The sequence below is a fragment of the Panthera tigris genome, chromosome C2 (genome assembly GCF_018350195.1).
Source record: "Panthera tigris isolate Pti1 chromosome C2, P.tigris_Pti1_mat1.1, whole genome shotgun sequence".
Lineage (NCBI taxonomy): Eukaryota > Metazoa > Chordata > Mammalia > Carnivora > Felidae > Panthera > Panthera tigris.
The window spans coordinates 40,399,423-40,976,138 of record NC_056668.1 but is presented as its reverse complement, the minus strand read 5'-3'; the positions used below and the strand labels follow the sequence as shown (position 1 = coordinate 40,976,138).

Sequence of the window (576,716 nt, the reverse complement as noted above, 5' to 3'; positions counted from 1 at the left end):
TCCAGGGAGAGAGGTTCACCAGAGCCCTGAACGAATGGCTCCCTGAATTTATATATAAAATAGTTCCTAGTGATGTGAGGAACAGGCACCTCCCAGGTTCCTCTTCAGGATGAACCTGCTGTAACTGCCAATATATTACTAGTTGTCACCCATAAGCCATGTTTTGTCGTTGCCTCAGCTGAAGTCAGGTGTATTGCCCAAAGTTGTGCCTTCTTTCTGAGGTAGCCCACATCCTATGACCACTCGGGGCTGTAAAGATACAACTCTCTCCCTAATTCAGCATCTGTACGAAGGGTTATCCCAGCTTCAGATGGTTTGGTGGCCACCTCCATGGAGACTGTATTAAACCTCTTCTCCCTCCATCGTCCACTTCATTTTTCCCAAAGGAGTGGAGCCCAAGAGTGCTCCCTAGTAAAACCTCCGCTCTCTAATCTCCATCTCAGAATCTTTCCATGCAACAGCTTGTGAGATATTTGTGCCATTAGGTGGAAATGTCAGAGATACGGTAAATATTATTAAAGCGTATATCGAGTAGCTTTTACAAAGCTGTTCTACCAATGATTGCTATTCTGCATTGTTTTCAGGCACTGTATGATTTTCACTTTTCATTTTCTCATAATAAATACTTCATACTTAATTCTATTTTATTTTGCAGTTTTTTTGTGGTTCACTTAATGGAATATATTTGCATTCATAACTTTCATGTTGTATATATAGAATTTTTTATTCATATTGCCTAACAATGACAAATGTTATTTTATTTTAAATAAAATGATATTTTATTTAAAATTAAATTAAATTTTATTTTTAATAAAATGATATTTTAAATAAAATGACATTTTATTTAAAAATATCATACCTGAATTTCAAACAGATGAACCAGAGTTTAACAGAAATGCTGTGGTAGACCTGAACAGGAAATAATAAAAGAAGTTAACTGAGTCCCAGTTGGACTCCTATTTAATGCTTATTTGGTGGGGTGCCTGGGTGGCTCAGTTGGTTAAGTGTCCAACTTCAGCTCAGGTCAGATCTCATAGTTCGTGAGTTCAAGCCCGGCACCGCATCAGGCTCTGTGCCTAGAGCCTGGAGCCTGCTCCGGATTCTGTGTCCCTCTTTCGCTCTGCCCCTCCGCTACTCATGCTCTGTCTCTCCCTCTCTCTCAAGAATAAATAAACATTAAAAAAAATGCTTATTTGGACAGGAGTAAACTAAGTTAGTGAAGAGTTAGACAAATATTTACTATGTACTTTTCATAAGTCTATCTGAGCTCTTTGCTTTATTCCATTGCACACTATTTTCTCACTAATTTTTATTTTATATTCTCATATATTCCACCTCTGTCTCTCTCTCTTTTACTCTATTTGCATTTGATATTCTGGTCGTTTTCAAAGTGAGTTTATCATGTTTGTTATCAGTATATTACACATAAGTGCAATAGCTTTGTTAGTAAAGTGTTTCGAGACTAAAAACTTGATCAGCTATAGCCATTAACCAACTGTGATCATCTAAAATGATTGCCCTTCTAGACACAGTTCTTCTGCCCAATTTCTTAAAATTTGGCACACTTATTTCATGAAAACATATAAGTTTTTATGAGACCATATGCCCCAGGACAGCAGCTTTTTATAACCTAAGGGTCATAATGAAAATATTCACTTTATTGTTTACAAAGCATTTTTACAAATAGCAAATCACACAGTTAAAACTGGTGATGTATTTTAATAAACAACTACTATATTTTGAACATTCTTATACTAAAAATGTTATTCTAGTTTACCTTTAAAAACATGAGACTAACAACATTTCCTGTAATTTTCTACATTAGGTGGTTATTTTTTAATTTTTTTTTAACGTTTATTTATTTTTGAGACAGAGAGAGACAGAGCATTAATGGGGGAGGGTCAGAGAGAGAGGGAGACACAGAATCTGAAACAGGGCCCAGGCTCTGAGCTGTCAGCACAGAGCCCGATGCGGGGCTTGAACTCACAGACTGCGAGATCGTGACCTGAGCCGAAGTCGGACACTTAACCGACTGAGCCACCCAGGCGCCCCTAGGTGGTTATTTTTATTTGCAAGTTTCTTTTATCTTTTGTAGTTTTTTTTTGTTTTAATTGAAATCTGGATCGTCAAAGTTGTTTTTCATATAATTTTCCTTTTCTATTAATTTTCTGTCTGAAATTTTGTTGACTTCTTGCCTATTTATTATTATTATTATTATTATTATTTTTACCTTACTTTGGACTAAATTTGCTTTCCCTTTTCTGATGTCCTAAAGTGGAAACCTAGGTGATTGATTTTAGATATTTCTTCCTGTCTAATATATGCACTCAATGCTATACATTTCTCTCTAATTGCTGATCCTACAAGTTTTAAGTTGTATTTTCTTTTTTCTTTTAAGTTTATTTATTTATTTTGAGAGAGAGTGCAAAGCAGGGTAGGGGCAGGGAGAAGAGGAGCAAGAGAATCCGAAGCAGGCTCCCTGCTGTCAGCGCAGAGCCCAACATGGGGCTCCATCTCACGAACTGCGAGGTAACGACATGAACTGAAATCAAAAGTCAGATGCTTAGCTGAGCCACCCATGTGCTCCTTTAAGCTATATTTGCATTTTAATTTAATTAGAGATATTTTAAGATTTCTCTTGAAAGTTTTTGACCCCATGTTACGTAAAACATGTTGTTTGTAAGTATTTTGGATTTTTTTCAACTACCTTTCTATTATTGATTTCTAGTTTCATTACGGCCTGTGACCACAGTTTGTATGATTTCTGTTCTTTTATATTTGTTCAGATGTGATATATGGCCCAGGATATGGTCTATTGCAATGAATATTCTATATGACCTTGAGAAGAATGTGTATTCTGCTGTTATTGGATAAAATGTTCTAAAAATGTCAAGTAGATCCAGGTGATTCATGGTAGTGTTGAACTCAACTGTGTCTTCACTGATTATTTGCCTGCTGGATCTGCCCATGACAGTACATGAGGAACATGTGACACAGAGAGAATAAGTAACTTGCTCATGATCCCTAGCTACAAGTTTCTATTTTAAAATGGGGGATCGAGGGGCACCTGGGTGGTTCAGTGGATTAGGCGTCGAACTCTTGATTCTAGCTCAGATCATGCTCTCATAGTCATGAAATCGAGCCCCACATGGAGCTCTGTGCTGACAGTGTAGATCCAGCTTGGGATTCTCTCTCTCCCCCTTCCCCACTCTCTCTCTCTCTCTCTCTCTCTCTCTCTCTCAAAATAAAAATATATTAGAATTTTTTAAAAATAGGGAAAGGAGAAGTGATTTATTAACCTAATGATACTTGTTTACATGCTCAAGAATGAATAAAATTTTGATTTATAAGAGCACGGGATTGAATGGTGTACTTCTCAAAATATGTCCACTTGGAACCTCAGAATTTGACCTAATTTAACCTTTGTGTATGCAGTTACAGGATTAATCAAGAGATCGTTTTGAATTAAGATAGATCCATAAGCCCAATGACTGTAGTTTTTATAAGAGAAACTAAAGAGAGATTTGAAATACAGAGACACAAAGGTGGAGGACAAGTGAAGACATCTGGGAGCAGAGATTAGAGTGATGCATCCACCAGCCAGGAAACACCAACGATTGCCCACAGTCACCAGACAGGCATGGAGCTGATTCTCCCCGAGAGCCTGCAGAACCTTGGTTTTGGACTTTTGGCCTCCAGAAATGCAAAAGAATACATTTCAGTTGTTCTAAGCCACCTAGTGTGTGGAAATTTGTTAGGGTGGCCCTGGGAAACAAAAACAAGCCTGAAGTATTTAACAAGTTGCATTGCCCAACGGAAGCTAAATTCACTCAACATTTCCTATTAAAATGGTGACCTGCAAAAACCACAGAGAAAAACAAAACAAACTAAAATGGATATATATATATGTGAAATAAAACATAACCAAGATAATTAATCACTGATTTTTTAAAAGTTGTCCATCTCATCTCATCTCATTATCTTATCTTATCTTCTATTTTATCTTATCTTAGGCTTTAGAAAGCAACTAGATTTCAATTACAATAACAGAAATAACTTTATAGCATTATTAATATTTATAATCTATAATTATCCCATTTATGTTGGTTTATAGCTGTGATACAGCTATCTGTGAAAACAAGAGCTCTTTTATGCTACCCCAGCAATAGGCACAGGAAAGCAATCTATGCATTAAAATATATTATAGGTTACCAGGTAATCCTTTATACACGGTTATCATGGTTATTTTATCATCACCTCACCACTGCAATTCATGTATTTTTTGCAATTAAAATAACTTAGCAATTTTTATCTTGTGCTACTTTTTGTGGTAATACCATTACTTCTAATAAAACTTTCCTCAACCTTATGGATTTCGGAAAGAAACATAAACTAAGAGCAGCTGAGTATTTGGTAAAGTACCTTCTATGGCTGTGTGAGGAGAATGTAACACTGATTGTTAATATTCATGAAAAATGAATCATTTGTTTGCCTTCATTTCATGCACAGAATTCACCATGACATCAGTGGGAGCTTTTTACAACGATAAATCTGTGCCAAATAATAAATTACATTCTCCTGTATTAAATTAAATTGTGCACATTGAAGAGGTTTAATTTTACATTTTCATGACAAATGGAAATTTGGACACTAAAAAACAGAAAGTTCAACTACAAAGAAGGAACCTCTGCTGTGACTTTCCTAGGATTCCCTTCCTCTTTTCTCACTTTGTCAGGTAGCAACTTGTTCAAACTTTTAACATCAGGTGTTGCTGTCAGAGTGCCATTTTATGCTTTCTAAAAAGAGTTTTATCTTGGCAATGGGTATTTATATTATTTTTGGTACCTGAATATATACATAGTGTTTCCCACATTCAAAAGATCTGTTAGAAAAATGATCACATAAAACAAATGAAATTAAACATTCTTCCCACAACATGTGAACGTAACTCAGGATTTCAGAACTATTAGATTTTCTAGTGAATGCTATGCTGTTATCTAAACTGAGTTAATATAGCTGTTTCTTAGGTTCTAGAATACTAATTCATGTTCCTACCCACAGAAGTCTTGTAAGCTCAATAGTTCCTAAAAGGGTCAGAGAAAACATTTGGATATTTGTTTATCACCTTCATAAGACATCAGCTAAAGGCACAAAACAGTGTGTATCTATTCTTCTCTTATCAGTATGAGATTCTCCAAATAATCTCCCCAGCACAGGAAGCATCATGAAAATAGCATGGTCTTATTTCACTCCCACTAAGAATGGAAAACGTCAGGTGTTTCGCACATCCTATGCCGAGCCACTGCTGTAGGCATCATAGTGATTGATTTCATCCTGCAGTCTTCAGTTTACAGGAAATCCATATAAATCAACCAGAATATGGAAATTCATACCTCTCTGGAGTAACAGATTAACTGATTCTAAATTGGAAGAAAAAAGAAAGGTCAATAAGAAAGCATCAATGAGGAACACAGGAAAAATATGCCAGATATTGAGTACTTTGGAGGGCTACACTGTGGGTTTGTTTGTTTGTTTGTTTTTTTATGACTCAAAGAAGTGCATTTGGGAGCTTGTAGCCACAAATCTGAATATTTAGGATCCCATTAGTTTATTGCTGTGTGGCAGTCTTTAACTTTTTTTGATTTAGATATGAAGAAAAAAAGGAGGGACACTCTCCCTCAGAAATCTTTGTATTCAGACAGTTTTTCATATAACCTTAGAGAGAATTCTTCTCCCGAAACTGTAGTCACTGCAATATTAGCATGGCTTCTCATCAGAGAGAGAACTTACAGAGGGGGTCCGAGAAGTCAGACGGAAGCCAACCAGAAACATCTAGAACAGAGTTCTTATTTGCACTTCCGTGAGGTCAAAGCTTTTCACTCTTTTAAGATATTCCCTAAAAATGTCTCCAAATGATCCCTTTTACCCTAAGGTCAACCTGAGAATCTGGAGTAATGCCTCATGACAACTGTGACTCCAACAAGAATCAGAAACATATAATACTCTTGAAATAATCCCCTCTTTGATCTCTGGAGTTGGAGTTAGTGCAACCAGAGATGAAAGGTAGAAAAGAATATATGCATGAAAACCAATTTATAATTTTGCAATATACAAAAAAGCAGTCATTTTGTTGGCAAACCAGCATGGACACTGGCAAAGTAGCCTTGGTTTGTTTAAAGTAAGTCATCCGAAGGAATAGGAGGAAATTTCAGGAAGCTGTTTTCTTAACTAGATACCACTGAAACTACAGATCATACTTTGTGAAAAGGAAACCAGTTGTAAGCTACATCACTGACCAGTGTATATATGTCAGAATTGATCATAGATCCTACTGGGTGATGATACGGGATTAACGGATTTTCTAGGGTTAAAAAGTAGCAACATCAGCTCTGGCTTATTTTGGGGTTGGGGTTAAAGGCAGGCTCTCCAGTGGAGGACAGACAAAAGAGATGAAGAAGATGCCACTGTCAACAAGTCCAAACGAGACCTGATAAAATTTCTGATGAAGAAAAAAAAAAAAGTAATTAATAGGCCCATATACTTGGTATAAGGTATACATATACTTCACCTTTCTCCACAAACCATATCTTTGTGCATCTCTTCTTTAATTAAAGGATGCCCTAGATGTTCATTTATCTCCTAACTTTTTTTTTTTATTCTAATGATAGGGGCCTCCCTGTAAGTGAGAGTGCTGGAAAGTTCATGAATAAGAGGTAGAGTTAATACATGGTGGGGCTTGACGATATATAAGGCCATAGTCTAGGTACTTTATAAATAAAATAATGTCTTTGCCTCTCACAAAACCTTGCAAGATTAAGTTATTATTACTTTCTTTTTTGAGATGAGTGAACTAAGGGACACAGAGTTTAAATATCTTTCCAAAAATCACAGAGCTATGAAGTGTTAGAGGGAGGGTTGGAACTCAAGTCAGTTTGAGTTCAAAGTCACATGAAGTCCATTCTATTTAGCCACTTCTCCTAGCATGGTTATGCATAAACAGTTTGAGGAATCTCAGAGTATTAGGGTTTTAGTCATAAAGCTACAATATAAAGCTTTTTGACATCAAGACAAAGTAAAGTTGAAGAGCAAGTTTCACAATGATGAATTTCCAAGTCCAAAAAATTGTTCGGGTAATAACATCAGCCAATGGCCTCAAACTAGTTTGAAGTGATGACTATAAAATATTTGCTTTTAAACAGTTTGTTTCTTATATTTCTTCTTAAAGATAGGGGGCCCTCCTGGAAGAATGCTTGTTTGGGCACCTGCATTGTGAGTGAACAAAGAACTCTTATCTCAATGGCTTTCAGAACAAATTATTTTATCTGAAGTTAAAAAGAACAGCCAAGAGTATTAATAAAAAATGTTGAGAACGAGAAAATGAATATCTGTGTCTATTCATTCTGAGAATGAAAAGATTGAAAATAATGTGAAGCCTTGAAGCTCAACATTCACTGTTTGGAAAAGATATATATATTTTTCCCTAGAGCAGTAGCCCAAGATTATTGAAAATGACATCAACACTGGTAGTATGCTTTGCTGAAAGAAATGAACCATCATGGCCCATCAAGGGGGCAATGGTGGATTTAATGGGGCCATTTGAGCAGAGAACTCTCAGTCTTATCACTGTTCCTATCACTTTCTGCAGAGGCTTTCCCTTTATATTCAGGCTGTTAAGTAAAGTAGAAGAATTCAAAGGGAAAAGAAGCCACCTAGAGGAACCTAGAAAATCTTAATAAATTGTTCAATAGCCTGTTTAACACACACACACACACACACACACACACAGCTCTTTAGTAGAGATATGTTTTCAACTTTGTGCAACACCTGTCTAACATGGTTTAAATAATGTTGGGAGAAAAGAAGATCCACTGATGGTAAAGACAGAAAGGGCATCCCAGGTTCACATTTGTATTACTGACTTCTTTCCATCCAGGCCAAGATATAAACCAAGGTGCTGAGAATGGTGTTGATCATGATAAGATTAGTGACCAGTGCTTTTCTTCTCCTCTGACAGCTTGTGGATGGAGGATGGATTTACAAGTCCCTGGAGGACAGCAAGGCATAAACAACACTTGGCATCCATGCCATGAAGTGCTGACATCACCAGAGCAAATCAACTGAGTGAGCCAGAAAATTAGAATCCAAAACTTGATTTTAAAGCACGTGAGGAAATATGACAGATCTCAGAAGTGCTGCTGAAAGATGGTCCCTTATCCATTGTATTTTGTATTATTACTGAGTATATTCAAAGGGAGATAATATTGTAAACACATCCTTCACATTTGGGAAACTGAGGGTTTGTATATTGGCCTTGAAGTTGTAGATTAAGTGGCAACCAATAATAATAATAACTACATTATTATTAACCAATTATCATAATAACAACCTGCAATCACATAAAGGCAAAAGCCAATTCTTCTAATTTCAAGATAACAGGCATATTTTTATGGTGGAATCCTGCCATATCGGGCTTGGTGGCATCAGGCTGATGAGTAAACTGTGTTTGAGCTATCAGATGCTACACCGTCACTGTCAGCCCCACTCTTGACACATCAGTTATGTCTGTATTTTGAGAAAGAGCAAAAGACCGATGCTTCCCAAATCTATTTTCTGGCCCATATTTTTATTTTGTTATCAGCGATTTCATGTGTCAATATCTAGGAGAGCTATTGCTTTGTGTTGAGGGAAGGAAAAGAATTCTGAGATATAATCAGTTTATTTCAACATTCATTCTGTTTTTATCTGGTGATCATTACAATCTCTAAGAGGTTTTTTTTTCCCCAAAGAATAGGTGATTCAATTCATAAAGTTAATTTATGGTGCCATTTTCACCATTATTGCTGTGCATTTTAGTATTTCAGGCTCAGCAAGTTTTTTTTTTTTTTTTTAGTGTGTTCATGTAGATACTCCATAGAAGCAGCATATTTCTATAACACCTATATTTTATATTTGATTTTTTTGTAGCCAATATCAAATACCTGCAAAATTAGTAAAATCTGTATTTGTACATAAATATAATATCTTCCTCCAGAGAAGCTTTTTTTTAAATAAAATCAAATCAACTAAAATATGTAAAATAGTTATAAATACACTTAGTATTTAGTTTCTGAGTAATATTAATAATAATGTTGTAACCAATAACAATTAACAATTTACTGAGAGCCTACTATGTGTCAGACATGGGATCAGGCAAATTATATGCATAACATGGAGGTGTTTTCCCCTACACTCTTTTCTCTCTGAGTTGGTCTCTCAATCCCTGGGACTTCTGGAGTAGTGTCATGTTATAAGGAAGGAGTGGAACTGAGAAGGTCTGGTCAGTGCCTATGAACATCAATATCCCTGGGATACACAGATTTATTCTATCATCCAGGAAGGCCAACCCCTTATACTGGCATCTGCTGGCATTTCTGTTCTCATCAGATAGCCAGTCAAAGATACTCAAATATATTCAAACAATATTCTTTATCAAATACCTAGATCCCACTTGCAAAATTTGTTCATACCAATGAAAGTTCATTAACTTCCTGCCTAGGATTGGGTAGGGGAAATCTCGTGTCCGTCCACAAGGTATGGTGAGAAAAATTCAGATGCCCTCCTAGTTAATTCAGGAATCATGGAATGGTTGCCTAAGACGTCCCAGCCCTTGGTCACCAATACAGCTATTATTCCGTTACTGCTCCTCTGTCTAGGCAATGTGGAAACTTCAGCCAGGCTGCTCTGCTCTCAGGTACCAAAGGGTCAAGTTTAATAGAAGTCTCCACATGCTTGAATTGCCCAAAACGTATGTAGGGTTCTCTAGGCAATTGAGGGATGTGGTTGGACCAGAGAACGTTGGCATCTAACTGTCTTGCTTTTCCTTGCTCTAGAAACACAGGATGTTGGTATTTCTTCTGAGATGCAAAATACATGCATACATAGATAAATGCATACACATGTAAATGTGTAAATAAATTTTAAAAAGTGCTTTTCAAATATTCTTTGAAGTGTTATACTTTGACCCAGTCTATCAGATTTCTCTGGCTGTCATCAAAATGTCCCCTTGTGACTATAGTAAACTGATTAGCTCTCCAGGGTTGCAAGCAGTCAGTAAAAATGGGAGAGGATGAGCAGTGTCGTGGGGTGGAAAGCATGTTGATTATTATTTCGCAACATTGCCTTATCACAAAAGACTGAGAAACAGGGAAAGAAGAAATATTTAAATGGAAATTGTCTTTTAGGGTATGTTTCTTGTGCTACATCCTCCAAACTGGGTACTATAATAAAGTCTATCAAAGCACTTTACTTGTCATGTCATCCAACACCCAAAACTTTTTGGATAAGGAGGAAAAAGCCCAGAGATATTCAGTAACTTTTCAAAGGTCACACACCTCTTCCTGTGAAAGCTCAGTTTAGAAGGTAGCTCTCCATTTCCCAGTCTAACGCTTTGTCAAGCTTTTACCAGTGCACAGTTTGAGGTATTCCTGTGTGTTCCTGGACAAATCCTGGCCAGATTTTCCCAGCTCTGCCTGCAGTTACTTTGTAGTTTATTCTCTGCACCTACTTAAGAAATATAACTCGGTGGTAATGTCTACACAGGCAAGTGTTCCCTTTTTCTCTCATGGAATTAAACCCTGAGGGATTGAAACCTTCTTTCTTATGCACTGGTAATAGTAATAAATACTAGGTAGAAGCGTTCAAGAAGGGAAAATGACCCCCTAAGTCTTTTAGAGGTTGATTTAATGTAGCAAATACAGTATGTTTCATCATAATGGTGGTTGAATTGACTATTAAAAGATTTTATAGAGGTATAAAAATTGTGATATGATGTAATAGCCTTTGAAACAATCACATAATTTCAAGCTGTTAATAAAAACATTATATTCATTCTATGAAAGCAATCATTAACATCTGAAATATGAAAGTAAAATATTTAATATTTAAGGCCCTAGATCCAACAGGCTTACAGAAGTTTTCACTTCTACAACGAAGAATTAGAGAATTTAAGATTATTCATCCTCAGAAGAATGTGGTATAATGAAATGAGCATTTTCAATATATCCAGATAAAATGAAGCAATCCAGAATGTTGAATTCAAAAAGATTTTTAAGTTCCCTTTAAAAATTATAACAGAGGCATCTGGGTGGCGTCTGACTTTAGTTTAGGGCATGATCTCACAGTTCATGAGTTCGAGCCCCACATTGAGCCCTGCATGGGGTCCCATGGTGACAGAGCAGAGCCTACTTGGGATTCTCTCTCTCTCTCTCTCTCTGTCTCTCTCTCTCTTTCTCTCTCAAAATAAATAAATAAACACTTAAAAAAACTATAGCAGGTAACATATTATTTGCTACATCAAAAATGTTTGAAAATTTCCAATCATAGATTTTAGAAAGTTTCTTTTCTGGGGTGGTGGTGTGGTACTCTAATATCTAAGAAAAATGTTAGCATTATTTATTTTGACAATAAGTTCTTAAACACTTACATCTTCTTTGTGATGATATCATAACATACTAATTCTATGCATGGTATAAAGGAGACTCCTAGATGTCAGTATGGTTTAAAGTTTTTGTTTCTTGATATATTTTCCCCTTTGGATACAATTCTTATTGATATTGAAGAGCTTCAAATAAAAATTCATTGAGTGAGGTTCTTTGGCTGTCTATGGGAACCTGTTACAAAACCATTGATCTTTTCTTTTGCAATGCACAGCCCTATTTGATTCATTGTTTTTTAAATATCTAGGGAGGGAGTATTGTAGCACACAGAGTGCAGAAGTGTACATGAAAGGTTAGCAATTTGCTTTTACAAGGCATGGCCTGCTTAATCTGTTACACTAAAGCCTTTCATTGCCTCACACTGTAAGATAAGAAACTTAAAGCCACACTCTAATAATACGATGTCATTGAAAATTCTAAAGGAAAACCCAAGTTGGAATTATGGAAATAAAATTGGATAATATCTGCAGTCAATAAAACCTGATAGTTTGAGCCACTAGATTTGTGTCTTACATGTATCTTGTTTCCTACCTGAAGAATAGGGAAGGCCTTTTTGTATTCAGGTCAGGTAAATACGAAGTTATATACATTCATGGGTACAAAAGTAATTATCACGGGTTGCACTGGCAGTATCCTTTGCCACTAGGAGCTGTTGTCATAAGTCATTTATATTTGGACCACAATTAAAATAGTTTCATGCCAGCCTTTTTGTGATCTAAAAACATTGACCCAGTGAGTCATTTTAGAAGTAATATTATTTATAAGCATCCTATTTTGCATACTATTTCCAATGGCGTATGGCAAGTGATGATTTAAAGCAGTGTAGGATTTTATTATTACAATTACCTTTTAATAGTAAACTTTGGCTCATAGGAGTAATGCAGAACAGCTACTGCTTAGCATTATTGCATTTTAGAACTGTAAATGACCCTACTGAATGACAAGAGCTGCCTACAGATTGCCTATACTCATACAGCTTCAGAGTGCAGCCTTGGGATTAATTCCAGGTTTCCTATGTGGCGAAAACCTTTGCTGTAGGTATATCTGTGCACACGTGTGTGCGCGTGTGTGTGTGTGTGTGTGTGTGTGCACGTGCATCTGAAAGGAGAAAGAGAGAAGCAAAAATAAAACAAACAAACATAATGAGAAAGAGGAATGAGGAATGAGGAGAGATATACATTTTGGGTTTACTTACTGCAAATACCTTGCTCTCCACAGAGCAATTTAGCCTACCAGGCACAGTACACTACCTTCTTTCAGGAAACGCTGCTGGTTCATTATCAGAAGCCCCGTCTCTTACAGATGTCTTTCAGGGAATTCAGATACATGTATTTCCATCTGTCCTATTTACCCAAGCTCCTTTATGAGTAAAGGCATTTACTTATTTCCAAATGACCAGTTGGGGTCACGGGTGCAATGAATACACATTACAGAGGTAATAGTGATAGAATGGTAAGATAGGGTTTGGCACATAGTTAGGGCTTGACAAAAGTTAATTACTATTATTCACCCTTCTGACTTCCTATCATGTTCAAGAAAAAGCATTATTTTATAATAATAACAACAACCACAGCAACCATACCATTCACCATCAGTATTTATTTAGCCTGACACTATATTACAAATATATGTGTATAAATGATATAGATACAAATATGTATATAACTAACAAGAAGAACAAGGCAGGGACTATTGCTGGTAAGGAAGCACAGAGATTAGATATTTTGCCTAAAGCCAAATAAGTTATGGGAATGTTCATCTAAATGTCAACCCCCCCTTTTTTTTTGCTTCTGTGTCTTTAACCCATATTCAATTAATTTTGATGCACTATAATTTATTTTAATTTTATAGGGATGCTCCTATCAATCTCTGCCTGAGAGTTCTTTCATTTCTATTCTCAGTCCTGCCTACATCCCTCCAGTGAATTATTTCCACACCCTCATATTTCTATAGGGACTAACTAACTAGTTCTGTTACTCCAATAATCTCTCTCACCATTTATGGATTTCCTTTCCTAAACTCACTCCTCTTAACTGACCTCTTTAAACCAACCAAAAGGAGTAGAACTTGTAATTTACATAATTCACATGCTTGCTGGTGCACTGAAAACCCAATAGGCATAGCCTTCTAGAGTCTCATTTAGGAAATATACATCAATGTTCTTAACTTGTTTCTGTATGTCAAAGAGAAATTCAACATCTGGGAATCTACCATGATGAAATTTTCCTAAATACACAGTAAAGCTTTTTGCATGACTATGATTATCACATTATCAATGGGACTCAAGTGACTGTTTTTGAAGGTCCTCAGGACTTGAATGTGTCTTTAACATAATGTCCCCCACTACATGCACTATGAGGAACTCAATCTGCTCCCTAGTATTGATGATACTGAGAAAGCTTCTGTTTCTTTTGAGCACAGATTGTTCCAATGACCTGTTTCTTTTGCATTCTTACTTTCCACTCTGCATCTTTTCTCATAAAACTTTTTTTTTATCCTGTTCCACTTTTCCTCATTTTGAACCCAATCCCATTTCTTCTTAAAATACCACTTCTTTAAAGTTTATCACTAAATCCTAAAGAACTATTGTTGGGATAAGCCTTTTAAACTAATACTTAGATACAGTGAAGGGGAATATACACTAAAGTCAGTATGGTATTCAATAATTGTGAAATTAGACACGACTGAACAAAAAATGTTAGGCTTTTCCCACCATCTGGGGTCTCCTTATAGCCCCTGGATCCTTGTTATAATTTTGAAATTTCCTTTCAAATAATTTCTTCTTTTTTCCCGACTTTCTCCCCTATTCCAAAAGTTCCTGAAAATCATCAAATTCTTTCCACATATTTAAGCAAAGCATTGTCGTGATTCTAATTCCACTAAATCTGGACTCGCAACCAGCAATCTACATTTTTACTAAGGTGACAATAAGGTAAGTATTCCTGGCTTAAGCCTGCTCTCCTGGTGTCACAGTGTCCTATTCCTCTCTCAGAAGGGCCCGGGTTTGGAAATGCATTGTATGGCCATCCTACATTGACAAATATCCTTGCTTATTCTGAACTAGTTGGTCCATGAACCATGGTCTAATGCTTGCCCTCCCCAAGGAAGAAGAAGGGATCATAGCCTTTCCTCCTCAAATGAGGCAGTGTGTGGCTATGGTACAAAATAGTAAAGCAGATGGCAAAAAGGAAAATATGTGTCAAGTTGAAAGATGCAAAAATGTCCTCTTTCTCACGAGCGTTTTTCTTATTTCCATGCATTTCACTCTTTTCTTTCTTCTGTAAGCCCTTATGTCTACAAAGGGCTTTACAGATTGGGAGCCATTACTATTATCTTAGGCCATGAGATCAGATGGCAGCTGACAACACGTAAACCTCAGTCAGGTGAAGTTGTAAAGTTCATTGTCTGCAGGTATGTGAAACATAGGTGTCCACAGATAATTTCTGTGTCATGAGTGGACACTTAAATCTCAAATTACTTCTAAATATGTGTTGTCTGCATAACATAACACATGTGTTAACTCATGTGTTAGCAAGGAACCTCTGTCTATTACCACCTTTCTCCTCCAATTTGTTAATTGATTGCAAAAACTGAAAATTCAGAAACTAAAAATAATTTGAAAGTTTCTAAGATTAATGCCCCTTCAAGGGTTTCAAGCAAAAGACTTATACAGATACGGGAAGTGTAAGACACTTTTTTTTTTTTAATCAAATGTCTTGCTATGGATTTTCATATCAATTGAATGATGTAGTTAATATATTTCCAGTAAATTTAACTTGACCTACTCAAGTGGTAATGAACCTTGGGGGATAATGCTGGTATTGGTAAGATTGTCTCAGCGATGAGTGGAGTGAGAAAAAAAAAAAACGTTATTATTAACTGTTGTTTTCCTGAGTCTATATAGCATCTGAACATTATCTAAAAAAAAAAAAAAAAAAAAATTGCTTCTGTGATTTGTCTCAATAATAAACTCCAATAAATATCTCTTCATTTATAAGCTTAGATAAAATTTTAACTGTGAAGAATGAGGACAGTGTTGATTGGAAAAGTATTTCATGGCACTCCTAAATACCAATTCACCATACATGATTTCGCAAGCATAGGGCTGTTCCTTATATGAACGTGATATAGTTACAGAACATGTAGTTGCATAAATACTGAATACCCAGGAGGGAATGTCACAATTTACTGCCTTGCTTTTCCTTTAGAGTTCATTTCAGTGCTTGGAGTGACACTGATTTGCTGCCTTGTGCCTGCTCTGTATCTATCTTAGCTGCTGATCTATGGGTTAATAACACCCAGGGGAAATCTGGCCCACTGCTGAATGTATTTAGTTCTTTATATTCTTACATTCACTGAAAATCATTATTGGCATTTTCAATTTATTTATTATGCAAACCTTTAATGTCAACCCACAAGTTTAGGTAGGACATCTTATGTAAATCATCTCTACAGCCGTCCCTTATAGCATATGACCACAAAAGGACATATTATTTGTACACAACAGAGCAGAGATATTTACCATATTGATAGTTTCTATAATGGCTATGACATGAATATCCATACCCTGTTGTATTTAAGTAAGAAATAAATATTCCCCCAGAAGTCATGCTAGGACTGATTTTGTCATGGATTTGTGAGACAGTGAAGTGTTACGAAAGAGGTTAGATTTTGAACCAAATCCTGAATTCTCTGTTTAGCTGTATAATTTTCTCAAGGTGTAAATGTTTTCTTGTCTCTAAAATGAAGAGTATTACACCTGCTACAAGATATTGGAGCAATTCTCTACTCCATCAAAAAACACAAGGAGTCTGAATATTCTGGAAGTAGATCTAGCTTCTCAGATGTCAACAGAGTCTAGCGAGAATAGCAGGAATTAATTAGGTTTAGGACTGTGCTTCACCACTGGCCATCAGCAGAGATCAAAACGGAACCCCACATGATTTAGACTGTCCCTTCTTAGCTACCCAACTACTGTTTGCAGCAATTAAAAAGATTCCTATACGTGTAATCCCCCGTTCAACCCTTTAATATTCATTATATACCTTAAATTCATCAGAACTTATGTTTTTGTGCCTTTTATCCCCATTTGTACCAATTACCAAATGAGATTCTAGATTCCCAAATAACCCCTTACCTCCATATTACACCCTCCGTATAATTAGACACACCTGTTCTATTATTCCTATCTCCTGAAAATCTTCTACTGTATCCTCTGGGACTCTTAGTCCCTCATCAGCAAAAACCCTTCTATCACTCAATATCTTCTCTGAAAGTTCCCTTTACCTCCACTCTCTAACTGAAATGTGGACAATGATTTTCTTGCCTTTTTTACAAAGATGGTTGTGTTGTTTTGTACCACAGCTCTCACAACTCTGGGATTGGAGTCAAATTGACTCCACTTCTCTGTTCCTTAAAATCGTACCTTGAATGTCATCTCATTACATGGTATCTCTCACAGCCTCACATCTCTGCAGTCATCTACCAACTCCCCTTTTCTCCCCATCATCTCTTGATTATATCCTCTCCTCAAGCTTTCACTGTTCTTAATTATTGATGATTCCAATAAACGGATCAATCATCTTTGTGATCTATTATGCTTTTCAACTCCTTGAATTTTATTATTCCAATAATACTGTCTTTCAACTTATTTCATCTCGTACAGTCACACTGGTCATTTTCTTGTCACTGACAGTAACTGCTAATTGGAATAGATCTCTCAGGATTGAGAAGGTTGGGTGCAGTAACAGATGATCCCTAAAGTTCATGCTAGTAAAACAATAAATGTTTATTTATTGCTCATGCAAATCCTGTTGTGTTTCCAGGCAACTCTCCAAGGCACTCCTCTACATGTGCTTGCTCCATGTTGTGCTTCTGTTAACTTGTGCATCCACGATTGCTACATCATGGGAGACAGATGCTCACACTGAAAATTAAACCTTTCCCGTCTGTATCGTGTGCCCATCCAGGATCACAGTGTCATGTATCCAACTCTGTAACCATCCCCTCCAATGTTCACAGCTTACTCCTTTTAAGATCCAAACCTCACCATTCCTTCAAATACAGTGAGACTAAAATTCACTGATGTCACAACATTGTCACTGTATCTCTCCCTTTCAAGATACCCCTTCTTCCGCACTCAAACCCAGCTTAAATTCCATGGCAAATCGTTAACACTTCCCTCTATCGAGCACTTCCCTCATACCCTTTTCTTTATTTTATTTTATTTTTTTAACGTTTATTTATTTTTGAGACAGAGAGAGACAGAGCATGAACAGGGGAGGGTCAGAGTGAGAGGGAGACACAGAATCCGAAGCAGGCTCCAGGCTCTGAGCCATCAGCCCAGAGCCTAACGCGGGGCTCGAACTCACGGACCGCAAGATCGTGACCTGAGCTGAAATCGGATGCTTAATCGACTGAGCCACCCAGGCGCCCCCCCTCATCCCCTTTTCTACTGCTTCCAATATTCACAGTTGTTTGTACTTTCAGTCCCGCTGAACTATGTCTCTTTATGTACTTCGTGCTTTTTTCTGGGTGTAGAGAATACAAACAGCCATTCAGATCGGCTTAACTTTGAGTTTATCCCCAGAAAAATCAAGCGGATTTACGATGCTGCCTGGCGGTAAAACTGCGTTTCCTTAACCGGTGAACTCTTCTGTTTATCTAAAATACTATTTGTTTTTACTCCTTTTCTCTTTGTGTCTCGAGACAGGAAACATTATGCCCCACCCTCATCCTCATGTAATAACTGCTCTTATTTCACGGAGGGAGGTGGCAGGGTCAAAAGAGAACTTCCTCAAGGTCACACCATGTCACCTGTCCACCTACCATCATCAGTATCCGTTTTCCTGCCTTCTGATCTGTTTCTCAAGATGACAATTTTCTGCCTGCATCTGATACAAAGCTCTATTCCTGTGCACTAGACTCTCTTACCTACTGGAGGACCGTTTTTTTCAGGTCCCCTCCCTTTGTCCTATACCTTCAAATTGAGTTTTCCATGGCATCTTCCCATCAGTGTACAAAACTTACCGGACTTCCTCTCTAACTGCAAACCCTGTTGGCTCAACATCCGGTACACTATTGTATTTTTTAATGTATTTTTAAAGTTTATTTATTTATTTTGAGAGGCAGAGAGAGAAAGACAGAGATTCCCAAGCAGGCTCTGCCCTGTCAGTGCAGAGTCGGAGGCAGAGCTCCAACTTAGGAAGCGTGACATCGTGATTTGAGCCGAAATCGAGTCGGACGCTTAACCGACTGAGCCACCCGGGTTCCCCTCGAATACAATTTTCAAACACCTTTATTTTTAGCACCTTATCTTAACATACACAATTTGCTTCTTCAGTCCTTGTAATTTTCTGCTAACGTGCGTCCCGTCCTCTGGTAGGATCTGTCAGAATACTCACAAATCTCACCACCTTCACTACCACCCACATATCCAAGCCACAATCACTTTGTGCCTGGAAATGTTCTTTTGCCTCCACGAAACAGCACAGTAGGATGTTCATTGGGCTTGTTCTTGGTATGTTTGCCTTTCTTAGTTTATTTATGACAGAATCGACATCACGTTCCTTTTAAAATTTAAGTACAATTAGGTTACTCTTTGGCACAAATCCTCCCTATCTGAAAACAATCTAAACTTTTCACCATGGCCTTGAAGGTCCTACTTCATCCAGTTTCCACTTGCCACTCTACCTTACCTCATCCTGCTCTGCTCCTCTGTCCCCCATTCCTGTCGACACTGCCCTACAGCTGCTACTTGAACATGTCAGACATGTGCTGTGCCTCAATTATTTGCCTAATTTCCTCTTTCTGCCTGATATCCCTTTAGGAATGCTTTTGGCTCCCTTCCTCATCTGCCTCAAGTCTTTGCTCAACCATCACCCTCACAGTAAGACCCATCTGACCACACTGTTCTGCCTCCCGTTGCCACTAGCAGCCCTCTTGCCCTGCTCTCAATTCTATAATACTCATAATCTTCTCATTACATAATTTACTTACCTGTCTTGTGTACACTTACCTTCCGCTAAACCTGATGTAAGTGCCACGAAGGCTGAAAGTTTTGTCTCTTTTGTTTATTGGAGTATCATCTTTACGGTATTGCATTAACTCATGAAGGAGATATCGAAGAGACAATCGTGTGAAGGAAGCCTGCTACCCATGTCAGAATCTCCCCTCACATCTTACAGACAATACATAAAAAACTCCTCTAGATTCTTCTTCCTTAAGATAATTTTGTTCTCAGTACTTTACCTTAACATACACAATTTTCTTCTTGAAGTCTTGTGGTTGTCTCCTAGCATATTTCTACTCCTCCCAGATCTCCTTTCAATCCCTTTTTGTCATGGCTACACAGTGGTCTCCTAAAGATATTTTATTAGATTGTTCCTCCACTTAAAAGCAATTATCGCCTGTTATTATTGTCCAGTGGGTGGAATTTAAATCCCCCAGCACAGCAGAGGAGGCTCGTACACTCTCTCCTCTGCGACCACTTCAGTTTCATCTCCTCCCAGGCTCCGGTCTTCACAACGATCCCCGACTGTATTCGCTGGAAACTCCATCTGTATTTCCTGTGCACTGACCTGCACCTTCTGTGGTGGCAGAGACCATTTTGAAGTAGAAGTGATTGCCTTGGTTCATGTGAACTGCAGTAACAGAACACTACAGACTGGGTGGCTTACACACCATAGACATTCACTTCTCATTGTTCTCGAGGCTGGAAGTCCAAGATCAGGAAGCCATCATGGTGGGATGAGGGCCCTCTACCAGGTCGAAAGCTTCTAGTTGTATGCTCACGCGGCAAAAGGAGCTAGGAAGCTTTGTGGACTTCTTTTTATAAGAGCGCTTATCTCATTCATGAGGGTGCCACTCACATGACCTAATCACCTCCCTAATCACCTCCCTCGCCACCTATTATGATCACCTTTGGGAGTTAGGATTTCAGATTCGAACGCAAACATTTAGACTAGAGAAGTAGTCAGTAAATATCTGTTGGAAAACAAAGAATGAATGTACTACTTTTCTGTATGTGTCCTGTCCTCTTACGATTTAGCATGTTCTTTTCTCTTTGCCTGGGATTACATCCTCTGCTTTCTTCATCTGGATAGTGACTTGTGCCTTTCAAATTTCAGCTCATACGCCAAACTCCCTCCAAGGGTTTTCCGATCCTAAAGCTGCTGCCTACTCCCCCTATGTCTCTCCATGTCATCTACTATGTCCTTCTATGTACTAACAGTAAATATTTTCATTTATATAATAATTCCTATCATAATCTCTGTGTTATTAATAATTGGTTGCCATCTGTGTTCTCCATTGAGCGCAGAGTTCCTTGAAGGTACCAATCGTGTTCTTTTTTTTTTTTCTTTTTCTTTTTCTTTTTTCAGGTTATTCTATCCAGCACAGTGGAGCACAGTGCTTGGTACATCATATAATCAGTTCATGCTTTTAGGATGAATGAAATAAAATCAAATTATGTCACATGCAAACAATGCAATAGTGATGAAGAGTGTTGGTTCTATTCTTGAACCCAACCACCTGTAGAAACTGTGGACAAGAGATAGCAATGACTTTCCCAAGTCACAAGATAAGTCAGCAGCACAGAAGAAAATTGGTCCCAGATTATTTGACTCCAAGGCCAGTGATGGCAAGTGGGATGTTTCCCTGTCTCTTGCACACCAAGAGGGTCACTGCATAGCTAGCATGTTAAGGAGCATGCCATACAGTAAAAGTCAAATAAAGACTATCCTCTGCATAGGTGAAGATTGGTACACAGCCTCTTCTAGCCTCAGCACATCCAGCCAATTGCAACAGGTAGAAATATGGTTTTTGTGTGTTTCTGTTAAAAAAATGTTGCTTAGTTACCTTACATGGCAATCAATTAGAATATAACTAATTGACTAACTACAAATATCTATATCTATATCTATATCTATATCTATATATATATCTACAAATATAACTAACTACAAAGATATATGAACATGGTATATGAAACTGATTTCACTAGAGAACATACCCATTCTGTCTCATTTATCTAAATGCTTACAAGAATATCCAGAAAGCATGAAGACAACGTTAAGAATTTAATTCTTTTCTAATTCAGAACCCTTTATAGTCCTCAGAATGAAAGCCTCAGAACAGTGTTCGGCAGAGAAATGCTTAGGGCTCTTACAGACTTAGACACAGCACTGGAAATTGACAGGTCAGAAAGTCCACCATAAACAAGATACAAGGAATCACCCCCAAAACCAAGAATGAGGAGGAATCAGTCTAATATAGAATCTAGTAATTATGATTTAAAGTCAAAGATAGGGAGTGGTTTGGATAAAGGGCTGAAGAACGGAAATGTATTTTCAAGAGAAAACTGACACTTTTAAGTCATTCTTTGATTTACATAACAGGGGCACCTGTTGGGTGGCTCAGTCAGCTTAAGCATCTGACTGGACTTCACCTCATGTCATGATCTCACAGTTCCTGATTTTGAGGCTCTGCACTACCAGCACAGAGCCTGCTTGGGATTCTCTCTCTCTCTCTCTCTCTCTCTCTCTCTCTCCCCCCCCCCCCAATATTTCCTCCACCCAACCTTTCCCCCCCCGCCCCCGCTCTCTCTCAAAAAAAAATAAACAAAGTTAAAAAACATTTACATGACAGTATGTAAAAGGAATATTGGTGCCAGGGGAAGTGTCCAATACAATTTATTTCCTAAATTAATTTACAGTCTAGTTAGATTTGATTGAACAACTGGCATTTTAACAGATCACGAAAGTTAATTGGGAGTGAACATGAAATGATGGAAAGAAGCGCACCATGAGCTAAATGAGCAGTTTTAAAAGAATGAGACAGCAGAAATGCATGGCTTATATAAGCAATGTCAGGTGGTTCATTGTAATAATCCAAGGATGTGTGAAAGGGAATAGACAGGTGAAATCCGTTTTGAAGACAGACTTGTGTTAACTGACACATCTCTCTTCACATTTACTAATTTTTTTTTCTATAAACCCGACAAGGTATGGGAGCTCAAGTGCTTTCTGTCTCACTAACAAGGAATTGGGGCTACAGAAACTATCCTCAGGCTTTTGAGCCTATTAACCAAGATGTAGTGGGCTGAATGGTCACTCCTCCCAGAAAAGATATATCCATGTCCTAATCCCCAAAACCTTTGAATATTACCTTATAAGGAGAAAAGTAAATACTACCTTGTATAGCAAAATATGTGATTAAGTTAATGATTTTGAGATTATCTTGGATATTATCCTTGTTGGCAGTAAGACTAATTACAAGTGTCCTTAGAAGGAGTAGGCAGTAGGAAATGAGACAAACACATAGAGGAGGGTACAGACACACAGAGGAGAAGGTGATAGGAAACAGAGTAGAAAGACGTGCATCCGTAAACCAAGGGATGTTGACATCCACAAGAAACTGGAAGAGGTAAGGGACAAAATCTTCCCCAGAGCCTCCAGGGAGAGATCTGCAGCCCTGCTGACATTTTTATTTAAGATATCTACCTTGCAGAAGTGTAAGGAAAAAAGTTCTGTTGTTTTAAGCCACCAAATATGTGGCAACTTGCTACAGAAATCTTAGGAAACTAACATATAAGAGGAATGCCCATTTTTTTCTTCCCTCAGGTGAGAAGTTTTAGAGCACAAGAAAATATGCCATTTTGCTAAATTCTAACTGCATGTTATTGTGACATAGCATTAATATTTATCAGGATATCTACTGAGCAAGAATATTACATACAATTTCAAAGGGAAATGAAAATGACTACTTTGACTGCAAGGGCTAATAGTCTATGATCTTACCATTTAGACATCATCCATAATCTTAAATTATTAAAAATGTCTACCTACTTCTGGTCATGTGCATTTTCCTTACAAGTTTTGTCTCTGTTGTAGCCACAGTGTAGAATTAGACTGCAACTTCTTCATAGTGTAGTTTAGATATTCAGACTGTGGTTGCTACATACACACCAAGAATGTATGAACAAGTTCATTACTTCCATAACAAGGCTTTGTAGGGAAGACAGGGCAGGCCCCCAAGCTGATCCAAAATTGCCTGAGAGATCAAACAGAGGGTACTGGTTTCAGGGTTTTTATGGGTTCATGATGAGGATTCTGTGTGGGGCAGGGATTTGTGTTATTTAAATCTGTCGTCATCAAAAGAGGAAACCAGGATTTCTCATCAGTTTTCTGGATGCAGAGCAGCAGATCTCGAGGAAGGAGTAAGGCTTAAAAATTGTCGGCCATCAAATATTTTAAAAAATGGAGTCAGGTTATAAGAAGGAGTGAGACTTAAAAATTGTCAGCCATCAAATATTTTAAAAAATGGAGTCAGATGACAAGTGACCATAAAATTAATTATTACATGTAGTAAATATTGGTTGTTACTTTTTTTTGTATTCCTTTTTCCATAGTGGTTGACTGTTTTTCCTGCTCCACCTTATCCTCCTCAGTATATTTTCTATTTTCCTGTGACTATGGATTAAGCCACAACAACTGGCATTTAATTAAGTAACCGAAGTAAGGAGATCTGGATTTCGTTTATAAATGATGAGCACTGCTTCCCCTAGAATCCAGTAGTCTTTGACTTTCTCATGTTTGCACATGAATGTTAATACTCAGACTCATGCGTTCATCAAAAACTCAAGTAATCTGGTAATCTGTAATTATCTAGAAGACTAAGCCTTTCTGTCCTATCTAGAAAGTAGGTATTGCAAGGTGGCATAAATATGTACCTGATCAAGTGAGAGGTCTCTGGGGTGTAGGATTCCAATTTTATATAATGATGTTCAGTCACTATCTGATGCCACCTTATATTTTATCAGCCTCAAAAGATACCCAAGGCACTTCGCTATCTGCTCTAATAGCTGTCCCATCAGACAAGTGATTGTATCTCATTGGGAAAGTAAGAATGAAGGAACTGACTCAGTATTCCTCAAAGATGCTGAACTTGTCTGATTTAAAATAAAATACATGGTTAGGCTATCTTCCTCTCGATAATGATGCTGTAGTAGAACTTTTCAAGAGAAAGGAGTTAAATAGATTGCTCATGGAGTAGTTCTGTAATTACATGATATGCATATCAAAATGGTTTTATACATTACACTTCATATCACCATTCTGGTTCCTATAAAAACATTTTATTAACCTAAAAGCAAATAACTGACATTTTAATGTCCAACATCATGGTCAAATGACATTTATAACAATACACAGTAAATCTATAAAACTCTTTGCTACACTAACATAATTAAATTGGAAGGTAACAGCAACAATGTACAGGACGCCTATTAATTTCATCCATTTACAGGCAAGCACACAGTCCAGTTTTAGAACTGAAACCGAAAAAATAAATGAAATATACAGGTAAGCGAACATAGTTCATTTTACATGTTTTTATCCTTTAAAACATTTACTTTAATAGTAAAAAAAGTCATATTTAAACATTATTCACTATTCGGAAAAAGAGGGAAGGACATCAATAACACATTTTTAAAATTCTGTATCTTAGTAAAATGTTAATCTGCCTTTTTTTTGGTCATTTTGTAATCTTTATATAGGTGAAACCTTCATTTTGCTTCTTCTTTTAATCTTTCATATTTTTTGTTGTTTTATTTTGTAACATTCATATTCTCAAGTTAGTGATTCTTAATGCTTACCCTTAGATATGTCTTTTTTCCCCCAGGAAGAATGTTATGAAAGATAAATAACAGGAATCCACAGTCAACATTCAGAGAGCTTAATAATTACACATGACTGAGAGAAAAGCCATAGAAATTTCATAAGTAAAACTGAAGATGCTGGTCATTGAATGCATAGGCATTAATAGAGAAAAAATATGACAATTCACTGTAGGTGCAACCACTTAGAAAGTCATACATAATTTGGGAGAGTCTGTGGTATAGATAGAGTATCCTCATTCTCTTACTTCTTCTCGATTGTATCTGAAATGATCACGTAAAATAAGTATTGTACTCTTTGACTCTATTTTGTTTAAGTCAGATACTTTATGTAAGAAGGAAAAATATAGTTAATAATATATTAAACATTCTAGACTTACATACTCATAAAATTTTAGAAACAGAAAGGAAATGGCGTTTATGTAGTTTAGGAGAACAATTCACAAGAAGGTATAGTGACTTAGTGAATGGCACATATTGATTAGGTGACACAGCCAACGTTTAAAATCTTGTGCTTTAACTTTATTGATTCTTCAATAATTTAAAGCTATCTATTTAAACATGCTTAAATTCTGTGCTATTACATTTCACTTATCAAAAAATAAATCAAGGCCAAAATAATATTTATACATAAACTAACATCTGAAGAAGATGACTAAAATATACTCGAAGATAAAATGCCTTATTGGAGATCAATATACAATATAGACAATTATATACAGAAATTAGTTCAAAGGGCTAAATATTATTCAAACTATTTCATTTGACTTTTTCTACATATGTGCTATATATCCATTTTCTTCCTGATCTTGTCTAAATCAAGCAGGAATATGGTTTACAAAGTGGATTAAAAAGGGGTGCTTGAGTGGCTCAGTTGATTAAGCGTCCAACTTCGGCTCAGGGCAATCCCACAGTTCGTGGGTTTGAGCCCTACACGGGGCTCTGTGCTGACAGCTCAGAGCCAGGAGCCTGCTTCTGATTGTGTCTTCCTCTCTCTCTGCCCCTCCCCACTCGTGCTCTGTCTCTCTGTCTCTTCAAGGGTGAATAAATGTTAAAAAATTAAAAAAAAAAAAAAAGAAAAAGGATTAAAAAAATAAAGGATGGGAAAAAGGAAGGAACGAAAGAAGAAAGCAAGAAAAGGAGGGGAGTGAGGGAGGAAGAGGGGATGGGAAAATATATGAAAATCTTTGACCCTTATCTCCAGAAAACGCTCACGTGATGCAGGCACATCATACATACACATTTGAATAAAATTAAGGCAGTTCATATAAACCCATAAATCACAGATTAAGAGACTCCTTTATCATACTCCTTTGCTCAAAAACTCCCAATGATTCAAACTTCTAGTAACTATATGATAATTTAGAGTGCATGAGACATTTCCCATATTTAAGTCTGAATTCCTCATTTCAACATTCAAGATTCTGTGCATTTGTTCTGAGTTTTTTCTGCCTAGTCCTATGTATGATTGCATGAGCTTTTATATTATTTACAAAGTGGGATTCTGAAAAGTGTTCCTCTTTTTCACTTTTTACTATTACTCATTATATTACTATTTTTAAAATTTTTTAAAATTTATTTTTGAGAGACAGAGTTCAAGCAGGGGAAGGGCAAAGGGAGAGGAAGACACAGAATCTAAAGCAGGTTCCCTGCTCCAAGCTGTCAGTAAAGAGCCTGACTGGGGTCTTAAACTCATGAACCGTGAGATAATGACCTGAGCCAAAGTCAGATGCTTAACCGACTGAGCCACCCTGGCACCTCTATATTACTATTTTTTTAAGTTTATTTATTTATTTTGAGAAAGACGGTGACAGCGTGAGTGGGGAAGGGACAGAGAGAAGGAGACAGAAAATCCCAAGCAAGCTTTGCGCTGCCAGTGCAGAACCTGACACGGGGCTTGAACCCATGAAACTGCAAGATCATGACTTGAGTCCAAACCCAGAATTGGACGCTTAACAGATTGAGCCACCCAGGCGCCCCTATATTACTATTTTTAACCTCAACATTTCTTAGTGTTTAGAGGACCTGACACACAGTAGTTACCCAGCAAAGATTTGCTGGATAATCAGATAAATGGATAAATGTATAAATAATAAAGCTATATCAGGGACTACTTTAAATTGCATTTCAAAATCTATTTCAAGTTATTTTGGGTTAGAATATTTGAACTGGAGTTTAAACTCTGCAATCTTCAACTATATTACCAAATGATTCACTTAACTTCTCTGGGCTTCTGTTTTCCCTGTAAACTGGAGATATATGTAGTGGATTATTTTAATAATTAAACAAGACAGATAAGGGGCACCTGGGTGGCTCAGTCGGTTAAGTGGCCGCCTTCGGCTCAGGTCATGATCTCCCGGTCTGTGAGTTCGAGCCCCGCGTCGGGCTCTGTGCTGACAGCTCAGAGCCTGGAGCCTGTTTCAGATTCTGTGTCTCCCTCTCTCTGACCCTCCCCCGTTCATGCTCTGTCTCTCTCTGTCTCAAAAATAAATAAACGTTAAAAAAATAAAATAAACAAGACAGATAAATATTAAAAGATACATTTCAAATTGCAAATTTCTAATTGACAGTGTTAATCATGTCTGTATCCTTTACTACAGAGGTCACAGTGTTAATCATGTCTGTATCCCTTACTGCAGAGGTCATAATAGACAACCTGTGTGCCAGACACGATAGGTTTGTGGGGTTTTTTGGTTTTGTTTTGTTTTGCACCCTCATCTTCAATAGCTCAATAAATTGAGCAGGCATTTAAGTATTGAAATATTTTACAAAAAAAAATCCCTATTCTAGTTCCCTTTAAAAAAAAAAAAAGACTAATGTTTGAAAACATTTCAGGAAGGAAGTTGGAAAACATATTCCTTACTCCACTGTAGTCCTCACAGTACGTTGCATATTTTGAATTTGCAAACTTTAGCACATTTGCTGGTAGGAACTCAAAACTACCATGGAAACCTTGTCTCTCTCAATCTCTTAGCTAAACCCTCAAAATCTGGTCTAATTCACTCATATGCACACCAGCACGAACCCGGTAGATTTTTGGGTTTGCAACCTCTCTATTCTGTAGAATTTTCCTCTAATAGGTGCCAAACTACATGTTTGTTCGATATAAATCTGTTATGTTTGAAGGCCTTAGGAAGACATCGTCCTTGCCATAAAATTCAGTACAAGCTGGGAAACCTGCTAGCTCTAGGTTCGTTCTGTTAATTTAACATTTGGATTCCCATTGTATTGCAAATATCCCTGGGAAAAACAGTGTTGAGTCTTCAATAACTCGTTAGTGATGCTAATAATAAGTATTGGGTTTCACATTCATTGTAGCATTTTATAGACAAAATTATTCTGTGTAATACCTAAGCTATTGCTTTTGAATTGGCTGACTTCTGTCACATTTGAATCTAGGAGATCAATTATCACCAAAACATGATCTCCTTTCTTGTTCATGTCAGATTTTTACAGTGTAGGTATCATTCTCAGCCATACAGTTTTCCTGTGGATTCCAGGAAGCATCACACTTTTAACTTCCAATGGGAGGAACTGCCATTTTTCTGGTATCTCATAAGGATTCCAGTTGTTATAAGGAGTAAAAAGTCAAATGCATGGAAAACCCTTAGAGCAGAGCCTGGCATATTGTTTCTTACTATAATGACTCTGGCAAAAATTCTGGCCCTCAGTGGTCCTGGGTTAGCTGGGATTATATGTATTATATGTATACATCCATGTACCTATGTTTCTATTGGTCAGATTTCATGTCAATTGCTAAGGAGTGGAATCCAACACTCCAAGACCTTGTGAGATAGGAGAAAGAGAGGATTGGAAATCAGAGTTATATTATTTATTATTTTTTATAGTTATATTATTTAAAAAGAGGAGGAAAGTAAGTTATGCAGAGAAAAAAGTAAGTGTGTGTGCGTGTGTCTGTATGTGCGTATATATATATATATATATATATATATATATATATATAAAATCTCCAACATGGAGAGAATGACCGCAGCCATTTGTGCAATTCTAAAAAACAGGTCCCAAATACAAGAGAAACTTATTCTCTTTATGAAACATTGACATAAATAGTAATGTGCATAGAAATGTACCAGTTTTTGAGCAACACTGCACTTCCGTTTCTGCTATTCCACTTTAAGAAGACTACATTACATTTTCAGGTAATGAGATTTCAGGGGATTCCATTATCTTTTGGCAGCCAAAATGAAATACACATTTCATCACCATGTTAAATCTGGACGAAGATAATGGCTGGATCCTGACCTTTTGTGCTTGATGTGGAGATATGCAACGTCCTTTACACATATGGATGAGTATTTGGGGAATATAGTATATGTAATGGTAGCAAGAGTCAGAACACACACTTTATAGATCTGTTAGGTGCAGAGTTATCTTATGATTCAATAGTGATTTATGAAACAGAAGCAAAAATTTCCCTAATATCCTTCACAGGCATAACTGTCTTATTCTTCTCCAGTTACTGGAAAAAGTTACTTTTATTTCTATAAAGCAAATAAATGGCAGCAGTGTGATCATATTGATTCTGAATCCAACATTAGTGTGGCCAGAAAAAGAAATATAAGTGTATCTTGTAACTATTTGGAGTGTGGTTTAAACTGTTAAGTGACTTTCTGTGTGTCATCATGGGAAATGACTGGCTATTTATGGATCTTGAAAAATATCAACAGAGTTTTACTTGAATTGACTTTTACATTGTAATGCTTATATTTATATCTCACTTTTTTATTGTTCAAGGCTGATACCAAATTTGAGCTTAGCTGTTTCCATTTTATTAAAATAAAAATACTACTAAGTACAACACTTGATAAAACATGCATTTAATGGGCTGAGAAGATAGTCAACATTGATGTTAAGATATAAGTTGTAAAAAATTAAAGGCTTTTGTGAAAACTGAAATAGCATGCTGTCATAACTACTGATTATTATTTCAAGCAGCATTAAGAAAACAAAAGATTTATTGTTTTATCCTTTCCTATAAACACAAATTGCAGTGAAGGTATACTTACATTTTAAGGAAATGGATTGTTACAAATTCCCTTTGATTAGGAGTTATTTTATTAAAAATACGATTCCCCTTTTCCCCTGTCTGAATTATTTTCAAGTATGCAACTTACTACTCTAAACACACATTAATCCTCCCCAGAGGTAAGTCACAACTAACTTTTAAATCATTGAAATAAAATAAAATTTTCACCATTAACCCCCATCAAGTCTAGCATATGGACACTCAGCATAAAACATTTTTATTAACAATTTGCAAAGCCCTTATATCTGCTGGTTTTTGGCTGAATAACGGCTTTTATGTCTATAGTTCCTATAGATTATAAAACACTTTTGTATGTGTTATTTTCCCCAGCACCTGTGTCACTTCTGTGAAATTAAGTAAGTAGTTGAGGGGGTACATTGCAGGCTCATATTCCACATTACAGATTTCTGCCAGTCACGCACTCACGGTTAAAAGAATCCATGTGTCTGCCTAAACATCTACCACAGAGTGACAGAAGATGGGACTCGAGCCTTGATTAATATACCCATAAGATACCCTATTATATCAGTCATTTAACTTAGTCTTCAGTGTTTCATATTGAAACCTTACACTTTGTTTCCCACTTAGGGTGACTGAGTGAAGACAGTAAAATTTATGTGGAAATTATTCATGAGAGAACATTGCTTTTCAAGACTTACTCATATGTCTGTTACACATTAATTGATGTGACTGTAATCTTCATATCACTCTACTAAGTGACTAGTGCTGTTTATGAGTAAACTATCATCTTCACATACTTACTGTAAATATTTTCAAAGATTTTGATTCTTTGATTCTTCTTGGATGCTTATGGAAATTTGTGTCCATTTTCTTTCATGCACAGAGGATAAAGAGCTTCCTTATATCTGGCATCACAAACATTATCAGTTTCCTCTTTTCTCTCTCAATAGGATAAAAGCTATCTATAGATAAATATAGAGTAATAATGTATATGTCTTATCTGAGCTTCCATATTAAAATGATCAAATAGAGAAAAGAGAAAATCTTGCAAACTAAACTCATCTGCCATTAATAAACCCCATCTGCCATTTTATGGCACATATACAAACTGCTATAGGAAGATGCCAAGACAATTTAGAATTTCCTTCTACAAGAGCCTGAGCCAGAACTAATTTCATTCAAAGGATAAATGAGCAAAGTATTCCTTTGCCAACTGACAAAACGTAATGATTCATGATTAATGGAGCCTTGTTTTTTTTCTTCGAAGACCTCTTCTTTCGGCATGGCGATACTGTAATCAGTGCAGGAGAACCTGAAACTTTAAATGTGAGGGCAGCAAATCTGATCTATATTTTATGGTTAGGACTGGCTCATTATTAGCAATGAGAATGATTGATGATAGAAAATGTTGTCTTTTGAACCTTATAGGGCATATGCTAAAAATATTCTAAAACATTCATCCGCCCTATATGAGACAATATTAACTTTCTTAGGAAATAAGTTTTTGCTGTTAAAATGTTTCTTCTCTGATGATCAAATCTAATTACTTATGATACCATTAAGAGTTGTTGACTCAATCACTTATGATTTGTTTTTTTAATTATAAAATTGGAATCACTCTGAAAGAATTAGCGGTCTTCCTAGTGTTAGCAGTAGAATAAAACAGTAGCTTATATATTGTTAAATAATTTAAAACAAAAGCACTCCTGATAGAAAACAATAAAGTGTACTATTTTTACCCCTAATAATGAAGGTAGACTAAATGATTGAGAAAAAGAAATTAATCAGCACTCAGTGCTTTAACATTTCTTTACTCATTTCCTCATTGTCCATGATATTAGCGCCCATAATGTGTGAGACTGTTTCTCAAAACTATACCAGAGTAACAAGGTAATTCTCATTGGTAATCTATCCAGATTTCTCCGTTGACCCTGGGCAGCTATTTAATGACACAGTATACTACTGTCAGATAATAGCCAGCATAATTTATAAATATCTTTCTGCTAAGTAAGAGGGAGATTTTGTAAACATGAGATCAATAAAAATGTGAAAATGTGTTGATCACATTGCAAAAGGGTGTGAAAAGATGATTAGCAGCTTGAATAAAGTTATATTAATAAGCAGTATATACAATCTGATTAAAGCCAATAAAATGGCCATATTTAAAAATCTCTCATGAAGCAAAAATTACAAGATACATGCAAGAATTTTATTGGTCAATAAAACTCTTGCCTAAATTATTTTTATGGTTATAAAATGTATATTGATATGCATTTGTCTTTTATGTACTTAATTATCATATTAAAAATCAAATAAAACTAAAATATATTGCATTTTAGAATAGACCATATGAAATTTAGTATTTCCAATGTTTTTCACTACAAAAATGACAAGGTTATTCAAAATATAGAAGGAGCAATACTATTTCCAGTTGTCTCTTCCAGTTCTGTTAAGGGAAAAGGGAGAAGACTCAAGTTATCAAATATATATAAAGTTTTTGGAATAGTAACTGGCAAGAACTCTACACTCAGTATGTCAGTCCTTATGATTTTGTTATCATCATCATCATCATCATCAGTATCAAAGAGTTAACAGGAACAAGTGGCAGGATTTGCAATATAAACAGCAATGGAATGGATGGAAAATCTCACAGAGTTTTCAGGGGCAATAAAGAAATGGATAGCCACACCTACCATATCTAGAGAGAAACACTGGGAGGAAGGCTAATTTACTTCTCAGTGATACAGGACAATAGTGTCTTCTTTTGAGGTTTTTGCATCCATAAAATCAGATCACGGATACAAAGCTACCAGGACAGTGCCCGGAACATAGGAAACTCTAAGAAAGAAAGATGACCTGTTCTTTCATTTTGTTTATTTTTAATTTTTTTCATGTTTATTTATTGAGAGAGAGAGAGAAAAAAAAGCACAAGTCGGTGGGGGGGAGGGGCAGAGAGAGAGGGGAGAAAGGATCTCAAACAAGCTCTCTGCACTGTCAGCACGGACCTGCAATGGGGTTCAACCTCACCAACTGTGAGATCATAACCAGAGACGAAATCAAGAGCCAGATGCTCAATGACTGAACCACCCAGAAGCCCCTATTCTTTCATCTTTAATTATATTCATTAAAAGTTTCTTTTTCTCAGGACAGAGACATGTTAATAAGCTACATGCTAACTTTAAAATTTAGTGTGTATTGAAAATTGAAGACAGTCTCACTAAAAAAAAACATAGACAAATTCATATTAAAATTCATATTGAATTTGTAAGTTAAAATGGACACTACGGGGAAGTCAACAGGCTAATTCAAATACAAATAGTTCTCTTGTCTCAATAGTTACTATGTTTTAATTTGAGACAGAAAGTGGATAGTCTCTGGACACTTTCAGAATGGTGATATAACTCAAAAAATTAAACGCTAATGTTAAATCGTGTTAAATCCTAATGTTCCCTAAAAGGTTATCATTTTTGTGGGTTTTTAAATGTTTTTTTATTAATGTTTAAAATGAGAAGTTATTATTTTGCAATATGGCAGTGTCTTTCAAGTGCTTCATGGAGCAAAGCATGTGAATATAAAGAACACTTTGTGCCTGTGTGGATGTTCGAACAAAACAGTAAAGGATATTTCCTTTCCCTTTCTCTTTTTATTCTTTCACTTCCATTCCTTAACATACACAAAAGGAATTTAATTTTGGATTAGAGTTCCCAAACTTATTGCCATTCATCCAACACATTACATATATAAGCTGTTATTAGGAACTCTAAATTTGTTGTTGGGTTAAATGACTTAATTATTCTATTTCAATTTTTTTACTTTTCCAACTACTTACCTAAGGTAATGACTATGATGACAGGGAACATGGTCATTGTAAATATAACAGAAAGAGGAAAGAAGGAATAACTTTAATCTGATCATAACATTTTAAATATAAAGATTCTCAAGACCTATGCAATTCCATTTAATTCATGATGCAAATGAGTAAAGTCAGTGCTTCAGTACTGAGTGTACGTGTTGAGTGAGAATCTTTTGAGAAACGTTATGTGTCATATTAACTCACAAAATTTCAGAGAGCTAGCTCTGTTTTTCCAACTGTGAGTAGGATAAACATTGACTTTGGTGCCCAGTAAACAAAATTTCCCCTTTCTGGGTGGGCTGTGGTATTTTATTTTTCCACATTTTTTTTATTTTAAGTTTTTTCACAGTAAACATAAATTGAACATGCTGGTGTAATATTGTGGATTCAACTTAATATTGACTCATATTTTTCATTGCTTTCCATATTTGTACTGGTAAATAGATTGCCCTAATTCCTTCACAAAAGTAACTAAAGTCAAAAGACCAATCTGATACCATTCATGCCCAAAATGTTTCCTCTGAAGATGCCATGTCCTTTGACCAGCTGGAGAGGTGGATAGCTGATTTGTGTAGAGATACACTATACTGTGATAGATGAGAAAAAAACATCCAATAGGTAACCTCAGAATTTCAGGCAAACTAATTATTAATAAAGTATTCTCCTTAAAACCTTTTCACCTCAGAAAATGCTTCCAAAATCTATTCCTAAATACAGCCTCCCCAGGGACACTTCTTTCCCACACACTTCAAAAATACACAAAACTTTCCTTTATAACAGATTCGTGGATTGGGCCTAATGCATTCTGAAAAAGAAGGATGGAGATTAAGAAGAAAAGAATCACTGCAAAGAGCATGTGGGCGTCTCCCCATTTAGCAAAACCCACAAGGCCCTGACACCTATCTTCTTGCTTTTTTTTCCAACCTATATTCTTTTTTCTTTTTCCTTGTGATTTCCATCAGAAACCCCTCCTCTCTTCAGAGGATGTCTCTTTTGTTCACATGCGTGGTTGATCACATAACCGAGATTTAGACTGAAGCTAAGTGACAGTGCAACCAAGTCTGGGTTTTCAGTCTTCCATTTTCTACCCTCTGTTACCAGGTCTTTGATATGTTGGGGACCTGGTCAGAGAAATGAGTTACTTTTCAATATTTATTTTATTTTATTCTACAGCCTGTCAGACCAGAGGGAAAAATTTAAGCATGGGGGAGAAATAACAAATTGTGAATATAAAATAAAACAGCAGTAAATGAAGAAAAATTTCATTTGTATAAAACTTCATAAAGATTTTATGTTACTTCTTCATCCTTCGGCAGCTGCTGAGCTAAGTACTCATTTGTTCTGAATGTATTACATGCCAAGATACTTATGCTAACTCTAAAATATACAAATTAAGCCTCTTTGCAGAACTAACAGTACTCAAGGAGCACCTGATGGAACCATTATAATTTAATAAGCAATATGCTCGTTATCATTAATACACAAGGCTTTTGTTTGTTTCTTTCAACAAAATTCCTTCATTAAAAGCACGTAAATGAATTTAGATTCTGTGAAAAAATGCTCTCTGTGCCACCCTGGAGGGAGAAAGTGACTTTATTTTTATCACTAAAAAGCTTGAATTGACAGACCATTCACAAAACAGATGATCAAAGAATGATATAAATCATGTGAACGTTTGCTTTTCTTCGCTCACTTATTTATTCTTTCAGTAGTTATTAGCAGACTATCCACTGAATGGCAGAAATTGTGTTAAGGTAATTGTATGAGGTACAGAGTTCTTTATCCTTTTGAAAGTACTTCCTTGGACAGTCTATCATTTGATGCTAACTACTTTCTAGCAGTGGGACACAATCCGCATTTACTTTTTCAGTGCGTTTGGGGGACACACGTGTCTATGTAGGGGTTCAGACGGCTGATAGTTAAGATTGGGCCAGAAGCTAGAGCTTCTTGCTTTGGTCCAGTGTCAGTTTTTATTTACTTGGTAACCTTGAGGCGTTATGAACTTGGCCTGGTTACTTAAGTGTTTAAAGCCGTGAAAAAAAAAAAAGTATTTTGTTAAAAAAAAAATAGAAGATTTGTTAAAGGGCAGACCTATGAATAAATTACCAAAAAGCATTCAAGTATCCTGTTTTTCCAGCTCTTGGCTGTTATTAATCACAATTTTAATATATATTATAATTTGTGTCTCCTCCTATACCCAGAATATAAGTTCCAGGATGTGAAGGTTATTTGTATATTGTTCAATGATGTATCCCAATTTCTTAGAACAACATCTGGGACTTAGCACTGAATAAATACCTACAGAATAAAAATTAAATGCAATCCGTTTGTGAGATTTGGTGCCTGTAGTAGGACATGTTGGGTGTTAACAGTTTTATTCTCTCAAAGGATCCCAAATAAGAACCCAGACCACCATTTTTTTCTTTTCAAACCAGTTAACAGTAGTTTAAAAAATACCATTATGCCTTACAATGCCAATTTAATAAAATCAAACTGGTTCATCACTAACTCATAGCTATTTCCTTTAATAATAGAACAGAGAAAGAAAGCATGACTCATTCAAAAAAGAAAGAAAGTCCAACTCATATACTAGGACAATTTCAAAGCCTTATTTAAAGCTATGTTGTTAAAGCCCTCCCAACCTGTTCTTTTGCTGTTTATACAAAAAACACTAACTCTGGGCTGCCTCTATAATCTTTTGCCCGTTCTCTGGGATGGCTGATTAATAGAGAAATGGATACAGAACAAGTCAGGAGGGTAGAAGCAAAGAATGAAAAGAAATCTACAATTTTATTATTTGCCTTTGAAAAAGGTTTATACCAAACTCTAGAAAAAGAGGCTATGGAGATCAATGGGATTTTTACACTGACATTGTGTATGTGTATGTGTATATAGACATTCTTTATATATTTGACCTATCCTTTTTGGAATGATGTCTATGCCTTAAGCTATCAAAGGGGGGTATTTTTGTTTGCTTTGTTTCCTAAAAAACGTACATTCCATCTGGTAAACAAAAAGTGAAAATTCAAAGCAAATGTAACTAGGAGAAGGGCTTAGCCAGGAAACTTTTAAAACACACAGACAAGGCTATCACTTACTTCTCACTCTCTTCTCCAAACTCCTTTCTCATGACCATTTATTTTCCCTTGCATAATGCTTCATACAGCATGGTAGGGTATGTTCTTGTGGAGTACCCCCCTTCAACCCCTAGGCTTAGAAACTTAACTTACTCTTCAAACAAGGGCATCTACATTTGAAAAAAAAAAGTTTCTAGATTGCTCCTTCTTGGAAATATACAAGAGAGACATGTTTCATCCCTGTTTTGTGTGTGTGTTTAAGTAAATCCACCATATCTATAAAACATCCTTGCTAATACATTTCAGAAGAATTAATGATACTCTAGTATCTTTTCCCAAATGTTATTGATGTAATGCTGTGAGGAATCCATTAATCAAGTTTTCAAAGCAGACACAAAAATAAAGGAAATGATATTTTTACATGGAAATTACTTTTCAAGTAATTCTTTGTGAGTGTACAAGATAAATAATCATAAGGATCCTTATCTCCAGAGCATTAGGATATAAGATGTTCCGTTATTTACTTTATTTTTCATGTTTATTTGTGTTTGTTAATTTTTTCTTTACTTTTGGTAATGTATAATGATAGTGGGCCCTGTTTTTGCAGGACTTTTTCATTTGCAGTATTCATATCTTTGAACACTTTATACTGTGGCAGTGGTTTTGAGTGTGCACACTGGCATTTTCAAGTCATGACTTGATGAACAGAGGGCACTTGATAACTTTCTCATCTAAAGGATACCTCAACTTCAGAACTTGAATGGAAATATGTACTCACTGTATGGCTAAAACAATTAACCTGTGTCTTTAAATATGGGGGGTGGGGAGACAATTATCTAGGGGACCAAAAAGGTGCAATATCTGTGAAGGAGATTTAAATAGATGCTTCGCACCTCACATTCAAACAACCAACCATCTCAGAAAATTTTAAGGTTGGTGTTTAGTCAAGTGGAAAAAACCAGAGTACTTAGAGATGCATGCCCACATTTCAAATCCTAAATTCAATGTATTAATTTAGGTTTGTCCTTTCTTCTTTCCTTCCTTTTTTTCCCTCCTCCCTCCCTCCATCTCCATTACTGTCACATTTCCATCTACCTACAGACGTTGACTGAGCTAGATATTCTTCTACTCTAGCAGCTGAAGAATATGCAACTGAATAAGTCAACCATGCTCACTGCTGTAATGAAGTGTGGTAATTTTTCCGGCCAAATGTGAGAGGAAATGTGTACTTGATGTAGTTATTTTTCATGATAAAATAAGCATGATGTTTGAAAGGACCTAGCTAAATATTTATCATCTAGAATAAGATCTGAAGGAGTAGTAGTTCCTTCTTAATCAATTGGTTTTCTATTTTCCATTTGATCTGCCGTGGAAGCGACTAATATCCCCATTCCTACTTTACTTTCAAGTCCTGGAGACTAGATGCACCCTTGACTACTCTCTGCTCTAGCCCAATGGGCCAGCTGAAACAAGGCTGTTTATAATCCTCAGTCCTTAGGTCTGCTGAGAATGGCTGACTTACTATATGAATGAAATATGACTGGATCCCCTTCCTGTTCAGTTCTCAGGCTCCACAATGCTCAGCAGGCAGTAGTCAATTTAGCAAGGTCTTATCCATCACAACTGAAAAGATACCAGGCATTGACTTGATGAATGGAAGATAAATCATGAGAGGGTTATCCATTCAGGCAAAGCTGAATGACACTGACAGAGCCCTGCGTGAGAGCTCATTTTGTGTGTGCCCGTATAATATCTCATTTGTCGTGAGCTTCACTTGCCCATGATATCGGTGGCTTCCCCTGTATGAAGCCTTCTCTCTTTATTCCCTTCAACAAGTCATCCAGTTGGTAAAAGGAAAGAAAAAAGAAACACCAAGGAGACAAAATGCTATTATGATCTGAAAATTCAAGTTCAAAACTGTGTGTTGTCTTTGTCCTTAGCTACAACAAAACTAAATGCACAAATTTTTCTTGTTATTGTGTGGAAGCAGATGAAATAGCTCCAATAGGTGGGACTTAATGTTAAGGAGGCCTTAAGACATTACTCCGTATTTAGTCTTAACATTCTCACTAAAATACATTTGATCACCATGCTATTCTGCCTGGAATGTAAGAAAGAATCTCTTCTATTTTTTGGAGCTCTCTGAAACCTAAGACTAATATTGGGAAATAAAATATCTTGAGCATTTCATTAAATGGTACCACAATCCTCATGTAAAATGTTAAAATGAAATGAGAACATTTATTGTGTTTCTCTCACATTTTCATAGCGGTCTATTACATAGTGACAACTGGTGGAAGATTCCATAATAATGTGAAAGTCATGTGAAAAATTAAGTTAGTTTTGCATAGCGCCACATTACCTGATACAAAAATATTTTCACATCATAATGTAGGAATCTGTAGAGACCACACAAAAGATACCTCAGGTATTGAAGCCAAACACAATGTTAGTGTTTTATTTTGCACTATGGATAATATTCAAAGGGCTTGACATGGTTCAAAATGGTGAATTATTAATGACTCTTCCACACTTGATAATGCAAATGGGAAACCTAAGCCATACGATTGTCGCCAATTTTACCAAGATGGGGGTAAATCAGCAAAATACTCTTTGAAGTGTCAAAGAATAAGAGAAACTAAGTAGCCCATTATTGCTGCCTTTATATTGAACACGTGTTACAGTGCCAGAAACACTAAAAAAAATATAAGAGTATACCATTCTAGCATAAGTTTAGATGGGATTAAGTTTTGAGATGAACTTTAAGGTTTCTGTAGTATTCATCAGAAAGAAAGAAAATTTTTAAGAGTAAAAAAAATCAAATATGCAACTTGACACTACTTTTTTTATAACTCACTTTTATCTTCAAAATAAGACACTCAGCTGCTATCAAGTTATGTTTACTAAATTCATAGTTAACTCTAAGAAACTTTTAATGCATACTCCAGTTTACAAATCGTAGCAAATATGATAAAAGCCACTTTATTTGTGTGTTTGTTTATAACTGCCACTTTAAATGATCATTCTGTGAATTTGGAAAAGAAAGGGAAGATTAAAAAATTCTGTAACTTCATTCTAAAAGGCATCAACAATTGCTTAATTTCAGTATAGAAAAAATGAAGGAAATTCCATTCAGAATGGCCTTATATCAATTCTGAGGAATTTTATTTATATGCTAATATCTTGAATAAAAGAACTAAAAAGTGGTAGTCTTTCATTTGGATGCAATAACAAGAAAGAACATGAAATAAAGTATCCATTAAAAAATAAACCTTTATTTCTTTCTGTTCCGAGATGCCTGAGGTATTTTCTCTATGGAAAGTTTGAGGATAATCAATCTATCCATCTCATACCAAGCTGCTTTCTGTAGTGTCAGAAATTAGAGATTTTATGAATTTCATTATAAAGTTATATGTTATATTGATCTAAAATACTATTGTAATAAATGTCGTACCCTGTAACATATCAAAATAGAAGCATTATTTCTTTATGGAAGGACCATATGAAGATAATGTGTTTTCAAAGTCATATTCCAAAGGCTGGTGTATGGCACACCACATTTATTTATTTATTTATCCAGTATTTATCCACATTTATATTTTTAGTGCAGGCATAATTAAAATCTAGGGATTATCTGAGGAATATTTTCCATTTTCTGATTTTTAAAATATTAACTTGGAAATACATCCCCCGATGTAATAAATTGCATCCATTATTGAAAACGACCAGTTGATTTAAAGGATATATTGATTTTTGCCACTAAAAGGCAATATAACTATTTTTAATTTAAGAAAAGGAAAACAATTTTTCACCAGATAACTGTTGACAGTATATCTTTTTTTACTGTTAAGTTAAAAACACTTGGTATCTCTCTATTCTCATGTATCAATGTATTCAATGTTAATTTCATGTTAGTATGGGAAGGGAATGTACTATGTATTCTTGGGAATGACAAGACACGGTTTGACTATGCAAGTATTATAATAAGGTACTGTCCCGTTTAGCATTAGGGACAAAGAAGTTTCAAAGGCGCTGCTTGTAGGTGAGGTCTGGGCAGATGTCATAGTAAAAGTCACACTTCAAAGTTAGTAAATAGAGATGCAGAGAGGTAAAGGAAGCAGATTCCAGTAGAACCGAATGGTCTAAATAGTGGAACATAGTCATGGTATGGCAAAACCATGGAATAGCAGCTCTCTTTTGTAAGGGTATCCGTATGTGCAGAATAATAGAGTGAGGATACGTTTGGAAAGGATGCTTGGTATAGATTTGGAGAGTTTGGACTACTTGCTGGAGAAATGCAAACCCTTTTCAGAAGGCAGTAGGGAGACGGGAAAGTTTCTGAGCACAAGTGAGACACAATTGAATCTGAACATTAGGATAATTAATGTGACAGCTCTATACAGAGTGAGCTGTTCAGGTAAACAGTGGAGAAAGGGGGGAGGGATTTAGAGGCTGCTGCAATGTCAGAGAAAAGGGAATGAGATGGAACTGAAGCAGCAGACATGAGAGATACAAGAGGGAGGATCTACAGGGATTAACATTTTGTAGTGGAGAGAGGAAGGGAAATGCATGTGTCAAAGGGAACAGCACTTTCGAAACTGGATGAAATGATAGCACATAGTATATGGAATTAATTGAGAATTCCATTTAAGCATCAGTGTGACCGAAGATCTCAACAAGCTCCCATTTTCAGTGACCAGTCTCATCTGGTGATCCTTTCCAGTTTTCAAATTGTCTGTAAAAAATTATTTTAAAAATAGATATTGTATGAGACATGTTTATTATTATGTATTATCTTGGACACATACTTTTGCAAAGTATTTGAAATCAGTTTCCACATTCTCCTTTACGAACTAATACTTCCCTTAATTTTCTCCACCCTGTGCAGTAAAACCTTAGATTGTGAGTAACCTGTTATGTGAGCGTTCCACCAGACGACCAAACATTTCTAATAAATGTTAACTTGATAAACAAGCAATGTCTTGTAATACAAGTAGTATGAAATGCTGAATGTCACAGGATCACAACTGAGACAATGGTTCTTGAAATTCCCTCTGACAGATGAGTGCTTTGGATTATAAGCGTGTTTGCAACCAAGGTTTTACTCTACCTAAAACATATAATATATGGCTTAACGACTACGATGATCCATCAAGTTTGTTTGCATGGCTTTTTCAAACTCATTAGTATTATCATTAACTCTTGTCATTTTTTTCTCCATAGAAATGTATTAATAGAGCTTTGAAAAGCTCATTGTCTCATAAAGTCTGTTTCAACTACAGGTTTCCCTGTGATGAAACAAAACACCTCAGAATAGGTTTTAGGTAAAGCTTACATGGAATTAGGAAGTAGATGAAATGCATCACTGGCAAAGCTTGGAATTTTTCTGGAAGTGAATACAGGGTTATGAAAATCATGAATTTCAGTGTTCATATTAGGGAGGCATGAGTTTCCTTTCTCTCCCTCCCCCTTTGTTTCTGCCTTCCCCCCCCCCTCTCCTCCCCTCTCCTCACTTGGGCTTCTCCAATTCTCTCAGCCTGTCTACCCAGTTCCTTCTTACCCTCTCTCTCTGTGACCTTTTTTCGCCCTGGTCTGCATTACTTCATTCCTTTCCTTTATATTTTTATTTTTATTTTTTGCCTTGAAGTACCACTAAAAACATATACTTCCTCTTATTGCAACATCAATATCCTATGCAGTTCACATTAGGACAGCAATTGTACAAATTCATTATAGTATTCGTTATCACTCGGAAACTTTTTTTATTTTAAATGTACACATTTTGCTTCAAGGGGAAGATAATATCTTAAAACACATATACACAGAGGCATACGTGAAAACTTCTTTATGAAAAAACTTACATTGTTTAAAAAAGAAACTGAGGAAAGGCTATATTCTTTATTCATTTATTTAGTTTCTTTAAAATTCCCAGTGATGTCTTTTTTTTTTTTTCACTGATTGTTGGGTTACACAGAAAAGAGAATTATTTATTATAGTATATTATCAAATGATTAGCATTTGGTAAAGTTTGAAAATTAAATTGATTTTTTTTTTAAATCACAGATTACTTAGGGAACCTGGGTGCCTCAGTCAGTTAAGCTTCCAACTCTTGATTTCAGTCCAGATCATGATCTCACAGTTAATGAGTTCAAGCCCTGCACTGGGCTCCCTGTGCTGACAGTGCAAAGCTTGTTTGGGATTCTCTCTCTCCCTCTCACTCTTCTCCTCCCCTGCTCATCCTTTCTCCCTCTCTCTCTCTCCCTCTCTCTCTCTCTCTCAATAAATAAATAAATAAACATTAAATTTTCTTAAGAAAATAAAATAAAATCACAGATTATCATCTTTTGTGAAATGTACTTCATTGATTATAAGCAACGTTCTTCTGAACAATTCTATTTCCCTTTAAAAGACTTCAAATCACATTTGGTCTAGATCAAAAGTGCACAGCCTTTATAAGTAGTAGGCTATTATGTATATACTATATTTAGTAAACGATGAAATAATTTCATTAGATTTATTACCATCTTACTAGAAAAGTGTAGGAGATAAGCCATACGCAGTTATTTAAAAATAAATTTATATTATAATAACATAGCTTAAGCAAATATCTTAATAAACAAATAATAAAATCTTTACAATTTTGCAACAGCACAGGCATATTAAAATAAATAATTCTATATAGCAATTAATTGAATATAAGAATAGCATAAGTTTAGTTAGTAACTTGTGGTAATAGTCTTTTAAATATCTTGAGTTAGTGTCATAAATTTAATGTGCAAAATTTTAGTAATCTTCACCTTTAACTTTTTATCATTTACTTTTCATCTAAGGAAATATTAAAAATTCACTCTGTTCCTTTGGTATAAATTGTCAAAATCTTTTTTCACTATCCTGATCACTGAGTGAATAGTTTAACTGCAACACATGGCAGTAATCCTACAAATATAAACAATCAACACTTTGCTGAATGAAGGACATTGGAGGTTTAAAGGCAACATGATCATAAAACACAATAGAGCCTTAAACCTAAATATGTATTTTTAAAAATGAATAATTAGATGAATGTGTGACTTCTTGGCTCTATTATGTTGCACAACATTTAAAAAATGTGTTTTAAGCTACTTGTAAAAACAGTCATATTGTAAAAATTCAGATTAAATATCTGTACTAATTCTTAAGTGATACAGTGTGCATCTCTTAATATTGCCACATTCCCAATGTAATTAGGCTATAGAAAAACAAATTATTGGAAATATTCAACTGGTATGTTCAAGCAATGAACTAATGGATTATTAAGAAGTCAAAACTACATTGAAAAGTTTAAAATTCAGTTGTAATTGAACGCTTTCAGGTCCACAGTAGCATATGATTTTGTTTCACTGAATTAAGAGAGCTTACCCTTAACATTTCTGTAGTTTGCTAGATACCCAAGGTGCCATTTATATCATAGAGTCAATGGTAATATTTTAAAAAATCTGTGACAACTTGAGTGTGGAAAGAGTATGAATATGCCAGATAATTCTAATGAAATTTAAGTCAAAATGCTCAATTAAATATTTATCTTTCATGTGATTATTGCTACATATAAGAAGCATTCCTCTTTAACAAATGCTTGTGTCCTAAATAAGGAAGAATATGATCTTTTCCTGTATGTAGTAAATACAGGAGCAAATAAAATACATTTCTGAGACATCTTTTATTTTCATACTCATTTTTACATATGAAATTTGAGTTTACTCTCAAGGCACAATATTTCACTAATATAATAATTAATAGATGCTATCACTTCATGTGATCATTTCTCATGCTAATTAAAACAATTTTAAGGTTGATGGAGAAGTTGACATTACTATGTCAGAGAACACAAAATTAAATTTAAAATCAAGATCATGAATAAGTCATGAACATGTTCGAGCAAGATTCTATTGCCTCGTTTCAGATTATGACTGTTTCCTTTTATTTCTTTCGTGATCTCCCAAAGAAATGTTTTGCCATGTTATCTGCTGGACATCAAGTATGAAAGGTTTTCCCAGTGGTCTCTAACATGAAGTAGAAGATTAAGTACCCACAATATTTTGTTTGGAACCAGGAGTGCATGTTTAGGAAACCAATGATGTTCATGATTACAGCTGCTTGGGATTAGGGCACCATACTGAATTAAATCCAAGAAGCATTTTAAATATTGCAGCACCATTTTTCTGTTTTACTGAATAATTGGTAACACTAGATTACAAGATTTGCAGGCTCCTGAGTTGCTATATTTTCATAGGGAAAAGGTTCCCTTTCATTGAAGCTAATAAGCTTGGCCTATATCAGCTTTTCTCACATCAGCCCAAGTGTCACATTTGGGCTAGGGGAAGCTTGTTAGCAGTAATTACCAGCAGTAGGTTCTATTATTTGCCAAAGTAATTTTCACCGCTAAGTACCACCAAAACTGCCTCGAGCCTTTCATTTTTTTTCCCTTCCTCTTGCCTTCCTTTGCTTTCTTTTAAGTTAGTGCATTTTCCCATGATACTGCTCTCTGTGGTGTGGGACAAGGCAGAGGCAAGGCGCTGGGTATCAGTGCGCTCTTGAGACGAGGGGTCAGGCCTAGCGAAAGCCTTTCACAAACAGAGCCTGAACTCTATTAGAGATGCAAATCCACTCTCTGAGTAAGGATTGTTTCAGCCACATAATGGAGGCCAAGAAATTCCACTGCAGCTCCCCTTTCAGCATGGGCCCTTTGTCTGCGTCTTAGCAAATTTCAGCAGCCTGTTTAAACTCCAGCTATTGTCCCCTAGGCTTCATTGATTTCTCTGCCTGCCACCAACTCACAATGGGCTGATATGAACATCTTTGTTACTGCTTTTGTACTGTATATCAGAGTAATGTTTCAGCAGATTGAGGCCTAGGAGGAAGAATTAAACCTGTACTACACAGGGCATGATGAATTGCAGGATTTACATATCATTTTGAGACTTTGGGGGGCGGGGGGCGAGAGGGAAAGGTCGTTGCTGAATGCTGTTGTGTCTCAAAGGATGTTGTCCAAAGACAGAGTGACAGAAAAGGAAGTGATTTAGATAGTCCCTGACAGCTTAATACACAGAATACGGACAAATTGTGGAAATTCACAGGCATTCTATCCTTTTCCTACAGAGACTATATTTGATTATGAATCTCAGTGTGGTTCACATGAAGGAACTTTATATGATAGTTCTATAAAGTTATCTGTTTCAGAACTTAGATGGTAGAAATACTGATATTTTAGATCCCATTAGTCTTGGTTGACATAAAAACTTCCATGATTTTGAGACTTGCTCTCATGTTGGAAGCAAATTTTTCATTGTTAACAGCAACGATGCTTTCCAAAACGTTATTATCGCTTCATATATACAATCAAGCTATCTGTACCTATTTTTAAGGTTTTTCTGTGTATAGGTTTTTTAAGGACATATTCAAGAGATCTATAAACTCTGAAACAATTGTCCTTCCAATATTTAAAGAAATTATAAAGAAATATTCAGTTATACATACTTCCACTTGGCCAATTTCAACTTGCTATTGAGAGGTCAATTGAATGTGGAATTGACAAAGGAATATACCCTATTGGCTTCTGTGAACTTTACAACCCAGCTCCAGCTCAAAACCGGAAGTATTTGATTGCTTTTTTGTTGTTGTTACTATTTTGTTATAAAACATTAGCCTTCTTAATGATCTTACAAACTTGGGTGAATGATGCTATAGAAATGTATAGATGGGTAGATAATGGTGCTTAAAATACTGTAATTATAGTGGGTTATCATCTAAGAGCTGTCATTTGTATGGTTGGCATAATTTATGGGTACATTATTTTTTTTTCCTTTCTTTTTTTTAACCAATATCTTTGGGCTGTATTATGGTATGTGACTAGAATCAAAATGGATGGGTAGAAATGAATCCGAATAGACTCATTCTATATGCTTCACATTTTCAAGAGGTAGACAGGACAGAAGAATTTTTTCATTTATTGGTTAAAAGAGAAGAATCATTTATTTGATGAGTTCTAGTAAACATACTTAAAGGCAAAGTGTTATAACTTCTATTCATATGCCTATTAAGACCATCTTATCCCATTTGGATATCTACTTATAAAAGAATAGGAGAGTAAGAAAAATGTTTTTTTTTTAATTGCTTATGTTTTATATTCCCAAATTACTGAATTGTTTATAAATCCCAGATTATACAATGCAGTTTCATATTTCTGTACTATTTCATCTGTTATTCTTTCTTTTCCTTTAATTTTTTTTAATGTTTATTTTTGAGAGAGAGAGAGAGAGAGACAGAGCACGAGCAAGACAGAGAGAGAGAGGGAGACACAGAATCAGAAACAGGCTCCAGGCTCTAAGCTGTCAGCACAGAGCCTGTTGCGGGGCTCGAACTCACAAACCTTGAGATCATGATCTGAGCCAACACCAGATGCTCTACTGAGCCACCCAGGCACCCCTTCTGATATTCTTTCTACTTGGAGTGCACTACCACCACATTTATAAATGCTCTAGTGAGCGCTCACCTATTTTGTACCTAGATCTATTTTGATATACCTTTTACATTATTTGAACACATGCCTTTCTCCCTGTTAGGTGGGGGGCTCACTTAAGAGAAGCCTAATGTGTTATTGAGCTTTCTCTATCACCCATCGACATGGCACAGTGTCTTCACAAATTGTAGTTGAACCAAAACTAATTGAATCATAAAGTACTGGCCTCTTTTTCCCATTTCTATGCCTTCATACTTTTTGTATTGATTCCTGGTTTATTTTTCCTTTGCAATGTAGTATTTTAAATATTTCTATCAATTCCCTGCCAAAGTGATATTGTCTGAATAAATTTTAACAGGGTTCAGCCAGGCTCTTTTTATCATCTGTGTTTCCAATTTTCTCAATTTGTGTTTTCTTATGATATGGTATATTGACTGCACCCAGAGCCTATAAAAGCAGTTGTCTTAACTTCCTCACGTTCATACCTTTAACCATGTCATTGATTGAGCAGCAAGATGTGTGTCCTTTTGGTAATCAGCATTATATACCAATTAGCACAGTTTAAAAAGATATAGAACACTAATCATATTTTTGTCACTGCTTGGCTTGTTTCATGAGTTTTTTAAAGTATACCAAATCATTTGTAACATCAGATGTACAAGACTCACAAATTTTATTATCTCACATGCCATCTACAGCTAGTCCTTGAAAGGAACACAGATACAGGCCTTATATATTACACAAAAGTTAACTCAAAATGGATTACAGGTGTCAATGTAAAATGCATAGCTTTAAAACATCTAGAAGAAAACATGTGAGAAAATCTACACGAAACTGGGCTTGGAGATTAGTTTTTAGATATGATACCAAAAGGATGATCCTTGTAAAAAAAAAATTAGATAAGTTGGATTTTATCAGAACTAAAACTTCCACTAAGAAAAGATACTGATGAAAAAATGAAAAGGCAAGCCACAGACTAGGAGAAAATATTTAGAAAAAAAAAAATCTGAAACAGGATTTATATGCAAAATAGACCAAAATCCCATAAAACTGAACAACAGGGAAATAAACAAAGTAAAAAATGGGCAAAAGTTCTGGACATGTATCTCACCATGGAAGATATATACATGGCATAATAGAAGATATATATATATATATGATGCCTGACATTACTTGTCCTTAGGAAAAGGCAAATGAAAAGAACAACAAGATTACACTATAGACCTATTCAAATATTTAACACCCCCCCAAAAAAAACCCTGACAATATTTTGCTGGCAAAGGTTCAGAGCAATAGGAACTCCCATTTATTGCTGGTGGAAATGGCAAATGATAGTCACTGTGGAAGACATTGAGGTAGTTTCTTATAAGCTAAACATACTCTCACCATGCAATCCAGAAATTGTGCTACTAAGTATTTACCCACCTGATTTGAAAACTATGTACACACACACACACACACACACACACATACACACACACCCCAGTGGAACATAAAATTTATAAAAGATTTATTTATAATAGTCCAAAAATGGAAGCAGCAAAGATATCCTTCAATAGTGCGTGGATAAATAAATTGTGGTGCATCCACGTAATGGGATGTTCTTCAGTAGTAAAAGGAATAAGCTATCAAATCATGAAAAAATATATATATACATAGATATATATGGATGAATCTTAAGATTCATCCTTGCTAAGTGAAGGAAGCTACTTTGAAAAGACTGCATGCTGTATGATTCAAATTACATGGCATTCTGGAAAAAGCAAAACTCTACAGAAGTTCAAAAGATCAGGGTTGCCTGAGTGGCTCAGTCAGTTAAGCACTTGACTTTGGCTCTGGTCGTCACCTCATCATTGTTCTTGAGTTCAAGTCCCTCATCGGTGTCTGCATCGACAGTGCAGACACTGCTTGGGATTCTCTCTCTCTCTCTCTCTCTCTCTCTCTCTCTTGCTGCCCCTCTGCATCCTCTCTCTTCTCAAATAAAAATTAAAAAATAAATAAATTAAAAAAAAAAGAAGTTCAAAAGATCAGTGGTTTCCAGTAGTTTAGGGAGTGGGAAGAATTGAATAGATGAAGCACAGGAAATTTGTAGGGTAGTGAGATTATTCTGTATGATATAACACGATATAAACATGACAATGCATTTGTCCAAACCCACAGAACTTTACAGTACAAATCTTGAATCTTAATGTATGCAGGGTTGTTTTTTTTTTTAATCATGGGGAAGTTGAGGGATTCGAGGACAGAATTCAGATAGAGACAAGAAATAGAACTGTACTAAAAATGTATGTAATTAACCTAACTGTGTTAGTGGGGGAAAGGGTGCTGACCTAAGTAACACTGGAAATGAATGGAGAGTATAATACTAAAGGCAAAAGTAGATGTACATAAGAACTATGCCTTAGTTGATAAAACTGTTTTCCATGGAGGACAGGTTAATAATTCTGACACCACTATACATACTATACATGTGCATTAAACAATTAAGTAAAACAAAAGAAAACAAAACAAACAAGTAAATGTGTAACAAATGACAATGGCAGGGTTTCTTACAGTCAGAGCAAAAGGTTTTACTTTAAGTTTAAACGGGGTAACTGCAATCATTAGATTCCCAGATCTTTTGTCTCCTAGAAAAGAAACACCTTGGTCCTTGACCTATGTTTTAATAGCTCCAATTTAACCTTATTTTCCTGTATTTTCTCTAGAATTAAAATTTTCTTGGTAATCAGATCACCAATTTCAAAGTACCTGTAACTAAGGATCTCGAGGAGAGATCTGGCACCTTAAAGAAAGCAATCCAACTCTGAAACAGCAGTTCTATTTGTTCCTGAAAATGAAAGTTCATAGAAGAAAATAGGAAAATGTTGCATTTCAAAAATATTTTCTTACATGCTTGCAATGACCTTGGCATTAGTTCAGTTATAGCTCAAAAATACTATGGATGGTACACTGTATTGAAGGTTTAGCCTAGCTACCCCGTGGTACTGATACCTTGCCTTCCATTTTGTTCAGCCCATAAGCCTACAGAGACCTTGAACAGACACTAGCACCTCCCATGATAACAGCCTGCAGAGTCACAAGCAAATGTTAAGTTTCTGTTATGAGCCACCAACAGCCTTTGTGATCAACACTCTCCCCTGCCTTTCAGAGCCTTCCCCTCATGTGCTCCTTAGACAAGAGTCCTATTGGCTTATTAAAACTCTGCTCTTTAGGTTTGAATTGACCAATCTGGCTTTAGTTCAGGAAACCCAAAATACTCTTCTTACAGACCCTAATAAAGGCATATGTCTCAAGTCTTGCCTCTCTATCTGCACTCTGCCTTGACCTCCCTATGTGACCCCTCAAGACATGCCATATACTTCCTCTAAGGCTTGTAATAAGCTTCTCTATTTCAGTGTCTCTTATGGCTCACAACCTGGCCACTCCGGTTCCACTTAACAAGTGTTAATTGACAGATTCATAATATATCAAAAATATATTATAGCTATATTATGTTATAGATATAATCAAGTACAAGATAGAAATACATGTCATTATAATTACTCCTGCTATGGTTTTTTAAATCATGTTAACCTTTTTTAAAAATCCTATAAATGCTTAACAATAGGAATTACTTCTTATACAGGTATTTACTCTTCCATCCTGCACCCCACCTCACAGCCCCTGCCCACAGCACACATTACTATGTGAAGCATATTTTTAAAAAATATTTTTAATGTATACACGATTATTTTCATTTCATCAAGAGAGGTAAGTCGTGCACATTTGGAAGAGCCCATTAGTAGAGAAGGAAGTTACTGATCACCTTTTGCTTTAGAGAGTTTTAAGGTATTTGAGCAACCTGTAGAACTTAATTCTACAGGCACTGCTAATATTTGCATTACTTGACATCTTAATGGAAATCTCTTCACTCTTTGTCTTTTGAGTTCATTCTCCTCATTGTTAGCATTTCTTAATGCTTCCTTTTTAGCAGTATTTTATGCGGTTGTCTTGGCACCTGATCAGAAGAGGAAGGCATAAAATTCATACAATTCTCTAACCTTGTTCTCATTCCAGAGACAGATCTCTCCTTAAGGACCAATTTCTGAGAAGTCAGACACCTGGTTTCTTGAAGAGAACCCTAGAGGACAGCTCCTAATCATCTTTCAGTGTTCACATACAAATGGAATATGATTTTAAACTTTTAAAAATATATTAGTATTCATTCTCATAGTTGAATCTTTATATAATATTCTGAAGAAACCTAGACTCTTTGAGGAGAATATGCAGTAGAATCCTGAAACTGTAAAATACTGCCTCTCTAATGAAAGAATTTCAATGTCCTTCCTACTTTGGGACCAAATAGGCCATGTATTACCTAGGTTCATACAAAATAGTTTTGTAAAATACAGCAATACCACATAATCATAATCCCATAGCATTTATAGAGTGGCTTCTATAGGTGAGGTACTATGGATACCACAATGAATATCAGAAATTAATATAATTAGTAAAAATATCTAGAAAGTTATTTCATCTTGTGTTAATGACAATATCTATAAAAATAATTTTGGAGTCTCTTTTTCTGGTTGAAAATAAATTGCACTTTGAGACCGGTTAAAATGAGGAGCCCGTTTTTTGTTTTTTTTTTGCTTTTGATGTGAAAGAAATGAAGGGTCAACCATACCTTCCACAGCCTCTCAGCAAATAATTATCATGTATTTGAATATTTCCCTATTTCTCTTCTGACCAACAACCATACTCAGACTGCCATATCCTTCTTAGCAGAATCCTAAATCCTGACATTCTTCCATTTACTATAAATCGTCTTCCTGTTTATAATGGTCTCCAACTTCCCTAGTAACCCTTACAGGTGATGTATTAGCATGAATGTATCTCCTAAGTTGGATTACTCAGTTTCATACAAAAAGAAATTCAGTCCTATGCATTGACAGAGCTTTACCCATTTGTCTTTCTGTGTGAGGTTGTAAAAATAGGGAAGGGTCTGAGGAAATTTAATTCTTAGGCTTTGGTCTCCACAGCTGGATACATCATTGAGCTCTCCAGGGTTATCAGGCATCTCTGCTCTGTGGCAGAAAACTCAAAAGCCAACTTTAAGGAAAATAATCTTGCTTTCCTTTTGATGTGACTACATTTTCTGCTCTGCTGTCCAATGGACAAATGTATTTCCTATGATGCTTGCCACAGTGAATTATTTAGGTGAAAGTTTCTAAATTTCTTTGAGCTCTTCAGAATAAACGGTACTGAATAAGGACACTGTGGTAGTAATTAGCCCCATCTTCATCATCTAGTAATTATACAAATGATAATAAGGAGCCAAACCTCTTAAATGCAAGGCATTTAAGTTCGCCCAAATTCTTTGTAAATATATTCAAGCACTATAGCAGTTTTCCTTGGGAAGACTCAGTTTCAATTACAGGAATGAATATATTTATTCATCGGTTCACATAAAACTACCAGATAGGTTAACCAGTAAATGACACTTCCTTTCTTGGAATATGTAATCAGCTTCTCACGAAAAGACCTGTGCAGCCCTTCATGATGGATTTCCTTGTCATTTTGTAGCTGTATCATCGTCTTTTCATGAATTTGATATATCTACATTACACGACTATTGAAGACGCATGCTTTGCTGTGGCGACTGGCACGTACTTGATCTCATCATTTTACATCCACAGAACTCTAACTTTGAAAATTCCCAAGTTAAGATAAGTTTATGTCCTACTAAGCATATATCTACAGGGAAATAATAAGAATTTTTCTTGAGATACAGACAACAATTATCAGGCTTTCTCTTAGAACAGATTTTAGGAAAACTCCACATTTAGTGTCACAAACTTAGTAATGTATTTGAGGCTGTACCAATAAAATCCTCTTCTTTCATGTCTTCTATTTGGTAACTAATATGAAAATACACCATAAATATTATATATTTATAATTATCAAATTTTATGTGGATTATCTTCTCCAGCACATTTATTATTTGATTTTACCCATGCCAAAATAATGCATTGATGTAATCTGTTCATAATCAAATACTAAAGTAACTGAAATAATCACTTGATAAAGTGCTCTGCTTTTTTTTTTTAATTTTTAATGTTTATTTATTTTTGAGAGAGAGAGAGAGTGTGTGACTGGGCAAGGTGCAGAGAAAGAGGGAGATACAGAATCCGAATCAGGCTCCAGGCTCCAAGCTGTCAGCACAAAGCCCGATGCTGGGCTTGAACTCATGAACCGCGAGATCATGACCTGAGCCAAAGTCAAACGCCAAACTGAGCCACCCAGGCGCCCCAAAAGTACTCTGCTTTTTACACTCTACTTAGACAACAGCCTCAGATCTTAAGTCCTAACTATATAAAGCTACTTTCTCTTGCCGAAAATTTGCTCTCTAGTTTCCTATTCAATCCCTTGTTACTTAATATGGATGTTTTCCTGTCTTTTAAACTCCTTGTCACAGAGCAGTGCTGTTTTCTCATTTTGTCACTAAACTCTTTCCTGTGTATCTTATGAAGTTTGCAATTAGATTTAGATGAGAAGTTTCTCATTTTGGAGGGGATGGAAGAGTGAAATGATGGGTCAAGGAAAAATTATTTTATCATTTTATTATATAGTAATTTTATTATTTCCCTTAGTATGTCTTAAAAGTCACTTATAATCATAAATTTAGTCCTGCAAATGCAGACGTAATCTACTCACACTTCACTTCATGATGTCCCAAACTTAATATTTTAAAAGCAGTTCCAGAAAATTACACAGCTATATATTGGTTTTTATGCAAAGTGTAATATGTTTTCGGAGTAGCAAAGATTTTAATCAGTGGGTTTAAAAAATAAAAAGCAGGCACAACTATTCTGTAATGAGATAAGAATATTTTAATACCAGCCATACATACATTAATATTTCATCAATAATTAAAACAGCAAAGGCCTTAGAAACAAGTGCAACAGCTTAAATAGAAATCCTTGTAACAGATGCTTCTTTTTACAGGGTACAATATCGGGTGCCTCAGTAATTAAGAGAAGCTATTGTTTGAGCTGAGAGGTGATCCTGACTGTGGCCCTGACACATTGCTGTGACATGCTAGTATGGGGACCACTTGGGTTTGCAGAGGGAAACAATGCTAAGAGCACAGGAGATATCTCAGATAGCGTCTTGCCCAACCTTCTTACTTTATGGATGAGGAAGCCAAGGATTCTGAAGCCAAGGATTCTGAAGGCTAAGTCTCTTATTAGACATGTTCTTTATCAATGACAAAGACTATATGACTAAGAGGGTCGTGGGGTAGAGAGAAACTATCTTCTATTGACCACCTACATTTGTTGGGCATTGTGCCAAGTACTACATGTGCTTTATTTCATGTAACTTTACAACTCAATGAGGTAGGGCTTTTCTTCTGATTTTAAAGAATAGGAAAACCTGTAAACATGGTCAGCTGTATAATTTGTGGGCCCTTACACAAAATAAAAATGGTAGGTCCATTGTTCCAAAGGGAAGAAGTTTTCTTTTCTCTTGCAGTTTCTCTGTTGACGTGCCATGGTGTTTTTTTTAATTTGCTGTTTAGTGTCACATTCCTTAGGGTTTCCTTTGTTTGATTGTTTAATGTCTGACTTACCTCTCTAGAATAAATTCCAAGAGATCAATCGTAGGTCAAGTTAAATTTTTATTTTTATAAACATTCCTGGGACAGATTCAGAGCAAATCAATTTAAGTGAGGTTCCAGGTCCTGATATATTTTCACTTGACTTAAGCACTGCCTCCCTGGCAGCTAATGCCAGTACTTATCTCGTAAGACAAGTTTCTCAAATGTGTTATATCATAAGACTCATTTGATTCATTTGTAAAACCCATTCTTATTTTCCATTTCCCAGATCCATGAGATTTTAATAAATTTGGTCAACCAGAGGGTCATTTTCAAACAGAAATCATATCAGAACACTCTCTGAATAAGCCACTCTGATGACTTCCTATTCGACACAAAACAAAATGTAAATCCCTTGCTCTGGCCTACAAACCCCATATGTCAGTTCTTTTTAACTTTCTCTCCCACCACCTGCTCCCCTGCTTGTATGCTCCATCTACAGGACTTTTAAATGTCCTGTTCTTTATAAATGCCAAGCTTGTTTCTGCCTTTGTATTTGCAAATCTGTGTGGCTGGAAATATCTTTCCTCTGATCCCTTCATGGAACCCACTTTCTAATCAGTTAGGTCCCCTTCCATTATTATCTCTTATAGAAACCCTCCCTGAACACACAAATTGAAACCATCCCTTTCCTGGACATCTTTGTCATACCACTCTCTTTCATTTTGTCCTGATAACATGTTAACATATAACCATCTGAATATATCTTGCTTGTTTATTGCTTAATTACTTAATATCTTACTCTAGAATATAAGCTCTAGGATATCACGGAGCTTTGATTAACCTCTGTCGATCAATAAATACAAATGCGGACTTTACCCCATTCCTGGCTTCCATGCCACCCTTTACACTCACTCACCTTAATATTTCTGGGTTTATATAGAGAACAAACTGAGGGCTGTTGGAGAGGAGATTAGTGAGGAATGGGCTAGAATGGGTGAGAGGTGTTAAGAAGGGCACTTGTGACGAGCACTGGGTATTGTATGAAAGTGATGAATCATTAAATTCAACACCTGAAACCAATATTACACTATATATATTAACTAACTGTAATTTAAATAAAAATTTCAAACAATAAAGATACTTCTGAGTTTAAAAGAAAGAAAGAAAGAAAGATCATCACATTTTCTGATCAACATCTCATCCCCACATGGTTCTGATTAGAATGTTTAAATGCTGAATGGTCAGGGCGCCTGTGTGGCTCAGTCAGTTGAGTGTCCAATTTTGGCTCAGGTCATGATCTCACAGTTGGTGAGTTCGAGCCTCGCATGGAGCTCTGTGCTGACAGCTCAGAGCCTGGATTCTGCTTCAGATTCTGTGTCTCCCTCTCTCTCTGCCCCTCCCCTGCTCCCACTCAGTCTCTCTCTCTCTCTCTCAAAAATGAATAAACATTAAAAAAATTTTAAATATTGAATGGTCTAAACTATTGATCAATTTTGCTCCTAACTATATCACACTCAACGGTAAAATATTCAGTGTTCTTTATTATCATGATCAAGTTTCAAAGGGCCAGGATTGAAGAGTAAAGATGGAGTGAAGATCAGATATTCGATCAGATTATCCACTGCATAAATTGCTTGCTAATAACTGCCCACGTAGCTTGCTGGTACTTAGGAGGTGGTTGGATTCATTTCGCTATTGTCTAATTTATATCTTTTACATATTAAATATCAGAAGTTTCAAAATTATGTAGATAGACATAGATAGAGATGAGAGATAGAGACAGAGATAGAGATAGAGATAAAACACCCTATATAAACTATGCTTCATACAGAGAGAGAAAGATTCTCTAAATCTAAGTGTGTTCCTGGCATTATCATTTGAGAAGCTCAACTCTGCAATATATGTAAAAATTTCTAAAACTTGGGGTGTGTCATCCGTGCATAATGTTCATGTTATCATTTATTTCTTTGAGGTGCTAACTTGTAATATTTTAAAATTTGGGCAAACTGCATTTAAAAACTGAATTGACTGACCTTTTATATTATATAATTAATACAGGTTTATCTGAAGCAGTTAACAGTGAAGCCAAAAAAGGGAAGAAATTTTAAATGCCCCATGTTCTCACCCAATAAATATAACCACCACCAACATTTTCATGTATAATATATACACACAAAGATAAAGTAAATGCCCATGCTGGGGAAGCTTTATAACTTTCAGCTTTCACTTAATATGCAGTTTTTTTTAAATATATAGATTTTCTCTCCATGTAAGTAATTCTATTTTATACTAATATTTGCATAGAAACCTACCATATTATAATGTAATTATAAGAAGTGTGCTTCCAATTGATTTCTTTACTTCAATTTATTTGACTCAGAATGAATATTTATTACTCCCTTGGGTCCTCTTTATTAGTCTACCTGGACTGTCATATAATAAAATACCACAGACCAAGTAACTTAAGCAAAGAAGTTGATCTTCTCGCAGTTCTGGTAGCTGGAAGTCTGAGATCAGCATGGTTGGGGTCTGCTGAGACTCTTCCTAACTTGCAGGTGGCTGTCTTCTCATTATGTTTTTACATGGCAGAGAGAGAGAGAGAGAGAGAGAGAGACAGAGACAGAGACAGAGGAAGAGGGAGGTAGATAGAGAAGGAGAGAGAAAGAGCATGAACATAAACTGTCTGGTGTCTCATTTAAAAGTACACTAATCCTATCGGACCAGAGCCACAGCCTTATGACCTCATTTAATCTTATTTACCTATAAAGGTCATATCTGCAAATCAATATAATCACATTTGGAGTTAAGGCTTCAACATATGAATCTGGGGAGTTAATTCAGTCATTAACATTTTCATAACAAACAAAATTAAACTAATGCCTCTCTGTACTGGTTTTGAAATCTCATAAAGTGAGATTTACATTTTTTCTAATAGTTTGAAGAGCATGGGAGAGTAGATTAATAAGACTTCTCTAATACGAAGCAAGTAATATTTATAGGAGGTTTTGTGGGGAAAACAGAGGTGCAGGGAGTCGTAGAGGTTTGCCAAACTCACAAACTATTAGCGAGGAAACACAGAAAACCAAGGTCTGTACAATGATATCTAGTTTTCCCACTTGTAGAGTGGATCCACAACAACAAATGCATGAGATGAGGTCAAATAAATAAAATACTATTACATGCCTTTATGGAGCAGTAAATTGGTTTGAAATACAATTGTCTATTGGCACCAGGGTATCTCATCGTTTCCAGAGGTTATTATTCAAATATTCAAGGGCCTTTTTTTGTTACTGCACTGTCCAATGTATTCAGTTGAATTTGATAATTATTTCAAACCTTACTGCCATAAACCGTTCTTTGAGCATCTGTATGTTGTGCCTGACTTAAATTGATACAGAGACTGACTCTTTCTCAAAACAATTAGCCAGGACAAAGTACTGTGCTAGTTTCAGAAAATAAACTGCAAACTCTGTCCTGTATCCTCTTGTATCCATATCTCCCTAAGCTAGAGGTCAGCATGGGCTAAGATTCAAATCACCACTCTCATCATTCTTGGCAAATGTCGGACTATTGAAATGAAGAAAGTTTCTGGACACATCATCTGAGTACCAAATATCAGTGTCAAGGTTTTACTTAATGTTGCAAGTGTGCTTGTACTAAAGTGTGATCTAATATGTGGCTTATGTGTTTCATGGTTTTCTTAAAAAAAAAAAAAAAAAAGAGAGAGGTTTCTGTTTTTATTAGTCTGCAGTGATATTCTTGATGCTATAATTCTCAAATGACACACAAAATGGAATATGTGATTTCTTCCCAGAAAATAAATCTTCAAAACAATTAAATGAAACTTCTGAAAGGCTCTACATTTAGTAAGCTCAGATATGATGGTGGTTGATTATTGGCTCTGCCCTAAAGAAGATGAGCTTATTTTGAGGGAAGACATAATCCTCTTAATATGGTTGCTAGATGGAATTCTAAGTATATTTAAATGATATGATTTTAAACTAGATAGCAACTGAGAATTTTAATGGATTTTGTTCTACTATCTTCCTCCTAAAGAATAAGACTCAGTTGAAAAAAAAAGTAAACTCTTTCTAAGCATGAATATTAAAAGAAATAGAAATGAATACAGTCTTACAGTTCTTTGAGGATTACATTCCTTGTAATTGTATATTTTCTCATAAAAATGTTACTATAATTTTATTTATATTTCTTAAGTAAAGAGCCTAATTATACTAATGAACATTCATAACAAGCAGTACTAAGTTGGTATAGCAGCATTTATACAGATATTTAAAATGATTAAAGGATGAGCTTTTCTATTATTCATTTGTCTTGCTGTAATAAAAATGCTTGGCTGTAATTATTCCATATAAATCACTGAGTGTAAAATACAGTAGGAGAACACAAATAAAACCAATACAAACTCCCTATCTGTGGATAATCTAGGACAGTGGGAGACCTGTAATATGCTTGTAAACTATACTAAATGGAAAACAATGCCTATCACAGGAAGTTTAAGAATTAAGGGAAGTGGCGATGGGGAAAAAGGAGAGAGAACATCTAGCTTGAAAACAGGACAGTCTATAGAGTGAGTGGCATTCATATTTGGTCTTAAAAATGGAGAAAATGTGGACATTCAGAAATTATGGAAGATATAGGACATAAATGTGAGGAATGGAAGTGGAAAAATGATAATTATTTTCTCTGCTTGAAGTATAACTACAAAGTTTCATAGTTCCACATTCTTGAATTTAGAGTAAAGATATAGAGAAATAAAGTGAACTATGTGGATAGAAAATGTAATCCTTGGCCTGGGTTAAAGAGGAACTTGAATCCAAATATTGGTTGTTCTGGGATTTGTGACCAGAGAAACAGCATGATCTCATGTGCGTGTTAGGAAAATTAAACAGTAAACACAGTGCTGATCTTATTTATTTTTAAAAAATTTTTAATGTTTATTTATTTTTGAGACAGAGAGAGAGAGAGAAAGAGAGAGAGAGAGTGTGAGCGAGGGAGAGGCAGAGAGAGAGAGAAGGAGACACAGAATCCGAAGCAGGCTCCACGCTCTGAGCGGTCAGCACAGAGCCTGACACAAAGCTCGAACCCACGAACTGTAAGATCATGACCTGAGCTGAAGTCGGATGCTCAACTGACTGAGCCACCCAGATGCCCCAATGCTGCACTTATTTGATAAAAAGAGGCAGAGCAGACAAGGTGGAAAAATATGGAGTCATCCAGGGGAAGATAATGGCAGTGTGACCTCTTGTGGAAGCAATAAAACTCAGGTGGGATGTATGGCTCTAACAGATAGCTCACTGCCAAACATCATGGTACCTACCCATCCCCACTGGATATGAGGGATAATAACAAAAAAAGCTAAGGTTAATGTCAAGGTTCAAGAAGGATTCTAATCTCTTTCACAATGAGTAAATAAAGAAGAACAAACTTGGGAGAAGGATGATAGATCCTTTTTAGAGAATAACACCTGATATGCCTTTGTTCTACCAAACAGCAGCCACCATATATGAATAGAAGATTGAACAATATTATATTGATGAATGTCATCTGTTTAAAAAGGCGTGAAAGAACAAAAGGATAACTATATTCACAGCTGTTAATGATACATGGGGAAATTATATTATAAGCAGTCTTCACTCTCAGTTAACTGTGTTAACTGAAATTTTGTATGGATAGGAACAGTGTCTTTGCTTTGCCTGGCTACCATATACATGAATTGCTCTTAACACAGCTCTGTGCAAAGCCATGACTATCTATTTATGGGTGAATTACACACAGTTGTTACAGACATTTATTTGCTTATTCTGACCAAGTATATATATACTGCCCTGCTATCAATTAATACCATAACTTACCAAAGGGCAATTAACTAGTGAACACAAAGTATGTATTGCTTTGTCCAAATCAAGTGGGAAAGAAATGAAGACGAGATAAGGTTAAGCTTATTTAATGCTTTTTGTTTCTTTTCTGAATTTCCACACATTTGTAATTTTTAATTACTATTTATTGGGTGTTTATTATGTGTCACAGAACCTCATATATATTCTGTGTCATGTGTTTTTCGAAGCAATTTTGTATAGAAGATATTGCAATCTCTATCTTACAAACATAAATGCTGTGGTTCAGAGAGCTGCGGTTAAGTATCACACAGCTATACAGTAGAGGGGCATGACTGGATTTACACGGGTATTCACTTATAACCCACAATTAAATATCAATTGCCTTGAATTGCTTCTTGTTCCTAGAGGGACAAAGTTAGTTCACTGCTGAGGGGAAAAACTGATCTATCTTGGAGACAAACCAGCTACCATCTAATTGGGCATCCAGTTTTACTGTTTTTCTCCTAATGTACTATCAATGTCCAGATTTTGCCACAGAAAACAATATTTAGTAGGCTGACTTCAAAGAACTGTCAAGGTGGCATTGTATTACTTCCGTGAATTTATCAGATGCAGGATCTGCCTTTAAGCCTTGGATGCTCTGAAGCTGGATTTTGTTAATATAATGTGACCTGGCTTAATACCTCTCTTAGGAATGACAGAGGGGCACACATTAACTGAGCCCTAGAGATTTTTACATGAAGTCAGGATTCCAACTCACTAATTCATAATAAGAAATTATTACATGACCTTACTTTTCTGGTAGACAAGACAATTGTGGGGAAAAAAATCAGTCATAAGAAGTTCAATTTTATGTGCATGGAATCAGAATTAAGGGATTTTGATTATTCAAAGATTTTATAATTGACTACATAACTTCATCTATCTAATTCACAAAAAAGGAAGGTTCTGCCAAGGGAACTCAATTTTAAAGACCCAGTGTCCTCCCTATACGTGTCCAACTGGAAACTTCTATTTCTGTAATTTTTCCCCCTTGTCTCTGTTTTCACGACTGACCAATCTCCCTTTAAATATTACCTTTATCTGTTAGTCCCTTCAATCATTTCTCTTTTTTTAATGTTTATTTATTTTTGAGAAAAAGAGACAGAGTGTGAGTGGGGGAAGGAGCAGAGAGAGAGAGGGAGACACAGAATGTAAAGCAGGCTTCAGGCTCTGAGCTGTCAGCACAGAGCCCGGACGCAAGGCTCAAACTCGGGACCCGCAAGATCGTGACCTAGGCTGAAGTCCGACGCTTAACCAACGAGCTACCCAGGCACGCCTTCAATCATTTCTTAATGGCATTTTGATGGATATTATGTGTTGATTCTACAGGGTAATTTTCAGATTTCAACTCTTCAGTATGTTATAAAATTGCCAGCACACTGATTTAACTCATACTTAAACTTACAACTTTCTATTACTTGCATTAAATTTTATACTATAATACTATTTTATTAAGAAAAGGGAAGACATTAAGAGACACTGTGTCTCTCTCTCTCTCAAAAATAAATAAAACATTAAAAAAAAAACTTTTTAAAAAGAGGAAAGGGTAAAAGCTCTATTGATATGTCTCAAAAGACTTTCAAACTCAAGTACAAAAAAAAAAAAAAGTTACTTTCTGACCCACCTGCTCAAGACTTCCAGTGTGTACTTCATCAGCGAATGAACCAGTTGCACATACCATAAAACTGGGACAAGTCCTCTTTGACAATTTCTCTTCTTTCATCAGGAAACCAACCCCCCTTCACTTATCCGACAAATATATCTTAAATGGCCATACCGTTTCAGTTGCTAGAAAAACAGCCAAAACGCAAGGATGCCCCTTGCAATCATTAAGTTTAGCTTGTAGAGGGGGAAGAGTGTAGACAGACCGTAAAGAATTAGATAAATTAAAAATGTAATATGTCAGCATTTGGTAGATGCTAGATCCCCAAATAAAACTATGAGAGAACAGAATGATGTGTGAGAAGAGGTGCTTTCACAGGATGGTCAGGGAAGACAGCTGTGGTAAATTGACCTTTAAACCTTTCTAAACTCTTGTGAAGTGATATTGACTTTTTCAATCTGATAGTATCCGTCTTCTAACTTCCATGCGTACTGTCAGTGTGGCACCGCCTCCATGAAACCCCACCCACTTGATTACACAAACCCCACCCACCTGATACATAAACCCCACCCACTTGATACATAAACCCCACCCACTTGATACATCTACTCTGCTGAGTGTGTTTGACCAAAGTGCGTGGTTGACAGCTGACAGCAGCCCCAGCTGCGCGCTCTGAAATCATCACCCGCTATGATTAGGCCCCACTTTCCGGAGAATGCCCCCAGCCAGCAACTGAGCATGGCAGGAGTGCCAAGGTAGGCCCGTTCCCAGGAGACTCAGGACTCGGCTGAGAGAAGACTTTAGCCTAAGAGCGTCCCATCAGTGGTGTGAACCTTGGGCTAAACTTCCCCACTCAAATGTCCTCTTGCACTCCCTCCCTCACAAAGGAGGGTGGTCTCATGACTCCCACTACCTCTCCCAGCTCTCTTCCCATTTTCTTGCACATCTGATCTCTGCTTCTCGTAGGGCCTGGACTCTGAGGGCCGTGTCCCAGCCATGGCTCCACCTGCATCTCAGACTTCTCTCCCTCCCCCTCTCGGTGCTCCCACTAACCTGTCCTGCTCTGTTGGAGGTGCCCCGCTTTCTTCCATTGGACACAAGCCTCTATACGGTCTGTTCCTTTGGCCGGGAATGCCGACGCCCCATTTCTCCCACCAGTTTTGAGCAGGTAACTTTTATCTATCCCATGTGTTTTCTTGCCAACCTTAAGCTGACCACCCTTCTCCTTCATCTAAATCAGATTCCTTTATCTTATCCTTTCAACTTCCCTGAAGAACATTTACACATTCATTAGCTTGATTGCCTTCAGAGACTGTCTCAGCTTGCAATTATGCTTTTATTAACATGATTATTTGATTAATGCCCGCTTCCCCTACTGGGTTATAAGTTCATTGTTTTATCACTATTGCATCCCAGCATTTAGCTTGGCATATAACCTAAAGTAGGCATATACTAAAGAATCCATTAAATCAAAGAATGAATAGACAATCTTTCTTCCTAGGAAGTCTGATCCAACGGCCTATCTTCTTAAAGCTTGATTTTTCTCAATTCTAAGTAATTGGAAACATTCTATATTAAAATAAACATCTACATCATGGAGAATATAAAAATACAAAATTGATGTAAATTTTAAAATGGTATCTCAAACTGCAAAGACATAAAATTGGTTTACTATGTATTGAGTACTTTGTTGTAGGCACTGCTGGGGACTCCATAAGCATGAACTTACTTAATTCTCAGAAGAGCACCCAAAGGAGTGTAGTTTTCCTATGATTTCCCGCTTCTTGATGCAGATTCTGAGGCTGAGAGATGCTGAGCGCCGACATTTACCAGTGGTTACCATGCAACAGTTCCAGGTTCGATGGAGGGAAAGCATCCGACTCCAGAGCACCTTCTCCTGCTTGCTAGATGTGGACACTTTGAAAGAAATTTTGTGTCTTCCAGTTATGCTCCCAGACTTTTAGGGGAAATAAAATAACCTTCTGCTTCAGGAAGAACTTTGAAAAGCACAGTATGCTTTAAAATGCTTGTGAACTCTGGCAACATGGCATGAGGTGTTCCACACTGCTTCTCTGTAAAAATCAGCTTAGATGCAGTCGTCCTGCAAGCCTCGCCTGAACCTGTGTGTGGCTGAGACCCCACTCTCTGCTTTGCACAGCATGCTGGGCATAAGTCTATATTCGCTTGTGACACATTTATCATTTATTAGTATTTTCTCTTCCCTGGTCTGTTTTTCCTTAGACTGTAAATTCCCAAGGGAAGTAGCATTGTCTTAATGAGGGCAAATATTTATTAGGGCTTTTGTAGGACTAAATACCATATTAAATACTTTAATAAACCATATTACACCCAAGACAGCTAGTGAGTTTGATTTCAAATTTGTTCAGTTTGAAGTTCATTCCCTCACCCATTCAATAACGTAGACCAGATTTGGGATTTTCAAAAATAATGACATAAACAGATAGTCTCTCACTTTCCCTTTTTCTCTCTCTCTCCTCTTTCTGCCTCCAACCTTCCCTTTCCTTCTTACTCCCTACTGTATTGGGTGGGGGGTTGGGGGAGGAAGGAGAGAGCGGTATTTTTAATTAAAATTTTTCTTTCTCAGATAGCCTTGCAATTTTCTACCAAGAGAATTAATCTGAAAATTTTCTAGCACAGGAGATCTACAGAAAAAAAAAATGCTCATATGTAGAAAGAAAAGTAACAGGAGATACTAACCTGAAGGATGGAATATATTGTTAGAATTTTTAAAAAGTACAGGTTGATCAGAAAAATATAAGGGCATTTGAAATTATGAAGCACTGGTAAGATTGCCTCTTCATGAATGAAAAACCTAGAAAACCACTGGTTTACTTTTGTTTTTACTTTTAAGACCAACTTTAGATTAGAAATTTGTTTTAAATGCTTGTTGAAATGCGTGGCTTCTCATAGCGTGTCACTGTTTTCAACACTCTTAGAATGTTTCTGATTTTCATTATATTTATCCTATCTTATACCAAAGTAAATATTACATGGACATGAAGACCATAGGAAAGTTTAGGGTGATGTCCTGTTTTTTCCTCCTAGAAACAAATGTAATTTTGATGTAGTAGTAGAAAAAAAAAAAAAAACAGGCACTTAAATGTTCTTATGCTAACATATCATGTTCTTTATATCATTGTGACTGGAGGAATCAATAGTTTATTGCAGGAAGAATTTCTCATCGATATCATTTACAAATGACGATTTATGGCATGTAAAGCATGGAGATGTTTCCTGTGTCTTTCATTTATTGGTGAGCTGATTTCAAAATGAACAATTTCAGTAAGAGATAGATTTTTCCTCATAAATTTTATATTACTTTTTTCTTTGTGCTGAACAGCCTCCAGTATTTGCCAAGTAAATGGAAACTTACAAAAAAAAAAGAAAAAAGCTAGTTGCTTTTCAGTTTAAATAAGCATTGCCTTATTATGCATCTAATTATGAGGTGTATGTGTGTACATCTCTCTGAAAACTAACGTCTGGTGAAGCTGCTCTAGATGGCTGAAATAAAAAAGAACAAAAATGTTTCTGTGAGGGAACTTGTATCAAAAAGATTAGAATATAATTCAGTCAGAGTAAGAACACACAGCACACTGGACTGGCTTGTCATGTCACATAGTAATGGCATTTGAACACCTATGTAGCGGTCTGGGTATAAACCCCCACAGAGATAGGAATTGTGAACCTCTAGGACCTGTGTCACCAGGATGAGAGATGCTGAATTGGACTATTCCACATTTTAAAAGTATATGTCTAGGATGATGCATTTCTAGTAAAATTAACGGGTACAAAGAAACAGGAAGCGATGACTTATTTGAGAGGCAAAGCTACTACAAGGTAGTAATGTTGCCTTTAGTGTATTTATTTTATTTTATTTTATTTTATTTTATTTTATTTTATTTTATTTATTTTATTTTATTTTATTTTATTTTATTTTATTTTTATACTTTGTTTTTTTTTCTTGAAAGTAAATGCATTTTTTAAATGCCAGTAATATGAGTCTCAGAGGAGCGTCTATATACATGTGGAATCAGGAGCAATAGATGATCCTGGAGTATTTAGGGTGCTAACCTGCAATGCCATGACTTTGAAAACTTTAGGAGGGAGGCAGCATTTCTAACTAACTTGTGTGGAAAACTTTCCAGAGAATTAGCAACAAGGAAAATCCTTATCTTTCGTGGAGGTCAGATGATCCCAGCTACTAAGGTTAAGGAGACACAATATGAAAAACAGGAATAGATGTGTCAAGTAAACACCACAAGGAAATATAGATATTTTTTATGTATCAAGTGTGTATTCAAATGCCAAGAAACTTCATCGTTCCTCCTGTTGAACTGTCAAATCATTCTAGAAAGAGAGCTTCCAAAGACAAAATGTCAAGAGATGATGGTATAATACTAGCAATGGTATTCATCCAGAAAAAAACCACATATGTTGTCAGTACCTTCTGGGTGCTTCTATAAGCAAGTCAAAAATTTACTTCCAATATTGTCATGAAAATTGGACAGCATAACCTCTCCTTTCACTCTCTATGACTGGCAAATAAATATTTATAGCTCTATAGTGATGTATCATAGATAATAGGAGTTTTTCATTATAAATGACCTTAGGAATGACTGGATCCTTCCTTGTGAGTTGGGAAAAAGTGAAAGTCAGACAGATCAAGTGACTCACTCAAGGTCACCACACAGATTTTTAGAGATGGGAGCAAAAATAAATTGTATTTTTTTCTCCTTCGAGTTCAGTGCTTCTTTTTGTACTGTAAGATGCAAAGTTAATTTTCCAAATGGAAAAGTGATTTTGGTCATGTAAATGTAAAGAATGCTGAGATGAACACAAAACTACCTACTTATTTAAATTGTTTACAATTCTAAAAACAAATGAAATAGATAAATTTAGGAGAATTATATATAATTAATTTAATTACATTATATATACTTCTCTCAAATTATAGATAATATATAATCTATGGACAGATTATATCATCTATATCTATATCTATATCTATATCTATATCTATAGAGAGAGAGAGACGTATAATCATTACATATATGTAATGTAGCCTGTTCCACTGATGTGCAGATAAAAAGCTATCCTTTGTTTTTATTTAAAGAATGCACGGAGAAGTATAGGGGTAGAACTTTGGTTAGGCAGGTGCACCAGCCACCAATGTGGCAGTTTGAAACTAGTCATTATTTGGAATCCTAAAAGACTATTTCAAGGTCAAAATTGGGTACTCTAAGCTATATTTATTTCTGCCTATGATAATTACAGTAGACTAGACAACGTCAGGGTCTTTAATTCCTCAAATACATATGAAATATCTACAGTATTTCTCATTTTTATTCTAAGATATATGCTCAAATTTCTCTTTCATTTATTTGGTTTCTGATTGGGTCCATACAGTAGTGAGTTAATGTTTTGTTCTTTCTTATGTTCTCATGACCAATGTTAAACATACTTTAAGAAAAACATGCGAACCAGGATATTGATATCAGGTGAGAAAAATATGCTATTATTTATAGAGGAGCAGAAAATAGATAAATTAATAATATAGTTTTTCTCTCAAAAGATTCTATATTTCTCTCTGAAGGATGGTACTCTTGGGGTCAAGGTCATGGGCAAAGCACTATGGGAGAAATTCCTTTGCAGCTGCTTGTTCTGGGCAGGCATGTGGAAAATAAGCAGATGACTTCAATTTGCAGTGTCATTACTCACCCCATTCCTGACATTGTCCTAGCACAGACATACATACCATGAACAGCACAAGAGCTATATTCCCACATGCCTGAACTACAATATGTCAAAATAGATTTGGAGAAGAAGGTGTTTGCTGATAGATGGCATATATTCATTTTAAGTAAAGATGGGTAGGTCTTCACCTCAGTTTTCCTAAGGTAGCTGATCTCTGCCTGGCTGCTTCTTTCTCTTCTTCTTTTTAAAAGATACACCCTCCAAACTGTATGATGTTAGCTGATATTAAAAATGGGACTTGGACAATTATATTGATCATATTGGCCATCTGGCAGTGAAAAGTCATTATAATTTGTAGTAGATTTTTGAGAAAATTTGTCTACACGTGAAAAGACAAGGCATTGGAAATTTAGGGTAATTCTCCATGAAAATATAGCAGGAAAGATTTAGACCTGAGATGTCAAGGTTTTGTTTTTGTTTTTGTTTTTGTTTTCATATAACTCTGGTTATAGAGTGCAAACAATTCTATGACCCTCTACTTTTTCCTCTGGTTATAAAAAGATTATTTTTTGGCACCTTTAAATGTTTCTTTATTTACTTTGAGAGAGAGAGTGGCGCACTCGAATCTGCATGCATACGGGGGAGGGGCAGAGAGAAAAAGAATCTTAAGCAGACTCTGTGCTATCAGCGCAGAGCCCCAGGTGAAGTTCGATCTCGTGACCACGAAATTAGGACCTGAGCTGATATAAAGAGCCAGATGTTTAACCTACTGAGCCACCCTGGTGCCCCGAAAAGGTTTCTTGCTCTATAGAATGGTCTTCAACTCTCAGTTCGGACCATGGTCCTCTAGATGCCTTCATTATAACCTGCACCAGTTTTTTTTATTAATATAAATTAAAAGTTGTCCATGATCACACAACATAGTCAAGATAATATTTTTACGAGAGTAGTTTTTCTGCTACATATTTATGGAATTTTACAGAACTATTTAGTTCCTTTTAAACAAACTTTATTAATGCAACTTTTATAATAAAAGTCACTCCTTTGAGTATATAACTTTAAGAGATTTGACAAATATATATGCCCATATTACCACCAGAATTAAGATGCAGATTATTGTTTATTTCACAATTGTTTACAACAGGGAAATCTACTTATTATTAATGACTAAAATACATTCATATCTGGGGATGTTTAAAAACATCAGTCAAAGCATCAGGATTTCTTCACCTAGGGCCTATGTATCCAGAAATGTATCCATGGGAGGAATTAAGAATATCTGAAGACTCCCTGAAATGATATGCAAAAATATGTGAATGTGTAAATGTGTACTTTTCAGGCAAAAGTGTTCATACATTCCATCACAATCTCAATGACGGCTCTGACCCTCTAAAATGCACACTTTGCTGAAATTGGCTGAAGGCCATCATGAAAATAAATAATTCTTGACTTTTAAAATTTCTCTTTCATCCTCTGGCTATGGCAGTATCTCTTTCCTTAGAACTTCTTTTCTTTCTTTTTTTTTAAATGTTCATTTATTTTTGAGAGAGAGGGTGCAAGCAGGGGAGGGGCAAAGAGCGAGCAGGACAGAGGATCTGAAGCAGGCTCTGCACTGACAGCAGAAAGCCCGATGCTGGCTCAAACTCAGGAACCGTGAGATCGTGACCTAAGGCAAAGTCAGAAGCTCAACCAGTTCAATCACCCAGGTAGCCCTGGAATTTATTTTCAGTATTACTCATATGATAATCATTTACCCATGAAACGCATATTAAATTTCTATTATATGCAAAACACAAGGGGCTAAGGTCTGAAAATAAGAATATAAGCAAGAAATATCTGCATCTGTAAAAAATCTCATAGTCTAGTAAACCTTATAACATCTTCGCTATTGTATTATGACAAATTTATTAACTGGAGGAACTTTGCATGCATGTTGTAGTCACAACAGAATGGAAAGCTAATTGAAATCAAGGACTAAAGCAGACATTTATTTTATACTTGGTTATAACAGAGAAATCTATTTTACTCTAAGGACTAGGATGTATATTCATATCTCTCTGAAGATTCCTCCATGTCTAAAACACTTCATTGCATAGTGATTGCTGAATTAAAGTAAGTATAGATTAATTCCTGACACTTGACATTCGGTGTTCATTGTGGATCAAAATTTTTGAAGTATGAAATAAGTATAATTTGATAATAGGAGTTGCCTTGCCTCAAAGGGGACAGTATCTTTAGTCTGGTGATACTTGTGTGGTAATCTACAAATGTCCAATAAATGAATTAAAGAAGAGGAGGAAAACTGAGGAAGAATGGCCTTCCACCTAAGAAATTTTGTCTTGTGGCTTTACATTTTTTTCTTTTAAGTGTTTTTCCTTAATAGTAAACCAATTTTAAAGGACCTTGTGCAGCTTTAACCAATGATCTTATAAAAAGAAAGAAGAGGTTGTATATTTATAAAGATATGCTTTCCCTCTGATCTTCCATAAAAGCGTGGGCATTGAATCCACAGAGAGATGCATATATATAATCGCAGGCCTATATAAAAATACCTTGTTTTGTCCTCAACTTTATGTAACTTGCTGTCTACTTCTGGAGTCATTTGGCCCTGACAGAAGACTCAGCTCTGCTTATAGTCTAAGTCCAAGTAGGACTTTAATTAGAAGAAATTTCAAACTCTCTTCCCCCCAAAATGGAATCAACATCCCATCACTTACTATAAGATATATTCAGGCTCTTAACCCGATTACATAACTTAACCATGGCTACCTTTTAAAAAATCTGATCTCACTTGCAGTTACAAATTCCAAAACATTTCATTTTGAGACACTATATTCCATTTCGGGGTTCAAAATGGAGGTGACTTCAATTTTTAAAAAATAATTGGTGGTATCCACAAATGAAGGGGATGCCTAGTAACTTAGTGTAGTTCCGTCTCTGCTAGAAAGGGAAATCTAAGGAAAAAGATCAGCTGTTCAAGGTTTGGCCTGAGTGACTTTCAATGAGTTTAAGGCAAAGAGAAGTTGTGTCTACACAAAAAATGGATACAAATTTTTCCTAGGGTGGAAATCGACTAAGGTGGTCATTAAGATTCTGAAAATACTTTTAGATATTTAGCTTAAACTTTTTACATATCTGGAAAACAACACATATTTTTTCCTTTCATATGAGTAACAATAATATAGAGCAGTACCACAGTCCTTTTAGAAAAATGAATTATGAGGAAAATACCCCAGTTTTTAAGTTGTTGAATTAGCAACCAGAAACAGAAAAATTACATATGCAACATATTGTATTCATCCCAAAACACTGAGATCAATGGGGATGACTATGCTAAAAAATATTGGCTTGCATAAGTCTGGTTTTTTTAATCTGCTGAAGAGAAGCTCTCTTCTCTTTGAGAAAGATCTTGCCCTTAAAATTATTTTCAGACACTCTTCCGACTCTTTCCTTTTTCAAGACAAGAAAGATTCTGATACCAGTCATTCAGAGCAGTTGTTTAATTGATGCAATTGCATTTAGAATGATTTTCTGTCTTATGCTGCTTCATTAAAGTTTTCATTTTAAACCAATAATTATTGTTGTTGTTATTTCTGTAAGAGAAAAGTTTCAGACACAGCAGGTAGGATGACACAAAAATATGAAGAAGAAAATTAAGCAAAAAAGAAGGCATTTTGACAAATGCTTAAAGACCAAACACTCTGTCTCACTACTATGTGTTTCTGTATCATTCTCCACATTGCTCTGTATAGAGCAGATGCAAAAAACATAGCACTGGTTTGGTCTGGCTTAGCCCACATTAAAAGATAGAAAGTCTCAATCTACTGATTCCATTATTCTGGACCTAGTGAATCAGAATTTTCATATATGAAACCGGGCATATGAATTTTTATAGAGATCAACTGGTAGCCCTAATTTATTCTTCTGAGTAAGAAATACAGAGGGATGTGTGGACTACATAATATTAAGTTAATCTGTATTGGGGATGAAAGTAGGACATATAACATAATTTGCTAAATTAATGCTGGAAAGTTCAGTCATTTTCAATTCTGAGTACATTGTAGAAACTTTTTTTTTTTTTCAAGTAGGCTTCACGCCGAGCATGGAGCCCAATGTAGGACTTGAGCTCACAATCCTGAGATCAAAACCTGAGCTGAGATAAAGAATCATATGCTTAACTGACTGAGCCACCTAGGCACCTTTGGCTACATAGTAGAATCTTTTTAGGTGCTTTTAAAATATTGTAGTAATTAGATACTAAGATTCAGTGTTTTATAAAAGCCCCCAAGTGGTTCTAAAGTAAAACTGAGATTGAGAGCTACTGACACAGACAAACTATTCACCATGTAATGGAGAACATAGCACTTTTGATTTGTCTTCATTCTTCTTATACACTTCTGGTTGTTCATGAGTGTAAAATTTATTTCTGTACTCCTATTTAAAGTAAATGGATGATGTGTATAATATTTAGTCATCTTTCCTTCACCACAGAGATTAATAGGAGCTTATTATTATTAATATATTACAACAATTTTTAGGAATTTAAAGATGTCTTTAGTATATACTATTCATCAAATTACTTGGATTTTATATCTCATTTTTAGTAATTAGATAGTGATAATAATGCTAGCCACTACTAAGAATAGGCCAAAGATATATAAAGGTTCGAACACAATAGAATTTTATTTCTTCTATTAAAATACTTGGTGAGTTTACAAGTCAGCCAGATTATGCCATGTATGCATTGATCCAGGAAGTCAGGAAGATAAAGACTCTATTGTTTTCAACATGTGATTTCTAAGATGGTTTTGGATGTTTCAACTCTCTATAATAGAAAAGTGCTTAGGTAGACTTTATGTCTCAGGCTTGGTAAAGGTATATGTTAACTTCATTTACATTTCATTAACTAGAATCAGTGACCATGTCTAGCTAAAATGGAGGCCTAGGACTTCCTGGGTGGCTCAGTCAATTAAGCATCCTACTCTTGTTTCAGCTGAGGTCATGATCTCACACTTCATGAGACTGAGCCCCATGTCAGGCTCTCTCTCTCTCTCTCTCTCTCTCTCTCAAAATAAATAAACATCTAAAAAAATAAAGTGCAGGCCAAGATCTATAATCTTTCTGCACAACAAAGAATAATATGAAATAACTAACATTTTCTGCCATAGTCTACACTTGTGCCTTCTGAAAAATTATTTGCATCTTATTTCTCATAAAAATAATATATCCTCGTCTGTCCCTATGGTAGATAACCCACAGCCCCATCCAGATCCTGTGTTCAACTCAGTGCACAGGATCTCTGTTCAGCCTTTTCCATAAAGTCCAGAAGTGCTTCACCAGGGGCTAAAAGACAAGACAAGCTCTTTTCCTACCCTCGGTGACACATCTAATAAACATAGATGGAATAGGGGCATGGAAGCACAATAAAAACTTTCCATTCAGAAAGGGAAGAAGGGAAGACACACAACAGTCATTGGTCAATAGCAAGGATGAGTTAATAAATGTGTGTGTGTGTGTGTGTGTGTGTGTACACATGCTACAGGACCTTTAATTGCTATTCTCCCTGCAGCATTGCACCCATCCTCGTTCAACTCATGGATGAGTTCAATTCATGGATGTGATCCCACAATTTGGTCTGATTCGAGACCCTGAAACTGGGCACAGGCCATGACCTCAGGAAATACTATAAATAACAAAAACCGTAAGTCTGACCCAGAGAAGTGACTTGGTAGTTGTTGGGTGGTAGTGTAATGTTTTATAGTATAACCTCTATGTATTACATTTTAATCCACAAGAGAAGAAAATCGTACTATGTGGTAAAAAACTCATTATATAGCTCATTTGTATCTATACATTTATAATGCCTTGCCTATTTATTTTCTAAAGCTTCTGCGATGACCAGATTATGTGTATCTCTGATAGCATTTTCATTGACAGCCAAAAATTATGTTCTCACATCCAACTCATGTTCAGAACAAGGAATCTTAAAATAATACCAAAACATGAGCCAAAAGTGTGTTCTTATTTCAAATACCACTCCAGTTGATGGATGACAGCTATAATAGAGCTCCTTAGTGTTAACTGAATATCTCATATCTGATTCTGAGTTCTACAGAAATTTCCCAAAATCTTTTGGAGATATTATTTTGATTTCCTTATATTAAGGACTAATAATGCTTGATGGTCTTGCACATAATTGGTATAAAATTTTAAACTAAAATTTGTATTCAAAGACATAAATGAGTTTAGGTAACAAAAAGAGTTGCCCTTTCCCCAAACATTAAAAATAAGAATTTACATTCCCTTATTTAGACAAAATATTCCCCTAATAAATTTGTGGTCTCTATTTAACACCTATATTTTACTTTAATTTGAACTTCAATAACTTAATAGAAATTAGCACAAGAGCATTTTTGAAATTCATATAATATGTTAGAGTTACTATATTTCAAAATAATTGTTTACTTTGAAGGTTTGTTTAAAAAGAAAGAAATATGGGGGCGCCTCAGTGGCTCAGTCGGTTAAGTGGCCAACTAGGGCTCAGATCATGATCTCAGTGGTTCATGAGTTCAAGCCCCATGTCAGGCTCTGTGCTGCTAGCTTGGAACCTGGAGCCTGCTTCAAATTCTGCATCTCCCTCTCCCTCGGCCCCTCCCCGACTCACACTCTGTCTCTCTCAAAAATAAATAAACATTAAAAAAAAATTTTTTTTAAAAAAGAAACAAAATGAAGCCTCAAAAATAGAACTATCTCCTAACTGGTCTTATTTACTCTGTATGTATTATGATTTATTTTATCTAGGATTCCTTCTGATTCTCTGGTCAACCATGTTTACAATGTTATTTCATCTTCATATACTGAGTAATAAAAGTTGAATGTGGCTTGATTAGACTGAACTCTGAATAGACAGAATTCACAGTATTATATAACTTTCTCAGTAATCAACTTGAAACATGTCGACACAGTAAAATCAATTCTGGTAACATTCTAATATTTCAGATAACCAAATTGGGTAACCTCAACAAAATTATATTACCTTTAAAGAGTATGCAGTGAATGCTGGCATAGATGACAAAATTTGTACAGAGTTATTCAAAATCCTATAATAAAAAATGGGAAATCTGAATTTTAATAAAATAGTGACAAAATATAGTAAGTTTCTATATGAGAAACACATTTTCTTTTGCGCTTAGTGTTTTCCATTGATTTTTAAAAAATATACTAAGTATCTCATATTCCAAGCATTCTTCTAAATTCTAGAATGTTACAGTGGACAAAAATGAATGGCTCTGCTTTGAAGTTTGAGTTATGTAGGTCAGATAGGTAATAAACAAACAGAAATACAGTATAATTGCAAAGTATGCTACATAGTATGAAATAAGTTAAAATTAATATGCTGTTACTGAAATTTAACTGAGATCTTAAGAATGAGGAATAATAATGATAAGGCTATGGACATTTCAAATAGTGGGAATATACAAAGGTAAAACGCTTTCTGGAAGAAAAGGGTTTGGTGATATCAAAAAGCTTAAGCAAACTATTGTCACTGGCTGAGGAGAAAGAAATGATGGAGCCACATGAAGGTAGAGAGATATGCAGATGTCAGACAATACCAGGGTCCTGGAAGTCATTGTAATAATTTGCAATCCTGTCCTAAGTGTAATAGGTGGTTATTAAAGCTTTTTCTTTCTTTATCTATTTAAGAAGGCAAATCACATGACTTGATTTCTGTGATTTAAAGATCATGGTGGGAAGGGAGCACCTGGGTGGCTCAGTCAGTTAAGCATTGGACTCTTGGTTTCGGCTCTGGTCATGATTTCACGGTTTGTGAGTTCGAGCCCTACATGGGGCTCTGTGCTGACAGTGAGAGTCTGCTTAATTCTCTCTCTCCCTTTCTCTCTGCCCTTCCTCTGCTCACTCTCTTTGTCTCTCTCTCTCAATAAATAAATAAATAAACTTAAAGAAAAATTTTTCAAAGATCATTGTGGGGATGCCTGTGTGGCTCAGTCAGTTAAGCATCTGACTTCAGCTCAGGTCATGATCTTGCAGTTCGTGGGTTTGAGCCTCACATTGGGTTGTGTGCTGACAGCTCAGAACCTGAAGCCTGCTTCAGATTATGTGTCCCCCTCTTTCTCTGCCCCTAGTCTGCTCACCCTTTGTGTCTCTCCCTCCCAAAAATAAATAAACATTAAAAAAATTAAAAAAATTAAAATCATTGTGGTATTTGAAAGACTGGAGGAATGATGGCTAGAAGAAGAGAGAAAGCCAATTCATAGGCAGAAAATAGTTAATGAGTTCAGCAGACAAAAATATAGTGTCATAGTCTAAGGTGGTGAAATAAAGAGACATAGTAGTAGACAGGGTATTAATATACTTTTCAGATAACAATGATGGCACTTTGCAATGCGTTGCATAAGGGTAGGCAAAGGGAGGTAAAAAAGCAAAACCCCAAACATCTGAGTTGAGCAACGGGGTCAATGTTATCTACTAAAATGTGAACAACAGTGGTGGGATGGTTATGATGCAGTGGTTGACTAGGTCATGTTAATTTTGTGATGCATGTGAGAAGTCCATGTGAGGAAATGTGTAAAATACCAGTGTGGATTTCAAGGAAGACATTAAGATTCCTCAACATAAAAATATTAATTAGAGCTATGTAATCTGGGTGAGAAAAGAAAGGACCTGAGGGCTAAATTCTAAAAATTGTGACATGTGGAGTACCTCCTTAGTGGAAAACCTAGTGATGATGCCTCCAAATGAGTACCGACAGTGACACAGGGAAACCAGGAAAGTGTGACATTGTGAAAGCAAAGAAATACATTTTACAGAGGGACTTTTAAAAACTATATTCAGTGTTAAAAGGGAATTGAGGAATATAAGGCTGAAAGGTTTGCATCATATTTAAACAATATGAAGTCCTTGGTGATCTTCACAGGATGTTTCCTGAGAGCAAGTGTGATTAGAAGTTAGACGGTTGTGAATAGAAAATTGCACTGAAGTTGAGAAGTGGATACAGAGAAAGTTTATCTTTGACAAGAACTTGAGTTTGGGAAACAGCTGGAAGAAGGTTTGGTGTCAAGAGAGATTTTAGGTTTGCTTGAATTGTTTTAAAGATGATTCTAGATCATGCTGAATGCTTGTGGGAATGATCTCAGAGAAGAAAGTTAAGATTTACAAGAGTGTGACAAAAAGTATAGCAAAGACTTATCAAGAACAGTGAAGGGCTGAGATTTCTATCTTGGTTGCAAGCCAATGTTATAACCCACCACCATTTTACTAATGCTGGAGGAGAGATAGACTACTGGGCCAGAAAACACACACACGCACACACACCCTACAGAAAACCTTTATGACTCATGGAACAGCTACCTTAAGTTTCAGGCTTCTGCCAACTTTTTCTTGCCTCCCGAGTTTTATGAGGGTAAAGCAAACTGGCCCAGACTGATGCTGAAGGCAAAGGTGTTCTTTACAGCTGAGAAAAACTTAGGCTTGGAACTCTAAATCCTTCACATAATAGATAGAAAACAAGTCTTCCCAATCTTTGCAGTGGTGGAAAACATTGTCTTTATTTTACAGGATGGCAAACACATCTGCCCTCTGCCCAAGAGGGAAACGTTATTTTATCCTCAAAGGATGTTCACTATACAAATGATCTTGAAAAGATAGCCCAGAACAAATAATGCCAATGTCTCTATTTGCATTGTGCAGAAACATGAGAAACCCCTGGTGAATTATCTTCCAACTGGGTTCTAAGATGGCAAGAAGGCATTTGAGGGATTATGTTTTGCAAGAAGAAAATATATTTATTCTATTTCAACAAAAAGTAATAAAGAGAAGATCTGGGTAAATGGAAGTAATTTTATGGATTGATTGTTTGAATGTAAGTGTCCTGTTTTCTCAGTGAAATATAGGCTAAGGCATAGCCAAGATTGAAGTGTGGAGGCTTAGACAGCGGAAACATATGAGTTCACATTGTAGAAAGTGAGAAAGTAAGTTAGTAGGCAAAAGACATGCTGGAAGGATCATTGCTTTATGAGTCATGAATTCATAGCGATAAAGTCCACCTGGTTATATGATTTTCTTCAGAAATCTGCTGTACCCCAAAGTAGTTATTTCTCAGGTTGGAGAAATAGAAATCAAGGAGTCAGAAAAATGTAAAATATTGTAGGGGAACAATTACATTGATAAATTATAGCATCTAATCTGGAAAAGGAGAAAGGTGTTGAGAGGAGGTGACAAATGGGTTGAAAGGATGTGAAAAGGTCAATGAATGGAGTCTTAATAAGTTTCAAGAACCATTTTTCTGGAATACTGTAGCAAACAAATCTTAGAGAGCTTTCAGCAGAGAGTGGAATGTTTGAATTAATTATTTCAGGGGTAGTGGAGTGTCTAGTAATGTAAAGTGTGATTGAGGAAGTGGGTGAATTAGAAAGAGTGAAGTAAGCCATCATTAGAATAAGAGGGTCAAGTAACAGAAAGGCAAAGATAACAGATGGATTTTCATGATAGTTGTTGAAATTATCCGGAATGTTGGAAGAGGTAGGTATGGACAAGGAGTATGATCAAAGAGTCAAAGCCTTCATGGTTTTAGTAGGATGAAGAAGACATTGATATATGAGATAAATGAAGAGAAGAGAGGGTGATGTGGCATCATGGTATGAGTTCAATGGACCAGGGGGGTATTAAAAAAAGAACACAATAAGTTCTTTATTCCATTTTTACTATTAGTTAGTAATATATTATAATATCACAGATTAATATTTAAACTGTTTAATATATTTAAATATAATCTGTACATAAAATCATTTTATTTTTATAGTAAAATATTTATAAGAGTTCCTCATTTCCATTCATAATATTTTAATTACTCTATAAATGTTTTTACTTTAAACAGGGATTTGCTATTTCTAGGTATCTAGAAAATGGCAACAAACAAGTCAGAGTAAAAATATCTCCAATGTACTTATTTTAAAATGTGAGTGACTACAGTCATCCTATCAGTAGTTAATTTTTCAATAAGAACACATTCTGACTACTGTCTTTAATTCTTGTTGCTGTATTTATAGGAAGGACACGACTAAGATTGAAAAGGTCAAGCAAAATGACAGTAACTAATTCAGAAGTGAGATGTCAAGAATTGAAGTTATAAAGCAGGGATTAACCTATAAGCAATTCAAGTGCATTTATATATAGAGAAACACACACACACACACACACACACACACACACACACACACAGAGGCACACACAAAAGCTAGTTAAAACTGTATTTGAAAATAAATTGACAAGGTCAACAAAAGCAGCAAATTATGGGAGCTGAAAAGTGAACTTCCATAAAAAAGGGAAATTGAAGATAAACTGTGAAGTCTAGGAAGTACCCATCTATTTTAGAAATAAAACAGTTATACTACACGTACTACTCTTGAGCTGTAGTTATACTTAAGGGAAACACACACTTATATTATTGATACAAATTAAGAAACGAATCATGCAGCTAATTTTTTATTTTGTTATTCTGTGTTTATGATAATTATTGTTTTGATTTCTGGATTGTGTGGCAGTTTGGGATTTAAAAAAGAGATCTTTCTAAATTGAAAAGCGTTATTAAGAATGGATCTAGACACAGACCTTATACCTTTCACAAAAATTAACTCAAAATGGACCACCGACCTAAATTTAAAATGCAAAACTATAAAACACCTAGGAAATAGCACAGGAGAAAAATCTAGATGACCTTGGGTTTGGTGATGACATTTTTAGATACAAGTCCAAAGTAATGATTAATGGAAGCAAGTACAGGAAGCTGGACTTCATTAATTAAAACCTTCTGGTTCTATAAAAGACGACATTATCAACATAACAAAAAGACAAGCCACAGACTTGGAAAATATTTACAAAAGACATATCTGATAAAAGACTGTTATCCAACATATACAAAGAACTCTTAAAACTCAATAGTAAGAAAACAAAATAACCCTCTTAAAAAATGGGCCACTATTTGAGAACTCTCTGTGCCTCTGCTCAATGTTGCTGTGAACCTGAAACTGCTTTAAAAAATAAGGTCTATTTTAAAAAATACAAAGGATCTGAATAGGTATTTTTCCAAAGAAGATATGCTAATGGTCACTAAGCACATGAAAAAATGCCCTATATCTTTTTCATAGGCGGTAGGGCAACGCAAATAAAAATCACAGTGAGATCCCACTTCACCCACTTAGTATGGCTGTAATCAGAAAGATTCTAGCAAGTATTGATGAGTTGTGGAGAAATGGAACCCTCATACACTGCCAGTGAGCATGTGAAATGGTTCGGTCGCTTTGGAAAACTTTTAGGCAGTTCCTCAAAATATTAAACAGAGTTTCCACGTAACTCAGCAATTTCACCCCTAGGTAAATGCCTCCAAATAATAAAAATATGTCTATGCAAAAAATTCATACATGAGTGCTCACAATATCATTATTAATGATAGCCAAAGAATGTAAACAAACCAAATATCCATCAAATTATAAGTGAATAAACAAAATACGGTATATCCACATACTGGAGCATTATTTGTACATAAAAAAAATGGAGTACTGATGCATGCGGTAACACGAATGGATTTTGAAAATATTATGCTAAGTGAAACAAGGCAGTCATGACAGACTACATATTGTATGATTCCATTTATATGAAATGTCCAAAATAAGCAAATCTATAAGGGGAGAAAGTAGATTAGTGGTTGCCGTGGGCTAGAGTTAGGAATTGGAATGCCTACTTATAGATACAGGATTGGTTTTTGTTTTTGTCTTGTTTTTTGGCTCTTTCTTTCTTTCTTTTTCTTGAGGAATGAAAATATTCTGAATTAGATTGTGGTAATCATTGCACAACTCTGTGAACATATTAAAAACCGTTTAACTTTAAATGAGTGATTTCATGGTATGCAAACTATATCTCAATAAAGGTGTTCATTTTTAAGAAAATGGTCTAAAGGCCCTAACAGATATCTCATCAAGAAGACATACAACTTGGCAAATAAGCATATGAAAAGATGTTCCGCGTTAAATATCATCAGGGAAATACAAATTAAGACAATGGGATACCACTATGCACCTATTAGAATGGCCAAGATCTAACACACTGTCAACACCAAATGCTGGTAAAGATGTGGAGCAGGAGCTCTCATTTATTGCTAGTGGAAGACCATTTGGCAGTTTCTTACAAAATGAAATAAACTTTTACTATGTAATCCAGCAATTGTTCTCTTCAGTATTTAAGCAAAGAACTGAAAACGTATGTTCACACACACACACACACACACACACACAAAACAACAACAACAAAAAAACCTGCATACCCATGTTTACAGCAGTTTTATTCATAATTGCCAAAACTTGGAAGTAACCAAGATGATCTTCAGTAGGTGAATGGATAAATTCTGGTACACCCAGATATTGGAATATTATTCAGCACTAAAAAGAAATGAGCTAGCAAACCATGACAAGACAGGGAGAAACTCCAATATATATTACTAAGCGAAAGAAACAATCCGAAAAGGTTACATGATGTATGATTCCAACTATATGACATTATGGGAAAGCAAAAACTATGGAGACAGTAAAAAGATCAGTGGTTGTCAGGGGCCGGGGGAGAGGAAGGGATGGATAGGTGGAGCCCAGAGGATTTTTAGGGTAGTAAAACACCACCATATGATATTACAGTGGTGGATACACGTCATTTTACATATGTCCAAACCTACGAAATGTATACCAAGAGTGAATTTTTTTGGTGATAACAATGAACTTTGGGTGATAAGGATGTGCCAATGTAGATCCCTCAATTGTAACAAAATTATACACTGGTGGAAGATGTTGATAATGGAGGAAGCTGTGGATTGTGGTAGGCAAGGTATATATGGGAAATCTCTGTACCTTATCCTCAATTTTACCATAAACCTGAAACTTACCTTAAAAAAAAAAAAAAGTTTCAGCGCACACACACACACACACACACACACACACACAATCAGAGTAACTGCCACAGTTCTGTGCAAATGTCTCAGCATTGTGCTGAATGCCAAGCCATGGAGAGATCTTTCTAAATTTGAGGTATAGGGATTAGTGATGAAAAACCTGATGTCTGAGGCTCTTGGTTCTTTGGCTCTGAAATACAGGTTCTTGCTTGGGTCATGAGAATCTTGGGTGAGATTGAGATAGTCTGGGCTTAGGATCTAGCCTTGCTAGGTCTTGGTTATCTCCTTTCAAGTCTTTCCAACTTGCTGGGATTTCCAAAGCAGACCTTTCACCTTCAAGTTTTTCACTCCTTTCCTAGCACACCCAGTACATTGCTGTTGCAATGTCACCCTCCCAGTCTGAGCTGTCCAGCACAAAGTCTTCAGTGAGCTCAAACATTTCTAAATGACAAATGCATCTGATTTTAACAGTCATTTTTTATTTCTTCTTCTAAACTTCCTAAGGAAAGAAATGAAAAACGTCTCCTTACCTGTTTGAGTTTCTTTTCTTAGCAGGTCTTTGATAAAGCAACCACAACAACAGAACTCAAGATACTTAATGAAGACGTCATTTATCTTGACAATTATTCAAAGAGGAAAAGAATTCTGAATGTCTGAACATTTATGTTCTATCACTGCTATTGACTATCACTGCTAATTGAACCTGAGTAAATTAAACCCTATAATTTTCCAAGTCCCTTTGGGGTGGTCTCATACTAATTCTCAAAAAAAAAAAAAAAAAAAAAAAAAAAGGTGGGGAATGGCTGTATTTTGCAGCTTAAAGGGATTGCTGAGATTCAGTTTCCGAAGTTTGAAACTGGGTCTTCTACCTTCTGCTAAAGTAGTTCTTTATACTAACTCCCACTGCCTTTGAGTCACAAATAGAATCCACTTTTTAGAAAGAAACCAAAGAAGTGTTTAAGTACTTCTTTGCTGTTCCCCTTAGGTGTTTGTTAAGCAACCCAATCTGTCTTTCAGCATATCAAGAATTCAGGTTTAAATCAGTTAATTCCAAAATCTCTCCAATCAGTCAACAAGCTTGTATTAGGAGAAGTCTTTCTTCTCATTAAGAATTTCAGATTCTGGGTGGGAAACATTTCCACTGTGATCTCTATTTTACAGCTATGAAAGAAGGTCAATTCCCACACTATCTCGTATGGAAGATAAGTGGACACTCCTTGTATTGTAAGCAACATCTGGAAATCATTGTATGACTATTATTAGCTAATCATTTGAAGATCTCTGGTAGGAAAAAGGGAGAATGCTTTCTATTATCAAACTAAGCACACTGTCCAAACCTATGGGACCAATGGATGAAATTCTTAATAATGAGAAACAGGTTGTGTTATTACTAAAGGGTTATATAAGTATTCAGCTGAGCATACTTATAAATAAGGAAGCAGGTCCTCTTTCTTGCTCTTTCTCTCTCTGCTTTGCTTTTTGTCTCAGGTCGACTTACCTAAAGTGAATATAAGTATTAATAATAATTAAGGGTACTCAAAATTTGCATGTTACAATATCTTTTATTCATGCGTTCAGTACAGTGTTCCATAAAGACTGTGCTGATGTTAAGGTTGAATTCAATTATCAGAATAGCAACGCTTAGAAATTCAATTGGTAACGGTAAGCATAAAAACAATATGTTTGAGAGTTTTCTTCAACCATGAATTCTAGAGGATAACTGTGTATTTATTTACACACTCTATTTAGTCTATTAAATCTCTTGATTTTATTCATGTTTACAGTTACTAAGACACTGCCAGAAATACATGATTATTGAGGTTTTGTAGTTTTGCCAGTGACTCGTAAATCGTAACCATCAATCTTTTGACAATGAGTGCCTTCATTTCTTCACATTTAATGTTGTGTTAAACTTTAAAACTTAATATTGGAGTTGTAACTATAGGATCTAAGTATGTCAAAGAAAAACTGTATAAGTAAAGTAAGTAAATGTGATAAGTGGAAAAATGCTTTTGATTTCTAAGTGATTTTTTTTAGTAAAACAATGAAATCCTCAATTCCTGACATTGTGAGCATTTTAAATCATTGACATCAGACCAAAGTCTACTGTATTTTATAGATTTTAAAATAAAAACATTTCATCATAGTAGTTTATATCTGGTAGAATAGTTTTTGGGTTCTTTAACATATACTATCCACACTGATACACATTTCTAATATATCTAGAACATATATGACCACTAGAAAATGACAAATAAATAAAAAATCAGCCAAGAATTTATTAAACTATGATGTAAAGAGTAAAATGTTCAGCATAATAATTATGTTTATGGTCTTCAAAAAATTATTTTGGGGCCAAATAAATTTTACAAAGCCTAATTATTATAATTATAATTTATTTGATGTTACCAGAAATACATTCAGTGTCAAGAGTATCAGAGTAATTGGTTTGGGAGATGTGTTTCTGCTGAGCAATGATTTACAGGGCAACCAATGAGGGGGGAGATTCTCCTGCCTACTGTTTCTATAACTAATGGAAGATACATATGCATGTAATATATAAACACACATATATGAATGTATGTATATGCATGTGTGCATATGTGTGTGTGTGCATGTGTATACACATGTACACAGACAAACACAAACTTCTCACCTTTAGCAATGCAGGTGGAAATGAAAAGGGTTTGTCTTCCCTCATTGAATCATCAAACTTTACATTCAGTTATGTTCTTTTTTCCCTTTAAATCTATCTTTGACATAATTTTGCCTTCTTCAAATGTCAGGATAAGTGAACAAATTTCAACGCACCCCAGTTTCTTTCTGAAGCACTGTCCTGAATGTAATAATCTCTTAGATGCTGGAGTGCTTTGCTTTAGCCAAAGGTTTTCCTTGCTCTCCTTCAACTATGTTAAGCGTAATTAAAGTTGTAGAACTCCTCACTCTGTAAGTGTGCAATTCCATTATTATATAATTAGCTGACTGTCAGGGTTCTTCTATTTCTTTGAAAGTAAATGATATAATAATATCCAGGGACTTTGCTTCAACTATCCATATGACCAGGTGGTTTTCAGCTCTTTATATCCAGAACCTCAGTCTTGAGTTCCTGTCTCTTATTTCTAATAACTTTTAGAATTTATTTAACTGGTTATCATAGGCACTTGAAACTCAAATCTTCACAGTCTGCCTCCTTTTAGGTTCCTGGACCCAATTCCAATGTGGGGGCAGAGGGTTCCCCTATAGCACCAAGCAATTATTGGACATCAGCTCAGTGTCTGAGAATTTAACTCAATTCTGACACACTATCTACCCAGAGATAGCATCAGATTCCATAGGTTAAGAGTTCAGTCCTATAGGACTCCTTCTTGCCCCATTTCAGATATCAGTTACAAGCCCAGGTTGTTACCTGTGCTTCTGACTGTCTACAGATTGGAGATACCAAAGACCCCCTCCAAATCAAGATGCCAGTCACCAAGTCTAGGTTGTTACCTCTTCTTTTGACTGATGGGCTATAAATTAGAGGTTCCCAGGATCTCTTCCTTCAGTTCAATGAATTCGCTGGAGCAGCTTAGACCTCAGAAAAACATTTCACTTACTACATCACATGTTTATTACAAAAGGAAATAAATCAGGAACAAGATGGAAAAGATGCATAGGGCAAGATCTGGGGAAAGGGCATGGAGCTTGATGCCCTCTCCAGGAACGCCATCCTCGCTACGTCTCCAGGTGTTCACAACACAGAAGTTCTCTGAACCCCATCCTTTTGGGTTTTTAAGCAGATTTCACTATATAGGCATGATTGATTAAATCACTGGCCATTGGTAATTGAATACCATCTCCAACCCGTCTCCCTTCCCAAGAGGGCAGGGGATGGGACTGAAAGTCTTAATCCTGTAATCACAAGGTTGGTTCTCCTAGCAAGCAGTCACCACCCTTAGGTTACCTGAAGGCTTTCCAAAGGCACAATTAACATAACAAAAGTCACCTTTGTTGCTTCCACCATTCAGGAAAGTCCAAGTGTTTGGGAAGTTCTGTGCCAGAAATGGGACAAAGACTTAATATATACTTCTTAATATAATCACAATATTACACTGCCCATGCCTCTTTCCCTTCCTTTTATTTTTTTTAAATTATTTCTAAATCAGTAAACAAAGCCACTTACCACCCAGTTGCCCAAATAGGAAGGGTAAGGTTTATCCTTTACTTGTTTTTGTCCTTCATTGTTCACATATCTTCAGTTTTTCAATGTCTTTTAATTTAGACTGGAATAGCATTTTAAAAACCCATCCATTCTTTTCCATTCCCATTATCACTATCACTGGATGAAGTATAGAAATAACCTTATAGTTTTCTCTTTGACAGTGGTTTCTCTTTCTACACTATGATCAGAATGGTATTTTTAAAATATAAAACTGTTCATTGACATTCTTAAAATATTTCATTTTTTTCTTTGTATATAGGACACATTCCAGATTTCTTAACATATGAAGTGGTTCTGAGTGTTCTAAATCCTGAATTAAGCATTCAAATACATGATTTATAAAATTCCCTATAATAACTTTATCTTTTATTGGAAGCACTATCACTTTCTGACTTAGTTTGGTGACTACTGAAACTCAGGTAAACTTAGCCACCTTAAGATTTAAACTTGGTCAACCAATTATTTACACTGTGAATTTTGGATACATATTTCTGGAAAAAAAAAATTTGCAGCACGAAAAAAGCTACCTTTAATATAAATTGACTTTTCATTTGCAATAGACATGCAAATGGAATTTCTTTGAGATCTTATAATTCAGATTATGGTTTCTATTGTTTCTATAAGAAAGTTGAAAACTCTTCTGATAGCAGATGTATTAACTGTGTGTGGAAATAAATACATGTATAAAATGTTTGTGAGTCTACTTTTATTAAGTAAATTTGTAGCCAGTATATAAAGTTCCATCTTTACTTTAGAACAAATATTTGCTTTAATATTCACACAGTAAATATTTATCTGTGTCTGTTTTAATTGTAAATAAGTAGATGGCATATTTTATAAAGTTGAAATAAACTTGTACTTAGAGAAAGATCAGTTCCAACTGGGATGATCAGTGAAAATTTTACTGGAAATGCATTTGAGCTGGTCTTGGGAATCTAAGTGGGAATTGGACAAATAGGTACGGGGAAAAGGCATTTTGTATTTTTGTGAACATGGAAAAAAAGACAAGTTATGAAACATCTAGAGTGAAGGTCAGTTTGTTAATGAGTTTTAAAAATGGTTGGCAAGAGAAAAGAAAGAATAAGTATAGACCGGTAAGTATAGACTGATAAGTATAGACTCTTTAACTTGCTGCTGAGAAAACTTCAAAACGTGGCTGCCTTCTATCTTTCACTCTTCTAGATACTGTATGAACCTATCCAGAGCCCTACTGCCTCTGAACTTTTGTGATTTCATTTCTTTCAATGCTTTCTCTCTTGTTTGACTTTTAATACCAACTGTACTACAAGCCCTGTATTCCTTTATCATTAAGTAAACACTGAGTTTTGAGGCAGTCTCTGTTCTGGACAGGGGCATAATAAGTTAAGAAGAGTTAAGTGCTAGGCAGACTCCTTGGAATCTATTATGTACTCAAAAACATATTATAAGGATGATAATGAGAGAGTTATAGTCTCAAGGAATTTGTCTCATATGGAAAAAACAATAAGGAAATACGTGAAATTGCTATGTAAGTTGATATTGTTATTATTACAAATAATGCATCTTCTATGACATCTTCTTGGTATCCACAAGCAGATGTGATGCACGTAGTAGCATCCGTATCCCTTTACACCATAAATTTTACCAGTGGTAGACCTGGTCAAGCCCTTGCCGTATCCCCATCTATCGGACAGCGTATGCTCATTTATCTTTATATCCTCTGTGAATTAAGGAACACCTGTACACATAATAAATATATTTAGTAATACGTTAACTTGAAAAAATCTGGGGGATGTGCTCCACAACATCAAATAAATGTTAAGGGTTATGGAGACTGAGAACGTAGGCAAGACCATTGGTATTAGAATGGCCATTGGTGACCTTAGAGATACCAGTTTCAAAAAAATCGTGGGCACCAATATCGGATCAAAAAGAGCTAAAGACACAGCAGAACCCATTCTGCTATAACCCAAGTCTTTCACTCCTAAACATCACCATGTTATGTACAGCAGAGCAGTCAATTCTATAGCACTTAAAGAGAAAATGGGGTTAGGATTGTAGCACTCAAAAACTCTGGCAGTGACACATTAAAGCAACAAAATGAAATAGAAAACTTCGGGAAACGAATAAAAACTATAGCACAGTTTTAAACCTATTAAATGGTCTAGAAATATATAAAATATAATGTATAAATATAACAATAAATGTATAAAACAGTTAAGAAACATGTGTAATAATAAATATGGCACTTAACCTTGAAAAAATCCTGGGATTTACCGATGGAAATGGACATGGAAAAGGTTGTAACAGTCTGAGAGTTATGGTGAAGTGATAGAAGGAAGGTTATCTGAAATCAGACAGAAAGTCCTAACATCATATGGGGCTGGGTGTGTGCTCATAACACATACAACTAACACACATAAGGGACAGCAGTCCCCGCAGAAGTTTGAGGTCCTGGCGGCTGTGCGTGTTGTGTATTGTTATGTGGCTAGTCTCAGGTAGGTGCAATTTTCCACATTCACCTGGTGCTTCTCACGGATGAAATCATGTGTAAGTAAACACAAAATCTGCATTTTGTTTAAATTGTTCCTTAATATATCGCTCTCATTGGAAAACATTCTCATTTTCAAAACAGAAAAGAACAGAAGTGACTGTAGGTGGTGAGAAAGTGTGATGACTTTGGCAGTACAAGAAAAGAACGAGAGCGAATGTTGCAAACGTGTCAAGAGAAGGAGAAAGTATTTACAACCAGATGAGACCACATTAAGAACTATACGATTGATAAAGTGTTAAAATAACCTATCCAGGAGAATTTGTGTTCTATCAAAAATCAAAACTTAGATTGTAGAAACCAGGTTCTAGGGATTGCATGCAAAACAGAGGGAAGAATATGCTCAGAGACTATATCAGGATTCTTTCTGAGGGCCCCTGCAGGGCCATTCTAACTTGGCACGCTCTATACCAACAGGTAAAACCATTCCTATAATAGAAAGATGCTTATATTAAAAATATTAGAACTTTTCCAAAACTTTCTTTTAATTCTCTTTATGAGACTGATGATTCCTTCTTCTCCTTTCCCTTCCCCTTCCCCTAGCCCTTCCCTTCCCCCTCCGCTCCTTCTCCTCCTTCTCCTTCTTTTTCTTCCTCCTTCAACTTCTCCTTCTCCTTTTTTTCTCAGGCTGTGTCAAAGGTGCTAAAATATTGACAAGTTTAGAATGTCTTATTTGGCAGGAAAAACTATATTCAGTTTTCCTCTGTCTGCTTCCAGATCCGTTTGGGCAGGAAAATAATGTGTTACCTTTCCCACATCTAGGGCTCTGTTGATTTCTATTTTAACAAGGATAAAATATTTAACCTAAATGGAATTCCAGACATTGCTTTTTGAAAGAATCAGAAACCACTGAGTCTTCTGGAATAAAGAGTTCCCTTCTTACCAAAGCCAATGTAGGAACATCCCTTTTTAGGTCCCCATAGGAGCTCATTTATCTGTAACTAAATAGCATAGAAGAGAGAAGGAGAGTGTGATGGACAAATGTTTTTTTTGACAAATTTGACTGAATCATTTCTCAAGAACATATTTGAGTTTTAAAGAAGACAAAGATCTCTACCTAATGGGTCATTTGTTCCTCTTGCTAAAATATCTCACTTAACAGAAGTTACTTGAACATAGCTACATCATAGTATTCTCAGAGCAAAGAAATATTTTTATGTAGGAAAAGTATGAAAGTCAGCAGATTTAATTCAAGTAAATAAAGAAAGACACAGGGATCAAATAAATTTTGATTTCTTATAACAAGAGACTCCCAAACATGCATATGTATCCTCAGGTTCCATACAAATTGCATATTTCTGTTGTACATAAATTCCAACACCATATCCCCAGTGCCTTCATAATCAAATAGGCAAATTCTCCAACTCAGTCTTATTTTCCATATTTTGCTTGAGAGATTTTTCCAGGAAAGCTAGTGAAATTCACCTCTAGTTAGGTTTTTAATGTGTCACTAAGAGGCCCTAAATAATTAATTCACTAACTCATCCATCCACTCATTCATTCCTGAAAGCTGTGGGCCTTGTTCCTTTCAAAGCAATAATCAGACATTTATTCTCTGTTCTAATATCTTATTCACTTGAATGTATTAATTGCCAGAATTGGTTTGGAAATATATATACATATATATATATATATATATATATATATATATATATATATATTCCAGAAGATCTAGTGGCATGTATATATTATGTATATATAGAGAATTTTAGTATATTACACACATAGAATTTCTTAAAAATCCTATCCCTAGTAAAATATGAAAAAGAGGTCACAAAAATCCAGTGACTATAATGCATAGGTATACAAAGGCAAATTTCTGCTCTTATAAAATTTTGCAAGGCTTTAGGCAGGCACATTTACATATCTAAATCCCTTGGCAATATAATTCAACCACCACTAGAGTTATTAGAAATGAACTAGGGCATATGCTTATCAGAATATGTTAAATTCTTTTTTACTGATAGTCTGTTTCAGCAAAAGCTTAATTTCAGATTACTGTAAATGGCACATGGAATGTATCTGGTGATGTATTACAGTAATGACAGAATAAGAGAAATATGCAAAGAAACATTTCTCACAAACTGAAAGACACTATGGGCGATAGGTCTTCTTTTCAACTGAAATGTATTTTTACTAAAACTGCAAGTTTGTTTTCATTAGTTCTTTAAAATCTGATGCTATTTTACAGAAAAAAAAAAAACAAAACAAAAAAAAAAACAAAAACAAAACTAAAATTTCCGGTGCTGAGTAACTGGGACTAATGAAAGTAATGACATCATTTTCAAATGATTTTTTAAATATAGAGTTGGACTTGCAATTTATTATAAATCTCTAAAAGAGAGAAGGGAACTCATCCTAGATATCAGAGGTACAGCACAAAAATGTTGTGGATACTTTCAATCTGAGAAATGGTGCATAACATTCAACACTGTTCCATATAGTGAAAGTTAGCGAATCAGATTATGAAAATAGCTGCTGATGGTTACCTCAAAATGGCTGTTTCTTTTCTCTCAAACAGTTAAGATCAACTCCGTGTCACATAATAACCCTCTCTTAGAAATTTTTTCTCTAATACTCCTATATGAATAGGAAACATTAGGTCAAGTTATGTCATTTTCTATATTACATTTATACTGGATTTCTAATGAATCCAGTTTTGTTCTGTGGTATACTAAGCATTTTTATGAACTCCCAAGTAGGAATGAAAAAAGCTGGAGTTCTTCGAGCCTGGAAAAATGTTTGAATTGAGTGGAACCTGAAACATAATCTGCAAACCACGGTTCCTCTTCATTTTATGTATATTTCAAGGGAAATTTAATTCAGATGTTTCTGATTAATGCACACTTAGCTCATCAGACTTGTTGTGCAAGAGTTATTTGATTTCCAGGAAGCCTTTTTCTTTGCAAGGCATTTCCCTCTGTATAAGGAAGTCTAGTTTTGCCTGCATTAGGTGGTATGCAAAACTGGAAACACTTCTGGTGCTTTTTTTTTTAATGTGTCTGAGTTCATACTTTTACTTGACGAGAACTTTTAAAGCAACCATGTCCCTTGTCTTTTTATAAAAGCAGAAAAGGAAAATAACTGATATACTAGAAGTGACTTAATCAAACTCCCCAAATTAGAAAAATAATTTGTGAATTTATTTTACACTGAACCATACAATCTTTGACTGCAAAATGGCTAACATATGTTAGAAGCAGTAATGGAAAGAAATTGAACCAAAAGTCAAGGGATCTGGTTTCTAACCTCAATTCTGCCACACACTTTCTAGGTGATTTTAGAAAAACCATATTGTTTTTCTTTATCTTTATCTGTAAAATGAGGGGGTTGAATATGATGATTTCCCTGGAAGCAATTCTTAAAGTTCTGTCTAATTTCTGAATTCAGTATACATGTTATCAAAGGTAGCATATATTATATATATATATAATATTATATATAACATATAATATATATATAATATTATATATGTTATATATATATGTTATATATATATTATATATATGAGATAGATATATATATTATGTTATGTTATATATATAACATATATAGATATGTTATATATATATGTTATATATATATATTATATATATATGAGATAGATTATATCTTTAAAAATCACCACAAAAACTTCCTTACCCCAATAAATTATCTTAATTCACTTATATAAGTTTATGGCAAAATATATCTTGGTCAAAATTTAACAGACTAAAGTCTTACAAAAACCTTTTCTATGATTTTTCTGTTACTGACTTTTATGTAAAAGAAGCAAAAGATATGACAGGGACTGAATTATTGGTTGTTATGAATATTCTTTGCAGATTAAATTATGGTGTCTACATGTGATACAGGTATACAGCTATTACATCAATGTTTTTTACATGAGAAGTAATATAGTAATGATATTCCTAAAACAATGAAAATTTGAGATCATTTTTTTTCACTAGGATAGTGTTTTATATTCCAATAACAATCAGTCCCCACATCTCAGTAGTTTAAAACCATAGGTATTTCACAATTACATTACATGTCCTTTGTGAGTTATCTGGGGCTGTGTTCCATGTCCTCACTCAGGGATCCAAGTGGATGGATGCTTCATTTCACAATTATGACATGAGTGAGAATGGCATGAGAAGTCACTAATCGTTTTGCTGTATATTAGTGACCAACACAAGTTACCTAGCTACATTCGAATTTCAAACAGGTGAGAAAGCACAAGTCTAGCATGTAACTACAGAGCAAATGAGAAATCAATGGTAGATAATCTCAATGACTTCCAGTTACACACAGAGAAACATGTAACTTTTAGTCTAGCAAGCTAATTAAGAGAAGAAAGTTGATTGACTAATCTTAGATTTTTGAACTCAAGATTTTTGTTTATTTGAAATAATTTTTAAAAACCATGTAATTAGATACTCAACCCTTACTTATTTAAAATGTTGATTTTAATTAGTACATTTGAGAATATAAAATTTGTGGGCGACTGGGTGCCTCAGTCAGGTAGGCATCCAACTCTTGATTTTGGTTCAGGTCATGATCTTATTGTCATGAGTTTGAGTCCCTCATCGGACTCTGTGCTGGGAATGGAGTTGGCTTGGGATTCTTTTTCTTTCTCTCTCTCTGTCCCTCCTTCCTGGCTCTCTCTCTCTTTCTCTCTCTCTCTCTCTGTCTCTCTCAGAATAGTAAATACATATTTTTAAAAGAATATAAAATTTTATTATTATCCTTAAAACTAAAATTAATTTTTCATATCTATATAACATCCTGGTTTAACTTAATAGTGACATCTATGGGGTTAGACAAATTTATAGTTTTAAATAATAATTAATATTCCATTTCCTTTTTACATATCATATATACTTTTGTTTATATATGTCTTCTGTGCCAACAATTACTAAAATTATTCTAAATGTTCCAAAAAAGAAACAACTTATTTGTATCGTCTTTACTCACATATCTTAAAAGTGTTGGTTTGCTACCATTGTAATTAAGACATGACCTCTCAGAGTCTTCATTTAATAGATGAAGAATTGCTAACTCAAGTCATTACCCATCCTTTAATTCTTACCACTATACTTAGACCTCAATTTTCGGTCTCTTTTTCATAAGGGCAGGAAAAAATAAGATAAAAACAGAGAGGGAGGCAAACCATTGAGAGACTCTTAACTACAGAGCAAACTGAGGGTTGCTGGAGAGGAAGCAGGTGGGGAGGGTGGGCTAAATGGTTGATGGGCATTAAGGAGGGCACTTGTTCCACTCAGCACTGGGTGCTACATGTAAGTGATGAATCACAATTCTACTCCTGAAACCCACACTACACTATATGAAAGCTAATTTGAATTTAAATTAAGAAAAAGAAAAAGAAAACCATCATCACCAAAAAGAAAGAAAGAAAAGAAAAGAAGGGGAAAAAAAGAAAAGAAAGGAAAAGAAAAGAAAAGAAAAGAAAAGAAAAGAAAAGAGAAAAGAAACTGATTTTATTTCCTTCAGATATATAACCAGAAGTGGAATTACTGGATTATTTTTATTATTTTATTTTATTTTATTTTATTTTATTTTATTTTATTTTATTTTATTTGTTTTTTTAATGTTTTATTTATATTTTGAGAGAAGAGAGAGAGAGAGAGAGAGAGAGCAGGGGAGGGGCAGAGAGAGACACAGAGGATCTGAAGCGGGCTCTGGGCAGAGTCTGATGCAGGGCTGGAATTCACAAGCAGTGAGATCATGACCTGAGCTGAAGTAGGATGCTTGGCCAACTGAGCTACCCAAGTGCCCCCTGGATTATTTTAATATTTTGTTATCACTTTTAGTGCATTTCCATAATGGTTGTACCAATTTTTACATTCACATCAAGAGTGTACAAGGGTTCCTTTTTCTCCATATTATTGCCAACATTTGTTATCTTTTGAGATGCATCGTGATTCCCTATTACATTAAAAATAGACATAGTCTTGATTGAATCATATAATGAGGTTTTAGTATACCTGAACTTTTTTCATTACTCTTCCCTCACTTCTTACGCCTTGGAATTCATCTTCCATACTTGTATTCTTTTTTCCCTTTGTAAGAAGAAGACAATAATATTTTATTTTGATCAGAAATAAGCCTTCAGTGATTGTCTTGTTTGATTATTGTGTCTAAAAAAATCAATAATGTTTATTTACATCACTTGGATTGTTTTAAATATTGTTTACTATAAAGGCAATTTTATTATATTTTTCTTTTTATACAGTTAATTAAGTTTTAGTTTGGGTGGTTTTAGTGAAATATCCATAGGTTATATGATTCTTAGAACATTGTGAGGATTCTTTTTTTTTTAATGTTTATTTATTTTTGAGAGAGAGAGAGAGAGAGAGAGCGCACGCTGGGGCAGGGGAGAGAAAGAGGGGGAAAGAGGATCCAAAGCAGGTTCCATGCTGACAGCAGAGACTCTGATGTGAGGCTCAAACTCAAACCATGAGATCATGATCTGAGCTGAAGTCAGATGCTTAACCAACTGAGCCACCCAGGCACCCCAGAACATTGAACATTCCAAAGGAGCTCCTGAAGTCTGCTGAACACTGGGGCAATACCTAAGCGTTACCTCCAAATTTTATTTTTTTTCTCAGTTGGTTTGTTGGTTTGTTTGCAGGGGAGAGGAAGATCCTGCTTCAATGCCATATGGACCAATGGCATAAAAAAGAAATAATAGCTCAAAGACATTCTCTCATGCATATGGTATTCCTTCTTCTTCTGTGCTACCACAGTGCATATATATTCATACACCATTTACTGAGTTGAAATTAGAGCTTCTGTACTAGATTGCAAACTCCTTGAAGTCAAGTGGCATGCCTTATATATCTCAATAACTCTAGAACTCAACTCCAAATTGGGTGACATTTAATCTATGTTGAGCATAAGTATGTGTCAAGCACTTCATAAAGTACTTTCATATGTTTCATCTCACTTAACCCCCTCAAACACTCAGAAATGGTGATAGTACCCCCATTGTACATGTAAGAATATTAAAACTCAGATAACATAACTGAAAACACCCAGTGCCCCAACAAGGGTCACGACAGTATTTAGATGTGGCTATTCTGATACCATGTCTGATATTTTCTCTATATTTTACTGTTTCATAGATGAGGAGTCAGGTACAAAATACACAGCAAATAAGTGTTAAATGATGTGCTCATATTTTATTGTAGAGTTTTTAGATGAAAAAGTCATGACAAGTAGTAAGTAGTATAGGACACTGCTGGCGGGATCCAAGGCACAAAGACCACAGAACATGGCTATTTCTTCTAGTCAGCCATAGGAATGAAAGGAAGGAATGAAATCTACCCAGAATAAGGATCATTAAAAAGGCAGAGGAGCTGCATGCCACTGGATAATTTATTATGAAACGAAAGACACAGTGATAGTAACAATGGAATGACTAATGACCCCAAATTGTTTAATGGTAACTGACTCCTGCTAATGATAGTTTGCTATAGCTGTGTATAAAAAGACTGATGTGATTCCTATCACCTTTCTAATTTAGTCATCAAAATAAGTATACATTTCCCCTTAAAGATAATCAGAGTGTATCTAATAGAAATGAGATACCACATCTATTAAAAAATGCATTGCACAGAATTCAATTTTTCTTTCTCTTATTTCTGATTTTTCCCCCCCCACAGGAGTCAGCTTTGTGGAGGCAAACAATGGCCTCGGGCTAATATTTACATTCTTTTACTTTAGTAAACCAAGAGTTTAGCATGGAGATAAAAAGAAGCAAGAGAAGCACATAGAGTGATGGATGTAGCTCTAATCTATTTTGATCCTGTGTATCTTACTATTAAATTTTGCAATGCTAATATATTTTGATCTTTATTTTCTTTTGGTTAAGATATTTTGATATTTCCTATAGTAGGGGCTATGACAACATGTCTTTCATCTACATATACATCCATACAGTTCTCATCTATTCTTACTTACTTACTTACTTACTAAAGTAAGTTCTAATACAATCTATTTTGTTTTTCTATATATCTAACACTTGGATACATTTTGTTGTATTTTTCTATATAGGCTTTTAATACGTTCTGCCCCCTAAGCTTCTTGTGTATATTCTCCTGTATTTAAAATATGCTTCTGCTCACTTCAAGCTCATTTCGAATTCTGGACTTACTTTCCAGGGGGAGAATAAACACCTCCTTTCTGAAACATCTTCTCCAGCTTCTGTCAACAGCAAACGTAATAAGCTTTGCTTCTAAGACATCACTTTCATGATCACTGATGAAAATGCTAAATAGCTTGTATTGTTGATGCTGGAAGCATTATAGAATCAATTCTGCAAGGTGGTATTTCTGTCATTTTAGAGCTCATCATTGTGATCATGACTCTCAGATGACACTTGACTTTACAAGGTAGAGGCAGGTACATGTTTATTACATAATGCAAATGTCGTCTTACCTTAGATCACTGTAACTGTTCCTAGAATGATACAATGGATACCAATATTCCTCAAGCCATTCTTTTTAAGATTCCCAAAATATGACTAATGAGAGGAAAATAATTATGTATATAAATACAATATTTTTCGATCAAACCTGAAACATATTTTGATAATCCTTAAAGGAAACAAAGAAACCTAGGAGACTTAAATCATAAATGAGCTAAGGGGAGTCTATCTTGATCGAGTCAACATAATTGTTCAGAATTCTCTAGTTGGTGTTATGAGTTGAATATTTGCGTGCCCCCACCAACCACCAAAAAAACTCATATGTTGCAGGTCTAACCCCCAATGTGATGGTATTAGGAGGTGGGTACATTGGGAGGCGATTAGTTTTAGATGAGGTCATGAGAATGGAGCCCCCATGGTAGATTAGTGTCCTTCTAAAAGGAAGAGACACTAGACCTTCCTCTCTTCACCATATGAAGATACAGGAAGAAGACGACGTCTGCAAGCCAGGAAAAGGGCTCTGACTGGAGAACCGACTTGACCAGCACCTGGTCTTGGACTTCCTGGCCCCCAGAAATGTGAAAAAGAAATTTCTGTTTTTCTAAGTCATCCAGTCGACGGTATTCTGTCATGGCAGCCCAAGTAGACTAATACGGTTGGCATTGTACTTTATGATTCAGTCACAGGCTGAAAGGAATACTAGGAAAAATGCAGGGTTTTCATGAATGAAACCATTACAAGTATCTCCGGTTTGAATAAAAACTCAAGTAATATGGCATGGTGAAAGGGACCCTGACTAAAGAGATCACGGATTTGATTCCTGCTGTTTTTCTCTGCCACTAACAATCCAAGTGGTCTTGCACGGAACACTTTACTTACCCCACCTCAATTTCCTTATTTTTAATATCAAGTGGCTGGAGGAAATAATTTTAAGACTTTTTTAGTACAAAAATCTTATATTTCAAAATATTAAAATGAAAGTAGAGCACTTAATTGTATACACCTATGTACATATGCACTCATACGGACACATCTGCATATATTTTCATGTGTATGTCTTTTATGGTAGTGAAGTACAATACACAGTATCTTGCTTTTTCTCCTTTCAATAAAAATACAAAGATCAATAGCAAGAGGAGATATTTTTGTCATAAGGGTATGAAATGCATTTCTTAATGTATCCAAGAATCGAGAATGTGTGTGAAGAGCAAAGGGCATAAGTCCAACTAAAGAAATTAGGTCAGGGCCACCTGGGTGACTCAGTCAGTTAAGCGTCTGGCTTCAGTTTAGGTCATGATCTTGTGGTTGATGAGTTCAAGCCCTGCGTCAGGCTCTGTGCTGACAGCTCAGAGCCTGGAGCCTGCTTCAGATTCTGTGTCTCCCTCTGTCTCTGCCCCACCCATGCTCATGCTCTATTTCTCTCTGTCTCTCAATAATAAAAATAAAAACATTAAAAAAAAAAAAAAGAAACTAGGTCAGTCTTTAGACATACTAGAATGGACATATGAAGGTGGTAGATTTTTGGAGAGCTACACAGGAGAAGGAAGACACTATACTACTGGATCAAATTTTGCAAAACGGACTGCTTCCTATAATCTCACTCTAGATTTAATATATTTTGTTACCCGACTTAAAGATCTCTTGTTATAGGACTGCACAGCTATCTTTGCCTCACAAAAATATGTACAGATTTCTTAAGTCTGTGAACTGGAAGATAATTTTTAATAAATATGTATCTATCCTCCCAACTTCAGGGTGTAGCTGCAGCATTTTGAGGCACATTGCTTGCTAAAATGACATATGCATCACACATCTGGTTCTCTGCTTTGGCATCGTTGAAGGCATGGCTAAAAGTAGTTTCCTCACTCGTGTCTGTCTGTGTGGTCATCACAACAGTTACTTTATTGTATTTTTAAAGCTGTACTTTAAAAAAATGTTTATTTATTTTGAGAGAGAGTACTCATGCACAGGTGCAGGGGGGCGGGGGGCACAGAGAGAGAGAGAAGAATCCCAAGCAGGTTCCATACTGTCAGCGCAAAGCCTCACATGGGGCTCCATCTAACAAACTGTGAGATCATGACCTGAGCGGAAATCAAGAGTCAGACGGTTAATCAAGTGAGCCACCCAGGCACCCCTAATGCTGTACTTTTTAAGCCGTTCTTTTAAATATACATCATTTACATTTTCAGGACCCTAGCCTCTCCACCCACCCCCAGTCTGAGGTCACATCTTTTAATGGCAGAAAAAATAGGCTTTTTAATTTTTCAAAATTATCTTAAATCCATTTGCCAGTTTTGAAGGGGGGAAGGGAGAGTGAAAAAAGAAACAAAAGGAAAGAAGGAAATCAAGGAAAAGAAATAAAAGGAAAAAAAGGAGTAAAAGGAAGGAAGAAGGAAGGAAGGAAGGAAGGGGGGAGGGAGGGAGGAAGGGGGGAGGGAGGGAGGAATCAGGGAGAGAGGGAGGGAAAAGGAAGAAAGAAAGGTCAAGTACTTGAAATAGAGCATTGAATAGAGATGAAGGGTGAATATTACTGACCAGAATAGACTAGGACAAGATTGGTTCTTCAAACCAAAAACATCCTGTTACCAGTTTATTCACCAAACTGGTCGTAATTTTGAGTTTAATGAAGAAACATCATCTGAAAACTCATGCCATGTAAATCTGGTTTTTATTTCGATTTTTATCTATGACCATGTGTTTGTGTGTGAAATGTATTCCCCCACTGAGTGATTTTCCACATTTACCACACATAGTGTCCCCTACTCCTGCCTTGAAACCTGTGTGTATTTGTCTTTTATAAACTTTGACAGAAAGATTGGAAACTTTTTACCAACTAGATACTAAAAATAACTTCCCCTATTTCTGTCTATTAATCAGGGAAATCTCGGTTGTGCTGTTTTCTTATTTCCTCAAGTTATATATGATCTTAATATATGCTCATTAATTCAGACACACTGAACATTTATTTTGTTTGTAATTTTTGCTCCTTGGTATTCTCTGGAGATGCACATCTCAATTTTATGAGTGACTTGGGGGTAAGCCGTTATGCAGTCACGCTCAGCCTGCCTCAGTGCCACACATTCATAATGTTGAACACTCAATCTACAACCCCCAGCCACACATCACAGTTGCAATTCCAATCACACAATGTCCTCTTGCAGTATTTCATGTCGTACCTCTGAGACTGGCGATCCCTGATTAGACCCTGGATTTCCCCTGCTTTTAATGTCTGGGCGCATTTGGCCGCTGACCTAGTATAAATGGGGATGGTGAGTATGTCTTTGGTCTCCTGTAGCTGCAGAGGGCTCAGAGCAGACATAAAACAGGCCTACAGCCCTACAACATCTGAACAGTGTTTCCTGTCTGTAGTTCTCATTTTTACACTTGGCATGAGCTGCAGTGACCTTTACCCTATTCTTTAAAGAGATGCCTTTTATGGAGGTTAAGAGTGACTTGGCCCCCAAGCTAACAAAATCCTAGGCTCCCACTGAACTCCAACTGTGCCATATGTGCATGGTGCTGCGAATGCTGATTTAGTGGTATGGGCAACGGTCCACCAGAACTGAGCCCACTGAGATCACCACAATTATGTGACTCGAAGATATTTGTGTACCCCACTGATCATTACCAGAGTTATGAAAGTTAGGCTTTGGGTTGCACTCATCTGCCGACTCGGCAGCATTTTGACCACATGAATTAATGATAGCACAGAAAGAACATTCTACGGCTACTTGTAAGTATTCTTATTAAAGTCAAACATGGGAATTATCCTGAAAATAGTGTCTCAACAACTTGCCTTTGGAGAGAGCCATACGCATTTGCTGTATCTTGTTCTATACATAATTTTGACTCCACATGTATCACCATGCATGGACACCATTTGACCTAAAAATAATAAATGAAATGTATGGGTTTTTTTGCATAAAATTCCATCCATAAGTGATAGTGAGAAAAACAAGTATTTCCTTTTGCTTTCCATTAATGTGATAGTTCAGGCATTCCTGAAAACTTTCGCGGGACCAAATTCCTGGGAAGTAAATGTAATGTTTATGAAGTGAACAAGTCTCACCTTTGCAAGGCCGTAGTATAATGTTTTACCATGCAAAATCTTTATTGGGGTTGTAAGGGTATTCAGTTATTATAAACTTCCTTGATACTATGTTTAATAGACGACAGTGGAATAGATATAAAACTCTATTTACCTTACAAATTTCTCTTAATTTTTGGTTAATTTGGAAATACTATTTTAATCATGCCATCTTAGAAATAGAGATCTTGTTACTTACTATGATAACCGTAAATGTATCATAGATCATTTAAAAATACATTATTTTTGTGTGCTTTATCATTCCCCTATCCTTCAAAGTCCTTAAAATAACAATAGAAGTGACTCTTGTGCTAATTAGTCCACTATGGCCAAATGCATCTATCTGTAGTAAATGAGTGAGCATAGCACAATACTATTTCTCTTCCATTTATGCCTTCCATTGATACTTTTTGGGCTCATTTAATTAGCAGCCTGGTTCAATTGTGGACACTGGAAGTAATAAAGTTGAGGATGCAGCTTCATTGTTTTTTGATATACTGTGTCAAAAAACAAAATCTCAACATCTAAATGTCATTGAATCATGAAATGAAGAACTGACAAGTCATTTTTATTCCTGAACTTACATTACTGAAATTTACTTAAGTGAATGTATGGGATAAGAAATAAATACAAAATCCAGAGACGGCACTTCTTGGCGTTTACCCAAAGAATTTGCAAACATGTCCACACACAAAAACCTGTAGACACATGTCTACAGCAGTTTTACTCATATTGCCAAAACTTGGAAGAGACCAAGATATCCTTCAGCAGGTAAATAAACTTGATTGGTAACAAGTGGATTTATAATAAATGGCTAAATAAACTGTGGTATATCTAGACAATGGAATATTATTCAGTGCCAAAATGAAATGAGCTAGCAAACCATAAAAAGATGTGAAAGAAATTTTAATGCATATTACTAAATTTAAAAAGCTGATTTGGAAAGGCTGCATACTATGTGATTCTAACTAGATGACATTCTTGATAAGGCAACGCTATGGACACAGCAAAATGATCAGTGGTTGCCAGGGATTGAAGAGGGTGGAGAGGTGGAAAGATGAATGGGAGGAGCACAGAGGATTTTTAGGGCTGTGAAAATACTCTGCATAATATTATAATGATGGGTATATGTCATTATTCATTTGTCCAAATTCATAAAAGTGACAACATGAGGAGAGAACTTTAATGTAAACTATGCACATTGGGCGATATGGTGGGTCAATGTAGGTTCATCAGTTGCAACAAATGTACCAAACTGGTGGAGGATGTTTATAGCAGGGGAGGACGTGCATGTGTGGGGGCAGGGGGACTATGGGAAATCTCTGTACCTTTCTCTCAATTTTACTGTGGATCTAAAACTGCTCTAAAAAATATTTAATTAAAAATAAACAAGTACAAAAGAGTAAAAATTGGTAACTTGACATTAAATTACCACAGTATTTAAATTTGTTTTTGACCTAGACCATGAGCAAATGGACAGCAAGCCTCTTTCATTTGTTCCTCTGCTTCAAGTATCTACCTAATAAAGTGTCTGACACGAAGCCATTCAGTGCATATTTGTAAAATTGAATTGAATAAGATAAAAATATTAATTGCTGCTAACTCCTTGAAAGGAAAAAAAATAAACTGTATATGCTTTTTGGATAAGCTTTTGTCTTGAAAATCTCTCTCAAATAATTTTATCTTTCTTTTCACATTTATGCTTTTTGCTTACAGTTTTTCCCTTAAAAATATATTTCATATAAATCAGTATCTGCATTCTTCGTAACTTACCCAGAATATATTAGCAATGTCCAAAATTAAAGGAAATCCTTAAGTCCAGCTATATTTTCAGAAAGAAAATTTAAAAACCTAATTTTTAACATTTAATTTACTACATAATTATTAATCTTTCCTAAACAATATATTTTCTCTACATAGAAAATATGTGTCTGTGTATGTCTGTGTCTGTGGGGCCTATGAAGTGTAATGACCTAAAAAGGAGATTTAACTAGTACTTTAATTTGTCACATTATGTCATAAAACATGAGAGATTTTATAGTATAATACAAAAGAATGAAAAATGTTCTGCCTGCCTTTGATTTGCTTAAAATCAAATGGCAGATAAATTCAAATTAAAAATGACTAAGAATCCATATGTAGCAATGTGTTTAAAAGCTTATACTAATTGCATAAATTCAGAGAAGCATTAAAGAGATTCTGGCAATGTGAGTCCAAAATTGCATTGCTCTGCATTATTTGAAAAACTAATTCCCTCCAACTATCAACTTCAACATTTGAAGTTTTAACATATAGATTCTGTAGGCACTTTGCTACCTGCAGAAAACCTGGAGAAAATAGAAAACAGTTCAATCAATATGCTCGATAAACTGTTTGCTCACCTAATAGAGGGAAGGGCAAAAATAACTTAGAGCATTTCATTTCATTGATAGCAAGCCTTGGATACATAGTCTCCTTGCTTTTTTAAGTAGAGTATCCTACACTGTCTCCTCTGGATGATCTTTTTGGAGGCTGTGTAAATAGGCTTCTGTATTGATTCTTAACCCCAGCTCAACTGAGAATAAATGAGAAAACATGCATTGCTTTCTGAATTATTTTAGAGAATAGTAATGTATAAATTCACGACTTTGTAATTAGAAGCCCTAAGTATCACTTCCCATTATAGAGCATACCTCTTCCAAGTTATATAATTTTAATTTCCTCATGAGCATATCTTGTTGGATAAGCAGGGCAGGAGAAAGGCTTCCCATGACACTATTTCACTGAGATTATGCTTGATTAATGAGCAGATATTTTTATATCTACCATAGCTTATTGTAGGAATAAGTGTGTTGGGCTATTGAACGTCCTTGGATAATAACTACTACCTCAGTTATTCACTGCCTTAAGGCATGAAAAAGGTAATCACATATTTTTCATAGATATAAAATGATGGGATATAGAAAGCCTTACTTGGGGGTTATTACTAATACTGTAGTAAACCTTCAATACTAGTTTTATTCTTACTTCATTTGACCATTAAAAATGTAAAACCAGTGTATTTAATACATTTATATTCAGGAATCTCATCTGAATTGGCACCATTTTATGTTAGTATCTTCAAACCAAAAACAGGATGCAGTTCCCAGAATATGTACCAAAGTGGTTTAGTAAAGAAGTTTGGGCAACAAAGCTTCTTTGCTTTCTTTCTTACTCCTCAGCACTTGTCTGACTTTTGGCAAATAAGCCCTCCTTTGGCAATTAAATGTCACTGTGAACTTAAAGGGTATTACTTGTATCCTGCTTTAGATTTTTACTTTCTAGTTTTCCTTTTACTTCATTTTAACAAATTGAATCAGCCTTTACAATTAGTAATAGAGAAACACTTCAGCACTGCCTATCAAATACAGCCAAAGATCTGGGGCAGCTTCGCTTCTATGTAATCTTGGTTTAGACCCAATATAAGTTAGTCTTTGATAATAATCATAGTGCTCAATCAAATCCTTGGGTGTAGATGGTGGTGAAAGATGGGGGAACCCTGTGAAATTGCGATATTTGTGATGCCAACAAATCAGGAAAGGCATGCTTCATAGCTTGGCCTGACATTGTAAAACGTTTTGAAATACTCTTCTTATAGCCTGTTGGCTTGTTGGTTTCAGTTGTACCTTGTAATATTCAATAAGAGTTGTAAAACACAAGTGGTAACTGTTTTCTTTTTATTAGTCATCAAATCTACTGAAATAGTCTTACTTTCTCTTATGAACCAAAAGATATTTTATAACTGATATGTCTGGGTTCTGAGAAATGGGGGAATAGCAACACATAATTAGCTATAATTAGACATGACTCAGATAATTACTTAGGAATTATTTTAACTGTTTTATGTAATCCAGCTAATGTGCCAGGACAGAATTCTCAGAATTTGACTCAATGCCATCCCACCAAGAGTTTTTTCTACCTTGTGATAAGGAATGGAAGCTTCTCCATGAAAAGAATCTCCATGAGGCCTGTTTGCAAGGCAGATTTCAGTTTGTGCACAAGATCAATTTTGTGCTTGTTGTAGGCTTTAAGAACCCATAAGGACTTCATTAATTAGTTAATTGAAAAAAAATAATGTGGATAATAACTTCATTGACCATTGACATAATACAACCATACTTGGCACTTTTCATTGACGTATATTAATGCAACTGGTGCTTATACAATAAGGTATTGGATACAGAGATTTGTGTATATGATCTCCTTTGGCTTGTACACAGTCAAGACCAACTGATTAGTGTAAACAAACAATTAGCAAAATGAGAAATGCAATCACAATACACAAATTATGCATTTTTATAAATAATTAATAAACGTCAATGCAAACAGAAATATAATTGTTAACTTCTATAATTAATACAGATTTTTTAGTAAAGGAGAAAATCTGGTTCAAAGTATATCAAAAAGATTACTTCAGTACTGTACTAGTAAATTGTTGGAAGTACTTTTGAGAGAAATTTGGACTAGTTTTAATAATCCGAAATGTAGTCTGACCCTTAACTCAGGATTCACCTTTAAAAATTTATTCAGAGGAAATGAATTGCTTGCTCTAGAAGCAATCTATAAGTGCAAGGACATAAAAACAAACAATATAACCAATAATAGAAAAGTGGCTGATTGAATTTTGCATTACCTGTATGATACAGTATTATTCAGCAATAAAAATTCATGTTTTCAAAAGTATTAAGATGTGAAAATGCTCCTAAGTTAAAAATTAAAATATAAAGCTACGTGCAGAGTCAGTTTCATAGTATATAAAATAGATCTCTATCAATATCATCTAATAACAGCTGAGGTGACCCTGTCCTTAATACATAAAGGTGTCTGAGTTTCTTAAACACAAAGTCTAATTTAATTCAAGATATGTTTTTAGCTCCCCAGGAATTTGAGTCTCAATGTTCCTCTAGCTGTTTCTCCTCTTAATGTATGGTTCTAAAATAATTAATAATATTCTTCTATTTTATTTTAATATTTCCCTTTTATTTACTAATATTTTAGTTGTATTTATTTTGTTTCTGGTATTGGTAATTTGTATTTTCTCTTTTTTTCTTAATTACAGTTTCTTGGTGTTTATCAAGTCTATAAATCTTTTCAACGAACCAACATTTGTCTGTTTTCTATTTCATTGATTTATGCTGTTATTTAACTACTTGCCTTCTACTTACTGCATTTTTGTTATTTGCTTTTCTGTTTTAGAATTTTCCAACTATAAATTTAAATTAGTGATGTTAAGCTTTTATTCCTTTTAGATATAAACAAATTATAAATTTATCACTATGCACTGCTTTAAAAGCACCACAAATACACTCTATTTTATTACCATTCAATTTGACACATTTTCTAATTTCCATTGTATAATTTTCTTTGACCCATTGGTAATTTAGGATTATTTTATTTAATTTCCAAATACTTAGGTATTTTATAGATATAATTTTGTTCTAAATTTTTTATTTAATTTAATTAGAGTCATAGAATCTATTTTGTAAAGTTTTAATCTTTTGAAACTTATGGAGACTTACTTCATGGTCCACTGTATGTTCTATCTTCTACCTGTTGAAATGCTTGTATTTAAATCTATCATCTTGCTACTTGTTTTATTTTTTTTTATGGGCAGTTGAAAGGAATATATTTTTCCACTAGTGATAGGCGTGATGTTCTGTCATTAATTAGGTCAAATTCGGTGGTGGTGTTTGGGGCACACGTGGACAGGGGCTGTCCAGTTTTCCTTTCCAGGATTAACTTGCTATGTGCAATTTTAGATGTCAGCCCCTTTAGATTCTGCCTCACCCCAAAAAGTCACCTCACAGGAGGTCACATCATTCCTTGGAAGTTCACATGTAGTAACTAAGAAAGGTGGGGGAATAGATAAAGGTATTGCTGAATCAGCCAAATGTTGGCAACTCTGACAGGACATATTTTCTCCTTAAATTCTCTCTGAGTTACACGTGAGAATTTCTCAGACCTGTATAAGAGTTTGACTTCTATTCTTAATTCTGCTTTCCTCTTCCTTTCACAGGTGCTGATCTTGAAATAGTATATTGCCACAAAATCTTGCTTAAGGCTTGCTTTGGGAGATCCAACCTGAGGGTGTGGTTTATATACTTTTTGATCTTTTGCTAAATCAATTATTGAAAGGGGGACTATTAAAAAAAATCTTCTGCTATGTTCATAGATTTCTCTATCGCTCACTTTTATTCTATCAGCATTTATTCGTGAATTTTGAAACTATTAAGTCATACATAGGATTTTTATGTCCTCCTGATGAATTGCCCCTTAAAGCATTATTAAATGCCCTCTTTATCTCATATAACATTCTTTGGCTTGGAGTCTAATTTATCTGATATAAATATAGACACAGCATCTTTCTCATGTGTATAGTTTGTATGATAGATCTTTTTCCATATCTTTAAATTTAACTTGTTCTTTTGTTTAACATATTTCTTTTAAAATCCACAGAGTTCTTGTTAACTTTATCCACTCAATATATTATTTTCTTTTTTATTGGAGTGTTGAATTCAACTACATTTACTATAATTATTGATACATTAAATCTATCGCCCTATTTATTTTATATTTTTTCTTCTATATTTGACTTCTGTCATTCTTTTTTCTGAATTCCCTTTGGACGATGGAATAATTTTTACCTTTCCATTAATTAACTTTATTATATTATTACTTAAAATCTAAAAATTATTTTCTCAGAAGTTGGAAGATCTCAGGAATGCTGATGGAAACAGAATAAACCATGTTGTAAATGTATGACATACCTCCACTGAGGAGGGTAGGTAAAAATACTGACCTAAATAATTTTGGAAATGAGTGAAAATTTTAAGATGAATGACAAAATAAACTATACATAAACACTATGCTTTAACTGATAAGCTGTTTCTTACTGGGGTATAGGTTAACAATTCTGAAATCACTTGACATTATTCTAGGATTGAGTAAATAAATAAATGGATGACCGGTGGTAAGAGCTAGGTTTTTTACCATTGGAGAGGAAGGTAACAGATAAATAACAAGGAGAGGATAGAATAAGCATTCAATATGAGATTAGAGTCAGAGACATAAACATGAGCTACATTTAGCTTAATATAAATGTACGTGGATAGATAGACAAAAAATTATAGATGCATGTGTAGTCATGTGTTAATATACACACATACACTTCCCAGCTGTATCTGTTGAGAGGGTGTAGAACAGTTATATTGGAGTAGCATCCAGTGCCCAGATATGAATTTCTAATAATCTGTCCTCCTTGGAGAAATAAATGATACTAGGCATAAGGCAGAAATATACAACATAAGCCTGGAACATCTTACCATGCCAGAAAGAGAAAACTCTTAAAAAAGAAAATGGTGGGATATGCCAGAATGTCACAAGAGTCAAGTTAAAACGTTCCCAGTGGATAAAATGTGAGTATCAACATAAATAATGTAGTAATAGGTTATAATCCCAGATATAAAATAAATATCCATGAGCCCATACAGATACAAATAAAATATTGAATAAATGAATAAATAAGGTGAAGAGGCATATCATCCATAGAGAAGACTCTCATCCCTCAAGGAGGAACAGTTGAACTCACTGCCTTTTAAGCATGGGAAGCACAGAGTGAATTCCTTCTAAAGAGTGCAGTACAAAAAGCAGGGTCAAGGGAGGTATTTTACAGTAGAGAAGATTGGCAAACATTACTTCCGTCAGCTGAATGACAATCATTGGTAATAAGTGTATGTCAATAGTGTGTCTTTTTGATATTATGTAATGAGAATGGCACTTCCCCTCTTTGGTCTTTCTTCCCAAAATCCATAACCTGCCTAATCTTAAAAAACAAACAAACAAACAAAAAAACGGGATGGATGGAGGGCTCAGTTAGTTAAGTGCCTGACTTCAGCTCAGATCATGATCTTGACAGTGAGTTTGAGCCCTGCATCCAGCTCTCTGCTGTCAGCAGAGAGCTTGTTTCAGATCCTTATCTCCCTCTCTCTCTGCCTCATCCCCACTTGCATGTTCTCTCTCTCTCTCTCTCTCAAAAATAAATAAACATTTTAAATAAAATCATATTTACCCCAATTGAGGGATATTCTACAAAATTCCTGATCAGTTCTCCTCAAAACTATTGAGCTCATCTGAAATAATCGGAGTCTGAGAAATTGTCATAGACCAGAGGAAACTGAGGAGGCATACTGAATACATGTAATGTGATATTCTGGATAGAATCCTGGAATGGAAAAAGGATATGGGTGGGAAAAAAAAAAAACTAATAAAATCCAAATAAAGCATAGAGCTTAGTTCATAACAACCTACCGATGTCGGTTCATTAGTTGTGACAAATGAAGCATATGAGTGTAAGATGTTAGTAATAGGGGAAACAGTGTGGACTATGCAGGAAATCTCTGTAGTGTATATAATCGAAAATTGTAAAAAGTTTATTGTAAAAATCTATTCAGAGTTAACAGTTTCCCACTTCATAGTTAACACACCACCCTGACACTTCAAAATTCACATGACCCACATGACCCATGTAAAATAACCTTACAATAGTATATTTTAATTAATTATATAACGTATGCTATTTTATCATATTTTTTTCTTTTATATATGTTATTAATTAATTTTATAAAGTTTACTTGTGTTTAAAGACAGAGCTGTCTTTTAGGAAATTACAGGGAAAAAATTACAATATTTTATATAATAATTCCAGTGCTCTTTAATAACTCCTCTATATCTAAGATACATCTTATGCCATTTCTTTTCAATCTAAAGACCTTTTTTTTTTTTAACATTTTGCATACTACATGTCAATTGGTAACAAATTTTCATGGTTTTTGTTTAATTTAAAATATCTTTGCAGGAGAGTTAAGATGGCAGAATAGTTGGAAGACCCCAAGCTTGCCTCATCCCTCAAACACAGGTAGATCAGTATCAAATCATTCTGAACACCCAGGAAACTGATCTAAGGAATTCAGAGAACAATCTGCTTAAGTAGAGGGAGAGAATGAGGCAAGTACAAGATGTAGAGATGTGAATTGGGGGAAAGAAAAGCCATGGTGCCGCAGAGGGGAAGGAACCATTTTCACAGAGAAAGGACAGAGAGAAACAGGGGTGGGAGAGAGAAAGCAGCATGTAGGGTTCACTCAAGAAAAACACTCCCCCAAAACCATTCAATGGGGAATTCAGAGGAACTGACTATCACAAGTTTTTACAAGATTCTGAACACTAAACCATCTCTGAAAGAAATATTAAAGGGGACCCTGTGAGCAGGAAAGAGAGACAAAAAGCAACAAATAATAGAGAGGAACAGAGATAATCTACAGGAACAGCAACTTTACCAGTAATAAAATGACACTAAATTCATATCTAGCAATAATTACTCTAAGTGTGAATGGACTAAATATTTCATTAAAAAGTCATGGGGTGTCAGAATGGATAAATAAATAAGAACCATCAATATGCTGCTTAAAAGAGACTCATTTTGACCCAAAGACACCTTCATATTGAAAGTAAGGGGATGGAGAAAAATGTATTATGCTAATGGAGATTTTTAAAAAGCTGGAGTAGCCATACTTATATCAGACAAACTGTATTGTAAACCAAAGACTCTAAAAAGAGATGAAGAAGGGCACTATATCATAATAAAGGGGTCTATACGACAAGATGATCTAAAAACTATAAATCTTTATGACACATATATAAATCAATTAATAACACTTAAACTCATTGATAATAATACAATAGTAGGAGACTATAATATCTCACTTACAGTAATGGAAATATCATCTAAGCCAAAAATCAATAAGGAAACAATGGTTTTGAATGACACACTGGACTGGATGGGCTTAACAGATATATTCAGAGCATTTTATCCTAAAGCAGAAGAATACACGTTCTTTTCGAGTGCACATGGAACATTCTCCAGAATAGATCACATACTAGGTCACAAATCAAACCTCAACCACTACAAAAAAATTGAGATCATACCATGCATATTTCCAGACCACAATGCTATGAAACTTGAAGTGAACCACAAGTAAAATGTGGAAAGACCACAAATACATAGAGGTTAAAGAACATCCGACTAAAGAATGAATGGGTGAAGCAGGAAATTAAAGAAGAAATAAAAATACATTGAAGCAAATGAAAACGAAAACATGAAAGTCCAAAAAACCTTTGGGATGCATCAAAGGCAGTCTTAAGAGGGAGGTATATTGCAATACAGGCTCACCTCAAAAAGCAAGCAAACTCTCAAATAGAGCAAACAGAGCCCAAAACCAGCAGAATATGGGAAATAATAAAGATTAGAGCAGAAATAAATGATAGGGAAAAAACAGTAGAACAGATAAACAAAACTAGGAGCTGGTTCTTTGGAAGAATTAACAAAACTTAATAACCCCTTAGCCAAACTTATCAAAAAGAAAAGAGAAATGGCCTAAATAAATAAAATCAAGAATGAAAGAGGAGAGATCACACACCACAGAAATATAGCAATTAGAATGTTATGAAAAACTTATATGCTAAAAAACTGGGTAATCTGGAAAAAAAGGGACAAATTCCTAGAAACATACAAACTACATAAAGTGAAACCGGAAGAAATAGAAAATTTGAACAGTCCCATAACCAGCAAAGACATTGAATTATAAATCAAAAATCTCTCAACAAACAAAAGTCCAGAGCCAGGTGGCTTCCGAGGGGAATTCTACCAAACATTTAAAGAAGAGTTAATATCTATTCTTCTCAAACTGTTCCAGAAAATAGAAATGGAAGGAGAACTTCAAAAATCAAGCCAGCATTACCTGGATTCCAAAACCAGAAAAATCCCACGAAAAAGGAGAAAAATAGACCAATATCCCTAATGAAGATGGATGCAAAAATTCCCACCAAGATAGTAGTAAATTGAATCCAACAGTACATTAAAAGAATTTTTCACCACTATCAAGTGCGATTTATTGCTGGAATTCAGGGGAGGTTCAGTATCTACAAATGAACCAATGTGATACACTACATTAAAAAAAGAAAGGATAAGAACCGTATGATCCTCTCAATAGATGCAGAAAAAGCATTTGATAAAATGCAGCATACTTTCTTGATAAAAACCCTCAAGAAAGTAGGGGTAGAAGGAACATCATGAAGGCCATATACGAAAGACCCACAGCTAATATCATCCTCAATGGGAAAAAACTGAGAGCTTTTCCTCTCAGGGCAGGAACAAGACAAGGATGTCCATTCTCACCACTGTTGTTCAACATAGTACTGGAAGTCCTAACATCAGCAATCAGACAACAAAAAGAAATAAAATGCATCCCAATCAGCAAAGGCAAAATCGTATGTTCACTCTTCACTGACAACATGATTCTTGATGTAGAAAACCCAAAAGACTCCACCCAAAAATTACTAGCACTGATACATGAATTCAGCAGACACAGGATATAAAATCAATGTACAGAAATCTATGGCATTTCTATACAACAATAATGAAGCAGCTAAGAGAGAAATCAAAGAATCAATCCCATTTACAACTACACCAAAAACCATAAAATACCTAGGAATAAACCTATCCAAAGAGGTAAAAAGATCTGTACTCTGAAAACTATAGAAATCTTAGGAAAGAAATCTAAGAAGTCACAAAAAATTGAAAAATATTCCATGCTCATGGATTGGAAGAGGAAGTATTGTCTAAATGTCCATACTACCCAAAGCAATCTACCCATTAAATGTGATCCCTATCAAAATAACACCAGCATTCTTCACAGAGGTAGAACAAATCATTCTAAAATTTGTATGGAATCAGAAAAGCTTAATAACCAAAGTAATATTGAAAAAGAAAACCAAAGCTGGAGGTATCATGATTCCAGACTTCAAAATGCATTACAAAGTTGTAATCATCAAAACAGTACAGTACTGACACAAAAACAGACACATAGATCAATGGAACAGAATAAAGAACCCAGAAATGGACTCACAACTATGTGGTCAACTAACCTTTGACAAAGCAGGAAAATATATCCAATGAAATAAAGACAATTTCTTCAACAAATCATGTTGGGAAAACTGGATAGTGACATGCAGAATGAAACTGGGCCACTTTCTTACACCATACAGAAAAATAAATTTAAAATGGATGAAAGACCTAAATGTGAGACAGGAAACCATCAAAACCCTACAGGAGAACACAAGTAGCAACCTCTTTGACCTCAGCCATAGAAACTTTTTACTACCATCTCTTCTTCAAACTATAGAAAACATCTCCAGAGGCAAGGGAAACAAAAGCAAAAATGAACTATTGGGATCTCATTAAGATAAAAACCTTCTGCACTGTGAAGGAAACAATCAACAAAACTAAAAGGCAATGTACATAATGGCAGAAGATATTTTCAAATGACATATTGGCTAAAGGGATAGTATCTAAAATCTATAAAGAACTTATCAAACTCAACACCCAAAAACAAATTAAAAATGGGCAGAAAACATAAAGATGCTAATTAAAAATGGGAAGAAAACATAAAGATTCTCAACATCATTCATAATCAGGGAAATACAAATCAAAACCACAATGAGATACCACCTCACACCTGTCAGAATGGCTAAAATTAACAACGCAGAAAATAACAGATGTTGGTGAATATGCAAAGAAAAGGCAACCCTCTTACACTGTTGGTGGGAATGCAAATGGGTGCAGCTACACATGAAAACAGTATGGAGTTCCTCAAAAAATTGAAAATAGAACCATTTACCACCCAGCAATAGTACTACTAGGTATTTACCCAAATAATACAAAAATGCTGATTTGCAAGGGCACATGAACGCTGATGTTTATAGCAGCACTATCAACAGTAGCCAAATTATGGAAAGAGCCCATATGTCCATTGACTGATGAATGGATAAAGAAGATGTGGTGAATTTATATATATATATATATATATATATATACACACATACACATATATATAATGGAATATTACTCAGCCATCAAAAAGAATGAAATCTTGCCAATTGCAACTATGTGGATGGAACTAGAGTATTATGGTAAGTAAAATATGTTAGTCAGAGAAAGACAAATACCATAGGACTTCACTCATATGAGGAATTTAAGAAACAAAACAGATGAACATAAAGGAAGGGAAGTAAAAATAAAATAAAACCAGTGAGGGAGGCAAGCCATAAAAGCCTCAAACTACAGAAAACAAACTAAGGGTTGCTGGAGGTGAGTTGGGTGGGGAGATAGGCTAAATGGGTGATGGGTATAAAGAGGGTACTTGTTGGGATGAGCCCTGGGTGTTATATGTAAGTGATAAATCACTAAATCTACCCCTGAAACCAATATTAAACTATATGTTAACTAACTTGAATTTACATAAAATCTTGGAAGAAAAAATATATATATATAAAGTTAAATAAATTAAGAATAAATAAATAAAATATCTGTTGCTTATTTTTCTGTTTCTTTTTAAAATTTTTTTAATGTTTATTTATTTTTTTGAGACAGATACAGAGCATGAGCAAGAGAGGGCAGAAAGAGAGGGAGATACAGAACTCGAAGCAGGCTCCAGGCTCTGAGCTGTCAGCATAGAGCCATATGCAGAGCTTGAACTCAAGGACCACGAGATCATGACCTGAGCTGAAGTCAGACTCTCAACTGACAGAGCCTACCAGGTGCCCCCATTTTCATTTTTTCAATGATATTTTCATTTGATATAAAATTCTGGGTGGGTAATTATCTTTTATTTTTTCCACAATTTAAAGATGGCATTCCATTTTCTTTTGCTTTCCATTGTTTCCAAAGACAAGTCAGTCATAACTTGTATCATTGTTTTTTTTCCACATGTGAAGTGTCTATTTTCTGTGCTTTCTTAGTGGTTTTAGGCTTGTTTTTTAGCAGTTGGGCTATGATAAATCTATGTGTTGTTTTCTTTATGCTGCTTGAGACCTGCTGAAGTTCTTTGATCTGAGAAGTAGCATTTTTTAATTATATTTTACAAATTGTCAGATTTTATTTTGTGTGATATTTCTTTCTATTCTTATCTCAAGATTCCAGTTACAGTGTATGTTAAATCATTGATGTTGCCCTTAGCCTTTGTTCATTTTTTCCTTCATTTTTTTCTCTGTTCCTCAGACTGAATTATTTCTATTAATCTTTCTTCAAATCCTCAGACACTTTCTTCTACCATCTCTAATATGCTGTTAAACACATCTAGTGACATTTTAATTCCAGTGTCTTTCACTTCACAATTTTGATTTGAGTCTTTTTAATAGTTCCTAATTTTCTCCTGAGATATCTGTTTACTCAATAAGACCAAACATTACATTAATTTGTTGACTCTATTTTAATTCTTTAAATGTATTAGCTTCTTTAAAGTTTTTGTCTGTTAAATCCAGCATCTGCATCATCACAGTGTTAGTATCCCTTGAATGTTCTTTTTTCTGAGTATGTGTTATATTTCTGATCGTGTACTAGCTATTGTGGATGATATATTATAGAGACTCTAGATTCTATCATCTCTCTGAAGAATGTTGAGTTTCCTAATAGACAGTACAATTATTGGATGATCATTAACATTATGTAGTCTTGTTTTTATGTTTTGTGAAGGGCAATCTGTAGAAATTTCAGTATTCCTCAAACCCTTCAAATTTGGTAGGTCTCAAACTCTGAAGGGTGGATTTCTTCGAGTCTTGATTTTAGGCTTTGTTAAGGTAGACATAGAGAATGATTTACTCTATAGTGTGGTCCGTAGTTGAACGGTTACATCTATTTGTGTCTCTGTCCAATGCCTTTGGTCTTAATGAGGTGTTAATGATGTCTCTCCATTTGGGCTGGGCCATACCCCCAAATCTGCCTGTTCTGATTAAATTCTAGGAACTCAGTTCTATTCTCAACCCAGAAGAAACTGTTTTCTGATAAGCCAGCCTGCATATGTGTAGTCCAATTCATAAAGGACCTCGGACTGTCCCTGCACAATTTTCTTTTCCAGCCACATCAGTTGTCCCAAGCTCCAATCTTATCTCAGCAGGGTGAATCTGCCCTTCTTGGTTTCTAGGTTCATGCACTACAGATACAAAAATTGGTCAGGGAACATATGGAACCTCTCTGTGAGTTTCATTCTGCCAGAGGTCACAGAATTGTGCCTCTGTTGTCAACACTTGCACAGTGACTAGCTCAGAGAGAGTGCTAAATGTTTATATTTTGAGTGTGTAAGAAAAAAGTTTATCTTATATATTTTGCCCAGCTTTATGATTATTTGCTGTAAGATAGTTAGTCCAGTACCAATAACTCTATAATATCCAGGATTTGAAGTCTTTTTATTGAGCTCTTACTCTCAATTACATTTCATCCCACGTGGATGTTTTCTTTTCTCTCTTCTCCACTGACATGTAAATGAAATTCAGACACTTCTACTTGAGTTTTCCAAAAATAAGACATGATATTTGTATTTGTTATAGAATTTACTGAATTTGGGAGAAGAAAGAAGAATTTACATCACATAAATGCAAGTGACTTTAAATTACTTATTAGGCATTCCTGTGATTTAATTCATTTTTGGTCACTGCAAAATTTTGCCTAATCATCTTTCTGTCTAGTTTTCGGGCTATTTATACATGGCTGACCTGTTTCCTTCTACCTTCATTCCCTCTTCTTCCTCTACTCTCCCACTTCCAAAAGCCTCATCATCCTTTTTTTTTATGCATAGACGTTTATCTTTTAGTTTTATTTTGATATTTATTTTCAAAGTAAACCTCAGGGTCTCATTTTCCACATCAAAGAAGCTTAATTTCCTAAATAACATTCCTTCCCTAAGAAGAATTTTGGTGCTAGTTGATAAAATAATTATATCTATAAATGCATATTTGCAGAGATTAAAAATATGAATATTCAAAAATATTATGTAGGTATCAACTTAACTCATTCACTTATCTGACAGGCATTTATTGAGGGCTTTCCATATTTCATGTGCTGAGATTAAAAACACTGAAAATGTGGGATGCCTGGGTGGCTCAGTTAAGCATCTGACTTCAGCTCACATCATGATCTTGCTGTTCATGAGTTCAAGCCCCGTGTCAGGCTCTGTGCTGACAGTTCAAAGCCTGGAGCCGGCTTCAGGTTCTGTGTTTTCCTCTTTCTCTCTGCCCTTCCCCTGCTTGTGCTCTGTCTCTCTGTCTCACAAAAATAAATAAGCATTAAAATAAAATTAAATAAATTAAATTAAATTAAATCAAAGGACTGAAAATGTGGGGCACCTGGGTGCTCAGTCGGTTAAGGGTCTGACTCTTGATTTCAGCTCAGGTCATGATTTCATGGACAAGAGATCGAGTCCCATGTCAGGTTCTGCACTGACTGCGGAGCCTACTAGGGATTCTCTCTTTCAGCCCCTCCCTCCCCTCTTTCTCTCTCTCTCAAAATAGATAAACATTTTTTAAAAAGACTGAAATGCACGGTATATCTTCCCCATGAACTTCCCATTCAAATCTGGATGTTAAATCAACAGAAAACAATTTATCAGGTTCTATGCCTGACTTATACAATATGGTTTGCTATGGAAACATAGAGAAGATAGTAACTCAGACAATAAGAAACCTGGTGATCGATTTTCTAGAGGGCAAAATGATCTAAGCTCAAATATCTCTCTCTCTGAAGCTTTCCTTGAGTCTGATTACATAGCTATGATATTGACTATCCTTCCTCTCTCTGTTTTTCTTTGTAATTTCAATCACATTAATATATAAGCCTCTACCACTAGAGAGCAAGCTCTGGATGTTAGTCCTGTGTCTCAGCATTTACATAGTATCTAGCACGCAGTAAGTGCTCAAAAAGCATACTTGGAATGAATAAACAAATTAATGTGTGTCTTGCAATGTGTGTCCTTTGATGCTTAAAATGCAGATTTATTTGGCTGTTGATTTTTGGTAAATGATTCATGTCCTCAAAACATAACCTTTTATTAATTTTTTATGTGATTCTCCCAAGAATCAAACATATTTTCTTTGCTTTTCTTAATATTTGTATAGATAAAATTGTGGTCTTAATTTCTATGCATTCTTTTATATAGAAATATGCACGTTTTGTTTTCAATTCTGTTATGGAGATGATTTGAGGAAAATGCTTTCTTTTTTGTACTGTTGTTTGCTTTCCCTCAATAAAGCCAGTGTTGTTAGGTCTTTGAGGATTCCTCTCATTGATATATTCAGAAGATAGATTATATGTCTCCTTGATTGACTTCATACTTATAATTGCAGCAGCAGGAGAAAAAAAAAGATATTTTTAGGTGTGTTAGAAAGAAGTTTCAAAGCACCTCAGGCTGAGCAGACAGGCCAAGATAACACGCTTTCCTGATGTTCAAGACAATCTGTTCTTGCCTTCTCCCCACTCTGCTTAGAGCTCATGCACCCCTACATTTCAAGAAGAAACCTCAACCCTGATGCACTCAGATAAGTAAGTAAGGTGACAAGAAAGCTTTTAATTTTGGAAGTTATGATAGTGAGGGTGCACTGTCTCCTTCTGCAACAACAAATTAATGTTTAATTGTTCAGAATCTGTTGGGGGAACTGGATATCTTGAAAGATTTATAATGATATAGAATTGTCAGCAGGAGGAAACACCAGGACTCATTAGTTAGTTCCCCAACTTCTAGGCAGGACTGGATCCAAGCCTACCCCAACATATGGATAGCCTTAGGAAAGAAGACTTCTCAGATCATTTTCATACCTAGTCTAGTGCCTTGAAATGTTGTGTTGTTAAAAGAATGTTCTATAGGAAGGCATAAGATCTGACTTCTATTTTTTAAAACAGTTATTTGCTCTATGACGTTATGCTTATAAAATCTACCTGATTTGCTTTTTATCTGTAAGATAACACTGATGAGATACAAGTATGTGAAAAATTCCCTTGAAAGAAAGTGAGTCAGGAAGAATGATGTCGCTTTCTAGTTTTGTAAAAAAATAACTCTGGAAATTATAAACTACAAATAGCATATTCTTTTAATATTAGGATATCATGGTAATTCATTGATTTCATTTTCATATTCCTTCTTGGGGTTGATATTCAAAGTTTTTTATGTAAAAAATGAATTTTGAAATTAAAAACGAATTTTGAATTGTAAATAATATTCTCTTTCCTTTGCTAACAGGAGCCATTACACATCTGGGCATCTAGAAGGAGGAGGAATGCCTTGAAACTTTTAGATTAAAGAAAACAATTAAATAATTCTTATTGGTATCTGATCCAGGAATAGAAGGAAATATTTTTTTCAAGGAAACAAAATTAACTCTTCTAATTATTAAGGTAATATTTGATATACTGTAACTCTCAGTGCTGACCTTGGGTTTTGAGAATTCAGGATGACTGCTATATATCCTTGCTCTATGGACCTGTGTTTCTTCGTCATAGAATAGCATGGGATGCTTGCTACGGATCATATAACTCACTACCATCCCAGTCTTTCAGGGTCAAAAATCTCTAAGAATGGGACTTGGGAAGCTGCATTTGTCACAAACACCTCAGGTAGTACTCTTACTAACAATCTCGGGTGGTACCCTTGCAGTATCATTACAGCTCGTTCAGAGACCACATTTGGAAAATACTGTATTTAGATGGTGTGAGTAAGAAAGAGATGTTAATCTTTTGCAGCTATAGTATGAATTACGTACAATATAATGAATACATTCAAGGGATCCAGGCACCCTGTGATGCCTCACACTGTTTTGCTCTTCTATGACATCTCGTCCCTGACATTTCTATTTACTAATTACATTTCTTGACATTTATATTTTGGTTGTATCTATCAAGCTGCCATTTATGCTCATTTTTCTTCCCTTCAAAACAAGGGAGGCCCCTTCAGAAGGATGTAAATCTTTAGGAATGATCTTTGTGGTACAGTGCAATAAAGACCACAAATTTTTCTCTTTCTCCTGTACCCATGGCCATCGTAGGGCTCTTCCACACCGAGTCTGCGCTTGGCTATTTCACTTGCTTTAGCCAGTGGGACAGTGACAAACGTGACTCAAGCAAGGACTTGAAAAGTGCTTATATTCTTGCCGCTATTGGAATCCCATGAGCACCATGTGAAATGTCTGAGATAGTCAACTGTGGAATGAGAACCATGTGGCCCTGTGACCCCTGTTACTCTTTACCTATAGCTTCCAAATACGACACATGTGAATAAGGCCATGTAGATCACCTAGCTGCTAGGAGATCCATAAACAAAGTTGTTTTGTATATTTAGGGTAAAACTGCATTACTGTGGCATTATATTCATTCATTAATTGATTTAAATAATTAAGAGGTTAAAATAATGAAAGTTGCAAGACATGAGTTATTAAGGTGTTTTCAAAAACCAGAAACCTTGGCTTCTTTTGGCTTCTGGTTGTGTAATATTTTGAAAACCTGCTGTGATTGTATTCATAATTAAATAATTTATATATTTAAATTAAATAATTGATCATTCCATTGCAAAATTTCTAAACCTCCAACCAGGGAATACGAATGCTTGCAAAACAAATGAAGTGTATGACAAAGACACCTACTCGTGAATATTTCCTTAAATATCTATGTAACAAGTTTATGCATACTTTATATGAGATGAACACATTGGAAAATGAGCACATACATGGTTAAAATGCACATATATGGTTCTAAATGTGTTAAAGGATACAATTACTAGGACAATTCAAGATAGGAAGTTTTCTATAGTGCATAAATATTATATATCTCAAAACTTTAAAAATTGTACAGTAGATATTACACCATTGCCAACACCTAAATTTAATCGTAAAAACAATGTAACCTCCCTGAACGTAACTCTCAATGCTGAAATTATTGTGCTGTTGCAAATTAGACCCTTGACATTTAGTTTGGTGAAGCAGTTATAAATGCAGGTACCTAAAATGCCTAACGTTTGAATAGGGAATTCTTAGGTATTTTGGAACATTAGTTAACTTTGCATAAATGTTTGTGCATGTGTATGTGTGCATTGATATATCAGACATTATTAATAATTGGGAATATTTATTTCACTTACTGATTATGCAGCAGCAGGAGAAAAAATGCAGTTTTAGGTATTGAGAAAAGAAGTGGCAAAGCACTCTGGCTGAGCATACCTGAGTTTACATATCTATTTCAGTGTATAGATCTCATACCATAAATGAAACCATACATATGGGAGTTGGCCTCTCTTTAGTACTTACTGAAAAACTTAACAGTCTATAAACATTTCTTACATTGACTAGAGTTTGTCTAGCTTCTAAGATATATGTCGAACCCACACCCTTTTATGTAACACTTCTACCCTAAATCCCATGGAAATAGTGAGTATGGATAGTAATAAATTACTATGGAAATGTATGGAAACAAACTGTAGAACAACTATTACCTCTAGTTACCAAAGAAAAGTACTACAATAACTTTTCTTTTAAAAATAAATCAACTCCCTCTCTGGCTCCATAAAATGTTAGTTCACACTGGGACATGTGGACACCTGTTTATTTACAAAGCCTTCAGTCATGGAGACATAGATTTAGAGAGTTGAGACGAGAATAAAATAAACTGGATGGCCTCCTTTTAAATCCAACTGTGACTTTCATCTCTGTCACAAAATAAGCACAACATTTGGCAAGATTGGAAACCTCAACTCCAGGCAGGTCCAAGTTGGCATGGAATCACCTTGACAGGCTCCCAGATCAGCAAGAACTCTCAGCTCTGAAAAGGCTCTTTTTGCTAAATTTAACTTTGCCTGTGTAAAATGAATTAGCCGTTCCTAAGGGGAAGAAATAGCTTTAAGACTGAGGAGAGGGGGCATCAGGCTCAGTCAGCCCATCAGGTACCTAAGATATCCAAGATTGGTAATAACAACCTGCACAAGAGAAATACAGAGTGTATACAAATTAGGATATGCCTGCAAATTTGGAAAGATAAATGATTTATTCTGCTTTGCTTTCCCTGTAAGACTGTATCATTTCCATTTTCTTTGGAGGCAGCTGGGCCCAACAGAAAGAGTAAGAAAGATGGATAATTATGTTGTGTCTTGATGTTAGCAATACAATAATGGGTCTGAAGGCTATTTGCAATGTTAGGTTTTATGATTGGAGAGAACTCCAACTTTCTTCTGCTTAAATTAAATGTTTTTCATAAAATAGAACCCAAAGAAATACATGTAATAAAACAGTTGTAGTGCTGGCAGGGCTGAGTCATGCACACAGCATGAACTTTGAAGTCAAGGATTTTTCGTCTTTATTTAGGTTCACGATTTGCACTGAGGGCTGTATCTTTTCCCATGTCACACAAAACATGTTGGCAAAACCTTGATGAGATGCTATAGCATAAGCGTAGTTATTTTCGGAATCGCTTTGGCTCATGTCACTGTAGAGTCAACCAGCTGTCAAGCATCCTAAGAAAGTTACTTAAACTAAAGAGTGCCTTAGTAAATTAAATATTGATGAAAAAGAATTCTTAATCTCCTTCTGCCTCTGGACATACATTTGCTTAATTTTGGCTTAATTTACTTAAATTCTCAGTCCCCCTTTCTTTATTAGATAGTAGAAACTGAGAAGTTTATTATCCTGCCGGAGACAGAATTCTGTGCCACATGATGTAACTAGTTCCCCTTTTCTGGACAAGGATGGCTCATTATACGCTCCTTGCTTTAATATCTTTAATCAGTCTGTATTGATGGAAATTTTCCGAGGCTTCATTTCTGTGTCAAGGCAGCATAAAATACTGTTTTGCTCAGTTGAAAATGCTGTGGCATTCTACAGTGAGTCTTATGTGTTTTGCTGGCTGGCATTTTCCTCTTGTTCATTTTACTCTTCAGAATGCAACAGACAGAACCTTAGGGAGCATCTGTTCAAAGTTGTTCATTTTGCAATTGAGAGATTTAAACCCCTACACAGCAGAGAAACTTAACCCTACTCACACAGCTAAAAATCAAACCAGCAATTGGGGTTACTGGTTCCTGTTTTTTGTTTTTGTTTTTTTCCCCCCTCTGATAAATATGTTCCCTGGAAACTCCCGGGGCTTTTTGGAGTCCTTTTCTATTCCCACATCAAAAAGTAGAGGCCTGTCCTATTTATCATCCCTTGACCATACATGAAACTTTCTGCTAAAAAGATTAAGCGTTAAAGAATGCTAAATACCTAATACAGGCATCTCCAGGCTTATCACTTCTCAGAAGGTGACTTAGACCCTGAATGCTTATATTTTTACATTTCTTTTCATTTTATATTTTTCATCTTTTTTATTTGAGAGGACTACCCCAAAAGAAGAAAAGTAGAGGAAAAACAGGAAGCATGAATATTCAATGTTGTAATTTTTAAAGAAACATTTAAATTCGTCTTAAAAGCTCATTTTTAATTTTCTTTTTTTTAGAAAAAATCATTTTTCAAAAATTCAATTCATTTTAAAATCAAGGAAAACAACTGTTCAAAATATGTAATAAAATATATATCCTACTGGAAGTTTCCGTTCTATAAGGATATAGCTCTCCCAAAAGACTGGAAGTTCCCTTGAAACTATAAAATAGTCTAGTAATTATTCCCATTATCTCCAGTTTTTATATTCCTATGAATAAGAAAGCCTCAAAATCAATTTTTCCTGCACTATTAAATTCTAACTTTGTTAGCCTTCACGTCATAAAATCATTAGCTAGCAAAAGCCTCTCTACTTTGAATATTCGAGCCCCCAAAAGATCGGAAATGCCAATGAAGTATGGGCTCCGGGATGTGCTATTTCTAATGTATGCTTACTAATCAGCACAGACTTCCAAAAGACTCTGGACTTTTGTCAAGAATGAATACAGCTGGTGGACTGCGGAGGTGGCTCAGCCGCTTAAGCGGCGACTTCAGCTTGGGGCATGATTTCGTGGTTTGTGGGTTCGTGAGTTCGAGCCTCCGCCTAGGGCTCTCTGCTGTCAGCGTAGAGCCCATTTTTGGTAACTCTGTCTCCCTCTCTTTCTGCCCTCCCCCACTCACTCTTTCTCTCTCTCTCTCAAAAATATATAAACAGATAAAAATATGTATTAAAAAAATAATGAGCATAAGTGGTACTTGTGGGCATGGGTGATACTTGCACCGTGGGCCAGATCCCACTGCAGGACCTGATCCAGACATGGATTTCTTATGGATTTTAAGTCACATGAATGATTTGTGTCAAGTATTTCAGGGTACGGAGGAATTTCTTTCATTCCTCAAAACGGTATTTATGTGTGATGTCAAACATCATGATTTTGACAGCCAGTGAGGCCTGAGTTTCAATCCTTAACTTTAGTCTTTATTAAAAGTGAGGTTTTGAAAAAGTTACTTTATCTGAAAAACTTTCATGTTCCTTCCCTGTCAAAAAAGGCATAATAATAGGTTGGCTAGCGGAATGGTCGTGAGCAATGACCCAACACAGGCAAATGGCTCATCCCGACACCTGCTTCAGAGAATGTAATTCACAAAATCAGGCAACTGTCACTCTGCTTCTAGGAAAATTCATGTGTGTAGATTTGGAAGGTATTGCCCTGATCACAGTTCTTTTGGTTTACACAAATTTAAACTGCCAGGCCCTAGTCTCTTTTTTTTTTTGTATATATGTTTTGGGGTTTCCAATCCCGATATGCCTTTCTCCCCCTTCTCTTTTCGCACGCTCTAGTCTTCAGAACCAATTCTCAATCCACCTGGAAGAAACTTTGCTTCTCAGCTTTGCCTTCTTATCGGGCCTTTGCTTGGATTGGAATTGGGAATTTTCAGAAGGCTTGCACATTGTACTTGCTCTTAAGATCAGCCATGGAACATTTTCCCTGGACAAGGCTAGATTGTCACTCTCAGGACCATAAGCGGTAGACTCAGTGATAAGCAACAAGCTAAGCTTAAAGAGGAAACACTAACACATGTGATAGAAAGAGTCAGATTTACTGGAAGTATTACGCCTGCATTTTAGGTGAGCACTGAACAATCAATAACTGAGGGAAATGTTCTTTTTCTGTGCTGTTCAATATGATAGCTTTGGCTATTAAGTCCTTGGCTATAAACGTACTTATTACACACTGGAAATGTAGCTAGTGCAACTGAAAACTAAATTCTAGATGTGATTGTAGTTTATAATTTATTAATGTTTAAATTCAGAGAGCTCTATGTGGCTAATATTGAACTGAACTAAACATTGCAATTCTAGACTGTATAGTTTTACAATAACTATATTGTTTTTTAAAGCTTTAAAAGACTTGTAATTTAAAATGTTATGTTCTGGTCCAGAGCTAAGAATTAAGACAAAATTCAATATAAGATCTAGCAATAAGAATATAAGTATTATTTTAAGGTTTTTTTTTTATAATTCATATCTCTTTTTCTTTCTTCATCTGAACTCTTCTTTGTTTGAAAATAAAACTATCTCTTGCCTCTTGCTTTTTTCTTCTCTTCTGCTTCCCGTCCAGGATGCTACTTTCTGCAGTAGTGAAGGAAGTGAGAACCTCTAATTCAGGCATTTCAAGTAGCATCCGTAAGAAAAAAAAAGTACATAATAACCAGGCCACATGAATTATGTAGTCCATAAGCCAAATTAAACTGGATAATTGTCTAAGTGTAAAGGGTCAGAGCTAATAAACTGAACATAATCTCCTGTGTTCTATCCCTAAAGAAAATTAAATTTTGATGATCCCGAGAGCTCACCATTCAGGAATGTCAGTCTAACTAATCACATAAATGACAGTTGAATCCCAGAATTGAGTTAAAAGTTAAATGTCCTTTGCAATCGCTGCTCAAGTCCAGAGTGTGCTAGTTGCTTCAGGCAAGCTGTTAGGAATATCAGAATATTGACAGGTTAGCACAAGATGCAAGGGGAAGCTTTGAGATTTGCAAAATTAGTCCCCGCTGAATGCTTTCGCGAGTCACGTCTTTGCAGAACATTACACAGTAAGTATGTTAGACACTTCAGAATTTATATTTTCAGTCTCTAATACAAGTTTCAGGGAACATCCTTCTCCCCTGGGGAAACTGTGTCAAAGACTTCAGACACTCGTTCAGAGATAGACTCATAAAGCTCCCATTTTCTCTGCGCATAGGTGAGAGAGCATTCAGATGAGAGAAGACAGACAGACAGACAGACAGACAGAGACAGAGACGGAAAAAGGCATCACAGGGTTATTTCTAGGTAGTCTGGACATTGCTGCGGGGTGCCTCTGCCTCCCATACTTCAGTACATCAGAGGGCTTTGGATTGTTCAGGTTGGGAGGAAGGACATTCATAATAATAATAATAATAATAATAATAAAAGTTCCAAGAATTGGTTATTGCTGTTTTTCAATAAATCTCTAACTTGGATAATGTTTTCTGGTGCTGTGGGTTTATGTGTTTAAGAGCAGATGCCTGGGGCGCCTGGGTGGCTCAGTCGGTTGGGCATCTAACTTCAGCTCAGGTCATGATCTCACGGTTTGTGGGCATGGTTCGTGGGTTCGAGTCCTGCATCGGGCTCTGTGCTGACAGCTCAGAGCCTGGAGCCTGTTTAGGATTCTGTTTCCCCCTCTCTCTCTGTCCCTCCCCTGCTCCCGCTCTGTCTCTGTCTCAAAAATAAATAAACATTAAAAAAATTTTAAAAAAGAAGAAGAAGAAGAGCAGATACCAGATGGTATATCGTCACTGGGTTCTATCAGGAGAGTTAATTGAAAAGGAGAAAAGTAATTGGTTGATAGATTATAGAAAGAAAGGTGTTTATAGCAAGAATACATAAAAGAGGGGCATCTGGGTGGCTCAGTCAGTTAAGTGTCTGACTCTTGGTTTCAGCTCAAGCCATGATCTCCGGGTTCATGAGTTGGAGCCCCATGTTGGGCTCTGTGCTGACAGCACAAGGCCGGCCTGGGATTTTCTCTCTCTGTCTCTGTCTCTGTCTCTCTCTCTCTCACTCTGCCCCTCCCTTGCTTGTGCTCTCTCTCTCTCTCTCTCGCTCTCAAAAATAAAATAAATAAACTTGAAAAAAGAATACATAAAAAAGAGAGACTGAGATGACAACAAATCCAAAATAATCCTTTCATAAATGATGTAAATTGTACAAATTTAGACTGATACAGCTATCTAAATGTAGTCTCATAAAGTTACGAATCAAAAGCACAAACAGCAAAAGTTACAGATAAGGAAGCACAATGAGAGAAAAGAGTTGAAAATGTAATTAGTGAAGCAGACACTCTGCTTTGCCTTGGAATTGGTGACTGTTTCGGATTTGAGTGCTAATCGAGAAAAATATTTTTAAAATATAAAAATATACTGCATGATAAACAGGTACCTACTTGTTGTTAGCAGGTGATTGGAGGCATTGGCTTGGGAGAAGGAAAAGCCTCTGCAGGGCAAGATAAGCAAAGGGGTGTCTTGTAAGCCCCCAGGCCCATCAGAGCACCGGACGAGTAGATGTGCTCTGCACAATGTCCCTCTGTTAGCTGTAGTTGGAGAGTGGCTGTTAGCAAACAAAAAACTTGAGAGAAAAGGAACTAAACAATCAAATAACACATCATAGTGTCTCAAATAATTAGGGCAATCTAAAAAAATATATATGTAAAATGGCTATGGGAAAGAAATAGGAGCCTCATATACTCTTCAACTCAATGTACATATTGTTTGATGAAGACTGTATTGTTCCACAGCAAAACATATTTGGTAGGAAAGAATGTTTTAAAAGTCAATTATAGTTATCATGGAGAGTTTTTTTTTCATATTTCTAGGAGAGTTGGGTTTTTTTTCTGAATTTTTCCTTTCCTTTCATTTGAATATGTATGAACTGTTTACCCTCTGCATCAAGAACTCTCTAATGTTTGATTAAACATATTTTATAGAAATCAGTTCACCATCCTACTTTAAGCAATGAGAAAGCTTTTCTAAGTTTCTTGCTTTAAATAGAGAAAAGCCCACAACAGAGGATGTCCTCACTGTAATTTCCTACGAATCTTTTCTAGAAGAACATAACTGTATTCCTTCTAGTAATTTAGTAATTCCTTACTTCTTTTAGTAATTTCTACTTGGGTTTGTGAGCTGGAGTAGAAATGGGCAAAAAATATTCACATTTTGGTTCAAGAGAACAAAACTTGCCTTTCAAAGCATAGTGGTCAGAGAGCTGAACTCCGTATTGGAGTAAATACAGACTTCCCTGGGTCCAAACTGGCTCGTCCAGGTCTGCACTTGGGAGCATAAGCAGGTTATTTAAACTGTGCCACAGATGCCTCATTTTCATTTGGGGGAGGGATGAGATGAGCACCCATTAACTAAAATTACAATGCACATTCAATGAATTAATATTTCTAAAGTCTTTTGCTAAGTTTCTGGCACATAGTATCTGATATGTAACTATTTGTTATTTTTTTAACCTATTCTTTTCTTTCTTTCTTTTTAAATAAGATATTTACCTAGATAAAATATCTGGCTAGGAAAGCACATTTGAACTTGACTTTTATAATATGTAGCTCCCAACTATACCTTCTATGTGCCTAGAACAATAATCTAAATCATTTAACCAAAGTAGAAAATTAAGTACAATACCTACTTGCAACCTTCCCAGCCTTTATAGGTCTGAGCCTACTGAAGTAGACTGGCCTGAACCAGATGCTTTAGAACATTTACTTGTTTTCTTTTTCTCTTTAAAACCACTGACATTTGTAACATTGAGACTCACTACTGATCACTAAAGTAAATGTAATTAATGATTACAATGATATTCCCTGTTAAAAATGTACCCTTTTATCCAGGTCCCAAATTTGTCCACTGTTTTCTTTTAGTAGCTTCCTGAAACAAGTGATATCATGTGCATGAAAAACAAAAATACCTGGAGCTGGAATATTTCTTCTAAAGTCAGACTTTGATTTAATATACTGCTTTTGTCAAACAGTACAAAATGTATAGTGTCTATCATTACAATTTACCTTACCTCAAGCTTTTGCCCTGAAGCAGTGATCAACTGATCACAGACAATGTGAAATTAAGTCTGGCTTTTAAAAGCCATCGTAGAGGAAGTGTTATATTTGCTCATGTAGTTTTCTTGCCCTGTATACTTATAAGCAATTTTACTAATTGAGATCTAAACTCATTTAACTTACAAAGCATGGCACACAGTAGAGACACAGTTCTAAATATCAAGTCACATCATTCTTCTTTCTGAGATGCACTATATTTAGAGCAATTTCTTTTTCTTTTTTAAAGTAATACTTGGACACCCAAAGCATTTGAGTTTTCATTGAGACCTGAAGATACAGCACTGTTTAGTACATGAATGGGGAAACATTGTCATTATTCTCAAAAAAAATCACTGCCTTGTCCTAAAGTCACTCAGTTTTCAGGAAGTTTATTGTCCATCTTTATTCCCTCTCATTAAGAGCAATATATTTAACAATGCCCATCTATGAAAGACAGAATTTAGTTTTACAACCTTGCTCAGGCCATTAACTATTATAATCTATGAGTAACTCTTTTTCACAAGATTTCAAAGAACACGCTTTCTGATATTCCTCTTTAGCTTAGTTTCATTCAGGATATTCCTATTCTATAATGTAAAGTATGAGTATAATAAAATGAAAGAGAAAAAACCTTGAGAAAGAGAAGATGATATGAAAGAATGATGTCTCCATTGATGACAAAAAAAAAATCACTGGAAAAAAACCACACAAATGAACAAACAAAAAAATAGATGGGATATTTTCAAGTTGATAATATGAAAAAGTCTAAAGGTAAGTAATTCAGGAGTGGCTAGAGCCATGAGCACAAATACAGTGTCTAGTGCTCACTTTTAGTCTCTCAGCTATGTTTCTCTGTGAAACTTTGATCCCTGTTGAAAACAGAGCAAGCATGAAAAACCTGTTGCATTAGATTATCTTTTCAAGTTTGATATATTTATTCCTCCTTTGATCATGGCAACTGAGTCCCTTTCCAGGAGTTGAGCACATCTGAGCAGATCTACCTTCCCAAGCACATTGCCTTTCCCTGGAGGCCACCTGCATCCAATAACTTCTCCACAAGGAATATAAAGGCCCTAGCTTCTTGCCTGAAGTGGCCCTTTAGAAAGTTCTAGAGCTCTGGAGGGTCAATTGAGGCATTTGTGGCTCATCTCAACCCAGTCTTCCCTCTGCCCAATTCTACTTCCCTCACTCCCTGGTATGGTCTGAATGTTTATGTCCCCCATGCATTTACATGTCGAAATCCTAACTCCCAAGGTGATGGTATTAGGAAGTAAAGCCTTTTGGAAGTAATTAGGTGATGAAAATGGAGCCCTCATCAATGGGATTAGTGCCCTAATGAAAGAGGCCAGAAAAAGCTCTCTTGCCCCCCTTCACCATGTGAAAGTACAGCAAAACGATGCTATCTGTGAGCTAGAAGCTAGCTCTAGCACAATACCAAATATGCAAGCACTTTGATCATGGACTTTCCAGTCTTTAGAACTATGAGATATTAATTTCCATTGTTTATAAGTTACCTGACTATGATTGTATTGTTATACTTAGCCTGAACAAACTAAAACACTCCCTTTTTTTTATTGACCCTGAGAGTATTTTACAATAAACTTCCTGAACATATCCCCGCTCAAAATCTGTTTCCCAGGTACCCAAACCTGGGACACAGTTCTAGATTTTTGTCTGCCTGACTTGAATTTCAACAGAAGATAGCTTCCCTTTCATATTTATTTTCAAATGCAGCCCAGGAAGCTATGCTCATTATCCTGGCCTGAGCCACATGCCCATTGGAAAGCTAATCATTTTGGACAGTGGAATGACAGGATTCATCAAACCATGCATTCTCTTCTCAAGCTCCTGGAGGACGGGGGATGATTAGATGGCCCTTCCAAAGGCATGAACGGAGAGTAAAGGAGGGATTCTTTCCCCGGGAAAATTGAGGTCGCTTACCAGAAGAAGATGAAATGAGAGGTGTGGAGGAAACAAACACAACACATATACACTACTAAAAAGGTATATATTTATTTTTAATAATTCTAATTTAAGTATATTTTGTTATTATGCTCTTACATTAAAATAGTAAATAGTGAAGTAAAAGTAAATAATAGTGAAGTAAAAGTAAAGATAATAATAGCTAACATTTGAGTCTTAACAAAGCTCTAGTTACTATGCTATATACTTCTGTATACTTTAGTTTTATTAACACATTTTATTTTAACATGATTCTAGGAGCTGGAGACTAAAATTCCCATTTTACAGGTAAGTAAACTGAGGGTCAGTGAGGTTAAATTGCCAGAATTACATAATTAGTATTTAATATTCTTTCACTACTCCTTCCTTGTCTCTATTACTAAATTAAATTTAGTTCCACAACTAAATTAAATTTCTTCATTAACATACATGAGTTTCTGTGGTGGATTATATTACCTTGCCCTGAATCATCAAGTCTCCTAGTATGATATACTTCTAATAGAAGTTTTATGTGCATAACTGCATCCCAGAAGTGTATATGTAATTTGGCCAGTGAAATTCGTATGTCACTTCTGGGAAGGAACTTTGTCATCTAGCACATGGCTTCCTAAGTATTTTTTTTATCTATCTGCCATAATACCACCTATATCCCAGATAAACACTACTCCATCCGCCTGTGTTCCAGAATGAAGACAACAATTAGCAGAGCCAGAAATAGATATTTGGTATTGTTAAGAAACAAAGATTTACTGATAGAGTTTTAGAATCAAAGACACGATAATAAACATCGTGCATTTTCTGGAGAGACTCCTCTGTATAACTTCTCGTGAACTTCTGGCAATAAGTGATATTGGTGAAATGTTGGAAAACATGGCGCAAAACAAGTAAATGTCACAATTTTTTAAAAAGTAAATTCATATAACTGATAATAAACTTGACATGATAAAAATATTTTATTAACACTTAGAAAAGTAAGACATGAGCATTACGAACGAGTATACACTCCGAGAACATGTGATTCTAAAGTAATTTTTTCTTTTTTATTCATGTTATTAGACTGATTGATCAAGGTAACACAATATGCATAATATATTCGAATTTTGCATCAATATTATACAAAAACACGGACTCCCTTTTTCTAAGTGTAAATAATTCTTTTTTTGAGAGAGAGAGAGAGAAACCACAAGTGGGGGAGGGGGAGAGAGAACGGAGTACAGAAGATCTGAAGTGAGCTCTGCACAGAAAGCAGAGTCCCACTGGGGCTTAAACTCACAACTGGGAAATGACCGGAGCTGAAGGCAGATACTTAACTAATTGAGCCACCTAGGCAGCCCCCTAAGTGTAGATAATTCTCATATCTGTTCTCATCCTGTAAAACAGATAACTATCCTTGTTACAGATGAGTTCACTGAAGCTCAGAGAAATCAAATAAATTTACCAATTTCACACCGTGGATGATTTCGTTTGAAACAAAGACACACAAGATGGAAAATAAATGCTGGCTTAACGTAGTATAGTTAAGTAAATTCATAGATGACATAAATTTTCACCCTTAGAGTACTGAGTCAGCTGAACTCAGATTTATTTAGTCTGAGAACATCGTCTCTTTAGCAAAGCAAAAAATTACCAAATTTCTTCTCAATGTGTGTTCTGTTTTGTGGTTTATGATTTAGAAATAGAAATTATATATTCTCTACATGTATTACTATATTTTAGTTACGTAGAAAATAGAAATGATCCCTCCCTCCAGACACATAGAATATCCTTTTTTTAAAGCTATATACACCAGAATTAATCAAGTCTTTTTGCACTAATTATCGAGGTCACATAGATCATTTGTCACCACAGAGACGGGAATTTCTGATTCTGGAACTTAGTCCCTTTCAGGTGACAAAAAGTGACATACTTTTTTTAAATTATTTTTTTAATGTTTATTTTTGAGAGAGAGAGAGAGAGCATGCGAGCAGGGGAGGGACAGAGAGAGAGGGAGACACAGAATCCAAAGCAGGCTCCAGGCTCTGAGCTGTCAGCACAGAGCCCAATGTGGGGCTTGAGCTCATAAGCTGTGAGATCATGACCTGAGCCAAAGTCAGATGCTTAACCAACTGAGCCACCCAGGCACCCCAAAGTAACATATTTTTAAGCAGTCTTTCTTCACAAACTTTCCATGTCTGTAGGAGAATCTGTTATCCTGATATTTTAGAAGTTGAAGCTGTCTGATTTCTCCTTTTTCTTCACTTCTTTTCACTCCACCAGATGAAATATCCTTTATCTTGTCAATACTTCTTTGACAATAACTCTTCAATTTGACCATTCCTCCCTACACATATTATAGAAACTCTACTTATACTAGGATAAGCAAATTAGTTGTTTGGGGAAAAAAAAAAACATCTCTGTAGCTTAACAAAATAAAAGTTTATTTTCTGGCCATAGTCTAATGAAGATGGGTGGCTCTTCTGGAAATTTCTCTTTCAGGGGTAAATATAAGGAATGAAGTTTATATAATTTTATGTCTCTATCTAGAGGTCTTCAAAAACTGCTACATTGATGGGAGAGAGGAACAGTGTATGACCAAATGAAACATTTTATGATCAAGGCTAAAAATTATGTCTTTACTTATGCCAAATATTCCACTGCCCAGATATCTGCCACAAAGTCCAAGAATAATTGATATCTGGCCTGAGAAATTATAGTTGATTTTTTTTTCCACGGGGCACAGAAAAAGAAAACAAGTTTGCTGAGCACATGACATTACCATGGCCTCACTATCCCTTAGAAATATTTACTACTTCCTGTATTCCTATGGTGCTATTATTGCCAGTTTTATTTTTTAATTGACCACCTTTTTTACAGAGATATTCCATAATAATTTATTTCCTCATTCAAACATACTGTCTGGTAACCTATTATCCGTTTATGGAGTATATGAAATAAAGCATATTATGTTGACTTACTTTAACTGTTATACCTAATTATAGACAACTGAACTTAATGCATAAGCACATTACTTAACTACCATTATAATTATAATTATGGCAATGTATAGGGGACAGCAATTGAAAATATATATAATTTGTTAAAAATTAAAAAAAATAAAAAGTATTAAATTAAAAATAAAAACTTTGTTACAGAGGTGGTAATGATCCTTAGAATTATTTAAGCAATAAGTATGTCCATACTTAAGTTAGTATTCGGAGACAGATCAATATTAAAATTATCCAAAGTATCACAAATGCTCGTTTTGGATTTTCTGAATATTTTCATACCAAGGGAAGACTATATACAAATAGACCAAGTAGAATGTTGCCTACATAGTGTGACTTAAGATGTAAATAACTCATCTATCTACTAAATTATCCTTCTACCTAAACTAACTGCTATTAGCAGTAAAGTCTTTGTATTGAAATAAGATTTTGTTTCCCAAAATCAGCTTTTTTCTTCGGAAAGTTTCGTGCATGAATTCATGACCATTCATGTTTCAATTAGCCTGTTACATAAGAATATCATGCAGAGGTGTGAGGTAAGGAAATGTGAAAAGTACAGAGAACTGAAGGGAAATCCCAAGAGCATGTGACCATCCTGTGAGACTCTGGACATCCAGGCTTGAGAGTAGTGCACTTGGTTTAGGGAAATAAAAAGTGAAGATGTAAATGCAAAGAGACATTTCGCCTAATTCAGAGCTTTTTGGTATGACTGAGATTGATAATGTGTGTGTTAAGTGAATGGCTGCATTAGCATTTCGCTTTATTTTGTTCTATAGATTTTCATTTTCCTATAAAAAGATGTATACATCACATGCACACAGCCAAAACTCCACTATGTTAACATGCTAGCCTGGCTTGCTGAAAAAAGCAAGTCCATGGCAAAGGTCATACTTTAATGGTTTATTGTGGGGAGGGAGCAGGGGAAGAGAGAATGAAAAGGGCAGCAATGGAAGTGAGACAGGGAAGAAGGAAAATGCAAATACTGGGAATTGTCATTGCTGAGAAATCACAGCTGGCTTCTCAGTCACTAGGAGATTCCTGAGAGGCCATAGACAACCACCTATTCCAGAAAGAGTCTATCCATGAAGCGAAAGTGTCAAAAATTGATTGGCTGACTTTCTCTCTCTCTCTCTCTCTCTCTCTCTCTCTCTCTCTCTCTCTCTTTGAGGTAGAGCACACAAGAGCAGGGGAGGGGTGGAGAGGGAGAGAATCCCAAGCAGGCTCTGCACTCTCAGTGCAAAGCCCACTATGGGGCTTGATCTCCCAAGAACCTTGAGATCATGACCTGAGCCAAGAGCTTAACCGACTGAGTCTGCCAGGTGCTCTATGACTTTTTCTCTTTTAAGTCTTTCGTTGGGTCGAAGTTGGCCACTTTTCTGAGTTGTGTTATTTCTAAGATGACCAGAACCTGTAATGTGTCCAGTATCTCAACCACAGACACTGCAGCTGCCATCAACCCACCTCAGAGTGAGCAGAGGAGGAAATGCTACCCTCCTAGTTTTGGAAGGTAAGCAAAAAGGGTGAGCTGGAAAACAAGGTGACTGTGATGGCAGCCATGGCTTTCCAACCACTGGAAGAGTGGGCTTGGTACCTGGGGCCTCTCAGGGAAAAACAAAAAAAAAATCTGTTGGACAACAATCCTCTATGGATTTCTTCGATTTCTCCCTCATTTTGGTCTTTGGAACAAAGACATGTTTGAGTAATATACATGCTTTGGAAACTAATGTCTCCCTAGAGATACAGACTCCAGAGTATTCGAGGGTAGTAAGTTGCTTTTCCACTCTGGGAACATTTCGTTACATTCCAAGGTAAGAAATAATCTTTTTTTTTTTTCTTTTCTTTTTGTTTTGAAGAGGAAGATGAGCAGATATGCCAGTAGCCATATAAAATCTTCCCATCTTCTAACCATAACATTTTTCATCTGTGGTGCAACGTGTTGCATGTGCCCCTAAAACATCTGGCCCTCCTGGAATTGCCCTGTGGGAACGTGGCCATGAAGAACTAATGCAAGGTATTACTCTGGCTGAACCTTTTCTTCAGTAAGTAATAAGTTGTCTGTGACTTTGACCCAGGGTGTTTGCGTTCTTTTGTCGGTATGTGCATATGAATCCTTAGCAGGATTGCTTACTAGTTTGCAGTCAGGGTAAAATCTTAGACCCTTAATAGCTCCTAACTCGACAAGAACCAGAGAAGCAACAAAGACCTTGGGGAAATCAGGCTGATGTATAAACTTAGACCAATACAGTTAAACTATGGGTCCTACTGTATTAATATATGGCACATTATAATTAAGATTAAAAGAAAAATCTTGAATTCATACACTCATTTTACAATTTTTGTAATCACTTTGTGTTCACTTGGGTCTTTTTTTTCATGATTCCATCTTCTGTTACTTCATTAGGGGTCTCACTTATTCAATACTTATTTATCAAATATTTACTTTACTTTTGAAATTTGTTTTAAATGTTTACTTAAATTCCAGTTAGTTAACATATAGTGTAGGGGCGCCTGGGTGGCTCAGTTGACTGAGTGTTCAACTCCTGATTTCAGCTCAGGCCAAGATCCCAGGTTTGTGGGATCAAGTCCCTCATTGGGCTCCTCGCTGAGGAGCTCCTCCTAGAGCCTGCTTAAGATTCCCATTCTGTCCTTCTACCTCTCTCTCCTGCTTGTGCTCTCTCTCTAAAACAAATAATCAAAAAGCATATAGTAAAACATTAATTTCAGGTGTAAAGTCTAATGATTCATCACTTACATATAATACCCAGCGCTCATCACAGCAAGTGCCCTCTTTAATGCCCATCACCCGTTTAGCCCATCCCCCTGCCCACCCTCCCTCCAGAAACCCTCAGTTTGTTCTTTATAGTTGAGAGTTGGATTTACGGTTTGCCTCTTCCCCCATCCATGTTCATCTGTTTTGTTCCTTACATTTAAGAAACAAATATTTTCTTTAAAGATCCATGCTCTGCCTTGTGTTTTTAAAAATTGGAACACAAAAGAAACTAACAGGTATCAGTGTATAGACTGTGCATGGCATTATTCTCTTTGTTCCATATAAGAATCATTTGATTCTTAAGACTCCCATAGTAGAATTATTATTAGCTGCATTTTAAGGAGGAAAAAAAGAGAAAAATAGGAATTAAGCAGATTGTCCAAGGTCACACAGCCAGCAAAGGAAAATGTCTTACTGTGAACACAAGACTGCTTAGATTTAAATCTTTACACTTTTAAAAATTTTAATTCTGTCTCATTATCTTAAAATTAACAGGAGCTAATGAGATGTTTCTACAAATATCTACAATACATTTAAATGTACATTTATTTTGGGAGATTCTGAAGTCTCAAAATTGACACCTCTTCTCACTCTTAACACTCTCCATGGGCTTCTCATCAACATGGACAACTGCATTTGTCATCCATCAGCCAATGACCTCCTCATGTGCACATTCAGTCCAAAACTCTTTTTCTAAACCTATGTATTTGATCTGTTTAAAACCCTGTGAAAAGCTCATAAGGTAAAAACCAAACCCTTAAAAAGAGTCTCTAATATTGTAAAAGGTCTTGTACTTGTCTACCTCTTTCTAGTTTCTTTCTAGCTATCCTCACAATTTTCTCACCCTTACTTTTCAAAATCTTGTGAATTTCTTTTATTGTTAGGTTTATTTTTTATTATTTGAGAAAGCCAGAGACAGCACAAGTGGGGGAGGGGCAGAGAGAGAGAGGGAGAGAGAGAACATCCCAAGCAGGCTCCACACCATAAGCACAGAGCCCGACATGAGCCTCAAACCCGTGAACTGTGAGGTCGTGACCTGAGCCGAAACCACAAGTCAGACACTCAACCAAGTGAGCCACTCAGGCACCTCAAAATCTTGTGGATTTCTAAACTGTGTTGTGTTGCCTTCTGATACAATCACTCTGATCAATTCACTCTGCCTACACTATCCACCACTATCAACCGCACATGCTCTCTCTCTCTCTCTCTCTCTCACACACACACACACACAGACACACACACCTTCAGATGCTTAAATCTTATCTTCAGACTTGAATTTCAAGATCATATTGTCGTAGGATCTCCCCCAGATCCACCCAAGACTAGACCAGATCTTATTGTTGTGCAGCATAGTAGTATCAGTAATTTTCTTTTTTTCAGAGTACTAGCTGTTTGTAACTGAGCATGGTTGTTTCATGATTGCCATACTACAATGTAAGCTCAGGAGAGTGAGACTTTATCTTTTCTGTTAATTCTTATATCCCTTACACTTATCACAGTCTAGACACATGAAATAGTGCTTGAATGAATGAATGAATGAATGAGCGAGCAAATGGTTAAAATAGGGAAAGAATGATATAACATGCAATAAGATTTCAAAGGTGAGAGATTCACTCACTCCTCACTTCACTACTTAGAGAATGTTTTATCGAAAATGTGACAATTGAAATGTATCTTTAAAAGATATGGGGAATTTTGAAGACAGAGATGGGTGAAGTACATTGCAGTTTGATCAAAGTGGTTTAGCAAGGACTAAAAGTATTGCATCAAAGTAGTGAACGATAAGTTTAGGAGTTATTACCGGATGCACACCATTTATTCTCCTCCCTTTAGAGTAATATTGAAAAGCTAATCTTAGGAAGAGAAGAAATAATAACTCTGTTGTTTAGCAACTGAGTTGAAGATGACAGTCACTAAATTAAGATTAATGCATCTGCTACTAATTTAGAAATAGTTCTTTATTAAAATGATATTCAGGGGCGCCTGGGTGGCGCAGTCGGTTAAGCGTCCGACTTCAGCCAGGTCACGATCTCGCGGTCCGTGAGTTCGAGCCCCAGGTCCGGCTCTGTGCTGAGAGCTCAGATCCTGGAGCCTGTTTCACATTCTGTGTCTCCCTCTCTCTCTGCCCCTCCCCCGTTCATGCTCTGTCTCTCTCTGTCCCAAAAATAAATAAAAAACGTTGAAAAAAAATGATATTCAGCTATTAAAAACCATGAACAAGAAAACATAGAATATATGAATTGAAATAGATTCAGAGATCATTTAGCACTACTCTTTAAATGAACAGATGAGGATGTGGTCTAGCTTGATGAACGGACATGCATGAATTAGCAAAATGGGTGAGTAATAAAGACAGGATTAGAACTCAGGTCTCCCCATTGTCAGCCTAATACATTGGGGATAAAAAGCCCTGCAAGAAAAACACTTGCCAGTGGTAAGTTCATATCATACTTAGCAATAGTCATCAATAAAAATAACTGCCTACTATAACAAAAAAGTAATTAATAAATCTCAAAACATTATGTTGAACAATAGAGTCCAAACACAAAAGTATATAGACTGTATTATTCCCTTTATGAGAAGTTCTAAAACAACAAAAACAAATCTATAATGATGAAAATGAAAGTAGTTGTGTATAGAGTTAGGCAAGGGGGATTTAATTGAGAGAGAAAGTAAAGAAATATCTGGGGTATTGACATGTTATATAGTTTGATTGAGGTTGGTGTTATGTGGGTTTATATATTTATCAAAATGTGTCATACTGAAGCATCTGTGCTTTTAAAGGAAAGTAAATCATACCTCAATAAAAACCCCCTATTGCCATAATCATATTATACACTAATTCCATTTAAATAAAGGCTAAAAGTCGGGGCACCTGGGTGGCTCAGTGGGTTAAGCATCTGACTCTTGATTTCAGCTCAGGTCATGATCTCGCGCTTTGTGGGTTGGAGCCCCACGTTGGGCTCTGCACTGACAGTGCGGAGCCTGCTTGGGATTTTCTCTCTCTCCCTCTCTCTGCTCCTCTCCCACTCGGTCTCTCTCTCTCTCTCTCTCTCTCTCTCTCAAAAATAACTAAACATTTAAAAAATTTTTAAAATAGGGGCGCCTGGGTGGCTCAGTTGGTTGAGCGTCCGACTTCGGCTCAGGTCATGATCTTGTGGTCTGTGAGTTCAAGCCCCCCATCGGGTTCTGTGCTGACAGCTCAGAACCTGGAGCCTGCTTCGGATTCTGTGTCTCCCTCTCTCTGCCCCACCCCCGCTCATGTTCTGTCTCTCTCTCTCTCTGTCAAAAATAAATAAACATTAAAACAAAATTGTTTTTAAATACAGGCTAAAAGAAAAACTGATTGCCTGATTGTGCTAGCTGGGCAAATATTTAGATAGATAGATAGATAGATAGATAATAGATAGATAATTGATATATGTGTAGTTAAGATATATGCATAGATACAATAATCATCTCTGTACTTCCAGTTTGTATTGTAGCCTAATACAAGCAATGACCCATTTTGAGAAATAGGTTATTAACTACTAAAATTATAAAAAAGGATAAGAAACCTAAGATTTACTTTATAATCCTGTTTGGACCTACTTTTTTGTTTTGATAGGTTTTCACTTGTGTGATAAAGGATAGGCAAATGAAACAGAATTTTCCTTTGTACTACCATGGGTCCACTACCATATATATTTTTTTTATTCCATTGAAAAAAATCTCATCAAAATGCCAGTGTAGATTTCTAGACTTCTCTGAAAATCTCCTTTCGCTCCAAATATGTTGTTGGGCGTACTTCTTCCCTGATTCTATCAACTGTATTCACCAGCTCCCAAGTGCATAATCGAGATAGAGGAGATATAACGAGAAAAGAGACAGGCATCTCTTCACCATTTGTGAGCGTAATGAACCCCTTCATCTGATCTTATTATAATTGCGCCACCTCTGGCACTGGTCTTTGGATCTGCCCCCAGTTATGCCAACATCAATTTCTGGGCATATTGATGCATAATCTTAGCTGGCAAATCTCTACTCTTCAGGCCTTCTGTTTATTATAATATCGATGAGGTTTTCCTTTTATAGCTCCCTCTCTCTAGAGGTAAACAGATTTGGTTAAAAACAAAAGAGACTATTAATTAACATCTTTCTAAAAAGAAGACTATTTTGTGCTGGTTTTTAATTCTCTGACGTAGATCGTTTTGTCTTCGTCTCACTGCTTCTGTTTCGTTTCTATGACTGTTTTTATAAAACTCATGCCTGTTTACTCAGATTGTGACAAAAGATAAGCCTATTCTGTTTGTATTTTTCAAGCTCATTTTGACATTTAAGAACACGTTCTACCAGTTGAGCACGGTTCTGTCCTTTATCACACTCAGTATTAGAAATGGTATTTATCAGTTAGTAAATCACAGATGTTCAGTATGTGCATTTAACCACAAAAATGGGTGCGTCGAGATAGAATGATCGCAAAGACATCTCCAACTCAGTAAAATGATAGGTCACTCTTGCCTGAAAGAAAGAACATTTTCCTCTCTTGTGTGGGAGAAAAGATAATTTGTCTTTCTTACTTTGTTTAAATGAAATAGCTAGGCTAGTCTGTAGGGTTTTCTCTCTGGATCTGTAAAAGAATTTCCCAAAGGCAACAATTAAAGAACAAATTTATGTACATAAAATGACTATGTGACAGAGAATTCTGTTTATTTTAGTTATCCTTGATTTGGTTTGCCACTCTATAGATCTAATCATTTGGAGAGAGTTTAGTTATGCAGATCGATAATTGAATTTTAGAGTAGCCCAAAAGCATGTTATTGCTTTCCAAATTGCAGAAGAAAATGTACCTGATTTGCTTCTCCCAGGTAAATTTAATCAATATTCCTTTGGTCCAGCTTCAGATACTCCATCTAAAAGTGAAGAGGAAAATTCCAAAGTTCAGTAAGGAGTTTGTTCCTTGACATCAGTAAAGTAACTGCTTACTAACTTTTTCTTTCCCATTTTGAGCTTATATATGGAGAATTTACCTGCAATTTCATAAGGAAGCACATGTTTCTAACTTAATACACAACTAGAATCTGTATTTTTCGATGACAAGTACTGGACATTTAATTTGGGTGGGCTTAAATGTGCATTAATTCATTGCTCATTTTGATCCACCTTGGGGGCTAATTTGGAAAATATACCACATTAACCTACCACTCAGAGATAATTGCTGAATATATTTCAAGAGTTTGAAATCATCCCATTATGTACATTTCTACCTTCTTATTTCCATTTGGGCCAATGAAAGGTAAAATGCTAAGTAGGGTGAACTAATTATTCCAGGAGAACATTTAAAAAGATGTTTCTCTGCATTTAGTCAAGGGTTCTGCATAATGTAATAATAGATTGCTACTGATGATTTTGATTATTATAATCATGTTGAATGGCAAGGTATTTCAAAAACATTTCTGGAAAAGATTGGCTTAAAGAAAGATACAGGTAAAAATAAATCATGATTCAAAAGGTTATCCTACTAGTAAACTACTATGTGATACCTGTTTATTCAAAGGTACAAATTGTTTCTAAACCTTCAGTGATTCCTGTGATGATAAAATATGTTTGTCAGTCTTTGCCTTCTCTAGTTAATATTTTGTTTTTATCATATTGCAATACTTAAAGCTTACACAGCATTCAATATAGATTGAAATAAGAAGTTTTTCATGGATACCTATAACTTTGCAATAGTTTCTTAGTTTTTCTTTTTAAAACAAACCAGTTCACAAACATTAAAAGGACCACAGACCCCAGGGAACTAACCAATCAAACAATTAACTTTCTCATTAACAAGTTTCACAAGGCATGTAAGTTAAAAAAACAACAGTAATAACAAATCTTTATTTCTGAAATGTTAAATCATACTGTGTTGCCTGTCATTTCAAGTTACAACCTGTCCCAAATTCACAGAATCTCAGACATGCCCTGCAAACTGAAAATAAAAATGGCCTTGAGAAAGGAAATCAGATTTCAAATGTCTGAACAATTAACATGAAACGTGAAATATAAGAATAATGCCTTATATTATTTAGAAATTTCTCTCAATCCAGTTATTTTTAAGATCTCTGAATTTAAGAAGAATGCTATAGCAATAAACACTTGTCTCTAACCTTCGCTATAAGTGCATTTTAGGGTAGTTTTCAGATTTAAAAAATAGGTGTCAAGTAGGAAGGAGACTAGTCTAAGCAGTTGGCTGCTGAGCAGATGGGCAAAAGGAGGGTAGGGGTAGCTGGAAACAAGAACCTGAAATCCAGGATAAATTTGGCTAGCAAGTGATGACATAATTGCAGGAAAAATCTAGATGGAGTAAATAGGCAGCAAAAAAAAAAGTGCAAGTTATCTCATATGATTGCAAGTCAAAAAGAAGAATCATGTAAGCAGAAGTATCTAGGGAAAAACCCTCAAATTTCTTATTAAATGAAGGTAGTTGAAATTAAGAGAACAGCTAATGTTCAATTTTAAATATTTATTGATTGTTTTCTATGTAACAAATTGGTAATGACGGTGAATATATTAGAGTTTCTGTCCTAAAAATATCTCACAATCTAGCTGATACTCACATCTGTATGTTTCTTTAAAATTCAGCATAGGGGTTTAGTTCTGCTGGTTCTTGATGGCTGACCAGGTTAATTAGAAACAATCACCTTATTGAAGAGAGTGAGAAAACTTGACATTACCATATATATATATACACACACACACACACACACACACACACATATATACATATATATACACTTGAATAAAAATACATATTATAAATATAAATATATATATATATATATATATATACTTGAAAAAAATGTAGTTGGAGAATTTAAAAGGCAAGGGAAAATAAGGCCAAGATTCAGAGGAACACAGAAAATCAGAGATGTGAATCCAGCATTTGTGGCTAATTTTCCCTTAAAATGTCTTTGAATTTCAGAAAAAAAGGTATTTGGGAGGGTGGTGAGTTCAGAGCTCACCAAGTAGAGAGTAATAACTACCTGCTCTGGGATGGGACTGTTAAGACCTATATTCTAAAAATGAACTGAGGAAGAAAGGTCCTTGCGGAAATGTATCTCAGCTTCAAGTGATTATTTCAGATCTCAAATTCTTTCTCCATTAAAAATGGCTAAGATAAATACTAGATGTAAAATAGTTACAAACAATAGAGTTATCAGACACAATCTTTGGCTACTCCTGAGATATTCAAGGAAATGAGAAGATTGGAAATTTTAGCAGCAAATTGGAAATTACAAAATGAAAGAAATGGAAATCAGAACTGAAAAATATAATAAACAGAGCTGAAGAGAAAATTAATAAACTGACATAAGCAAAGAGAGAAAAGATCCAGAATGAAGCAAGGAAAAATAAAAGAGAAAATACAAAACAGAAAGCTGGAGACATAGAGAATAGAGAAGAAGAAATCTATATAAAAACGGAATCTCGAAAGGAACTAGGAGACAGTGGAATACAAATATTATTCAAACAAATAATGGCTAAGCATTTTCCAAACTGATGAAAGACATCAAACCCTGGATTTAAAAAATGAGACAAGTTTCAAGCAGGATAAACAAAAAGAAAGCTTCATTCATGCATATCATAGTAAAATTGCTGAGAACTGAGGCACCTGGATGGCTCAGTTGGTTAAGCGTCCAACTCTTGATTTCAACTCAGGTCATGATCTCACAGTTCATGAGTTCGAGCCCCACGATGGCCTCAGTGCTGACAGTGCAGAACCTGCTTGGGATTCTCTCTCTTCCTCTCTCTCGGCCCCTCCCCTGCTGTCTCTCTCTCTCTCTCTCTCTCTCTCTCGCTCACTCGCTCCTCTCTCTGTCTCTCTTTCTTTCAAAATAAATAAACTTTTAAAAAATTGCTGAGAACCACAATTAATTTTGCTGAGGAAAAAATATGTTTATGCCCCAATAGAATAAACTCAAATTACATGAGAAAAATTCAAAAAATAATAAAAATAATTTCAAAATTATAGTCAGAAATGTTCACACACCTTTCACAGTTACTGATAGAGCAAAATAGTTAAAGAAGGGCTATATTATAATGTGTTCATATGACTAGCACTCATGCCAACAATTATTTAGTGAAGGGAATATCCTAGATAAATGTTTGATAGCTATCAGGGACTGATTAAAACTTGGACAAGGACCATTAAGGACTATATGTGTGTGTGTGTTTCATTTTTATTTCACTATTACATCAGTTTCTATCATCTACTTTTCTATATATCACAATTTCTATTTCTATTTTTGTTCATTTTCCTTGCCAATGTAATACTACACTCATCTATGGTAGCTGTCATCTAAAAACCTCTCACTTTCTCCATAGTCCTCATCTTCAAAAAATTGTAATCAAGGACTACAATTAACTTCTTCACTATGAGTGCACTTGTTAACCCTTTGTTTTTTGGTATAGGTCCTTCCCACTCTACTAGAAATCTTTCTTCAAAAATTCCCATTGACCTAAAACACTAACTATTTTCCTTCAGTTGCCTCCTGCTGAATAAATCCACAGCATTTGTCATGATAGGTCATTCCAAAGATATCTGTTGGCTGTCCTAACATCGAACTATCCCATTTATCTTGCAATCCTCTTAGTCTCTCTTCCCTTACTCATATGTATGCATCTTTTCCCTCCATCTTTCTATTATGCTAATTCCTAAGAATCTGCCCACAGCCATTTTTATGTTCACTTTCTTGCTTTGGAATCTTGGCTAAGTCCACAGCTTCAGCTACCATCTCCAAATCAGTCACTTCCAAATCTTTCCTAAGAAACAGCTGAATTTCTAACTGTATGTTATTTCTACACTGAATTCAGTAAGTCTAAAATTAAATGATCTGTCCCTGGAGTACCTGGACAGCTCAGTTGATTAAGTGTCCAACTCTTGAGCTCTGTTCAGGCCATGTTCCCAGGGTCATGGGATGGAGCCTGGAGTGGAGCCCTTAGTGAGTTTAGTGTTTAGCATGAAGCTAAGATCCTCTCTCTCTCCCCCTTTGCCCCTCTGTCCCTATCCCCCACTTGCACACTCTCTCTCCAAAACAAATTATCTATTACCATCTTTTACATAATTCTCAGGGGTCTTATATTCCTCTTAATGTACTTTTTTTTGCAGTCACTGTAACTAAAAATCCCTGAATTACTCTTGTTTTTCCTCTTCCTTGTCTTTAATTATACATAAATCATTATATATATTGAAGCTACATATGTATGTGTATATATGAATGTATATATATAATATTATATATGGTTTTTTGCATGCATTTCTTCTTCCTTAACCCCCTTTTTACCATTTTAGTGAAAATAATCATTACCACTTGAGGCCATCATTAGTATTTTTGAAATATTTTCAGTCTTCCTTGCTTCCAGTTACATGGTAGGAATGCCTTTCCCTGCATTCCCGGAAAGTAGGCCATGCAATGTGATTTCCCTTGGTCAGTTAAGTATGGAGAGAAGTGTTATGTGAAAATTCTGGATGGAAGCTCTTCAGGCATTGCATGTTTTACCCTGCTGCTACTCTTTCCCTACTGCAATGATAATGGAGAGCAACATTAGTGATGAGAAGAACCCGCTGATATGTGCTGGTTAAGTTGTATAAGTGAGAAACTTTTAAAGACCCTGAGATCTGGGACTATATATATATGCAATATATATATATATATATATATATATATATATATATGTGTGTGTGTGTGTGTGTGTGTGTGTGTGTGTGTATGTGTGTGTGTGTGTATACTTTTGACCAAAGTATACTTTTGACCAAAAACTTTTCATCTAAACTTTGTCTTTTAAATGAAATTTTTCACATTATGAAAAATACATTCTTCTTACAGAGTATTAAAGAAAAAGAGAATACTACAATTAGCATGGTGAACATAGTGCATTGTACACAATTGTCCAATCACTATGTAGTATACCTGAAACTAACATCGTATGTCAACTATACTTCAAGAAAATTTCAATGTGCATATGGCAATAATTTTTTTATTAATTTGCTCTTCCTCAGTCAAATAAATGGTTTGAGCTTTCCCCCAAGAATATAAAAATGCAAAAATGGTTTAAATACAGAATTCAATCAAATTATGTATAAAGAATAACTGAACAAATTACCTAATTTATATATTCCAAAAGACGAAAATAGTTCAATTGCTCAAAATTTACCTTTGAGTTTATAGAACAGATTAATTCTTTCCCCATTGTTCAAGGGGATGCTTCTGTTAATGGGATCCCTGTAACTCCAGGGGAATTTACTGATTTGTTAGCAGCAGATATGTAAACCACAGGCCTTTTACTGGGGAACGTGAGCATGGGGGTGTACAATCTATGGTTAAGTCTTCTGTGGGTTCCTTTATTGACTTTTAGTTTTGAATGGAGTAACCTATCTGTTGAATAATGGTATAGTCAAGAGGGAGTAATGTCAGTTGGGGAAGGCAGGGGGATGAGTTGGTACACTTTGATTTTGGTATGGGATTGTTGCTTGTAGGCTTTCACTAAATATGCCTTTTTCTCTATCCCAAAGCACATCTTCACTCAATTTTCAGCAGTCACTATGTATGTCAAATTCCAATTTCTTGATTATTGTATCCTCATTCATCACCCCCTTTCTTTGTGTTACCTTCAGAAGTTTCCCTCAGCTAGTGCGTTAGTTTGTAAACAATTAATAATGATATGCCAATGTTATTTATCTTTTAGTTCACCACCTTTCAGTGATATGACTTGGTTTTCCAAATATATCTCTGGCTTTATTTTTGGCTTAAAACTTAAAACTTAGCTAGATCCCTTTGCTCTTGTCCTATCTTTGACAGAAACTTTCATTAATTTTTTTCATTAATTTTTTTTTTCTCCACTCAAAGTCTGGGCAAATATGAATCATTTTTCAATTTCTAACATTCTAGATCACAAGACACACTTTGTGACTTATAATTTTGAATTGTAGCTGATTCCTTATGAAGTGAGCACAACTTTTGCAAGTAACAAAATTCAGATGTTCAATAAAAACAGCTTTATTTTCTATAACAATCTATATTTCAAGTCCAAAGTTGGTTATAAAAATTAATCTAGTTACTTTTAGATGTATTCATTATTTCGGGATTCAACCAATATTTTTCACTGATCCCCCTCCTTCTTTTCCCCAGAGTGCCATTCAAATTCCTCCTGGCTTATGTATCAAGCTTGAATCTGGAAAAGGTAAAACCACATGATTTAGAGTTTGTTCATTCTGGTATCTGTTGAGGTTAACAATCCCATCACTGTCTTGAATGTGTCATCGGGGTGACTTAACGATAGTACCACATTGATATCTTCTAGAACCTGACAACCAAACAAGTTTTGAAACAGCTTCTGCCCTTCATGATCCCTGGAAGTTTATCCTCAAACTTCTATGCCTTTCTCAAGGCAAGAGAAAATAGGACTGCTTTCTCACAATACTCCGGCGGCATGTGACTCTTTGTAGGAACATCTCTCCCATATGTCTCCGGAGGTTTTTATATGTATAATTTATCCTATCACCAGACTGCTGGTGTAGAGGAAAATCTAACAGTCTGATGTCACAAGGGCTCAAATGAAAACTGTTTATGAGTTTCTTCCTCCTTCAGATTTACCCCAAGACATCTGCCTTCTTCACATCCTTTCTCTGGAACTAGTTCCTTCTCAAAACCTGCCTCTCTAAGCCTTTCTCTTCTGATCATGGGATCTTTATGAAATTCATGGGAAAACTGGCACCTACATCTGTATTCATTATTCCCAAATCTGTATTTAATCTATACATATTCTGTCCTTCTTACTTCAAAATATTTTGTAACTAAAAAAAAATCTCTGACAAATCAAATATTTTCAAATTATTATCTGAGTTTCAGGTGACAATTTTTTGAGCTCAAAAATCAAGAACTTTTTCTCTGTTGTGCCACTGTTCAACTTCTGTTTTTTGGACCCATGTTCCTAGACTCGCATAACTGCATCCTGAAATGGGAAGACAAGATGGGAGCAAAATAGAATTCCAGTAATAAAAACACCATTGATGAATATGAAAATATCACACCAATGTGCTCGTTTCATTAAGGATACACTTGTTCTGTACTTGTTCTTGAAAAAATTGCCTTTTTGTTTTTGGTGGGTGTGAAAATAGACAGTAAAATTTTAAGATGCTTTTCTTTCGTTATCTTTCGCCACAAATCCCATCATTGGCTTGTAAGTATCCTGATGTCTCTGCCAATTGAAAATACCTCTCATCACACTGACAGTACCTTCCAGCTACTGCCCTGGTCCCTTCCTTTCATTGCCAGACTTCTCTAAGGAATCTTCAACACTTGGAGTTCATGTCTTTACTGCCTTTACTTTTTTAAACAAAATATTCAACCTAAAAGCAATGTTAAATAACCAAAATGTTTACCAATGCAAAATTTAAAACTCCAAAATGGCCTATGAAGTCCTGTGTGGCCTGCTTACTATCTATCTCTCTAGTTATATCTCATAACACCTTTCCTCTTGTGTTAAATGTCGAGTCACATACCCTTTTTCACTTTGTAAAGTTCCTTCTACCCTGGCCTTTGCACATCCAATTTTCTCAGCCCCCAATGCTCTTCTTTCCACTTCTCTGATGTAAAAACTTGATGAATTAGCACTCACTAACTGAAGCTTTTCTGATATATGATCTCTTACACTTGATCTTAGCCAAAAGATGGAGAAGCAATCTAATGTATGATCTCTGAAAACCTCATGCTGTCTTTAATAGCACTATCATAGTGTTGATTTTACAGGCATTAGTAATTATTTGATTAACATCTAGGTCTCTTACTATACCAAAACCATGCATGTTAGGTTCCCTATTCCTAGAAATTGGTCTGTTCGTTGGTTTATAATAGACACTCAATAAATATGTGTTGAAAGAAAGAATAAATCTTTCTTTTTTAGGAACTTCTTTGAGGAGCATTCCCTGACAGAGAAGAGACTATTCAGTGAATCACAGACATTGTTCCTCTTTCATATTATAAGACTGTATTTTTTTATGTCAACTAGATACTAAGTATCTAAAAATTGCAGGATCACAATCACTACTATTTTATTATCCTTTGTAATATTCTGAGTAAATTCTCAGTGATTGCCCTGACGAAATTCATAGGGCAGTAATAGGATAGTTGTCATTTGAATTTGTATATTTCTATGTCCTTCCCTCCTCAAAATATTATATATTTAAGGCAAAAATTTAAGCCTTAAGCCTAATGGGCAGTATCAGTTCTCTTCAATTTAGCCCAAATTGACACAACCTCCAGAACAATGGAAAATATTATTACAGTCCTCTCTGATAAATAATTTACGTTAATTTTATATTAAAATAAACAGATACATTGTGCAACAGTTGCCCAAGATCTTATGATAAAATAATAGTCTTTAAGAACCATGTAAAGTTCTATATATGATTATCTCATCATTTATTTGACCTCCCTTGTTGAATATTTAGATTATTTACCAGTTTGTATTAATATTAATGATGGTTTGAGTCAATTTACACGTATGTGTAGTAAGTGCATTGAATAACCAGTATTCACAGAGTGTAATAGAAAGCAGCTGCATTGTGTTTTCTCCCACTCTCCCTCTAAAACCACATTTAAGGTTTTTTAAATCATTTTTAAGTAAGAGAAAGTCTTATTACAACTTTAAATCACTGAATGCAATCTCAATTCAGCAATTAAATGAATTTAGCCTCAGGTAATAATAGAAACTTTGAACTTCTTTCAAAGACGAATATTCTCAACTTTTTCAGATCTTGTTCAACAGATGGAACACCAGACTTCAGGAATGAAAGATGATTGGCGTTTTTGTTTCTTCTGAAAGTCCTCCTTCTCTGAGCTACTGAATGTTTTCCATTGTTTGCTTATTTGTTTGTTTTGTTTTGTTCTGTTTGTTTCTTTTCTGGGGTTGCAGTAGAAAAAGAAAAAAAAAAAGAGGTAAGGAAATCAAGACATTTTAACTTGCTTGGAATTTTTATAAGCTAGCTTGGTACTCTCAAGACCTGACAGATGTTTAAAGTCTATGCTTTTGTGAATATGTTTCTAAATTTACCAGAGGCCACCACTGAGCAAGTTCTACTGCATTTTGCATAATGTGCCTCTCTGTTGTCTCTAATTTCTTATTAACCCCTGTGAATATGGCCAGCTCCCCTCCAGCTTCCAAAAGGTGAGGTCTCATTACCCATTAAAGAGACATTACTCACTATTTTGGCCCTTAATAGTTCTTTCTTTCTCTTGGCCCATTTATGGATCATAGCAAAAACTCAAGCATTTCTTATTTAAACAAATCCTCATACTGTAGGCCTATTATAAGGCAGTAGCACCTCTCTCTATTTCACCAAAATAGCCACTACACCCCTCATCCTCTAAATCTCCTGGACCATAGTCATTCATCGTATTCCACTAATGACAGAGATACAATATTAAGCTCTCTCTGTGGTGCCACTGGTGTTCCTCTTCCAGTTGAAGTAAAAGGTCGGTCCAACTGTCCCGTGGGTTCAAGGTGGGGAACACAGGGGAGTCTCTCTAGGAAATCTTATTTATCTTCTGTCTCCAACAAATTGCCTCCTTTATGGTCCCAATATGTGTGAATATCTTACTGACTATTAGAACCTGCTTTGACATTTGCACATGGTGGTCTGTTGTATAATCCACATTGGAATTTAATGTTTATTGTGTTCTTGCTCTAGCAAAAAAAGAACTAAGAAAGAGTAAGCACATTTTTTGCATAAAAATGTTTTCAACACCAGAGTGTCCACAGTTATTGGCCAGACTGTGACTATTTTAAAGCTCTTGGTACACATCTGTTAAGTGTTCCGTAAGGTTGTAGCTGTCAGTTTGCCCTCCAAACTCATCTACAAATGCTCCTAAACAATGAGCATTACCCTAAAAAACCCCTGTCAATTAACCATTTTATTGTTTTGTTTTTACTTGTTTTCTATTGATTTAGAATATACACCTTCAACATTTGTTGTTAACCAGTGATCCTTTCTTACAGAATTTTTGTCACATTCTTCCCCAGATTTCTATTGGAATAATATCATTTCCTATTAACTTTCAGGGCCTCCAAAAATCCTAAGTATTCCACACCTATCACATACATTGCAAATATCTGTAGTTTGTCCTATAGTCCACTTGAATATTGATACTAGTCCCCCTTCCCTGAGAGCCCCCTATGTCTTCAATCTCCCTACACAAACTTTATGATGGTCAACATTTTGATGTATCAAATTCTGATAGCATAATCCTTGTTCCTAAAAGGGTCAGATTTATGTTGCCAAATAAAGTGGGTAAAACTCAACCCGGCATTCAGAGCCCTCAAAATGACAACGCCGTTAACAGCAATGACAATGGTTATTATGATTCTTATTGAATACTATGGTGACTGTTTTATATTATTTTTCTCATTTGAGCCCCAGAGCAACCATGTAAGATAGTACTATTATTACCCCTATTTTACAAATGAGAAAAAGTTAGTCTGGGAATTAGATAATGTTCCCACAGTACGGGAGGTTGAATAATAGTCCCCCAAAGATGTCCACATCTTAGTCCCCAGTAAATATAAATATATTCCATCACATGGCAAAAAGGTTTTGCAGGTGTGATTAAGTTAAGGATTTTGATATGGGGAGATGATTCTGAATTATCTGAGTAGACCTAATGTAATCACAAGGGTCCTTATAAGAAACAGACAAAAAGGACAGAGTCAGAGATGGGATGACAGAAGTGGTCAGAGAGGAGAGAGATTTGAAAATGCAGTATTATTGGATTTGAAGATGGAAGAAAGTGCTACTAGCCAAAGAATATAGGTGGCTTCTCTCAGCTAAAACTGGCAAAAAAAAAAAAAAAAATTTCCCCCAGCACCTCTAGAAGAAATATATTGATCCATTTTGGACTTCTGATCTCCAGAACTGTCAAATAATTGATTTGCATTATTTTATGACATTGCTTGTGGCAGTTTGTTACAGCAGCAATAAGAAACTATATACAGGATCACAGGACTGGTAAGTAGTGAAACAACAACTAACCATTCTCTGTTTGATTTCCAAATTTCTCATCTTTCTTCTTATATGGCCAACCTGCCTTTCCAACTACAGCTGAATCGTTGACAATGACATGAAAGTCTTAATTTCAAATATATTATTGTTAAACCATGTGTCAAATAATTTACCCTGATATTTTCCTTTAAAAATATGTATTTACTTTTGTATTAAATATGTATTCTGGATGGTTCAATGGAGCATCATCCAATTAAGGCTGAGGTCATGATCTCACTGGTTCCTGATTTGGAGCCTGAGCCGGCATCAGGCTGTCTGCTATCAATAGGGAGGCTGTTTTGGATCCTTTGTCCTCTCTCTCTGCCCCTCCCTTACTCACACTCTCAAAAATAAAACATTTAAAAATATATGTATCTTATAATCCAGCCAAAATGTTGCTTCCTGAAATACTAACTTTAATTCCTGGACAATATTCTGAATTTACTAATTTTTTTAGCTGTAATCCTGCCCCCCATTCTCTCATCTCTCAACACACACACACTGATCATGCACCATTTCCTCAGCACCCAGCTGAAATGCTACGTTTCCGTGATTGTAGTCCTGATTTTTTTTCAGTATATGACTGTCAGTTGTGCTGTGTTTCCTCTTGTACAATCTTTTATCATACTGAGCTATAGTTAGTTATATCTGCCTTCTTTACTAGGTTTTGAGTTGTCTGAGTCTATGGATGATATTTGCTTTTTTTTTTCTTTTTTTATAGCTGTGAGTTCCTAGCCTAGGATATGGCTCCAGGTAGGTGATCAGTAAAAGTATGTCGAATTGAACTATGCCTGCTAAGAACTGTGTCTTTATAAGCCAGCTCTCAGCCATTCAATAACTTCTACTTCTGCCGCAAGGCTTTAATAAATATGGTGCAAGCCCCAAAAATGCACTTTTGGGTCAAATATATTGAGTTCAATCCTCTTCTCCACAAATATTGCTGAAATGAGCCTGGATTCCATCCCAGTTTCTGTCAAAGAGAACTTTATAGGCAACTCCTGGCTTTAGCTGAGTCCTTTATCCCAGGGACTCAAAGGCCATTACAGCTGCAAACGCTTCAAATCATAACAGAAAAGGAGGTTATATTACTAAATTATGTGAACTTTTTCAAATTCAACACATCAATCATTCTTCTTAAAACTGTAAATTCTCTGTACAGTACAACACATTTCTGAAGTAAAGAAAAAATGATTTTATATCTAGCTGGTTAGTACTAGAAAACAACTATTTCTAAAACTTTCTATCTAGTATTCTTACATTACTCAGTTACAATTGGAAATGGCTCATTAGCAGATAATATTTTTCTTAGTTGTTGTAGGGGATCCTTTGCCTCCTCTCAGTGTAGACATCCACACTGAGTTATTTTCAATGTTATTTGAATTCTTCCCTCAGGGAATATCATGACACTCTGTATCCATCATGCTACCTGTTTCATTTGTCTTATGCTTTAACCTGTAGTTTCCTGATGCCGTTTTAGTGGTGGTTGAAAAAGTCTTAAACATCATGGTATGTTTGAAAGTTTACATCTATATACAATAGATAAAATTTTCCATCTGTACCTTTCTGATCAATGTCTGTGTCAACCAACAAACTCCGAAGGTGTAGTTAGATCAGCACAGAAATTTTATAATTGTGGAAGGGTACCATCATATTAAAATTTTATATTTTAGTGCCCTAGCTAATTTTTAAGTGCTTAACATTAGTTATTTTTTTTTGCTTCAAATAACCTCTATCAATACTTACCATCCCTGGTCACTGATGGACTCATTCCTCAAGTACTTTGCTTTGAGTATCTATGGTAGATCATTCATGGAATGGCATTTTAAGAAATCAGATCTTCAAAGCTTACTTTTCCCTAAAAGGTTAGTTTAAGAAAGATTTCTGTTCCTTCACAACCAGAGAGTTTCCAAACAAAAGCCATGGTGCTGCCTTGGACTTGATGACATTCAGCAATTGGAGAATATTCCTGAATTGACTATTTTCAGCATGCAGATAAGTATATCCATTTTTATGGGTGAGAGAGGGGATGAAGAGGTCAAAGATAATTGGGAGCCTTAGGAAGTTTGTTGTTGATATTTTTGTTAGCCAATTTATTTTCGAGTGCCTGTGCTCACATATTTAGAATATGTTGTCATTAGTGCTTGGTGTAAAATCATCCTAGTATAGAGGGAACAGTGAGGATGCTAGAGACAGACAAACTTGCTCTAAGTTCTTGTCTATGTTCTCAATGGAATTGTGTCAGCTTTCTCATCTGCTAAAATAAGGGAAAACTTATCCATTCTAGCATCATTGTGAGATTCACAAATGATATTTTATCTGCAGTTCCTGATATGTAATGAGCATTGCAAAAATGTAATTATTATCATTCCCTGCTGACATTTATAAAAAGGAAAATTAGGCTGACTGTTTTCTATTATCATTTGGAAATTACACATGTGATGTGGTCCCCACATCATGCTTGACTAACAAAAAGAAGTCTAAATTTTAATTAAGGGCAAGGTTTGAATATTGTCAAACACTCTTTCACTAATTTTTAAATTGTGGTCTTGGATGTATTCCAAGATTTTAGAAAGGGATTGTTATTTAGGTTTATTTTGAGACAGAGAGAGAAAGAGAGAGAGAGAGAGAGAGAGAGAGAGAGAGAGAAAGAGAGAGGATCCCAAGCAGGCTCCACACGGTCAGCACAGAGCCTGATGGTGGGGGTCAACTCAAGAACCCTAAGATCATGACCTGAGCCACAACCAAGAGTCAGACACTTCACCATCTGAGCCCCCCAGATGCCCCCAAACTGTACACTTTTAAAAGGATGGGAATTTTGGCATGTGAATTGTATCTCCACTTTAAATATGTGTGCCAAAAAAAAATATAGTAGATGTAGGTAGGTAGGTAGGTAGGTAGGCAGGCAAGCAGTGGACTTTCCTTTCTTCCTTTCTTTCTTCCTTCCTTCCTTCCCCTCTCCTTCCCTCCCCTCCCCCCCTCCCCCCCTGACAATGGAAACAAACGTTAAGGGTATAAGCACAGAGGACAAGATGTGAGATTTGAGAAGCATTAGGGACAAGAGCAAATTTAGAAGGAAACACTAAAAATATGTGCAGTGTACATATTTATTTTACCTCCTCCAAACAAAAGTTCAAGAAAATCTGTATCAGTTTTTAATATTTTTTCATTGAATTTGTACGTGCATATATGTGTGTACATGCACATGCAATTGTGTCTATTTTCTTGACTGCAATAAAATACTAAGGTAAAATCTAGAATGGTTCAAACACACCCAATTCTATGTAGGTCATACTTCTTGGGCCCATCTAAAATTATTTGATTATACACCTATATTTTAATAATGTTCAACAAACAGCATTATCGTTAAAAAGCATAAAGAGAAGTAAAGAGAGACAGGCAATTTATTCAATGATCTCCTTCTTATGAAATTTAACTCAATCAATTTATGCTAACTCATGAAGAAAAACTATCCATTGAAATTGAAATATCACCTCAAGTAGGAAGCCATCAGTGGACAAACCCAGACAGGATCAATATTCTCTAGTGTCTGCATTTAAACCATCAGGACATCAACAAGTTTGGACTAGTAGTGTTGGATATGTGCCTTCTAGTCTATCCTCTCATATTGTGAATTTCCTCAGTATAGAGACTATGTCTCATATTTATTTGCCTAGATCAACAAATATTTGTTGAATTGTATGCTTTAACAAAAGTTTAGTTTATGAAATAGAACACCAATTTTTCACATAGAATACAATTTTTTAACATTCTTTTCTGGTTCCTGGAAATATTTATATTTGCAAACTGTGGCATCTTTTTCTTACTATAAAAATATATGCTGAGCATGCAATCCAAGCAAAGGCGTCTGTGTGGTCTTGAGGGATATTTCATTTAGGCTGTGGTAGAGCTTGGAAAATTATCTTTGCTTTTCTATAAAATACAACTTTCTAATGGCTCAAGTGCTGATACCTCTCAAATAATGTCTTGTTCTCATTTCAATAATACTAGAAAAATACTTATTTTTTTAACTTTATTTTCTCACAATTCCTTACAGAATGCCATGTTCCTGAGAGGGTGTATTCCTTTAAATAAAATGAATTAAATCGCAAACCTCTCAATTTATGACAAAGTTACAAACCATCTCTTTAGGGGAGGTTAATTCTATAAATTAATAATCTCTTCACCATGAACTTATTCTTGTGCTAGGAAAGTGACATTTTTTGATCTGGTCCTCAGATTCCTGGAGTATATACTTCTTAGGGTCTACAGATGCTCTCCTACTCATGAAGACAGCAATAAATGAAATGCAAAGTTTTAGGACTTTTGCTGTCTTCCAGATTTGGGAAAGAAATTGTTAAGAAATCAATCTCTTCTCTTTCTTTCTTGCTGTGTGTGTGTGTGTGGGGGGGTCTTTTACCTAAAAATTGGGCAATGAAACAATTATTTTCATGCATTAAAAAGACTAAATTGAATGAGTCCACTGGTTATATTAGTTTTATGTAAGTTTAACATGAAGGCTGAGAGGAAATAAAATTTGGGATACCTACTGAGTTAATTTCCATATTCCTGTTAGATCTTGGTCTTATGCCTTCCAGCACTTTTAAAAACATCTGTAACTAGTGAATTGGGACAAAATAGTGAAATGCAGCATCCAAATGGAGCTACGGAGGTTTGGATTTCCTCGTGGAAAACTGGAAAATATATTTTTTCATACTTAGTGAACTCTTTTTCAATTGGCAGAATATTATACTTTAGGCCATAAATGAAAGAAATTAAATACTGCATCAGCAAATGGTGACAGGGAAAATACATACAGTTATAAACATATTCTTACAAGGAAGCTTTTGGGTGGCCTGAGGGTGGTTGGCGGGGGGGGAGCCTCAATTAAAACCAAATGTCTAATGTGTATCCAAACTATAAAACTTACCTGTCAAAATTAACCCATTGCTTAGCCATTTGAAAAACCCAGGTCTGACAAATAAGAAAACAATTAATTTCAACTTCAAACCTTGTAATAGTAGACTGTTAAGCTGCTCCATGTTTTTACCATCTTATTGATCCTCTAATATGTCTGAAGAGCAGCAATATTTATGTCTGTAGTTTATTACAGCAACCATTTGTTGCATTTCTATTGTATGTGTGTGTCATTACTGTGAGAAGCACAAGAGGAACAAAGATTCTTAAATGCCGTTCTTTCATTTAAAAGACTCAATCTGGAAGGGTAGGAGGGAGTGGGGTTGCAATTTACTTTTTGAATCAATGAGATTGATTGTAGTTTCTAATAGAACCATTGGTGTTTTTTCTTTCTTTTTCTTATGCTCATTGGGTCTTCGTAAGATGTGGAAGATAGCGTTTAATGAATAAATTATTTGAAAATGAAATTACCCTCACAGCTAGCCTTAGATTGTGCTTACATGCATAACAGAACAGAACAGATTTGTCACCTGAGCAAAGTCCCACTTACCTCTCTTCCAGAAGCACACTCATTCCTGAAGCAGGAATACACTACACTGGGAGCGACCTATGTCACTTTTTTGTCAGGTTTCCATGCTTTATCTTTAACTCACACCAGAATGATGACTGTCCCCAAATTAAAGATGCAAATCAAACTGCCTGAACTAAGTCTCCATTTGGTGTCAGTGCCTAGATACTTTGTTTTCAAAATCTTTATCACTTAGGCATTATATTCCTTTTTTTGGTTTTTTGTTTTGTTTTGTTTTGTTTTTTGTTTTTTTTTTAAACCACCTTAACAGCAGCTACATTCCAATTGATTTGGTGAGATGAATGCCATTTACACTTCAGTTTGCACCTTTTTGAAAATGCTCAGAAGGGAATAAATCTACACTTTCCAGAATGATTGTGCATAAGGAAGTCTGGGGTTGCTAAGAAGAGGTGTTAGACACGTATGGGAATGTATTAGTTACAATCACACCTAAATCTCAATGATTTCCAAAGTGATAGAACTAAAGTATACAGGAGAGCTGAGAGAGTTGGCAAAGATTAATTATACTTGACTTTTCTCTTGTTAATTATAAATGGCTAAAACTTCATAACTTCTACTGATGGAGCATTTGGTTGTGAATCTTTGTGGAAACAAATGTAAGAGATATCATGTAATTATTAAGCGCATTTAAGTTTCTCCTTTGTACAGGAGAACAAATAGATTACAGTGTCTTGGCATTAAAATATGATCACTAATTTAGAAGTAAGCAGGTTATATGGATTTATGAAGAACTTGGTATGGTTATTCAGCCTTTGTAACAATCCCACCGTTATGCCTTTTACTTTCTTATTGTGATTTGCAGCAAGGTCTTCAAACAGCAAGAAAAAAAAAGTGGTAAACTTGAACTTGAACTTGTGCTACTCAAAACCAGGCATATAGGGGGATGAAATATAAGAGACTGAATGACTAGAGTTGAGATAGGCAAGGAGAGAAGTAGCCTCAAAGACAGAAAGAAAGCTAACAGTAGTGCCATGATATCTTCAGCAGAGATAAAACAAGGCAAGCCCTGGAGCCAGCCCGACCATGCTCCAGGAAGGCAAAGTGTCTATTGGAAAATTTTGGCTTTGGAGGCATATAGACTTGGATTCAGATCATAGCTTTGCAATTCATTATTTGTGTAATCTGAAAGCATCTTGAAATCCATCACTTCTAAACTAATGAAACTAATGCCTGCTTGATTAGGTTGTCATAAAGAACTAATGAAACTTAGGTATTGGAGGAGCCAAATTAAGAGACTGAGAAGAGGTGGACAGTCATACAGGGGGACAACCTGGATGGACTGTTGCTACAGAAAGAAAAAGAGTGCCTCAGGATGGAGTGGAATGCTGAGGAATGTTACAGAAACTGAAAAGTCTTGGTAGGATTTTGTAGAAGATGAGTGAAAAATGCAAATGTATTGTAATGTAAATGTTTCCATGTAAACAAAGGCTAACAGAGCAGGAACAATTAGACCCAGCCTTGTGTGGGGAGGCCAGAGAAATGGGGATGAAAGAAACAATGCTGATCAGAGCTGAGGAGTGGCTAAGGGGCTAGAAGAAGATAAGGCTGTATGATCAGCAGGAATGATACATGACCCCAACATTGATTTGTCACTGTAGACTGAAAGTTTAATGAAACTGTATTAACTGTTCATGAGACATAAACCCTCTTAAACAATCTACAAATACAGTATCAGTAATAATTATATGACACACTATGGATTTCCTTTGAATAAGCATTAAACATTTGGAACCCATGTTAGCACGGCACACTTGGACAATTAAGCTGAGCATTGCATGTTAATTTCTTTTATCCTATTCATCTTAGTTTTCACCATAGAAACTAAATTACTTTTGAACATTAAGGCAAGCCAATTTTTCAGCGAATAAATGGAATTAGGGATAGGTAATCATGCAATTCATCTGAGGTAATGTTGATATAAATAATTAACCTTCTATTTTTACTTGTGAATAATACCAATAAACTAAGAAATTATGTAACATCAAATAAAATAACTCAATTATAATTAATGTAGCATGTATATGGTGATTGGGTAAGTTTTCTAGGTTTCTGTAAGAAAAATACATAAAATGGAGATTCAAAAAGGGTTGTCTTAAAATGGGATTGATTCTGATAGCAAACAGGAGGAAAATACAATGAAATTCAGAATTCTTGTGGCAGGAAGTGATTTTTGAACACAACCTTGCTTCAAGAAGTACATAAGATTATCTTGAATTGAAAATTGCAAATATCTGTCCCAGACTGTTTTTCTGTGAAGCCATCATGACATTTCACCTGTGTAGCTTCCTTTGAATTCAGGAAAGATTCCAAATGGGAAAACTGTGGCTTGGTGGAAAGGAAGGAACTCAGCCTTACATGAATGAACTCCAAGGAATGTTCTAAAAACATATTCAAAAAGAAACTTCCAAAGCACCTACTAGATGCCTTAGGGATAACAGAACAGAGACTGCCAAGTTTTAAAATCCCGTTCTCAGGGGTTTCTAGCTTTGCGACCCACTTGAAGTTTAACAAATTAGACATCTTCATTTGGAAAAAAAAATGAGGAAACTCTCTCACAAGGATTTTGGATAGCTCTTAACAAAACTATATTTTGATGATCTAATTTTAAATGGATTAGAAACATGCAGATTAAGTTTCTCTAGAAAGAAGCTACTTAAGAATCAAGGGTAAGTTGCTAGGCCAAGGATAGCTTGGCACTGGACAGCCTGGAGTCTTTGAAAATAACCCTCAAATATTTGACAAACCCAAATGACAGCCAAGTTCCCAGAAAATATTGAGCGGATAGTGGTTACTCACATGTAAGCTAAGTCTCCTAGAGGATTTACAATTACTGGGACATTAACTATGGAATATGTAAGGGAAGTAAGTGATCAGAAGAAAGACAAGAAGGGCTAAATGTTCCTTTTCTTTATATTCAATTCCTAATTGATTTGGTCCCCATGTAATAGATTGTGTGTGTGTGTGTGTGTGTGTGTGCGCTTCAATCTGTTCCTTTGAGTGCAGCACGGTGAAGCTTATTGTACCATTTATATTATAGCACCCTACATGCTATGTTGACTCTCGTTATTGTTGTTTTGCCATATAACTTTTAAAGGAACAAAAAGTAATTTATAATTCTCCAAAAGCTCATAAGACTTGTAATCTATTTTGTTTTTGTTTTGTCTGTATTATGAAACACGCAAAAAAGGGCAGAAATCACTTGCAAAAAGGATTTTTTAAATTCTTTAAATTTCCTGCATAATCTACCATCTCCATCCGCCTCCACTTATGTTTCTTCATCTGTCAACTAGCTTCAGAGCCTCTAACACCTTCAAATATATTACACTCTGTTTTCAGGGTAAATTTTTTAAATTAGTTTATGTCCTCTACAAAGCATTACTCAATTAACATATTCCTCATCTCTCAGTCAGCTATCCACACGTGTGCGCCAGTCTTTTGGAGTTACTTGGTTCACTACCTCTGCAAATCATAGTTTCTATTTTTCTAATGCGATACCCTTCCTTTTGTGCTGGTGAACTCTGCTCATTCACCATGCAGTCGTGCTGCCCACTTCCTCTCTAGAGCATTGCTTGACCTCCCAGGCATAATGAGGGTCTGCATCTCTTGGTTTCCAGCCTGTGTCCCCACTATTCCCTTGATAAATAAGAACAAGTCTTAGATTTATCCCTGTATCCTTGTACGGAAGAAATGGATAACCATACAATAAAAATTGTTCTCCCTCTCGCTGTGTAAGAGAGGTGTGTTTGAAAAGGAGCTACCCAAGCAGAGTCCTTATTTCCCATGTCCTCTTGGAGCCTTGTCAAGTAGAAGGGGTATTTGGCCTTTCCAGAACAAAGCAATTAATCAACAGTGCTACCTTATATCTCCTTTTCTCCTCCATCTTATGGTGAGAAGTACAGCGCTCTGAGGCTCTGGGGGATAGTGGATCCACAAGATGGAAAGGAGCTGGGTCTCTCAACCACCAGCTAGAGGAAAGCTGCATGCCATACAGGAATACAGGAGCATCCACACTTAATACCAAAATTAAACTTGTATTCTGTTAAGCCACTGAAATTCTGAACTTTGTTACAGCAACAGGAGTTACCCTACCCTAGCGCACACAGGAACATCAGGTCACTCAACAATTGCCGAAAGAATAAATGAATAATTGAGTGGGTTACTGAGTACAAGTACCCAGCTGTCCAAGAATTCTCTTTAACTAAATGCAAGAAGCAGCAGCCTGAGAGTTTGTTTGTCTTTAGTTTTTGATCTCCATGAAAACACAAATGACACTGGAGAGGAAGGCAGGCCTATTATCAAATGCTGTCAATTAAAAGTTTTAATTATGCTGCATAAGGCTTCTCAGAATTTCCCATTTTCTTCACTTTCCAATGCCTGACATGCTATTGGAATTTACTACTCTTACCACTGTTACTACTACGACTGTTACTGCTTATGCTGCCGCTGCTATTACTACTACCAGCAGCAAATATTTACGGAACATTCCCAACGTACCAGGCACTGTTATAAGCATTTTGTATGTGTTCATTCATTGAATCTCACAACAATCCTATGAAGAATAAAGTGCATAATGAAACTGAGGCACGAAAAGTTTAAGTGATTCCAGCAATCAGGCTCCAGAGATTATACTGCATAGTTAAGTCTTAATTAAATTGAATTTGCACTATAATGTAATAAGGGTTAGGACTGGAGAAGGGCATGGCACTAAAAGGCTAGTGACAAGGAAGACAGATGTAGTGTATGACACAGCCCTGTCTCGTACATAAATTGAGCTAGGTAGTTAAAAATAAACTTCTGCTGAATAATATCCTAGACGTTTAATTTACTAGCGAATAGTACAATGATTTTAAAACATGTTAACTCTCTTTTCGAGCAGTATACAGTCCATCACCCCAGCTGGTGGGGCCCAGCGGATTCCATGCATTTAAAGGGTTTTCTGAGAAGGTATGTGCATCACTGTGCCCTCCAGAACTCCTGAAAAGAGAAGCACGCCCTGGCTCCATGCACCTATGCAGAGATTCCTTTTAAATGTTTGCAATTAAGACAATGATTTTAAAAAGAAAAGAACAGGAGTGGTGGGAACAAAACTGTTTCTACTTACTTAGGGTTCAATACTTTGATCCCTTATTTCAAATTAAGCAAAAACTATTAGTCAGGAGGCTTAGTTCTCAAGAGCTCTAACCATACACAAATGTGACTCAGGTGGTTTCCTCTCCAGGGGTTCAAAATCAAGCAGAGGAGAGAGGAGCCAGGCCAGCAGGTCTTGTGGTTTCCATTGTTTCATTTGGCTACAGTTGCAGCCTTTGGCTTGCTCCATACACTTATGGAAAGGCAAACCTCAAAGGTTTGGCTAGAACTTTACAAGTTGTTTGTGAAATTCCCAAAGACAGAAAAATAAACCACAGAGCTTTGGGTGAAAAATGTAGCACAGTGTTTTTAATGGAAATTCTCATAATAACCATCCCCCTTCAAGTGTACAATTTCCACTCTCAAAACTCGTTTCTTCGTAGTATGCATTTTCATATATATCCTTATTTTTCCCCCTGAAGGAGGCTCTCAAAAAGCATAGAATAAAAATTAAAACATGGAAGCAAGCATAGCATAGTAGCAAGAGTCCTTGAAATAGCTTAAGAGTCAAGAGATCAGAGTTTTAGCTCTAATTTGCCACTAAAAATGGGTCACAGAAACTTAGTTTTGTGTACATTGCTTTTTTTTGTCATTTAAGATGATCAGAGTCATACTCTTTCCTTTATAACACACTCTCTTCAAGCTCTTTCTTTTGTACTGTTTTATAGTTTCCTCTTCTACTCTGATACTGTCTTTAATTTTTATCTGCCACATAGAAACTCACTACTTTGTAAGGATTATGTCTTTGGGTCTGTATTGTCCAAGGCAATGGCTACTCAAGAATATAGAAGCCATCTTGTGTTTCAGAGGGAGTTTCATATGAGAGAATTGCTTTATGGGGGACGAACAACAGATACTGAAGCAGACAGAATTAGGACACAAAAGAAAGCCTTCACATTATTCAGTAAATTCTTTGAAACAACACACTAAATATGGCAAGTTTTGCACCCAAATCTAAAGTGATCTTTCCCGGTTCCGGAAGATGGCGGCGTAGGAGGACGCGGGGCTCACAGCGCGTCCTGCCGATCACTTAGATTCCACCTACACCTGCCTAAAGAACCCAGAAAACCGCCAGAGGATTAGCAGAAGGGAGTCTCCGGAGTCAAGCGCAGACCAGAGGCCCACGGAAGAGGGTAGGAAGGGCGGCGAGGCGGTGCGCGCTCCACGGACTGGCGGGAGGGAGCCGGGGCGGAGGGGCGGCTCGCCGGCCAAGCAGAGCCCCCGAGTCGGGCTGGCAAAAGCGGAGGGGCCGGACACACTGTGTTCCGACAGCAAGCGCGACTTAGCGTCTGGGAGGTCATAAGTTAACAGCTCTGCGCGGAAAGCGGGAAGGCTGGAGGACAAAGGGAGGGAGAGCTGCTGAGCCCCCGGACGGCAGAGCTCAGCTTGGCGGGGAACAAAGGCGCCAGCGCCATCTCCCCCGCCCATCCCCCAGCCAAAATCCCAAAGGGAACCAGTTCCTGCCAGGGAACTTGCTCGCTCCGCGCAAACACCCAACTCTGTGCTTCTGCGGAGCCAAACCTCCAGCAGCGGATCTGACTCCCTCCCGCTGCCACAGGGCCCCTCCTGAAGTGGATCACCTAAGGAGAAGCGAGCTAAGCCTGCCCCTCCAGCCCCCGTGCACCTTGCCTGCCCCTCCAGCCCCCGTGCACCTTGCCTACCCACCCCAGCTAATACGCCAGATCCCCAGCAACACAAGCCTGGCAGTGTGCAAGTAGCCCGGACGGGACACGCCACCCCACAGTGAATCCCGCCCCTAGGAGAGGGGAAGAGAAGGCACACACCAGTCTGACTGTGGCCCCAGCAGTGGGCTGGGGGCAGACATCGGGTCGGACTGCGGCCCCGCCCACTAACTCCAGTTATACACCACAGCACAGGGGAAGTGCACTGCAGGTCCTCACCACGCCAGGGACTCTCCAAAATGACCAAACGGAAGATTTCCCCTCAGAAGAATCTCCAGGAAATAACAACAGCTAATGAACTGATCAAAAAGGATTTAAATAATATAACAGAAAGTGAATTTAGAATAATAGTCATAAAATTAATCGCTGGGCTTGAAAACAGTATACAGGACAGCAGAGAATCTCTTGCCACAAAGATCGAGGGACTAAGGAACAGTCACGAGGAGTTGAAAAACGCTTTAAACGAATTGCAAAACAAAATGGAATCCACGATGGCTCGGCTTGAAGAGGCAGAGGAGAGAATAGGTGAACTAGAAGATAAAGTTATGGAGAAAGAGGAAGCTGAAAGAAAGAGAGATAAAAAAATCCAGGAGTATGAGGGGAAAATTAGAGAACTAAGTGATACACTAAAAAAAAATAATATACGCATAATTGGTATCCCAGAGGAGGAAGAGAGAGGGAAGGGTGCTGAAGGGGTACTTGAACAAATTATAGCTGAGAACTTCCCTGAACTGGGGAAGGAAAAAGGCATTGAAATCCAAGAGGCACAGAGAACTCCCTTCAGACGTAACTTGAATCGATCTTCTGCACGACATATCATAGTGAAACTGGCAAAATACAAGGATAAAGAGAAAATTCTGAAAGCAGCAAGGGATAAACGTGCCCTCACATATAAAGGGAGACCTATAAGACTCGTGACTGATCTCTCCTTTGAAACTTGGCAGGCCAGAAAGGCTTGGCACGATATCTACAGTGTGCTAAACAGAAAAAATATGCAGCCGAGAATCCTTTATCCAGCAAGTCTGTCATTTAGAATAGAAGGAGAGATAAAGGTCTTCCCAAACAAACAAAAACTGAAGGAATTTGTCACCACGAAACCAGCCCTACAAGAGATCCTAAGGGGGATCCTGTGAGACAAAGTACCAGAGACATCACTACAAACATAAAACATACAGACATCACAATGACTCTAAACCCATATCTTTCTATAATAACACTGAATGTAAATGGATTAAATGCGCCAACTAAAAGACATAGGGTATCAGAATGGATAAAAAAACAAGACCCATCTATTTGCTGTCTACAAGAGACTCATTTTAGATCTGAGGACACCTTTAGATTGAGAGTGAGGGGATGGAGAACTATTTATCATGCTCCTGGAAGCCAAAAGAAAGCTGGAGTAGCCATACTTATATCAGACAAACTAGACTTTAAATTAAAGGCTGTAACAAGAGATGAAGAAGGGCATTATATAATAATTACAGGGTCTATCCACCAGGAAGAGCTAACTATTATAAATGTCTATGCGCCAAATACCCGAGCCCCCAGATATATAAAACAATTACTCATAAACATAAGCAACCTTATTGATAAGAATGTGGTCATTGCAGGGGACTTTAACACCCCACTTACAGAAATGGATAGATCATCTAGACACACAGTCAATAAAGAAACAAGGGCCCTGAATGATACATTGGATCAGATGGACTTGACAGATATATTTAGAACTCTGCATCCCAAAGCAACAGAATATACTTTCTTCTCGAGTGCACATGGAACATTCTCCAAGATAGATCATATACTGGGTCACAAAACAGCCCTTCATAAGTTTACAAGAATTGAAACTATACCATGCATACTTTCAGACCACAATGCTATGAAGCTTGAAATCAACCACAGGAAAAAGTCTGGAAAACCTCCAAAAGCATGGAGGTTAAAGAACACCCTACTAACGAATGAGTGGGTCAACCAGGCAATTAGAGAAGAAATTAAAACATATATGGAAACAAACGAAAATGAAAATACAACAATCCAAACGCTTTGGGATGCAGCGAAGGCAGTCCTGAGAGGAAAATACATTGCAATCCAGGCCTATCTCAAGAAACAAGAAAAATCCCAAATACAAAATCTAACAGCACACCTAAAGGAAATAGAAGCAGAACAGCAAAGGCAGCCTAAACCCAGCAGAAGAAGAGAAATAATAAAGATCAGAGCAGAAATAAACAATATAGAATCTAAAAAAACTGTAGAGCAGATCAACGAAACCAAGAGTTGGTTTTTTGAAAAAATAAACAAAATTGACAAACCTCTAGCCAGGCTTCTCAAAAAGAAAAGGGAGATGACCCAAATAGATAAAATCATGAATGAAAATGGAATGATTACAACCAATCCCTCAGAGATACAAACAATTATCAGGGAATACTATGAAAAATTATATGCCAGCAAATTGGACAACCTGGAAGAAATGGACAAATTTCTAAACACCCACACTCTTCCAAAACTCAATCAGGAGGAAATAGAAAGCTTGAACAGACCCATAACCAGCGAAGAAATTGAATCGGTTATCAAAAATCTCCCAACAAATAAGAGTCCAGGACCAGATGGCTTCCCAGGGGAGTTCTACCAGACATTTAAAGCAGAGATAATACCTATCCTTCTCAAGCTATTCCAAGAAATAGAAAGGGAAGGAAAACTTCCAGACTCATTCTATGAAGCCAGTATTACTTTGATTCCTAAACCAGACAGAGACCCAGTAAAAAAAGAGAACTACAGGTCAATATCCCTGATGAATATGGATGCAAAAATTCTTAATAAGATACTAGCAAATCGAATTCAACAGCATATAAAAAGAATTATTCACCATGATCAAGTGGGATTCATTCCTGGGATGCAGGGCTGGTTCAACATTCGCAAATCGATCAACGTGATACATCACATTAACAAAAAAAAAGAGAAGAACCATATGATCCTGTCAATCGATGCAGAAAAGGCCTTTGACAAAATCCAGCACCCTTTCTTAATAAAAACCCTTGAGAAAGTCGGGATAGAAGGAACATACTTAAAGATCATAAAGGCCATTTATGAAAAGCCCACAGCTAACATCATCCTCAATGGGGAAAAAATGAGCTTTTTCCCTGAGATCAGGAACACGACAGGGATGCCCACTGTCACCGCTGCTGTTTAATATAGTGCTGGAAGTTCTAGCATCAGCAATCAGACAACAAAAGGAAATCAAAGGCATCAAAATTGGCAAAGATGAAGTCAAGCTTTCGCTTTTTGCAGATGACATGATATTATACATGGAAAATCCGATAGACTCCACCAAAAGTCTGCTAGAACTGATACATGAATTCAGCAAAGTTGCAGGATACAAAATCAACGTGCAGAAATCAGTTGCATTCTTATACACTAACAATGAAGCAACAGAAAGACAAATGAAGAAACTGATCCCATTCACAATTGCACCAAGAAGCATAAAATACCTAGGAATAAATCTAACCAAAGATGTAAAAGATCTGTATACTGAAAACTATAGAAAGCTTATGCAGGTAATTGAAAAAGATATAAAGAAATGGAAAGACATTCCCTGCTCATGGATTGGAAGAATAAATATTGTCAAAATGTCAATACTACCCAAAGCTATCTACACATTCAATGCAATCCCAATCAAAATTGCACCAGCATTCTTCTCGAAACTAGAACAAGCAATCCTAAAATTCATATGGAACCACAAAAGGCCCCGAATAGCCAAAGTAATTTTGAAGAAGAAGACCAAAGCAGGAGGCATCACAATCCCAGACTTTAGCCTCTACTACAAAGCTGTCATCGTCAAGACAGCATGGTATTGGCATAAAAACAGACACATAGACCAATGGAATAGAATAGAAACCCCAGAACTAGACCCACAAACGTATGGCCAACTCATCTTTGACAAAGCAGGAAAGAACATCCAATGGAAAAAAGACAGTCTCTTTAACAAATGGTGCTGGGAGAACTGGACAGCAACATGCAGAAGGTTGAAACTAGACCACTTTCTCACACCATTCACAAAAATAAACTCAAAATGGATAAAGGACCTGAATGTGAGACAGGAAACCATCAAAACCTTAGAGGAGAAAGCAGGAAAAGACCTCTCTGACCTCAGCCGTAGCAATCTCTTACTCGGCACATCCCCAAAGGCAAGGGAATTAAAAGCAAAAGTGAATTACTGGGACCTTATGAAGATAAAAAGCTTCTGCACAGCAAAGGAAACAACCAACAAAACTAAAAGGCAACCAACGGAATGGGAAAAGATATTTGCAAATGACACATCGGACAAAGGGCTAGTATCCAAAATCTATAAAGAGCTCATCAAACTCCACACCAGAAAAACAAATAACCCAGTGAAGAAATGGGCAGAAAACATGAATAGACACTTCTCTAAAGAAGACATCCGGATGGCCAACAGGCACATGAAAAGATGTTCAACGTCGCTCCTTATCAGGGAAATACAAATCAAAACCACACTCAGATACCACCTCACGCCAGTCAGAGTGGCCAAAATGAAGAAATCAGGAGACTATAGATGCTGGAGAGGATGTGGAGAAACAGGAACCCTCTTGCACTGTTGGTGGGAATGCAAATTGGTGCAGCCGCTCTGGAAAACAGTATGGAGGTTCCTCAGAAAATTAAAAATAGACCTACCCTATGACCCAGCAATAGCACTGCTAGGAATTTATCCAAGGGATACAGGAGTACTGATGCATAGGGGCACCTGTACCCCAATGTTTATAGCGGCACTCTCAACAATAGCCAAATTATGGAAAGAGCCTAAATGTCCATCAACTGATGAATGGATAAAGAAATTGTGGTTTATATACACAATGGAATACTACGTGGCAATGAGAAGGAATGAAATATGGCCTTTTGTAGCAACATGGATGGAACTGGAGAGTGTGATGCTAAGTGAAATAAGCCATACAGAGAAAGACAGATACCATATGGTTTCACTCTTATGTGGATCCTGAGAAACATAACAGAAACCCATGGGGGAGGGGAAGGAAAAAAAAAAAAAAAAAAAGAGGTTAGAGTGGGAGAGAGCCAAAGCATTAGAGACTGTTAAAAACTGAGAACAAACTGAGGGTTGATGGGGGTGGGAGGGAGGGCAGGGTGGGAGGGAGGGCAGGGTGGGTGATGGGTATTGAGGAGGGCACCTTTTGGGATGAGCATTGGGTGTTGTATGGAAACCAATTTGACAGTAAATTTCATATATTAAAAAATAAAAAAAAAAAATAAAATAAATAAATAAATAAACGTTAAAAAAAATTTAAAAAAAAAATAAATAAATAAATAAAGTGATCTTTCCCTTTAGAGGAAATAACTCAATATGCCCCAGTCTAGGAGACCCGTGGACATGACATCTCAGTGGCAATGACCTGAATGTCCGTGGTGTTTATCTCCCAGTATCTGACACCATGTAGTATCTCATTAAAGCATTTGGGTGCTTGCTTCTTGCTGCTCCCCGGGAACAAACTGAATATCATCAATATAACTGACCTGTGTGATGGTCTCTGGAATGTGCTAATAATTCAAATCTCTGAATACCATAGTGTGACCAAGAGCAAGAAAGATATCTAGCCTTGAGCTTCTTTTCTTTCTGTAAACTCTCCATCACTGTTAGAAACTGCTGTAGTCTGAGGTTCCTGCGTGGCTCAGTTGGTTAGCATCCACCTTCACTCAGCTCAGATCAGGATTTCCTGGTTCAGGAGTTCAAGACCCCCTTCCCCGGCCGGGCTCTGTGCTGACAGCTCAGAGCCTGGAGTCTGCTTCAGATTCTGTGTCTCATTCTCTGTCTGCCCCTCCCTTGCTCTCTCTCTCTCAGAAATAAATAAACAGAAAGAAAGAAAGAAAGAAAGAAAGAAAGAAAGAAAGAAAGAAAGAAAGAAAGAAAGAAAGGAAAGAAAGAAAGAAAAGAAAGAAAGAAAGAAAGAAAGAAAACAGCTGCACCCTTGTAGCCAGAACCGTTTCCATGATGGTTACATGAAGCCATTACTCAATCTTCCAAATACTTGCTTTCAACCAGTGTTTTTCACCTCAAGCCCCTGTAGCCTTAATGCTCCTTTCTGCCTCTCATGGATTACTATAATTTCAATTTCCATTCGCAAGGAAGTTATCACCGTGTTAAAGGTGCGGCAGATGGGTCTCTTAGTCTCAGTATTACTTGCAGGGTCCGTATCCTGGGATCCGCCCAAATACTTATCAGTCAGATTCCAATCAGAAAACCAGTCTAGTATTTCAGGTAAGAAATTCAGCATAAAGAATTAGACGAATGATAGAAAAGCTGAGAAGGAAAATGAGGACAGTGAAACAAAGCAGGGATTAGCCGAAGGAGAGCACTAGCAAAAAGACAGCTGGAGATCGCTACGCCCCTCCTGGGCCTGGAATAAGACTGGGAAAGGGGTGGTATTTATCAGAATCCAGACATCAGGGAAATCTGGCAGGTTCCAGGACCGTGTCAAGAACCTCTCTGTAGGAATTAGGGCCACAGAAATAAGCCCTGTCTAGCGAAGAGCAAGAACTGGGAAAAAGCTATGCCTACCGATGAAAAATGCCTACACAACTATTTACATATTAATTTTCAGAGTGATGAACACCTAAATCGTCTTCAGATCCCTAATACTACAATCTGTGCTGCTGAGAATGTCCTGAAAGAGTCCCCCTTATGCATTCTGTGACCGTTAATTTGTGAAGAACAGAATGCTTGAGTGTTGGCTACATGAATATTAATCTCATTAATAATTGTACATTTCTGTAGAAGGACCATTCCAGTTCCTACAGCACCAACACTGAATATTTTGTACCACATTCTCACCAATAATTGGTACCGATCAACATGAAGGTTTTTGCTAATCTTAGCTAGAGAGCATGTACACCTCATTGTTTTAATTGCACAGCCCCATTTATTCACAGAATTTCTCTATTCGTTAACCATTCAGAACTTCCCCCTGTGTGTCAAGTAGTCATTTAACTTTTTGCCAATTTTAACTATTAACTATTAATTTTAGCTACTTTCCTAATGTGTTTCCTGTATTTTGGTTTTGTTTCGTTTGGTTTTATTTGGTTTATCTTACAAATTCCTTTAGTATTCTAGATAGTATGTATATGTACCTAGTACATCTAGATATTTAATACCTACTTGGTTCCATTCATGCAAAATCTGTGGTGATATTTATTTAAAAATGCTACTTGATGACCTTTATTGTAAAATTATTTTTATGTAACAAAATCCAACTTTTTATTATTTGTTTTAGGGTCTCGTTAAGAAAAACTTCCTGTAACACAAATGGACAGAATTATTCTCCTGTGTGCCCATCTTTTAGTTGTATAACTTTATTTTCTCTTAATCCATCTTAGTTGGGATTCTTTGTTTTTGTTTTGTTTTTTTTTTAAAGAGCTTCCTTTTGCTCCAATTAGTGTACCAGCATTGGCCCATATACAAAACACTCCATCTAGTCCCAATGAATGGTGCTTGTACCGCATATCTCTCTTCTCACACAGCACTCTGATCCTGACCTCTCTGTTTTGTTCTACGTGTATTTGTCTATAACCAGGACAGTATTACATTGTTTTAAAATGATAGATGTGTAGTGCGTTTTATAAATGTCTGATATGATGGATAATCACTCTATGGTTTCTTCACTTTCTCTTATTTTTGAAAATTGACTCAACTCTTTATGGATCTTTGTCCCTATACATAAATTTTAATATAATATTTTCAAAAATTCTTTGAAAACCATAGTGGAATATTTATAAATACTTTATATATTTTTTGATCATTTCTTCTTTAACCTAAGTGTTTACTAACATGGTTGTTTGGGGTTTCAGACATATGACTTTATACAGATGTAATGCATATAAATAAATATATATATACACACATATATATATGTATATATATATGTATATATATATATATATACATATATATATGTGTGTATATATATATTTATAATAGTCTATGTTTAGGGGCACCTGGGTGGCTCAGTTGGTTGAGCATCTGACTTAAGCTCAGGTCATGATCTCGTGGTTTGTGGGTTCCAGCCCCACACTGGGCTCCGTGCTGACAGCTCGGAGCCTGGAGCCTGCTTTGCATTCTCTCTCTCCCTCTCTCTCTCTTTCTCCCTCCCTTTGTCTCTCCCTCTCTCTCTCTCTCTTTCAGAAGTAAACGTTAAAAAAATTTTTTAAATAGTCTGTTTAACTATATAATATAAACATATATATACACATAGCATCTATAAATTATTTCTAAGTCAGCATTACAGTCAGAAAACATAGCTTTGTTTTGTTAATTTTTTTACATCTGTTAGTTTTTTTTTTAAATTTTAACATTTATTTATTTTCGAGAGACAGAGCACAAGTGGGGGAGGGGCAGAGAGAGAGCGGGAGACAGAGAATCCGAACGAAGCAGGCTCCAGACTCTGAGCTGTCAGCACAGAATCCTGCGTGGGGTTTGAACTCACAAACTGAGAAATCATGACCTGAGCCGATGTCAGATGCTTAACTGACTGAGCCACCCAGGCGCCCCTAAATCTGTTACAGGTTTTGGTCAGTTTGGGGTCATATTCTATACAGATTCTGTCCCATGCCCAAGCAAAGGAGGACAAAATTCCAACACTGCCCATTCTGTCTGTAGATGTGCAGCAGGAGGGTCTTCACTGGCTACCCCCTGCCCACCTTATACACTTGTTCAGCACTGCCAACCAACTTAGCAAACACTGAGACCCAGAGACTCATGGGTCAGGTGCCCAACCTCAGAAACCAGAGAAAAGGGGGACACCCTGGTCCTTCGATTTCAGACATGGTGCTGAGCATGATCAGTCTTCAGCATCAGTGGAACATTGACTACGTGCCAGAACTACACTCATTACTTGATAGCCAACAGTTCATTAAGCCTCACAACATCATACACAAACCATTCCATCAATTTCCAAATGAGTGGTATTTGTGAGAGGGGTGCCATCATCATTCCTGTTTCATAGACCAGGTTACTGAGGCACAGAGAGGTGAAGTAAACTGAATTTTCAAAACAAAACAAAACAAAACAAAACAAAAACGCCTTATGGGGCACATGGGTGGTTCAGTCAGTAAAATGTCTGACTTGGGCTCAGGTCATGCTCTCACCATTGGTGGGTTCAAGCCTGAAGTTGGGCTCTGTGCTGACAGCTCAGAGCCTGAAGCCTTCTTGGGGTTCTGTGTCTCCCTCTCTCTCTGCCCCTCCCCCACGCACACTCTGTCTCTCTCAAAAATAAATAAACATTAAAAAAAAAATTTTAAAGCCTGGAATCTGGAATGTTATATGAAAACTCCCAATTTGGAAGTGTTGGCAACTAATTCAAATATTTCAACACACCACCACGAACAAAAAAAACAAAAATTAATATCCTCATTTTACAAGATGCCAAATGAACGTCGAATTGAGGCAGATTTAGAATCCAGCACTTTTTCTTTTTTTTTTTTTTTTTTTTATTTTTTTAAGGTTTTTTAAGGAGAGAGAGACAGAGCATAAGCATGGAGGGGCAGAGAGAGAGGGAGACACAGAATCAGAAGCAGGCTTCAGGCTCTAAGCTGTCAGCACAGAGCCCCACGCGGGGCTCGTACTCACGAACTGTGAGATCATGACCTGAGCCGAAGTCAGACGCCCAACCGCCTGAGCCACCCAGGAGCCCCATAGAAGCCAGCACTTTTTCAAATGAATGTTTGCTCACAGGTGTTCATCTATGGAATAATTTCCTAAAGCATAAAATATATGTTTATAACACAGCAACTTCTCGGTGAGCGTGGAAGCAGCACTTTATTTACGTTCAACTGTCATGGAAACTGGTTAAAAGACCAACCACATAGTCAGATGACCAGTGGATTGGAAAACAGAGTTATAGGCTTAAGAGATAAAAGGGGGACTTACTGTAACATTTCTTTCCCATTCTTAAACACACACAGAACTTCAAAAATTTTTAAGTGCTACATATTAATGCTCAGTGTCAAAGAAAAACAAAACAAATAAAACACACTAGAATAATAACTTGAAAGGATTCAGCGGAGAAGCTAGAAGATGTCAGGTATCAAAAGTTTAACAGTGGCAAAGAGAGTTAAATGAAATAATAACATGAGAACACACCTTGTCTCCAAAGAAGACTATAAAAATCCTATTAAAGCTAATCTGTCAAGTTAGTTCTACGGCTTAGGCAGTTCTCTGCCCTTGTTTCGATAGTCCTCAAAATTAAAGTAATGGCAGTGTACTATGGATGCACCTCGTGTGTGTGTGTGTGTGTGTGTGTGTGTGTGAATGTACATGTAAGATTGCCAGCTAGTTCACTATTTTTTCCTCAATAGTCTGTTTTTTTAGGTTGCTTCTTCCTTATATTTTGTTTTTAAAAAAATGTCCTTATTTTTTTCTGAAATAAATTATGGTTGAAAATATTTTAGTGTCTTTTATTTTTTAAAAAATGATTTTCCTTCTTTGACAAAATAAACATGTATCAGTCTAAAAACTTCTTTATGATTTTATTGGTATATGAAAAATACAAAATTCTGAAAACTGCTACTATTGGGCTTATTCGCCATGCCTTTGCGTACAACTGACCACCCCTTTCTTCTGGGCTATTATACTAAACCTTCAGCAACTTGAGGCTGGGTAGAACTGTGTGGTCACATCTAGGGTGACTGGCCTAATTTGATCAATCCCAATGATCACTTGACTTAATACGCTTTGTCTATCAGGAAAGGTGAACTTTTGACCTGTATCTGCGTTGCTTTTCTTCTCTGTGGCTTTTAGTTTCCTCAAATCTATTAAATTAATGTTTGGATTTATATTTAGTTCATATTCTTTCCAAAGAAAATAGAGACTATAATGATTAAATTGTTCAATTCTTAAATGGAATTTTGAGAGCAATCTATTAATTTTACACATTTCTTGACTAGAGCGAATGGTTCCGGTGACAAACCTATCAGCTAATCTCTTTCAAGGCAATGAGTTTCTCATTGATCTGCTAGGCTGCAAGCCCTGGAAAGGTGGAGTGATAAGTAATCAGCTACACTGAAAATACATCTACAGCACTGTATTTTGGGAATTCACAATGAGAGAGAGCAAATGAAGAGATGATTACCAGTTATGATAGAATTCTATAAATGGTGACTTTATTAAATATAAATAAATATAATAATACTCATGTGACCACAAAACATTAGTAATATTATTTGAATGACACGGCAGCCAACACTACAAATGCACTTAAAATATACTTGAATTTTCACAAAATTTAGTTTACATCATTTCACCTATTTTGTGTAGATTTTAGCACACAGAAATGTATTGCATATCTCTTTCTCTTTACCAATCATTGAATACCTGAATAAAATAAAGTTAGGTCATTTTATTATGTTTTCTCTTATGTACTTGTTCTGGTTTTATTTAATGTTAAGTTATATTATTCTAAGTAGCTCATAGTAAAAACAACATAATATAAATTCATAAAAAATTTAATGTTTGAGACAGTACCTGTTATGCAGATGAAATGTATTTTCTTGGAATATATCCATGCATGTTATACTTTCTGCATATTTATTTCTTCTCTGTCATCATCCAAAACTTATTACATATATCATGGAAATGTCACTAGCCTGATAAATATGGATCAATGAACAGTCAAAAATATGACCTTTGAATAAAACAGCAGAAGAGAAGGAGAGAACCAACATTTCTTGCTTCATTATTACATACCAAGTGCTTTGCTATGTGTGTGTGTGTGTGTGTGTGTGTGTGTGTGTGTATGCATGTGTGTGTGTTTAAATCATCACAACAATCTCATAAACTATCATTATCCCCATTCAAGGAAAGAAAACCTATATTGAGGTATTTTTTAAATGCCGAGGTAAACACATTTATTACTGTAGACAGGAAATTCAAACCCAGGGTGACCTTTCTGTCTTCTGCTGCTGCCTATGATTAACTTGTATTAGACTCTTCTGTCAAGAAGCCATTAAAGCTGGCTAAAATTAAAACAAACAAGCAAATAGCAGTTTGAAGGAGTCTTGGAGTAGACAAGAAGGCCAGGATTTGAGGGGCCATGATTCTGAAGATAATGGAAATGCAATGAAAAAAGCTTTCCATTTACCACTGATTTTTTTCCACTTTGGATATTTTCAAATATCCAGGATCAGAACATAGAGGCTGGACAAAAAACACCATCATAAAGTGTGTGGCCCACTCACTGAGGTAGAAAGGGCAGACTATTAGAGGTTATGATCACCATGGCAGCAGGGATTTGAAAGGCTAAACTGGGAGAAAAAGGAGTCATGAAGAAATGTCATTTGATATATGTTTTCCCTTAAGTCTGTGACAAACTCTTAATCTTTGCATGAATTGGTAAAAAGACAAGAAACTAGAAGAAAAATGGTTGATACAGGCTAAAGTACTATAAGAATGTTTAACAATCTGACACTACTAGGCTGTCCACCAAAAAGGAGGAGCCCTTAAGGGCCCAGTTGAGAACACTGAGATATAAATCCATTAGGACTAAAAGCCAAGCAGAAGTAGACCAGCCCTGGGAAAGCCTGACACCTGAGTTTAGAAAAATCTCAGTCTGAAATTAGATCAAGGTGTTCCACTCATGTGCTACTTGCCTAATAGTTGAATATTAAATCTTCTCTGAAGAAAAGTAACGTCATTCAGAGTCTCTACAATTCTTACACAATGGTTGACATTCAGTGAAAAATTACTAGGCATAACAAGACAGAAATAAATTATCAAAAACAAAGAGAAAAAATAGACAATAGAAATAAACCACCAGTGTTCAAAATTTGGGGGTTATCAGAAAAAAACTTTATTGCAACTTGGATTAAAATGTTCTAAGCCAAAACAGATGAAGTGATGAAGAATTTTACCATATATGTGACATCTATAAATGAGACAGATGACTATTTTAGTACTAAAAAAGTACAATTTCTAGAAGTAAAAACTTAATGGATATGCTTAATAGAAGAAAAGAAAAGAAACTATAATAGTGTTCATTAGAATGCAAAACACAACTTATTTTTTTTAAAGGTCATTCCACTTGGTATGACTTCTGTTGTGAAAGAACTTATTGAGTTTCTTATGGCTGACTGCTCACTTTAGGTCTCAAGATAAATATCACTTTTCAGAGAGGCTCTCTACAGCCACCCAATTTGATAGGTTTCCTCCTATTTTACCTGCCTATCCATCTCACTTTCCTCTGTGTCTTTCAAAACACTTGTTAGTGCAAACAAAACAAAACAAGACAAAAACAAAACAAAACAAAAAACTATAGCCAGCAAAAGTGATAGACATAAGGACCTTTTTTCCTCTATGTATGCTTAAACAAGTTACTTATCTTCTTCAAGTCCACTTTTTCTTCAGATAATAATGATACTAATGCACAAGTCAAATACTGTGAAAAAGTAAATGAGACAATACATGGAAAGCTCCTAGCTCAGTGTGAAGGCAGAATTTTCATTTCATCAAAGAGTAGAACAACATGTTGAAAAATTGTAACTATTTGGGAAATTAACTAAAAACCCACGACTAGTTAATTTAAAAATAGCTGCATCACAGGGGTGCCTGAGTGGCTCAGTCGGTTAAGTGTCCAACTTCAGCTGAGGTCATAATCTCAGGGTTCCTGGGTTCGAGCCCCGCGTTGGGCTCTGTGCCAAAGATCAGAGCCTGGAGCCTGCTTCGGATTCTGTGTCTCCCTCTCTCTCTGCCCCTCCCCCACTCATGCTCTGTCTCTGTCTCTCAAAAATAAGTAAATATTGGAAAAAAATTAAAAAAAAAAAAGCTGCCTCACAGTGGAAACCACAATGAATCCAATGTCAGATGCCTTGTTTCTAGTTCTCATTCAAACCAGCTTACCTATGCAGTGGCATTGGTCTGCCAATTTTTAGAATTATATATTAGGGATGATGTATACACATCATAATCATGAAAATTAAGGAAAACAAGTTTCAATGCAAACCGAGTATTATCATTAAATCTGCTCACAAGATAAACTCCTAATTCACAGACCATTCCTGATATATCAAACAATCCAGAATTTTCATTGTCCAAAAATTAATCATCATTTCTCTTTTGAGGTTTGGTAATGCTTATTTTGCTAATATCTTTCTGTTTTATTGCATCTTAATCAAATGAAGAAAGATATAGAAATGAAGTTCCTGTCTGGGATTTTGCCAAAATCACATTGATTTTATAATTAAATGTTATTTCCTACATGAAACATCTAATTTGCCAATGCTTAAGAATTGAAAATGGTGTTGTCAAGTTAAAAAGAAACTAAATCATCATTTGGTTCCTTAAACAAAATATTACTGAGGTTGGCTTGAGATCAATGAAAAGATCATCTATGGAAAAAAACAACATTTTTCATTCACTGTCCTAAGCAGATATATGCAAAGCTAATTTTGTATTTTCTAAATCAGGGATCCACAAGCTTTTCTTAAAGTAAATATTTTAGCCTTGTGGACCACAAGGTCTCCATGTTGGAACTACTCAATGTTGTCATTGTAGATTGAAAGTGGTCATAGACAATATGTGAACAAAAGGGAATGGCTCTGATCTAATGAAACTTTATTTACAAAAATAAGCAGTCAAACCCTGGTGTGTAATTTGTTGACCTCTTTGTTTTAAGTGATTAAGAAATTCCTATGATGAAAGTGAATGTATCGACAATACTTTGCCTTTTTAAGAAAAAGATAATTTGTCGCAAATCTATGACTTAGAAGTTTTTTAGATAATGCAAACTCCAATAAAGAAAAATAAAGCTTAATTCATACTTGCAGTAGACACTAACTTCTTAGACCATCCATTCATTTTTCTTCCCCTGGATATACAGATTTCCTTTCAGAAGAGGAGATGTGGTCTGCATTTTGACCAAAAGAAATGGGCAAACATTTCTCAATATGTGTCATTTCTAGTCTTGGGTCATAAAAAGCCCCCATGAGTTGTCATTACCTACTTTTCCATCTGTCAGCCAGATGCAGAAGATCCAGCAAAACACTGAGACTCCAGGAGCTGAAGGAGCCTAAGTCACTGAGTGACCGTGTGAAGCAAAATCCCCACCCCTTTCCTGTCATCAACTGAACACGATATGCATGGCAATTAACTTCCATTTTACCAGTTCACTAAAATAACAGAGCTGACATTTACCAACTAGCATTAACTACAACAAAACATAAATTGGTACAAGAAAATCTAAATGTGTAAAATTGACTTAATGGGTTGGTGGTAGGTGGTGAGGACACAGATATATGTAGGCCTTATGACTGGAGCCCCTGCTCTGCCATGTTAAACATTTATAAAATGGAGGCCCAAGATACCTTAGGAGTAAGACCATGTGACAACTAGACAAGTGATTTTAGAGGAAATGACTGGAAAGAGTCACAGTGTGCTTTGGTTATTCGTTGCCTCCAAAAACATATTAGGAGACAGAAATGAACTCTGGACAGTGATTGACTGTCCAGATTGACTGGCTTTCATGATGAGATCGAGGGCTCTACAGTTTTGAAAAGAAGATTGTTAGAGGTCAAGTGTTAGATAAAACTGAAAAAAAAAAATAATTTGAGTGACAAAGGCCCATTAATATTTCTCAATTGATTCAAGTACTGAATCTGGTAGCAATGATCAGATGATCAGATTAAGGGTGTTACGTGCCCACACAAGACTACCTTTTTTTTTTTTTTTTTAATAGCCTTAAATTGTCTTCTATTAAGAAGGAGAAGAAAAGAGAATAGGGGATGAGGAGGAAAGAGAGAAAGAGAGAAATGAGGATGAGAACAAAAGGAAGAAATCATGCTTGAGAATTATGTGTAGAAAAAACTTGGATGTGGTTACTGGCACATGAAGCTGGATGGCAGGAAATAACTTCAAAGTGTCCTAGTTTTGAAAGGGTTTTATTTCCAAAGAAACCACAAACCTGGACCGAAAACTGTTTTAGTGTCCAAAACTTAAAACAACCTTTGGGCCCAAGAGCAGGAAGGAGACTGCAAGAGCTCTCCAGTCCCCAAAGGTGATAGGGATGAACAAAGAGAACAACGCTGACAGTGGAGCTAGAAGCCTTGGAGAACACCTTCTAGAAATCAGAATCTAGGGTTGGGCTTCTTTATCTCCCACTCTTCTTTTCCAAGTGGGAAGCCACCACAAATCCACAAAATGAGAAGGCTCAAATAGTTCCAATTCAAACAAAGGAAAAAAAAAAATCAACCATGACTACATATCGCAGAGATATAACTCACAAAATTGCACATCTGTGTATGTGGGCATGCACAGGTATGTGTAGGCATGTGTGTGCACATACATGTATACGTACACATATATATAGCTTTTTGTTTTTAAAACTATTATTTGTTTATACTTTCTATAGTTCACAGTAAATAATTCTAATCTCGATAGGTGCAGCAAAGGCACTGGGTGTGTGTGCTTGCCTTTGGGACATCCCAGGTGAAATCCCTCAGGCCAGGCACCTCCTCTAAAAGTCCTCTCCATTGGACTTGTGCAAATCCTCCCCTTCTGTCCATGCTCTGGGAGGTGAAGAGAGCAAACCCTCAAAATGTGTTCATCAAATCACGTAAGCTTTGGTATCAGTTCTGCTTTGTCATTCCTCACACAGAACTACCTTCTGAGTGATTGATTAGCTATTTCAGTTATAGATTGCAAAACTCGAGATCTACTCTTCATAAAAATCAACTGTATCAATCTAATACGTTTGCAAACAGGAGCAAAAGAGTAATTTCAATATTTTCTTTCATCACGTATAATGGGAAAAAATGTCCCATCTTAGTGTGTAAAAGGGAATATATCTCATCTCACCTACTGAATTTTAGTGCAGAAAAGCACTTTTGATATTACCAATTACCCAGATATAAAATATATTTTTAATTCCTTTATAGTGACTGAACATCTTAGATAATTAAAAATTAATGACCTGAAAAAAATAGCAGAAGCTTAAGTAGGTGTATTATTTATTTCTATCCCTCTTTGGATTGTATAATCAAAGTGACTTATACATTTTACTATCATTTAATGTAAATAAGTGATTTTCATTTCAGAATTCTTATGTTCGAATCCCAGAATACTAGAAAGCCAGGAATGCCATTTCATATATTATACTTTATAATGGTGTGGGTGCAGAAAATAATTGGAAAAAGCTGATGTATTTCTACAAAATGTTAGTATAAAATGTATTTATACTTTCATTACATTTGCAAATATAAATTTAAATGAAGCCCTTTTAAATCTGACACTAGAAAAGAAAAGCACGACTGATTCTGAGGTTTTTATCCTTGCATATAGTGCTGTGTTTTATTTAGATGTTTTCCCAAACAAGCCAATCCAAATGATTATTAAGTAATGCTGGAACAAGAGCTAAGATTTAATCCACAAAAGCATATACTTAATATTTACCAGTTGCACCGAATCAATACTTCCAGGATGTGAATCACAGTAGTGTCCAACATTGTCTCTTGGAGCCTTGGGCAGAAAACCCTCTGGATCTTGTCCAGAATTCAGTTTCTCTCATCTTTTTTTTTTTTTTTTTTTTTTTGCTTTGGTTGTAGTTTGATGTGCTTGAAAAGCAAAAGATGGCTAAGTGGCAGTGAAAATAGACTGCTTTTCTGGTTTCTAATTCTTAGGTGGCTTTAAGAATTCATATTTGAAAACGCAAATGAGAACAAAATAGAAACATCACATGGACTTAAAGCTCATCTCATACAACAGATGACAAAGGCCAATGAAATAAGCTTCATGAGCCCAGTGCAGTGAGAAAAGTAAAGTCAACAGTAAATGCGTGCTTACCTTAGATGCCACATGACAGTGCACTGAGATCTTTGACAGGTGATAAAGACACAACTTGGCAAAATCAGCAATTATTTTTGGCACCAGCAAAAGAGGTAGTGAAGCAGAAAAATCTGTCCAAGAATTAATCTGTAGCTGCACAACAACACAGTGTTTCATCATCTTGGGGCTCTGATTCGGAGCATAGTCAGGTATGTGGGAGTTTTTTAAATATCACACCATCAAAATAAATTTTTAACAATTGAGCCAAGAACAGATCTCAATGAATAGCTGTTGCATGTAAACAGAGACACAGATTTTTTTATATGTATTTTATTCTTCCCTTTAATAACCTCAAGAATATCATTGTTTCACTATATGCTAATTTGGATGTAAATTTTAAAAAATAAAAAATAAAATTAAAAAAAATAACCTCAAGAATAAAATTGAATTTACTAGCAAAATACCTTCAAGAAATCTTATTGCATGCAACTCAAAACAATTTCAGTTTTCGGTAGCACAGCTTTTGTTCCAACAGGATTCTTCACTGCCATTAAGTGATTCTGTGCACCAGTTCAAGTGTTTAGTGAAGTCCCTGCTTGGCCTGGATACCAGGCCATATGTATCAGTCACTCTTGTCATGACTAATTAGATATTGCCTCAATTTCCAGTTTCCACAAAAGCAAATACTTATATACATGTATGGGATATCCTGTCCATAATGTTGCCCTGCATACATTAAAATCTGCCATCATTTCAGGAGGAATAATCAAATGACTTCCCTTTACAGCAGCCCTTGGTCTAGTTTTAATCAAGTCATTGATGCTTCAGCTTGATATCCAGTAACACTTTCAACAATAACAAAAAAATTGGAAGACTGAGAATTACTTTTAGTAAGAATTTACAGAATCACAAATATACAGCAAATCAATCTTTTTAAGTGAAAAGAGCATGTCTTGGAATGATTTTTTTCTGTATTATTGTTTAATTGTGTTTCACTAAAAGTAATTTCCTTTGCCGAACTAATCAAGTGTTCTACCCCCTTTGCTTTATTTTTCTCCTAGTAAATCATTATTGTTTGGGGTCCCCAACAATATCCACTTCTCTGGATTAAATGCAACAACTAATTAATACAAATTGCCAAGTCATGCTTTTCAGTGCACTGATAAGTCCTGTGAGTGCTGCTGCACTTGATTTATCTTCAGATCATATAAAGAGTTCCAAGGGCTTAACAACTGACATTCAAGAGATTAAATGTCTAAAAATATTTCTTCATCTATTATTTTTTAAGTTAGCACATTTCTGTTATATCTCCAAATTAATTTTTCTTTGTTTTTCTCACCAAATCATCGAGAATATTTTTATGAACATAAAGAAACCAACAACTCAAAAACTATCTCATGCATTGTTATCTAGTCCTTTGGACTCACACTTTGGTGTCTCCGTGAGGACTCTAAATTGAGCCAAAAATGCAGGATAAAATCTCAGATTTCCTCATCTGTGGGTCTTACCCAAAACAATTGAAACTGCTCAAGGGTAATCAAGTGTACAACTGGAGTTAATAATTTTCATTTAGCTGTAATATCATTGCTTTTTGAATGCTGGCCTCTTGCCTTGCGTATTATATATTTTTGTTATGCTTAGCTTGCTTAAAATCATAAATTTGAGTCATTTGTAACTGAATATCGTAACTAGAAAATATTCACTCTTCACTCTCGTCTTGACCTCAATCTGTGACTTCTTATATTTAGGCTTCATTTGTCTTTCCAAGTAACTAGGTCTGTGTGTTAAATAAAACTGACAACCATCCTAAAATGCCTCATCTCTGAACAGTTTCTTCACCAAATCCTTAGGATAAACGAATGGCCTTTTCTTCCCCAATAGCCAGCTGCTGAGCACTGTTGAAGCAAATTATAATCTCAGCCATTTGGGCCTTCCAGAAATTCATGCTATCAAACCAATACTACTGTTTGATAATCTTAATGATGCTCCGTAAGGGGAGGGTCCAAGGTTGACTTGCCTGTTCCCTTCACTGTGGTGGCCTCCATAGCCTGGAACAGAATGTCCCGCTTGGTAGATGCTCAGTAAATATTTGGTACGTGTCATCTCTGATTTTTGTTCTATCTCCACTACTTTTCACTCTCAAGACTATTCGGTATGGGTTGCCATTTCATCCTCTTTCTTCTTTAAATCACAAACATTTTGTGATGAGAGAAGTTAGGATTCCTCCTGTTGGATAGCTTCCACTTTTTTCAACGTAGCCTCACTGCTTGTACATACTTTTACCTCCTCTCTTCTCTGTCCCCAGTCTCTTAAGAAAGTCCAAAGTCTGAAACTGCTTTGCTACCCTATTCCATGTTGTCTTCAGTTTCATTTCCTCCCCCTCCTCACTCTTAACTCCATTGAAGCAAACAGTCATAAGAATTAGAAAGCAATTTACAGGTCATCGGGTCCATCTTTCTCATTTACTCAATGATGTAACCAAAAGAGAGAAGATGAAGTGGCATTTTTAAGATCAAAGACAAAATGGTTGCAAAACCAGGATCATCAGGAGCATTCCAGACACCTGTCCTGGGTTCTTTTCCCTATGCCACCGCAATTGTCCCTTCTCCCTCTTCCCCTGCTTCTCTTCTAAAAGAGCATCTAATGAAGTCTACAACAGCCCAGGCAAGGCTTTTCCAAAGACGTAACATTTATGCATAGGCTCAAAGAATGAAAATGAATCTAGTGGTGAAGGCACAAAGCAACTTATATGAAAGCAAGCGGTCCAGAGAGCCTGGAAGCTATAAACAACTGATGGTGGAGGAGACAGTGGCAAATGCAGCAGCCAAATTCTAAAGTTCTTCTATGCCATACTAAATAACTGACAATTGTGCTGAATACCCTAGACAGCCAGTGACATATTTATATTAAGATAGTAGCAAGATCATATTTTTGTTCAGATAGATGCTCCTTTGAGATGTATGAAAGAAGAATTGAAGTAGAGGTTGGTAAAATGCAAATTATGCTACTTATCTGTGTATGTACAAGTTACTTGGACATAACAACAGATTATTACAATTTTATTATCTTCGAGTAACTTTAAAAGCTTAAGAAATTGTTTTCTCTATCAAAAACATTTGGACATTTTAAAGTATTATCCCTTTTCATATTTTAAAACTGGTTAATTGTCTACAGATAATGATGCTGAAATGATTGTGACAAAAGTGTGTGAAAAATGTCAGTGTTTTGCTTCGTTGGTTACTTTGGAAATAATCTGGTTTCATATGGATGTGATGATGTGTACATTTACTTTTGTACCGTTCAAGTGAGCAGGCCCATCTGCTTCCTCCATAAGTTTGCTAATATTTCTTGCTTCTTGTGAGATTACTTTGCTTCTAAGGAACTTTTATGTGAATTCACCTTTAAGGTACTTCTCTGACAACAAATTCTAAAAATTCTCTTACTCCCTCTTTCCAATTCTTTGTCTTTTACAAGAAATAAAGTGTGAAGTTTTTTTTTTTTACGTTTTTAAAATGGCTGAATTCAGCTGAATTCTGCTCCCAAATAAAGATTCAGAAAAATACTCTCACCTCAGATGCCAACTTAATGTAATCAGACCTTCTCCAAACTCACCCTTGTAGCAGCCTCTCCTCAAATTCACACGTGTAATATCTTACGCCCAGATGTGGCTGCACATCAAAATAATTTGCACAGCTTCTTAAACATGCAGATTTCTCAGCCCCAGTCAAGACACTTAGTGAACAAGAAGTTTCATGAGTGAAGCAGGGAATCTGTGTGTTTAACATCACAGGAGTCTATACAGTGTAAGGTGGGATCTCTCCCAGGTGGGCACAGCAGTGGCCATCTCCATCCATGGTTACCGGAACCATGGCATGTTAGGCAGGTGACTCTTGCCCATTTCCAAACCAGGGACCAGGGTGTTCTGTGTTGCAATCCCTCCAGGATTGCCCATCCTCTGGGGACTGGGGTGGCCAGCCATGGAAAAGAGAAACCAATTCCCTTGTTGCATGAACATGCCTATGTGGGGTCTGGAGTCAGAGTTCAGAGACATGTATGAGGATCTACATTCACCAGGAGGGTATCCTGTGCAAAAGGAAAGGACGTTAAATAGCAAGTAAAAAACACTGAAGAAAGTGAAAAAGAGAGACTGTGGAAAAAGGGGAAGAGTTTTTTCTTGTAGTACTTTTGAGGACAGCTTTTTCTTTCCTGCTTGTCGAACAACACCTCCATGTTTTCATTTTTCACAGTAGACCCTGCACTTCATGTAGCCAGCCCTGCCTGGCATTGACCATTTGTTATTTCCACCTGGGGCTTTCTTAGCACAACTTCCTGAGATACAGCTACAGGTTTGGGGGACAAACCATTTTCATACAGCTATCATAATGTTAACAATGAGAGAATACATTTCTACTGGTCAATTCTCCCAACTCAACCACCCATTTGACAAGGGGAGGAGCCTATATTGCTTTTCTTCACTGACAATGTATATAAATAATTGCATTTATCTAACATGGCTTATTTGAAAATCTCAGACATATACAGCAATAAATTCTTCAAAGTTTCAAAACTGGTAGGTCATCTTTTTCAGTGTGTGATCCATGAAAAGGTATTGCCTTTAAAAGTGTACACATGCCAGGGTACATGGGTGGCTCAGTCGGTTAAGCTTCCAACTTTGGCTCAGGTCATGATCTCATGGTTTGTGGGTTCAAGCCCTGTGTTGGGCTGTATGCTGACAGCTCAGAGCCTGGAGCCTGCTTCGGATTCTGTGTCTCCCTCTCTCTCTGCCCCTCCCCTGCTCATGCTTTATCTCTCTCTCAAAAATTAAATTAACATAAAAAATTATTTAAAAAAAAGTGCACACAGGCCAAAAAATTCTCTAGTTTTTCTTTGTACAGTCATTAACATGCTAATTGCACTTTGTGATTCTTGAAAATAGATACCACCTCATGCATCCTCTTTTCTAAGAATTACCTTTTATTCCCCACATACTGACATTTTGAAATAAAGATCTATCTCAAAATTATATGTACATTTACTGTAATACTTATATTTTTTAAAAACAAAGTCTGTTCTTAAGCCTATGATGTATTTTATGATCACTTACACTTCTTTTTAGAGTACAATTTTCAAACAGTAAAATTTGCACTTTTTAGTGTGCAATCTTGCAAGTTTTGGCAAATATATACAGTTGTAAAAACAACAATGTAATCAAGATATAGAACAAATTAGCCCATATCCCCTCCCCAGACTCCAGGTCCCGGCAACTATCGATTTATTCTCTTTCTCTGTAGTTTTTCCATTTCTAGACATGATACAAATGGAATTATACAACTCCAAGTCTGTTAGGTCTAGCTTCTTTCACTTAGCGAAAGCATTTGAGATCCATCCATGTTGTTGTGTAAGACAGTAGACACTGATGTAAAGAGCTTTATGCCTGGAAACGGGCATACATATTCTTCTGACAGGACTTTAGTACAGGGTTTGTGTTAATCTAGTCAGGAATTGAACTGAGTTTGAGTCGCATTATTATTATTATGTTTGCCTTCAGTGTACCACAGTTTTCAAATTTCTCTAATTTAACTTATATTTTGGGTGGAAACTGTGTTACTAAAGAATTGTCAATGTTGCGTCTCGCTCAGTGTCAGATTCTTATTTAGCAGTGTGCCTCCTGTCTGTCCCTCTCCCCGAACTAGATGATTGTTATTATTAGTCAGCATTTATTGACCTCGTGATAGGGTGAGGGGGGGTTGGGGGGGAGAGGAAATTCTCTGTTGATCTGATTTAACCTCAGCCTGAAGCAGGCACTGTGTCTGTGGGTTTTAGGGGTGAAGATTCTTAGTGATTTTTCGTCTCCAAACCTTTATCTTTTAATTCATACCCCTGCCCCCAGAGAGGATGTTTTGTGTTTCTTCCCCCAGCTGCATTGGTCTTATACTGCTACCATGCAGATGGCAATGTTTGCTGCCTTCCCTGAAGTATTGTAGGGCTTTTTTTCCCGAGGGGGAGATGGATTCAGGTGGGCTTTGTGCCTTTCCAGCAACAGCTCCTATTCCTGTCCCCCAGGCTCACGCTTTCTCAGGACTCTGGCTTTGCTCAAAGTTTTCTCATGAGCACCTGGTGAGGTCCATGCAGAAGAACACTTGAGTGGTAGTTGATTCACTGTATGGTTAACTCCTCTGAGTTCCACATTTTTTTTGGTGGGGAGACGGAAAATTGCATTCAGTCATTCAATCATTCATTTTGCTTTTTTAAAGTTAAAGGATAGTTGGCATTTATTAGTTTCAGTTGTACAACACGGTGATTCGACAACTCTCTCCATTACGAAATGTTCACCATGATAAGTACCGTTATCATCTGTCACCATACAAAGTTAGTACAATATTATTGACTTTGTTCCCTATGCTGTCCCTTTCACCTCTGTGACTTATTCATTTTATAACTAGAAGTTTGTACTGCTTTTTAAAAATGTTTTAATGTTGATTTATTTTTGAGAGAGAGAGAGAAAGAGACAGACAGAGCATGAGCAGGGAAGGGGCAGAAAGAGAAGCAGACACAGAATCCGAAGCAGGCCCCAGGCTCTGAGCTGTCAGCACAGAGCCCGACGTGGAGTCCAAACCCACAGACTGTGAAATCATAACCTGAACCGAACTCAGGCACTCAACTGACTGAGCCAACCGGGCGTCCCTGGAAGTTTGTACTTCCTAATCGACAGAGTTTGAAACTTTCATTTAGTCCACACTCACCCTTTAGCAATCTGTAAACATTTTAGCTGAATTCTTCTCACCAGTTTGTTGGGTGCTTGGCAGAATCTGCCTCAGGTAAATGGCACTGTGTTCCTTTTCTCTTTGGAGCAACCGTGTTTTCATGGACTTGGGGTCATTTGGTTATTTCGTATGCTCAGCTCTTTGTTGGAAGGGTGGGAGCAATGTTCTTTTTAGCTTTCTAACTCCTCTGAAGAAACCAGAAGTCTTGATTTAGTTTAAAACCTATAACATATATAACAGTATTTTGTATTTCCTTCTTATTTCTACCACTGAAATAATTTTGAAATACTAATCTGTTAAAGAATATGTTTTAGAATCTGTTTTACTCTCTATAACTACTTTCTATTACAAAAAACTTTTAGTGGCAATTTATTGTAATAATAATTCAGATAAATTTTATATTTGGGTAAAAGATAAAGTCTTGTAAAACATCTGACATATCTCCAAACAGAAGGAGGGCACAAATTTGTAGGAGAGAGTAATCAAAGACAAATACGATATTCAGTGAGGAGGTAGCCTCGTGCTTGCTTGTCCCTGGTAATAAGCCGTGCCCAGGCCAGCTGACTGAAGCCTGTAGTCGGGCAGGTTTCAACGTGGGAAACAAAAAGTGGCATCGCATAACTGTAGCACAGCAACAATTGCCCTCTGTCGTGGTAAGGTGAACTTCTGGTTTGGGATTTCTCAGTCCTGACGTATTCCTCACTATGCGCCCAGCACCGCGCCTCCAGAATAACCGGTGCATCCCCAGGATGAACAAGGGAGGCATGACTGATTCTGTTCCCTGTACTCTTGACCTTGTGTTTGTCCTCTGCACAGCTTGTTACGGGTTTGACAGTAAACTAAGGTGAAAGCTACTTTAACAAATCATCAGTTAATGCTCATCCCCAGTATTGAACCAAACTAGCTCACGTGTACATACATTTTGAGATACTTTTGAGGGGAGGGGAGGTGATGGGTATTGAAGAGGGCATCTTTTGGGATGAGCACTGGGTGTCGTATGGAAACCAATTTGACAATAAATTTCATATATTAAAAAAATAAAAAATTAAAAAATTAAAAAAATTTAAAAAAAAGAAATACTTTTGTCACTGAATTTTAGTAAACTTTTGGGGCACATTATCAGTAAAGGAAATTACAAATAGAATACTGTGAGTGGCCTAATATTTTTAAATTCTAAATACATCTCCTCTAATTTCCTTGCCATGGTTAGGCTGGTACTTAAATTTTAAATTCCTTTTCTACCTTTCTCAATACTCGAGCTTAAATATGCTTTCAAACAGCCTGTCTTCTCTTATAGCTGACAGGAACATGAAAGAAAAAAGACAAAGGAAAAATAACAACATATGTTAAATATATAAAAATATGAATATATGCAATATGTATTAATATATAAACATTTTATATTTTATGTGATAAACTATATTTAATATTTTAATATATTTATAAAATAAATATATTTAGCAAATATATTAACTAAAATATAATTATTTTAAATATTTAATACAATAAATATACACAAGTATAAAAGTATAAATGTATAAAAAACAAAAATAGGTAGAGGAGCATCTGGGTGGCTCAATTGGTTAACTGTCCGACTTCGGCTCATGTCATGATCTCACGGTTCATGGGTTCAAGCCCGCATCCGGGTCTGTGCTGAACGCTTGCTCAGAGCCTGGAGCCTGCTTCAGGTTCTGTGTCTCCTTCTCTCTTTTCCCCTCCCCCACTCGCGCTCTGTCTCACTCTGTCTCTCAAAAATAAATAAATGAAAAAAACAATTTTTTAACGACAAAAATATGTAGTCATACCATTATCCTCAACTTTTCAAAAGTTTACATTACTCAACTTTGCGTTTACAGAGGCCTACATTAGTATCCGTTTTTGCTAACCAAAAGAAATCCAAAGAGGATTTTTGCTTTTGTGGAAAAAAAGGCAAAAAGTGCAAATAGCATTCAGCATTTGTTTTGCCTCAGGTCCTTACAGAGGCAGCACACACCCCTAACAACAAGAGGGGCACCACCAGGCTCCATCCCAGAAACTATGCTCAGCATCTCAGCATCAAGCTGCCATAGCTGTGAGCATCTGTGCTTTACCTCAATTTATTGTGTGCATCTGTTAGCAAGATGTATCCTATGGTATCAGGGAAATCTAAGAGAGCTTATTTTTTGGGCCAAAAAGATTTCCATATAAAATAACAGTAACTGCTTCTTCGCTCTACACCATTTTGGCTACGAAAAGTTTCATAGGAATGCTCTCTACTTTCGGACAGTGGGGGAAACCTGTATGTTGACATACACTCTATGTAATTCCTGCATCTTTTGTTTTTTTCTTTTGTTTTAAATGTATTTATTTATTTTGAGAGGAAGAGAGAGAGAGAGACAGAGACTGGGAAAGAGGGAGAGACAGAGAGAGCACAAGCAGGGGAGGAGCAGAGAGAGAGGGAGAGAAAATCCCAAGGAGGCCCATCACTGTCAGCATGGAACCGGATGTGGGGCTCTGTCTCAGGAACCCAAGAGGTCCTGAGCTGAAACTAACAGTTGAAAGTGAAACTAAGAGTTGGATGCTTACCATATTGAGTCACCCAGGCGCCCATGCATCTTTTGTTTCTTACAGAAAGACTACTTGCAGTGAAAACTCTTTCATTTATTCCAATCCATTTATGATGACCTCAAATCATATTCCAGCAAAGGCTTAATAGCAGAAATCTTGTGGGGTCGGGGGGTCGGGGGGGGGGGGGGGGGGCGGTCAGGAGTTCCTGGTGCAGTTTTGCTTGCTGCCAGCATCCAAAGCAATATTTCAGTACAAGTAAATCAGAGAAATGGCCACTTTCAAGATGAGTTCATACACTCTACTAAGTTATTTGTCATTTTCAAATAGTTTGCAAATATCGCTTCTTTTTGCACATTTATTTTTCCCCTTGGAGCTTTCAGATTTTCAAGGAATGATTAATCCACACTCATTGTGTGCTTCTTCTTGCAGAGCACAGTTGTAAACACTAAATCCCAAGGTGACGTTTGCGTTTTTAACAGTGAAATTGAATCACAGACATAATTAACTCCAAGTTCCATATAAACAACAGCAACTTCTCTCCAAATTTGGTAAGTAGAGGCATTTTTACACTTATAACTCTGTTTATGCATCTAACTCTGTTTATACACACTTATAACTCTGTGTTATACACTTATAACACAGTGGCTTGTTTGGGCTTTGCAAATTAATATGATAACTTATGGACACAGAGATCTTGAGGCATTTGTTTCTTGTTGTAATTAAGTCACAGTCAGCTTTCCTGGGGTGGTATTCAAACAAATTGTTTCTGTTGACTACACCTTCAGTGCAAGATGGCAGAGTGACCATTTACTCTCCAGAAAAAGTCATTCAAGTAGATGTCAGTTACAGCAATGAGTGCTAGGAAGAAAGTTGTGAAAGATTACATTAGAAATAGTACCATCTATTATGTACAATTTTTCATATTTAGCTATCTGAGTGGCTGATATGTGCCAGGCATTGATTTAGATGTAATAATGTCCATAGTGGCCTTTTATCTTCATAAAATTCCTTTGAGTAACAATTGTTTCCGTTTTATGGTGAGCCATGTGAAGTCTGGAGAAATTGCTTAAGTTCGCACAACTATTAATTGACAGTGCTGTAAGTTTTATTTGGCTTCCGTAATCTGAATCACAATCTTACCTGAGGTCCTATGAGGAAAGCTAGAATACCAGTCAGGACAACAAGTGTGCTTACAGTCAAATTGGGCACGTGGTGTTGTTTCTCTAGTTTTATTTTCATATAACCAAAATATTTTTGTAATATCTGCCCCATCCAGATAGCCATACAGAACAGTACAGATAGGATTCTTTAACTATGAATACAATAAAAACTTTGTAAAACCTCTTGTGACCCAAGTTCTGTAATGAGAATCTAAATGGCGTATTATATTCATTTGCGTAAAATGAATTATATAATAGATTTTATCATCTGTCTTTGCATCCTACACACAGGCCTTGATGATAACCCCTTACTCAATGTGAATCAGAAAATAATTTGTTTCCAATTGTATCCTCTTCTGACTGGTCTGTTCAGGGCTGTCCCATTTTTGCTTTAAGGCCTATGGAACTTATCACCAGTAGGTCTTACTCTTTGCTTATTAATCTTGGCTTTGATTTTTTTGAACTTCTAAGTGGAGCATGCTGAGCACATTATCCTTCTGGGGCAGTAGTTCTTCGTCCTTTTTTGACTTCTGGATCTGAGCTTCATCAAAGACTCTCTGTGGACTGCTACAGAGAAGAGAGAGGTTTTACATCTTTGGGGAAAGGGGTCTCTTTCTTTCTGAAAGTAAATTTCCAATTGTTGAGCACCATGTCATGCCATAAGCAGCCCTCTGTACAGCCTGGAAATGGTTGCTAAAGAAGTCGTCACTCATGCCCTAGCATATGTGGCTTGCAAATTCCACATAGTTTTCTTCTTAAAAAAATCAGTGTCAAGGGAACAATCTTAATTCCGATAATATTTTCATGTCGAGCAAGTATTTTCTTTCTCTAGTCTTAAGATTAAAAAAGACCACAGACTCCAATTACAGAAAATGTATACTATCTTTACTATTAATTCGCAAATCTTGCAAGAATATAAGATGGTGTCTTTTCACAGTATCTGGCAGATTTGAGTCTTTTGTTTGTTTTTCACATCTTCTGAATTTTTGCTGATGTCTAAAAGTTAACTGTGAAATCCTTAGGGCTAGAACTTGAGGGGCTTTTATATTTCATGATTAAAATGCAAAGTAGATTTTTTTGGAGACCTATAAATGAATATATTTTAACAAGCAAACAAAAAGACTGACATTATTGTTCATCAAAGCTGTCTTGTAAAAGAACTTTCTGATGACAAAGAGGATGATGCTACAAAGAGAGATCACGTAGTCTCTAATTACAAACAGGCAGTGTCTCTGACTTCTAGTGTTCTTTACTTGTAAGCAAGTCAGTGGCTTGATTTTGTAATTGCTTTAGATCCTTACAAGTATATATGCTATGAATTGGTTTACATCACCGTCTCTGTGATTTTGAGCTTTTTAAAAGCATGTCCTACGAATTCTGCTTCTTTCCATTTGCCTTCATTTTTATATTGCGTTTACAGCAGCACCAGCAACACTAATCTTTAATAATGCAAAAAGATACATGAGTAATGTATTATGTCAAATTAACACAAAAACCCTAACACTATTTATTCCTCCCCATAGTTCATTTTAATTAAAAATGTATTCCTAAATACTTCCTTGATTAGGGACTAATGCTCTATTAATTTGAAACACATCTACTGAGAACAGAGTAAATTCAGAGAGAGGAACCGACATTACATGAAACATAACTTATCACCCTGAAGAATACATTATGCCACTGTTCACAATGCATGCAGGCTTTCCATTATGCATTAAAATGCACAATGCAAGCATAATGACAGATTTGGGGAAAAGACTGTAGCAAAGGAAACTCATGAGGGATACTGTGCAGGTATGTATGCTAATAGTAGAAAAACATTTACAATTTGCACTACCAAGAGAAAAATAAGCATGATGGATGAATAGATGTTCCACAGAAATGTTTTCTAAAATGTAGTCATTGATTTCTTAGTGACTGAAAGCTTACATCAATTTATCAGTGACTCTCTTAAGATTTATTGAACACAAATTGTATGTTAAATATTTTAAACTTTGGGAAAGTAAACAAAACAAAACAAAAAACAAACAAGAAAACAGCTAGAAAACCCAATTTCATCCATCAGGGTGTTTACAGTCAAACCAAAGAGGCAAACAGCAACTTTTCACAACCTTAAAATATTTACAAAATAAGCTTTTTTCAAGCAAGAAAGTAAACAAAAAAAAAAAAAAAGTTGTTTATTGAAAACTTGAAGAGGTAGGTTTCAAGCTAGAATATGAAATTCAATGATAGCTTTCTATTAAGTGAGAAGAGGAACAAAGCTTTGTAAAGTGAAAAAAAATGTGACTGTCAGTGAAACAGGCTAGATTATGTGGGGAATGAGTAATGGAGGAATCAGAGCATTAACCGGTGATATGTGGATTTTAATATCAGACTAAATATCATGGTAATCATACTAAAACTGGCATACTTCTACAATACTAAGGAAATTGTACAAGAGAAATGTGTGGCTTGTGTGAATGCAACCGATGAATAATTTTAGAACCACTAGCCAAAGAATCTTTGAAGAACAGCTTGAAATATGTAAATATGCAGCAGTAATGTTATTTTTCCTCAGCTTACTTATTAGAGAAAAAAATAAGAGAACAGGTATAGTGGGGATGTCTCCGCTAAAGCCCACCCATTGCAAAAATATGTCTCTACATATACATATACATATACATATACATATACATATACATATACACTCTGCTATGGTGAGGAATTATAGCTTCATTGAAAAACTCTACCAATCAGGGAAAAACATCATTGGCAGGATGGGATGGAGAGCAGAAGTTATTTCTGACCTTAAATTGGAGATTCAAATATTTTTACTTACTATGCAAGTAGCCTCAGCCTTACTTGCGTGTATTTTGTTTTGTTTAGGTTTTTATTGTAAACTGAATTGTATAAACATATTTTATGATGATCAAAATAAATTATCATTTTAATAAAAACAAAAAATTCTAATCATTTCTCCATATGCATACACAAAACTCATAGGGCCGATGTTGATACTTACAGTTCAGAATTGAAAGACAATAAAGTTTGAAATGTTTAAGTAACCTGCAAAGAAAAACAGCCAGGGTGAAGAAATCGGGCATCAATCCCATGTTTTTCTAATTCCAAACCATGGTCTGGAATAATTCAAAAACTCATTTTGATTAAATATAAATTATAAAAAAGAGTCAAGGGAGGAAAGGAAAGAAGAAAGGAAAGAGAAAGGGAGGAAGATGGAAGGAGGGAAAGAAGGAAGCAAGGAAGGAATGAAGGAAGGAAAGAAAAGAGAAAAGACAAATAAATTAGTATAGCCCTTGATTTTTGGTTGGAATCTATTCTAGCTGATATGTTTGGTAAGTAATTTCATCAACAAGTTATACTATGTAATATATCCAATGTGTCTCACCACAGACTTCACTGTTGAAGCTTTATAGTGATTTTTTAAAATAGGTATTGAGAATCCTCTTTTTTTTTTAATTTTTGACTTTTCTAATTCATTTGTTTTTCCAGAATATTTTAGAATCAGTTTACCTATAAATATGTATATACATAAATACATGCATACATATATACATGCATATGTACATAGACATATACATATATCTTTCTAGGATTAATTTGGGAATAATTGACATATTAATAATATTGAGTCCTCCAATCCATAAATGTGGCATTATTTCTTCATTTATTTAGATCTTCTTTAATTGCTTTCATCAGAGTTTTCTAGTTTCCAGCCTCTTGGGCACATGTCTTTAGACTTCTACTTTAGTATCTCTCCTTTTCTATGCTATTTCTAACATTATATTTTTTACAATTTAATTTCTAACTATTCATTCTAAAAATACCCAAAATTAATTTCTACGCTGGGTTTTTTATAGAAATTTTGGGATTTACTTTGTAAAGATTCATGACATTAATGAACAGTTTTTATTTCTCCTTTTCTAATCTGTGTGCCTCTTCCTTTCTCCCTCCCTCCCTCCCTCCCTCCCTTCCTTCCTTCCTTCTTTCCTTCCTTCCTTTTTTTTTTTTTTTTTTTTATTTTAGGGAGAAAGAGCATGAGCAAGGAAGAGGGGCAGAGGGAGAGAGAGTGAGAATCTTAAGCAGGTTCCATGCTCAGCAAAAAGCCCAAAGGGGGCTTGATCCCATGAGCCTGGGATCAAGACTTGAGCTAAAATCAAGAGTCAGATGCTCAACTGACTGAGTCATGCAGGTGCCTATTTCTTTCTTTTTCTTAACGTACCATGAAGCCTAAGATCCCTATTACGGTGTTGAATAAGTAATGCGAGATCAGTGTAAGTCTTCTATTCCAATCTACCACAATGACCTATGAGATCAGCTGTAGTCTTCTGTTTTTATTATTTTGTTTTGAAAGGTTGGAGAAACTGTTTTCTCTTCCTAGTTTGCTAATAATGTTAATAATGAATGGATATTGAATTTTTCCAATTTTTGTTTACATCTATTAAGTTGATCCTCTTTTTTTCTTATTTCATTTGTTGAAATGGTGAATTATATTACTTACCTATGCTTCTATGTCTTTGACTTCTGAATAGTAAGTTAAACTTACATTCCTAAGATCACCACTTAGTGCTAATGTATTATCCATTTCATTTATTGCTGCTTTAAAGTTGTGAATATCTTGTTGGGAAAATTTGCTTCTATGTTCACAAGGGATATTACTCTGTAGATTTATTTTCTTGTTATTCCTTTGTACGATTTTGGTATAAGAGCAATAATGACCACATAAAGTAAGTTAGGAAGTGCTTCAACTTATGATATTTTCTGGAAGACTTTGTGTAGAACTAGTATAATCTGTTCCTTGAATAATTGCAAGAACATCACTGAAGCTATCTGGGCCTGATTTTTGTTTGGTTTTGATTTTAGGTTTTGGGGGCTTTGTGTTTTGTGATTGTTTTTAGTAAACTGTTTAAAAAATTCAATTATTTAATAGATATAGATTATTCTAGATGAACTTCAATAATTAATTTTTTCCAATAAATTTATCAGTTATGTGTAAGATATTGAATTTTTTGATTTGGAATTATTTATAATATTGCCAAATTAACCCTTTAATATCATAAGGGTTGATAATGATATATATACTCTTTATTCTGTATGTTGGAAATGTGTGTCTCTGTTTCTTTATAAGTCTGGCTTGGGGTTACATATTTGTTTGATATTTTTAAAGAATCAACTTTGATTACTTTGTCTTGCTCTATTTTTTTTGTACTCATTTTCATTGATCTCTGCTCTTAGTTCTTATCATTATTATTACCTTATTTATGCTTTATTTGGGTTTAAGTTCCTTTTCTATTTTTATTTCTTAAAATTGTAAATTTATTTAAGATGTCTTCCTTTGTCATATAAGCATTTAATGCTGTAAAAATCCTCTAAATATTGCTTTATCTTTATGCCATAAATTTTTATATGTTTTGTCTTCTTTTAATTCAACATGCTTTCTCATTTCTAATGTGACTTTTGCTTTGACCCATGGGTCACTTATAAGTGTCAGACATAATTTCAAAATATTTGTGTACTTTCTGGCTGTCTTTCTGTTATTGACGTCTAGTTAAATTTATATGAGGTCATAAAACATGCTCTATAATTTCAATTCTTTTAACTATGTTAAGTTTTGGTCTCGGTGAATGAATGTTCCATGTGTACTTAAAAATACAGTGTATTCTGTTGATGGTTGAATTGTTTTATAAGTTGCAGTTAAGTCAATTTGATAGTTTGCATTGTCTTTATAGATCTTGTACATTTTCTGTTTTCATATTCTATCATTACAAAAAAGGAAGTGTTAAAACATTCAACTAAAATTGTGGATATGTCTATTTCTTCTTTTAGTTCTACCACTTTTTGCTTAAGGAATTTTGAAACTCTACAGTTAGAGACATACATATTTAGAATTGTTGTATCTTCTTGAAAGAGTGAACTTTTCATTCTGTGTAATCTCTGTCTTTTTTAATTCCTGATAATATTGTTTCTTCTGAAGTCTATTTTGACTAATAATAAATTTAGAATAAATAACTAATATAGTTATTATAATTTTCTGTTAATTAGTGCTTCAAGATATACCTTTTTCCAATCTTTTAGTTTATGTGTATTTATAGCTTTATATTTAAAGTTGCTTTTGTGGTGGTTGGGGTGGGGAGTATAACTTGAATCTTGTTTTTTCAATCCATTCTGGCAATCTCTATTGTTTAACTGTTATGTTTATGTCATTTATATTTAATGCAACTTTTGATGTAACATGATATAAATCTATAATCACAGTATTTGTTTTCTACACAGTTTATTTTTTCTTTATTCTTTTTGTCCACTTATATACCTGCTTTGGGATTAACTTAGTTTATTTTATGATTTCATGCTATCTCTAGTAATGGCCAATTTTTATAACTATTCTATTTATTTTCAATTACCCTTGTATTTACAGTATTTATATTTAATTAGTCTAACTTCAAATGACATTATATCACATCATATAAATATATGATGTGATTTGTATATTTATATATAAATTTATATATAAATAAATTTATATATAAATTTATATATAAATAAATTTATATATAAATTTATACATAAATAAATTTATATATAAGTATAAAATGAAGAAACATGCTTAAAATGGTGTACTTCTAATTCTTCTCTTATTTTATGCTATTGCTGTCAGACATTTTAGTTTTATGTATTCTATAAGCCCACATTATTACCATTTTTGCTTTAGACATTCAATATTTTTTAAGTTATTTAAAACTCTGTGTCTGTTTTTCCCAGCATTTCTATATTCTAACTACCACTTCCACTCAGTCTTGAACACTTCACCAATAATTTTACCTGAATTCTTACATTCCTGTGTGACACCCAGAATCTCTTCCTAAACTCTACCAAAAGTGAGTCAGAGCTGACTCTCCATCCCCTCTTGGAGAAGTCTGTCTTTCTTTAGATTTAAGACTGCTTGTTTACTCTGCAACCCATCTCTCATGAGTTTATGAAAAATTATGGTTTTGTAGTTTCTCCTTTTTCTCTTGTTAGATTCATAGCAATGTTCTTTTCTTTTCTCTACATACTATATGAAAGCAGACTACACACAACTGAAATTTTAAAAACAGATGTTACCAACATAAAAAGTATAATTTTGCATTTATTACTTAGTGCATTATGTATACACTGTAGAGGAAATGAGTTAGTTACTTTAAGTTATAATTATATTTCGTGGAATATTTTATTTTGAACTGACTGTTTTATAGTTTGTCATTTAATTATCTATGTTCTATAACTTGAATAAGTCATTCAATTGATGAAGATTATGGAAGTGAATTGTCAGTATGCTTCTAAACATATAGCAACAAATCTATTTCAAATATTTATTCAACAAATAATTATTCAAGCTCACTATTGAAAGTTAGGGTGCTAATGTGATAAAGACTTTAGTTTAAATACCTTCTCTGGATGTACTTGGAATTTCTGCCTGAGGGTTTTATTAACAGTAAAGAAATGAGCGACTAGCAATTCTTTTTAAGTTGTGTATTCAAATACAAAATAGATTTGCTGATATTTATGACATACTGTAAAGAAAAAAATTAAGACACTTGAATAAAGTATCATTAATAAAATAAAAAGAAAATAAACTAAACCATATACCTTAGAAAGTGAATGTTAGAGACCAAACAATAATACATAATAAACATAATAAATACTTTCAAAAAAACAAGAATTAAAACTAGTACTCAAGAGCCAACAGGAAGACATTGTGTGTCAATTTTAGAGCTATAGTTGAAAGGAATTTTATGCAATTCATTAGCAGGTGGGTGTAAGGGTTCTAGTTAGGTCTAAAGAGACTAGAGCAGGCTCTTAGCATAAACTTTTGACACAGACCAGCAAAAATTTCTGTCCAGAACATGGCTCCACATTTAGAAGAATTTAATGAGAATAAAAATGTTTAAATAAGTACAACAGGGGCACCTGAGTGGCTCAGTTGGTTAAGTGTCTGACTCTTGATTCTGGCTCAGGTCATGATCTTACAGTTCATGAGATTGCACTGACAACATGGAGCCTACTTGGAATTCTCTCTCTCCTTCTCTCTCTTCCCCTCCCCAGCTCTTGTTCTCTTTCTCTCTCCTTCCTCTCTCTCTCTCTCAAAATAAATAAACTTAAATAAATAGGTACATCAGATAATATAGAAGGAAAGAAAAGAGACTTTAAAGAGGAAAGTGAAGGAGCAGACCAGAGCTAGGGAATCTCAGAAATCAAATCACCATATTTTTGAAAACTACATAAAAACAACGAAAGAAAAAGCTCTGTTAAGTTAGAAGAGCTACCCTGAAGTGGCTTCCTTTTAAACATCCATAAAAATTGATTTCACATAACAATGAGCAATGGGAAAGGATTATGGCTCAAAACCCATAAAATGTTAGTATAAGGAGAAAGAGAATAAGTAGCAAAATAGCATACCTACAGAAAGCAAAAGCATATCAGAAAGATAATAATACAAAACTGATCAACTGTGTTTAAACCAATGACTTTATCATGATACTATAGGGGAGTGGGAAATATAATTGTTCATTTTTGTGGTGAACAATTTATTGTTTTTAGGACTTACAATTAAAGGGAAAATATGTTGTCTTTACTAGATCAACTGTACCACTGGAAAATGAACTATTGGAAAAAGAAAAATATCTCTTTCTAGAACCAGTCCATCTAATAATTGAAAATAAATTATAAACTTAAAATATTGCCATTTTTCCAGCTCACTCTAAATACACGATCTAGATATTAAGCAGCAACAGATGCTAACATCATAAAGAGTGAGACAACCAGACAGGATGTGCCTCCTGGTGAAAGAACACAACATCATCTAGATTTGCCAGTGATCAGATCCAAGAGACTTTGATTCTGAATTCATCTTCCCATTGGCAGGAAATACAGAGGAGAGGAGAACATGCAATCATCAAAATCTAGACTTTGAAAAACTCTAAAAAAGTCAAATAGCTTGGATTCTTCAACAAACTAATTGTAAAGAAAAGAAAGGAATAGAAGAGGACTTGTAGAATAATGAAGACTCAAAAGTAAATCATCAAAAGAAGTGAACTAAGGGCCGCCTGGTTTGAGCGTCCGACTTCGGTTCAGGTCATGATCTCGCAGTTTGTGAGTTCGAGCCCCGCGTTGGGCTCGTGCTGACAGCTCAGAGCCTGGAGCCTGCTTCAGGTTCTGTCTCCCTCTCTCTCTGCCCCTTCCGCACTCATGCTCTGTCTCTCTCTGTCTCTCAAAAATGAATAAAACGTTAAAAAAAATTTTTAAAGAAGTGAACTAAAAACTAGTGTCCAAGGCACATTTGGGTCATTAAACTATGAAGAAATATAAGAAGTGATTAATAGGAACTTCAAAATATTGAATAATTTGGAGGAGGAAAATGTAGTGGTGATTAGATCTATACTAAGCAAATAGCTAACATTGCACACACACCACTACTCAAATTTTGGAGGGATGTCTAAGAGAAGAGATTCTAGTATATTACAAGTAACTCAAGTCCATAGTAGCTTTATCATGAGGTAGCTGAGTGATGGGGATGGTGGAGCCAACTGCTGCCTGGGTTCAAATCCCATCTGTATTCTGGCAGCAGGACTGTGGACAAGTTTCTTCATCTGTGTAATGGAGATAGCTTCCCTCACAGGTTTGTCATGACAACAAAAATAAATGTTATAAAAAATTTTAGGTTTACATTTTATAAGTGAGAAAACCTTAGAATATTTGCAATATTATTCAGAAGTAAACATATATATTTTTATTGTTATTCCAACAAGTCTCAATATTTCATCTAGGTAAAACTCCAGAAGTAAGATTTAAGCCATATGAGTTGATATTTGACTTCAACTGAAGTGCAAATACTCATTGATTGAACTGAATTTGTAAGCACAACGTGTCTTCCAGGTGAAGTGGCAAATATTTCTCAAATACTATTGAGTTTTTTATATCAGTTTCATTACTAATCTTTGTTCAATATCCTTATTGTCGGATCTTTTTATCTGTGTCTCTCTCTGTTTCTCTCTCTCTCTCTCTCTGTCCATATGACACTTATTTGAAAAGTTTTTGAGAAACATTTTAGGAAAGGCAAGCTTTTGTGCTGACTGCTAGGATTAGTTGGGCCAAACAAGTATGCAATATTGTGGAATTTCATGGAACATTACTGTGAAGGCCATGCTGAATAAACAAAGGGCCAAGCTTGATTAAACTGACTCTCATACAGATGAAATTAAATTTTGCATAGTTCTTCTCAGATTAAATTTGGGGATCATTTTTGCATCAGGTTTGTAAAAAACTGGCACATGTTTGGCTACAGTTTCATTAAATAGTTCATTCTTTTCAAATAGTAGCTCCGAAATAGGTTTCATATTTATGGTAATTACTCTTTGAGATTCGAAAGTTTAAAGTTAGCATGTTTTACCTTGCTATCTTTGGAAATATTAATTACATCCTGGCCTCCTGAAAGATGAGGGCTTTGCTATTATTTTCATATGTTTTAAGGGATTTTTCAAAGGTAAAATTTTAATGTCAAAAAATTTGGGATTTTTGTGTTTTGGCACAATTCCTTTACTCTGTCACAAATGATTAAAATATGCATCCTCATAAAGAACTATTGCCTAAAAATTTTATCCTCTTTAAAATATTTTTTTCTGATTACAAGTCATATAAAGTTCTTAAAGTTTAAGTTCACTGAAATGTATAATGTTCAGAGGTAATGTCTCCTATAAGTTCAACCTCCAGAGATAATCACTGTCAACATTTTGCTCAAAAATGTCTCTTGTAGGGGCACCTGGGTGGCTCAGTTGGTTAGGCATCCGACTTCAGCTCAGATCATGATCTCATGGTTTGTGAGTTCAAGCCCCGAATCAGGCTCTGTGCTGACAGCTCAGAGCCTGGATCCTGCTTCAGATTCTGTGTCTGCCTCTCTCTCTGCCCTTCCCCTGCTCGTGAGCACTCTCTCTCTTCCCTCTCTCTCTCTCTCAAAAAATAAATAAACATTAAAAAACTTTCAAAAAAATGCTTCTTGTATATCATGTCATATATGGGTATGTACATATGGCTTAAGTATAATCTTACTATCCATAGTTCATCTACCTTTGTAGACTAAGGAAAGATTGTCTCAATTGGAAGCTATATATTAATTAATTCAGTTTGTAAAATTTGACAAAGAAATTTGAAACAAAAGTTAAGTAAAAACTTTCAAAGAGGCCAGTACCCATAAAGCACTCATTCATACTGGCTAATAGCATATTTAAAGAACCATTTGATGGAATGTCTGATGTTTTATATTTTTGAAAAGTTATCAAGTAGAGATATTAATAAGATCCAGTCCCTAAGTGACACCATAGAGAAGAGCTAACCTTGTCACCACAGATCATATCCATATTGACAGGTAAATGGAAAATAAACATTGTCTTATAAAGTCACTGTTTCCAGATCTCTTTTCATAGAAGCTTAGCATGTAGTTTAACTAACACTAGAACCATTAAATGCTAAAAGTTGCTCTATAATTATACCAAAACATTTTTATGCCATTTCTTTTTAGACAGACAGCTACGAAGAAAAGGAGATATGGGAATATATTTATTCATTCAAACTATTCATTTGTTCAGTAACTATTAACAATTGTGTGATGAGAACCATGCTAGGCACAAGAAACATAGCACTGAGCAAAAACACTACATTCTGATCTCAGATACATTATTTTTGAGAGAAATAGTTACGTATCAAAAAAATCACAAATAGAAGTCAAAGAATTACTGATGTGGTAATAGTTTCAATGCTAGGTACTTGCTATTACACAGAAAATAAAAAGATGAGTCTCAATCCACAAATATTTATTACCTTATAGCTGCATAAAGAGAATAGTGATAATGCAAGTTTCCATTACCTCAGGATGTGTGACAGGAAATAAATAGTAAAAAAATATAATCATTAGGTAAAGGCAATATGTTGGTATCACATAAGCATTAAGAGATGAATGGGTGTATTATAGGCATGGTTTTCTAATGCATGCAAACAATACACTGCCTTACAATGTGTGTACCTCCTAATACAAAACATCTACATCTGAGCTATGAGGAAACTACATTGAAGTTGTGTCAAGATACACATACTCATTTTTTCACATAAGCATTAATTATGAGTCTTCCTGACTAGTGGTTTCCATCATGATTTGAAATGATTTGATTTAAATTACATCTTTCCTAGAGGAGATTTGTCCAAACACAGAGAGAAAATTTTCTCCTAAAGTATTCCAGGTTTTAAATCAATCAGTACATGGAATTTTAACAGAGGTAACCACATAACTTACATTTCCAAGTTCCAACCTATTATTGTAAAGAAATTGCTGAATCCTCAGGATGAGTACAACCAAAGCTTGTCTGAGTTCACTCCCAGGTTTGTTAACCTTTGGGGGAAAATCTTATGTGAATACAGAATGCACTGGAAAACAAAGAAAGACCTGTCCAAGCCTCATGATTCAATGGTTAAGGTTGGAACTTTAGGATGTGGTAAATTTGAATTAGTGGCATTTAAAAACACTTGTGACTTCCAGAGATCTTGATAGCGGGTATGTACCAAATTTCTGGAAAATAAATGTTATATATACGTATATATAAATAATTTAGCGGTTTTAAGAGTGGTTTTGCAGATACGCAGTGTTGAAAAGTTGGTTAAAGTAAGACTTCTCAATTTGGGGGGCTACTTGTGTACCCCAAAATTCGTGTGTTAAATCCAAATCCCCAGTGGGATGGTATTAGGAGGCAAGACCTCTAGGACTTGATTAGGTCATGAGAGTGGAGTCCTCATGAATGAGATTAGTGCTTTTATAAAAGAGAACCCAGAAAGCTCCCTTGCTCCATCCACCATGAGAGGACACAGCAAAAAGACAATAATTTATGAGCCAGGAATTCATCTCCTCAGACATGGAATCTGCCAGAGCCTTGATCTTGGACTTCCTGGCCTCCCCAACTGTGGGAAATAAATGTTTGCTGTTTAAACCACCCAGTGTACAGCAAACTGAACAAAACCAAGCTTCACGAAAAGAGGGAAAATGACATTTTTTTTCTCAGTCAGCCTCTGAATCTCAAAGTTGTTTTTGTGGCATACCTGTTTATGGAAATTTCATTCATCCACGTAAGGTATCATTGAAGAATGTGCATTTCCAAGCAGTCTTGGGAAGTTCTAAAATACAGCAGGCATACTTACCACAAAGTTACACTGGTAAGTTTAATTTAAAAGAGAAAATATTATATATCACCTATGCCAAGACTGCCTAAATTATAGATACTGTTAAATTGTAGGGAACATTAGGTTGGATTTTATTCCCTTTTTTGGACCTATGAGATCTTGGTTGCGTATCTAGCAGTCCATGTTTCCTATCTGCATTGATTGTTAGAAATGGCAGAGAATTTCTAACCACATCTGACTTGGTCAGGTCGCCATGTCTTACGGCCACCAGTTGACCCTTCACGCACATTACCAAGACCTCCCTTTTATGCTAAGAGGGAGAGAAACTTAATTTTGCTGGTAGTTGCTATATTGTCTCTCTTCTTGTTTCCTCACATTTTCAATTTTTGAAGAGTAACTTCCTCAGGGGCTCCTATAACCACTAAACCACTCCCCACAGTAAATCCCTTTATTACTGTCTAGCTATATATTATTGGCTCACTTAATTCTATTATTAAATAAGTTCATTTTGTTGGATCAAACCTAATTCCTTGTTCATTTGCTTATCTTTGGAAATGTGAAATCTCTCTATGATTAAAAAAGAAAGAAAAAAAGGGGCTATCTGATTTCTAATTTGGAACAGATAAACAGTTCTTCCAGACTGCTGTATGAAATAAGACAAAACGCCAACACAGAAACCTCTCTCCGTATGTTGTGGTTTATTCCAAAAAGACATGGAACCCAATGCTATTCCTCATCAATTAAGATTTAGTGTTTGAATATGCCATGATTTGTTCTCTAACCTTGATGGATTAACTTGAGAGATGTCAAAAGTAGCTGCCAAGTTTAGGGAGGAAAACAAGATAAGATTTATCCATACCAATAGATCTCTCAATATGTCTGGTTTTTATCACTTGTGTTGCCAAACAATTGTATATTCTAGAATGATCTCAGTGAATAAAGGAAGGAAAAGAGGCACTCTATCTTTTTTTGCCAACACTGTTATATATCGGATTATCTGAGCTTTAAAGTTGTGGCAGGACGTGAATAATGACAGGTATGACTACAATGTCAGAAACCCGTATTTTATAGTCCAGGTGGATTATCATAGAACTATGGAATTTTTGTGCTCCAAAGAACGTTAGAGACAATAAAACTGTTCACCTTTTAACATTTTTCCTAAATTTATGTTAGCCCACCAATCAACTGAAATACATCTCTCATGTATACAATATTAAGTATAAGACATTTCTTATGTGCCATTTCTTTAAAGTTAACAATTGCTACCTATCACTTGAAGAGGATGACTGAAATGCCTCAAGCAGAGCATATATTCTATAGATACAAATGCCAAATGACTCGGATTTGACTCCCAGAACACCCTATGTTCCTGTTAGAGTACCTGCCTTTTTTCTTTTTTTTTCTTTTAAGTAGGCTTCACATTTAGTGTGGAGCCCAGCACAGGGCTTGAACTCACAACCCTGAGATCAAGACCTGAGCTGATATCAGGAATCCAGCTCTTAACCTACTGAACCACCCAGATGCCCTAGAGTACATAACTTTAAGGAAATAAGATGTTTTTTGTCCCTTAACATCATTTCAAAATTCATTAGTGCTAAACATTCTAATTATATTGGAAATTAAAAAAAAAAAAAACCCTCTGTTTACATTTAAATATGATGCCAAAATATCAGCTGTCCATCATTCAAACATGTTGGGTTGCAGCACATTTTTCTGGCCCTGAGTGAGAATAGAGTAACAGCTTACTCACTTGTTCCTCTTTAGACTTTTTGGATTCAGATTTTTACTCCATTAATATCACCATTTTTATTCCTTTGCTCTCTTTCATTTTATTAATAGGCGTGTGTGTTGGAAAGAATACTTATAGGTGATTAATAGGCTTTTTGAGCACAATTAATTAGTCTGCACAAATCAACAATTTAAATATTATCAGTTTTCACATAATTTTAACGAAAACTATTTTGTAGGGTGTTCCTCATCCACTTCTGAAGCCACTTTCATTGAATCACAGTCTTTGCCTTACCAAAACATTTTGTCTAATCAAACTAGCTGCTATAAATCTAGCTACCTTCACTGCAAGATACCAAAGGCACAGCTGTATTTAAATAATAAAAAAAAAAAGTTCAGGGGCGCCTGGGTGGCTCAGTCGGTTAAGTGCCAGACGTCAGCTCAGGTCATGACCTCACAGCTTGTGGGTTCGAGCCCAGTGTAGGGCTCTGTGCTGACAGTTCAGAACCTGGAGCCTGCTTTGGAGTCTGTGTCTCCCACTCTCTCTGCCCTCCCCCTGCGCTCTCTCTCTCTCTCAAAAATAAATACACATTAAAAAAAATTAAAAAAGATTTCAGCTTCACAACTACCAACTTTGGCAGAATGAAACATGTACTTTTTTCATGGAAATGGACACTCATCTGAATGACCAGTGGAAATTTAAATTCAAAGTGTTTCCAAAATCTGAAAAACATTTCCAATTTAAGATGTATTCCATTGATGCTATACTTTCAAGAATATATGGAAACTGATATGAATCTAAAGTGCCTCTAAAAAAGTCCTTTTTAGCAAAATATATTTTCATTTTAAAATTGACAAGTTTGTCATCTAATTATAAGTTTAATGGTTAAAAATATTTGTTGTTTTAGGAAATGCTGTTTTATAATACATAAAATTGAAAAACATAAGCAGAATATTTGATGTGTCATTATTATGGAATATTACAAATAATGACAACTGTAACTACATTGCCAGGAAACTTTGATCCTGTAGTTTACTTATTTGTCAGAAGTCAAACTTGAACAATTGCAAACTAAGCAAGACAATACTACTTATGACTCTAAAAAATGTCCATGATTTAGTATTGATGACGCCTTTTAAAATGAGAGTACTCAAATATGAAATAACCAGGGTTCTCCGTTCCAGCGAAATGAATAAACTAGTGTATTGTGGGCAGATACCATGAAAGTTGTTTCAGACCATCTCTATCATTATACCTGCCCCCACCCCTTTCCTTAAAAGGACAGAAGAGAAAACAAAAAGCTATAGTAAAAAACAAGCAATCCGAGGCAAGTGTAACTCTCCCTTTACGTAAAAAGCATAATACTAGAGGAGTTAAAGTTTAAGTTCAAGGACCTGTTAACATACTGGCATGAACACCCAGTTCATTCTGACTTTCAGACTCTGTTTACCAAGCAGGACTCCTGGCTCTAATCATTTTTCCTTCTTCTCTTTATAGTGAAAACTGTATCTCTTACTTTAGGCTCTGATCACTAGTTTCTTTTCAGCAACATGTCCTCCCTTGATTTCTGCCTTCTCCCAGTCCTTGGATAAGCTTCTTTCTGCAAGGATCTTTATTGTGGCTGTAGTTTAAGGCATTCCTCTCCTGAGTGAGTGTCTCGGGCCCCACAGAAAGCATGGTTTCAACTAATTACTTGGAAAAAGTGGTGTTACCAATTTCCACACCAGTCTAAACAGACATTATATCTTGTCTAACTAGGATCCCTACTATAATTATACTTATTTTAAATATTCAGATACATACATTTGTAAATAAATGGAATATACGTTATAAATTAAAATAAATATGAATATATTTATTTTATAAACATATGTAAAATTTATAAAATAACTTCAAGGCAATTTCATTTTCACCAAATTAAATATTCTGAAGATCAAGAGACATTAAGTATTAGGCTTTGGTTATTTATGCAGTTTTCTTGCTCGGCTGATCATGACTGAATTTTCTAGAAGTGAGTAGCTGTCTAGATACATAAAATATTCATTATTCTTTTAAGAACTCATGTTTATATCATCATTCCCACCCCCATCTCTTTTAGGAAGTAGTTTTTAGATGAAGCTGCACTTGAAGAATGTTTTAGTATTTTGTTTTCTACACTGTTTGTGGGAAAGTCAAAGAAAATTAAGGCTACGCTGTTTCTTCCTCAGCTGCTAACAGAAGTTTTGAGAGTTTCAAGTGTACTTATATTCTACTCATTAAACAAAAGTTAAAAAAAAAAACTTCCATGGATATCAAACACTTCTTTTTCTCTTATATATCTGTTTATGTGGAAAACAAACCTTTTGGCAATCTGTACATATTTAGGTGTGTTTTTTTTTTCCTTTTCCTTTAAGTTGAAAAACACATGATAAACATTTGTCATAAATTGTCAGCTTACCTTTCATTCTTGGGTTTGATCCAGCAAGCGCTCTCCATCACAAACTCTTCATCTGGCATATTTAACTGATGACTCTGCAGATAAAGCTGAAAGAAGATGATTTAATAATTCCCTTCATGTTCTAGTCTCAGGTTAAGTTGCCCTTACTTTACATTTATTTCAAATCTTTTTCTTTTCTGTGTAAGAGCCTCTAAGTTTTCCTTCTTTTTCATATGAAAAAAAAAAAAAGATCCTTTACAAACAATTATCTCCTCTTGATTTCTATTTTTCAGTGTACTCTTCAATGTCTTTAAGAGCTTTTGCTTCCTTTTTTTAAAACAATTTTAAAGGGGCTCCAGTTAGCACTTATTTAGCAAACAAACTCTATTAAATGCTTAGTAGGTGCTAAGCACTAGACATAAAAGTATGGCTGAAACAGATGCTTATGTGAAGAACTCATGGCAGATTAGCAATGAAATGAAAAGTGATTTCATTCAAGGAAGACTATACAGTGGAGGAAAACAAAAGAAAAACAAAAACAAAACTGTTTCCGAATTTCAGAGGCCTGGTTAAAAATTAAGGATCAGTCACTTTAAATGTACATGATACTGGCCATGTCCCTTATTCTCTCTGAATCATTACAGTGTAATCTGTAAAACTGCCCCCTACAGAAGAAAAGAGAGTAAGGATCTTTCGCTATAGGTAGTGCTTTGTCCATTACCCATGATTCTTAGGTACGTATTCAGAAGACATTACAACACAAATGGAAAAGCAGTTTAAAAATGTGCATTTCTAAAAGAGCTTGTGAGAAGAATAGAAAAAATTCCTGCACTAAGATGAATATAACAAAAAAGAACAATGTGCAGTTCCACTATAACCCCAGTGGAGTGGCCCCTTTTCTCCAGGGTTATACCCACTGCAATTAAAATCCCCTGGATGTACCGCAACAAGCAAGTATAAGACTCTGAAAGGCAGAAACAAGAATGTGGATTGTCTAGGGACCGTGGAACTTGAGGAGTAACACGGCGGTGGGTCCCTTGGGTTTCCTGATCGTCTCCAGAGTGCTGGAGAGGATTCCAACCCAGAACCTCCAACAGGCAAGGACAAAAACAAACAAGCAAAAAACCTACAAGCAAAGATTGTTTCCTGAAGAGACCTAACAGAACAGAAAACCACTTTTGGAAATACCCACCGTACTATAGCCAAATACCAACAGAACCCTTTCCTTCATGGTTGCCGTGGGGCTGAACATGTACTTTTTTCATGGAGATGGACACTCATCTGAATGACCAGTAGAAATTTACATTCAAAGTGTTGATCTTCCAACACTTCCACACCAAATTCGTTGGTCTTCCACCCTACACCCCCTTCACCCAAACAGAAGATTAGCTCCCCGTTTGTTCCAGCCAACACCACTGGTCTCTCTGACTGACCAGTGGTGTTGGCTGGAACAAACGGGGAGCTAATCTTCCGCCCCCCACCTGGTGGAAGGAGGTACTGCTCCAATTCTCCTGCTGCCTGTGTTGGCAAACCAAGTAGGAAGTTGATTTTCCACCCATTCTTTTTTTTTCCCCCTGTAAAACTAAAATAATAGACCAAAGGCTGAATAGTGTTTTCATACACTATACTGCCTGCCACCGGCTTAACTTTTTAAAATTCATTTCTTCTGATTTCACCACTTAAGGCTTTTTTATACTACGCTCTAACATTAGCAATAACCTTGCTATATTTTCTAAAACGCTACTTTATTTCCTTCTGCAACACCTTTCTCATTCTTTCTATTAAAACAAGCAAACAACAACAAAAAAAATCAAACTTCCCTAACTAAAAGTGAAGTGCTATAAGAGTTTCCACTAAAACAATCTGTCCAAAATGCTGATTTTAAATTATTTATAGATTTATAGTAATTTTTGCTTCAAGCTTACTATATTTTAGAAATGGATGTATATCTGTATTTGCTTTTATGTCTACAAATGTTATTAACAGCAGATTTAAGTTTAGAAGCATAAGTAATATATCAGAGCAACACTGGGAACTTAGAAATTAATATTTGGTGCTATCAAGATTAACAAGTACATTTCTATTATTACATTTTTGAGGAACCTCCATACTGTTTTCCATAGCAGCTACGCCATTTTACATTCCCACCAACAGTGTACAAAAGTTCCCTTTCTTCACATTCTCACCAACACTTGTTATTTATTTTATTTTATTTTTTAAATAACAGGCATCCTAACAGATCTGAGGTGGTAACGGATTGTGGTTGTGATTTGGCATTTTCCTAATGATTAGTAATTCTGAGCATCTTTTCATATATTTCAGTCTGTTTTTATGCCAATATTGTACTGTTTTAATAATTTAAAATAATTCCATATGATCCAGCAATTCCACTTCTGGATATATATCCAAGAGAATTGAAATCAGGATCTCAAAGAGGTAGCCACATTTCAATGTTTACTGCAATATCATTCATAGCAACCAACCTAGAAAAACAACATAAATGTCCATCAATGAATAAAAGAACCTCAAAATGTGGTATATATGTACAAGCGAGTATTATTCAGTGATAAACAGAAGACAATTCTGTGATATGCCACAATATGGACGAGCCTAGAGGATTGTATGCAAAGTGAAATAGGCCAGTCATAGAAGGACAAATACTATATGATTCTACTTATAAGGTTTCTAAAATAATCAACCTCATCAAAACAGTGCAATGGTGGTTGCCCAGGGCTGGGGGCAATTGAGGAGCTGGTATTTTACACATATGAAGTTTCAGTTATGCAACGTAAGTTCTAGAGATTTGCTGTACGACATCGTGCCTACAGTTAACAATACTGTATTATGTACTCGAAAGTTTATTAAGAGGGTAGATCTCATGTTCTTGCCACAATTAAACATAAATAAATAAGTGAAAGTGGTGTGGTTTTTTTTGGCTTTTTTTTTAAGACCAAATAAGTAGAGTATACTAGGGGTGCCTCAATGGCTCAGTTGGTTAAGCCTCCGACTTCGGCTGAGGTCATGATCTCACAGTTCTGGGTTCGAGTCCCACGTCAGGCTCAGGCCTGGAGCCTGCTTCAGATTCTATGTCTCCTTCTCCCTCTCTGCCCCTTTCCCACTCATGCTCTGTCTCTCTCTCTTTCTCTCTGAGAGATGAACAAACATTTAAAAAATCTTTAGAATGTACTAAAAAAATGCCTTAAATTGTAATTCTAGGACTGTGGCCACACCATTTTCGCAATGTCATTTTAACTTAGAAAGGTGTTGCTGATAATTTTCATCTCAGTTTTTCACTTCATGATACAGTTAATAAACATCAATAGATACTAAAAATGTCATCTCCTTCATACAGATTTGGTCTTTTTTTTAAGAAATATTATTTTTAAAATATTTTGTTTAATTTTTTTAAACTATATGATTTTTGTACAAAGTGCGTTTCATCTATACATTATGGAATTTCACTGAAGATTTAAAAAGATTCTGTTCAACTTATAAGAATTCTTCATATAAACAAATTACTGTGGAAATTTAAACATATACATCATTTATAATGTGATTAGCTGTTTGCAAGCTGATAGGTTTGCAAGTACCCCAGACTGGATTTCCTTGGCTTCCCTCAGTTGACTTTACTGTGTCTCATATCAAAGCACATAGCTTTTTATCTCACCCCTATTTCACAGGGTCAAGAATTGATATTAACCCTTTTCCAAATGAACAACTACAACTAAAAAGTCACATAGCAAAAATATGTCCACAGGATATAAAGAAAGGTAGAAGGGTAAAAGGGTAGAAGGGTGGCTTTTTTGAGAAATAACCAAGTGGGAAAAAAAATGATATTTTTAGATTCCTAAGTATCTTGAAAGAGAAAAAAAAAAAACAAAAAAAAAACAAAGCAAGAACAAATGATAGGCTCTTGCCTGGAACTGACACTTGCACCAAAAGGAAAATGCAATGAAGAAAATGAAAAGCTGCTCAGTGACCTTTCCTTTAATGCACCAAAGATAAGGTTTGCTTGTTCTTTCTAATAATGTGGCTGGTAAAATAAGAATTCTTATACTTGACACTCTTCAGTTTCTCCTATTGTACAGAGAATTGCATATTACCTTTCAGTGTTTTAAATATAAAATATAAAAAAAATCTTTGTGGCAATCATAGTTTTAGCTACTTAAATCTCATTCACTTATAAAGCTGATGACACACAAACTGTTATCCTACTAAAGCGAAATGAAGGATCGGAGAGAGAGAGAGAGAGAGATGATGGAGCTCCCCAAGAAAAACACATGGATCGGTACCTGGGTTCCCGGAGCTCCAAGGATAGTGCAGAATGTGGCAAAGAAGGAAGAGAATTCAGAGAGAAAGAGGATTCTTTAATTACATTTGATGCAAGATGTTCACCAATGCTCCAGGGAAAAAAAGAATAAAAGTAGTAGTAATAATAATAAGAGCTATGGTACAATAAAAACGACTGCTAACAAATACTAAGCACTCCCTTTCTCTTAGGCACTGTATTCTAAACAATTCATTTCATTTAATTCTTTCAATAACTCTAGTTCTAGGGTTTCGAATAATGAAATTAAGGCATAGGAAGGTTGAAAAGTTTATTTAAGATTACACAATTATCAGGTAGCAGCAATGGGCTCCAAACTAAGGCAATCTGGTGTTTGAATCTATGCTTTTTACCAGTATATTATATTGTGTTTACTGAGATCTAAATATCAAAACACTTAATTTTTTCCCTCAGTAAATGCTACATAATTAAATCCATAGGATGGGTACATTCTTTACATTTGTTTAAAATATTGATATATAAGTTACAAGTAAAATAAGGCCTTTAGTTTACACAGGGACTATTTATCTAGAGTTTCTTCCATAAAGTCAACTGCGGTTAAAATATTCTGGTCCTATATTGAACACCAGGCTGATTAAATTGTCCTGCACAGAATGCCTGAATGAAATACCTTCCTTCAAGACAATGCCACATGCACAGATTTGTGCTCCTTGGAAATTGTAAGTGACTCAGTGATAACTGCTAAATTATACAGTGAATTTTTCGGAAATGTTCCATTTTCATATAGTCAATCTCCAATGGGTTGCAACAGGATTACCAGTAGTAGATTATGTAAACTTGTTAATATCTCTCATTCTTACACTCAGAGGAATGCATTTCTCAATGCTTATTGTTTAAAACATAAAATCAATAATACATTGCTGAAACCATCTGATATGTATTCCCTGTAGTGCTTTATTAATGCTACTTTTATTCATCCTGTATGCAAAATAGAAGTGATTGCTTGTTATACAGTTATTCTTTGTTGCTTATCATACTTCTTAAAAGCTTGCTCATGCTGTGCGAATCAATAAAAAATAGCTTATCACAAATACCACATTAAAATAATTGCTGTTTTTCATAGAAAAAATTAATTATCTGAAATATTTGGATTTTCTTTATTTCTTTCATTTCCTCTTCTTCAAAAGAAAAATTAAAAAATAATCAAAGCATTCCTTGCCAGGACTCAGGGATTCTGAAGGCTCTCATATTTCATGAACACTATTATATTGATCTTTTCCAAGACACATTCAAATTATGACTTATTTTTCACTATCAACTGTTCTACCTGATAGATTAAAATTATCCATACCACCACATACCATATGTTTTCTATGGTTAAAAGACCCAAGGGGTGCCTGGGTGGCTCAATTGGTTAAGTGTCTGACTCTTGATTTCAGCTCACGTTATGACCTCATGGTTTGTGAGATTGAGGCCCACATCAGTCTCTGTACCGACAGCATGGAGCCTGCTTGGGATTCTCTCTCTCTCTCTCTCTCTCTCTCTCTCTCTCTCTCTCCCTCAATAAAAAAACATTTTTAAAAAATCTTTTTAAAAAGCCAATAATAATAAAATTTGCATGACATTTTACACTTTACACAGCTTTTTTACAACCTATTCACAACACTTCTAGATAGATCCAGTATGATTTTCAGGTTTCCACAAATGTGTCCTCATTACATCCACAAACTGGCTTCCATCTATTCCTACTCCAGTTAAATTAGCCTGCAGAATACTCTTTCTAGCGGCGCCTGGGTGGCTTAGATGGTTAAGCTCCAGATTCTTTCTCCCTCTCTCTCTGCCCCTCCCCCACGTCCATGCACCCCAAGCTCACTCACACTCTCTCTCACTCAAAATAAACACATAAAATTTAAGAAAAAAGAAAAAAAAAAACACTCTTTCTATAGAGCTACTAACTTCCCTTTGCATATGCCATGCCTTATGCCTACTATTTTTACCTTTATACCAAATATTTCCTGTCACTTAAGACCCAGTTCAGATATCTCCTCTTCTACAAGAATTTGCCTATTTCCTCCATTTGTTAGTGATATATTTCCCTCTTCTGGAATGCTAGAGCATATTATCTCTTACGGTGTGTTCCCTGCTCTCTTATTTAAAATTAATGAGATATATGTATTATCTCACCTTTACATGGTAGACTTATTAAGCACAGCATTCTGTTCTTTTTCTTTCCTCCTCTAGAAGCATCTAGCATAGTACACATTGTAGGAATTCCAAATATTTATGTGGAAAGATAAACTTTCAGAAAAAAATACATAGACAAAAATGCATCTCACAGCTGTGGGAGAACTCAACCTAGGAATTCGGACTCTTAAACTTTTATGTGGAAAAGACATAATGCTAGATGACCACTAAAAGCCAAAGTATTACCATGTTCTAAAATCAAGCCACTCTGGGGCGCCTGGGTGGCTCAGTCGGTTAAGGGTCCGACTTCAGCTCAGGTCATGATCTCGCGGTTCGTGAGTTCGAGCCCCGCGTCGGGCTCTGGGCTGATGGCTCAGAGCCTGGAGCCTGCTTCCGATTCTGTGTCACCCTCTCTCTCTGCCCCTCCCCTGTTCATGCTCTGTCTCTGTCTGTCCCAAAAATAAATAAACGTTAAAAAAAATTAAAAAAATAAAATAAAATCAAGCCACTCTACCCTCAAGCTTAGTGCAATCATTTTATCTGGAACATATCTGGATCTCACGATTTGTAGCTGCAAATTCATGCTTTGAATTCCCTTCTTCGTTGTGCTTTCATTGTCTGTCATGTACTTTCTTAGATTTCTTTGGGGTACGGTATTTTTAACATTATTTCACCTTAAAATTTGCATGTCAATCTAAAACCCTCCTTGATGGCTGAATCAAATACATGCAAATGAACAAAAGTATAAACAAAAAAACTATTTCGGAAGTAGTCATTGGAGATATTGTTAATAGAAAATAGAGGAATTGATGTAATTATCCTGACCTTAATTTTGGTTTTCAACATAGTCCATTTGAGTGTAGCATGTATTTCTTTTAACGTTGACCAGAAATTTGAAATACTATAAAATATTTAAGCTCGGACAAAACTGTAAAGAAATGGTGTTATAATTAGAACAAAACATATTTTGAACTGGAAATCTACTGGGCTTTTGGGCCTGAGTTGGAAGTCCATATTTTCTGCTTCATATCATTATTACAGCGTGCATTAGCTGCACCCTTTTATAGGCCGTCCTTTTTTTTTTTCTAGGAACCACTGGTGCTTTTAAATCATTCTTTTCAAGGAACTATGCAATTGCCACACTTTGTAGGCAACAACTGTAATTCTAAAACGTGTCCAAATCTGTCACAGATCTGCTTTATTATTTAGTTAAACTTGAAAATAAAAGATATTTTCTCTCTATCCAAAGGCATTTTTGTAGAAGAAATTACATACAAACATACAACACAAAAGAAACTGAACGAGAAAAGAAAATTGACATTTTGATTTGTGGACTCTCCAGTAGGTCTATCATTCATCCAGAAAAATATCACTATTGTCACTCTTCTCAGGCAGGGAGACTAATTGGTGCAGCTGTGGCAGAACACAGTCTGTCTGCAGGGAAAGCTGCCTTGCAAAGAAATGGAACACGCTAAAGGACTTGCAGGTGTTACGAATTGAGTCTCAAAGATGAGACTCTGTCTGATTAAAAGGAGCTAAAGATGTATAGACCTGTCTTTCTAAACACGGAGTTACTAATATGCTTTTTTGTCTGGATAACAGTTCATTTGTGGAGCAAATATTTTTGAATTTGTGCTCTATACAAAGCAGTGTGCTACTTACTTCCTTTAGCTTAACAAGCAAACCAAATTTGACATGTTGGAAAAGATGGTGGAGAATCAACATGGAAATGAACTCACTCCCTGAGTCATGCAGGGCCTTGTTTTGGTTTTCTTTTTTGTGATCTGGCTCCCATCGAAGTCATTCTAGAATCCATAAAGGTGATAGTGACAGCTAACATTTACCAAGGTGCAGAAAGGCGAAATCATTTGCCCAAGGTCAAATGCAGGCTTCCAGATCTCCAGTTCGGTGGAACATTGACTTTACCCGAATCTGTGAACCAGTCAGATAAGAGTGCATGGCCACAGCATCCTCTTACACTACTTTGGTGCATTAATAAGAATTATGATGTATGCTTTCAGGATAGTGGGATCTTGTCCACCAGCCCGGAGGCCAGGTGAGAGAAGGAGGAGTAAGACCAGTCCTTCACTGCAATGCAAGAGGTTGGGAATTTTCCTAGAAGCAAGAAAAAGTCTTAGAACCCGTATTTTCCACCTAAAAGATTGATTTACCCACCATTCCTCCTGGCGTTTGAAAGGAAAACATTGCATATAAAATAAGAAAGCTTATCATTTGGGCAATCTTGAGGTTTTTTTGTTTTGTTTTGTTTTTTAAGCTCTGGAAGTTTCAGTTTTTATCAGTATCCTCGGACTACCTTTATTAATGCATGTCTTACGCTGTACTTATTTTCTTTCTTAGCTAGGTGTTCTTAAGGACAGAAAGCATGTTTTATTTATCCGTGTAAGTCTGAAGCCTGCACCAGGACATCTCAAACATTAGATGATAAATGACCATCAAATCAAAGAATAACACAAGGATAAAATATTCTCCTTATCTACCTCATGGAATTACTATAAATATTAAACGGAAACATTGTGAAAACACTGTAAAACTTTTAAAAGCTATGTAATATAAGTGAGCATAACACATGCTTATAAAATCATTATGTTAAATGTTATTTATCTGTTCACATCATTCTTATAAAAAAACTGATAAGGGAGGTATTATTGTTATCCCCTTTTTAAGGATGTGAGAGCTGAGCCACAGAGAGATGGACAAAAATGCCCAACGCAACTTAACCAGTACTTGCTAAAGCTGGGATGTGAGCCCCTCCAGTCCAAAACCAGAACCTGTGCTCTTAACCGATGCCTATTATTGCAATCAGGTTGATTTATATATTGCTTATCAATGTCTCTATGTTTCTCAATTAAAATATCAAATGGCTAAAAAAGAATGTAGTTGATGAAGGCTTATGTTGAGATGACCACTGAGATGTGAGTCAGGCAGACCCACCAAATGCTCATTACCCTACTCTTGCTGCATAATCTTAAACTTCTCACTGAATATACCACAGACTTGGTTTCCTCATCTGTGAAATGGATGTAAGATTTATGTATGAGATTAATCTACAGGTTTTATTATATGGCACCTGGTAGGACTTCAGTAATACATAGGTGCCATTATTATTATCATTTTTGTTATTATCTTTCTTTTTTCTTTCTTCCTTTCTTTCATGCTTTATATACTAATTCTTTCAACACTTATGGATTGTGCACCTACTGTGTGTCAAGTACTAGGGATGCATAGGAGAATAAACAGATCAACACATTTTTGCACATAGAGCTTACCAGCTAGTAGAAAGAGATATGGAGAAAAATATAAAGCAGGCAAGTTGCATAGGGTGTCCCAGGAGAGAGGGGGTATTAATTTTAGTAAGGTGGTAAGAAAAGATTGCACTAAAAAAGGGACCTTTCAAAGAACACTTGAAAGAGATAAGAGAGGGAAATCATGTGAAGATTCTAAGGAACAGCATTTTGGGCAGAGGGTAGAGCAGGTATAAGAGGGCTGGGGTGGGATCTTGGCTTGTTTGAAGAACAGCAAGAAAGCCACTGTGGATGGAGTCGTCTGAGGGAAGGGGATGGAAATAGGACTGAAGTCAGGGAATTAGAGTCCATTGTAAGCATTTTGAGTTTTATCCCAAGTCAAGTAGGGCACTTCTGAAGTATTTTGAGAACAGAGCCATAAGCTGATAACTTGGGCTGGCATATTAAGTAGGCAGAGATGGTGGAGAAGGAGGGTGATGGCAAGAAGCCAATTTGGAAGCTTTTGCAATAACCCTGCTGAGAGATAATAATTTCTTGGGCCAGACTTTGTGGCAATGGGGAAGTTGAGGACAACCACTTAGGTCATGCTGACATTTGACTCCTTCCATTGGCCCCAAAGCAACGAGACAACGTGAAGGCAGATTTTGAGAAGGGTAAGAGGCATCTGGCATCACCTCAGATGAATTATTTACACAGTGTACAAGCAAGAGAAGTGGTTACCTTCTAGCTAAGGGGATTAGGTCGCTTATACTGTCCAGAAGGTTCAGAGAAATTTGGAGGTTCTGGGTTCTCAAACACATCAAACTGCTCCCAACCTGGGTCTCTTTCTCTGTCAGAGTCCTGAATGTAGCATGGAAGACTTGCCAGGATTATAAATTCAGTTTACTTGGAAACTTTGTTATTCTCAAAATTTGATCCGGGGCCTCATTTTTAGCACAACCTGCTCTCTGGCTACAGGAGATGAGGGTGTTTTACATACTGCTGTCAAAGTCTTTTGATTCCCACACTGTGCCCTGAGCTGATAGCTGGCTGATTTGGTTGTATTAGTTCCTTCCTTCCGTGAATCAAAGGCACTTAAGAACAACCAATCACCTCCATAGTCCTTATAACTACCACTACCCTCGCAAAAGTAGCTTATTTCAGAGCAATAATTATAAGGACTGGAGTGATAGCAGGAGACTCTAGATGGAAAAGGAGGAAGTGAAGCAGTTCTGACTTATCATCAAGCAAGCTATCCCTACAACTAACTAGACCTTAATCCCACTGGAAAACTCTGGAAGCTGATGTAGAATTCATCTCCCAGAGTTAACCCAGCAGGAGAACAACAAACTGAGGTATTTACACATAGACTCCCAATAGTCACTGGTTCCAGGCTGCTCCCTGAGACGTTCATTCTCTGGCACTTACTTCCTGATATGCCCATGGTACAATGAAAGGAAGCCACTTGAGAAAGGCTTCAGGCAATGAGTTACAGATGCTGGTAACTGGAAGTCAGTCTGTTGTGCACTACAACAGTAAGGTCCCAGGTATGTGGGCAGGGCAGGGCACTGACAGTGTCTAGCATAGCATTCTACTTTTGATGAACATCTGGGTAGCTTCTAGGTTTTTGCTTTTCTGATTCATGCTGCTGGGAACATTCTTGTACATGCCTTTTAGTGAGCACATGTGTGTGATTATATTGGGCATCTATCTGGAACAGAAATTACTGGTCGTGGAGTATACATTATGTTCAGCATCTTAGATACTATCAAACATTTCTCTGAAAGTGTTATACCAATTCACACTCTCAGGACAGTATGGGAGAATTGCCCTTCTTCCATGTTGTTGGTAACAATTGATACTTTCTGTCTTTTCTCATTTTAGCCATTTTTTTGGAATGTGTTATTGCACATGTAGGGTTCTTATTTGCTTTTCACTGACTATTAATGAAATTGTGTGTCTTTTCACATTTGAAAATGGCACACCTCTATTGCAAAGTGCCTATTCAAATAAGTATCTTTAATTGAACAATGGTGTGCTATAATTTTGATTTTCTTCTTTTTTAATTCATATTTCTATATTCTTTACATCTATCAGTGTTTTACCTATAGATATAATGTATTCATTTTATCCATTCAATATCATGCTGAACCACATAGTGTTCATCCAGTCCCATAGAGGTGGGCACAAATTTAGCTTCCTTTGTTTCCCTCATTCTCTCTCTCTGACGAAAATGATGTGAAAAACCATCCTCATTCACGATTTCTTTTGACCATTGTGAGCGTTCCTTTGGGTTACATCCCAAGAACAGGAATGCCTGTATTGTGAGCTATATGCCAACTAACATTCAAAGAATACTGTGAATTTGAGAGTAGCAATTTCACGTTCCCCACGAAGCACCTGAGTGTTCATCTTTTCTCATATCCTTGGCCAGGCAGTTCTAGTTTTCAATTTTCTCATTGTGGCTTCAAATTTCTATTGTTTGCTTTCAATTTCCTCATTGTTGCTTTTTTTCTGATTACTGGTAAACTTGAGCATCTCTCCCTCTGTGTATTGATAGAATAGCCTCATAACAGGTAATGTAATACAAGTATGAAGCAGGTTTATTGGAGAAGTTCTTATGCAGAAGTTGATTATATGTAGTCTCCTGAGTCCTCACAAGCCCACTAGCCTAGTACAGCTGGGCATAATGTAGCTAGCACATTGTAGCTTGTGCTCCAAGAAATTCCATTAACCTTCTTCTTCACATGTTTACTGGGAAATTGGGAGGAGACAGAAAGCACCTGATTAATTATGTAATGTTGAGAATCATAAGATCTTGACCTTTCCATTCTTGGAGGTGTCCTTACTGGTGAAAGGAAGAGCTTGACTTCCTGAGTCTATAGGAATTTGATTCCCAGTGCTGGTATTAGAAGGAGACCTTGTGGACTCTTGTACTGAACCAGTTGATTACTATGGTAGCTGAGTGGGAAGCTTCTTGGGTCATCCATCCATCCATCCATCTACCCATCTATCCAACTAATGGCCCTGCATCTTCTTATTCACCAACTGGTCCCTAGGAGAAGAATGGGTTAAACAAAAATTTTCCCATCAGGAAATTAATTGAACTTCCAGTGAAGCTTCTAGCTTCTCTTGAAAATCATGGAGATGATATTCTATAATCATGGAGGCAACAAAATTATTAAAATTCTCAGAAGGATATGTGAAGCTTATCTAAACCACTTGGCTATGAAGCCCAAGCTGGAGAAACAAGAAAAAACTACTAGGATCAAATTAGGAATGGCTCAGTGTTATTTTTTTTAATATCCTTTAAATGAAAGCCCATATATTCTTTATTAACCTAAGAATGCTGCTGACAGTGCAAGAAATCTGTGTGGACACTGTCATCTTGTACCTCCTCACCCCTTGTTCTTGAGTCATCATGAAGGATCAGACAGCTCCCTCCAGAGAGCAAACAATATTATATCTCAGTGACAGGCAAGAGAGAGTCTGCCTACTCCAGACAAAACAAGTCCTAGGGGACAAAAAGTGTTGTTTTGAGATTAAATCATGTTTTCAACCAGTATTGATTATCTCTTGCTGTGGGCATATAGCTTTTCTGCTATTTAAGATGGAGGTAATGTTTTTAGTTGCATTAAGGAGGGTAGAGAAAATTGTAGCCATGGCTTTTGCAGTAAGCTCTGCTATTTGGAGTAGTTGCCAAGACATTAGCAGAAGTATATCATTCTTCTAATGAGGAAAGGCCGATGCAATTTGTGTGGCTGATGAAACATGAAGGTGAAAGGCAAAGGCAAATGGGCTAACAAGGCTGTAACAGCTCTCAGGAAGGTGTGCTTGTCTAGGAATCACTAGGAATTGTGTAGGAAAGAGAATGGGATCTGACATGGTCCCCCACGTCTTGGTCAGTATTTAGGGACTCTTTGCAACATCACTATAAGCCACCTACTGAGACATTCATAGGTAGGTGTTTAGGCTGGTCATATTTGTAATGGGAAATGAGAAACATCATTGATGACCACCTTTTCCCCAAGATCGCAAGGTCAGATGTGTTCATGTATTAATTGTTCTTTGGGAAACACTTTGAGTGCTTGTCCTTCCTCGCAGCCATACACTCTGCAGAAAACTGATAGGCACCATTCTGCCTACCATGATGAGCTGTGTGAAGAAAAATGAGGACTGCAGGGGGAAGGGAATGTGTAGTGAAAGCATGAAAATGATAGTGATATCTGTCATCCCAGAGAGATGGATTCACACATCTCACAGGGGATGATATGCTACTATCCTGGAAGCAAGAGGACCCAAAAATCACTTCTAGCATCTTCATCCAGTCATCCTCAATCCATGCAATCCAAATCCCCATCTCTTCACTGGGGGTCAAGGTGCCTATGAATAAAGGGGAAGGAAGAATGAATGCTGAGATACAAAATCGTTAAATTTCCTACAACTCAGACAAAAATATGGTATTGTGTAGCATTAAAAGGAAAAGAAAATAGAAAAAAAGGGGAGACTCTTCATAGACTAAAATGGAATGATCTCCAAGATGTGCTAGGTTAAAAGAGCAAAATGAAGAAATATGTTATACTTGTGTTAAATATATAAAAATATATAAAACTCCTCATAATGTTGTATAGAGATACAAGGATACTGATTTATCAGATGGACTTTCATTTCTTTGTTCCTATGTCTGATGGCCAGAGGCCTAGGAGCTTCATCCGGGTAGAAAATCCTCACAGTGTATGCCAATTCTCAACTGTTTTTAATTCAATCACCCATTGGCAGCAGAAGTCATTGCAGGAGAGGCTGGTGTAGATAACCTTTGAAAGTCATCCCATTACTCAATGGTATTTGCTTCCCATGTATAATGGTGACAAGAACCACCAAATGCCATGCTTGGAGGACTAAGGTGGGGACAGACATAAATAGAATCCCACTGATGAATTTTATTAAATGGGGAAATTTCAGTGCCTGGCAAATATTGTCGATCAGATGCTTGCTAATATGTGTTCTATCTGGTCCAGGGAGATATTTGCATGGACCAGCTCCATATTTTACAAATGTGTCTATAGAAATCGGTTCCAACTTTTGTCTCCTTAATGAGGTCAAATGCATCTTCCAGCTACAAGTTGGTCCAGATGCATATAATGTTTGCCTGGTTTGTTTTAACTTATGCCTCTTGTAGAAGGCAAATTGGAGCATTAGCTGCAGAGAGTGGGATTTAGTAGGTCTTGCTTTCAAATTGGAGGGATAGCCTCATCAATGAGAGAAACGTCCTGACCTTAGAAGTCAGATAACTTGTAGAGTTTGTATACCTCAGGCTCTATCACTGGGAGAACTTGCAGTCCTTTCATTGGATCTAGCGGATTGCTAGGTTACTTGAAAGAGCCATGGAGATTCTGGGTAGTAAATAGGTCTGTCTCTCCTCAGTTATTAGGTGCCCTCTTCTCTAAGTTCTTATTTATATCCTCTGCTCATTTTCCTATTTGTTTTCCTATTGATTAGTAGGGTACCAATTTTAGAATTGATTATCTGGTTTCAAATCCCAGATCTACCAGTTAAAAAACAGTGGGATTTTGGACAAGTTATGTAAATTCTTTGTGTATTAATTTCCTTTCATTTAAAAGGGACCAAATAATATTTTCTACCTCATAATTTTGTGCTGATTAAATGAATTAATATTTTTACTCACTTTGAAAGATTATGGAATAAAGTAAAGTACATTGAACTCTCTTGTCTCTTTCTTACCATTCCATAGAAATGTATTCTACATACCAGATATTAATTCTTTATAGATTATAGAATGGCATATATCTTCCATTCTATTACCTATTTATTAACACCCTTTAGTATAGGGAAGTCTTACATGTTATCTAGTCAAATATCTTCATTTTTTCTTTATGATTTTGGAGTCCAGCTTAAGAAATTTTCTCTACTCCAAATTCAAAAGGATATAATTCTACAATTCTATCTATTTGCCTTGTAATTTCACCTTTGATATTTCAGCATTTAACTTACTTAATCTAGTACATAGCATTTGTTAGAGATATAAGTGCATTTTTTAACAAAGCTGTCTAAAAATGGATCCTTTGTACACAGATTTATCTTACTGCCGCTATCATATGTCAACCTCAAATTTAAAATAGGATCTATTTCTGAACTATTCTGTCACATAGGTCTACTGATACTTCTCTTTATACCAATGCCATCATGTTTTCATCATTGTAGCCTTATAATGTACACATCTGAATGTGCTTTGGTAAGAGTTTCTCAGTAATTTAGATTTTCACATTGTGAACTCTGTAGTCCACATTCAAGTCTAAAAGGAAGATTGTTGTGACATGGGTCAATGTCATTGCAAAATTTTACTAATATGCAGAGCATTTTACCTTTCCAAACAATATTTATGGTCATCACACACATTAACTTACAACCACTTTGCAACACTTACATAGAGTTGACTGAGAAGTTTAGTAATCCAAGACTCTCTTGGGACTTTATTTCCATGCACAATGATATATTACCCATGCAATAACTTCAATAAAAGTTTGAATAAGAAAGTTCCATTTGGCCTCTTGAGAAAATGTTGTTGCAACCAATTGCATGCTATTTTGAACTAACAGATACTAGTTTTATATGACCTTGCTATAAACAGTCATTTAGTGGTCCAATAGTGATAAAATCCTTTCAATTGTGCCTTGTAAAGTGAGTGAGTAGCAAAGTCACTGCAGTGCTTTATCAGAAAAAATCCATTATTAAAGGTTGATACGCACTGGTTAGGATTGGAGAAAAGACAATTATGGGAAATATTCAGAGAAATGGCATTTAAAATTTAGGTTTTGTAAAACATTTAGTAAAGTTTCTGTTATTTTCAGAAACTTAAACTTTCTTTCAAAGTTTGGTGTCTCAACAAGAAGGATTGACTTACAACACTAGAAAATCTCTATGTGGAAGTTACATGATCATATAAAGTATAATCATAATTATCTGACAGGCCACAGATGATTTTTAACATACTAAAAAGTAATCCAAATCGTTTCAAGTTTGGGGAACAGGGACTTGAATATAAACACAATGTCATTAATGCTGTATCATTATTCAGCTGATGATTTGCTTTTCTCTGACAATAGCCTTGTTTCAACACTTCATGCAAAGTGCCCTACAAGGAAGGATGGAGACAATAATTACAAATAAAACATATTCCATGAATTAATGGGGTTTGCAGGATAGAGGGGCAGGTATATAAACCAACAACTATAATTAAGTATGTTAAGTTTATTTATTATATTAGTTTGGTAAGAATCTAGGAGACCACAGAAAAAGAAACACCCAATTTAATCAAAAAGGGGGGTGAGAAAGCAGGGAATAAATACTTCACAGAGATGACAACACTAGAACTGAATCTTTTTTTAATGTTTATTTATTTATTTTTGCTAGAGAGAGAGAGAGAGAGAGAGAGAGAGAGAGCTCACATGTATGTAGCAGTGGAGGAAGGGAAGAGAAGGAGAAAACCAAGCAGGTTCCCCAGGTTCCCTGGGCACAGGTTCCCTGGGCACAGACCCCCAGGTGAAGCTTGATCTCATGAACTGTGAGATTATGACCTGAGCCAAAATCAAGAGTCAGAGGTTTAACTGCTTAATGGACTAAGCCACCCAGGCACCCTTAGAATTGAATCTTGAGAGAATAAGAGTTCAGAAACCAGAAGATGATGAAAAGAAGTTTTATTTTATTCATTTTGCTTTCAAAAATTACTTTTAGTTCTTAAAGAAAAATAACATGCCTATGGTAGAAAATCTAATATTTGAGAGAATAAATGATAAGCAAAAAATAATGTATATGTTTTATTTTGTTTACATCTAGTCATAGAGTTGTATGTTTACTGTGTAAAGATGCAATCGATACAATGACATCGATTAGGCTTTCAATTTGCCAACCACTGGTCTGCACATAAAACTTCAGGTGATCATAACATAGCCTAGAGAACTTGGGCAATATTTTTACCTCTATCTAACTGCAGAAAGTCTTTCTACCATAGGGAGAACAAAAGAGCCTTTCATGTGTCTTGTTTTTGACAAGGGTTTTTCTCTCACTTCTGTGCCCCATTCAGAAATTGTACAATATTGATTATATAGGTCTTATGTGATCCTTAGGATTGCTTTATTCCATTGAAAAACCATCTTTTGGTTTGTATAGTTATTACAGCACTGCAGGAGTCTTCATGGATGCAATTATCCGTGCATTGTTATAGAGCAAATGCCGAGGGGGGAAAATAGCTACATAAAACAACGGAACCAGATGGATACTTGAAAATAAAACACTTAAGATATATGTAGTTTTTTGTGGTTAACAACTGTTCAGCGGCAGAAAAAAAAAAAAAACACAACATAAATAAAACTTCGCAATTCTTATAGCCTAAGGTGGTTTGGTTGTTGGTGGTATTGTTTTTAATTCTCATTTGCATTTCTTTAGTTACTTTCAAAGGAAGGAGCCAACAAATATTTTCCTGTTGCCTTAGTGGTTAAGGGGAAAAATAGTTTATCATTTCCTAGGCAGTGCCAGATGACAGGATAGAGTCAATCCCCAGGAGTCTATGGGAAAATTACCAGTTACAGAAAGCATAGTGAATACCACATTTGAGACACTATGACCTCCAAGGTTTAAAATTAGAGCTTAAATTGGGCATGACCTTACAGGATATATTACTATCTTTAAAATAATGAGGAGAAAAAGTAAAGCAGACTCCAGGTGGAGAGAACAAGAACAGGGTTTCATTTCCTCAATGCCAGGAAAAAGTTGAGTTACAGCACCCCAAAGGGCCAACCAATGTTCGGGTAATATCAAGACTGCACAAATAGCAAAGACCTCTTCCATTCCTATGCTTTCCCCAACACTCAGTGTCCCATCATATATATAACCTCACTGGTTACAAACAGAAATGAGTTGACACTGTTTTGTCCAATGTTGACTTTGTGGCTGCTATTTCTGGTAATGGCATCATAGTGTTGTGCTGTTGTATTATTATTATTTGAAATGACTGATGTAAGTGCAAATGTTGAGGTAAATGTGTGAGCTCTCAGAACAGCTTGCCAACATTCATTCATTGTTTCTCAGACTACCTAATGTCCCTGTGTATCACTTTTCTTCACTGAAAAGGGAAGGTAAAAATAGCACCTTCCTCAGAGTGAAGTGAGCATAAAGGTGTTAATCCAGTGTCTAGTCCATAGAAAGAATGAAACAATGCTTAATTCTATGAGTGTTAATAGTCTTATGATAAAAAACCAAATCACTTTGCCAAATTCTACATGTTAAGGTATAAAGAGATCAGGAAGAAAGATGTTTAGCAACAGAAATAATCACTTTGACCTTAAATACAATTCCTTTCCTCTCCTTTTGATCTTTGAAGATAAAAGAATTTGATCTTTTATTATATGATATGCTTTTAAAAATATGCTTTCATAATTTACTAATTCTGAGAGTGAGGCTGTTTTAGTCTTTTTGCGGCTTCCAGATGTTTCTGGCTTATTTCTCACAACCGATGCTTACCTTCAGAGAGGTACACAGACTAGTAGCAACTTAACATCAGACATCGGATGTGAGGGTTCTTCACAGAGTGCCTAATACAGATTGCTTGGTGAAAAAATGCTTGTCTTGGGTTAATGGATAAATGGGTGGTTAATCAAAAACATCATCCTCTTGCATTATGGTATGTAAAATAGAAGAAACACGTCATCTGTTTCTAGGCATTTTAGGTTTTGTTCACTCATAATTTGACTTCTGAAAGCTAACAATGATCATCAGTCTTTTTTGTGTTGATGAAACTTTTTTACTGAGCTGTCATCTAACTATATATTCAAACCTGAACAAATGTCATGATGCTGAAGATGTTCTCCACCACCTGGTTCAATAGAATCGACATAATTCACCAAATATGACATTTCCTTCAGAATTTAGTGTTAAGATAAACTTTGTTTACCCAGAACTCATTCCCTCTCTTTACAAGAAATAAGAATTGAATGTAACATGGCTGATTTTGTCTTAGCTGTCAGGAAGCTTAGACAAAAGTTTTATACAGAATCATAGCAACAATTTAACAATTTTGTTTTGCTTCCCTCCAGCTCTTATTTTTTTCTTCTAGTCCTGTATCAGTGTTCTCAAACTGTTTGTTGGAATACAAACACCTAGTGTTCTTTAAGTGTTCTTTAGGGAGAAAGGATGTTAGTTTTCAGGAAATACTTACTAGACAAAGTTCAAAATATTATTTGGCTGTGTAGGACCTCCCATCTCTAATGTGCTAATGTATATTTTAAATATTAGGAATTAATTTGGATTAATTTTCAGCCTTATGTAATTGAAGAACCTCTTTTTAAGAATATGAAGAATGAGATTTAGGATAGCACATTTGGTATTACCTGAAGAAAGATTTAAGAAACAGATCTTTTTTAGTTATACAAACATATAGATGAATACATGCATGTAAGCTACAATAAGGTACACTAGAAATTTACAGTTAAGTCCTTGTGACCTTTTGTACGTAACTACTGATATCAAGTTGAGTATTCATTCATACTGCTGCTATACATCTATATATGTATATACGATAATAGTTTTTGCTTATATTGGTTGTTTTAACATAATTGGTGTCATACTGTATGGTGAGTGGCTTCTTTTGCAAGTAATGATATGTTAATTGATATATCATGTCACCCACTCATGGGTTAACTTTATTTTTTTATTGTCACATAATACTATACAGTCTATATGTATCTCAATTTATTTAATGACATATGAATTTGTGAATATTTGGTTATATTTCATTTTTTATCCTTTGTAAACCAGCTATAATATACACTTGTTCAATGCCTGTGTTAAGGGTGGGTACTTAGAAGAGTTGAATGGTTTATTGCTTAGCTTTTGGTGTGGTAAAAAGCAATTATCCAAAACATATATTGTCAATATTTCAAGATAAATGCAAGCTCTTGAAAAATGCTGTATCAATATCCATTCCAACCATCACTGTTTATAAGTGATAATTTCCTCATACCTCCTTAAGTCCTAGACGTTTTCTAACTCTTTTCTTAATTTGGGTTATTCTGATAGATGAATAATTATGTGTCATTTAGTAAATATTTATTATTAGTTTGTTTTGGCGAGATCTCAGTTTCAACGAGTTGAGTTAGTCAAGTTGTTTGTTCCATGGTATATCACAAATTCATATAAGCCCCTTTTCTTTTTTCCGTTTATTTCACTATTATTTTCCATAATCCTCCATCATCATTCTCTTTTTGCTTCTATCTATAGTCTCCCCACCAAAAAAATAAAATTATATATATATACATACATACATATATATATGTATATATATATACATACACATATATGTGTATGTATATATATATATATATTCTAATATGTGTCTTTGGATTTGTAAATATCTATGAAAAGCATGCTATTGTTTTAATGTGTAAGTAATTTATATCTAAATAGTATATTACAGAATACATCCCTTTCCTACTTTACTATGCATAAAATTTTAAGATCTGTCATTGTTGCCATATGTACACCTACTTGACTGCTTCTAACTGCTGCATGGTGTGTAAGGTTAAGCAGCCATCACAGTTTGCTCACCCATTAGCCACCTAGGCTAGCTCTAGCGCTGTGTGTTCACAAGCACAATGATGAATAGCCTTGTGCATATCCCCTTGTGGACCGCGTGTGAGCTTCTCAGGGGTGTAGCCACAGGCGCAGAATTGCTGCGTCACAGTATACACACATAATTAATTTTGCTAAGCTCTGCCAAACTGCTCTCCAGAAAGCCATAATAGTTTACACTGCAGCAGCAATCCTCAAAGATTCTCATCTTCCCACATTCTTGTTAATGTTACTTTTTATCTGGCATCTTATATATTTTTTAACTTGTTAAAATTCTTACAATTTATTTATTTTTTACTGTCTGGCATTTCAAATTTCTGCTTATCTGGTAGGTAAAAGATCCAGCTCATTGTTTTAATCTGATTTTCTGTGATTACCAGTGAATGCGAGCATTTAATTAGTTAGCCATTTAAATTTCTTCTATAAAGAATTATATAAAGTCTTTATCATTTTCAAAATTGGGTTTATAATTATTTACTAGTTTCAAAGCAGCAATTTCTTGTTTCCTTCATAAGATTTCTTTATATTATAAATATATTGTAAATATATTTATATATTTATTTATATATATATTTACTTATATATTTATTTATATATTGTAAATATATTGTAAATATATTTATAATATGTCACTTGTTAGTTTTTGTTGGTATCATTCAATGAAACTTAAAAGAAAAATTTCAATTTTAATTTGTCAAATGCATCACTTTTTACAGTTATATGTTCTATATTTGAGTTTTTGTGTATGAACAATTCCCCCATTCCCTTGAGGGAGTGACAAAAATACTCTTCTATCTGCCTTCTTTTTGTATTATTCAATATAAAGTCTTTCATATTTGCATTTTTAATTATTTTATTTAGGTAAGATATAAGGAGGCAGGTTCATTTTTTTTCCCTCCAATAAGCTGGTTTCCCCATATCATATACTGAGGGATTCATTTTTATTCATAGCTTTGTGGGGCACCTCTATTGTATACCAACTTGTCATACTTGCATAGATCTATTCCTAAACTCATTATTCTCCTCCATAGTTTATTTTTTGTTCCTTCACCAATACTCCAGTTTTAATTACTTTGGCTTTCAGTGTTCTTGCTATCACTATAACCTGTTTGATACATACTGAAAAAAAAAATCTATAGAATTATTCTATTGGACACTAAAATTTAGGGAAAAAGTTCAGTTCAATGTATGGCAATAAACATTGCTTTAAATAATCCTAAAAGTTCAGCAATGTGTAAAAGAATAGAATATTTCATGACCAAGTTGGGTTTATTCTAGAAATGCAAGGTTGCTTTCACATAAAATAAACTGCTACAATTCACTAGATGAACAGTTGAAGTAGAAACAGAAAGCATAATCTCAAAAACGGAAGACACCATACATATGATTTCCTTTTCCCCCTCCCTCACTGGTCACTCTGCCTCAGTATAACTCCAACTGTATGACATTGGGGTGTTCTGGGGTTCAATACTTAGAATGTTTTTCTAACTACAGTCAACCCTTTAATAATGGCATTGAGTGTCATAGTATTAAATGTCATTTATACATTATGCTGTGCTCACCATAAGTGTAGCTGCCATCTGTCACCATACAATGCTATTTCAGTACCATCAGCTATGTCCCCTATACTGTAAATTTATCCCTGATATTTGTTCATTCCATAACTGGAAGCCTGTATCTCCCTCTCCCTTTCACCCATATTACCCAACCCACTACCCCCTTCCCTCTGGCAACCACCAGTTTGTTCTTATGGGTCTGTTTATGGTTTTTCTTTGTTCATTTGTTTTGTTTTTTAGATTTCCCATATAAGTGAAATCATATGGCATTTGTCTTTCTTTGTCTTTCTTATAGGATAAACTGTGGAATCACCATGTTCCACAACTGAAACAATGTCACATCCTGTGTCAACTATACTTCAATTTAAAAAATAAGTTACTTGCTCTTTTTATTAAAACCTTAGTTATTTATTTTGAGAGAAAGAGAGAGGGAGAGAGAGAGAGAGAAAGGGAGGGGCAGAGAGAGGGAAAGAGAGAGAATCCTAAACAGGCTCTGTGCTATCAGGGCAGAGCCAGACAAGGGGCTCGAACTCACGAACCATGAGATCATGACCTGAGCCAAAACCAAGAGTCAGACGCTTTATGGACTGAGCTACCCAGGTGCCCCAATAAGTTACTTACTCTTAAAAAAAAGCACTAAGAGGGGCACCTAGGTGGCTCAGCTGGTTAAGCCTCTCTCAGGTCATAATCTCGCAGTCTGTGAGTTCAAGCCCCACATCGGGTTCTGTGCTGTCAGCTCAGAGCCTGAAACCTGATCCGGAGCTGTGTCTCCCTTTCTCTCTGCCCCTCCCCCATTCACGCTCTCTCTCTGTCTCTCAAAAATGAATACACTTTAAAAAAAAAATTTCAAAAGCACTAAGAGTTAGATCCTAGACTGCCTAATTGATGTATGTCTTCATCACAAGCCATGCACATGCTATATAATTACATAATTAGTTTTAGAAATAAATGTTTCAGGTTGCCAAACACAAGATTAAATATAGACACAGGACATAGGGAATTCAAAAAGCAATCAAAATAAAATACAATGAAAAAAATATGTCATTTATAAGCCCAAGACTCCCAAATGTGTATCTCCAGTCCGGACCACTACCCTGAACTCTACACTCTATTCAACTACTGATATAACATTTCCACTGGGCTGTAAGATAGTTAATTCAAATTTAACTTTAGCTAAATCTCTGGTACTCCATCCACCAAAGCCTGTACTTCTATAGCTTTTTCCACCTCAGTAATCATCATCTCCCTCCAAATATCTATTTGTTTTGAATAAATTCACAAGATTACAATGGCTAGGTCACAGGCTTACATGGGTGACTTTTTTTAATTGTATCCTGGACATTTTTTATTGTTGCTATCTTAAGAGACTCTTGGTTCTATTTGAATCTTTTATTTTAGGAGCCAGGCACCTTGTTTAAGGTGAGCAGCTTGATCTTGCCTATTTTCATGAGTTGTGGTTCCAATGGTAGCTTAACTTCCAGCACTTTGCAGTGTTATTTCGTTCTGCTTAGTTTAGCTGGTGCCATCTGGGACTCCCATTGGTCCATACTGGTGCTGCTTGAGTGGCAAAGGCATCTCCCTAAGGCAGGATGCCAGGTGTCTCTTAGTGGAGAAGAACAGTGAGTGCTGTCCAGGCTTCTCCAGTGTCTCTTAAGATTCCCAGACCAATGGGAACAATCTTGGATTGGCCAGCACACTATGACCAGTTTCCTTTCTCTGGTTTCACACACAGGCCCGGTGTCTCTTGTTGGGAGAAAAGAGTCTCAGGGACAAAGAGGCTTCTTGAACTGGATCACTTGCTGGAACTGGATTACTTTTAACTGTGTGGTTCTGCCCATTTCCTTGTCTCTGGGCAGTAATGAAACATCTCAGGTCTGTAAACTGAGTTCTTTTTCCCATTTGCCTACCTCCCCTGATGTCTCTGGGCAGAGGAGGAGAGTATCAGATGCCTCTGAACAAAGAGGCCCCACAGAGCAGGCTGCTTACTGCAGGTGGATCTCATTATAGGTTCTGCCTGGAACCTATAGACTCTTCCATGGAAGATTTTTCCATGGAAAAACAAAGTCCCAAGCTTGGTGGGGAAGGAGAGTGTTCTCCCAATGGATTATCCTTGCGGTGGGGTTGGGCTTACCTGATGTTGGGAGAGAGACTCCTGTTCTATGAAGAGATGAGGCTTCCAGAGATGCCTTCTTGTTCTAAGTCAGAGATTGGGAAACACAGGGTCTGGCTCGCCTTCTTCTGTTCAGTAGAGGGAAGCAAGACACAGGCTGCTGTGTTGTTCCTCCAGTCCTGGGGTCCTGAACCAACTCGCCTTCTTCTTCTTCTTAAAATGTTTCTAAGTTTTTATTTGGTTCTCTTATACCCTTTCCTGGGTTTATAGCTGTGCTTGGGGGGGTGGGGGGGAATGGAACCAAGGAAAGATTGCTCTATATCATCTTGTCTGAATAAGAAACAATGAATCAAGTGTTTCTTTTTAAATCTAATATTGACTGTGTTATTCATCTCTTTAAAATCTTCCAATGGTTTTCTGTATCATTCAGACACAAACACAATACAGTCACAATGGCCTATTAGTTTCTATAGTATGACCTGGTTTGACCTTGAATTCATTCTCTCCTGTCTCCATCTGGCTCAATCTCCTCCCACCTTACCCCTTTAAGCAGGATAAGCATGCTTTGGTACTTGCTGTTGCCTCTGCCTGAAATTCTCTTTCCTCACTACCCACGTGACCAATTCACTCATTTATTCTCTTCAATTCTCTGTGCCAATGTAATCCTACCAGAGGACCTCCCCTCAACTTAATTTTGTAATAGTATTTATCACTACTTGACCCAGTATTACTATATATCCATTTACTTATATTTACCTGTCTCTTTGCTTTATGGGTCAGAGATTATTTTGCTTACTGTTTCATATCTAGCTATTCAACTAGTGCCTGGGGTATAGTAAGTATACACAAATAATGGCTTTTAAAATTATGATTGAACTTATTAAGACCGATACCTGTGTTTGCTTCCTTATAAACTTCTTAACTTCTCAATTACCTGTCTTGTCCCCATTGTCTGCCCTGCTCGCTCTACCTTCTTTGTGATATTCTGGTGGAATTGCCATTGTTCTGGGGAGCCTGGGTGGCTCAGTTGGTTAAGCATTTGACTTCGGCTCAGTTTGTGGGTTCGAACCCCCGTGTTGGCCCTCTGTGTTGACAGCTCAGAGCCTGGAGCCTGTTTCAGATTCTCTGTCTCCCTCTCTCTCTGTCCCTCCCTGCTCAAGCTCGCTTGCTCTCTCTCTCTCAAAAAATAAATACAACATTAAAAAATTTAAAAAAAGAATTGTAATTGTTCTGAAAAAGGAAATATATAAAAAACATGTTTGTGCAGGAGCGTGTGGCATATTAATACAATTTTTAATGTTGTTTAATCATCCTTACTTTCTTTATGTTTTAGTATTTTTCTGTTTCTTCTTTTAACTGATATACTTCCTGTAATAGTGATGTATAGAAGGATATTTATATGGTAACACTTCTGAGCCCTTGCAAGATAGAGAATTTTACTTATTTTACCTTCACATTTTAATGAACAATATAAATACTGAGGTGTGAAGGCTTTCCCTCCTCACAATTTTTAAAATATTACTCTATTATCTTTTTCCATGAAATTTTAACATTGAGAAGTCCAACAGCTTTTTTCTGTTGTTAATTTCCCTAAATATATTATAATGTCATCAGAAAACATAGCCTGAAATTCATGAGCATTTTCTAATTTATTGATATTTCCTTTTGGACAATGCTGTTGTGTAAGATTTCAAATGTTTCATGTGTTTTTAAAAATAAAGCTCATTTCCTAGCTATTGACTATAAAGCTCACAGATATTAACTGTGATATTTAAATGTGTTATGCTTTAACTGTTTTAATTACAGATTTCATTTTATCTTTTTTTACATTTATTTATTTATTTTTGAGAGAGAGAGAGAGAGAGAGAGCATAAGTGGGGGAGGGAGGGACAGAAAGAAGGAGACACAGAATCTGAAGCACGCTCCAGACTCCAAGCTGTCAGCACAGAGCTTGAACTCACAAACTGTAAGATCATGACCTGAGATGAAGTCGGTCGCTCAGTAGACTGAGCCACCCAGGCACCCCTCCATTTCATTTTAAAAAGTACTTACTGTCAACCGGTGATTATAAAATATCCCATTACCCCTTGAAGCTCTATCAGTTTTTTTCTGCACACATTTAAATTTCCTATGGTATACCTATATAGATTCATGAATGACGGGTATTTCCATGGACTTTGATTCTTAGCAAAATGAAAGCTACCTTGTTTCATATTAAGGCCTTCTGGGCTGAATTCTCTAACGTGATAATAAAATTGCTATATAATATTTATTAGAATATTTTCTCCACATGTCTTTTCAACTCTATTTTCAACCTTATTTTATCAACCTTATTTTACCTTATCTGTTTAGGTAAGACTATTAGCATACGGCAAATTTTTTGTAAAATCAGAAAGTGTTTTTAAATAGAAAAATGTAGGGGCGCCTGGGTGGCTCAGTCGGTTAAGCGGCCGACTTCGGCTCAGGTCATGATCTCGCGGTCCGTGAGTTCAAGCCCCGCGTCGGGCTCTGTGCTGACAGCTCAGAGCCTGGAGCCTGTTTCGGATTCTGTGTCTCCCTCTCTCTCTGCCCCTCCCCCGTTCATGCTCTGTCTCTCTCTGTCTCAAAAATAAATAAAAAAAAAAAAAAGAAAGAAAAATGTACACCATTAACATTCACTGAGAATTTTGTTATGCTTGCCTTTGTCCCTACCTGTTTGTTTCATGAATGCATTATTTTTTTTATCTCTTTGCATATATGTATTATATTTCTTTCAAAATGTTCACTTTTTTGTGTTATGATAGCTGAAATGTTTTATATTATAATTCGTGGGGTTTTTCTCATTCATTGTGTTGGTTTTCTTTGAATGTTTGAGATGATGTAATAAAAAAAGAGGACTCAAATAAACAAAATCATTAATGAAACAAGAAAAATAACAACAATGCCACATAAATACAAACAATTATAATAGAATAAAATTAAAGCCTACACACACACACACACACACACATATATATATAAACATTTATTTATTTTTGAGAGAGAGAGGGAGACAGAGCATGAGCATGGGAGGGACTGAGAGAGGGAGACACAGAATCCAAAGCAGGCTCCAGGCTCTGAGCTGTCAGCACAGACCCTGACTTGGGGCTGGAAGTCACAAACCGCGAAATCATGACCTGAGCCAATGTCAGACGCTTAACTGACTGAGCCACCCAGGTGCCCCTAAAACCTATATGCCAAAAACTTGCACAACTTAGAAGAAATGGACAAAATTCCTAGAAACATATAACCTGCCAAAACTAAAGCAGAAAGAAATGGAAAGTTTGAACAGACCAAACGCCAACAATGAAATTGAATCAGTAATTTAAAGAAATCCCAAAAAACAGAAGTTTTTGGACTTTTCAGGACCAGACAGCTTCACAGACAAATTATACCAAATGTTTAAAAAAGAGTTAATAACTATTCTTCTCAAACTATTCTAAATAAAATGCAAGAGGAAGGAAAACCCAAATTCATTATATAAGGCCAGTATCACCCTGATACCAAAACCAGATAAGGGCACCACAAATAATAATAATAATAATAATAATAATAATAATAAATTTAAAAAAGAGAGAGAGAATTACAGGTCAATATCTCTCATGACTGTAGATGAAGAAATCCTTAACAAAATATTAGCAAACTGAATCCAACAATACATTAAAAAATTATATACCATGATCAAGTGGGATTTATTCTTAGGATGCAAGGGTGGTCCAATACTTGCAAAACAATCAATGTGATACATAATTTCAATAAGAGAAAGTATAAAAACCATATGATCATTTCAATAGGTACAGAAAAAGCATTTGACAAGTACAGCATCCATTCATGATAAAAACCCTCTGCAAAGAAGGTTTACAGGGAACATCCCTAACCATAATAAAGGCTTTATATGAAAAACCCAGAGCTAAGATCATACTCAATGGCAAAAAGCCAAGAACAAGGTAAGGATGTCCACTCTCATCACTTTTATTCAACATAGTACTGAAGTCATAGCCACAGCAATTAGATGACACAGAGAAATAAAAGGCATCCAAATAGGAAGAAGTAAAACTCTCATTATTTGCAGGCGACATGATACTATATAGAAAAAACCCAAAGACTCTGCCAAAAAACTACTAGAACTGATAAATTAATTCAGTAAAGTCACATGGAACCACGAAAGACCCTGAATAGCAAAAACAATCTTAAAAAAGAAAAACAAGGGGCACCTGGGTGGCTCAGTTGGTTAAGCGTCCAATTTCGGCCTATGTCATGATCTTGCAATTCGTGAGTTTGAGCCCCGCATTGGGCTCTGTGCTGACAGCTTAGAGCCTGTAGCCTGCTTCAGATTCTGCATCTCCCTCTCTCTCTGTCCCTTCCCTGCTCATGCTCTGTCTCTCTCTGTCTCTCAAAAATAAATAAATGCTAAAAAAATTATAAAAAGAAAAACAAAACTGTAGGTACCACGATTCCAGATCTCAAGTTATGTTACAAAGCAATAATAAATAAAACACTATGGTACTGACATAAAAATAGACACATAGATCAACAGAATAGAACAAAAACAACAACAACAACAAAAACAGAAATAAACCCACAATGATATTGTCTATTCATCTTTGACAAAGGAGGAATGAATATACAATGGGAAAAAGACACTCTTTAACAAATGATGTTAGGAACATCTGTGATATGCAAAACAAAGAACAAATGATGTTAGGAACTGGACAGTGATATGCAAAAGAATGAAACTGGACAATTTCTTCCATCATATGCAAAATAAGTTCAAATGGGGTGCCTCGGTGTCTCAGTCGGTTAAGCAGCCAACTCTTGGCTTCAGCTCAGGTCATGATCTCTTGGTTCATGAATTCAAGCCCCACATCGGGTTCTTCACACTGATGGTTCAAAGCCTGCTTGGGATTCTCTTTCTCTCCTTTTCTCTCTGTCCCTCCCCTACTGGTGCTGTCTCTGTCTCTAAAATTAATTAATTAATTTAAAAAATACATTCAAAATGGATTAAAGACCGAAATGTGATACCTGAAACCATAAAAATTCTAGAAGAGAGCACAAGCAGTAATCTCTCTGACATTGCCCATAGCAACATTTTTCTAGATATGTCTCCTGAGGCAAGGGAAATAAAGTAAAATTAACTAGTGGGATTACATCAAAATAAAAAGCTTCTACACAGAAAAAAAAAAAAATCAACAAAACAAAAAGGCAATCTACAGAATGGGACAAGGTATTTGCTTTTGACATATCCAGTAAAGGGTTAGTATCCAAAATATATAAAGAACTCATGTAACTGAATGCCCAAAAAACAAATAATCCAATTAAAAAATGGGCAGAGGAGATAAAGCCATTTCTGCAAAGACATACAGATAGCCAATGAACACATGAAAAGATATTCAATATTACTTATCATCAGGGAAACTCACATCAAAACTACAATGAGATGTGACCTCACACCTGTCAGAATGGCTAAAGTCAAAAACACAAGAAACAAGTGTTGGCAAGGATGTGGAGAAAAAGGAACCCTCTTGCACTGCTGGTGGAAATTGAAAACTGGTGCAGCCATGGTAGAAAACAGTATGGAGGTTCCTCAAAAAATTAAAATTAGAACTACCTTATGATCCAGTAATCACACTACTGGGTATTTATCCAAAAAATACAAAAACACTAATTTGAAGGGATACATGCACACCTATGTTTATTGCAGCATTATTTATAATAGCCAAACTATGGAAGCAACTCAACTGTTGTCAATAGATGAATGGATAAAGATGATGTGGTATGTGTATATATATATATATATATATATATATATATATCCACATATATATATATAGACACATATATATATCATAAAGATGATGTGGTATGTGTATACACACACACACACACATATATATATACATATATGACGTTATATTCTCTCTCTCCCTCTGCCCCTCCTCTGCTCATGTTTGTCTCCCTTTCTCTTTCTAATAAATAAACTTAAAAATAAAAGAGTACACCTGTCACAAATAAAATAAAATAAAATAAAATAATAAAAAATATTTTGATTTTAAAAATAACAGAAGAATATGTTTTTGCTATAATGACAAATGAAAAGAGCTGGTAAAAAATTTGCATGTACTCTATAACCTTGACCCTGGAAAACAAACTATGTTCATTTCAGTCTCTTTGGTAATTCAACTTTTAATTTGTAGGAATAAATGAGAAACTGATTAAATGTATGTCCTAGGGAGAATAAATAATAATAATAATAATAACAGTAATAATGTTTGATATGATGTTTGGGTTTATCATGCATTCTTCCTGTAATTTGGGGAAGTAAGGTGTACCTGAGAGAAATTTACCAGTATATTATGTTCCAGATATTGGAGAAATTCATTTCTCCCATCAGTCACCACCATAAAGCAGGAGGACACTCCCTTTCCTTCTCCATCCAAAGTTCCACTCAAAACCTCGGACTGAAAACAATACCTAGTGCTGGGCACAAATGGATTTAATGGAGGGAAATAAATGAAAAGATTTCCAAGGATGATTATTCTGAATTTAGTTTCTGAAACAATCCCTTTGTGGCATTGTCTCTGACTAGTAAGCACTCACAAAATTGCTCCCACCTTCATAAAAGTTTTCTTTATTACGTATTTTAGATGATCTTTTCCTACTTCAAATCAGGCACATGTACTTTCAGTTTGTTTAGACATGTCTCAAAATTTCTGGTTTATCAATTGATATCTTTCTGATTTTCCAATATTTTTAAGCATTAATTTTTTTCCTATCATACAATAAACAAGAAAATACTTTTAGAAAAGACAGATAGGCAACTGTCTATTGTTCTGTTTGATCCAATCTTTCTTAGATGCTTACTTGTATAAAAACTAGATAATTTACATGTGGTTGTTCAATGTCCCTACTTAGAAAGCTGGAAGATTGTAGAGGCAAGAAGCCAAAGAGATTGTGTGTGTGTGTGTGTGTGTGTGTGTGTGTGTGCCTGCACGTGCGCGCATGCCCCACTAGGGCTGACTGTGCTTGGCTCTCATTCTGCTAATGTGTAGACTAGAAGGCCTGTTTAATTACTCTTTGCCTCTAAAAATCTGTGACTACAAACAATACTAAGCATTCTACTGCTCTTTATGAGGCTATACATCTCTATAGAGGAATATACCAGTTTTTTGCTAGCATTGGGAATTGAATGTTAGCTCTATAAGGAAAATTTACTAATTATATAGTTAAATATTTAATTTTCTAAAAAGGAAAATTACTTTCAGCTATGATTTGTGGTTTACTTATGGCCAAATGAGTGAGGAAGAACCAAGGTTTCTTCTCCTTCAGATGGTTTCTTTTTCTATTACACCATGCCTGTCCCTGGTAATTGGCACTTCTTTTTATGAATAAAGGAACTCAAGACTTGTAGTTGAGTGATACGACCTATGGATTTATCAGCTATCTATTTCTAAAACTACAATTCCTAGATTAGGTTTCTTTCTTTTTCCTTATTTCTCCTCCCTTCCTTCCTCTTCCTACCTTCCTTCCTTCCTTCCTTCCTTCCTTCCTTCCTTCCTTTCCTTCCCTTCCCTTCCCTTCCCTTCCCTTCCCTTCCTTTTCCTTTCTCTCTTTCTCTCCATAGAATTTTTAAGTTGATTGCTGGTTTTGTTTTACATTTATTTATTTATTTATTTATTTATTTACCAGATATATTTTGACTTCTTATATGCCAAGTGTCTTGGTAGGAATTTAGGAATGAAATGTGTAGAGAGGGATATAAAGATGAATATGACCTAGTCATTTCTTAGGTGTGCTTATACGTTTATTTTTATTTAGACTTATATATCCCATATATGAACTATAAATGAATATAACATGCAGTTTATTATTTTGTGATATAAATAGTGAACTCTTTCTCCCCTGCTAAAGAGGCTTCTCTCTTTATTCTTGGTTTCTGCTCATAATCAGTGAAAGAACTAGTGAAGATTTCTTTCCCCCGGTGTAAGAACTCTACTTCAAATCTGAAATACTTTTTGCTCTATTGCTTATGTTTTCAATTAAGGATGACAAGAATATGCATAAATTAGTTTGATAGATTTTATGGACTTTCTTTTTTAAAAAAATAAGGAAACCTGAAAAAGGAAGTTGGCTAAATCTCCTTTTCTGGAAGAAAAAAAAAAAAAAAGAGGAAAATCAGGTAAGAGCAAGTAAGAGGAAGGTTAATAAACATAATGAATGACAATAGGGTAAAAGTCATTCTGAACCAAAGCAAAATTACGTATTTTTTTTCTTTTTGTCCCATGTATATTTAAGGTTTATTTTTTCAACTCTCTCGTAAGCCTTCAAAGGCACTGATACTCTACAAATTTACTGGAAAAAATTTGCAGTAAAAATGTATATATAAAAATACTGTCTGAAAATCCTACTCTCATTTATTTTGCTCCAGTCCCTTTCATTCCCTTGACTCTCTTATCCTGTTCTACTCAACACTGTGGATCTTTATTTAAGGCACGGGGATACTAGAACAATAAAGTGAGGTCTTGGAAATGGTATGCATGAAAATTATTCCTAATGAAGCCCTGCGATAGAATAGAACACATAGGTATAAATGAATGAAATGTACTCAGAGCTGCAGTTCTGCCTATCCTTGGAGGACATAGTATTGTCATACCATTATCTGAGAAGAGTTTAATTATATTCACATTATATCCATCCCCCTTAAAACCCTTATCATGCCAGAACATGCTGAGAAATCTACTTTCTAAACACTCACCCTGCAGAATCCCCTGTGTGAATCTGCACCTTTCAATGGCTTTATGAAACCCAACAGTGCCTCTAGAGGTTTTCCTTTGATTTTCCTGGGCCCTGCCTACATTGAGTAAACACAGAGGCCATTAACTCTCAGTTATCTGGAAACCCATTTTACACTTTATGATTTTCTGCAGAAAGGTTTTTTAATCCCTAGTGACACTCCATCTGCCTCTGGGCTATTGCTTCTCACTTAGATATGTTAACGTTGGTACAATCTAAACATCTTTTTTTTTTTTTAAGGGAAAACCAGCTTCTTTCCAAATCATGATAAGAAATCCAAAACACAGAATATTCCAAAATAAAGCAGCATTGGTTTTAGATGATACGTCTTTTCAGAGAGTGTGTGGCTGATAACGGCAGAATTTATTTAACTAAAATAAAATGGTACAGGGCTTTTTTTTTTTTTTAACAAGGAAGATGATGAACATTGATGCCATCTGTACAAGATGACTATTTTTTTTTTACTTCAAGTGGGCATTATGAATGGAATGAAAAGTGTACTCCACATTACAACATTCTTAAAATACACATTTTAAACATATGAATTAATATATTTTAAATCTTTTTTAAAGCTTTCTCTCAGTATCAAGAGAGATATTTTTTTTCTCAAACACATCTTTTTATAAATGAAATGTTTTTGGAGATTAATAAAAAATGATGCACATTAAACATTTCAAGAATATCTATTGTTAGACATACATATGTATGTCCTAAATTTCCAAATAGAAAAATGTTTTCAATCAATTTTCTTTACTATACTCAACCAGTTTGTTTTCTTCCCCGTCTTCTCATTCTTTTTATTTTATATACTACATGTAATATATAACATTTGGCTTTACTATAGGCTCTCAAGTTTCAAGTAGTAAGAAATGCTAAAAAAAAAACAAAAAACAATATCAGGTTTTTCTTATTTTCATCTACCGTTTGTTCTATACTATTCTGATTTCCTGATTCTTATCTGGCCATACAAGTGGTTTAAAGTTTTATTTTTTTAAAAAGCTTTTTCTGGATATATTGTTTTTTCCTTAAAATCCATTCCTAATCATTCTCCACCCTGTTCTTCATCCCAGGAGTTTGACTTTGTTAAAGTACATCAATGAGCTACTAAACCTTGCTGGCTTCCTATTGATTTAGGTCAAGAGGAGATGCTCCAGGTGATCAAAGCAAGCAAGAAGGATGAGGGCCTGGAGTTTACTCCCCTAGGTGCGTCTCTTCAGGGTCACGATCTCCTGGGGCTGACCCTCAACCTTCTCTAAGGAAGTCCTAAGTATTCTCTTTCTAGGTTCCTGTAACAGGTAACTCCCCACACCCTCCTTTCCTGGCTTAGAAGTGGTACTGATCTGCTGATAATAGCCCACTGGGTATGGCCTTACCCTTTGTGGTTTCCTTGCATCCTGCCCATATCTTTGTAAATAATTTCTTTAGAAGCCCTCCTTAAAAAGAATACACAATTTTGTGTGTGCCATTTATTTTCTGCTTGGAACCTGACTTACCCAAGGTTTGGGGGTTTTTTTTGGTTTTGTTTTTGTTTTTAATCTTGGCTCTCTTGATTACAGATTGTCTAACCCCACTCCCGACCCCAATTCTTGCTAATAAATTTAGGTTACTCATGTGCATTTGCTTTTCGTTTTCAGATATGCTTCAGCAATTCGTACTATCTATAACTTTCATCTTTTTCCACAAATTTCCTATTTTACTATCCAAAAATAAATTTATGCAGCAGTAAAATAAATTGAAATTCAAGTGTTGTTTTGAAGTGTATTAAGAAAAGATCAGTGAATGAAACCTTCACAAAGTGAGCAATTTGTAGCTGAAAAGCAATTCCAATTACCAGTAGCCAAGTTCGAAGTCTTCTGTGAGGCAGTATCTGTAGCCGATTATTTGTATATAATTATAGGTATAATTATGTGCATAAGCATGCAACATGAAAATTAAATGAAATATATTACCTCTTTGGGAAAAGAAAAACAATGTATTCCTGAAATACATTCTGAATATTACATTCTCCTCCAAATAAATAAAATCACAGTTAGCATTTTGTGTTTAAATAAATGAATTCCTATTGGGTTTATATAAAACAATACATGGAAAATTAATTGTAATATAGTAGGGTAATTCCATTTAGCTATCCATAAGAAAGCTAGAATAAAATATCTAACTCTCTTAACATCATCCACTTCCCTTAGTTTTCTTCAATTGGCTAAAAAATAAAAACCAATTTTAAAAGAACATTTTCCTATGGTAGAATGTTAGATACTTCGAAGGCATTTCAAAAAAAAAAATCAGAAAATCTTTCTTGTCAGGCTTATATTAGAAAATAATGTAGTTGAGGCAAATGAAGAAAATGTGCATGATGTCTATACAATTGTTTTTTAATAGACTATTCTTAGAGCATTTTTAGATTCACAGCAATATTGTATAAAAAGTACAGAGATTTCCCACGTACCTCACATACATAGCCTACCTCATTATCAACATCCCTACTGAGGGGCACATTTGTTAAAAGTAATGAACACATTATTATCATCCAGTATCTATAGCTCACATTATGGTTCACTCTTGGTATTGTACATTCTATACACTTTGGACAAATGTATAATGACGTGTGCATTAAAGTAGTATCATACAGAGTAGTCTCACTAAAAATCCTTTGGACTCTACCTATTCTGTCCTCCCTCTTCCCTAGCCCCCTGGCAACCACTGATCTTTTTACTGCCTCCATAGTTTTTGCTTTTTCCAGAATGTCACATAATTGGAATCACATAGCATGTAGCCTTTCAGATTGGCTTCTTTTAGTAATTGTCATTTAAGTTTACTATATGTTTTGTCATGGCTTGATTCCTCCCATCTTTTTAGTACTGAATGATATTCCATTTTCTGGATGTACCAGTTTATCCATTCGCCTACTGAAGGACAGATACCTTGGCTGCTTTCAAGTTTTCACAGTTATAAATAAGGTTGCTATAAACACAGGCATGCCAGGTTTTGTGTAGATATAAATTTTCAGTTCCTTTGTGAAAACCATTAGAAGGTGTCCCTCTCCGGTCTTTTGGACTGTTTTCTGCCACTGGACATAAATGCCCATGGATGAAATTCTAATGTTGGTAACCAGAACTTCCAAATGCCAATTATTCAGGTTTTCCCTAATTAACTCTACTGGGACTTCTATTAGGTCTGTGCCTTACTTCTATTTGGTTAGACACTGAATTTACAATCCATTCTTGCCTACATCATTAGTGTATTTTGATACATTTTAATTTAATACTTTTAAAAATTTGCCTGTTGTTTAAAATAATATTTGTTCAATGTAGTCATTTTAAATATGCAGAAAAATATAAGTTAAAAATAATGGACTCCTTCCACTTTTATTTACTAGATGTAAACTGTCTATGATGTAAATACTAGAGTTGCCATATCTGGCTTAAAATTCAGTCAGTATAGATGATGGTACATCAAAGAGAGAGCATGTGGTGGTTAATTTTATGTGTTATCCTGACTGGGCCAAGGGATGCCCAGATGGCCAGTAAAGTATTATTTTTGGGTGCACCTGTGAGGGCGTTTCCAAAAGAGATTAGCATTTGAATCCACACACTGAGCAAATAAGATCACCCTAACTAATGTGAGTAGACACTGCTAAATCTGTTGAAACCCAAATACAATATATATAGAACAATATATATCTAGATATAGATATATATATATAAATATAGATATAGATATTAAATATAGGTAGATACATATATATTTAACTGTGTAGTCGCATGAAGCTAGAAGTAACCACAGACAACAAAGATCACACACACACACACACACACACACACACATTCCTATTGACATTTATATCTGGATCACACTGTACCTAAAACCCTCCACATTTCAGATTCATAAGTTTCTTTTTGGAATTTAGCCAGCTTGAAATAAGTTGCCTGTCCCTTGCTGTCATATAAATCCTAAGTAAGTAAAAAGATGGATCTATCATACATTCTTCTCATTTCTTCCTCATGATATGCATCATTCAAGAGTTTTTCTTTTGTTTAATATAAAGTTTAATACATGTATAAAGGCCTTCTATATTTTTATTTCTGTTGGGAAAACTAGATCAAATTCTCAATGTGATATGTATTTTACTTTTTCTCACTTAATATTTCTTGGGAAGACTTTCACATGTTATTAAATTGTTGTATCATATTCTCTAGTATTTATGCACCCAAATGCAGTGAACCATATTTTTCTGAATGCTTTTTTTCTTTTGTTATTTTTTATTTGTTTCTTTGTTTATTATTTTTGTATTTTAAGTAAAATTGTAACAAATGTATTTGTTCTTCCATTTTGAACTATTGATATCTAGGCACTGGCAAATAGTCTGAATGTCTAGTTGTATACACAAGAGAAGGGTATGGAGATATATCTTTTTCAGAAAATTATCATTTATCCTTTTGATAATGTATCTTAGTTTCTTTCCGAGGAACCATTTATTGATGACTTTATATGATTCTAGTGGAGTTGATTCTACTCAGATTTAATATACCATGTATTCAAAGCTCTTTGATCAGATGTTATTCTCATCCTAGTCACAGAAGATAGTCAAAATATGAACATGGAAACATCAAAGTAATGAAATCTTATGAGACTTTTACTTAGATCTCTGGAACCAGATACTGGAAGTCTTTCTTCTACATTATGAAGCTTGCACCTTATAAATTCCAGAGATGCTACACCATTTGAGAATTGAATTAGCATAGAAGATAGAGATAAAAGTAAAAGAAAGAGGAGGAGAGAGATCATTATTGGGTTCTGGATCAAGCTGAATCTGAAATCCTTGACTTTTCATCTCATGCACCAACAAATTTCCTTTAGGAGTTCAGCCAATTTGAATTAATTTTTCTTATTCACTGTCAAAGAAACCCTATGTGCTAAAGTGAGTGCAACTATTTTTTAAAATAAAAAGTAACAGATTAACTTACCAAAAAGTTTAGTAATTTATAGATCCATAAATTAAGTAGTGTTCATTTCTTCACACAGCTGCTAACCCAAAATGCTATTAGTCATTTCAATTTTTGTCAGTACTCTGGGCAGAAAATGATATTTAATTGCTTTTTTTCAATTTGTGTTTTCTCTTTTGTTAATGACTTTGAGCATTTTTCCCTATACTGATCATTATGATTTCATATTCTTTGAATTGCCTGTTCATGCACATTTCTCTCTTGTTGCTTCTAAATCACCCTGAGTGATACATTCAGGACTTTATATATAATTCAATCTATTCAGCAAGCCAGTCAGTTACCTTTCCCAAGAATTTTTCTCAGGAATACCTTCACATTCAGTGTCTTAGACCTATATATCTACTTTCATCTTTCTGTTTCTTTTCCTATGAAATAATTTATAAAATGCTTGCTGTGCAATGCCTAATTGGGCTCTGTCCAACATCCTATGAAAAAAACATATAAATGATATATATCATATATAAATTTATATATAATATGTAAATGAGAGAAGTATGCAACTTCTTTTCACGTTTTAATAACCTGGGGATCTTAGATATTGCTCTAAAAGTAACAAATAACAAATGACTAAAAGGCATGTTTTGTAGGACTAAAGAAATCATATATTTATTTAAAACAATATCTATTATATCATTTTCCAAAAAGTCATTTGGAAACTTTCGAAGATTTATGAGTGTACCAAGGGAAATGTATTCTTGTAAAATCCATTTTATTTTTTAACTTGAAATCAGTAAACAAAAAAATATTGGTTATTTTCTATGAAATAGAAATACTAGTCTGAGTCTCATTATATATTATAAATTTTTCAGCAGAAATATAATATTGTATAATAGGTTCACAGCATATTATAATACTTCAACAATGTTAGTACAGTACGATAAGCATTCTTCAGAATCAACAACTCAGTGTATTTGTCCCCCAGCTGAACATCAGTAATCACAATTCAATTTCACCATTTCACATGTTTAACATTTCTCTGTTACATTTAGTCACATGCTATTTAGTTCCACAGTTTCATAATATGAGTCACTTCCATACTTCCATACTGCTTTTGTGGCTCTTGCCTGAAGCTGAGAAGAAAGCCAGTATGAACATAAGGAGACAGAGCTGGAAACATTGGGGTAGACAGAAGCACTGAGGCTGTATCAGGAAACCCTAGGACCTCCGGATGGACTGGAGAAGACAGCAAGAGATACATGTCCTCTCTGCACACGGCTGCACAGTTTTCCTGAGACTATATGGTAAGCAATTATTCTTACTAATAACTAAAATATTATGTGTCATCAGAGACCATATGTGTTCTAAATATACCAGATTTGGCCCATCACCTATTTTATAGCTAAGAATGCTTTTTATATTTATAGTTACCTTATAAAAGAATGTAAAAGTACCAATATTTTACTCTCTATTCTATTTCTTGCCCCCCTAAAAAGATTTATTTTTTGGCCCTTTATGAAAAAAGTTTTTTAACCACTAGAGTGAAGCATGGATGCCCCAAAACATTTCTATAATTGTACTCAAGGTGCAATTAAAATGGTTTTTCTATGCTATTGTGTTGTAGTCACATATTCAAGATAATCCAGGAAGATCTAAACACTATAAAAATGCCATTTATTTTGCTAAAAAAAATCATGTGATTTCCAATATCAGGGAGTATTTAATGGACGTGATCACTAGTACTGAAAATATTCACACAAATGGGGCTTTTGTGCCCTTGTTCTGTGAAGCACCAGTGCTTTTTCTTAAGTTTTGTGTTCAACACACACACACACACACAAAATGGTTTCATTGATTCCCTTGCTTGGACCATAAGAGTAGGGAAGGGCATTTTATCATAATAACAATACCAAGTTGCAAAAGAGAAGGTCAGGTTTAGGGAATATAACAAACGCTTATGAAAGCAGGTTATAAGTCAGTTAATAAATTAGAGGTGGCAGACATCTATAGGTGCTGTCCTCTGGAGACTCTTGGAAGAATAAGTTCCCACCATGGTTGTCAAAGATTATGCATCACTAGAAGAAGTTCATGCTAATCAGTCTATGACTGACATTCTCCTTGGACCTCTTTAAGTCCTTCAAGTGGGGCTAAGTCATCACTGAAGAAACATAAATGGAAATAAATTAAATTGATTCTTTCAGCAAATTACTTTGCAAAGAACACATCAGCAAAGCGTCCTTTAGAAAAGTGAACAAAAAGGGAAACCTTTTGAGCATATTTGAATTAATTCACAAAAATACAAAAATAGAAACATTAGAAAAGTAAACAAAAATGCAGAAAAATCTCTCAAACTGTGTTTTATTGTTAGTGATGAGTGGACCACAATTTCACCAACTGTTGTCTCAACAAAATACACATGCTTTGAATTTTATGGTAAAATATTTCAGACACACAAAGAGTGATATAAGAATAATAAAGCAAACACTCATGTGCCCAGAAATTAGCTTAACAAAAGCATTACAAAAAAATGTGTAGATCTCCGTTGATGATTACCTTAACCACTCTCAGTTGAAACTACATCCTGAAAGTTTATTTTTGGTCCATTCTTAAGCATGTCTTCATATTAAATTTATCTCTGCTCCAAATAATATATGTTTTATGTTATTATAGTAATGTAATATATGGTATAGTTTAACCTACTTTAAATTTTAAATTAATGACATCATATGGACATTTTCTTCTGCAACTTATTTTTTTCATTTACTGTTATATTTGGGGGATATTAACACAAATAGCTCCAGTTCATTAACTTTTACTGCTAAATAGTGTATATAATGGCATAAATAAAAAATTGTTTCTATTAACTTCTGGGTACGTATCTCCCTATGCCCATGTATAAGAGATTCTCTGGGGTTTTTTACAGGGATTTAAATTTCAGAATCTATGTTTATGAAAATCTCATTTAAAATATTTCCTGTTAAATTCTCTCCAATATAGTTGTTCTAATTAACTTTTTCCCCACCGCTCTTCAACAAAAGAGTTCTCATTTTTCCACATCACAGCTAGCATGTGATATTATTAGGCTTTTTAATATTTGCCAGCCTTTCTGTGATTAGAATTCTCTGTGAGTGCATGTGCATGTGCATGTGTGTGTTAGTATGTGTGTGTGGTGTTTATCAGCCATTGGTATGTTTCCTCTTCTTTAAATTCCTGGTTCATATATATTTTTTGTCAGTTGTGCTTTGAATTAATTACCTTTTTCTTACTAATATGGTCAATAACTTATTTGTACTAAATACTAAATTTTGAGTTCTATGACTAACCATATCTCTTCACAGGCTTTGCATATTATTTCTCCATTTAAACATGTCTTTTTTTAGAGCTAGAAAGTTGTAATTTTAGTGTACTCAAATTTATCTTAATTTTCCTTCTCATCCATGTTTTTTGGAGTTAAGAAATCTTTTCCTACCCTGAGTACAAAAATATCCTTCAATATGTTCTTGTAAAAGTTTTAAAAGTTGTGCTTTTCACATTTAGAGCTATATTCTACTTAGATAGATTTTCTGTATATAGGATGAGCTACAAATTTTATTTCATTTTTTTTCCACCAAGATATCCATGTTGCTAATGGATGCACAAAATATGACTTTTCAAAACATTTTATCTAGCATGTGTTAGTGATTACATTAGTCCAGGTATACAGGATACCTTACACCCAGAAATGACAGCTAGCTAAAAATTATTTGTCAAATCCTAAAACAGTAGTACTCTTATACTTTCAACTATTTATTCTATGTAAACTATGTTTCTTTCTCTAGTGTCAGAATGGTTTCTTAAAAACTATTGCCAATACTTTGTAATTTTCTGTCACTATTACATCTCAAAATATCTATGATGTTTATACAGTAAAACCTTGGATTATGAGTAACTTGTTCAGCGAGTGTTCTGCAAAATGAGCAAACATTTCTAATAGATTTGAACTTGATAAACAAGTGATGTCTTGCAATACGAGTAGTATGTGATGCCAAGTGTCACATGATCACAACTGAGCCAATGGTTCCTGATACTCACTTTGATATACAAGTGCTTTGGAGGACCTAAACGTGAGACAGGAAACCATCAAAACCCTAGAGGATAAAGCAAGAAAAAAACCTCTCTGACCTCAGCCACAGCAATTTCTTACTTGACACATCCCCAAAGGCAAGGGAATTAAAAGCAAAAATGAACTATTGGGACCTCATGAAGATAAAAACTTCTGCACAGCAAAGGAACCAATCAACAAAACTAAAAGGCAACCAATGGAATGGAAAAGATATTTGCAAATGACATATCGGACAAAGGGCTAGTATCCAAAATCTATAAAGAGCTCACCAAACTCTACACCTGAAAAGCAAATAATCTAGTGAAGAAATGGGCAGAAAGCATGAATAGATACTTCTCTAAAGAAGACATCCAGATGGCCAACAGGCACATGAAAAGATGCCCAACATCACTCCTCATGAGGGAAATACAAGTCAAAACCACACTCAGATACCACCTCACACTGGTCAGAGTGGCTAAAATGAACAAATCAGGAGACTATAGATGCTGGAGAGGATGTGGAGAAACAGGAACCCTCTTGCACTGTTGGTGGGAATGCAAACTGGTGCAGCTGCTCTGGAAAAAAGTGTGGGGGTTCCTCAAAAATTTAAAAATAGATCTACCCTAGGACCCAGCAATAGCACTGCTAGGAATTTACCCAAGGGATACAAGAGTGCTGATGCATAGGGGCACTTGTACCCCAATGTTTATACAGCACTTTCAACAATAGCCAAATTATGGAAAGAGCCTAAATGTCCATCCACTGATGAATGGATAAAGAAATTGCAGTTTATATACACAATGGAATACTATGTGGTAATGAGAAAGAATGAAATATGGCCTTTTGTAGCAACATGGATGGAACTGGAGAGTGTTATGCTAAGTGAAAATAAGTCATACAGCGAAAGACAGATACCATATGTTTTCACTCTTATGTGGATCCTGAGAAACTTAACAGAAGACCATGGGGGAGGGGAAGGAAAAACAAAAGGTTAGGGAGGGAGCCAAAACATAAAAGACTCTTAAAAACTGAGAACAAACTGAGGGTTGATGGGGGGTGGAAGGGAGGGGAGGGTGTGTGATGGGCATTGAGGAGGGCACCTGTTGGGATGAGCACTGGGTGTTGTATGGAAACCAATTTGACAATAAATTTCATATTAAAAAGAGAAAAGAAAAGAAAGAAATAAAAGAATTTTCCCAGCAGGTCTTTTTGACTCCATTGTCTCTGTTTTGTATGAAATAAAAGCTACTCATTGTTTCCATAAAAATAAATCAATCAATAAATAAACAAACAAGTGCTTTGGATTACAAGCATGTTTCTGGAATGAACTGTGCTCACAAACCAAGGTTTTCTGATGATGAGGGTAATAGTTTTGGGTAAGATGGTTGATTAAGTAGATCTTATAAAATTAAGGAGGTTTGGCACCAAGGTAACACCTAAGTTGGGTTTTGAAACATGAGTGGACTGGGGCGCCTGGGTGGCGCAGTCGGTTAAGCGTCCGACTTCAGCCAGGTCACGATCTCGCGGTCCGTGAGTTCGAGCCCCGCGTCAGGCTCTGGGCTGATGGCTCGGAGCCTGGAGCCTGTTTCCGATTCTGTGTCTCCCTCTCTCTCTGCCCCTCCCCCGTTCATGCTCTGTCTCTCTCTGTCCCCAAAATAAATAAAAAAAACCGTTGAAACATGAGTGGACTCAGAGTGAAGGACAATCACAGACAGAAGGAACAACAGTAGAGGAAGCACAGAGGCATACAGCTATAAGCAGCTCTAAGTGAAGAGGGGAGGAGGCAGAAAGCAAGACTGGGCCAGATCCATCTTGTTGAGAAACCTGGATGTTGGGTTAATGACAACACAGAGAACTGTAGATGTGGCTTAAGAAGAAACTTATACTTTAAGTTTTGTGTATTAAAAAGAAAATTTTGGTAGTTGTGTGTGTGTGTGTGTGTGTGTGTGTGTGTGTGTGTTTGAGCGTGCTGCCTGGGGAGTGGGGAGGTTGGGGAAGGCTGAAAGATTAAAGCCTAGAGATAGGAAAAGCATTTGTTTTACTATATAGCAATTCCAGGTAAGGGTCTCCAAGGCCAGTACTAAGGTAGTGCTATATTCAAGTACTTTTTGGAGGAGGGAAACACCTGCATCCGGTGAAAATTAAATGCAATGAGTGAAGAAGAAAGAATATTTAAGGAAATCACTCTGGTTCTTGTTTGAATAGATGGTTGACAGTTGATAGTTATTGAGTGGCAAACACCAGGCCTTGTAGCATTAATAAAAGGTAAGATCTGATAAATCAGTTCAGTAATTAATTACTGAGTGCCTGTCATTTTTCCGTCTCTAAGAACTGATAGAATTTACCTCAGAGAATACAAAGTGAAAATATACATAAACACTGTTGCTCGCATGCATGGAATAATATTGCTCTCAGATTGTTGGATTGCTCTTATTCTTTGCTACCCAAGATCAGAAAAGCGAAAGTGGACTTTCAATACAACTTACACACAGTATTAAATTCTGGTATAGTGCTACAAATGTTTTGAGTTATTTTCATTCATAAAGTTATGGATTCACATAAAATCAGTATAGACTAATTGATGTCAAAAAATTAAATCTGAAGGGAATTTACAAAGGGCAGTCACATGTGAATGATTTGATTAGGGTGATATTTAATTTTCCAGTATATTTTACTCATCTTTCCAAATGTTCCATTGTTAATATACACAAATTTTATATTCACATAAAAGTTAATAAATTTCTTTAAAAATATGACTGTCCTGAGGGGTCTGGTCCCTCTTAAATTTTCATTCCAGGCCTCTGTGTTTGAATTTAAATTGGTTTAACTGCGTAATACATGTCTGACTTTCTGTGAAGATATACTTATTTTTCTTTAGGTTAAATCCAAAGAACAATACTTCTCTTTAATTTGCCTCTATGTATCTTGACCTGGACTTTTTATTGTAAACTTTCTGCTATTATTTTTAGCAGCCATTGTTGTAAGGAATACCTACAGAAGAGACATTCTTTGGGCCAACAGTTGGCTTGCCATTCATCTATCTCTTTATGAAGATATATTAAACAATTCTCTTTGAATTTTTTACAAATCCTCATTCATAAAATGTTACAGACTTGAATATCTTGAAACAACCTGTTAATCTCCATTTATGAAAAATGCCTAGCACTATCCTGGGAGACTGCCATCTGTCAACACCTGAACTCAAATTGGTCCTACTGAGAAATAGATGACACCGCATTGTTGTCCAGTAGTGTTCATCCCTTCTTCACCTTGCTAGTGCCCGAAACCGACAGACATGACTGGACTTTGCTCATGTTAACATCCCATTAGTCATTCACTGCCCCCTTTAATTTGCTCTGCTTGGTGGACAAGTGGCCACTTAAAAGCCCCTCAACACAAGCTTTATAGCTACAGGCACAGAGCCAAAAATAACCCTCATTCCTACCTACTGTGCAAGTAATATTAAAGGTATACTCTCTTGTGACTTTATTGAAGACGGTCCTGCTGGAGCTGGGAGCTGCATACTCTCCTTAATCAGAGCCCACTGTGAGCTGGGTTATAAAGTCATTGGGCAGCCCCTGCCAGCAATTAACACACGGCATGTTGACCATTCTTGGCAAACCTGAAGTAGGAGCCTGGTGCCAAAAAAGCAAGATCAATCTTGAAAAACATGTGGCCATCTGTTGGCACTGCCCATTCTCCTTCCCACAGGGCTCAGAGATGGCACTAACACCCGTGGCGCCTGCTTGAATGGATAGAGTTATATTTCAATTCTTAATCATAAAGAAAAGTTTTCTCTATCTTGAGGTTTTGCTCCTCCCCAGTTCTACAAGATGAAAAGTCTAGAATTAATGAATTAACCTCCACAAAAGGAAAGTCTCCTTCCTGCTTACTATTGGCAAGAAATTTTTTATTTGGCTCATGAAAAATCTGTCCATCAGGATTTATCTGGCAATGGCAGTGGAAGCCAAAGCAATGCATAGCCAGTGCAGTATTTCTTGACCCTACGCTTCATCTCAGGTCAAAGTTACCAGACTTAGCAAATAAAAATATAGGGTGCCCAGTTAAATTTGAATTTCAGATAAACAACGAAGGTAAGGTGGGGGGTTACTCATACTAAATTTTTTCTTACCGGAACTTGAAAGTCAATTAAGAATCCTGTATTGTATCTACAACTCTATTCTATGCTGACCTCCTAAGTTCTATTTGATGGTCCTTGGTACCATACCATCGTCCTGTCTCACCGTACTTGAAAACTATTCAGGGGACACCTGGGTGGCTCAGTCAGTTAAGCATCCCACCCTTGGTTTCAGCTCAGGTCATGATCTCGCAGTTGGCTCTATGCTGACAGTGCTGAGCTTGGAGCCTGCTTTGGATTCTGTGTCTCCCTCTCTCCCTGACCCTCCCCCTGCTCATTCTCTCTCTCTCTCTCTCTCTCTCTCTCTCTCTCTCTTTTTCTGGCAAAAATAAATAAACATTAAACAAAATTAAAAATAACTTCAGAAAAATTCTTCAAATTGTACACATACACACATATACACACATACCATGTAGTAAAGTGCATAAATGGCATTAATTTTACATATACAGCCTGATGATTTTTTTTGTTTGCACCTATGTAACCACCATGCAGATTAACATAAGGAAGAGCTCTATCATTTCCTGAGGTTCCCCAGTGTTCCTTCCTAGTCTATAGCCACTGTCCTTTCCTGCTGAGCTCTCATGTTCATGCTCATGCTCTCTCTCTATCAAAAATAAATAAACATTAAAATTTTTTTTAAAAAGAAGTATCAAGGGATAGTCTTAGTTCTCTGTCTAGCATTTCTTCCAAATAAAGATTTTATTTCAGAAGGCGAACTTTTTAAAAAAATTTTTAATGTTCATTTATTTTGGGGAGAGATAGAGAGACAGAGACAGAAAAGGAGAGACACAGAGCATGAGCGGGGATGGGGCAGAGAGAGGGGGAGACACAGAATCCAAAGCAGGCTCCAGGCTCTGAGCTGTCAGCACAGAGCCCTATGTGGGGCTGGAACTCACGGACTGCGAGATCATGACCTGAGCTGAAGCTGAAGGCTTAACTCGTTGAGCCACCCAGGTGCCCCCAGAAGGGAACTGCTTTAATGGAAAACCTCAACTGTTTTACTTTTATCATTCTAAAATTGCACTAATGACAGCAGTGCTCAAAATATTAGAGCTTCAGAGATGAAGCATTACTACCACTTTGGCCCCGACCACCCAACATTTGAGAGTACTGCTCTTGGGTTCTGAGTCACCTGAGAAAGAAAAAATTCAAGTCACTGCCTAAGGGTGACCAAGAAACGGCCACAAGCTCTGCCCCTGGAGCGCTGCCAGGATTCCAACCTAGCCCTAAGCAACCTCACTGCTGCCGTCGCCATTGCCCCTCCAAGGCCACTGTCTCTAGTTCCTTCCTCCACAATCTCCCTCGTGGATTTCCAGTCACCTGTGCTAAAGAACATCCTCTTTCTCCCAGCCCAAAGTTCAAAAGTAGTTTCCTCATATGTTAACAATGAAATAACTTACTGCAAAATAGAAAACATTTTTCACCTCCCTTTCATACAAATGAATTTTTATATTTCATATTTCTTTGTTTATGCTTTGGTATTTCCTATATATTTTGTTGCAGTGACAATTTAAAAAGAAAGGTATTTTTGTAATTCTCAAATAATTATAATTGAATAACAACCACTACTGTAACTATTATGCTATTCCAGAAGTTAATTCTAATATGTTGAATCATGTTATGAGAATTACAAACCAAAAATAGTTGGTTTCTACTGCTGTTGTTGTTATTACTATTACTATTATTCACCCTTTTCTGATAAGGAAACTAAGGCAGAAGTAGTTAACTTGGCCAAGGTCATTTAACTAGTCAGTGGCAGATTCAGGTTTATGAACCCCATAAATATTTAATACTATATTTCCTGCTCTTATGGTGAATTTTGTTCTGGGTGGCATTAAAAATTATATAAAGAAGACAGACTTTCATCACAAAGGCAAATTTTATAGGTATAACCTAGACATTACAAATAAGGGCGTTTCCTTCAGTCACTGCAGGTGTAATATAAGAGCGAATCAATTTCTCTTAAGTTTTATATCTCATTCCCAAGATATTAACTAAATTGACAATTATAATAATGTATATGGAATCACAAGTATCTTTTCCTACTGATTTGACTGAAATGGCCAATTATTTCTCACTAATCAACCTAATATTAATTGTACTGACAGAGCTTTTCCCGTCCTTGAGTTTTAATGTACATTTTAATGTATTTTTTAAGATAATAGGTTTTCCAAGAAAGGCTATGATTCATGCACTTTTCTAGAGGGCAGAATGAAACGCTAGAACAATGCACTAATGTGCCCAGATAAACACAGTCAGCATGCCCTCCAATGTTGAGGAGTTTTCAGAATACTGTAAACTAAACATTTACACACACACACACACACACACACATAACACAAATGAACTCAAAAGAAGATTGGCAGATGTCATTCATTTTACTATTTATCTGAAGGCCTATGCTGATAAAACACCATTTTAATATCCTTTCTCTGATTATTTACATTGCCTAGCTTATCATCAGCGTGAGTCATAAATAATGCAGCTGTGTCTCCAGCAAAGATTTACACACCTACCATATCACCTAGACCGATGGACTAATGGTCAACAGGACCATAACTTTGCTTTATCTTTCTATTACCCAGGGATAATAAGAAATATTCTGAGGATAAAAAAAATACTTCAAAAATTTTTCCACAGTGAGAATATTTGACATTTACATTGTGCAAATGTAGGTTTTGTAATGTTATGACATAATGCCCAGAAACCGTATGTCATTTGGTTCTTGCTAACATAGATTTTGTTTTTTTTTTCTTATGTGAGTTGGGCAGCAGTGGTCTAAGGAAGGTGACTCCCTCCCTGAACTCCAAGAAATAAATCATGATGGGTTTCTAAACGCGTAGTGTCAATCCCATCCCCCTTTGCCACTGATGGTTTTTGGGTTAGTGAACGCTATTCTGCCCGGTGAGACATAAGGAGAAGTCTCTCAGTGACTTCTGGAAAAGATTCTATTTCCTGATAAAAGGCAAAAAATGCCCAAGGAGAAATATATCTTTCTTCATGCTTTTAGATATAGTTATTTGAGGATATGTGGTTTGGATCTGCATCAGACATTTTGCAACCATGAAGGGCAGCCAAGAGATTTACAATGAAGCCAACCAGAACCTTCATGTCGCCCAGCTGCCAAAATTAACCAGTCCTCTACTACTCATAGTACAAGATAGTAACACTATAATTTTATTCAGTAAATCTGTCACTTGAAGTTGGAAGCACCCAAACTGTTAAAATATCACTTCTTACTAATGTTTTATCATTATAAACTCATGATTTTTCTATATTACGAGAGATAAAAATACGGATTTTCAGTGATTTTAAGGCAATATGCCTCTGTTTCCAGTTACTCATTGTGATTTGAGGCAAATAGAAGGAGAAAAACTTGGAATAGGTAATTTTTCTTTCACCATAGCAATAAAGTTAGTGCTAATAGCATTTATTGAAAGAGAAATGGGTTTAACTACAAAAAAAAAATCATGATCCACCCAGCATCCAAATCTGGATTTTTAAATATCATTTTCCAGTATAAGTTATCAGGGCTTCTTAAGGAAATAGCTAATTCTAGGGTGGAGTCAGGGAAAATACAAATATTGAGGCATTTGGCAGTGCTAGAAAGCAAAGGAAGTACTCAAAAATCAAAAGGATAAGGTCATGCCGGACACTCTAGAATCAACCTGAAAGAGCTCCCCAATGGCCAAAGTGGGAACAATTTGAACAACAAAATAAATAATGTGGTGTTGGCTTCCAATACGCATGAATCTATGCTGATACCTACAAATGACTGAATAAATAAATATGTAAATAGGAGAGAAAGGATTTCCACATAATAAAGATATCTATTTAAGATATTTTTCCTTCTTCTCGCAGTAGCTTTGAACTCCACTCATTTGGGTTGTATGGGCTGGGCTTTGTGATTTGCGTCCAAAGAACAAATTATAGAAAGCACAGAATAGTGACCTTACAGAAGAGAAACCTGACACCCACTACCTTCATTAAATGACCAAGTTAACATCAACAGTGCTCTGTCATGCTGATACCATCCGCCACCTGATATGGTGTGGTAAAAAGAACACTGTTTCTGTGCTATTCATCCCCAAATGCATAACCCCATCCTGAGAAAGGTTCAGCCACTGCCAGACTGAGAAACATTCTCTGCAATCATCCTTAAGACTAAAAATCAAGAAAATACATAAATTGTCACAGACTCAAAGAGACAAGAGAGACAGGAAAAAATATCCCCGATTAGATACTGGAACATAAAAAGTAGAATAACTGGTAAACTCCAGATAAAATCCGGACTCATTACTAACAACCAAAGTTTACTCAGTTTTGACAAATATGTGTAATATTACAATGTAAGATGAAAACATTAAAGGAAACTGAAACTGAGTAAGAGGTATATAAAAATTACCTGTTTTACCTTTGTAACTTTTATTTACATTTGAAATTACTCCAAAATATTTTTTATTAGAAAAGAAAAGGAAGAAAAAAAAAAAAAAAAAAAAGCAGGCCATGACCTGGAACTGGAAGAGAGAAACTAGGGAAGGCGCTCCTGACAGATTTTGGTTTCAGATAATCAGAGTACAATATTCTAACACTGCTGGGGGAGAGTGGACCTGGAGACCCAAAGACCTGCTGCTCTTCCATAGAAGATAACCCAAGTCACCAATTCTTCAAAAGTGAAGACTCCATCCACAAAACCAGACCATCTATGATCTTATCCGTGAGTCTGAAATAACCCTCATTGATTTTGAATATATTAAACAATTTTCACTTTAATTTTAATAATGTTTACCCAAGCAAAATGATTGCAAACACATCATCAAAAATGAAGATATTTGTGAAACAGAGACAACTTCTTTAGTGTACTTTAATAGCATTTTTCCCATTTTCACATTCTAGACATAGAAGGCATATAGTAATAACTATTTCTGTGACTTAAGTTGGTTGCTATGGTTACTCTGCAGCTGTGATGTAACAAAGGAAATTATTAAGACTTTTTATGAAGAGGCAAATAAAGCTTAGCTTTGCAAAGTGTCCTTAATAATTTCAGGGGGGAAGAGATGAACGTATTTATATTGGAAATTCAAAACCATATATGAAGGGGCAAAACTGTGCCCTTAAGAAATAGGATTTCCTTTCTGAAATGAACACTTTCAGAATCATTATGGTAATCATCCTTTTGCATGCAGTGGGTGAATATATTTGCATAGGATGCCACTTATTAATATACATACAAAAAGAATAAGGCAGAAGCAGCAGATGTATTAAATGTGATGAACGAAAAAAGATTACCGAAACATTGTCTCCAAGGTTGATGAACAAACGAAATCCTTCTATGTATTTGCAAGTATATAAATCAGACACTTCATTCCAGAACCAAAAAATATGATGTTTTGAGCCACCATTCTTGCTTCCCTCGGGGTTCTTGGGTAAATTCCCTCAGGAAGGGCAGGTAACAACATCTGAAAAGTCTGAGTCTTAATAAGCCTTTCCTTTTGCCCTCTTCAAACTTGAACGAAGAGCCCTTTGACATGTGATATGCTGGTATATTAATCGCAATAAAGCTACTGCACACTAGATGCCAAGTGTCAGGACCTTAGTATGCAAAATATATTCTTCCTGCTTAAATGGGAACTTGACTCTGTTTGTCTTTAAGTTCCTCTTTGTCTCAAGTTCCTTGAGAGGGCTGATGTCATAACTTGACCATAAAGAAAAATAGTGCAAATGCAGCTATTTATTTAATTAGTAACAAGGGTAAAATCCTTCTGATACAACTTGATCAGAGGTCAGTTTGGGGTCCCTCTCATAGAGCAAGCAGATTTTGGAGAATGGCTTAATAATGATCTCAGGACTTGAATTTCTCACTAATAAAGGATAATATAATGTAGTGCAAGACTCTGTATTTGTTCAGATCCTTTAACTCCTGAAGAACTAATATGCAACAACTGAATAAATAAATTCACGTTCTGTGTTAGCAGCACAGATGACCTCTGATGGAGAAAAGGATCAATCATGTTCAGAATGAAAGGTAGAAATGGGCCATTACCATCCAGAGAAGTAAAAGTAGAAGCTGCTTTCTACTTGATTATTGAGTAATTTACATATGTGTCAAATACATAAGCATCATGTGTGATGAATTTTTCATCTTAACCTTGAAGGAATATATTCTCTGTAAAAATAAGTAAATAAATAAAGATAATGAACAGTGTGTGAAAGGAAGCCAAGTACTTGAAAGTTCTATCTCTCAAAAATTTTTTTTGAGTCACAAATTCTATTTTCTGAAGTGAATGTACATTCTGCTACATTTCTACAATTTTCTTTTGGCATCAGTACAGGTCAGTTTTTTATTTTCAGTTTCCCTTGTGCTCGTATAGCTAGACTGAAAACCCTTGCAATCAGAATCGGTCTTGTCCTCCCCCATGCCCCCATGCTGAGCAAATTATCAGGTGTTAAGAGAACACTTGAGTTTATGACTTATAAAATGCAGCCATGTTGAGCTCATATAAATCGTTTCAGCGTCTATGTAATGGTCAGCAAGTTGGAGACCTAACTGTTTTACCATTAGTGTTTTTTTCTTCATTCCAAGGAGCCAAGGAGGTGTTGCTACACATGATATGTCCTGGCCTTTAGAACTTTTTCATCTCCTTTCTCTAATGTTACTTGAAGATCTGCATTCATATCCTGGAAAGTTTGGCCTCTGACTTCTCATTTCCCTGAATAAACATCATAATGACAACTTCCTTTTTCAAATTTAAACCCTCCCTGACAGAATTTTAATCCAGTTAGTCCTTTCCTTGCAGTGCGTAATCAATACTCAGGGCTTATTCTGTCTTTTTTGCAGGCTTTTCATTATAAAAGTTAGTAGCTTTGTAGTCTCCCCTCCAAGCTCTACAATCAGGACAACAGATGAAAAAACTTCTTTGGTTATTGCCCAATTAATTGGCATTTCCTCCTGGGCTTTGATTGATTTCAGTTGATGATTAATACCAAGCCAATTAGCTTTAAGCAACACAAAATGTGTCAAAGTTAGAAATTAGGTAAAAGAATCTAACTTTTAATTTTTGGAGGAGGAACTGAATTGTGCAAATATACAGTTGGTGAGGGGGGGGAATATCATTACATGCTGGAGAAGTATTTGAAATAAAGTTTATTATGCAACTTATACCAAGATAGTTTTGTGTATCTATTACTCACATATGCAAGACTTTTCCTGTACAACCAGTCAGTCTTTTTTAGGACTTTTCAGCTCTACACTATCACAGTAAAAACCTCATTTGCAATAGGTGAAACTTGAAGATTCTTGTATGACATTGACTCAGTGGACGTCAGATGCATGGTGTTATTGACTGGTGGCTTGACTTTCTCAGAGTTCACTTACAAGTTCTGATATCCTTTTGCTGTCATAAATTGATGCAGTCATTATGATGTATTAATGTCAGCATTCAGCAGCACAACAGATCATCTTTTGTGGAGCACCCATTGCTGGGTTATGAACAATTTTGGTCATGTTTGAGCTTCAGTTAAAATGCCCTCTAAATGCCATGTACCTTCTCCAGTTTGATCAGTTAGGCGAAAAAAAAAAATGAATCAAAAGTATTGACTGTACATTAATGTCCCATGGGAAATCTGAGAACTCTCTTTTAGGTCTTCCACGGGGGAATCATCTTTTTTTCACTGACCTCTTACTACTTAAATAGGCAATTGATTTAATTAATATTTTATAATTTCTTGTGGCAAACAGGTATTTATAAAACTATCATGAACATGGTTCATTATTTACTTAAGTTGAGATTTATATACAGAAATCTTTGTCTAGCTGAGCACACTTATATAAAAAAAGTTTGATGTGAGAAAAACTAATGAAGAAAACAGGTTTTCATTGAAAAAAATGTGGATTTTTGTTGTAGAACAAACATTTTCATTAACTTTACCTTATCATAGTTAACAAAACCTACATGCAACTTGAAATAAAAATAGGTCAGAAAGAGAAGGAAAAGGTAGTTTATACATAAGCCTGGTCTCTTCAACTCACTTGTTAAGAAAAAAATCTCTTTGAACATAAAAGTCTATCGAATAATCCATTCAAAATTTTTAATAAGAACACATTTTTAAATTTATAACAGGAAACAGAATTGCTTGAGGAAGTCAAGGAATTCCCGACAGTGCCCCTTTCACACCAACCAGAAGAAGCACCGTCAGCAGCCCGATATTTAAAAATTAAAATCTGCACTGGAGCCAGGGGCTATGCTCACCAAATAACCAATAAAAGGCAGTTGTAACTGCTGAGAAAATAAATTGCTTAGGGAAGCATGTGACAAAGGCAATTAAAAACATTTCTTTTTCCAACCATGAAATGCCCTGCCCCAGAAAAACGTGGAACCTGATTTCCTTAACTTTTAGAGAACGCAGTAGAAAAAGATTGTGCTAGAAAAGATTGTGTCTTCCTCAGACATCAGCCTTAAAATGTTTTCTCTTTTTCCTACGGATGCATTTTTGTGATGTTTTCTTCTGCTCTAAAGCTTGACTCAAATGTAGCTGCTAACCAAGCACATCTTTGCCTCTTGAAGCTCTCGTGGACTCTATCCTCTTCTAATTGCCCAGTAAAGTGCAGCATCAAGATCCTTGGTCAACAGCTAATCGCTCATAAGTGCTGGAAGCAGGAGAGCTCTTACAGAATAAATAGCAATCAGATATGGTGAGCAGATGGCTGTTTCACATTGTAAGGGCTACTACCAAAGACATCCTTCATTTAAGATGTGCCAAAAAGCCAAGGATGGCTCTATTAACACAGTGTGGGGTTTTTTTGTTAGTTAAATGGCTTTTGATATTAAACTGAAATTTTAGAGACCTTGCATGGGCATATTTGGTCCCATTAGCAATCAATCTTCTCAATATAAGATCCTTAATCCTGACTGCATCTCAAATTCCTTTTGCATCTTCAGCAACTTACTGTAGAGTTTTAGCTGATTATTAGGTGTAAATGAGTGCGTGCAATCCGGGAGAGTCTCGCTCAGTGAAGTTATTGCTGTTTTGAAAGTATTTCATATTGTAAGGACTTGAATTTTCCTATAAAGTAAAAAAGCCACATAGGTATGCTGCACAAGAGGTGGGGGGAGCATTGTTTAATTGTTTTAGTTTTAATAAAGTAAGCTTTTTAAATTTCAGTGTTACTTATTTAAGTCGTAAGGCTTTCATTTTTCTCCACTTCGTTTCATAGCAATTTACATATACTTTGTAATTGAAGGTAATCCGATGTTAGGTAGCCTGATACCTGAAGCAAAGTAGCTGTTGGATAATTTTGATTGAGGGGTAAGGAAGTAGAACCTCTGTCTGAGTGGAGTACTCTACTGTAGTCTGATGGGCTCTCATGAAGAGTGGAGGCAGAAACTTGGATAAGATTAGCCTCGGGTAAATCATTCTTGTGACCTAGGATTTATCTTTATAAAAATATATTTGATATTTCTGGTAAAAGCCTTTTGGATTATTAGATTCACAGTGCCATTTGTTTTGCTTTTACGATAATTCGTAAGAAGAATCATCTGGCTGTGTGACTGACTTCCTCCCAAGACTCTTAAAGAAAAAGAGAGACCTCATGAACTGAATGCATGCCTTTGTTGCTAGAGCTTCTGGGCTCCTACAAGTTTAAGGAAATAGACTGCTAAAAAATTAAATGTGTGGTATCAGCACTAGGCATTCTTTTGCATTTGTCTTTTCTCTCTAAAGAAGAAATTCAATAATTTACAGAATAAAGAGAAATCTTGCATCTTGGGGAGATGCACATTTATTCAGCCTTCCTATTATGAATCCTAGAGTTTGAACATAAATCTTAACACAAACCTATTCTTTTCAGGTAGACATTTGCATAACACCTCTCTTTGAACTTCCCAATCCCAGTCTTCAAGAGGGTCATCAGTTTGCTAATTGCTCAGCCACAACCTAGGTTTTAATCACCTGATCCATCAACAGGCCTCTTCACACTTTCTTTATTTATCTTGTCAGTAAGTGACATTCGAGGTAATGAAAACAACAAATCTATTGATAGCATCCCTCAATGGAGTGGAAGGCATCCTACATTAGCTCTGTCTGGGAAACCAGTCTATTCTATTACAATTGACCTTCTCTTGCTGATTACCACACAAATCATAGTCCTTTACCTACCTCCCCATCTATTAGAGTATTTCTCCTAAAGCCTTTCAATTGCCTGACTGCAGTTGGTAATTGGATTCATGTTTGAAGCACAGTACTATAAGGAAAAGCCTGGAATAATTCAAATGGAACACCCTGGCCTAAGGCAGAGACCATATGTTACACTCAGATTTGTATCAGTGAAGCTTATTGCTTTAGCAACAAGGAAACCCATTCAAATGTCATAAAATTGTTTTATTTTAGAAGTTAATTTATCTAGAGCTGTCAATATTATGTCCACAAAATTGTAATATTAAAGGGATGGGGAAATTACTTGACTTTGTAAAATACTTAAAGAAAACAAATACATTTGGTAAATTGTCCTGTCTCTCCTCCTGAATCTCATATTCTGCACAAGTAGCTTTGAATTATGTAATATAAAGATTAGAGACCACCGAAAAGCCAATGATTTGGCAGCTATCCTTTCTTCAGCACTTAACTGCTCAGTATATGCCTACAAGCATTCCAATTTTGCATTAATCTCCACCTGATGAGTTATTTCTGTTTTATTATTAAAAGAGACAAATACTTCCTTAATAAATTTATAGTTAGTGACAGAATAGGACATATACATTTCGAAACATGTATAAAAGTGATTAAACACTTCTTTAAACTAGTGTGTCATTGATAGGTTTGTAGTGTCTTGCCAACCCTCATGGCCTGCCCCCTGCCTTATGTTCCTTATTGTGGATCTTAAAAAACATTTTATAAATTCTGAACTGCTAGAGAAAGTTTTATCTCCCTAGAAAGAAGACTGCTCATTGGAGAAAAATCAGTTTCTTCAGATCACTAAATTATCATTTCACATAATTAGTCTTTATTGTTAACATAAACCCTGGTGGTGAACATAAAATCATAAGAATTGCTCCAATAATTGAGAGGGTAATGGGTTATCCAAATATCCAGCTTGTAACATCTTGGGGTGAAATAGATATGAAAAACTTTATGTGTACCACTTTGCAGATAAATAAGCTGAATGATGCAAGCAAAAGCTTGAAAAAATTCACCAAAAATGTTACAGAATCCTAACTCTTCTGACACAATTATAAATTATAAGTACAGCTCTTGGCAATAGTTATCACCTACCTTGAAGATGGAGATGATTAATGTGCCATTTCTATTTATATGTGACTTTGAAATAATTTTTTATTTATATTTGAATATGTATATAATTGATTATTAATAGTTCAAAATATTTCAAACAAATGATACAAGTATGTACAACTTTACAAAATTTCTAGTGCATATGTTTAGGTGCTATAAATATGTATAATTTTATAAATATGCTCAAGAATTCAGCTACTACCTGTGATCCACTTCATTCTGGGAACTGAGAAGCATCAATTTCAAAGTGTAAAAGAGTTCACTTTTTTTTTCCTAAGAATTGTTTTTCTGGCTTATAAGAATAACTTTTCATTCACAGCTTTTAAATGTCAGAGCTTAAAACTCTTCTGTTTTGGGGGTGCCTGGGTGGCTCACTCAGTTAAGCGTTGGACTTCAGCTCTGGTCATGATCTCACGGTTCGTGGGTTCAAGCCCTGCATCAGGCTCTGTGCTGACAGCTCAGAGACTGGAGCCTGTTTCAGATTCTGTGTCTCCCTCTCTCTCTGCCCCTCCCCCACTCAGGCTCTGTCTCAAAAATAAACATTAATTTTTTTTTTTTAATTAAATTAAGAAAAGTCTTCTGTTTCTGGGGCATGGTACTCAGAGAGCAAAACAAGTTTAAATTAATGAAATTAATACAAATGATTACAAATAACAAATGGTTACAAATAACCAAGTCTAGTTAAAAAGGACTTTTGAAGTGAGAATTGTCAGATAATTATAATAAAAAACTCCTCAGAAAACAGAGATGCTAATGTGTTGCAATATATGTTCTAAACTGATTATCGAGAGGAGGGTGGCTTAAAAAACAGATAAGAAAAGAAAGAATAAGATGGCTATACTTAGCTACTTTGAAATTAATAACAGTTTTTCTGGTTAATTTTTTTCCTGAGGCCAAAATATTTAGACAAATGATTTGTATCGGTAAAGCTTTGTCACCACTTAGATGTATTAGATGATAGATATATAGATGATAGATGGATAGATGGATGGATAGATGATAATTTTTCTTCCAAAATAACTAACATAACACAATCAAGATGCAAAGCTACCCTGAATTGGTCAGCTATGTGCTCTTCAGTCTTGTGTATAACATTATGATGAGATAACCAGATCATCAGAAAATGATTACTTTCTAAGTCCATTCCATAGCCTATATCCCCACTTACTACTCCATTATGATGTTGGGTATTACAAATTTGCATTGAATATAAAAAGCTCAATTCCTTATAAACATATTCAGTTAAATGTTACCTGAAATGTATATTTAATGAGCACACTTATCCTCTGTTTGTACCCCTAGGTATTTTAAACTACTAAAATTTTATATTTAATTTCATATATCTAGTCCAGACTTGATGTTTTGTAGAATACAATGGAAAAGTAACATCCTTTTCATTTCTCTCTTTTAAAGTTAAGTGGGACTCATTCAAAAAGTGTAAAACAATATGTAAGTATCAAATAGGTGCTTCTCAGGACTTAAAACTCATAAATAAAGTTAGAATAAATCCTTAAGTTTCCAAAAATACATCTGTTATCTGTGGCTGAATTTTTAACAAGTTAAAAACAATTTAGGGGGAAAAAAAAACCTTGTAACTGAAATCTGAGTTTTCCTCAATACTGTAAGCTTTGAGGAGTATTTAAAGCTTTTGCTTCAAATATCCAATAGTTCCAAACTATTCTAAATAATGTTGAAGAAATGTTGGATATTCAGTGTCAATAGTTTCTACTAATATATAAAGCTTACAATTTACCACTGATTCTTTTCTGGGCATCATACTTTACAAATGGAACTAATTTCCTTTTCTAGAATATTCTATTTATCAAATTTGGGATTATTGTTTTCATTTTCTCTTTTGTCTGCAAATTCTTTTGTTCAGAAATTTATAAAAATTTGAAGTCATTTCTGAGAGATGAAATTTACAATTTTCAATAATTTAAAAATAATGACAGAGAAAAGGTGAGTTGGAACTGTAAAAAAGTCACTACAAGATTTAACTAAAATAGACTCAGCTTGAGAATTTGGAGCTTTGATATCCTACTACTGATCAAATGTGCCCTCCCTGGACATGCTATTTGACACATTTCTGTTCTCCAAAATCCTCATCTGTGAAATGTCCAAGAGAGGGAGAGGTATTATTTCACTGGAACATTGTAAGAATAAGATATATGTAACATGGGGATTTTTGTCTGTCTTAAATGGTGTGAGGTTATTCTTCCTGATAAGCAGTAAAACAAAAACACTATCGTTAGCGTAGTGGAAAAATAGGAAGTGGCATTCACATACCAATTGATGCTTTCAAACTTCATTTGGAGACAGCACTAATTAGGAGATGCTTTGGAGATTTAATGAAGTGAGAAACTACCAGAGAATATACAGATAAAAAAATATTCCTTATTGGGACGCCTGGGTGGCTCAGGTGGTTGGGTGTCTGACTTCGGCTCAGGTCATGATCTCACAGTTCGTGGGTTTGAGCCCCGCGTTGGGCTCTGTGCTAACAGCTCAGAGACTGAAGCCTGCTTCAGATTCTGTGTCTCCCTCTCTCTCTTCCCCTCCCCTTCTTGTGCTCTCTCTCTCTCTCTCTCTTTCACTCTCTCAAAAATAAATTAAAAAATATTTAAAAATATATATTCTTTACTTAGAGGAAGTCAAGAATGCAAAGGTAAGCTATGGTTGGCTTTGTGCAATAAGTGATTGCATTAAGAAAAATGAGTAAAGCATAAAAGTAATAAAAAAATTGCCTACAAATACAAATTTGGTTTGAATTCTTCATTATAATTGACTGAATATACATAAAATGTGATCATTATAGCTCACAAGTCTAAGTTTATACCACTGCTCAATTAGTGGCAGATTACTTACTAGGAAAGAGAATACTCAGGAAGTAGTAAACCACAACTGGAAAGCTAGTCCTAAAAATGACAACCTATAGGGGCTTCTGGCTGACTCAGTCGGCTAACTATCTGACTCTTAATTTCAGCTAAGGTGATGATCTCCTGGTTCATGGGATCAAGCCCCACATCCAGGCCCCTTGCTCATCATGGAACCTGCTTGGGATTCTCTCTCTCTCTCCCTCTGACCCTTTCCCTCATCGTGAGCATGCTCTCTCTCTCTCTCACACTCGCTCTCTCTCAAAATAAATAAATAAACTTAAAAAAAGTGACAACTTATAAAATGATGGTAGATGTCACACATGTATTGTGTTACTTGGCCACAGATTAATTCTTCAAACGGTGTCAAATCTACCCTAAATATGGTAAACATATTTATTTATTCAATACATTAATTTACATAATATATATTTGCCTTCAAGCAGCAAAGTCATGTGTAATATAAACCACTTAAGGACAAAGTTATGACAGCAATCTTTTATAAGTATTCAATATTTACTGATGCTGTTAGTATTATAAAACTTAAAAAAATGCCTTCTTATACAAAAACACTAATTCAAAGAGATAATGTATCGCTACACTTATAGCAACTTTATTTACAATAGTCAAATATGGAACCAGCACAAGTGTCCATTGACAGATGAATGGATAAAGAAGATGTGGTATATATATATACAATGGATTATTACTCAGCCATAAAAAAGAATGAAATCTTGCCATTTGCAACTACATGGATGAGTCTAGAGAGTATTATGCTAAGTGAAATAAGTCAGTTAGAGAAAGACAAATACCATATGATTTCAGTCATATGTGGAATTTAAGAAAAAACAAACAAGCAAATGAGAGAGAGAGAGAGAGAAGTCAAGATATGTACTCTTAACTATTGAGAACAAACTGATGGTTACCAGAAGGGAGGCTGATAGAGAGAGAGAGGTGAAATAGGTGATGGGGATTAAGGAGTGCACTTGTCATGATGAGCACTGGGTGTTGTATAGGAAGTGTTGAATCACTGTATTGTACACCTGAAACTAATAATACACTGTATGTTAACTATATTGGAATTGAAATAAAATTAAAAAAAAAAAAAAGAAATGCCTTCTTATTCTGAGAAATGTGCCAGTTCTTGAACTCAATAAAAGAGTATTTTGCAATAAATTAACATTTCAATTAAAGAAAATTTCCCCGTTTTCAAAACTCTGTAATAATTTAAGGTGAATTTTGTAAGTGTATAAAGCCAGAGATAATAATTATAGCAATTTTAATTGAATATTTGTAATTGAGAATCTAAATGCTCAAGCCAGGAGAAAATTTTTACAAGTACATAACTTTGAAAAGAGACAGATGCCAGTTAGAAATGTAGAATAGAATTACTAACAGAATTCCAGAAATGTGAGACATTATTTTTGGTTCATAATTGGTGACATTTTCAGATTTTAATGCAGATATATTTTCATAGACATTTAAGAGAGCAATGTAAATAGTTTTAGAATAAAATCACAAAACATAGTGATTTATAAATCTCCAATGTATTGTCTAGATTAGTCTAGTGTCCCCTTCAGAGAAATACACACACAGACACACACACACACACACACACACACACACACACACACTCCTGGGATGATTCCATAACCTCACTTAATAGGACATCCCAGTGTATATATTCCCCTGCAGTAAGTAAATAAATGAATCAATATGACAAAGAGGTCAAGCAGTATTATTAAATTACCTGCCAGTTTGATTGTATCTCTCCAAAGACTCACTTGAGTAACTCATACTCTTTATCTTCTGGCAAAAATCCAAAAATGAAGGAGAAGTACAGAGAGTTCTCTGAAGGAATAGAAGACTTACCAGTGCATTTTGGAGGTTGTCTAAAGACAATGTTTCTTTCTAACATTTGTGATGACACTAATATTTATTAAAATATTTCTGTGGCTCTTCCAGCTCATGACGGTGTCTACCCCATAGTTCTATGTTCTTGACATATAAAAGATGGTAAAGAATATATTTTTTTATTTCTGTAGAAATATAAACTTCTACCAATTATGCTAATTAAGACTCACGTGGTCCCTGTGTAGCCTGAATGAGCATGAGAATTTTTTTTTTTAATTTTTTTTAACGTTTATTTATTTTTGAGACAGAGAGAGACAGAGCATGAACAGGGGAGGAGCAGAGATAGAGGGAGACACAGAATCCGAAATAGGCTCCAGGCTCTGAGCTGTCAGCACAGAGCCCGACACGGGGCTCAAACTCATGGACCGTGAGATCATGACCTGAGCCGAAGTCGGATGCTTAACCGACCAAGCCACCCAGGCGCCCTGAGAATTTATTTTAAAGTTCAAACTGACAAAACTTAAAAAAACAGGCTATTTTTTAAAATTTATTTATTTTTGAGAGAGACAGAGACAGCATGAGCGGTGGGGGGGGGGGGGAGAGAGAGAGAGAGAGAGAGAGAGAGAGAGAGAGAGAGAGTGAGAATCCCAAGCAGGCTCTGCACCATCATGCACCATTGGCATCTGCACCATTGGGCACAGAGCCCAATGTGGGGCTCAAATTCAGGAAACTGTGAGATCATGACCTGAGCCGAAACCAAGAGTTGGTGCTTAACTGACTGAACTACCCAGGTGCCCCCAAAACCAGGCTGTTTTTAATCATTAGCTATGAAATTTTTAAGGAGATACCACAGTGTATCCAATATCAAGTAGAGTGTTGAAGTTGTAAATAGGCTATGAATGTATGTTACAAATAAATGAAGCCATGAGAATAATATATGGAGAGAGAGAGAGAGAGTTATCAATAGAGAAGCTTAAAAATTGATTTTAAGTATGATCTTGGCAAAGTCAGCTAGCTGCTGGCATTGGCTTCCTCATGCTTTTAGGCACAAAGCTGGACTATATTTCCTGGATTCCCTGTAGTTAAATAAAATCACAAAATTATGGTGGCCAGAAGAGTGGTAGCTAAAGAAATGTTATTCTCCCATTTCAAGTGACTGCAGGAGAAATGACTCCTAAGATATGTGAAAGATCAGTGGTGTCAGCAATATGGCAAAATAGGTCATCCTTGACTTTACTCCCCCTCACAAGAAGAACAGCTAACAACTATTCAAGGACAAGCCACCACTGAGAGAATCCTAGAACACAGGAGTAAGGCTAAAGCACCCTCCTGCACCACAGAGGCCAAGACAGACTGCATTACTGCATTAAAAGGAGAAAAAAAGCGGCTACACACTGACCACGTTGCCCATCCTCCAAGCTACGGCAGCACTATATGGTATTACTCGGATCTGTCACCACGGGGATTACAGGGGAATCTTCAGGGCTCAGCCATTGAACATCTGATTGTGATGGAGAAAGGGGAAACTTGCAGCAACCAGCATATAGATCTCGGTGGGCTGAGTTCATACCTGCAGGACCCAAGTGGTAATCCCAACTAGCAGCTTTGCTCATCTGCAGAACAAAGTCAGGGATGTACTCTGACCAGGGAACTCAGCTGGGTATAGATCTGTCTGATTTAGATCCTCAAATAAGATATTCTGACCCAAGAGCCAGTTTTGCCCATGCCCAAGCAAAGAGCAGAGTCATAACTCTACCCGCTATGGAGAGTATCTTCTGTCCCCATCTAACCAGAAGGGCTGGTGACAATTCCTGGAAGAGTAGAGAAGGGTAGAGAGTTAATCACTTACAAAGCAAAGGTGTCCCAGTTCAGTCAGGGAACTTGGGGTGCAGGTCAGCCAAGCAGGGAATCTAATGATAAGTTAGCCCCACTCATCACTGAATTCAGCCCTCCACTTGTCCAACCAGGAAACCTAACCAAAGCACACAGGAAACTACATAGCCCATTCAACAAGCCTATGTACAGTGGCACTTGAACAAAAAATGCAGTCTGTGGCTTTCCTCATTCATGGAGCAAAACTGGTAGCCTCTCCTGACCAAGAAATTCAGTGCACACCCTGGCCTAAATTGGGTCCCCAAAAGTGACCTGTACAGGCTCTTGGTCCCATCCTGCTGCCCTGGAAGGGCAAAGAAGCTAATTCATAGTCCCATCTATAGTAGATATAGTACCCAGTCCAACCATCTAGTAAGCCTGATCAGAAGATACAGGCAACCATGGAACTCATCCTATAATCTTACTCAAAAGTGAACCAAGCCAGCAGTCCTATCCAATTGTTCTTAGCCAGAGGCATACCACTCTGCATCCCTATTCTTAGTGCGCAAATAGTTGACTCGCCCAGAAGTAGACCATACTTGTAGGTCCCATTTGCCCAAGGACAGTACCAGTAGACACACCCAGAAACCCAAACTGGGCTGACTGGTAAAGAACAGTCTCTGCCACAGCAAACCTGTAAAGTCTGGAAAAGGAGCCCAATTACTCAAATGTGCAGATACCAATGTAAAGAATCGGGGATCACAAAAATCAGGTAATATGATGCCACCAAAAGAAACAAATAAAACTCTAGTAACTGAGCCTAAAGAAATAGAAATCTATGAACTGCCAGATAAAGCATTCAGAATAATCCTCTTAAGGAAGTTTAGTGAAGTATAACATAGACAGACAAGTAAACAAAATTAAGAATATGATGAATATGTGAACAAAATGAGAAATTTGACAAAGAAATAGCAACCATAAAAAAATTAAAAATATAAATAAACTAGAAAAAAAACCAGAAATCCTAGAATTCAGAAACAAAATAACTGAAGAATTCAATAGATAGTTTCAAAAGTGGACCTAACCAAGCAGAAAGAAGAGTCAGTAACCTGGAGTTTAAGATATTAGAAATTACCCAGTCTGTTGAAGAAAAAAGTAAAAAAAAAAATTAAAACGAGTAAGAAAGCCTACAGGAATTATGGGATATGGGATGCAATGAAAGGAAATAATATTCTCATTATAGGAATTCCAGAGGATAAGAGAAAGAGAATGGGACAGAAAATATATTTAAAGCAATAATGGCCTAAAATTCCTGAACCAGGGGAGAGAAATGGACATTCATATCCATGAGGCCCAAAGGATCCCAAATAGATTAAACCCAACTGGGCTACACTGGAACACATCATAATCAAATTGTAAAAGTTAATGCCAAAAAAAAAAAAAAAAAATTAAAAACAGTAAGAGAAGAAAGAGAAGTTACATACAAGGAGACCCTTCCCCATAAGACTGTTGGTAGATTTCTCAACAGAAACTATGCAGACCAGGAGATAATGGAATGACATATTCGAAATACTGAAAGAATGTAACTGTCAGCTAAGAATCCCATACTTGGCAAAGCTGTCCTTCAGGAACAAAGGAGGGATAGACTTTCTTGAACAAACAAAAGCTGAGGAGATTCATCACCACCGAACCCGATTTATAGGAAATACTAAAGGAAGTTCTTTGAGTGGAAATAAAACTACACTAATTCACATCATAAAAACATTAAAAGGTAGTTGGGACACTCAGGTGGCTCAGTCAGTTAAACGTCCGACTCTTGATTTTGGCTCAGCTCATGATCTCACAGTCATGAGATCAAGTTCACATCAGGTTCCACACTGGGCATGGAGCCTGCTTAAGATCCTCTATCTCCCTCTCCCTCTGCCCCTCCCCCACTCCTGTATGCTCTCACTAGTTCTCTCTCTCTCTCACTTTCTCTCTCTCTGCCAAAAAAAAATTTTTTTAAGTAGCATAAATCTCACTGGTAATGGTAAATACATAGTCATAGTTGGATTCTGCAATATGGTAATAGTGGTGCACAACTCACTTAAAGCTCTAGTTTAAAAATTAAACAAATGAATATAGTAAAAATAACCATAATAACAATAATCTGTTATTAATCACACAATATAAAAAAATGTACATTGTAATAGCAATAACCTAAAATGTCAGGAGGAAGAGAGGTAAAAGTTTAAAGTTTACAAATTCTATGGGAGTTAAGTTGTTATCAGTTTAAAATAAGGTATTACAAGTTTATGATATTTTATGTAAGCTTCCTGGTAACCACAAGGGAAAATTTTTAGTAATTACACAAAAATAACACAATAAAGTCAAGCATACTGATATCAAAATACATCAAACCATACACACACACACACACACACACACACACACACACACCTCAGCAGGTTGGAAACAATGGATCTAAAAAACAACCAGAAAATAATTAATAAAATGGCATTAATAAGTCGTTACATATCAATTATCACCTTAAACATAAATGGATTAAATTCTTCAACTTAAAGAAGACTCCTAATAGTTAAAGAAATTCTGAGAAAGAAGAACAAAGCAAGAGGCACAACACTTCCTGATTTTAACCTATTGTTAAGCTACAGTCATCAAAACAGCATGGTACTGGCATAAAAACAGACAGGTAGACCAATAGAACAGAATTGATAGCCCAGATATATGCCCACGCATACACACTCAACCAATATTCGAGAAGGCTGCCAAGAATACTCAATGGAGAAAAGACTGCATCTTTAATAAACAATACTGGAATAACTGGATATTTACATGTAAAAGAATGAAACTTAACCCATATCTTATGCCACTCACAAAAATTAACTTGAACTTGATTAAATACTTAAATGTCAGAGATAAAACTTTGAAACTTCCAAGAGAAAACATAAAAACAAAGTTCCTTGACATGGGTCAGGATATTTTACCCAAAATACCTAAAGCACAAGCAACAAAATCAAAAATAAACAAGTAGGATTACATGAAACTAAAAAGATTCTGCACAGAAAAAAAGTGAACCATCAACAAAGTGAAAGGACAGTTTATGGAATGAGAAAAGACATTTGCAAACTGTATATCTGATAAAGGGTTAATATCTGGGGTGCCTGGGTGGCTCAGTTGGTTAAGCGTCGACTTCGGCTCAGGTCATGATCTCACAGTTTGTGGGTTCAAGCCCTGTATCGGGCTCTGTGCTGACAGCTCAGAGCCTGGAGCCTGCTTCAGATTCTGTATCTCCCACTCTCTCTGACCCTCCCCCATTCATGCTCTGTCTCTCTCTGTCTCAAAAATAAATAAACATTTTTTAAAAAGGGTTAATATCCAAAATACATAAAGAATTCATACACCCCAATAGCAAAAAGTCAACCCAATTTAAAAATTGGGCAAAGGACCTGAATAGACATTTCTCCAAAGAAGATATATGAAAGGCCAACAGGTAAATGGAAAGATGCTCAACATCACTAGTCGTTCAGGAAATGCAAATTAAAACTACTTCACACTTGTTAAAATCGCCCTATCTTAAAAGACAAGACAAATGTTGGCATGGATGTGGTTTTATCCTCATGCACTGTTGGTGGGAAAGCAAACTGGTGCAGCCACTATAGGAAACCGTATGAAGACTCCTCGCAAAAATAAATAAAACTACCATATGATCCAGCAATTCCACTTCTGCAAATATATCCAAAGGAAATGAAAACATTAACTTGAGAAGATATCTGCACTCCTATGTTCATAGCAGCATTATTTACAATAGCCGAGATATCAAAACAATAAGTGTCCATTGATGAATGAATGCATAAAGAACTTATGGCATGCTCATACAATAGAATATTAGTCAGCCATAAAAAATGAGGAATTCATATCATTTGTGACATGAACGGACCTTTGAAGGCATTATGCTAAGTGAAATAAGTCAGACCAAGAAAGACAAATACTATATGTTCTCACTTGTATGTGCAATCTAAAGCAAACAAACAAACAAAATCATAGAAAAAGAGATATTTATGGTTACCAGAGGTGAAAGTTGAGGGTAGGAATTAGAGAAGTGGTCAAAAGGTACAAACTTCCAATTATAAGATAAATAAGTACTAGGGATATAATATATAACATGGTGACTATAGCTAACAGTGCTGTATAAAAATAGGAAATGTGTTAAAAGAAAAATCCTAAGAGTCCTCATCATCAGGAGAAAAAAAATAATTTTATTTATTTCTTTTCTTTTTATTGTATCTACATGAGAGGATGGATGTTAGCAAAACCTATTATGGTAATCATTTCACAAAATATGTAAATCAAACAATCGTGTACTCCTTAAACTTGTACTGTGATATAGTCAATTATTTTTCAATAAAACTGGGAAAAAATCGAAAGATACGTGGTCCCATGTGGTAAATGTGAAGAGGCATAAGGACTGCCTTCAAAGGACAGTCTCTCAAGGAGTCACACTAACTTTGAGCTCTTAGCTAAGCAGAAATTAATTCTCATTGTCTTAGGCTATTAAGATCAGGGGTTTGTCTGCTACAGCACTTAGTGTTACCTTACTTCTGAGTTAAGGGGATTCTCAAACTTCAGCATACATCAAAATCACCTGGGCAGCTTATTAAAACACATCAAAGGGCCCCACCCCAGAGTTTGTGATTCAGGGAATCAAGGGTGACACCCAAACATCTGTATTTCTAACCAATTCTCATATGGTGCCCTTGGTACCACACTTTAAGAATTGCTTCTTTAACTAGTACAATATGCTAAAGGTAAATATAAATTATTTTTATTAGCTACTGGAACTTTCAAGTATAAAAGAGCTTTCTCTCTTTATTTTTCTGACTTTCTCATAATTATTTTGGTAAGAATTTGAACTAGTGTCTAAAATCGGTCAAATCTAGAATCAATCTTAATTTTTTTAATTTCTACTCTGTCTTCCATAAACAATTCTTTCTTTATTAAGCTAAATGACAGATTTTCAGAGCATATTAATGAGAAGTTATCACTATAAAATCATTGTGAATTCTTAATTAGACTGAATTTATCAGCTTTTAGTTCTGTTTTCTTCGATAAGCTACACCCTAGTTATATGCTGCTTCCTGCAACTCACCGTAAACTTAAGTGAGCTTTTTTCAACACCCACTTCCCTTCTTCCCTTTTATTGCCATCTCTGTTAACTTCAAGTTCCTTTAAGTCCTTTCTAGGCTCTCCTGGGCATTTATAAATGACAGGGAACCCAGTTACTGCCTTCGGAATCTTCAAATCCTTCAGAAACTGAAATATCCAATTATTGCTTGAGTTCTTGTTTTTTGCTTTCTTAGAACTTTCTCGGCCATTCCATAAATATTTGAACACAATGCAGTCATTTAAAAATTCACAGCATTTGGTTTGCCAGTTTCTTTAGGAGGCTTCAAAAGGACATATGTTTTTAAATTAAACTATAGAAACAGCAAGAAAAGTATATTTTTTCTCAAAGATGCTCTGCTGCAGGTGATGGAACCAAATTCTAAGGACATAAACAAAGCCTTCAGTTAAAAATGTGTAAGTATGAGTCTATCTATTTACCTATACATATGTATTTATAGAGAGAGGAGGGATGTAAATATAGATGTAATATAAAGCATCAAATCTCCTTAAAGAAAATTATTCAAAATCACCTATCTCCTCTGTGAATCAGGGACAATAAAATACTCATAGTATTTTGTAATAAACGAGAAAGACATATAAATATTATTGGACACATAGCAGTCAGGAGTGTTAGCTACTACTCTTACTACTGCTATTATCACTTGGATTCCTAAGCGGGCATTATAAGGACCAGTGACCTCTATGGACGACTAGCAATGTCCCTGGATTCTAGACATGAGCTGTCTTTTGGGATTATTGATACTCTAACATTGGGTATTGGGGGCTACCTCTTTGGTACAGGATGCTGAGGCTCTAAAAATTTAGGGACTAATGAATTGAGAGGTTGCCAGATGAAAAATGACACAAATAAAATAATTTCAGAGATACCAGAAAAAGCCTTTTGTCTGAAAATATAAAAGCCCACTGGTATGTAGAATTATTTAAGTAATTTTTTTTTGAGGGAGGGAGCAAGTGAGCAAGAGGCAGAAAGAGTGAGAGAGGGAGAGAGAGGGAAGTGGGGCCCACCCAAAGTGGGGTTCATGTTTTACCCAAGTGGGGCTCATGGTCACCCAAAGTGAAGTGGGGCTCCTGCTCCCCAGAAATGGGGCTTGAGCTCATCTGATGTGGGACGCAAACTCCCAAACTGTGAAAGCAACACCTGAGCCGAAGTCAGATGCTTAACAACTGAGCCAACCAGGTGCCCTAAGTAAATAAATTTTAAAAAGTGTCTTTATTCTAGGGCACCTGGGTGGCTCAGCCTGCTAAGCATCCGACTCTTGACTGTAGCTCAGATCATGCTTTCCCAGTTTGTGACTGTGAGCCCCACGTTGGGCTCTGCACTGACAGTGTGGAGCCTGCTTGGGATTCTTTCTCTGTTGCTCTCTCTCTCCCTGCCCCCCCCCTTTCCCTCTCTCTCTCTCTTTCAAAATAAATAAATGAACCTTAAAAAAATGTGTCACAATTCCTATCAAAATAACACCACCATTCTTCATGGAACTAGAACAAACAATCCTAAAATTTGTATGAACCAGGAAAGGCCCTGAATAGCCAAAGCAGTGCTGAAAAAGAAAACCAAAGCTGGAGGCAACACAATTCCAGACGTCAAGATGTTTACAAGTTGTAATCACCGAGAAAGTATGGTATTGGCACAAGAGCAGACACATAGATCAATGGGACAGAATGGAGAACCCAGAAATCATCCCACAAATGTATGGCCAACTAATCTTTGACAAAGCAGGAAAGAATATCCAATGAAAACAGAGAGTTTCTCCAGCAAATGATATGGGAAAACTGGACAGCGACATGCAGAATGAACTTGGACCACTTTCTTACACCATACACAAAAATAAACTCCATGTGGATGAAAGACCTAAACGTAAGACAGGAAACCACCAAAATCCTAGAGGAGAAAACAGGCAATAACCTCTTTGACCTTAGCTGCAGCAACTTCTCAGGGAAATACAAATCAAAACTACAATCTGATATCACCTCACACCATTAGAATGGCTAAAATTAACAACACGGAAACAGCAGGTGTTGGAGAAGATGTGGAGAATGGGGACCCTCTTATACTGTTGGTGGGAATTCAGATGGGTACAGCATCTCTGGAAAACAGTATGGAGGCTCCTCAAAAAGTTAAAAATAGAACTACCCTACAATCCAGCAATTACACTAATAGGTATTTACCCACAGGATACAAAAATACTGATTTGAAGGGATACATGAACACCGATGCTTATAGCAGTATTATCAAGATGGTCCAATCATGTAAAAAGCCCAGTGTTTACTGACTAAAGAATGGGTAAAGAAGAGGTGGTATATATATATACAATGGAGTATTAGTCATAAAAAAGATTGAAATCTTACCATTTGCAATGATGTGGATAGAGCTAGAGAATATTATATTAAGCGAAATAAGTCAGTCAGAGAAACACAAGTATCATAATTTCACAAATATGTGGAATTTAAGAAAAAAGACAAGCAGCGGGAAAAAATAAAGAGAGAAAGAGACAAACCAAGAAACACACTCTTGACCATAGAGAACAAACTGAGGATTACTGTAGGTGACATGGGCAAGGAAAGGGTTAAATAGGTGATGGGTATTAAGGAGGTCACTCATTGTGATGAGTGCTGGATGTTGTATGTAAGTGATGAATCACTAACTTCTACACCTGAAACTAGTATCACACTATGTGTTAACTGAAATTTAAATAAAAACTATTTTTTAAAAAAGCATGTTCATTTCTATTTTTCTTAAGGTTTAACAGATGATGCTTGAATGGTGGCACAGCCTTTTTTTGGAATTGGGTGTAGGGAGAGAACAGACAGAGATGGGGGTGAGTTATCCCTGGGAGTGTAGAAACTTGGAACCCCTAAACAGAAAAAGTGAGCCCAGGGGAGACTGGAAGTCGGGTTTTGCTGTGGTGGTGGTTGTCATTATATTCAGATTGGCTTTTCCTTCATGGCCATGAACTTGGAGCTCTGTAGTGGTAAAAGCCTATGAGACATGGGCTTCTTAAAACCCACTGACATTATTATTAAAAGTTTCTTGCAGCCATTTCCACTCTCTAAACTAGCTTTAAAGTATACATTAATGTGGGCATAGGATGATGAAGATAACCACAGAGAACAAAGAGCTGTGGCAGAATTATAGGGGGAAAAACTCTTTGTCTAATATGAGACCTTATTCCTATTACCACAAGGGCAAGTAGACTGAGTCATATTAAACCTCAGTGGGATTTTGTTGTTGTTGTTGTTGTTTTTACTATAAAATGACATTATTGCTTTCATTTTAATTTTTTTTAAGTAATTGAAACTCACCTTGCTCAGGAAAATATTAACAAAACTTCTAAGAATACATAATTGGGGGGTCCCTGGGTAGCTTAGCCAATTAAGCATCGACTCTTGATTTCAGCTCAAGTCATGATCTCACAGATTCATGGGATGGAGCCCCACGTCAGGCTCTGTGCTGACAGCATGGAGCCTGCTTCGAATTCTCTCACTCCCTTTCTCCCTGCCCCTCCCCTGCTCGTGCTCATTCTCTCTTTCAAAATAAATACTAAAAAAATAATACATAATTAGGGGAGATACAATTTTTTATAGGGAGAAAAGAAAGAGCAATATATCAACTAATATATAAAAGGAAGCCAGGAAAGAAGTCAAATAACATACATCAAAAATAGGTTTATGTACTAGTTTTACCCAGGGCACAAGTTTGGGGAGAATTAATGCTGATTTTCATGAGAATTCAAATGCAATAATGTGTATAAAAGTGCTTTACATTCTGTATGGCACTATGAAAGTGCTCCTTAGTTTTTGATAAAATAGTATAGGATACCTCAATAAATCCATTATTTCATTCTCTTCCCCAACCCATCTGGGATCAGTATTCTGATACCATGGGACTTTCCTGGTGCCTATTCCTCAAAGCAGATAAGAAATTATTTCTGGGGGGTACCTGGATGGCTCAATCAGTTAAGCATCTGACTTCAGCTCAGGTCATGATCTCACAGCTTGTGAATTCAAGCCCCGTGTCAGGCTCTGTGCTGACAGCTCAGAGCCTGGAGCCTGCTTCGGATTCTGTGTCTCCCTCTCTCTCTCTGCCCCTCCCCCACTCGTGCTCTGTCTCTCTCTCAAAAATAAATAAACATTAACAAAAAATGTTTTAAAGAAATAATTTCTGCAAGTCTGGATGCTATACTTGCAAAGAGAACTTGTGCTTGCATGAATTTGAATCACTTAGAAAAAGGAGCCTTAAGCTCCTTACTTTTTATTTACTTCACTTTCTTAAAGAAGTTCCAAAAGCTTTTCAACTCTGAAAGAGCTCTAATTATATCTATGTATTTCATATAATAAATTATAGTACTATAAATCTAATTATTTGCCATAACATATCCACATGGGCATAAAAATGCAAAAGTATTTTTAAAAATCATATTTTACATTCTTCCTAATACAAAACATTTGAAGACATAATCATGGCAATAATTCAAAAACTATTTCCATCCTAATATATGCCTGGGTTCACTGACCCCTTATATGTGTGCACAGGCTTGCAAGAGAAACACCTGGGCCATGCTAGAATTGAAATAAAACTGTACCACCTGGGACAAAAATGCACATATCTCTAATACCTCAACATACCAGGAAACCTAACAGAATTCATATGTGTAACAAAATTATTCTCGCAAGCATTGGCTTTTTCCTCCCAGCAGTCTAGAACATAGAAAACGTTCTGGGTGCCAGCGGGCAGAGGCTGTCCTTTTTTGTGTCTGGCACGTGGGCAAAACGCAAACCTACATCTGTGTCATGAGTCGGTGTGATGCTATTGTCAAAGCGGCTCAAATTCCTTATCATTCTTTCAATATTAAGTCCTCCTGAATATATGGTTTGAAACTTTTCAGTAGCGCCAGGGAACTATATGTATCCCCAACATAATTCACATTTAAATTAGAATCCATTTTCTGGAGAAAACAAAAAGTTTAAAAGTCACACCCATATTCAACATTATTTGCCATGCTGTCACTCAGACTAATTGTGAAATTATACAGTGATTTGAAATCATTTCATTATAATGCATGTTTTCTCCTATCTTCAAGGATCAGAAGAGTCAGTGCATTTGACTGAAGTTTGAAGACCAGTTAAGTTTCATTAAACCCTATTGTTCTCAATTGATGTATTCACCCCAGAATGTTTATCCACCTCTGAACTTCCCCAACTGATTTACCTAAGGGTGTTTGGGGCTCTCTCATCACTAACTTGATAAAACCCAAACTTCTTTTTTTCTTCTCCTACTTTTCTTAAAGTTCTTATTCCAGTGGCCCATAACTTCTCAGCAAATCACACTGATGTGTTTTTAATCCTGCCCTGGCTGTGAAGACAGACACAAACTGGTAGATTTTCTATGTAGCTCCTAGTCTGTCTCCAACCTGTCCTCTACTTCTTCCCCTACAGTGACCCTGGGCTGCTGCAGCCTCCTCCAGATCAATTTTCTGCTTCAGTATGATTCCCTTTCTCTGAAGCCACATGTTCCCCTTACAGGGATCTTTCATATCACTGCCAACATTGTTTTCATACAACTTGGACCATAGCTCACTCTGTACATACCCAGGTTGATTCATCTCTGCTGTACCCTCAGTTTTGCAGGATTCAGTATCTTTTCTTTGCTGAAAAATGTATTTCTCTAAGCCTATTTAACACTAGTTTGCTCAAGCAACTGTTTTAATCTTGCTCTATTCCTGAATTTTCTAAGAGGGAGATAGAAAGTTATTTCACTTTTGTCTGACCTCTTGCATGGCTGAATCCACTCTGTTCTTCAAATTAGTTTAAAATTTTTAATTTCATTTATATACCCACACATTACACACATCTTTTTGTACATGCATTTTTATAGCTTGCTATGGTATTATATCACAAACACAAATATGAGAAAGATTGTGTCTGTATAAATCTTCATAGGACATGTGAAATCTCATGTTCAGACAGGCATTGGGTACTGATTTAATAGCTGCGAAGATGTTGTAAGAAATACTGAAACAAAAACGTATGTAAAGTTCAAGAATCAAGCTGACACTTCTCAAGTTACACAATGATAAACTACCTTGTATAAACATCCTGCATAACTACAGTTCACATAATACTACGTAAGTAATCTTAATAAACTACTGAACATTGGAATTTAGAAAACATGTTCAACATTAACTATAATCAAAATATTACTGTAAAGAAATATAGGATGTCTAAAGAAATATGCAATAAAGTAATGGGAGAAAATCAAACCAAATATTTGCATAAAAAAGTACATGGAAAATTTGATTTCTGCTTTTCCTTAATGTTAATAGCTATCCAAAATTCATAATCTGAATTATACACACATAAATGGTTTGGAATTGGATCAGTAAAAATTATGCTAATTCTTGAGCAGTAGAAACTCAAACAGTCATAACAGTGACTTAAACAAGAGATAAGTTTGTATCTTTTATATAATCCAAAGCAGTTTAAGGCTAATGTAAAAGTTTCATAATCATTATGTTTTCAGATTCCTTTGATAACATTGTCCTGTGATCCTCCACACATTGTTACACCTCATGGTCAAAAGAGGCTGCTTAAACTCAGCCTTCATATATGCATTTCAGCATATATGTTTCAGCCTAAAAAAAAAAAAAAACAAGGAGAGTCATTCCTGTTAAGAATACTTGTCAGAAGTCACAACCTCCCATTGGCTAGAAATAACCATCTGTACTTACCTACCTACAAATGTTTCTGAGAAATATGTTTATTGTGTCTAGTAAAAATCAGTCCCATTACCAAAAAAGCAGCAGAGTAGATATTGGGGATCAACTAGCAATATCTACCACAAGGCCATTGTTGTAAGTTTTACATTTGAACACAAAATTGATCTTCCACTTTTCTCCACAGAAGGTGTAGTGACCCAATCCAAGCTAACATCAGAGAATGACTCCCAGGACTTCAGTGGGATCTACCAGCTGAGGACAGTCAAGCGCTGGACTCAAGCATCATGCTCTGACCTGAAGCCAGTGGGGCTGTTGATAAGAACCTGAGAACAGGGTCAACCAAGGGCCAAGATACTGAGCTGGTGATATCATTTGAACTTTGAATCGAACTATGTCTAGAACCAGTCCTACCTATGTGTGTCAGTAAAGTAGTTTCCATGATGACAAGTCAATTTTTGCCCAGATTTTCAAATTTCTGCTATGTCCTCTATGTAAGATAGACTATATTCACAAAGTCAGTGTGTGTCTGTTTATTTTAAATTCTTACCAGAGTTTATATATTAAGGTGATTCTACACTTGCAAAATTACAATCAAAACATTGATATAAAGAAAAATGTCCTACATATTAGGTTTTAAGATTTTCCTTTTTTATACATTCAAGAAAAATACTGTCCAGTGTAAATATAATGCAAGCCACAGATGTGAACTATCTATATGCTTTTAAATGTTCTCAGTAGTTATATTTAAAAGGTAAAAAGAAACACATAAGATTAATTTATTTTATTTAACCCAAAACGTCAAAATATTAACATTTCAACATATGATCAATATAACAATTATTTTTAAACGTTACATTTCTTTTCTTTCTATGTCTGAGAAATCTTGTGTGTTTTATACTTAGAGTCCATCTCAATTCAACCTAGACACATTCCAAGTGCTAAGTAAACAGACATGGCCAGTGGCTACCATATTATGGCATCTCTCTAGTGATTCATAGGAATGATTGATCCATACCCTAAACAGTGAAAAAAAGTTATTGTAAACCAATTGAGTTTCATAAGTCTGATGGTAAGGGATGAGTACCTGTGGGAAGCGTGATTATTTTTTTACACTGTTAGGTTTTTTTGGTCATTTTTTCCCCCATGTATTGGCATAAACTTGCCAATAGGCTAAAAGATCAACAGAGTTGCTTTGGTTGAAGGTAACTGAAAACTCAGTTCCAACTGTCCTGAACGGGGGTAAAAAATGCATTGAGTTATATAATTACAAAGACCAAGGGTAGTATTAGATGCATAAAACTTAAGGTTCAGGGGCTCAGCTACATTCTAATTTGTGTTGGTGTCACTTTCAGTACGGTGGACAATTCTAGATTTATGTCTAGTTGAGTCAAATTCAGCAAAAAAGAGCACTATTTCCTAACTGTCCATAAAAAACCCAGCCTGATTCCCATTGGCCTAAATTGATTCATATGCCTGATTCCTGAAGTAATTTGGGGGGCTGGGGTGGAAATTCTGGCAGATTGAAATGTTTTACTGCCAAAAGCTGGAGCTGGCGTGAGAAACTGTCTTTCTTTGAATGAAATGTGAACAATCAGTATTTTGTCAAAGAAAAACTGAAATAGGTACAAAGTGGAAAAAAAGCAAATTTCTACTCCATTTTATTTAATTGTTTCTGATGCCCTTTATATCTGTGGTTACATTAATTTTCTCAAACACAGATTGTACATTTGTAATTCTATCCATTTTTTCTTACCTAAAATTACCAAATTATAAGTATTTTTATAAATACTTTATAAGTATCACAGTTTTTAAAGAATTAAGATGAATCTACCAATTTTATTTGTCTTCTTTTGTATTTAGTATTTTTGACTTGGTTTTTATTAATCCCTTCTTTGTTGTGTTCATTTGTTTTCTAGTTACTTCTGTAGTTGCCTGAATTTGTAGAAGCATTTAGGAAAGAATTTGACAGGTTTTACACCTGTGCTGAGTCACATAATTATTTTCCACGTGTTTACCGTGTCATCCCAAAGTTTTGTGAGTCCCTTCTGCCTCACTGCCTCTGTTCTGAACAATTCACAGTATCAATATTAGGAGACTGCCATGGCAAAATACTGGTTTTGGTTCTAAATTAGTTATCTTCATGCAAAACTAAATGATCACATGTGGCTTTTATTTCTTTTGTTCTCTTGGTTTTACTAACTTTTACAATAACTGTATATAATGCTGTAACCAAATAACAATAAATGCTATTTTTAAAAAGGAAAACGTTTAAGTGTGTCCTAAACAATATTTTTAATCATTCAGTAATACAATCTTATTTTGTACATAGGCTCTTCTACTAAGTCTAGAGTAAGTAGTTGTAAAAAAGGTCTTTTCTCTGAAACTTCCTTCCGAAAAAAAATTAAAATTAAAAAATATTAAAAATTTTGGTTTTTTCCTGTTCTTTTGTGTCTGGTTAGGTTCTTGGGAAGGGAAGTTTTCTACAGATGCTTTTCATTTTTTTTTCTGTTATCTCTTGCCCAAAGTTGAGAATCAGTGTATTCAATCATCTGAGGTCCCATCTAGCTTTTATTTTCTTGAATTCTCATGTTTATTTATTTTTGCTCTGTAACTGCAGTTTTCACATTTTGCTTGTCTTGCTGATTTGAAAAAAAAAAAATCAGCCTTAACTGTGCTGAAACTAGTTCTCTAATATACAAGTCTCCTACAGTGTTTTCTCCATTAGTAAGCCAAACTGTCCATTTCCCAACTGACTTTTTTTCTCTAAAGCTTTTTAACTAGAAGAAAAATAGCCATACACTCCATCAATTAGTGGGCTTTATTAAAATAATTCTGACTTATATAAGCATAACATTTTATAGATTTTTTTACATGACTTCTCATATTTAGATATGGGAACTACATCATTTATTGATTTATCAAGGAGAAACTTTCTAAGACATTTAATTTCATTTAAACAATAGTTCTGCTGCTGCTGCTGAGAACTAGATGCCATGCACAGCTCCTCTGGAATAGTCTATCAAGTGGTCTTCAACCCTCCACCCCTTGGGAAGTACCACTGTTTCTACACAGTTGAATAAAACCCCATAGGGGTAAGGTTATACTGATATATGTTTCTTCTATTATATAATATGCAGACACAAACTGTAGTTTCACAGAGAAGTTATTTCTTTCTATACAATGAGAATAGTAATTCTGGTTCCCTTACTGTGACCAAATAGTAAACTAACTTAATTTGAGTGAGGAAACATTGTTTAATGTGAAATAATATTTCGTGTCTTAGCATCTTTTTAGTTAACAAAAACTTTTGTATAGTAACAAACAATTTATAGTGTATTTACATGAGGTTGTCATACTGGTGATTTTCCATTATTACACAATTAAAAAGCTTGGTATTTTTGTGCTGATTCATTCAGTCACCATCAGAGCACCTGCATTGTGCCAGGTGCTTGCGCTCTCAGGTTCTAGAAATTTTACAGTGGGAAAAACCTTTCATATTTCCTGCCCTTGAAGGGCTTAGAGAATAATGAATGAGGATAGTTAATGTATGATTAAGGTAAATAATGGTTTAATTAAATGTTCTGTAAAGAAAAGGTACACGGTGCTATGAGAAAAAGTAATAGGGTTGCTAACATGAAAATGATCCTTTAGCTGAAACGACTAGCAGTTGTCCAAGACAATGAGAAGCAAGAGTGTTCCTACCAAAAGGAATAACATGTGCAAAGGGCTTGCAGCAAGAAGGAACATGTCTTGACTGAGAAATTGAAAGATGGACCATGTTATTGAAATATTAAGAATCAAGTAATAGAAGTGGTGTGAGGTAAAGTAAAATCAAAACTTCTGAAGCTAGGTGTCTTGGTCCAAAATCATCTTCCACATTTGTGCTTCTTAGTGCCTCCTGATATCACAGACTCTAAGAAATCACTAATCAGTATCCATATATATAACACTCATCTTCCCAAAACACCTACTATTGTTTAGCGAAGCATTCTCAAGTATTTCCTCCCCCTCGCCTCTGACCCCAAGTGCTGCCCATCTCCAAGGGGCCAAAATCCTTTACAAAATTCAGGCCAGACCCAGAGCCAAACACAGAAGCCTTCTGATGCCTTATCCCTCTACCCATTTCTTCATTTTTTTTTTATCACTCTCAACATATTTTATCCTACCTAGAATGCTTAAGTCCAAGTGGCTGACTCTCCCTTTAGCTACAGAAAAAATGATGTAATTCTTAACAGGAAAGATAATTAACACATTTATCAGAAATAATTGATCCCTAGAAGCCAGGAGTCAATCCAGAAGTCTCTTCATCCAGAGATTAGGATGTCACCAACAAATATAAGCAACTATGTAATTAATGTAAACTTATGCCTCAAAACCCTCTACCCACAAAATCCCCGGATGCCACAAGGCCTCATTCTTTGGCAACATTTTGTCTGCTTAATCTCCATGTAGTGCATGTTCACCCCTCAGAATTAAGCTTCCCTAGTAACCTGTTCTCAACTCTGTTCTTACTCTCTGCTCTTTCTTTCAAACTGACTGTACCATCTGATTTTACTCTATCACATCTTAAACTTCGCATTCCCGGTCAACAAATGATTTACTTCTTCACCCTCTGTCTATTGTGTCTACTGGCTTTAAAACCTGGCTCTCACTGAGGATATTCTTCATATTCTCAAGTCCAAACTGTTCTCTAGATGTCTCTCCCCTCAGAGTGAGAATGATGTCAACCTACTCCTCTATTTGTACTAAGAGGGAGAGATCTATATTCCTCCACCTTCCTGGATGTAAACCTTTGCATCCTCCTGGCTGACCCAACCTCTACTGATGCACCATTAGGTATCAACTTCTCTGTACTTTTCTCAAAAAGTTCCTCACCCCAAACCCTGCAGTCATTGTGGATTATTTATTGTCCAGAGGGTGCTGGATTTGACATTCTAACTTCTAACTCTTCTCCTTGCTCAGACCTACTGGCTTGCACCCCTTCTCTTATGTATCAATCTCTTTGTGAGCCACTTCTTTTTTTTTAACGTTTTTTTTTTTTAATGTTTATTTTTGAGAGAGAGCGAGTGTAAGTGGGGAGGGGCAAAGAGAGAGAGAGGGACAGAGGATCCAAAGCAGACTCTGTGCAGACAGCAGGAAGCCTGATACGGGGCTCGTACTCACAAACCATGAGATCATGATCTGAATTAAAGTCAGACGTTCAATCGACCTAGCCACCCAGGTGCCCCTGAGCCACATCTTTTTTCATTTAGCTTGAGTCCCATGACGCACAGCTTCAACTACTCTTTTTTCAATGTCCACAACTTCCTTCATTGTCTTTCTGTAGACCCTGCCTAGAAAACCCCAACTCTTGATACAGTCAACCTCACCTAGCTTGCTGGATAGAGATGGAGAACTTTACAGCTGTTCAGATGAGGGTTGTTACAGCTTCATGGTTTCCAAAGTCAATACTGCCTGGCTATTCTATGATCTTTCTCTGATCTGCTTACATCTTCATTTTCCAGTGTGATTATTCCAAGTCCCCTGTTTTCTCAAAACCCCAACTGCATCAACTTCTCTCTTTCTGCTTGAGAACAAAACTTAAGCCATCACAAAAGAACTGACGAATCTCCAGCTTTACCTGAATCAGTGCCTGGCATTTGCCCTTTGTTCCAGTTGCAATGGAGTCTTTAGGGCTCATTCTCCTTTCCTCTCCTACACTCTCCACAGTCTTCTTCTTGCATCTTCAAACCTCACTGCTGACATGTGAAAAAGCTGCCTTCTATCCGTGTTTCCCACTAGCCTTCCACTCTATTTCTCCCTTCCACTTACACAAAAGTATCGAATACTCTTATCTTTGCTGTCTTCAATTCTTAACCTATTATTTATTCCTAAATCACGGCATCCTTATTCTTACCTGCACCACCCCAACTCCTTAAAACTGCTGTTTCAATATTCACCTGATTCTCTTGTCCCACAATCGCTTGGAAACTTCTTAGGCCTCAATTTACTTCTCTTTGGGAGGCACTGGACTATCCTCTGTTATCACTCTCATTTTCTTTGCCTTCTATGATCTCTAATTTTTTTCTTTTTAAATAACTAATCTTGCAAAAATTTTTCCTCATTTACAATGCCTTGTAAATCAAATAAATATCAATATTCGGTATATCAACATTTGATGAATATCTATATAATTATTTATATTTTTTAATATCAATTTCATTCTTATTTTTTCTTTAAGTTTAATTTGGTATACTTACTTCAAGCCTCATGTATCTAACACTTATGATGTGTATTTTTCAGTCATCTTTTATGCTCTTTAAGGCTATGTTTACCTTCTGACTCAACCTATAGGCTGTGATAACCAGAATAGTAATTGACATTTGTAGTAAATATTCATTATTTTCAATTGTATTTTCTCTTTGGCTCAAGGGTTCATTATAAAGATACTTTTCATGTTTCCCAGATGATATAAGGGGTAACTATTTTTATTTTTGTGCCTGAAATCTAATTTAATTCCAGATATGTTCTCTTGTTTCCTTCCCACTTCTTTAATCACCTCTTTTCAAGTTGACTTGTACCTTCTTCTTCATCTCCTGATGTTTGTGTATTTCTTCCTTGCAAACTTTAGTACTTGGTATGCTTTTGTCTATCTGTAGACTTCCCCTGAGCAATATGTTCATTTTTGTAGCTCCAATAAATATTTTCAAATGACAAGTCTTTAAAATGTTCAACATTGGGATGACTTAAAAAAAATCCCTGACCACTCTCACCACTGTTATTCAACATAGTTTTGGAAGTCCTAGTCTAAGCAATCAGACAACACAAAGGTATAAAAGGCATCCAAATTGGCAAGGAGGAAGTCAAACTATCACTGTTTGCAGACGACATGATACTCTATGTGGAAAACCCAAAAGACTCCATCAAAAATCTGCTAGAACTGATACATGGATTCAGCAAAGTCACAGGATATAAAATCAATATAGAGAAATCAGTTGCATTTCTTTACACTAATAATGAAGCAGCAGAAAGAGAAATCAAGGAATCAATCCCATTTATAACTGCACCAAAAACCATAAAATACCTAGGAATAAACCTAACCAAAGAGGTAAGAGATCTGTACTCTGAAAACTACAGAAAGCTTATGAAAGAAATTGAAGAAGACACAAAGAAATGGAAAAACATTCAATGCTCATGGATTAGAAGAACAATATTGTTAAATGTCAATACTCCCCAAATCAATCTACACATTCAATGCAGTCCCTTTCAAAATAACACCAGCATTCTTTGTAGAGCTAGAACAAACAATTATAAAATTTGGGAGGAACCAGGAAAGATCCTGAATAGCCAAAGTAATGTTGAAAAAGAAACCCAAAGCTAGAGGCATCACAATTCTGATTTTAAGGTGTATTAAAAAGCTGTCATCATTAAGACAGTTAGGTACTGGCACAAAAATAGATACATAGATCGATAGAACAAGATAGGGAACCTGAAATGGACCACAAATGTATGGCCAACTAATCTTTGACAAAGCAGGAAAGAATATCCAATGAAAAAAGTCTCTTCAGAAAATCGTGTTGGAAAAACTGGACAGCGACATGCAGAAGAATGAACCTGGACCACTTTCTTACACCATACACAAAAATAAACTCAAAATGGATAAAAGGCAGGAAGCTGTCAAAATCCTAGAGGAGAAAACAAGCAACAACCTCTTTGACCTCAGCTGCAGAAACTTCTTACTGGAAATGTCTCTGGAGGCAAGGGAAGCAAAAGCAAAAATGAACTACTGAGACTTCATCAAGATCAAAAGCTTCTGCACAGCGAAGGAAACTATCAACAAAACTAAAAGGCAATTGACAGAATGGGAGAAGATATTTGCAAATGACATATCAGATATAGGGTTAGTATCCAAAATCTATAAAGAACTTATCAAACTCAACACCCAAAAAACAAATAACCCTGTAGAAATGGGCAAAAAACTGAACAGACACTTTCCCCAAAACATCCAAATTGCTAACAGACACATGAAAGATGCTCAACATCACTCATCAACAGGGAAATACAAATAAAAACCACAAGAGATACTACCTCATACCCATCAGAATGGCTAAAATTAACACCTCAGAAAACAACAGATATTGGTGAGAATGCAGAGAAAGGGGAACACTTTTGCACTACTGGTGGGAATGCAGCCACTCTGGAAAAAGTATGGAGGTTCCTCAAAAAATTAAAAATAGAGCTACCCTATGACCCAGAAATTCCACTACTAGGTATTTATCCAAAGAATACTAAACGTCTGATTCCAAGGGGCACATGTGCCCCAATGTGCATATCAGCATTATCAACAATAACCAAATTATGGAAAGAACCCAAATGTCCAACAACTGACAAATGGATAAAGAAGATGTGGGGTATGTGTGTGTGTGTGTGTGTGTATGTGTATATATATAAAATGGCATATATATGTGTGTGTGTGTGTGTATATATATGTATATATGTGTGTATATATACATATATGTATGCATGTGTATATGTATATATAAGTATGTGTGTGTACATGTATGTATGTATATGTGTGTATGTATATATGTGTGTATATATACATATATGTATATATATGTGTGTGTGTGTATATATATATATATATATATAATGGCATATTATTTCGTGATGAAAAAGAATGAAATTTTGCCATTTGCAACAACGTGGATGGACCTAAAGTGTATTATGCTAAGCGAAAGCAGTCAGTCAGAGAAAGACAAATATATGACTTCACTCATATTTCAAATTTAAGAAACAAAAACAGATGAACATAGGGGAAGGAAAGGGAAAATAAGATAAAAACAGAGAGGGAGGCAAACCATAAGAGACTCTTAAATATAGAGAACAAAATGAGGGTTGCTAGAGGGGTCTTGGGTGGGGGGATGGGCTAGATAGGTATTGGGTATTAAGGAGGGCACTTTTGTGTTGAGCACCAGGTGTTATATGCAAGTGATGAATTACTAAATTCTACTCCTGAAACCATTATTACACTATATGTTAACTAACTCGAATTTAAATAAATTTTTAAAAATCCCTGGGTAAAAACAAGTTGACAACATAACATTTTAGTTGTGAACTATTATTTGTTCAAGAGTTCAAATATTGAAATATAATATTAATTTTAATCCTTACTTTGATGGCACACATCTTTAAAAAGCTAATAATTTCCTTAAACATTCAAAATACGCCACCCTAAGTAAAATGGCAAAGTTAATATCTACGTTTAACAATATGCTATTGCTGATAAGAACAATTTGGCTATAACTTTTGAAATAGTACTGCACCATTACTCCTAGTCACGTAAATGAGGATTTTGATATATTAATCAGCAGGCAATTCAAAATTTTCAAGACCCAGTGATATTTTTTCTTTTCCCACATTTTTTTGCCTAACTTACAAAATGCAAAATCCTCGTAACCTTGAACTATGCCACACAGAGCAGGAGTGAAAAGAATAAACACGGCATATAAGCTAGGTATTAGAAATGTTGTCTCCAAATGTTGTCCAGGGAAACCTCACATCATCAAGGGTAATTTAAAAGATACATAGTCCTGGATGCCAATCTGGACAAATACAACGGAAATATCTCGGGATGGGGCCCACGATTCTACATTTTATAAACACTACAGTTATTCTTATGCATTTTTGAGAAGCACTATGATAAATAATTATCTGGAGGACAACTGTACTTGTTTACAATGTTTCAGAAAATGCAAAGTTCAAGTCCTCAATTGCTTTGTAGGAGCTCTTTTTATGTTGTAAGGATAAAATGCGTACATTTATCACTAAAAGTAGACTTCTGTGGCTTAAGAAGCAGTGACAGCTTTCCACATAAGATGGAATATTAGAGGAAAATCCTGGCATTACAAGTGGCTTAATTCTGAGTGTGGCAGAGTTTGTTTGGATGTTATATACCAGTGCCTCTCAAACTCTGTGTGCATAAAAATTAGCTGTGGAACAGGGCAATCTGCAGATTTAGAAGGAGCAAAACAGGGATTTTGCACTTGAAAAATAAGATTTTCAAATGCATTGAAAAAAAAATGAGATTTTGCATTTCCAACAAGCTCCCAGTGACATCACATTTGAATAACAAGGTTCTAAAGAAAAATCAGCTAATGGTAAAAAAAAAAAAAATTTAAAATCCACCTCTTCTAATATTATTGGCCTTTCTTTTAAAATTTTTTAAAAAATTCTTTCCATTCCATAAGATCAAAAAATAGGATCTTTGATTAAAGAAAAAAATAAAAATTAGGTGTTTTTAAAGTTCTTGTTGATTTTGAATATCTTGGTTACAGTGTCTTCTTACTTCTACCAAAAGATGCCCTTTCTCTATTTATGATACAAAGTACTTTAAGCACCAAGAAATGACTATTAGTAAATATATTACTAGGAGCAAATACTTCAGGAATGAGAACATACAACACAGAATTGTTTTAGATAACTTTGCCTGGACAGAATAATACTTTCTGATAGTGTAATTAGAAAAAAAACAAATGCATAGAAGTAGTTAATAAATTTCTTAGGACTCAAATAAAGATTAATACTTTTTAAACAGATCCCAAAATACTATCTCAATGCCGAATGAGTATTATCCCTTTAATATAAAAAGTAAGGTAAAACATAAATAATGAGCAGTTTGGGAGTTTGAATTTTATCCCAAAGCACCAAAAGTGGATAACATATGGGAATGTTCAGATTTGAAGCGAGTGCAGGCTATTTGTGAGAGATGAAATCCCAGAGTTTCCAACTACAGTAGCTGGGGCTTGGTTTGGAGTAACCAGAGGGATTGGCTATTATTCAGACTAATGACACTTTTAAAGGGTAAAGACCCAGAAAACCCAGTAATGCTGACTCATAAGCATACATTTGTTCTGGGCTTCTAAGGGAATTAGGCATGCAACTCCCATTAACATTAACAGAAGACAGAAGTTCTATATCTAATTTCCCTCTCAGCAGGCTGGAAACAAACCCCATAATTTGGAGGATTTGCAGCTTTAAGCAAGCTACATTGTGATCAAGAATTGCATATGATGAAATGGAAATGATGAAAAAAAAATGCCTTATCCTTAATTTTAAATGACCTTGTGTTTCACAAAGCATCTCGGGCACAAATTAAAATAAAGAACAGTTGTACTGCAGAGGAGTCTTTATTCTTAAACATGAGAGTTATAGCCCCAGTGCCCTGATCTATTAAAAGTGGTGAGTTCAGCTTCTTGAAATGCCACTTTGAAAATCCGTTTTGTCTGAATTGTATAATTTTGTCAGTAAAACAACTCAATCTGGATTTACAGGGTAGAGTGGAATATAATGATTAAAAGAATTGTAATGCTTCTCCTTGAAAAGGAAAAGCACATGTATATAAAAATACTAATGATTTAGTTCTAGTGTTGTTATTTTAAACCTCTGTGGGCCTATTTTTGTAGAGTTGCATCATGGTAAAGATTTTTTCTTTCTTTTTGACATAAATAACAATCATTAGGGATGCACAAGAGTTGATGAAAAAATAGTGCTAAGGCAAAAGGCAATATTATTCTATACAATTACAGGATTCAGGAAACAAACAAAAATGCCACTGCAAAAAAAAAAAAAAATTAAGATACTGATTTCCTTAACTCCCTTTTTCAAAAACAAACAGAAAACTCACTAGTTTGAAGAACAGTTTGTAAATTGAAGTTCAGTGTCAACTACTTAAGGTTGAGGGACCACGTGGCACAACTTTTTGCAATTTACTAAAATGCTTTTCTGAGCACAAAAGAAGTTTCAACATAAAATATTAAAATACAAAAAAGGACTACTGAGCTTTTTGCCAAATTCAGGAGCCTTTCCCCACTCATCATCTTCACGGATTTCTCATCTCCTTTTCCACTCATTCACCACTCTTACAAGTAGAGGTTCTTTATGTCTCTGCATATAGACCCTCCCTTTTTTTCGTGTTGCTTTTGCTCCCTGAGGAAGTGATGTTACCTTTGAGAAAGATCGTCAATGCTGTGTGTGGCTACCCTTACTGGGCACAGGTCAGGAGTGCTGCCCATGTTAATATCATTCCCCCCACAATTTAATCTGGCAAATATTCTGACATTTGGTGTTTTGGATTAAAATTACAAGAATTTCTCAAGTTGTTATTCTTCCTTCGTTTTCTTTGTGCCTCCATATTGTAACCCACCAAAAAAATAGACTTACTTTTTATTTATTTTTTTCATGTTTTATTTATTTTTTAGAAAGAGAGCACAAGCGAGGGAGGGGCAGAGAGAAGGGGACAGAGGATCTGAAGCTGGCTTTCAGGTGACAGCAGCAAACCCAATGTGGGGCTCAAACTCAGGAACCATGACCTGAGCCGATGTCAGAAGCTCAACCAACTAAGCCACACAGGCACCCCTGACTTACTTTTTAGAACAGGACTTTGATCAAGACACTGCCTTTCTCAGAGAGCTTCTATGACTGACCACCTGCTGACAGCATAACATATACTAATTAACCTGGCTCTTGTGTCATTTCGTAATGAGACCTGCTCCACACATCCCTGCTTCGGACAAAGCAGACTCTTCCTACAAAAAATGATTTTTTTTATGATTTTCCTTCGCCAGTGCTCTCCCTTCCCACCTGCATTGTCCAAAGCCTTCCTGTGTCTTGTTCTTGAGCATGGCAAGACCTCTCTCGAATCTCTTAGCACTCAATTGTGACTTTCACTTCAAAGCATTTTTCTCTTGTATTATGAGTATTGGTTAATGGCTTTATTCTTCCTGTGAGAGTCTATGTTTGTGGAAGGTAGAGTCATATGCTAAGTATCAACATTCCCTGAAATTTCTAGCCCAAAGCCTGGCAAATAGTACACGCTCAATAAAGATATGATGTGAGGTGATCCACAACTTCATTGTGGGAATCCTTCCACAATATAAACACATGTCAAATCATCCCACTGTACTCTTTAAATACAGGCATTAAAATTTTATCTGTCAATTATACCTCAATAAAGCAGACAAACAGATATTGTCTTTTAACTGTGTTTCTTAATTTTTAAATAAGTCTAAATTTTTCAAAGTCATTTATTAGAAAGTTTTATGTAAAAATCTAAATGATTCATTTGGAAAATCATCACTGCACTCAGTGTCTAGAAGAATGCTAGGCATATAGTAGTCATACAGTTAAAATGTATTAAATGAATGAATGAACATATGACTAAATCCACTTAGTTCCCATTATTCTTTTTTTAATCTCACAATTTGTACCTTTTGTTTCTAAATATACAATTCTGTCCAATCTGATTGAAAATCTAAGCACCTTCTTTTCCAGATAGATAAAATCCAAAATAGTATGGAAAAAAAGATATGAGAAAACTCAGATGAAAAGTATTTTCATTACTACATGGATGATTTGTTAGTATTATTCATAATATTGATGATGATTTTGATAACTACAGATCACCATTCCTAAATTTAATTTTTAATTGAAATAGATTTATCAGAGTGCTTGGTAAGGAATGTCAATTTTAAAGAACATGTGAAGAGTTTTTTTTTTTTTTTAATCTTCTTAGATGCAGTAAGAACCCTAAATAATAAAATCTATAACTTTTTAGGGAAAAGGAGCCTATTGTGTGAAATGTTTCATGCAATACATCTGGAGATAGATGCCTGTTAGGTGGGGTGAAGTTCCCTACAGCTCCTAGCAGTAAATGCAAGCAGCACTTGCTACTGAGACCCTGAAGATATTCCTAAGAAGACCCATGGCTAGAAGCAGAAATTTTGTATCACCCCTTTCATGCTTTGAAATGCAGCAGATTTATCAAAACCTTTAGATAGAGCCACAAAAGAACCTCATGTTATTTTACTAGAGTCACAGAAAAAGAATCTAAAAATAAAATTTCCTTGCTATTCCTGGGGTGTGAACACTTCATGTAGCTTTGTGATTTGACATCACAAGAAATTCCAGAGAAGGCTGTGCAAGCAGGGAGGAAGCCGAGGTCAAAGAGCAGTGGGTTCCGAACCTGTGCTTGACTTACTTTGATGATCTTATTTGTTATATCAAATGGAGCAGAAAAAAGGCTCTCCAAATGAGCATAAGAAGCTACTCTTGGTTTTAATTCACTCCCTTTGATTTCCCTCAGCCGCTCAGATTAAAGATGGGTCTTTCTTTTCGCCTGGTGTGCCTCACTGTGAAATCACTAGGAGAAAGAAAGAGCCAGCTTTAAAGGATTCTTTGTCCAACACGGTCTCTTTAACTACTGAAACATCTTCCAGGATGAAGTGCCAAGGTGTTTGATGGCGGCTGAACTAGAAATCGCTTTCTGTCAATCAAATGCAAACCCAGTAACTGGCAGCACATTATGAAAACCAGAAAAAATGATACAGAAGGGGGAAAAAAAGGTCCACGTTAAAAATTCAGTTTTGAGCTACCTCACTCCATTCTTTTACATAAATATGAAATGAAGTACCAAATGGAAGAAATCATTAAAACAGCTCAACTGAAAGGATGGGATCAGGATTGTTATGAGAGGATGGGCTCCAGCTCCCCGGGGACACACATCTTTCGAAATGGCTCACCACAGTGGTGAAGTCATAGCCCATCCACCTATCAGTTGATAGTGGCAAGACTGATGTTTCCATTGTCAGCCCACAAGAGCAAATGTGTTCTAAACATATGTTTTACATGGTACAATCACTCTATGTACAACTAGTGCACCTAACACCGTGTATATGGCACTAATACACCCTGCAAGCTGTGCTACAGACAGATAACACATTTCCCAGATCATTGGAGGCTCTAATTCGCCCCTTATGCCTCACAGCGCTTTCCAAGAAGTGTGTTATCTTGAAGTAACACACCCTTGGCTTGTGCCTTATTGCTTAATTATAATCCCAAAAACGTCAGATCAGAATAATTGCCATCCCAATTTGCCATCACCCATTGTAGGCTCTCTGATTTAACCTAAGTGAGCATTTTAAAAATATGTTCAAAGTTTTATTGACCTTGGAGGGAGAGATTCCTTTACTCTTTCCTATAATTACATTGTGAGCAGGAAATGCCTGGGGAAAGAAGCAGAGAATCAAGGAGTTGGATATTTTTATGCTTTGTTTTTAACATAGTTCAGCCTCATAACTTTACCTGCATTCCAGGGTGCATGCTTTCTGCTCTATCAACATGAAGCCATGAATGTATACTATTAGCAATAACTTAGCAAAAGCAGACTTCGCTTGTCTTTCACTGGCAGATCACAAGGCTCTGAGTTAACTCAACAGATTACATCTCTGAGACACACTTTTATCTTCATCATACATACCATTTATTTGTACTAACATGGGTTGGGTACACCCTACAATAAGTGTAAGAGCCTTCCCCCACCAACCACCAAAATGAGTCAAATGTCTTTTAATGCCTTGGCTCAGTAGTCTTAAAGATCCATTTTGCCCAATGCAAGAGTTTCCCAACTAGATTCCCTACCACATAAAATCATCTCTGCAACCCTTCCTATCATCATTATCAGAATAATTTTTAGAAGCAGCTCTGTGTCATTTATATTCTGTGGGCGTGGGAGAATCTTCTTAGGCTGTCTATTCCTTTTAGAATAAATATCTAAATTCTGAATTAGAATTAAAAGTTCTAAACTATAGGACCTCAATCTATTTCCTCAAATGGATTTCCAGCTTATCCCCTCACTCACATCATGATTAAGCTAAACTCAAAAACTTACTACACTCACCCTGTGCTTTCCAACATCCATACTTTCCTTTTATGCTGTTTCCATGTGCATGAATTTCTTCTTTTCCCTGCACTGAATCCACATTCTTCTCTTTTTTGGGTTTTTTTCATGTTTTAATCCAGTTTCACTTATTCCTAAGATCTCTGTCTGATTCAGTCTCTACTTCCACTTTGTCAGACACTGTATTGGATGTTCAAATGAAAAAACAAGCTAAAAAAATCTGACATTTACCATGTAGTGGCAGAAGTGCTGTGACAGAGGCAGCCCTGGGGACAATAGGTGGCCAGATGAGGGTTACCTAACTCAGTCTGTGTGGTCAAGGAAGCCTTCCTGAAGTAGGTGGCCCTTGAGCAATAATGGGAAGAAGAGTATAGGCTTGGTCAGGGGAGGGGGAGGGAAGGGATTTCCAGGTAGAGGGAATAATAGTGCGTACCACTGGACCCAGATTCTCTCCATAGCCAGTGACCTTGGTCCTGCTCAGGTACTATCTGCTTCTTACTTGGGCTCCTTCCACAGTCTTCCTGCTTCTGCTCCAAGGGTTACATGACTATTAGAGAGCTGTTCATAGAAATTCAGTGTAATTACTTCCTGCTCTGGTCTCATGATCTTTTCAATCTTCCCTTGTCCCATTGGGCAATATTTCCATGTTGCTCCATATGAATGGCTCGCCTTTGCCTTCATTTCTGTGTTAATTGTACGTAGTTCCTTTCTTGTACTTCATGAAGGAGAATTAGTTGATCCTTCCTCTGTGATCTATGCAAGTTGTATATCCTTTTATCATAACTCTTGCTATTTTTTGTAGCCAAATGGGAACATTTCCTTCAAGTATTCCAGCGAACATCAGGTTGTCCTTTCATATGCGACCTGGCTCACAAACACTAACAGCCACATTTCAAACTCTGCTAAGAAAATTCATTTCGATGATTTTTATTTTATTTATTAAATTTTTATTGTGATATAGTAGCTAAAGAGATATAGGTATCACTTAAAATCTTCATGAATTTAGGGGGAAAATCACCTGACTTGTAGGCTACTATATTCCTGGCATTGTATCAACACATGACCATGATATCTCCAATGTGCCCTCTCTCTCTCTCTCTCTCTCTCTCTCTCTCTCTCACACACACACACACACACACACACACACACACACACAATCACCACCACTCAAACAACAACAACAACAAAGACAAAAGCTATATAGGCATTTTTTTTTTTTTAACAGATAAGAGCCTGGGTGGCTCAGTCGGTTGAGTATCTGACTCTTGATTTTGGCTCAGGTCATGATCTCACAGTCCACAAGATTGAGCCCTGCATCAGGCTCTGTGCTGATAGTGAAGAGCTTGCTTGGCATTCTCTCTCTCCCGCTCTGTCTGCCCTTCCCCTGCTTGTGCTCACTCTCTCTCTCTCTACCTCTGAAAATAATAAATAAACTTTAAAAGAATTATCCAATCTCCTAACCATAGACAGCATTTCCCCCATGCCATCCATATTATAAAAAGGAAAATGAAGACTATCCTTTGAGTTCTTCAGCTGTATCATGAAATCCATCATCTTGTGATTAAGTCTGATTTCTTGTAAAACTTCTGAATAGTTGAGATATCCTGTTTTATATTATAATGGAAAGTAGATTTTAATCCTAATTTGACTTTGAATGGCAATTTTGGCCCCAACTCAAACAATCATGGACTCTATTAGACTGGGTTACACTAGCTCTTACAGGAAGTAAACTTTAAATTTCAAAGGCTTAAAAGAATAGAAATTTGTCTCTTGCTCACATAGCAGTCTAACATGAGAATTCCTACTGTGAGGGAGGTGAATGTCTGCACCATAGAATCATTTAGGTTGAAAGATGATTAGAGTGACCTAAATAATTTCCCATAAGATATTCAAGATTTTTATGCATATATGTAATATATTTTCCTAATGTTTCATATTTCATTTTTATTATAAGCCAATTCCTTACTAACCAAAAAATATGTTATAGATTATATTAATCAAGTCACCTTTATATAACATTTATTTAAAATGCCCAAATGCATATTATATGCATAACACTATTTTTATTTTTATGTTTCCTGATTGTTCCATTTATTAGATTTGAAATTTGGGGCACATCCATGGATCTATCTGAAGATCCATTTCCTCATCTGCAAAATTGTGAGAACAATACCTCCTTTTCAGTATGGTGGTAAGTATTACTTGACATAACTCTCTGCTTAGGGGCTGGAAGAGTCAGTGTTCCATAACCACTATTTTTTATTTTCATAATTATCAATGTCATTATAATTTTAAAACCTTAAGTTGAGACAAGTATTGTAGGAATTTCAAGATGTAGATGCAAGAGACCTTAACTTGGCTGAGTTGTTTTCTGTGTTCTACAATAACAAGTACCAATCCTTGATGTCATACTACTCACCGGGAGCTCTGCTCAGCTCTTTCCTACCTTAGTTCATTTAACCTTTTGGAGAGCATTGTGAGGAGTTATTATGCTCATCATATAGCTATGAAACACAAACCCTGGCCTAATTTGTGTTAGTCAGTAATAATCTTTATTACTAGAATAACCAAATTATTTATAATAATTATATACACTTACCAAATGGTAAGTCATGACTCTATAACCATGTGCACCTTATTTTGATGTTCTCCATACTTCCTCCTATTTGACTGTATTCTAATTCCTATTTCTTATATTCCTTTCATGTATAATTCTGTATTTAGAAATGCCAATTCACAAAAAATTTCTTCAAGGGAAATTTTTATATCTACAACATTCATAAATTATAAAATCTTGGGGGAGCAGGTTCTATTTCATATATTTTCATATACTACAAACAACACATATACTACAAAATGACTCATAAATGTATTTACAGAAGGAATATCTAAATGAAGATTGGATGAATGGGAATATCCTAAATTAGTTATGGGTCAAGAGGTAGAATTAAAATGTTACATCTTTGTCCCTAGTGCCTAATTATTTTCCTAATAATTATAAGTGGTAGGGACAAATCCTTGATAGCCTAATTTAAATAAAGACCACACACATGATTAAGCCTTGCTAAGATGTAAATATATAAAGGTAATCTATATACAGTAAAACCTTGGATTGTGAGTGACTTGTTCTGTGAGTGTTCCACAAGATGAGCAACCATTTGTAATAAATTTTGGCTTGATAAATGAGTGATGTCTTGCAATACGAGTAGTATGTGATCCCAAATGTCACATGATCACAACTGAGCCAATGGTTCTTAAAATTTGCTGATATACAAGTGCTTTGGATTACAAGCATGTTTCTGGAATGAATGTTCACAAACCAAGGTTTTACTGTATATACTTACCCTCTTCAAGAGCCAGAGAAATGATTGTGGGTCCACATCGCCCAAATCTCTATGATGTTACTTAAAATAGGGCTTTTACTAAGGATGCTATCAAGTTTCCTAAATAAGAAACATAAGAAAAAAGAAACAACAAATACTACAGTTAAGTATACAAAATAGTTTCTGATGTCAACTTCTGGTTTCTCCTAAAGATATAGTTACTACACTTGGTTTACTAAGACCCAATCAGGCATTTTCCTCTGGTTTGGGCTGATTTTCCAATCAGACCCATGCTGTTGTGTCCCTTCACTTCTGCTAAAATTGAGCAATTTCTTAATCAGGGACCTGCTTACTCCTTATACACTAATTTGTTTGCTCAAGGTTTGTTTCAAGTATCAAGTCTTGAGCAATATTTTGAGGTTTGCTTCTGTTGCTAAATTGCAAAATACCTGCTACTATTACCCCAAAGGACCTGTCATTCTAACCCAAGTACTTGGAGTTGAATCCGTGTGCTTTCCCTCTGTATGTTTGCATGTGATGGAGATACTCTACTTCCATGGGTGGAAACGTCACTCTAATTTAGAGCAGAACAGTAAATGAATTTCCATTTATTGGGCAGAACATGAGTCTTTATTGGGAAGAACATGAGTCTTCATTAACATACTCTTTCCTTTCTATTGGAGAGAGGTTTGGAGTCCATTTTTATGTAATGATACAGTGCCCAAGCTTATACTGGCTCTCCTAGGAACTAAATTGCATAAAGTTTCCTGGACTGGAACATCTCAGACCTTATGAAGGTCCAGTTTTTTTTCTGCTATTTAGCTCTGCTGGTATTCTGCTGAGTATTAGATTTCTACTAGGAAACTTAGGAACAACTATCAAGAAATGATAGTGAACTTCGTGGAAAGATTCCAGACTATACCCAAATTGAAAACGTCTTCTTAAATATTCATGATAACCCATAAAAATGAGCTTTTAGGTTTTGGCAAAACAAGACTTCAAAGACATGGCAAATTTATCATTTCAAACTTTTACTGTAGTGTACTTATCCTAACTGAGCACTGATCACTCATTTCCCATGTTTTGTTCATAAGCAAGGTACAAAGGCTTTGGTGATGCCAAATACACATACACAATACACATACTTTGGATTTGGCCTGCTTTGACAAACATTCGAAATGATGGCATGCTTGTAAAAATTTCTTACTCTTCTTTACAAGGAAGTAAAAACTAGACAAACGTACAGTACTTTTTGCCAATTATGGGGCTGTAGCCATTTTTTTTCTATTTGAAAGCATTTTTAGGAGCACCTGGGTGGCTCAGTCAGTTGAGTGTGGGACTTCAGCTCAGGTCATAATCTCATGGTTCGTGAGTTTGAGCCCCACACAGGGCTTGCTGCTATCAGTGCAGAGCCTGATTTGGTACCTCTGTCCCCCCTCTGTCTGCTCCTCCCCCACTCACACTCTCTCTCAAAAATGAATAAATTTTTTTAAAGAAAGCATTTCTAACATTTTGTTTCTTTTCATATAAACTTTTAAAATAACACCATGTGGAGAGTTAACTGAAATAGAACTGAAATGCTGAGTGTATGAAATTATATGACTATGGGCAATATCATCCTAAATAATTTATGATCAAATACAGCAAAAAAAAATAATAACAATAAATTAATGTATCTCTGTGCTCTAACACAAAGTTCTATTTCATTTTCAGTACTGTTATAAAACTATTATTCTATGGAAAAACAAAAGTTTCCCTTTTCCTTAAAACTTAGATATTTCTATTTTTCTTACTACATCATGCTGCTTCTTAAATAAAAAACTGTAGAGGGGAGCCTGGGTGGCTCAGTCAGTTGAGCATCCAACCAGTTCAGGTCATGATCTCAATATTCCGGAGCTCAAGTCCTGCATCAGGCTCTGTGCTGACAGCTCAGAGCCTGGAGCTTGTTTCAGATTCTGTGCCTACCTCTTTCTCTCTGCCCCTCCTTTGCTTGTGCTCTGTTTCTGTCTCTGTCTCTGTCTCTGTCTCTGTCTCTCTCTCTCTCTCTCTCTCAAAATTAAAAAAACATCAAAAAAAAAGAAAACCTTTAGAAAGTGAACACTATTCTGTAGACTCTAGAGATTATGTGAAGGTACATCTTCATTTGATGAGAAAACTTTAAAAGGTGATTGGTGTTTCCTGCCTTTCAACTTTGGCGCTTACTGTTTTCTCTGCCTGGAACATTCCCCTTTCTTCTGTGTAGATCTTGACCTTGTCACTTTTGGATCTTGGCTCAAACGTCATCGTTAGAGAGGTCTGCTATGACCATGGTATAAAATAGTATCATTCTCTATCCATGTCCTCAATCTCTCTATCCTGTGATCTTGCCTTTTTGCCTTCTTTGCAGGTGACATGTATGTACCTTTTTATTCATTTATTTTCTGACTCCCTCTACTTAAATGGTTAACTCCATAAAAAACAAGATTATTTTTTTTCACTGCTGCATCCCCAGTGCCTAACACACAGCCTGGCCACCAAATGTTTGTTAAAAACAATGACTAGATAAATAAATTAGTAAGTTCAAAAGTAATAACTGTATATACCATGTTTAATAAGAATCTCTCAGAGTATAAGCTATTGGTTCTATTTTATTTACTAACCCTTTTGCATGGTCATTTTCCCCCTTACACTGGTACACACATGTAGCCATGAATTGCTTTTTTTTTTTTTTTAATTTTTTTAATGTTTATTTATTGTTGAGAGACAGAGCATGAGCAGGGGAGGGGAAGTGAGAGGGAGAGACAAAGAATCCGAAGCAGGCTTCAGGCTCTGAGCTGTCAGCACAGAGCCCGACGTGGGGCTCAAACTCACAAACTGCAAGATCATGACGTGAGCTGAAGTCGGACGCTCAACCGTCTGTGGCACCCAGGCGCCCCTGCCATGAATTGCTTCTAATTTCTCTAACTAACCAAGTATATAACCTCAGTGTCTCAATATGGTACGCTTTATCTACCATCCCCAATCCCAATGCCAACTTCAGGCACTGTGATCATCTTTCAAAGCTCGGTTTAAAAGAGATTTCTTTGGGGCGCCTGGATGGTTCAGTCAGTTGAGCATCCAACTTCGGCTCAGGTCATGATCACACAGTTCGTGGGTTCTAACCCTGCGTCCGGCTCTGTGCTGACAGCTCAGAGCCTGGAGCCTGCTTCGGATCCTGTGTCTCCCTCTCTGTCTGCCTTTCCCCTGCTCATGCCTCTTTCTCTCTCGCTCAAAAATAAATGAGCATTAAAAAAAATTTAAAAAAAAAAAGATTTCCTTCACACAGCTCTCTATTTTCCCATTCAGAATTAATCAATTGTTTGTTCTCCATTGTTATTGCTATATTCCTGTTGGAATTCTTAAGTTTTTGTGACCCTCTGTCCCTAGCTAGATATTAGAATTTAAACTCTTGGTTACTAAAGAAGTTCATTTATTTCTTGATACTACAAGGTGCTCAGCACAATGCACTGTGTGTTTAAGGTATTTCAAATATTTGTGGTTGAAAAATATAATAACTCTACTTTTTTTAACATTTATTTATTTTTGAGAGAAAGACAGCATGAGCAGGGGAGGAGCAAATAGAGAGGGAGACAGAATTTGAAGCAGGTTCCAGGCTCTGAGCTGTCAGGACAGAGTCTGATGCAGGGCTCGAACTCACAAACCACAAGATCATGACACCTAACTGAGCCACCCAGGAGCCCCATAAATAAATCTAATTTTTAATGTTTTCAGTCAATGTTCACAGTAATATTTAGGCTCAGAGAGGCTTTTGCTAAAATCATCCCAAATTCTATTTTAATTAATTTGATCTACCTTCTGAAAATATGAGGCCAGTTGAAATTGGCCAACTTATGTATAATAAAAAATAAACTTGCAAAATTGTATCTTTCCTCCCCCAAAAAATTCTATCCATGCATGAATTTGGGAGAAGCTTGTTTATAGACAGAATGGTGCCTACTTTAAACAGGAAATATATATCATCTGCAGAAACTGACAGCCTGATGTTTTTGTCTCTGTAATAACTCACGTGTGTTTTAAAATGTTGAAGTTATTATGTGCAGTCCTTGGTTTGCTATCACATGTGTTCAATAATATGGACACTCAATATGTAGGCCAATGAATACATTGTGAGTATATATATATATATATATATATATATATATCCTGGTAATAATGAGAAAACTTCAAGAAACTGGCTGAAATGGTTTCCTTTTCATCCAAGCCTTCTCAAGCTTCTAAAGATGCTTCCTGATGGGTGGACAGCCAATAAGTATCAGCACTGCCAACGTCCTGACACAGCATCAGATCCTGCTCTTTGTGGCCATTTCTTAACGTTAGTGGGAAACAGCACATATTGACACTGAAATCTATTTAAAAGCGAGGTTCCTGACAACTAAACTTCAAGAAGGCAGAGCCTTTAAAACTGCACACAGGCACATTTTGTTGACAGCAGGCACTATTGACTTTTTCCGCTGAACAATCCCATGTCGAGGGCTCAGTAAAGGCATGAAGAGCCTCAGGGGAGAAAAGTCACTGATTTTTCTTAGAAACTACCTGCTGTCAGTCAGTTTGGCATCATTTGGGGCAGCAGGTGCTCCACAAGATAAAAAGAAAGATCATTAGAGAAGTTTTTTACTTTTTTTTGACAATTCATTGATGGTGGCACCTAGTTGCGATGAAAGTTCAGTTTACCTCGACAAGGTAGTTTTTCTCCAGGCTATTAACCCAATCATTGGCCTGTGATATATTAGGGAAAGGGAAAACATAGAAATTTGACTTTCCCTATCTTGACTCTTTTTCTTTCTTTCTTTTTTTTTTTTTTAATACACATCAAGCTATAGCTGGGTAGATAAAACCATGACTGCATTTCAATACAACTTTCCAAAACCAATTACCATGCAAGTGTTTTATTTCTGTGGTACTATCAAAATCTGTCCATTTTGACATCTCTGATCTCCAGGAAGATTATACTTTGTATGATGCTACTATACTGTATTGCCTGAGGTGAATGATCTGATCGTATGGAAGATTGGTAGATAAAAGGCATGTAACTCTTTGTTATGGCATTGGTCATGATCTATCAAAAAGAAAAAAAGTGCTAATGTGCTATGTCACAATTTCACAACTTGAATTCCCATTCTGTGGTGACAATACAAGGCTGCTTTGTGTTTGGATTAGCAACAAAAATGTGTGCCTGTCTGCAGAGAAGTCAAAGAAAAATTCATGAAAGATGCTAAAAGTGATAGAAGGTCAAATGTTATTGCTACAGGAAACAGTGGTGAACCATGGGGGCATTTGGTAAATGCACATGAATATTATATGCAAAAAAATAAAACAGATGATGGGGGCATTTGGTTTAAGCAATGAATTAATTTTAAGTCAAAGCTGTCACTATCACAACTGAAGAAAAGAAAGAAAGACTATAAAATGTTCTTGTTAAAAGTGGATTAACAAGGGAAAAAAAGGCGAAGAGCCATATGTAACAAGCAAAATCAAGACAGATTACATTTAAAGCCAAACTTGTATTCCTTTAATTATAATAATATGTGTATAATTGCGAATATGTAATTAGAATAAAATAATTCACTACAAATTGCTAAATTTAAGACGCTGATAAATACTACAAACAACACAAAATCAAACATAGAATGATATTCTGAATAATTAATTTCCTAATACTTTTTCCTACATTTTGGGCTTCATAGTCCTTGGTTATCTCTTCACATGACAGTAATTTTGTAATGTCTGTTTCTATAGAGAGAATGGAAAAATAGCTGTGTTTCCTTTTGCAGAATTGATCAAAATTTGTTCTTTAGACTTGATAATTTGGAAAAGATTCCTCTGGCTTCATAGCCCGTTGGTAATGACCTGCCCAGACTTGATCTGGCCTGGTGGGATACATAAAACATAGAGCTTCTCACGCAGTCCTTACTGTTTGTCACACTGCTGCAAGGTTGTGCTTAAAACACCGGAACCCTGAATAATCCCCATCCTAAAAGGAAACAATGAATGGTGTATTTTTAATTATTTATACTGCTTTGTCAGGAATATTCTTCACAGGAAGTACCTTTGACTGGGCAGCCAGAGGTACAAAATTCTCCCTGAATTGTCTGATGGATTAGATGAATTTTTAACAGACTGGTCTTGGTTTCTGTGTCTGTGCTGAGAATGTTGAAGAAGTGGAAGAATGTTTGATTTCCTGGGACTCTGAACTAGGAAACCCAAATGTGATCTTGAAAGTTGGGCTTATTACGGTGACAGTGGACTAGTCAGGAAGTTGTTTTGTTTTCTTAAACAGCTTTATTGAAATATAATTCACAGAGCACACCCATTTAAAGTGTACATTTTTTTAAAGTATATTCAGCATTGTGAATCATCACAGAGCTTAATTTTAGCACATTTCTATCACCCCAAAAAGAAAACTCATACCATTTAGCACTCACGCTCACCTTCCCTACCTCCAGCCCATAACAATCACTAATCTACTTTCTGTGTTTGGGGATTTGTTTATTTTATATTAATGGAATTAAATAATCCTGTTCTGTTGTATCTGGTTTCTTTCAATTAGCATAATGTTTTCAAGGTTCATCCAGGTTGTAACATGTATTAATACTTTGTTCCTTTTTAATGCTGAATAATATTTCATTGTATGGATATACTATGACTCACTTATCCATTCAGGGTTATGGGCATTTGGGTGCTACTTAGGAAAAATTCTGTAGTTTTTTTTTTTTTTTCCTTTACTCTATTCTTAATACTCAGAATACCTCATCTCTAGTCACCAAATGTGTGGTCTTTCCCACAGCAAGCAATTCTGTGTGACACCAGCTGGATATTATGCAATTCAACTCAATTCTGACACTAACCAGAGTTAGTGTAAATTCCATAGGTTAAGGGTTCCACCCCCATCACCACTTCAGATGACAATTGCAAATTCAGGTTGCCACTTGTGCTTCTGACCATTTGGCTATAAGTTGAGGGTTCCCAAGATCCCTCCTTAGGTTCAATAAATTTGCTAGAGCAGGTCACAAAGCTCAAGAAAACTTACTATGTCCACTGGCATATCCTGTGATAAAGGATATGATAAAGGTACAGATGAACAGCCAGATGAAGGGATACATATGGAGAGGCCTGAAGTGTCCCAAACACAAGAGCTTATGTCCCCATGAAAGTGAAGGTGAGCCTCTACTGCCCACCCCAGCACCTTGATGCATTCACTAACCCAGAAGCTCTCCAAACCCCATACTTTGGGGACTTTTATGGAGCTTTCAGCATGTAGATGTGATCAGTCATTAGCTCAATCTCCATCTCCTCTCCTTTTCCCAGAGGATGGGGGTTTGAGCTGAAATTTCCAAGTCTTTAATCATGGTTTGGTCTTCCTGGGGAGTGGTCCCCTTCCAGGAGCTAGCCAGGAGCCCACCTAGAGTCACTTTATTAGAACAAAAGACACTCTTTTATTTTTTTTTTAATTTTTTAACATTTATTTATTTTTTGAGAGACAGAGTGTGGACAGGGGAGGGGCAGAGAGAGAGAGAGACACACACACAGAATCCAAAGCAGGCTCCAGGCTCTGAGCTGTCAGCACCGAGCCCAATGCAGGGCTTGAACCCACGAACTGTGAGATCATGCCCTGAACTAAAGTCAGACACTCAACCGACTGAGCCACCCAGGTGCCCCAAGAACAAAAGACATTCCTATCACCCAGGAAATACCAAGGGATTTAGGGGACCTGTATCAAGAACCAGGGTCAAAAACCAAATATTAGAGCAAAAGACGCTCCTACTGCTCTTACCACATAGAAAATTTAAGAGTTTGAGAAACTCTATGCCAGGAACCAGAGGCCAAGACCAATATATATATTTTCTATTTCGCAGATGGTTTCTGCTGTTTGGCTATTATGACTTTACGTAGATGTGTGTTTTCATTTCTCTTATTTATGTATTGAGGAGTAGAATTGTTATTTCATATGGAAACTCTATATTTAACATTTTGAGGCACCACCAGACCCTTTTCCAAAGTAGCCTCAGCATTTTACATTCCCACCAGCCGTGTATGAGGATTATGATTTTCCCACATCCTTACTAACATTTATTATCACCTGTCATTTTTTTGTAGTCATCCTAGTGGGTAATTTTATATATAATATACATAATTTTTTCCTAATCTGTCACTCACCTACTAATTTTCCCAATGGTGTCTTTTGATGAGCATGAGTTAACATTTGGATAGTCAATTTATCAATTTTTTTCTTAAATGATTATTACTTTTGGTGACCTAATAAATTATTGCAATTATGAATGGCACTTTTAGAACTTTGTTTTTATTTTATTTACCAGGAAAACTTTTTGCAACTTTTCTAAATTCATTAGAAGTTATATTTCTGTAGATTCCCAAGATTATCTGAGTAAAGAATCATACTGACTGACCAAAATGGATGATTTTACATTTTAGCTCAAATTTATGTTTCATGATATATTTTCTCCCATATATGCTTATATATTGTAGGAACCCACAATATTTTTATTATTTTTTAGATAATAAATTCTTTATATAAAATACATAATACATGTACACACATGCATATATGCATATTATACATTATAAAAGTTGTACATGTGATATATACATATTAAATATTATATATATGAATGCATTTTGTATTTATCCTTTTTGGTGTGCCACATTCATTTCTAGAGATGTGGGCACTCATCTAGTATCATTCCCTGTCACCCTTAAGAACTTTATGTATAATTTATTTTAGTGAAGAGACTAAATGATTTACTTTCTAGTCCTTTACAGGAAACATTTGTCACCCCTGCTCTAGCGCTCAGTGTCCAGCTTTCCCAATGCATCACTGTTTTCCACTATGCTTCTTAGGTGGCTGAAACTTCTTTATACTTTTCATCTTCCATTTAACCCAGGCTTCAGTGGGCTAGTGCATTGCATATGATGTAACTCATTGCATATGATGTAACCCTGTGTAACTCAGAATGTGAAATGAATTTCTCTTGATTCCCCAGTACTGCCCCAACCTCGGTGCACTAGAGACGGCCCATGAGAAAGTGTAGAGTTGGAGGCAAAGTTGTTTTAGGGTTGGAGGCCCTTGGGGTTCCAATCTAATCTTTTAACACCTCATATCAATGTTGAGTTTTTAAATGTTTTGCCAGATTCACTTTTCCTTCTGACATTCTGCCAGAGATGATAACAGCCATGATTTTCTTCTCCCATTGGAAAGATTCATCTTTTTCAAGAATTTAGTGCATTTTGGCCCCTTTGTATACTCAGATATTTTAAGGCTTAAAAAATACTATAATTATAATTTTATGGCTCATCTAGTCTGTTCTTATTGTCAATGTGTGAGCAGTAGTCTCTTGTGACTTGCTGTATCCTAATCAAAAGCAGAAGTCCCCAAAGTTTTATTTTTGAAAGTGTTGAATTACCATTTATTTAAAATGAATAGCATTGGGTTTTACTATCCTTTAAATTCTTCTTAAGACTAGAAACGTAATTTTCACTTCTGCTCAATTGTTTTAGTCAAATTCTTATGCTAAAAACGATACATTACTGTTCTAATTATATGAGGGTCATTTTTTCCTTCGGTGCTTATTTTTCCTGCTCTGCAACACAAAGGCCCAATTATAGTTCTCAACCCATTCATTTCACTGACATGTATGTAAGCATAAACATGCATATACACATTTTTGTTTGTGTGAGGGATATGTGTTCAACTTTATTAAGGAGAAGTGGAATCTTTATTTTGTAGTAATGTTGACCCTTACTAGTTAAATATTAGATATTTATAATGAGCATTTAACAAGTCACTAGTTCTGGCCAAAAAAAAAAAAAAAATCTACTTTGGCTACCTGTTAAGCTGATTAAAAAATCTTCAGTAGACTGTGAATTCCTGATGGATGCTCGCTGATTCAGAGCTTTCTTGTTTAGAGCATGGATGTTGACTTCAACATGAATACATAATTATCTTACTGTATATAAATGTGGTGGCAGAATAATGGCTCCCCAAAGATGTTCAAGTCTTAATCCAAGAACCTATGAATACGCTATCTTATTAGGCAAAAGGGACTTTGTAGAGAGGGTGAAGGTTAAGGAACTTGAGATGAGGAGAATATCCTGCATCATCCAGGTGGATCTAATCTAATCGCATGGATCCTTAAAATTGGAAAAACCTATCATGGGTGGTCTGAGAGAGGGAGAACTACAGAAAGATGGTCAAAAGGATGGAGAGAGATGGTTGATTATAAAGAATGGTCAGAGAAGAAGCAATGTTTCTGACTTTGAAGATAGAAGAAGGATGCCATAAGCCAAGGAAGGTGGATGGCCTCTAGCTGAAAAACAAATCAAGGAAACAGATTCTCTCCAAGAGACCCCAGAAGAGAACACAGCCCTGCAAATGCCTTGATTTCAGATCATTGAGACTTGTCAAGCTTTTAACCTACAGACGTAATACGTATGTTTTAAGTCATTAAAGTCATAATAATTTGTTACATCAGCAATAGGAAACTAACACAATAAAGAAGTGTTTTAAAATAAATTACAAGCATTGTAAAAATACAGGCTGCTCATAGTAGGATTACTTCTCTAGCTGAAAAATCAGGCAACATAAATAACCAATAATAAGGGATTACTTAAATGTAATGCAATAACCAAATTGAATAATAAACAATCATTAAACATGGTTATACAATTACATATTTAAAAAACGAGGAGAATAGTTATATTGTGAAGTAAAAAAGTGAGTTCAGCTCATTATGCTTAGATTGACCATTTTGGGATTTTTTTTTCCTTCCAACACACTCTATATTTTTATGATTGTTATTGTTTCCCTGATGATTACAGAGGTAATACTGAAATTAAAGTGAAAAATGAGAAAGTTGTATAATTGATATTTATTTAAGAGAAATTAACAAAAATAATCCAGATGTGTGCACCACATTTTAATCTATTTATCACATGCCAAATAAAATAATTAAGCAGTTCTAATGGTGGTATTTTCATGGAAAGATGGGTTAGGTTATTTCCTAATTTAATTCTGTGCTAATGGAATCAAATAGCCTGAAAATATAGAATTTGATATTGGTTTATAGGATGGGCAGGATTTAGATACACTGAAGGATTGCTCTCAGGATTTTCTTTCATTTTTTCTGCTCTCATAACCCTTTGCTATATTACTAAATCCAAATTCACACATCCTGTGAATTTAGTGTATTTCTTGGAGACAAATGTAGAACTTGCAATATAGTTGTTCAACAAAAATGAAAGGGTCAAATTTATCTTGCCTGCTCTAGAAATGTTAAATAGAATGTCTACAGCTTTCTCTACCATAATGCTTCAGTTGTTAGAGGGATAAAAATATGTCAAATAATGAGAAAAATTATGTAGAGCTTTTTAGCATATAACTTAAAACACATCTCAAAAACAAATATTTCTGAGAGCGAGGATTATGGAGTTTTAATCTCCATACTAACTCAGTTTTGAAGTTCAGGCTTCAAACTAGAATGCAGTCCACTTGTGGTCAAAGAAAAATGCTTCATGTTTCCTTTTAATACTGGCATTACAAAATAGCATAATGAGAGAAAAATTAAGTAGGTGTTTACTTGACATAACTTTAATGTTTGACTTGCGTTTTCTACCCTGATCTCTCTAATAAACCAGCCCCAAAGAGCTATAACTAGTCTGATTATCTTAGACAAAATTCTGATAATTATTTTCTTGTTACATTGTAGATTTTAGCATATAGTATGCCCTGTATCTAATACCAATGGGGATCTAAGTATTATTAAAGACTTTTTATTTAAAAAATTTTTTTTTCAATGTTTTATTTATTTTTAAGACAGAGGGAGACAGAGCATGAGTGGGGATGGGGCAGAGAGAGAGAGACACAGAATCTGAAGCAGGCTCCAGGCTCTGAGCTGTCAGCACAGAGCCCAATGCGGGGCTCAAACTCACAAACTGTGAGATCATGACCTGGGCCAAAGTCAGATGTTCAACCAACTGAGCCACCCAGGCACCCCTTAAAGACTTTTTAAAATGGTCATTGTTATTTAAGAACCAACAACAGCCTAGATCAGGGGTCGGCAAACCATGGCCTGCATGACAAATCTAGCCATAAATAATTTTATTGGAAAACAGCGATCCTCAATCATTTAGTTATTGTTTATGGCTGTTTTTGCACTATGATGATAGAGTTAAGAGTTGTGACAGAGAATCTGTGGCCTGCAAAGACTTTAAAATACTATTTGATCTTTTATAGAAGAAAGTTTACGAATCCCTGGCTTAGGTGCAAAATAAACATAAATGTTGTAAAAGCCCCTTCCCAGTACACTTTCATCAATTTAAACAAATGAAGAGAGCTAAGTGAATAATGAGTGGAAAGTTTTCATTAGGAAAAGTCATTAAGTAATTTGATAGCAAATTGTACTTTAGGAAATCATTGGATGATTGACTATTAATAGATTTTGCTGGAATAAACTTTTCTAAATACTTAAATTATATATTTAAAAATAAAAGTTAAATAGTATAATAGTTCATCAAAATCATGCTACAATAAGAATTAAAATCTGTCACTTGATAAATACTTAGTATCATGGTGATTATTTTTCTCTGTTACGACAGTTGTTTTCAAAAGCATGTACGACCATTTTCTACCCTAGCTAAATAAGTGTGTGGTTAGCTTAATGCATATTGACTTATTTAAGAAGAAATCAAATATCCAAAGTCATTTGCCTACATAAATGTATTATTTTAGTTACTTCTCTTCGGACCATATCCTTTTTGTCCCCCAGTATTAGAATAGGATATGTTTTCAGGCTTAGTCTCAAAATAATAAAACATAATGAACTCATCAAAATTAATAGACGTCTATTTACATAAAGATTATGGATATGACAAACACATTAGTTCTAGTTTCCGTGTATTACAAACACATATTTATATTGCTTTACATTTAAAAACTAGTCCACTAAATATTTGTTTGGCCTTAATTTCATTTTATTTTCCAGACACACTAATGCATATTTGGTTACAAATAGAATTTAATTTCACTGCTTCCCTACATTAAGTTCCTATCTATCTATATTTCTTTAGAACTTGACTAGATTTAGCACCATCTTCCAGCTAATAAATATGTACTGACTATATTAGTTTTTTCACTTATGAAGATATTAAGAAAAATCACATTTAACTTTGATCCCCATGAAAATATGCTTGACAAGTATGAATACACATTCATCTATTATTACAATTCAACTAATTTTTCATTCATTCAGCAGCCTATGTGCAAATAATTTGAAATACCAGTGACACAGTATGAAACACTGTTAAATCATGATTTACACCTGAAAATTCTTTTAAAAACAAAATTTGACCAAGCTAAAGTAAAAATCAGAAGAATTTAGGTTTCTAATTTTAGGTGTAGTATTTTTTACCTTCTCTCATTTTGAAAGTACATAATACATATATTTTCTGCTGTGTGATGATTAATATAATAAATACATATTTTTCTATTTCTTTAAATTGTTTTCCATATCTTTTCCTTTTCATTATAATTCTGAGACTCATCTATAAAATGTAGAATGTAATACTCAACCCAAAGTTGTTGAAAATATTAAAAGACAGTGTATATAAAAAGCAATTTTTGGGGGCACCTGGGTGGCTCAGTGGGTTAAACACCCCACTCTTGGTTTGGGCTTAGGTCATGATCTCATGGTTTCGTGAGTTCAAGTCCCCAGTCATGCTCTGAGCATGTAGTGTGGAGCTGGCTTGGGATTCTCTCTCTCTCTCCCTCTCTGTCTGTGCCTTCCCCACTCGAGCTGTCTTTGTCTCTCTCAAAATAAATAAATAACTTTTAAAAAAGCAATTTATTAACTACAAACCAAGAAATTATTATCTGGAATTTTTATGACCATCATAGTCACATTTTGCCCAGCATGGAAACTAGAATTTACAGCAAGTGGTTGTTAAATTCTAATACTAGAATTTATTATGATTAAGTTTATTATATGTAGTATAATTGCTTTAATTGAAGAAGGTTTTGCTCTTAATGATATTATAAAGATAAAATATCAACATGAAGAGGATAAACCAGCTTACTAAATATCTACCATGCTAGGCATTATGTTTGGTGCATTATTCAAGAAATATAAGTACCCTCATTTCTTACTAGCTTATAAGCATACAATTAGTGCCATAGTAACCATTAAATCTAATGCCACAAATTCCTTGTCATGCAGGAACTCAAGCCCCATGAAAAATGCCCCTTTGAGTTTCCAATAAATATTTTGGAAATATCCAAAGACTGTCTTTGTTATGTTTATAAATTAGCCTTGGTCCTACCTATTATGGGAAAAATCTTGCCATCTCTACTGAGCTAAGATTCTGCTGAGCAAAGGTTCTGCACACCTGGAAATCCACAACCATAACTGTAATTTAAGCTACAGATTTGCCAATGCTAGGGGGGTGGAACGCCCTGTCAGTAGCTTTCCCTTACCATTAATGCACTTGACCTTTATAGCACACAAGATAAAAAAAATCAAAAGAGGTGTCTTATACAAAAAATTCTTGAACCTGAGAAATTTTCTGGTTTACACATAGGCCATGTTAAACCAGATGACACAGAGTGGCACCAAGATGGGTCAGACCAGATTCAAGTGTGAGCCCTTTAACTGGAACCTCTACATCCTTCTGACCTATTGGCCTTCTGGCTTAGTATAGCTCATTATAAGAGAATTATTTCTTGTGACTGTATAGGTCTGTGGCATTCCATATCATATGAAAGCTTACTTCTTTGCCAACATCTTAGCGCCCCATCAGTCCACCAACCATGTGTTTGTATATTTTAATCAATCCTATGAGTGAACGTCTTTTTTGTTCCTTTATAAACATAAAGATATTCCAAGCCACCATATAAATCAAGAGAAAGAAAGAAAGAATTGATCTGTGCTTAAGAGGTTTAGGGAGAGCATTGGCAAAGAATATCACCTAAGCAAACACACCAAATGTATCTGTATCTCAAATCTCACTTAAGTGTGCTTTTTCCAATTTTATTAGCATAATAGACTTGATAGGTCTACTATAATTAATATGATAAAGGAAATGAAATTGAAGCACAAAAAGCTATAAATCATATGTTCATAGTTACATCTTATAAGAGTTAAGATTCTAACTCAGGCCAATGTAAGTTCAATGCCTGTGTTTATTACATTAGAAAATTAGAACGTTATATGTACCATTTACACGCTACATACAGATGTACATATAACATTAGGCATATATCAATTTTATTACTAGATAATTTAGGGAGCTCTAAGATTGTCTGCTCCCACTCCCCTGATTTCCCTGAGTGTTTTGAAGAGAGCGAGAGACAGAAAGAGAGAGCATGTGTGTATCTCCTTGGCTGTGTGTGCTCATTTGCAGCAAGGTGAGATGAGAGAGGGACGGTACCAAGGAATAGATGCTAACTCTTCAGGGAAGAGGAGAGAACATAGAGAACAACATGGAGTGGCTCACTGCTATTCTTAGTATCTCTGACCCTCTCCTCCCACAGCCTAACTACATTAGGCAGTTCAATTTAAAGCTTCTTCTCTGAAAGCTTTAACCTGAAAGCATGTTACCATTTGATTTTTAAAAGGTACCTGGCCTATTTTTAAACGCACAATGTGTACTATAATAAAATTTCTTCTGAAATATGAATTTTCCCTAAAATAAAATTATTTAAAGAGAAAATAAAAAAGAATAAAGTGTTTGAGACATCTTCAAATTCAAGGGAGGCGTCAGATTATCAGTGAGGCCTGTACAAATGTCTTCACTGAATCCTAAGCAGCAGAATGCAAAATTGCACAGGGTTGACATGATGTCATGATGTGCGGGACCCACATCATAATAGCTGCTAAGGAGGTTTGTTACATGTGGGCCAGGGGCAGTATTTGTCATAATGTTATGCCACATGTTTTTAAATAGTCAAGTGCTATACTGATTCCACATATCTAGGCTTTGACAGGCTCAGAATCCAAGCATTCCAGTGGATAATGTGATTCCCGTGGACAAATAACATAAACCCTTCTTCCTTTCAAATCTTAAGCAAGTAGACTCCATCACTCAGAGAACCAGTGACCTCTGGTTCAAAATTGGCAAGAGTGCTGTCAAACCTATTAACATATTACCGTATTTTTTTCCTTTCAAGAGGCTCTGTTGTAAAGAACACTCATTCACTTTTGGACAGCTCTTTCTCCCAGCGGTCTTCAATCTTACAATTTCTACAATTACACACAACCTCAGAAATATGAAAGTAAATTTATCTGCCCAAAAGATATTTTCCCTATGTATGCTTCTTCATTAAAAATAAAATAGAACGCAAAAACAATTTTAAAAAACCTAAAAATGGCTCCTGGTAATTATAAACAATATTGATTTTGTTATACTAATCAGAAAAAAAACTGAAAAAAAATTATGTCGATAGTCAAAAGACTGTTGTTCAAACAGAAATGTCCTTCCAAAGAAAAATAAATGCCACTCTCTTACGGGTCTTTCTAATTTTATATTCCTTTGTTTTTTCAAAAGTAGGATATTGGTGACATGGTACACTTTAGATTAGCAAATTCAAATCACCTGGGAACCTGTTGAAATGCTGTCCTGGTGTGAGACGTGATAATTTACATGATGTCACGCTCTTGGCCCCGGGATCGTACTTTAAGTAGTGAAATTCTAATCAAGAGTATAGAAATTGCACCTGCTCCAGACAAACAGTATCTGTCAGATCATAAATCCATGCAATTGAGATGTCTGGAAAACAGAGTTATTCTTAATCAAGAAATACAAAATATAAAATCTTAGATTGAGGAGTAGTTTCATTACATCATGGATTTATGAAAAAAGTAGTGAAATCTCTACCCTATTCATTCTACTCCATTCATTTAATAACTCCTTATATAATATGTGTATAATTACATAATGCTTATTTATAATATAGTCCTTATATAAACTTATATAATTATTTATGCATATGTCAGGCCCTATTCCATATACTTTATGGTTATAAGCCTCTTTTCTTCCTTATAATAACCCTATAAGGTAGGCACTATTTTTTTCATTTTTTTTTTTTAACATTTATTTGTTTTTGAGAGACAGAAAGAGCATGAGTGGGGAGAGGAAGAGAGAGAGGGAGACACAGAATCCGAAGCAGGCTCCAGCCTCTGAGCTGTCAGCACAGAGTTCGATGTGGGGCTTGAACTCATGAACTGCGAGATCATGACCTGAGCTGAAGTAGGACGCTTAACCAACTGAGCCACTCAGGCGCCCCTAGGCACTATTTTTATCCTCACTTTCCTTTAGAAGAAACTGAGTGGTCAGGTGACTTATTTAATGTCACAGCCTATGAACTGTAGCATCTCGGTGGCTAAAATATTTTTAGATTTTCTTTATAAGAATGAAAATTCCACTATGCTGAAGTTTTCTTACATCATTTGCTAAAAAGTCATATTCAACTATTTTTTATTTAGTACCTACTATGTGCCTAGTGCTATGCTAGGTTTTTTCCCCTATTAACTTTCTTCATAACCCTATGAAATATATACTGTCATCACCAGTTTGCAGGTAAAGCCAAAAGACAAAAATGAGTAAAGTAACAACAGTAGCTATAAGTCATTGAAAGCACTGCATTCATGTCTGTAGAATTCAAGCAGGCTTCTTTTTTAATGTATGTTATGTTGCCCCTTAAGTAAAAATCACCCAAGAATTCTACCAAATAATGTAAAAAATAATAGAATTCCTCCCAGGAACAGTGAAAATTTATTTAAATATATGCAATGTATGATTTAACATTTTGTATCTTACAGAATATAATTAATTTGATATTTTAACTTACACTAGTTAAATACTACATACTTCAAAGCCCAATAATTAATCTACTTATGTTTTTTTAAAAGATAACAATTATTTTCTATGAATTATAAAAGATTTTAAAAATAATTTGAAAATAAAGATATTTCAAATTATTAATACAGTGGTTTGTAATACCTAAACTAATTTTAAGTTTAACAAAATTAGGCCATTGGGAGTTAAGTGGATGTTTGCTGTTTTAGGGCTCTATTCTGAATGCACTTGATATTTAGTTAATTAAATCCAGTAATATATAGCTGTATTCCTTATTACTTATTTAATTTATCAAAGCTTTCTGGGAATTTTGAGGGGCAAGAGACACCAGGAAAAAGCAACTAAAGAAAACATGACTGGTTTATTCTAAAAATGTAATAGAAATAAAACTGTATTCATAAACACACAAGGTAAGAGGGGACAAAATCCTGGGGAGGTCAGTGACATTAATGGATTAGCCAGAATGAGGAAGTACAGCTGCTAGATGTCTTTTACTCTGGGATAGTATTACTGGAGACAAACCAATCTGCAACTGTCAGTCAAAGACATAACCTTCACACTCACCTTTTGCAAGTTATCAGGGCCACATCTTCCTAATAACGGGCACTCATGCCCATGGATAGGTGCCAGGAGTGACACCTGACTTAAAAGGTTAATCCACATTCTAAAATAAATGTCTCATACTGACATTATAAACAATGAATTGTTTTGGCTGTTACTTTTCCCTTTTTTATACTTTTTCCTAACATAGATATTGGAATTTTATCTCATTCCTTCATTTCCTTTCCTCCTCTCTCCTCCTTGTCTTTGCCACTTCTTTTTCTTTTCCCTTTTCTTTTCTTTTACTTCCCCCAGGGCCTCGAGGCAGGAGGCAGGATTAGACCAAGACAGGAGGACACCCAAGCAAACCCATAATGTTAGAGCTTCTGCGAACAGATGAACTATCTATATTTTCCCACATTTCTGGAAATGTTGGACTTAGGAACAATTGATATTTTCTATATAAAAATTAAAAACTTTTTATTTGGTGTAGCCCATATACAGCTTGCCTCCTTATGTCCTGGATCCACCTTCCCCACCACCACCACCACCACCAAAATTCTTTTAGAGAACTCAAAGAGGGAGTTTACTGAGGCTCAGTTGGTTAAGCATCCGACTTAAGCCCAGGTCATGATCTCACAGTTTGTGGGTTCAAGCCCCATTGGGCTCTGTGCTGACAGCTCAGAGCCTGAAACCTGGAGCCTGCTTCGGATTCTGTGTCTCCTCTCTCTGCTCCTTCCCTGCTCGTGCTCTGTCTCTATTGAAAATAAATAAACATTAAAAAAATTTTTAACTGGGTGTGTACACCCACCACTTAATATTGTTTTTAGGTATATATGCAAGCCAGTAGAGAAGAATGAAGATAAACACTGATGTAAATTCTATCAAACCATCCGGAGTATGTGCTTAGGAGCGGGTAATGAGGAAGATGGAGACATTCTGGCTCCCCAAGTCTTCAAGTTTTAGAAGTGGTGGAATATTCTAGGTCAAATGATTTCTTTTGCAATACTCATGTTTCTGAGTACCACATACAAGACTGTTTCTGTAATTACTGCACCTATTGGATTAAACGTCTATGTATGTATATAAATGTATATATCAATCCAAGTAAATGGCAAGGCTAATCTCATATTGAGTAATAAATACTGCATTTCTTTAACTGCTTTGAAGTTAGCAAGATGCACTCCCTTCTAGTGGCATCAGTGAGTCCTATTCTTATGCCAAATGTACTTGGATATCTCCTACTTTTTGAGGGAGGACTACTAGAAAAAAGAAAAGCACTCTATCACCTTTCAGTGTTTGCTCTTTTTGTTTGTTTGTTTGTTTACAACAGGAAGGACTCTGGTTTGCAAATCTTAGTAAGGACTTTAAGCAATTTTTGTTGGTTATAGTCTCCAGTTTGTTGATGTGTGGGAGGGGTAGGGTGCAATGAAGGGACAGAGTGACCAATTAGTCTAATTATATAGGCAAAATATGGCTCTATTGTTTAAATTAATATTTTTAAATTTTTATTTAAAAAAAGAGAGAGTGTGTGTGTGCAAGTGTGAGTGGGGGATGGGTCAGAGAGAGAGGGAGAGAGAGAATCCCAAGCAGACTGTGCTATCAGTACAGAGCCCTACTCGGAGCTGGAACCACAAATTGCAAGATCATGACCTAAACCAAAATCAAGAGTTGGACACTTAACCAACTGTGCCACCCAGGCACCCTTAATGTTTTTAACTATAGATTATTACCAATTTTATTTTCAGTTGTGAATTTTCTCGTCATGAATTTTGCTCATCTACATATTGAGGCATTAATAATTTTCTTATCTGAGTGAATAAAATATTATATTCAGTGCATAAATTTAACCTCTCTTTTGTAGTACTTGCTACTGATCTATGTTCCCATGCATTGATGGTCTTTGTTTTGATTTTTTTCCCAATATATAGGCTTTTACAATTTTATAGAATCAACTCATGCCTTTACTTTGTGAAAAATTCTATCATTTGTAAATTAACATAGAAAGGCAATTTAGGCTTGAGGAGAGGAGCCAAGATGGCGGAACAGCATGGAAGCTTTTTGTGTGTCTCGTGTCCATGAAATACAGCCAGACCAACACTAAACCATCTTACACACCTAGAAAACCGATTGGAAGATTAACACAACGATCTGCACAACCTGAACCACAGAATTCAGCAGGTACGTGACACGAAGAGCTGAACTTGGGGAGCAAGACGGGAGCATATGGGAGCATACAGGAAAAGCACCCCTCCCAAAAGCAGCTGGAGAGAAGGTGGAAAATTGGAAACAGCCACAGGGACTAAAATAAAAAAGGGAGAAAGGAGAAAGGAGAGGGTTTGAGTTCCATTAAGACTGTAAACAAGGGGAGTGCAAAGGCTGCAACTCTGCAGCTCCATACCTGGCGGTGCTCTGGTGGGAAGGGTGAATCCCCAGGAGCAGAGTGGGGTCCGGAAGGTTCTCAGGCCACACGGGAAAAGCGGTTCCACTGCTGGAAGGACATTTGGTAGAGACTGTTGAAGCCACCTGGTCCCAGCAGACCCCAGAGAAGGGCCACATTCGCTGGTGCTGGAACAAGGTCATTAACTGTGAAGCCTGGTGCCAGGCGGGTGTTGTGATTTTTCCATAATCCCTGAAACGCTGCTGCTACACTATCTCGTGAACTTTTTCTGGTGCGGGCTGGCACCTGGCCGCAGTCTCGGCACTGGCAGCAGCAGGGTCCAGCAAGCGTTCCTGGGTGCAGTCGACATTCAGCCATTGCTCGTTCAGCCATTGCTCGGTGAGACCCTCCAGCAGAGGGGCGGAGCAGGTCAAAGCCGCAGTCCTTTGGAAGTAAGGGGCTGTGGAAAACAGCCGCATCTGAGTCAAAACTTGGGAGAGAGGTACTGCCTGGGGCCTGGTCACAGAGAGTGGAAAAGCTGGGAGTGAGTGAGAGCTGAAGACAGAGGACTGGTGCGCAATTGATGATCCGCGAGAACAGACTGGGTGGCTGAATGGCACCATTTTTTCACCGCTCCCGCGCATGCGCATGGCACCGACAAGAACTGCAACAATCCACCCCAGTAGGCTAGCAGCGCCATCTAGGGGAGAGCGGTGCTGTTACACCGAGTCCTGCACAACTGGGCCAACTTCGCTCTTCAAGAACACAAACCTCACCGCCGGCTTAATTTATGGACTACAAAGAGCTACATGGACTGACCTCTAGGGGGAAAACGAAGCAATTTCAGTCCTACTTCAATTTATTGAAGGTTCATTTATTCAATTTTTTTCTCTCTCTTTTTCATTTTCTCTTTTACAATTCTTTTCTTTTTCTTGAATACAGAAAGAGAAAAAACTCATTTTTATTTTCAATTTTTATTAAAAATATGTCTTTAATTTTTATTACTATATTTTTTACTTTTGTGCAAATTTTTTGAAATTCTACCTTACTTCCATCATTTTATTTTAGCCTACTTCAGTGTACTCACCTTTTCAAATTTTCAAGCAATTTCCTTTTTTTCTTTCTTTTTCGTTTTTCTTTTTTAATTTCTTTTCTTTTTCTTGAATGCAGGAAGAGAAAAACTTCAGTTTTAATTTCAATTTCTTTTAAAAATATTTTTATTTAATTTTATTACTATATTTTTCTTTTATGTAAATCTTTCCAATTCTTTTACTCCCATAATTTTATTTCAGTCTACTACAGTGTATTCACTTTTTCAAATTTTCAAATGATTTCTCTTTTTTTTGTCTTTTCTTTTTTCTTTTTTTTAAATTTTTTTTCTCTTTTTTGTTTCTTTTCTTTTTTCTTAAATACAGAAAATGAGGGGCGCCTGGGTGGCTCAGTCGGTTAAGAGGCTGACTTCGGCTCAGGTCATGATCTCACGGTCCGTGAGTTCGAGCCCCACGTTGGGCTCTGTGCTGACAGCTCAGAGCCTGGAGCCTGTTTCAGATTCTGTGTCTCCCTCTCTCTGACCCTCCCCCATTCATGCTCTGTCTCTCTCTGTCTCAAAAATAAATAAACGTTAAAAAAAAAATTTAAATACAGAAAATGAAAAAATTCATATTTTTTTTAAATTTTTATTAAATATTTTTCTATAATTTTTTTCTACTATATTCTCTACTTTTGTGTATTTTAGTCTATTTTAGTGTATTCATTTTTTCAAATTCTCAAACGATTTCCTTTTTTTCCTCTCCCCCCCTTTTTTTTTGTTGTTTTGTTTTGTTTTTGTTTGTTTGTTTCTCTAATCTGTCAAACCACTTTTTACACCCAGACCAAAACACACCTAGGATCTAGCATCACCTATTTGATTTTTTTTGTGTGTATGTTTTTAATTTTTAATTTTAATATTTTTTTTAATTTTAATTTTTTTAATTTCAATTTTTATACCTCATTAATTCCTTTCCTCCCTTCAAAATGACACAACGAAGGAATTCACCCCAAAAAAAGAGCATGAAGAAATGAAAGCCAGGCATTTAACCAACACAGACACAACAAGATGTCTGAACCAGAATTTAGAATCACGATAATAAGAATACTAGCTGGAGTTGAAAATAGATTAGAATCCCTTTCTGCAGAGATAAAATAAGTAAAAAATAGCCAGAATGAAATTAAAAATGCTATAACTGAGCTGCAATCACAGATGGATGCAGTGGCGGCAAGGATTATTTTCAATTTTCCTTGAAAATTGAGGCAGAACAGAGAATCAGCGATATAGAGGACAAACTTATAGAGAATACGAAGTAGAAAAAAAGAGGGAGATTAAGGCAAAATAGCATGATTTAAGAATTAGAGAAATCAGTGACTCATTAAAAAGGAACAACATCAGAATCATAGGGGTTCCAGAAAAGGAAGCGAGAGAAATAGGGGTAGAAGGGTTATGTGAGCATATCATAGCAAAAAAAATTCCTAACCTGGGGAAAGACACAGACATCAAAATCCAGGAAGCATAGAGGACTCCCATTAGATTCAACAAAAACCAGCCATCAACAAGGCATATCATAGTCAAATTCACAAAATACTCAGGCAAGGAGAGAATCATGAAAGCAGCAAGGGATTAAGTCCCTAACCTACAAGGGAAGACAGATCAGATTTGCAACAGACCTATCCACAGAAACTTGGTAGGCCAGAAAGGAGTGGTAGGATATATTCAGTGTGCTGAATCAGAAAAATATGCAGCCAGGAATTCTTTATCCTGCAAGGCTGTCATTCAAAATAGAAGGAGAGATCAAAAGTTTCCCAGACAAACAAAAATTAAAGGAGTTTGTAACCACTAAACTAGCCCTGCAAGAAATTTTAAGGGGGACTCTCTGAGGGGACAAAAAAATGAATATATATATATATATATATATATATATATATATACCAAAAGCAACAAAAAATTAGAAAGGACCAGAGAACACCACCAGAAATTCCAACTGTACAAGCATCATAATGGCAATAAATTCATATCTTTCAGTACTCACTCTAAATGTCAATGGACTCAATGCTCCAATCAAAAGACATAGGGTAACAGAATGGATAAGAAAACAAGATCCATCTATATGCTGTTTACAAAAGACCCACTTTAGACCTAAAGACACCTACAGATTGAAAATAAGGGGATGGAGAACCATCTATCATGCTAATGGTCAACAAAAGAAAGCTAGAGTAGCCATACTTATATCAGACAATCTAGACTTTAAAATAAAGACTGTATCAAGAGATGCAGAAGGGCATTATATCATAATCAACGGGTCTATAAAGCAAGACCTAACAATTGTAAACATTTATGGGCCAAATGTGGAAGAACCCAAATATATAAATCAATTAATCGCAAACATCAAGAAACTCATTGATAGTAATACCATAATAGTAGGAGACTTCAACACTTTACTCACAGCAATGGACAGATCATCTAATCAAAAAATCAACAAGGAAACAATGGCTTTGAATGACACATTGGACCAGATGGACTTAATAGATATATTCAGAACATATCATCCTAATGCAGAATATACATTCTTCTCCAGTGCACATGGAATGTTCTCCAGAATAGAACTGTCCCATATACTGGGACACAAATCAGCCCTAAGTAAGTACAAAAAGATCGAGATCATACCGTGCATATTTTCAGACCACAATGCTATGAAACTCGAAATCAACCACAAGAATAAATTTGGAAAGGTAGCAAATACTTGGAGACTGAAGAACATCCTACTAAAGAATGAATGGGCTAACCAAGCAGTTAAAGAAGAAATTAAAAATATATGGAAGTAAATGAAAATGATAGCACCACAACCCAAAACCTCTGGGATGCAGCAAAGGCAGTCATAAGAGGAAAGTATGTAGCAATCCAGGCCTTCCTAAAGAAGGAAGAAAGATCTCAGATAGACAACCTAACCTTACACTTTAAGGAGCTGGAAAAAGAACAACAAATAAAACCCAAAACCAGCAGAATACAGGAAATAACAAAGATTAGCGCAGAAATTAATGCTATCGAAACCAAAAAAATAGTAGAACAGAACAATGAAATCAGAAGCTGGTTCTTTGAAATAATTAACAAAATTGATAAACCACTAGACAGTTTGAACAAGAAGGAAAAGGAAAGGACCCAAATAAGTAAAATCAAGAATGAAAGAGGAGAAATCACAACCAACACAACAGAAATAAAAACAATAATAAAAGAATACTATGAGCAATTACATGCCAACGAAATGGGCAATCTGGAAGAAATGGACAAATTCCTAGAAACATATACACTACCAAAACTGAAACAGGAAGAAATAGAAAATTTGAACAGACCCATAACCAGTAAGGAAATTGAATTAGTAATAAAAAATCTGCCAATAAACAAGAGTCCAGGGCCAGATGGCTCTCCAGGGAAATTCTACCAAACATTTAAGGAAGAGTTAACACCTATTCTCTTGAAACTGTTCCAAAAAATAGAACTCTTTCTATGAAGCCAGCATTACCCTGATTCCAAAACCAGACAGAGACCCCACTAAAAAGGCGAACTATAGACCAATTTCCCTAATGAACATGGATGCAAAAATCCTCAACAAGATATTAGCCAACCGGATCCAACAATACATTAAAAAAATTATTCACCACGACCAAGTGGGATTTATACCTGGGATGCAGGGCTGGTTCAATATCTGCAAAAAAAAAAAAAAAAAAAAAATGATGTGATTCATCACATCAATAAAAGAAAGGACAAGAACCATATGATCCTCTCAATAGATGCAGAGAAAGCATTTGACAAAATACAGCATCCTTTCTTGATAAAAACCCTCAAGAAAGTAGGAATAGAAGGATCATACCTCGAGATGATAAAAGCCACATACAAGAGACCCAATGCTAATATCATCCTCAATGGGGAAAAATCTGAGAGCTTTCCCCCTAAGGTCAGGAACAAGACAGGGATGTCCACTCTCACCACTGTTATTCAACATAGTATTCGAAGTCTTAGCCTCTGCAATCAGACAACACAAAGAAAGAAAAGACATCCAAATCAGCCAGGAGGAGGTCAAACTTTCACTTTTCGCAGATGACATGATACTCTATATGGAAAACCCAAAAGATTCCACCAAAAAACTGCTAGAACGGATTCATGAATTCAGCAAAGTTGCAGGATATAGAATCAATGCACAGAAATCGGTTGCATTCCTATACACCAACAATGAAGTGACAGAAAGAGAAATCAAGGAATCGATCCCATTTACAGTTGCACCAAAAACCATAAAATACCTAGGAAAAAAATCTAACCAAAGAGCTGAAAAATCTATACACTGGAAACTATAGAAAGCTTACGAAAGAAGTTGAAGAAGACACAAAAAAATGGAAAAAGATTCCATGCTCCTGGATATGAAGAACAAATATTGTTAATATGTCAATACCACCCAAAGCAATCTACATATTCAACATGATCCCTATCAGAGTAACACCAGCATTCTTCACAGAGGTAGAACAAATAATCCTAAAATTTGTATGGAACCAGAAAAGACACCAAATAGCCAAAGAAATCTTGAAAAAGAAAACCAGAGCAGGAGGCATCACAATCCCAGACTTCAAGCTATATTAGAAAGCTGTAATCATCAAGACAGTGTGGTACTGGCACAAAAACAGACACTCAGATCAATGGAACAGAATAGAGAACCCAGAAATGGACCCACAAATGTATGGCCAACTAATCTTTGACAAAGCAGGAAAGAATATCCAATGGAATAAAGACAGTGTCTTCAGCAAGTGGTGCTGGGAAAACTGGACAGCAACATGCAGAAGAATGAACCTGGACCACTTTCTTACACCATACACAAAAATAAACTCAAAGTGGATGAAAGACCTCAATGTAAGACAGGAAACCATCAAAATCCTCGAGGAGAAAGCAGGCAAAAACCTCTTTGATCCTCTCCGCAGCAATTTCTTAGTCAACACATCTCCGAAGGCAAGGGAAACAAAAGCAAAAAGGAACTACTGAGACCTCATCAAAATAAAAACTTCTGCACAGTGAAGTAAACAATCACTAAAACTAAAAGGCAACCGACAGAATGGGAGAAGATATTTGCAAATGACATATCAGATAAAGGGTTAGTATCCAAAATCTATAAAGAACTTATCACACAACACCCAAAAAAACAAATACTGCAGTGAAGAAATGGGCAAAAGACATGAATAGACACTTCCCCAAAGAAGACATCCAGATGGCCAACCGACACATGAAAAAAATGCTCAACATCACTCATCATCAGGGAAATACAAATCAAAACCACATTGAGATACCACCTTACACCTGTCAGAATGGCTAACATTAATAACTCAGGCAACAACAGATGTTGATAAGGATGCAGAGAAAGAGGATCTCTTTTGCATTGTTGGTGGGAATGCAAGCTGGTGCAGCCACTCTGGAAAACGGTATGAAGGTTTCTCAAAAAACTAAAAATAGAACTACCCTACGACCCAGCAATTGCACTACTAGGCATTTATCCAAGGGATACAGGTGTGCTGTTTCGAAGGGACACCCCCATGTTTATAGCAGCACTATCAACGATAGCCAAAGTATGGAAAGGCCCAAATGTCATCAGTGGATGAATGGATAAAGAAAATGTGTTATATATATACAATGGAGTATTACTCAGCAATAAAAAGAATGAAATCTTGCCATTTGCAACTACGTGGATGGAACTGGAGGGTATTATGCTAAGTGAAATTAGTCAGTCAGAGAAAGACAAAAATCATATGACTTCACTCATATGAGGACTTTAAGAGACCAAACAGATGACTATAAGGGAAGGCAAACAAAAATAATAGAAAAACAGGGAGGGGGACAAAACAAAAGAGACTCATAAATATGGAGAACAAACAGGGTTGCTGGAGGGGTTGTGGGAGGGGAGATGGGCTAAATGGGTAAGCGACACTAAGGAATCTACTGAAATCATTGCTTCACTATATACTAATTTGGATGTAAACTTTAAAAAATAAAAAAATTAAAGAAAAAAGAACGGCAATTTAGGCTTGAAAAAATTATATTGCCAGATATTCACTTGTATTATGAGGAATTAGTGGGATTATGTACATGTCAGGTATCAGTGTATTGCTTCTCACTCTATATACACACTTCATTGTTCTGCTTTGAGAAACTTTTATGAGACTCTGAAAACATTTCTTCTTTACAAGCTGACACAGTGCTGGGGCGCCTGGGTGGCTCAGTCGGTTAAGCGTCCGACTTCGGCTCAGGTCATGATCTCACGGTTCGTGGGTTCGAGCCCCGCGTCGGGCTCTGTGCTGACAGCTCAGAGCCTGGAGCCTGTTTCAGATTCTGTGTCTCCTTCTCTCTGTGACCCTCCCCCGTTCATGCTCTGTCTCTCTCTGTCTCAAAAATAAATAAACATTAAAAAAAAAATTAAAAAAAAAAAAAAAAAAAACAAGCTGACACAGTGCTAAGTGTCATCAGTGGAAAGGAGTGGAGGGACCCTACAGGGGAGTCTTCTCTTTCTGTTTCTGATGTGCTTTCTTTCCTTGATCTTATGTCATAGATGCCAACAATAAGTATACCAGAAACCCCGAGGTTATAACTCTCCAGCAGGTTTTTTACCAGTTCTCATCCCTGGTTCCTGGTCCAAACAAGTGTTTTGTTGACAACATTTTGTTGTCCGTTTTGCCTGCAGTTAGAGATGGTCAGAAGTAAAGCTCTGCATTGATTCATTGGCAGTTATTAACTGGTTGGCTGGATGATCTGAGACTTAGAAGAAACAGAAGTAGAATATTGGTAACAAGAAAGTTAAGAAAACATATACGGATAAGAAATCTCTGATTGGATATTATCTATAAAGATATATGTGGTCATGCTGTAAATGTCTACCAAAGGACCTCTACTTCAGAGGGAGCTCCTAGTAATCAGGTAGAAAAACAAGAAGTTCCAGGGATGTCCATCAGCCTCTTTCTCCAGCCATCTCAGCACTTGCCCAGTGAACACATGAAGAAAAGTGACTTCAGGGCCATGGGCTCAACAACATGGATTTACCATTACCAAAACTAACACTAATGCTCAGTGCTTAATCTCTACAGGACAGACCAACTAAACCCCAATATGGCACCAGTGAGGCAATGAGATACTCCTTTTTAATTACCAAATTGTTAAAGATTTAAATCTATGAATGTAAGCAGGTTGGCAAATCTGGAGAAATAGGCTCTCATACTCTCTGCCAGTGGTTGTGTAGGTTGGTATAAACTTCTGGTGGCCAATTAGAAAAAGGCTCCCCTTTTCTAACGATCTAAGGTTCTTCTTTCTAATAACAGGCAGATTTACTGTGAAGCTAAAACGATATTAAAGCTTCACAGCTTCCATACCGTCCTAAATCCCTTTCAAGATTGGGAGGGTCCTAGCAAGGTAATAACATGGCCAAATGGTTTTGGGAATTTGAGAAAGAGGTATTTTATATTCTTACCCATTAAAAATGCCCACCACACAAAACTATATCAGCTGAGGCCTCACAAAACTGGATCTGACCCAAAAGTATATACTTATTAAAAGAAGAATTAGAGGAAGGAAAGGAAAGGAAGGGAAAGGAAGGGAAAGGAAAGGAAAGGAAAGGAAAGGAAAGGAAAGGAAAGGAAAGGAAAGGAAAGGGAAGGAAAGGAAAAAGAAGGAAGGAAGAAAGGAAGGGAGGGAAGAGAGGGAAGGAGAGAGGAAGGAAGAAAGGAAGGAAGAAAAAGAAAAGAGAAGAGAAAAGAAAGATAAAGATTCAGTCAGAAATTCCTCAATGCATTTATGTTTAGTAGAACATTTTAATGTACATTTGAGAATGCTTCAGATTCTGTGTCTCCCTCTCTCTTTGCCCCTCCCATGCTCATGCTGTCTCTCTCTCTGTCTCTCAATAATAAACAAACGTTAAAAAAAATTTTTTTTAAAGCATGGTGGGGTGGCTCAGTCGGCATCCAGCTTCAGCTCAGGTCATGATCTCGCGGTTTGTGAGTTTGAGCCCCGTGTCCAGCTCTGTGCTGACAGCTCGGAGCCTGGAGCCTGCTTCAGATTCTGTGTCTCCCTCTCTCTTTGCCCCTCCCATGCTCATGCTGTGTCTCTCAATAATAAATAAATGTTAAAAAAATTTAATGTACATTTGAAGTTGTAGGGTTCTTTGGAAATATTAAATGTAGTTTTCTTTTATTTAGCTTATATTTTTTATATTTCTTTTACAAATGTGCATTCATTCTTTGATTCATGTGATTCCTTTCTTAAAATTCACTAAGACTGATCTTACACGGGATAAGTTAAAAAAAAATCAATATGAAAGGGATAACCAGATATCCTGAATATATATGAAGATTCATACTTTTCTATGAAGAAATAGATATAGGATTTCTCTAAAAATCCAAATGTTAACAGCATCAGCATTCACAGAGGGACATATGATGAGAGCATAAGGATGTTTTGACTTCTGCCGAAAAATGACATTAACTACATCCATAAAAACAGAATTAATTTACCACAAATGAGTTTATGAATAGCATGGAAAATCAATCTTGCTGTTCCAAATGCCTACACAATCTGAAAATCTCTTGAAATATTGGGCACTACAATAATATTGTAAAATAATTTTTAATCCTAGCATACAATTTTATAAAATGTTTGATCACAGTCTTATAAATAGTCATAAAAGTCTCTCTTGAGCTTGCCAAAATACCAGTGACTTGTTTCTTACAGCAGGTAACACGGAGCTAAGTTGGAAGTGTCAATGCAGTTGGAACTACCCTTTGGGGACAGCAGGTGAAGATGGCCTCCTGTGGAGGAGGGCTCATCCATGTCCCTGGGTCTAGAACACAGAAGAGTACTCTTCCCTTATTTTATGAGGACTTCTCAGGCTGCAGGCTGGCTTTGTGGACTTTTTTTTTCCTTTTTCCCTCGAGATGGCACTGGATATTTTTAAATTAATTGTACTGGTATAATAATAATAATAATAATAATAATGAGTGTATGTATCTTTTTGAGTTAGCGTTTTGATTTTCTTTGGGTAAATACCCAGAAGTGGGATTACTGAATCATATGGTATTTCTACTTTTAGTTTTCTGAGGAACTGGCATGGAGAGGGCATGGGCAAAATGGAGAAAGGGGAGTAAGAGAGACCTTCAGTTGTGGAACGAATAAGTCATGTAATAAAAAGCACAGCATAGGGAAGGTAGTCAGTGGTATTGTAATGGTGTCCTGCAGTGGCTGATAGTAGCTATACTTGTAACGAGCATAGTATAACATATAAACTTGTAGAATCACTATGTTGTACACCTGAAACTAATGTAACATTGGGTGTCAACTATAATCAAAATAATAATAGTAATAATGATAATTATTAATGATAATAATAAGGGTCAGAAGGAAAGAATGTGATTTATACTAGAACCTATAGCTTTTCAGAAATAGCTATAATTACGACTATAATCTCAAACAAATAGCAGGCAATGATTCCATTTTTTAGAAAGTGCAGATTGTATCCCATAATCCAAGTGGGTGGAAAAATCTTAAAAAATTGAGAGACACGTCCATGAAAGTTAATATTTTTAAATCAAACTCCTATATTGAATATATATTTTTCTCTATACAGCCCAGTTGTGTCCAGTATTTTTTAAAGTCTATTTATTTATTTTGATAGAGAGAGAGAAAGAGACAGCGTGAGTGGGGGAGGGGCAGAGAGAGAGGGAAAGAAAGAATTCCCATCAGGCTCACACTACCAGTGCTGAGGTCGATGCAGGGCTGGAACTTAGGAACCAAGAGGTCATGACCTGAGCTGAAGTCAGACACCTAACCAACTGAGACAGTCAGGTACCCCCAGTTGTGTCCAGTATTACTTTGGTTCCTGTTATTTGCAATATTCAGGTAGATTTTGTCAACTACCTCAAAATTATCATTTTTACACATTAAATCTATAAATGAATGATGTGAAGAGATTAAACAATCCATAGAGAAAAAACCTTGTATTTTCTTGTACATGTCTTTAATACATGAAACAAATTATCATATTTTGGAAAATATTATGCATTATAACATATTAGGCAAAATATATTATGCAATATTTCTAAATATTTCTAAATATATTTTATGCAAAAATATTAGCCAATATTTCTAAATATTTCTAAAAGTTCAGTGGAAGCATTTGGTTCTTACCATTCCTGTTTGGTCAAATATTATAGCTTTTGAATAGAAAAACTTAAGAGCAAAAAAAAATGAATACATATTAAGCCAGTGCCTTTGCTAGATATGAAATCTGAAGTTTTGGGAATCTCCCCAGACTAAAACCTAGTAACAACTTATATTAAATTACCACAAAATAAATAATAGAAAATCACAGCATATTATAGGATAAGAACAGTTATATTGAAAAGGATCAGATGAAAATATAATTATCTCCCAGTGAACACACACATACACAAAAGAAATATAAGTCCATATCACCTGCCAGATCATTTTTCCTTTTTATGAAACAGGAAATTTAAAACACACAATTTATTCTACCTGTGGAAGTAATGTAAATGAAGGTGGGTTTAGCCCTATGATAACTGCATTCCTCTTTAGATGTACCCAGTGGAAGGTAGGCAACTATTGGGTTTATACTATCAAAAAAAGTTGACATTCAATCAAAATCTTGTAAAATATCATGTGTCATAGGAAGAAAAACATAATGCAACAACTGTAACAGCTAAATAATGAATTATGAGAGTTGGAATGTTTTAGCTTTCCTGAAGTAGGAAGGAAATATATATGTAGTTTCAGTATTTGTGGCAAGGTATATGACTTAATCACTCTAAGAGTTAGTTTCTATATCTGTAAGATGGATTTATTAATATCATCTACATCGTAGGTCTATTGTAAAGAAACAAAATAAAACTTATAAAGAACTTGGCATAGTTACTAGAACTTAATATATACATTTGCAAATGTTAATTGCTATTGTTTGATAAATTAGTTTGCTCAGGAACAAGGCCTGTTCTTTCTGCCCCACATCCAAGATCTTTTGTGGCTGCTATTGGTCAGAATAAAAATATATTAAAGATATATCTGATTCTGTTTTCTTTAAAATAAGTTAATAAAAAAGTAAGCCTGAGTCTAATTAGGGTATTTCCATTATCAGATCCATCTGGAATCGAAATAATCTGTCTTCTTCATTAATCCACACATTTTTTTTTTTGTTATATTCACTCCCTATGCACTCTCCACTTATTGAAATATATAGAAGAGATTAGAGTTAATAATCCAGTAGGACCTTGTCCTGTCTGAAGCAAATTTTAACAGGTATATTTGTCAGTTTAGTCCAAACAGCACTATTGAAAACCTACTGTCCACAAGCACTCTGTGAGGCATCACATGGCAACATTCCAAAGACCTGATAACACAGTCTGTTGGTGAGTGTGTGGGAAATAGGCCACCCTTATTCATTACTAAGGATAAATCTACATAAGCCCATGGAGGCCAATTTGACCAGATTCATGGAAAATTTAAATGAAAATACCCTTTGAAAGAAAAATCAGGATTTTTTTAATGCTATAGATACTTCAGGATTGTGACATTATTTGTACTAGCAGACATGGAACATACTAAACATATATCAGTAAGGAAGAAGATATCTAAATTATATTACAACCGTGTAATTGAATATAAGGCAGCTATAAAAAAAAAGAAAGGTACACTGTAAGTAGTAATAGGAAAATCTCTCTAAGGAACAGACTCGTCACTAACTATTGTGAAAATAAATAAATAAGAACATATAAAAAGTCCACATTTGCATTTTCCAATAAATTCAAAAACTAAATTTTGAATAATATGCAAGATGTAAGAAGGAGGATATCAAATGAGAAGGGGAGTAGGAACTAGATTAATGAAAGATAGGCTTCTCACTGTAACTGGAATAGGGTCAATATTTTACCTTTTCAAAATAAATCTAAACAGCAACTGCTCAGGCTGCTTCTGGCTGCTGCTGGAGAATAAACTGTGAGAGAATAAAGCAGGAAGCACAGAGAGCAATTAGGATACTATTGCAATAGTCCAGACAACAGATGGTAGGGTTGATTCTGAATATATTGCAAAGAAAAAGCAGAAAGGGTTTGGTGATTACTGGATGTGAGTTTAAAAAGAGAAGAGGTAAGTAAGACATAATGGATGAGGGGCGCCTGGGTGGCTCAGTTGGTTAAGCATCCGACTCTCGATTTCAGCTCAGGTCATGATCTCATTCCCATGAGTTTGAGCCCCGCATTGGGCTCTGTGCTGACAGCCCAGAACCTGCTTGGGATTCTTTCTCACCCTTTCTCTCTATCCCTCCCCCACTTGCTCTCTCGCTCTCAAAATAAATAAATAAAACCTAAAAAAAATAGACATAATTGATGATATCACCAAAGACCACTGGAGAAACAAAATTGTAAGAAAAATTCCAAGACGTTTGTATTTTGCACATGTGATGCTAAGAATTAAAAAAAAAAAAAATGAATTGAAGATAACACCAGTGTGTAGAAAGAATTATTTCAGAGACTAAACATAGAACAATTGAAGATTATTTTATTCAATGATTTATAATTATTGTACCCTTAATTAGACTGGCAGAAGTTGCAATGGGAAGGAAATAATTAAATGAAAGGAAAATACATTTCAAGATATTATAGAATTAACTGTTTGCTTAACTATCCATTTATATATTTATTTATTGTAGTTTTTTGCTTACTTGTTGTCACATACTTTGAGGAAAGTATTAAATGCTTCCACGGTTTGAATTTGTCTCAGGGATGTTGTTTGTTGGCTGATTTGGAGTTTTAATATAGTAGAATGATTTGTAATAATTTTGATTCCCTTTGGGTAGGGAAGCACCCTTGAGTCCCCGGGGCCTTCCTTTTTTCATTTTCTTAGACAGCTTATGTTTGTACACAGATGTCCTCTCCATCTGTGAGGAATTTGCACTCTGCCTTTCCCCAAGGATTAGGAGATAGATAGATATAGATATAGATATAGATATAGATATAGATATAGATATAGAGATATAGAGATATATATAGAGAGAGATTTTTTTGAGAAAGAGAGCGAAAGAGAGAGAGAGAGAGAGAGAGCATGAGTGGAGGAGAGGGGCAGAGGGACAGAGACATTGAGAGGGAGAAAGAGAGGGAGAATCCCAAGCAGGCTCCATGCAGAGCCAGACATGGGACTAGATCCCACAACCCTGGGATCATGACCTGAGCTGAAAACAACAGTCTTACACTCAACTGTCTGAACCACCCAGGTGCCCCAAGGATTAGGACATCTTAGAAAGATAATACATACATACATACATACATACATACATACATACATTCTGTAATTTTAAAAAGATTAAGGAAAGTTAAAAGGGAAGAGTGGACATTTCTATGAGGTTTCATTCTGAGAATACATTCCATATGGCAGAATACAAATTTGGCTTTGAGCTTGCCAGTTACCAGTGTAGGAAAGAAATACATGATTCACAGTGCCCAGAGGATAAAACATTGCTATGGAAAAATTAATTAAGAAAAATAACCTAAGATATAAGGAAAGCAGCAGAAAAAAAAAAAAAACAAAACACAGTTTTTCTGAAAATAAGATAAATACCTGAATAGGTATTTCTCCAATGAGTCTTTATAAATATCATCAATAACATCTCTTCCATGAATGCAATAAAACATTTGGATGAGCATAGTTCTTAAGATATCTTTTAATATAGAGATGCTAAAATTCAATTTTCCAAATGAAATTATGTAAAGGCTCAGAATAATAGGTCATAATAAGCAGGTTTTGGTGTTTTAAATAAAACTGTGGACTAGAAAGTCTTCAGATATTCATCAATAGAAATTATTTATTAAAATTGCATTTCTATAAAGTTTTAGAATGTGAAATCTTTGAAAGGTGTCTGAAAATATTTATCTTCAGATTAAGGGCAGATTTAAGTTGATAGATTCCATGATAGATGAAAATTAAGTGCTGGAGATAAGAGAAAACTGTTCATAAAAGTACCAAAGTCCATGTCACCTCTGCAGGAAATGACTGGGGAAAATAATTAGAGTTTGCTTCAATTTACTGAAAAATCTAATGGGTAATTAAGGTTCCCAAACTCCAACTAATATAGCTGCATTACTCAAAATGTTGGCATGATATGATGCATTCCTATTAATTTTAAGGTATAATATAAGTAATTTGTTAAAATATAAAGTGCAAAAGCTTGTGAATACTTGATGAAAAGAGTGAATTTTTACATAATTTATGGATAAATTTAAGCTAACACTTCGGTAGAGTTTCCTAGCTCAAGTTTTCAAATGGCATATTTCCAATTCCCCATTCTACCCACAAATCCTATTGTTTCACTTGAAGCCAAGTCACTTGCCTTTTATTATAGTGGTTTAATTATTTTTTCTCTTAAAACAAGGAACTCTTGAGGTGCCTGGGTGGCTCAGCCAGTTAAGGGTTCAACTCCTTTTATAAAAATTTTTTTTGTTTAATGTTTGTTTATTTTTGAGAGAGAGACAGAGACAGAGACAGAGAGACAGAGCGTGAGTGGGGAGTGGGGGAAGGGCAGAGAGAGGGGGAAACACAGAATTCAAAGCAGGCTCCAGGCTCTGGGTTCAGCACAGAGCCTGACACAGGGCCTGAACTCATAAGCCATGAGATCACGACTGGAGTCGAAGTCAGACACTTAACCAACTGATCCACCCAGGTGCCCCAAGCCTCTGGCTCTTGATTTCAACTCAGGATATGACCTTATGGTTTCATTTGTGAGTTCAAGCCCCATGTCAGGTTCTGCACAGTGCAGAGCTTCCTTGGGATTCTTTCTTTCTCCCTCTCTCTGCCCATCTCCTGCTCACATGCACACATGCGTGCTCTGTCTCTCAAAACAAATAAACATTAAAAAATAGGGAACTCTGATCAATACTTAGGTTTCTATTAAAAGAGGGAAAACAAGATGGCAGTAGAAATTCAATAAGAATGAACTCAGCATACTTTTTTTTAGTTTCAGTTTCATGTATATGTACTGAAGGATCTTCACTCATTTGTATTGCCTACTTGGTTCCTACCAGCAACCGGTTACCCCCTTCCAGATAAGGGATAGAAGCAGCCAGAAAGAATGCCATGTGGCTAGACATTAAAGGTTAAGGGTGAGAGGTATCGAGAAGGCAAAAGGAAATGTAATCTCTGGCTTTTGAACCATAGTATTTGTTTACCAAAATATGCAACACAAATTAACTGTGACTGAAGATTACACAGGACTTCCAGAAAGGACTTCAGAAAGAAGGTACCCTGGATACTCCTTATAGAGCCTAAAGCTTTTGGTACATCCAGAATCAAAATGACCTCCAGGTGCTGAAGATTGGAGTAGCCAGTTAGCAGCTTGTATTAGTCACGGTCCTCTGGAGAAACAGAACCAATGGGATGCATAGTTATATACAGAAAAATATGTGTTTTAAGGCATTGACTCATAGGGTTATGGAGGCTGGCAAGTCTAAAATCTGCAGGGTGAGCCAACAAGCTGGACACCTAGGATGAGCTGATGTTGCAATTGAAATCTGAAGCCTGGCTGCCGGGAGAATTTCCTTTTGCTTAGGGCAGGTCAGTCTGTTCTAGTTAGGCCTTCAATTGACTGGATGACACCTACCCACATTATGAAGCACAATCTGCTTTAAATGTCCAAAGTCCACTGATTTAAATGTTAATCTCATTCAAAAACATCTTCACAAAAAAATCCAGAGTAATGTTTGACCACATATCTGGGCACCATAGTCCAGCCAAGTTGGCATATAAATTTAGGCATCACATCTTAGTGAATTCTCTATCAGCCAATAGTTATACTCTAATAAAAATTCCCACATTTTCTTTATGTAGAATTCAGTTAATTTTTTTTTCTTTTATTCTGTGTTTTTTTTTTCTTCAGGAAATGTGAACAAAAACATTCAGCATAGAAAATTGTCAACCATCCAGAAATAGTTAATTTGGATCTCCCCTGAAAACTTGAAGAAATACAGACATTTGTTAATTTATTTAGCTGTTTCTGATTTGCAACGTTAAGAGCTTAGTGAACTTCAAAATAACAGTAACTTATGAATTTATTATTGCCAGTAATATTTACCTTTGTGAGAATGTCCAAGAGAATTAGTTATAAATTGTATCTGCATATCTAATTATAACAATAGTTATAGTATGTTTTCCTGGTCCCGCTACTAACGTGAAAGATTTTCCAGTGGTTTGAAATCAGCATCTATACAAACCAAATCAATTTTAATGTGTGTTTTTGTTTTGGAGATGTTAGCATTTCCATCAGTAGCAATTGTGTTTTAAAGCTTAATCATGCTTACAAATATCTACCTTATACAGTGTGGCAATCATTAGTTGTGATAACTTTAGACTATGTCACTTGAGCAAAACGGTTACTCTTTTATGTAGATCCAATTTTATTTGGATCTAGTGGACGACTTGCCTCCAATTTTCAGAAGTTTGGGATGTGCTGGCAAGAGTGAGTCTGTCTAGTTACTTTGGAATATAGTATGAAATGCTTCGAAACAACAATATTATTTAGAATGGCAATATTACTAAAAAGAATGCTATCATTCTTTTCATTTTTAGAGATGACTGAGATTTCTTAAAGAATATTATATGTTAGATCTTACGGCAGATTCAGTTAATTTTGTATATAGAAAAAACACATTTTAAAAAATATTCAGTGAAGAAAGGATATTAAGTGAGTAAATTTTACAACACACTAGTATAAAGGGGATCTCCAAAAGTACTTTAAAGGGTTATTTAATATGCCCACCAGGATGTGTAATTATTAGTAGTAGTTTCTACAAAGAGAAAGAGAGAGAGAGAGAAAGGGAAACTGCTATTGCCAATTGCTATTTTTGTATGGATGTATTCACATAAAAGGATTTTAAGACAGTAAATCACTTAACTATTTTCTAATATATTTTTCCATATGTTTGCCTCCTTTTAAGGTTGTCCTGCTATGAGCAATTTAATAGGATATTATGGATTTATGAGCATCACATAAAAATCTTTGGGAGCATGCTAATACAAGGTTTGAGTCTCCTGTGTATAACCTTTCTCACAAAGAGCTGCTGTCTTTAATATAATAATAAACTTTTCCCTCTAGTTTTTTATTTTAAAAATTAGATTTCTAATTAAATTAAAACAGTCCCTCTTTTATCTATTTAGCCCCCCATGTTAGAATACTTATGGAAATATTTTTATTAGCCAAGTTATCAATTCAGATTTTCATAATTATATAAATATTATGTGGTCTGAGCAAATACAGGAAGAAGTTAGAAGTATGTATTTATCCAATTTAGTTGGCTCTATTATATCCAAAAGGAATAAAAATGATACTTCACTAGAGAAATCTTATTTCTCTTGCTGGTGTGTGATTGATGTTTCATCCTATTATTCCTTTCAATCAATCAGTCATTCATAATTCAAACAATCACCATCCAAAGGCTGAATATCCAAAAATAAGACAAGAGGTTGGCTAGGTAAAAATGTCCTAAATATTTTCAAAGCTGAAGAAAAAATAACTGCTGTCTATGAAAGTAATATTAAAACTCAACATATTGCAAAACAGGAATACTAACCAAATACTAACCAAGTGAACTTCAAATAAAAGTCATTTTCATATTTCATTGCTCAGCCCAGTGGGTATTTTAAACTGATTTTCAAAGTGCATATGTATTTGCCTATTTGTCTCTTAGTATTAAGACTTCTTTTCAGGTAAATTTTTCTTTGACTTAATTATTTAGCGCATAATTTAATTTTTGCATGTAACTATTTAAAGCAGTGATTTGATTAACATATTTGGATAGCTTTAATACCTGTCATCTTTTGTATCAATGAGCAGCCCAGTTTGTTCAGATTAATTAGTATGTAATTTTTCTCATAAAAACTGTATATAATAATTTTGTTTTTTAAGTTTACCAAGAATTTACTAGAAGCTTGCATTACAGAGACTCCAAATTTCTTTTAAAAAGTGACACTCCTGATGTCAAAATGCTCATTGCTTATAATACCTGAGCTCTGTCTAATTAAAGATTCCCCATGTGAATCATTCATGTTGTTGGTCTGATGAAGCCAGTGAGAACCAAATAATGACATGGAGATTAACAGTCTAGTGTATTTTGTCAGATGCACAGTTTTAATTGAATGTTCAAGGTCATATGAATTACCAATTTGACTAATTTCTTTTATACAAGTATGGGGAAAATTAAATATGCATCAAATGTATATGGATGAAGTAACAATGCTCATTATAAAGCATGTTAAAATTCTTAAGTCATGACTTTTCCCATGAAAATGTACTTCCAAACATATGGAGAAGCCATTAGAAAATAGGAGTCAATATCTCAAATATTTTAAAGTATCTTTCATACGAAGTATCTTTATATGAAGCATAACATATATTTTAAGTAAAGTAAAAATGTATTTATAGTGAAAAACATAATTTCACTTGATTCAAATTACATTTGATGTTTTCAAAAACCAAAAAATATGTTAATTAAAGAAAATAATAAAAGGTATGTGTGTGGGGGGACGGTGCATGATGAGCAAGTAAACAAGTAAAAAGATACATGGAGCAATATATGTTTCAGAAATATAATAAAAATACTCTAAAAATTGAAATTGAGATAAAGATGAATATTTCTGTACATTGACACAACTAAAACATTAACATTTAAAGACTGAAATGCTAAATAATACTTCATCATACCACCTCCTGACAAACAAAATAATAATAACACAATTTTATCAGAAAGTTTTACCAAACTTTAAATCAACAAATAATTCTTACTTTTATAATATTTTCACAGACAATAGCATTCATTGATGACAGGCTATTACAGACTTGGTACTGAAGTTTGATAAAGAAATTAAACAAATGAAAAATAATTTCATTTATAAACAAGGTTGCAAAATTTAAATATAGTCAACCAGATATTTTAATGTATTAAACTATAATTAATCATGTCAAATAGAATTTATGTCAGAAATGAAAGAATGGTTTAAGATAATCAAAATAAATTAAAAATATTTATCTTATTTTGGGAAAAAAAAGAAAATTTGTATATAGAAATTAAATATGGAGACATTAGCTTTTTTGACTGTCTACACCTATGGATGATAAAATATTATAAAACATCAAAATGATACAGAACTCTCTTAGCCCGTAAATTCAATTTCATAAAAATGTATAGCAAATATACACTTAATATAATTCTTAATTTTAAAAGCATTTCTTTAAGATTGGGACTATAACAAAAATATCTACCATATGTATGAGTATTTAACTTAGAACTAAAGGGCTGGCCAAGGTAATAACACATTAAGAAACAGGTAACAAAAATACTGGAAGAGAGAAGCAAAATCTTCATAGTCATCTTATATACAATATTTTACAAGAATACACAAAGAAATGGTCAACTAGAAATAGTCAATTAGAAAATATAATAGACAAGAAGATATCATTGGGTACAATTTATAATCACCACAGAAAATAAAATATACATAGGATCGACATAACCACACAAGCATGAAACTTATGTAGAACACTTTAAAATATTTTTATAAGGCACAAAAAAGATTTGCATAAATGACATATAACATTATTAGTTGATTGAAAACTGGAAGATTATAAATATGTAATTAGGAAATCAATTAATAAATTATATTTATTCAAATAAAAAGTTCCACACTATTTTTGGGTATTTGGATGGCATAGTTATAAAATATATACGAAAATCCTTAATAGCTAAGATAATTTTTGAAATATTAAAAAAATGTTGATTTGTGTGTCACTTTATCAATTTGAAAAGAAAATCAGCTTAATAGCAATAGATATAAGCAGAAAAACAGATAAACAGAGTCTTCAAACAGGCAATAGAACCTGTGATAATAGGATATGTGTGGATGGTATATGAAAGAAATAGTATCAAAAATCAGAATGAAATTTACTAAATGGGAGAAGCTATTTGCAAATGACATATCCAAAATATATAAAGACCTTATACAACTCAACACCCCAAAATGAATAATCCAATTAAAAAATAGGCAGAAAACATGAACAGACATTTTTCTAAAGAAGACATTCAGATGGACAACAGACACATGAAAAGAAGCTCACCATCACTCATGATCAGAGAAATGCATATCAAAACCAAAATAAGATTTCACCTCACACCTGTCAGAATGGCTAAAATCCAAAACACGACAAACAAGTATTGGCTAGGATGTGGAGAAAAAGGTAAACTTGTGCACTGTTGGTGGGAATGCAACTGGTAAAGCCACTGTACAAAACAGTTTTTCTGATTTGTAAGTTCCTTAAAAACTTAAAAATTGAACTACCTTATGATCCAGTAACCACACTACTGGGTATTTACCCTCAAAATACAGAAACACTGATTCAAAAGGATACATGCAGCCCTATGTTTATTGCAGCATTTTTTTACAAAATACTGTAATTTACATTATTTATAATAATAAAATTATTATATTTACAAAATACATTATTAACAATAAGAAAATTATTATTTACAAAATACTGTAAAATACATTATTTACAATAGCCAAAGTGTCCATCAATAGATGAAAGGAAAAAGAAGATATGGTATGTGTGTGTGTGTGTGTGTGTGTGTGTGTGTGTGTGTGTGTAATGGAATATTATTTATCCATAAAGAAGAATGAAATCTTGCCATTTGCAACAACATGGATAGAGCTAGAGAATAAAATGCTAAGCAAAGTAAGTTAATCAAAGAAAACAAACACCAAATGAGTTCACTCATATGTAGAATTTAAGAAAGAAAACAAATGAACAAAGGAGAAAAAAGAGAGTCAGACCAAAAAACAGACTCTTAACTATAGAGAACGAATCGATGGTTACCAGAGGGGAGGTGAGTGTCTAAATTGGTTAAATAGGTGATAGAGATTAAAGAGTACACTTATTATAATGAGCACTGAGTAATGTGTAGAATTTTTGAATCACTATATTGCATACCTGAAATTAATGTAATGGTATGTTAACTATACTAGAATTAAAATATAAACTTAAAAAAATCAGAATAGAAACAATAAATCATCTAATATAAAGTTGTAGAAAACTGGCTTGTTTTATGGGGAAAAAATAAAAGTATACCTAACATACAAAAAAAAACTCTAGGTGGCTTAAACATCTACTTATAAAAGGCTATTTTTAAAAATTATTTGAGAAAATATGTGAACAAGTATTTATGGCATTTGTATAAAAACATTGTTCTTTAAAAAGAAGAAAAAATGAAATGGTAGGAAGAGACAGAGGGAGGGAGAGAAAAGAAGGGACAGAAGAAGAAGAAGAAGAAGAAGAAGAAGAGGAAGATGGAGAAGGAGAAGGAGATGAAGGAGAAGAAAAGAAGGAGAGGGAGGAGGAGGAAAGAGGGGGAGAGAAGGAAGTAGTAAACAGAAGAGGAGGAGAAAAGATGGGAAGGTAGGAAGGAAGGAAGGAAGGAAGGAAGGAAGGAAGGAAGGAAGGAAGGATGAGCTAAGCCCAAAGTTAGTAGAAGGAAAAAAATAACAAAGATCAGAGTAGAAATATATGAAATAGAAAATAGAAAAATAGTAGAAAGGAACAACAAAACTAAGAGCTGACTTTTTTGAGATGAACAAAATTGACAAAGCTTTAACTAGACTAAGAAAAAAAAACTCAAGTAAAATCAGAAATGAACTAGAAGATATTACAACTGATACCACAGAAAAACAAAGAATCATATGAGAATACTATGAACAATTATATACCAAAAAATGTGGTAACCTAGAAGAAATAAAGAAATTTCTAGAAACATATAACCCACAAAACATGAATCACAAAACTAGAAAATCTGAACAGACAAATAACTAGTAAGGAGAATGAATTAGTAATGAAAAATCTCTCAACAAGGAAAAGTCCAGGACCAGATGGCTCCACTGGTGAAGTCACCCAAACATTTAAAGAATTAATACCAATCCTTCTCAAATGCTTCCAAAACAAACTGAGGAGGAAGAAACACTTCCAATCTAATTTTATGAGGCCTGCATTATTCTGATACCAAAGCCAGACACAGAAACTACAAGAAAAGAAAATCACAGGCCAATATCCTTGATGAACAGAGATGCAAAAATATTTAACAAAATAGCAAATGAAATTCAAATGCACATTAGAAAAAATCACATGCCATTATTAAGTAGGATTTATCACTGGAATGCAAGGATAGTTGAACATATGCAAATCAATAAACAGGATTCATTCACCACATTAACAAAATGAAGGATAAAATCATTATCACATCAATAGATGCAGAAAAATCATTTGACAAAATTGACAATCTTTTCATGATAAAAACTCAACAAACTGGGTATAAAGGGAACATAACTCTACTTAAAAAGGCCATATGTGACCAACCCACAGCTGACAGCATATTCAATGATTAAAAGCTGAAAGCTATTCCTCTAAGATCAAAAACAAAACAAGGATGTCCATTCACCATTTTTATCCAACATAGCACTGGAAGTCCTAAGCAGAAAACAGTTAATCAAGAAAAATAAAATAAAAGGCATTCCAACTGAAAAGGAAGAAGTAGAATCATTTCTGTTTGCTAATGACATGATCTTGTATATATAAAATCCTAAGGACTCCACCAAAAACTATCAGACCTAATAAACAAACTAAAGAAAGTTTCCAGTTACAAAACCAATATACAAATATGGGTTGCATTTCTATACCCTAACAATGAATTACTGGAAAGAGAAATTAAGAAAAAAAACAATCCCATTTACAATAGCATCAAAAAGAATAAAATACCAAGGAATAAATTTAACCATGGAGATAAAATACATGTATACTGAAAACCATAGACATTGATTAAGGAAACTGAAGAAAACACAAATGAATTAAAAAATATTCTGTTCACACATTGAGAAGAATTCCTGTTGTTAAAATGTTCATACTACCCAAAATAATCTACAGATTCACTGTAAAATAAACACTACAGCCCACTAATTCTGCTCCCACATTATACTTTAACATTTTTTTGTCTGCCTTGTTGAGTAGACAGAGAAAGAATGAGCTTTGCTGCATTATTTGAGTAGTGAAGAGCTGGGATTAGAACAGAGAAGTGTTTATATAAATGTGGGACTTGCATATATAAAAACTTGTAAGACAATAAAATAAGAATATATAAGAATAACTATTCATCAGTCTGGAGGAATTTGAAAAACCTAATAATGAAGGAAGAAGATACAGAATATTTAGAATTTATGTAAATTTTATTAGGGAGAGAGAAAAATGAGTCCAAAAGTAAAACAAAATAAAAACACAAAGGAGTAATGTATAGTTAACAGTGTTTCATATGCTAACCTTTTTCTCATTAATCCTTCTAGAAATATATTGCTCATTAATCCTTCTAGAAATATATGGCTCAATATATCATCAGATGATATTTCATATAATGTTTTGTGACCTTTTTTTTTTAGACATCTTATGGATAGCTTCCTCTAACTGAACATAGAGTACCATAGCATTTTTGGTGGGGAGGTATATTGTAATCAATTATATAGATGAATCAAAACTTATTTAATAAATCACCATAATGGTAGAAATTTAAATTATTTCAAATTTGTTCCTATTTAAAATAATTGTACTATGACTATTTTATATTTTTGCAAAATTATAAAACATAGTTATAATTTCCCTACTTACATAATTTTAACTGTAGAATCAATGCCTAAACACTGAATTACTGAGTTGAGGATTATGTGAATTTTAATTTTGGAAGACATTACGAAATTCTTCCTTTGGTTTTACATTAAACTCAGAAAGACCTTTCCATTTCAAATTTTTAAACAAAACACTCTATTTTTAACACATTTATGGTTTCTTTTTTATATTTAAATCTCTAAACCATCTGGAATTTATCCTAGCATAAAAAGAAAAGTAGGGATATAGTTTTACTTGGTTAACCAGTGGCTCCAATCCTAGGTACTAAAAGAAAAAAAAAATCAACATTTTCCCACATTTACTATTAGCCATATCTTTCTTTTTTTAAGTTTATTTATTCATTTTGAGAGGGAGAGGCAGGGAGTCACGAGTGGGGGAGGGGCAGAGAAACAGGGGGAGGGAGAAAATCCCAAGCAGCGGGCTCTGCACTGAGCCCCATGCAGGGCTCAATCCCATGAATATGAGATCATGACCTAAGCCGAAATCAAGAGTTGGACGCTCAACTGACTGAGCCACCCAGGTGCACCCCACATCTTTCTCTGGATTTAAGTCTCTCATTGAACAGCCTTTCTTTTCCCCTGACAACACAAAATTTACTACAGCTTTAAGCTGTGTTTTTAAATGTGATTGTTCTACTTCCCTCTCAAATATTATTTTGAGTAGTTTACCTTGATATTTTCTTATAGTGGTTTTTCTAGATGAATATAATGTAATTTTATCACATTTGAAAAAAAAATGTGTTATATTTTTCTGTGGATTACGTTCCACTAATCCATTACTATATGAAAAATTGAAACTCTAAAAATACTGAGTATTTTTATATAAGAACAATACATATCCTAAATATAATAAGTCTTCTTTTACATCCAGGAACAGTTATAAAATTTCTTCATATAAATGTTTTAAATTTCTCATCAAGTTTATTATTATATCTTTTATCTATAAACTACTTCAGTATATGACATTGTTCTAAAATATTACTGATTTTTTTTCATTGCAAAGCATAACCCCTTTGACCTCAGCTGTAGCAACTTCTTCCTAGATTTGTCTCCTGAGGGAAGAGACACAAAAGCAAAAATAAACTACTGGGACTTCATCAAAATTAAAAGCTTCTGCACAGCAAAGGAAACTATCATCAAAACTAACAGGCAACCAATGGAATGGGAGAAGATATTTGCAAATGACATATCCAAAAAGGGGTTAGTATCCAAAATATATAAAGGACTTATAACACTCAACACCCAAAACACAAATAATCCAGTTAAGAAATGAGCAGAAGACATGAATAGGCATTTTTCCAAAAAAGACATACAGATGGCTAGTAGACACATGAAAAGATGCTCAACATCACTCATCATCAGGGAAATACAAATCAAAAGTCCAACGAGATATCACCTCACACCAGTCAGAATGGCTAAAATCAACATGGCAGGAAACAGCAGGTGTTGTTGAGGATGCAGAAAAAGAAGAACTCTCTTAAACTGTTGATGGGAATGCAAACTAGTGAAGCCACTCTGGAAAACAGTATGGAGGTTCCTCAAAAAGTTAAAAATCCAATTACTGGATCATACCCTATGATCCAGTAATTGCACTACTAGGTATTTACCCAAAATATACAAAAATATTAATCTGAAGGGATACATGCACCCCAATGTTTATAGAAGCATTATCAATAATAGCCAAATTATGAAAAGAGCCCAAATGCCCATTGATTGATGAATAGGTAAAGAAGTGGTATATAGAAGATGGCGGCTTAGGAGGAAGCTGGGCTCACTGCATCCTGCTGACTGCTTAGATTCCACCCACATCTGCCTAAGTAACCCAGAAAACTGCCAGAAGACTAGCAGAATTGACTCTCCAGAGCCAAGTGTAGACAAGAGGTCCAGGGAAGAAGGTAAAAAGGGCAGAGAGGCAGTGCGCACTACACGGACTGGAGGGAGGGAGCTGGGGAGGTGGAGAAGAAGCACGTCAGGCAAGGCAGAACCCCCGAATCTGGCTTGCAAAAGTGGAGGGGCCAGACTGCATGAGTTCTGCCAGCCAGCAGGACTTACATCTGGAATGTTAAAAGTCAACAGCTTTGCTCTCGGAGAACGGGGAGGGCGAGAGGACACAGGGAGGGAGAGTTGTTGAGCCCCGGGAGACAGAGCTCAGCTTGGCAGGGGAACAAAGGCACTGGCAAGCGCCATCTCCCTCTCCCATCCCCCAGCTGAAATTCCAAAGAGAACCAGTTCCCCTCACCGAACGTGCTTGCACCAGGCAAACACCCAACACTGTGCTTCTGTGGATCCATCCCTCTGATGTGTCTGCCTCCCTCCCAGTGCTGCAGGCCCCTCATACAGGGGACCACTGCCAGCAAAGCGAGCTGAGCCTGCCCCTCCCCCCTTCCCCCCACCCCCCACCCCCCATGCACCTTGTGGATCCACCCTGGCTAATAGGCCAGATCCCATTGAAGCAGCACCACAAGCCTAGCAGTGTGCAAATAGCCCAGACAGGGGCGACACCACTCCACAGTGTGTCCTGCCCCAGGGAGAGGGGAAGATAAGGTACACAACAGTCTGACTGTGGCCCCAGCGGTGGGCTGGGGCAGACATCTGGTCTGACTGCAGCCCCACCCACCAACACAACTTACTCCTGACAGTACAGGGGAAGTGTCCTGCAGTTTGGAGCCACCCCAGGGAATACCCAAAATGACAAAACGGAAGAATTCTCTTCAAAAGAAACTCCAGGAAGTAGCAACAGCTAACGAATTGATCTAAAACGATTTAAGTAATATAACGGAACAAGAATTTAGAATAATAGTCATAAAATTAATCGCCGGGCTTGAAAAAAGTATAGAGGACAGCAGAGAATCTATTGCTACAGAGATCAAGGGACTAAGAAATAGTCATGAGGAGCTAAAAATGCTATAAATGAGGTGCAAAATAAAATGGAGGCAACCATAGCACGGATTGAAGATGCAGAGGAGAGAATAGGTGAGTTAGAAGATAAAATTTTGGAAAAAGAAGAAGCTGAGAAAAAGAGAGATAAAAAAATTCAGGAGTATGAAGGGAGAATTAGAGAACTAAGTGATGCAACCAAACGGAACAATATCCGTATAATAGGAATTCCAGGAGAGGAAGACAGAGAGAAAGGGGCTGAAGGTGTCTTGAACAAATCATAGCTGAGAACTTCCCCGATCTGGGGAAGGAAACAGGCATAGAAATCCAAGAGGCACAGAGAACTCCCTTCATGCATGACATATCATAGTGAAACTGGCAAAATACAAGATAAAGAGAAAATTCTGAAAGCAGCGAGGGATAAACAGGTTCTAACCTACAAAGGGAGACCCATTAGACTAGTGGCAGACCTATCTACTGAAACTTGGCAGGCCAGAAAGGGATGGCAGGAAATCTTCAATGTGATGAACAGGAAAAATATGCAGCTGAGAATCCTTTATCCAGCAAGTCCGTCATTCAGAATAGAAGGAGAAATAAAGGTCTTCCCAAACAAACAAAAACTGAAGGAATTCATCACCACTAAACCAGCCCTACAAGAGATCGTAAAGGGGGTTTTGTGAGTGAAATGTTGCAAGGACCACAAAGTACCAGAGACATCACTACAAGCATGAAACCTAAAGACATCACAATGACTCTAAACCCATATCTTTCAATAACACTAAATGTAAATGGACTAAGTGCTCCAACCAAAAGACATAGGGTGTCAGAATGGATAAAAAAAACAAGACCCATCTATTTGCTGTCTACAAGAGACTCATTTTAGACCTGAGGACACCTTCAGATTGAAAGTGAGGGGATGGAGAACTATCTATCATGCTACTGGAAGCCAAAAGAAAGCTGGAGTAGCCATAATTATATCAGACAAACTAGACTTTAAATTAAAGGTTGTAACAAGAGATGAAGAAGGGCATTATATAATAATGACAGGGACTATCCATCAGGAAGAGCTAACAATTATAAATGTCTATGCGCCGAATACGGGAGCCCCCAAATATATGAAACAATTAATCACAAAAATAAGCAACCTTATTGATAAGAATGTGGTAATTGCAGGGGACTTTAATACCCCACTTACAATGGATAGATCATCTAGACACAGGATCAATAAAGAAACAAAGGCCCCGAATGATACATTGGATCAGATGGACTTGACAGATATATTTAGAACTCTGCATCCCAAAGCAACAGAATATAATTTCTTCTCGAGTGCACATGGAACATTCTCCAACATAGATCACATACTGGGTCACAAAACAGCCCTTCATAAGTATAAAAGAATTGAGATCATACCATGCACACTTTCAGACCACAATGCTATGAAACTTGAAATCAACCACAGGAAAAAGTCTGGAAAACCTCCAAAAGCATGGAGATTAAAGGACACCCGACTAAAGAATGAATGGGTCAATCAGGCAATTAGAGAAGAAATTTGAAAATATACGGAAACAAATGAAGATGAAAGAACAACAATCCAAACGCTTTGGGACGCAGCGAAGGCAGTCCTGAGAGGAAAATACACTGCAATCCAGGCCTATCTCAAGAAACAAGAAAGATCCCAAATACAAAATCTAACAGGACACCTAAAGGAAATAGAAGCAGAAGAGCAAAGACACCCCAAACCCATCAGAAGAGAAATAATAAAGATCAGAGCAGAAGTAAACAATATAGAACCTAAAAAAAACTGTAGAGCAGATCAATGAAACCAAGAGTTGTTTTTTTGAAAAAAATAAACAAAATTGATAAACCTCTAGCCAGGCTTCTCAAAAAGAAAAGGGAGATGACCCAAACAGATAAAATCATGATTGAAAATGGAATTATTACAACCAATCCCTCATAAATATAAACAATTATCATGAAATACTATAAAAAATTATATGCCAATAAACTGGACAACCTGGAAGGAATGGACAAATTCCTAAGCACCCATACACTTCCAAAACTCAAACAAGAAGAAATAGAAAACTTGAACAGACCCATAACCCAAGAGAAATTGAATCAGTTATCAAAAATCTCCCAACAAATAAGAGTCCAGGAGCAGATGGCTTCCCTGGGGAATTCTACCAGACATTTAAAGCAGAGATAATACCTATCCTTCTCAAGCTGTTCCAAAAAATAGAAAGGGAAGGAAAACTTCCAGACTCATTCTATGAAGACAGCACTACTTTGATTCCTAAACCAGACAGAGACCCAGCAAAAAAAGAGAACTACAGGTCAATATCCCTGATGAATATGGATGCAAAAATTCTCAACAAGATACTAGCAAATCGAATTCAACAGCATATAAAAAGAATTATTCACCATGATCAAGTGGGATTCATTCCTGGGCTGCAGGGTTGGTTCAATATTGACAAATCAATCAATGTGATACATCACATTAATAATAGAAAAGATAAGAACCATATGATCCTGTCAATTGATGCAGAAAAAGCATTTGACAAAATTCAGCATCCTTTCTTAATAAAAATCCTCAAGAAGGTCAGGATAGAAGGAACATACTTAAACATCATAAAAGCCATTTATGAAAAGCCCATAGCTAATATCATCCTGAATGGGGAAACTGAAAGCTTTCCCCCTGAGGTTAGGAACACAACAGGGATGTCCACTCTCACTGCTGTTGTTTAACATAGTGTTGGAAGTTCTAGCATCAGCAATCAGACAGCAAAAGGAAATCAAAGGCATCAAAATTGGCAAAGATGAAGTCAAGCTTTCACTTTTTGCTGATGACATGATATTATACATGGAAAACCTGATAGACTCCACCAAAAGTCTACTAGAACTTACACATGAATTCAGCAATGTTGCAGGATACAAAAATCAATGTACAGAAATCAGTTGCATTCTTATACACTAATAATGAATCAACAGAAAGACAAATAAAGAAACTGATCCCATTCACAATTACACCAAGAATCATAAAATACCTAGGAATAAACCTAACCAAAGATGTAAAAGATCTGTATGGTGATAACTATAGAAAGCATATGAAGGAAATTGAAGAAGACACAAAGCAATGGAAAAACATTCCATGCTCATGGATTGGAAGAATAAATATTGTTAAAATGTCAATACTACCCAATGCTATCTACACATTCAATGCAATCCCAATCAAAATTGCACCAGCATTCTTCTCGAATCTAGAACAAGCAATGCCAGAATTTGTATAGAACCACAAAAGACTCTGAATAGCCAAAGCAATATTGAAGAAGACCAAAGTGGCAGGCATCACAATCCCAGACTTTAGCCTCTACTACAGGGCTGTAATCATCAAGACAGCATGGTATTGGCACAAAAACAGACACATAAACCAATGGAATAGAGTAGAGACTCCAGAATTGGACCCACAAAAGTATGGTCAACTAGTCTTAGACAAAGCAGGAAAGAATATCCAATGGAAAAAAAGACAGTCTCTTTAACAAATGGTGCCAGGAGAACTGGACAGCAACATGAAGAAGAATGAAACTAGACCACTTTTTCACACCATTTACAAAAATAAACTCAAAATGGATAAAGGACCTGAATGTGAGACAGGAAACCATCAAAACCTTAGAGGAGAAAGCAGGAAAAGACCTCTCTGACCTCAGCTGCAGCAATTTCTTACTTGACACATCTCCAAAGCCAAGGGAATTAAAAGCAAAAATGAACTATTGGGACCTCATGAAGATAAAAAGCCTCTGCACTGAAAATGAAACAATCAACAAAACTAAAAGGCAACCGATGGAATGGGAAAAGATATTTGCAAATGACATATTGGACAAAGGGCTAATATCCAAAATCTATAAAGAACTCACCAAACTCCACACCCAAAAAACAAACAATCCAGTGAGGAAATGGGCAGAAAACATGAATAGACACTTCTCTAAAGAAGACATCTGGATGGCCAACAGGCACATGAAAAGATGCTCAACGTCGCTCCTTATCAGGAAAATACAAATCAAAACCACACTCAGATACCACCTCATGCCTGTCAGAGTGGCCAAAATGAAAAAATCAGGAGACTATAGATGCTGGAGAGGATGTGGAGAAATTGGAACCCTCTTGCACTGTTGGTGGGAATGCAAACTGGTGCAGCCACTCTGGAAAACAGTGTGGAGGTTCCTCAAAAAATTAAAAATAGACCTACCCTATGACCCAGCAGCAGCGCTGCTAGGAATTGACCCAAGGGATACAGGAGTACTGATGCATAGGGGCACTTGTACCCCAATGTTTATAGCAGCACTCTCAACAATAGCCAAATAATGGAAAGAGCCGAAATGTCCATCAACTGATGAATGGATAAAGAAATTGTGGTTTATATACACAATGGAATACCAGGTGACAATGAGAAAGAATGAAACATGGCCTTTTGTAGCAACATGGATGGAACTGGAGAGTGTTATGCTAAGTGAAATAAGTCATACAGAGAAAGACAGACACCATATGGTTTCACTCTTATGTGGACCTGAGAAACTTAACAGAAGACCATGGGGGAGGGGAAGGAAAAAAAAAAGTTAGAGAGTGAGGGAGCCAAACCATAAAAGACTCTTAAAAACAGAACAATCTGAGGGTTGGTGGGGGGGTGGGAGAGAGGGGTGGGTGAGTAATGGGTATTGAGGAGGGCACCTTTTGGGATGAGCCAAATGGGTGTTATATGGAAATCAATTTGACAATAAATTTCTTAAAAATAAATAAATAAAATATAAAACCTAAAAAAAAAAAGTGTGGTGTGGTACACACACAGAATGGAATATTACTTAGCCATAAAAAATGAAATCTTGCCATTTGCAATGACGTAGATCTAGAGAGTATTATGCTAAGTAAAATAAGTCAAAGAAAGAGAAATACCATATGATTTCACTCATATGTGGAATTTAAGAAACAAAGCAAATGAACATGAGAGGGGGGGAAAAAGGAAGGCAAATCAAGAAACAGACTCTTAACCAAAGAGAACAATCTGAGGATTACTGGAGGGGAGATGGGAGGGGGAGATGGGTTCAGTGGGTGATGGATATTAAGGAGGGCACTTGCTGTGATAGTACCAGGTGTTGTGTGTAACTGATGAATCACTAAATCTACACCTGAAACTAATATCACACTGTATTTTAAGTATCTCCAATTTAAATAAAAACTCGGAGAAGAAAAATGAAATAAAGCTAACACAAAGCTAACAAATTTTGTATATTAATTTTGAGAACAAGTAGCTTAGCAAATACTTATCATTTCTCTTGAGTTTCCCAATCACAAATTATACCATATTTAATAAGAATGATAATTGTGCATGCCCCTTCCCATTCTAATATGTATTCTTTCTGTTGACAATTTTTATTGGCAAGAATTTTTAAAACAATATTAAGTAATAATGCTGACCTGACGGTATTCCAGTTATTTGTTGCTATGTAACAGACCACCCCACACTTTAGTGACTTAAAAAAAAACACCATTTATTTTCTCTTACAGTTCTTCAGGTTTTCTGAACTTCCCTGGGAAGTTCTTCTGCTGGTCTTATTTGATGTTTCTCAGGCAGTGGCCCTCAGACACCAGCTGGAGTAAGAGTCATCTGTAAACCTGATTGGGACACTGTAACAGTGTGGCTTGTCTTGTTTTCATGTATTCTCAGATCTTCCAACATATTCTCTTCTGCATTATAATTATGCTTCTTAAATGCAAGTTCAGAGCTCCCCGAAAGTGCAGAAGTGAAAGAAATAAAGATCTGCTTAAGTCTTAAACCTGCAACTAGCTCAGAATTACTTGCCACCTGCTATTGCTTAAGCAGTCACAGAGACAACCCAGATTCAAGGGATAATGAAAATACTTCACTTCTCAATGGAGAAGTGAAGAATATGCTGTCATCTTTAATTTCTCACAGCCTTCCTTTGGCCCTCAAACTATTTATACTCCTCTTCCATTTAAAGTACCCTAACACCCTTCCAGGACTCAAACAAATTTCATCCTAAGTTTGAAATTCAAGGAATCATCTAAATCAGGTCCAAATATGGTTCAATTTCCTTAGGAGTAATACTTTTTAACTAAAAATCTTAGAATTAAGAAACAAGTTTTACTTGCACATACTCAGCATACAATGATAAGATAAGGTAACCTAAACCTATGCTTTCATTCATAAGATTGGGCAAAACAAAAGGCACATAATAGTCACTGATCCATAGTAATTCTGAAATGTAAGTAGGTGCATGTAACCAATCCCTTGATTACAGCCTAATCTTACTCCTTAGGTAGGAGTGGTTCTCTGTTACTAATAGTTCTAATATCAGGACTCTTGGCTTTATTCTAGAGTTTTCCTTTATTTTTACAAGAAATGGCCCAGGGTGTCGGTGGCTCAGTTGGTTAAGCATCTGACTTTGGCCCAGGTCATAATCTCACAGTTCGAGTTTGAATCCCACATCAGGGCTGTGCCTCTGACAGGACAGAGCTGGCTTGGGATTCTCTCCCTCTCTCTGCCACTCCTCTGTGCTCTCTCTTTCAAAATAAATAAGTAATCACTAAAAAAAAAAAAAAAAAAAAAGAAAGAAAGAAAGAAAGAAAGAAAGAAAGAAGTGGCTCATGTAAGCAACTGGTTAGCTTAGTTTTTCAGTCTGCTTCCTGGTTGTAAGAAATTTTTGGTCCAAATGCCTCTTTTGTTTTTGTCCCCTTCAGAGCATACAATTAAAATTCCCTTAAAAACTATGCAGGTTTCCTGTGTATCAGTTAAAATCTACTCCAATAGATTAAAGTGACACCCACATATCTTTTCAATTCAGGCCCCTCTCTAACCTTGGACTGAGAACCAAAGGACTATGCAACAATACATTTAAGAACCTTAGAATCCTATAGTCTAGCAAAGAGGGTCTAGGAGGCAACATCTTAAATCCATCTGACATCTTAACGGAGAATCTTATAGCTGTAAGTTTCGATATCTTGATCCTGAAGTCATATATACATGTTTTGCAGCATTGTGGATTCAATCTTTATCCTGAGACTATTCCTTACATCAAGAATCTTTTTGTGCCTAGAGAACCTGGGAATAAGAAACAGTATTATTTTCCAAAAAGCAAACCCTAGGTTTAAAATATTTCTTTTAGGTCTGCCTAAAAACTATTTTTCTTTATTATACCTAGGTAAATGAATTAGTCACTACTGACATTCTATCTGGAAATCTCCTTATTCCAGCCCACAGATAGGTATGTACATATAAATCAATTTTCATTATTTGCAGTACTTATGTTCAATAAAGTGCCCATGAATACTGAATTAGCAAATACTGAATCATTGCCTCTAAAGGAAATACACGGTAGATTTCTATGAGCCTCTGGTCACATTTCCATCAGCAGATCAGTCCATAATTTTGATGTATGTATGTTTCTATTTAAGTACAATTTACTATACATTATAATGCATTAACGTTGAACTTGCAGCCAACAGTCCTATAACTCATGTCTGAACTAAGTTTATCTAATATACATTTTCCCCATAAAGCATACTGCACGCTTCTTCCACTTAAGGACACTAGGCAACGTGGGAATATAATGCTTCTGACCATTTTAAAATGGTAAAATCACCAACAAACAAGCAAAAAAATGTGAAAATAGTGGTACTAAATAGATGGCAAAAAGGACACCTGTTTACAATACGAGAGCTGAAACAAAAAGGCAGAATGTTGCTGTGTTCTAACTTCAGTTGGGACCATGTCTGTCCTGGGTGATTCGAAATTTGCACTACTCCGGGTAGGTTCACAAATGACTGCAAAACTGTCATGCTATTTTATATGTAATATATTAAAATACATGCCTAATTTTTCACATTACATTGGGAGATCCCAATGCCAAACTTTCCAGAACTCATATCACAGGTTGCCTTTTCCCAGTTTCCAATGACAATTGTTTCTTTGTCCTTTCCAGCCTTTACTAACAGTCTCCTTGAGACCCTTCTGATTTCTGCTCATGACCAGGGCCCAAAGCCAATGCAACATGTGTTTTTTGTTACAAGAGCAACTTCTAAGTACCAATTGTTTGTCAGCTGTTTTTTGCTGAAAACAGTAGAAGCAGATTCTAACAATCTACTTCAAATCATAAAGGCTTAAAACAAAGACCATCTTCTATATCTTACATATCTGTCAGTTGCCCTGGATCAACTCAGCAGTTCATCTACTGGTTTTGCCAAGGGTCTCTCTTGTAATTGCAGTTAAGATGGCAACAGTGGAGACTGTAGTCATTTGGAGTCTTGCCTGGGATGCTGGGATAGTGCCTCCATGCAGTCTCAAAGACTTTCCTCCAAGTTTCTCCACTTAATCTCTTTATGTGATTTCTTCAGCAGGTTAGTCATATTCTCACAGGACTGCACTTCGCAGCCCAAAAAAGTACAAAACAGAAATTGCCAGACCTTTTTGAAGCCTTATAGTGGAACTAGCATACTGTCACCTCACAGTCTTCTATTAACTAAACAGTCACAGAGCTGGTCCAGAAAAAAAAGAAATAAGCTTTACCTCTTAATGGTGGAGTGAAGAAGAAAAAAAATGCAACAATCTTTAATCCAACAAAGAGCATATCCCTGCTTTATTTCTCACTTCAGTAGAAATCTGTTTTTTCAGTATTAAGCAGAATGTTTTCTTTGTTTTGAGTTAAAGAGGTTTTTTTTTCTTTTAATCGTGTTAAGAATTATCCAAAGGGAATTATCACATTTTAAAAATAATATATATTTAAATAATATCTTTTCTCTTCTGATGTATTAGAATGGTAAATTTATAAATGGATGCCCTTAATCTGAACCATCCTTGCATTTCTAGAGTAAAACTCTTATGATTAATAAAATTATTTGGGGTATTATGGATTTTAAAATTGCTTACTTAAGATTTCTAATCAATAATGAACATGAGGTCACTCTGTAGGTGTGCTGTGGACATGAGTGATCTTTCTCAAGTTTTGGTAGAACTGTTATTCTAGCTTTGTGCAAAGTATTTTGGAAAACTTCCTTATTTTTTCCCTCTGATCTCAAAGAATTTAAATTACATTCTGATTATTCCTTGGAATTGTGAAAGAGATCGTCTGTGAACCCATCTGGTCCTGCCTAGTATTTTTTACATACTTAACTGTCAAAAATTTCTCGTTTCATCCCATAGTTCTCTCTCTGACTGGTTTTTTTAATTTGCACTGGATCGATTTGCTCATTTTTATGAAAATATACATATAAACATTAAAAAGTTTATTAAAATGTTTATAGGACGGAGCAAAATTCTTCTAATCTCTCTGCCTTAATAAATTTACCCATTCTAAACTATAATTTTGTGTATTTTGGCAGTCTCCCAATTTTTATTAGATTAGGAAACAATTTATAGGAGAATCTCATCATTTGTGATTTTATAAGGTAAAAATCTGGAATAGGAAATTTTACCCTGGAAAAAGCTTTTGGGAATGTTTCACTGGAAGCCCAATATATCATTTCCCAATAAATACAAGAGATCAAATTTTCCTCAAGCATTGGAAGAAATTTCTTTTCTTTTTTTTTTTTTTTTTAGTACAAGATGAAATATTGGCTTATATTTAGAGGTCACGCAGTATGGAAAGTGCGTATGTTTAAATCCTAGAATCATAATTACATGCAGTGGACCAAGATGCTCACATTATAAAAGGTAGAAGAGAGGTGTGATTAAGTGAACAAAATTCTTCTAACCCATCCCATGCTCACATCAAGGCATATTCGTGGGCCAGAGTGGAGAAATGGAAACTGTAAACCTTCAAGGTTTTGGACTTACAAAAAAGTTTTAGCCTAAGATCCAAAGAGAAGACTGTTTATTCTGGATATTTTTTCTCATTTTGGCTCAAATTTCATGTACTTGGCACATACCCTTCATAGTTTAGGATCAGAGGTTATAGATACTTCTTTGTTTCATTGAAGACTACTCTGTTACTTTTATTTGTTTTCTACTGTTTTTTATGAGTTTTGGAAGACAAAAAATCAATTTAAAATGCTTTATTCCTTCACATTCAGTCAAGTTTATCATTCAATTTTATTTTTGTTTTAAGATTATCTAACATCTTATTTTATCATAAAGTATATTGTATTAGTAAATTCAACCTATTGAGTTATAACTCTAGCTCCCTACTGTTCTAATATTAATTTTCCAACTGTTCTTTTACATTTGAGTTTTAAAGTTTAATTTATATCAACTTTAGAATATCCACAATTTAATGAAATTTTGGCTTTTAAAATGTTGGTATATCAAAATAATGAACAAAGTAAATTTCAACTTTACTGTTTTATTTCAAAAATATTAACAATATTTAAAGCATTTAATGCAATACTTGCTAAAACAAGCATGATGATTTAACTACATTAATTAAATTAGAAAAATATGAGAAACCCAGAGTTCAAATACATACATCTGTTCTCAAGTCTATAATCATGCCAAAATCTATTGCTGGTTTTATTTAAATTACTATGGTAGAAACTCTTCCTTCTGTCATATGCAGTCACCCTAACTTAGTTTTCCAATTAATTTCTATATTTACTCATGTTTGTAATGAGGACAAGGATTTGAATATAAAAGAGGAGGACTTATAAAAATACTTCCTTAAAGGTATGTTTATTTGTCATTTAACATTTTCCCTTAGTTTCTTCGAATACTTTTCATTTCTTTATTCATTCAGCTCTTTATGTGTAAATGAGAACTTAGCTTGCGCTAAAATCTGTGCTCATTTGCTGTAAATACAATGTAGAGCAAAATGAATACAGTCTGTCCCTGTGAGGAAATTAAAATATAGTAAGAAAGTTATAATAAGCTAAACTTAAAATTATAATGTAGTTTGATAAAGGGTGTAATACAGGAAGTACAGTTTCTAAGACATATAGAAAGAGCCTCTACCCAGAGTTGGGGAGTCAGAGACAATAAAAAATAAGGAATAGTTTATGAACAAAATATTTTTGCATAAGGAATTATTTTAGGTTTTTCTTTTCCATATAGTTCTAAGAATTTAGTGCAATTTCTGTCCTGCCTGCGCAAAGCTTATGCTTTAATTGTGAACCCTGATGAATTGCGAATTTACTGAGTAGTAAACTATTACTTTTATTCCCATTATTTTTGTACGTTAAAACAATTGTTTCCTCATAAAACAAAGTTAATGTAAGAGATAAAGCATTAGAATCAGCCAAAGTTGAATGAAGAAACCACAACATTATTAAATATGAAATCACTGTTTCTCCAAATGGGATCCCAGTTTTAAGGTCCATGTCTGTATTCATGGGAATCCACTAGTTTTTTATTTTTTTAATATTGAAAAAAAAACCAATGCATGTTTTATTAATAAGACTTTATAGACTAACTCCAACATCAAATTTCTGGCTTTCCATTTCTGGACCTTTTGCAAAATTAGTGCTGGTGTTTTGTTTAATGGAAAAGGAGAACAGTAATTCAATTTAAAAAATCTAGGGAGAGGTAGTTTCAAAACACAAGGTTCTATGGTAAATAATAAATGGAATAATAAATAATAAAATAATAACTCTTAATTCATATTCTAATTCAGTTTAACAATCAGATTAATATTCGTAGACTTGCCTAAATTTGAAAAACAATAATCTCTATAGACATAGATATTAGAAATAAATGTAACATATTATTTTCTTTAAATCATACATTCTTTGTAAAAACAACTGTTTTCTAGTTCTCCATGAAGATGAACTTTTTTTTTTTTTTTTGAGAGACAGAGAGGAGCAGAGGGAGAGAGAGAAATAATCTTTTTTTTAACATTTATTTATTTTTGAGAGACAGAGACAGAGCATGAACGAGGAGGGGCAGAGAGAGAAAGAGAGAAGGAGACACAAAATCTGAAGCAGGCTGCAGGCTCTGAGCAAGATGTCAGCACAGAGCCTGATACGGGGCTTGAACCCATAAACTGTGAGATCATGACCTGAGCCAAAGTCAGATGCTCAACCGACTGAGCCACCCAGGCACCTCATGGAGAGTGAGAGAATATTAAGCAGGCTCCATGCTCAGCACGTTGCCCAGTGTGGGGCACGATTCCACGACCCTGGAATCATGACCTGAGCCAAAATCAAGAGGTAGGCACTCAGCCAACTGAGCTATCCACGCATCCTGAGGATGAACAATTTAAAGTCAAGTTGCTTATCTCATATATGTGCAATAGGCTAGTTCAATTATTTGTGTCTTTTACATTTTCTAGATAACGTTTCTAGGTAAATAGTTTGTGCTACTAACATAATGTTGCTACTAAGTAAACAATTATGATTCTAAATGTCAGAAATCAAGTAGAATAGCATATATTCACCAACATGCTCACCATATCTCAAATATATCTCAAAAGGCTATGATAACAGTCTATGATAAAAACATGTTTTCTCGGGAAGAATTTGACATTTCACAACAGCATCACCAGCACAAAACTCTACTTAGTGCAGATAACTGGCCCAAAGACATCAAAACTAACCTTATTTTTTATTCTATATACCAACCTACTTTACTAGATTGTTTTGAAGATCAAATGAGAAGACATGTGTAACAGTATTTTTCAAAGCAAAAGTACATGGCAAGATAACTGGTTTATTAAAAAGTTTAAACTCATAATAATATACTAAATGTTTTTCTAATTATTGATTTTCTTTTTTTAGCAGAGATACTCTCTTTTGTTTTTTGGGTTTTTTTTGTTTGTTTGTGTTGTTTTGTTTCAGGAGTAGAATTTAGTGATTCATCACTTACATATAACACCCAAGGCTTATCACAAGTGCCCTCCTTAGAGCCTTAGAGCCATCACCCATAGAACCTATGTCCCTACACCCCTCTCCTCCAGCAACCCTCACTTTGTTCTCCATAGTTAGGAGTCTTAAGGTTTGCCTCCCTCTCTGTTTTTGTTTTATTTTTCCTTCCCTTCCCCTATGTTCATCTGTTTTGTTTCTTAAATTCCACACATGAGTGAAATCATATGGTATTTATCTTTCTCTGACTTATTTTGCTTAGCATAATACAGTCTAGTTCCATCCATGTCATTACAAATGGCAAGATTTCATTCTTTTTTGTGGCTGAGTCATATTATATTCTCTCTCTCTCCTCTCTCTCTCTCTCTCCCTTCCTCTCTCTCTCTCCTCTCTCTTTCTCTCTCTCTCTCTCTCCATATATATATATATATATATATATATATATATATATATATATACCACCACTTCTTTATCGATTCTTCAGTTGATGAACATTTGGGCTCTTTCCATAATTTAGCTATTATTGATAGCATTATCAACAAACATTGGGGTGCATGTGCCCCTTTGAGTCAGTATTTGTATATCCTTTAGATAAATGCCCACTAGTGTAATGGCTGGGTTGGTTGTAGGGTACTCTTATTTTTAACTTTCTGAGGAACCTCCACATTGTTTTCTAGAGTGGCTTCACAAGTTTGCATTCCCACCAACAGTGTAAGAGGGTTCACCTTTTTTCTGCATCCTCACCAACATTTGTTGTTTCCTGCATTGTTAACTTAAGCCATTCTGACAAGTGTGAGGTGGTATCTTGTTATGGTTTTGATTTGTATTTCCCTGATGATGAAGGATGTTGAGCATGTTTTCATGTGTCTGCTAGCCATTTGGAGGTCTTCTTTGGAGTAATGGATTATTTATTTTTTGGTTGTTGAGTCTCATAAGTTCTTTACAGATTTTGAATACTAGTCTTTTATCCAATGTGTCATTTGCAAATAAAAACTTCTCCCATTCCATAGGTTGCCTTTAGGTTTTGTTGATTGTTTCTTTCACTGTGCAGAAGCTGTTTATCTTGATGAAGTCCCAATAGTCCACTTTTGCTTTTGTTTACCTTACCTCTGGAGAAGTGTCTAGTAAGAAGTTGCTACAGCTGAGGCCAAAGAGATTGCTGACTGTGTTCTCCTCTAGAATTTTAATGGTTTCCTCTTCACATTTAGGTCTTTCGTTCATTTTGAATTTATTTCTTGTATGGTGTAAGAAAGTGGCTCAGTTTCTTTTTTCTGCATGACACTGTCCAGTTTTCCTAATACCATTTGTTGAAGACTATCTTTTTTCCATTGGATATTCTTTTCTGCTTTGTCAAAGATTAGTTGACCATATAGTTGTGAGTCCATTTTTGGGTTCTCTATCCTGTTCTATGGATCTATGTGTCTGTTTTTGTGCCAGTACCATACTGTCTTGATGATTACAACATTCTAATACAGCTTGAAGTCTGGCATTGTGATGCCTCCAGCTTTGGCTTTCTTTTTCAACATTACTTTGGGTATTTGAGGCCTTTTCTAGTTTCATACACATTTTAGAATCATTTGTTCTAGCTCTGTGGAGAATGTTGGTGTTATTTTGATAGGGATTGCTATGAATATGTAGATTGATTTGGGTAGTAGTGACATTTTAACAATATTTGCTCTTCCAATCCATGAGCATGGAATGTTTTTCCAATTCTTTGTATATTCTTCAATTTCATTCATAAGTGTTTTATAGTTTTCAGAGTATAGATCTTTTGCCTCTTTGACTAGGTTTAGTCCTAGTTATCTCATCATTTTTAGTGTAATGGTAAATGGAATTGATTCCTTGATTTCTCTTTCAGCTGCTTCATTATTGATGTATAGAAATGCCATAGATTTCTTTACATTGATTTCATATCTGTGACTTTGCTGAATTCATGAATCAGTTCTAGCAGTTTTTTGGTGGACTCTTAGGTTTTCCACATACAGTATCATATCGTTTGTGAAGAGTGAAAGTTTGATCTCTTTCTTGCCAATTTGTATGCTTTTATTTCTTTTTGTTGTCTGATTGCTGAGGCTAGGACTTCAAGTATTATGTTGAACAACAGTTGTGACAGTGGACATCCTTGTCTTGTTCCTGACCTTAGGGGAAAAGCTCCAAGACTCTTCCCATTGAGGATGATATTTGCTGTGGGTCTTTCATATATGTCCATTATGATGCTGAGTCATGTTCCTTCTGTCCCTACTTTCTTGAGGGGTTTTTTTTTCATCAAGAAAACATGCTGTATTTTGTCAAATTCTTCTCTGCATCTATTGAGAAGATCATATGGCTCTTGCCCTTTCTTTTATTAATGCAGTGTATCACATTGGTTGATTTGCAGATACTGAACTACCCCTGCATCCCAAGAATAAATCCCACTTGATCGTGGTGAATACTTCTTTTAATGTACTGTTGGATTCAGTTTGCTAGTATGTTGTTGAGAATTTGTGTATCCATGTTCATTAGGGATGTTAGTCTGTAATTCTCCTTTTTAGTGGGATCTTTGGAATCTTTAGTGGGACCTTGGAATCAAGGTCATGCTGGCCTCATAGAATGAGTTTGGAAGTTTTCTTTACATTTCCATTTCCTCTGGAGCACGATTGGGATAAAAAACTCCAAATCTTAAAGGATCCAGCTAGGCATGGACCCACTCCTCTCCTCCAGAGGAGAGCCTTGCAGCACTGAGCCTGGCTCCATTCTGTCCCAGAAAAGGGATGGTCATGCAGGTGCCTAGAGTTTATGGTGAAGCATAGCAAAAAGCTCCACCCAAGTTATCCGCCCTCTGCATACACCTCTGTCCCCTGCTGTTGAGAGGCTGCTCAGAGGCACCAGCCAGGTCTTTTGTCCTTGGATAAGCAATATACCCTCTTCCAAATGCACTCCAGGAAGGGGAATGTTCTTTCCCAGTGCAACCCAGGGGATCCCCAAATCACACTCTCCACGGTGTGCTCCCAGGGTCTCAGCCTCCTTCTCCCCAGGAACATCACTGCCTGTCTGGATTGACTCCTGCAAATGGCACTAACTTCCAAAACTTCAGAATTTGAACTCCACTGTTTGCAAAAACTTGCAGTAGTCCATTCCTCCCAATTCCTCAGTCAGTAGTTTTGGGGGAATGCTTTTTGTGCAAACCTGACACAATGCTCTCTCTCTTCATCTCTCCTCCTCTCCATGAAAGGGCTTTCTACCCTCCATAGCACTGCAGCTTTTCTGTCTCCCAATTCTCATCCCTGCATCTATCTGATATCTGCCAGATTCTCTCTCTCAAATTATGCAGGTTGCTCTCTTAATCCTCAGATTGATTTCCTAGGTGTTCAAAATGCTTTGATGTTGATCTAGCTGTATTCAAGAGATGAGACAAGCCCAGGGTCCCCTTACTACTCTGCCATCTTAATTCCTCCTTCCAATTATTGATTTTCAACTATGATTGATATTTTTTTCCTCATTTTTGTCATCTTGAAAATTCTCTACAATACTTTGAGTTCTTAAAGTTATTTAAATTTTAGTCCAGTTTAAAATTTCAATTTCAAACTCAGCTTAAGGCTTGCAATGACTCATAACTGCTTTGATATGGATAGAGTTATCATGATATCACTTGATTCTACCTTCTCCCTTTAAGACTATACTTCCCATAATAACAGGATTATTTTTACCTTCTGTGCTGGTCATTGCTGCTTCTTGAACTCTGACCTGCCCTCTAATACCCTTTGTGGATGTCAGACAACCAAAACAAGGTGGTTGTCCCATTTGTGAGTTATCTGTGAGCAACCCGAATGAGACTCAACCTGTTTGACTCCACTCAGTTGTACATTATCTGCTGGGTTCCCTTTACCCAAGAAGTAGTACTATATTGTGGGGTATAGTTATGGGGAGTCAAGTTGGATATCTTGGTTGTTGTTCCTTGATCCTGAGGGAAGTCTCACATGCTGGCCTCAACAAATGGTGAGGATGTGGGCTGCTCACATGTTTGCCTCTCAGCCCTGCCACCCCTCTCTAATTCTTTTCTCTCCTACTCACATAGCATAATATGATCTTCAGGCCTTTGCCTAAGCAGACATCCAACTGGAGCATGGATGCAAGTCTATAGTTTTGAAAGACATCCTCACCGCTTCTAGTAATTCTCTTGGAGTTTTCCTTTCATTTGGCAAGAGGCAGATTCTGAGTAGATGGGGAACAAATATGGATCTGATCATTGAAGCTACAGACATGGATTGCATTTCTCAAAGACAGCTAATTGATTTTTCATTTACCGAGTAACTCATCAAGGGTCAACTCTGGGTCAATAAAAATACCAGGATCTAAGGGTAAAATAAGTAAAATTAGACATGGTTGCTATCATAAACTCAATAGTATATGGGTGAGTGGATTGCAGATATTGACCAAATCATACAATAAAAGCAAAATTACACCTAGGTCATTTTATTTCTTCTAATGGTGAATTAAATGGCATCATTAAATAAAATAATTTTGTTATATCAACAAAAAGGATAAATGTAATAAACATAATTTTGAGAAAAAATAAAGCCAGACAGAAAAAAATATGAACATAGGGAAAACTACCTAAAGCATGAGAAGTAAGATGGTAATTTCCTTTGGGAGGAGAATAGATGGATTGAGAAGAAGCTAAGGGGGCATCTGAGATTCAGGGTAATGTTCTAATTTTCGGCAGGCTTTTGGTTTTCTGGATATACTTCTTTTATCATAGAATGTCAAATTGCCCTCTGCTTCATGCATTATTTAATATGTATGTTTGCATATGGAGAAGTGCTATGGACTAAACTCTGTCCCCTCCCCCACAAATTCACATATTAAAACTCTAACTCCAATGGGACTATATTTGGAGGTAGGGCCTATAAGGAGGTAATTAAGGTTAAATGAGGCCATAAGGGTAGGGTCCTAACCTAATAGGATTAGTGGTATTATAAAAAGAGGAATAGGGAAAAAATTCTCTTTCTATGAGCACACAGTGAGATGGCAACCACCTATAAGGCAAAAAGAAAAGACCTCAGCATGAAATTTACCTTGATGGCACCTTGATCTTGGGCTTTCCAGCCTATAAAACTGTGAAAAATAAATTTCTGTTGTTTAAGCCACCCGATCTCTAGTATTTCAGTATAGCAAACAAAGCTGACTAAGATAGATGGTGATCATGAGTTTGGTTTTGCACATATTAAGTTTAGGCTGGCTTTAAACTAAGAAAAGTTGTCTAGTAGGAAGTTGAAGGTAGAACTCAGAGATGTTGATGTCTACAAATCTATTTAAAAATATATGTTTTTGAGTTAACTTTGACAAGGGAAGTAGTAGAAAGTGAGAAATTTACTAAGAAACAAGCCTCCTCAAGAAATGATAACATTTAAAGTTGCATAGAGGCTGAGACTAGAAAAGAGATGAAGAAGCACTTGCCAGAAAGTTCAGTAGACCAAGAAGCGCTAGTTATGTCAAGAAAGAGAAGATACATATGACCTAGTCAAAAGCTAATTTTTGTGCAGAGCAATAGCAAGGTGTCAGATTAGAACGGGCCAAGAAGTGGCTTGGAAGCAAGGAAATGGAGACACCACATAGAGACAAATATTTCTAGGAAAAAAAATTTAATATTTAGGAGATTAGCAAGAAAGAGCTGAAGGGAAGAGCCCAATGTATTCTATACAATAAAAAGTGTAATCTTTTGTGTGAATTTCCTGCCTCAAAGTTAAGATGCCAAACACCAGTGGAAGCATCACTCTTAGATAAAAGGGGGACATTGCCTTGTCAGTAGCAGGAGGAAGCATGGGATACGGACAGACAAAAGTCATTTTTTAATGTTTATTATCATGACCTCTTTACAAATTCTCTTTTTTGCTGACTCATAAGGGAATCATAACCACTGGGCAGGGAAGATGGAAGGTCAGAAATTTGGGTAGAGTGGAAATGGTTTGAAAAGGGCATTGCTCAAATAGACAAATGTATGTTTTTCAAAGACATACAGCAAGATTTCTGAGCAGTGTTGAAGGACCCGCTAAAGGGCAGTGCCCATGAATTTACAGTGAAACCAGAAGACCCATTTGGATTAATTTCTTGCCATAGTGCATGACTAGCTGGCTTTAGGTGCAGAGATATTGGGTGTTTGGTTTCTTCCAGAACTGGGATTTTGCCAAATGAATGCAAGTAAAACAGAATCAAGAAAGTTGAAGGTTCTGGAAAAATTATTTTTTGAATAATAACTAATTAATCTAAGCTAAATCACAATAAAATGAAAAAAGAGAAGGCCAATGTATTAGGGTAAAGAAGAAAAGTCAATGGACTAGCGTTTGACTGCAATAAAAGTTAATTAAATAATTTATTAAATAAATATTTAGATAAACTAAGTATGAGAGAACTTTGTGACCAGAGTGAAATACTGAAGAAACTTGGAGAGGTAGATGGAGTAGGAGGTTGTAAGGGAATAAATGTGGATGACTCTGGAGATAAGAATGTCAAGAACTACATATGATGATGGATAAATCACTTGAGTGCTGAAGTGACCTAGAAAGATGACAACTTCTGTTCTTTAGGAGGTCTGTTACATATATGTCAAATTCTTTGAAAGATCAGAAATAATGGTCTGGAAGCCATCAAATGACAACAGGAAGGGATTAAGTGATTTATACGAAAGACTTAAACAATTTTTTATATTTAGTTTTACAAAAAAGTTAATGATTATCTGGGTGGATGGAACAACAAGGAGTAGGAGTAACTCCAATCTTACCTAATGTACGTGACATTTGAAAAAGTTGTTACTTCTTGAAAATATCCTTCTAGACAAATGTTTGCATGAGAGAGGGAGCTTCACTTAAAACAAGGAAATTAAGAAAACACTCATAGAATGGTTTGCAAAGTGAAGGGAGTTTACTAATTATGAAGCTTGATTCTAGTGGGTACAATAAAAGGATTTGAAGAGAGGGGCAGTAGGTTGGGTGTGGAGCTGTGTCAGATATGATAAAGATTTTAGGTTATGGTTTTTAAAGAATCTATGATGGAAGGATTAAATGTTTTTGCTGACTGATGAAGACAGAGATAGAGAAAATATATGAATTTAGTCTGGAAAGTTGCTTGACGGAGAGTGGACACTGAACCTAGAAGCTGGTGAACATGTCATCTGAAATGATTAGGAACACAGGAGCCACATTCCTGCCACCAGCACCCTTGCTGTTAGACCCAGAATTCAGATTCACATTCTAAGTGGACTGGATTGTCAATGGTGAATTCAAACACTATCAATGGCATCAGTATCCATAATATAGCAATCATAAAAAAAGAATGAGATCTTGCTATTAGCAACAGCATGTATGGATCTAGAGGGTATTAGGCTAAGTGAAATAAATCAGACTGAGAAAGACAAATACCATATTGATACATGTGGAATCTAAAAAATATGGGGCACCTGGATGGCTCAGGCCGTTAAGCATAAGAATTCACCACAGGTCATGATCCTTCATAAGCCTGAATATGCGAGACTTGAACCCACAAACCTGGAAGAGTATTTTTGTCCTCCCATCTGGCTCTTGCTACCAGCCTTCAATGCAGCCTAATGGCTAGAACTCTAGTGGCCACTTTAGATCAGAAGGTGGTCTTGAGGAACAACATGGAAATATAGGATTCTAGATCCTCAATGGTATCCTGGAACTGCCATTATTTTAGTATTTTTCTATTAAATGCAGTTGATCATCACTTAAAGCCAAGAAAGCACGCTGTCCAGGGGCGCCTGGGTGGCTCAGTTGGTTAAGCATCCGACTTCCGCTCAGGTCATGATCTCAGGGGTTCGTGAGTTTGGGCTCCGCATCGGGCTCTGCATTGGGCTCCGTGCTGACAGCTCAGAGCCTGGAGCCTGCTTCCAATTCTGTGTCTCCCTCTCTCTCTGCCCCTCCCCCACACATGCTCTGTCTTTCTCTGCCTCTCAAAAATAAAGAAAACTAATAAAAAAAATTTAAGAAAGCATGCTGTCCAGAACCCAGTGAAAGAAACTATTTCACAAGTGAGGGAAATGTTAAGTACTTTCTTAGAGATGAAGTCAGTTGATAACTGAAATGTGTTTATTGCTTAAGCAAAGCAGGCCATTGATGAACTTAACAAAAGAAATTTCATGACCAATGGCACCTAAAGTAAAGATAATAGAAAATTGAAAAGAAATAGAAAATGAGAAAAGGCAGACAATCTGAGTATATAATGTAGTAGAAGCTTGTCTCTGGAGAGGAGTATAACGTTAAGAACAACAACTGGAGGGAGCATAGCACTCAAATGTGTCGATGTTTTTTGGTTTGTTGGTTTTGTTTTGTTGTAAGAGGGAAATAATTAGAAATGCTTGATTTACTTTATGCATTAAAATCTTGTGTATTTTCCAGAGAACAAACTGAGGGTTGCTGGAGGGGTGTTGCAGGGGGAAACAGGCTAAGTGGGTGATGGGTATTAGCAGGGCGCTTGTTGGGATGAGCACTGGTTGTTCTGTGTAAGTGATCAAACACTGAATCCTACTCTTGAAACCATTATTACACTATGTGTTAACTACCTTGGATTTAAATAAAGTTTTAAAACAAGAGATGAAAAAAAAATCTTAGTATTTTCTTTTGACATTGGGGAATCTTATCTGTCTGTCGATATCTATCTATCTATCTATCATCTATCCATCCAGAGATAGAAGCATTTTTTAAATGGTGTGAATTTTTACTTATGTGTGATGCCATAAGTGAAATTTCTAAATAAAGTAAATCAATTTAAGGCAGTTATAAAATAAATAGTCATGGGGATTTAATGTACAGCATGGGGAATATAATTAATAATATTGTAATAACATTGTGTGGTGACAGCTGGTAACTAGACTTACCGTGGGGATCATCTTGTAATGTATAAAAATATCAAATCACTATGATGTACACCTGAAACTAATAGGAAATTTTATGTCATTATCCTTCAATAAAACATTTAAGGATCTCTCAAATGAAATAAATAAACATAACAATTAAACAGAGACAAGTGCCACACTTTATGGGACAGAATATAAAATAAATTTACACCTGTATAGCCTTACTTTATAAACTCTCGATAGTTATTGCTAATTGTATCAGAATATTTTTAACAATAAATATATTTAGCCTTATGATCAGACTCACTTTAAAGTTTCACTTGGAGTCCAGCTTTGAAATGAGAGTTATCCTAAGAGAATATTTTAGTAGTGAAATATCTGAAATTAAAACCGAGACCTTCATGGTGAATTTGAGAAGGAAGATTTCAGGAAGACTTCTATGGCAAATTGTTTATATGCCAATAAATTCTATAATAGACATTTTCACCAGTCTGCTAAAATTTCATCCAAGAAAAATAGTATAAGGAATGAATTTATCTCATGTTCTGTTCCCTCTCAAAACAGTAATTATACATATATATATATATATATATATATATATATTTAAAAACCTACAATTTATACCATATGCTTCCCAGAACATCTTTATACCTAAGACTCTGGATAAGTATAAAACCTTCATTGAGGAGAGACAAACAATCTACACATTAAGGTCTCTGCAGAATTGAATGTATGTATTTGTATTTTGAAATCATGTGAAAAATACATAAACCATTATATATTTATGCCCTAATGGGTATATCCAGAGGATGATAATAACCAGAAACATGATTTTCTATACTTGAAGATTATGACTAAAATGCTTTAAAGTATGAAATAGTTTGGGAGGAAACAAATCACTCTTCCTTATTACTGATTCTATCAACTTGCAAACAACAAAACCCTTCAAAAAAATTGCTGGAGGCCCCTCTAACACTGTAGTATTGTGCATGCGCATGAAGAGAGAATGTGAGACATCAGGCCTATTCTCTGTTATGGCCTTGTTAATGCTCATCCATCTATCCCATTAAATTCACTAAATAAAATAAAAATGGACGAAGAATACACCACAAACAGTGATTTCCAAATTTAGATACAATTTCAATTTTTCTGATATCCACATACATTTCCACTTTCAAAAAAGATTACTCCAAAAATAATGTTTCAGTATAAAGAAACATTTTATGTGAAATTTTGTGTCATGGATTTTTCCCAAAGGCATTTTCACCCACTCTAAAACTGTTCCATGAACGCAGATACTTCTCTTTTTTGTACATTATTAAAATTGTTAATATCTTAAAATTACACCCAATTATCACCAACACATAAGAGCTGAAGTCACATTAGATTTCTAACTAGATATGTATTTATATATTTATTTCAATAGATAATATATGTAATATGATTTCAAGGTAATAGAAATGTTGCAAATGAGACTGTAAGGAAAAGTCTATTTCTCATACCCCAGTCCTTGATTTTCTGAGAGACAATCACTGTTACTCGTTGATTATCTTTCTATAGGTAATTTGTGAAAATATATATTAATCAAGATGGATATAGAAGCTGATTTTTAATAAATGCAAGTAGCATATTTCTATGCAAGTTTCTAAAGATATAAATCTAAGACATATATTCTAGAATATCTTCTAGAATATTTAATTTAATATTTAAGTCTAAATATTAAGTTTAAATACTCTAGAATATTTAGAATATATAGTCATCTTACTGTACTTAATCCAAATGTTATTCCAAAACTTTAGATAAAACATTTATGCCCACCCCACCTCCCCACTGTACCCTTCCACTCCCTGTCCCCTATCAAAGCAGCACCCATACCCATTTCTGGTCACTCTTTACTGAATTTTTCTGTTCTATCTTTTCTACAGAAATTCTCATTATTTGAGATTATCTTCTAAATTAATTGATTTATTTACATTTTTGTTGCTTATCTTCCACTATTAGAATGAAAGCTACTTGAAGGCAGGAACTCTTGCTTTTCAATATTTAAAATCCCTAGTACTGGGAACAGTGCACACCAGATAATAAGGCCTAATGCTTTTCTACCTTGTGCCCCTCACTAAACAATATCTCAAACATCATTCAGTCCCATAAAAAATACTTTTACTTTTACCACATGACATGTCATTGCACATATATACCACAGTTTACTTGACTAGCTACCTAATAATGGACACCTAGGTTGCTCACATTATTTTGATAAGACAAACAATTCTGCAGTGAATATACTGACTATATGTATATATTCATTTTTTTGTTCACATATGCAAGTATAACTGTTGGATCAATTTCTAGAGTAGATTTGCTAAATTGAAGGGCACACATATTTTTACGTTGATGCATTTTGCCAAATTATACTCTCAAGAGATTGTTCCAATTTGAATTCTCTACAACAATGTATGAGAATGAGTGCTTTCAAAAATTCTCATCAATACGGTGTGGTGTTATTTTAATTTTTTTTTCTTATTATGACTGCGTTTGAGCATATTTTTGAGTATATTTTTACATATATAAAAATCAATGTATTTTCTATTGCTAAATTGTCCTCTACACATAATTTTTTCAGGAGTTTCTTGATTTATGGACTTTCATTAATATAAAAGTGAATAAAATAGCTCATTTTTTTTATTTGGACAGGATTTTAGTCTTTTTCTATACATCCACAATTTTAATTTTTGCACACTCCCATCAGTCACTTTTTTCTTTTGACTGTTAAGTTTACTTCTGTGTTTAGAGAACCACTTTAAGACCATAAAAAGTATCATATGTTTTCCATTATGTATTTTGTGGCTTCATATTTTTTTTTACTATAATTGTGGGTCATCTGAAATTTATCTCCCTGTAAGAGAAGATGTTAGAATTCAAGTTTTTTTCCCTTACAGGTAGCCCATTATCCCAGTTCTATTTATTACATGATACTTCTTTTCCAATCAATGTGGAATACCATTTTAATTCTGAACTGAACAATTAAGTTCAATACCTAAATTCTCTATTTTGTTCTATTTTTTTGTGTGTCTACATATGATAAGATGACCATGGTTACATAATATTTTTCAGTTTCTCATAAAGTTGATCCCCTCTATACTTTTTTAATATTTTCCTAATGATTTTTGTGATTTTGAAAGTAAGAAACAACTTGTCTGTATCCAAGAATATCTTATTGCTATTTAATTTGGATATATTTAAATATACAGATTAATTTCCATAATAAAGCAAATATTACAATAAAGCAAATGTCACAATAAGGGGAGTCAAATGAATTTCTTGGTTTCCCAGTGTATATAAAAGTTTTGTATATACTACAAAACTTTGTATATACTACAGTATATGTAGTATATTAAGTGTGCAATATTATGTCTAAAAAAACAATGTAGATAATTTAATGTAAAAATACGTTATTGCTAAAAAATGCTAACCATCATCTGAGCTTTCAGTAAGTAAATCTTTTTGCTGGAGGAGGGTCTTGTGTCTGTGTTGATGGCTACTAACTGATCAGAGTGGTGGTTGCTGAAGGCCGCAGTGGCTGTGGCAATTTTTTAAGACAACAACGAAGTTTGCTGCATTGATTGATTTCCTTTCACCAACGATTTCTCTGTAGCATGCCATGCAGTTTGACAGCACTTTACTTACAGTAGAACTTCTTGCATAATCGGAGTCAATCCTCTCAAACTCTGCCACTGCTTTATCAACTAAGTTTACATAATATTTTAAGTCCCCTGTTGTTATTTCAACAATCTTCGCAGCATCTTCACCAGGAGTAGATTCCATCTTAAGAAACCACTTTTCTTTGCTCATCCAAAAGAAGCAACTCCTCATCTGTTCCAGTTTATTGCAGAAATTCAGTCACCTCTTCAGGCTCCTCTTCTAATTCTCGTTCTCTTGTTGTTTCCACCACATCTGCAGTTACTTCTTCCACTAAAGCTGAAATCCTTCAAAGTCATCCATGAGGATTAGAATCAACTGTTTCCAACTGCTATTAAATTAGATGTTTTTACATCTTCCCATGAATTATGAATGTTCTTTCTGGCATCTAGGATGATGAACCATTTAAGGAGGGTGTTCAATTGACTTTGCCCAGATATCTGGGAGGAATCGCTATCTATGGTAGCCAAAGCCTTACAAAACATATTTCTTAACACAATAAAACTTGAAAGTCAAAATTACCCCTTGATCTATGGGCTGTGGAATGTATGTTGTGTCAATAAGCATGAAAACAACATTCATCTTGTATATTTCCATCAGAGCTCTTGGGTAACTGGGTGCATTGTCATTAAGCAGTAATATTTTGAAAGGAATCTTTTTTTTCTGAGCAGTAGGTCTCAAGAGTGGGCTTAAAATATTCAGTAAACCATGTTGCAAACAGATGCACTGTCATCTAGGATTGTAGAGCACAGAGTAGATTTAGCATAATTCTTAAAGACCCTAGGATTTTTTAAATGGTAAATGAACATTGGCTTCAAATGAAAGTCACCGACAGCATTAATCCCAAGAAGAAAGTGAACTTGTCCTTTGAATATTTGAAGCCAGCCATTGACTTCTCCCCACTAGCTATGAAAGTCCTAGATAGTACCTCCTTCCAATATAAGGCTATTTTGTGTACACTTGAAATCTGTTTTTTAGCATAGCTGCCTTCATTAATGGTCTTAACTACATCTTCTGGATAACCTGCTGCAGCTTCTACATAAGCATTTGCTGCCTCACTTTGCACTTTTACGTTATAGAGAAGGCTTCTTTCCTCAAACTTTAAGAGTCAACCTCTCCTAGCTTCAAACTTTTCTCCTGCAGCTTTTTCACTTCTCTCACCTTTCATAGCCTTAAAGAGAGTTAGGGCCTTGCTCTAAACTAGGCTTTAGTTTAAGAGAATGTTGTGGTTGGTCTGATCTTCTATCCAGACTATTTAATTTTTCTCCATCTCAGCAATAAGACTGTTTCACTTTCTTATTTTTTTTAAATGTTTATTTATTTTTGAGAGACAGAGAGACACAGAGTGTGAGCAGGGGAGGGGCAGAGAGAGAGTGAGACACAGAATCCGAAGCAGGCTCCAGGTCCTGAGCTGTCAGCACAGAGCCCAACATGGGGCTTGAACCCACGAGCTGTGAGATCATGACCTGAGTCGAAGTCGGACACCCAACGACTAAGCCACCCAGGCGCCCTGAGACTGTTTCACATTCTTATCATTTATGTGTTCACTGGAGTACCACTTCTAATTTCCTTCAACAACTTTTCCTTTGTATTCATAAGTTAGTTTAACTGTTTGACACAAAAAACATAGCTTTCAGCCTATCTCAGATTTCAACATGCCTTCCTCCCTTAGGTTTACTCATTTCTAGCCTTTGATTTCAAGTGAGAGACATGAAACTTTTTGAGTTTCATTTGAATGCTTCGATGCCATTGTAGTGTTATTAACTGGCCTAATTTCAATATTACTGTTAAGTTCACTGTCTTATTCGGGTGCAGTTCATTGTGCCCCAAAACAATTACAATAGTAACATCAAAAAGCACCGATCACAGATCATCATAACAAATATGATAATGATGAAAAAGTTTCAGACGTTGTGAGAATTACCAAAATGTGACACAGAGACATTAAATGAGCAAATGTGTGGTTGGAAAAATGGCATCAAATGACTTGCTTGATGCAGGATTGCCATAAACTTTTCAATTTGTAAAAAAAAAAACAAAAAAACAAAAAAACAAAAAAAACCCAATTATTTCCAAAGCACAAAAAAAGAGGTATGCTTGTATTTAACCAAATCCCTATTGAACACCGCGAGAGTTAATAGATTAATTCAATTAATACTTGACTCAATGTATGAATGCAGAAGTTTTTATCTACTATTCTCCTGTTGTATATTTAGCTTTTTCTGATATTTTTCTGTTGCTTAAAAAATGTGTTAAATTCTTTTAAAAACTAGAATGGATTTTCAAAAATTAGATATGCCCCCATATTTTACTTTCTGTTTTCTTAAATTTTTCTTATATTCTTCACCTGTAATATCTGCAAAGCACAAGAAAGAACAGTGAAGAAAAAAAAAAAGGTATGCCTGTACATAACCAAAGATACAATATATGTTTATGATTATCATGATTCCATCCTAGTCCAGTATCCACTTGGACAGCCATTTTGGTAGAGTAAGGTAGACAAGAACTGCCTAAATATTTGCATTTATTAACCAAATATATATGCATTTTTGTGATTTTGATCTTATTATCTCTGCCTGGGGTTTGATCTGTAGCAGTTGAATACAAACTTTTATCAATTCCTTTTACCAAAGCTATATTTTTGCTCTCTGCTCAACCAATGACCTTTGATATTGACACACGGTTTTGTTTCGGAAACTTGTTCAGGAAACACTTCATTATTCTGAACCTATAAAAATATTAGGTGGTAATTTCTTTAAAATTCAATGCTAACATCTTGCTTTTTATATTTTAGTATTTAATGACACTAGAATTATTTTGCATATTTATGACATAAGGCAGGAATCTAATTTTATTTTATTTTTCCCATCTGGAGAGCCAACTACATAGCAACATTTATTAACATGTTCATTACTTAAAAACTAATCTGTTTTGGCATCTCTATCATTTGCTAAGTTTTCATAAATATATGTATCTGTTCTTGTCTATAACCCTGCAACAATACTAAACAATATTACTAAATTAATAAACAGTAAATTAAACACAAATACTAAACCCAGCTAAGGTACTGTTCTTTAGAATTAACTTTAAATAAACATTGATACTTCATAAGTGATGCTGCTACAATTTCTTATTTTTCTTCAAAATTTTCATTTATTGTTGACCCTAATTCTTTGATATAAATTTATTAAGTTGATTGCTCCTATAAGTCCTCAAATTAAATTGAATTTCTAGATCCATGTCCTCAAAACTAATATCTGTATGAAGTGCTTCATTTTGTTTGATGTTTTCTTAGGTATCTTTTATGATATTAATGTCCCTTTAATTCTAGTTTGCTAAGGATACATATAAATTTCTGCATGATTTAAAAATTTTTTTCACTAACCCTATTGGTTCTTATTTTAGTTCTGTATTTATTTATTCATTTATTTATTTATTAAATTCAAGTTAGTTAACATACAGTGTAGTATTGGTTTCAGGAGTAGAACCCAGTGATTTATCACTCACATCTAACACCCAGTGCTCATCCCAACAACTGCCCTCCTTAATGCCAATCACCCATTTAGCCCATCCCCCACCTCACCTCTCCTCCAGCAACCCTGTTTGTTCTCTTTATTTAAAAGTCTCTACGGTTTTGTATCCTATTTTTCCTTCCCTTATGTTCATCTGTTTTGTTTCTTAAATTTCACATATGATTGAAATCATATGATATTTGTCTCTGATGGACTTATTTCACTTAGCATAATACTCTCTAGTTCCATCCATAATTCTGTATCTTTTCTTTCATGAATTCTTGTTCTATGTCATGGATGTTATTCCTTCAGTCACCACTTCAAACTCTAAACATTCTTATTCTAAAGATATTTTCAAGTTGCTCATTTTTTAATCCTTTCTAGGGTGAAGTCATATTTTTATATGTTTTTACTCATTTTTAAATGATTCATTCTATTCCCATGCTTTAAAATTATACTGGCATACTCATCTTGAATAGCATAATTTTAGCTTTTCTCTGACATGGTTAAAATTGCATTTTGCTGTGAGGGACACCTGGGTGGCTCAGTCAGTTGAGTGTCTAACTCTTAATTTCAGCTCAGGTCACGATCTCAGTGTCATGGGATCAAACCCCACAACAGGCTCTGAGCATGAAACCTGCTTAAGATTCTCTCTCTCTCTCTCTCTCTCTCTCTCTCTCTCTCTCTCTCCCTCCCCCCCCCACCCTGCTCCCTCCCCTGCTCACTCTTTTTCTCTCTAAAAAAGAAAAAAAAGTAAAATAAATTGCATTTTGCTGTGAATGAAGAAGAAAACAACTGAAGGGTTTGTTTTTCTCACATAACAAGATGTATGGAGGCAACCACCTCTGGTTTTTAAACAACCACTGGTATAAAGCCCACGATGTCATCTAGAAAGCTGGTTCTATCCATCTTCATGCTCTGTCATCCATGATGTGTGGTTTCATCCTTATGGTTCCTAGACAACAACTGCACCTCCAGATAGCATGTTACTTTTTCAGGGAGAAATAATAGAATTGTCCCAACGATTTTCCTTTAACAAGATTGTTTGGGCCAAAAAGCATTCAGCCATAACTAACACTTCCACATCAATGACCAGAAAGGCATCATAATCTAGCTTTAAAGGAGTCTGAAAATTCAAATATTCTTATATAAAATTATATAACTAGTAGAAAAGAAAGTTAAGGAGAAAAGGTATAGAGTGGCTGTTAAAGAATTCAGCCTAGGGACGCCTGGATGGCACAGTTATTTAAGCATCTGACTCTTGATTTCAGCTCATTATCTCATGGTTCATGAGATCAAGCACAACATGGGGCTCCATGCTGACAGCATGGAGCCTGCTTGGAATTCAATCTCTCTCACTTTCTCTCTATCTCTCTCTAATAAGTAAAATTTTTAAAAATAATCTTTTTATCTTTCTCTGCTTCCTTATTTCACTGACTGGATTCATTGCCTTACTCATATGAAGCATTACTCTTTTCCATGACCCTGTGTTAGCCACCTAGACCTATTTCTAGACTCAGAGCTCAGTAGGCCTGTGGTTCAGCCCTCTTAACCACTTCTCTTTTCTAGCTTTGATCCAGGAGGAGATTTTTATATTTTGGGAGGTTGATGTTACAATTTGTGTAATTTTTATATTTTACCTCTCATTTCAATAGGCTTAGAGTGATGAGAACGGTTGTTGAATGTTCTTATTGTACCAGCTTAACTAGAAGCACACTGTGTTTTTTTGAGATAATTTAGTCATATATAATACATCCAAAAACAGTATGCCTTTTATCCAGCTTTTCCTTATGTTAATATTGTACAGAATCATAATTATCATCAATAATAAATTAGCCTTGAAGAAACACCATTAAACCATAGAATTTCTTTGAATTTCATCTTTTTCTCACTAATGTCCCTCTTCTGTTCCAAGATTCAAGATTTCACATTGCCTTCTTGTATCTCTTCAGTCTCTTTAAACTTTAAGAGTTCTTCAGTCTTTCCCTGTCTTTGACAAGGATATTTGTCAGTTATTTTGTAGAATGGCTCTCAAATTGGGCTTGTCTGGTGTTTTCTTATTTTTAGACTGAAGTCATGTATTATCAGGAAAAATACCACAGAGGTGACGTGCTGTCTTCGGTGCACGATTTCTAGACATACAATGTCCATGGGCATTAGTGGTATTAGTGGTCATGTTAACCTTAATCACATGTTTAAAGTGGTATCTGCCAGAATTATTCCCTGTAAAGTAACTATTTTCCCCGTACTGATTACTGAAGATTTAGGGAGAACTACTTCTAGACTATACAAATATCCTTTTTCTGTTTAACTCCTGCCCCCTAATTTTAACATCGGTCAATGGATCTTGTCTGCAGCTACTATGGTGTCTTAGTGGTGATTTTCTATTTCCCTCATTCTATCAACATTTTTGAATTGAAATTCTCTATCAGGAAGAGCTATCTCTACTCCCCACTTGTTTATTCAGTTATTTATAAGTGTATTGATTCTTCTTCTTCTTTTTTTTTTAATTTGAGGTTTAATTCAGGACACTAGTTATTCTGTTGCTCAAGTTGTTTCAGTTTTGGCCATTGAGAGCTCTTCCATATGGGATCCTGAACTCCCTTCTCTCTCTCTCTCTCTCTCTCTCTCTCTCTCACACACACACACACACACACACACACACACACACACTGTCTCTCTCTGCCCCCCCCCCCCCCAGCACTTCTTTATTTTCTGGAGCCACGAAAAGCTCCAGTTACATCTTGCACTTTTCCTGTCTCAGTCCTGGGGTCCTTCTAGATCTCTAAGAAGCCTTGTGTACTTGCACTGGAGAAAGGTATTCAGAAACCAGGTTCTAGGTGCTAGAAATGCTAATCATTACTTGGGTGTCACTGCTTCTACTTCTTGTTAGTGGATAGAGCTAGAAAATATGTTTCTGTAGATTAATCCATCCACATGCTCACTCACACACACATGCACACATCTGCAGTTATCTCTGTATCTATTTGTATCTATAATTTTTAAAACAGTCTGTATTAATAGCTCTGACTCTAATCCAGCGCCATAGAGTTTTTAAATAGCCTTTCCCCTTATTTGAAATTTCTTTCTCAGACCATGAAAAACCTGGCTCTCATTATCTATTTGTTGGTTTAACCTTAGGATACAGTCAAAGCAGTTTCAGATTTGCCAACACATATCCCTGTGAGAAACAAATTTACCAATTAGAGTACATTATTTATGTATAATGTCCAGTAGGCTTAGAGAATTCACTGAAAACAATTACAAAGTCACTTAAGTCAGCTTCTTTCTTTCCCATTCCTTTCAGCGTGATTATGTAGTTCATTTCTAATACAGTTAGATTCATTTGGGGCAGTTAGTATTTTACCACTCCTGTATCATCCTAGTTTGTCTCTTTTGAAATTTATTCAGCACAATCCACTCTTTATGATGTGAAGTTCTATAGAGTTTTGACAAATGCATAGAATTAAATATCTAAAACCACAGTTTCATACAGAACATTTCCAAACCTCCCCCAAACTCTTTTCCTTCATAGGAAATCATTGCCCCAACCCTCATCCCCTGGCAACCTTTTTCCTGTTTTCCAAGTCTACATTTCTGCCTCTTCCAGAGTGTCAGCTAAATGAAATCATAAAATATGTAGCCTGTGGGTTTGGCAAAATGCATTTAAGATTTATTCCCATTGTATAAATCAGTGTTTTATTTCTTTATACTCTGAGTAGTATTCCATTCTATAGATGGAGCACAATTTCTTTACCCATACATCGATTGAATGACATCTGGATTATACCCAATTTGGGGAGTATGTAAATAAAGGCATTATATTCATACATAGACTTCTGTGTGAACATAGCTTCTTATGTATCTTATGTATATATCCAGAAGAGGGATGGCTAGATATATGATAGATGTAGGTTTATATAAGAAACTGCCAAGCTATTTTTGCAAATAGCTATACCATTAGCTTCCCCTCCAACATAGCAGAGCGTTTTAGATTCTCCATGTCTATCTTCTCCATACCTTAGCCAGTAATGAGTATTAAAAAAATTAATTTATTTTCATTTAAATTAATTTAGTTTTCATTTTTGTTGTTTTTAGTTTTAGCAATGTCAAAAAATGTGCAGTCATATATGTATACCATGAGCTTGGACTTTGGTCTACTATTCCCTGGTGTTATGACCTTGAGCAGGTCATGTAGTCTATTTCAGTATCCTGACTGTCAAGAAGGATTAATAATAGCTCGTCCCTCATAGATTTTTGCAAATTAAACGAGATAAAGAACATAAAGTCCTTAATATTGTCTGATATCTATGCCACAAAAAATTAATTCTTCCCCTTCCTTTCTCTTCTTAATGTCTTTACATTTACTCTCTAAGTCATTAAGTTTGCCAAACATTTAACATCAGACAAAAATAGCATTTTCAAGTAAATGATATGATTTTTGTCTGTACTCATAGGTTTTTTAGGCTTTGTACACTTGAAATTGTTGGTTCCTTCTTGCTTAACATCACTATATTTGATATCACTAGATTTGATAGAATCTCTTGTCTTTTTCTAAAATATCTTTTTCTTTTTTTTTTTTGCCTTTCACTCTAATTATAAGTTCCAAGTCCAACTCTACCTCTCCTATTCTGATATATTCCAAGCTTAGATTGTGCCTTTCTCTAAAATATTCTTATTTAGGATCAAAATTGATGGAAATCCTTTCAGAATCATCTTGAGAACCTTTTCAAAATAGATATGCTTACTCCTGATTTCTATTGTAGCCTCTGGTGATCAGTGTAGAGATTTTTTTTCAATTAATTAATTTTTTTAATGTTTATTTATCTATTTTTGAAGGGGGAGGGGAGAGAGAGAGAGAAAGACAGAGAATCCCAAGCAGGTTCAGAGCCCAGAGTCTAACATGGGGCTTGAACTCCTGAACCACAAGATCATGACCTAAGCCAAAATCAAGAATCAGATGCTTAACCCACTGAGCCACACAGGCACCCCAAGATTTGTTTTTAATTTTTGTTTTTGAGAGAGAGAGAGAGTGAGAGAAGGGGAGGGGCAGAGAGGGTGAGAGAGAATCCCAAGCAGGCTCCATGTTGTCAGCATAGAACCCAATGCAAGACTCAATTTCATGAACCAGAAGATCATGACCTGAGCTGAAATCAAGAGTCAGACACTTAACCAACCAAGCCACCCAGACACCCCTAGAGATTTGTTTTTAAAATAACCAGTTGACACAATGTCCCTTCCCTTACTTCCCTTTCAACCAACTCACAAACCATGATTTAGGATGTGAACATCTTAATAAACACTATTGCATTCTAGTTCTTTTCATATCTAAACATAAAATGCAGTGACCTTTTTTCCTCAAGACTATTTTATGCTAGCTTTAGCAATTCTGGAAGATATATTTTCAAGCTGTTTTTTAAAATTCCTAAATGATCTGGAAATTATGACTTTCCATGTGAGTTTGAAATGTATTACTAGAGAGTTTGAAATATATTTCTAGTGGCCCCTAATTTATCTGACCCTGATAAAATTAAGGGGAAGGAAATGTTTACTATCCTATGTAATCTCTTGGAGCAACCCACAAAGCAACAAGATAAATTTTTTACTTTTTCTTTAAGAAAGATGTATTTAAGGACAAACAAGAGAGTAGGTCCCTTGATTGGATAGTTTTTCTAAGAAACTTGATTCACGTAATTAAATCAACAGAAGTGCTTCTAAATTGTCAGCATAGGGCAACTGGGTGGCTCAGTCAGCTAAGCAGTTAAGCGTCTAACTTCAGCTCAGATCATGATCTCGTGGTTCATGAGTTTGAACCCCTTGTCGGGCTCTGTGCTGACAGCTCAGAGCCTGGAGCCTACTTCTAATTCTGTGTCTCCCTCTCTCTCTGCCCCTCCCCCATTCATGCTCTGTCTCTCTCCCTCTCTCTCTCTCTCTCTCTCTCTGTCTCAAAAATAAATAAAATAAACATTAAAAAATTAAAATAAATAGTCAACAAACAAAATTAGTCTTGACTAAAATTGTTTAAATAATCTTAAGAATAACCTTACACATCATGATTTGAATATAAAATTGGGAAGTTACTAGCACTCCACAAATAATCTGGAAGAAGAGAGTTGCTCTTTACCGATATGGGGAAGATTTCTGAAGGAACAAGTTTGAGATTACAGCAGAGATGTAAGAACAGAGATAAGGAGTTTGGTTTGCAATCCATTAAGTTTTAAATGACTATTACCATTGAGTAAGTAGTTTGGAATTATGATATCTGGAATGGAGTTTCAAGTTCAGAATTATCACCTAATATGTAGTAATGAAAGCCTCTCTGTGAAAATGAGTGGAGAAAGAAAACAGATCCAAGGACTGAATTTGGGAGCACTATAGTATTTAGATCTAGGGTACTGATGTGGAAAGTAACAACTGCAATGAGAAGGAAAGGAAGAAAACCAGGGGCATTTGGTACTGTGAATTCAAATAAGAACATGTTTTAGGAGAGGCACCTGGGTGGTTCAGTCAGTTAAGTGTCCAACTCTTGATCTCAGCTTAGATCTTGCTCTCAGGGTCATGAGTTCAAGCCCCATGTTGGGTGTGAAGCCTACTTTAAAAAACGAGTTTGAGGGAATATAGGTTAATAAATTTATTAATGAAGTGCTATGGAAAATTCCACTTAAATGAAGATCAGGAATTGTATTTAGCAATATAAAGGGTTATAATTACCTAGACAGTAGTGATTCTCATATAGCAGGGTAAGTGAAACCATGATTAGAGTTGGTAAATTAAAAAAAAAAAAAAAAAAAAAAAACTTAAAAGAAGTATTTAGAGCAATCATAACTTTAAAAAAATTTTTTTTAAATTTATTTATTTTTGAGACAGAGAGAGAGCATGAACAGGGGAGGGTCAGAGAAAGAGGGAGACACAGAATCTGAAACAGGCTCCAGGCTCTGAGCTGTCAGCACAGAGCCCGTTGTGGGGCTCGAACCCACGGACCACGAGATTATGACTTGAGCCAAAGTCGGACGCTTAACCCTCTGAGCCACCCAGGCGCCCCAATCATAACTTTTTTTAAATGTGTGAATGGGTAAGTAAAATGGGCTGGAAATGGAGAAAAAATTGTTTCCTTTTTTATGATAATAGAAAATACATTAGTTTGTTTGCTAATAGGACAAAAATTGAGAGTGGGAAGAATTGGTCATAGAAGGGACAATTGGTAGATAATTATCCCTTTGCAGCTAAAAGAAGGTAAAATTAAATGTATAAAGGGAAGAGGCCTTAGACCATGACACAGAAACCTGAGACAGAATGCAGTGCATTTGTTGAGAGTGAGAATGTCCAAGGAGAAGAAAAGGTATCAGTTATCCAGGAGAGGAGAAAAAATGATGGACTTTGGACAGCATTAAAGGCTCCTGTGACGTTTAAAGTGAGACATATCAGCACATTCTCTAACCACATTCACCTGCAGAGATGCAAGTTTAGAGTAGGTAGAAAATTTAATTTAACAAGGATTGAAGTTTTGTCAGATAATTACAAGAAAATGAAGATGTGGTGAGAGATGAGGGTATATGTAATGATTTTTATAATGATAGATTATGAAATTTAAGCCAGCTTAGGAAGGCATCAAGGACAAAAAGACAATGAAATGTTTTTAAGAACATTTGATTGTGGTCCCAAAATACAGTTGGAGTGAAAGCACTAAATAATTAGTGGGGTGCTGGAAACTGAGATTTTATGGAATGTAGTAACAGAAAGATCTAGATCCTGGACGTGCTTTTGAGAGGAAAAAGAGCAGGCACTATGGAGAAATCACAGAGATGAGAACCTCAGGATATTGCAAGAGTTGTAACAGGAGTATTGAAGAAGATAAAAGTAAGCCAGAATCCAAAAGACACTGATGCCACATTCAGAAAATGACTAGAAAAAAAAAATGAGATATTGAGGATACAGCCATATGACATGGCATTTACACCTGGGATGAGGGGATGGGAATTAAAGAGAGAAAATGGTTGGAAATACCAATGGGCATCAAAAGTGAAATTCCCCTATTTCAAAAGGAGTGATATAAAACATATTAAAGAACTTACTCAAGGGATGCAGCATCCTCAGAGGAACCTAGATTTCAACCATTTAGATTACTCGGAAGGAACTGATCAGACAAGAGCTAAATGTGGGTCTAGGAAATTGTTCTGAAGACTGACCATACTGCGGGGTTCAGAGGAAGGGTTTTCATATTTGGGTAGGGGTGAGAAAGAGGGCTAAAACAGGAGGAGAGTGTTGGCCAAGGGTGATTATGACCAAAGTTATGGATTTTTCTCAATGACTGACTGAAAAAGCAATTGAGATGAATCCTTACAGCATCAAGGCAATAGCAGTGAGGTAATATGCCCATTATATGTACAATATAATCCCAAATATTTTTAAAACAAATACAACATGTCTGCATTTGCAAAGGCAAAATATGGAACAATATATTATAATCTTCTGTGAATTGTTTTTAAGAGGGAAACATAATGTTGGATTTCTACAGTATATGTTTGGTTATTTTCTAAATTTTTATAAGCATTCACTACTTCTACAATCAAAATTTATAAAACTATAATAGGAGCACATAACATCAAAGTATGTATATAGTGATGCCAGTTATGTTTTTAAAAATGTGGGAGAATTGGGGCACTTGGGTGGCTCAGTCGGTTAAGCATCTGTCACTTGATTTCTGCTCAGGTCGTGATCTCACGGTCGGTGGGTCTGAGACCCACGTTGGGCTCTGTGCTGACAGCTCAGAGTCTGGAGCCTGCTTCAGATTCTCAACCTCTCTAACTTATTTATATTCTAGACTATCACTGTCTAATAGAGATAAAAGTGAGCCACATAGGTAATTTTAAATTTTCTAGTAGTAGTATTAAAAAGAGACTAGTAAAATTAGTATTAATAATGTTTTTATTATTTTAATAATATTTTTAACGTCATCGATCCAAAATATTATAGTTTCAACATGTCATCAATATAGATACTATTGGAGTGCCTGGGTGGCTCAGTTGATTAACCATCTGACTCTTGATTTCAGTTCAGATCATAATCTCATGATTAGTGAGGTCAACCCTGCCTCAAGCTCTATGATGACAGTGTGGATGGCGCCTGCTTGGGATTCTCTCTCTCTCTCTCTCTCTCTCTCTCTCTCTCCCTCTCTGTCCTCCCCTACTTGCATGCACACGCTCTCTCTCTCTCTCTCAAAATAAATAAATATTTAAATATAAATATATATAAATACAATTAATGAATTATTTTACAGTTTTTGTGCCATCTTCTATGAAATTTGGTGTATGTTATCCTTACAGCATGTTTCCATTTGGATGATAAGTTTCCATCAGATATATTTGATCTGTGTTTAAAGTTGCTAAATGTATAGTTTAAAAAAATACATTTTTATACACAAGTTGTCCTAAACAGATGTTCAATGGTTTCAAATAACTGAATCAATTTCTAAAAATTATTTTAGAAATCTTTTTACCTAAATTAATGATCTTTTTATCTAAATTAATAAAACTGGTTCATCTTTGTAGAATAATTTTTTTCCGTTTTGGAGCAAAAGCATACTGGTTCCAAAACTATGTCTGTCCAAGTTAAATATATTTGTTAACTGTTAGGTCAATTCAGCATTCATGTTCTTCAAATTTTTCTTTTTTATTTTGAGAAGTATTTACATAATGTCAATTACAATTAAAATCTGCATATTGGCTCGTGTTGGAAATGTTCAATAATTACTATTGACTTGTATTATGAAGTTTTCATTTCAGCATAAATTCATGTACCTGTTTAGCTAGATACAAATAAGCTTTTCTTTGATGCTGCAAGTTTTGTTTGCTTATATGGAATGTTACATCAACGAAATATGTAAATCACACTGCCGTTTTTGTCTTATTGAATATTTGGCAAGCATCCTTTTTTGTTTCAAGAAAAATTTGAATTAACAATACAGTAATCTTTAAGTCATTTGTCCACAACTCAACAAGGGGAATTGGCAAAGAACACAATATCAGTGAATTCATTCTCTCTCTCAATAGCTTCCATAAACAGGCTGTGATTCATAGTAATTGCATGCATATATTGAATGATTTTAACAACTGTGTACATTATATTTTTAATATAATTGTCTCAAAAACTGGGCACAGACATTTTTAATACATATTACAGAGTGGAATGAAACAATAAAGGAAACATCAGTTTTAATTCCAATCAGTATGGAATTTTGACCTAAGATAGGTGGAGAACCATACATCACATAGAAATTAATTTTTCCGTAATCTAGCTGAATTTTGTCTTTAACAAAAGGAAAAGTTTGAAAAATAAGCTATAAGAACTATTTTTTACACCACTAAATGACCTTTCTACGTCAACTTCAATGTCCTCTTAGGAAAAATCCACCCCAAGCATAGATTGGACCATGTGTCTCATATAATGCATGACTCCCAGTCTAAAGAAAACTGTTTGCAATTTTTCAAGTTTTGAATAAGTGTGTTGTGCTTTTTTTTTGACGTTTTTTACTTTTTCAGAAAGAGAGAGACAGAATGTGAGCATGGGAAGGGCAGAGAGAGAGGGAGACATAGAATCCAAAGAAGGCTCCAGGCTCTGAGCTGTCAGCACAGAGTCCAATGCAGAGCTCCAACCCAGAAACACAAGATCATGACCTGAGCCAAAGTCTGATGCTCAATCTACTAAACCACCCAGGTACCCCTGAAAAAGTACTTTTTGATATTGATAGAAAGGTATTGTATTCTAAGAGTTGTTACTTGGTGACTTCACTGAAGATATTTCACTTTAGAACTGTGTCATTTTGAGTTTTTCCTCATAATTCGGTAATGGAGTTTCTGAAACAAATATTTTTTGTATCCCTGTGTATAAAAATGGTTTTCCTTTTGTGCAAAAATCCAAACCAAGTTAGAGTCTGCCAAATTTACAAGTTTAAAACTTTTAAACTTGTAAGTTTACAACTAACTGAATAAATAAAAATAAAAACCAACTGAATAAATAAAAATAAAGAAATATTGATTCTTTTCATTTTAATTTTCTTACTGGAGATTACTGGAAAACAGTACCCACACTGTTCATTTCCAATTTGACTATATTTAGAATTGCCAAATATATTTATTTAATGTACCTTGTTCTTCATTACCATGTTTGGATTTAGATTCATCACCCTATTTTGTTTTCTCACTATTCTTCTTTTTAAAAACCAATTTTTAAAAATCCTACCCATACTGCTTTAAATTTGACAAATTTTCTGTACTCTCAATTTATCTTTTTAATTATTTGAAAGAAATATCCTCAGTTCTATCCTTATTGTAGTTGTCCATAAAACTTTAATGTCATATATCTCCAAGGATATATCACAACATCTTTACTTTCCTTCTAAAAATTACAAAAATGTTAAAATACTTAAAGGGTATTAATTCCACTTTCCAGTCTTGATATTAATGGCCAATATTTTAAATTCACCTTACGTTAGTGCCTCCCAAGGTAGTCATCAGGATGTTTTTATTTGTTTTTTTAATAAATTCTACACTGCTTTAGAAAGCAACTATTAAAAATAGTTTTTAAATGTTTCTTAGACATTTAACTCCACGTTCTGACAACTAATAGTGTTGACACTTTTTTGACTGTTGATAGAAAATGTACTTGCTGAAAACGTTTCCTAAAATTGTCCGTTATATTCTATATTATTTTTAACACAATTAACAAATAAATTGTTGTGCTGCTCTCATGAAGCATACCGCAATTGCTGTTCATCATAAATTTTTGACAAGCCTGCAACTCTCTTTTGTCCCATTATTTTAGACATAGTGCAAACTTCCACAACTCCATTTCATTCTGGACAGTAGTACGTTTTCATTTTAAATTTAAAATAGACCCATACTTATTTGTAAACAAAAAGTGTTTTTTTTAGTTTTTTTAATGTTTTATTTTTGAGAGAGAGAGAGAAACAGAGTGTGAGTGGGGGTGGTACATACAGAGAGAGAGACAGAGAGAGAGAGACTGAGAGAGAGAGACACAGAATCTGAAGCCGGCTCCAGGCTCCGAGCTGTCAGCACTGAGCCCGATGCTGGGCTCGTACTCACAGACCATGAGATCATGACCTTAGCCCAAGTTGGACACTTAGCCGACTGAGCCACCCAGGTGCCCCTGTAAACTAAAAATGTTTTAATTGTACTGTAATCAAAACTTTCACAAGAATTCAATTGTAAGTTACATACGCATTACTGTACCTCATGCTGCCCATATAAAATATTCAAGTAAACTCATTACAATATTACACCAGTATAAAGGAAATGTAGTCTTACCAAAACTATAACTTTGTGTGTATTTTTAAAAACATTTTATACTGCTTCAGTGTCTAAATTTTAAAGTATGGTACAAACCTCATTTCAAGTGTTCATAGCTACATGTGGCTTAATGGGCACTAAGAGTGCATGCAGTTCTAGGCAGATGAAAAAACATTTCCTTGACCATTGTGTAAACTTTATTATTAAACTAAGCCCTTCTCTGGATTCCATTTCTCTTTCAGTACATTTGGGGTCATAATATGCTTCAAATTTCACAAGAATATTACAGAGCTCTAGGGAAGATGGCACATTGGGAGTGCTAATCAATAATAATGTTAGTTATCTTTTTAAATCTCCAAAGAATTAGAAATTCTTTAGGTGATTTTTCATGTCCATGATAGTGATATGATCTACTCAGAATTATAAAATTTATAGTAAATATATCTAAGTATTTTACATGGGATCAATTTGAAAATACAAAATATAATCCCTCAAACAAGTAGGTTCTATTATTATAATTATTAATATTATTGAAAAGTTAAATACAATATTTTTTTCTCTAATGGACATTCAAAGAAATTGCAACTGCTAAGAGAGATGAAGGCTGATTTAAATTTTAGTAATTAATAAGAACATCAAGTACCATATACTATGATTCCACTTATATTACAGATTTCAATAGCCTTCTTTCTATTATGAATAATATGGTATGGTCTCAATCTTTAAAAAATCATTTCCAATGTATTACATATATCTATTACATGTTATACTTTTTGTTTGACTAAGGAGTAGTCATACTTTAATTCATTTTCATACTCTAAAGTACTGCAATTAACACTTCTTTACTGAAAGATTCTAACACTTCTGTGTTACCTTTTCAAACACTTCTCACTTTGTAGTGCAAGCCTGGCACAAATCCCAGAATGGGATTCTGACACACCATTTCCTCACCGTGGGAAAAAGCTTTAGGCAACTCATTTTCTATAAGCCACAAAAATAGCTCTATGCCCATCCCTCTATACCTCCTATCTAGAACCAAATAGTTATTCAAATATTTATTATCAAGGCATTTACTAGGGGCAAGATACTATACAATGTAAAGAAAAGAATGAAGAAAATATGCTGAAAGGGTTTAGACTTTCAGGCATTTGGCATCTCAAGGATGAATTGGAAATTGGAAATAAACTGAAAGGATCTATGTATCAATGTAATCAAAGAACATATGCCAGAGGCATAGGAAAGCAAAGAAAGAAAAAGTGGTTCACAGAGCAAGCAGGGGTGTTGATATATCGTTAACAGAGATGAGCTTACCTAATGGATAGGATATTAAAATAGATGAGTGTGGATTTTGGATGTTCTAAATGACCCAAGGAGCATTGAGCAAGGTCTAAGAGACAGAACATATTGAGTATATTTGAGAAATTGTAAGAGAAAAAGATTACATGGAATTGAAATGCATTATGGTTGTAATACATTGTGAAAATAGTAGGTGATGAAAAAGAGATTCATACGGACAAAATAGTGGAAGGCTGAAGAGTGATAGGCTGAAGAGTTTGGATTTTGCTCAAGGAACAACAAGCAGCCTTGACCTGAGTGGAAATGGTTATAATGAAATACAGATTTAATTGACAAAAGAGGAACTGTTAAGGAGTACTGTAACTGATATTTTGAAAATGGTTCTCAGGCCATTATTATCCTAAAGCATCAAAAATGCTTAAGTTCTGTTACCAACTATAATTATTAAAGTACAAAGTGGATGCATAAATGTGAAGGAGAAGGAGGAGGAGGAAAAGGAACAGAAGGAGGAGGAGGAGGAGGAGGAGGAGGAGAGGGGGAAGGGGAAGAAGAGGAAGGAGAAGAGAAGGAAAAGAAGAAGAAAGAGGAGGAGGAGGAAGAGGAAGGGGAGGAGGAGAAAGGAGGAGGAAGAGGAGGAGGGGGAGGAGGGGGAGGAAGAAAGCAAGAAGAAAGAGGAGAATTATTTCAAGATAATAAGAATAAAGGTAGGAATGATACTGTTCATTCAGGGTTACTGTGTGCCAGATGCTCACCATATATCGTCCCTCTTTGATGAGGGAACGTTTTCACAGTGATTGACTAACTTGCCAAAGCTGTGCAGTTAGTGACAGAGCCTGGATCTGGAAGTGTCTGGGACCAAGAGTGTGGAATACATGATCTTTATCCCTGAGTGTTAAAGTGGTATTTTAGTTTTTCAACGTGGAGAGAAACACATACTTAGACCAGAGACATAATACAGTTCTATTTCTTTTTCTGGAAAGAATTTACAGCACAGAGAGTTTAGATGATGTTCCAGACGTTGTCATTTCCTTAGGAAATGACTTCTATAAAATGGACACTCGATGTTGTGCCAACGAATGAAAGAATGAGCCTAGTTCCACCTTCATTCTAATTTTTTCAGCATCTCACATTTCATGATTTTAAATAATATAAAAAAATAAATGGTGGCTTACATGGCTCTTATTATACATACACAGGATCAATTAATGTGATGTGACAATCAATTAATTACATATTAATGTAACTATATAATTATTACAGGTGTTTGGAATCCTGTGAACAAAAACGTGATGAAAGGAAGTCTGGTACTAAGTGGTTAAGTGAGGAACAGTTTAGATTAGATTTACCTATAATTTTGTATTGAAGAATATTATATGCAAGAATTTAGAGGAATTCTAGGAAACAGAAACTTTAACTCTTTTGCTTTATAGATGCATGAGAGGGGATTAATAGAGGCTAAATTACTTGCTGATGATCCTATAGTATGTTAATGTGAGAACCACATCCAGTCTCTTGCACAAGAAATTCAACAATTCACTAGTTCTTTCTGTGGCGTTGGAGGATAGGCAGAGGAAGAAGCAGTGGTAGGTGGGAAGGGACTGGAGAAGTCAATGCAATTTGACATTAAACTATAACAGAAAACAAATTGAGGAAAACAGAAGAAGACAATGAAAGAGCTTTAAAGAACTTTGTTTTTTCGTTTCCTTTTTTTTTTTTTAACGTTTATCTATTTTTGAGACAGAGAGAGACAGAGCATGAATGGGGGAGGGTCAGAGAGGGAGGGAGACACAGAATCTGAAACAGGCTCCAGGCTCTGAGTGGTCAGCACAGAGCCCGACCCGGGGCTCAAACTCACGGACCGCGAGATCATGACCTGAGCCAAAGTCGGACGCTTAACCGACCCAGGCACCCCCTTTTTTTTTAAGACTCTATTTGACAAAATATTTACATGGTTTGTTTCAGATTAGGAGAAAAAGAATGAGGGAGAGGAAAAGGAAGAGAGAGGATGCAAGAGGAGAAGGTGAAGGGGAGGATACTAAAAAGAAGACAGGAAAGAGAAAAACAGGAAAGAGGAAAAAATAATTTTATTATTTCAATAAAATTCAGTAACTTGAATATTGATTTTTTAAGAAGGATCGTCAACCCAGCTGGCATAGACTCAAAACTTAGCAGGCAGCACACGAAGGAGGAAAAGACAGGGAAAGGGAGAATCTGGTCCCAGCTCCATTCCACTCTCATGAAATGTTCTCCCTTCTTCCTTTCTTGAACCCCCCAGGCACCCAACTCTCCATCTTTTCCCTTAGTGATTAATTTTCTTCATCCATGTTAAGCTAAAAATAGGCAAAATGTCATTTTAAAAGTTAATAAAATGAATTTTATAACCATTTATAAATTAAAGAGTAGCATACTTAAGAAAAAAATTCCTTCTTTAACCTATTGGTTTATCCTTTCAAATCTTCTTTAAAGCGACTGAAGATCAAATAACACTCAAAACTAAGGCTGAAAAACTATTACTACTGCACATATTGTAAATGGACGGGGAAAATCTATCAACGGTTTTCTTTATGATGTATCCTGTCTTTACTTAAGAGACAAATGTCTCTTGTCAGAAAAGCTTTCTCAAACCACCCTATCAAGAACAGGAGTCAGCAAACGATGCACCAGGGGCCAAATCTGATCTGCTACACGTTTTAAATTTTTTTTTTAACGTTTATTTATTTTTGAGACAGAGAGAGACACATGAATGGGGGAGGGGCAGAGAGAGAGGGAGGCACAGAATGGGAAGCAGGCTCCAGGCTCTGAGGCATCAGCCCAGGGCCCCACGCGGGGCTCGAACTCACGGACCGTGAGATCGTGACCTGAGCTGAAGTCGGATGCTTAACCGACTGAGCCACCTAGGCGCCCCAAGATCTGCTACACGTTTTAATAAAGTTTTATTGGAACACAGATGAACCCATTTATTTACATATTGTCTATGGCTACTTTCATGCTACTGTGCATTGGAAGGCTATAGGGAAAAATGGTTATTAAAGTTTTAATATTATTGTGAAATTAATCTCAAGATATGTCATACCACTTTACATCAACTGATTTGCTGCATCAGCTCCTTTACCAGCCCCAACTCAGAGCTTAGTAATAAGCATTTGAGCTCACACAAAGGACAGATTGTTAGGTCAGCTTCAAATTATCAGAGACCTTGCCTAGTACCAAAGTTTACCCAAATATTTACAAACTACACTTTGTCAAGGGCATAAACAAAGTAGAAAGAAAATTTGGACATTCTAGAATGTACCTATGCTCTTCTTTTCTGCACCCCAATATATTATCTCTGTTATAGAATAACCTAGGAGGTTTGCAAGAGACATTTTTTAAGGTACCATATCTACATGTCAGACTTGTAGGAAGTCAAACCACTGTCTCTAGCAACAATCCGTACACAGTGAGGAGCATTTTAAGTTACAAAATATCACTGTCTTATATCCAGGAAATTGTATAGCTTATTTGGCATTCTCTAGTGAGTCTTGCATTATAATTTCATAGATTATTTACAGTAAGTAGTGATTAAACACAGATAGTTTTGCTAAAGACATTCCACAAATGAGGACTATTCTTCATATCAAATGCCATTTATCTACTTAAAGGAAATTCCATTACATAAGGAGATAGGATTGAGTCACCTGACTTACTTTCTCCCCAGGCTTGGAAAGAGGTCTCCTTCCCCAAGAAGGAAAAATGGGTCACGAATCTCAGGCAAGCTACTTTACATTCTTTTCCCCAGGCACTTAAAAGGAATACTTGGTAAATGAATGTATAAAAGGATGATAAGCAGAGTCTTTATAAATCCCCTCTAAGTTTGTCCCAGTTCTGAGACCCAAAGTATATATCAACTAGAAAAACAAACAGATGTTGCATTAATGTATTTTGATATAATTTTATATGGCTAGAGCATATCTACTACCACATATATACCTACAGAAAGCTACCGTTGGAGGAGGAATGATAAGAACGGAAGCATGCAAGAAGAAAGCTTCTCTTATTAAAGAAAAATAGAAAAATAAAAAGTGTGGAGTCAGAAATGTGCCGGATCCTGGGCAGCTAGGTTCTCCAACACAGTGTGCAGAGAAAGGAAGAGATGTTCTAGAAATGCCTGTAATAGTGGTTTTCATGTATTTCAATTTTGAGACATGTCAAATAACTATAAATCTTGATATAAATATTTCATGTTCAAAAGTATTAAAAAAGATTTCTAGATGGTTCTGTAAATACCCTGTAAAACATATGAAAGAAAAAAACATCAATCTAAAAACTGAGTGCCACTGAGAAATATATCTTGGTGATGCTGATTTTTTTTCTTTTAATTAATGGGAGGAAACTAAAAAAATACAAAAGTAGAATTAAAATTCCAGAGACAGCAGTCAGGAACACAAATGATAAGAGAGAATAACAGATGTGAAAACTACTCAAAATAATATCCCAGAACTCAGAGAAGAAAAAAATAATGGTGCAATGAAATAAAAGATACTAAAAACAGAGAATAAAAATCCAACATATAATTAATGAGTGGTCACACACACACACAAAAAAGATAACACAACAGATTACATAAAGCAATTTTCAAAGTTAGAGAAGACAGATTTAAAGAGTTTATGTGTACATATTGAAAAAGCATATCTAAAAGCACTTGCTGGCAACATTTTAAAATTAAAATGACGAACAAAAATTCCTTAAGAATCCAAGCAGAGAAAAACTGATCCAAAAAATGTCAAATATCAGTAATCTATTTTTTAAATTTTTTTTAACATTTATTTATTTTAGAGAGAGACAGAGGGTGAGTGGGGGGAGCAGCAGAGAGAGAGGGAGACAGAGATCTGAAGCAGGCTCCAAGCTCTGAGCTGTCAGCACAGAGCCCAACATGAGGTTTGAACTCATGAGCCCTGAGATCATGACATGAGCTGAGGTCGAAGGTTTAACCAGCTGAGCCATCCAGGTGCCCCTAAATATCAGAGTAATCTAAATTACGAATTACCGAGAAATGTATCCAGAAATTTCTAAGAGTAGTGGAAGGACCAAACAAAAAATTATTGCCTTAAAAATATGGGATACAAATTGTTTAAAACAGTGAAACTATAGGAAAATCTATTCAATTAATTTATAATTCTATAAAAAAACTATCAAGACTGTATAAGAAAAGGTTAGACAGATCACGCTGATAGACTGAATATACAATGATCATGTATAAACATGAACTCTAACCTATAACCTGCAACTAGCAGCCCAAGAATCAACTCATGATCTGTAGTAACCATCCAAGGAAGCACACCCTTCTATTACTATGTTAGGTTTGTAGAAAGTCAGACCATCATCTCTAGTAATGGTGCAGGAAGTCAAACAATAATACCTGAAACCATTCACCCAAAATGGCCAGGACATGATGAAATAAGTAACAGCTTCACTAAATTTTGTCCCTGCTTCCACTTCCAACTTAGAACCTCTCAGAGAAAGCCAAATGTGCACTATACCAACCAAGTAGGATGACCCTCTTCTAGTAAGTTTGCCCACAGCTTTGCTATGCCAACTGTTTCCATTTAGGGCATACCTGAATCCTCTTGTTTTCTCCTATAAAACTTTCCTATTATCCTGCCTGCTTTTAAATTTCTGCCAAATACAAGTAATGGTGGCTGACTCCCTCGCTATAACAAGCTTTGAATAAATAGCCTTTACTTGTTCTCATTTGGTTGGTCCTCATTTATTTCTACTTTTGAATATAGATGTATAATGATAGTCAGTTTTAGAAAACTGAATGTGGTAGGGTATAATCACAACATATGATGACCAAGTAGCATTTATTGATAGCACAAGGGTCATTTAGTATCAAGCTAAACCAAAGAGCATATGTGTGGAATACACATATACAGAATTGCTACAAAGGGGCGCCTGGGTGGCATCATCAGTTAAGCATCCAACTTCGGCTCAGGTCATAATCTCACAGTTTGTGAGTTCGAGCCCCACATCTGACAGTGCAGAGCCTGCCTAGGATTCTCTCTCTCGCTCTTTTTGCCCTCCCTCACTCTCTCTCAAATTAAATAAATAAACTTAAAAAAAAAAAAAGATGTGTTCTCATGTCTATCCCTCTCAATTTAAGGAGAAAAGCATTAATGAGAGCAAACTTTTTCTATTACTTTTCAGATGATCTTTTTTTTTTAATGTGGTGATTTTTGAGTCCTTCTGGCTTTTGAAAATCTGGTCTCATCTATATAATATTTGGCAAAAATTTTTTGGCCCTTCTGGAATGACACATGTTTTTCCTCATTTTAAAATTCTATTGGTATCTCAATACAATCTGGGAGAGAGATACGGTTGGATAACCATTGCTTATGCATTTTCCCCATAAGTTTGATGCAATTTTATTTTCAAAGTACAAAACACTGGCTAAAGACTTCTTTTGAAAAAATTTTGAAAGTAGGCACTGTCATAATTAAGAAAATATAAATAACTGCCAATACACTGAAAAGTTAAGAACAACTAAATCAAAGTCCAAAAAAAAAAAAAGGAAAGAGTGAAAAGAAACTACAATGAGGTATAAAGTTTAGAAAACAAGCTAAGAGACAGAAAATTAAACATGTAAATTCTATCAATAAATAAAAATCAGTTGAGCTCCTTAGTTTGACTTAATTCCATAAATATTTATTGAGTATTTAATACGTGCCAGGTACCACTAAGCCCTGAAGAGTTAGTGGTAAACAAGATTAACGCAGGACCTCTACTCCTGAAGTTTAGTATACTGGAGAGAGTATTAAACAAGAAATGACAAAAGTGATGTGTGTCATCAAAAGAGAAGTTCAGGATGAATAAAACACCTGTCAAGTGTTTTCTAAAGTACTATCATGGTGAAGGCCATGAACACATTATCACATACATTAACTTTTTCTTCATCATCACTGATAAGCTATACATCAGCCAGCATCACATTTCATACTGAAATACTAGAAAGAAGCACTGTTAACATAAGAAATAAGACAAGGATGACTGCTGTCATCAATAACAGTTTTATACATGTTCTCACCAAGATAAAAGGTACAAAGAACAATTCAAACTTATGGGAAAGAAGCAAACTGATGAAATGTTACTTATTTCAAAGAACTAAAAGAAGATGAAGACTTTCAAAAGCATTAATTCAATATCAACACTATTTTAGGGCATGCACTCTATGCCAAGGACTAGGTTAAAAAAATAATAGCACAAGAAGTTTTCAGTATAGTAAGTGAAAACAGATAAGAAACAATTACTTTACGATGTGGTTAAGAGCAGTACAAAGAACTAACACAGTTTTATGATAATAGGGAAGCCAACTAACCCTTATGTAAGTGCATCAGGAAAAGGCTTTCCAGAAGACGTCAAGACAAAACAGAGCCCTGTAGGATAAAACTGCATGTATGGGAAGATCTTTCTGAACAGCAGAATTTTCTCTTTAAAAGTGTAGGATGTGAGGCCAGGGAAATAAAAGCAAAATAAACTGTTGGGACTATATCAAAATAAAAAGTTTATGCACAGCAAAAAAACAATCAACAAAACTAAAAGGCAACCTCCTGAATGGGAAAAGATATTTGCAAATGACATTTCTGATAAAGGGTTGATATCCACAATACATAAAGAACTGATACAACTCAAAACCCAAAAAGCAAATAATTCAATTGAAAACTCAGCAGAAAACACGAATAGAAATTTCTCCAAAGAAGGCATGTAAATGGCCAACAGACACATGAAAATGTTACTCATCAGCAGAGAATTTCAAATCAAAACTACAATGAGATATCACCTTATATGTCAGAATGACTAAAATAGAAAACACAAGAAACAACAATTGTTGGCAAGGATGTGGAGAAAAAGGAATCCTCCTGCACTGTTGGTAGGAATGTAAACTGGCACAACCATTGTAGAAAACAGTATGTACATTTCTCAAAAAATTAAAAATAGAACTACCCTGTGATCTAGTAATCTCACTACTGGGTATTTACCCAAAAAATACAAAAACACTGATTCAAAGGAATATATGCACATCTGTGTTTATTAGAGCATTATTTGCAATAGCAAAATTATGGAAGCAGCCAAGGTGTCCATCAATGGATGAATGAATAAAGAAGAGTTGATATATATAATGAAATATTATTCAGCTATGAAAAGAAAGATTGAAATCTTGCCATTTGCAACAACATGTATGGAGCTAGACAGTATAATGCTAAGCAAAATAAGTCAGAGAGAGTCAAATATCATATGATCTCACTCATATGTGGAATTTAAGAGACAAAAAAAAAAAAAGAACAAAAGAAAAAAAAAAGAGACAGAGACAAACCAAGAAAAAGACTCTTAAATATAGAGAACAAACTGATGGTTACCAGAGGGGAGGGGAGTGGGGCAATGAAGGAAATAGGGGATGAAGAACTTAACATAATGGAAAATAAATTAAATGATTTAAAAAAATCAGTTTAAAAACAGAGGCCTTGGTACATTCTGTGCATTTTAAAGCAATTAGTATGGCTGAATCATACTAGTTCAATCATAAAAGAAATTTAGACTTTCCCCAGAAAATACTGGCCAATGATGAAAGGACCCTAAGCAGTGGAGTGGCATTATCACATCTGTGTCTTACAACTGTGTTCAAAAGTTAGAAGTGCATATTTAGGAGTTATTGCAGTAATCCTGGTGACAAATGGCTGTGACCACCACTAGGATAGTGGCAATGCTGGAATGTAGGAATAATAAGGCCATAGAACTTATAGACGTAGAGAGGAACAGGCAATGAGAAAAAGAGTTAAACATAATTCTGCGATGAATGGTGGTTTATCCCATTGAAATAGGAACACTGGGGGCAAAGGATTATAAATGTAATGACCCGAACTGTAAATGTAAAGATAATAAATTCTGGTGGGTCATGTTGAGTTTGGGATGCCTGTGCAAAGTTCCAATTGGAAATTTCCAGTATACAGTCAGAAAGATGTTTGTGGATCAGCATTGTGAGTCATTAGTGCATGCAAATGATACTAAATTTAGACCCTGGGGATTGAGATGATCACTTAAGGTGAGTAGGTTAAGACACCTCCTTTTTCTCCCCACTACCAGTAGACCCAGTGGCACAAAACCATTTTTAAAACATTTTTATTAACCCATTTTGGATGTATAGATAGAAGTGATGAACAGGCTTTAGAACCTATAATTTAAATATTGGCCCAGACAATAGGTAAAGTTGTTTCTACCTGTTAGTTATTCTCTCCTGAGATTTGTTAACTAAGGTTGAACAGATCGCTGGATTTCAGAGTGTAGGATCTTAGCATAGAAGAATTTTCCCTAGGAACACATAACTAGAAAGAGATTATCATAACTAGAGAAAACATTCCTCTCCATATACATTCTTATCTATTGAACATGATCTGAATTTTCTTTAGAGATAGGGAAACAGATTAGCATGAATTGGCTCACGGATACTGTCATTAGCATATTCTATGAGGAAGGAGAATAAGCTAGATACTGTTCAGGGCAAGACAAATGAGGTCTTTCTGGTTTATGGCCAATTATGATTAATTCGTGTAACAATGATTATACAGTGGCTACTATAAGCCGGGCATTTGGTTAAAAACCTGGGATTCAGTTTCGTCTCCTAGGAGATCACAGTCTATTATTTAACTAGAAAATAGACTTAAGAGTATTAGTTCCCCTTAACTAGGTGCTTCGTCAGCTAAAATATACAATCACACTTAATTATTACTAAGAATTTTAATAAGCATGATAAGAAATCAATCTCTAGTTTCAAAGAACTAAGAGGTCAATTGCTTTCAAAGAAACAAAAGTTAATTTAATCAATATTTCTCTCATTTTGAAACTTTGTCTGAAAAAATTTGAACAGCATCTTTGGTCCCTTTGGCCCTTTTACTGTGGTGCTATTCCACATAGGCCTTGTTCTGGGAGATGGTGATTGGTTTTGCTGTGGTTTCCCAGTAAGTGGCTGATGATTTTTACTACATATAAACTCAAGCCAGGAGACCCCTGGAGGCAATCGGTGGTAACTAAGCACCTTAGTGAACACACAACCTGAGAGAGTAGATGTGGTAGACTCTTTGGAAGGAGGGGGTAAAGAGGGCACAGTTGAAGAGGAAGAGGAGGAGGAAGATGATGAAGAGGAGGAGGAGGATGTAGAGGATGAAGAGGATGTAGGCAGGGACTGCGGCTCAAAATTATTACTTTTCTTCACATAAAGTAGCCAGTCAATAGCCTGGGGTTGTTGGCTTACAACTCTGTCTTCGGAGGCTGCTGTCAGCCCTTTGTCCTTCCTATTTAGCTCCTGGGTGATATCAGGTTCAGATGTAGAGAGAATTTGTATCTTTTCCATTCCTTCAGATTTGTCTTCAGGGATTTCATCAGGCTGATTTTCTTTCACTGAGGATGGAAGACCAGATGAGGGAGAAGTCTCTGGTATGGAGAGGAGAAAAACTAATTTCACTTCTATTCCCCTCTCAGAACTGAGCTCAGGTGTTGGGATGACAAATAGCGTTGCGCCATGAGGATCTTTCCTTCCCGTAAGATGGTTACATTGAGATTTTATGCAGGAAGCACAAGCTAAACATACCATATAATTTGATGAAAGTCGGGGACCAGGATGAGGATTTGGCCTTCCCCTCATTCTTCGAAAGAGAATCTGCCTACAGAGATCCCTCTGGATTCTGGTCTTGGAGAGAGAATTGACAATTTTATTTACAACATCATCAGGGACACTTCCACCTTTAACAATGCAGGGATGAATATAATCTAAACTCCATGAAATTTCTTTATTTGATGCTGTCTTTGCACAAAGATCAAAGCTGCCTTTATTCTGGTATCGGGAGCCCAATGTTGAAGCAGCTATGCTCCTGATAAAGTGTTTAGAGCTTGATAATGATTGACCTGAGACATTTGGTTTATACTGGGGTGAAGATAAATCTGTGGCCCTGTATTTGTCATTTGGTGAAGAGGTATTCTGAAACTTGGAGTGACAAACCGGTGAGCTGAGGGTCCTGAAGTCCCGATTAAGTGTAAGCACTGTCTGAGATTTAGGTGGGAACAATGGCAAACTCTTAGTCTGGTGGACAGAATGTGCTAAAGGTGATTTCCTTGGTTTTGAATGGGACAATGGTAAGCTCAGAACAATGGAATTAGAGCTCAATGCAGCTGTTGTCTGAGGTCTGGAGTCAGATAATGGTGAGCTCAGAGCCATTTGATTGGGTTCCAATGAACATGATGACTGAAGCAAGTCATGTATTTGAGATGTAGAGTTGAGTGATGGTGAGCTCAAAGATCTTCGATTGTGCTCTAATAAAGATGTCCAAAGGCCATCCAATGAAGATGTTTTCTGAGGCTTGGACTGTGGTAATGCTGTGCCAAGCACTCTTTGATTAGGTCCCAAAGAAGATGATTTCCAGAGGACATCTAGGGAAGGTGTTTCTTGATGTTTGGGGGGAAATAATGATGAACTTGAGACTCTTTGATTAGACTTCTGTGAAGGTGATGTCCAGCAAAAGTCTCGGGAAGATGTAGTCTGAGGTTTGGGGAGGGGTAATCGTGAGCTCAAGTTTGTTTGACTGGACTCCAGTGATGAAGATGTCTTATTAAGATCAAGTGAAGGTGTTGCCTGGGATTTATGGTGGATCAAAGGTGAGCTCAAGGCTCTCTGATTAGGCCACAGTGAAGTTCTCTGGTGGGGGTCTAGTGCAGGTGTGTCCTGACGTTTGGATTGGGATAATGGTGCTTTTGGAGCCTTGTTATAGAAACCCTGTGAAATTGTGTCCTGAGACTTGGCAGAGGGCAATACTGAGCAGCTCTGCACCAACTTCTTAGAGTTAACTGGAGGTGCTGCAAGGTGATTACTATGGGATTGCACTCTGACTACAGGCAGCTTATTGGGTTGATTTAGTTTTTCACCTGTGTATTGATGTGTCAATGAATTGGTTGTGGCTGGTTGGTAAGAGTATTCTAATGGCACAAATTGTTGATCATAATATGCCAAAGGCTCCATCTTGTGCTAGTGGTAGAGGTCTTTTTGAAAGCAGCTGGCTTGTGGGATATTTTAGTAACTGAGTCTTTTAGCTGGATTCCATGGACAAAGAATATTTTTAAACAAATAGTCTTTGGTAGTTTCCTACTTCTATCTTGTTTCCTCTCTGTTAATTCTCAAATATTACAGAGTGTCTCAAAATTGAGGTATAGATGAGGTTGAAAAAATTATCACCATTTGAGATTCTCCTCTATCTTCTCTTTCATTCCCTAGAGCTTTCTCTCTCTCTCTCTCTCTCTCTCTTTTGAGGAAATAATGCCTGTTAATAAAATAGTGAAGAGAGTTAAGAAGAGATCCTGATAGGGATATTAGTTTTCTCAAACAATTTGTTGTAGTGACTAGAGCTTGGGCTTTATGTTAAATCCAAGTCAGCTACTCTATGTGTAACTTTTGAATTAAACTTTCTAAACCCCATTCGTATATCCATAAAATAAATGTGATATTTAATTTACTGAGCTAAAGACTAAATAAGATACAAAATGAATAGCATTGTCCAGGATATAATAGATGCTCAAATAAAAGGTAATAGCCATTTCTGGTACTCTTTTATTGATGGCTTAAGTAAAAAAAAAAAATCCATGATAAGTTTGTTGCATGAAATAAGAAAATCTTAGAGAAAAGTGAAATCGAAGTGCTGAAATGTTGGTTTTCAATTTAGATTCAATTACCTGTTGTTATCACCTTTTAGCTTATTTCCTAAAGTCCATAATTCTAGTTGAAAGTTTACCTTTCATACTGTTCTTATTTTTCACCAATGTATCTTTTGAAACCATTGACTACTACCTTTTAAAACGAATGTCTTTGTTCATGTTTATTATTTTTTTTACTCTGGTGATCTCCATTCATTCTCTCATTTCTCTCCAGGCCTTCACTAAATTATTTTCTTTTCCTCTCACCTCAATATAGTGCTCAGTGTTTCATCACCAGGTCTCTTCCCTTTTTGTTTTATTCCTATGCAATCACACTAGTTGTTTTTATTTAAAAATGAACTATAGAAACTTCACAAAAAAACAGAAATATATAGCTAGCCGAAAGTGATGCAAGCTCAGAAAAGATAGATGTGTTGCTTTTTAAAAGATGACACATAATAGAACATGACACTATTTTAGTGCATTTTCATGGCCAAGGGTTTGTTCTTCAGGTTTTAAGGCTAAGACACATGATATGACAAAAAACTGACAGTGATTGCAACAGACCTTAGGATCATCCAATAAAGTCATTAGCCCTAAGGCCCTTGAAGATGGGAACTGTTCAACTTTGGTTTCATGATCCTTTCTTATGCTTCCATGACTTACCAACCCAATTTCTGATGGACAAATTTATTCTTCATATATGCCACCTTATCCAATTAATTAACTATCAATTCTATTACTGCTAGAAGGTTTTCCCCTACATCAAGGTGTCTTTTCACTTAATTTTATGTACATCTATTTTAATATACTCTTATCTTATGTACTCTAATCTTATGTACATCTATTTTAAAATATGTCTTGTTGATATCATAATTCATTTGTTTTCAAGTCATGAGTCATTCCTTGTGGAATTCTCCAAGTACCAACAATGTTATTTACATGCCATTGACTTCCTAATCTTTTGTCTCTAGTGCTGGTTTCCTCTTTAGCTTCAAAACTATATTTTCAACTAATAATCAGACTTCTCTACCCCAAATTCCCAAAGACAGTTCAAACACAAAACACATAAAACTCAATAAAGTTACTTCTTCTTCTGGAGAAATCTTTTTCTATGTCTTCTATCTCAGTGTCTAAAGACTAGTTTTCTAATTCAGAATCCTTGAAATTATCCTGGACAGCTTCACACTCCAGAACAATTTACATACTAATATTGGCTGATCTTACCTCTTCCACATCTTAATTTACCTTTTCCTATCCAAAGCCACTATTTCAGTTTATACAACAGGCATATCTTGTGTAGACAAATTTATTACTAAATTAACTTCTATATATCTTTCCTCCATGACCTCACTCACTCTCTTCCATCTCTTCTTCCGGACACTCAAGAGGAAGTTTTTGGTATTGAAATACAGCTCTTGCTCATCTGAGGATTTCCTTTGCTTTGCTTATATCTGTAGGAGTAATAAGCATTGAATTGAAGTTATTTGTGGTTGCTGGATTTTGTGTGGTGTGATTTGACACCCAGTTTTTTAAAGACAGCGAAAATGGTACATTCCACTGTGTGCTGTTTGGCACCCTAACATGCTTCTAATTCTTAATACAGAACAACTTCATGACCTTGAGGTATGCAAAGATTTCTTAAACAGAACACAAAAAGCAGTAACTATTAAAAATTGATAAATTAAAACTAAGAGCTCCCAATTATCAAAATACACCATATTTAGAAAGAGTAAACGCAAATCAAAGAATGTGAAAAATATTTACGATACATAATATCTGAAAAATAAGGATATGGATATTATCATAGAATATTACATACACGATAACCTCTGCATGTTGCTAAGAAAAAAATACAGTTTGAATCATGTCAAAAACATGGCCAACCACTTCACAAATGAGGATATCCAAACGCTAGTGCTAAAGCTCAGCCTCATTGGAGACCAGTGAAGTGCATACTTAAAACACAGAGAGGTACTACAACACATTATCAGACTAGGACTAAAGTAAAATAAAATGAAATAAAAACAGACAAAGTCAAGAATTTGTAACTATGTAGATTAATTAGTATTTATACACACACACACACACACACACACACACACACACACACAATTATATTTCATACCTAGGTATAATCCAATAAGCATATCATGAATGAATATTTGCACCAAAATACATGCCATAGGATGTTCAGTTAACATTATTCATAGTAGCTCAAAACTAGAATTAACTGTCAATCAGTAGCAGAATATATAAATAAGATATGATATATTCATTCAATGAAATACCAAACAACAATGAAAATTAGCAGAAAGTCTAGCACCATGCAACTACATGGATGAATTTCACTTACAAAATGTTGAATGAAAAGAATAATATGCACAAAAAATACCTTAAAATTTTACATATGAAAGTAAAAAATAAGGTCATACTAACTATGATCTTAAAAGCCAAGCTAATACATTTGGAGAGGTACAGATTAGGAGAGAACAAAACTTCTAGGGTGGTGGTAATATTCTGTTTCTTGACCTGGATGATGGTTGTATGGGTGAACTCATTTTGTGATAATTGAGCTCTAACACTTACACTATGTGTATTTTTGTATGTTTCTTAACTTCAATAAAAAGTTAAAAAATACATAAGTTGATGCTAATTTGAAAAGACACATCTGAAACAAAATTGCACTGAAAGGTGAAACATTAAAGGATGAACCAAGATCTGGCACCCAGATGTAATGAGAACTTGAAAAAAAAAAAGAAGTAGAAGAATGTGATGTGGAAATCCTGCTATCATATGTAGAGGAATAAAGAAATTCAAAACAAATGGAACTAACAAAAATCTATTTGAGACAAAAACCAGAGAAAAATAGCATTTCTGAATGTTTTCCACTTCACAGCACTAACACAGCAAATGGCACTCTCATTTTAAAGAATGTGTTTTTCTGTAACTATGGAAGAAAATGAATACCACTTAAGAAAAAATTAACCCACAAATAGTCTTTGTGCCCAAATTGTCTTTACAGTTGTGTTCTTTCAAACTTTCAGTGAAATGATTCACATAGTGTTATATAACCCTTTTCAGAATATAATAAATACTGAAATAGTCTAAGTTTGTTCTGTGAAACTGCTGTACATAATTCTAATATTAAACTGTGACAAAAAATTTCAAACAGAAAAATAAAATGTCACTAATTTGCAAAATTCCTAAATAGAATAAAAAATTTAATTTAACATTACAATAAAGTAACAATAAACTATCACCAACTGGATCTTATTCATACAATGTAATGATTTATTAGTAAACATTATAATTCATCATGTTCATAATTCAAAATAAATACTAATAGATGCTCATAAAGTCACTTTATAAAATCCAACCTCCCCTCCTCATAAAACCCAGTAAAGCTATTAAGAAAAAACTAGTTATTTAATGAAGACAAACTTCAATCTGAAAGCACAATTAAATCATTCAGTTGATATTGAACTATGAGCTAGTCCCACTATAGGCTGATAATAGACAAGCATATTAATCATGAAGTCACTATTACACTTTAACATTATTTGGGAAGATCTAGCCAATGTAATAAAGAAAAAAAAATAGGAAAAAATCTAACTATTGAAAAGGTGAAAATTATATTATCTATGTATATTATATGATTAAAAATTCTATTTAGAATAAAGAAAACCTGACTGAATCGATAATATATTAAAATTCAGAAAGTTCAATGAAATCAGTTTACTAAATCTGTATATATGAATCAAGAATTTTTCTAAATGTCAACACTTAACAGGATATATGATGACCATAGACACTTTATATATAATTTGTTCTAATAATTCAATAAAAATACAAATATCCTATTACAAAAATGAGCAATTACTTGAAAATTTTATAGAGAAGAAATACAAATGCCTAGTAATCAAAGAAAGCCAACAGTTTACTGCATCTGCTTCTTTTGTATCTTTCAATTCTTTTTCCAATGCACAGATGCTCCGTGCTCCTTCATTCTACTTCCTTTTTCAAAACATGTTTCGAATAAATAGAAAAATTACCATTGGAAATTTCAGTAACCTTTTCATTAATGGATAGAAATAAGCAGAAAATCAGTAAGATTTTGTATTTCAAGATTTGAAAAGACACTATCAATTAACTAGACCTAATTGATATTCATAGAACATTTCACTCCAAAACATTCTTCTCAAGTGCACATGGAATATGCACCAAACTTTGTAGACCATACAACAAATTTCAATAAATTCAAATGGGTTTAATCATACATGATATGTTCTTGAATTTGGCAATGAATGTAATTATAATCAATAACAAAAAATATATGAAAAAATAACCAGACATTTAGTATAAAAGAATATATTTCTAAATAACCCATGGGATAAAGAATTCAAAAAGGAAGTTAAGAATTATTTTGCAATAAATTAAAATAAAAATAGGCTATATAAAAATGTGTAGGATGCTGCTAAAGCAGAACTTATGAGGGGGATATGTCTGTAGCATTAAATAACCATATTAGAAAAGAAGAAAGTTTTCAAACCAAGGACATTAGCTTGCTTGTTAAGCAAAGAGAAAAAAAGAATATTAAGCCAAAATTAAGTAGAAAAAAAATATTAGAAGATAAATTAATAATATAGAAACCAGAAAATCAAGGGTACCAAAAGCTGGTTGATTTCAATAAAACTGAAAACATTTAGTCAGACATGTCAGGAAGGAAAAAGGAGAGAGAAATAAGTTACAAATACCAGGAATGAGAGGTGATATTACTACCAACTGTACAATATTGAAAAGAATAATAATGTAATACTATGAATATTATGCCAATATATTAGACAAGTCAGATGAAAGAAACATACTCTTGAAAGACACAAACTGCCAACACTCACTCAAAAATAAATTCTAAAACTAAGGATCCCTATATTTATTAAAGACATTGAATTTCAGTTTAAAACCTTCCCACAAAGAAAACTTCAGACTCTGATGGCTTCATTGGTGCACTGTAACAAACATTTAAGGAAGAAATAATTCCAATTCTGTACATACTCTTCTAGAAAATTAAAACGGAAAATTTTCTTCATAACTCATCCTATGAGTCAAGTACTACCCTGACACCAAAACCAAACAAAAGCATTACTAGACTAAAAAAAAAAAAAAACAAAAACAAAACACTGTATACGTATGTTAGTATGTTATTGAGATAAATGCATAAATCCCAAACTTTTACCAAGTCAAATCCAACAACATAAAAAAGATAATCCACTTTCCCCAAATCCATGGTCCCAATCTTATCACAAGAAAACATCAAACAAGCCCAAATTAAGAAAAATTCTATAAGATATTTCACCAATACTCCTTAAAACTGTCAAAGTCATGAAAAAAAAGGGGAGTAAGATAGAGAAATTATTACATACTAGAAAAAAATCTAAACATAATAACTAAATGCAATGTGGTATCTTGGATTGGATCCTGGATCAGTAAAAAGACATTAATGGAAAAAATGGTGAAATTCTATTAAAATCTATAGTTCAATTAATAATATTGTACAAATGTTAATGTCTTTGTTTTGATAAATGTGCAATGGTGATGTAAGATGTTAACATTAGGAAAATCTGAGTGAAGAGTTAGAATGCAAAACAGCTAGAATAGACAAAACAGCTTTGAAAAAGAAGAAAATTGGAAGGCCAACATTACCTGACTTCAAAACTTATTCAAAAGCAACAACAGTTGGGGCGCCTGGGTGGCTCAGTCAGTGGGGTATCTGGCTTCCACTCAGGTCATGATCTCACGGTTTGTGGGTTTGAGCCCCACATCGGGCTCTGTGCTGACAGCTCAGAGCCTGGACCCTGCTTCGGATTCTGTGTCCCCTTCACTGTCTGCCCCTCCCCCACTCACACTCTGTTTCTCTCTCTCTCTCTCCCTCTTCCTCAAAAATAAATTTAAAAATTTTTTTAAAAAAGCAACAACAGTCAAAATGGTCTCTATGGGCATAAAGGTAGACCAGATCAATGGAACATGAATAGGAAGTTCAGAAATACACCCACATATATATGGATAGATGATTTTTTTAGAAGGTGTAAAAGCAATTCAGTGGAAAAGTATCCTTCCAAATGATGCTGTAATCATTGGATTTATATCTGCAAAATGTGTGTATGTGTGTGTGTATATATATACACACACACATACACACACACACACACATATATATATGAAATTTGACCCATACCTCAAATTATACATGAAAATAAATTCATAATGGGATTACAGATCTAACATAAAACCTCAATTTACAAACATTCTAGAAGAAAAGATAGGAGAAAACCTTTGTGACTTTGAATTGGGTACAGATTTTTAGATGTGACACCAAAAACAATGAATAAAAGAACAAATGAATAAATTGAACTCCACCAACAATTAAAAACTTCTGCTCTTCATAAGGCCCCTTTGGGAAAATGAACAGGTAAGCTAAAAATGCAGGGAAACATGTGCAAAAATATCTGACAAAGCACATGTTATCAAGAGTATACAGAGAAATCTCAAAACACAAAAAGAAAGCAAGTGATCCAATAAAAAAAAAATGGGCAAGATATTTGGACAGCTCTCCAAAGATGATATGTGAATGGGAAATAAACACATGAAAAGATACTCAACATCATTAGTCATTAGGAAATGCAAATTTAAACCACATGAGATACAACTAAATACCTATTAGAGCTGCTAATTTTTTTTAAGTTCACTACTAAGTGTTGACAAGAATATGGAAGAAATGGAACTCTGATACACTGCTGGTGGGAATTTAAAATAGCCCAAGAGGTACCTGGGTGGCTCAGTCGGTTAAGTGTTTGACTTCAGCTCAGGTCATGATCTCACCATTCATGGGTTCGAGCCCTGCATCAGGCTCTGTGCTGACATCCTAGATTCTCTGTCTCCCCCTCTCTCTGCCCCTCTCCAGCTTGTGTCCACTCTCTCAAAAATAAATAAACATTAAATAAATAAATAAGTAAATACATACATACACACATACATACATATATACATAAAACAGCCCAAGAAGTTTAGAAAATAGCTTAACCATTTCTTAGAAAGCTAAGTATTGCATGTATCATACCATCCAGCCATTCCACTCCTAGTATTTATCCAAGAGAAAAGAAAGTACACATCCATAAAAAGACCTGTAGAAATATGTTCACTGAGCTTTAGTTTAAAAGTCCAAAACTGAAAATTATCCAATGTCCTTCAGCAGGTGAATTAATCAACAATTTACAGTAGCCTCATATAATGGAATACCACTACTTCTAATCTCAGGAATCCCATCTTCAGCTGAGAATTTAGGAGCAAAATTATTGCAAATTGATAGGCAAAAAAAAGTATATGAAACAAAAAGAGGACGACAAACCAACCTCATTTAATATCTCAAATGTAAGACCTCTGAACAAAGACAATTCAATGAGGTAAATGCTTTGTGTTCTCAATAAACCATCAAAATAGAAATATGTGTATGCTCCAAGTTTAAAAAAAATCAAAAAGGCCTCCAGAAAACCCATACAATAAAAATATAAATGCATAGATGCCTTAAAAATTGGTAAAGATTGGTTTGGCATTTATAAATAGTATTCTTGGTGTACATATAGATTAATATTCCAGCAATTTCAAATTGAGCTAATAAAGCATGCAATAATTGTTTATTTTTTTAAAATTTTACTCCAGAGTAACCTAGCATTATTTGTTTTCATCTATTTAATTGTTTGGTGTCTCCTGTCTGCCAAACTCTCAACATCTAAAATATCCTTAGGCCTATATCATTTTTATAACTCAGAAGATTTGAATTTAGAGAATTTCTTGGAAGTCAAGTCTTCAGCACTAGAGTCAAAGATTGATCGCTCAAAGAGGATAATCCTCTTTTGGGAGCCCTCTGCATAAGATACACTGGTTCAGGTATACAGAAGACTTCAGAAGAAATCTCTGTAATCCAAGGCTTATCTCTAGCCTGACATGTGTATTTGACATTAGTACCTGACATTTCTACTTTGAGCTCAGACATTCTGTTCTCATCTTTTTCCAAATATAAACCCACAAGAAATCTCTCAGATTCATACTCCAGGGCTATGTTCTCTGAACCCTGTTATACCTGCATATACATGCACAGTCATCTAGACATATTCCTGATTGTAAACAAGTCTCTCCCCCAAGAGAAGTTTCATGAAAACTAAAAATACGACTGTTTCAATGATTCTTAGTAAAGAAACTTGAGCTACTTTCATGCTAGACAATCTTGTAGGCTCTATACTATTTACATTCCCTGTGAGGAGAAGTAATACTGAAAGACTATGTTCTAATGCACAGAAAAATAAATATAATTCCTGGGCTACCATTTCCACAAAGAGCTCTACAACTCTCTATTCAAAGTAAGAGCTTTGAGAAAATTCTGCCATGTTTTACCTGAAATCAAGGTACTTTTTAGGATGAGCATTATACATAAGTGATGAATCACTGGGTTCTACTCCTGAAACCAACACTACGCTGTATGTTAACTGACTTGAATTTAAATAAATACATTTTTTTAAAAAGCTGTCACCCAAATACATGGAACTGTTAGTGGAGTGGACAGTAAGCCACTCTACCATGAGTTCTACAGAAATCTATCCATCACCATGCAGCTGTATTCAACATTGTCTATCCTCTCTGTCGTCATGTTCTGGAAAACTTCAAGAATTATGGGCTTGGTATGCAAAGTTGAGTCAGCCCAGTCTAGATATGTTTTAGATACTATGCTTTGTAAAAATCCATTAATTCTTATGCTTGTGATTTTTTTTTTTTGTTTCAATTTCAGGAAAACTATTTATTCTGAGGATAAAGGTAATACATATTTATTATAGAAAACTTAGAAAAGAATATGATCAAGAAAATAAAAATCATCCATAATCCCACCATCCAGAGTTATTGTGTGTATATCATTCCAATGTTTCTATGTATCTTCATTTTTACACAAATATAAGGTATTTATTTTCTTTTTTGTTTGGTTAGTGAAATACCACAGATATTTGTATATATTTAACTATTCTTCTCAAATATAATTTTAACTGATGTCCAAAAGTGCATCATTGTATTTCTACTATTTAAAAGCAAGGCTTTGAAGATCATTATTCCAGCCAATATTTTTGTACATCTCTGCTTCTTTTAGATTACTTTTTTAATGATAAAATTTTATATGTTAAGACTTTAAAATATTTTGATAAATTTTCCTCCAGTGAATTTGTAAAAAGTAAAAACAAAAATACATTCCCATCAGTAAGAGATAAGTGACATTTACTTACTTTGCAAATTCTGGATCTAGAATATTTCAGACATTTTTCTCTTTGCTGGCATCTACCCCATGACCACTTATTTAAATATCCATATTTTAAATATCAGCTAAATTTTGACTACCTATATTTCTCTATTTGTTAAGTCCTTGGTCCTTTTATTTACCCATGGTTCAATAAGTGTGTTCATATGTTTGTTATTGAATGTAAGGGTTGTTTATATATTATGTCTACCTTTTGTCACAAATATTGCAAATACTTCCCCTACATAGTTTGCCTTAAAAAATTAATCATACCTGGGAGATAGGCTCTGATCCACCCAATATGATCATTTCATTCAAGATTTATATTTTTAGGAGTCTTTACTTTGTGACGTATGTGAGAATTTAAACAAGAGCTCCAACAAGTTAGTATGTACAACAAATCCACAAGATGCCAAAGAAAGTGATGTCTTATAATGTCAAATTGATTAATTATAATAATCATCAAGCTGTTCAACATAAAGGCACAATTTAAAAGTTTTGAGTTTCTTTCCATGTTACCTTCAAGTAACAAAAGCCTGTGTGTGTGTGTATGTGGATGTGTGTATTGTCAAATCAAGAATGTTTTACACTTTCATAGTCATGGTTTTATGAAATGTGTGAACTTCTCTGTCCAGATGAGAAGTCCAGTAAAGCTTCAAAGAAGAAGAGAGAAATGAACTGGATTTTTGAATAATCATTTCACCATTGAAAATCAGGGGAAAAGCATCTTAAAAAAAGGCACAAAAGTATGAAAGAAACTAAAACATTCAGGGACAATGAGAAATTCACTATGGCAGTAACACGGGTTACTGGAAGAGGGCAAGTGATGAATCTTGGAAAGATGAGGATGGAAGCAGACGAAGAAGGGCTCTGTATGTAGTCCTAAAAACTACAGATCTTATCCTGGAGGTAACTGTTGAGTAGAGGAAACAATCAACTAGAGAAGTGAGACCATTAAGATGAACGTGAATAATCAGACTGTAGACCCCCTAGGTAGGAACCAAGTAGCACAGTGTCTTGCTAATTGGCTTCTTGTTGCTAATACAAAGTTTATTGACGTCAGCATGTTTTATCAGAAGTGTATATACTTTAAAAGTCAGTTGTGTAATTTGGTATCAAGGTCACAACATTATTGGCCTATCAGTTTTATTTTAAAATCAACATAGCCTTTGAGATTGAGGTTTAAGATATCTCTTCAAAGCCAATAAATCATCTGTAAGTCAATTGCCCTGTAACAATATTTCTAACAAATGATTGAATGGAACTAGATGCTGGACTATGCTATGCTATACTCTCTGGGCTAAATTTACATAAACATCTCTTCTTTTTTAATGAAGTCACACTTTAACAGTATATTGGACAATCCAAATATCTTGACTACAGAAAAATTAAAACTATCAATGATAACGAAACAATGGATCGAGTTTTCATAAGATCAAACATTTGTACCAGCAACTTTCTTCTTGGAAATAGTCACTAGGTTTAAAATAGCAGTGACAATAATATAAGGGAAATGTGATATACAGGTCTCTAGAAAGCAGCTGTGCAAACAAAGAGAAGGACCTTATGGAAAACCATGACACATTAAGAGACCTGTTGATTACACTGCATGTCTAATTCAAGATATTTTGCTTATACAAAACCAAGAACATAGCCTCCAATGGATAATTTGGTAGGTTACACATTGCCTTCATATTGCTTGATTTGTGTTTTTCACTTAACAGAACACCCCTTGCTGTCTGAATCTAAAATGATTAGATTTCAGTAATGCAGATTTTGTTCCAAATGCATTAAACTAGTTAATGCATATACATAACATTTCTATATGTTCATGTATTTGACAATAGCCTACTGCTAACCATTTTAAGATAAGAATGAAATAGGATATTTTAAAATATCATATTTGTCAAATAGCTAGCAATATTAATCTTTTCCAAGTTCAAGAGATTAGTTTTCTCATCATGACAACAAACCAAAATATTGTCATGATGGCAGGTAACATTTCTGAAATTTACTGCATATAAGCACTGCATAACCTTTTCCTTATTTTCATAAGCATAGAGGACTTTTGAAATAAGCTGCTATTAATGTCTTCACCTAAATTTTCACTAGTTTAGATCATTTTTTAAAAAGGCTTCCATGTAAAAGATGAATCTAATTCTTCTATGCCCTTGATTTTATGATGAAAAGATTTTCATCTGAGCTCCAGTGCTACTCTTTGTTCAGAATTTCTTCAGATAAGCTTATTATAAACAAATATAAATCAACTTTTGGTTTGTTCATTTACTTAGTTAATATCTTGTTTTAAGATGTACAAATTTTAAAATTCTTCCTATGAGTCTATCCTGCAATATTGTCTCTTTGAAGCATTATCTATAATATACTACAAAAGGAATTTTGTTTTTTATATATATATATATATATATATATATATATATATATATATATATATATTTTAAACAGAACATCAAAAGTATGAACAAAAAAATGAAAATTTCTATTTAGACCTTTGATATCACAAATAAATCAAGATGATTCCATTACTCTGTTACTATTTTCTATCCCTCTACTTCCCAAATATTTCTATTCATTGAAAACTGGAGAGTGGCAAATGAAGTCATATAGAAACTATTGTGGTGAAATTAATAATAGACAGCATTTCCCCATTTCTTGCTGTATGCATGAACTCTTTTACTCCTCTTTAACAACCCTTTTCAGTAGGTATTGATAGTAACTCCTTTTTTATGAAGAACAGTGGCCTGGCCCTGTGGGCCACACACACTAGGTTTGACTTCATGATTTTTCTCTTCAAAGGTGGATAAGAAACATTCTTTCAGGTTCTCTCTGGATATAGAAGGACATTTGATTTCTGTTTCTCTATCTTTAAAAGATAAATAACCTTCAGAATCATGATCTCCTCTCTGCCTCTCCCTCAACTGCTGCCAGCATCTGTTTTTAGTCATGCTCTACATACCTTCCAAGGCTTTTCTCTTCATCTTCCTGACCTTTTCTCTCTGACCCGCATCTATGCACCTCTTTTCTCAATTTGCACAACTCCTACTCCTAAACCCTTCTTCTATTTCCTATCAAGCTCATTGTTTTTATATGCTTCCTCACTTATAATACTATCAAAAATTGCTATGTCAACAATTTTAAACATTTGAGGTAAAATCCAGATTTTATATTGAACAGCAGTGCCAAACACCAGAGATTTAACATAAACAATATGTTTACAAACCCACTTGTACTGAATAGAATATTTTTTAACTTATACAGCTAGCCAGAGTATTGAATGTGTATGAGGCAACAATCATTAAAATCATTAAATCTGAAAAATAATGCACTATATTATTTTCACAACTTCTTTAGGATGGATTTACCTGAGTCTGGAATTTGTATATTAGAATTATTTTTTGAAAAAGCAAACATATATATGTAGTTCTCGTTTTACGCAAGTTGAAAGATGTATTATGAAAGCAATTAGGTAGAAAAAAGTTTGTTTACAGTATAAAAAATTACAGTGAAAACATCTCAATTTTTAATTAATTAATCATAACATATGATTACTGATTGAATCCAGGTTTCAGTGTATTAAGAAATATAACAAGACTTTTTAAGAACTCATTGTAATCAGGAAAAAATATGCAACAGGGTTAAATAATTTTCATATTTTTCCTTTTTTAATGTTTGTTTATTTTGAGAGAGAGTGCATGCACCTGTGTGCTCACGCCATGAGCGGTTGGAGGGGCAGAGAGAAAGGGAGAGAGACTCCCAAGCAAAAGTTGCTAGGTCAACAATTTTAAGCATTTGAGGCAAAATCCAGATGTTTATATTCCACAGTAGTGCCAAACACCCGACATTTAACATAAACAGTATGTTTACAAACCCTGTGCTGATGGCACAATACAGGGCTTGAACTCACAAATCATGAGATCATGAGCTGAGCCAAAATCAAGAGCTGGACGCTTAACCGACTAAGCCACCCAGGTGCTCCAATAATTTTCATATTTGTGATAAGACAGTTTAAAGAAAATCTTGGTCACTTAGCATAATCTAGGTCCATCCATGTTGTCACATACAAATACTATATGATTTCACTGACATGTGGAATCTAAAAACAAAACAGAAACCAAACACTCTTAAATCCAGAGAACAAACTGGTGGTTGCCAGAGGGGAGGTGGCCAGAGAAATAGGCAGAATAGGTGAAGGGGTTGAGGTACTAACTTTCAATTATAAAATAAATAAGCCACAGAGATGAAAAGTACAACATAGGGAATAAGGTCAATAATATCGTAATAACATATGGTGATAGATGGTGACTACACCTACCATGGTGAAGACTGAATAATGTATAGAATTGTTGTATAAATATGATGTACACCTAAAACTAATATAATATTGTGTGTCAATTATACTTCAATAAAAAATTTTTTAAGTCTAGGTCAAGTATATTAAAATTATAGCTCCAACTATGTTGTTTTATAGCTCTATGATCTTGGATAAATTATCTAAATTCTAGAAACCTTAGTTTTCTCATCTGTAAAATAAAAATAGTAGTGGTTATTTCATATTTGCTGTGAGGAATAAATGAGAAGATGTAGTTAAAATATCTGGTAGAATGTCTAGGAAAGCATATATGATTAATAAATTGTCATTTTATTATTACAAAATAATTACCACTGTCTCATTATATGGTGGAAACTTAAATTATGTAGATATCTCTCCCATACCCATTACAGTTGATTTGTATTTGAGTGTTCTTGCCTATGGGAACCCATGATGTTTCCATTAGCTCTATAATTATAAGGAAATGAAATGCAGTGTTTTGAGATATATGTATGAATACCCAATAAAGATCTCAGAGGCCAAATGCAAATTAACAGGACCTGATTTGTGTGTATGGGTGTGTGCAATGTGTGTATCCTATATATAGGAAATTTGTATATCTGAATATAGCATGCCAAGTGTACAAGAGATATATGGGTTTCAGCCGTCCGATTCTGGTGTTAGCTTTACTGTCTAGCTATTTTATTTTTAAATCTTCCCAAGAACTATGGAATTTTTTAAAAACTCACAAACTATTAAAAAAAAAAAAAGGTTTGCCTAACCCTTGTTTTTGGCTTTTAAGTAAGATGGTCTTTTTAAAACTGAGCTCACTACATTTTATAAAGATGATAAACAAGTAGCTAAACTCGGGTTGTAGAAAACGCCTGTAAAAACATAGCTACATCCCAGCATTTCACTCTCTGATCAGTGTACTTGAAGCATGCATTTGGATAAAAATATAAAGTCCACTTATACACAATCAGTTCACAATAAATGAGAAAGGAGGAAGCTATAACAAAATCAAAACTATTTTATGTAGATGTAGCATGAAAACTTCACACTAAGGATAAGACCATTCTTCTTAACTAAAGAGAAAAACTGTGTTCTCCATCTAAAGATTGCCTTCCAATTTATATCAGACTTTTAAAATGTATAGCAATGTTCAGCAAAATATCACACTATTGAAACTGAAGAATTTGACAAGAAACACTTCTACTGTTTAAGGATTTGACCCAGCTGATAATTAATCATGGAAATACACCATATAACTTTTTTACTGCTTTTTTTCTTCCTGGTACAACAGCTGAAGGAAGAAATAACCTCAAAATCAGTTAATGTAGGAAACCAAGAAACATATTCCATTTAATCCGTAAGTTTCTTTATATTTCTTCCCACAGTAATAAAATATCCCACTCTGCAGAAGTTAAATTATTTAAGTGGAAATGTGGACTAGGCAAGTTTCAGACACACCTAAGTCTTCCAAACCCAAACCATGAATAACAACAAACTTTAATCAGTTTCTTGGCAATAGATAAAAAATTAAGCAGGGATACTTTAAAAAAGAAAAATGGGTTTACATCTTTCTGATGCTGTGTGATTAGTTAATACATGTTATTTTTGCTAATAGAATGTACTGTTCTTTCCCTGAAGGGCTCATAAACTTCTCCAGGCAACACCTAGTTAAATTGGACATTTATTAAATTGTACTATCCTCTTAATTCACCTTTGAACTCTTGGAACAAGTTATTAAATGAAACAGCCAAAGTTCCCTTTTGCACCTGCAAATAACAACTGAATCTACAATTAAGGATCATTTCCTCTTTTTTGAAATTCAAATAGTGGCATTAAAACAGAATGTAATATTTTTATCTGCATCTGGTCAGGCTATTTCCTGGCATTTGCGATGAGGTAACAGGATGACTATATAAAAATGCTACATAAAGATACGGAGATAATCTCTAGGTGACTTCAGAAAAGCAGGCAACTTCTAGACGTTAGAGTTTACAATAAAAAAACAGACCACACACCTCTAAGGTCACTTTCGACATGAAAGACATAGTCTCTACATGAAAACAAAACAAAAATAAAAATTAAATCAATACTAATATTTAAATTGGATCAAACACATTTTAAAAATATATTTTACTAGAACCCTTGGAATTGCTTACCCGGAAATATCTAAAATATTTATTTTTTACTTTATTTATTTTGAGAGTGCGTGCGCGCGCGCACACACACACACACACACACACACACACACACACAAGCAGGGGAGGGGCAAAGCGAGGGGTAGAGAGAGAGTCCCAGGCAGGCTCCATGCAGTCAGCGCAGAGCATGGTTTGGTCTCACCCAACGAAGCATGAGATCATGACCTGAGCCAAAATCAGGAGTCTGATGCTTACCGGACTGAGCCACCCAGGTGTCCCAAAGATCTAAAATATTTAATGCAAACAGACGTATACCCTTTTGTCATGCCCACGGCCTACACACATATTTCTGTAGCAGTTCCTATGTCTTATCTACCAGAGTTATAGACATTTCAAAATCTTCTCCCATACAACTCCTCTTTGAAACCTGAAGATTATGCTTAATATCTGTATTAATCTATAACAGGCTATTTTGTGTTACTAACTATTCTTTCTTTATTGATACTGAACTCTTTTTGAGTTAATCTGAAAAGCATATCATCCTTAACTCTAACTAATCATTTTCTAAATTTGACCTTTTTATCAGAAGGGTTCTTTCCCTATCATTTCCTGTATTCACATTTTGCTGAATTTCAAATCCAAAATGCAAAACACATGGTAAAGTATTAATAATATAACAGATTTGCAATGCTGCTATAGATTCTATAGCATAATACACATTTTACAGCTTTCATAAATTTTAGAGATAAAAGAAATCTCAAATGTTTAGTTCAAACTTGTCATCCACAGATGAGGAAACTGAATCCAAATATATTAAGTGGCTTTCCTAAGATCATCTAGCTACTTAATGAAACCAGGATTTCCCAAGACTGTCCTAAATAATAGTTATCTCATTATCTCCCCAAACTGTCCCAGTTTGGAAGACAAATCATAAGGCCACGTTAGCAAATGTAAACTGGAGGTCAGCTTTTGGTTTAGAACTTTTTCTCCTCATCCCAAAGCAAAAAATTTTTAAAGCACTGAATCGTGGTGCACATGCAGTTATTGGTAGTGGCTAATTCTGATTTGTAAAAGCAACTAAACTAAAATGAAATTGACCTGTTACAATATAAAAACTATTACAGAGCAATGTGTATATCAAATTATTTTTTTTTATTTAACTCTAACTTTATACTGTAGGCCTCAAAAAAAAGTTCTATAAAAAATAAACCAGCATAGAAACATATGGAGCACTGTTCCAAAGTGTCTGCATTCAACTTATTGATAAGACATTATTCAACAGGTATACAGTACAGTGGTTTCAAAGGGCAGTGGATAGAAAGTCAAAGACAACTGGGACATGTAAGATACTTAGGCACTGGAGGAGGTTGAAAGATAGAATGGATGGCTATTAGAAAAGATTTCACGGAGAGGACCCTGGGTGGCTCAGTCAGTTAAGCATTCAATTCTTGACCTCAGCTCAGGTCACCATCTTGCAGTTGCGAGATCAAGCCCCTCCTCTGGCTCTGCACAGACAGTGCAGTATGGAGCCTGTTTGGAATTCTCTCCCTCCCTCTCTCTCTCTGCCCCTCCCCTTCTCATGCACACACATGCACCCAATCTCTCATCTCTCTCTCTCTCTCTCTCTCTCAAAACTAAATAAATAAACTAAAAAAAATTTTTTTTTCATGGGATGATGCCATATTTGTACAAGGCCCTTAAGGGAACACAATTTCAACGACCAGAATGCTGGAGAGGGAGGCAGAGCATGGGGAAAGCATGAATATGCTTAGGGAATGTGAAGTAACTGAGGCAGATGGAGGAAGATATCAGGGGTATGGGCATGGTAAGACAGAAGTTTGGGGGCAATACAAAGGAATGTGGATGTACAAACAATCATTTTATGTAAACCAGTAGCTAGCCGGAAGCTGGTAAAAGTTTCAGAGAAGTTGATGATAAATACATCTTTGTGATCATCTGATAGCAGTTTAAAGATTTAGAGTAGAAATTACTTTAGAAAGTTGTTGCTGAACGATCTAGCTGTGAAGTAGAGAGAGAAATGCTATGCCGGAATCAGTAAGAACATGAATTTGGAAATTGGGTCTGGGTTTGAAATAGTTTCTGCCATTCATTGAGTGTTTTGAATAATTTTCTTAGCCTTTATAAATTTCTTTCCAGAAACCACCTTTGTAATCTAAGAAAGATTAACAGGGAAGTTGCTTTTATTACAATGATAAATAAAATGTAACATATTTAGTTCAGGACCTAGAAAATAATAAGAACTTAATAACTTCTCAATGTTATTAAAATTGATATTAAAGAAGCAAATAATGATGGTACCCCATTTTTAACACTGGTCTGAGATACATGAGTAATAAGTCAATCCTTTATAACAGTAATTGAACTTGATTTTGTTTTTATGTTAAGATTCTTAAAACATTGTAGCATTTCTGATATTGGCAATTTTTTTGACTTAGAAAAAATCACAAACTTATCATGTTTTCTAATACAATATATAGCCTATATACAATATGAAATAAGATTGATGGTGTTTAAGAAAAATTTTATAATAATATTATGATTGAAGAACTCCTTCTTGGCCCATAATGAAGGTATTGCACAATTTTCTAGTTCCTGGTAAACTCCAGTTGAACTTGAAATATAGTAGCTTCCATTTAACTGAGGGCAGAATGCCATGAATTCTGAAACATCTGCCACTAATTGAGCAAGACCATTAATGGGATTTGAATTTGTTCTGTTAATGGCCCTCCAATAAGATAAATTCTCAGGTACCCTCAAAGCAGGCTGTGATCTTAGAAGCGATAGACAGATAGCAGGCAGAGACTGGTACCATTAGCATTATATTACTTAGACACCATATAGAAAAATGGAAAATTAAACTAGTATGAAAAAACTAAACTTGGCCTCTACTTACAATTTTGAAAGAGAATAGTTATAGCTTGATGATATAAAGGTACCAATCATTTTTGGATCTAATTAATAGTACATTTATTGAATCAAGCGGCAAATTTCAAATAAGTAAAGACTACTTAGTTTTACTTTCAAGCATATTGGACTTCATTCCAACCTGAAGTAAATTTTTCCTGATCATAAACAGTAAGAACTTTGCCTGGGAGACAGTGTTGCTCATGCTTTTCTATTAAAAATTCTGCACACACACACACAATTACAAACAGATTTGCTCCCAGATTTTAAATACTGACCATTTTATGAAGTCAAGATATTCCGTATAACAGCAGAATACCATGAACTCTAGTTTGTTTGTTTTCTTGCTGCTGCAATGTAGTATGTAACTACCCGGCAAACTGACACATCAAAATCCCATGTGCTGTCACCACCATAGAGGATTTTCCTTCTTCCTGAATGATCAGATAGCATTTGCAGTAGATATAGTTCATCAGCTTCAAACAGCCCAATGTTGCTTTAATTATTTTAATTGTGAACTTATGTAGTATTTCTTTCCTTGAAAAGTTTGTACATTTTTGTATTTTATAATTAAATTTAGATTTTGTTTAAATTTCATGAAAGGATTATGTTTAATGAAAAAGCCATCCTGTTACCATGATATAACTCAACCATCAGTTCGACAATGAAATGTGGCCAGAATTGCCTTTTAGAATCAAAGGAGGTTTTTTAAGGGGGTGGGGGGGGTGGGCTCATTTATAACCTTTTTCCAGTCATATCAGCCTCTCTGAATCCTTAAATGATCCTGGTGGTATGTCACTCGCCCTCTCTATTTTGTAATCTCCCTTAATGATCTTGACTTTTTAAATTCCATTTAATCTAGTATTTCAGTGCAGAATAACCGATTAACCTTTCATTCTCGCAAATGTTACCACTTAAAATTCACAAGATATTTGGCATCTGGTAATGCATATTATATAAAGTGATAAAGTGTTTACAAGGTTTAAATATAACATGTTCCACCTTGCTCTTTTTGGGTAAAGTGATTCAGATTTTAAGGAACATTGTGCTGTAAACATGATTGTCTTTCTTCTTTTCTCTTTAATTTCCTTCTTTTGATTCTCCCTCCTTCTCTCTTTCTCTTCACCCTTTCCTTGAGGTATACATAATATGGATACTAAAAATTTATCTTAAAAAATCTTCCATATTATAAGTTTGAAGATGTTCTCCTGATTTTGACCTACAATCTTTACGAACCAGATTTTTTTCATTTAGCAATTTGGGCAAGAGAATATCCACAATAAATTACTTTGAACCTTTGCCATATGACAATGAAATTTGAGCCATGTCTATATAATACTGTATGTGTTTGAGAATGCTCAGTTAGGATATTTCTTAAAGCTACAAGCAACAGAAAATCCCACTTGCCTCATTAACAAATGATGGAATATTTCACAGAGCATTAAATCCAGAGGGGTAATGGATTCTGAGTGAGGATAGCATCCATTTCTCCGTAAACCTATGAACTGGCTCTGCTTTCTCGCTGTTTTTGGCTTATTCTCAGTTTAGTGGCCGGATGATTTTATAGTAGATATTCTTAGCATCTCATCTTGGCACACATGAAAACAGTCAGAGACAGTCAAGAGAGTTTTTCTCCTCTGTCGCTTTCTTAGGAAACTTTAAGTCCCTCCAAAAGCACACCAGTGAACTTCGCATCTCATCTCACCAGCCAGAATCAAATCACTTGTCCATTCCTAAGTGAATTTCTGGCAAGAAAACTGGGATTATTAAAATAGAATTACATATTCAACTTCTAGCTCCTGAAGTTGAGAAAAAAGTTTGTAGCACTCGGCTGGAAAGAACAGGGATGGATACCTCACAATATTGGGAATGTTCAACAATATTCATTAAGAAGTAGGAAGTGAAGCAGAATGGATGCTACAGGCAAACAAAAGAACCTGCTTAGAATTCTGCTTTCTGAACCCTCCTCCCCATTAACCTCTATGGGCCTTGATCTCTGCTACGGCCACATCTAAGATGAGACTCAAGAGCTCTAACAGCCCTTTTCCTCTTAGGTGGAATTTGTTAACATAGAATTTGCCTTGAGGATTGAACTTTTGAGACTACCATCAGCCTTGGAGTTTCTTTGGCGATACAGAAATCCATAAATATCTTAGCAGTTTTTGGTCTTCCCCTAATTTCACGACCTGGTATCCGTGTTCAAAGTGATTGTTATCTAAATTTCTGTGCGTTGCCAGACCCAACTTTGCACAAGGGCCCCTCTCCCTGAATCTCTGCTTTGTAGGAATTGTAAAAATAACTCTGGGGAGGGATCCATCACCTGCCACCTGCTTTTACCTTACAACTGTTGTTTTGTTTTGTTTTTTCACAACAACCCTGACTGCTCTTTTGTCAAGAAAGAGAATGATTAAGAGAAGATGCTTGATAGAAATTTGAGAATTTAGGATTGTTTTTCCTTCAGCTAATGCTATCTCCTTGTCTTTACCTGCCCTAACTTTAGCTTGGAGAATTCAGCTTTCCTTCTGATAGATTAAGCTGTACTACAAAGAAAAAATTAAATTTAATTAAAAATTAAATCATAATTACTTTTATTAGTAAGATTTCAAGATAGTTTGTTTTACTTTACTGGTTATTGACCCAAATGAGTTTGTAGGTATTGTGAAAATTTTTATTCAGTTCTTTATCTATTAAATTTCAGAGAGATGATAGATAGGTTTCATATTTTCTATTTCCTCCTATATGTATTCTATATGTAATTTAATTAATTTGAGTTAAACAGAAATCAACTGACATATGAAATTAGATAAATTACTAAACCTTAGGTAAATATTTTTCTTGGTAATAAAAATCCTTTCCTAAAGCCTTCTTCTAAATTTGAAAATTGAAAAAATATTAAGTGGTTGGGGTCACTAGTGTGTAATTTCTTTAAGGCATATGTTTTGTAAATGAGCATAGTTTTGTTTTTTGGCAAAAACAAGATAAAGTATACCATTAAAAATTAGAAGGCATCTCAATTGTGTAAAAGCATAATCTATTTTTAATAAAATACAAAAATTTTAGAGAAACTGTAAGATAAATGTTACAATTAAAATATCCTATAAAATAGCATGTTTTTAGAGGAAAATACAACACCACATCATGGAGAACAAATTAGAACCTTTATCTATTAAAACTATAAAGATATGTTACATGAATTATAGCATGTATTGTCTCTCCTGAATCATCTAATCAATACATAATTGCTTTATTTTTCTAAAAGCATGCCACATACTAGTTTGTTTTGCTTTGGGAATGTTTTCTAGAGCTTTTTATTTCCCAGAATGCCAATTAATTTTCATTTTTCTTATTAGAAGATACACACCTACAATCCATCAAGAATTTCTAGAATATATCCTGAAAATTGGTTTAAAGTGTCCTAACTTTACTCAAAAACTTCTAACTTCATATTATGAGTTGGACCAATTCATTATATATTTGCTGAATTTGCTGTTATCTTGGAATGTTATGAATCATATTCCTGAATAACTTCCACTAATTCCTTAAGCCCAATCATTTATTTTTCTCAACATTTTTTGGTAGAGTGCATCTCCAAATAATTTTTCTAAAATGTTGGAATCTTAGCTTTATTATCTCTTATTCAATATTGCTGAAATGAGGTCCAAACAGACTTCTAAATAAAGTCACTCCTCTATTTAGAAATAAAGATATTTTTTTCTGAAATCATTTAAACTTCCAAAAGTTTAAATGCTTTCTTGAATTTCTTGGAAGTCTGAACGTCACTGTTATATAGGTAAGGTGTGTGTATCGGGGGTAGGAGTATGATGTGTATGTGGGTGAGGTTTTTTTCCCACGTACTTTCGAATCATTGCTATTTAATTTGATCCTTTCCATTAGATTGGCTCTTCTAAAACTTGGAATATTTCTCTTATAATCAGTTTCCTCAATGGCTTTATTCTCTCCTTCTGAAATTCTTACTAGCCAGTATTGGGTCCTAATACTGGAGGCTCTGTATTTGTGTCTCTTGCCTATTCTCATTTTCTATATCTTTGTCTCTCCTCTGTATGCTGGTATATTTTCTCAAATTTATCAAGTTCTCTTCCTGATAACTAATAGATTTTTTTGGCTTTCTACTGAATGTGACTCTTCAGGAATTTCCTTTTTTTTTTTTTTTTACTTAATTTTTAGGAGCACACTCTTGTTATATGAGAGATTTTTTGTATACATGTATATGGCAGCCCTCTCTTGTTTGTAGATGCAATATCCTCTCAAATTTCTCTTACAGGAAGAGTTAACACTAGTTAGAGCATTCCTTGCTGAGCAATAAAGAGTCTCCCTAATCCTTCATTGCAAAATTAGCCTGGCATGTAAAATAGAATATCAAGATGTCAAACTGCCACCTGAAAATTTTTAGAAAATGCACCTACAAAGGCAAGAGTTTAGAGGATTAATTAAAAGATTGTCAAGTTCTATAGAATTTGGTGAATTGAAAAACCTTCAGTAAAGACCTACTAGAAAATGATAAGCTTTAGCCCAGCTATTCCATCTGAAACCAAAAGGGAAAGACAGAATCGTCTTGTTCAGAGAGCCAGATATTCAGCTAGACTGAATATCAGATAATTTGGAGGTTTGCAAATGACGAATTATCCGCCCTAGATTAAAGTTAGTGTAAGCCAAGTCATAGTAATAAAAAGCACAGCAGGAAATAAGATTAGGAAAGGGAAAAGTCAGTAAAGTAGAGAAAGGAACCCTCACCTGGCATTTCCCAGCTACTTCCTATTGGATTCCTCAAACATGTCCTGCAGGGCACTGCCTGCCTAAGAAAGTAAATAACATCAATATGAAGACTCCCCTTCAAGGGCAGAGCTGAGAGGTATATCTCCCTGTCTCATTGTCCAGGCTCACTGTATAAAAAGGCCAAAGCTAAGAGACATGACAATAAGCAAAGTCAGCTCTGGTATTGGTTTTTAACCATCGGCCCATGGAAACAAAGAATGCAAATAAAGCATGAGCCTCCTGAGATTGTTAAAAGAAATGTGTAACCAATGGAACTCTAAATCTAAAATTCAGGGCCAGTATCTGCAAACCCTTAACAGGGGTACTGACCTAAGGGGAAGTAAGCTGTCCCACAGTTCCGACTTCAGAAGAGCTAATTATTTTATAAATTGCTTAGATACACACAAATATTATAGCAGTCCTCCCATTTTCTTATTTGTAGTTTTGCTTTCCACAATTTCAGTTACCTTCGGTCAACCATCATCTAGAAGCAGATGATCCTCCTTCTGTCATATCCTTAGAAGGTCAACAGTAGCCTAATGTTATGTCACAACATCGGTGTTAATATCATTCACCTCACTCCATTTCATTGAGTAGGCATTTTATCGTCTCATATCACCACAAAAAGGAGAGTAAGTACAACACAATAAGACATTTTGAGGGAGAGACGACATTTATATAACTTTTATTACAGTATATTATTATAATTATTCTATTGTATTATTAGCTATTATTTTTAAACTCTTATTGTGACTAAGTTATAAATTAAGCTTTATCATAGGTATGTATATATAGGAAAAATCATTGTATGTATGTATGTGTATGTATATATATATGTATATATGTATGTGTGTGTATATTATATATACACACACATACATATATACATATACGTGTGTATGTGTGTAGATAAATATATATATACATATATATATACACACATATATATATACGTATATACATATATATATACACATATATATATACGTATATACGTATATGTATATATATATAAATACACGTATATATATACATATATACGTATACATATATATGTATATATATATATATATAGGGTTTGGTACTATCTGTGGTTTCAGGCATCCAGTGGGGGTCTTGAAAGGTATTCCCCACAGATAAGGGGGAGTACTATATGCTTCTCTGAAGATGTTGTTAGTCAATTATTATGTACCAATTAACTTAGAAAAATAAATGCAGATAGAGAAATGTAAATAAGCTAGGAACATCTAGTCTAATCATCTTGTCTTAGAGGTGAGGTTGCTAAGTCTCATCTAATTGCATTCTTTGCTATACATCACATAGCATTTTACTTGCATATGCAGCCTTCAAAACCTGCTTTTTAAAATTTTCAGTGTGGTTTTATACCATGCTGTTTCCAATAAATCCTTGATCCTCCTTACCTATATGGACTAGTACATAGTGAACATAATAATGACATTGGGGTCTTACTACAATACAAATTCTGACTCACTAAGTCTGGAGTAGGGTCTGAGAATCTGCATTTTTATGTAGCCCTCATTTACTGTTGATGCTGTTGTCCATGGACCACTAATTAAGTAGCAAGACTATGGAGTATTCATTCTTCCTAGTACTTACACAGACACTTGACATATACACTTAGAAAGTTATTTTAACTCTGCTCACTAGGGCAACATTTAGTACATTTATGATATCTAACAAATATATGGTGATCTTAATTCAAACAAGGCATAAGCAAGTTTTTAAATATTCATTATTTTCTTAGTTCTGTAAAATATCAAGAAACATCTTAGAAATCCTTTTGTGTTTTGTTTGTTTTTTAGGAAAGGACTACTTTCCCTTCAAAATAGGTGTCTGTTATGTGAAAATATTTTAGAATGTCTGTTTTGAAACGTCAGATCATATATTCCTGGTCCCTTTGCAACTAGCAAGTTGCCCGCACAGTATTTGTGCAGAATAAATGAATATTTAATGAATGCATCACTTACTTCTCAAGATTTCAGCTTCTTTATGGGGTAAAATCAAGACTGTTAAACTTGCCTACTACCCTATAACACGTAGCGTAACAAGGGGAATGCAAGTCTCAAAGTTGGAAACTTTGGCTGGAGTTCTACCAAGTAATCTTGGTGGAAAAGCAAACTCTTTGCATCTCTAAACAATCCTCTGTCAAATGAAACTAATAATAATGATTTGAATATTAAATTTCCAAAAGGATATGTCAATGTATTATACAACTGAGAGTGTTATACAAATGCTTATTACATTACATTACATTACTACTACTGCTTTTACTGTTAGTACTATTATTGGTACTAGTATTACCAGCATTTTGTAGCAATGAAGTAACTTTATGTCTGTCACCTAAAACACTCAACATAGGTAGCATTATTGTGGGAAGAATATATTTTCCACCGTCAAATTTGTATATTACTATACAAAGAATGAGAAAACTGAGTCCATGGAATACAGTCAGTTTCAGTTATCTAGGATATGATTAGCAGTGATATAAATGGACAAATCTAACTCCAAAAATAAAAATTTAAAAGTTCGAAGTATAACACATGAATTATATCTATTTATGTTTATTGCTTATTTAGATTTGGTACCATCTTAACATTTGGAAAGAAAGAAGAGCATTTCTTGGTTTACCTTTAATCCATCTTGATGCAAAAAAAAGAGAGAGAAGCAGAGATTAGTTGGAATATTAAATGCCACAGAGAGCTAGTTACATTTGATTTAAATGGCACTTGCAGAGTATTTTTAAAAGTAAATCAGCATTATCACATATGTTTTTTTAAGTTTTATTTATTTATTTTGACAAGAGACAGAGATAGTGTTAGTGGGGGAGGGGCAGAGAGCTAGGGAGACAGAGACACCCTTGTCATGTATGTTTTAATACAGTTATTGCTAGTCTCCAGAAAATGTGACTTTTTTATTATGTTTATGTAGTATCTAATTTTTGTCAGTTAATTACATACTACTTAAAACTATTCAGGTGAATGATTCTGTTACTAGAGTAACATCTCTGAAGTGAAATGTTAATGATGTGTCTCTGTGTATACAGATCTTCATAAAAAGTTTCTGCTGTAGTTTTAGATTGATTCTAAAAAGAAATTAAAACTATAACATGCATTTGAAACTCAACCACCTTCATTTATGTCTGCCTCTTTAGGTTCATTCCTTAAGCTCGAAACATTTTCAATTCTCCATCTCTTATATAAGAGCATATAAGAAACTTACATAAACTGTTCCATAAAAGTTACACAGTTACACGTCTTTAGGTTTATGTTATAGGATTTTCACATGCAGAAAAAAAAAGTTTTGTTAAAGATTGTGGCTGGAAATAAGTAATTCATGAAGGTATCACTTCTTGATACACTAAATCCAGGAAGACCTGGTCCAATAATTGCATGTTCCTTAACTAATAAGAGTGAAAATATAGATATCAACACTTGATGAGTGACTTTTAAAGATGTAGGCATCTACCCATGTAAAAGCCAATGACAGAAATTTGCATACTTTGGGACAATGATATGAAATAAATAATAAAGTTCTTCCACAGATGTTCTAATACAACATTATATTTTTATTCTTTAAAACACTTATCACTAGTTAAAGTTGAAAGTTTTAGTCCTTTTTTAAAACTGTGTCGCTCAAGTACAATGCCCCTTTTGAGTTGCCCTCAGACACCTTTAGGAGGAGTAAAATAGTAACTTTGTATGAGATCATACTATACCACACAGTGAAGACACCTCCATTACAGCAGCTTTTGACTCAGGTTCATCAACACTCTACAGAAAGCTCACCAAGTCTATTCCTATGGAATTTGCCACATGAACTCAGTCCAAAATGTTATGGCAATTTAAGATAGAAAAAAAAATATTTCAGAGTACAACCTTCTTTCAAGAATTATGAACTCAGCAAACAGACATTCATTTAACTAAATATAATAGCCATTCCATAGGAAAAGTTAGGCCTGGAACGAGGTTTGAAAGTAGGGATAAGTAAGAGCTGAAATTCTCTGCATAACAGACGAGTAAGAATTTAAAGGAAGAGTTAAGTGAATACAACAGAGTTGAAATGAGAGAGGGACCATCACAGTGGTGACAGTAGCCAGGCCCATGTATCTTAACAAAGGCAATAAGAAGTCCCCTATATTAAATAGTCAAAAGGATGTCAACAACAAACATTCTAGTATATGATTTTAAGTTTCCTTATTTGTTTTTCACTTGAGAATTATGTGTATCATAATTTTCCCTGAGAAAGAATAAAATTTTTTACAATAAATAAAGTTCTATTACATGCGAAGATTCATTTTATAGTTAATTTGACCAAAGGAACAGTGGATAGACAGAATATAAACCATAAAGTAAAAATTCCAAGATAGTAGAAAAAACAAGAATTTAGTGGGGGTGGAAAATAAAAACCAATGACAAAGAGAACCCTTAAAAAGATCATGGGATGTTCCGCAGGGAATTGAAAATTCCTGGTAAGTTTATGTGTAACATAAGTGGTTTGCTTACCTAACTGAATTTTGAGTCCAACCCCCACTTCAAATTTTGACAAATAGCAAGTCCCTCCCAGAATTAATTTAATACTTTATTATGACAGAAAAAGTAAGAATCCACAAAAATAAATCGTCTCCAACACTGTCCATGTTGTAAATAAACAAAGAACTAAATAGCATCCATATTGCAAGGGAAAAGGAAAAACTGTCTTTATTCACCAAAGGTATAATCCTGTATATAGAAATCCCAAGGTGGCTCAGTATGTTAAACGTCTGACTTCAGCTCCGGTCATGATCTCAGGGTTCGTGAGTTCGAGGCCCTCATCAGGCTCTGTGCTGACAGCTCAGAGCCTGGAGCTTGCTTTGGATTCTGTGTCTCCCTCTCTCTCTCTGCTCCTTCCCTGATTGCACTCCATGTCTCTCTCTCTCTCAAAAAAATATAAATATTAAAAACTAACTAAATAAATAAGAAATCCCAAGGGATTAACAACAAACTACCAGAACTACTAAGTTTAGTGAGTGCACAGGAAAAAAGATCAACATAAAAATCAAATGTGTTTCTATATTCTAGCAACGAACATCAGAAAATGAAATTAAGAAACAATCCCATTGGCAATAGCATCAAAAAAAATAAAACATGTAGAGATCAACAGGAGATGGTTAAGAATTGTACACTGAGAAGTACAAAACGTTGGAAAATTAAAGACCAAAATAAATCAAGACACGTTTTATGTTCATGGATTGAAAGATTCCATATCTGTTATTTTTAATTGGCAATTCCCTCCAATTGATCTATCAGTTCAGTGCAGTCCCTATAAAAAACAAAAAACAAAAAACAAAAACAAAACAAAACAAAAGAAAACCCTCTTCCTTATTTCCCACACTGAAAATTAACATCAACACCTATAGAGTTTTTCTCCCGCATGTTTTTTTCTTCCCAGTTCTAGAGTCTCTCTCAATGGTGAAATCTGGGCTCCTCCTTTTGCGGCCTCCTCTCCTCAAAGGTAGATTATTCCAACAAAATTTTCTCATTTAACATGTCCAGAATATAAGGGGTCAAGTGGAAATATAAAAGTATTTTATTACTAGCTTCAAGAGCAGTTTCTCACAAAACTGAGAAAACATAAATACTCTAGAATAACACACCTCTCCTACGCGTGCTTAGGCACCCCTTTTGCACTATGATTTCTGAAGACAAGACAGCCTTCCCAGCACTGTTACCTATTACAATCTACAAGTATATCACCACGACTAGTCAGATAATAGAGCAGTTTAAAGTTCTCCAAGAGGAAGAGTGAGGGACAAAGATAGGAAGGAAGCAAGATTAACAGGAAAAAAAAAAAAGGAGAGAAAATTGTAAAACAATCTACTACAGTTTTACCAAGATGCTGGTAAGGTTAAAACTCACTTGAGAGAAATATCCCAGTAACAGGTTAATAGTGACACTACCTTTCTACATTCTGGGGAAAACATTCACCCTCTATGCAAGTAAACTGCCTCTTTTCTAAGAGTGACATGTAAAATATAATGTCTTTAGGGGACAGCCAACAAAGAGTAGCAGGTACAGGAAAGCACAGACACTGGCCAGGTTTTCTTCATAGCGTAGGTGCCTCAGAGCCTTACCTATAAAATGAGATTCTCCTGTGCTGTAAGGGCCCATTCTGCTGCTGAGGCCCATTTCATCTACTCCTTGCTGCTGAACATAGTTTCCTGATCTGCCACATAACTTCTAGTCTGTGCCATGAGATGAAAGAATCTTCTAGTTTCCTGAAACCTAAATATTCCTGTGTTACAACTTGTAAGAGGCCAAAACAACAGGGAGTAGACAAAAGCGTACCTGTCAGTCTCTGTTTCTCCTGATCCTTAACATAGAGAGGCACTTTCTATATCCTGCCCATACAAACATCAATCGTTGTTTTTATGCTTATATTTTCTGTGAACATTACAGTATGTACTGCATAGGGACAATGAACGAAAAAAATAAATTAATGAAGGTGTTCATCAATCTATTAATCCATCAACTGTTTTGTTAAAATTGTTCAGCTTGTGGCACAAAACCAGAAATCTAAACAGAACACATTAAAAAAAAAACCCAAAAAACACTAATCGCTGGGATTTTTAAAACCTGTGAGTTGAAACCCCTACATGTATTCAATGTTAGAGAAGATCCCAGATACTCATCGAGACTCTTCACATGTTGGAAGAATGAGAAGTTAAATAGATTAGTTCACAATAAATATTTTCTTGTTTAATGGCTATTTTTTCAGAAAAGTAAAATGTTAGGGTGAAATCTCATCCTAATTTCTAGCACAAAAGAAATCAAGAGGGAAAATTTGATCTTAAAAGGAAAATATAAGAAATTAATCAATGTTTTTTAAAGGCAATAAAATTTATTTCTATAAAGGAGAAACTAAAGGAGGTGAGACAAGGAACCGCCACTCACCAGGGCTTCTTGTAATTTGATAAAGCATTTTGTTTTCCATATTATCTGAGACTTTTTCAAATTAATCAGACTATTCTGTCAGTAAAAGTGAGAACATAATTATATGTGCCTCCTCTTATCCCATATCATTTGTAATAAACTATATAAGACCCCAAAATAGAAAACTAAGATCTTACCCACAATTATTTTAGACCACAAGGATTAGACTTGAGGTTAATTATCCAATTTCTAAGACTCTTCTGTGGTTGAGATCTTGATGATTAAACAGAAAATTGCTTTTTAAATGTTTGAATTTGTCCAACTACTAATTACTAAATATCTACTTATCTACTTGAGTATGAGGCAATAAGTGCTAGACACAAATAGTAAGCGGTAAACCAGACAGACAAGGTCCCCTGCCCTCGTGGAGTTTACTGTCTAAACTGATTATCTGGTTCTACTATTCATAACTAAATCCAAAAATGTACATTTCTGTCCAAGTGGTTCAAAGATAGATGAAACTCGAGTTATATTATTTTTTATTGTTTTGCTGTTTTCGAATTTACTTTCAAATGGCTATGTCATTATAAATGCTACTTATAAACAAAAAGGCCTAATAAAAGTTGTTTGTCAAAGCTTGCACAGATTGTCCGTGGCTTAAAATGGTTCAACTTATAACTTTGGACTTTGCAATGGTGCAAAAATGATATGCATACAATAGAATACTGAAAATACTTCAGATTTTGAATTTTGGTGTTTTCCCAGGCTGGTGACACGCAGTAAGATACTCCCCACCATGATCTGGGTGCCCCACAGCTCCCAGTCAGCCACTCCATCGCAAGGGAGAACAACTGATACACTTAAAACCACTCTGCACCCAGACAACCATTCTGTTTTTCACTCTCTGGACAGTATTCAATAAGTTACATGAGATATTCAACATTTTATTATAAAATAGGCTTTGTGTTAATGGTTTTGCCCAAGTGAAGGCTAATATAATTGTTCTGAGCACCTTCAAAGCAGGCTAGACTAAGATGTTCAATAGGTTAGGTTTATTAAATACATTTTCAACTTACAATATTTTCACCGTACAATGGGTTTATTGGGACATAATGCCATCATAAGTTAGGGAAGATCTTGAATTTGAAAGGAACATAGGTCAGAAATGCTAACTTTTCTAATGTGTGTCTTATAAGACCGTCCAGGGGCTGCTAGCCTGCCAAGATGCCTTTCTTGCCTGCATTCATTCAACAACCATGGGAGAAGAAGAAAATAAAGGAGCAACAGTAGACCAAATATTTGTTGTGTCTTAGATATGTAAAAAAAAATTAATCTAAAATTTTTCCACATCAGAGTAACAATTGCTTTTTCCGGAAAGATACTTACTTTGTTCTTACTGATATAGTTGTTAAGCTAATACTATTTTTAGATGTTTCATTCCAGGGCTGTATTCATGTTTTGGTTTTGGTTTGATTTGTTTTATTTTGTTTTGTTTTTGTAGGATGGCTATTAGGTCATGGATGTGGAAAAATCTTTATTTTTCTCTCTCAGTAAAAAACAAAACAACAACAACAAAAACACCTCATTAAAGCCATAAAAGAAAAAGGCAACTAACTAAATTGACATTGTGTTGTAGGAGAGGAACAGAGAACTGGCTCTGTGTTTGTTTGTTTGCTTGTTTGTTTGTTTGTAGATAGATATAACCACCCAAAACACTCACATTTAGGTCTAAGAACAAAAATTTAAAGCTATTCAATTAGACAAATAAAGACACACAATAAGTAAAAAAGGAGGGGGAAAAGAATGAAATGAGGAAAGTGAAATAAAGGAAAAGTTAAACAGATGAACATACAGGAGGATAAAGAGAAAAACGAGTGCTCTGCCCATTGTAGACTATCCAGGTAGTCAAATGTGCAGATACACATAGATGACATAAAGTTCCTTATAAATATTTCACAAGCTCACCTAGGGAGAGCCATGTAGAAACAAAATAAACAGACATACAAAGACACGTACTCAAACATACAGAGAAATATTAACAAAAAACTCTAAGAAATACTAAGAGACACACATATTGTCAGATACAGCAAAAGACAGACCAATTTTCTAATTAAGGAATTAAATAGCTCATGAATTCTTGCTACTGCTATGCTATTACGTCTATGCTTTAAATTTTGTTGAAATAATTATTAAATTTTTTTCTAAGAAAAATATACAGATCCTTGGAGTAAATTTGTTTCTAAGATAGTTTCTTTTTTTTTTTTTTAATTTTTTTTAACGTTTATTTTTGAGACAGAGAGAGACAGAGCATGAACAGGGGAGGAGCAGAGAGAGAGGGAGACACAGAATCTGAAACAGGCTCCAGGCTCTAAGCTGTCAGCACAGAGCCTGACGCGGGGCTCGAACTCACGGACCGTAAGATCGTGACCTGAGCCGAAGTCGGACGCTTAACCGACCAAGCCACCCAGGCGCCCCTAAGATAGTTTCTATTAAAAGTTGTCCTTATAAGCAAGCTCACAACATTGATAGGGGCAAATCCAGATGGCTTTTGGGGGTCATATATGCTGGTGGAGTTGTTTCTCGACAGGAGGAAAAGTGCTGTGTTTCTGTAAAATAAAAATAATTTTAAAGTACTGAAAATATAAAATAAAGTCACATTAATTCAAGAGAAGCTTTAATTGTAGCAAGACAGCTGTTGCTATATATGGAGGCCGTGCTGCCTTGTGGGCTGATAATATTAGACAAACTTACAGTGAGGCTCCCTACATACATGGTATCTTCAAGGTTGAAAGAAGAAACCAGGATATGGACACAATGACTTTGAGTACAATCATAAAAAGGGGGTTTTCTCACTTATTAAGGATATAAGTTATGGAGAAGTAAAGTATACAAACCAGGTGGATCCAATCCTCAGAAAGAAATTTAAAAAGGAGCTAAAACATCTCTCTTCCAAGATAAGAGGAGTAAAAAAGGATATGATGAATAAGTTCTACATGTACCCTGCACAAATGTCCTCTACATATACTTTCTTTAAATATATTCCCTAATGTTTAAATTTTAGTTTTAATAACAATTAAAAAAATTTTTTTTAGTGTTTATTTATTTTTGAGACAGAGCACAAGCGGGGAAGGGGCAGAGAGAGAGGGAGACACAGAATCTGAAGCAGGCTCCAGGCTCTGAGCTGTCAGCACAGAGCCCCAGACGGGGCTCGAACTCACAAACCCGTGAGATCAAGACCTGAGCTGAAGTTGGACACTTAACCGACTGAGCCACCCAGACGCCCCAATAACAATTTTTATTTAAAATATTTTAACTTAGTGTCAGATGTTTTGCTTATGACTTTAGTGCTTTCCCCAGTTCCTATTATTATAAGATGGATCCTATACAAATAAACAAGAGACCATTTCAGATTGGACCAAACATTTGTTTCACTGACGCCTACCAAGTCATTTTGTATTCTTGTTAACTCACCCTTTCCTATCTGTCATCAACATGTCATAACCCAAGTATATACATTTCTATACGTAGCCCTTAGTTGGGCACCAAATGCAACTTAAATATCCAATTTTGTTTCTCCAGAATTATGCACTTGACTCTCCCTCTAAATTCCCTTATGTCACCCTCATGAAAGAATCTACTCATGATTAAACATTTTTTACTGTAGAATTTTTTTAATGTTTACTTATTTATTTTTGAGAGAAAGAGCACAAGCAGGGGAGGGACAGAGAAGGAGATGAAGACACAGAATCTGAAGCAGGCTCCAGGCTCTGAGCTGTCAGCACAGAGCCCAATGCAGGGCTCGAACCCACAATCTGTGAGATCATGACCTGAGTGGAAGTTTGACGCTCAGTCGACTGAGCTACCCTTGGCTGTAGAATTTTATGACTGTTTATCCCCATTTGTTCATAATAAATAACAAAAATATAGCTTATTATTATACATACTGCAATCAGTGAACACTTAACTTTTATAAATCTCATTTCAAATATCTTTCCAAAGAAATGCCTGGTGCTCTAACTTTAGTGCAGAAGTGGTATATAGATAATACTACATAATAACTTTGACTTATCAGTCATGGCTGCCTTAAATGCAACATGGAGAAAGATTATGATGCTTTATGTAGGCTAAAGGGCGAGTGAGGACAATTAAAAATGCCCACTTCGATGCAGGTATGGCAGAGTTGTAGCATAGGAAAGGCAGATTAGCCATTCAGTCTTACTCATAAGTGATAGCCAGACATAAGATAAATGGGTACAGTATTAAGTTAGTCATTTATTAACCAACAACCATATTTCTTGGATATAAATAAAGCATCACAACTAGTTAGAGACAGTGAGATGTATCTTCATGAAAGTGCCTAATTCAAGTGTGAACTTTGCAGGCAAAAATTTTTATGTTTATGATGTTCTAAAATAGACTAGTTGTTCCATTCCCTAGCTACACATTAGCATCACCTAGGGAGATATTAAAGAATACCAGTGCCCAAGCCCCATCTCAGACTAAAATAGAAATTTTCTGAGAGGGTCCTGGGCATGATCAGTATTTTTCAATATCTTCCCAAATGATTCTGGTGAGGTGTGAGTGTAAGAGATAATGCATGATTTTTCTCCTTTGCCTTCATTCTGCATACTGCCTATAGAGCCTTCTGGACCTCAGAACATGCTTTCAACTGCTCTTAAAGGAACATCAAAGACTTAGCACTTAAAGCAAAAAACTTCTTGTTGGTGTTTGTTTTACTAAAGAGATTTATAAAAGTTCTCTTTGTCATTAAGTCTTCTTCATATTCAAGAGAAGAAATTTTAAAGCACAAAGAAACCATAATAATGAACCAAATGCCTAATTTCAAATAACACTAATCTTAGAATTCTCCCTTCCTTTCCCCTCACTTTCCCCTCGTTGACTATAGCTGGGTGTAACTAGTGAAATATGATTTTATGCCATACTAAATGCTGCTAAAAACTACAGGATAAAGATACACAAACGGGTACATGCACACACACACACACACACACACACACACACACACATGCACGCACACACACACACAGACCTTTAGCTCCCTGTAGACATTTGGAAGTTGTCAGCAGTAGCATAATGACAATCCTAATTATTAAAATTACTCTTGTGTGGAGAGTGGTTTAGAATAAGACACCAACAGGCATGCAATATGTTAACTGCACCATGGTCTTTTTCCTTTCTTTTAAAATGAAATTCTTAGGAATATTCCACTGGCTTTCATCAAAGCACCTCTCATCATCCCAGTGACATGCACCCTCTCACACATTCCAAAGGAATCACCGATGAATTCTGATTTCATAAGAATTCTAATGCTCTAAAAAATATATGCTTTATTATTCAGTTTGGTCAAGAGATTTCCTCACAAATGCATCTACAAAACCTACTATAGTCTCAATTTCTCACATTTTAAAAATATATAATCATATTTTTACTGATTCTCAAATTCTTTATGGTACCACAAAGATGCTGTGATAAAATATTGTAAATTTGAAAACTTTGCACGTATTTTCTTTCAGATCTCAAATAGAGCTAGTCCTTAACCTTTAAGAAAGAATTTCCTATCTTCTATTGTAATGCAAATGGGTAAATACATGATTGTTTTATTCAGTACAAGTCAAAATGTCACAGGGTCTAACATGGACCTTTGTGGATCATAGAAAGTGTCTAGTAGACAAGAGCTAGGGTATAGAAAATAACAAGGGCTCTTGTATGTTGCTTCAGGAAGAACCAGGACCAACGTGTAGCAGTTACATGGAAGCAAATTTGAGATCAATATAAAATGGAATGAACAATCAGATCTAACTGAAAAATGTGCCCCCTTGCCTATTGTAGTTGGTTCTTGGTATGTCCAATGTGGGAATTTCTCCATTAAAAAAAAGTTTTATTTATTTTTGAGAGAGAGAGAGAGAGAGAGAGAGAGAGAGATCATGAAGGGGGGAGGGGGGTGGGCAGAGAGGGAGAGGGAGAGAGAATCCTAAGCAAGCTTTGCAGTGTCAGCACAGAGACTGATGTGGGACTTGATCTCACCAACCGTGAGATCATGACCTGAGCCAAAATCAAGAGTCAGACACTTAACTGACTGAACCACCCACGGACCCCAGGAATTGCCCATTTTTTAAAATAATAAAGCTACAATGGCTACAAATGGGAGGCAATACAAAGCTGATAAGTTCTCGACTTTTTCTCTATCCCATGGAGGGAATGTCAAACATTCATTCTCAGACACAACCAAGCACCAGCCCAAGCAAAAGCACTCTTATTTCTCTGCACAACAGATTGTATTCTGAACAGGCCAGGAGAGGTAATTAAATATTTGGGTTTTTAAATGCCTACCCTTCCAGCTCCCAGGCAACCTTCTGTTGGGGCCAGATAACCAAGAATAAAGTACATGCTCAAATCTTTATCTCAGAGCACAGAGACAGTAAGAAAACAAACATTAAATACCAACAAATGCAGCTATTTATTGTGTAAATAAACTAAATTGCATCCCTATTTTTCTGTCATCCCATTTTCCCTGTGCTTCAATCAGTGAAGTATGTAAATTAAGGGCAGGTCTTTGTTAGTTTAAAAAACAAACAAAAAAGGTATTGTATAATCTGTGTCTAGTAATCTTAAATAATACCACTCAGTTTTGATCCAATTTGCAAGAAAAAAAAATATTTGTTTGATATAAAGGACATTGAATAATTTATGTAATATTTAATAATGTAGTAAACTAGGGAGAATTCAGAAAGACACTCGTGGTGCTCTACATTATTTTCATGCCATACTGTTTCATATGAGCCCATACACTAAAGACTATTAGCATGGGCAATTAAAAAGGAGAAATCTTACCGAATTTGGTAATTAAGCCAACAAAAAAAATCTGCTTTTATTTTGAATGATAATATAACAGCTTTTTAATCAAACAATTTGAATTGCCAAGAACTTCTCTTGAAAAGAAATAAATTAATGCGTTAGGATTTACAGTTATGTTGTCTTAAGCTCACCATCGTTCCTTCTATACCCAGAAGCTGCCTATGAGAAGTAAATGTGTTAAGGGTGATAAATGTCTATGATTTAGTGATATGGAATAGTAAGAGTCTGGAGCTGCAAAGAAGGATAATAATTTCCATCCACCCTCGAAGCTATAACAGTGTATTACTGATCTCTCTCTGTCTTAATTGTAAAGCTATCTTGATCTATTTATCTGAGGTTTCAGAATGCTACTGGGTTTTCTTATCTCAGCTATGCACTGAACTTAAGCCTGTGAATCTATAGGGAACAATCTGATTCACTAGAAAGATGCAAAACCTGTAAACAAAGTGTAAATGCAAGTGGCATTTTCTTGAATGCCTGAGTTCCAATCCTCTGTGGCTGGCTCAAGCCTCTGTTACCCTATTTCATCCAAGCCTCTGAAGAGCAACAAGGCTCAACTTGGCTTCTGTATTTCTGAATTTTGGCATAGATTCACATTAAGGCATCTCAATGAAACTTAAGGTCTAATGGGAAAATGTTACACTCCCAGGTACACCTGCCAATGTTACACCTGCCAAGGCGGTTCACTTCAGGCTATAAGATAAAAGAAACATTATTCATCCAGGATCTGCAGTTAGGGCTTGTAAAGCAAGCTGTATACATTAGTGTGTCTCTTGAAGTCAGATGAATTTTGCAAGGAACTATGTCCAGAGCACCTCACTGGTTTGTGAAGATTAAGTGAGATTACGCATGTCAAGTGAATAGCTTAAAGTCTGGAATAGTTGACATTGGATACATGTTGGTTTCTTGCTACCTTTTCCATTCCTTCCCCACTTTAATTATTTCCTTTAAAGATCATACTACTCTTATTTGGGGAATATTGCTCTCGGTTTACAAATGGAAAAATGGAAATTCAGAGGCGTTAAAATTTTCCCAAACTATACCATGAATGATGGACATCACAATCAGTTTTTACCCAAGTCCATCTGATTCCACCACACCACTATTTTTCTAAGAAAATATAACACCATCCTAATTGTTTACTCTGTAGAATACCTCAAAAGAATAGGAAGACACCTCCCGTGATGCTAAACTCCTACTTTGTTGGTATCTTGAGCTAATCTTTCTTATTAGTTTTATCTTTTGAATCTAGACTAGGAAATAGAAATCATATTCCATTTTCACAGATGAATGTTGTAAGGCTGTTGCTGGGTTTGTCTACATCAGTAAATGAAATGATTGTGAAAAATTTAGAAAAAAAAAACACCACTGTTCATAATGCTATGAATAACAGCATTAAATAACTACTGTTAGTAATATTTTGTTATGTATACTGCCTTTTATGCTTTTACATGGGTATAAATTCAAGGATTTATATACTTTTTAATAAAATTAAGATCATACTAAATACTTTTTTGGAGGCTACACATGCTTTTTCTTTTGAAAACTCAACTAAAAATCTTTGAACACAATCTTAACAAATCCATTGTTTCCAGTTGTATAGAAATTACATAATTTATTTTCATAATCCCCTAATTGGGTATGTATTAGTTATTTCTATTTGAATACTGTACTAAGTACCATTTACTATGCATTTATCATCTTGTTTAATCCTCTTAATTTTACAGTTATAACTTCACCAAGAGGTAGGCATTTTAAATATTTCCCATTATAAAAATGAGGAAATAAAACACAGAATCTTTAATACTCTGCCTTTAAAAAATCCTGCTTTTAGGGGCATCTGGGTAGCTCAATTGGTTAAGTGTCTGACTTTGGCTCACGTTATGATCTCACGGTTTGTGAGTTCAGGCCACATGTCGGGCTCTGTGCTGACAGCTCAGAGTCTGGAGCCTGCTTCAGATTTTGTGTCTACCTCTCTCTCTGCCCCTCCCCTGCTCACAGTCTGTCTCTCCATCTCTCAAAAATAAACAAACATTTAAAAAATCCTGCTTTTAAAAATCTTTGTAGATATTTTATGGATATTTCTGATTTTCTTAGGCTATGTTACTCAAATTTACAAATAGTTTTCTCAATATATTGTACCTTTTTTTTTAAGTTTATTTTGAGAGGGACAGAGACAATATGAGTGGGGTATGGGCAGAGAGAGGAGGAAAGAGAGAATCCCAAACACGCTCCATGCTGTCAGAACTGAGTCTGACATGGGGCTTGAACCCACGAAACTATGAAATCATGACCTGAGCTAAAACCAAGAGTCGGATGCTTAAGCAACTGAGCCACCCAGGTGTCCCAATATATTTTACTTTTACCAGCAGTTGAGAGTACCTGTTGCCTTGGACTATCTCATTATTTATAATCTTAAAATATTTTATTAAATGAGAGACAAAATTTCTACTTTGGTATTATATTTAAGTTCCTGACTTTGATTATTAGTGATAAATATTTCATAAGGTACTGGCCATTTGTCTTTATTCCTCTGTTGATAACCTATTTATGCTAACCATTTTTCTATTAAAGAGGCTATCTTTTCATATTGATCATAAAATTTTCTTACAAATTAGTTCTATTAACCATTTGTCATATATTTGCAAATATTTGTCACTCCTGTGTGGGGAAGGGGGTTAGGATTATCAATTCATCGCATTTATTACCCTCTATGCCACATCCACATAAAAATCTTATATATCAATTTTTATTTTGAAAAATGTTATATCCACTGAAAGTATGTTTAAAAAGTTTGAAAATACAGTACCACCTGTTAACATTCTGCTAGACCTGTTTTATTTAGATCTATCTACATACACGAACACACACAGACACACACACACAGACACACACACACACACACACACACACACACACTTGCAAACCTTCCAAAACAGGTTGCAGATATCATTTAAGTTTCAGCACTAAATACTTCACCATGCATCTTCCAAAGAGTGGAATACTATTTCCTATGAAACCACATGATTGCCACACCAAAAAAGTCAACAATAGTGTTATCCAATATCCATATACAAATAAATAGTCTCCCTTTCCTTAGATATCTTTTCAAAACCCAGTGGTTCATAGCATTCGACTATTATGTCTCTTTAGTTCCCTCAATCCAGTAGAGACAAATGCTCCTTCCTTGGTCATTTGTGATATTAACTACTTGAATAGTCCAGGTCAGGCAACTTACAGAACATCCCACTTTCTAGATGTAGCTGTTTTCTCATCATTAAGTTTAGGTCAAACATATCTGACAAGAGCATGTATAGGAGTTTATTTTCCAGTGCATTATATCATTAGTTACTGCTTGCTAAATCAAAGTAAATTAAAGTCACACAGGCAAATTGGGATTAATGCACTAGCAGCTTTATTACTCAAAGGATTCCCCAGGAGAACTAGATTAAGAAATATATACCTGAAAGTTTTTAAGAGACTAGATCTTGAAGGTTCTCATCACAAAAAGGAAGTGGTAACTATTCAACATGTTGGAGGTGTTAGCTAACACTACAACGGTATTCATATTGTAATATAGAAGTGTATCAAATCAATATGCTACATCTTAAACTTACACAATCATATGTTAATTATATTACAATAAGAAATAAATTTTAAAAATTTAAATTTTATTTTCTAAAAAGTATAGCTTGGAATTATGGTGGGGCCTCTCTGCAAGACTAGATATCAGGATCCCTAATCCTTCACCATCCGAACCGAGAGGGAATCAAATGGCAGGCAAAAAAGCTGAGAAGCCAGATGCTAAGGAGAAGAAACCTGAAGCCAAGAAGGCTGATGCTGGTGGCAAGGTTAAGAATGGTAACCTCAAGGCTAAAACACCAAAGAAGGGGAAGCCCCACTGCAGCCGAAACCCTGTCCTAGTCAGAGGAATTGGCAGATATTCCCAATCGGCTATGTATTCGAGAAAGGCCATGCACAAGAGGAAGTATTCAGCAGCCAAATCCAGGATTGAAAAGAAAAAGAAGGAGAAGGTTCCTGCTATTGTCACAAAACCAGTTGGTGGCGACAATAATGGTGGTACCCGAGTGGTTAAACTTTGCAAAATGCTTAGGAAGGTGTTTGAAGATGAACCTCGGAAGCTGTTTGAGCCACGGCAAAAAAACCTTTCAGTCAGCATGTGAGGAAACTGTGAGCTAGCATCACTCCTGGGACCATTTTGGTCATCCTCACTGGGAGCCACAGAGGCAAGGGAGTGGTTTTCCTGAAGCAACTAAGCAGTGGCTTGCTACTTGTGACTGGACCTCTGTCCCTTAAAATCGAGTTCCTCTGTGTAGAACACACCAGAAATTTGTCATTGCCACCTCCACCAAAATTGCTATCAGCAGTGTGAAAATCCCCAAACACCTCATTGATGCTTACTTTAAGAAGAAAAAGCTGCGTAAACCCAGACACCAGGAAGGTGAGATCTTCAACACGGAGAAAGAGAAATACGAGATTACAGAGCAGCACAAGGTTGATCAGAAAGCTGTGGACTCGCAAATTCTGCCAAAAATCAAAGCCGTTCCTCAGCTTCAGGGCTACCTCCGCTCTGTGTTTGCTCTCACGAATGGAGTTTACCCTCACAAATTGGTGTTCTAAATTTCTTATAAAGAACCTAATTAAATAACGGATCCATCAAAAAAAAAAAAAAGTATAGCTTGAACCAAAAGTCAAAATAGGGATATCTACTTCTACCCATTGAAAATTACCAGTTTACTTCATCCATCTTACCATGGGTGGCTGACAAATGAAAAACCATGTATTCCCATCCCTGCTCTCAGCCATATAAATTTCACAAATTTACAATTGAAAAAGCAGATTTGCATGATGAAACTGTACTAAGCATACTTAAATAAAGCTTACCACAAAACAGAAATAAAGACAATATGTTCCTCCAAGTAGAGAAAGATAAAGACCGTGTCATAAGATGAGCAAACATTCTTCCTCCAATATTCAAATATTCTTCCTCCAATCATAAACATAAGGTGAGTCATTCCTCTAGGAGAAAAATAACGGTCCAGAAGGATAATCCAAATGCCATCCAATTCTAGGGAATGAGCAGGAAGCTTTCCCCCCTAAGGAAGGTAAAAACTGAGGTGCCTTGGTGGCTCAGTCGGTTAAGCATCCGACTTCGGCTCAGGTCACGATCTCATGGTCCCTGAGTTTGAGCCCCGCGTCGGGCTCTGTGCTGACAGCTCAGAGCCTGGAGCCTGCTTCGGATTCTGTGTCTCCCTCTCTCTCTCTCTCTCTCTCTCTCTGCTCTTCCCCCGTTCATGCTCTCTCTCTGTCTCAAAAATAAATAAACATTAAAAAAAAGAAGGTAAAAACTGACTCCTCTAGTGAACTTTTTAATTTCATTCACAATGGATTCTTAAAATAGACACACACAGAAATCCAGACTATTTATTCTATATAGTCAAAATGATCAATACATTATTTATGATTTATTCATTTTTCTTAATTCTGATAAAACCATTACTTATCCAAAAATAAAATGAGTATTTACCTAATTGTTTATGACTAATTTCTTTTTCATACCAAACTTTTTACTTCAAGTTTATTTTTTATATACAGAACACATTATGCTACCCTTTCTCTCGGGGTATTCTTCTAACAGTGTTGTCAAATAGAAATCTGTGCAAGCCATACATGTAAGTTCAAATTTTATAATCACCACATTAAAAAGCTTAACAGAAACATGTAAAAATGAGTTTAAAATTTTATTTAACCCAATCTTTCTAAAATATTGTCATTTCAACATTTAACCAATATGAAATTAATATTTAACAAAATATTTCATTCTTTTTTCACACTGTTGAAGTGTCCAGACTAGGTCTAAGATGGAGGTACTCATGCCAAGCTGCACATCAGCAAACTAAAACTAAATGTCTGTGATCAGCTCTCTCATGAAAGGATGGCCTATGTCTACCGATCAGCACTGGCTCGCTCAGCACAAATCACCTGACCAGCTTCAAAATTCCCTTTGCTCTATATAAGCACATGCCCAGTGTAACTTTCTTGTTTCTGCTCACTTTGCTCTATAAAACCCTCTCAGTTTGTACAACTCTCTGAAGCTCCTCTCTGTTTTCTAGACTGCCTGCTTCCCAATTCATGCATCACTAAATAAAAGTCAACTAGATCTGAAATTTTCTTTTAACAATACCCAGTCTTTGAAATCTGGAATGTATTATATACTCACAAAACATCTCATTACAGACTCTATAGATTCATCTGCAATACTTAGCATGTAGTTAATTTTTTTTTAATGTTTAATTTTTTTAAAACAGAGTGCAAGACGCAGAGGGGCAGAGGGAGAGGGATACACAAAATCTGAAGCAGGCTCCAGGCTCTGAGCTGGATGAGGGACTCAAATCCACGAACTGTGAAATTATGACCTGAGCCAAAGTCGGACACTTAACTGACTGAGCCACACTGGCTCCCCACTAGCATGTATTTAGATTTAATAAACCTACAATAAAAAAAGGACATTCATATACCTAAGTTTTCCAAAAAAACAAAAAATATTTCAATAAGTGCATCAAGTATCAGTTTTGAAATTAAAATTAAATTACAATTAAAATAAATTAAAAATTCAGGTCTTTATTCATACAATACACATTCCAAGTTCTTAATAGTTACAAGGGGTGGGGCACCTGGGTGGCTCAGTTGGTTGAGCGTCCGACTTCAGCTCAGGTCATGATCTCACCACTCGTGAGTTCAAGCCCCACATCGAGTTCAAGCCCCACATCGGGCTCTGAGCTGACAGCTTGGAGCCTGGAGCCTGCTTCGGATCCTGTGTCTCCCTCTCTCTCTGCCCCTAACCCACCCTCATTCTGTCTCTGTCTCTCTCAAAAATAAATAAACATTAAAAAAATCTTTTTTAAATAAAAAAAATAGTTACATGGGGTTAGTTGCTGTAGTATCAAACAAGGACGTCTAGAGAATCCATATCGACTTAGTGTCTGAGTAGAGATTCAGTGTTCACAATATACTTAGCTTTTTTTTTTTTTTTTTCAACGTTTATTTATTTTTGGGACAGAGAGAGACAGAGCATGAACGGGGGAAGGGGCAGAGAAAGAGGGAGACACAGAATCGGAAACAGGCTCCAGGCTCTGAGCCATCAGCCCAGAGCCTGACACGGGGCTCGAACTTATGGACCCCGAGATCGTGACCTGGCTGAAGTCGGACGCTTAACCGACTGCGCCACCCAGGCGCCCCAATATACTTAGCTTAAGAAAACTCATAGTTGAGGCTGGTAAGAATTTGATTATTTAGGAGAGACAAAGTATAAGTGATGTTGATACATGATTAATGGATGATAGATAGATAGATAGATAGATAGATGATAGAGTAAAATGTACAGTACATTTCATGTCACTTAAAACATCTGGAATTAGAGAAAGCATGATGGCTTGCTTTTGCTTCAGAACTAGGACTGTTTTGAGATTTGTTCTGAGCACCCCCCACACACAAAAAGTTAACATTGAAAATTAAAACACATTTAATTAACGTTAAAACACATTTTTAATATGACTTCATTCTCTGTTTTCCTCATTGGTTTGAATAAAGAGAAAATTTTCATTCTTCTCATTCATTTAAAAATGAGTGATAATTTTAAATATAAAATATAAATATATTCAATTGCATCACATAAGGAAACTTGCCATAGATAATTTAGGGTAACAAAAACCTGTTTTCCCATACTATACCACAAACACTTCTGGGTTTTTTTGTTTGTTGTTTTGTTTTGTTTTTTCCCTCCCCTCTACCACAAACATTTGTAATTTTGTAACATTAAATATGTCTTGCTTCATCAGCAGTGAAAATGGGAAATAGCTTCATTTTTGAAGACAACATGAACATTTTATTCCATTGCTATTTGTTTTGCTCCATCTCTCTGAACACAACAAAAGTATTTTATAGATGAGTAATCTTAGGCACCAAAGTCAAGCATTTATCGCCACAGTTCATACAACAAGCCACCACTGTGCTAACAACTCATTGTGAAGTTGACTTCTTGTCCATAAAGCCAGGAAATAATCAACGGCAGCATTTGCCAATAATTAAATTCATACTTAGGTTTCACATGTTTCAATAATGAGATGGGAGACTAGGCATAACAATAAAATGAGTAAACTTATAGGAAACAATTTATATTGAACCTGAAAAGACAAGTTTAGAGGTAGTAAACAATATCTATAATCTCATGAACAGTCTTTCTGAAGATTTATTGAACAGGTTTTTTTTCTTTCTGAGAATTTATTGTCAATCAGATAGCCACAAAAGACAAGTTCTTTAAAGGGCTTCAGTGGCAGGAGAGTTTCATGAATGGACCAATGGTTCATACTGCAACAAATCAAAGGGAAGGCCTGGGCTTCTGTAACTAGAGATCTTTATAAATGTCAGACTCCTGGTGATCTCAAGTATGGGTCTGATTTTCACACACCTCCATTGATTTCTACATGTGCTACAAAGGAACAGACCCTTTTCATTTATAGGAATAATTTGCTATATAAAAGAAAACCCTCCCAATTTTAGAAATATGCAGGGGTGGGTCATCTCCAGGATATTCTAAACATTGAAATTTGATTAAAGTTACTGCCCAAATGCAGTTTTCATGATTTCCATTTACAGAGCTTATTTTTTTTTAGATCGGTGAACCACATTTTCCCATGAAATAAAATGAACACCCATATGTTTTTAGTCATTTTGTGACAAAATTTGGATTCTTTCTCTTAAAGACTTTGGAGTTTGATTTATTGACCTAGGCTAGATAGGATTTCTTAACTACTGTTGGGTAAAAGGCTTCTTGTGACACACAATGGTCCTAATTCAGGCTCAGATAATGGCCCTAGGACAGCTAAAAATACATCACCCTGATGCATTTGTTACGGAAGTTGGATATTATCAATGCTTGTATAACTGTTCCTGTAGTAAAGGAAGATTTAAATTTTTATTGTTTCATGTTATAAGTGACCAATAAAATGAATAACATACATCCCATTATACAATTGGAGACAAGACCACTGACTTTTCTAGAAAATAGAACAAAAATACAAATATGAAAAAAGAACCTAAAGGCAACAAAACAAAATGATCTTGTAACCAAGTAACTTGCTCCTTCAATTATATTCAACTTCTATGTAGCTTTGCACATGTGTGCTACAATTTGCCCTAGGAATAATTTTTATCACTCACATTCTGCTAAATAAGCTAGTTTTTTTTTTTGTTTTTTGGTTGTCGTTTTTTCTATTTGCCTCACTGTAGTGTAAATGCCTAACAATTAGTTTTGATTGTAATGTAAGGACATTAAATTGTTGATGCCCAGGCATTGACTTCAAAGCCATCCATCTCAAATAAACATATTGTCAGCTACTATGCAGTGAGAAAAAGAGGCAGGCAGTCCCACTTAGGAAGTTCCCCTTTTAGAAAGCTTTGGGTGACCTAGATAACTGACTGCCAGAGTGACCCTGCTTCTCCCTTCCCATGCTTTAATTCTTGCTCTTATGTTTTAAATTCACCAACAGCAAACCCAAAAAAACCCTAGGAATCCCGCCTTTGATCCCAATAAAGGCAGAATTCTAGATCCTTGAATGAGCACCCTGTCTCTACCTGAGGCCTTGCTGTGTGGCCATGAGCACATGGTGTACCCTGCAGGATTTTTGAGTAATAAGCCTCGTTTCATCAAAGTTCTCTGCCGATGGCTGCTGAGCTGCGTCTCGCAGTTTGGAGAATCACAAGAGCCAGTCCAGCCACAGCACTGGCGCCGGTCAGAGAAACATCTGTGGGGCTCACCACAAACTGTACGGGCCAAATGAGTGCTCCAGGCATTGCTAGCCAATAGCATCACTATTGATAGACTGAGACCGACACAAAACACTCACTTTTCTGCAATTTGGTGTTGAGAGCACTTAGAAAATACATTTTAATGTTTAGAGCAAAGTTTTCATTTGTACCTGGCTACCTAGACATTTTTTTGCCCCAATTCCTGAAATGACAGAAAGAAATCATTTTCTCATGTAACAGAGACAACCTACTTAGCTACTTAGAACAACATGCTTTTGCCTTAGCCAATCCTCATTCTGGGCAACTAATTTGAATAGCTAGTTAATTTCTGCAAGCAGCATCTTCTATTTTCTCAGAAAATGAGGGGAAGCCTAGGTTGGAAGAGGAGGAACGGGAGAGAAAGACAGGCAAATACAGAAATAGAGTGGATAACTGCTGAGGCATGGCTAATCAGAAAGGACACTCCATGCATATTATGGACCCATTGTGATAATAAAATTGGAATAAAATTGCCTACCCAAACCACTTGAGACACTCTGCATCTTTAATTTTTAAAGTTATGAAGACACTTGACACAGAAGGGGATCAATTATCATGAGTTTGCGTGCAAATACTTACTTAAGCAAGGCAGTGGGTCAGAGTCAGTAGGAAAATTGCAGGCTTGCAGCCACGTAATGGCAACTAATTACACTATTCCAGGGCCCCTTTCCAATGGTCTCAGTTGGCATTAATGGTTATGGCTGATTTATTCTGAATCACTTTCAGGGGTCTGAAGTTATGATAAATTTATGTATTTGGTAAAGAAAACTGCTTCTGATAATGAATCCACCAAAACAATAAAACAAAAAGGAGTCCTCCAGTTAACTTGTTAGGTGCTCAAATCTTTGAGATGAATAGTTTGGCACATTTTAATCATGGAACGGGGCGTCTGGCTTAGTATATAGGCAGCTCCCAGATCACAATAACCCCTCTTACAATGGGCAACCTTGAACATACACATTTTGGGAAATAAAAATTTAGACTGTCTCCCTGTATGGAACATTAATAGAGTGCTTTATTTCATGTAAAATAAAGTAAATAAGGAGCTTCTCTTTGTGGTAATAGTTTTAAGGGTCCGTTCAGACACTGACTTGGTTTCAGATTATCAAGACAAATTCAATTTTTTGTTGTTGTTATACTATGAGATTAATCAGCTGATTTAATAGAAAAGTCTTTACACTTCTTCTTTGTTCCATTGCCACAAAATCTGGAGAGATTACCATTTCTGTAAGGTCAAGTCTGAGAAAAAAACAACAACAAATTGGTCTGGTAGACAAGAAAACTGAATTTCATTCCCAAGTCCATTAAATGAGCAGTCAGACATGCAGTGAACAGTAAAAATAAGCAATCTCCATTTACTGTCTTTATTCCTTTAAGGAAAAACTCACATCCCTCTAACCCTGTTGCCTATGCAAAAACTACCTAGCTAGATGCAACGTATTTTTCTCTTTCGATCTGTTAGTAATATGCCCATTAAGAAGTGAATTTAGTACTGGTAAATAAATTGCTTTTTCTTTCTGTTCTATTGAATGTAATGTTTTAATGTGTATTTAAAATTAATCATTACATATAAAAGTAATTCCATTCCACGGTATTTCCCTGAATCTCTTCCAAAGTATATCACCTTTACAGTAAATAAGCTTTGCTTGTGGGGAAAAAAATCCTCTTAACCATTAAAAAGAAAAAAGTATATGTTCTCAGCCTGCATGGCCACCTGTGTCACCACCTACACTGTGGGTGGACATGATATGCTGACCTCAATCAGATGCAGTAACCATGTCACCAAAAACAAGAAGAGATTACAGTGAATACTACACATGCCACCAAGAAGCTAATCAAATTTTAATGTCAGCTCCTCATTTTGCTAGCTTGAATTCTTAAAAACATAAAATATATATATTCCCATGTTTAGCATAATTAACATTACATGAAATGCATAAATGTGCATTCAGAGCCTCCCTTCCTTTTCCTACCTTTGCTGAAATGCCCACTTTATTTCTTCCTGAAATTTACAATCTATTTGAATTAGAAGAAGAGTGTTGGCACAATGCTGGGTAATACCTGGCTCGATGTTGAGTAAATGGGTCCACACTGGCATCCTTGAATGCACACACTTTGAAGAGGCAGGACTGAAAACTACCCCCCTCTATTGATACGTGGATCAATATGGTTAGTAGATGTAGTAGTTTTTCCTTCTTCCATCCTCTTTGTGGTCTGCTTGGGGGTAGGAGGCTATTAGCAGTGGAGTAGGAACTAACAGCATTACATGCTACAAAGAGCAATTGCCTGAGCAATTTTCCTAAGCCAGAGCCAAAGCAAAGCAATGTAATTCTCCCCCTCGCCTCTCTGTCAGCCACATGAGAGTGGAGCTGCACGGTGATCTCCACAGGGCAAATTCCGTGACAGAAACTGACTTCTGTGGCCAATTGCATGGCGGCATGGGTCTGTCTTAAGTAGGAATTTAAATATTGAATACTATGTACAGTTTTTTCTTTTCTTTTCTGGGGCTATCAAAAATAAAAACTTTAATAACACAGGTGTGTTTCCTTGACTTCTTTGGAAGAAAATACCTTCTAGCTAAAAAAAGATGCACAGTGTTATTTGAAAATATTAGTATTATCATTATCATTTGGTATTTTAATATCATTTGGTATTTTAATATCAAGTCCAGTGAGACAGTGGCCAAAAGTTCCATTTTAAGATTGTTCAAACTTATATCTTTCAGCTAATATATGTACAAAATATTCCTTGAGATCTGACCATTCAATGTAGAGTGTCTCTTTCCCCCTTTTAGAATGTCACATATTTCAAAACACTGTCTCTTCACATCTAAAGAGATAAGAGGCAAATAAAATGGAAAAGTTCAACTGCCAGATAAACCTTCTGTAGGCAACATTTAAAGAATCTGTTCTTCCCATATCCCAGGCCTGAAAATATAAGTAGATTGTATTCATTCAATCTAAAGGTTCAAAGCGCATGTAATCAATGTTCATTAAACAAGTAACTACCTGTACTTAACTTTCTTCTTCCAGTTCTAGCTTTGGATAGAATTTTACTGTTTCAATTTCAAATTCAAAGCTATGCAATTGTGATAGCCATTTATTTTGTACTTTTATATTGGTATTTTAATACCTTATTTAGGCTTATTTTCTTCTATTTAAATTTTTACATGTAATATAAAAAGTGATGATTTTTTCAAAAAGAAACAGTCTTCAAATAAAGTCACAATAAGGCAAAGGCTACAGTTGAGCAATCAATGAGATTGAAACACTATTTATTGCTCATTTTATGAAATCATAGAATCATCAATTCAGGAGATAATCTTAGAGATCATCTAATATAGCTCTCCTCATTTTCTAGAAGAAAAAGAAAAAATAATAAAAAAGTAAGGTTCAGAGGAAATAGGTGATTTGCTTATGACCGCATGACTAGTAGATGGCCAAGATGACACCAGACTGCTTCATTCCTGAAATATTGTTACTCTACAAGCTCCCTGAGAGAATAAAGATTAAAATAGAGTAGTAATTACAAGATAAATAGATAAATAGGTATTTAGGACCAACTAAACCAGGAAGGTGTCAAATAAAGGAAAAGTGCCTGAAAATGGTTAGTTTGGTAAGAATCCCAACAGGAAACAGATGACACACTCAAATTGGGATAATTGGATAATAAATGAAGTATTTACCAAGCTGTGGGCCAGATACAAAAAAGTCATAAAAGCTAGGCCAGAGTCCAGGCTAGAAAATCTGAGCTATTCCTATTCCTAGACCAAAACTGAGGAAGAAAGTGTGGCTCCAGGAAGCCAAAGCAAGGGTCCTCTAAGGAGGGCTACAAGGACAGGAGCTCTGACCTGTGGTCAAAGGACAGAGCTAAGGAGAAGTGATCCTGCAGGGAGGGAAGCAGGGGATTGAACTCACTGATGTCTCTCCCCACCGTCTGATCTCTTGCAGCAGACTACTTGCAGTAAGTTACCAGAGGGGAAGAGGACCTCTTGATATATGATCTATGTAGATCAGTCTCCCCGGACAGAGAGAAGAGTAGGAAGGGCAAAGTGAGGATCCAAAAAGGTACATTAAGGCATGCAGGTAAAATGTGAACAAAGAAAGAAATGACAGATAAAGAGCTTAAAAAAATCAATTGTAAAATTAGGAGCAAAAAAGTATTTACTCAAGCAAGGGGAGAATAGTGTAGAATGAGAAAGTTGTATGGGAGAATTAATAGACAGTAAGTTCAGGTTTTGGGAAAGAGGAAAAGAAGAGTTAATGGAGAGGAAGAGGGAAAGTTGAGGGCAAGAGAGAGAAGGTTGATGATGCGATGGGTATAAACATATTAAAGTGTAAAGAAAAAAATCATTTTTTCGTGTAAACCTGTTCTAGCCTGGGCTAGAGAGAAGTTTCTTTTTTTAAGTTTATTTATTTATTTTGAGAGAGAGACAGCAAGCAGAGGAGGACAGAGAGAGAGGGAGAAAGAGAATCCCATGTAGGCTCTATGCTGTCAGCAGGGAGCCCGACACAGGACTTGATCCCATCAACTGTGAGATCATGACCGAAGTCAAAACCAAGAGTCGGACACTTAACCGACTGAGCAACCTGGGTGCCCCAGAGAGAAGTTTCTATCAGACTGTTCTGCTCTAACAATTATACAGTATTAAATATACAGGCTTTAGGTGAATATTGAGAATTTCCAAATGACCTTAGCTGATGAAATATGTTCACTCCACCTAAAATCCTTTTCCTTTCCTTGCTTGGCATAAAAGACTCTTGCAGCATGTTGTTTGGTGTTAACTTTGCTCCCTTTCTAAGCATTCTCATTTGCCTGTGCTGCTTCTATCTACTACCAGCCCCCCATCCTTCCTGAACAGTCATCTGTGTGCATCTTCATCAAGACTGTCCCTTACAGATGCCGTCAACGTACTAAACCTATCCCTGGTCTACCATTTTCCTTCTGATACTGCTCTGTCTTGCTTCTGGTTATTTAGGATTTGATTTCTTCCACAGGAACCCTCAAGCTATACAGAAAACAAGAAAAATACACCAAGTATATGGGACTTATCTCCCAATATAATCAGGAAATAAAAGAATTTCCTTCCCTTTGCTGGGAGTGTCCTTATGTTTCTTGGCCCCTACCACATATCCATAGCTTTTCTTTTTCTTTCACCCACAAGCATTATTTCCAACTTTTCTCCAGAATTCTTTGCCAATCAAAAGATAGACTTTCTTTGCTAAGACGTTTACCAACTTGGAATGAAATATTTTGTGCTTATAATTTAATTTAGGATTATGCTATCATTGACCTAGAGTTTTTATTTTCTTTTGAGATTTCATTGGCCTCTGGAAGTCTCAATCCCTGCATCTATAAAAGATAAATAATAATAGCGTCTTCCTCATAAGTTGTTAAAATGATATGAGATAATCCATGTAAAGTGCTGATTACAGCACAGCAAATAATAAAAGCTCTTTAAATGTTAACTGTTATTATTATTACTCCGTAAATGGCTGTCCATGACGGGCAAATGATTTACTGCAAAGAATGGTAATGTAGCAGCTAAGGGGTCAAAGCTCCTCTCCCAAGGATAAAGATGAAAGAAAAATGCCACCCCCATTAGAATCCCTTGGTATCAATGATTAAGATCATCTCTAATGACAAGCTAGTCTTTTTCTCAGAAATGGCACATATTTATCCCCATCAATCAGATTAGCCACTCTAGAATAAAGTTACATTTTTTTCATGGTGACCTTATTTTTCCATAGCTTGTGTTTAATGAATCATATTTGGGGCATTCAACTTAATCTTGAAAAAACTAATAGAAATATTGCAGAGCATAGTTGTATAGACATTTTGAAAATCTTTGATAAATAGCTTTGTAAATGGATCCTCACATGCATGATAGTACTAGAAAGACCTCTGTGCTAGAAGAACACAATCTAAGGAAGAATATAGGCCAGCTGACTGAAATGAAAAATATGATCTGAGGCTGAAATAGAATTAATGGAACCATACAAAACCACCCAAATTAAAACCACCACCAGATTATTCCTGAGATGGTTAGTATATATGGTGAAATAATTAAATATGATCCTTTAGTTTTTAATTGGTTTATAATTGAAAAAAAGAAAAGTAACCTAACAAATACCTTGTACCCACTCTCAGATTTAATAAACATGTTTTCACATTTTCTTTAGGTAATTGTGGAAAGACATAAAACAGTAAAGGTTTGATCCAAGTTCTTCTTGTGTGTGCAGCCTAATTCATTCTATTCCATGCCATCCCCATTACATTCTAGACAAACTGAAAGGTATACTTTCCAACAATGTTTTTACACTTTTTACACACAAACGTATAATATGTTGTGCGTGTCTATGTACAACATATATTATTCTTAATATTCAAATTTTTGAATAATAGGCCTTGTATTGTATGAGTTCTTAAGAGTTTGTCTTTTTCTCTCAACATTTTCCTGCTTATTTTCTTTATTCATTGTGACTGCTGAATATAAAATTATCCACTTCTAATAATGGATATTTTTTTAAATTTTTTTATATAAACAATGTCGCATTGAATGCCCTTGTACATATTTTCTTGTGCACATATGCAACAGTTTTTCTGAAGTAAATACAGCACTTAGAAGTGGAACGCTGGATCCTGATCAACTTAACCAGATATTGCCAAATCATTCTGAAAACTTGCTGTATCAATTTATACAACCACTACCGAAATACAAGGGTCCCCTTTATTCCATATCCTCACCAGCGCGTGGTATGGACAAAATTTCTTAAATGTTTATTGTTCTGGTGAATGCAAAATCAATTTTTTGTTTAGATTTTATATAAAAGCCAAAATTAAAACAAATTTTAAAGTGAATGCCTTTTAAGCAGTAAATTCCAGGATTATGAATTTGAAGTATCTTACTAAATTTCCATGTAACCCATTTCGTATCTGTGTAGACTGTTACCATGTGTGACATCCACAGTGAATTGCGCAAAGAGTAAGTGAAACGGCAGATTCCCTTTCTTTCCAAAGCAAAGAACAAGGTTTGTTCCATCTCATTTTCCTCAGACTCAAAATTACCTAAACCCTTGAAAAAAAAGCTCACTTAACTATAAATGAGCCTTGAAAGTTAATTTACACTTTCTAGATAGGAACATTCTTAGAAATCCTGTTTTCTTCTCCTTCTTCTCCCCTTCTGTCCCACACCTTCTTCTTTTCCTTTTCCTCCTGTTTGACACTTTTTTCTTCCCTTAAGAAAAGCCTATTTAAATACACTCAGTTGTAAAGTTGGACTGGTTAGCCACTTCTTAAACGTGGCAAAGATTACAACTTCCCACACAGGTTTTGCATTTGAGTCTTTTCATTAATACAGCCAGCAGGATTTGAGGATTTCATTAACTCTTCATTAGGAGTTAGACAATTCTAATAAACCTATCTTTCTTCTATAAGGCTAACTTACCCAGTTGTTTTATTTCCATTACAGTAATGTTAAAATCTGTTCTCAATAAAATTTTCTGCAAAAAGTACCTTTGTTCCTAAAGTTAGTCTCTAGAAGATATTTATTTTTTTCTTAATGAAATGAAACTTTCTGCAAGATCCCACATACCAGCAAGAACTGTATAAACTAAGGGTTATTAACTAAGGGGTTACTACTTCATTGTTATTATTGATATTCAAGTATGTATATGGTCATATTTTTATTTAAATAATGACAGTTTGCTGGAGTCAGTCTTATTTTCAAAATTATAAAAAGAATTTAAGCTCTTGTGAAATAATCAAAATATAGCTTTTTAAATATACAGTCTATGTTACTTTATAAGACTCTATATCTGACTTTTATGACTGATATTTTAATGATTTGTTAAAAAGCAAATAGTATACTTGTGCCTGGGTGGCTCAGTCGGTTAAGCGTCCAACTTCAGCTCAGGTCATGATCTCGTGGTCTATGAGTTTGAGCCCCGCATCAGGCTCTGTGCTGACAGCTCAGAGCCTGGAGCCTGCTTCAGATTCTGTGTCTCCTCTCTCTCTGCCCCTCCCCAACTCATGTGTGTGTGTGTGTGTGTGTGTGTGTGTGTGTGTCTGTCTGTCTCTTTCTCTCAAAGATAAACATTAAAAAAAAAACCTAAATAAATAAATAAACTGTTTTGCCTAAATTTCAAGGCCATCAATAATTTAACCCAACCCATTTGTACTGATTGATCTTGTTATTTCTGTATCCACACTCTACACCTCCACCAAATTTCTTATCAATTTCTTATCTTTGTTCATCAAAAACGTTTGATATGTTTTCCCTCTGCATCATGGACCTACTATAACTTTTACATCAACACTTTTACATTCATTTCCTATTGCTGATACAACAAAGTACCACAAATTTAGCGGCTTAGAACAATACAAATGTCTTATCTTACAGTGTCATAGGTTAGAAGTCCAATACAGGTCTCACAGGGCTAAAATCAAGGTGTCATGGGGCCTGTGTTCATTTTCCAGGTTTTAGAGGTCACCCTTATTCACTGGCTTATGGCCTGCTTCTGTCATCTTCAAAGCCAGCAATGTTACATTTTTCTCACCATTCTTCCATAGTCATATCTCCCCATCTCCTACCAATGCTATGGTGGCATCTCCAATTTTAATGACTCATGTAATCAGTTTGACTTTACCCAGGGCAATCACCTCATCTCAAGGTCCTTAACTTATGCACAACTGCAAAGTCCCTTTTGCCATGTACGGTGATACATTCATTGGTTCCGGGGATTAGCACACAGAAATCTTTGGGAACCATCATTCTGCCTGCCACAATTTTCATCTTTTCCTGCCACCTAACAAAGTTTACTTCTTTCCACAGAGAATAAGAGCATGCACTGAGTTGTTCAGACTGAAAAATTTCACTCAATTCAACTTCCTATTTTACAAGTAAGTCCAAGAGTCTCATTGCTGCCAAATGACAGATTATTAGCAAATATTTGTTAAATGCTAAATGAAGTAGGGGTGCCTGGGTGGCTTAGTGGGTTAAGCATCCAATTTCAGCTCAAGTCATGATTTCACGGTTTGTGGGTTCGAACCCTGCGTCGCAGGGCAGAGCCTGGAGACTGCTTCAGATTCTGTGTCTCCCTCTCTCTCTGCTCCTCCCCCACTTTTGCTCTGTCTGTCTCTCAAAAATAAATAAACATAAAAAAAAAAATTTAGGGGCAACTGGGTGGCTCAGTCAAGCCTCCGACTACTGCGCTCAGGTCATGATCTCATGGTCAGTGAGTTCGAGTATCATGTTGGGCTCTGTGCTGACGATCAGGGCCTAGAGCCTGCTTTGGATTCTGTGTCTCCCTCTCTCTCTTCCCATCCCTCGCTCACACCCTGTCTGTCTCTCAAAAATAAATAAACATTAAAAAAAATTTTTTTTAATGTTTAAGGCTAAATGAAGTTACTTGCCTTTCTAGGCCCAGTTCAGATAATAACACTGTTATGAAGCATCACGTAATTATGTCAGCTTAAATTAATTTCTCAACCAAACTTTCTCTAGCATTTATTATCTGACCACTAATTTGTATTCTATCATTTATTTTATACAAGGACAAAAAACAAATATTACTTTTCTACTCTTAGAACTATATTTATTATGTTTCATTTTTAATTTCTATTATATGATCATGTTTTAGACTTTTCCCTTTATTTCATTTTTCAATTATTCATTCCACTGTGCATTCTCCATATTTTATGTGCCACATTTCATTAGCCTGGGTCAGTTCTGTGCCTAAAGGCAAGATCTGTTCCTTAGTTTATTTTCCTTCTCAACTCACCTTGGTAATTCTCCTTGCCAAAAAACGCACTAAGGCAGGGGGAAAGCATAGAGACAGATTTTCCATGCTTTCTCTACTTTTCCAGCATTTCTGACCGTAGCTGGTGTGGCAACTCAGCTTGGATTAGCACCCTGGGCCTAACTGTCTTGAATTTATGAAGAAGTATGAAGCCCCACATAAGTCTCAGGACTATGTGTCACTTTATTTTTTCTACCAGGAAGAATAAGTTTCACTCTTCACTGCCAGGCCAGTGTCCAGAGCATTCCCTACATATAGTAAGCACTTCATAAACATTTATCAAATGAATAATTGAAAGGATGAATGAAAGACTGACATAAAAATTAGACTCTGAGTTAGTGTGTCTAATTTTTCAATGCAGGAGTGGAGTAGGTAGGTAAATTTGGTTACCCTATTTTTCTCAACCCACTTTGGATACTATTTCCTGGAAATCCCATGCATTAGGGATAATATATTTTTTTAGGATATACATGTGATTTTTTCAAATGTCAAAAGCCAATACATTGTCTTCTAAAAATGTTAAGGAAAAACCCAAGACAACCATTTTGGCTCAAGAATTAAGTAGTAAAGTCTTGTGTAACAGAATTCAAAGTAACAGAATTATTCCAGAAGTATTTCAAAAATGCTTTTAGTCCTTATGCTATTTTTAAAGAATGCCTCCCTCTAAAACGACTTTATTGAAAAACACCACATCTTATGAAGTTAGTATTTCATTACACTTTTTTGTATGTCTTTCTTCTCTCCCAGATCTTGAACTCCTTGGTGTGTTTGACATATCTTTGTATCCTTAGAACCTAGGACAGTTTCTATTTCTTTTTTAAAAATGTAAATAAATGGATGAGTATGCATCCTACTTGGTATCCTTTTTTCCTCAGATATCTGTCAAACATTAATGTGTGCAGGAGGAGGAGCCAAGATGGTGGAACAGCATGGAAGTTTCTTTTGTGTCTCGTGTGCATGCAATACAGCCAGAACAACACTAAACCATCCTGCACACCTAGAAAACTGATCTGAGGATTAACACAACAATCTGCACAACCTGAACCACAGAACTCAGCAGGTACACAGCGCTAGAGGTGAACTTGGGGAGCGAGTAGCTGCAGAGGGCAGGGAGGGCAGAGAGAGGATGGAGATGGGGAGTGTGGGATACAGAAAAAGCATCCCCCCGAAAGCAGCTGGAGAGAAAGTGGAAAAGTATAAACAGTCGCAGGGACTGAACTAAAAGGGAAGAAAGGAGAAAAGAGAAAAGAGAGGGTTTAAATTCCATTAAGACTGTAAACAAGGGCAGTGCAAAGGCTGTAACTCCGTAGCTTGATACCTGGTGGTGCTCTGGTGGGAAGGACAAATCCCCAGAAGCAGAGTAAAGTCCGGAGGTCTTTGGGCCACACAGGGAGAGCCGGTTCCCCTGCTGGGAGGACACCTGGTAGACGCTGTGTGACTCCCCCAAAGGCAAAGGCGCCAGTGGACCCAGGAGAACAACCACATTCACTGGTGCTAGAACAAGGTCGCTGGGGGTGAAGCCTGGTGCCAGATGTATGTTGAGATTTACCATAATCCCTGAAATGCTGCTGCTACATGATCGCGTGAACTTTTTCTGGGGCGGGCTGGCATCCAGCCACAGTCTCCAAGCGTCGGAAGTAGCACGGTCCAGCGAACATTCCTGGGTGTGGCCGGCACCCGGCCATTGTTCAGTGAGACCCTCCCGCAGAGGGGCAGAATGGGTCAAAGCCACAGCCCCTCAGAAATAAAGGGTCAGGAAAAGAAGCCGCATGTGAGATAAAACTCAGGAGGGTGGTTCTGCCTAGAGCTTGGTCACAGACAGTGTAAAAGCAGTGAGTGGACGGAAGCCAAAGACAAAGTGAGGGTGCACGATTGCTGATCGGAGAGAGCAGAGTTCTGATACTAGAGACTGGTAGCTGGGTGACGCCATTTTTACCGCTCCTGCGTGTGTGTGCACACACCTACAAGCACCAGAACAATCCACCCCAGTAGGCTAGAAGCGCCATCTAGTGGAGAAAGGAGCTGTTACACTAAGCCCCGCCCAACTGAGCCAACCTCAGTCTTCAAGAACACAGGTCTCTCTGCCTGCTTAGTTTATGGACTATGAAGCACTTCATAGTTTGACTTCTAGGGGAAAACGAAGTGGTATCAGTCATACTTCAGTCTGTTCACTAGTCCATCTATTCAATTTCCTTTCTTTTTTTTTTCTTTTTTCTCTTTTCTGTTCTTTTTCTTGAATACAGAAAGAGAAAAAAAAATTCATTTTTATTTTCAATTTTTAATAAAAATATTTTTCTTTAATTTTTTTCTACTATATTTTTTACTTTGGTGTAAATTTTTTCAAATTCTATTTTACTTCCATCATTTCACTTTATTCTACTTCAGTGTTCTCATTTTTTCAAACTTTCAAACAATTTCCCTTTTTTTATCTTTCCCCCTTTTTCTCTAATCTATCAAGCCCCTTTCAACACCCAGACCAAAACACACCTAGGATTTAGCATCATTTGATTTTGTGTGTGCTTGTGTTTTTAATTTTTTAATTTTAATATTTTTCAATTTTTATTTTTTTACCTCATTAATTCCTTTTCTCCCTTCAAAGTGATGAAATGAAGGAATTCACCCCAAAAGAAAGAGCAGAAAGATATGACAGCCAGGGACTTAACCAACACAGATACAAGCAAGATGTCTGAACCAGAATTTAGAATCACGATAATAAGAATACTAACTGGAGTCAAAAATAGATTAGAATCCCTGTCTGCAGAGATAAAAGATGTAAAAGCTAGTCAGGTTGAAATACCAAATGCTATAACTGAGCTGCAATCTCAAATGAATGACATGGCAGCAAGGATGAGGCAGAACAGAGAATCAGTGAAATAGAGGACAGACTTATGGAGAATAATGAAGCAGAAAAAAAGAGGGAGATTAAGGCAAAAGAGCATGATTTAAGAATTAGAGACATCAGTGACTCATTAAAAAGGAACAACATCAGAATCATAGGGGTCCCAGAGGAGGAAGAGAGAGAAATAGGGGTAGAAGGGTTATATGAGCAACTCATAGCATAAAACTTTTCTAACCTGGGAAAAGACACAGACCTCAAAATCCAGGAAGCACAGAGGACTCCCATTAGATTCAACAAAAACCAACCATCAACAAGGCATGTCACAGTCAAATTCACAAAATACTCAAGCAAGGAATGAATCATGAAAGCAGCAAGGGAAAAAAAGTCCTTAACCTACAAGGGAAGGCAGATCAGGTTTGCAGTAGACCTATCCACAGAAACTTGGCAGGCCAGAAAGGAGTGGCAGGATGTATTCAGTGTGCTGAATCAGAAAAATATGCGGCCAAGAATTCTTTATCCTGCAAGGCTGTCATTCAAAATAGAAGGAGAGATAAAAAGTTTCCCAGACAAACAAAAATTAAAGGAGTTTGTGACCACTAAACCAGCCCTGCAGGAAATTTTAAGGGCGAAAGATGAAAAAGCAAATAAATAAATAAATAAATACCAAAAGCAACAAAGACTTTTAGAAAGGACCAGAGAACACCACCAGAAACTCCAACTCTACAAGCAACATAATGGCAATAAATTTATATCTTTTAGTACTCACCCTAAACGTCAATGCTCTAAATGCTTCAATCAAAAGACACAGGGTAACAGAATGGATAAGAAAACAAGGTCCATCTATATACTGTTTACAAGAGACCCACTTTAGACCTAAAGACACCTTCAGATTGAAAGTAAGGGGATGGAGAACCATCTATCATGCTAATGGTCAACAAAAGAAAGCCAGAGTAGCCATACTTATATCAGACAATCTAGACTTTAAAATAAAGACTGTATGAAGAAATGAAGAAGGACATTATATCATAATTAAGGAGTCTATCCACCACGAAGACCTAACAATTGTAAACATTTATGTGCCAAATGTGAGAGCACCTAAATATATAAATCAATTAATCACAAGCATAAAGAAACTGATTGATAATAATACCGTAATAGTAGGGGACTTCAACCCCCACTTACAACAATGGATAGATCATCTAATCAAAAAATCAACAAGGAAACAATGGCTTTGAATGACACACTAGACCAGACGAACTTAACAGATATATTCAGAACATTTCATCCTAAAGTAGCAAAATATACATTCTTCTCCAGTGCACATGGAACATTCTCCAGAACTGGGACACATACTAGGACACAAATCAGCCCTCAACAAGTACAAAAAGATTGAGATCATACCATGCATATTTTCAGACCACAACACTATGAAACTCGAAATCAACCACAAGAAAAAATGTGGAAAGGTAACAAATACTTGGAGACTAAAGAACATCCTACTAAAGAATGAGTGGGCTAACCAAGAGTTTAAAGAGGAAATTAAAAAGTTCATGGGAGCCGGGGTGCCTGGGTGGCTCAGTCAGTAAAGCGTCTGACTTCGGCTCAGGTCATGATCTTGCGGTATGTGAGTTCAAGTCCCGCATCGGGCTCTGTGCTGACAGCTCAGCCTGGAGCCTGCTTCAGATTCTGTGTCCCACCCCCTCTCTGCCCCTCCCATGCTCATGCTCTATCTGTCTCTGTCTATCAATAATAAATAAATGTTGAAAAAAATTTTATAAAAAAAAATAAAAAATAAAATAAAATAAAAAAGTTCATGGAAGCCAATGAATATGATAACACCACAACCCGAAACCTCTGGGACACAGGAAAGGCAGTCATAAGAGGAGAGTATATAGCAATCCAGGCCTTTCTAAAGAAGGAAGAAAGATCCCAGACTCACAACCTAAACTTACACCTTAAAGAGCTGGAAAAAGAACAGCAAATAAAACCCAAAACCAGAAGAAGGCAGGAAATAATAAAGATTAGAGCAGAAATTAAAGCTATTGAAACCAAGAAAACAGTAGAACAGACCAATGAAACCAGAAGCTGGTTCTTTGAAAGAATTAACAAAATTGATAAACCACTAGCCAGTTTGATCAAAAAGAAAAAGGAAAGGACCCAAATAAATAAAATCAAGAATGAAAGAGGAGAGATCACAACCAACAGAGCAGAAATAAAAACAATAATAAGAGAATATTATGAACAATTATATGCCAATAAAATGGGCAATCTGGAAGAAATGGACAAATTCCTAGAAACATATACACTACCAAAACTGAAACAGGAAGAAATACAACATTTGAACAGACCCATAACTAGTAAAGAAATCAAATTAGTAATCAAAAATCTCCCAAAAAACAAGAGTCCAGGGCCAGATGGTTTTCCAGGGAAATTCTACCAAACATTTAAGAAAGAGTTAACACCTATGCTCTTGAAGCTGTTCCAAAAAATAGAAATGGAAGGAAAACTTCCAAACTCTTTCCATGAAGTCAGCATTACCCTGATTCCAAAACCTGACAGAGACCCCACTAAAAAGGAGAAATATAAACCAATTTCCCTGATGAACACGGATGCAAAAATCCTCAACAAGATATTAGCCAACCAGATCCAACAATACATTAAAAAAATTACTCACCACGACCAAGTGGGATTTATACCTGGGATGCAGGGCTGGTTCAATATCTGCAAAAAAAAAAAAAATGATGTGATTCATCACATCAATAAAAGAAAGGACAAGAACCATATGATCCTCTCAATAGATGCAGGGAAAGCATTTGACAAAATACAGCATCCTTCCTTGATAAAAACCCTCAAGAAAGTAGGGATAGAAGGGTCATACCTCAAGATCATAAAAGGCATATACAAAAGACCCAACTCTAATATCATCCTCAATGGGGAAAAACTGAGAGCTTCCCCACAAAGGTCAGGAACACAACAGGGATGTCCACTCTTGCCACTGTTATTCAACATAAGTATTGGAAGTCTTAGCCTCAGCAATCAGACAACACAAAGAAATAAAAGGCATCCAAATCAGCCAGGAGGAGGTCAAACTTTCACTCTTTGCAGATGACATGATACTCTGTATGAAAAGCCCAAAAGATTCCACCAAAAAACTGCTAGAACGGATTCATGAATTCAGCAAAGTTGCAGGATATAAAATCAATGCACAGAAATTGTTTGCATTCCTATACACTAACAATGAAGCAACAGAAAGAGAAATCAAGGAATCAATCCCATTTACAATTGCACCAAAACCCATAAAATACCTAGGAATAAATCTAACCAAAGAGCTGAAAAATCTATACCTGAAAACTATAGAAAGCTTATGAAAGAAGTTGAAGAAGACACAAAAAAATGGAAAAAGATTCAATGCTCCTGAATAGGAAGAACATATATTGTTAAAATGTCAATACCACCCAAAGCAATCTACATATTCAATGCAATCCCTATCAAAGTAACACCAGCATTCTTCACAGAGCTAGAACAAACAATCCTAAAATTTGTATGGAACCAGAAAAGACCCCAAATAGTCAAAGCAATCTTGAAAAAGAAAATCAAAGCAGGAGGCATCACAATCCCGAACTTCAAGCTATACTACAAAGCTGTAATCATCAAGACAGTATGGTACTGGTACAAGAACAGACACTCAGATCAATGGAACAGAATAGAGAACCCAGAAATGGACCCACAAATGTATGGCCAACTAATCTTTGACAAAACAGGAAAGAATATCCAATGGAATAAAGGCAGTCTCTTCAGCAAGTGGTGCTGGGAAAACTGGACAATGACATTCAGAAGAATGAACCTGGACCACTTTCTTATACCATACACAAAAATAAACTCAAAATGGATGAAAGACCTAAATATAAGGAAGCCATCAAAATCCTCCAGGAGAAAGCAGGCAAAAACCTCTTTGATCTTGGCTGCAGCAACTTCTTACTCAACACCTCTCCAGAGGCAAGGGAAACAAACACAAAAATGAACTACTGAGACCTCATCAAAATAAAAAGCTTCTGCACAGTGAAGGAAACAATCAGCAAAACTAAAAGGCAACTGATGGAATGGGAGAAGATATTTGCAAATGACATATCAGATAAAGGGTTTGTATCCAAAATCTACAAAGAACTTATCAAACTCAACACCCAAAAAAACAAATAATCCAGTGAAGAAATGGGCAAAAGACATGAATAGACACTTCTCCAAAGAAGACATCCAGATGGCCAACCGGCACATGAAAAAATGCTCCACATCACTCATCATCAGGGAAATACAAATCAAAATTACAATGAGTTACCACCTCACACCTGTCAGAATGACTAACATTAACAACTCAGGCAACAACAGATGTTGGCGAGGATGCGGAGAAAGAGGTTCTCTTTTGCACTGCTGGTGAGAATGCAAACTGGTGCAGCCACTCTGGAAAACAGTATGGAGGTTCCTCAAAAAATTAAAAATAGAACTACCCTACGACCCAGCAATTGCATTACTAGTTATTTATCCAAGGGATAGAGGTATGCTGTTCAAAGGGACACATGGACCCCAATGTTCATAGCAGCACTATCAACAATAGCCAAAGTATGGAAAGAGCCCAAATGTCCACTGATGGATGAATGGATAAAGAAGATGTGGTACATATATATACAATGGAATATTAGTCCGCAATCAAAAAGAATGAAATCTTGCTATTTGCAACTACATGGATGGAACTAGGGGGTATTATGCTAAGCGAAATTAGTCAGAGAAAGACAAATATCATATGACTTCACTCATATGAGGACTTGAACACACAGAACAGATGAACATAAGGGAAGGGAAGCAAAAATAATAGAAAAACAGGGAGGGGGACGAAACATAAGAGACTCTTAAATATGGAGAACAAACAGGATGTTACTGGAGAGGTTGTGGGAGGGGAGATGGGCTAAATGGTTAAGGGGCATTAAGGAATCTACTCCTGAAATCATTGTTGCACTATATGCTAATTTGGATGTAAATAAAAAATAAAATTTAAAATCAAACAAACAAAAAAACATTAATATGTGCAAAGGACTGAGAAAATGCATGTTTCCTGCCATCATGGAATAATAATGATAGCTCCAAATAAAGAATTATCTGTCTCCATATATAAGGCTCTTAGTTATAGACAAATCAAGATGTCCTTCCTAGTATCTCAAGACCTCATAATCAGATTAGCTTTCAATTTGCAATAATTAAATAAAGCCTCCTAGCCCTTGGATATGATATCTATGGTTTCTCTTCATATTCAAAATGCTGCATTCCTCTATTCTTAACAGTAAGCCTAGCTAGGTGGAAAGTGTTGCATAAGGAAAAAAGAAACATATATTTTGGCATATATAGCATTTAAAAATGTTTATTCCCGTATACACCTAGTTTATTTTGGAAAAAATTATCTAATTGATGCTTGGATTTAAATAATTTTTTATGTCATTATATTTTTGCATTTATATCGGTAGGGTACACTAGCATTATTATTCTTTACAACTTTAAGAGTTCAAGAACAGAGAAAAAGTATACTTTTCATCCTAGTTCACTGATGATGAAACAGGAGCATGAGCCATTTAAGTACCTTATTCTAAGTCATATAATTAGTCCCGATTAAAATCACTGTTGGAAATCAAAGCTGTTTGTTCAGTGGGTTCAACAATGAGCCATTCATTTTCCTTGGACTTTTGCATAAGTAATAGCAACTCAAGTTTAAGAACAATCCCAGTGGCCATAATATCTATATTCATTCTACATTAGAGGATTTAATTTTCTGTTTATGAATTCAGCATATTTCTCTGAATTGGATGAAGTTCAGTGTTTTATTATAGGAAATTGTATTTTTTCCTGTACGTTGTCAGGAAACAGTTACCCAATTTTACTAAGTTATAACAATGGTTCTTATCCAAAAAACTGTTAGAAGTCATGAAAATGAAATCAATTTACTGGCTCCACTCCCAGATTAAGGATTGCTTTATGAATAAATAATAGATGGCATCTAAAAGGGGAATGGAAAGTTTATATATTATCATACTACTTCTTACTTTTCATATTTAGTAATGAAATGGTTATTATTTGGAATTGAGATGCCTCAAGTTGTGGTGATACTTTACTAACAACAACAACAACGACGACAAAAACCTAGGTATCATCACCATCATTTTAAATAATTAGAAAGCTAATTTTGTAAAATATAGATCTTCCTCAACCTATGATGAGGTTATAGCCCAATAAACCCTTCATAAATTAAAAATATCAGAAGTTGAAAATGCATTTAATACACTGAACCTATCAAACATCATAGTTTAGCCTAGCTACCTTAAAGGGGCTCAGAACACTTACATTAGCCTACTGTTGGCCAAAATTAACTAACACAAAGACTATTTTATCATAAAGTGTTGACTACCTCATGGAATTGACTGAATACTGTGCTGAGAGTGAAAACAAAATGGCGCTCTGGGTACAGAACTGTTCTAAATATATTGGTTGTTTACCCTCATGATCCCATGGCTGAGAAAGCTGCAGCTCGCTGCCTCATCCAGCATCACCAGAGAGCAGGGTACCCATATCACCAGCCCGGGAAAAAGTCCAAATGCAAAATTCAAAGTGTGGTTTCTACTAAATGTGTGTCACTTTCATACCAGCAGAAATTCAAAAAATCACAAGTCAAACACTGTCATAAGAAGGAAACATCTGTACTCATATCCACTGGCAATTTCAATATTTCATGAATATAGATACTATGACACATGTCTTTTACTTCATTCTCAATTTTTCTTCCCCAGCCTATTCCCATTTTATCTTTCTATTGATCACCTACAAAGTAAATATGCCCACTCAGAGGTTTGCTTGACAAACCCCCATCATATGTGAATTTTGTAGCATTGCATGAGGAATTAGCATTTTGGCCAAGTATTTTCTATCCTTATTCTTATTATTCTGTAGAACTGGATAAAATTAACAAAAGATTAATAATGGTACAAATATAACGTCATAAGTAGACTGTTACAAATGCAAGACAAAACATAAGAAATCAAAGGAGAAAAACTGACAAAATTAGAGATTTTGATTGAAAAAAAGGAACAAAATGAACAGGATTATCTTGACACACTTATAGCTAAAACATATTGCATTAGAAAGAAGAATAGGAACTGAGTGTAGCCCTCCTCTCTTTTCATCCCATAATCCTTAGCTAAATAATTTTATCTTCACGTGAGACTTCAATTCAAAACTATACTCCTTTAGGCAATGAATATTTCTCTACTACAAAGACCTCTTTTCTAGTTCCAAACACACTTATCAATGATCTATTTCATGCCTCCTCTTGCTTGTCTTAAAAATGTCACTGCCATGCATTTGATACATTGATAACATCCCTAACCCTTCCCTCTCCTTTACCTGCCACATCCAAATCCATCACTAACTTATTACTTGTTTTCTCTGAATTATTTCCTAAATTTATTCATTTCTCTCCATTTACAATTCACCACCCTATTCCAAGCCACCATCTCTGACAATATCCACCTAACTTTTCTAATTCTACTACTTCTCTCCTCTAACCCATTATCCACATGGCAGCCACACTGACCTTTTAAAGTGTAATAATAATAATAATAATAATAATAATAATAATGTTATGTTCCTGCCTAAAATCTTTCAGGAAAAAGACAAACATGATTTCCAGATCATGATCAAGCCACTAAGATAGCTCTCAAACCAAATCTAATATCATGCTTCTCCTTGCTCTCTCCTATCATAATCATCTCTCAGTACACATCCTCACTTATACTTCCTCCCACCACAGAATCTCTTTGTTCATGCTCTTTCTTCTAGTTAGACTGTTCTTACTCCCTTCTTCACCTCATCAGTTCTTGTTCATCCTTCAGAACTCAACCCTCTGCACTTTTATAGGTCAAATTACCCTCTTGGCAAGGTCAAATTGTCTGATCATATGTCCTAAAGATCTAGGCATGTCTCTTTTATTACACTTATTGTGTCACTGTTTTACCAATGTCTGTCTCCTTCAGTAGGCTGTGAACTTGAAAAGAACAAGAGGGCCTATGATTTTACTCATCATGATAATCCCAAGGTAAAGCGAGTGAATGCATATAGTAGATGTTCAAAAAATATTAGTTTAATATGACCACCAATTAAAAGTAATTAACTGCAATAAACAATTACAAAGGAAATTTTAAAGATAACACTACCTAAACAAAAACATGAAACACTTAGGGGTAAATTTAGCAAAGTAAGTGAAGAACCTATACACTAAAAACTAAAAAAAAAAAAAAAAAAAAAAAAAAAAAAAAAAAAAAAAATTATGAGGCAAAGTAAAAATGAAAAAAAGAAATGGAGACATGCCATTTTAATGGATTGGAAGATTCAGTATTGTTGAGGTGTTAATTCTCAAATTTATTTGTAGATTCAACTCAATCCCAATCAAAATTCCAATATACTTTTTTTTAAAGAAATTGGCGAGCTGATTTTAACAGTATAGAAATGTAAAAGATTTAGAATAGCTAAAACAATTTTGAAAGAGAAAAAGTTGGGGGGTGGCTGGGTGGCTCAGTCAGTTAAGCGGCCAACTTCAGCTTAGGTCATGATCTTGGGGCTCATTAGTTCAAGCCCCGCATTGGACTCTCTACTGTCAATGCAGAGCCTACTTCATATCCTCTGTCTCCTCTCTCTGCTACTCCCCGGCTTGTGCTCTCTCTCAAAAATAAACAATAAAAAAATAAGAAAAAAAGAAAAAGTTGGAAGACTTACATTACCTATAAGTGTATCTAGACTAACGGAAAAGAAGAGATAAATTTTTACAAAGATGCCAAAGTATTAAATGAGGAAAGATAGTATTTTTCAACAAATGTTGTTAAACAACTAGAAATCCATGGTGGAAAGGGAAGGAGGGTGGACTTTGACATTTCACATACTTCTCAAAAATCAACTTAAAATAGATAATAGACTTAAATATAAATGCTAATATTATAAACTTTTAAAAGAAAAATAGAAGAAATTTTTCATTATATTAGGATAAGCAAAGATGTCTTAGATATGAAACAAAAGGCAAACTATAAAAAGCTGATAAATTAGAATTTACAAAAATTTAAAACCTACTCTGCAGAAGATACCATTAAGAAAATGAAAAGACAACTAAGAGAAAATTGTGTGTGTGTGTGTGTGTGTTTTAGTATGTGCGTGTGTGAGCATAAGCATGTATGGCAAAGGACTCTTGTATCCATAACACATAAAGAACCATTACAACTCAATAATAAAAAAAAAAATGGGGGGCACCTGGATGGCTCAATCGGTTAAGTGCCCAACTTCACTCAGGTCATGATCTCCCAGTTCATGTGTTTGAGCCCCGTGTCAGGCTTTGTGTTGAAAGCTCAGAGCCTGGAGCCTGCTTCAGATTCTGTGTCTCCCTCTCTTTGCCCTTACTCACTCATGTTCTGTCCCTCTCTCTCAAAAATAAACATTAAAAAAAATTATTTTTAAATTTTAATCACTATATTATACATGTGAAACTAACATAACACTGTATTGTTAACTAACTGGAATTAAAATAAAAAGTTTTAAAAACCTTTTTTTAATTTTAAAAAATTTAAAAAATAAAAACTAAACAATAAAAAACTGGGCAAAAGACTTAAACAGAGCTTTCATAAAAGAAGGTATATGAATAGCCAGTAAATACGTAAGAAGATACTCAATATCATTAGCCAACACCACCAGCTACTAGTATGGCTAAAAGTTTCAAAATACTAAATATTATTGAGGATATGGATAAAATTAAACTTTTATAAATTTTTGGTAGTAATGTAAAATGGTACGTCCACTTTGGAACATAGTTTGGCAGTGTTTCTTATAAAGTAAACATACATATAAAGATAAACATACAATACCCAAGATAAATAAATGCCCGCACAAGTACTTACACTCAAATGTGCTACAGCACCTTTATTCATGGTAGCTCCAAATTGAACAAAACCGAAACTTACATCATGAGTGAATAGGTAAACAGATTTTGGTATATCCATACAAAAGAGTACTACTAATCTATAAAAAGGAATGAACTACCAATACATTAAAGGACGTGGATAAATCTCAAATGTTATATTGAATAAAAGAATTCGAATACAAACAGAGCACATATTCCAGGATTTCTTTTTTAGGAAGTTCTAAAAAAGGCAAAAGTCATGTATAGTGACAAATCTAGATTAGTTGTTAACTAGGGGAGTGAGTGGGTACATTGATAGCAAAGGGACACAGAACTTGTCTGGGTGAAGGACATATTCAATAACTTGAGTGTAGTGGTGGTAACATGGATGGGTACGTTTTTCAAACTCATCAAATTATACTTAACGAGGGTGAATTTCATGGATATGTAAATTATACTTCAACAAAATTAGTTGAAAAACTAAGTACTATGGGCTAAAAAATAAGTAAAAGATTACAAAGAAAAAATAATGCCTTAGCCAACACAACTGATACCACGTCTTATTTCAAAGTGAGTGAGAGTCCCACCTTCCTCAAGGAAATGAGAGGATTAGCAGTAATCATCTTATGTCCCTATTTTCTTTGGTAAACACCAAAAAAGAAGCCCCCCACAGTGTTTTATTCTCTCTCATATTTTTTTCCTTGATGATATTCTGTACTTCTTCCCCACCTAAAAATATTGGACCATTATTCCATGCAAAAACTTCAAGAGTAGTTCAGCTCACACATTCCTTGATTACCAATCTCCTATATATTGTTAAATTTCTCACTGAGTGTCCTCTACATCTCCTGACCTGACATGTCAGGACAATAACAGTAACTTTGTTATTCTCTGAGAACACCATATCCCTCATAATTTTGTCAAGTAAAGACCATACATTATCCCACACACCATATGCAATTAGACAGAGTTGTGTCAATGTGTCAGTGTCTTCCCTCCCCGTTCCCTCATACTACTTTCAGACTATTACCCTTGCTCGTTTGTGGCTTACATCATTTCAGTTCTTCAATCCTCAACCATCTGTAGTAGCTAGCAATTTCTTGGTCATTTTTACTTCTGTTTTAATAACTTTGGCACCCGGCTCAACATTGTTACTCTCTGGCCAAACTGTACTACTATTTTTGAATTCCACATTTTCAATATTACATCTGAAATTCTATTACATCTGAAATTACATCTGAATATTACTTCTGAAATAGCATTTTCCTCCATTTCATGTCAACCACACATTTCTATTACCACGGAATAAACCAAACCATCACATTAAACTACTTCAGAAATCTGTCTGACCACAATCTGCTAAAATTCTGTATATGTCACTGTGCTACTATAATTACACTTAAAAAAAAAATATTGCTGAGTCTCAAACCACTGTCTTTTCTATTATTGTATCTACCTATCCTGTCTATGTCTATCAAAATATTTATACTCCTCTCATCTATTTTGATTTTATCCTTGTTACCCACTATACTCTTACCTAAAATGTCTTTATCCATACATAAATGCCAAATACCTAACTCCAGATGAATCCACTATGCACGTTCTCCATGCTATAATCTAGGTGGAAAAACATCCATTACACAGGTTGATAGAAAAAAATTTAATATTCCTCAGTTGGGCTTTCAAAATTTCCCATGACTGTTAGTAATAGTGTTTACTTAAATTTCTTTCTTCCCCATGTACCTTAAGGACTTTAAACCTTCTCCAGTATGCTTGAAGATAAAACCCTTTATCTTTTCTCATATCCTCTACAGATATGTGAGAGATTTCTTCCAACTTCTACCACCAAAGATGTAATCCAATGTACAACAGACACATACTCCCCTTCTCCTAATTCAAAGGAAAAAAGCCCCTTCATCCTTTTCAAGGCCAATCCTCTTATTTATTCTCTAGATTCCAGTTTGTTCTTCTTTCTCTGAACCTTGTATGGTTAATCTGTCTCTCCACTCTCGTTTGTTTTTAACCTCCATCTCATCTGCTTTTAAGAATGCTCATATTGCCCCATCTTGAAAAATGTATAAGATAAAACAAAAGCATCTTTCCTTTGACCCACTAATCCAGCTAATATTCTATCTGCATTCCATCCAAACTGATAGGTATTGCCTGCACTTTTCTCCATTTCCACATTCCATTTTTAGCTTCTGGTCCATTCTAATCTGGTTTCAACATCCACAAATCCACTGAAACTGCTTTCATAAAAGTCACTGATGTCTTCTTTGCTCCAAAATAAAATCTATAGTGTTTGTTCCAACCTTGCTTAACTTTTTGGAAGAATTTGAACTGTTGGTTGATTCTTCTTTTTTGAACTCTCTCTCCTGAATTTTTCTGTCCCTGTAAGTCTCCTATTCTTTTTCTACTATTTCTCTGACTATTCCTCATTTTCCATTGTTTATTGTTCCTTTTCTGCCATTAAATTCCTCAAGATTTATCCTAAGCCTTCTCACTCAATACTCTAGCCCTGGGCTATCTTATTCCTTCCATTGGGCTTTAATTACTATTTTGGGGTATAGCAACAGCTATCTTGAGTCCAAAATTCTCTCCTGAATTCTGAACCACATATCCATCTGCCTACTTGACATTAACACATTCACAATTCACGATGGGAAGCAACATCTTCTACTGTTCCAGGCTGCCCTGCACCACCTTCTCCTTTCCTAGTGTTTTAAATGGCACCCCAATCTTCTCAGGCAATCCACCCAGCAATCTGGAACTTGTTTTTGGCTATTCTTTCTCTGTCACTTCTTCCCATATCCAAATAACTACAAATTCCTTTGATCACACATATTAAAAGATTTTTCGGTTTTATTCATTTTTCTCCATTTAAACTATCATGAAGCCACCATCATCTCTTGAATGAACTGCTACAATGGTCTCCTTGTTGATCCCACTGTAACCACCCTCAGTTCCCTTCCTCACCCTCACTACGTGATTCTAGAGTAACCTTTTTTTAAATGTGTATATGATCATGTTACTCTTGTTGTAAATCATCACAGTGTCTTCTCCTGGCTCTTATGGTACAACTGTAGGCCTCTAGCATGGCTTACAGAACTATACACAATTTCATCTTTTCTACTTCTACAACCTGATCTATGGAAGTCCCCCCTTACTGTTTATGCTCCAATGATGACGGATTTATTAGTTTCTTGAAAAACATCTTGCCTCTGACTCTTGGCCCTGCTATTCCCTGTGCCTAGGATACTCTTCTTCCCCATTCTTCACCTGGATATCTCCCACATAACCATATGGTCTTGTCAAATATAATTTTAATAACAACAACAACAAAACTATTCTAGCTTACATTTGACCTGCTATATAAGCCTTTATTTTTTAATGTTTATCTATTTTATTTTATTATTTGTTATTTATTATTATTATTTATTTATTTAATGTTTATTTATTGAGCAGGGAGGATCACAGAGAGGGAAAGAGAGAATCCCAAGCAGGCTCCACGCCGTCAGCCCAGAGCCCAATGCTTGGCTTGATCCCACAAACTGTGAGATCATAACCTAACCAGCTCATGATCTAGTCCCCCGTGATCTGGCATGTCCCTCCCTCCACCCTCATCTTTCCCTTCTCTGCTCCACCCATGCCAGCTTTCAAGCTGCTCCTCTAGACAGCCTGACAAGTTCCAGTCTTAAGGCCTTCACACTGCTGTTCCCACACCTTCCTCCCAATAAGCACTGCCCTCATTTTCTCATGTACATGCAGTTTTTAATCAAATGTTCCCTTTTTAGTACCAGAGGCCTTTCCTGAGCACCGTGTTTGAAACGGTGTCTTTACCCTGGTACTGCCAATTGCCACTTGTTCCTTTCCTTCTTTTTTTTTCCCGCCTCTGTGGAACACAAGTTACCATCTAATACACTCATACGATGTTTTTATTATATAACTCCGCACTAGAATGTAAGATGATGAGGGCAGAGTGTTTCAGTTTGTTTTTTATTTGTTTCACTGATGTATGCTCAGCTCCTAAAACACTGTAAGGGACACTAGAGATAATTAATAAATATCTGTTAAATGAATGAATCCTTCAATACTATTATTTGGTATTGAATTGGGCAGAAGGGAAAATAATCTTATATATACCCTGCATGGAAGACTCCTTCTATCACTAAACAAAACAACCTTAATTTGTCAGATATTCAGCTAACCAAAAATTAATAATGAAGACAACTTGACCAAATAGAAAATGTGTTTTGTCTCTATGAGGACATAAAGGTTTTCCAGAACAATAAAGGGCAATGAATAAGATAGCAACAAACTGAACAGCAAATCTTATATCTGGTTACTATTAATAAACCAACTTTTTCCGCTTCCTGATTTGGATGCATTTATATTCTCTATCGTAGTACTGAATTACAGACTTGCATTTATTAGATAATAAATTCTGTACATTTACACTTCCTGTAAAATAAAGGACCATTATTTTGACCTTTTTAATTGACTTAATCTGCCAAGATTCTGACCAAAGCCTGTAACATTTTGACACTACATTTTGCAAAAAGCTTTTATATATTGAAGCTTGATCAAATTGAATAATATATGTGCAGAGACTGGAAATATGTACTTTGCTCAATATACTCTAATTAACATAATTGGCCTAGCACCAAAATGACTAGAAGAGTTACATTTTTAAAAACAGATATTAAACAGACCACTCTTTCATGTAAGATACTAATAGTATGTGTGAGTTTGTGTGTGTGTGTGATTTAATCAGGAATTTATATGGGGAAAAAAAGTAATCAGCAGAGAAATAATGGGAATTGTTGGAGCCTAAAATAGGAATGGCAAAAGAGGAAGTCTAATAATACAACTGCCTTCAGGGGAGAAAAAAGGATAAGTACTGTGCTGAAATAAATAGGAAAGAGTTAATTAACCCAATCTTGAAAGGAGGATTTTAATAAGGCTTCTAGATTATCTCAAGGCTGTGCTATAGGTGGGAGAAAATGAAAAGAAATAAAATTTACATAGCAATATCATCCTATAGATGAAGTGTAGCAACAATGAGTTACACACAAAACTTCAATGAACTCTCATGAAAAATAAAAATGGTTTAAGAGATAATGGGAGTCAAGGGGGCTACCGCCAGTACCTACAGTGGGATGCAAACAGGTTAGCCTATAAATAGAAGTTTAGTAAAAAGCATGTGTATTCAGCCAATTATATTTAAAGGACAATAGTTGTTACAATGCTGACTTTTTTTAAAAAAAATTATGAAATTACTAGATTAAGAATAGAGTTTCCAATTTTCTTGCTCATTTTCATCTCCAAGTGACTTCTCACCTCTATTTATTGGTAGACAATTTTAGCCTCTGTTTCACTGTATTTCCATCCCAGATGTTCCATCCATCTCAGTGCTTGGCTTTATTATTGGTGATGTCATTATCCATGTGGATGACCAACCTAAGAACTGATGTCTATTCCTCATGTTTGACCCTTTTCTTTCCCCCCATATCAGCCACATAGTCACACAGCCAAACCCTGGACTTCATCATCACCAAAAACTACACCACATTAAACATCTTGTTCGCTGACTCCATTCCATTTACAATTGTACCCGCACTGCAACATCCAATAACTGACTATGCTCAAGCCAGCTTGAGCTACAGATTCCAACTACTCTTATTTTCTCAAGGATTTTACTCTATTAGTTGTATTCCCTTGTCTGCCGTACAAATTACTCTCCCTTTTTAACTATTCTCAGTCAACCCACCAATATGTTCTAGTAGCATACATATTTTAAAAACCAACTTTCTTGATCCCACATTCCCTTCCAGGTACCATACCATTTTCAACCATTTAAATAAGAAAATAATGAAATTTTAACAGCTTATTTAATGCGTTGTTCACTACTGCTATCTCCAGTTTCTTGTATTCTAATTACCCCTCAACCTCCTTCAATACTATTTCTAACTGTCCAACATGATACATAGTCTTCCTCTTAAGTCACGAAAGACCTGTACATACCCAAAATCAGTGCAATCTCTCTATTATATTCTAATTATGGCTCACAACACTGAAGATAGTTTCTCACTGCCTCTTTCTTAAACACCCCTCTCGTCTTGGCTTCTGTATCACTACACATTCTGGGTTTTCCTTCAGCCTCACCAATGCTGCTTTTTTCCTTTGATAACTATTCCTCCTGTGTCCAGCATGAAATTATTGGATTGCCTTGGGATACCACCTCGAATCACCTTTTCTCTTTCTCGCTTACTTTCTCCCAAGATAATGTTATAGCATGAAATAACCTTATGCTATTTCCAAATATGCATTTCCATCTAACACTCTCTCCAGTTCCAAACCCCTGTTGCTAACTGCCTAAATTCTAAATTCTTATACGTAACTGTCCATTTTGTATCTCCAACTCAGATGGCTTATGCTAGGCTTCTCCAATTTATCTCATCTCAAAAAAAAAAGAAGTTTTACTTTTTCTCAAAAACTCTTCCCCAATCTTTCGCATCTCAGAAATCAACATAGCATCTTATTTCCTTAGAAGCCTGGCTCCATTCTTTCATTTTCCCCACTGCCTTCATCCAATCTACCACCATGTCACTTTGATTCTACCTAATAAATATATCTCAATCTGTCCGTTTCTCTCCACTTCTATTGTCTCCATCCTAGTTAAGTCATCAGTATCTCCTCCACCTGAACAATTACTGTCTCACTATGATCTCCCTGCTTCCATTCTTATCCCACTATAGGCTACAAAATGATTTACTTTTAAAATGTAAATTGGATCATCTCATTTCCTTGTATGAAATGGTTCCAGGAGTTCCTATTGCTCTTTGAGGGGGAAAAATGACTCTTGTCATATTAGCTTTATCTCATAATATATCACCCTATCCCTCTATGACATCTCAGTATGCAATAGCCACACGGGCTTTCTCTGCTTTCCTCATTCTTGCCAAGTTATTTCCAGCCTCTGAGTGTTTTACTTACTAATCCCATGGCTTGCAATTCTCTTCCCCTGGCTCTTGACCTAGCTATTCTTTTTTTTTAAACTTCAGGTCTCAGTGAAAGATTGAGAGAGAAAGAGAGAGAGAGAGGCAGAAAGAGGAAAGAAAGAAAGAAAGAAAGAAAGAAAGAAAGAAAGAAAGAAAGAAAGACAGAAAGAAAGAAAAAAAGAAAGAAAGAAAGAAAGAAAGAAAGAAAGAAAGAAAGAAAGAAAGGGAGGGAGGAGGAAGGGAATGAAAAAGAAAAAAATTCCCTCAACACCCAATCAAAAATGGACCCTATTTCCAGTGACTTTAATTAAATATACTATTTCCATCTTACTATTTTTTTCACAATCTGTAATTACTTATTCTATGTATTTGTTTCCTGTTTTGTTGTCCATCTCAGGTTACGAGAATGTAATTTTTGTAAGGATGGGATTTTAACTATCTTACCCATTGTAGTATTCCCATTCTGGAAAAGAGCACAAAATACCTCCTTGGTAAGTATTTCTGAACAAAATCAAGTAATGAATGAATATGAGCGATTACATAAAGGCTAATTTGGGAACTTTTTTTTCTATTTCTACACCAATACCTACAGTGTAAAAAACAAAGTTGTAGCATGAAAAGAAACATGTTTCCATGGTCTGTTCAAAATGATGAATAACTCCCCGGATAAAGCCTATGACTAAGAAAGCACAAGAAATACCAGTTAGGCCATATGCTGGTGAGTAAACAGTAAAGTGGCTCCCTGAATGTCCATCTGGAAAGGGAGCAAACAATAATGGAGAATTAACTGTGTACCAAACATTGTGCTGAGTAGCTTTTCTATATCACCCCCTTTAGTACAACACTCTGAAGTTTACATTGTCATCACCACTTTACAGATAAAAATTCTGACCTCAGAAATATAAGAATTTATCTAACATTTCATAAATAGTGAATGATGGAATGATGGATCTCAGATTAGAGATGATGTCTGCCCAGTTCCAAAGCCTATATTCCTTCTACAATAACACATAACCTCTTTTGCTCTCTATTTCGATAAATTTAGAAGTTAGTATCCTCTGGGGGCACTGGAGTGGCTCAGTCAGTTAGGCATCCAACCTTGATTTCAGCTCAGGTCATGATCTAACAGTCTTGAGATCAAGCCCCATGTCAGTCTCCATGCTGGGCATAGAGTCTGCTTAAGATTTTCTCTTTCCCTCTGCCCCTCCCCCACCTGTCTATGCATGTGCTGTCACCCTTTCACGCGCGCTTTCTCTCAAATAAATAAACAAACAAACAAACAAACAAATAAATAAATAAATAAACAAACAAGTGTCCTCTGAATCTAAGAATAAAGGTATAGGCCCAAAAGAGACTTATAGGAACCCTCTTTTTAATCTTCTGAGAGGAGCAAAGGGGGGCGAAGAAACACTTGAGACTAATTTTTGGTCCACAAAGGTAAGCTGTCTTGCAGTGGCACTAAGTTATTTAATGGGAAGTGTCAGAGTCGAAACTGGTTTCTAGACCTAATCCGGTGCTCTAAGGCAAATAACTCAGTAATATAAACTAGAAATACATAGCTAAAGAATAATGTAAAAATGCAAGATTAGGTTTTATTGGGCACAAGTGAACCAAATCAGCCATAGAATCTATTAGTGAAAAAATAAATAAATAACTGATATCAGACCTCTTGGCTATGAGCCTTCAAAAGCCAGAATTGCTTTAATCTTGGGGACAAAGATGCTCAGAGCATTGATGAATCCATGAGCTGTTTCTCCCGAGTCTTCCATCTCTGGGTCTTCACAGCTGAGCCCAATACCTCTCCTAACCAGCTATGCATTCAGACTCATTCAGGAATATTTTATCCATGAACAGCCTAAGAAGTTTCTAAAGGTTTCTGCAAGATAGAAGTCACAACGGCAGAAAGGGCAGTAAAAATAAATAAATAAATTTTTAAAAAGAATCTTGATAGGAAATACGAGAACTGTTTTAGACATATATTTTTGTAAATGTATTTTTCAGAGTAACATATTTTTTACTGTTTTTAAATGTTTATTTAGTTTTGAAAGAGAGCGAGAGAACACAAGCATGGGAGGAGCAGAGAGAGGGAGACCCAGAATCCGAAGCCGGCTCCAGGCTCTGAGCTGTCACCACAGAGGCCAACGCGGGACTCAAACTCACAAACCGTGAGAACATGACCTGAGCTGAAGTCGGACGCTTAACTGACTGAGCCACCCAGGCGCCCCAGAGTGATATGTTTTGATTACACATTCAGAAGTGCCATAATATTCTCAGTGCTCAGGGTCTCTAGGAGACTTATTGAAGCCCAATATATTGGCAGCTTCTGACTAGCCATCCCCAATCTGGTAGGGCTATAATAGTATCATCCTTCTGTATTTCTCTATTGCGAATTCATGGGAATCAAGTTACCCTTCAATTTTCCCTGACTACAAAGGATTGTACCAAGGATCGATTCCAATCTCAAAGGCAACCATCTTTCATGTAAGAAGCTAACTCTGATATTGCTTAGCACAAGAACCATATTCAGTAGAAATGTGTAATACTGAATAGTGACTGACTAAACAATTTAGATCGTCTCTCCTGAATGTTTGAATGAAAGGGATACAAACCGAGTCCCCATTTGGTAGGAAAACTGCGGGAAGAAGCAGATGGAAGGAAAAACAAAGAGGACAAGAATAAAGGACCTGTGACCACTTTTCTCAGAATGGGTGGAACAGGCATTCACAGTTCATCCTTGGCTAGTACATGTTATCTTTTTATTTCTAATTAATTGAATAATATTACTTCTATCATTATATCTGAGCTGTTATAGAGTACCATGTATAATTGAATCTCCTTTTACTTTTATAACTCGTTTGAGTCCCTATATACCTTATCAGAAGGAAGTCCGATTTCTTCCAACTATGACCCACTCTTGCCCAGGAACGCTAAGGGCTAAACCCAAAGAATGAAAGTCAGCCCTACACTGCAGTCAGGTTTATAGGGAGATCACATTTGATCCTTCCATTACTGCCATGGCCACTCATTTTTTAAATTGTGCTACTGCTCAAGTTTTCTTTTTCATCTTATGGATGCTTACTCTCTGCCAATACAGCCACAGAGGGTCTCTGTGCCAGAGTCTGCCAGAGTCTGCCAGACTCTGAAGATACACCTCTCTTAAGAACAACTCACATATTCTAGCAATTGTTCCACACAGCCTAGGCTGAGCTTGTGAGACACTTCCTGCCCCAGCTCCATGTTGTATCCTAACCAGGGAAACCTCACCTCTCCGAAAACAACAAAAATGTTAGTTCATCGTATACCATCTAAAGAACCAGCTCATACTACTCTTTTCCTATAGGAAATTTTATTTCAGGGATCCCCTTGTCCCTCCCCCTTCCCCCCACCACTAGATCTTGGCCAGGGCCATTCTGATCCATTCAATGTGGTGTCCTATACTAGGAGTTCCAAATAAGATTATTTAGAATATTAGTTGACTTCTTCCTTACCAGAAGGCCTCAGGTCTTCACTTACAAACAGGTATGCCTTTCCTTCAAGGAACATCCTTCCTGACCAAGGAAATTTGAGAGCGGTAGCCTTGATAAACAACATTTCGGCCACATCCTAACTTGGTAGTGGCTGGATCCTAGCCCTACCTTGGCACACTTGCAGCACCACTGAGGTGTCTTTCTGTTTTTAAGGCTTTTTGTCTCCACCTGAACAAGCAAGAGCCTGTCATTTCAAGTATCTTCTTCCATGGGGAACCTATTTAATCTCTACTTTGACTGACACCCTGTTTACACATCAATAAAGGAGATACTTTAAGCCCAAACTTTCTAATATCTAAGCTCCTTGGCAGGAATAAATTAAACACTACCAGGAAGACATTAATTCTTAATAGCTCAACATGTGAAAGGAATAAAAATAAATCCGTGAATTCTTTGCCTTCTAAAAACTTTAGATAGTCAGTCTATACCATTCATTTTCTTTTCGTAGCATAGCTCTTATTTATTTTTCTTCTATTTCTTATAGTTATTATGTTCCTTTCTTGCCTTAATTCTGAATCTATTTTAGAAGTATTAACCTCTTCACTCCCTTTTACATGAGCATTGCGTCAACAAAAATATAACTTGATAGCCTTATTTTTTAAGCAATGCTATTAAGAAATAGTCAATATTCTTCTAAAGTGGGTTTAGAATTTTTACTAGTGCTATTTAGTTTTCTAAATAGTGCTATTGTCCCTAATGATCTTAATAAGTGATATACAAATCAAATGCAATACTTAAGAAAGACTTAACATGCAGTTCGATGCCCTTGCTACCAGACTCTTTTTGTAAGCTACTAGTATTATTGACATAATAGAATATTCTTTTCGGCTAATTCTTTTGTCTCTTACAACATTGCAAACATTTTCTTTTTAGCATTACTAATTTAGTTGCCTTAACCTACTGTTTAATCTAAATACAATTGTTTACATTTTTTAAGTTGAAAATTATTTTTGCTTTCCTTTTTAAATACATTTTTCTAATCTCCCATTTATTTGTACTGTTTTCTCCCAATAAATATTAACATCACCTATAACATTTTTAATAATTTCAGTAGCAGTTTCAAAAGCATATGTTTTTAAAATCCCTTTCACAAATTTATATCCTAAAAATATACTAATACATTTTAGTTTCATTTAAATGCTTTACAGACTAAAAGGAAATACTACAAATTTAATGTCTAAATAGTAGCTATAATAGCTGAGTACCTAACATTAGGTTGGATAATAAGAATCACTACTGAATATTAGATACCTACATGAGATAACCTTGGCATGCTAAAATAAAAAATAAAAATTAATAAGCCTCCCTAGAAAATAAAAAATCATAGTCTACATTTCTATCAATAACAACAAATACAACTAGATGCTGAGGAACTTTTTAATATGTACACACACACACACATACACACACACTTTCAAATGTTATTACTGTCAGCCTAACGATGCCAGGGACTGCCCTCATAAATTTAGGGACAATAATGAAGGTAATCTCAAATCTAACCCTTTTTCCCTATTCTCTTTGAACTGAGTTTACACACTATCATTTGTATGTTTCAATCACTATTAATTTACAGGACTGAAGGGGTGGGGGAAGACCTGACGGTGAACTTGAAGATGATCCAAATAATGCAAACACTACAAAGAAAAGTTTATCTGTCAATTTGAAAGAACTTTAAAGACATTGTGATATGAAGTCGAATTATCACTACTATTAATTGCACAGGCATATTAAAAGGACCCCAGCAAGTGACCTCCTCTAAAGCAGAGAATGTATGTAGAAAATATGTCTTAATCTTCTATTCTACACTTAGATAAATGTCAAGTATATCTACCACCTCAATTAACCATCAGAAAAGAGCTGTCAAAATCTAATTCTTTTTTTGACAAGGCGTTTATTCTGAAACCAGCAGAGGGAGAAGCAGGCACTTGCATTAGAAAGAGATGAGTGTCACAGGGGTCTGAGCCACATGGGGAGCTTTCCATGTGCAAAAGGCTGATTAGAACCATGGTGAATCTAGGTGGACATGTTCCAGGGTTTGTTGACTGAGCTATAGTAAATCTGGGGCTTTGCAGTCTAGTTGACCTTGAAATTGAGCTTGTTAACAAAATAGATGTTTTCATTTCTAGCAATGTCAGGCAAAAATAAGGATGAACTGATTGAATGAAAGCACTTTACATTAAAGAATCAAATAAGCAGTTGCAAAGATGAAGGCCAGTTGTTTATTATAAGCATTTATTTTACCTCTGTTATCTTGAAAAACTTAAATTATGAAACAGCTTTTGATAATCACTAATACTAACACAATTAAACAAAGTTAACAGATGGTCATCCATTCATTTAGTGACATAACAGCTATTTATTGTGTTCTTTTACATACAAAGGAATGTGCTAGATGCATTAGAATACACACACAAAAATAAAATGCAGATTCTTCCTTCCAGGAAACTATAAACAATACGATAATACAGTTACATGCTACAGTAACATAAATTTTTTAAATATGTTGGTCATTCAGCAATACCAATGTATTGAATTGGCAATTTAGAGCTGTACTATCTACTACAGAAGCCATTAGCCATCTGTGGCTTTTTAAATTTAAATTTAAATTACTTAAAATTAAATAAAACTAAAAACTTAATTCCTCAGTCTCACTAGCCACATTTCAAGTGCTCAATAACCATATGTGGTTATGGTTACTGTATTGAAAGTATATTTCCATCATTGTGAAGAGGCTGATTGGAGAGCACTGGTTTAGAATACAGAAATATCCTATCCAGCTTCAGGAATCGATTTAAACCACTTGAGTCTTCACAAGTGGAAAGAATGGACAAAATTTTGACATTCAGGGGAGGCTGCTTGACAGAAGAACATGCAACTCTTGATCTTGAGGTCTTGAGTTTGAGTCCCATATTAGATGTAGAGATTACTAAAAAAATATTAATAAGCTTTAAAAAACATTCAAAATTTCACTTAATAGAGAATTAAAGATAAGGAAATAGCATGAACACAAGTCAAAAAACCAGAAGTAGTGGATATATATAGGGAGGAAGAATTGCATTTATTCATGTACTTATTTTTACCTGTGGAAGAATAAAGGGTAGAAATGGGAAATATATATGCTTAAAGTAGAATTGTCATCATTAAGTAATCTGAGTGGCAGGGGTGCCTGGATGGCTCAGTCCAGTTGAGCGTCTGACTTCAGCTCAGATCAAGATCTCACAGTTCACGTGTTCGAGCCCCATGTCAGGCCCTGCCTGCTTCAGATTCTGTGTCTCTCTCTCTCTCTCTGCCCTTCCCCACTCACACTCTGTCTCTATCTCTCAAAAATAAAATAAAAAAATAAAAAAATATTTTTTTAATCTGAGTGGCAAAAAATTTGCATAATAGCATAATGATTTCAACTTTGCTTTACAGATAGATATGTTCTAAAGTATGGCATGCAATATGATTTTAAGTGGTACCATTGATGGCATTTTTTATTTTAACAACTTTATATGTATTTTATGAGTATGTGAAAAAATTTATTAGCACATTAAATATGTTATATCACTCATAATATTAAGACAAGAGTGAATTCTTTTCAATTAAAATACTAAATTGAATCAAATTCACAGATGGTCACTGTGTAGATAATGAAGAATCTTCAAGTTTTATTGCATACTGTGCTAGCTAAAACCATCGGATTCTGCTTTAACACTCTGTGACCATGGGCATATTACTTTTTCCTGTGCTTCATGAAGTCTCCTCTTCTGAAGAAAGATATTATTAAGAGTGGAGATATTAAGAGTATCTGTGTTACAATATTTGTGTAGGGGCTAACTGAAAAGCATTTAAAGGAGTGCCTAGAAAGTAGTAAGCACTTAATAAGTGTTTGCTAATATTACTATTAATAGTGAAATTTCAACATTATTAGATCTGTGTTTTAAGAAAGTTAATCCATCAGCAAACTACAACATGGATGAGAGGAGACAATCTGGAGATAACAAAATACAGATTCGATCATTCAAAGGTCAAAGGAAGTGCTGTGCCTGAACAGAGTAGCAGCAATGAAAAGGTACAGGAGAGAAATTTATAGATATAACAGAGCTAGAATAAACAGGACTTGATAAGTAATTTAATAGGAAGATGAAGGAAAGAGAGAGGTCAAAGGAAATGCCAAAATTCCAAAGTCTAGGTAAAGGGGCACCAGTATATAGTGAGAAGCAGATGTTTGGGAAGAATGATGATAGGTTTCATTTCAGAAATATTGACTTTGAGGTTATGGCAAGAACTTCAGGTTGAAGTATCCAAAAAATCAGTGCAAATAAGGATCTGGATCTCCACAAAAACTCAAACTGCAGGTTTATAACCATCAGCACACTGTTAATTATTAAAACCATGACACAAAATGAGGTTGCCAGTGGAAAGAGGGTGGAGGAAAGGATCTCTAAAGAACATCTTTTCTTTTCAGGTTAAATGAGGAAACTAAGACAATGACTGAGATGGAGATAGAGAATTCAGAGATGTGGATGAAAACCAAAGTACAAAGAGTTACATAAAGGAAAGGAGAAATAAAAGTATTAAGTGCTGTATACTGGTTGAGGATGGGGAATTGAGAGAGCTTATTGACTAGGAATTATTGATAAACTTAGAATAAAAACCTTGGTATAGGTCAGAATCAGTACTTGACCTTGATGTTAGGGTCAAATATTTGATAGTCTTTCAATAAGTTTAGCCACAAAAGCAATAAGGGAAAGTATGTTAGCTTGAGAAAATGTAAGAACAAGGTAAAGTCCTTGCTTTTGTTTTGAGTATATCAGTATGCTGAAAAAAGTCATGAACATAAAGGGTGACTGAAAATGAAAACAGAGAATGCAATTCAAAGAGCTAGCACCTGGAGATAGTGAGATAGTGGATCAAGAAAACATCAAAAAAGCTCAGTCTTGGAGAAGGTGAAGAAACTTCTCATTGGGAAAAACAAAATACATGAAGATAGGTAAGAATCTATGCAAAGTCAAACTGAAATTAGTCATTTTATGTAACTAAGATCAAAAGTCCTCAATATTCAGTCACGTATTCAAAAACATGTGTACTGAGCACCTATCATGTGCCAGATAGATGCTGTTCTTGAAACTGGTGATACAGAAATCAACAACACAGGTAGTAACCTAAACTTATTGAATTAATATATTCTAGAGTGAGAAGAAATACAATGTAAAATAAAAGAAGGCTGAAGTCACATCCTGGAGAACACAAATATTTATAAATGGAGGAAAATAAGAAAAAAAAAGGAAATAAAATGCCAATCAATAATAAAAAATTTTAAATAGTGAAATAGTTGTGAAGAAAATTAAATGAGACAATGGGATATAGAGTAATAGAGTAGCTTTTTGGTCAGCAAGGGAAGAGAGGGAGGCCTCTCTGAGGATAACATGGCTAAATTCTGAATGTGATCAAACCTACTACATGAGGAGACCAGTAGAAGGAATGCTCCAGGAAGAGGAAATAGCTAATATAAAGACCCACAATGGGAATGATTTTAGCCTAGAGAGACAGGAAGAGCAAAGGGTGGCCATTGCATAGTCAAAGTGAAGAAAAAGGCACGGTGTCTTGAGTGAATATGGATGTCAAGAGTAATTTTTGAGTGTGAAATAGAATTTGGGAAGAAATATAAATAAATGAAGAACACTGGATAGAGTCACACTATTTGCGGTCTTCTTTTGCTCACATCTGCTTCTAAAAGACTAGTGAACCTTAGCAATCTGTTCATAAGAATCTCTACACTTCCATCTACACTCATTGTCTAGATGATCTCATCCAGTTCCTTAACGAAATTTTCTAAATGCTGATGATTCCCAAATCTATGCCTTCATCCAGGATCTCTCCACTGAACACAAGATGGTTCTATCAATTGTTCACTTGAGAACTCAGAAGCATCTCTAACGCAACACATACAAACAAGAATTCTTTGTTATACCCTCACCCTCAAATACACTTCTTTCGCCTATCCCCTATTATAGTTAATAGCTCTCTCGTCCACTTAATTGCTTGGGACAAAGACTAAGAGGGCACATTGATTGTTCTTTCATATCCCACATCTGTCAAAACTCAGTAAGTTCTACCTTGTACCTCTCTGTTACAAAATATAAACCACTCTCACCAAGGCTACTGCTACAAGTCAAATTTAATTCATCATCAATTGTGCACTATTTAAACAAACTCTTACCAGTCTCCCTGTTTTAACTCTTGCTCCTCATTCTCCAGCAAGCAACATATACGGTAGTCATTTTCTAAAAGAATCTGTATAAGACTGGTATTATGTATGTCTCTAAATACTTGATAGAATTTGCCAGAGAAGCCATAAGGGCCTAAAATTCCTTAATGGAAAGATTTTAAATCACAAAGTTCAGTGATCTATATTTATTGATATGAGGCTATTCAGGTTTCCTATTTTATCTTGAATCTTTTTTGGAATTTTTGGAATTTTTGTCTCTCAAGAATTTGTCCATTTCATTAAATTTGTAAAATTCATTTGCATTAAGTTGTTTATAATAGTCTCATCTTTTTTTTTTTTTTAAGTATGCTTCACACCCAGTGCAGAGCCCAACACAGAGCTTGAACTCATGACTCTGAGATCAAGACCTAAGCTGAGATCAAGAGTCAAATGCCAAACTGACTGAGACACCCAGGCACCCTCATTTTTTATTCTTGATATCAGCAATCTGTGTTTTCTAATTTTTGCTTGATTAGCTGAACTAGATATCAAATTTTCTCTCGTTTCAAAAATTTAACTTTTGGATTCATCACATTTCTCTATTTCATTCATTTTATCTCTATTTCACTCATTTTATTTCTATTTTCTATTTCCATTTTACTTTTTATTTTGATTTCTAAGTGTAATTTCCACTCTTACATTTACTACTTCCTTCGTTTTACTTACATTAGATGTAATTTCCTCTTCTGTTTTTGAGCCTCTTAAGGTGGAAACTCAATTAACTCTCATCCTGTCTTCTTTTGTAAGAAAAACATTTACTATTACATTTCCCTTCAAGCACCACTTTAGCTGCATCCCACAAATTCTGATATGTTGTATTTTAAATTTTATGCAGTTCAAGATATTTTCTCATTTCCTTTTATTTCTTTTTTAACTCATGGGTTCTTTAGAGATATATTATTTAATTTCCAAATATACGAGGATTTTCCAGACACCTTTAATATTGATTTCTAATTTAGTTATATTATGGTCAAAGAATGTACTTTCTGTGACTTTTAAATGTCCTTTGAAATGTATTGATACTGTATTTTATTGCCCAGAATATGGTCTACATGCTAAATGTTCCATTTAATTTCGAAAAGAAATATTCTTCTGTTGTTGGGTAGACTATTTTATAAATATCAATCAGGTCAAATTAAATGAGGGTATTTTTTAATTCTTTCACACCCATTCTGAATTCCTGTCAACTTATTCTATCAATTACTGAGTGGTAGTATAATCTTCAACTGTAATTGTTAATTTGCCTATTACTCTTTGCAGTTCTATAAAGTTTTTTTGTTTTGTTTTGGAATTCTGTTATTAAATGTATTCACGTTTATAATTCTTATATCTTCCGATTTTACTGACCCTTTTATCATTATGAAATCGCTACCTCTGTCTTTAATAATAATTTTTGTGTTAAGTTTATTTCATCTTCTATTAACATAGCCACTTCAGCTTTCATATGTTTACTCTTTGCATGTTACATTTTTTCTATTATTTTATTTTCAAACACACTTATATAAAAATATGAGGGTTCCTTCTTTATTTTTTTTCAATATATGAAATTTATTGTCAAATTGGTTTCCATACAACACCCAGTGCTCATCCCAAAAGGTGCCCTCCTCAATACCCATCACCCACTCTCCCCTCCCTCCCACCCCCCATCAACCCTCAGTTTGTGCTCAGTTTTTAAGTCTCTTATGAGGGTTCCTTCTTTATTTGGTGTGATAATATTTATTGATCAAAATCCACTTACATTGAATGTAATTATCAATATGGTTGTATCTATTTCTGACATTTTGCTATTCTTCTTTTGTTTATCTCATTTCCTCAGTTCCTCCCTCCCACTTTCTTTTCTTCATTTTAATGTTTTTTCCTTAATTTAAATTTACTTTTATCTCTTTAGCTATAATTCTTTATATTTTTAAATGGATGCTATAGGAGTTAAAACATTAAACTTTAAATTATTTCAAACTACTTAAATATTGATGTTCTTTGATGATATATGGGAAATTTGCAACAGTGCAGTTTTCATTTAACACCCCTCAATCCTTTGTGCTATCATTGTTATGCAAAATACATCATCTAGGTTACAAGCCAAATAATACAGTGTTAAAAATTTCCTTTACATAGTCATAGGTATCTTAGAGAAATTAGGATATAAAACTATAAATATATATTTACATTATTTCTAATAAGAAGCCAGCTGGTAATTGTAAGATAACTGTGGATAATGAGCCATTTCTCTCTTGATGCCTTCAAGATTTTCTCTTTTATCTTTGATTTTCAACATCTTAAACATGAGGTGTGTAGGTACAGGTTTTCTTTTCCAGTTTAGGGTACTCAAATTTCAGATGCATTCTACTCATTTCTAAAAATATTTGTCCCTTTCTCTTTCTTTTTGACTATTGATTCCAATTACACATATGTTGGACCACATGACACTCTCCACTGTTCTCTGCAGAAGCTTTGTTCATTTCTCTGATCTATTTTTATTTCTGCCCTTTGTAATGTATAGTTTCTAGTGAACTATATTCAAGTTAACTGAGTCTTTCTTATGTATTTTGGTCTGCTTTTGAGCTCACCTAGGGAATTTTTATTTTTAGTTATTGTAATTTTCAGCTTCAGATTTTCCATTGGCTTCTTTTATAGTTTCCATTTGTCTGTTAAAAAACAATAATTCAATGTGTAATAACACCTTTTCTTATCTTACAACATATTTTTCTCTAATTCAAGAATAGAACAATTACTTTGAAGTTTGTGCTAATTTAACATCCTGACCCACTGACAATCAGTTTGTATTGATGGATTTTTTTTCCTGCATTTGAGTTATACGTTCTAATTTATTTCCATGGCTAGCATTTTTTTCTTTTTTTGCAAACTTGTAATGATAGATAATGCCATAACAAACTGCCATAACAAAATACTATAACTGGGTGCCTTAAACAACAGAAAATTATTTTCCAGTTCTCATAGGTCTGGAGGCTAGAAGTCCAAGATCAAGGTTCAGCTGATGAGGTTTCTCTTCCTGGCTTGCAGACAGCCATCTTCTCACTATGTCATCATATGGTCTTTCCTCAGTGTGTATGTCGAGAGAGAGAGAGAAACAGGCAGACAGAAAAAGAGAGAGTGTGTGCTGGTTCTCTAGTCTCTCTTATAAGAGCACCAAGCCTTTTGGATCAGTTCCCCACCCTTAAGACCACATTTAACCTTAATTACATCCTCAGAGACCCTATCTCCAAATACAGCTACACTGGCAGATGAGGTGTTAACATATGAATTTGGGAAAGAACATTCAGTCCATAACAGATAATATTTTGTAGAGACTCTGAAATCTCTTTTCTTCTTAGGATTATTGGCTTTTGGTTCCAGTAAACCACTAGCTTGCCTGGATCCAAACTAAAATTTGTCTTCCCCATGGTGTGGAGAAGATGATACTGCTGGCCAAGTTTTCTTGGCTTCCAGCTGCTGCTTTTTAGCCTAGCCTCCATGTTGCTCTCCTCTGTTCCTATTTAGTTTAGATGTCTGCCAAGAAATTTAGCTGAGTCAATTCTTAGATTTTGGGGGTTCACTCTTTTGGTGGTTTCTTGCCTCCAGGCCCCTCTAGTAAATTTCCAGTTGCTTTTCCATCCCAGAATTCTGTCTTCTGACATATCAATCATACGATTTCTTTTCTCTGCCACCCAAGCTCTCCGTGGACTAGGAAATATACTCAAAAAAAGGCCTAACAAACTACAATATTTCACCAGAGGCAAATTTGTCATTCAAGAGCAAACCCATATCTCTTTTCTCCCTGCTTTTTCACCAGCCTGTCTGGGGTCATATTTTATTGATCATCCAGGAATTTTCAAAATATTCTACTCAGAGTTTTGGATTTCAGACCTTTTCTGGTGCTTCTGCTTCTAGAATTTTCCCTTAAATATCCAGTGATTTGGCTGTTTTGCAACTGAGTCATTTAGGCTGAGGTTTTCTTAAAAAGCCACAACACTGTACTTTCTATAAGACGCAGTAGCAGTCTTTCAGTAGTAAACTCTTCTCAAGTTCCTACTTGCCTCTGGTCATTTTCCAGTATCTTCAAATTATTGTTTTTTTTATTATTATTATTATTTTCCAGTTACTGTAATTGTTTTCTGTGGGAAGAATTGCCTGAACTTGTCACACTCCCTATTATCAATGATCATTTTAACATACAAATCAGATCATATATATCACACACACACACACACACACACACACACACACACACACACGTTTAAAAATCTAGGAATTGTCCTTTCCATTAACTGGAATAGAATACAAACTCAATATCCTGTAAGTCTCTGCAGCATCTACCCTCTGCTTAAATTCCTGGCCTCATTCTTTTCCATCCTCCTTGCTCACTATAGCCATAATACCTGTATCAGATAATCTACAGTTTACCTAACCAACAGTTTGGCCCATCCATCCTCCTGGATTTTTTTTTCATATTCTTCTTTCTTCTATGTAAGCTACCTATCTCGGAAATGTAAAGAGTACAGTGTTTCCCAGATTCCCAGACATATGCAGAGCTGGGTCTGATTTACCTAAGGGCAATTCTATTCCCCTCGCCAATGATTAATTCAGGATTGATCATTTGGAAGATTTGGGTAGCATTTGAGAAGAGGTTGACAGAGATTCTGAGAAAGTTTCTCTCCTCTCTTCTAAGAAATTTTCTTGTTCCCTGAACTTGAATGAGGAAGCTCTGATAGCTACTGACATCCATCCTCTAGTCACAAAGTGAACTGGCCTTCAAGGGGTACAGATCGAAGGTTAATGCAAACATATTGGGGAGGAAAACAAATTAAGGAAAAAACTAGGTTCTTGATGATGGGATCTATTGGGAAAAGCAGTCTCATGCTTGCAGTCTTTCCACCCCATCAGCTGCTTAAGGATGGGCCTTGGGCCTGAAATACTTCTCCACCAAGAGATCGAGTCCTCAGATCGAGTCTCTGCTGGGCTTATTTATTACCTTGTGTGGGAGTATCTTTCCCTGTCCTGCTTATCATAAAGCACCTGCATCATATGCATCATATGCATCATAGAGCACCTGAACAAACCCAGTGTTGTATCTGCCTCTTGCAGACTGCAGCACGAGAGGGTGTATGCACTCTCTGTCAGCTGCCAAAAGGGACCAATGAGGACCAATGTCACTAGAGAAACTGTCTTGCACTGTCTCTTCTCTAATAGTTAGTCCAGTACTTGACTGCATGATTTTCCCTGATGACTCCAATACCAAGATACGGTGCACGGAAATGTTTGAACTTCCATTCCTGATAAAATAGGCAACAGATGCTATATGGTTGACAGGATCAAACAATCTTGAAAACCACCTGACCTTTGCACTTCTGGTTATTTGAGACAAAAAGTGTCCTAATCATTTTTAACCATTGGATTTTTTTTTCTCTTTCTTGTTAAAGCATACTGGCCTTTTTTCCACTCCACAAAAATGCCAAGCATGTTCCTCGCTTCACGTTACTTTAATTATTATTATTTCTTTTTAAGACCTTCCCCTAGATCTTAATTTACCTGTATCCTTTTCATCATTCAGATTCCAATTCAAGTTCAAACTTTTCAGATAGTCTTTCCCCAACCAGTCTAGCTAAAGTAGCCTCTCAACTTTGCCAATGTCCCTATTTAATTTCTCCTTTAAACTTATCATGATTTGATATCATACCATTCATACTTTTCTTTTCATTACCTATTTTTCTCAGTAAGTATATCAGTCTAGAAAAGCAAACATTTTCTTGTTCACTACTGCCTGTTTGGTGCCTAGAAGAGGATTTGGCAGCTATTGGACCCTCAACAAATGGTTATTAACCAAAAAAAAAAAAAAAAAAAATAGCAGAAATGAGTGAATTTAGTTGGAAATAGTTTTAACAATGAAACTCATTCATTAGAATAGAAATCTTTCAAATGTATATTGTAAAATTGGTTTACTCATTAGAGAAAAATGTCAGTAATATCAGCTTAAGTCCATATGGTTTATCTCATAATTTTTTGCTTCCCATAATTCCTTAGAGATTTGTATTCTCCAAAATATTTGTATACTAATTTTCACAATGGAACAGTCTCTTCCACTTGAAAAATAGGCTTAAAGGTCATTTTTCCATTATTCAAATTCCTGGAAACAAATCTGTTTACTTGGGAGAAGAATCAAATACTATAATCTTACCATTAGTCAAAAGACTTGCATTGTTTTTATTAAATGTTATCCAAATGAGTTTTTTTTCAACCAGCCTTTGCAAATTAGCATTAGTTCACATGCCCAGAGATCAAAACAAATAATGTAGCTAACACTGAAATTCATTACTTTAATATTCAACAGCATCAAAAGAACTATGCATGGGTGTTAGAAAGGAAAGTGTGAATTTTGTTGGTGTGAAGGGTTTGCATTGACCTTTCCAGACTTAGGGATCTGTTCTCCAAAGCACTTATATGCAACAAAGTTAAGGTTTTAAAAACACAGAATATAACTGATAAGGAAATGTAAGTATTAAATGTGGAGTTCTCTTTGGAATTTTTTTTATCTTTATTAAAAATACTACGGGGTAACAATACATGAAAAATAAAGCTTAGCATGTCCTAAGCCATTGTGCTCAAACACTACCTTTAATGTATCCTTTCCTTACTACCTGTCTCTGTCCCTACCTGGCATTTTCTCTGCCTCAGTCTTAAATATCTAGTGTCCCATCACCGATTAAGACTAAACTCTGAGCACCACTTTCATAAATGAAGCCTCAGTGTACTCAGCAACTGTTTGGTTCTTATTTTTTCACTTTGGTTTCCTTTTTTATTCCCTCCCGTGAATTAGAAAGCTCCTCTTGAGGATAGCAAGAGGTCAGGCTGAGACACAAACTGTTTTTTGTTTTGTTTTGTTTTGTTTGTTAAAGAACACTTTAACTTACAGTATTAATTGTGCCTGTTTAAGAAACATTCCCTTGTTCCTTGCATTGGCTCCAATTACACATTTCACTCTGACTTAGCCCCTCATGTTCCCTCTTCAATATAGCTACTACCTATTTCTCTTTTTTAATCCTAGAAAATAATGATCACTTTAACACTCTAATTAAAATTATCCTGTATGTGCCCATTCTCTATTAAAATATAAACGTGTTGCGGGACATAGAATTATCGCTTGAGGAAATCAAGTATTTTGTTTTCAACTTCCAGACTCATTTATAAACCAAACTTTAAGACTCGCTGACATGAAAACTTCAAATCTCTTTTAGCAAAACACATTTCTCTTTCCTAATTTGCCTTATAGTTTCATTTTATGTCTTCCCCGCCTCATTTGGTTTTTGGTCAACTCACTCTAGAACATGATGACAATGTGATACCCACATACATCTGTGGTTTAACCATTACACAAACTGCCTGCACTAGAATGCCAAAACTGCCTTGTCGCTGAGATGCTTTGAAGCATTTTCATCATCAAACTGGCCACAAATGGAAACCCATGACCCAGAACAGGTCTGTGGGTCCGTGGGACCTCAAAGTGCTAGAGTTTAAAATCCTCCACTGAGGACCAAATGCTGCATAGCAGGAAACCCACACTAAACAAAATCAGAAGAAGGAAAGTATTGCCAAAACGCAGTTACTTTTGGACTAATTTTCACATTATGGTCCTGTTAAGTACAGTATAGAATCCATGATGGTCTCCTTTCATAGGCCGAAATTGGCACCACCTTTTCCTTCAATCCCCACAGAGAATTTATAGAAACAATAAGTCTCATAAAACAGTCTGTTGTAAAAATAACAGCAAAAATAATGTTATCTTAAAATAATACCATGAGTTAAGATGACATTGGAGAGCTGATATTCCATGAGATTACCTGACAAATATTAAATAAGCAGCCGCGAAAGTTAGAGATTCTTTAAGTTTTGGCCCTTTAATATATACTTATTCTGGTGAATTCCCCTATTACAGCTGGAAACTTCAGATGACCTTACTCCTAGTATGTGTTAGAATTCCTCTTTGGCAATGATGAAGTACCTGACCAAGGAGCCCAAAAGGACCACAGCATAGAGATTAAGTCCCAAACAATGACATTAAGGCCCTTCCTTGGCAAAGGGCCACATGACTGAGACCCAGATAACTTCAGAAGTCATGATAAGTAGTGGACACCAAAAAAAACAAATATTCCTATTTATTAGATTGTCTGCTGGCAGGTCGAGGACCTGGGAACCTTTCCTGATTGATTAAATAAGGTCTGATGCTAGGGTTTCTCAACTTCCTGAATTTTTCCTAAAGGCCTAGAGAAAGCCAGTCAGTATGACAAAATAGGAAAATAAAATTTCATTAGTCTTACTTTCTACCTAAATTCAGCCAGTATCAAGGGTGATTTTAATATCCATGAACATGAATTCCCAAAGCCCTGCCTAAACATTCTTAAATTACCTTAACTCTAATTACATTAACTTCAACTCTACTCCAGCCACCCACCTTAGATCCAACACCATCCAAAGTAACTCTGTGTTTGACATCTTTAATGTTAATATCCTGCTTTCTTACCACAACTCTCAATCCTTCCAGCTCTCCTGTGTATTTTAATCCATTTCCATTTTAACCTCATTGGCAATATAGTCAGTGGTTAAGTGTGTGGGCTCTTAAATCAGTCTACTTGGATCCACATCCTGGATCAGTTGCTTCCTAGCTATGCACACTTAGACAGGCTTCAATTTCCTCATCTAAAGAAAATGGAATTATGTTTAATCTAGCAGATACTCATGCCCATCTAATATAGTTTTTATGAAGATAAAATGAGAAAATCTGGAACATTAGCATAATGTAGGTAAGGAACATAGTAGATGATAAATAAATACTAGTTTCTTTTTAACCCATTTACTCCTAAGATCGTTAATTTTCATCTAATTTTTTCATATACAGCCAAAAATCTGTGCTTCATCATTTTCTTTTCCCCAAATAAGGAACAGGAAAATTTAGTCTACCAGATGTTCTACTCCACACCAAGACTGCTAAAACTTGATGGGAAGATACATAACTTGGATTGAACCATCAAAACTGTAAGACCTCCAAAAGGAATCAGGCTATTGCTATGGTTCAGTAAGCCTTTTACATGTCAACAAACAACAATATTTCTAAATACTGACAGCATGTTTTAAAAAACACAGTCTTCAAATATCCTAGATTATTTATTTTCTACAAAAATTTTAGGAATATGGGAGCCTGTGTGGATCAGTCGGTTGAGTGGCGGACTTCGGCACAGGTCATGATTCTGCAGTTCATGAGTCTGAGCCCCACGCTGGGCTCTGTGCTGACAGCTCAGAGCCTGGAGCCTGCTTCAGATTCTGTGTCTCCCTCTCTCTGCCCCTCCGCTGTTCACACTCTGTCTCTCTCTCTCTCAAAAATAAATAAACATTAAAAAAATTTTTTTAATTAAACAAAAAAATTTTAGGAATAGGAGTGCCTGGGTGTCTCAGTTGGTTAAGTGCCTGACGCTGGATCTCTGCTCAGGTCATGATCTCACAGTTCATGGAATCGAGCCCTATGTCAGGCTCTGCACTAACAGCATGGAGCTGGCTTGGGATTCTCTCTCCATCACTATATGCCCCTCCCCCTTCTCAAAATAAATAAACATTAAAAAAATATTTTAGGAATAATTCCTTTCCTTTTCAGACCTTGTTATTACATCAATTATCTCACTTTTTTTTCTGTTTTAATATTTTAATTCCTCTTTTTTCCATTTTTTTTTTTCTATTTTAATTCCTTTCTTTTTCCCAGATCCACCATTATATTTGCTGAGGCCAGGGCAACAGTACAATCGGAGGCCCACATACAATATTTTTAAATATTTCAAAATTATGAGTCAAGCTAAAGGAACCTTCTACTTCTACCCAAGATGAAGTAACAGCAACCAGATTTACTACCCCACCTAAAACAATCTCCCCTACAACAACCAAAAAAAACAGACAAAACATATAAAATGATTTTTTAATCTACAAAACAGTTTTTTAAGACTTTGGACACCAGTCAAAAAATTATAGTGATCATGAAGAGACAGGGAACAAATCAGGTGAGCCCTACAATTTTTTTTTTTTTTAGTTTACTGTCTTGAGAGAGTTCTCAAGCCACAATATGGGGAGGGAGAAGCCAGCAGGACCCAAATGGACCCCTTGAATTGAGGAGACAGACAGGTGAGTACAGAAATAATAATGTTCTTATAGTTCACTGGATAGAGTACCAGAGAGGACAGAATTTTCACTGAGACAGAACCCTGGATGGCTATAGAGGATCCCCTCAACTATTCAGCAGAGAAATTATCAATGCATGCACATGAGGAAATTACTCAAAACTAGGGAGAAAAAAATATCAAGAACAATGCTTGGAACTAACACAGGGTCAGAAAGAGTCCTTTTCACATCACTGAGACTAAGAAACCTCATCATTTAGAGATGATGAGGTGGACCACTCAGGAAGGTCTTGCCTCAATGATAAGGAAAAATAATAACCCTAAATTAGCTCTAGCAAACAAATATAAAAAGGAAAACCAGAAAGCATCAAACTGTTCCAAAGTAACTTAACTGTATCCTGGAATGAAATTCAAGAATATTTACAGAAATACAAAAGATATCCAGCACTCAGAAAGTAACATTCACAATGTATGGCCTTCAGTCAAAGATTACCAAGCTTGCAAACAAGCAGGAAGGCAGGACCCATAATGAGAAGTAGAATCAATAAAATGAATTGACCCAGAACTAATCCAGGTGTTAGAATTAGTAGAGAAGGATGATAAAATGGCTTTAATAACTATGTTCAATATGTAAAAATTAAATAGAAACATGAAAGATCTAAAAAGATCCATATCTACTTTCTAGAGATAAAAACTACAGCAAAAGTAGTTTGCTGAGATGAAAAATATACAGGATAGAATTAAGTAGAATAGGCAATAAAAAAAACAGACTAGTAAACTAGAGGACATAATAGAACTATTAAAAACAAAACAGAGGAAAAAATAACATTAAAAAAATAAAGAGAATCAATTAACTGTGGAACAAGTTCAAGCAACCTAATATACAAACTTAAAAGATACAAACACTCCATTTAACATCAAAATCCAAATTCTTTTCAAGATCAAACAGACCATTTGCCAATAAAGACCATAGTTTAAGTCATAAAACAAGTCTCAATAAATTCAAAAGCATTCAATCTATAAAAATCTTCTCTGACCACAGTGGAATTAAAATCTGGAGTGCCTGGGTGGCTCAGTTGGTTAAGTGTCTGACTTTGGCTCAGGTCATGATCTCATGGTCTGTGAGTTCCAGCCCTGTGTTGGGCTCATTGCTGACAACTCAGAGCCTGGAGCCTGCTTCAGATCCTGTGTCTCCCTCTCTCTGTCTGCCCCTCCCCCACTCATGCTCTGTCTCTATCTCTCAAAAATAAATAAACATTAAAATAAATTTGTAAAGTAATCAATAATAGAACAATCTCTAGAAATCATCACATATTTAAAAAATAAAAATACACTTCCAAATAACCCATGCATCAAAGAAGAAACTTGAAGAAAAATTAGAAAGTATTTTAAATTAATTTTTTGAAAAAATACCAGAAAGCAATACTAATGGGGAAATTCATAGCACTAAATGCTTATATTAGAAGTCATATCAATGACCTCAGTTTCCACCTTTAGAAACTAGAAAAAGAAAAGCAAATAAAGCCCAAAGCAAGTGGAAGGAATAATAAAGACCAATATTCCTCATTATAGGTACAAAAATTGTAAACAAAGTTTTAGAAAATAGAATCTTACATATGGATACAGATATATAGATATATGTAAAGATTCATGTATCTGACCAAATAGGGATTAATCCTAAAAAGGCAGATTGTTATAACATTTGAAAATCAATGTAATTCACCATATTAACAGAATTTAAAAAAATTATAATGTCAGTAGTAGTAAAAACTTTTGACAAAATCCAATATTCATCTTATTCCTGATTTTTAAAAAATACAGCTAATATAAATCCTGCACAAAAACTAAATACTTTCTTTTTAAGTTCAGTAACAAAACAAGCATATTCACTCTTGCCACATCTATTCAACATTGTACTGACATTTCTAGCTACTGTAATTATTCACCTGAAAAAGGCATTTTTATGTAAATAAAGAAATAAACCTGTCTATTTGCAGTTGATATTGTTGTCTGGAAGAGATTCTGATGGAATTTACCAAGAGCTGCTAGTCATGATAAATTACTTCTCAAAATTGCCAGATACAAGATCAATCTATAAAAATCAATTGTATTCCTAATTAGTAGTAATGAATAATAGAAAACTAATTTAAAAAAACTATTTACAATATTATCAAATGAAATTCTTAGGTATAAATTTGACAAAAGATGTGAAATGTACAATGAAAAAGCAAAATGATGGGGCGCCTGGGGGGCTCAGTCAGTTAAGCCTCTGACTTTGGCGGTTTGTGGTTCAAGCCCAGCGTCAGGCTTTGTGCTGACAGCTCAGAGCCTGGAGCCTGCTTCAGATTCTGCGTCTCCCTCTCTCTCTCTGCCCCTCCCTTGCTCACGCTATGTCTCTCTCTCTCTGTCAAAAATGAATAAACGTTAAAGAAAAAATTTTTAAATAAAAAAAAGAAAACGAAAAATGTTGCTGAGTAAATTATTAAAAGATCTAAAGAAATGGAAAGATAAAAGTTGTTCATGGATCAGAAGATTGAATATTGTTAAGATACTAATTCTCCCCAAATTGATTTATAGATTCAACGCAATCACAATCAAAATTCCATCAGGCATTTTAATAGAAATTAAAAGGCCAATTCTAAAATCTATATACAAATACAAAGGACCTAGAACATCCAAAACAATTTTGAAATGTAAAAATTAATTTGGAGAGCTAACACCACATGATCTCAAGACTTACAAAGATACAGTGTTCAAGATAAGGTAGTGCTGGCTTTAAGATAGCCTCACAGAACAATGAAATAGAATAGATCTCTACCAAAAAATAAAAGCAAACAAGCAAATAAACAAACAAACAAAAACACCTGATCTTCTTTGAGAAAAGTATAATAGCAATTCAATGGAAAAGGGCTGTCTTTTCAACCAGAGACCAAAAATTTGATCCATTCCTTATACTGTATACATATTTATATTCATGTTTATATATAAACAAAACCTGAAAATGGGTCATAAACCTAAATGTGAAACATAAAACTATAAAATTTCTAAAAATTTCTATAAAATGTATGACTTTGGGTTAGGTCAACATTTCTTAGACAAGGACATCAAAATCACCATTTCTAAAAGAAAAAATTAGGTTGAACTTTACTGAAATTAAAAAAACAAAAACAAAAACAAAACCCTTCTGCTCTTCAAATGACTGTTAGGAAGGTAAAAAGACATACCACAGACTAGGACATGGGGCTCAAATTCACAAACTGAAAAATCATGCATGACCTGAGCCAAAATCAAGAGAGTTGGATGCTCAACCGACTGAGCCACCCAGGCACTCCCTTCCCCATTATTTACAGCCAAACCTCTTGAATTATGGTCTACACTCACCCACTCTACTTTAAACCACCATCACCCAGCACTGTTGGATCAGTATCACCCATTCTATACCAAATACAGACTTAGAAAATGATGATAATATTAATTAATGATTATAGGAGCTACCTTTTACTGAGTTTTATACAAAAGTCTACATTTCAATACGGTATTGACTAAAAAGCAATACACTGTCTGAAGACCTGCCTAATTTTTAAAAAAAATTTTTTAAATGTTTATTTATTTTTGAGAGAGAGATAGAGTGCAAGTGGGGGAGGGGCAGAGAGAGAGGGAGACACAATCTGAAATGGGTTCCAGTCTCTGAGTTGTTAACACAGAGCCCAATGCAGGGCTCAAACCCACAAACCCTGAGATCATGACCTGAGCCAAAGTCAGACACTGAACTGACTGAGCCATCCAGGAGCCCCCAAGACCTGCCTAATTTAAAGGCTCCCTGTAAATGACTATGGAACTCGAAAGGTCATGTATCCTCTTAGTCCTATTTCTTTATTTACTAAATAGAAGTATTAAGTCAGATAATCTATAAAATCACCTTCAGTCAATGTCTTTAAAAAAAAAAAGTTTTGATTGTCTACTTGTAGAGCATAAGTTTTTATCAAGTGTTAAACACAAAAACCCTCAAACACATATTTTCTATATTTTCCCCTACCATCCCCTTTCCCATAACCTACATGCTCAAATATAAGGTAAATTTCTTTTCCTCAAAATGATCCCTCAAAAAAAAAATGAGTTAGCTTAAAATCAATATTTCCAAATGGTGCTTTCTTAATTTCTTTGTCTTGAATGGCATTTCAGGGCCCAGGAGAAGATATGAGCCCAAAATTGCCTTCATCAGTGTTAGTTTTATATGTGTATATATTTATATAGATGATGATAGATGGACAGATGCATATAGATAGATAGATAGATATAAATAGAGAGATAGATATAGACAGGTAGTTAATAAGACTGAAATTTAAAATAATGGAATTGTAGAAAATTAACACATTACCGGATTCTGACCACACAATTCCAAGTGTTGGTATCGTAGTAAAGAAGATCACTTTTAAAAGCGAAATGATAAATGATTGTATTGTGGAGATTAACAAAAATACTATAAATCTTAATGTTACGTAAATGAATACTTATATCATGAGATAAAATTTCCAGTAAGCATCATAAACAGATACCAAGTATAGATGATGGGTTCTAAAAAGCTGGTGACTCAAAAGAAAGTCTCCAATGATGAAAAATTAATGGCATTTCATGAAATATGAAATTTTTAAAAATTAGCAGTTTAAAATTAACTCAGTGTTTGCTAAAATATATGATTTTAAATGCCTTTGTAACTCAATAAATTGACCTTCTAATAAGGCAAATGGGAGCTACCTTACATTCAATGTTGCTTTAAATTAGGCATAAAAGCTCTAGTATAATATTATTCTGACATGAAAAAAGACTATATATTGTTAAGTATAAAGTTTTTTTAAACAGCATAAATGAGGTATCATTTTGTAATAAAAAAATGTCTATCTATACAAAACTACCTCTTGGTAAGATGTTATCACTTGGTGGTAGATGAGTAAAGGTAAGCTTTTTATCTTCTGTTTTTCTCTCTGTACAAATTTTCTATAAGCATTGTAATCATTTTGATATTAGAAAAATGAAAGACAAGACATCAACATCTTTGAAGCCCTGTCCGCTTTGCCCCATTTATTTCATGCCATAAGATGTTATTCATTTGTAGCATCTCACTTTGGTATATTACTTTTAATTTACTCCATACTTTTTAATATAACTGATACCTATGTTGCTTTAAATCGGTAATTGAAGGATAAGAAAAATCCTATACTGCATATGTTCAAGTCATAAAAATACTCTGAGTGAACCAGAAGAAGCCAATGATCAACATTTCTTTGATTTCTAATATTAGATCATTAACTCAGTTTTAGTTCTTGTCTTATTTTTAATTCAACAGAGTTAAAGAGGTTCTGGGTCAATGTTCTGGGTGAATCAGAGAATCAAGCTTTGTTCCCTTCCTTGGATCCTGAAAATGTGAGTGTGCACATCTATTGCAGGAAGGGAGGGGAAAGCGAAGGACAGATCCCTATGGAGGCAGAAGGACATAGAGCAGCAGCCTTGGATAATGAAGGGACAAACTGAGTGGCTCCCTGGGTGGGTCTTCTGTTTTGAAATCTATAGCTCTGCATTCTCACTTAATGTCCTCTATGGTTTCTTAATGTTTACTCTGGTTCTCTGTTGTAATTTGTCTCCTAGAGATGAAAGATGAAGATGGCTAGTCTGAAAGATCCTCTTTCAACATCTGGTGTTTACTACAGCTCTGTGAAGTTTACTTTTTTTCCCTCATCATTGCATTTAGTGTATGTGTTTCCTTAAGTCCAACAATTTTACAGACATTGTAAAAAATAAAATATTAGTGTCCCCAATTTTTTCTCTTACCCATCTCCTGTTTTTGCCCTCTGCCCACCCCAGTAAACACAAAGACAGTCTTAGCAATGAATCCCTCAAAGAAGGCATGTCAATTGATCAACCAATGTATACTTTTCACTGAGTCACTCTGTGAATTAGACCTTGGTTCACAAGACTAAGATATTTATGAAAACTCAAAGCTAGTTCAGAAAATAACTAAAGTATGAATCAAAACTGAACTGACAACTCAGGGACAGGGAAAAGTGCAAAAAAGAAAAAAACACATCATGATGAATCTGACCTTTCAAGAAAGGGAAAGTTTAATGAGGAAGCCAGCAGAGCATCGTAGGTTGGAGAAAGAGCGCAGAGGTGAGGATAAAGGTGTATATTTTGGTATGCAGTGAACAACCGTGCCTGGAATAGGCTGGGTTTTGTTACTGAAAGATGTGATGAAAGGAAGATTGTATCACCAGCTTTATTGAGGAGTAGTGAGAAGAAGGTGATTAGAGATTATGTATGATCTGGAAGACTAGACTTAAAAGTATGGCCTTGTACAATAGACAATTTATATCTACCACAATATTTTAGAAAACAATGCATCATAATAAAATTATTATTTTATACTAGATTGGCAATGAATTGAAGAAGAGAATGAAAAGGGAAGAGAAGGGTCAAGAAAATGTGTTAGAAAACTTTTGGAATAATTGGCATATGAGGTAATGGAACCTGGATTCCAGTGGTGGTTGATAATGAAGCAGAGGGAGTATGTAAAGAAAGAAAATCAAAAATAAAATTAATAATTGGTGACAGATTGGGTTATGGGAATGGAAAAAGTATAAGGGGTTGGAGATGTCCTGAAGCATTAAAGGATTATGGTACTAAAGACAGAAATGGAAACCTTGGAATGGCACTCATGTCACAGGAATTGTGCTATCCATATTCTTCTTGCTAATTTTTGGTTAAGTAGCTGCCAGCTAGTTCTAAAAAGGACTTCATGGTACTGACTTAGAAGTGATCCCCCCTCCAAAAAAAAAAAGTCCTGGACACACATTTATAAGAGAGTATCTGCACAAAAGAATACAAAAGAGTTTTCAGAAAGCCTAAAAATTGCATTTTCCAATACAGAGTTGAATATTCCCATTATCTTTTAGATATACCTGTCATGCCAAATGTTACCTTGTTTGTCTTACTTACATGACATTAAAATTCATAAGTTCCTAACAATTGTTTTCACTTAACTTGAAATAAAAAAAAATTAATGCACATTTTCCTTAGTTTCTTCCGGTTCTACATGCAGAGCCTCTGAATTTTAACAGTCCTTTTGAAGTCTAAGTGAAATAGGCAATACACTGTGTTCACCGATATCATTTTGAAACTGTCTGACCCATTATTACATAAAGATGAGCGTTTCGCTTAATAAAGCCTTAGAGTAACACAATTTGTTACACCATAATTAAAGATGGACACATCTGTTCCATTTTAATTCAAACCCCTTTGAACATAATTACATAAAGCTGCAAGAAGAGAAATTCTCAGTCTTAGAAATTTACTATCAAAAAAAAAATCATTCCTTCTACAGAAACTACATGGTCAAAGGACAATTTGTAAAATGAAGTCAAATAGATGTCTCTCACTCTGTATCAAAGCATGAAATAAAGCTAAGACCCCAGATTAAAGTACTGTCCCCATATGAAAGCCATAATTAGTTAAGGAAACCCAGGTGAAGGACAATCTTTATAGTAAGTCCTAGCATTCCATCCCCGTGGAGGGGTACTATCTTTTATTTTCTGAGCCCACAGATACATAACAAAGGAAGAAACAAATATGAAGGATAGTTAAAGGGGGGAAAACAGGAGATATTGAACATTTATGTGTCATCTTTAAGCCGCCTACTAAATTCTAAATTTTTAGTCATATTAGTCTCATAGACCTTTCTTAAAAAATAGTACATCCTTTTGATAAAGTCCTAGTCATTATATCCAAAATAGTTCTTAGGTTAATAATAATCAGATGTATAAATAAAGAAAGCAGAGGTAAAGGAAACCCTGTAATTTCAGAATGAATTCTGAGAATTTAATAACATGAGTTAAATGGTAAGCCATGCACACAAATATCCCTGAAATGTGGGCTGTTAGTCTGTTTTATTTATGTTTCTATATCCTGAAGATGGCTTAATGAGGAGATGCAATCAGGATTAGCTAAGCAGTGAGAACTTGGAGGGAACAGGGTGGCAGTAAGATTTATATAAATATTTGCAGAGACGAGCAGATGCTCACATAATCCAGACAATGTGTGTGCACTTCATTTTAAAATAAAATAAAACAGTTGAAAGCCAAAATATAATTAATCAGAGGAAGTGCTTTAATCAACATCTTCCAATCCTTAAGCACTGCTAAAAAGATTAAAGAAACATAGAAGAAATTAAAATATGATATTCAAAAGGAAACCAGAATTAATCTATTCCTGACATTCTCCTTTTATTTCAGATGTGGGATGGAGAATGCAATTAATATGCATTTCCAATTGCTGCCAACTAGGGAAATTTCCTAGGTGTTTAAGCTACTAAATAAATCACCTAAGACTTACTGTATAATTTACAATGTAGTAATGATAGCTCTCTCTTCATTATTAATTTATTAGGAGTAATGTGTATGCTTGCCCTTATATCCTGTAGTTCTAAACAGGGATCTTTCCAGTGGAATACAAGAGAGCAAACTTAAATGGGTGTCAGTTTGATATTCATAGGTAAACTACAAAAAGATAAAAAGAAGTTGCATATCAAGAAAGGAATTAGTATATCAAATCCATGTAGATACCCAAATTTGACATTTATCTAACTTTAAACTCAGTTTGGGGCTCAGTTCTTCCAAACTCAGAACCTCTCTTGCAAGTATTTCTGTTGTTTTCTGCCCAAGATTTGACAAGCTGCTCAATATGAACCTATGATTATTACTAAAGTTTGGAGAACATCTTTAAACAGAGAATTTTCAAACAATGTCTCAAGGAAATAAAAAGCACATGCCTTCATGGCAAGTTAAATATATATAAACATTTTAAGCTCAGAGCCTTTGCCCTTTCCACAAACAAAATTTTATTGGTGAGAGTAAATTATTTCATATGGACCTCCAGAATATTATAAACAGTTTTGAACACAAAATGGACCCCTACAGACAGTCAACAGTTTACTACTGTTAATTTCAAGAATATCTTTTCACTAGAACTTGAGCCTAGTTCCAGTTTCTAGCAGAAACATTATTAATATCTACTAAAATTCTACCAAAAAGTCTCTAGCATTTAGGCCTACAAGTCATGAAATCTTAAAAATGTAATCCTGCGAAACACTGCCAAAATTATTCTTATTAAAATGTCAGAGATTGGAATTTCGTATTATGCGTCCTCCTATAAATAAATCTTAAAAATAATAGAGAAGAATGATTGACCTGAGAGATCCATTGTGAAATCTAGACTGGGAAAATGAAAACAACTATGTGACAATTTCTTCTGTGTTCCATCACAGTTAAGGTAACTTTAAAGTTCACACTGTAGTTATTTGCTTCTTAGATGCTAGCTGTTTGATATTCTATTCTAGCAAACGAACAACATACCAAACAGCTAGTATATAACTGAAAAGAAGAAAAAGATTCTTGTCTCTGTCTCTAGATGGCTTTGGACATTTATTTAGTAATTTATGTGCAATGGCCTTTTGACCCCCAAATTACTGACCCTGTGTACTTCATTGTAACATGAATTTGCTATTATTAAAATAGTCTATATTTTATTATCAGAAAATTCTGAAAAGTTGCCCTCTTTGATTTATATATCGATGTCATTCTTTATCAAATAGCATTATGTTATACTCAAATTAATGACTTTCACATAATGAATTCAACTAATGATTTGTAACCAAGTCCAGGGATAATGCTTATTAGGAATATGGCCATTTCTGTCAACGGACTCACTGGAAAGATAAGAAGCAGAGTCTAGTTATACAAATGTCCCCTTTATTCTGTCTCCTTTTTCTCATTTCTTATCAGTGCACCACAGGAAGGGAAATAGAGTTTAATTATTGTGGTTGTTGAAAATCATTATCATCATCTACCAAGTTTATCAATTGTCATAAGGAAGTCAGAAATTAAGTTCTGTTGGGGATTCTGAGACTGGGACACAATATCTGGAGATCTGAGTCTCATCTCTGCCATTATTTGCTTTGTAATCTTCTGCATGGGCCATGTCTTTAAGATGACAAGATTGGCTTAAGGGTAAGCCACCCCAAGGCACTTGTACTCTGGGCATTGTCAGCAGCAAGCCATGGCATAAACATAACCATATATGAAAATTCCTCATGAATCTGGAATTGTGCTGTCTGATAAGGCATCCCCTAGCCACACGTGGCTGTTTAAATGTACATATAAATAAACTAATACTAAATAAAATTTATAATTCTATTTCTCAGTCACACAAGCCAAACTTCAAATGTTCATAGTCCCATGTGGCTAACGGCTACCAGTAGAAAAGAAAATTTCACATAAATGGCTATCCCATATCCATCAATTCCTGAAACTGGGAATAATACACACCAAAATTATCAACCTGCAAAATTACCAACCTGTATCCAAGAATTAATGGATGTAACAGAGTCATTTATATACAGTTTTGTTTTGTTTTGTTTTAATCATGACTTACTCTTTTTTTCTAACAATGGGGAAAGATGTATGCAAATGACTCAATTTCCTTTTTAATAAAATAAATTCTGAATATAATATAGTTTCTCCATACTAAAGGATTTCTTAGTAATCATGCAAAACCCTCAAATCATATATCTATAGAACACTGAAGCAAAGATTTATCCCAAAGATTTTTTACTATGGTATATTAGTTGCTGATGATCCCACAAAAAGACACACACATAAACACACACACACCGCACATCTTTTTAAATAAAAACTATCAAACAAAACCAACACCAAAAATAACACATCTATGATAATACATAAGCAAACAATCTGAGAGTAATCTAAGTTTGGTGATTTAGATTTAATAGTACCTATTTAATGACTTATATGATTTTATATAACCTATTTATTAAGGGGCAGAATAGAGTGAATAAAAATGTGCAATATATAACTAATTATAGAACACCACCATTGTTTTCAAACATACAAAAATGTATACCTTCAAATAAGTAGTATTCGCCTCAAGTAGTTACTTTTCAGAAAAATGAATTGCCTTTAGATTTTCTGAAACATTCTTATAAATAACATAAATGGTATCATATCTTAATACTTTGGGGACTTACTTTGTTTTTGAAAATAATTTAAGGTCATCTTAAGCCAAATCTGGATCATAACTTCTTGTTATAATCAAGGTGAAATTAAAAAGTAATAAGGCATTTCTTATGATAATGACAATAACAGTAAGAAGGATAATGATAAGGTAGCATTTATTGACTGTCCATAAATATCAAGAGGTGTTGAGTATTGGTAGTCTGCATAATTTTTTTTCCCCATCTTACAGATGAACAAACAGCTGTTCATAAAATGTAAAGTTTGCCAAGTGTCACATGTCAGTCACAGCTAAGGTTAATTCTTAATGAGAAATTCCAAAAAATGTTTTTTTTTTTTTTATAATTCCTTTTTTCATTCCACATTTATGTTATAACAATTTACATTATATCCCGATTCTGGTCAATATATACTGTACACTTTATGATATGATTTTCTTAAAGGAAGACAAGATATGAACCCAGTTATTCCTTGATATACATCTTGATGATTTTTAATGTAGAAAACCAATAAAACCCTTCAATGAAAATTAAAAGTCTTCAAATTATTGTTTATTATAATTAGATATTAGATCATTTGGTGTGGTTTTCGTAAATTTAACATGGTTATTTTTTATCTTAACTGAAATGTAAATATGCGACCAGAAAAATTTGCAATGTGAAAAAAAATAGGAAAAATCATTTGGGTGTATAAGTCTTAGTATATTTACAAAAGACTGACAAAATTTGATATGAACTACTAAATTTGCTGATCTAGCATACAAACTTTGATTCCAGTGTATTAATTTGTGAAGTTGGTGCATAGCTTTAAAATATAACTTAGAATGATTATCTCACGTACAATTCAATAAGACAAGGGCTCATATAAATATCATGTACCATTGAACACTATCAATTAAGTATATAAACCTAGGATAAAGCTGTTCATGTGGCATACTAGACAAAGTGGAATTATTACAGACAGTTTGTATCAATTAAGAAAGTTCAAGCAGTTATTTAAATACTTGAGGCTATCCATTAGCCTTCAAAGCTCAAAGAAATCACTAAAACGTAATTATATCCAGCCTAGTGATTTGGCACTTAAGTTTATAAGAGGTTATGAAAGCCTCACAGGTCATGATTGAACAAATAGCTCCTGATCACCGCACTAGTGATATCTTAGAAGAACAAGATTATAGAGAAGACATCCTGGCATTTAAAAATGTCTGTGCTGTTTTTCAAAAGGAAGACTTGAAACGGCAACCATTATGCTAGAAACAATGCCAATGAATCAGCATAAAATATATCATTTGTAAACAATTCAGTTTCTAACAATGTGTGCATAAACCATATGTAACTTTTCTTTTTTAAACGGGGGTATGCTATAAATCTCAAATTCAATCTCAGAAGCAGCATTAACCAGTACCTCCTCTCTTAGAAGTTTCCTTTCTAGATGTGTCTTAACCCATTTAATCATGCTCCTAAATACTACCTCCTGACAGGCAATTAAGACTCTGTAAGTATTCAGAATATACATCTGTGTACCCATTTCTTTTGAACCAAGAAAAGAAAATTACTTAGCTATAATTCTTACTCTCAGTGAGTCGTAATTACCATGACTTGAAACCTTTTGAGCTCAAGTGCTCTAGTGCATTTGAGATATATATATATATTATATATATATATATATATAATATATATATATATATATATATGTATATACACTCCATCCAGCAAATTTCAAGTTATTTGGTGTCCTCACAAATAGGCAAATGCACCTCCAATTCTTAAAGTCCAAAGTATATCTAAAATTATCAGCTTTACATTTCAAGATAGGCATAAAACAGCTAATGGAGACAGTTATAATGATGACCCAGAGAAGATCAAGAAGAAAAGTGAAAAAACAAAAACAAAAACAAAAACAAAACAAACAAAAAACCTTCAATAGTTCTCAAATAAAGTGTCTCTCCACTTAAGGACACAACCTTGAGTCTTCACCCCCATAATTGGGAACTGTTCTGAATAACAGTTCTTTTACCCAAGAATTATATGGTTTGTCAATGTTCAAAGATTTACAAAGAGTACTGAATCTATGCTGAAAATAATTTAACTGTGGGTGATTCAGAATTCCTTCAGGATTTTTTCTCTGCCTTTAGCATCATCATTGAACACATACATCATAATCATTGCACAATCTTGTAGGTGCAGAATACATAGGAAATGCAGTTTTCCCGTACATACATACATACATACATACATACATACATACATACATACTTTTCTGTACATATATGGGAATAAATCTGCTTTTAATTTACTTACTGAACATTTATCTCTTAATCATAAAATCAAAGATTGGTACAAAAGTTTATTCATTGGCACGTTTTACATGTTGGGTTTTCAGGTCAACAGGACTTCAGTATACACAGAAATAACAACACATGCATGTGTGCATACACACACACACACACACACACACACACACACACACAAAGACTTTAACACACCCTTATATGTATATCATATAAACAGCCATGTAACCAAGAACTCACCAACACACTCTAGCTGCTGAAACTTCCTTCTCATCACTAATGTTGTAGTAACTCCTGAGTCTTCATTAATTTTCACTGGTGGGAAAATAAATGTCCAGGATCTCCATTACCCCATTGCTTCAATCCTTGGTGCCATGAGAACTTTGATGGCCTACCCTCATTGCTGGAAGATGAGGGTGGGGAGTATGACCAGGAGGCTGTGTTTCCACTCCCACCTGTAAGCCCACTTCACAATGGAAGATGTGTTCCAGAATCTTGGGTTAGAAATTAGAATAAATTTTTCCATAGAAATAAAAGTCTGAATAGCTGAGACTTCTCAGATAATGAGTGTTACAATTCAGTTACTTTACAGGATTTTGTGGACTGGTCAGGATAAACTACCTCATACAATATCAATGTTATTAGAAAAATGCTTTTGGACTGTTGACATCACTTAAAAAACAATTTTTAAAACATGTATTGTTCATAATTTGGGACTGTCCATAATTAAAAACACAAAGAAATCAAAGTTACTATTCTATAAAATCATAGAATTTTAGTGGACATATTTTTCAAATATTTGCACTGACAAATGATTAAATTGCAAACAGTAAAGCCTTGGGAATAACCAGCTTTGTCCAAGATAGAGGAGATAAGAGAATAAAGCCATATATTCATGTGCATGATTTTTATTCTAACTCAATTGGCTGTATTGTTTTTTTCTTCTACAGACCTGATAACACTGCACAATTCTTTCCCTTCTTATCCAAATTATCACTTTTTTTTTTGTTTATGCTAACTAGCATGTAATGAAATAAAGCAAAACCTTCTCTCAACCCCAGTTTCCACATTAACGACTACTCCATTTCTTTTTTACTCAGCAAAACTCTTTGAAAGTTGCCTTTATTTGTAATTTTCAATTTCTTTCCTCTCATTCTCTTCAACCCACTCCAATCAGGCCTAAAGCCCACTATTCTACCAAAACTACGCCTGCAAAGATTATTACTGACATCCTTGTTGTTCAATTCAATGGTTGGTCTCTGCCCTTGACATAATAGTAGCATTTGACACAGTTGACCATAGCGTATTTCTCAAAACATTTTCCAGGATACTTACTGTTCAGTTTTCCTTCTTTCTTATCACTTCATCTAATTTCTGGGTTCCTCTTCTCTGTCTACTTCCTTAGTGATCCTATGTAGTTCCAGGACTTTATGTTAGTACTTAAAAGACATTGTTCCATCATCTTATGGTGTCTATGGTTTCTGATTAGAAGTTTGTGATTTTACAAATCATTACTAGCCTGTAGGTAATGAGTCATTTTTCTACTGCTGTTTTCAAGATAGGTTTTCAAAAGTTTGACAATGATGATCACAGTTTGATTTATATTTACCTTGACCTGGATTGCTTAGCTTCTTGAATCTGAAGTATTGTGTATTTCACCAAATTGGAGAAACTTTCAGCCATTTTTTTTTTCAAATACTTTTTCTGGCCCATTCTCTTTCCTCTCTTCTGGGCTCCAGTTACAATTGTGTTAGACTTTTTGATACTGCTCACAGATATTTAAGTCTCTCTTCAAATTTATGATCTTTATTTTCTACTTTTTCAGATTGAATAATTTCTACTGATCTTTCTTCAAGTTCATGGACTCTTTCTTTCTTTTGTCATCTCCATTCTTCTGTTAAGCCCATCCAGGGAATTCTTTAATTCAGATGCACTATTTTTCAGTTCTAGAATTTTCAGTGCATTCTTTTTTTATTTTTATTTTTTTTGTTTTTCTGCTAAGATTTTCCTTTCATCCAGTACAAGCATCTTTACTTTACCTCTCTGAGCAGTTAAAATTGCTACTTTAAAATCCTTGCCTGCTAATTCTAGCATCTGCATTATCTCAGGGTTGGCTTCCACTGGTTGTTATTTCTCTTTAGAATAGTCACATTTTCCTGGTTTTTCTTAAGTTGAATAATTTCAGATTGCATTCAGGGCATTATAAATGCCAAGTCGTGGAAGCTGTTTATTTTTTTCCTCCAAAAAGTAGAAAAATGTTTTCATCAGAGAGTTAATTTAATTTGACTCAAACTACAAACTGTCTCAGCAGAGGTAGCTCAAATATCAGTTCATTTCTTTTGTCTTTAGCTGAAGTTTTTTTCAATCAAGTATGGCTCAAGTGTCAGCCAGAGATATCTTAGAGTTCATACATAAGGAGTAGGGATCCCCTTTTCCGGCTCTGTTTCCTCATTCACTTCTTATTCTTCTGTGGTTGCCCCAAACTCTTGTCTTATGATTCTTCAGGCCAGAAAAACTTAACCTTATTGCAACTGAAAACAGTCCTTGCAGAAACCACTGAAGATGGTACTCAAGCTAAAAGCCTTTGTAAAGATGAGGAAACTTACCCCATACCAGTTACTTCTAACAAGTTTCAATTTTCCTTTATAACCCATCTGGTTTGCTAACTGCTCAGAGCCTTTGTAGTAGCTGATTTTGGTGTTCGGTTTAGAATTCATAGTTCTTATTTGTAAGATGTAGATCTGTTAGACGACTACTCCAACATATTACTGGGAGCAAGCCTTCAATTCAACCTCATGACTTTAAATATTATCTCTATGCTGAAATCTCCTTAATTAATATCTCTACAAAGGTCCTTCCAAGACTCATAAATATGGAGTACAAACTGAGGGTTACTGGAGGGGTTGTGGGAGGGGGGTATGGGCTAAATGGGTAAGAGGCACTAAGGAATCTACTCCTGAAATCATTGTTGCACTATAGGCTAACTAATTTGGATGTAAATTTGAAAAAATAAAAAATAAAATTAAAAAAAAAGGTCCTTCCAGACTCATGTAGCTAACTGCCCACTCAAATTCCAATTGGCGCTCTGATAAAACACCTCAAACTTAATATATCATGTGTCAAAGATCAATCTCCTGATCTTTCATCCAACCCCGTCTGAGGAGGCTGCAACTACATCCTTCCAGTATCTCAAGACAGACAACTTTGTAGTTCTCTTGATTCCTCCCTTTCTCTCATATCCTTCATCCAGTCCAGTAGGAAATCCTGTTGGCTCCACCTTTAAAATATATTCAGAATCTAATCACTTGTGCTCATCTTCACAATGGCCACTATCGTTCCCTGCCTGGATTACAGTAATAGCTTCATTGTGACTATCCTTGCCCCCTCCATCTATATTTACCACAGTTGGCAGAATGATCCTTTGAAACAGCGAAGGATCACTTTACTCCTCAGCACTTTAATATAGTCTTGTTTTACTCAAAGTAAAAGATAAATTCTATAAAAATGAGTTGTAAGCCCTAGTGATCTGCACTTAACTACCTCTCTGACCTCCATCTCTTACTGCTACAACTCTTTTTACTTTTTCTAGGACTTTTGTCCTGGTTGCTGCCTCTCTCAGGAATACTCTGGCCCAGAATACCAGGTTTGCTAACCTCCTAATGTCTATCACATGTCCGCTCAAATTTCACCTTAACACTGCAACGTACTCACCCCCAAACCAGTCTCCTAATCACTCTTATCGCGTGCTAGAATGTAAGCTCCATGAGGGCATCAATTCCTTCCCCCAGTGTCTCAAGTACATAGAACAGTGGCTGGCACATAATAACTGTTCTATAAACGTATGTTGAATAAATGAATGTCAAGCCCCATTCTGCCTAAATGGTAGGAAATAGAAAATCTTAGTCATTTCCAGCTCTTTTTGGTCATTTCAGGTTAAATGTAGTTCATTCAAAATTTCCCTCCCTCTTCTTTCTTCTCAACCCGGCATCTAATTTTAAACAGCTTACACAGAAGGGAAGGAGGCCAGAAGGGGATGTCTGGCCTGTAGCTGTTGACTGTACTACATTGTTTTATGCCAAGATGACCTCTGCCTCACCTGGCATCTGTTCCTGCACCTATTATCACTGCCATTCTCTAAGGTTCTGTCACTGCTCCATGGTCTGAGGTAGCATAAAACAACCAAAACTGAGAAGTCATTTTGGACTGCTGGTTCTTTCTGTCAGCAAATCTTGTACCCTCTTTGAAGGTAGTGGGGAAAAAAATGAGCTCTTTTCCCATGCTTCTCTGAAGTTCCAAACTCCCTAAATCTTTATCAAGATTTTATTGTCTTAGATAACACAAAAAGCCATCAGGACTCCCCTTGTCCATATAGGAAGTATTAAAAGAGTGATGCCTGCTGATACTCCAGAACTACCCCCCTCTACTTTTGGATATCCACACTTATCAATACCCCCTCCCCCTGTTTTAAAATAACCCTGAATAGAGAACAGAAGCAGAGCCTGGGCCCAGCACTAAGCTATCTTGCTTTCTTGTCTGTTCTATTCTCTTCTACAGTTCAGAGGAGCTCCTGGCAGGAGTGAAGGGACTTCTGAACTGGATAACAAATATTCTTCCTACATACTTCCTTCTTGCATAGGAAGTCAACTTTGAGTTTAAAAGCCAAGGATTTTCTGCCTTTCTTTTTTCTTCCAATCCTCCAATGATAACATTCAATGACTAATTTCTGGGTGCCTGCACTGGAATGAAGAGTCTCAAGGCCCAAGAAAAGAAAATCAAAGAAGTTTAAATGTAAGAGAATGAGGTCAGGCAGAGAAGGAAGTAAGTAATGGTAAGGAGGATATTTCAAGCAACACTTTAAAATATTCACAAATATTAGCTCTAATCTTTATCACTTGGAGAACTTATTATACCTGACTTAGCCTATTGTTAAAAAATAATCATGTAGCGAAACAAGGGAAGATGAGAAAAATGCAATTAATCTTTCTCACAAGGTAGATTTCCACAGTAATGCTGAACTTACCCAGTATTTTCATGAAACTAAGGATCATATATTAGCTCTGAGGTTTGATGAATTTAGAAAAAATTCAAATTGGATAAGAGTGTGAATGCTTGTCTGCCTGAGCCTAAATACGTTTAGAGATTCAGGACTCATAAGTAAAGAAAGAAAAAGAATGATCCTCCTTTGACATGAAGTATTGAGAAACAACCCGACAAAACATATTAGCATCAAATAAAGCCAAATCTAAATGAAGAAATTCTTAGCCTTAATGAAGGTCATATGTAAACATACAGAGAATTCCACACTAGCTTTAAAAGGAAACTTGGGAAATTAACTTCCACACCTGATTAACTTTGAGGTTTTTAGAGGAAAGTAACTGCCTATATCCCAAGTAATATTATTTAAAATTTAGTTTCTCTTATAATTAATGAAGCAATTGAAAGTGATTACCTTTTTCTTGAGAGGGAATAAAAATTTTTTTTAAGTTCTCAGGATATTTGTACAGTCTTTTCCCCTTGCCAGGCACAATCTTCCCAGCCCAGTCTTTGCCTCAGCCAAAATAGCACTTCTACAGAGACCTTCCTGGATGTCCCATTTAACAAGGTCAATTCCTCTCATCTCTATTATTCACTAATTCTATAGTCTGTTCATATAATTTTGTAATTATATGCTTGTTTATGTATTTACTCCTTTATCACCTGCATTCTACGTCAGATTATAAATGCCACAAAACAATCTGTGTCTTAATTCCTGAAAGTATATCACTTAGCATACACTTAGTACAAAGCAGGTAATCAATTAAATATTTGCTAAATGCATAAAAGAAAAAAAAGCAATAAAGTTTGCAGTTAACTAAGGATTTTTTTAAGTGATTCATAATTTTCTGGATGACAAATATGCTCTATGTCATTCAGTACTTATTAAAGGTAACGATCTTTCTGTTTTTATCTTCCCCCAAAACTCCATTGCTTCCCAAACTGTTATACAGTGCTGTTCTCGGAAATCCTTAACAACCTGCTCTCTGCATGAAAAGTAAGGCATATGTTTATACACATAACTGTATTTTAAACTTTACTAACATAAAAGATACATAGGATACAATTTACAAATAATAATAAAACATATAATATTCTTCATTGAAAATTCCATTTAGCCAATTGATTCTCATGGAAGGATTTTGTTGATATTTGCCAAACTCTAGTATCCACAGGCAATCTATATTTGAGATGGACAAATGAGTGCAATCCCAATGCGGATGTTGGTTGACATTTTGGTTAATGTTACTGAGCACAACAAAAATGAAAAAACAGAGACATGTCCAAGCTTCACACATTTGTCAATGGTGTAAGCACCATTGCTGACTCAGACAACCATTTTCAAATACTAGAAGGATATCTTCTCAAATTCTTGTGGTCTTCATAATGTAACACCTGTACACACAACACAATTTTAAACGTAATCTGCATTATACAGATATTCTCCATCACTTTCTCATGAGTAGACCAGGAATAGAAAACATTCTCTGTAAGGGTCAGATACTAACTATTTTAGACTATTTGGGCTTTATATTCTCTATGATAATTACTCCTATTTGCTATTGGAACGCAGTCATAGACACTATGTAAACAAAAGGGTATGCCTGTATTCCAATAAAACTTAGACTATGTATACTAGTCCAACTATATACAAATAGTCTAGCTATGTATAAAAACCAGCAAAGGGCTGAATATGGCTTGAGGCACTTAATTTGCCAATCCTTTGCCTACAGAATCAACAGACTATAAACTGGGCCTAAATTTTAGCACTTGCCATTTTCATGGTTAACATACTCCCTCATTGCTGATTTCAAGCTACTAGGTATCAATGCATGCTGAGTTGGGAACAGTTGAACAATAGAATATAACACAATTACACAGTATTTCCACCATGCAACTACATATTATATAGAGAGATAACCTAAGAAGGAGAAAGTGATAAATTGCATTTCTTAACTTTGCTCTTAACATATTTTGTTTAAATTGAGCTTATGTAATTTAATTTTTTTAATGTCTGTGTTTAAAAGTTATCCCATAAAATTCCCCTCCAAATTTCACAATCTATTCTCCTGCACTGATAGGAATAGGCTTTTGCACACCACACCTCTATCTCCTTCCTTGAAATTCTCTTTACTCTCTACATCTCCTACTTTAAGCTCGTTCTTGCTTCCTTCTTCGACTCTCTCTATTTATTCTCAGGTAGCTCCTTCTCCTACTCTCATTTCTAATTTATAGGGTTCAATATGACTCTGTTCCTCCATCTCAGCATGCTATCTTACCATAACTTCAACTACTCCTTCACTGCTGACTATGCTCAAAAGTATATTTTTTTGTTCTGCATTGTCATTCACATTTCTAAATAGACTGCTAAGTATTAAATATGTTTAGATTTAATACAGATATTAAATTATATATAATTCTATATGATATAGAATATAGATATATTATTATATAGAATTATATATGATATATGATAGGTATTAAATATATATATGTGTATATGTGCATACACATATATATATGTGTATATGTGTATAAATGCATATATATATATATATAGAGAGAGAGAGAGAGAGAGAGAGATTGAGAGAGAGAGAGAGAGAGAGAGAGAGAGAGAGAGAGAGAGAATTTCCATGTGGATGTTTTGGTTCCCTACAGTCACTTCAAATTTAATGAGCCTAAAACCAGTCATCAAATTTTCCAGTCCCTTCCCCCTCATGTCTTAGGTGTTCAATGTATTTTTGTCATACCAGCTTGAAATTTCTAATTCAACTTCTCCTTGGCCTATATCCTTTCTTATCAATATTTCCTGCTAGATATATTCTAGCACATCTCTCTCAATTCACATTTCCACCACACAGCTCACACAAGAATTATATTCTCTCAACTGACATCCCTGTCTTCAACCTTATCGTCCTTTTAGGGTTTCTTATAGTGCAATGAGGCTCATTTATTCTAAATCCTGAGTTTATCACACTTAAACCCTTGATTAAGACCTAAAATGTATTCAACTGCCTACCTCAATGATTTAAGCTTAAATTTCATACTTCTCAATTTCAAGGGCTTCATTATCTTCAAGCAAATTTATCTTTACTAAGCAACGCCATTATTCAGTATCTCCCCAAATAGACAAAATTCTTAGATACTGTAACTTGTATTTCATTTTCATATGGGTAGGCAATAAACAACTTGTTGATTTATTTGTTATCTGTTAATGCAATTTGAAATGAGTGGAGTTGTATTAGGAAACTCAAAAGATATGCTTCATTGGAACAATAAAAACAATATATTAAAGATATAGATATTCTAAAGATATTTCATAAAGAAAAACTTACCATTCATATATATTCAACAGACTAAATAAATAGGCCAAGTCCTATGAACTGTGCTAAGTGCTAAGGACACTAGGATAAATAAGACACATTTTCTGACTTCAAAAAGCTACAGTCTATTCAAATAACATTGTAATCACCATACTCTTAAAATAAAACATTGCCTCAGGAAGTTTGCAAGTCTCGGTGAAAAGCTAAAAATCCATGTGTCATTTCAAGGACTAATTAAAGGGCTTATTGAAGAATATTCCTTTATTAGGTAAATGAGATAAACATTGAACAAGACATTTTTAAATTAACTTTTAAAATATATATATATTGAATTCCAGGCAATATTAAATACTATGTGGATATTTGAAAATACTTCATCTCATTTTACATTTTAATAGAGATTTTATGGCCCAAACATTTAATTCATACTTTTATGAGAATTTTTACATTTTTGTAAATTTTTTGCTGCTTTGGAGAGCATGAGCAATTTTTGGTTATAATGTGTTCTACCTAGCAAATTAATAATGCTCTGTCCACAATAACATAGATGCTTATATGTGGCAAAAAAGAATCTTTTGTTAATGACCACATACTCCAGAGAAGGAAACTGAACATGTTTAAAAGCACTTCTTGGGGCACCTGGTTGGTTCAGACAGTAGAGCAGGCAACTCTTGATTTCAGCTCAGTCATGATTCCAGGGTCCTGAGATCAAGCCCCACATTGGACTCCTCACTGAGTGTAGAGATTGCTTGGGATTCTCTTTCTCTCTCTCTCTCTCTCTCTCTCTCCGCCCCCCTCCCCTACTTGTTCTTTCTCTTTGACAAAAAAAACAAAAAACAAAAACAAAAAACAAATAAAGAAAAAAAAATTTTTAAAGCACTTAAGTTCCTTTTTTAAAATATTGATTTTAAACCATCTGTAATCTCTTTTTTTTTAAGTTTATTTATTTTGAGAGAGAGAGAGAGAGAGAGAGAGAGAGTGTGTGTGTGAGAGCAGAAGCAGGGAAGGAGCAGAGAGAGAGAGGGAGAGAGAAAATCTCAAGCAGGCTCCATGCTGTCAGCACAGAACCTGACTTGGGACTCGACCCCACAAACTGAGGCCATGACCTGAGCCAAAATCAAAAGTCAGAGGGACATCTAACCAACTGAGCCACCAAGGCACCCCTCCATCTGTCATCTCTTGAGCAATTATTAATATTACTTGGAATACTACAGATATAAAAAATATTATAACATTTAAAAATTATTATTTAGTTAGCATCTCAATAAAAGTACATGCTACTTGCTTCCTCATTAATAAAATAAGACAACTGTACAGTATAGAGGTTTTTTCCTAATGTAAATTCAGTAAAGAGTTCTTAGTCATAAGAAAATTAGAATTCCATTATAAACAACTTTCAAAATTTTAGAAGTGACTGTCCATTATAAAGATATGAAACAATACAAACATATTTAAGTCCGCTATCAAGAAGCATAAAACATGCAATATTTCTGCATCATAAAAATAATAGTAATGAATAATGATTAAAATCCAGAGTATTTAAATCCTTGCTTATATTTTAAAGTGAAATTAAAACACACTAAAGAAAAGGTATAAATTTTTAAAGACATAATATAGATATTGTTTGTCCATCTGGATTTCATGAAATTCTTAATCTTCATTGTTATATGAAGCTTATAAATTAGCTTTCCTTGGTTCAGGGGGATTAAGTAGAAATCTGTCTTCACTGTTCCATTAGCTCTAGTGGTGGACATTAAATCTCCTTCTTGGAATTAAATGTCTTAAGAATGTGTAAAGATGGAAAATGAATCTTTGTGGTGAACATTTGCTTGAATAACTTTGTGTTCCTAATGTGATAATCTGTATGTTATCTTTAAACCACACTTAAACCACTTTAAAAGTAACTTTGACCTGAGTAAGGAAGTTGGACAAAGATCTGTTTCAGCTATGATCTCACACTATAAGCCTTTTTTTAATTGCCTCAAGAGCTTATAACATTTTTTTTCTGAAGTCAATGTAGATGTCATATCTTTTTATACATTAAGAATTTTTTAAATTACCCACTGGGGATCCAGTAGCAAGTGTCATGATAATTGTCAGTGACCAATCCAGTGTCCCATGTTAGACATGAATGATATGACAAGACATGAAATAAACCTCTTTTTCTCACATGGCACATGAACTGATTTTGAAAGAAAATGCCAAAAGGTGCTCTGAGTCTGTTTTTTGTAAAAAGTAATACTATTGGAATATCTGCACAAAGCTACTACTTTAGAAACAAAAGATACTAGTTTAAATCTGTAAATCACGTAAATCTGTCAAAAATCAATACTCCCTACTGGGGAAAGAAGGTAGAAAGAGAAGGATACAGGGAGAGAGAAAAGAGAGAAACCTGCATTCAAAAAGCAACTCTGGAACCCAATTGCCTTACCTTCAAAAATTATATACCTTTAAAAAAAATTACTCGCCTTTCAAGCATCATTGTTCTCCTCTGATTGCAATAAGAATGAGAAAGGACATGTAAAACAGTTATTGTATACTGAGTTCTTTTACCTTGAAACCAAACTGAAAGATAATTTTCTACCAGTCCCCCTTTTTAATTGAAGTTTACTATATCCAGGTACCCTAAGTTTTTAAATTCTTTATAAGGAAGCTATACGACTCACTTGTTCAGAAGCAGGAACCCAGAAATGTGGTCATATACCCAGAGTGCAGGATACTTTCTGTGCTAGTTAATCACAAATCTATATTAAAGTGAGTCCAAAGGGGGGAAAAAAAAACTTCAGTATGAATACACTGGTTAAAAAGATACACAAAGTTTTTAGAAAAGCAGCAACTCTACAGCTTTGATTCTCTGCTTCTTGCTGTCTATGTCTCCCTGTGGGGCTTGCCCTTCCTGTCCTTCAAAATTCACCAAAGTGAGAATAAATGCCCCTTCTGGAGCAGTAAGATCACAGCACACAGAATTCTTCTAGTGACTTTGAAATAGATCAGTACTGAGGCATCTCAGGCCACACGGGCAACTGATCTGGTTTTCAGTCACCACAAATTTCTGCTAATCTATCCACTGCTCCTGCTGTATGGCCCAGCCAGATCTGATGCCCCTGCTGCTTCTAAGTCATGCTTAGGGGCCACAGGAAACTTTGTTGAAGCTGTCCATGCCCATGATCCCTCCTGCCAAGACACCAACAAGTGAGATTATACCCTAGATCTCACAGTCTTACCAGCAATGCTGTTGGATATAAGGGGTGGCTGTTACTAATCTTAGGACCCAGACCTTGCCTTCTCAGCTTCTTCCCTAAACTCATAAAGCATGGAGAAATCTTGCTAGTCTAGAGAGGAAATATCACTCTCCAATACAATATGTTAGACAAAACATTTGTCTATGCCCATGGTAACTCTTCCTTTTAACTCCTCCATTATCCCTCCAAATTTTTCTAAGGACTACAGTTTTCAGAAAACTAAACCCAGACAGACTTGTAATCTCCTTTCCATTCTACCCATACCTGCTTTGATGACCATGATAGAGAAATAATAATACCTCCTTAATGGACAAAAGAGGGAAAAAACAGAATGAAGAAAAAATATACAGATTAACATCCCAAAATTTTATCAGTCTACAAGGGTATTAGTCTACTTTTTTTCATTGAAATAATTTGAAGTATATATTGAAGGCTCTTAGGAAAACTCTATTGTCTTATCCAGATTTATTGCTTTTAAGGTTTTTTTTGTAAGTAATTCTTTTAGAACTAACCATGGTATCTTTTATGGGGCAGTGAAAGGGAGGCAGAGTCTGATAAAAATGGTCCTTTTTTCAGTTATTTTTATTTCCCCACCTTTCACATTATAGAAATCTTGGAAGAGAAGCAAGGAAGGTGGTAGATAAGGCCTACCACCTGCCTCAACTAGTCTTACCTGAAAACTGAATCCCAAAAGATGCTCAGATATTCCCTACCTCAGAAATGGTACATCATCCTTACCCTTACTAGCCCATGGGTTTCATTGTTCATTTCCACACATCAGTGTGTCATTGGGTATTGTGACTGTCCAGTATCTTCAACCTCTCCCTGTCATCTAATTCCCTCTGGTTAGCATTTGAACAAGCTTAACTTTTTCAATCTTGAATATATAAGGCTTCCCTCCATTGATAAGCTCTCAATGAACTACCACCCCCAAATCCTTCTTCAACCATCAGAGCCAAATTTGATTACAATTATCTATAGTCAGTCTCCAACATCTCTCTGTCTATCTTTCCTCAAACCACACAATGACTAACATTTTATTGAAGCAGCTTTCAGCAAGGCTTTCTCCTCGTTGCTATATCCAATAAGAACTTCTCAGTTCTTATTTCATTTCTGGTTTACTGTTTTCTGGTCTGTGTCCCCCATTCAACTGTCATCTCTATGAGGGTACCTATGTATAATGACTCGCACATAGTACCCACCCAAAAATCCATTGTCTAATGAATGAATAACAGAAAAGTACAGAAAGAGGCAGTTCTACCTAACTTATAATTTCCAGCAAGGAAAATATGTTCTCTTGAAGAATAAAGATTTAGGGGCACCTGGATGGTTCAGTCGGTTAAGAGTCCATCTCTTGATTTCAGCTCAGGTCATGATCTCAAGTTCATGAGAATGAGCCCCACATCCGGTTCTGAACTGACAGCACAGAACCTACTTGGGATTCTCTCTCTCTCCCCCTCTCTCTCCTCAGCTCATGCTCTCTCAATAAACAAACAAACAAACAAACAAACTTTAAAAAAAAGAAAAAGAAAAAGAAAGATTTAGACTTCAGTCTGAAATAAATTCATATATGCCTTGGAATTTAGTTTTGTGTTGTCTTTGTTGCTCTGCTATTGCTATTGCTACTTGATTTTGCACTGGATCTTAGGGAGGATAATTTTTTAAAAGGTTCATTTATCTTTGAGAGAGAGAGAGAGAGACCGCGAGTGGGAGAGGGGTGGGGATGGGGGGAGGACAGAGGATCTGAAACAGGCTCTGTGCTGACAGCAGACAGCCTGATTTGGGACTCGAACCCACAACCACAAGAACATGACCTGAGCCAAAGTCAGACACTCAACTGACTGAGCTACCCAGGCACCCCAGGATATTTTTTTTAATATTCTCTTCAAACTGATTTTCCATCCACAATATTCTTAGGAATCAGTTCTAAACTAAGAACAGAAGACCCTATCAAATACTTTAAAATATTTAGTTCTAATTAGTCTCTCGCAAGCCCGTCATAAAACAAGTCTTCATATTATAAGATTTCAAGCTATTTTTACTTTGGTGATTATATTACTTTTACATTTACAGTACAGAATTTTCATGGTAAGGAAACTGTTGTATCTTATATTACATTTTATAATACAAGTGTCTTATTTTTCCAATAATTCAATAGATACTATACAATTAATGGAACCAAACTAGCCTGTTTAAAGATAAACTTAAGAAAGTAATCTAAGAAGACAAAAATTAATTTTTTCTATTATGTATAAAATATTCCTCATGTATTTCTTTTGTGGTTGCCCTTTCCATAAATTAAACTTTTACCGTAGCATCATTAATTTGATAGTATTTCAAAAATCACTGAAAATAAAAATAATAGTGCATAGAATATTCAGAAAGAAGGAAGATAGTAAGTGGGGGAATTTAAAATTCGGAAGAAAATAATGCATTTTTACTTTCTTCTGGTTTGGTTTACTTCTGGTTTACTTTCTTTCTATCTTCCTAGATAGAAAGGTCTACAAAAATGTATTTTAAAAAATAACACAGTAATATTAAATAAACTTTTACAAACAAATCCACTGCTCGGTTTTACTTTTCTAACTCCCATTAAACCACAATCACCTATTATCTCACAGGTGAGGGATAGAATGGACAGGGAGTGAAAAGGTGTGGGAATTATCTACATCTGAATAATCACAACAGACCTTACAAAACGTGTTGGTAGAAAAAGAAAAAAAGTGGAGGAAGAAGGTCTGCCTAATTCATGAAACTGATACCATTTAAAATTGTACTTGAACAATTCCTTTTGACAGTTTTCATCTACAAAAAAAAAAAATACAATTTTGATCATCCTACTTCTATCAAGAATATCTCCAACGTCTGTAAGAATATCACTAACGTCTCCATTGTCTTTTGGGACACTCAGCAGGGAGCACACAGCACAACGGGGTCTGGCTTCTAACTGCCTCTCCTGACATATCTCAGACTTTCACCATCCATATCCACTACAATAGCAGTAGTAAAACATTTGCCTACTTGCTTCGTGCTCTTTCACATTCCCCTGCTTTTCCAGGAGCTAGAAGCTATTCACGACCATTTAACATGCTAACGTGGCCAGATTAGAGCCAAAATGGAGTCACTCATGCTCAGCCCTTACATCAGCAAACCAAAATTTAACTGCTGGGCTCTCCCAGAAAAGGAAGGCCTAGGTCAACCACTTGCCCACTGAGAACAAGTTACCTGACCAGCTCCAAGACAGTCCTTTGCTCCATAAATGGAAAGTAACCCTGCTTTACCCAATCAACAAACGTCCAGTAGAACTTCCTTGTGCCTGCTCACTTCATTCTGTAAAAATCTGTCTCCTTGGACAACTCCTTGGAGCACCATTCTATGTACTAGATTGGATATTGCTTGACTTGCAAATTGCTGAATAAAGCCAATAGGACCTTAAAATTTACACAGGTGAATTTTTTTCTAATGAATGTTCACCTGTCCTAGGACGACTTCTCTTGCCCCCACAAGAACTCCTTCTCTGCACCCTTTCCATACCTTTATTATCCTACTATCATGTCAGAAGGCAAATGTCTATTTCCTTCCCTTTTATTTCAGACTTCAGGAAAGTTTATTTTAATCATCTGTGTTTCCTTGTGATCAACTGCAGCATCCTATATATACCTCATAATACAAAGGGATGAAGATAGCAAATTTATGATCCACCTCACTTCACAATTATACTGATATGATCTAAACATTTATTAATAATTGAACTGTCAGTATTTGATGGCATAAATAACACCCAAATGTGAAGTGCAAATTATTAAAGGAGGCAGGTCAATGGTAGGGAGGGAAGTATGTTTCTCCTGACCTTGAGTCCTCTATCCACTGTGCTCTCCCATTTTTTTGTCTTCTCAGTTACCTCCCAGAACACTGGCAAACTATTTTCAAAAGTCCCTGAGCCCCCACTGGGCTGTCATTGGGCACTCTGTTAGAAGACTCTTCTTACACTGTCATTGCACTGCTCTGAATTCAACAGAGAAACAAAACCCTTGGCACCAAAGACATGAGAAATAAGCCATAATACAACCTTTTGGCTGTATTCTGATATTGAAGAAACCAAAAAACCTAGAGTCTAGGAAAGTGGACCCAGGACTTGGAGACTTTCATCTCTAGACTTAGAGAAAACTATACTATCCCTGAGCTTGCATAGTATAGAATCTGATGAGCAGACTCATAATCTGGTTTTCCGTGCAGTAGAAGGACACAGCAGGGAGCCTCTATCTGGGAGCTTGATACCCTTTGGTTAACTCTGTCCTTTAAATCTTAACTGTAGGTGTAAAGCCAAAGGCCTTATATTGTACTCAGATATATATGTATCTACATGTTCTCTGACTGAATAAATTCTCTCAGTCTGGCCCCAAATACCCACCTCTCATTCTACCTACTCTTTACTATGTGATAGAAAAGATACAGCTTTACATGAAGTGCCGTGACAGCCTAGCCCTGAAAACCCCATGCACATATGCTTCTCTGAGAGTGTGGTCAAAGAGAATTTTAAAAGTTTGAATATCTCTGGGCTTCCACACCCCCCACGCATCAGTGACCAATCAAGGCCCTGCCATGTATATTCTATACAACACACTCTGTAGCTCTCTCTTACCTTCTCTCATATGATCTCCGTAAAGTCTACACTGTCTTGGACTGTCATCTTTTCCTTTCTGTGTCTTCGCTGTCTTTTTCTACTGCATTTGGTTTTATCATTTCCATGTGCATTTAAGCAACTCCCAGCCTTCTCAATTCTCTGGAGGTGGAGGAGCATGGCCAATGTCTTCCATCACCACCAAAAGCATTCACATCACACCTTAAGGACTTAAAACTCACCCCATTTACTCAATCACGAGGGTTTTCCTTTACATAGTTCTTTCTTTGTCCATTGTTTTCTGTTTGTTCTTATTTTATTTTATTTTTCTACTGTGGTAAATGTACATAACATAAAATTTACCATTTTAATTATTTTAAGTGTACAGTTCAGTGACATTAAGTACATTCACATTGTCATGCAATCATCACTATCACCCATTTCTAGAATTCTTAGCATCTTCCCCAACTAAAACTCCATAACTATGAAACAGTAATTCCCCATTCCCCTTCTTCCCAGCCCCTGACAGCCATCATTATACTTTATGTCTCTATGAATTTGACTACTCTAGGTACAACATGTAAATGGAGTCATACAGTATTTGTGTGATTATTTCACTTAGTCCAATATCTTTGTTTTATCAATGTTGTAGCATATGTCAGAATTTTCTTCCTTTTTAAGGCTGAATAATATTCCTTTGTGTGTGTGTATGTGTGTGTGTGTGTGTGTGTGTGTGTGTGTGTGTGTGTGTGTGTGTATACACCACATTTTTTTATCCATTCATCTGTCAATGGGCATATGGGTTATTTCTACCTTTTGACTATTGTGAATATGCTTCTATGAGTGACAAATATCTGTTTGAGTCCCTGTTTTCAATTCTTTTGAGGATATACCCAAAAGTGGAATTGTTGAGTCTTGCGGTGATTCTGTGTTTAATTTTTCGAGGACTCCCATAGTGTTCACATTAGTTCTTATATCCACCATACCCTAAAATGTTTTCTCCTTAGGTCAGATATATACATTTGAATGTAAACAATGAAGGAAGATGCATTAGTTATCCATTGCTGTTTATCTATTTACCCCTAAACCTTAGCAACACAAAACAAAATATTTATTATCTTACCATTTCTGTAGGTCAGAAATCTGGGCACAGCTTAGCTGGATACCTTTGATTCGAGGTATCCTACAAGGCTACAACCAAGGTATTGGCAGGGACTGCAGTCAACTCGAGGCTCAACTGGAGAAGAATCTATTTCCAAGCTCAGTCTGTTTGGGAAGTCTCAACAATGCACTTCCAGCTTCACTCAGATGGCTGCTGTCATACCCCAGGTCCTCACTGGCTATCAGACAGAATTATCAGTTCTTTGTCCCATGGGTCTCTCCATAGTGTAACTCACAATCTGGAAGACTGTCTTTCCTAGATGAGGTCCTGGAGAGAAAGACACAGAGAACACGAAAGTTTGAGCAAGACAGAGATCATAGCCTTTTGTAACCTAATCCTGGGAATGACATCCCATTACTTTTGCCATATTTTGTTCACTACAAATGAATCATTAAATCTAGCAAACACTCAAGGAGGGAGTTATACAAGACTGTGAATACCAAGAGACTGAGGTCATTGGGGGCCATTTAGAGGCTGCTTACCAACAGAGATTTGGTGTGGTTTGGTTTTCATTGCTATCACACAGAACAACTAGCATCAAGAAGATACTCAAAACATTTGTTCAATGAATGAGTAGATATTAGTGGAAATGGAACATCTGCCTTTTCACATGTTTATATGGTATTTGAAATCTGAGAAAATTTAACATAGTCTACCCTAAATTATGATTATTTTAACAAGTAAAATATATTTTTCCTTCTATTTTATCATGTTACGCTAAAAAATCAGAATCAAATTTAGCATCTCTCTCAAAGGCATCAGGAAAATGATACCACTTACTGACTCCTTTTGTATATTTCCTGGTATTCTGGTAGAAACTTAGTCATTTTATGACATATGGAAATAGATAATATGGTTCAAGATACATAATGTAGTCTATTTTAAGAATTTAACATCAGCTACTGAAAGGCTTTTATGCTTCAAGTTAAGGAAAGCAAATAATATTAAAATGAAGATACGCATGCTATTTATTCTTGGATTGTTTTTTTAATAGCATATTGATCTTCTAGAGGACTCTTGTTTAAATTACAACAGTAATAATAAGGAAAATATATATATATATATATCTTTATTAATAATGGACCGGCTGCTACACTGGATACTAAAGATATATCTAAACATGCCCTCATCTTTTAATATCTTTAAATAAAGTTAATTGGTGTTATTTCTAGAAGTATGTAAAGTATACTCAGAATTTCAGGATTGTTGATAATTTTTAGGCTTCCTGAAAATTATTAGATATACCACCTTCAAAGGTAAAAGATAAATTCTTGGATTTATTCAAAAGACATAGGCCAATTTAAGGAGAAAGCTGGAATATCTGGCACCAATATACTGGGCAATCCCAAAGAAAAAGTTATACAATAAATACATTGATAAATCTTTCCAACAACAACAAGAAGACGTAACTCTTAGCCAGACAAGATCATAAGCTATCTGGAGGCAGTTGTACTATAGGGATAAAATGGTAAGTAATTTTCACCTATTAGCCAACTAAGATAAATAGGAAGTGACTATTTAATGAATGTGTTGTAAAGTATTTTGAGGCTTCTCTCAGGTTTTAATAGATGTATGCAGTTTTCAGTTAGTAATGACTGCCAGTGGTGAGGGAGAAGAGAGCAGTAGCGAAGTATTTATGTATCATGTTCTTTGTTGTGATTATAACAAAATGGTGTCATGTATTTCTTTTTTACTACATGGTGCCTAGCACAGGTACAATGAAAAGTATTTTTGAATTTTTTATGTCAATATTGAGAACTCTTAAACATTTGTTTATTGCACCTAACTTAACATGAAATAAATTCTAAAGTTCCTTCTATCTCCAGAAGTTTATGATTCTATAGTGGCCACCTACACTAATGTTATTTTAAGTATGTAGAAACATTTCTTTGATTTTGAACAATACAATGAGCTTATTGTATTTATTTTATAAATTGAAATTCTGAATTTGAATTTATTGAATCTTTGCTGCTTATGTTTCAAAATGATTTTGTGAACATATAAATGTTGTTTATCTTCTTACAAATTCCAAACTCAATAGGACTTTTTAAAAATCGATTAATTTCTTAAACCATTCACTCTTCCAAATTAGAATTCCAAGTACATTATATTACAAAACTATGTTAATTATTACTAGAATGTCTTTAGAACTTCCAGACTTTGTCATAAAAATGCATAAGTACACCTAGAAGAATCTAAATTCAGTTTGTTCTGTTCATAGCAAGTAAATTTTACCCCTGTTGTCTTAGAGGGTTAACAGCCAATATTTCAGTTGAAATGTTTCAATTTTTGCTTTAAATTTAGGATCATTAATTTAAAAGTGGAATTTTTTTTCACTTATAAGTGATTGAAGCTTAAAGGCTTCAAGTAAAAACAGAAGTTTGTTAGAAATAGAATATTATAAAAGGAATAGAAAATATATATATATATATATATATATATATATATATATATATATATCTCCAAGTAAAAGCCACACTCTTCATTATTGTTTAAAATTTAAAATGATAAGCAGACTCATAGAGCAATGGATAGACCTTGTTATAATTCTTTTTAAAAAATTTTTTTTAATGTTTATTCATTTTTGAGAGACAGAGCATGAGCAGGGGAGGGGCAGTGAGAGAGAGAGAGAGAGAGGGAGACACAGAATCTAAAGCAGGCTCCAGGCTCTGAGCTGTCAGCACAGAGCCTGATGCGGGGCTCGAACCCACAAACTGCGAGATCATGACCCAAGCTTAAGTTGGACACTCAACCGACTGAGCCACCCAGGCACCCCACCTTGTTATACTTTCAAGGTCAAGAACTTCTTATTCTCACGCAGGGATTTTTCACATTCAACAAATTGTATGATAACACTGCAATTTCTAATTGTATAATGAAAATTCATTTGATCACTATTGGTTAACTTGCCAAAGAATAAGATTCCCCGTGAGTCTTCAAGACAAAAAAAAAAAAAAAAAAAAAAAAAAAAAAAAAAATCCAAGTTTCTATCTCTCTTGCTTGTATACATGATAGGTGGCATTCTTTTAATACTGCAATTTTAAGTTAATGTTTAAAGCTCAATGAGGCACAGAAACCCTGGTTTTGGTCATGTTATGAATATCTACTAAGTTCTCTAGAATCTGGTAAGGTAGACCTGAAGTCCTTTTTCTGATCCTTAAGCTCCTTCATGACACATTTTCCATGTAAGACTTTCTTATTACCAATACTTGAAGGGAAAATAAGAAGTCCAAATTAAGATATTATTTTTCTATTCATTGAAAGAAACAACTATTAAAGTATCATCTATTTGTTGGAAAATGAATCGTATTTTATTTTGTATCATTTTACAATAAAAGCTATCATTATAAAGCATAATGTGATTATAAACCTGGAAGAGGCATTATACTGGGCTTCTACACCTAATGTCCATGAAGTGTCTAAGCTTCAGCGCATCTGTGAAACTCCTGAAACTATGACACATTTTATGTTGATGAACACATTTTGCACTAGATGATCCAGGCAGAGAGAGGTGGGAAGACAAGAGTGAAGGATGACTCAAAAGTCTGAGGTCCAAGAAACAGAAGGAATGGAACCATGTCATCAACCAGGAAAGGATGATTTCAAATGGACCTGGGAATTTGAAGCGGAGCTGAGACTGTGGGGGTCAAGTTTTCAGTTCTGTATGGGTTAACTCTGGGATGTCTATTAGGTATATTAAGCCAACCTGAACTAACTGGACACAGGATGGTAAGAAAAGTAAAACAAGCAAACAGAAAATGCAGCATTTAGGTAAGTAACACTGCTATAAGGATATACTACAAAAATCCTAGGACACATTTCTTTCTCCTGAGGGGCCATTTCCAGTTTTATGCACAAATCTAGTTTTCTTCCCAAGTGCATTTGAAGGCAAAGATATTAGTTTTGCCTTTAAGAAAGAAACCATTTTCTTCCCATATGTATTTTTTGTTGTTGTACCAGTGATATATAGCTATTAAGTATGGTTATAAATATTCAAACTATTAATGGTTGTGTTACACATTATAAATAGCTTTATGAGCTCACCAAGCACTGTAAGTGATATACTCTAGTTCCCCAAGGAACCGTGGATAAAGTCACTGTCACGCTGGGGGACATAATATGCATTTACCAGTGACAAATGGGAGCCATGTCAGTAACAGATACTACACTGAATTTATTTTAGTCAGTAAAATTGGTGGCAAAGAAAGGATATTATGTAAACTGACCTCATCTAACTGATAGTACACTAAAACTGAAAGAAAAGTTCAAATTCTAATGGAATTAACTTTACACCAGAGTAACAAAATACCAGAGTTTTTCAAATCCTATAATTAATGTAAAGAATATATCAATGGCATTGGTTATTCAAGAACCCTACATACTGCATTTTGAATTTTTCTACTCTTATCTATTCCTTTCTCTTTTTTCTGCCCTCATTTTCCCATTCTCTTCTCTCTAGGGGCATTTCTCCTGCTTATATTTAGAATCATTGCTACAGGGTAAAATTAATGAGTCATCTAGGTAGACAGCTATAGCATAAGGTACAGAAGGGCAGATGGGCCAACTTGACAGAGGTCCAGCTCCCTGGGCACAAGCTGTGTGGCCTTTCCTGGGTTGATTGCTTAATTTCTAGGAGTCTTGATTGTGTTACACGTATCCATTACTCTCTCTAAGCCTTAGCTTTCTCATATGTAAAACAGAAATAAAACACAACCTATCAGTTGTGGTGAAATTCAGTAAATAACTGTAGAGAGTTGCTGTGTGTAAGATGCTACATTAATATAATTATCGTAATAACCGAGATTTTCTAATGGACTATAAGCCAATTATATTATTTGACCCACAATTGCTGAGCTCCTGACTATAGGTCAGCGTCCTCACTGGGTACTTATGATGCATTATCTGTAATCTTATAGCAACCCTGAAAAGCAGCATCATTTCTCCATTTTATAAGGAACCGAAACTGATACTCAGAGAAGTGATGTGCTCAAAGTCACACGCATGGAAAGTGACAAAGCCACATGTTGGTCCCAGGCCTACTCTGCCTAATTCCAAAACCTGTACCCATTCCCTCACCCACAAAGACAGTGGAGAGGTGATCAGGCTGAGGGTGCATGCAAATCCAGGGAATGTGTTTAAGCTCAGTGTTCTCATCCATAAAATGACCCCCCACACAAAAATAATAATTTCCCAGAAGGAGTCAAGATTCTGGGATCTGTATGTTTTTTAAAGTGTGGTTTGTTTTTGCAAAGTCAGCTACCTAATTAAACCTTTTGCTGTTCTCAGATTATTCTCACGCAAGTACTGACGTCAACACAGAAAAAGAATTTCCTTAGGTCTACAAAGGCAAGAGAAAGCTGTCTAAGATACACAAACTCTGGGTTTGCGCTTTCATTTTGTTCACTGCGTGCCTTAAACCTCCACCCAAAAGAGTGAAATTATATACTTCAACAAAGAGTGCAATAGATTTTCAGGTACTTATATTATCTATTTCAGGTATTTTTAAAGAATAGTTCATTAACTATTTTGAATAACAAGAAATTATTTTCAACTGATCATTTGCTTATTTCTATATTCAATGTGGATAAATACACTTAGTTTAACTCCTCATTCCTGCACAAAGAACATGAATGTCCTCTGGGATTTAAGGAAATTGAAGAAAAAAATTACGTTTCTTACCTCTTTAATTATTCTGTATATCTGAGCTTGGGTCAATATATCTGGACGGAGTCAATATATCTGGACTATATCAAGCCTCTTTCAGCCAGTCTTAGACTATCCCTATTAGATAAAAAAGTTGTCTTATATTACTTCAAAGCCATATTACAAAATTATTGCCATCTTTTTAAATGCAAAGCCACTTATTTGATTTTATGAAGAAATAAGGATAAATTCATTAAAACTCCAGTTCTCAGATATTCTTAAAAAGAGATCAATAATACTTTTGGAAATGAAATACTGTATTCAGAATTGAGGATGGCTAAGAAGACTCCAGCATAGATTATTTTATGAGTATTTTTAATATATAAAATTAAAATGGAAAGTTGAGATGAAAAATTTTAATTCTTTTTGATTAAAAATGAAAATTAATAATGGATACAAATTAAAACACTAAATAAATACAGCAATAAAATTCCCTGATCCCTGCTGTATCTTTATAATTTATAAAATTTCTGCCAATTTTTTGATATAGTTCTAATTTCATAAGAACTCTCACATTAACTAAATTAGTATTTGAAGTAACACATGAGATTCTGTACAATAAAACATTATACTGATTGATTGTGATACTTAACAGGGCTTAACACTTATTTAGCACTTTACATCCTCAAAGCACTTTACAAACATTAACTAATTAATCATCATGTCACTGTGATGTCAGGAAGGTGGTAGAATTCCCATTTCTGAGATGAAGAAATTAAACAAAGTGGCTTATGGCAATGAAAGACTTTAGAAAGTCTAAATATCAATACCTCAGGAAGGTTTCAACTAAATGACTAGAGCAGTGAATTGACTATGTGCATATGATATAAAGAAAGCTATGCAAGTTAATTTCATGTTACAATCCTAGCCACTTTGCAACTATGGGGCTTAGAAGACTAGATAGCCTTTGCCAACAATTTGTATTTCCTTACTAACATTTGATATCCCCAAAGAGCTATTATGTAATGAATTCTGCCTAGCATTTTACAATTTGAAAATATATTTTTTCATAATTAAAAATCCCTGTGAGCTAAATAAATAAATAAATAAATAAATAAATAAATAAATAAATAAATGTTTGGGGCGCCTGGGTGGCTCAGTCGGTTGAGTGTCTGACTTCGGCTCAGGTCATGATCTCGCTGGGTTTGTGAGTTCGAGCCCCGTGTCGGGCTCTGTGCTAACAGCTCAGAGCCTGGAGCCTCCTTCAGATTCTGTGTCTCCTCCTCTCTCTGCCCCTCCTATGCTCATGATCTGTCTCTCTTTAACGTCTATAAATAAACGTTAAAAGAAATTTTTTTTAAATGTTCAAGATTTTCAGTTTTTCATCATTATTCTTCTTTGAGAAAAAACATCAACTACTGGAATTTTTTTTTAATCACTTAAAGTCAACAATATTAACTAAGAAGTGTAAGTTATCCCCAAATCAGAATGATTCTTTTTTAAAATACTGATTTTCAAAAATACTATCAATAAAGGTTTTGCAGATTCTTGGAGAAATGTTATTCAGAAAGTGTCACTATTTCAAAACTTTACTGAAGATTTTTGTCACATGATACAGTACTATTGATCCTACTTTTACATTAAAACTCATGCCATGCAGACTCCAAAAGTATACAGATGTTTGGTTGAAGTATACCATAAATACAGAAAGGAATACAACTCATACAGTTCAACAAATTTTTACAAAGCGGCAACAACGGGGTAACCACCATGACTACCAAAGAACAGAGCTCCAGACATCCCTCCGTGTCCCCGCCCCAGTCACTGCCTTCCAAAAGTAATTTCTACCATGACTCCTATCACCATCAATATTTTGACTGCTTTTAATGTGTTAAATGCAATTATGCAGTATGTGCTATTTTTTACTATTTTGTACTGTTTTTTTTCCCAATATTTTTGCGAGAATCATCCATGGCAGCAGGATTAATTCATTTTCATTGCCTTATAGTATTACATGAATGTGTATGCATGCGTGTCTGTATATGTCTATACACACACCACAATTTATTGATTGATTCTGCAATACACATACCACACACAATTTACTGATTGCTAAATTTTGTTCCAGTTTACAGCTATTACATACAGTGCTACTACAAACATTTTTGTATGTGTGTTTTGGTGCATATATTTATAAATTTCTACTTAAATCTAGGAGCAGAATTTTTGGATTATAGACAATGCCAAATAAATTTTCAAAATTCTCATTCCATTTTATACTCCCACCAGTAGTATATGAGAATTCCCTTTCTCCACAGGCTCTCCAAACTTTTATGAATAAAACTTTATTAGAACATAAGAATAGACATTAGTTTACTATTATCTATGGCTGACTGCTGCAAACACAGAGTTAAATAGTTATGACAGAGATCATATGGCCCATTTCGTGGCTGCCATGACAAACTACCACAAACTGAATCACTTGAAAGAGCATAAATTTATTCTGCCATAGTTCTGGAAGCCAGAAGTCTGAAATCAAAATGTTGACAGAGCTGTACTCCCTCTGGAGGCTCTAGGGGAGAATTTTTGGCATTACTTAACTTCCTTGGCTTGTGGGTACACATTTCAATCTCTGTGTCCTTCTCCTTTGTATGTGCATTCTCTGCTATGTTTCTCTTATAATACTTACTGTATTTAGATCACCTGGAGAATGCAGAGTGATCTCATTTTAAGATCCTTAATTATATCTGAAAAACATTATTTTTTGAGTAAGGTAATATTCACAAGTTTCAGAAATTTTATATGGCTACCTTTTGAGGGCACATTTTTCTGTTACCACAGCCTATAATATTTACTATCTGGCCTTTTACAGCAGAAATTTATGAATCCCTGTATTAATGTATCTTTTTTTAATGTTTATTGGCCATTTGGATGGTCTGTTTTGTGAAGGTCCTGTTCAAGTCCTTTGCACATTTTTCTACACACACACACACACACACCACAAAATTTTCTCTCATTTTGTGCCCAAGGCTTGCCTTTTTAATCTCTAATTCATGTATTTGGATAAACAGAAGTTATTTATTTTAATGTAGTCCAATTTATTGTCATTTGTTTTATGGTTAGCATTTTTTATGTTTTGTCTAAGAAATATTTATCTACCTTGAAGTCAAGAAAGTGCTATTTTAGGGGTGCCTGGGTGTTTCAGCCGATTAAGTGGCTGACTCTTGACTTTGGTTCAGATCATGACCTCATGGTTCCTAAGATGCAGCTCTGTGTCTGGCTCTGTGCTGTGAGGAGCCTGCTTGAGATTCTCTCCACCCTCTCTCTCCACCCCTCCCTAGCTCTCTCTCTCTCTCTCTTTCCCTCTCTCTCTCTCTCTCAAAATAAATAAATAAACTTTTTTTGAGTGTTATTTTATGTGTTGTGGTTTTTTTTTTCCAGAAAGCTTATTGGCTTACCTTTCATATTTAAAGTCAAAAAATATTTTTTGCGTGTGATGTGACTTAAGAATCATGTTCAATTTTTCATATATATATTCAATTAACCTAGCACTATTTATTTAAAAGAACACCTTTTCTCATATCACTGTAATAAACTTCATCAAATCAAGTGACCATGTGGGTAAATGTTTGTTATGGACTCTGTTCTCTGCATCATTTATGTATTTGTCTTTGTGCAATGTCAGACTTCCGAAATTACTGAAGCTCTGTAATGTATAACATATACTATATGACATACAATATAATTCTGGCAGTGAGTACAAATCTCCCAGGTTTATTCTTTATAATTCAAGATTGCTTTGGTAATTCTTGGCACTTTGAATTTTCCATGAAACTTTTAGAATTAGTATGTCAATTTACACACACATGTACACATATGCACACAAACTTCTAGCTATTTTTAAATTAAAATTGTGTTGAACATATACATCAGCTTAAGAGTTGAAATTTTTGTTGTATAAAGTTTTTCAATTCATGACTATATCTCCATTTTGTATATTTATGTAGGTATTCTTTAATTTCTCTCAATAATATTTATAGTTTTCTATGTAAAGGTCTTGCCCATTTCTTGTTAGATTTAGTCCCAGAAATTTTTTTTTTTTTGTTTTGGTGTTTTGAAAATGGTGTATTTATACTTCATTTTCTAATTGTTGCCAGTCTATAAAAATAAAATTTACTTTTGCATATTGACCTTGAAATCTGTCAACGTGCTTAAACAGATTCTCTCCTGAAATTACCACACATTTTGGGGGAAAAAAATCTACCTATAAATAGAGATATATACACATGCATCAATATACACACGTACATGCATATATACTGGTCCCCATCTAGATAACTACAATCCAAATAAGAACATTTCCAAGGGTAAGTTAAGATTTGAGTGACTGCTTTCTTGTGCAAACATTAAATAGTCCTAGCTTCTGGTCTTTCAATGAACTGTTAACTCAAGGTATCAGCTGGATGAACCCTAAGAGAGGTATTTAACCACCAGTACCACAGCATATTATATGTTGTCATCAACTCAGATGCAAGATTTTCTCAAATACCTTCTTATGTAGATTCATGGGTCATACTACTAGTCAGCAGAACAAGAAGATAAAAGCAGTGTTAACAGAATTTGATTATTTTATGATACAACTAGAGAAACTGTCTGGACTCAAACATTCTAAATTGGGGAGGGGGTTCATAGTGACTACAAATTGGTTGCTTTTTTTAGGCTTGTATATGTTTGACACCTTAAGAAATAGGGAATTCAAGGAAGAGGAAATGCAAATGGAGCACATGCAAACATTTCAGAGTTGTTCTACCTTATTAGTATTTAAGGAAATTAAAAAATCACATTATCATAAGATTGACAGAAATTAAGAACGAGAATCAGGGATGATGAGAAAGTGGTCCCTATCACAAACTCTTTATGGAACTGAAAGAACTCCAACAATTTTGGAAGTGATATAAACAAATAAGCAAACAAAAACAAAAAAGCAACAACCAGCACAGAAGCATCTGTCTTAGGATTCTCACTGAAGCATTGTGATGGGAAAAACAAAAAACAAACAAAAGCCTCTGATTTATATATCAATAAGGGAATAGTTGAATAAATTATGGTACCTTATTTTCTGATATGACTCCATTTTTTTAAACTGTATGTATACTTGTATATATGTATGTGTGTGAAGAAAAAAATTTTAAATAGGCACCAAAATAATATTAACTGTAGTTACCTCTAGGGATTAGGATTTTAAGAATAATAGTGAATAGATGAGGCTATTCTCTTACTATTTTATTTAGTTTTCAGTTTTAGAATTTATGGATAATTTTTATTTTTTTATTAAGTAATATTTTTTTATAAAGGAAAACATTTTAGGATAATCAGACATATTCCTCTATTCTACACCATTATCTTTGTAAGCTTGTTATTTGGTTAAAAAATTTCTAAATAATCAAACTGATTATCTTTTATAAATGATAAAGAAAAAACAATCTGATGGTTAACCAAAAAAGTATAATTTGGGGAGCACCTGTGTCGCTCAATGAGTTAAGCATCCAACGTCAGCTTAGGTCATGATCTCGAGGTCTGTGAGTTCAAGCCCCACATCGGGCTCTGTGCAGAGGCTGGAGTCTGCTTTGGATTCTGTGTCTCCCTCTCTCTCTGCCCCTTCTCTGCTTGCATTCTCTCTCTCTCTCCTTCTCTCTCTCTCCCTCTCTCTCTCTCTCTCTCAAAAATAAATAAACATTAAAAAAAATTTTTTTAAGTATAATTTGGGAACCTAGAAGCTATCAGATACTTAGAAGCACCTAAAACTAAAATTTGTAGTGGGATGGGAAAACAGACCACTAGTCTACTCTTCTTACTATCGTATTTCCCACATAAACCACATTTTAAAGACCCATCCTGGTTTAATCTTAATTCCTAGCTTCCCACAATAATAATTTTTAATTGAATTTTAAGAGTATATCAATATGATGGTAAAGTGACAGGTTGCCATGGAGCAAATATAAGCCAGAAGACTAACTCTGAAAGGCAGAAAATGTTGACATAGCCTTGTGTCTGTGAATATATGTCTGTGTCAGCCCTAAATTTTGCACCATTAAGCTACAAAAGTCCTGTAAAAGCACTTTTTAAAAATCATTCATTTATTTAGTAGTTACATTAAAATTTGCCCCTTTGATTTTCCAAATACCAAATACCTTTTTCAGTACCAAGAATTTTGAGTGATTTTTGAAACTCTAATATTTGTTTTACTTTTTTAATTTTTTAAAAGTTTATTTATTTATTTAAAGTAATCTCTACATCCCAACATAGGGCGTGAACTCACAGCCCCAAGATCAAGAATTGCATGCTCTTCCAGCTGAGCCAGCCAGTCCCCCATCTCTTATTTGTTTTAAATGTAAATATGTTAAACATATATACTTGGGCATATTTCTTAACTGGGGAGGGGGGAAAATGGGGAGGGAGGGAGGAAGGGAGAGAAAATAGATAAATTCACTGGAGCATAGCTTATCTGAAAATTTTCAGCTTCTTTCTTTGTTTTCCTCCATCTTCAGATATAAAAGTGAGTTCTGAGATTTGAAATTTTTTTAATAAAAAAATAATTAATCTTTTCAAACCAGTGTTATGTTTTCTTTGCACCCCTAAAGAAAACATGTTTATTGTAGCAGTGTTTACAATAGCCAAGATATAGAAAGAACCCAAGTGTTCATCAACAGGAAAATGGATATGGACACCTGCCTGGCTCTGTTGGTTGGGTGTCTGATTTCAGATCAGGTCATGATCTCTCAGTTCCTGAGTTTAAGCTCCACATCGGGCTTGCTGCTGTCAGCACAGAGCCCGCTTCAGACCTCTATCCCCCTCTCTCTGCCCCTCCTCCATGTACACTCTCTCAAAAAATAAATAAAACATTTAAAAAATAGGGAAATGGATAAAGAATATGTGATATGGATATATAGAGAGATACAGATGCAATGGAATATTACTAGCTATAAAAAAGAATGAGATCTTCTCATTTGCAACACTATAGATGGACCTAGAAAGTATTATGTTTGTTAAGTAAAATAAGTTAGAGAAAGACAAAAACCGTATGATTTTATTTATACACAGAATCTAAAAAAATAAATAGTAATAATAAACAAACAAACAAAAAGCAGAAAAAGACCCATAAATATAGAGAACAAACTGATGGTGGCCAGAGGGGAGTGGGGTAAGGGGGATGGGCAAAATGTGTGAAGGAGAGTGGGAGATAGAGGCTGCCAGTTATGGAATGAATAAGTCACTAAGATAAAAAAAAAAAATGCAGCTAGGGAATATAGTCAATAGCATTATAATAAAGTTCTTTGGTGACAGATGGTAGCTACATTTGTGGTGAAGCAGAGCATAATGTATAGACCTTGTCAAATCACTATGCTGTACACCTAAAACTTATGTAACGTTGTGCATCTACTATAATTAATATAATAACTAATGTATACTCTGAATTCTGCTCAATAGCTATTCTTTATTATTAAAATCTAAGAGAAATTCTGAAAACATTCTTATAAATGTGTTGGTATGAACAAATTCCATAACTATAGAAAAATCAATAGATATTTTGAAGAAGAAAAATGGAAAGAGAAAGATTTTTTTTATGAAATGTCAGGAGGTTGTGTTTGTGTTAATGAGAAACATTATCTTACCAAAGAATCCCCGTATCCTCATTTCCATTTATATAGGAAATTGATTAATACTTAACTAATTGGCACATGCAAATGGGGATTAACTGAATTCACTTTTCTTCACAACTCAACGACTGTAATTTAGATCCTTACTTAGATTTAAATCTTTTATTATTTTTGAAGGTAATCATCTTCTTGTTGTTAGAAATAAAATATCAAAGCACCATGCTAATTATAGCTTATTTGTGTCTCACAAATTAGCTAATTAACATTACTGGAAAGTAAATGTACAGTGAGCAAAGTTTAAATTCCTGAATTGGAGTCAAGCCTTTTATACACTATAGTGATGAGATATATGCTATTGAATGCCATTGGGTCAGATATACTTTGGAACTAATAACTATAGCTATTCAGTTTTACTTCAAAAGAATAGCTTATTCTGATGTTTCAATGCAATTACATCTGTGAACTTTTTGCAATTAGCTCTCTGAGATAAGAGATGTGAGGAGGTGGGAAACAGAAAGATGTGCATGGCTAGAAAAGCAATTTTTTAAGTAAAATCTCAGAAGGTTTATGGCGTGCATGATTTGCTTGGGGGAAATGCTATAAAATCTGTATTCATAGTTTTGGCTTAACTGACTAGTCCATTTTGAAACCTAAGTTTTCTGACAATGATAATTTCTTAGGTTCAGGGCAAAAATTTAGTCTCACAGTTTATCTAGACAGAAATGGCTAAAAACCTATTACTTTCTGAAAGGCCTAACCCCAATTCATTCAGAAGCAAATTTAATGTAAGGTGGGATAGTCCCTAAAACCAGAGGCATGTTTTGAGGAACAACCCTTAGTCAGCAGTGATATAGGCCTTATCGGAAGTATTAGGAACAGGACTTGCCCTTGGCTGTTTGCATATCAAATATTTGTTGAGAAGCTACTCTGTGTCAGGAACTGTCCTACAATCTTAATACAGACTAGTGAAAAAGAATGGCAAGACTATCATCTCAAAAAGAGCATACAGGTACAGGGGACAGAACAAATACATAAACAGAAGAAGAAGTTAATTGCATGTTGTGACAAGTACCATAAACAAACAAACAAAAACCCTGAGAGCTGGGATAGCACTAAAGTCAAAAGCTTGATAAGTAAAAAGATCTGGGCATGGAAGAAATATTGAAAAGGTCATTTCTGGCACATGTCCCAAGATGCAGAAGAGCCTCATGTGACCAAGGAGCTGAAAGAAGATGGCTATACCTGGAGCATAGTGAATAGTGAGCATGAGAGAGAATGTTAAAACGAAGTTCTGGAAACAGAGGCTGGGCCAGGTTATACCAGGCCTTGTAGAACTGGGTAAGAAGCTGGTTTTGTTTTATTGTATTGTATTGTATTGTATTGTATTGTATTGTATTGTATTGTTTTGTTTTGTTTTGTTTTAAAGCTGATTTTATTTTAGGGGCACCTGGGTGGCTCAGTCAGTTAAGCGTCCAACTTCGACTCAGGTCATGATCTCATGGTTTGTGAATTGAGCCCCACATTGGGCTCTTGGCTGTCAGCACAGAGCTCACTTCAGATCCTCTATCTCCCTCTCTCTTTTTGCTCCTCCTCCACTTGTTCTCTCTCTCCCTCTCTCTATCTCTTTCTCTCTCTCAAAAATAAAAACATTTTTAAAAAGCTGATTTAATATTCAACTCAACAGGAAGACATTAAAAACCTTTAATCTAAGGAATGGTATGAACCTCAATCATTTTTAGGAAGGCCATTCTTGACTAGGTGAGAAATAAATTGTGGAAAAGTAAGAGTGGAAGTTGGCAGACATACAGAGTATTCTACAATGTAGGTAAAAGATGTCGATGTCCTGATCTCATGGCCATTGTGAAGACAGAGGAAAGAATGTATTCAAGAGGTAGAGGCAGTAGAAATCCCTAATGGAGTGGAAATACGGATGAGCTATAGGAAGTCTCATACATAAGTAGCATGAAAGCCTGGGTAAATCAGAGTGCTACCTGATAAGAAAGGAAAATCTGGGTCCTAGTCAGGGACACCAAAAAGCCTTCAGAGTGAAAGGTCAAGGTAGTCTCGGCTAACCCATGAATATTACTTAATCCTAATTCCCACAGGCAGAAAGCTCAAGCTAATGTGGGGGGTACCAGAATACACCACACGATAATATGCCTCTTCGGCATATGGGTTATTTTAAGCTAAAGGGCATTGAGAACCAGCAGAGGCTGGACAAGTTCTAAAAATAGGGCACACGCTCTCCCTAGGTAAAGGAGATTTCCTTTTGTAAAGGTGTCTCTCTCCAGCACCTGAAAGAGATAGACTTTTTTTCATGCTATTTAATTAGGTTCATATCATTTTTTAAAATTATTATTTAAATCCAAGTTAGTTAGCATATAGTGTAATAATGGCTTCAGGAGTAGAATTTAGTGATTCTTCACTTACACGTTAACACCCAGTGTTTATCCTAACAAGTGCCCTCCTTGATGTCCATCACCCATTTAGCCCATCTTCCCACCCAACACCCCACCAGCAATCCTCAATTTCTCTTCTGTCTTTAAGAGTCTCTTATGGTTTGTCTCCCTCTCTGTTTTTATCTTATTTTTCCTTCCCTTGCCCTGTGTTCATCTGTTGTGTTTCTTAAATTCCTCATATGAGTGAAATCATATAATATTTGTCTTTCTCTGACTGACCTAATGCAGTTTAGTTCCATCCACGCTGTTGCAAATGGCAAGATTTCATTCTTTTTGATCACTGAATAATATTCCATTATGTATCTCTACCACATCTTCTTTATCCATTTGTCAGTCGATGGACATTTGGGCTCTATCCATAATTTGGCCATTGTTGATAGTGCTGCTATAAACATTGGGGTGCATGTGCCCCTTGGAATCAGCAATTTTGTATCCTTTGGGTAAAAACCTAGTAGTGCAATTGCTGGGTGGTAGGGCAGCTCTATTTTCAATTTTTTGAGAAACCTTCCTACTGTTTTCCAGAGTAGCTGCACCAGTTTGCATTCCTACCAGCAGTGCAAAAATGCTCCCCTTTCTCTTCATCCTCACCAACATCTGTTGTTTCCTGAGTTATTAATTTTAGCCATTCTGACAGGTGTGAGGTGGTATCTCATTGTGGTTTTGATTTCTATTTCAAGAGGTAGACTTTTAATAACTCGTATCAATGAAGAAGGCACTGACTTAAATCTACATACCGAACCTTGTTTTAAAAATCCTTGTTTACTATACTTTCCCTGGATATGTTCTCAAAACTTGTCTCCCTATGCCGGAAGCCCCAAACCCCTTTTCTTTTAGCCTAAAATGATATATAGGACTAAATCTAACCACCCCTTTGAGTTACTCATCGCTAGGTACTCCCAAGTGTATGAACATACACATGTTAACAAACTTGTGTTTATTTTTCTCTTGTTAATCTGTCTTTGGCCAGTCTAAATTTTAATGTTTATTTACTTTTGAAAGAGAGAGAGAGAGACAGAGACAGAGACAGAGAAAGAGAGAGAGATGAGCAGGGGAGGGGCAGAGCAAGAGGGAGACACAGAATCTGAAGGAGGCTCCAGGCTCTGAGCTGTCAGCACAGAGCCTGATGCAGGGCTTAAACCCAGGAACCTCAAGATCATGACCTGAGCTGAAGTCGGAAGCACAACTGACTGAGCCACCCAGGCGCCCCTTCCTTTGGCCAGTCTAATTTACAAGGACCCCATTGGAGAACCTAAGACTGGTGGAGGAAGAGATTTTTCCCTCCAGTTACTTTGCTCAGAAATAGAAGGAGGTAGAGCAAGAAATGAGGGAAGAGGTAAGGAGAGGTGGGGGACCTTCATGGAGGCACATGTGACAAGTGTTTGGAAAGGGGGAAAGCCGGCCATGCAAGGCAAAGGGCATATGAAACCATAAGTTCAGGACTATCCCCTAGCTCTACCATACTCCATCAGGAAGACAAAAGTCTGATATCTGTCTTAGTGTACCATAGTCCAGGCTGTACCTAAAGGGTTCACACTTCGAAGATCCAGTCCTCCTGAAATTCTAAAGGGTGTTCTAGATTTCCTTTCGTGGGAATATGAAGGTCTTGAACTATTTAGGTTACTCCAACCTTGCGTGATGTAGCCCTATGCCACATCTGAACCCTCGTAATCCCTGAAGTAGCTCTCTCATACGCCAGATGTCTTGACAGGTCAGACACAGCCTCGCTGTATGCGCCCCAGACAGAGTCTCGATCTAGTCAGAGAACAGCACAGACAAAGTGGTCATGTGCGCAGTCTATTTGGGGAGACCTCGTCTTTCACATCTGTCTTTCCTCACTCTCACAGGGCATGCACCCCGCTGCCTCCAGGAAATATCGTCTCCCTATTTTTTTATCATCCAACTGGATAATGCACCAAACTCTTCATTTAGCCTTGCTTTTTCCCCTATAAAAATGTACGCATCCACCGTCCATCCCTTCATGGCCTTTCTAGATATAATAATCTGTGTATAAACTCATCACGGCTTAAATCAGAGACCACGGTAGTCACAACATTCTACACAAGCCTGGTCTATCCAAAATGTTCAAAGCTAATGCCGGGAACAACAGCTCCTTGTAGTGGAAAGCAAGCCCTCTACAGCCTTAAAATTAGATCAAATAGAGGATTGCCTCACCCTGCTCTACAATGAAATTCAGGCCTTAGAAGTTGGCTTTCCAAATTATGGCATGCTTATTCTAAGAAAGAAGAATTGCCTCAAATAAAGAGAAGTATGTTAAATCATCATGTGAATAAGGAGGGGAAAAAATTGTTACTGGAAAGGGAGCAAAACCTTTCGTCTTTGACCCAGTGTCCCACAGAGTGGAAAACATTTACTTTGAGATTCCATACACAGGTCAATGTACCACAGAAGCCAAGAGTGGTTTTTAAAAACAATAACACTAACCATAAGCCACCCAAGAATCAGAGACACTTTTATATAGACCAGTTTCTTCCTTCACATACTCATTTTCAAGGCCACATGGGTTGAGGAAAAATTGTGCATCCTGCTTAAGTGGTTTTCAGTGTGTATGTGAATGTGTTTTAGTCCTGACATATTTTCCTATCAGCAAGGGTAAAAAAAAAAAAGAAAAGAAAAGAAAAAAAGAAAAAGAAAAAAAGAATGTTAAGGAAAAGAAAAGGTTTTTCTACTGCAATTTAAATGTATAAAGAAAAATTTCCACCACCTTCAAAACTTTAGATAGAATGCTTACAGAAAAGTTTTATTTTATTTGGGCTATTTGCACTTTAAATCCTACTAACTAACTGAAGGGTATATTGTTCAAAAACAAACAAACAAATAAACAAACATAAAAGCAGTCTTTCTATAAAACATCCCAACATAAAAGATTAATTATGTACCCTACCTTTAATACTTGACTGCTTCTTGGCCAATGCATGCATTCATTTTTCTCAGACTTTTGACTCCAGTAAGACTTCCCTCAACCACCATCAGTCATTTGCTCTTGTTGCATTGCTCCAATTCTGCAGTCTTATTTTCTAGGTGTTTGATTCTTTAAAAAAAAAATTATGTTTACTTATTTTTGAGAGAGAGAGAGAGAGAGAGACAGAGAGAGAGAGAGAGAGAGAGAGAGCATGAGCATGAGTGGGGGGAGGGGCAGAAAGAGAGGGAGACACAGAACTTGAAGCAGGCTCCAGCCTCTGAGCTGTCAGCACAGAGTCCAATGCAGGGCTCAGACTTACAAACCATGAGGTCATGACCCGAGCTGAAGTCAGATGCTTAACTGCCTGAGCCACCCAGACACCTCTCTAGTAGTTTGATTCTTTACATGCCCCACATTAACCTCTCATTCAATCTTTTACTTCTTTTACATATTTTAATATGTAACATGAAAAAACCTAATGAATGAATGAGCACATGTATGAGTAAAAAATAGAATGAATAAGTAAATAAGTAAATGAACCAAGTCCGTTTACTTCCATAGATTCAGATAAATAGTTGTTTAGATAAATGTTATCCTTTGATTTAAGAACCACCTCAGTATGAAGATAGAAATAAAAAATCATAAGAAGAGTTAAGTGACAAAGTCAGTTTTTGATGGGATCATTAGTCAAATAACTCTCTTCTAGGTACATATTAAACCATTTGGAAAGGTTCTGGAGACCAGTAAGGTACCATTTGGTACAATGACCTAGTCATTTACTAAATAATACCCTGTATGTGTGAAAAAGTAATGTAATTTGACTCTTTTATGATCAGAAGGCAATTAAGGCTTTGGAGAGTAAAAACTGCCTTTGAAAACTATGGTAATCAGCAAAGAGCTTCTTTTCCAATTTGCAGATTTGTGAAAGGATTGTCTTTTGTAAAAATACCAATAATGCCAAATGAACCTGTGTGGTTGGTACATTCAAGGAAGCCTCCTTATTCATTTTCATTTTAATAAAATGCTATCTTTGAAGGAGATTGTATCAACAATTCTATAATATTTTAAGTGATAGAAACTGCACTTAATAAATTCTACGCTGTCTCTCCCTCTCCCTCAAAAATAAATAAACATTAAAAAAAACTTTTTTTTAAAGAGGTGCCTGGGTAGCTCAGTCAACTGAACATCTGACTTCGACTCAGGTCATGATCTCATGGCTCGTGAGTTTGAGCCCCGCACCAGGCTCTGTGCTGACAGCTCAGAGCCTGGAGCCTGCTTCGGATTCTGTGTCTCCCTCTTTCTCTGCCCTTCCCCTGCACACACTCTGTCTCTCTCTCTCTCCCTCAAAAATAAATAAATGTTAAAAATTTTTTAATAAATAAAAATAAGAAATGAATTCCAGAATATTATTAGTATCATTCTCTTCAAAAAAGCATTATCTAATTTAATTCCCACATAAACCTAATATGAAGGTATTGTAATTATCCTTACCTTACACATGGGGAAAGTGAAGCATAGGGAGGAATAGTAACTTACCCAACATAAGTGAGGTTAGAGCTGAAATGTGAGCCCAATTCTGCCCTACTTTTGAACTCAAGCTTTTAGTCATTACAATATGTTCTTCTTCCTCATGAATAACCAAAGAATGCAAGCTCCAACAGGGCAGGTTTACTTATCTGTTTGGTGCACTGATATATCATAAGTGTTTAGTTCAATGCCTATCTCACAGAGCAGGATGAGACAATAGATGATTGATGATATAAATGATACATAGATAGATACACAGATAGACAACAGATTGATAATCACACACACACATAGATAAATAGATCTATAATATATAGATATATATAAATATCACATAAATATATATAATATAAATATATACATATATATTTATACATGTATGTATATATATATACAATATATATGTATATATTTATATTATATATATAATATATATATATAATTAAAAGCATTTAAAGTAAGAGAGGTACAAAAGATCCTTCTTTACCAGTTCAGCTATGACAGGAGGTCTGTTTTCACAAGCCTTGAAGAATGTGCTAGGTTTGAATGGACAGAAAACAGAAGAGAATTTTTATACAGGAGGAAAATTATTTTAAAATTTCAGAAGAAGAAAACAGATGAAATTGAGTAAGTACTGCTAAGAATATCGATAACTAATAGCAGGAGAAAAATAATATTAGGGTCATAAGGTACTGCTGATGAAAGAACCCCAAGGCCAAAGAGATTACTTAGCACTCTTTGAAATAAGCTTTAAGACACGTTAGGTGCTTAATTATGGGAACAGCAGGGTGAAAGGGATATTCATTTGTCAGCAGTATTCACTTCCATCTTTCCTCTCCATCTAATTTGTACCTTCTTTTCAAGGCAAAAACAAGACTACTTAGAGGTTATTTGCAAGAGTCCTTTTGAAGACAAAAATTTCCAAGAAACCAACTCCAGCCAATAAAAATCTGAATTTAATTATATGAGGAAAAATCAAAACTTGTGTAAAACAAAAATAAATGTTACAACTGGCACACAGTAATATAGAAAAACTCACTAATAAAAAAGCACATTTTTTTGAGGCAATAAAACTTAGCCAATACTTATGTGGTGGAAAATCCCAACCTACATCCACTTTGCCAGTATTATTGGATAGTTTTAATTATCAAGACTCCAGAGACTTCCCTCATGTAAGGAAAATATTACTTAGAGATATAGGATATCAACTTTCACCTTATATATTATAATATATAGATGTTATTTTCATGGGTTTTCACCATGGGAGAAAATCCTTTCAAACAAATTACTTTCCAGTTTAGAATATTTTCCTGTACATCGGGGGCCAACTCAATAATTCTGAATGCTTTGAGAAGTAAAGCACAGGAAATTCTTTCATCTTTGAGTTGGCATGCTTCCTCTTCTACACCATAATATTGCACTTAGTATTGGTTGGATAAGCGCAAGCTGGCTGTCCCTCTGCCCTCCACAAACCACAACCATGATCATATTTATCTTATTTGAAGGGCCAAGTTCAAGTAAAAGGTTCTCAGATCAGGGTTAAAGGCACTAGCAGTTTGGCAAGATTGATTATGGTAAAACAGAAATGCCCTTTGTAAAATAACAAAGAAGCAAAAATGTCCATGTACTTTGTGTTTTGGTTTAAAAATAATTTCCTATGGTATACCAGTTCCTTATTAAATACCAATAGCACATTGTCACTAAATTCACCAAATCAAACATAATTTGAATCCCTTAACTGTTTTCCATATTTTATTTCATCACCAACTCAATAACCATTGCTTTATTGCATAGTCTCAGAATTTGAAAATCATATATTCTAAAAGTCTTTATGGACCTGAAGATGATTTTTGTCATAACTAATATTGAGCTGGGGTTATCCCTAGATGAAACATTTTTGTTCTACTGATTAGTAAAATATTAAAATCGATTTAGAGTTGCATGAGAGTACATAGCAGCTTGTACAAAAGCTTAGTAATTAAAGTACCAGAATGATACCATTAAAAAGCAAAAAGTTTTATATTACATCATAGAGAACTGTGCCTTCCTTCGTAGGATATAATTATTTATATATTTTTATATATATTATTTATTTTCAGGAATACTTATCTTTATTTCAGAAACATGAATAGAAATAGAAATTTCACTGTCCATGTTAAATGGATCAGTTATAAGTTCAGGATATATTAGAAACAAAAACATACAGACAAGTAAACAAGTTTGACCTATAATCTGTTGAACATTTTGGATTTTTTCTTACTCTAATGGAAATTTATAGTTAACAATCAAAGATTATTATAGAATGTATTCTAAAAATAGACTTCCCAACTCAAAAATAATAATCTAGAAACACAAGTCCTCCTCACTTTGACAAAAGTGATTACATACATAACCCCATTTCACGTCCAAGTTAGCTACATATTTTATAGAAAGATTAACAAGTCTCTCTAGTATTTTGTGGGAGAATCATTAATAAATAAATCTCAGGTGCAGTTGCTAAATCACCCTGGCTACATTGGAGTTGCCCATTTGAAAAGCAGTTCATTTGCAAATTATTATCTGCAAATCAGGGCATCTGATTTTTTTCATTTTTCATTTAAGGCTCTGTTTATGCTGTGTCCATCATACCTCAACATAAGCCAGTCCCTTACGATTTTTTGTAGTACTTCAGTTTTAGCTGCCTTTATAGATTATAAGTAACACACAAACTTCACAGACATATGCACATGAATCTTCTATTATGTGCCCTTGAAGAAATCCTGAAAAAATTGTAGTGAAAACCACTGGTTTAGCATCTTCAGTCATAACCATTTGAACTAACAGTACATTGAAAGCTGTGAAAGAATATTATTTTTACAAAAAGACCTCTAAACAGTGTAATATTGGCAAAGGAAATAGAAACATAATTTGTAGTTATTAAGAAACATCTAATACATTTAAAAATAAATAGGAGGACAAGGTTTTCCAGAGGATGAGGGTCTATAAAATTTTTCAACTGACAAGAATGGTTGAGTTAGATAAAGACATTTGGTGGGGGGGGGGGGGTTTAAATTTGCCACTGGGGACAGCATTAATGACTTGAAAGAAAAACATTAGTAAAGATTTTTAAAAGATAAAAATCATCAGATCTTTCCTCCTGTATATACACCAGCTACCAGTGAATCTATCTGCTAAGGAACCATTAGAAATTTGTAAGACAATATGAGTAAAAAATGTTTGGTGATAGAATCAATAGATCATCCCCTTACATTCCTTCTGAAACCATTAGATACCCAGTTATTGAAGCCAGATCCCCAGAATACATCCTAGAATCTTTCTCTCTCTCATCCTGTATATTTAAAAAATCATCATTTTTTTTTCTAAATCTCTTGCATCTATCTCATATCCCATACCCTCAAAGAATTCTCTGTTGCCAATTGCCTATATCACTAGTATTTCTCATTACCCCTTCTCCTTTTTCTCAATACATCTCATTTTTTCTCTAGAATTTAATATTTTTTAAATTTCATATAAGATCCTGTCTCTCAGAAATCCATATCCTGAGGTGCCTGGCTGGCTCTGTTGGAAGAACATGCGACTCTTGATCTTGGGGTCATGAGTTTGAGCCCCAATTTGGGTGCAGAGATTACTTAAATGAATAAACAAAAACTTTAAACAAAAAGAAATCCATATCCTATAGGATAAAGTCTTATCTCTTTACATTGGTGCCCTATGTAGTCTGTCCCTTTGCCTAAATCAATTTCATCCTCCATATCTCTGCTAAACACATTAAGCCTGCAGTGGACTCTCAAAGACAATATTCTTTTGTGACTTTGAAAAAAAAAAAACTAAAAAAAGCTTTTTCTTCTTCCTTTTCTAATTGTCTAGTAAGTCCCTCCTAGTAAATATGTAGCTCAACTGTCACCTCCTTTTTGAAGCCTTCTGACCGCACCTCACACCAGACTTCTTGCTCTTTCCTCTATCATAGCACATATCACGTTGTAATGGCCTGTCATGTGTTCTTCCCTCACCAGAACCTGAATGCCTCAAGAGCAGAAATTATTTCTTACTCGGTTTTGTACATGAATCCACAATATCTGCAATAAGCATTCTAGAATTGAAGGAGTGAAATTAATGTTGTCCTAGATCCAGTTGTCTCAAGGCAGAGCCTGGAATTGGTTTCCATGCAAGGGATTCACTGGGGCAGTGCTCTTGGAGAAACCTGATGGACACTGAAGAAACAGGCCAAGAAAGAAGCTGAGCAAAGGTGTGATTTTAATGGAGCCTGAGCCTCAGCCTGATCCCAGCAGGAGCTTTGGAGCACTGGCGGCATATCAGAGTTGTATCCCTTTGAGACAAGGGGGCAAAACTTTGGGACTTCTGTGTTAGCAATCGGTTGCACTCTGCCAAAGATTGGAGGGCAGTGATGGTGGGCATTATAAACTCCCTCTCCGTCTCCAGGCAGCAACTAATGGCAGCCCAGGAGGTAAAAGGAAATAATGGTGAGCCTCTAGCAGCCAACACTTACTGCCTCTGAACCATGGGTACTTACACCTGGGAGGAATCTGGGTAAAACACCACCAGCTTCTACTACAAACATACCACAACTACACACATCAGCACTATCACCTTTTCAGAAATTAGCTATCTAGAGATTTCCTTTTTATTTCATACCTGATTGCTCTCCTATTCCAGTGAATTCATAGCTCCACATCCTGAGGAAGTGGCTTCTTAACCAGACATATTGGGTTGCCTTCCACTACCTGAAATATACATAACTTTTAACTGTGCAAACACACCAAGGACATTAGTGAGCTATAGTGCAGTTATATAGTAGCAGTGGTGTGGTAGTTCTTCCAAAGGAGATTTCTAAGCAAATCAAATAGGAGAAAGCTGTGTTTCAACATCTAGGGCTAACTACAGATTAATATAATTAAAACGGACACCAGATCCCCAGCAAACACTAAGAATATTTCTTTAGAACATTTACTCTTTCCACTTACCATAGTTACCCTCTCTTTTATTCCCTTTCATTGGCATGTGGAAATCTATGTGTTATATCTGAGATTTTTTTTCTCAATAACTTCACCATACATTAGAGTAAATAAATGATTGGCCATAGTACATACTGAAGCCCTTCTTATAGGGCTGAGTCTGTGTGAGGCTTTATAATCTTTCCTAGACACTGGAAACTAAATAAATGGTATATCATTCATCATATGCTGAGCATGTATCTCAGGATAGAAGCATTTTAAAGGTTTGTAGCCCACAAAAACATTAATGTGAATAGACATTTATTAATATTCATGCAACATTTATACACACCAGCCCACACAGACAAAGAAAACAAATGGAAATGATCTTTCCACTACATTTTAATATCTTTTCAGAATCACTGTATTATAGTAAACAACTATTCCAAATATTTTCTAAAATCAATGGTGTGGGGTATCAAAGAGCACTGGAGATAAAAGTAAGTCCCCAAAGGAAGTATTTCTTCTAGATTATAAATAAACAGAGGAATTAAAAATGAGACAGAAAATTCCTGCTAATACACATGCCAGTTTTAATCACGAGTAATGCAAAGATGTGTGTAGCAGTAAGAAGCTGCTGACCTTTTAAATGTTGATTTTGCGAATTTTTTGTTTACTGTACTGGATTCTGACCACACATTCCTATTAAGACCATCACATATTGATGAAAGAGAATTCTACTCACTTAAAGCTAATTTGAAGAAATATCTGTAAAAGTACAAGGGCATCTTGTGGCACATTAGCAATGGGTACAAAAGGTACCCGGCAAATGTCAATGGCAGTCATGTGTAACTGAGGGCAGAGAAGAGTGTGTGTTAATTCAGGAAAATCTGGCCCACTCCAAGGATTTTTACAATCCCTAGACTATTTTTAAGAAATTCTCAAAATTGAATCACACATTTAAAATGGAAAAAACAACTAGCTGCATCCAATTCAGGTATGAAACTAAAGATAAGGAAATTCAGGCAGCCCTTGGCAGTGTGGTTGCAGCAGATAAAAATGGAAAATGTCCAAACCCTCTGACTGTAGAAAAGTCTCAACATTTGCATTTTGTTTCATTTTATTCTTCAGGCAGTATATTAACGCACAGGGATTACTGTTATAATTCCCTCTGACGCTGAATGCTCCAGATTCCAGTTGAACACACAATGTATTATTGAAACCTTGATTTCTAATTTTTAACAATTGAGAAAGCAAGTGATTATATCCTTCTCCAGAACAATTTTTAAATGACCTTCTATGAAACCAGCTAGACAGAAAAGAAGTACTTTAGTAATAAGAACCAAAATCAGGGTGTTTCTACCCAGACGAAATAAAATTAGTTGGCTAATTCAGACAAATAAATTTTGATATGAAGACAAATACAGTAGTGAGGTGGATAGAGCTTAGAAAAGCATTATTTGAATAAATTAAGTTTCAGACAAGTGAAGCTTTGATACTTTAAGTTCCGGAACTTTCACTTTAATCAGCTCATAAAAATATTTCTAAACTATATTACATTATTCCTCATTATTGTATTTAAAGAAATCGAGTGTACTGATCTTTCCTAAGTAGGTTAGGATTATTTTACAGATGCCAAATATTTTCATGAATTAAGGGAATTTCTAAATTTGTCTCTAGACTGATCAAATACTGCTGTAGCATTTAAAAGTGGCAAAGAAACGTGCTTAAAATTACTGAAGTTAAGTATGAGATTTCTCTTTGGCGACATGTTCCCAGACCTTGAATTTTTTCTGGTTGATGTTCCTTCCTCCTTCAGACATGGGCCACTTTTGCATTCTTTGATACTTTTCACAGTGGCTCTCCTTGCTTCTTATCTCAGCTGCCATTCCTCTTGTCTGTCAGTTTCTTCCCTACTTTTACCCACATTTTTTTCTTTCTTATTTTCCTTTGTATTTCTTCAAAGTTCTCAGGTCTTCACTTTTGTCTCATAAAACTGATTTTGAAAGCCAGCACCATACATGTGGATGCTGGTTATTTTTTCTCCTGTAGTTTTTGCATTGGTAACTTTTTTGGCAACTTTTGTTGATGTTACACGCAGTAGCCTTACTTTCAATTTTTTTCTGAGTTTTGATTAAAACAGTTAAGAATGCCAAGCACCAGAGGGGCTCTGTCTGCAATGACTGATTCCCTACCTTTTATAATACCGTTAATATGTGCTTCCCTCCAAGGGCTTTAAAGGATTCCCAACTTTTCCCCTAGATATTTAAGTTCCCTTTTTTTTTTTTTATAAATGTTTCCATGACACTGATGTTCCGTATCAAAATATAAAAATACTTATAGAAAATTCCTTTCCCTTAATTATATTGCTTGTGGTAGGAGAAAGTTATCCTTAAAAGACTTTTGCAGGGGTGTGAATAGATCAGAAATATCATTTAAATTAACAGGAATTTATTACACATCAGTCACATCCTCAGAACTAAACTGAATGTTGTTTAAAAGCAGGGAAACAAGGGCACCTCGGTGGCTCAATCAGTTAAGCGTCCGACTTCGGCTCAGATAATGAGCTCACAGTTTGTGAGTTGGAGCCCCATGTCAGGCTCTGGGCTGACAGCTCAGAGCAAGGAGCCTGCTTCGGATTCTGTGTCTCCCTCTCTCACTTGGTCCCTCCCCTGTTTATGCTCTTTTTCTCTCTCTCAAGAATAAATAAAACATTAAGAAAATTAAAAAACAAAAACAAAAACAAACACAAGGAAACGATCTAGAGCCATGTTAAAGATTTTAAAAAATACCAAAATAAGATAATTTTCTTAGAAGCAGTTTTTTGCTCTAAAACAGTTATATTCCGGGGCACCTGGGTGGCTCATCAGTTGAGCGTTCAACTCTTGATTTTGGTTCAGGTCAGTCTCATCGGTTCATGGGATGGAGCCCTGAGTCAGGCTCTGTGCTGAGAGCGCAAAGCCTGCTTGGGATTCTCTCTTCCTCTCTCTGCCCCTCCCCTACTCATGCTGTCTCTGTCTCTCTCAAAACTAAATAAAATTTACAAAAATAAATAAATAAAAATGAAAATTAAAAAGTTATATTCCATTGATTGATTTGGCTGATTAACTTATTGATTGAACTTCCAAAATGTTGTTAAAGACAGTCATTTCCCCTTAAAAGAATATATAGCACTATACTCATATCATTGAGGCTAAAATAATTTAGAACCTATTTAGGAAGTATGAAAAGATAAACTGAGGCATATTAAAAATTGTAAGAGTTTATTTGAGCAAAAATTGATGGACATTGGGCAGCACCAAACCAGAAGTGGTTAGGAACATTCTGCCAACAGGCTCCAGGGAAAAGACTTACACAGAGAGAAGAGTAGAAGCAAAGAAAAAAAAAAGAAAAAAAAATTGGATTGGCTACAGCTTAAAGTCTGGCTGGCTGTTTGTGACTGGTAGTCCTTGGTGTTTTGATTTTGTAACCTTGAGGCATTTACAGGCTTTGATTTTGGTTTGCTTATTTAGGCCAACACAGCACTACGGCCACCTCAGTCTACTGGCCTCCCTGTTCAATTAATGTAACAACACTTAAATATGTTGGTGGATTGTTTCATTTCAGCGGTTCATGCCGTAAAATCCAACCCTATTAGCTAATTTAAAAGGCCCTTTGCAGCTGGTTTCTGCTTACCTGTCCTGGCTGACCTCTATCCCTATGCCCAGGATCACTTTCAGTTACCTCACTCTGACATACTTATTATCACTTGATTTCTCTCTACGATCTTTTCCTTTATATATGACCATTCTCCCACCTCCCACTCTCTTCTGCTAACTTTGGCTCTTTGGGTCAATTTAGATGTTAATTCTCCAAGAAACCTTCCAGAGGCCCTCATCCCTGCAAGCCCAGGCCAGAGAATGCAGCATAGCCAGCTTTAGGACGGCATTATCTTGACTTTCTGTACAGTTTCTGCATTTCATAGCCTGCAAAACCAATCAAAATTGAGACCTTTCCTGAAAGGTACACTAATGACAATTCATTTAGGATGAGATTTGGTTTCCTTAAAGAAAAAGCCAGACTAATATTTATATAAACTTCTATTTTACTGTAAACATTAATGAAAAAAATAGATATGATTTTGAGCATAGGGCAGAAGCTAACATTTTTCAGTGAGGATCTTGCATGAATAGGTAATCAGCAAAAAAGAGGGTAGGGATGTTAAATGGGGAGGGGCAAGAGAGATACGAGGGAAATATTACTAACAAGGTGGCTTTTGCCACATTCTGACTAAATGTAGTGGGAATACATTTCATTTTCAACTGGATCATTTATATGTTAATAAGGTATCTAGAGCAGTGATGTGGCTACCAATGGAATTAATCACATGTTTTCTATTTAATCCAAAGACACTATGGGATATGCAAATATTCAAATGTAATATTAATTGAAGCAAAATAATATGACCTTGGAAAAGTGGTCAACCAGAAATTAATGTTTATATATCCTAAAACTCCATTGTTTGGAAAGAATATAGCAATGAGGGGAAAGGCAGAGACTTGATTCTATGACGCATTTGTGGATTACAATCTGAGATCTTCTGAAGAAATACCCTGAAAAATACAATAGTGTCAAAAATAAATGAAAAGTTGGAGCCTGTAAAAGAGAAGAGTAAATATGGACTATGATTTCCTACTAATGACTTATGAAATACGTAAATGAGGCTGACATGTATAGTGCATTCCACGGAAATAAATTACATGAATAAAGAATGAAATCTTCAGGGAGAAGGAGTCGTCACTTGTGTCTAGTGGACACCAATCTGAAAAATGAAAATTAATAGATAGATTTCTTTTAGAAATATCCTAGGATATTTTTATTTTTATCTTAAAGTTTATTTTTTTATTTGAGAGAGAGAGACAGAGCAGGCAGGGGAGGAACAGAGAGAGGGAGACAGAATCCTAAGCAGGCTCCGTGCTGCCAGCACAGAGCCCAATGTAGGGCTCAAACTCACAAATTGTGAGATCATGACCTGAGCTGAAGTCAAGAATCGGATGTTTAACTGACTGAGCCCCACCCAAGAGCCCCTAGGATATTTTTAAACTTTGGATTAGGATCAGTGTGGCTATTTAATGGGGTGCATATATGTGTATTTGCCTATGTGTGAGTGTAGATAGATTGATAAAGACGGATAGATAGATAGATGAATACATAGATATTTTCATACATGGCATGCCTCTTATACTTCCACAGATAACTTTTATTAGATATGGAGCAAACATCTCAAATCTCAACGAGATAGCAAATCTACTTCATGAGTACTCATGAAGTACTCATAAATTAACGTCTGTTCTGTGAACTCTTCATCCCAGTCATCTGTCTCGTTTGACTTCCAGAACTCACTAGTAGCCAGCAGTGTATCTCAGATTCCTTGCTCTATATCCCTCTTGTCAATGAACTAAACTAATAGGAAGAGCTCTTAGCCACAGTTCGGTTTTTTTAACCTCAATCTTTCTTCTAAACTGTTTATAACATCTGTCACTATTAGTCCTTTGAAGGTAAAGTAATGGCTGAGAGTATACTGCATGCCTGCCAATCTAAGGACAGTTTTGAAACGATAACAAGTGATTTATAACTACTTACTGACAGATGCAGTTTGGAATTCTTCCTTAAGAATCCAGTCCCAACAAATAAAAATGATGATGATAAAATTCAGCTATGACTTTTGATTTAATGATAAAACTCATAATCTCTAGCCTTAATATTTTCAGAATTTTATGTTAAATGTGAAGCCAATAAAACCTGAGCAGCACGCAGGAGTACTGGGGGTTGGAGGAAAAGGAAGGCAAGGCACTGTGGGGAGGGGGGGGAGGGGAGGAGGAAACTGCATAATAATGCATTTTGGGGAGTCTAAATTGAACTGTATCTTTGTGACAGTTATTTAGGAAATTCCAAGTTTTTCATGGTTTCCTTAAGTATGGGGTCTGGCAATAAAAAAATAATCTGGCATTTATCTTGTGGAATTCAGGCAGCCACAGAAGTCCAAATAAATCTAATTTCCATGATTCCCGTGATTTTAATAGCCATTTGCAGCATGGAAACTGTGTGTTTGCTATTAAATTAAAACTATAAATATCAAACAATCTGTACACCATAAATATGTAATAATTCTGGAATGATCATGTGACTTCAATTGTTCCAAATATAATCAAGGCTATGCATTCTCACTAGATGGAGGAATCTAATTTCAGAGGCTTAAGGTCAAACGGGGCAAAAGGTAGTGATTTCCTTACACCCTTCTCTCAGCCCTCATCCACATGCTCTTTCAAGTCAGGTTAAAAAATATACGAATGTAACAAAATGTCACTTTCGTTAACAACTTTAGGTTATGTTCCTATCTACATCTAATTTTTTAAAAGTTAGTGGACAGAAAAGTCTTCCTGAGGTGGAAACATAGAGCACAAATCCTGAGATTCCCTTCACATGTAAAGCTCTAGAACTAACTTGTTACTCAGTATCATTTAAAACTTGCCTCCCAAATTCCTTACACATAAACCAAACACTGAATTCCTATGTCAGCAGGCATCATGTCCAGAGAAGAATCAGTACTTTCTATAGCAGTGCTGACAATATCCCTGAAGGGAAGAGAGAGGATGAGAAACCCTGCCCTGACTCACAAATTTTGGGATGCATACAGAGCTCTGTGCTGACAGGAGAAAACACAGGGATAGAAACAAGAGTCATCGATGTTTAGCATCATCAAGCAAAGAGAACTTCAACTTTCCTTATAAAAGGAACGATGTACCCTGTCCCCCTTACTTTATGTTCGATTCTAGCTCAGAAATTTATACATTGTTTTGAATCTTAATATTGAATTTTAATGTTTTAATGCTAGAAGAGATCTTGGGCATTGACTAGCCTAGAGCAACAGATTATGAGTACATAGGTTTCCATCCTTTACACTGACTCCAAGCTCCTTTCTCTTCCCAGAATGCTACCTGCCACTTTAGTGTGATAAGACTCTGAGGAAGAGAAATGATATCACAGAAGGACCTTCATTCTTTCACTGATAGAAATTCAGGAGGATTAACAAACGGCATTACCCAGAGGCCACAAAGTCAAATCTGAGTTAGGGAGGTTAAAAAAAAGAGAGGGAGGGGGTGACTGACTGGCTCAGTTGGTGGAGTGTGCAATTCTTGATCTCCAGGTTGTGAGCTCGAGTCCTAAGTTGGGTGTAGAGATTACTTAAAAATAAAAAATCTAGGAGCCCCTGGTTGGCTCAGGACTCTTGATTAAGCACCCAACTCCTGATTTTGGTTCAGGTCATGATCTCACAATTCACGAGTCCAAGCATCAGGCTTCGGCTGACAGTACAGAGTATACTTGGGATTCTCTGTCTCTCTTTCTCTCTCTCTCTGCCCCTCCACTCATGCTCTCTCTCTCTCTCTCTCTCTCTCTCTCTCAAAAATAAATAAATATGAAAAAAAAAAATAATAATGGGGCGCCTGGGTGGCTCAGTGGGTTGAGTGTCCAACTTCGGCTCAGCCATAATCTCAGTTTGTGAGTTCGAGCCCCCCATCAGGCTCTGTGCTGGCAGTTCAGAGCCTGGAGCCTGCTTTGGATTCTGTGTCTCCTTCTCTCTCTGCCCTTCCCTTGCTCGTGCTCTGTCTCTCTCTCTCTCAAAAATAAAATGAAAACATTAAAAACATTTTAAATAAATAATAATAAATTAAAAAATCTATTTAAAAAAACGTTCTTAATACTCCTAAAACACTTCTGCTATGGTTTGAATGTTTGTGTCTTCCCCAAACTCTTTGTTAAATCCTAATGCTAGAGACCTTGACATAGATGTAAGGATTAGAGTTGTACACTACAAGTTGCATTAAACTATAAAATGAAGTTAATAACAGTTCTTTGTTCACCATCTTCAAAATCAAAATAGCATTTAGAGTTGTTTTTTTTTTTTTAAACAGGCCACAAGATTTTAGAGGGGAAAAGAAAAGTAGATCCTACACAGAGAAATATCAGAAAGTCCTAACATAACCTAACTCTCCAAATGAGGAAATACAGAAAGAGATTAAGTATTTTGCCCAAGGTCACAGTGTTAGTTAGTAACAGAGCAAGACCTAGAAGCCAGTCTTTCAGAAGTGAAAGCCTCATTTCCTAATCAAGTCTTCTAAATCTTATTTTATCTATAGTTCAGCGATCAATTTCCCAGTTGAAGTCCTACAGAAATAAATAAATAAATAAATAAATAAATAAATAAATACACACACACACACACACACACACACACACACACACACATATATATATGTATGTGTGTATATGTGTGTGTGTGTGTGTGTGTATATATATACATATATATATATGTATATATATATATATTAATGATGCAACTTAATCAGATGATTTTCTTACCTTGACCACTGCACATAAAGCTATGAAAGGCAAGGTCAGAGTTGTCCTGGCTACAGGCTAAAGCGTAGTAATTTGCTGCCTGCTAATATTTATCTCCTATCTGACAACTCATATAAGGAGATATTAAAGCGATGATTCATACAGGTTTTCAGATTTCCTAAAAATCAGTTTCTATAGAACATTCCATGTATCTTCATTGAATCCACCATCCACCTACTTTACAGTGGTAACTTTGAAAGTAACTTGCCTGCCTTCCTCCTTCCCACGGCCATGCCTGAGGATCTGAAATGTGCAAAGCGACCTCAGAGGACTGCTTCTAGCACACGCTGTTTTGTGAGCCCAGTGTAGAAACAAATACGTATAGATAAGGCAGCTCATCCTTAAGCACATTTCTCTGGAGTTCTTGCCCAGATTTCAAGATCTAATTCACATGAAAACTATTTCATGAAATCTTTCCCAGCAAGCCTGACCACAGCGATTTTTCCCTACCAGGATGTTCTACAGGGTTCAGCTTAAGAACTACATGTTCAGCATTTTGTGTGCCCTGTCTTTAGTACAGAAACACCTCAAGAGTGTTCAGAGCCCCACCACTTCTTCCTACCACTGGTCTGCTGGGCAACTGGGACCCAAATTTAAGCAGGGAGAAGAGGGAGAAATCTTTTTATCCCATAATTCAGTTGGTATAATACTGAAATTTTCAAAATTCCAAAAGGGGCTCTCACAAAATGCCAGAGAAAAAACAAAATTGGAATAACAACAATATAGTAACAAAATTGAAGAAACAGTCCTTTTCATGGTGCACATTCTGTAACCATCAAACAAATTTAGTCCAACCACAGGCTGGCTTGGCTGGTTTAATTTCTGGGCATTTAGGCCCTAGGTTCTTGTCCTCACAACTCTGTCCACCCTAGATGCCATAAACCTAATTTGAGCAGTATTCACACTAGAGCCCTTGTGCTGGTCACCTCTCTGGGTAATGGGCCGCCAGTAAGCTCCCTTTGAGTTCAGACTGCCCTTTCATCTGGGCAACTACTCCCTCATAAAAACCCAAGTTCTGACTTTCTGTGCCTTGAGAAAAACCCTTTTACAAACTTTCGCCAAGGTATCATGACTCTGACAACTTCCTACCAACCTCCATCCCCGAAGTCAAACATATTCACTTACCAGATTCTAAGAGAAACCGAACACCTACACAGAGAATATTGCAAGCTCTATCCAGGCACTCACAGACCGTTGAAGGTCATGTTGAGAACCTATATTTTAGAGTCTAGTGATTTCATGGCCTCAGACAGGGACCACCGTTCCCCAGAAGTCTCTTTCCTTATGTGATTCCCCTGCCTCCCCTGTTCTGCACCCAACACCAACAGCAGCAGATTTCTTAAACTACCCACCCTCATCTGGCACTCTCACTGACTTCCCCTGTGGAAAGAATACTTTTAATTTTCTGTTAATTTGTAAAGCAGAGAAGATGGACACTCTCTAGCCCTTCTTTGATGAGGTTGACAATTTTTCCCCCTTCTCAGATCCTCCCAAAAGGCCTCCTCTAGGAGCCTTACAAAAATCTACACTTTACAATTAGACAGTGTTAAAATGCACTTACAAACACACACATGCACACGCGCGCGCGCACACACACACACACACACACACACACACAGAAAGAAAAGGTCATTCTCTTATGCTTTCCATTGTTTTTTAGTTATTAACCAGATAAAGTTACTTAATATATTAACTTTTTTTCCTCAATATATTTCTCCTCTCTCTTCCCTCCATTTAAAGACAATGCAACCTCTGTGACTTGTTGCTTCAGGGGAGGCAGACTAAGAAGTATTTTGAATGTCTTCCTTACTTTGGAATTTCAGACCAAAACCCAATGGACAACTTAGAGAATTCAAGAACATAAACAGAATAGCTTTGAAGAAGCATGAAGGAAAAATGATTCACCCCAGACTGAGGATATATCCTGGATAAGGAGATCAAGGCAACATCCACAATTCTTCAGAGTACAGAGGTCCCTCAAGGCACCTGGCAAAAACTCTAGAACCTAGATAGTGTTTCCCATGTGGTAGAGGTCACAGATGGGCACGCAGCCTTGAAGAAGTTCCTCATGTCCCAAATATGACAAGGAAGCAGTGGACTGGCACAGGATGTGAGGAAGCCATGCAGGGTGGAACCCTGAATTTCCTGACATTAACGTATGACCTGATAACTGAATACCAGAGTCCACCCCAGATGAATATATACAGGCCCCCACAACTATGTGTGGCACAACTCTGGAGAAGGATAGGAAAACTCTAAAGTAACTGAGATAAAATTTTTCATATTAAATTGCTTTTTAGAAAACAAATCCTTATTTTTTGTACAGTTGAGTTGGTGGCATGGGATTTATACTTTTTACTTTACTCCTATACCTTGTTTTTCCAATTACTTTTATGGTACTTGAAGACAAAGATCCGTCTTAAACTCCGGTATCACTAGAATTTGTCAAGCGCCTTGAATTTGATTAGCACTCACTGTTAATAAATTCTGTTTGATTAACATTATCAAATCATAAAATCTTTTAACTGGATGCATTAGAAAATCTTTTATTCCAATCTCTTTATTTCACTGATAAGGAAACTAACCCTGAGGATTAAATTTTCCAGGTCATAAAGCTTCATGTTTGTTTTCCTTCTAGAATAACTTTTATCTTCTAAAGTTTGAGGGCTGTATTGTTGGCTATCTTCTCGAAGACTGGGCCTCATTAACTGATACCGCAATAAAGCTAATGGATAGTGCACATTTGTCTACTCAAACCCTACCCTAGTGTTCAAACTCCTTTTAGAAATACGAAGGACATTGGTCCAGGCTCTCTTCTACACTTCCTATTGCTGTAAGAATGTCTTCCTTCTCTGGAATGCTGGCTGATGAGCCACTGTGTGTGACTGCCTCTCCAAGCCTCCCCTCTATCTTCAGAAAAGCATCAGGAGCCTCATTTTTGTCAGGGTGTATTCCACTCAGAGATGTCCTTAGGGGACGGTAAAACTAGAGGATTGAGAAAGGTCCCAGGCCTTGAGGGAGAAGATGTAGCTTTGCCAGATGGTGCTAAATAAAAGCCTGAATTGTTATACAACCCCTTTGACAGAGATCAAGTGCATAGACTCATTCCATTTTTAACCAACATCACTTTGTCTTCTGAATGCTTGCTGTTTTTTTTACATTTTCTTCTCTCAAGGCTGTGTCTGGCTTCATTTTAATTTCATTTAACCTATATGAAATATCTGCAGAGGTGAAAAACTAAAATGCCATAAACTGGGGACTCTATTCTCTCACCTTTTCCCTTCTCCCCTTTCCCTTTCCTCTTGGGCTTATTCCTACTATAAAAGCAAGTTTCCCCAAATCTTCGGTCTTCAACTATCTCCTTCTCCCTCTCCCTCTCCCTCTCCCTCTCCCTCTCCCTCTCCCTCTCCCTCTCCCTCTCCCCCTCCCTCTCCCCCTCCCCCTCCCCCTCCCCCTCCTCCTCCTCCTCCTCCTCCTCCTCCTTCTTCTTCTTCTTCTTCTTCTTCTTCTTCTTCTTCTTCTTCTTCTTCTTCCTCCTCTTCCTCTTCCTCTTCCTCTTCCTCTTCTTTTTAATATCTGTATGAACTACCAAGAGCCCAGCACAGGGAGAAGGGGAAGAATGGATAGGTTGAGCACAGAGGACTTTCAGGACAGTGCATGTCCCTGTAGGATATTATAATGATGGATACATGCCATTATAATTTTGTCCAAACCCACCGAATGTACAACACTAAGAGTGAACCCTAAGATACACTGTGGACTTTGGGTGACTGTGATCTGTCGGCATAGGTTCATCCTTGGTAACAAATGCTCCACTGTGGTGGGGAATGCTGATCATGGGGAAGAGCCAGGCATGTACATAGGGTAGAGGGTGTATGAGAAATCTCTGTACCTGTCTCTCGATTTTGTTACAAACCTGAAACTGCTATCAAAAAAGTCTTTAAAAATATTAAAAATTACAATTGTAAGACCCTGAGCCCCATGAACCTACTACAGTAGAATACTCAGCATCTCTACAATATTCCTTAGACTACTGACTCCAGCTTCAAATTTTTAGGCCAGATTTAGGTCTTACCTCCTACCCCACTGTCGTGCACACTGTAGCTGCTGTCCTTGGTTCACGGCCCAAACAAAGATAGAGCTTCTGCTCATGCATTTCCATGAGCACTGTTAAGTCAAGGTTATTGTATCCACTTGACTAAAGGTATGGGAATAACTGAGGGAGATTATGGCCTGGGCCAAATAAGGAATTAAGATGAATATTTAGACAGCATTTTTCTTTCAAAATTCCTTAATTTTCACCACCATGGGGAATTGCTCCAGTCACTTGTGTTTTCACCTTTGTCCAGCAAAATTTGCTGGGTCCCATTCCTATCTTCTATCCCAAAACCCGTCTCCTCTCTGCTCTCTGCTTCTAGACCCCTTCAATCTATCAACCCTTCCAGAGACCATATTAGAATCCCCGTCTTCCTCTTACTTAATCATGCAGCACAATTTATCTCACATTTGTTTTATTCTCTACTCCAGACCAAGTTTAAGCCTACTTTCACATAACAAAAAGTCCTTGTCATGAAATTTCCTAAAGAAAAAAGCCACATAACCTGCTCCCAGGTTAATTATCATATCCCAATGTGATGGAGAAGCAGCAGCACCCATTTCTAACAGCAACTGCTGTTTCCAAATGTGAACACTTTGAGCCTCTGTGTGTCTGAGAAACAGTCATTCTAGGAGGATTTGCAAGTGGAAGTACCTTCCTCTGAGCCTTATATTTCTGCTTAGGAATGATCAAACCATTCTGAAGAATCTCCACTGTAGTCCACTTACAACTGTGCCTCCTACATCAAGTCTCGCATGGTAGGCATAGTTCAAAACAGATGCCTCAGATAACTTTAAAAGCCTTTAGTTTGAGGGGCGCCTGGGTGGCTCAGTCAGCTTAAGTGTCTGATTCTTGATTTCGACTCAGATCATAATCTCACAGTTCCAAAAATCAAGCCCCACATCAAGAGGGTTAGACTCTGCACTGA

The 576,716-nt window shown here is 35.6% G+C and overlaps 1 protein-coding gene and 1 pseudogene across 8 annotated transcripts; one reads left to right on the top strand and one right to left on the bottom strand.

The window, feature by feature from the left end:
- Positions 1-141,911: 141,911 nt before the first annotated feature.
- Positions 141,912-522,634, bottom strand: LOC122230492 (casein kinase 2 subunit alpha' interacting protein). 8 transcript variants are annotated; one of them, XR_006207471.1, is made up of 6 exons: positions 522,048-522,634; positions 520,953-521,206; positions 211,225-211,310; positions 196,866-196,909; positions 191,400-191,454; positions 190,137-190,379 (listed from the first exon to the last, which is right to left on the bottom strand). XR_006207471.1 is itself a non-coding variant. In XM_042956300.1 (5 exons), exon 5 carries the CDS (start codon positions 409,952-409,954, stop codon positions 407,762-407,764), a length of 2,193 nt encoding a protein of 730 aa, XP_042812234.1. In that variant the 5' UTR covers positions 409,955-410,252; positions 411,981-412,076; positions 520,953-521,206; positions 522,048-522,122; positions 522,322-522,623; the 3' UTR covers positions 407,049-407,761. The 8 variants fall into 8 exon arrangements, 3 of the variants coding, with proteins under 3 accessions (XP_042812234.1, XP_042812233.1, XP_042812235.1); XR_006207472.1 differs by lacking the exons at positions 190,137-190,379; positions 191,400-191,454 and adding an exon at positions 192,996-193,562; XR_006207473.1 differs by lacking the exons at positions 190,137-190,379; positions 191,400-191,454 and adding an exon at positions 195,051-195,303.
- On the top strand, positions 451,707-452,599 carry LOC102965967 (annotated as a pseudogene).
- Positions 522,635-576,716: the final 54,082 nt, after the last annotated feature.

What these genes read in the sequence shown, in the direction of transcription:
- LOC122230492 (XM_042956299.1), bottom strand. Translation starts at nt 409,954, where the DNA reads ATGGAGCCTTTGGCATATTATGATCAACAATTTGTGCCATTAGAATAC.